This window comes from Ovis canadensis, chromosome 19, assembly GCF_042477335.2.
Source record: "Ovis canadensis isolate MfBH-ARS-UI-01 breed Bighorn chromosome 19, ARS-UI_OviCan_v2, whole genome shotgun sequence".
In the NCBI taxonomy this organism is placed as follows: Eukaryota; Metazoa; Chordata; class Mammalia; order Artiodactyla; family Bovidae; genus Ovis; species Ovis canadensis.
In genome coordinates, this window is record NC_091263.1 from 47260114 (window position 1) to 47682494 (window position 422381).

General features: G+C 41.2%; 2 protein-coding genes across 9 annotated transcripts; both read left to right on the forward strand.

Annotated features, from left to right (window-relative positions):
* Nucleotides 1-501: 501 nt before the first annotated feature.
* Nucleotides 502-56678, forward strand: EOGT (EGF domain specific O-linked N-acetylglucosamine transferase). 5 transcript variants are annotated; one of them, XR_011250864.1, is made up of 19 exons: nucleotides 502-940; nucleotides 2514-2569; nucleotides 4231-4454; nucleotides 5834-5934; nucleotides 6534-6642; nucleotides 10169-10263; nucleotides 10606-10710; nucleotides 14224-14330; nucleotides 17872-17975; nucleotides 23715-23807; nucleotides 24154-24225; nucleotides 25679-25765; nucleotides 26267-26335; nucleotides 30127-30188; nucleotides 35389-35508; nucleotides 37675-37777; nucleotides 38357-38576; nucleotides 40983-41114; nucleotides 56395-56678. XR_011250864.1 is itself a non-coding variant. In XM_069561685.1 (17 exons), exons 3-17 carry the CDS (start codon nucleotides 4245-4247, stop codon nucleotides 38501-38503), a joined length of 1584 nt encoding a protein of 527 aa, XP_069417786.1. In that variant the 5' UTR covers nucleotides 502-940; nucleotides 2514-2569; nucleotides 4231-4244; the 3' UTR covers nucleotides 38504-40618. The 5 variants fall into 5 exon arrangements, 3 of the variants coding, with proteins under 3 accessions (XP_069417786.1, XP_069417788.1, XP_069417787.1); XR_011250863.1 differs by lacking the exon at nucleotides 40983-41114; XM_069561685.1 differs by lacking the exons at nucleotides 40983-41114; nucleotides 56395-56678 and having other exon boundaries at nucleotides 38357-40618.
* On the forward strand, nucleotides 42307-261878 carry TAFA4 (TAFA chemokine like family member 4). 4 transcript variants are annotated; one of them, XM_069561697.1, is made up of 8 exons: nucleotides 57225-57328; nucleotides 59208-59320; nucleotides 61181-61243; nucleotides 128012-128147; nucleotides 131144-131259; nucleotides 225956-226111; nucleotides 252842-252966; nucleotides 260496-261878. In XM_069561697.1, the coding sequence occupies exons 5-8, from the start codon at nucleotides 131145-131147 to the stop codon at nucleotides 260505-260507; spliced, it is 408 nt and encodes a 135-aa protein (XP_069417798.1). In that variant the 5' UTR covers nucleotides 57225-57328; nucleotides 59208-59320; nucleotides 61181-61243; nucleotides 128012-128147; nucleotide 131144; the 3' UTR covers nucleotides 260508-261878. The 4 variants fall into 4 exon arrangements, with proteins under 4 accessions (XP_069417799.1, XP_069417798.1, XP_069417797.1 ...); XM_069561698.1 differs by lacking the exons at nucleotides 57225-57328; nucleotides 59208-59320; nucleotides 61181-61243 and adding an exon at nucleotides 42307-47637; XM_069561696.1 differs by lacking the exons at nucleotides 57225-57328; nucleotides 59208-59320; nucleotides 61181-61243 and adding an exon at nucleotides 82377-82620.
* Nucleotides 261879-422381: the final 160503 nt, after the last annotated feature.

The following is a 422381-nucleotide window of genomic DNA, read 5'->3' on the forward strand; positions in this document are numbered from 1 at the left end:
AACAGTATCTGGAAAGATTATTTGAAAAGTATGTAAAGATTTAGAAAAAAACCGTTGTGTTTTCTGATGATCATAGTACTTAAAACCGGTGACTTTGTGTCTGAGCATAAATGTATGATGACATCAGCTTTGATCAGTTCAAGATGAAGCAGTCATTAATGCTCAACTTTACTGTGCTCTCACTACACAGTATACTATATGGACCGAGAGTGCCAAGAGTAAAAGTGTGGGGAGATGGGCGTTCAAATAAGTACGGTAAGATAAACCAGTGCAATTTAAATAACTACAATAAAAGGATAAAAGTCAAACTCCACAAAGTGACATTTGAGCTGGTGAGTTTTCTGATAGTCACTAAGACAGATAAGAGGACTACTATATAATGTACAAGGCTTCGAAGAATTCTCACCACCAGAAGGTGCAGCCAACTACGAGCAGGCTCAGAGAATGAATGTGAGGGCGGCAACTTGTACCCTAAATAAGGATACAGTAACCCTCCACCTCAGTGCAACGGGAAGGAAGAAGGGAAAGAGTCCGGTTTTCTATGCAACCGGTCGCAGTGTCCCTTAAGCGCCTTTTCGCTACCTCTCAAGGAGGAGAGTCCAGTTTCTTAAAGTCCTCCTCCTCCCCTGGCGCTATGGCCGGGGTCGCAGCACAGAGGTCCTCGTCCTGGCGGGAAACGCAGGGAGCTGCGGACCATGCCCCTTGACTCCGCGTGAGGTCGTGCGCGCGTGGTCCCGGCTCCGGCCCCGAGGACCCCATGCGGGGCGGGGACCGGCTCCCGGCACAGCCCGGCCTAGGTGTCCGGGCAGCTCCCGGGCGCCCCCTGGCCCGGCTCCGGCGCCGGAGGTTTCCGGTGAGCTGCAGTCGCCGGTTATGACGACTCCCTCAGCCCGAGCCGTCGTCGCCGCCGCCTCCGCAGCCCCGGCTTCCCAGGCTCCAGGTGGGACTCGCCCCGCGGTCCGCGGAATCTTCACCCGCCCCCCCGCCCTCTGCCTCGCCCGGGCGCGCGGTGGGCGCTTCTGCCTGCTCCCGGCGCGGCTTCCCGGCGGGCTGGCGCTTCTCCACGGGTCCGCCCGCGCCTTCCATCGCCCGAGGGCCGAGAAGGAGGACGTGGGGAAGCCGACCTGATCCTCCCGTTACCGAGGGCTCGGCCCCTTTACGGCGCCTGCCGCGGCGCGCCGGGCCCCGGGCCCGCTGGGCACGGGGAAGCATGCCGGGTTTCCCAGGCCGGGACGTAGCCTCCTTCCAGGCCCCTCCCAGGCGTGTTGAGGTCTGTGTTGGGAGGGTGCAGTGTGCGGTGCTGCGGGGCGGGTGGTCCCCGGGAATCTCTGCGCCCCGAACCCCAGCGCGGCATCATGGCTGCGGAAGGGCGCTCGCCGCCGACCCCGCCGCTTTGGCTCCTCAGACGTTGCAGCGCACCGCTGATGGACCTCACCTGGCCATCTCAGGCCCTTTCTAGCCTCCTGCCTTGTAAAACTAGTGCTAGTTGGGGCGAGCCGTTTTAGGAGTCCTTGTGGGTCTCACATGCGTTTAAACTTTTCACCTGTCCACTGGCTTCTGTAAACTTTACAAGCTCTCTCAGAGTGTTGCCCCATCTCACCCACTGTGTTCCTTGTCACTGTCGGAGTTTCACCTCTCATTCGCTTTCAAGCTTTCTCCCTTTCCCTTCCCCTTTCTTAGGCCAGTGGAAATCCAGTCATGATATCCCCATAGAGAGGTGGGGGGAACCAGCAGCTTTGCGCAGAAGGAAAAAGTAGCTCAGCTGCTAAAGCGTCCATCTCCTGAAGTGCGCCCGCCTGTCCCTCAGGGGCTCTCCCTGCAAGAGGACTCAACCCCGGAAAGGCTCTCTATCAGGCCCTGGGGTTGTGCTTTCATGCACAGCAGCCACTCCTGCTAGTTTATGCAAGTGGGTACGTGCCCTTTGCAAAAGCCAGGTTTCTGATCTGAACCTTTAGATTTTTAGCTTGGCGGAAAAATCGTTTACGGATCCATGCGTTTAGTTATGGCTAGAGCTCAGTAGAGGACAATGGACTTGGCTAACCAAAGGTCGACTTGGTCATAACAATGACCTGTTTCTGGGAGAGAATGGCCATTCTGCCTGTTGAATCTGAAAGCAGGGAGCAGTTTCATTGGGTGAGTCGGATTACTGTGGTGGGAACCAGTCGGATTGTCTGCTCTTGGAAATGCTGAGTGTCCTGTTAGCCTGTACCAGTTGGTGCCTGTATGAAGTGGGTCATCTCCTTCCTTCTCACTCTTAGAATCTCTTCTGTTAAGTTACTGTGTTGAGGATTGTACCTGCTACCTCACTTTTAGTAGCTTATATTTGTTAAGGCAGAGAAAGGTTTTATAAGCCAGGCCTTCTGGTTATGGCTTATCTCACTAAATGCCAGATCCTCTGCTTACAGATTATCTCATTATCTTCTCTTTTAATATTTCTTTTAATTCAGAATATCACTGGGATGCAAAAGTCTTCTTTGACATCTTTTTAAGGCAATGTGTTTCATTTCTGACAGATTTTAGATACCTGAAACATCACAGCAACTTCTGGGTGGTTCTGAGGATTAAAGAGGTAAATGTTTCATTATAATTAGAGTCACTGTTACTATTAATGTGTATTTTAAATTTTGTGAAATTGTTATGAACTCACAGTTGGGTAAAAGTCTCAATTAAAATATTAATTCAGGTGACTTTTATTACAAATAACAAGATACTCTTTAGGGATACCTAAAAGAACGATTATATTTACTGCAGAGGGGAACAGGATTTCTTCTTGGCATTCCAACTGTTCAGTTATGATTGCTTGATCTTGGAACTTGAGACGTGATTGAACGTAGCAGTCTGTTTCTAAAGGCCCCATCTCCATCAGCCATATTCACTGAAAGCTGATTTTGAACTTTGGATTTTTCCAGTATGCTTCAGTGACAGCAGACCCTGCTGGGAAGCAACTAATATGTACTAGAGCTTTATCATCTGGTGGGGAGACCCTTTGAAAAACTAGAGCAAATATATCACTAAAATGAACGCCAAATGACATGTTTATTATCTGTGAAATACAAAGAAAAAAATCTGATTTAAGAGATTTAATCCTTCTGGGATGAGTTAGAAATGCAGGAAGGTTCATGACCATTATCTCTTTTCTCAATGCTAAAGCAAGATGGAGAGAATTTAAGGGTACAGCTCTGAGGCAGACTGTCGATTTCACTCCTAGAGTTTTCTTAGTCTTAGTTCTTAATATCATTGTTCTTACACCAAGCGAAAGAAAAGTTTCACAAGGGCTTAGGAGTTTCCTGCTGCCTCCTTGTACTTAGCAGAGTACCTGGCACGCTGCATATTCTCACATACTTCAGTGACTGTTAGTTTTAATCCAGCAGGTACACACTTGCTCGGACCCATTGTACTTCCTTTCTTCTTTCTTCCTGGCATGTTTTCCTGGATCCGCATCGTGTAGATCTCAGCTTAAATGTTACTTAGCAACCCTGCCCCATCCCGTGTAGCTTTAAACTTTTATTTAAGAAACACTTAACATAGCATTTAACATGCCAGGTATATCTAGACATGTTGCCAGTATTTACCTCTGGGGAGTCCTATGAGAAAGGGTTATTCTGATTTCCGTTTAACAGATGGAAAAGCTGAGGCACAGCAAAGTTAAATAACTTGCTGAAGGTCATTCTTCTTAGCTGCAGCCACATTCAAACCTAGGTGGCCTAGCTTCAAAGTCTGCATGCTTAACTAGCGAACTATGTTGTCTATCATATTACCTGACTTACTCAGGCATCAGTAAACAGGGTCCTGTCAAGGTCCTCCTCCCATCTTTGTAAATAAAATTTTATTAGAACACAGCCCCCCATTCCTAGCAGAACTATGGCTGCTTTCCTGACGGGCGCAGACACTATCTGACCTATAAAGCCAAAAATATTTACAGCCTGGCTCTTTCCAGAAAAAATGTGCTGGCCCTTGGTTTATTTGATTCACAGCCCTTGTCATTATCTGAAGTTGTTTATTTGGTTGTTTATTTTATATCTACTGCACTAGCTTCTAAGTTCCATGAAAGCAGCGGTCTTTCCTGTTTTATTCACCACCATATACCTAGCTCCTGACACAGTGCCTGGCCTACAACAATCAGTATTTGTTGAGTAAAGGAACATTATTCAGTAAAGTAGTGAAGTTAATTTAACCCCTTTGACTTTGAAGGCTCTGTCTTAATGAAGATGTTATCAATTTGACCTTTAGGTTTGGAGGTTGCTATGTTCATGCTGCTTGTCTTTGGAGCATTGCTTCCTGAGGTCCCCCTGAGTGGCCAAGACAAGGCTCCTCCCCAGGCCAATGGCATTCCAGCCACCCCTCTGTTCAACTATGCCAGCCTCCGCCTGCCGGAAGAGCATATTCCCTTCTTTTTGCACAATAATAGGCATATTGCCACAGTCTGCAGGAAAGACTCACATTGTCCTTATAAGGTAAATCTTATTTCTCCTCTTCTTGCATATTTTTAAAAGGTTGCAATTGAGGCTGGTTTACTAGTTCCTCCATCATAACTTGAATCTGCAGGTAGACTCCTGGTTGTAACTGTGGGTCAGTGGATGTTTTTATTTCATCTCATGTTTCTTAGGACTCAACTTTGCTTAGAAGTATGTCCTGCTCACAAGGGTAAGATTACAAATCTAAATCACTAGTAGAAGAAATAGGCAGTCTGTATGGTTTGTTTAGTCTGTAAATGAAATAAATTAGATTTGATGCAGAAAAGAATATGTAGTTAAAAGTAACTGAAGAATTTCACACCTCTCTTTTCTTAAATTGCACTTAAGAGGATCTCTCAGCACTTCGTTTTGATAATAACACCTACACCTCTGTCTCTCCATAATTAAGACTGTTACTGTGGCCTTCCTTCTGTTTCAGAGTTGTTGGAAAGGTTTCAAATTGGAGCCCATTCAGACATCTCACGAGGCCTCAGAGATCAAAGCGGGGCATTGTGAGCCATTTCCTTTCCCATGGTGCTGGCACAGGAAGCACGTGGACAGGCTGGGCTGGGAAGCCAGCTGGCACTGCCCCCACGGGCCCCACAGAACAACCTCCTGGCCTGCAGCAGTTGTGTGTCCCCCAAGGGCTAGGGAGCTATAAGTATTCCCAGATCTCTGCTGGTCCTGATCAATCAATAAAGCTGCTGATCCATTCAGTTTAGTTGTGATCCTTTTGGTCATAGAAATTCCATTTTTTATGACTCTCTTGGGGCTGATTTTAGAATCAGTTTACTCACTTGACTTCTTTAAGCTACGTCAAGAAGTTTCAGTTCAGTCAAGGGGGCCGGGGGAGGGATGAAGTGGGAGCTTGGGGTTAGCAGATGTAAACTTCTCTATACAGAACGGATACATAATGAGGTCCTACTGTTTAACACAGGGAACTGTATTTGGTATCCTATGATAAACCATAATACAAAAGATTTAAGAAAAGAATGTGTATGTGTATATATATATAACTGAATCAGTTTGCCACAGAACAGTAATTAACACATTGTAAATTTCAACTATAATTAAATAAAAAATGTTAATTAAAAAAAATACCAATTCAAATGATCTGTGGTAGTCTAGCTAAAACCCAGACTTTTGTTTGGAAAACAGACCTGGTAGGGAAGGGATTGGTGACGAAAGATAATTGCTGTTAAGAATCTCAAGACTGTTTTTCTTAGAATTTACTTATTTCTCTTTCATGAGTATGTATTATAAAATGTGAAAGTGAAAGTTCTAGAAAGATTTGTTCTTTTCATGGAAAAAAAAATCTATGAGTCCTCTCTGAATGTCAGAAGGTAGACCAGTCTCAACACACACCTCTTATGTTCCAGAAATACTTAGAAAACTTGAAATACTGCTGGGGTTATGAGAAATCCTGCAGACCAGAGTTCAGATTTGGTTACCCTGTTTGCAGCTATGTGGATATGGGATGGTAAGTTTCTGGATGGACTTCCCTCCTACCCTATACTTGTCTCCTTTCTCTGCAGTGTATGCTGAAACATCAATTCCCAGCTAGACTCTTTTGCTATTAGATAATAATTCTTTTAGATATTAATTTGCTTACACATTCATGAGTAATTTCACTTGTTTTGACTGTCTCCCACTGGGACAGGAATATCTCTCATTTCCTCTGCCAGAGGAGTGAACAGTATGGTTCACAGAAAATACTTTTCCTCACCATATGCTAAGAAAAGAGATGGATGGCTGACTTTGGTTTTGGAGAAGAGAGTTAAGTATAATCAGTATTTCCAATACAGGCAGGGTTAATGGGGCAAAGAAAATACAGTAACTAACAGTTTATTGTCTTCAGTTCCAAATGATCCTGATTTCCATTGTGTATGCTTATTATCAGGGAGTAAGTCTATAAATAACTTATTTTGGTAACCTCACGTAGTGAGGGTAGATTTTTAAAATTATGATAGTTTACTTAAGAAAATAATGACTGACTTCTAGCAATGTAACCTTTAGAAAATTTAAGGTCCAGAAAAAGTAAAAAGTTGAAAATCACAGAATTGTTTTGTTTGCAAACAGGACGGACACTCTTGAATCAGCCCAGGAAATATTCTGGAAGCAAGCTGACTTCGGATACGCCGGAGAGCGTCTGGAGGAGCTCCATGTGCTCTGCCAGCCGAAGGAAAAGGTGGATGTTCAACCCCTTCATAAGTGAAGATGTTTATTTAAAAATACCTGTGGTATCTATTTATTCATTTATTTATTGAGGTATAGTTGATGTATAATATTGTGTAAGATACAGTTATACAATATAGTGATTTCAGACTCACACTTTTAAAGGTTATAATCCAAATATTGCTTATATTCTTTGTGTTGTACAATATATCCTTTTAGCTTGTTTTATACATAATACTTTGCACCTCTTAATTGCTTGCACTCATAATAGTTAGATTGTAATATAAATACAAGATAGAGGGCACTATGAGAGGAAACCCTCACTCTCACATATTTATTGGCTTAAAGTTTTATTTAACTTCCAAAACCAAGTTGGAAGCCATGTCCTTGTTTTCACACACATATTATCAGGTGGTCATATTTTGAGGTCGGTCAAATATTTCTAGTTTTATAATTAATTATTCCCCTCAACATACACTAAAGAAGGTAAGTTGATGAATTACATCTTTATAAATTTCCTTGCTGGTAGTTTGGGACAGGTGATACACTCCCACCATGCTGCTCTGTATTTTTTGGCACTTTACATTTTGCAAAAAGCTTTTCAGTATGTTATCTGGTTTGATTCTCACGAACAGTATAACAGATAGGCAGGGCAGGTATTATCTGTGCTGTTGGACTAGAGAGGTAAACTGAGTCCTCAGAAATGTTAAGCAACCTGTCAAAGACCACACAGCTACTAAGTGTGGTCTTTTACAATTCTGTTGTTGTTGTCGTTCAGCTGTTAAGTTGCATCCAACTCTTTGTGACCCCGAGGACTGCACCAGGTCACATCAGACTTCCCTATCTTTAACTGTCTCCTAGAGTTCATGTCATCAGTTCATGTCCATTGAGTCAGTAATGCTATTTAACCATTTTCTGCCGCTCCCTTCTCCTTTGCCTTCAATCTTTCTAGAATTAAAATGCAGATCTTTTTCTTGTGCTTTCACTCATACCCCATTGCACTCAGTGATAAACACATTGTCAGGAGGCAATTTGGGGTAATAGGAGAAGAATGGATTATGGGGTTCAAATCTTGATCTGTGGAAAGGGCACCCAACCTTTCCGTGTTCAGCTGCTTCTGCTTTAAAGCCACGCCTGTTTTATAACTTGTGGTAAAGCTGAAATGAGATTCCACACTGAAAAATGCTCCATACAGGGCCAGGCTTACAGCAAAGGGCTCAGTGATAGTTTTTAAAGCCCCAGAGAATCATAAGCACTTAGGATTAGGGTCCACCCTTCACCTAGAGCCAGACATCCTGGAATGTGAAGTCAAGTGGGCCTTAGAAAGCATCACTACGAACAAAGCTAGTGGAGGTGATGGAATTCCAGTTGAGCTATTTCAAATCCTGAAAGATGATGTTGTGAAAACGCTGCACTCAATATGCCAGCAAATTTGGAAAACTCAGCAGTGGCCACAGGACTGGAAAAGGTAAGTTTTCATTCCAATCCCAAAGAAAGGCAATGCCAAAGAAAGCTCAAACTACCACACAATTGCACTCATCTCACACACTAGTAAAGTAATGCTCAAAATTTCCAAGCCAGGCTTTAGCAATATGTGAATTGTGAACTTGCAGATGTTCAAGCTGGTTTTAGGAAAGGCAGAGGAACCAGAGATCAAATTGCCAACATCTACTGGATCATGGAAAAAGCAAGAGAGTTCCAGAAAAACATCTATTTCTGCTTTATTGACTGTGCCAAAGCCTTTGACTGTGTGGATCACAATAAACTGTGGAAAATTCTGAAAGAGATAAGAATACCAGACCACCTGACCTGCCTCTTGAGAAACCTATATGCAGGTCAGGAAGCAACAGATAGAACTGGACATGGAACGACAGACTGGGTCCAGATAGGAAAAGGAGTACGTCAAGGCTGTATATTGTCACCCTGCTTATTTAACTTCTATGCAGAGTATATCATGAGAAATGCTGGACTGGAAGAAGAACAAGCTGGAATCAAGATTGCCAGGAGAAATATCAAGAACCTCAGATATGCAGATGACACCACCCTTATGGCAGAAAGTGAAGAGGAACTAAAAAGCCTCTTGATGAGACTGAAAGAGGAGAGTGAAAAAGTTGGCTTAAAGCTCCAGAAAACGAAGATCATGGCATCTGGTCCCATCACTTCATGGGAAATAGATGGGGAAACAGTGGAAACAGTGTCAGACTTTAATTGTTTGGGCTCCAAAATCACTGCAGATGGTGATTGCAGCCATGAAATTAAAAGATGCACTCCTTGGAAGGAAAGTTATGACCAATCTAGATAGCATATTCAAAAGCAGAGATATTACTTTGCCAACAAAGGTCCGTCTAGTCAAAGCTATGGTTTTTCCAGTGGTCATGTATGGATGTGAAAGTTGGACTGTGAAGAGAGCTGAGTGCCGAAGAATTGATGCTTTTGAACTGTGGTGCTGGGGAAGACTTGTGAGTCCCTTGGACTGCAAGGAGATCCAATCATTTCATCCCAAAGGAGATCAGTCCTGGGTGTTCATTGGAAGGACTGATGCTGAGGCTGAAACTCCAATACTCTGGCTACCTCATGCGAAGAGTTGACTCATAGGAAAAGACCGTGATGCTGGGAGGGATTGGGGGCAGGAGGAGAACGGGACAACAGAGGATGAGATGGCTGGATGGCATCACCAACTTGATACACATGAGTTTGGGTGAACTCCGGGAGTTGGTGATGGACAGGGAGGCCTGGCGTGCTGTGATTCATGGGGTCGCAAAAAGTCTGACACGACTGAGCGACTGAGCTGAACTGAATGTTCCTGAGCTCCGCCCAAGCCTCTTTCAACACAGTTGGCAGAAGTAGAAACAGGCTCCATGGCTGACTCTTAAACTCCTTTGCCTGCATGCATACTCACTTCATTTGTGTCTGACTCTTTGCGACGCCATGCACTGTAGCCTACCAGGCTCCTCTGTCCATGGGATTTTCCTGGGAAGAATACTGGAGTGGGTTGCCATGCCGTCCTCCAAAGGATTTTCCCGACCCAAAGGTTGAACTCACATCTCGTGCATCTCCTACATTGCAGGCAGATTCTTTACTGCTAAACTACTGGGGAAAGGCTTGCTGAAAGTAACTCATATTTGACAAACTACCCTTCCTGCCTTGCGTTTTAAGGTCTGTGACATGTGCCTTCTTCTTTGTTTCCTTTGGCTCGTCTTTGAAAATGCTTTTTCACACAGCTGTGAGGGTAGTGAGGGTTCTGAGTGCCCTTTTTTTTTCTCATGAAGATAAACTGAACCATAAACCATACAACTCTGGGCTCTTAAAAGTTTGAAAATTAAAGAAATAGAACATTTTGGAGTTCTTTGTAGTAACCTAAAAGTGTGCAAGTTGGCAAAAGTATGCTTGGGCAATGCCTCCCAGGGAGGAAAATTCTTAAACAGAAGTGTCATTGGGAAGTATTCATCACAGTGTGTGGATGTCTAGCAAGTCTGGGTGTGTCCTTGCACTGTTAATGCTCACAGTTATCTTTTTCTTGTTTCTCCACCTTATTTCAGAATGACTCAAGTCTCGTGTGTTCCCGTTACCTTCAGTACTGCAGAGCCACCAATATCTACCTTGATTTAAGAAACATCAAGAGAAACCATGACAGGTACTTCAGTAGTGGATGTTAAAATCTAAGGAAAATCTTGAAATATTTGCAGGTCCAGGATTATGCCTTGGATTTGCTTCCTAATAATATGGTTAGGAGGTTTGAGAATGGGAGAGGGAGATGAATGACCCACACCTGTCATAATGAGTTGATCATTATGAAGCTATGTGATGGCTACATTAGATATGATTTTGCTACTTTGTAGAAATTTGAAATGTTCTATTATAAGAGTTAACTTCTAATGAGAAACTGATTTTGGAAATTGGTAGACCACTTTAGTTATAACCTGTGTGCCTGAGTCATGAAAAAAAATTCCAAATTCAATTTTTTGTTAACCACTAGATTCAAGGAAGATTTTGTCCAGAGTGGGGAAATTGGAGGACACTGTAAACTTGACATTCGTTCATTGATGTCTCAAGGTCAGCGCAAAAGCCCTCTGCAGTCTTGGTAAGATATTTTGGGGGGGGGGGGTAGGGGCGGAGAATATGTTTCCGAAGTATTTGTCTTTATTTTTGATGCTTACGAATTTTGGTAGGGACTCTAAATGGAAAATGTGACTCCATTTGTGGATAATTTGGCCTGAGCTTCTGGGGAGTGATGGCTCCAGAGTGAATCATCAGTTGTATTTGACTTAAGTATGTGTTCATAAAATATTAGGAAGTGATACTGTTTACTGTTTGCTAACAAAAAAGTTCAAAAATGAATTTTTTTAGCTCCTCATAATTGCTACATGTGTTTTGGAGAATACATTAAAAAAAATACATACTTATTAAAGCAGATACCAAGCATATAGAGAAATGTACAGTTTGGATTTTGAAAAAGTAAGCCCACTTGAGTAACTCTTACCTGGTTCACAATTAGACCATCTGCTACCCAGGCTCTCTCCCAAATGCAAACCCCATCTTCCTTTCCAAAGATAAACACTACCCTGATTTTAAGCACCTGTCATAAGCTTTTTGAACTTTAGATAGATTGAAGAACACGTTTTGATTTAAAATTTTTTGAATATTAAACTAGGTCTCTCAAGACATTTACTATCTCTGGAAATTAGAGAGTTGGGGGGTTTTAAAAGCTTTATATTTTTAGATAACTTTAGAGTCATAGACACTTAAGAATAATTCAAAAGTAGCATAAGAAGTTTAAAAAGAGTACAAGGAATTTCCATTGTACCCTTACCCCAGCTTCCCCTAATGATAACATCTTAGATAAGCATAGTACAGTAATCCAAAGCAGGAAATTGACATTGGTGCAATGTTATTTTTTAATTTTTCTAAATTTTAAAATTTATTTTATTGGAGGCTAATTACTTTACAATATTATAGTGGTTTTGCCATACATTGACATGAATCAGCCATGGGTGTACATGTGTTCCCCATCCTGAGTCCCCCTCCCAACTCCCTCCCCCTCCCATCCCTTGGGGTCGTCCCAGTGCACCAGCCCTGAGCACCCTGTCTCATGTATCGAACCTGGACTGGCGATCTGTTTCACATATGATAATATACATGTTTCAATGCCATTCTCTCAAATCATCCCACCCTTGTCTTCTCCCACAGAGTCCAAAACTCTGTTCTTTATCTCTGCATCTCTTTTGCTGTCTCACATAAAGGGTCATTGTTACCATCTTTCTAAATTCCATATATATGCGTTAATATACTGTATTGGTGTTTTTCTTTCTGACTTACTTCACTCTGTACAATAGGCTCCAGTTTCACCCACCTCATTAGAACTGATTCAAATGCATTCTTTTTAATAGCTGAGTAATACTGCATTGTGTATATGTGGTACAATGTTATTAAATAAACACATTTGAATATTATCAGTACTTCATGCATTCTTTATTTTTTTGGATGTAGAGCTCAGTAAAATTTATATCATATGTTTAGGTAAATGTAACCACTATCACAGTCACTAAAGAAACTGTTCCCATCATCCTAGAAACTGTCATGCTTCCCTTTATAGTCATACAGGACACTCATAATGTTCATTTTCTTTCTTTTTGGTGAGATATAGTTGATATACAATATTATATAAGTTTCCAGTATATAATATAGGGATTCACAGTTTTTAAAGGTTATACTCAATACTTAGTTATTATAAAATATTGGCTATATTCCCTGGGTTGTGCAATAATATTTCCTTATAACCATTCTGACAGATGCGATTTTGACTTGCATTTCCTGGATGATTAGTGATGTTGATCATGTTTTCATTAGTGATGTTGATCATCTTTTCATGTTGGCTGTTGGTGTGTTGTCTTTAGAAGAAATTTCTATTCAGGTCTTCTGCCCATTTTTTAATTGAGTTGTTTGGTTTTTTGATGTTGAGTTGTATGAACTGTTGATGTATTTAAGATATTAATCTCTTATCAGTCATATCATTTGTAAATATGTTCTCCCATTCTTTAGGTTGTCTTACCATGTCATTGAGGGTTTCCTTTGCTGTGCAGTAGCATTTAAGTTTACTTAGGTCCTGTTTATTTATTTTGGCTTTTATTTCCTTTGCTTTAAAAAGAGATCCAAAAAAATATTAAGATTTATCTCAAAGAGTGTTCTTTTTTTTTTTGAGTGTTCGTTTTTGATGTCAAACGTTCATGCTAAGCAAACTGTTCAGGAAAACTGTCTTTCACAGATTTATGTGGCATGTTAGAGTTTGCAGTGCAAGATCTTAACTTCACATAAGAGACTTTTGGAGTAAGCATCGTATTTTCTAGTGGGCGTTTCTATTCCTAGTATACTTTGATATGTGAGATCCAAAATCAAATATTAGATATTTGTTTCCTTGTATCTTTTGATATCATGATAGTTCCCTAGGGTATATTTATGTTAATTATTTATTGCTGTATCATAAATTACTCAAACATTTAGCAGCTTAAAACAGTGAAATTTTTTATCACACAAAGTTTCTGACAGCCAGGATTTGGGGGCAGCTTAGCTGTGGGTTCAGGCACAGCTGGGCCTGTAGAGTCTGTTTCCTAAACTCACTCATGTAACTGTTATCTTTAGATTTTCTTCTCTGGTTGTTGGCTAGAGGTGTCATTTCTTTACCATATGGACTTCTCCCTGAGGCTGCCAACAGCCTGGCAGCCAACTTCCCCGAGATCATATTGTCTGAGAGAGAACATGTGTAAGCATGGCCCCAAACGGAGGCCTCAGTCTTTATATTTATACCCTAATGGTCACACTGAAAGTGACTACCATCACTTCTGCCATATTCTGTTCATTACAAGTGAATCACTAAGTCCAGCTCACCCTCCAGGGCAGGGAATTCATCTCCACCTCTGGAAGGAAGAAGTATTGAAGAATTTGTGGACATATTTTTGAAACCACTGGAATAAATATTTTAGCATTATGTGTGTTTTAAAAGGATCTCTTTGATACTTGTCTTAAGTCACATATAGTCTCAAAGATAAAAAGTTTACAAATGATCTGTAGGTTAACTTGTGATTGTCTTCTTTTGTATGGAATAAAATTGTACCAAGTGGCTTCAGAAGTGGTTTTCCGAGAAACAGAGTTTTCTTTCTTCTGGGAAATGTAGTTGTCTGCAGTTTTTCCCAAGGTACTTGATAAGTCTCGGTATGCCGTCTTTCTCAGAATCCAAAAAGGTTCTCTGGGTCAGTGTTCCTTCTGAGCCTTGCCGGACTGCAAGAAACCTTTCTGAATCTTTCCACATTACTGGTAGATTTTTTTGTTTTTCCAGCTCTCTGTGGAAATTTCTTCTTTGTCAGAAATGTTCCCAGTTGCTCTTGCACATTAGGCTGAAATTTAAAATCATTTGTTTCTTGTCTAAACACTAAAATTGCTTTCAAGCTGCATAAGTATTAGTAAGTTTGAGAAGTTTCATATGTGTTTATGAGTATTTTCTGGAAATAAAACTCACCTAATGAACAGATCCTGAATTACAGTATTGCAACAAGAGATACAGGAGGAGCCCTTTAAAGCATCTCCTGATTCTTAATTCCAGGTTTGCGGAGCTACAGAGCTACACTGAGCTCAACTTCAGACCTGTAGAAGATGCTCAGTGTGACATTGTTATTGAAAAACCAACCTACTTCATGAAACTAGATGCAGGTGAGAAGTTAATTTCTCTGTTTTATTTATTGGTTAATGTGGCTTTGTTCCTTTTTACTGATATATGTGTTCCTGTAACTTTGGGAAGCACTTCATGGCAAATACATGGGAAACAGTGGAAACAGTTACAGATTTTATTTTCTTGGGCTCCAAAATCACTGCAGATGGTGACTGCAGCCACAAAATTAAAAAAAACACTTGCTCCTTGGAAGATGAGCTATGACAAACCTATACAGTGTTTTAAAAAGCAGAGACATCATTTTGCTGGCAAAGGTCCATATAGGAAAAGCTATGGTTTTTCAGTAATCATGTACGGATGTGAGAGTTGGGCCATAAAGAAGGCTGAGTGCTGAGGAATTGATGCTTTCGAATTGCAGTAGCTGGAGAAGACTCTTGAGAGTCCCTTGGACAGCAAGGAAATCAAATCAGTCAATCCTAAGGGAAATCAACCCTGAATATTCACTGGAAGGACTGATGCTGAAGTTGAAGCTCCAATACTTTGGCCTCCTGATGGTGAAGAACTGACTCATTGGAAAAGACCCTGAGGCTGGGAAAGATTGAGGGCAAGAGAAGAAGGAGACAACAGAGGATGAGGTGGTTGGATGGCATCACCAACTCAATGGACATGAGTTTGAGCAACTCCAGGAGATAATGAAGAATGAGGAAGCCTGGCATGCTGCAGTCTATGGGGTCTTAAAGTATCACACATGACTTAGTGACTGAACAACAGTAGCAAGGTGACATTGAACAGTAGATTTACTTTTTGCTTTCTTCTCTTGAAAAAGTGAACTTCCCACTGTTTTATGTTCTGGCGTGCTAAAGAAACTTTCATATCATTGTCAAATAACTCAGTGAAAATTGAAACATGAGTGAAAAATGCCTGGGTACTCCTTTTGCAACTAAATTTACCCCATGTGGTTTCTCTAATCCCTTGCTTTAGCTGGTGCTTCAATAGAACTTTTTAAAAATTAAGAGCCCTGTATGCAGTGTAGGTGGGAAAGGAAGGCCTGTGGCCTCTTCAGGCAGACTTTGTGATGCTGTCTCCATGACTGAAGCTAACTTGAAATTCTTTTGGAAGTTAGCCCTGGCATATATTCTTGATAAAAAAAAAAAAAGTTAAAATTATTGTCCTATTTATAGTTAAAGCTTCCAATTCTCCACATGCAAGCACAGCTTTTGCTTTGTGAACTTGCTGCCCTGGAGAGAAGAAACACAAATTGTAACTATTATCCTTTTTGTTACAAGAAATGGAGATTTCTGTGCCACACCACATCCAAATTCATGAGAGGCTGGGCTTACGATGAAATATAGAGAGCCCCCTGTCACAAATATTTCAGAATTCCTCTAATTTATTGATCATATTTTTAATGTGCTCCACTTCCTGAAGTCGTAATTCTTACATGACAAAATCTGAGGTTCAGAAATCAGACAGGTTTAGGTTTTAGAAATGCAAGCAGGTAAAAATGCTGTGTTCAAGGTTCCAACACATTTTTAAAATATGCAGATTAAAATGGAGCAAAGAAAACACTGATCTGTCTGAGGAAGGGTTGAACATGTGCAAATGGTTGAATTTATGTAGCTACTTATGCAATAAAGAATATAAAGTTGGAATAATAGGCGAGGGTAGATCTGCATCCTTTCTTTCCTGTGTTTATAACTCTGCCTTTTTCTTCCAACTTAACACTATCAGCCCATGTTCCTTCTCATATTAATTTTTGTTTTTAAACAGTTGAACAAATCTCATAAACATACATCAAACAGTTTTCGCTCTTTTAAAAGAAAATAACTTCTATTATTTTATTTATTTATTTTTGACTGTGCTGGCTCTGTTGCTGCACGGGCTTTCTCTAGTTGTGGCAAGTGGGGACTACTGTTTAGTGGCCGTGCCCGGGCTTCTCACTGGCGGTGATTTCTCTTGCTGCAGAGCACAGACTCTAGGGTAGTGCGGTGGGGAGAGGGGACGAGGAGGAGGGGTGAAATGCTTTAGGAGTTGTGGCTTATGGTCTCTAGAGCCCAGGCTTAGTCGCTCCGCGGCATGTGGGATCTTCCCAGATCAGGGATCCAACCCATGACTCTTGCATTGGCAGGTAGATTCTTCTACCACTGAGCCACCAGGGACGCCCCCATATTAACCGTTACCTTGAGAGCATTCCACAGAATAATACTCTAGTGGGGCCTATTTCTTGAGGACAGAGCCTTCGTTTTTTCCCTCTTTTATAAATCCTCCTGGTACCAATTGCTGTTTTATACATTTGGTCTCCCTCAGTAAGTGCTATGAAGTTGCTGAACGATTCATGAGAAGCTAATGCGGGCTGTGTGCTAATCTGGGAAAAGGAGATGGCTTGTCATAAGACATCATTTTCCTTGTTTATTTGAAAATGTGCTCTTTGGCAGGATTTTTCCGGGTGAAAATAAAAAAGTCCTTCCAAACATTCACCTAAGATACGGGTCTAAAAAGGGAGTAATTTTTTTTTTTCTTTGCCTTTTCCTTTGTTGAGATATAATTGACATCCAGCACTGTTTATGTTGAAGGCGTACACTGTAATGACCTGACTTTTATAAATGGAGTCCTTTTTCCTCTTAGTTTCTGGCACACAGTGTTATTATTTGCTAGGAATGAAGTCAGAATACTTCATGATTTCTGCTTTTGAAAGTCACTGTTTATCTTTTAACTGACCTTTCCTTTAAGGTGTCAGTTCTTAGAATTTCACCCCATTTAGATTTATACATTTATTTCTCGTGAATGCCAGAATTAGGAACTTACAAAGAGCAGTGCCACCCTCCCCTTTCCTCTTTGACCCAGCACACTCCAGCTGGTTGAAGTTTTCCCTTGTGCCAGGCACTGGGGTGTCTCCTTTAGGTATGTTACCTAAAAGCTGGCATCTAAGTATATTGACTTCCTATTTCCAGTAGAGAAGCTGAAGCTTTGGAATTTACAGACTTACCTGAGAATGTTGCTCATAATTTCAACCTCTTTTTCTGAGTCCAGAGTTCTTACGCTTTTAATTAGGACATGAGATTTCAGCTCTTTAAATGATAACTGGTTACTGTTTCCCTAAGAAGCAATATTATAAGTAGTGATTAAAAGGAGAAAAAGAGACAGGAATGAAAAAATACCAAAATGTTAATAGTTGCCATCATTGCCAGTACCATCATGAGCAGGTATCGATTGATTTTTAAAAATAAAAGATCATAAAAATAGTGATTAGTCTTAATGGCTCTATAGTTCTCATGTTGAGTTAAAGAAGCTTCTGTTACTTTTTCTGGGAACTTAGTGATCATTTATTTCTTAGTGTGTAAGGGAAAGGCATTCCTAATTTTCACATGATCGATTTGAAAATGAATGTTTGAGCATAATCAATCTGTCAACTGAGGACAACTTGTGTATGATCATTTTATGTTTAGAAAATTGTTAATTTTCCACTGATTCATTTCAGCTAAAAGTCTACCATACTATAAATGGATGGGGTAGAATAAAAATTGTGTAATCGTTTCTTTTGGGGTTAATGGACATTAATTTCTTTTTTTCTTTCAATCCTAGGTGTTAACATGTATCACCACTTCTGTGATTTCATCAATCTTTACATTACCCAGCATGTTAACAATTCCTTTAGCACAGACGTGTACATTGTGATGTGGGACACGGTAAGAACTGGCTTTCTGCTTTAGTGCTGTCTTTACCTTACTCAGTACTGGTTTGACTCTCATCTTATGTAATAGAATTTGCTAAGATGCATGCACTTACATTTACACATGTACACATACATATTCATGCATGTGCAGATGGTGTGAATGCATCTGTGTGGATGAATTTATGTGTAGGTATACACATGGCTGGGCTTCCTTGATGGCTCAGTGATAAAGAATCCGCCCGATAATGCAGGAGATGTGGGTTTGATCCCTGGGTCAGGAAGATCCCCTGGAGGAGGGAATGATAGCCCACTCCAGTATTCTTGCCTGGAGAATCCCATGGACAGAGGATCCTGGCAGGCTACAGTCCATGGGGTCGCGAAAGAGTCAGACATGACTGAGTGACTGAACTACAACCTCGATACATATGGGAAGATGCACATGTTTTTGAAATTTAGAATGAGGTTGTAGAAGCTTGCTTTCCATGCTTTGAGGAGGTAGAGCTCAGGGTGCCTCTGAGACAAGCATAAAAGATCATCATTTGTTACACTGTGGTCCCTGGGTGGGGAGAGCCTGCCTCTGTTCACAGTCTGGCCTCTGGTGATCGCCATCCATTTCCACTGTGGTCCTTGGGTGGGGAGAGCCTGCCTCTGTTCACAGTCTGGCCTCTGGTGATCGCCATCCATTTCCACTGTGGTCCCTGGGTTGGGAGAGCCTGCCTCTGCTCACAGTCTGGCTTCGGTGATCGGCATCCGTTTCCACTGTGGTCCCTGGGTGGGGAGAGCCTGCCTCTGCTCACAGTCTGGCTTCGGTGATCGCCATCCATTTCCACTGTGGTCCCTGGGTGGGGAGAGCCTGCCTCTGCTCACAGTCTGGCTTCGGTGATCGCCATCCATTTCCACTGTGGTCCCTGGGTGGGGAGAGCCTGCCTCTGCTTACAGTCTGGCCTCTGGCGATCGCCATCCATTTTGCTTCACTGCGCCTTCCCGGTTGCTTCCTGCTTCGTGCCAGGTTGCGCCGCATGTATCTGAGTGTTAGGCCTACATGTAGCTACACATGTTGAATCACAGCTGCTATGGGCTTATTTGTTTTTAGTGCATCTTTTTCCCTCTTCTCTTTCTTTGCCTGCCTTTCACATGTTTTTTTCCTATAGCTGGCCCTTCCACTGGCCAAGGTCATCCCAAAGTTGCCCTGGTACTCTCACCTCTAGAATGGGAGAATTACAGTATCTACTTCAGTGTCGTTTTGAGGATAAAGCATATCATGTGCAAACAGTCTCAGCGCCTGATCCACAACACATGTGCTCTGAATGGTAACCATGACAGTGAGCTGGAGAACACATGGTATATAGTGTGCATGCTAGAGGCTGCCCAACCTGGGAAGTGGGAACACCCACCGAGAAGTCACCTCAGGTTCACCCAGACATTCCAATGCTCAGGATGCTCACAGGCCCCCCTCTTACCCCAAGTCTATTGAGAAGGATGGTTGAGGGGAAATACAGCTTGCTGGCAGGGCAGCATTAGGCACTGCTTCTCAGGACTCCTCGCAGAGAGATGTGATTCCTCCTGGGACAGGTACAGGTCCCCCAGGGCCAGAATCTTCTGAAACAACTGCATTGGCCACACCACCAGGATCCCGAGAGGCAAGCCAGTTACAGGAGCTCTCTTCCCTCCACACTCAGTGTACCCGTCAGGTGTCTTTTAGAATCACAAGCCATGGCCCCTAGCACACGGTGGAGGCGTGCTGTCCAGTTCCAGAGGGCAGAGCTGCACCGTGAACTGAGGTCAGGTTGTCTTGCAAAAGGGGAACTGTTTTGCTAACACTTTCTTTGCTGATGAGGGGCTGGTAGCAGAGCTGTGACAAGAGGTTTCATCATCATGGCTCCCTAGCCCTATAGTTTGATTTCAAGCCTGATGAGAACTGTTTCTAACATTTTCAGCAACTTAATGCTCACTTTTTGCTTTCCTTCTTTGCATGTGTTTTCACTTCCCTTTTGTGTTTCAGTTTTGCTGCCAGTACGGTTCTATTTCTTAGAAATGTTTCTCTGAGCAAAGGGATCTGCTGTCCCTTTCTTTCCTCTTTTTGTATATGATTGTGGTTTCTAGGTCCCATGCACAGGCTCCCTGTAGCTCTGAATGATTAACTCAGGGTTGTTGTGGTTTTTTTATTTTTCATTTACATCTGATGTTCTCATAATGCTCACAAGTGTCGGTGGGCCAGGGTTTTTATTTATTTTATAGATGAGGAAGCTGAGGTGTTAGTATTTATAAGACAACACAGTCGGTGAAGGGTGGAGTCAGGGTTCCCATCTAAGCAGTTGTCCCCAGACCTGTGCCTTGCAACTACAGTGCTTCCTTGTCTCCCTGTACTTCCCTGAAGATCTTGTTAAGTTGACGGAAAGTTTTCCAGAAGCTTCCTTGTATCTCATTGCATGCTTTCCCGTGTCTTCCTCTAGTGGAGTAAACTAAACTGAGCCAGCTTCTACGGCCTCTCCCCTTCTCTAAGCCTGCTGGGGTGGAGTGAATAAGGTGCGTGGCCACCACGGGGCTCCCCAGTTACTCAGTTAATGGGGCACAGGGTGTTAGTGCAGCCTGACCGCGACTGCCCTGTACTTGCAGTCGAGCAAGTTGGCCGCCCTGATGTGACCTCCCTCCTCTGCTCCTCTCTGTGCATCCGTTTAGAACCTGTGTTCTTGGTCAGAGAGGCCTTTGCTCGTGGCTCAGTCAGGGTCTCAGGACAGGCAAGTACCAGGTTGTGTCAGAATTGAGACCCCCTGGAAGCCTGTAGGGAGGATGTGGGTGGGTGAGGTGTCCTGTGGCTGCCACCTGGTTCTCTTTTGCTGGGAAGGCCTTGAGGGAAGCAGCTCTGCCACCCTTGGCTGACATGAGTTGAACCCCCTGTGGTGGATGGTGTTGCCCTGGAACCAGTCTTTGTGGCCCTGGACGAGCCGTGTGCCCCGAGGAGGAGTTGGGAGCTGGCGGTGCTGCACTTCAGGTCAGTTTACAGACTCTCCCCACAAGGAAGCGTCTGGGGCCACCCTTCTCACCTGCACAGAGCTCGGCAGTCTAACTGCTGACCTGGAGCCACGCGCCCGGGGACACTCCTGCAGACACATTTCTGGGCATGGCAGGATTGCTCTTACAAAGGAGCACCAGGGAGCTTTCTGCAGGCTTTCCGCCTTTCCTTGTGCTGAGAAGTGTACTATAGCTTTATTATTACTATTTTTAATTATACAACTAAGACCAAGTTATAATGAGTTCGGTCAACCCAGAAGTATATAAAGTTTTTATTTTTTTTTTAAAGTCTCCTGTATCTCCTCAAATTCCATTTCCTTTGAAGGTTAATTGCGGTTAGCATATGTGAGAATACATTGCAAGACTTTATTTTAATAAATGTAAACACATCTTTATACAACACTTAAACAAGGACTTACATAAGGATGTGTATATATACATAATGTGAAATCGCTCAGTCGTGTCTGACTCTTTTCGACCCCATGGACTGTAGCCCACCAGGCACCTCTGTCCATGGGATTCTCCAGGCAAGAATACTGAAGTGGGTTGCCATGCCCTCCTCCAGGGGAGATCTTCCCAACCCAGGGATTGAACCTGGATCTCCTGCATTGCGGGTGGATTCTTAACTGCCTGAGCCACCAGGAATGCCTTAGTTCATGTATTTCCCTCTGCCCCTACTGTGGTCACATTTAATTTGTTTCCAGTTCTTTGCTCTTTACAGAAATTCTGTCCTGAACATCTTTTTCATATACATGTATCTTTACACAGTCATCCTAGAATTTCTGAAGGGCAGATTCCTATAAGGGGAATTTCTAAGTCATAGATTGTCTTATGTTTGAGATATACACAGGAGGAAATTTTATGTCATCTTAAGACTGTACAAATATTCTTCAACATAAGACTGGAAAAGTCCCTCCTTCCTCTGTGGCAAATCATTTGAATTTGAGGGATGTGGAAAAAGAAGCTTCTCGAGGTGGTTATTACTGAATAACACATGCCATCTCGGAAAAGGGACCAGTCAGGATCACTGTATTTTATTATTAAATTTTCCTTATTTCATCTTATTTCATCACAAGTATTTTAGCTCAGGAAACTGCCTAGAATCACTTCTTTAATTACCCTTTATGTATATTATTGAACCAAAACGGGAACATGTAATTTTTGATGGTGTTGAGAAGGGCCTTTATTAGAACAGCACCAGAGACCCATTGAAGGAAAGAATTTTTATTTTTTATCATCACATCTAACAGTTCTCAATACCTTTGAAATGACTCTAATATGTGCAGCATAAAATTTTCAAAATCTGAAAAAAAGAATGCTGTAAAGATAAAAAGACATGGGCATAATGAACATCATGTGTAACCAGCTGGAGACCTTGAATGTAACCCTACAGTATGTATTTCTTATTTCTTTTGGCTGAGTTTTTCCATCTAAATTCTACCATTTTGCTATAAATTGACCTACTTCCTTCAGCTGATGGAGTAGTAATTAATGTCTACTTTTCAAAAATGAAATGCATTTGGTAAGTGTCCAGAAAGAACTAGTTCTGCCATATACACATATGGAGGTTACACATATGGAGTCTGGAACCAATGAGGCTGGATTTAATCCCAGCTCTGTAATCCCAGCAGCTCTACAGTTGAGGCGGGTTACTTTAACTTTGTCTCAGTTTCCTCATCTTTAAAATAGGGATAATGGTATTCCCTCACTCATGAAGTTAGTGCAGTGGTTTAATGTGTTAATAACATCAAGTTCTTAAAACAGTGCTGGGATGTAGGAAGTATACAAGATACTCTTGTCATTACTCTTAGTAATGTCAAAGGGAATTATCAAATATTACTCATTAATCAATAGGGAGATCATTTCCTAGAGTTACTAACATTATATTTTTAATGTTAAAACTTTCAAAGCATTTTCTTACTCTCAGATTTTTTTTTTTTTCCCTTGGAGGATAATTGCTTTGCAATGTTGTGGTGCCATACGTTAACATGAATCAGTCATAACTGTGTGTGTGTGTGTTTGTGTGTCCGTCCATGTGTGTGTCCTCTCCCTCTTGAGCCTCCATCTCCCTGACATCCCACCCCTCTCGGTCATCACAGAGTGCCAGGCTAGGCTCCCTGTGTTATATAGCGGCTTCCCACTAGGTACTGTTTTACATATGATAGTGCATGTATGTCTGCTCCTTTTTCAATTTGTCCTACCCTCTCTTCCCCTGCTGTGTCTACCAGTCCTTCCTCTACGTCTGCATCTCCTTTTCTTCTCTGTAAACAGGATCATCAGTACCATGTTTCTAGATTCCATAAGCGCTCAGATTTCTTTCTAAAAGTGCATTCTGTCTGCTCTGATGAGTTTTGCTCCCTGTGCATGCTCTGGTGTGTACAAAAGGTGATGTGTCTATGTGTTGTATAGTTTGCATAGAGAATTCACAGAAAAAAAACCCCCCACAATTATTCCAGTTTCAAGGACATGAGAATAAAAAGGGCTAGGGTGAGAAAACAAAACATTTTTAGCAGACTGAGATTATAATTATGATGATTATTTCTGATGCTATTACATCAAATTAGGGACTTGCTCAGGCAAGTCCATTTTTCCCAATGGAAAAATCCATTTTTCTTCTGTGGATTTTATGAACGGTGTTTCAGGTTGTTGGTTCACTAACAAGCTAATTCAGGTATTTTCTGATGTTTTTGAAAAGCCAGGTTTAGCCACATTCCCTAACTTACTTTGTTTCCACTTTCAGAGCTCCTATGGATATGGTGACCTATTCTCCGACACGTGGAAAGCATTTACTGATTATGATGTTATACATTTGAAAACTTATGACTCCAAAAGGGTACTGGAAGCTTTACTGAAATGCCTGTAAATAACTGTCATTATCAATGACTCAGTCATCAAATAAATATTTAATCTGGGTTTCTATGAGCTATTATCATTGATTTCTAACTCCTTAGTTTCTCTGTAATAACTAGAATCATCATGATTATTTTAACCACGTAGCTTTTAAAAACTTTTCCCCATAACTTTTCTGAAAATATGAATGCCATTTGATTGAAATAATTAGCTAATCAAAATATTTTAATGCAAAATAGGCATTAATTTTTTCTATTAAAAAATTGCTATTTTAGTGTGAAGGATGCAGATTGTAATTCTCTTACCTTTCAAAATATCTCCATTCTTAGGTATGTTTTAAAGAAGCTATTTTTTCCTTACTTCCTCGGATGAGATACGGGCTGTTCTATAACACCCCTCTGGTAAGCATGTCATCTGTGGTTGACAGTCATGTTCAGAGAATTGATTCTTGGTGGATTTTAAGATAACATTTAAAAGAAAAAATGAAAAAAAATTTTTTAATTGGTGGAAATTTGCTTTACAATGTTGTATTGGTTTTTGCCACACGACAATGTGAATCAGTCATAATTATATATATATATATATACATATATATATATGTGCACACACACACACACAGAGTCATATATATATACACATCCCCTCCCTCTTGAGCCTCCCTCCCCTCCCCTTATCCCACCCTTCTAGGTCATCACAGAGTGCCAGACTGGGCTCCCTGTGTTATATAGCAACTTCCCACTAACTGTCTATTTTACACGTGATAGTGACTGTATGTCATTGCTGCTTTCCCAATTCATACCACTCTCACCTTCCCCTGGTGTGTCTACAAGTCCATTCTCTACTAGGTTTATCAGTACCATTTTTCTAGATTCCATATATCCGTTAATATTTGATACTTGTTTTTTCTGACTGACTTCATTCTGTGTAAGAGGCTCTAGATTCATCCACCTTACTACAGCAGACTCATATGTTTCCTTTTCACTCCATTGTATGTATGTACCCCATCTTTATCCATTCATTTGTTGATGGACATTTAGATTGCTTCCATGCTTTGGCTATTATAGATATTGCCACTGTGAACATTGGGGTATATGTGTCTTTTTAGAATTGTGGTTTTCTCAGGGTATATGCCCAGTAGTGGGATTGCTAGGTCATATGGTAGATGACCTAGACCCAGACTGGTGATGGAAGTAAATTCCAATGCTGTAAAGAGCAATATTGCATAGGAACCTGGAATGTTAGGTCCGTGAATCAATGGTAAATTAGAAGTGGTCAAAAAGGAGATGGCAAGAGTGAACACTGACATTTTAGAAATCAGTGAACTAAAATGGACTGGAATGGGTGAATATTCTTTGGAGGAACTGATGCTGAAGCTTCAATACTTTGGCTACCTGATGCAAAGAACTGACTCATTTGAAAAGACCCGATTCTGGGAAAGATTGAAGGCGGTAGGAGAAGGGGATGATGGAGGATGAGTTGGTTGGATGGCATCACCGACTTGATGGACATGAGTCTGAGCAAGCTCTGGAAGTTGATGACGGAGAGGGAAGGCTGGCATGCTGCAGTCCATGGGGTGGCAAAGAGTCGGACTGAGCGACTGAACTGAATTGATGCTAGATTTATTGCTAGTTTTTCAAGGTATCGTCATACCGATTTCCACAATGACTGTATCAGTTCACATTCTCACCCACAGTGTAGGGGGGCCTCGTTTTCTCCATATCCTCTCCAGCATTTATTGTTTGTAGATTTTTTGATGATGGCCATTAAGATAGTACTTATGTATAACTTGAGAACATCTTAAATAGTAATGCAGAAATTACTCATTGTAATAGGAAATATTGTTTTTTATTGTAGATCTCTGGGTGTCAAAATACTGGGTTATTCAGGGCATTTTCCCAGCATGTACTGCACAGACTGAACATCACACAAGAGGGTCCCAAGGTAATGGCTGCATTATGGTTTCTGAGGTAGGCTGGACTTCTCACCCCCTGATAAAAGTCAGTATCATCTTTACAGAAAAAGATCATCAGCAGACAGTGTTTTCTGGGTTAACCAGAAATTCTGACCTGGAGTAATTTGAAATCAGATGTCAACAACCTAGGAAATTTTGATAAACTAAGAGATAGTGGAAGAATGTACTTTTTTTTCCTTTTCCTTTCCCTGTCTCTCCCCTTCCTCTCCCAAGCTCCCACCCAGTCCACGCATCCTCTGCCCCCAAATATACTCAAACAAAAGTAGTATAATGAATGCGTTTTGCCTTCTGTGGCTAAAGTGAGTACATTTTTAACCCCTGGAAGAACTGTGAAGAAATCAGGCTAAAAGGAAAAAAAAGAGTCCCATAAAGCTGTCCTTATTGAGTTTTATCTCTTGGTGAAAATCCCATTTTAAATTTTATTTATTTGTCTGTCCAGGCATAACAGCAATATTTTGCCTTTTTCACAGGGTGGAAAAATTCGAGTGACCATTCTCGCACGGAGCACAGAGTATCGGAAAATACTGAACCAAAATGAGGTCAGTTTTTGGTATGCATTTTTAACAGTGACATATTGAATTTAACTTCCTATCAGTAATGTGCTTTGTTTTTTTTTTTTCATACCCTACTAAATGCTTTGGTTTGAAATTATTAGCTTTTAGAATATTTTGATGATTACACCCAGTTCATTTATTAGATTTTTACTGGAAATCATCAAACCAGACATTACTAAATGAGCTCTGCCTTACTATAGACGTTCCTCTGCACTAACTCAGAGTGGAAACAGAGACAAAACTGCCCGAGTCCTGCCTCTGCTGCAGTGGATTGCCAAACATTTTGTCTCTGAACAAACTAGCAGCTGAGCAATGGGAGAATATCTTTGGGCAGATGGTAGATGGAGTGTGGCAAGACTGTGGCCTCCAGCAGCAGATGAAGTTGGAAAGTCCTTATCCTTTTCATGAGCATCTTAGAAATTGTTCCCCTCTTATGCTTCCTGACTCATTTCAACAACATCAATTCAAAACTTATACTTAATTTCAACAAGATTGCAATGGAAGGCTCCCTGCAACAGCAGGACAGGGCAATGTGCTTGCAATAGTAAGGTTTCTAGATGTCCGGAAAAGACAAGGATTATCCCCTAGAGATTCCACAAGGAGTATAGCACTGCGTACACTTCGATTTCATCCCACTGAGACTTCTGTCTCTGTGTGTCAAATTTCTGTGCTACAGAACTGTAAGAGGATAAATTGTGTTGTTTTAAGATGATAAGTGTGTAGTAATTTGTCATGGTAGCAAATAGGCATGAAACCTACTTCTTTATTTATTTGTAAATCACTCTGGCTGCAAGAATAGGTGCAGGGAGATTGATTAAGAGCTGTTGTCCCGATAAGAGCTTAGATGAAGGGGAGGACAGGAGGGATGACAAGATAAATGGTTTCAGGATATATCTTGGAGACAGAGCCTATGACACTGCTTGTGGGAGTGTAAAGTTACAGCCTCGGTGAGGCCAGGAGAGGTAGTGAGAATCAGGCATGAACTCCTGGACTGTTAGCCTAAGCACTTCAGTGGACTTGAGATGGGAGGGAATTTGGGGGCAGCTTTTGATGGGTAAAATGTTTGGCACAAGTTAATTTGGATGCCTAAGAGGCTGATTCAAATTGTGTAATTAGCATCTCTTCTCGAGACACATATGGATTATGGAGGACATGAACATATGGTGTAATGAGGCATCGATTGTAAACTCTGTGGATGGAAGAAATGAACAGCGTGTGTATGTATGTTTTAAAGACCTGGAAATAAAAATGTATAAAGTAATGCACTGAGATGCATCATTAATAGGCAGATGAGTAGTACTTATTGGTAAGGTAACACGTTTTGGATGCAGGTATATGCCAAGCACATGTTCCCTCTGCCTGTCCTTCAACTCTCCCAGCAGACCAATAATATCAGTATTTTATTATTATTCTCCATTCTAAACGAGAACACTGAACCTTGGAGGTTAAAAAAACATGCCCAAGTTCACCCAGCTGGTGAGCAGAGTAACGGGGTGGGGTCGGGGAGGGAAAGGAGTCTACTTCATAGGCAGAGAACACTCCATAGCTGTAACCCAGCTTCACCTGGGAGGAGGCTAACCACTTTCCTTCCCTGTCTGTCGGTCAACTGCTGGAGCGAAGTCCAGTGGAAAGGTTCCACCAGTGGGTGCTGCACTGCAGCTGTCCGTGTTCTCACATCCAGCCCCTCAGGTCGCCTGGATGCCCTTGCCCTAAGGCAGGATTTGGTCATTCAGCTCCAACCCCAAGCCATCATGTGCCCAACTGGTTGCTTTGTTCCCAGGCTTGGTGTCACTGGGAAAGGTAACTCCCAGACAGAGAAGAAATTACTTTTTCCTTTTCCTTGACTCGTGAATAGATAACAAAACCTCCTGCTGCTGCTGCTGCTGCTAAGTCGCTTCAGTCGTGTCCGACTCTGTGCGACCCCAGAGACAGCAGCCTACCAGGCTCTGCTGTCCCTGGGATTCTCCAGGCAAGAACACTGGAGTGGGTTGCCATTTCCTTCTCCAATGCATGAAAGTGAAAAGTGAAAGTGAAGTTACTCAATCGTGTCTGACTCTTAGCAACCCCATGGACTGCAGCCCACCAAGCTCCTCCATCCATGGGATTTTCCAGGCAAGAGTACTGGAGTGGGGTGCCATTGCCTTCTCCAACAAAACCTAGATACCCTGATTAAATGATGGTTCATGCAGTCTTGCCCAGACTCAAGGTTACAACAGTCATTCCGGAAGGGGTATGGCCATGTCTCTGGTCTGACTAAAAATCATGGAAAAGAGCATGCTTCCTTAGGGATCCTTGGAGACATGTGACTCCTTTTAGGTAGGCCCATCTCATTACAAGACAGGGGCTCATGCCCTCTGATTAATTCTCCCCCGAAAAGTGGAATTCTAATCTCTCCTCACTTCTTCAATACTTGCTATAAACAGTGTATCTGTGGGCATCCAGGGACTGTCCAGTGAGAGAAACTTCTACTTTATAACTCTGTGAGTGTGTGATAGGGGATGGGATTGGATTTGGGCCACTGCCTGTTGCTTTTTATGAGCGATAGAGTGGAAGTGCACTAGCCAAGAACACAGGTTCTGGGGTCAGATGACCTAGATTTAGTTTTGGCCCTGCCATTTGCTATATGGGAGATCCTGGCAAAGTTGTTTACCTTCTCTAAGACTTCAGTACATCATTTATGAAATGTGTATAATATAATACTTCCTTGGTATGGTATTTGTGAGCAGGAAGTGACATATACCTAAAGCACTTGGAAATGCCAGCATGATTTCAGTGCAGAGTCAGTGATGCTTCTGTACCTGTTGTTGTTGCAATCAAAGTGTACACATGAGAGAGCAGGATACAAATACAAAATGCTTCTGAAAAGCAGTGATCCGTGGTGTTGGGTTAAGATAGCTTATTTGTGAGGGACCTAGAGAACCATGGTGATGCTTTTGATGTGATGATGAATTGAGCTTAGTTGTTTTCTCTTTGCTAAAAGTATTGTTGTTTATCTATGTAGAGATGTTGAAATTTTTTTCTGCCAGGAATTTAGTATTTTTGGTAGATGAGGTTCCAAGCACTAGGTGTTTGTCTGAAATGATATAGTGGGTAGGAAGAAAATTCTGAAACAAAGTCGGTGCCCAGTGAATGTACATTGAAAGTTGAGGGACTAACTATTAGAATGCTGCTGCTGCTGCTGAGTCACTTCAGTCATGTCCAACTGTGCAACCCCATAGACGGCAGCCCACCAGGCTCCCCTGTCCTTGGGATTCTCCAGGCAAGAACACTAGAGTGGCTTGCCATTTCCTTCTCGAATGCATGAAAGTGAAAAGTGAAAGTAAAGTCGCTCAGTTGTGCCCGACTCTTAGCGACCCCATGGATTGCAGCCTACCAGGCCCCTCCGTCCATGGAATTTTCCAGGCAAGAGTGGGGTGCCGTCACCTTCTCCGAACTATTAGAATAACAGTAGCTAAAAGATAACATTTCATGTGTGTCTAGCTTGTCTATGACAAGCCGTTTACTTTTATGAATTTTCTCCTTTCATCCTCATAGCAGCCCAGTGCAGAGCAATTTTAGGAAGGTGGTGTGTTCCTCCCTAAAATGCAGAGGTGGAGCCTGTACTTGAATTCAGTTAAGGTTTAAAACTGAAACATATTTGTATGAAAATACAAAGGGGATTTAATACTTGAAACATAACTTTACATGAAAAATAAGAAATTTGGGGACTTTAAGGTAAATAAAACTGAAGAGAAGGAAGGAAAAGAAATTCTAAATATATTTCTTTTTTCCCCCAGCTTGTAAATGCACTGAAAACAGTATCTACATTTGAGGTCCAGATTGTTGATTATAAGTATAAGTAAGTAATAATCCAGTCTTGGGCAGATCCTGTCCTCTTTGGCTTTGGTGAGGCATCCTTTGGCAGGGAGAGGAGGGAGGACTTTGTGAATGGGAGGTGTTGGCACTCGTGGATCTGGTAGGGACAAGCGGATACCATCGGTGAATGAGGTGGGCAGGTGAAGACGCCAAGGCTAGTGAGCAGAAGTTCTTCCGCTGTGACAGGCCTGATGTTGCCACACTATCCCTTTTTAAAGAGAAGTGATGAATCCTATTTTCATTTGAAATTTCTGAATTTCTAAAGTCAGCAACTGGGGGACTTCCCTGGCGGTCCAGTGGTTAAGACTTCACCTTTCAGTGTAGGGGCTGCTGGTTCAATCCCTGGTTGGGGAGCTAAATCCCACATGCTTTGTGGCCCCCAAAAATCAAAACATAAAGCAGAAGCAATATTGCAACAAATTCAATAAAGACTTTAAAAATGATCCACATTAAAAAAAAAATCTTAAAACCAGCAACTAATTCCAAATTTTAAAAAATGGCATAAGCCTAAATTGCCCTGTTAGCAGCTGGGTTTCATCTTCTGGCCTAAGATATGGGAATAATTTGAGGTTCATAGAACAGTATGAGGTTTAAAAAAAAAATCTTATAAAATATTTACATTTTGGGGACTTCCCCAGTGGTTCTGCCTTCTAATGCTGGAGGTATGGGTTAGATCCCTGGCTGGGGACCCAAGGTCCCACATGCTGTGGGGTGAGGCTAAAAATTAAAAAGAAAAAAATTTTTTTTTTTTACATTTCCTTTAAATTCTAACATAAGTAAAAAGTTAGAAAGATAGAATTTGCCTACCATTTATGTAGCCCCTGTTGATATAGATACTATATCATATGTTATATGTTATGTAACCCCTGTCTACATAACCCCTGTTGATGTAGAAAATATAGGGCTATAGAAGTAATACATGTTCTTGATTGAAAAAGTCAAGCAGTATAGAAAAGTTCCAATGGAAAGTAAAAATTTTTCTCTCTCCTTTTCACCCACCCACAGTCATAGTGTTATTTTCCAAATTTAACAGCTTTTTTCTGTGTTAAAAAGTACACATTTACCAACATGCAGTGCCTGACATGGTTCGGTTTAAACTTATCAGTAAGCCTGGGTGTTTAGCACCTCATTCATTACACGTTTGTTCATTTCCACAACAAGTCTTTGTCAGGTACATGCCATAAGCTGGTCACCAGGCTTCGAAGCAGGAAGACAGTTTCGGAAGAAGCATGGCCATGTCCCTACGTCAGACACTAAGTACAAATAAATAGCAGTTGCAAGAACAGCAACTGTTTATTGAGACTTACTCTTTTTTCCCCCCCAACCTTTAAACTTTTTATTTTGTATTGGGGTAGAACCGATTAACAATATTGTGGTAATTTCAGGTGGACAGCAAAGGGACTCAGCCATACATATACATATATCCTTTCTCCCCCAAACTTCCCTCCTATCCATGCTTCCACATAACACTGAGCAGAGTTCCATGTGCTGTATGGTAGGTCCTTGTTGGTTATCCATTTTAGTATAACCGTCCATACATGATCTTCCCAACTGTCCCTTCTCACCAACAGCCATAAATTCGTTAATCTAAGTCTGTGAGCGCTGACACGTATTCTTAATGCTTTTCTTGCTCTGTCTCATCTTCCTCTTTCAAAAGTCTTGTGAAGTTTCTGAAGCTGTTTCTGTCTGACAGGTGACACTAACCGGATGGTGGCAATCCTCACTGCCACCCGAGGAGGTGCAGAGGCAAGAAGAGAGCCCAGGGTTAGTGACAGTGAATTCAGACCTTGGCAACCTGAGGGACACGATAGAAACTAACAGTGTTGAGCTTTGTGAGTTTTGATCTATAGGCATTTCCCAGAAATGACCACTCCACAAATGTATTCCCTGGACAAATGCCCCTTGTTCTCCTCAGTATCAGTTGGCATCCCGGGGAAACTGAGGCACATGTACTTCATGTGAGATGTACTTGGTACCTTTGTCTTTCTTCTCTTGTGCAGGTGTGGGATTTCTGTTCTGTCCTGAGAGGAAGCTCTTCAAAGAGGAGAAGCTGATTAAGAGGAAAGTTGCTTCCCCTTCTTCGATGCAAACAGATCTTGTTCATTTATTTTTCTTCACTGTGGGTGGGTGGGACTGGGAGATTGGGTTCTATTTTATTTATCAGAGTATTAGACCCTGTCCAGCATTTCTTCCCAGCCTCACTTCAGTGAACTTCTTTGGCTGTTGTTCTTGTTGTTCAGTCACTCAGTAATGTCAGACTCTTTGCGACCCCATGGACTGCAGCACGCCAGACCTCCCTGTTCCTTACCAACTCCCGGAGCCTGCTCAGACTCATGTCCATTGAGTCAATGATGCATTCCAACCATCTCGTCCTCTGTGTCCCTTTTCCTCCTGCGTTCTGTCTTTCCCAGCAGCAGGGTTTTTTTCCAATGAGGCAGCTCTTCGCGTCAGGTGGCCAAATCAAGAGGCTGTTTAGTTCTTTGCTTTCTGCCATAAGGGTGGTGTTGTCTACATATCTGAGATTATTGATATTTCTGCCAGAGATCTTGATTCCAGCTTGTGCTTCATCCACCCTGACATTTCACATGATGTACTCTGCATATAAGTTAAATAAGCAAGGTGACAGTATATGGCCTTGACATACTCCTTTCCCAGTTTTGAGCCAGTCTGTTGTTCCATGTCCAGTTCTAACCATTGCCTCTTGACCTGTATACAGATTTTGCAGGAGGCAAAAGGTGCTTTGGTATTCCCATGTCTTTAAGAATTTCCCACAGTTTATTGTGATCCACACAGTCAAAGACTTCAGTGTAATCAATAAAGCAGAGGTAGATGTTTTTCTGGAATTCTCTTGCCTTTTCTATGATCCAACAGTTAGACAAATTTGGCAATTTGTTCTCTAGTTCTTCTGCCTTTCTAAATCCAGCTTGAACATCTGGGAGTTCTCAGTTCATGTACTGTTGAAGAGAATTTCGAGCATTACTTTGCTAGTGTGTGAGATGAGTGCAATTGTGTGGTAGTTTGAACGTTCTTTGGCATTGCCCTTCTTTGCGATTGGAATGAAAACTGACCTTTTCCAGTCCTGTGGCCACTGCTGAGTTTTCCAAATTTGCTGGCATATTGAGTACATCACTTTCACAGCATCATCTTTTAGAATTTGAAGTAGCTCAGCTGGAATTCCATCACTTCCACTAGCTTTGTAGTGATGCTTCCTAAGGCCCACTTGACTTCACATTCCAGGATGTCTGTCTCTAGGTGAGTGGTCACACCATTGTGGTTATCTGGGTCATGAAGATCTTTTTTGTATAGTTCTTCTGTGTATTCTTGCCACCTCTTCGCAGTGTGTTCTGCTTCTGTTAGATCCATACCATTTCTGTCCTTTATTGTGCTCATCTTTGCATGAAATGTTCCCTTGGTATCTCTCACTAGTCTTTCCTATTCTGTTGTTTTCCTCTATTTCTTTGGACTGTTCACTAGGAAGGCTTTCTTATCTCTCTTGGCTGTTCTTTAGAACTCTGCATTTAGATGGGTGTTTCTTTCCTTTTCTTCTTAGCCTTTTGTCTCTCTTCTTTTCTCAGCTATTTGTAAGGCCTCCTCAGGCAACCATTTTGCCTTTTTGCATTTCTTTTTCTTGGGGATGGCTTTCATCACTGCCTCCTGTACAATGTCATGAACCTCTGTCCATAGTTCTTCAGGTACTCTGTCTATCAGATCTGATCCCTCGAATCTGTTTGTCACTTCCAGTGTATAATCGTAAGGGATTTGATTTAGGTCATACCTGAATGGTCTAGTGGTTTTCCCTACTTTCTTCAATTTAAGTCTGAATTTTGCAATAAGAAGTTCATGATCTGAGCCACAGTCAGCTCCCAGTCTTGTTTTTGCTGACTCTATAGAGCTTCTCCATCTTCGGTTGCAAGGAATATAATCAATTTGATTTCAATATTGCCCATCTGGTGATGTCCATGTGTAGAGTCATCTCTTGTGTTATTGGAAGAGAGTGTTCGCTATGACCACTGCGTTCTCTTGGCAAAAGTCTGTTAGCCTTTGCCCTGCTTCATTTTGTACTCCAAGGCGAAACTTGCCTGTTACTCCAGGTATCTCTTTACTTCCTACTTTTGCATTCCAGTTCCCTGTGATAAAAAGGACATCTTTTTTGGGTGTTAGTTCTAGAAGGTCTTGTAGGTATTCATAGAACCATTCAATTTCAACTTCTTTGGCCTTAGTGGTTGGGGCATAAACGGATTACTGTGATACTGAATGGTTTGCCTTGGAAATGAACTGAGATCATTTTGTCGTTTTTGAGATTACACCCAAGTACTGCATTTCGGACTCTTTTGTTGACTCTGAGGGCTTCTCCATTTCTTCTAAGGGATTCTTGCCCACAGTAGTAGATATAATAGTCATCTGAATTAAATTCTCCCACTCCCATCCATTTTAGTTCACTGATTACTAAACTGTCAATGTTCACTCTTACCATCTCCTGTTTAACCACTTGCAATTTACCTTGATTCATGGACCTTTTGCCTCTTACTTTCATTTTAAAGTTTGCACATCTTTCAGTGTCTTGAATTCAAAGACCAGCACACATAAAATTGTGAATTCATCTGTTGCACAGGCAGGAAAATGCCCTCATGGTATCTGAGATAATTTTAGCAGTACACAGATGTCAACTGAATAACTCAAATCATGCAAGCAAGAATTTATTTTTGAAAAGTTCCTGTATGATCTTAAGGAAATAGTTTTCAGTTGGTTGCTAAATATATCATAACATCACAGTAATGCTTGCTAATTCCACTTTTTAAACAGTGAGTGAGCCTTGGAATCAGAGCTTTGCCTTGTAGTGTTACCTACCTACCTTGGAATAATGCTTTTTAGCTTGATTATACCCATTTTTACAGTTTTATGTCATGTGTTATTAGTTTTTCATTTAAGACAGGTATAAAAGTTTCCTTCTAAAATAAGAACATGCAAGTTTTAAAAAAGGCAAGCTTACCTTAGAAAAAAAATGTTTATTTATTAAGTAAGCCGTTAATGGCAGTAGGCTTGAAATTGGCAAATATCATGAGGAAATGTACTTTCAACTGGGAAAGACACTTGTATAAATGTTGTTACCATGAATCGTGAGCTTACTCAACTCAGTACTTTCCCTCTCCTCCCCTTTCTTTTGTTGTTCTTTATGTTCACAGGGAACTTGGGTTTTTAGATCAGCTGAGAATCACGCATAACACAGACATATTTATTGGAATGCATGGAGCTGGTCTTACCCATTTGCTTTTCCTTCCAGACTGGGCTGCGGTGTTTGAACTGTAAGTGTCTGGGGATACTTTAATATTGAGGCAGCTGATAATGCTTTTTCTGCTTGCTGAGACTTTCATTCAGAGCCTCAAAAGGCTTAATATTTAATTATTACAAAGCAGTCACATCATATATACATCTAGAAAGAAAAGAAAAAAAGACCTAAAAGTTTGAAGACTGCGATTAGCATCCTTAGCAAGCAAATACCCTTTCCTCCCCCATCTCAGCAGGATTCGGGAGATGTGAATCTGTGGTTTCCTTGCTCTGAGTGCATTCCTGTGTGCTTGTCAACTGAAAGTCTCTCTCTGCCATCAGTGTAGTTATTGTGTGAAAAGAGAACCTGTGTGTTGCATACCCATGTTCATAGCAGTGTTATCTCATTAGCCAAGTGGTAGAAGAAACTCAGTTGCCCATTGACTATGGAACGGGTAAATGAAATGTGATGCAAACTCACACGTACCCAGTGGAATACTATTTAGCTTTACAAAAGAAAGAAATCCTGTCTCGTGCAGTGACAGGGATGGACCTCGAGGACATTATGTTAAGTGAAATGTTACTCTGAAAAGCACGAATACTGTATGATTTCACTTTCATGAGGTATGTAGAGAAGTCTGATTCATAGAGACAGAAAGTAGAAGGGCGGGTGTCAAGAACTAGTGGGAGAGGTGAAGTGTTTAATTAGGACAGAGCTTCACTTTTGCATGATGAAAGTGTTCTGGTGATTGGTTGTAACAGTGAGCTGTATGTATTACTGAACTGCACACTTAAAAATGGTTAAGATGGCAAGTTTTATGTCATGTGTTTTCTACCACAATTTAAAAAGAGAGAGAAAAGGTTTGAGTATCTGTACTTCTAGTGAAGAACACAGCTCCAAAACATAAGCCAACCTCTTTGCCTGGTGCTCACAGGCACCATACCATTCCACGGGCCTGTTTGAGTCCATACACACACAGGAGACTGAGGCCTCAGGTGAAAGTAATGTTCCCACAGCGTTCCTCTAACTCGGTGCTTGGTTGTGGAGACGTGGACCTCTCTCCTTTAATAATTCTACTCTGGATACCAACGGTGATTGCTGTTACCTGATTTCTTCCCCTTGTAACTAAATATCTTGATTTTGTGGTCGTATTTCAAAAATAACTTGGCATTCAAATGAGAGACTCTTTAGAAAAAGATTTGTCATGAACTTTCAACACCCTGAAAAACCCTTAAAAATAAATATATATGTTAGAGAAATAGCTAGATCATTGTGGATTCTATTTTAGTTCTTTCTCCCCGAGAAAGAGGGGGTAAAGAGAAAAAGGAAGGAAGGAAAAAAATGTCACTGAGACATTTCAGTCCTTGGAGGTCAACAGTCTTGGGATCAGTTTCTTTTGGAGAATGTGTTACCCACCCACCTCAAGGCCATGTTCCTATGCACAAAGCGGGGGTTATTAGGAGTTGATATCAAGTTCACAGACCTGTTGATAAAAATCTCCTCCATTCTTTAATCCTGTTCTGCTTTTTGAAAGTTAGGATGATTTAGTTATGGAAATATTTTTAAAATAATCTGTTTCACTCTTGTGTGTGTGTGTTTCTATAAACAAGTTTTATTTATATACCATACTATAGTTCACTCATGTAAATCATATAATTCATTGCTTTTAAGATATTGACCGAGTTGTGAAACCACCACCACAATTTTACAATATTTTCATTGCTCCCCAGAGAAAATCAGTTCTCTTCAGCAGTTACTCTCATTCCATCTTCCTCCCAGCCCCTGGAAATCACTAATCTCCTTTCTGTCTCTGTAGATTTACCATTATGGACATTTCACAGAAGGGGAATCATGCAATATGTGGGCTTTTTCTTACCAGCTGCTTTCACTTAGTGTCGTGTTTTCAAGGTTCATCCATGTTGGGGCGTGGATCAGTGCTCATACCTTTTTATTAGCAATGATTCCTTGTATGGTTATATACCACGTTTTATTTCTCCATTCGTCAGTCGATAGATTCTTTTCACCTTTTGGCTGTTGTGAATAATGCTGCTATGAACATGAATCTCTCTCTCTTTCCTGTGTACTGTTTATACAATCTTTTGCAAGGACGTATTTGGGTGGTGAATTTTTTTCCCCAAAGAACTGTGGATTGGTCAAAAATCCCAGGCCAAAGCCCCACGTACAGATGCCCTTGTGTCCTTAGGTACAACTGTGGAGATGAACGTTGTTACTTGGACCTGGCTAGGCTGAGAGGTGTCCACTACATCACTTGGCGAAGGCAGAACAAAGTCTTTCCTCAAGATAAGGTAAAGTTCAATGACAAAAATCATCTTGTTTTATTTTTTAATTGGCTTAAAGCATCTAATTAAATTGCAACCTGTCTTTAAGCTTCAATCCAAAGATAAAACCGTTCTTTGGAATCGTGAATTGTTTTTAATATTTGCAAACTTGTGGGAGAGGGGAAGTTAATTATTCTCTATCTTTATGTGGAAAAGTGACCTTCATGAAATTTGGGACTAGAGAGATCTGTTAAATTATTTAGAGACAGGATCTGCAAACTATAGACCAGTGGGTTATATCTGGCCCTCCACTCGTTTTTATAAATAAGGCTTTATTGGGACACAGCCCTTCTCTTCTGTTCACATGTTTTCTATGACTCCTTGAGCACTTCAGTGGCAGGGTTGAATAATTGTGGTGGAGACTCTGTGGTCCACAGAGCTGAAGAAAGTACATGCTGTCTGGCCTATTACTGAAAAAAATTCCCAGCCTCTGATGTAGAGCATAAATTAAAATAGTTGCTTTTGGCCAAAGTGAAGTAATTTTATTCTTGTTCAGAAAACCACATGCTTAACAGCTTACAAATTTGTCTTTTGCTATTTTTGCAGGGCCACCACCCAACTCTGGGGGAGCATCCAAAGTTTACCAACTATTCTTTTGATGTAGAAGAATTTATGTACCTTGTCCTTCAGGCTGCAGATCATGTATTGCAACACCCAAAGTGGCCATTTAAGAAAAAACATGATGAGCTATAAATCTGTTGAGTCTTTTTGCCAAAAGGGAGTTTTTGAGCAGTCCTGCACCCAGACTTACTTCACAGTTAAATAGGTAAAACAGCCTGTTATCTCCTAGCCCCAAATCACCTTTTTTTTAAAAAAAAAAACAAAAACCAATACAATGCCTTCAGGATATTACTTACGTCTTTTATAGCTTTTAAGTGTTTTGTTTGATTTTTGTGTTATTGCTATTTATCAAGATACTATTTTTGCACTGAAAACTTTACTTTTTATAGTTCAGAAATTAGGCCTGGGCTCACTGGGATCATTGAGGTTTTTTCTTAGGGATGCCAAAGTTTGCAACTTTCTTAGTTTTAGAAATTGTAAGTGTTTTTGTAGAATACCATGAGATCATCATTTTAGAGGCTTCCAACTTGATAATGATATGTTTGAGTAAAATCACAACTCATTTCTTTGCCATAGTTTGTTCATAGCACTGTTCATAGTTGGACAGGAAAACATGCAATGTACACACACACACTACTGTTCATAGTTGGAAAGGAAAACATGCAACACACCCATGCGTGCGCGCGCACACGCACACACACACACACACACACACACACACACACACACACGGTTGTGGTTTTTAGGACCAAGCTATAGGACTGTGTTACAGATCAAACAGTATTATAAATAGATCTGTTTTATTCTTATCAGAGTCCAAACTTCGTCCCAATGAATTCTCTGTTATATCCTTATAGTCAACGCCAGGTTATAGTCATCCAGAACCTAAATAAATCATGCTGTTTCCTTAAGTCATATTCATATATTTCATATGCAAATCATGTTTTCCCCACATGTAGCAACCACATATGATAAAAACAAATGAGAATGTTCTTTAGAACGGTTTTATGTATCTTCTAGCTGGTTCCCACCGGCTCCTTCTTAGCTGTGGAGAGCATTTACGTATGAAACGGTTTCATTGTGCACATATTTGTAAGTGCATATACCTGTGTGTATCCGTCTACCTCTTTTAGCATGGAGCTATTACAGTGTTTGATTTTGCAAACTTCAGGTTAGCCACAAGTAGAGAGTTTTTTTCCCCTATAAAAAAAGTAAAGGCAAAAAAGGGTAAAGACACACGTGAATTAGCCAGTTCAAAATGAATAAGAAGCCATAGGAAAGTGTCATAGATTAAAAAGGGTATCTGACAGCCACCCCTACTCCCTCAATGAGATTCACTTCTTACTGTTTATGAACCTTCAATTTAGTGGTTGGAAACCACGGATTTGTTTTATTGCAGAATGTGAAGTTTACATTTTATTAACACTGAGTAATCTCATTTAGAGACTAGCAACTTCTATTTTTTAAAGTAAGGAATTAACAAAGTACAGTAAAGCTAAATTTTTTTGTTTTAGAGTAGTTAAAAGAAAAAAGAATATACAGCAGACAAGTGACCTGAGAATCCTAAAATATTTATTATCTGGACCTTTACAGAACACATTTGTTGACTCCTGCTTTAAAGGATTATCAACAGTCTTCTAGAGTTTAGGAATATTTATTAAAATATCTGTAAATGAATTAATGAATCACTATAGCAGTAGCTTTGATTTGAGACTTTTACAATATTTAAAAAGATTTACAACATGACTTTTGAAATGATTGGTGTTGCTGCTGTTCTTTGTCCAAAATACTGAGTATCCACTGAGAAGATCATTCACATGAAAGGAATTGTCAAGGCTATGTTGCATGTTTAGTCAGAGAGGCAGAAACATCTAAAAAAAATGGCCTGGAAAAAAAAGGTTTCAGCATTTATCTTCTTACCTCATTTTAAGAAGTGTTTGGCAATGTGATTCTGTAGATGAGCAAGAATTTTAGACATTGAAAACAATTTCATAATAAAATGTTATATTTGCATATTTCACAAAGAAACAGTATGTTTTATAGAAATGAGAAAATACACTAGGTACTTTATGTAATTCACTTTTATCAGACTTTCTTTTTGATGGGAGCAAAAGAAGGTCTTCAAATTGTTATAAAATTTAAAATGTTAAGACTGCTCTTTTTATTAAGTCTTTGAAAGAGATGCATGTCATTGTTTGTACATTTGGGATATGGCTTTAGAATAAATCTTTTTATACTTTATTTGAACACCAGACTATTTTCAGGATTTTCTATGTCTGAATGTCAGATGTTTACCTTTTGTGTGTGTGTGCAATCTGGTCGCTCTAGATTATACGAATTGAGTAGGTCAGTGACAATTCAATTTAAGGAAAAGTTGTACCTTAAAATTATTTAGCAGTTTATTATGTGATGCTTTCATGGTATATTGCATAATCTGTATAAACTCAACTTAGTTGTTCCCATTTTTTAATGTGACAAAAGTCAGATACTGTTTAGGGGACCTCCCTAAAGATCACATGTCTTCTGATTCCACATCTATAGTCCTACATTTATACACCAGATTATGCGGTAAATATTGATGGAGCAACTACTGTGTACATTTCTACTCTAGGTTCTGGGGATACCGAAGTGAGAAGAACAGAAAAAAATCCTTGCCTCCATGGCCCTTGCTTTCTGATGGAGGAGACAGATATTAACATAAATAAGGAAAATATACTGTGTGTTGGATGTTGATACAAGCATGGTATGGACAAAACTAAAACAGGAATGAGGGCTCTGGAGCTCTGGGGGGTGGGTAGAGTCCAGCACACTTAGGTAGAGGGTCAGGGAAGTCCTTGTTGAGGTCACCTTTGAGTCAGGACTTAAAGTACTTAAAGGAGGAAGCAATGTAGATAGCTGGCAAAGAGTATTCCAGGATGACAGAATAGTATGTGCAAAGGTCCTGAGGCAGGAGGGTACCCAGTATGTTTGAGAAACAGCCAGGAAGCCAGTATTGGGGGCAGAGGAGATGAGGTCAAAGAGGTAATGGGCCTGGTGTTCAAATGGCAAGGCTCTTGTCCTTTGATGGTGATGAGATGGAAGTCATTGAAGGGAATATCAACAGGAGGAATGGCCTGACTTTGAAGAGGAGAACTGTAGCTATTATGCTGGGAAGAGACTCTGGAGAAATGTTTCAGGTCGTGTACCCTGGGGAACAGACTATGGGGTGTAAATTTGTATGCAGGTGGTGTGTTGGGGAAGATGCTCCTTGATGGATACCTGGAAGGAAGTAAAGGGACAAGACTGGGGTGGAGGGAGCTGTGGAGCTGCAACACAATTGCAAGTGAGGCCACAGGGAGGCACTGTAGAGCTGATTGTAAATGCTGGAGATCCTCATAGCAATGAATCCCTGAATACCAACATTTCTCCAGAGGGGTGTCGTCTGGAGCAGGGCAGCTCTTCAGCTGAAGACAGTTCCTGGAGAGGAGCTTGGTGTGATCCATCAGTGGTCAATATTCCCATTGCAGTGTGGTGGGTGGATCTCCCAGGCCCTCTACAGCGTCCATAGTGCGATGTTACCATTCAGCATGTTCCACTCGTCTACTGCCTGCCAACAGAAAGTTATAGCTAAGGCTTCATTTGATTCAGATTTTGTTTTAAAGACTCCTTGAAGACAGTTCTGTGTACTTCATATGGTAGAAGGTGAGAGTGGCTTTGTGGGCCATATGAGTTCTCTGTCCCATTTTATTATGTGTTGGGCCCTACCTCTAATCTTTTAACAGACGTAAAAAACATTCTTTGGGATATTTAAACACGTTAAGGAACTTGCCCAAAGCCATGAATTGGATATAGGGCTTTCTTTGTGAAGGAATTTAAACAGAGGTAATGTAGGAAATAAAGGATGAAAGGAAGGAAAGGAAAGAGGGAAGGAGGGAGGGAAAGAAGGAAAGAGAAGAGAGAAGTTGGGTGGAAAAGAAAATAGAGAAAGTAGTCCTGGTGTTAGGCTATTCCTTGCAGTTACAATATAGTTTTCTCTGATACACACTCAATGGAGAGAGAATTTGAAAAACACTTGCTTTTTGAAACTAAGAGCAATAATCAGATCAGGTATGGTTGCCTGGGAGAAACCAGTCTTTCAGAGTACTATATTCACAACCAAGGGCTATTATTGCCAGACACTTTAATATCGTCTTCCTCTGTTAGCTTATTGGGGCATGGCATAAGATGTCATAAGCACGCTTGTCATGGAGGAAGTGGCTTAGAGCTTGGCTGCGGTTATGTGGGCCCTCTTTGGATGGTAATGCACATTTTAACCATGAGGTGGCAGTCAAGCCCTTCCAAATGGCCTCTGCACTCTGAAAGCCTGGGTGTAATACTCTCATTGTAGATTCCAGACACCTGAGTGCCAGGAGTAAGGCCTTGCTTCTGTGTGTGATGTATTTTTTTCATCCCTGATTTGAGGTAAAGTGGGAAAATTATCCTGGACAGTTTTCAGATTTAAGTGTGGAATTTCTTAGCTGCAGCCAATTCCTGAACCCTTTGTACCATCTCCTGATCGTCCCGTGGAAAGAGCATTTGGTCTTGGGAAGTGATTTCTAGTGACCGAAACTGTTCAGTGGAATGCAGTCTCATTGATGTGAAGGAATTTTCTTGGGTAGAGAGCTCTATTGTAGGATCTCTAGATAGCCCGTTAGTTCCTCAGTCCTTTTTAGGACCTAAATTTGTTGTTATATTGGGCTTGATAGGTTATTGTATATATAAGTGCTGTTATCATTGAGCAGAACCAGACTGTAAGTGGAAGAGTTCTTGTGCTTGTGTTTAGTTGCCCAGTCATGTCTGACTATTTGCGACCCTTTGGGCTGTAACCCACCAGGCTCCTCTGTCCATGGGATTTTTCAGGCAAGAATACTGGAGTGGGTTGCCATATCCTTCTCCAGGGGATATTCCCACCCCAGTGTCTCTTACATCTCCTGCATTGGCAGGCAGCTGCTTTACCCACTGAGCCAACGGGGAAGCCCAGTGTAAACGAAGGAGTTCATTGAGGTCTAAATGCCAAGAGTGGTACCGTGTTAATTAAAGAGGAGTTTTTAGCACAAACAAAGGAGTATTAATATCGAGTCTTTACGTGAATCTGACCCATGCAGTTCTCCAGGTATTTGCTATTATTTGTTTTTTACAACCACGAATTGCAGTATTTGGGGATGTTTTTGCTGAAAAGGACCTTGAGATCCTTTGTAGCTTTTGTTCATTTCACTATGGTTTGTTGACTGCCCACCAGTAACAGAAACTTTCAGACCAAGAGAGAAAGTTCCTGGGAGAAGCATGTTTTGTAGACCCAGGAATTCAGCTCTAGGAATCAGAGGGCTCTGACTCCTCAGCCTTGCACATCCCTTGCAGCTGTGTGATCAGGGGTTTATTGCTTAGTGTTATGAAGCTTCAATTTTCTCATAAATTGATGGCAATATCTATTAGGCAGGGTAGATTCAAGGGTAAAAAAAATAAAGTCCCACTCGTTTAGGGCTTGGTGCATACTATCTGTTCAGTAAATGCTATTATACTATGGAACATACAGAACTGTTATTATTTAAAGCTCTAGTACGTGGAAAGCGGTTACATTTTGAATCTCCAGACTTCTCCCCACACGAAAGTATTTAGATTCTCAGGGATGCCATCAACCGACTCTCTGGTCAGATGTCCCCAGGTGTCGCATTGCACAGGGATTGGGAGCGGCTGGTCTAGGACAGAGTGACAGCTCTTGGCAGTAGATAGGTCAGGAGGTCTAAACCAGTACTTGTCAAAGTCTCTTCCACTGGGGATCCTTAAGATGTTGCATAATAAACAGTTTACCAGGGAAATACTGCCTCAAGTCGAGTTGTTTCTTGCAGGGTTTATCCCCACCTTTGACATACCCGTGCCCACTGTGAGTTTCTAAATAGGAGGAGGTCATATGTGCTGTTTCCAGATTCATTTGACCACTGGGTCTCTTTCTCAGGGAGCTTGACGATTGCTGTTACAAGAATCCCCCTCCAGGCAGGCTTCTCTCAGTACTGGCCACAGCTGTCTCCCCTCCTGGGGAATGGGTAACAGGCAGTGCTTTTGGCATGAAGCCGATCCCAGTTTGTGAGTCCTGTCAGTTTGTGCTACCCAATCACAACTGACTGGACCCGGCATCAGTAGCTGAGCCGATTCTATCCAGTCGGGAGGTTGTAAGATAAAAGGTAAAGAAATGACCCAGGTCCCTTCAGCAGGGCCATTTGGATGGAAGACGTGAGGAGGATGCCAAGGTTTCTGGAACCAAGACACCAGATCTGAGCTATTGGTGCTTTTTTTTTTTTATCAAGTACAATCACGAGCTGGTCTTCAGTTCTTCGTGAGGCCACTTGTACTTTCAGGTCATGCATTGGGTGCCCTCTTCCAGCCTGAAAGAACCTAACCCACACAGCCATGCCTGACTCCAGGAGTGACTGTCCCACCCAACACCACGGTGATGGGAGGACATGGATCCAGACATTCGTATTCCAAGTTTAATGCCGCACTGTGGCCCCATCACACCATTGCCTCTCAAGCTGAGATTGATCAGCAGGACAAGCAGAGGTAAAAAATAATGGTAGTTTACAGAATAATCTGGGAAGTAAATGTGAAGGACACACATGTAGAAGTCCTTAACGGTCTTAGGTAGAAATCGGAGCTGGGCAGAGGGTTAAATAATGGTGCCTGAGAAATCAGGCCAGTTTGCCATGAGGCAGCTGGATGAGGACTCAGCAAACAGGAGATGAAGTTAAAGGTGAAGTTTCTAAGTCTCAGAAGAAAACCTTAAAGTGGATAGGCAGTAAATAAAGCTGAGGACAAGAGTGAAAGGAGGGAATTACTAGACATACATTGTACAGGTCAGAGAAAAGGCAGGAAGAGGCCAAGATAACATTGAAAAGCTTGCGGAAAAGGGAGACTGAGGGGGACGATGCAAACACTGAGGAAGCCGGTACGTCTCTTACTGCAGCAACCCCTCCAGCCCCCAAGGGCAGCAGAAAATGGGGAGAAAAGCACGAAAGCACCGATTCACAGTGAAAGCCATTCTGCACTGATAGAAAAATGTAAATCCTCCAGAGAAATATCTTTATCTACGTACCGTTTTTCAAAAACGCAGGGAATATTCAGCAACATTCTCAGGGAGAGAATTTACACAAGATGCTTTTAGAAGTGTTTATGGTTCACTTGGTGGAAACGGGCCCGGGAGTTTTTCCTCCTGCAGTTCACAAGATGTCAGTGTATCCTCTTGCCTGTTAAATTAAAAGTAAGATGTGATGGTGGCGCGTCCTTACTGCCATCACCACACTGAGACATGGAGCCCAGATGGGATTTCCGTTCTGCCTGGCAGGTGTCTATGCAAATAAGCTGCCTTTCAGAAATTGCTGGGTAATACTATCATATTGACTTTGTACTAGATTATATGTTCTTGGATAGTCATACTTTTGCAATTCAAATAGCAGTCTGTTGAAAAGAGTTTTATGATGGCTGCTACTTGGTGCAGGCAATAAATCTGGGGGACCAGGAATAAAAGTAATAGGCAGAGAAAGGCACCCATTCTTTTACAGCTACGCTTGAGACTGATGAGAAGGGCCAATAGCTGGGAAGCGTCTTACAGTCTCCTTTTATCTTTTTGCTGCTGCTTCTTTAGTTCTTTTTTCTTCTTCCTCATCATTTCCCCCCTCCCCCCCAGAAATATTAGCATTTATAAGTTTGCTTTTGGGGGTCTTCCTTGGTGGTCCAGTGGTTAAGAATCCTCCTTGCAGGGGACGCAGGTTCGCTCCCTGCTGCGGGAGCTGAGATCCCACCTGCCATAGAGCAACTACGTCTGCGTGTCCTGCAACTACTGAGCCTGCGCAGTACAGCCCTAGCGCTGCAACTACTGAGCTTGCGCCCTGGAGCGAGGAACCACAACTACTGAGCCTGCATGTGCAACTGCTTAAGAACACATGCCCTAGAGCCCGTGCTCCACCAACAAGAGAAGCCACTGCCAGAAGGCCGAGCACCACAACTAAGGACTAGCCCCCGCTCGCCAGAACTAGAGCAAAAGCCCACACGCAGCAATGAAGAGCCTAGGCTGCAAGAACCCAGCGCAGCCCCTGCTTCCCGCCAAACTTCTGCGCTCTTGGTGAAAGTAAAGACCCGGTCAGGAACCCTACGGAAAGGTTTGGACTTGTTGGTTCCTAGTGACTGGCATGGTGATATTCATGGTCCCCCTTGGTGGTAAGACATTGCAGCAGACTTAGCGCTGACTCTTCTGGGCTGTCCATTGGAGTGGCCGCATAGGACCCGGGGATAACATCTACTTCCCCTACTCAGTTCAGACTTCCTGAGATTGTCCCCCACCCCCATCCTCTGCAGGGAAATGATGTCAGGCAAGTGCAAACACATGAAGTCTTAGGACAAAAAGTAACTTTGCAGAGCCATGATGAGGAGCAGGGTGGCCGAGCAGTGGAAGGGACAGACTCTGGCCTACCACTGACTACCCCAACGACCTAGGGCAAGCCACTGACACTCAGGGAGCCTCAGTTTTCTCATCTGTGAATGGACACTACTCAGGGGACCAACCTGAAGGTTGTTGTGAGGCTGTATTTGGTCCTTGTATCTGCATGGCACTTCGTGGCACAAACAACTGTGAGGATAGAGGAGCCTGATCTTAATCAGGTAATCACGCAGGTGAGGATGTGTAAGGATAAACAGTGGGACTGCCTGGAAGAGGAGGAACTTGTAACCAAGAGATGCCGTGCCCTGGGGTGAGAGGTAAGCTTCCTCGCAGGCAAAAATAAGGTAGCACACCTGGGGTCTGGCACCCAGGGAGGCCTGCTAAGCTGGGAGAGGAGCTGGGAGGTGAAAGAAGGAGAATAGGGAGGCAGATGACGAGGAGGAAGAAGACGGAGACCCACAGGAAGCCTGGGTCCTTGGCCCGTGAGCATCTGAGAAACCTCTAGGTGATGACACCTGAGCCTGAAAGACCCTGAGGACAGTGGCCACTGAGGTCTGCTTGATTCAGTGATGGTCTGATAGTCCTGTGAGGTGGAAAAACTCCTAGAGACCAGGCGGCCCTCAGACAGAAGTTGCAGAGGCTCCAGGGCTATCAGACTTGAAATTTGCTTCCTACTGAGTGGTTTCGTCAGCATCACCTGAGAACCTCACCAACGGCAAAGGCCTGCCAGCCAGCCTACCTTCTCCTGGCCTCAGGATTCTCAGCTGCCTGGAGTCGAACTTTGCTTCTGCCCCTTCGGTCTGTGATTAAACGGCAAAAGGTATGTGATCTATGCAAATATATGCACATATTAATATGTAAGCCCAAGGATCAATTATGTAAGGTGGCCAAGCGGTCGCTCTGCCAGAAGGGAGGTTCTTCTGGGCCTCACTCTAACGTCTTTTTACAAAATGTGTGCATTCTGAATGCTGGGGAAGTGGGGATTCATTTGTTTGCTAAAAGTGTTTAAGAATGGGTTGAAACTTCAAGAAATCCTAGGATAGCCCAGAGTTTTCAATTATGTAGGAAAATGACTACTAGGAAGGTGGGGAGGGGAAATCAAATGTTGTGGTCTGTGGGTGGGTTGGAAAAGAATTTCCAGACGTGAGATGGAATGAGAGGAGACTAGAGTTTGTTACAGTGGGAGACGCTGTTAGAGCAGTGGGCCAGCTCATGGGAGAGCCGTCCCTTTTGTGGGCCAGTAGCCAATTTTTATAGCCTCAAGACAGAAAAAATTCCTACTGGAAGGGTGGCATTAGGTGATTGGTTAGGATGCTATAAGGTGGTAATAGGATGGATATTTTACCTAATATGGGTTCAGTGGAGTGACTGGTTTAGATCCAGAGGCTCATGGCAATGGTTGCTATGGGGCTCGGTCAGTCCTGGAGATTTTTGTCCTTTGACCTTGGTACAGGGCTCCACACCAAAGCTGTGTTTATTTATTTATTTTTTAAAGAATTAAAGTGAATTGCTGTCTGTTGGAGGGAGAGGGGAGCTTGAGGCAGGTGTTATTTGTGATGTTATCGCTCAGGGACACATGGTTGAGAAGGGCTCTGCTTGGACTAGGATTTGTCTCGTGAAGCCCCAAGCCTGCTCCTCCCCCGACTGCTTTTCAAATTGAAGTACAGTTGCTGTATAATAATATGTTTCAGGTGTACAGCATAGGGATTCACAGTTTAAAAGTTATATTCCAAAAAAGGAGTTACATTCCATTTATAGTTGTTACAAAATATTGACTATATTCCCCATGTTCTGTAGAATATCCTGGCAGCTTGTTTAATTTATACGTAGTAGTTTGTGCCTCTGAATTCCCTACCCTTAGCTTATCCGTCCCTGCCTCCTTCTCCCCGCTGGTAATGGCTCTTTTGTTGTCTCATATCTGTGAGTCTATTTTGTTTTTGTTACATTCGTTAGTTTGTTCTTTTCTGTAGATTTCACATATAAGGGATATGATACAGTGTTTGTCTTTTTGTGTCTGACTTATTTCAGTAAATGTAATACCCTCCAAGTCCATCCATGATGTTGCACATGGAAAAATTTCTTTTTTATGGTTGAGTGGTATTCTGCCTCTGATTTAAACATTCATCTGTCATTGGACAGTTAGGTGGCTTCCATGTCTTGGCTCTTCTAACTAATGCTCCTGGGAACCATGGAGTGTGTAGATCTTTTCAAAATAATGCTTTTATTTACTTTGGAGATATACTCAGGAGTGGAATTGCTGGGTCATATGGTAGTTTGAGTTTTAGTTTTATGGAAAAATCTCCATACTGTTTTGCACTCTGGCTGTATCAATTTACTTTTGCACCAGTAATCGATGAGGGTTCCCTTTTCACCATGTTCTTGCCAACATTTATAATTTTTGGTATTTTTAATGACAGTCATTCTGACCCTCGTGAGATGATAGCTCATTGTGGTTTTATTTGCATTTCCCTGATGATTAGTGATGTGGAACATTTTTTCCTGTGCTTGTTGGCCATCTGTATGTCATCTTTGGAAAAATGACTGTTCAGATCTCCTGCCTATCTTTTAATTGAGTTGTTTGTTTTTTTTGAGTTGAGTTGTATGAGCTCTTGATAAATTTTAGATGCATGTGTTTGTGCTAAGTCTGCTCTTTGCGACCCCATAGGCTGTAGCCTGCCAGGCTCCTCTGTCCATGGGATTCTCCCAGAAAGAATACTGGAGTGGGTTACCATGCCCTCCTCCAGGGAATCTTCCTGACCCATGGTTTGAACCCATGTCTCTTACGTGTCCTGCATGGGCAGGCAGGTTCTTTACCACTAACTCATATCACTTGCAAATGATAGAGAAACTAGAGATTTGTCTCAGTGAAGATCCAAGCCTGTGTTTTATACATGGAAAAAGTTCTTTACATGAATGAGAAGTACCTAATGCATTACGGCCTATGTGGCTGGTGACTTTTGTCAATATTCAGCATTTTGTCCATCTGCCCCTTAACATCACCAGGAGCTCCCGTCAAGTCTGCTCAGTGGGTCTGCAGGCCTTCAGAAGGTGCTCCTTTGGCCAGGAAGTGGCAGTCTGAACGTGGGTTGGAAAAGAATTTCCAAACACAGAATTGCAGAAAGGAATGAGTTCATTAAGAACAAAGGGCAGAGATAATGTGGGGGCTGTAAGCACAGCGGGCAGACCTCCCGACAGCCTTGGGAGAGCCAACAGTTTTCCTGGGTTAGTAGCCATTTTTTACAGCCTCGAGACAAAGAAAGTTCTTGCTGGAAGGGTAGCATTAGGTGATTGATTGGGGCGCTGTCGGTTGAGTACCGGGGTGGGCATTTTTGCCTAATTTGGGATTAGGAAGCTGACTGGTATGAATCATGGGGGGCTTTTGGCAATGGTTACAATGGGGCCCCATAAGTTCTGGAGCTGACCTTGGCTCTGGGCTTTGCTTCTGTGTCCTTGGGGCAAGACTGCACAGCAGGGTTTAGATTTGGCCCACCCCAGTGATACAGGGATGATACTGTAGGAGCAGAGAGTAGCTTGGGAACAGGCACTGAGCCCGTGCGGGTTTTGATCTGGTTGCCTTCTGGTGGCCTTGCTTGTCTCTGAGTTAGAGAAACTGAGTTTCTGAGTTGCATGCAGTAGCAGAAAATAGTGGTCAGGTCAGAGGAAAAAGAAAAAGAGAAAAAACAAAACCCTTTCCAAGCAAGAAAGCAAAATACTATTCGGAAGGGGCTGTTTTGCTGTAATCATGTTAAAATGTGGACTCATGTATGTTTTTAATTGAGAAATGTAGAATGTGCCCCACCACCCTGACTGACAGGCTGACATTTTCCATGTCCTTGGTCCTCATCCCACCCTTCCCTCCACCTCTAAACCCTCATCCCCCTCTTCAGCCAGTCCCCACACCTGACCTCACCTTCCTAGTTTGAACCACCATGGAAAGAGTGGCGGTGTTATTCATCACCCTGAAAAATGCTACATGGAGCCCAAGGGTTGTGTGTGATGGTCATGTCAGTGGGAACAATTCATTATTCCATCAAGCACTTGGCATGTCAGTCAATGAAAAAATATGTGCTTTAGAACTGACAGCTCAAAATAGTCTTTTCAGCAATTGGCATGCCAAGATCTTGATAGTATAATGAATTATTCTTTAAACCTATCATTTCATGCCATCAATTTGGCCATGTAGACTTTACCTTTTTTGAGGGGGGAGGCCAGGACTGAATTATAGAAGTTATCTAAAATAACAAGCTAAATAACTTTGTAACCTGGGAAGCAAAGATTGGAGTTTTGAGAAGTGGGATGAGAAAGAATGTTCCTTGGGGAAGATAGGTAAACACAATTACTACTAATAAACGTGTAAGAAAAGTTCCCTGAGGTTCTGTGAGTCTTAGGCATGAAAAAATAGTTCATTCTCATTGACCACTGAAGTTTTATCCTCGTTTTCCATAATAAGGCACCGAGAAACTGAGATTATTTATTATTCTGTGTGCAGCTTGATATGTGTTTGCTGAGCAGTGTATTTAGTTCCTGCTTATTTAGGCGATGTGACTGTCTTGGAGTGAATTTTGAGTTCTGTTGGAAGGTCAGTTTTTCCCAGTTAATCTCCATACATAGATTTCTTTTCCCACACTTGATGTATGATTTTTCTAATACTCCTGTGGCTAATTAATTCCATTCCCATTCACAAGTCTGAGCCCTTCAAAGATCTGCACCCATCTCTTCTCCTCTGAGTATTTTGAAACCAGGACTGGGAACTTGCACAGCTTGCTGGCTTTTTAGAGAATGTTTAGGACCTTGGCATGTATTTTGGGTGACTTCTGAACGTGGCACACAGCATGTCAAGGTTTCAGCTGGTCAAATTGCTTTCATCCTAAAATGTCAGCTTTTCTAGGAGCAGCAGCTGCCACAGACCTTTTTTTTCCCCCCTCAGATATCTCCACTGAATTGCTTGGTGTGTCAATGGTTATTTTCCATCCTGTTAAATAATGCCAGTTGCTCCAGTGATGGTCATTTTAATACCGTCACAAAATAACAAGCAGTGTCAATTTGTTTTCAAGATTGGGTCTTAATTGTTCACCATTGTTTGAAAATAGAGAACAGCCTCATTAATCCACTGCTGAATATTAAACATTTCATTAAAATATTGCTTGGAAAGGAGAGTTACTTCAAATCCCCTTCACGTGTCCTTCATGGCCAGCAAAATGATCTATTCTGCATTTTTAACTCTCAACCCAGAGAAAAATTGGGGCATCTGTGACCTTTTAATTTGTGCTTCAAAGAAAACATTTCTTAATGTTATGTAATAAATCAATCATTACTTGCTTAATAATCTTAATGCATGTCTTTGAAGTCAGCAACCCACAAGAGAGGCTGGGGTTTTTAAAAATTGACAACTCTGGTCATTTGATGTAAACCGTGTTTTATTGATCAGCTGTGGAACAGTATCAACTTCATGTAAAAAGCATGTGATCATGAGGGACAATGAAAAATGAAGACTATTTTATTTATGTGTATGTGTATATGTATATGCATATTTATATATAGTCTCTGAAGTACGTAGGAAATATGAAGTATGTAGGAAATATAATTTGAAATTGTACTAACTCCCTTTAAGCCTTTCTTATCTTATCTTTGTACAAGAGCATCCTAACATAAACATGATCTGTATATTTCTTGGTTTCTATAATCTTGAAATGAAAGTTTTTGCAACCGTATTTTCTGTGTATTCTAGAAAGCAGTTGTTTAAAATGCAGATTTACCCACATTCCTTCAATCCTCTTTAGTCTGTTTGCCTTGATTTCCCTTGTTATCTAAAGAATTTTTCAGTTCAGGCATTCCTAAAATCATGTCCTTGTTACTTGTTATTAATGCTCTGTTTATCATACCAAAAAAGGAAACCCAACCTTGGATTTTTGTTTCATTTTGTAGATGAGCTTCAGATAACGCAGTTGTAGATCCGCCGCTTCTTTAATGACTAACTGCTGAATTATAGGTTTTCTGATTTGAAGTGTATTTAGAAAAAGCAACAAAATGCAATTAATCTGATAGTAATAAGAACAGAAGTTAATATTGGCCTGAAGCTAGACTGCTCATTGTAAACATCTAGCCTGCATAATTGACAGTCACAGAGGCTCACTTCTGGTTCCTAAAATGGTCCTCTCATTACTGCTTGCACAGCCCAGCTTGACCCCATTCTTCTGCAGAGGGTTCTGCCCAGACATTCCTAAGCTCCTGCGCTGGTCACTGACACAACAGCAGCTGTGCCTCTGAACTTTCATGGCTCTCTCATTGCTCTGGCCTGGTGAGCCCCTGAAGGGGAGTGGCAGAGGGCACCCCTGGGTTCATGACCTTAACTCAAGGCTCCCGGCTTTGAACTTGGGTAAGACGTTGACCCCAGGGGCCACCCTTGAGGCATGCTTACCTTGAGAGGTGGCTGTAAGGATGAGCAGATATTGCCTACTTATTATAGGAGCTCCAAAGAGCTCTGACACCCCCCACAGGGAGGGAAGATGCCCTGCAGTGTTCACTGTTTTGTTTTGGGTGGGGGGGCACTTCCCACCCACAGCTCCCAGCCTTGAGTTGGGATGTTGTTACCAGTCACAAGGTACCTCTTCCCTGTTCTCTCTGCTCCTTTCCGCATTACCTTTTCCATCATTTCTATTCAATAATTAATACTGCAAGGCTTTTCTTTATTGAGACAGTGCTCCCAAAAGGTTTCTTAATCTTCTTTTATCTGAACTCTTGAAAGATGTTTAGACAGAATGGGTTTTTTTTTTTAATGTATTATCTGCTATTTTTGTTTCTTTTTTGTTTCTTATGTGGCTACTGAGGTTGATTGCAGAAATCTATGATATATAGATAGGGAAAAGTCACTTAAAGGAAACCATAGTATTTATCAATCCAGACCTAGGCTGTGCCACCAAGGGGCACACACAATTCAAACACGGACACAAATTGTACACACACAGGTTTGCAGATAAAACTTTATTTGTGCTAAGCTACAAATATATACATATTCATGGTATGTATATTTTTGGATAACCTATTATTTGCTAACAATAGGAGCTAAAGGCCACCTCCTCAGTACCATAAAAATATTTACATCACTATTTTTAATGTCTGCAGGTAATTTCATTAAGCCAATCTCATGTCGTTGAGCAGTGAGACTCTTTCTAGCTACTGAGTATTACCAAAGAAAAAAATTTCTGTGCCTTGAATATCCTTACACATACATCTTTATACGTATATCCAGCTGTTTCCTTAGGATAATTTCCAAGATATAGCACTGCTTAATGTCAGGACATGCACGTTTTTAGAGATTTCATTTAGGTTGCCATTTCCTCCTCCCGGGTATCTTGCTGACCCAGGAATCAAACCAGAGTTTCCTGTGCCTCCTGCATTGGCAGGCAGGTTCTTGTACCACTGAGCCGCCTGGGAAGCCCCCAGAGATTTGATTACATTCTGATAATTTTCCATCCAGAAATGTGGCACTTTTCATAGAACCCTTCAGCAGATATCTGAGTATGCCACTAGCCTACATATTCCCAACACTGGATATAAGTTGGCAGAAGGGTCTGTAGGTGGAGTTGCAGAAGAGCTTTTACAGAAAAACATTGAGAGAAGAAAACATATTGTATCAATCTGTATTTGATATACTGAGACAATCTGGGCACTGTGGTTAGGAAGGTGAGTTGCAGTCCTGATGCTGCGAGAAGGATCATGGCTGAATAGACAGTATCTCCAGTTCTGGACAGCTGGACCACACACCAGGAACTATTTTTTTTGATTGAATAGACCCAACAAGGAGCAGTGACGAACATTATTTAGATAGCCCAAGAGGCTGTCACTTCTCGAACTAGGTTAAGTTAAAAAAAACAGGCTAACAGGTTAATTAAAAGATAACACTGTGCAATTGGACATAGCACCTGGGTAATTGTTTCTTCCACTGAGACAAGTATGTAATGAATATTACAGAGGTCTAGGGGAAAAAAAATAAACTTGTGTGACAAAGATGAGACTCTTGTACCTAAAGCTCAAGTGCTTTCCCTGTATCCCTATATTAGGTATTTATAAGCTTGGATGCATAATGGAGCAGTTTTAAATGACCTACAAATGCTGAATAGTTAGCCTGGTCAGTAGGTTTGGGTTGTGTTTAATTGTATGAAATAGATGACAATTACAAAACCCTTTTTATCTGATAAGTTTCAAATACACACAGAAGTAGAGTTGAGTGATGAACGCCCACATACTCGTGACCCACTTACAATGATCATCAATTCATGGCCGCTCGTGCTCCGTGTACACCCTACCTCCTTTGGCACTGAATTATTTTGAAGTAAATTGTGACATCATATCATTTTAGTCGTAACTATTTCAATGTATAAAAAGGTGATCTGGGTGATGGGTCCTAATCAATTAAGTTTTTTGAGTTAGCATTATGAGAATATTTTTGTAAAATACTGGTTAATTGTACAACCTCCACAAAATGACTTCTCTGAGCCTCAGATTCCTGTTCTGTAAAAGGGATACCAATAATACTCAGATATGGTGGTGGTATTGTGAGGATCATGGGAGATACTCAAGACAACATAACATCAAAGTGATAGAAAACTATTAACTCATCATGATTGCCATTGTCATCACTGGAATTCAGATTTTATAGGCAGGTGACATATGGGAGCTTTGAAAAGCTGAGTGATGAGATGTAAGAGGCTACTAGGAAAGGAGATGGTAGAAAATGTGGCAAGTATATCAGAAAAAGGTAAGGAAACCAGAAGATATAGGAAGGAGATAAGCAGGAGGAGCCAGTAGCCCAGGCATGTGGGACAGTGAGGCTAATGGGTCTTCTGATCTCTGTGGCCACAGGTTCCATTTCTTGGAACCAGGATACAAACTTGGAAAAGTGAAACATCAGTGGAAGTTGAGGAGGAGACAGAGAACTTGGGGCTTTAAAATGTTAAATTCTATTAAAGTTCATACCGTATTATTAATAATAAATACTATTACAGTGTAGAAGTTGAGCTATATATATGGAAATAATTTTTTTAAGTCTTGTATAATGGGTCCCTACTTTCCAGAAATGATGCATGCAAGTCATCTCATGGAATTTATGTTGGGGGGATTTGATTGACTCTCTAGCAATGGTAAAGATCCCCTGGAGGAGGGCATGGCAATCCACTCCAGTATTCTTGCCTGGAGAATTCCGGGCACAGAGGAGCCTGGTTGGCTACAGTCCATAGGGTTGCAAAGAGTAGGACACAACTAAGCAACTAACACATTTTCACTAGGGATGGCAGTCTTATCAAATGAAGACGATGGAATGATTCCCCAGATAATTTTGAAATTTTGGATCAAAGGTGACTGTCTCTGCTATTTTATTCCTCGAACATTTATTTTTTTGACTAATATGGATCATGATCTAATTTCTTCATCTGAAAAATAGCATACAGGATAATTTCACAATACAGTATCTCCAGATGATAGAATTTTTCAGTGTATATTTGTAAGTTATTTTAATTGTTATGCTTTAGAAATGAGTGCAGGCAAACTTTGACAACCCTTGCTTTTTTTTTTATTTCAGAACTTACCTATCCTGTCTCTCATTCTCAAAGAACTGAATAGCCACAGAGATACGTTGATGAATGAACCCCAATAAAGGAGTTAATGGCCGATATGGTGTTAATTGGGGCTACTCCTCTTAGAGACCATTTGCAGTTGACAGTCTCCAGATGCCTTGACTGGAACGAAGGGATAATGGAACCCTTTGTGGTTGCAGTGCCAGCGAGAGAAATATTTGGGGGCAGGATGACATTTGGCGTCTTCACATCCAATCACACGAGAATAAAATTTGTAAATCACGTTAAAGAGTTTGGATTTTATCCTTAACCGGGTGCCTCCCAGTGAAAATGGAAAATGACATAACTGCAGCTGGATTTTAGAAAGGTCAGTCTGGATTGTTTAGAAGCAAGGGGGGGGGGAGGGGGGAAGTGGGGGGGGGAGGGGGGAAGTGGGGAGAGGGCAGGGAAAATAGGAGAGAAGTATAGATAGGATACTGCTTATACTGGCAGTGAGGATGGAGGAACGCGAGCATGAACTGGGAGAGTGGCAGTGAGGGTGGAGGCTACTGGGCTGTTAGTAAATGTGAGAATCGTAGACCTTGATTGTCAATTGAATGAAGAAAATGTGGGTGAGAGGTCAAGGATGGTACTCAGGATGCAGGTTTGGGAAATAGGGTAGATTAGTGTATCCCTTGCTGCGTCAGCTCAGGCAGGGGGAGAGGCAGGTTCTAGAGTAAAGGTGTGAGTTTCATTTTGGATGTGTGGAGTTCGAGATGCCTGTGAGCTGGAGGTACCCTGTGGTTATTAGAATTTTGGTTCCTGGCAGGACAGATGCCTCTGGGGTAGACATGGTGGTTGAAGCTTTGGGAATGGATAGGATCAAATGGACAGCAGTCAGTCACAGAGCATACAGACACACAGATGCTGAGCCTGGCTTGCGTCAGCCCCCTCCGGTTGGTGAGTAAAGTAGCTTTGGATCCTCCATCCCCAGCCAACAGCTGAGTTATCACAGAGTGAGCCCTGGGAGCCCATTGAGTGCCACATGGAGTGGAATCACTTAGCCACGCTCCCCTGACCTCAGTCCTATCCCACTCAATTGTGAGGTGCTAGGAGATGTTTGGGAGAAGGCAGTGGCACCCCATGCCAGTACTCTTGCCTGGAGAATCCCAGGGACGGGGGAGCCTGGTAGGCTGCAGTCCCTGGGGTCGCTAAGAGTCGGACCTGACTGAGCGACTTCACTTTCACTTTTCACTTTCATGCATTGGAGGAGGAAATGGCAACCCACTCCAGTGTTCTTGCCTGGAGAATCCCAGGGATGGGGGAGCCTGGTGGGCTGCCGTCTATGGGGCTGCACAGAGTCAGACACAACTGAAGCGACTTAGCAGCAGCAGCAGCATGCGATGCTTATTGCTTTAAGCCACCATGTGTTGGGGTTGTTTATTCAGCACTAGAAAACTGGGCGAGTTGTCTGTGCCACACTCCCTTGTAATCCAACTTTGAAACATGATATGCTCAACTGAGTGTTGTCTTAAGCCAAAGGGACCTACACACTGGACGAAAACCTGTGTTTTCATCTGTGTATGAAGGATGATAATACCTGCCATCCCTTCTTTTCAGAATTATTTTACGGCCCAAGTAAGATAATATATGTGAATACACTTCATACATTATAAAGCCCTCTACAAATATAGATGAATTTAAATAGAATTGGAAAGCACTCTATCAATATAGCTTAATAGATTTTTATTATGGAAAGAAAGTTTTAATGATATCACAAACGTTAAAAACAGTATTAAATATTCAATGCTACTGACTGTACTTATAATTTGAAGTTACATAAGGATCATCAGAATGACTTTGACTTTCCATAAATTGATCTAGAAGCTTTTTATCTAGTTCTCTTTGTCTGTTTAGTATTTTGGTTCTTTGTCAAAGGGTGGGAGTTGATTTTTAGCTCTTCTTTCATCTTGTGTTGGTCTAAAAAGGCCTTATTTACTTAAGGAAATTGAGCAGATCCATCTTGGTGGAGAACAGGGAATAGAATTGGATCCAAATTGATACCCAGGAGTAAGAGGCTGCCTTGGATGGCTTGCTACTAGCTACTGCCAACTTGCTTTTAAACTTTGTCACGTTACCTCTTCAGTAAATCGAATTACCAAATTATCATCAGTTGCTCAGCAATCTGATGATCTGGTACCAGTTTTCTTCAGGGTAATTGAACTATTTGTGTAATTTAAATTAACACCAATCTTGAAATTTTTCCATCACAATAACTTTGAGAAAGTGGGTGGATGGAGGGTTCTAATTGAATTGTGATTCTTAATAGGTACAGAGGGAAGGATGCTTTCCCAGGTTTATTTTTAGTTCTTTGACACATGCCTGTAATAGCCAATTCAAGTAAAAGCAAAAAAAAAAAAAAAAAAGTCAGATGTGAGGTGGGATCATCTGGGTCCTTCCTGTAGACTACAGTGTCTTAATATTGGCACTACTGACCATCTGGGGTTGGATAATTATTTCCAGGGTCGGGGGGTGGGGAAGCTATGCTGTCTCTTGTAGGATGTTCAACAGCATCCCTGGCTGCTGCCCATTTTGATGCTTTAGTCATTCCAACCCTCAACTCAGTCGTGCAAACCAAGAATGTATACAGATATTGCCGAAGTCTCCTAGGGGCCCAGTTACCCCCCTTTCTTTGAGAACCATTGCTGTAGATGATACAGTGTGTTTCTCCTGGTAGGAAGCAAAAATATTTTGTCCCAGACTCTTCTCTACTGCTTATCCCATCGCCGTAGCCCCAGCCCACAGCTTTGTGCATCACATACGTTTCTTGTTGAATCAGCTCATCTCCACGGGTGCTTTCCCTGGGCAGTGATCTCATGTTTATCTCCTTGATGTTTGACAATGGACTGCTCTTCATCAGACCCACTTGGAAACTGACATCCACATTTGAAGGTGATTTTTTTTTTTTTTAAAGAAGTCATCCTTTAAAAGGTCATAAAACACTTGGCATTAGTTTCTTAGAGTGTGTGATGAATATTTCAATAGTTAAAAATGTAGTCAGGCAGCAAGGAGATGATTTAATGTTGTAAATAAATCTCTTTGTGGGATTTAATGTGCAAAAATGGACAGCAATGGCTTTAAAAAATCATTCCCCAAATGATGGGATCTATACAGTGGTGCTCTCTGTATGTTGAATCCATATCTGGAGATAGTGTTCATTGTATCTTTCTTAGATGTTAGAGGAAGACACTAAGATTACTTTTTCCTCTTGGGACCTCTATATCTTCTTCTCAAAAGGAGAAGCCCATAAGGTCAACTTTCTGGGAAACAGTACTGATATCAGATCCCTGCAGAATGTACTGTCCATTGCAGTAATTGAATTCCAATAGATAATAGTCACAAATGATAACACAGAAGTAGTGATAATGATCAGAGAGTTGTGTGTGTTATTATTCTAATAACCCTGTCAGTTGATTGTGGAGTTGATGGTCCTCTTGGCCACATTTGGCTGCTGCTATTTTTGTAATGAGAACTAAGAACATTATTTCTATTTTTTTAAGTGATTGAAACAAATAAAAAAAATCAAAGGATGAAGAATATTTCTTGACTTCTTAAAATTATGAGATTCAATTTCAGTGTCCACGAATAAAGTTTTATTGAGATGTAGCCATGCCCACTCATTTGCGCATTGTCTGGGGCTGCTTTGACAGAGCTGAGCAATTATGACAGAGACCACACCGCCCACAAAGCCTAAAGGAGTTAGTATCCAGCCCTGGATGGATAGAGCTGGCTCACCCTTGATGTGATTATGCCTGGAGAAGGAAATGGCAACCCACTCCAGTGTTCTTGCCTGGAGAATCCCAGGGACGAGGGAGCCTGATGGGCTTGCCGTCTATGGGGTCGCACAGAGTCAGACACGACTGAAGCGACTTAGCAGCAGCAGCAGCAGCCCTCGTTTTATAGAGGTGAAGTAAAAGTACAGAAAATAAGTCATTTGTTTAAAGTCCTGTGTCAATAATGTGACAGAGCCAGAAATTTGAAGTTAAATACTCTGGTACCATGTGTGGTGACAGTAAAATTTGCCAGGACAGAACTCCTCTTTTTTTTTCCTTTATTTTTTAAACATTTATTTTATATTGGACTGTAGTTGATTTACAATGTTGTATAGTTTCAGGTATACAGCAAAGTGATTCAGGTATATACATATCTATTCTTTTTCAAATTCTTTTCCCATTTAGGATATTACAGAATACTGAGCAGAGTTCCTATACTATACAGTAGGTCCTTACTGATTATCTATTTTAAATATAGTAGAGTGTATGTGAGCTTCCCTGGTGGCTCAGACAGTAAAGAATCTGCCTGCAGTACAGGAGACCTGGGTTCGATTGCTGGGTTGGGAAGATCCCCTGGAGGAGGGTATGGCAACCCACTTCAGTATTCTTGCCTGGAGAATCCCATGGACAGAAGAACCTGGTGGGCTATAGTCCATGGGATCGCAAAGAGTTGAACCCCACTGAAGCGACTTGGCACACAGAAAGTGCATATTTCAACCCCCATTTCCCAGTCCCTCCCCGCACCCCTTTGGTAACCCAGAACTCATCATTTTAAACAAATTAGCAGAAACAACTTCCCATAATTCAGCTCGCTCTTATTATACTTTGCAGTCCATTCATACTTGATTTTTGTATGTAGGTCCCCAAGCAGCAATTCCTGAATGAAGTGAAGAGCGTTTTGTACTCCTTAGGCTGTACTTGGACAATATTCTCTTCAGCCTTTCTAAGAATGGGTGTTTGTATGTTTCCTTTCATGCAGCAGGATTCCCGCCATACAAGGAAGCACCCCTGAGGGGCAGAGTCCTGAGGTCTGGAAATCTAGGTGGGTAACTGATTTTCTGCTACACAGAAACTCTTGTGAGGGAGGAAATGTCAAGGGCAGAAGGACGGTTTCTAGGTCTGCGGTAATTGAAGTTTAAATGTCTATGTAGAATAGTTAGGAACTTAAAAAAAAAAAAAAAAGAGAGAATCTCATCCGTCTGGCCCAGAATTGGCCTTGCTTCATTCAGTTTCTCCATTTCAAAAGATGAAAGGCTGCATCGTCTGCCAGGATTTAGCGTCCAGTCCCAGGGCATCATTGTGTTTCTAATCTGATGTTTGGGCCATGACGCCATCCCCTCTGCCTGCCGGTCAAGATCCCTTCCTTTTTTTTTTGTTAGATTGTTAAAAGGCCCTAGACATGGATCAATTTCAGACAGCTTTTGGCTCCATAGGGAACCAGCTCATGGGTCTTTGGTTTTATTTTATTCCTTTCGGATTTTAGAGCAGAGTTCATTCGTAGTAGCAGAGGCTATAATCATTCTCATTTTAAAAATACAGCCACACACTCACAAATTAAGAGTGGGGGATGTTCTAGATCTTGACTGAAGTGATGGTTCTGTGACTGAATATACTTATCAAAGTTCATCCAAATGTATACTAAAGATCTGAGCATCTTAACTTCCACTAAAAGGGCATTAGGGGCTTCCTTGGTGGCTCAGATAGTAAAAGAATCTGCCTGCAATGTAGGAGACCCCGGTTTGTTCCCAGGGTGGGAAAGATTCTCTGGAGTAGGAAATGGCAACCCACTCCAGGATTCTTGCCTGGAGAATTCCATGGGCAGAGGAGCCTAGTGGGCTACACAGGCCTTGGGGTTGCAAAGAGTAGGACACAACTGAACGACTAACACTTTGAAGAGGGCATTAGAGGGAAAATATAATACGGAAACCAGATTTTTTAAAAAAGTGAGAATAGTTAGAGCACCTGTGTGAGGCTGGGTAAACCCAGAATTACTCTTTAGTAATCACTTCTAATTCTTCAGATTTCTTGAATCCCAGATCAAGGTATGTCCTTGTGGGAGGCTTAAATTCATTCCCTCTAATTTGTGTTCTGCATTCCTTTGAAGGTAGTCATTCTAAGGCTACATAAGGATAACTAATATTTATCCCTATAAATAGTCAGTGTCAGAAAGGTAATCTTTATTTTTGAATCTCTTTATTATGCCACATTGGATTTACAATTAAATAAAGATGCAAAATCTACCTGGGATGAAGGGCAGTGAGTGTATTTATTTTATTTTAGTGTATTTATTTTAGTGCTTATTTCCTCAAGCTTGTGAGAAAAGTGAAGTGTAAAGATAAGAAATATGACTTTAAAATAAAAAGTCTTTGGGTGGAATCATTTATCATGCCTCTGATACAGATATCCAGCCTTAGATATAAATATTTCAGGATCAAGATGCTTTCATCTCTCTCTGCCTTGCAAGAAGGGAAGATTGGAAACAATCTTCCTTAAAGTAAGCAGCTTTAATGATTGTTTCTAAATCAACTGAACTGTGTTGGGAAAAAAAAGAAGCTGTATGAATCCTATAATCCCTAGTTTAGTTGTAATGAAATTGTCCAGGCTAAGAAGGGAACAGATGGATTCTGATTAATTTCTACTAAAACCAGCAAGTATCAGCCTCAATATTTTTTATAAACTTATCAGGGTAAATGTTATATAGTCATAAGAGGATGGAGGAAAAAGAGATATGTAAATGAACTTATAAGTGGGTTATGAATAGTTAAGGGGGATATGCTTAAAAACACCATTTTTAGCAACATATCAAAATGGAGATTTCATTTAATCAGGGTTTTCAGAGATCTTTTCAGATTTAATTCCTTAAAAAATAGTTATGTTGTTGTTGTTTGTTTTTCCCAAGAGAGGATTCATGGCTCTAAGTATCCAGCAAAGTGGCCCATTGCATATTATGGGCTTAATTAACAGTAAGAAGAATGCAAACAGGATTTAGAGAGCAGAGAAGTTGTGCCTCAGATTCACCATTTATGATTCCAGGATGATAATTGAAAACAAAGATGAACTTTACCAGGACATAATTTGGAATGAACTTAGATAGTTCAGTTGCCACAGTTCATTAGTTTTATGGTTGATATTTAGGATGCTGAGGGGTACAATCTTAGCTTCCCCTGTCCTTTTTGGGACCTCCTCACTCCTCCAGTCTGTCAAAGGGGATACAAAGAAATCCAGAGGCTTAAGCTTTAAGTCTGGCATCTGCTTGAAACTAGAACTGAAAATTAAAAAGAGGCAAAGCGAATCTGAGGTGGCATTGGTCCCACATTCCCATAAGGTATGAAGTATTTACCTCCAGCAGAAAAATCAATCACTTGGTTTTAGATTTTAAAAATCCTTCTGCTGTCTAGCTTTGTCTCCTGCCTGGCATCATTTTATATCGTCCACTTCTCTCCCTGCTGGGCTGTGAGGTGGCCATAGGCTGTGAGCCTTCTAAGGAAATAGAATCCTAACTATAACTTTCAACATTGTCAATACCTAACTAATGACCAATGACCAACAAAAGGCAATACACATCATCCCCCAATGGAGTTCTCATTTAAAGACAACACAAAACCAGCTCTAACTTTGCTCTGTAGTTTTAGGAACAGAATGGGATCTTTCTGAGAACATATAGAAAAAAATCTCTCCTTCACAGCTACTGAGTGATATATTTACATACAGAAACATGAGGTTTGTTAATAAAGTCTCTGGTGGTTGTGTCATTGGTTGCTGGAATGTGGTGACTAGTAAATGAATTTGGAATTAATTTGACACTAGATATCCCATTTCTTTGTGTTATTATCTTGTCATCATAGCTGTGACTTAGAAATAGGATCTGCTTAGGGACAAAGACACTAGTTTACTGTAATAAAAGCAGGCTGTTTGGGAAATTTGACCCTAGGATCATGATTTTAACTTGATAGTAGCCTATCTACCAGGAGAAGGCAATGGCACCCGACTCCAGTACTCCTGCCTGAAAAATCCCATAGATGGAGGAGCCTGGTAGGCTGTAGTCCATGGGGTCGCTAAGGGTCAGACATGACTGAGCGACTTCACTTTCACTTTTCACTTTCATGCATTGGAGAAGGAAATGGCAACCCACTCCAGTGTTCTTGCCTGGAGAATCCCAGGGATGGGGGTGCCTGGTGGGCTGCCCTCCATGGGGTCGCACAGAGTCGGACACGACTGAAGTAACTTAGCAGCAACTTCGCAGCAACCTATCTACCTGGGAGCTTCTGTCCATCTTCTGCCTGCTAGGTCTGTAGGTAGAAGAGACTCCGCCTTCAGAGTCCTGGCAGAAAACGACAATGACCAACTTCTCCATGAAACACAGCAAGCGTCATGCCTGGGGCCTATGAAAATGGAGCCCATGAAAATGTTTTAATTTCTTTTAAAACCAAGAGGGAAAAAGTGGCTTTAATCCAGCCAGATTATATTCATCTTTATATCAGTGCTGTCATAAACTAAAAAAATAACTGTAATAGTAATTGTAATAGTTTTTTTTTTTTTTTTATGGAGGAAGGATTCACAAAGGTGGAAATGCCAGAGGCCCTTAACTGTCATTGTGTGGACCTGGAAACTGATGACTCTCAAAGATTTTTCACTGAAGAGAACAAGATGCAGGGGGCTGCTTGCAGAGGTGTGGTTTGGATCAAGAAAACTGGCCAGGGAGTGGAGCATTCAAGGTCTAATAACCTTGAGTTATTAGTAACTGTGATAACCATCAAGGACAACTAACCATCATCACCCTTGGGCCTGAATTGACGCATTGGCAGGTGGTGACTATTGGCTAAACCCAGCTAGAAGCCAAAGGAAAAAGTAACCCAGAGGTCATTCCACATAGGTCAGCATCATAGGACACAGAGCAGGACAGGAAGAGCAGAAAATAGACCAGAGCTGGGGAGCTGGGGTTGTCAACAAAGAAGAACCAATACTAGGACTCGTATTCCAACCACTTTCTGTCTCAAGAATTTTTTTTTAATTAATTAATTTATTTATTTTATTTATTTATTTTTTAATTTTAAAATCTTTAATTCTTACATGCGTGCCCAAACATGAACCCCCCTCCCACCTCCCTCCCCACAACATCTCCGTGGGTCATCCCCATGCACCAGCCCCAAGCATGCTACACCCTGCGTCAGACATAGACTGGCGATTCAATTCTTACATGATAGTATACATGTTAGAATGCCATTCTCCCAAATCATCCCACCCTCTCCCTCTCCCTCTGAGTCCAAAAGTCCATTATACACATCTGTGTCTTTTTTCCTGTCTTGCATACAGGGTCGTCATTGCCATCTTCCTAAATTCCATATATATGTGTTAGTATACTGTATTGGTGTTTTTCTTTCTGGCTTACTTCACTCTGTATAATTGGCTCCAGTTTCATCCATCTCATCAGAACTGATTCAAATGAATTCTTTTTAACGGCTGAGTAATACTCCATTGTGTATATGTACCACAGCTTTCTTATCCATTCATCTGCTGATGGACATCTAGGTTGTTTCCATGTCCTGGCTATTATAAACAGTGCTGCAATGAACATTGGGGTACATGTGTCTCTTTCAATTCTGGTTTCCTTGGTGTGTATGCCCAGCAGTGGGATTGCTGGGTCATAAGGTAGTTCTATTTGCAATTTTTTAAGGAATCTCCACACTGTTCTCCATAGTGGCTGTACTAGTTTGCATTCCCACCAACAGTGTAGGAGGGTTCCCTTTTCTCCACACCCTCTCCAGCATTTATTGCTTGCAGATTTTTGGATCGCAGCCATTCTGACTGGTGTGAAGTGGTACCTCATTGTGGTTTTGATTTGCATTTCTCTGATAATGAGTGATGTTGAGCATCTTTTCATGTGTTTGTTAGCCATCCGTATGTCTTCTTTGGAGAAATGTCTATTTAGTTCTTTGGCCCATTTTTTGATTGGGTCGTTTATTTTTCTGGAATTGAGCTGCATAAGTTGCTTGTATATTTTTGAGATTAGTTGTTTGTCAGTTGCTTCATTTGCTATTATTTTCTTGTCTCAAGAATTTTTAAGTGGATATAACCTCTGCCTTGGTATAACATTGATAGGATCCATGTGTGAATTATAGGAAAAAGGAACTTATTTTCTGCTTCAGAAAGAAAGAAACAGATTTGAAAGGCTTCTGCCCCATCAAGTGACCCCAGCCTTTCTTGCTCACTTGCTGTAGCTGGAAGCACCTAACTTTAGGGTTCTCCTCCCTTTGCAGTCAGGGCTCAATCTCCTTTTCCAGTCTAGCGAGGGGGCAGTTTGGAGAAATGGTCAAGGAAAGACTTTTGAATCAGACTGTGCCTGGCCTAGTTTGATGACTGAATAGCTATCTGACCTCCCTGTGCCTCAGTTTCTTTATCTGTAAAAATAGAACACTAGTGATACATGCTTCATAGGGTGGTAGGGAAAATTAAATGAAGTGATAGTAGTATTATGAGCCAAACACACTATTCTGAGTGCTTTATGTATGTTAATTCATTCAACCGCACAAAGAAAAGCAGAGATTAAAGCACAAAGAGAGACATTTGTGATGCTATTCTTTGGATTTCAGGATATAGCTGTGCTTGAAACTCAGCTGCCCCTGGACTTTTCATATATGTGAATCAACAAATATTCTCTAAATTTGGGGAGGAGTTCTAAGTCACTGATATGAAATTTTTGTCACTTGCAACCAAAGCAGTTCCAACAAAGTAGATACTGTATACATATGTGTGTGTACCCATAGGGGCTTCTCCGATGGCTCAGCAGGTAAAGGTTATGCCTGCGCTGCAAGAGACATGGGAGACATGGGTTTGATCCCTCGGTTGGGAAGATCCCCTGCAGGAGGAAATGGCAAACCACTCCAGTATTCTTGCCTGGAAAATCCCATGGACAGAGGAGCCTGGCGGGTTACAGTCCAAAGTGTCACAAAGAGTCAAACACGACTGAGTGACTAAGCACACACACACAAATCTATGTATATAGTGTGTTTATATAGACATAAATATGTATTTGTTAGCTGAGTAAATCAAGGAAGAGAAATGATAGAGTTCATGTGCATTGTCTCTAAACTTTGGCAGATGTTGCTCTCGATAATCTTCCATAAGAGAACTGATGAAAATGACCTCCCACTTATTCAGTACCTATGGTGCCGGGCCATTGTGTGTACCTTATTTGAAATAGTTCTCGTAGGCACTCTATGAGGGCATTATTAAAACCATACCCATTTTATAGAGGAAAATACAAAGCACCAGAGAGCTGAAATAACTTCCTCAAAGTCAATGAGCTGATGGGTTGATTGAGCTAGGATTCAAACCTAAAGCCCTTGCTCTTTTCTCATAAAAGGCTGCCTCCCTGATTTGCATTCAGCATGCAGGGAGGGATGCGTTTGAGCCAGGGTGGTTTTTGCCATCTTCTCTTGTTGCATCAGAGAAGGCGGGGATAACCACAGCACAGGGTAAAGGATAATGGGGTGAGAATTGTGGTGAAGAACACAGTTCATAATGATAAATGAACACCATGCATCCGCTCTGAAAAGGCAGCTTTCTCTCCTACAGAATAACTGAACCAACAGAGGCTTTCCTCTACCTGTTGCCCACCCTGTGTGTGCATTAACAGCAGAGCTCTCCGTTGTTTATCTCTGCGGCAAACCATCTTACTGTGTTATGTGTTTTGGCAACAATAGAAGAGTCTGAAGCAATACTCACTGGCCCAGATCCAGAAGCTAATTCCTTCCTAATGATTTCTATTTGTTAGCAATCTTCCTGCTCTTATTGAAACAAAAAGCCCATCCTAATGGTGGATGGAGATGAGTGGGTGGCTGGGGGGTGGTGGTGGATGGTAGTTCCCAGGCCCAGAGCCTGCAGCCCCTTGGTTCCCCCAGAGTGGCCCTGGGGTAGGGATTGGGGGGCTGATGAATTTTGAAGCCTACTCTGGCAGGCTTCAGCCTCTGAAGGATTCAGTCCTTCTCATGTCCTGCTAATCAGGAATGGAGAAACATCCTCAGATTCCTCCAAGCCCAAGAGATGAGAATCTTGGATTACCAAGGATTGCCTGTCAGACTTGTTCTGATTTTCCTCAGCATCAAATATTTTCTCCTCCTTCTGTATTTCATCACTTTAAGAGGGCACTCACTATATTTTTCTCTATTATTTTCTCCTAATAATTATTTCCCTCTCTTTCTAATATAAAGCCAGTATATTCTAGAGCACTAAAAAAAGAAAATACTCCTAATTCCATCATCTGAAGAGAATAAATTTTAACATTTGTACTCTCTTCCTTTATTTAAAAAAATTTTTTATTTTCTAGTTAAAAGCTTGTGACTTAAGAGGACAGTGTCCTTTAAGGAGGACTCTTTATATTTGGGGTCGCTACTGTATAGTAGATGCTGTGAAATGTTTGCTGAATCTAGCTGATTGAGATGAACACAGGTCCAGCATTGATTTTATCTTGTTAAAATTTTTTTTCCAATTAGTCACCTCAAAGTTGCCTGGAAAGCTCATCAGTCAATGTAGACCGATGAGGAAAGAAGTTTCTTTAGCAACTGAGGTTCCTGCACATCTCAGCCCCCTGGGTCTTTTCTTCTGACTCCTTTCTGTCTGCCTGCTTTTGTTGTTGTTGTTGTTGTTTTTAGAACGTTACTGAGATAGAATTCATATACCATAAAATTCAACAACTATTTAAAGTGCTTTCAGCTTATTGACAAGAGTTATGCAACCATCACCCCTACTTATTTGTAGAACATTTTCATTCCCTTAAAGGAATCTATCCATTTAGCAGTTACTTGCTATTTCCCATTCCCTCCCATTCCCTGGCTACTGACCTACTTTTTCTTTCTATGATTTACCTGTTCTGAACACTTCAGACAAACAGAATCATACAGTATGTAGACCTTTGTAACTGGCTGGTTTCATTTGATAGTAAACTCAAGCAGTGTTCTAAAGATTCATCTGTATTATAGCATGTAGCAGTACGTCATTCCTTTTAATTTTGCTCTGCTTGCATTTTCCTATTGACTGTTCACTTAGAGAACTCTCTCCCTAATGGTATGTGTGTGTATACCCTATGTGTAAGAAGGTCTATGCTACTTGATACTTGCCTTCTTTACCCAGGCAGTGTCACATGTAATATATCCCTTTGCTCCAGACTCCAAGGATCAAGTAACAACCATCTTAGAGTTTGCTAGCCTGTAAGAAACTGTTTATTCCAAGTTTATGTAACATACATTTACACACTTACATGTCTAACTATTGCTGCTGTTGTTGAGTTGCTAAGTCTTGTCCGACTCTTTGTGACCTCATGGATTGCAGCACACTAGACTTCCCTATCCTCCACTATCTCCCACAGTTTGTTCAAGTTCATGGCCATTGAGTCAGTGATGCTATCAATCTAGTCAGTGCTAGTTGGTCTATTAGAAAGCAAGTATGTTGGAAGGTAGCAGTCTTAGAGAGAGAGAGACTGGCACATACAGAACAGTTCCCTAGGACTAGATCGGCAATCAGGAAATGTAGAATAAAATTTATAGATGAATCTGTTGAATTTTGTTTTAAAAAAAGTTATGAACTTGCAAGAGTTTAATTAGCTGGAGGAAGGATTGGCGTCAACCAAATTTTAGAAAATAGAAAAGTTATATGATGTTCTAAATTGTGCTCATTTTCTAGGTATTACTAGAACCAGAGCAATTGGTTCAAGGTTTACCTGAAGCTTTAAAGTCTAGTTGTCAAATCAGTGAGTGTCAGTTACCTCAACAGATGCCACCAATTGGTATCACTTAATATTAATGGTGAAAGTGAAGTGAACCCCCATAGACTATACAGTCCATGGACTTCTCCAGGCTGGAATACTGGAGTGGGTAGCCTTTTTCTTCTCCAGGGGGTCTTTCCAACCCAGGAGTCAAACCCACATTTCCCACATTGCAGGCAGATTCTTTACCAGTTGAGCCACCAGGGAAGCCCAAGAATCCTAGAGTGGGTAGCCTATCCCTTTTCCAGTGGATCTTCCTGACCCAGGAATTGAACTGGGGTTTCCTGCATTGCAGGTGGATTCTTTACCAACTGAGCTACTAGGGAAGCCCAGTGTTAGTGGTAGTGAAGTGCATCTCTGTGATGGTGGGATAATTCTTCCTTAGGAGTTCTGTCTCTGAATACAATTGAATTGTTTTTGTTTCGTATTTCAGAGGTCTCAGATATTTCTGTTATCTAATCAGCTCATTGCCTTTTTCCTCTGCATATTATTAAGGCATTCATTAGCCTTCAGTGGCACTGCAGAAGTTGGCTTTGGTTTAAAATTGTGCCCATGGTAGAAGGAATGTTTCTACAAACCACTTAAAACATTATTAAGCTGTACTCTTTTCCCCCTCAGAATTTGTTTAATCTCATTAGACCTAAAAAATGGCTAAGCAGTGGGTAGCATTTTCATTTTTTGGTGAATCAAAACATGAAAAAGAATGCAAGCATTAAGAAGTAATGAACATTGGATGCACTCTGTATTCTAACTGTTTCGAGTTATAGCAATATAAAATACTTAGATGTCATTATCTCAGATACTTATGATGGGGTTGTTTTTCCTCGATAAGAAATTAATCGGTCATAAATCTGTGTTAGAGTATAACTGAAAGTAAAAACAGACTGTACCAGCATAATTTGGCTTCAGGGATAAAAAGGAAGCAGATGTTGGAATTAGCATCTTTAAATATTATCCCTCTAAGTCAACACTGTGAGATGAGATTGGTTGTGAAATTTTGCATGGAAAGTGGTAGATTCAGTCATCCGCAGTCTCATGGCCTTGACTATGTTTTGGGACCTCTGGAATCCACTGTACTCAGAGACAGAACTCATAATCAAGAATTATCCTAATGTCCCCGTGCTCCCAAAATTGCACTTCATCCGTGAATGTGCAACACACTGATCTTCTCTGGATTATTTCAGTTTTGGTTGTTTACGTGTCGCCACTGTGAGCAGTAATAAAATCCCAGGGCTCAGGTGATACAGTGTTGCTCAGTATTGCCTTGGGCAAGTCATTTAACTTCCATGAATGTTAGTTTTCATGTCAGTAAAAAGGAACAGTTGGAAGCTGCCTTGCATACTTGGCAAAGTGGAAAGCACTGTAGAAAGATAGCACCAGTGGAATAAGGTGTATTTGAAATCAGCAAATTATGACTTCAACCAGTGCAGAAGTACGTTATATAGATGTAGCCCTCCAATATCATTTTCCCTGTCCAGAACATTCCTTAGGAATTTATCCTAAGAAAACAAAGGAATATATGAAGATGTTCATCAGAGCGTTACAAGTGATGGTGAAATAGTAGGAGTGATCTAAATGCCCAGAAATAGGGGGTGGCTAATTAGATTATATTATGAGCATGTTAAGGATGCTATCTATACCTCTAAGAAAATTCATGTTAAAAAAAAAGTGCCAGTTACAAAACCGATGGTAATATGGCCTTACCTTTGGGTTATGTGGAAATACATATATGTGTATGAAACATTGTGTGTAGACAGAACTTGAACAATAATGATTTCTGAGTGCATAGCATATAGATAATTTTAGGGATCGGTGATTTTTTGTAGTCTTACAATTTTCTGTATAAAGAACAAATGACTTTTTTAATTGAAAAGATATGTATGTGCATGTATGTGGAATCTCTCTCTTTCTCTCCCTCCTTCATTGGTTTTCAACCAGGAGCGATTTCTCTCCTCTTCCCTAGTAGAGTTTTGGCAATGTCTGGACTTATTTTTGGCGGTCAAAGCTAGGAGGTACTACCTGCATCTAGTAACCGAGGCCAAGATTCCTGTTCAACATCCTACAGTGGAGTAACCCCCACAACAAAGAATTTTCCAGCCAAAATGCCAACAGCAACAAGATTGCGGAACCCTTTGAATTTCTATTCTAGGTCAGACGTCTGGTCAACCTCACACAACTCAGGGGCAGCTGTCCACAGTGGTGTCTCTCGGTAACACTCACCCTCATTTGACTTTCTTTTTAAACTATCTTCTCTTCCATCCAGCCTATGGAATCTGTACCTCATCTGAAAACCAGAGGGAAGGCTATTTTTTCCCCAGTCTATTGTTCAGAGTATGCTGTGGCTTTTTGATATTCAAAACCCTGGCTTTGGAGGCTCAGAAACCCTTTCAAAGCTATTATGTCTGGCATGGGTTTCAGCGGCATGTTTTGAAACTCACAAGCTATGGTTTTGACTCTTTGTTCTCCAAGTTTTGCTTTGGTATATTTTTCCCTAGAGTTGTAAGCATATTGTCTAGCTGCTTGAATTTGTTATGGGTGAGGATGGAGAGTCATAGATGATAAGGAAGCAAAGGGAATATTTTAAAAATCATCTCAGCACATTTATTTATTCCTCAAAATTTATGTCACAGTGTGCTAATAACCTTACAAAATAAAGCGCTGACATGATGAATTATAATTTATTTTGTGTCTCTTAAAAAAAAGTCTTATTAAAATGCTAGAGTAGCCCAAATTTACCAGGGGCAAAATCAACTTGGTGTGCAAGCTTGTTTATCAAGATAGGGTGGAAGAATGGCCTTAGATGTCTCCATATTCAACCTGACACCCAGTCCTTGATAGTCTGCTTCATTCTCTGCCGTTCTGGCCCTTTAGGCCTGTGCTAATTTGCAAGGTTTGTTTAGAAATTCATGTGTAAAAGCGAGATTGTCTTGAATTTTTCAGACTGGACAAAATGTGAGGATGAAGCCACTTAAAAGTCCTTCAAAACAAACTGTTTGAAGTCCCTTTCATCTTATGGTGCCTAGAAGCAAGATCACTGCTATCTCCCCCAAATCTGCCTCAGTTTCTCTTTTTCTGATAAAGTACAGAACATGCAGAATGTTGAGCACAGGGAGTACCCACAAGGTGAGCTGATGACTTAACTCTCTACCTGTGACGCTTCACTTGGTGGCCTCACTCCCTTCCATGGCTTTTAAGAAATTGTAATTATTATTTTGGCTGTGCTGGGTCTTAGTTGTGGTGCAAAGGCTTGTCATTGCAGTGGCTTCTCTTGTTGTGGAGCATGGATCCTAGGGCACATGGGCTCAGTAGTTGTAGGTCCCGGGCTCTAGAGTACAGACTCAATAATTGTGGCACTCGGGCTTAGTTGCCTCATGGCATGTGGGATCTTCCTGGACCAGGGATCAAAGCCATGTCCTCTGCATTCACAGGTGGATTCTTTACCACTGGACCACTGGGGAAGTCCCCGTCTGTGGCTTTCATGAGTATCACTTGGAGTCCAAGTAGATGACTGCCAAATCCAGGTGTCTAGGCCAGCTCTTTCCCTGCTGCTCAAGGTTCTGAAGCAGCTTGGAGCAGTGGTAAACATTCTCAACTCAGACGCTTTCTAGATTGACAAATCACATAAAAAAAAATCCAATAGTTTCTATGAACTTCAGGTTTTCATCTTTAAAATGCAGAGAATAGAGACTTTCTAATGGAGTTGCTATAATGAAGAAATGAGATTGAGTGAGTAAAGGCACCAAGTGCGTTAGCCAGTTCTTACCTCATACCACAGAATTTTCAGGCACTGGCATTCACAGTGAACTGAGAAATGCAACACCTTTCTGAGGTGATGTGGTCTCAGAGTCAGTATTTCTCCCTGATCTCCAGTTTCTGTAGGCTGGCTTCTTTATAACTTCAGCTGCACATTGCCTATAATTGTCTGTCACGTCATTTAGTTCAACTGCCCCAGCTAAAGACTCAGTCTGTTGGGCTCCCATTTTCAAATTTCAGGGAAAAAGCCTGTAGGCCCATGCTCCTTTTCTAGCCCAGCCACGCAAGTCAGATGGATGGCTAGTTCTTGGTTTAGGAGTCCGGACTAATCTATAATAATTAACTGTTGTTATGTGGGTCAGTCCACCAAGGCATTGGACAGGGCAGATTCCTGCTTGGACATTAGTTTTTATTATCCTCTATTGGAGGAATTTATAATATGATTAAGGTGGGAGTGCTATCTTCTCCGCTTAAACTGGGCATGTAGATGAGCTTATGAAACGAGTGGGACAAGATTTCTTCAATTAGAAGCTGAAAAAGAATTCTTGTTGTGTTTAGAGTCATTTGGCTGGAAAAATATGGTGAGAACTGTTGAAGGACTTCTCCCCTACATTTGGAAAGAAGCCTCCTTTTGGTTGGAAAGAATGATGTCAACTCGTGCAAAAACAAACAAAACCCAAAGTGAAGAAATGGGGAAGACACAGGAACAAATTCATGCACTCTGTGAGCATGTGTGTGTACTTAGTCACGTTTGATCTGTTGTGACCACATGGACAGTAGCCCACCATGTCCTCTGTCTGTGAATTTTACAGGCAAGAACGCTGGAGTAGGTAGCCATGTCCTCCTCCAGGGAATCTTCCTGGCCCAGAGATTGAACCCCTGTCTCCTGTATCTCCTGTACTGGCAGGTGGATTCTTTATCGCTGTGCCCTCCCTTGAGTGCTAGTATCCAATAACGCTTCTGCAATGTCTTAGTTATGTAAAGAGGCAGTTCCCCCTTTCAGCCTATTGTCAGTTTGTGTTGAGTTTCTGTCGCTTGCAATTAAGGGTTCTGGCTAGTATGGTTTCTCTGAAGGGGTTATTTGGCAGGCAGGCAAATGTCCAGTCCTTTACTTTCTTGAAATCCATGGGATTTGAGGTCTGATAGATTAGGCTTCCCTGGTGGGTAAGTCTCTGATCAAGAGTCAAATGTCAGATGTCCAAGTGAAGCCCTTTAAATCCTGCTTTAACATTCATGACATTTTACTAAATAATGTTCTTTTAAGGTAGAGGTAAAATCTCATCCAAAAATTAAAGTCAACTGGCATGTGGTTTTTTGTTGCATGTATTGAAATAGGGCAGATACAAAGAAAGTTGGAATAAAACCCAATACTTACTTTCCTGCCTTGCCCCAGACTTTGCGCTAGAGCTCAAGGAGAGTAAAAGGGACAGATAGGTACTGGAAATGTAATCATTGTTTCCACTGTGAGTTTGCTACAGTAACAATTTGCATGATACAAACTTAGCATGCTTCCAACCTAAGCACCGGAGATACTTGACCATCTTTGATTCTTCACCACCATCCTCCTCTAGATTTAGTCTTTTCAGAAGAAGCTGAGTTGGTAAACGGGAAAGGAAGAGATTCTTAGAACACATCATTGCTCGGTGTATTGTGGGATGGCTGCCTCTAAGAGTTACAGAGTTAGAAAGGGAGAACATGAACTCGTGGTGGAGCATAAAGGAGACTTTATTGTTGCTCTGTCTCTCTGTTGTGTCCAGCTCTTTGCAAAACCATGGACTGCAGCATGCCAGGCTTCCTTGCCCTTCACCATCTCCTGGAGCTTGGTCAAACTCATGCCCATTGAGTCAATGATGTCATCCAACCATCTTGTCCTCTGTTGTCCCCTTCTCCTCTTGCCTTCAATCTTCCCCAGCATCAGGGTCTTTTCCAATGACTATAAAACCTGTATTTCCTGATAATATCATTCTCATCAGTCTATCATTGATCAAGCATTTCTGCTAATAGAATCACTCCTATTTCTACAAACATCACCTCTCATCCTGGTTTTCTTGGGTCTCACCCTCTTGATTTTTACTGAATGCCTAAATTACTGTTATCATAATCTTTTCTTCAACTGGAATCACCTTTTAATTTAACCTCATTATAAATAACAATTTTCATGAAAATCACAGATTTGGTACTATCATTTATCCATTTTCATAATATACATTAAAAAAAGTTACAGATACTAAAAGAAACCTTCCATATTTTAGCTAAAATTATTGTGTACACCATCTTTGGAATGGAAGCCACATTTTAGAAGAAAACTGGATTATTGTTTCTAATGTTATTGCCTGTATATGTTACAAATATGGAAGGGATGACAGAAGCTTTATACCTCGATATCATTAGTAGACTTCATAAAGACACTTGTTAGAGAGTCTAGCTGAGAATAAGTGAATTCTGATGGAGCAGGGAAGTTAGAGAAACAATAATTTCTTGTTTGTTATGTTTCTCTCCTGCTAGACTGGCAGCCCTGTAAGGACTGAGTCTGTGGCTGTTTTGTTCACTGATGTATCTGAGCAGGTAGCAGAGAGCCTATCATGTAGTAGAAACTCAGTAAATATTTGTTGGGGAAAGAAAGTATAAACTGAATAACAGACTCCATCAGGTCATTGTGGTATTCTTTTGTTAAGGTTTTTGAGGTCAGGGATTATGAATGTCCTTTTTTTTTTTTTTTTTTTTTAAGAAAAGTGAAAGTGAAGTCGCTCAGTCGTGTCTGACTCTTTGGGACCCCTGTGGACTGTAGCCTACTACGCTTCTCTGTCCATGGGATTTTCCAGGCAAGAATGCTGGAGTGGGTTGCCATTTCCTTCTCCAGGGGATCCTCCTGACCCAGGGATTGAACCCGGGTCTCCTGCTTTGCAGGCAGACTCTTTACCCCTGAACCACCACCTTTTTTTAAAAAATATGTATTTATTTGGCTGTATGGGATTTATTTAGTTGTGGCACGCAGGATCTTTAGTTGTGACATGGCAACTCTTAGCTGGCAGCATGTGGGATAGAGTTCCCTAACCAGGGATCTGTCCTGGGCCCCTTGCGTTGGGAGCATGGAGTCTTCGCAGCGGGACCAGCAGATAAGTCCCATGGGTGTCTTTTAAACAGCATCTTGAGTGTCTGGTACGATGTCTAGCACACATGCAAAGATGAAAATAATTTTTTGTTGTTGTTATGTGAAGGTGTGTTTAGTCTAAGTCTGTTAAGTTGTGATACAACAGAAATAGAATCACATATCTTAAATAGCATCACATATCACATTTTAAGCGTTTCATTTTTTCCATTTTTGGTTGATTTAGGAAAATTTTCAAATTAGATTTGGAACATGTTTTTAATTGTGGTTAAATACACATAAAGTGAAATTTATTCACCACCATTTTTAAGGGCATAGTTGGGTGACGTTAACTCCCTTCACACTGGTACGCAGCCATCTCCTCCATCCATCCCCACACACTTCTCTTCTTGCAGAGCTGAAACTCTGTACCCATTAAACACTAACTCTCTGTTCTCCCCACCACCTTTCCACCCCATCCTACTTTCTGTTTCTATAAGTTTGGCTGCTCTGGGTACCTCACATACAAGACATTCTACAGCTCTTGTCTTTTTGTTAGTGGTTTATGTCACTTAGCGTAATGTCCTCAGGGTTCATCCTTGTAGCTTGTGTAGCGATTTCCTTCCCTTTAAAGGCTGGGTGACACTACATGGTATATCTGTGCTACGTTTTATTTATCCATTCATGGACACTACTTGGGTTGCTTCTCCCTGTTGTGCATAATGCTGATGTAAACACGGAGACACAAATACATCTTTGACAAACAGAGCCTTATATGAATTAATAAAAGAATCAATGAAATAATGAAGTAAGGAATGACAGCAGCAGTCTTCTGTGTCGCTAAGGAGGAGTATGACCCTACTGGGAGATGCTGGATGGAGGGGACAAGAAGAAAGGGTCCAAGAAGGAGCCTTATTTCTCTGGTGATTTTCCCTGAGGCTGGTCCTACTTGGAACAAGCTCATAGTGCTCCATGCACCAGCTCTTGTGCGATCTCTGAAAATACCTTCCCACTGTGGTTTTATAAATCCTTCTTATGCTGATTTGCTCCGAAGTGCTGTGCTTTTCCAGGGCATAAATTACTGAAGCAATTGTGCTCAGCAAAGGGAAAGATAGGGAGACCCACCTGAGCCTTCCAAAGTGAAGACCAGACACCTTGTCTGAGTTCCAGCAGTTCAGAGCAAGCCTGACCACGCCATCCCAGGCAGGAAGTCATGCAACTGCCAGAAGGGCCGCCCGTTTCCTTAGTGTGGCAGGGGAATCGAGGATCCAAGGAGGCGTACCTCTCATCTCTTCACCTCTGCAAGTTCCCCAGGCTTTCTCACTGACCAGGACTGGGAATGGAAAGCAATTCACAAAGACCAGCTGAAGCCATTTTTAGGTCTTCACTCTCAGGCAAGAGGATCTGTTAGTATCTGTGGAAAGAGACTCAGAGCTAGCATCACACACAGCATTGGGTCTGGCAGGGGGCACGATGTTCCCTGTGAGTTGAGTGAGGGGAGGGACTCCCTTTGTGCTCGGGATCTGTCAGCGTGTGTGATACGGATGTCTGTCAAAGTAGACTGATGTCTAAGAAGCTTGACTCCCATTTCCTCAGAGGATGCTGAAAAACAGACAGGCTGAAAACAAAAAGTGTATCTGTCATTTCATTTATCAAAGTTCTTACAGTTCCTGGTTTGAAGCAAGGGTAAGCAAAGCAAGTATCTGGTTAGAAAAGTGAACTTGAAAGCTTGAGGGCTGGCATGTAAAAAAAAAAGTTAGAAAACAGTGCTATGAAAATCTTACAGACAAAAGCAAAAGAATAGACAAATGCTTTTTGCTTTCTGCTCACCCACCCTAGTGCAAGCCTTCTAGGGAAAGAGACCAGCTTGAGCTGTAAGTCTGCCATTTAATAGTGGTTTCAGCCCTGGGCCTATTACTTCATTTTTCTGAGCCCCAGTTTTCTCATTTGTGAAGAGGATGTCATAGACTTTCCCTTGTAGGGTGGTGGGGATAATAATCCATGAGATGTGCTTAGCAGAGTGAGCCACACACAAGCCTCTGATTAATATTAGCTGTTACTTATTAGCCTCCTAAGTAAAAATTGCCTTCAAAGTACATGAGCATTACAAAAGCTGAAAACTGAAGCTTCCCTTGATAATCAGAGGATTTTATAAATAGGCCTTGTAGAGTCGGAATGTTATTTTGAAGGCACAGTCACTCATCAGCGTATTGATTAAGCACTAGGACATTCCCCAGTTGTATTCTGGATGTTATACAAATGAGGAAGATAAACGCAGCATCTTAGTCATGTGATGTCACTACCTGCAAACACACAGGCACATCCTGGGATGTTTTGTGAGAGTGTGTGAACATCTAAAACCCTGTTGGCATGACCTCCCCAGGTTTTTACAGAAGAAAATAAACACCTTGGCCCCATTTTTATGAGAAAGACATTGATTTTGTACATCCTCAAAGGGTGCAGCGTGGGTAGCAAAGAGAGAAAGGAAGGGTGTGAAGAAATGGATGGCAAGGATATTTCCTTACAAGAGGAGTTATGGATTTCCCTAGTGGTCACAGGTTAAGAGTCTGCCTGCCAAGGCAGGGGACATGGGTTTGATTCTTTTCGAGAAAGATCCCACATGCCCCAGAGCGACTAAGCCCGTGTCACAACTACTGAGCCAGTGCTCCACAACGAGAGAAATGAATGCAATGAGAAGCCCGGCACTGCAACCAGAGAGTAGCCCCTGCTTGCTGCAACTAGAGAAAGCCCAAGCCCAGTAATGAAGAGCCAGTGCAGCCAAAAATAAAAATAAATTCAAAAAGAGATGAGCAATTGTTATCTCCGCCTGGACCTGTTTTTGCCAGATCTTTGCTTGGATGGTCTTCTGTTATGGAAGTGTTTGTTGCAGGTGTCACCCCCTCACAGGACCCTTCCCTGGGTAGCCATTGGAAATTAAACCCACCCCCCCCATCCCTTTATTCCTCTAGCCTTACTGTCTTTTCTTTTAAGCATTTATTCTGGTCTGAAATTAGCTTGTTTACATGTTTGTTGATTTGTTTACCATTTAACTCTCTCCATAATGATGTCACCTGAGAGCAGGGACCACATCTGTCTTATTTGTGACTGTATCTCACAGCCTGACATATACTAGGCATTTGATAAATAGATGAGAAATGATTGAATAATTGGGACACCTTTGGCTTTAAAACATAATTTGTCTTTTCTTGTGGTGATTTGGTTGGTAAATCTCACCTCAGATCACTTTGGCTTCTTGCTATATTACACAAAAGGCATCATCAGTCATTAGAAATTTATCATGAGTCACTTAAACTTTAGCATCATACCTTAGAAATACACTTTTGTTAGTTTTTTAGTCCTGCTGTAACAAAGTGCTACATTGGGTAGCCAAATAGTTCTGAAGGTAGTCATTTGAGATCAAGAAGTTGGTCAAGTTGGTTGCCTCTGAGGGCTCAAAGCAAAATAGTCTGTTCCACGCTTCTCTCTTCTGCTGGAGGTTTGTCTGCAATCTTTGGCATTGCTTGCCTTATAAAAACATCATCCCGTCTCTGTGTTCACCTTCACCTGGTGGTGCTTTCTTTTGCGTCTTTCTCCAAATTTCCCCATTTTATAAGGACACTAGTCATATTGTCTTACCTAATCACTTCATTTTAATTTGATTACTTTTGTAAAGAACTTTCTCCAAGTAAGGTTGCATTCCAAGGTACTGGGGGTTAGGACATTAGTGTATGAAACCCCTAACAATCCTGAGCACCCAGGATGGAAAAATATGATAGTGGGTTTAGCCACATAAAATTGCTTATGTGTTTTTCTCTACCAGGATGAGAAAATTTCAGTTCAGGGAAACTTGGACATATGAAATACAGGAGGGCTTAAATAAACACACAGACCCATGCCAGAACCGTGCTTAGCACACCTGGTTAGCTTAGTGCTCAGTCAATCAGTATTTGGTGATTGAATGGCTGTAGAGTTCTTCAAAATGACTCCCACCCTCAGCTCTTCTAAGTCTTTGTCCCCATATTACCATCTCAGTGAAAACTAGCCTGATTCCTACATTTTAAATCATGACCTCTTGGTGCTCACTTCCCTTCCTGCACTTCATTTCTCTCTGTTGCACACTTTCTACCATACTCTGTACTTCACTTATGTGTGGTGTTTATTGCTGTCTCCCCTCAGTAGAAGTTAAGCTGTATGAGGGCAGAAATTTTTACTGTTTCATTTACTTCTGTTATGTCTGTATATACCAGCACCAGACCCAGAGTATGCCATCAGTTCCACTGACTGACTGACTGAATGAATGCCATCAGGAGCACTCTGGCATCTCTTGGCATGTAGTTTCAGGTTTTCCTTGGATCTGCCCTTGACCTTCATAGAATCTCAGTGCTGAGCAACTCCTCAGAGATAAGTTTCTGTCTCTGATACTTGAATTCCCTTTTAGACTGGTGACAACTTGGTAATAATCTTGGCTTACAGAGCCCCCAAATCAGAGTAAAAGGACAAAGGATTGAAAAGGTTAAATGATACATAAAATAATATGGCATGATGGGTGTCTCGTAGAACAAAGGAATAGGGAGCAGAGGCAGGAGGCTTGTAGTGGCGCAAGCAGTAGGCTCAGAGAAGGGCAAATATAATCTGTGTACATCTGGGGCAAAATGATGCATAATGATCACTGCAGGGTGAAAGGACCAGAGGATGATAAGGCAAACCAATGACAGTGAACAGCACAGTGATATAGAACAGTGCTCTTCAAACGTTATTCAGATACCAGTCACCTGGGGATCTTGTTAAAATGAAGATGCTGTTTCGGGGTGGGGTCTGAAAGTCTTCATTCTTAACAAGTTCTCAGGGGATGCATCTCTGGGATTGCACTTTGAATATCAAAGAACATGGATTCTGCAACCAGACTTCCAAGGTTCAAATTACACAGGGACCACTGATTAACTGTGTGATCTTCAGTAAATTATGTAATGTCTCTGTTTTTTGGTGTATAAAATGAAGATCAGATAAGGTATTCTCTGTAAAATGAATACTATGTAAGTATTAAGTCACGGATTATGACTGTTACTTGGGGACGGGAGAAGGAAGAGGATTTGGTGTGGGATTCCAGGCAAAGAAGCCTTAGCGGTACTTTCATGATTTTTTAAAATAAAGTGTTCAGGTGATCGCTGTGCAGATTTCCCTCCTTTTCCTTGCAAGCAAGTTACAAAAGAAGGTGGATTAATTATGCATGTGCTATGCTCAGGGATGTTAAGGAAAACTGCAAGCTGCCTTGGGTCCTCCGATGGAGAAACCATGTAGGGGGATTGTTTCAGCTGGTAGCTGAGCCCTAAATTCCTGTGTGATGCAGGGCTCCACGAGGCGCTCAGCTCTTCAGAAGGAAGAGCTTTCCCTAGCACCTGCTGAGTGATGACCACAGCGAGGCGCTAGGGAGAGGCGCGCGGAGTCCGATGCTTGGGAGCACCCGGACGGAGCGGGAGTGCAGGCCGGGTAGAGGGCCGACCCACGTGGACCACCAGGCGGGGCGGGGGCGGGGGCAGCCAACCAGCCTGGCCAATCACCGTGACCCGCGGTGGCCCTGCCCTCCCCGTGGGCTTGCTAGCCTGGCTCTGCTGCACTGCTGGCTGCGCGCCGCCCTGGACGGGGCGCACCGAGACTGTTGCCAGACCCCAGGAGTGGAGTCGCAGCTGCTGCTTCCGCAGACGTTTGTTCTCCAGATGCAGTTTCGGACTTGTCTTCGGAGAGACTTGGGAGTTTCCTTTCAGAGCGAGCCTGCGGAGGTGATGGGCCTCTGTGGGGATGTCTGCGGGGAGGCGGCACGGTGAGCGTCCTCTGGCTCGGGTGCGGAGGGAAATCGGTGTGTCGCTCTGCACGCACAGTTTCAGACTTGGCTGCCGGCTTTAGCTGAGTGAGGAAGGATGAAAGGGCAAGGAGGAGGATGGGGTTGGGGTGACTTGGGACCCTTTGCTCACGGTCTGTTTCCTGGGCAGCAGCTGCCTCTCCGGCGATACCGACTTGCCTCCTCCCGCTCATCCTGGCGCTCTGGACTGCGGGAGTGACCTCCTGTGCGGAGGCTGCCGTGCACCCCAAAGTTGGAAACCGCGCTAAGAAGCGGGGTGTGTGTGGCACGCTTCCAACTTCAGGGTTTGTGTCTGTCACTCAGAGATCCCGAGGGTGCTCCTTGAATGGCTGAGAGGTCACTTGATGGATTGGTATGTAGAGGCAGAGGGCGAACTGACCGCGAGTCCTTGTTTTGAAAAAGTCTGAGCCGGTATCTTTACAGGAGCTTGAAGGAGGGAGCGGGTTAGCCTACAGCTGATTTCCTGCTTGCCCGGCTCTTGCTGGGAGGACGCTGTGTGATCCAGGGCGCAACTTGCAGCTGTGAGCGCGAAGCTTCCCACGCAAGGGGAGAAGTGGAGCGGGTCTAGAAGTACCGTCCCTTCCCACCTTAGGTATCTAGCATTTGTCCACCAAGCCGGCGTGCTTAGATTTCTTCCCGTCTTTTTCGGTTTCGTCCGCTGTTGCTTCCTTTGCTCTGTCAGGTAGCCCCTGGAAGGGAGGGCATCCTTAACCTTAAGCCATGTTCTCTTTCCTCGGGGACGATGAAGTGGAAAGCCTGATAACCTGCACCTAGGGAGACAACCCAGGCCAGACACGGTGCTACTGGTGCGTTTTTCTCCTGAATCAGCATCACTTAACGTTTGGGAGCTCCACAGACCCCCGTGAGAACCTTAGCTAAGCTGTGAAGCAACTCCTCAGCCAGATGTGCTTACACGAGTTCATGGTTACTCGCTGAAACCTACCCCGTGCCCATCCCCCACATAGGATTTTAGGACCCCCTTGAGGAAGTGTCTGTATCCGTGTACTCGGTTCCTCTTTAACTTTTCAACCACCGTCCCTCTGAGACGGGCAAGGTTGATGTGATGTGACAAGTGACCCTGGAGCGTGGGAAAAGAGACATTCAAAGCCGTGGCCTGATTCTTTCTGTAATATCCGTGGTCTGGGGATTCAGCAACCTAAAGCCCATACCTGCAGACCCATATGCCCAAATTGGTCTACGATGACGGTTCAGCTTCCTGGTCAGACTTGCCTTCCTTCCAGGTCACTTGCTGAGGGACAGTGAGTTTGTGTGTCTGAGTCCTGTTCAGGCAGGACCCGGGTTTCAAAGCAAACAGAAAAAGGCTAAAATAATTTAAGAACATCCATTTCCTGATATGGATGTTCCTGTGCTTTGCGCTCAGTCATTTAAGGACAGATGTGTGACTTGCAGAATTCTTCAACAGCTCACTGTGGGTTTTACAATGAGGAGCATTTCTGCTGTTTGTGGTTGTAAATCAGTGTGTAAGCCCAGCACTGCCTTTGGATTGGAAACACAGATCTTAATAAGGCGGAGTGAGAGCAGTTTTCAGAATCATTACGACTAATGATGACTTATGTTCTCCCAAACTGACCGTGTGAGTGGACATTGCTCATTTGTGCAAAAAGCTTTCTTTATCTGTGTAGGCATTTCTTGATCAATATTCTCATGTCCAAAAAATGGATTTCAAGATTTTCTTCCTCAGTTCTTCTATCTCATTTTTCAGCTTTGGACGACCTTGTTCTCTTCCCTCTGTACCATCTTAACTCCCCTTTGACACTTTGAAATGTATTATAAGGTTGTAAGTCATGATTTGACGTGGCCAGTTTTCCCTGTTAAAAGATAAGAAAATTGTTCTTACCAGATAAGCAGTGGCTGCCAGTTCACTTATTTTTGAATGGCTAATTTGTGTTTTCTTCTCCCACAAACATGCACACAAATATCTCAACTTGATTACTGAATAGTTTTTCATTTGAGGGAACTTTTCCATACATCTGGTTCTAGAATTTTCTGAAGTCACTTAAATTTCAATATTCATTTTTTGACTCCTTTTAGAGATGTGTTTTGTTTGATGACCTAGTTCCATTTAGTCACACACAGACACAGAGATTCTTTGTCCCCTTACCTACTTTTCAGTGGCACATAGCCTTTCTCTAATAGCTGCTTTTATTATCTGCACAGTTCATTTGTTGGTACACTTAATATAATACTGTTATGTAAATGATGTATTGGTGTGTATGGTATGTATATGGTATTAAAACTGCATTCAATGGAGATTAACCCTTGGGTATGACATCATCACCAGCCAATCCTCTATCTGATTTGAACATGCATTCACAAAATTCACATTATCATATTCAGCAAGGGTTTCTATATTGCCTGTGATGAATCAGAGAAAGAGGGAAGTCCTTTGGTTCTTCCTAACTCTCAATTAGCTGCCCAGTTGGAGAGTTTTGGGGATTTCTACACTAAGAAGCTTAGCTTAATAATAAAATTCTCAGATTGCAGTCTTATAGATCTCTTTAGAATTTGCATAAGTACATTTTCCCCCTTTTGCTTTCTTCTTTGGAAATTTTTCACCCTGCATTTTGGCTCTGTTTCTTTACTGATGGAGAGACATCATAGTAAATGGACTAAGCTTTTGATTTTTTTGTTTCTTTGAAATAGGTGGAACATCTAGGTGATGGACTCACTTGTTTGCGTACATGTGTGCTTTTCATCAAGTGTTGGGTATGAATCTGCTAGGGTTACCAGTGTACCTACAAATCTCGCAGTCAATCATAAATGACTGGGAGATCAAATAGTGTTCTTCATTCTGTCAAACAGATTCAGGATTGAGGGTAGGGGGACAGGCAATAGAAAAAGATGTCTATGAAGGGGTGAAGGGGTTGGTGAAACAATTTTGTCTACCTTAATGACTTCATAATTATTTGTTTTGAAAACACTAATAGAAGTTCAGATCCTTCCTAGGCAGCCCTTACTTATATAGGCTTGAATGGGTGTGAGGAATTTGGTTTTACAATAATAGCCAACTCATTTTGTGAACTCTGGCAACCCGCTGCTCACAGCGTAAAATTAACTTTGGCTTCCCATGTTTTTAATATCTATTGAAAAAAATAAAAGTAACTCTTCTGTTTTGCAGTAGCTATTAAAGTTAAATCTACTTTCCTCCATAAAGTCAGTTAAGAAGGTTCTTGGGTTTTATTTTTAACATAAATTTAACTGTGCAGTGTGGTTTAAGGGGAGAGTCCAAGGCAAGCAGAAGTTTGAATCTGAAAAGTATCTCAGAGTTCCTTTTTCCAGAAGATCAAAAGTAGCTGTTGTGACTTGGATCCACTGTGGGCTTAGACCCCTGAATCCTTACTCCTAGCCCACTGTGCTTTCTGGTGAAAATCTGCAGGGAATGGCATTAGTAATGTGCTAGGACCCACATTTTAGCTCTCTGTGGAAGGAGGACCACATCCACTTCTCCGTTATTGAGTCTTAGTTAGAGCATTATGTTCGTTGAACCCGACTCAGAGATTTGATAACTATATGCAGCAGTTAGCTTGGGTCACTTCCTGGTAGCTTAGTATTGTAATTGTAAAAGAGACATTTAACTGAGAGGTGATGGTGGAGGAGGAGTGGGTAAGGTGACTCAATTTGGACCTGAGCGCAGGGAAAGACAAGGATGATAAAACGATGCTGAGGCATCACTTAAGGTCTAAGAACTCAGGACATTTATTTATTGTGTGATAATCTCTTCCTTCATACTTTGTGCTTTCTAGTCGCTGTGCAGCCAAACCAGTCATTTGGAATAATACTCTTTTTTAAGTATGATCATGAATATTGATAATGGCATCTTACCTTTGTTGAACACTTAGTGTGTACCAGGTATAGGGTTAATAAATGCCTTTCTCTGTATGGATTGAACTACTGATTTTCAAAGGTCATTCATGTAAAACCACATTGACTCTTTGGCATTCTTTTTAATTCAAAAGATGTCAGGATCATACAGTAGCAAGTTATTAGCATGAGCATAAATAATTTTCATTCAGAAATACAGTAGCATCAGATATTAGGGAATTCTTGTTAATACAATGCCAAATAAAAGTAACATGGTGTATTTAGAAAGACACTAAAGATGTGGCTCATTTGTTTTATTTTAAGAGATTATTTGTATTATTGTTAGTACAGAAGAGTAGCATAATCCCTTTTAGAAAGAGGAAGATATGTTTATATTTCTTATAAAGAGAGAACAATGGGATTCTTTTAAAATAAAAGTACGCATTGCAGAAAAAATAGTCTATGTTGCCTTTGTTAGTACTGTAAGTTCATTCCAAGCTAGATACCAGTCAAACATTTCTGCAGGATTTCAGTTGTCTTAACTAAAAGTGGAACTGTCAAAATCTAGCATTGCTTTTATTGTTAGTTTTTTGATGACCATTAATTATGTCTGCTTGAATTCTCTTAGGTTTACATCTATGTTGTGTATCCTTAAGTTTTCTCTGAAAATTTATGGTTTTATTCCTTTATTCAATTTAATATTATCCTGTGCTTTAATGAATCATTAAAATATTGGCATGTCCTTGTTATAACAAAGGCACTTCCTTCTCCATCACCTAAAACCTCAGACTGTAGACATAGCTCCTGAGATAATCAAGGAAGGTTTCCAGCAAGGAAGAAACTGAAATCATCTAGGGCAGTGGTTCTCAACTAGGGGGCAGTTTTGCCCCCTCAGGACCATTTGGCCATGTCTGGAGTCACCTTTGGTGTTCCACATTGGGCTGGGGTTATGTGGGTCTCTAGTAAGTAGAGGCCACAGATACTGCTCAACTTCCTATAATGCACAACATGGCCTCTACAGCAGAGAACACTCTAGCCCGAAATGTCAAGAGTGCTGAGGTTGAGAAACCCTGCTGAAGTACACTTTTCTGGGCCCAGTGTTTTGAAATGGCTTATCCAGTGTCCCCAGCTCCCTGTTTCTGGCAGGGAACCTAGATCTCTAAATGCAAACCCAGGATTCTTTTAATCACGCTAGGCTTCTGTTTTGTACAGTTCTCTCTCTGTTTCTCTCTAATACATTTATAAAGATAATACATGTTTGGGGTAGAAAATTTACATACTGTAGAAGGGTATAAAATGGAAAGAGAAAGGAACCCAATTTTGCCATTGAAATAGATCCTTTTCATATAGCAGTAAATGTATTTCCAATTCCCTCCTGCTTTTCTCCACATACAGACATTTAGACCAAATCACTTTAGATAAATGGGGTCATCCCTCATATAAGGTGTGTGCTGGTTTGTTTACTTGGCAAAGGTCTCCTGGAGGGCCCTTGGTGAATCCACTGCTGGGGAAGGAGGCTGATAGCCATGTGGTCGGGCGAAATTTCCCCAGCAGTGGAGACCTCCTGTGCACTGTGACCGTTTTATACACAGTCTTGTGGAACCCATCTGTGCTTTGCAGCCAGTCTCGGAAGGATGATGAATCAGTGAAAAGAGCTGATTCTGTATGTATGCCATTCTTTTTCACGGCTGTATCTTATTCTATTTAAAAATTCATTTTAAAATGCTTTCCTCTTTGCCAAAGGCAGCAAGTTTCATGATATTAATCTTAGAATAAGTCCTTGAGTTCTACCTTTTTTTTTTTTCTGATGTCTAGTTTGAGATTTAAAGTACCTTGAAAGCCAAAAAATATATATCCAAAGAGGTGTTTAATTGAGGCCATCTGAAGAAAATATTATTGGGGTGAATTCTCTGAATGTATCAGTGGGGGGAACAAGTCACTGGGGCCCGGTGATCTTGCCGTCTTCGTTACTATTTAAATCATTTGGCAGCTCTTCCAGAAGCAGCCAGATTGTAATGTAAACATCTGTTACCTTTTCTCTGCTTTCAGAACTGATTATGCAACCGGGCTTCACATCAGAGACCCACAGCTTTCTTCATCTGTATTCCTGGGTTAATTCCTTCTCTCTCTCTCTCACACGGACACATCCACAGGACTCAAATCAAAAGAGCCATAAAATTGGTTACCATGAGCTCAGTCCTCCCAGGATAAAACTCCTATCTTCTTTGTGTTCTGTCCTGCTCTTTGCAGACTGTCAGGTCAGCTCAGGAGCGTAGAGCTCCATTAACCAAGCTGCAGTATGACTGTGAGTCTGTCCCCTGGTACCTCTCAGTCTCCATGTGTGCTGAATTCCCACCACCTCAAGCCCTAGGGGCTGATGCTCAGCTAAGGAAATTTGGGAAACTGACAGGTTAATATTTAAACGTCCCCAATAAGGGCACATAGGGATAAGAGTGATGTGCAAGGGGTGCATAAGGAGACCTTTACATGAAGTTGAACATTTGATAGTAAATGTCTCTTTCACTAGTTTCTGCTGGTATTTGCCATATTACATTAAGGGATGTTTGAAATATTTTCTTTGTTGACCTTTTAAAAAATGATAGTAGCAACAATGACTTATCGTTTGTTGAATAAGGATATTGCTGGCTACTGCACCAACAAACATTTACAAAAATTGTGTTAAAATACAAATAATAGAAGTTTACCTATTTAATACCATTGAACTATATGCTTTAAAATGTGTAAGTCCATTCACATTGTTGAGCGGCCACCACCACCATCCATCCTCAGAACTCTGTTCATCTTGGAAAACGGAAACTCTGTACTCAGTAAACAGCATCCCTGCATTTCCCCTCCCTCCAGCCCCTGGCAGTTACCATTCTGTTTTGTATCTTTACAAATAGAGCTGCTCTAGAATCCTGCAGTATTTATCTCTTTGCGACTGGCTCAGTTCACTTAGCATGATGTCTTCAAGGTTCATCTGCGTTGTAGTGTGTATCAGAATTCCTGACTTTTTAAGTTTGGATGCTATTCTCCTGTGTGTATGCACCATGTTTTGTTTACCCATTCATCCATCCGTGGATGCTCGGGTAGTGTCCACCTTTTGGTTATTGCGAATAAAGGTGTTACACAGTTGGGTGTACACATATCTGTCGGAATCTTTGCTTTCATTTCTTTCGGGTAAATACTCGAAAGTGGAATGCCTAGGTCATATAGTAATGCTGTTTTAAATTTTTTGAAGACCTGCCATCCTATTTTCCATAGAGAATGTATCCTTTTACTGCACTGAGAATTTTGATGCACTGTCTCATTCAATTCCCATACCCCCCCACCACACACACACCAAGCCCTCCAAGGTAGCCATAGTCATCGTCCCCATCCTGTGCATGAGAAAAGTAAGGCACATTGGCAGGAAGCCACACAGGTAGCTTGTGAAAGAGCCATGATTTGAACCCAGGCAGGACAGTAGAGCCAGTGCTCTCACTAGAGTATCCATTCTTCTAATTGAGGAAAGATTGACTGGACTGCGCCTGCGTAGGGCCCAGGGATGGGGGTTGGGAGCGGCTAAGAACTGAGTCACAAACACGCTGATTCCAGAGAGAAGCTGTGAAAGTCCTCACCCTGCCACGCGGAGGAGTTTGATTGAGATGTGGGTCAGAAGCTCATTGAGAAACTGATCTATGATCAGAATAAACAGAGGGCAGTAAATACACACTGTGGTTATTTTGGCTGTGAATAGTGGTGCTGCCTCCAGTCCTCTGGCAGTTAGTAACCATGCAGCCCATGTTTTTTAAAATGCCATGCCAGTTTCATTCCTTACTGGAGGCAGGGGGTGGTAGTGGGTTGAGACAGTACAAGGAAATGATCAAGAGCAAGGTAAGCCTTAAGCTGGCTCTGAGTGATTACCGTATTTTTACTTTACAGAGACAGTGGGCAGAGGACTTGGGCATTATTTTCCCCCCACCAAAAACACAGCTTAATGAAGTGACTGCAACAGAAAGCACGTATAGTCACTTTAGAGAATTAACAATTGATCAGGTTTGTGGTGCCCGCATCCTTTATAAGCACCCCATGTTTATTCATTATTGTGATCACACAGCGTAAGCGGCCTGGCTTGATGTGATGAGCCAAAGCAAGATGCGAAGACATTTAAATATACTTGAAATTAAAGTCTGCACAAATAGGTATCTGAAGGGATATTCTAATTTGATTCTAAAGGCCTAGAAATAAGCCTCCATCTGGGGGTGGGGGTGGTGGTGGATCCTTCTGGAATCCTAAATCAGATGTGTGTAGTTCAAATATTTCTGAACCATAGCATAAATAGACATGAACTTACAAGCGGTTGACTACATCCATATATGAGTTGCACTGCCTTCATTTACTGAGAAGGAAGTGACAAGGGAATATGAATATTGGGTTCTTGCTGATTATAGTTTTTAAATTTTTTGTCCTCTGCAAATCTTGGATTTTTAAAAAGTCTATTTCATATTATCACTGTTGCTTGGTAATACCTCCCCCCCAACCCCATTCTGGTATGATTGCAGTTCTTAATATTATTACTTGGACCAGTGCATAAGAATCACCTGGTACAGTTCAGTTCAGTTCAGTCACTCAGTCGGGTCTGACTCTGTGACCCCATGAACCGCAGCATGCCAGGCCTCCCTGTCCATCACCAACTCCCGGAGTTCACCCAAACTCATGTTCATTGTGTGGGTGATGCCATCCAGCCATCTCATCCTCTGTCGTCCCCTTCTCCTCCTGCCCTCAATCCTTCTCAGCATTAGGGCCTTTTCCAGTGAGTCGGCTCTTTGCATCAGGTGGCCAAAGAATCACCTGGAGGATTTTGTTAAAATACAGATTCCCATGTCTCACCTCCAGGGTTGCTGGTTCAGGGAGTCTGGGCTGGAGCCTGATAATGTTCACTTCTGACAAGTCCCCACAGAGCCCCTCAGACCATACTTGACTTAACACTTCTTTTTACAGCTCATCTTTTGATTTAAAATTTTTAAAATGAAAATTTTTAGAGAAAGGACTATGTTATTCGGTGGTAGGTTTTAGGTTTTGTAATACACTGATATTTGTCTAAATAGAATGATTCTGGAGATGAATTTAAATTCCTGGGCCCAAAATACAAATTAAATGTTGGTTAGATAGGTGTTATGGATGAAAAACTGATGTTGATTATGTCTGTAAGTTTCCTTTAGAGCATAAGATGCATTTTCTGTGGCTGAGAACTTTTCTTAAAATTAATTTCTTTTAATTGAAGGATAGTTACTTTACAATATTGTGGTGGTTTTTGCCATGCATCGACATGAATCAGCCACGAGTGCAAGTGTGCCCCCATCCTAAACCCCTAAACCACCCTCCCATAAGAATCCATTGTTTAAATGGATGTTGAGGAAATTTTGTTGTATGGAGCACGTAACATGCATATTGCCTCTTTTTGTCATTGGACTGATGTCTGTATTGACTAGGGAAAATGTGGCTTCTAAGTCCATGTACTTTTGAGTCTGATTTAAATCGTAATCCTGTCGGCAGGCGACATACATGAATCTCATCTCTGTATAGTTAAGACTCAGCAGATGTTAAAAGCTGATGTGGATTTAAGATTTCATCCATTCTGGGGATAACTGAATGTTTAGTCAGGACCAGAAGACGGAGATGTAGATGGAGTTACGGTACTTGAGGGGATATGGAAAGTTTTTGCACAGATGCCTGGCTTCTTGTGTTCTCCTACCACTTGGAGGAAAAAATTATCTCCTGTGTTTGCTGAAGTGAAAAGCTTTTGGTGGATTTGACTTTTGTCTTGCACTGTTAAAAAAAAATGTGAAGTTTGCAACCTGAAGTCTCTTCTGAATAAAAGGCAAATGAGAGGAGGTTGATTTTTAATAAATCTTTTTTTTTTTTAATTGGGGTTTTATGAGTTTTTTTCAGAGCTAGCTCAACTTACAGAAACATGAGGCTTTTGGCAGGAAGGGAAGAACTGGCAACCACCAAGAAGAGGGGATGGGCTGGATCAGGGCATTTAATCTCCTTTGTCTCCAGAGCTGTGTTTTAATTGTGTATCTGTGTTTGTGGTGATACTTTGCTGGAGGCTGTGGCACATTGCATGTGACTAGGTTTGTACTAACATTTTCTTGGGACCCATCAGTCACTGTTGTCCCTTCGACTGGTTTTTTACTTTGGTCTTCTCTGCCCAACTGTCAAGATGCTATGGCTCTCCTCCCTGGCTGCCTGCCACTATGCCCTTTGTCCCCTCCAGCACTCAACTCCAGACAGTTAGCAGATGAGGCTTCCAAGTTGAAAGGCAGCTGAGGGCATGACAGAAGATAGCTTACATGGAAGACTAAATGGCAGAAGCATCCAAACAACAAAATTACCCGATTTTTTTTTTTTTTAAAAGAACAAATATCCACTTAGGAAAGAAACATGGCATTTGGTTTACTGTAGAGCCTGGGGAATGTAGACTGTATTCTCTGCTGGCTGAGAATGGCTGGTCAGTGTTCTTACAACTGCTAGCATTGAATCTCATAGACAAGGGTGACATCAGTTGTAATACAGGATCATAGTGACTTTGTGGGAGTCCTCATGACTCATGTGGGAGTCATGAGTTCTAAAACAATAAAAGCAAAATTAGAATGAAATGAAAGGTATAGTTCAGTTCAGTCGCTCAGTCGTGTCCAACTCTTTGTGACTTCGTGGACTGCAGCACACCAGGCTTCCCGGTCCATCACCAACTCCCGGAGCTTGCTCAAACTCATGTCCATTGAGTCGGTAATGCCATCTAACCATCTCATCCTCTGTCATCCCCTTCTCCTCCTGCCTTCAATCTTTCCCAGCATCAGGGTCTTTTCAAATGACTCAGTTCTTCACATCAGGTGGCCAAAGTATTGAAGTTTCAGCTTTAGCATCAGTCCTTCTGATTAACATTCAGGACTGATTTCCTTTAGGATGGATTGGTTGGATCTCCTTGCAGTCCAAGGGACTCTCAAGAGTTTTGTCTGACACCACAGTTCCGAAGCATCAATTCTTTGGTGCTCAGCTTTCTTTATAGTCCAACTCTCACATCCATTCATGACTGTTGGAAAAACCATAGTTTTGACTAGCCAGACCTTTGTTGGCAAAGTAATGTCTCTGCTTTTTAATATGCTGTCTAGGTTGGTCATAGCATTTCTTCCAAGCAGCAAGCGTCTTTTAATGTCACGGCTGCAGTCACCATCTGCAGTGATTTTGAAGCCCAAGAAAATAAAGTCTGTCACTGTTTTCATTGTTTCTCCATCTATTTGCCATGGAGTGATGGGACCAGATGCCATGATCTTAGTTTTTTTAATGTTGAGCCAGCTTTTTTACTTTCTTTCCTCTTTCACTTTGATCAAGAGGCTTTTTAGTTCTTTTTCCCTTTCTGCCATAAGGGTGGTGTCATCTGCATATCTGAGGTTATTGGTATTTCTCCCAGCAATCTTGATTCCAGCTTGTGCTTCACCAGCCTGGCATTTCGCATGATGTACTCTGCATATAAGTTAAATAAGCAGGGTGACAATATACAGCCTTGATGTACTTCTTTCCCAATTTGGATGAAAGGTACAGATCACATTTAATTATCTCTCCACCCACTTCTGTTCTTCACTCCCCATATTTTATAGAGTTTGGCTTATATGTTTCTGTACTTATTTATAATATTTAGTATGCTTTATCCAAATGTGAAGAGAAAGAATGTACTGATCACGTCTCAGAAGACTCTCTGTAACCATTTTAAGTTGATTTGTCAGTGCTCACTGATCAACAGAAGTAGGAGGCCTATCTGGCATTTAATTTGATTTAAAGTTTAAAATGCAGAAACGTCAAAATATAGTAATTTTCTGTATTTATGTTATTTACATTGTGTGTGTGTTAAAAATATCATGTGTGTGATGTTTTATTTTTTATTTTGCTTAAATAGTAACATATAATAATTTGTGTTTTTCACTTACAACAGTCTTCCGGGTCTACCTATGTTGATACATTAGTAGAGCTTGTCCATTTCTCAATTTGCTTCGTAAAATTTTATTTTTGGCTGTTCTAGGTCTTCATTCCTGTACTCTAGCTGCAGAGAGCAGCTGGAGGGTTGTAGTGCACAGGCTTCTCATTGCAGTGGCTTCTCTTGTTGTGGAGCACAGGCTCTAGGGGCTCAGTTGTGGCTCAAGGGCTTAGCTATCCCATGGTATGTGGGATCTTCCTGGGACAGGGATCCAATTGGCATTCCTTGGCATTGCAAGGTAGATTCTTAATCACTGGACTACCAGGGAAGCCACTTGTCCATTTATTTAACTGCCATTAATGTTCACTTATGAACCTACTACATTTTAATTAGCCATTCTTGTACAGACAGGCATTCATATTTCCCCATTTTTTTCTATTACAGTGAGTATTATGAGAATACTGTTGAGCAAATTTGTACCTGACACTGAGACCCAGTGTTTACTGTTGAAGGCCCTCTCATAATTACACATCTCTTTGTAGCCTTGTGTATGTGTTTTTCTGGAGTAGAAGTGGAATTGCTGGATCAGAGGATATGTTTTAGAGTTTTAAGTTGCTTAAGAATGCATCTGGAAAATGTGGGGATGCAGAACACCCCATTCATTATTGTGTTCTCTTGAAATCAAGATGTACAAACTCCAGAAGAAGTCAGGCCCTGGACTTTCTTGATGAACAGTCTTTTAATTTCCAATAGAACTTTCTGTGATGAGGAGTGTTCTAAAATCTATGCTGTCAGCTCTCGTAGCCACTAAGTGACCCCTGAGCACTTGAAATGTAGCTATTGTGACCAAGAATCTGAATTTTAAAATTTACTTCATTTTAATTAATTTAACTTTAAATTGAAATAGCACATCTGTTTAGAGACTCACATTTTAGACAATTATAAGTGGGAGGTACTCACCATCCAGGGAGTACAGTTACTGTTTTACTTTTCAGTGCCAGAATGTTTTAGAAAGTGACTCATGCAGAGGTGGAAATGTAGTCTGTTTTGTTCAATAAGAGGTTTAAGATGTGTTAACTGAAAGTAAAGAGATAAATAATCTAATGAAAGCAAGATGCTGCTGTTAAGATTTATTGGGCACTTTTCCCCCTCCTTGAGAGACTGTTGTCTGCTCTACGTGGTTGGGCTGCCTGGTGGGAGCTGTGCAGTTCTACTGGGGCAGTTCTTTGTAAAGTGAATTGATGGCTATGTAAATACAGCCATTAACCTTAAGCACCTCGGACAGCTCCTTGGGCACTGCCGCTCTCTTGCCCTTGAAAATGTCAGTTGATGGATGTCAAGATATAAAAATTTTTTTTTTTCCTTTTCGTCTAACTGGTTGAAGCAGTAGTCCTTGCATGTCACAGCTAAAGGAACCAGTGAAATTGAGGGCCTACTAGATGTAAATACTGTAACGGGCTGGGAATTCTTGTCTTGCAGAGGATTATTTTAAAGGCTTACTCTCAATATGAGAGGTAGGACTGTGTATTTGTAGGTACATCTTATTTTTAAAAATACACAAACCAATGTTAAAGGAAATTTATGGAAAACCTTGTTTTAAAACAAATGATGTTTTATACTTCTGGAATTTTTATGTATTTTAAAATTAGGCATACTTTGCCATCAAAACAATACCTTCTTTTCCTTCTTTTAGAAGATAGTTTTTGAAGTAGATTGAGTGGGGGTGATGGAGGCAGACAGATTATAGATAAGATTCCCATGTTGAAAATGCGTTTGTTTGCAGGAAAAGCCAAAGTTGTATTAGAGGTAGTGGCGACACATGATGATTGCCAATGTCTTGATTTTCTGTCTGATCTCATCTGAGCCCTCGCCCCCTTGCTTGCTTTCTGGTAACGACACTGGCCATCCATCTTTCCCCTAGAATGCACTAAACTTATTTCTCCTTCAGTGGCTCTGGACTTGCCTTGGAACGTGCATCCTCTATTGGTTTTTCTCTTCTTTCCTGATTGGCTGCTTCTCATCCTTCAAGTCTCACATGTTCCCTTGAGTACTTATGTCTTTTACCTACTTGACCCAAAAGTGATCTGCCCTGTATAAAGCCATGGTGGGAGTTTCCAGATGTTATTATGTGGAAATCCTTGAAAAGCTGCAGCTCAGAGTGTCAAGATGCATTGTCGTTATTCCTGAAGTTCTGCCAGAGGCCACGTTCCTTCTGCCAAGTTGTAGTGATCTTCCATAAGGCTGGGCATTGGAGTGAAAACTCAGAGGTATTGAATTCAGAGTTTAGGTTTCTGCCAACTCATTCCATGTTACATAAATGCCATCGTTTCTCTTAACTCTTAAGTCTTTTCCACATTGATACACAGGGGTGTGTCAGCAGTAGAGGACTTTAATTCTACTCTTGGGTTCAATGAGATATATATATACATATGGTTTTATCTATAAATATCACCGGAGGCAAAAACCTGAAAGTTTAAACCGTAAAATACTTTGGTCTCATGATAAGTGCAATTGAGGTACTATTTATGCCTGAAATCTTTTATTATGTTCACAGGATAAGGAAGTATGCGATACTGACCAGTCTGAGAAGAAATGTCAAACTGAGAAGAAATACATATAATGGTGAATGTTGCTTTCTAGGGTGCTGAAATGCAGTCTTGCGGGAGGTTCCCTGAAGTGGTGAAAGACAGCATGTTGGAGAATCTTCATTTCTTTCATTTATTTGATTCTTGATGGTCATCCATGCAAAGTGCACATGGAAGAGATGCTTATGGAAGAGATGCTTATGGAAGAGATGCTACTTGCTTATATCTTTCCACCTCCCTTCATAATGGAACCCTGATTTCTAGCCAGGCACCTGCTGTGTGGAATCAAGACCAGATTTTAACAGACTCTCTCATGGTGTCAAATAAATGTAGAAACACTGGGTGGTGTTTCTGGGGTGTCTTCCTAAAACTAAGACAGGAACCCTTCTTGGATATCTTAAATCCTGGAAGGTGAAGTAATGGTTGACACTGCAGCAGCCGTCTTGAACTCTGAGGTGACCTTGAGAATGAAAGGCAGATGGCTGAAGGGAAGAATGGAAGTAGCCTGAGACCCTGCTATGTGGAACTGAGCTACCTGCCCTGGCCTGCCTACCATTTGACTAAGTTTTTGTAAAGGAGCAAGCCTATATTTTTTATGTCATTGTTACATGCAGTGAGATGAAATGACACAAGTGTGATGCAGTGGCAAGTAAGGCTAGAACTTCCCTGAATGAGTTCATACTGTGGTGGAAGAGTTTATAGTCTGCCAGTCGGGAATAGGGCTTCCCTGGTGCCTCCGTGGTAAAGAATCCACCTGTCAGTGCAGGAGATGCAGGTTTGCTCCCAGATCCAGGAAGATCCCCCGGAGGAGGAAATGGCAACCCATTCCACTATTCCTGCCCGGAGAACCCCACGGACAGAGGAGCCTGGTGGGCTACAGTCCACAGGGGCACAAAGAATCCGACATGACTTAGCAACTGAACAACAGCAGCAAATCCAGAACACCCTTTCAAGTTAAGTGTAGACCTAGCTTTGGTTCTCAAAAACCCATTGAATGGAAGGCTACGCTGTACAACAGATTTGGAATCAAAGGAATGAATACTACACAGGTTGATCCTGAAAACCATTTCTAGGAGAGTCACTCAGAGATGCTCTACCATTTGGGGACAAGAAGTGAAGAAAACAGCCAAGGCTTTTAAAGGCCATCAGAGACGTCTCCAAATTGCCCATATTGAAGTTAGTTACAACTCATTCTCAAATAAATTGAAGCCTTACCCACTTGATGCATTTTGACAGGAAATGTGTATTTACTGCCTGAAACGAGTCTAGTTGCTGAGGCACAGTATTTCATAAATGATTAACATTAGACAGAGGCAGTAGAAACCTCATAAATAGCATTCCGCAAGAAAGAATTTTTCACAACCGCAAGATATTTACCCTGTTTCCAAAAGGACAAATTCATCCTGGTAGATTTTTAACTTGTCTGTCATAAAATAATTCCTGCTTTCACACATGGAGAGATAGTCACTTAAAATCTAAGGAGATGAGCACATACATTCAGTGTATCTTGATCAATTCAGTATTTATTGAGTGAGGATAGGACTTTATAAGTTTCTTCCTTTCTCCATGTATTTCTCACATGCTTATTTTGCATAAGGTGGTGGGTGTGATTCTTGATTTTAGTATGGATTTCATATTCAGTGAGCTTTCAGTGTAGTAAGGGAGATTGAGCTGCAGTGGAGCTAGCAGGAAGGACATTCCATGTGGAAGAAATAGGCCTTTTGAAAGTTCAGAGGCGGGAAAATTCATGTTCCATCACCCTTTCACAGTTACTCTTTCTTATCAGCCAATTAGCACCTCAGTTATTTTCTATCAGTGCTTTCCCAACAACACCCTTAAATGTTTATACTTTGAAGATACACTAGTGGCTTGAAAACAAAAAAGGACTCTAGAGTTGGTTGTTTTTTAAGCAAGAACTAACCCGAGGGCAGAGTAAACATTCTGGAAAACAAAATGGCCACTTACACAAGAAACTAACTTCTAATATTAGCTCCTGATATGTTGAGATTGCATTGTCTTTTGTGGCTAGGATCTTCTGATAATACTCTAGTTGTCATTGGATCAGACCTTAGAGTTCAGACACACACTGTGGGCTTTTTAAAATCAGGATTTGAGGCCAAGAATCTTATCATATTGGGTGTTGGAGGACAGCGTCTGAGTGAGTAGAGATTAGAAAAGTAGGTAACTTTATGGGCAACATCAGTGGCAAAGATGGAAATTAGCTGCTAGGGCCAGGATCCACCAACTTTTTCTGTATGTGGCCATATAGTAAATATTTTAGGCTTTGTGGGTCACGTGGTCTGTTACAACTTTTCAACTCTGCTGTTGCAGCAGGAACAGAGCCAGAAACATTATGTAAATGAGCGAGCAAAGCTATGTTCCAGTAACATCCTATTTGTGAACATTGAAATTTGAATTTCATATGATTTTCACATGTCAAGAAATACTATCCTTTAGATTTCCCTCAGCCATTTAAAAATGTAAAAAACCATTTTTAGTTTTGGGGTTTTAAAAAACAGGCAGTGGGCTAGATTTGGTCCCTGGGTGTAATTTCTTTGTTTTTTTTTTTTTTTTTTTCATTCTGGGCTACAATAAAGGTTCTTTTGACTTTCCTCTTTAGCTAAGTTATGTGCTGCTCATAGTTTAGTGATTTCCAAATTTTAGTCTTTTGCACACTGCCTTTGAGTGGTTTGTTGTGTTTTACCATATTTTCCCATATTTTTATTGAAACAGATGTGTCCATTCTCATCTAAACAATTATATTAATGAAATAGAGTTTAACTGCATCCATGTTTGAATATTAATTACTAAAATGGAACATACTATCACATCACATACCATACTGACTCAGTACTTTTTAATTTTTAAAAATTGAGGTGTCGCTTCTAATAAAGTACCCAAAGCTTAACCATTACAACTTAGTGAATTTGCACAGATGTACTTCTGGGTGGCACCCCACAGGCCTGCAAGCCTTGTCGTTGCCCAGCTCCTGAGGAAAGAGCCCGGAGACAGTGACAGAGACATCAGTAGCTTATTGGACAGGGGATCTTTAGCAAAAGGTCCTGAAGTGACACTCCATCATTGACAGCAGACGGCAGGCAGGGCATGGCAGCAGTCTACTGAAGAGAGGAGGGGGCTACCATTTATAGAGGGAATTGACTTCAGGTTAGCTCACTAGTTACCAGGGAAACCAGCAGCTGGGGCAGGGACAAGCCTGCAGGCAGTTACTGATTAAGCCCTATAATTCAGAGGGTTGGATTGTCATGTGAATGAAACAAGGCCTGGTTGAGCAGGGAATGTACAGAGAGCAAGACAGCAGCCATCTTGAATGGCCTAACCATATACATACACCCTCATGAAACCACTATTCAGAAAGACTACAAAATTCCGGCTCCCAGGTGGGTCCCTTGTATTGCTTTCTACTCATACCCAGCCTGTCTTAGGTGACCTCTACTCCACCTCTGCCAGCAGGGCTTAGTTTTCTCTCTTTTATGGCTTTGTGTGAACGGAAATGTACAGCCTGTGTTCCTTCCTGTCTGAATTGTTGGGTGTGCTTCATGTCTGCTGTTGCATGTAGTGGTAGTTCTTTATTGCTGTGTAGTGTTTCATTGTATGAACAGACCACTCTACTCATCCATTCTAGTGTTGAACATACAGGCTTCTTCTAGCCTATGCTTTAGGCTGCTGTGAACTCTCATCATATTTTTGGTTGACATACACACTTCTTTCTGTGGCATATACTCATGTTTTTCAGACTGGTTGGTTGAACCAGGGCTATTCCTTGGCAGAATTGTTATAAAAGTAAAACACGGTTAACACATAAATAACAGAAATTTTCTTTAATCTGTACCAAGTTTTTAAGTAGAGTTAATATGTAATATTGCATTAGATTTGGTTGTATAACATAATGAATGGGTATTTATTTGTATATATTGTAAACTGATCCCCACAATTCTCCTTACCGTCCATGCATCCCTCACTACACAAGTACAGATACTTTCTTTTGATAAGATCTTTGAAGTTTGAATCTCTCAGCATTTCCAAAAATGCAACACAGTATAATTAACTGTAGTCACCGTGTCGGACATCACATTCCCATGACTGACTTATTTTGGATGAGCCGAGCTTTCTTTTTCAGGCTTCACAGGTGGCTGTATTGGTAAATAATCTACCTGCCAATGCAAGAAACTTGGGTTCGATCCCTCGGTTGAAAAGATCTCCTGGAGAAGGAAATGGCAACTCATTTCAGTATTCTTGCCTGGAGAATTCCATGGACAGAGGGGCCTGGTATGGGGTCACAAAGAGTTGGACATGACTTAGTGACTGAGCACACACAATGCTTAAATAGCACTTAGGCTGTGTGAAATGCTATTCTGATTCCATTGAATTTATCAGCCCTTCTTGCTGGGGTGAGTAGAGTTGTTGTCTGCATTTTACAGGAAGCTAAGGAACAGAGCGATGAAGCATTTGGCCAGGGTCACCAGCTGGTAACTTAGAGAGCTTGAATTTATTTTTCTCTCTTGGTCTTCCCATCTCAGTCTTTCTCTCATTGAGAAAGTCTTTCAAGCATTGATCAGATTAATTACACTGATTTTTTTCCCCTAAATGTAGGAACTACCATGCGTAGGGCCCTGTGCCAGAGACAGGGTAAGTGAGGAACAGCATTGCAAGTTCATCTCCAGCAGCTCACGATTTGAGCTGGAATTTGAACCGAGTTGTGGCTCCAAGGGCTCTGCCTGTAATTATTCTGCTGAGTAAAACAAGCTTCATTTTGGTCAGTTCTTCCCTGTCCCTTCCAGCACTACTCTCCCTCTCTTCCTGGGCTCTTTGCTGCTCCCACTGGCGGTGCTGTGTCCTGTAGGCCCCTGGCTCCCTTCCTGGTTGGCCAGCTTTGTTTTGCAAACCCACCTAGCCGCCACATGCGACGGGCATAACTGGACAGTCTTTAGAAAACTGGGCTCTGGTGTCACTTGCCTGGATTTAAACCTTGGCTTCAGTTGTAACTATCTGTGCAACCCTTTCAGGTGTCCTTGTCCATCAAATGGGGAAAATATCACCTGAGCAGTATGTGGGAAATGTGTATACAGCTCACAGCACAGTGTTTGACACACGGGAAGTTTCATTAGATAGAATCAGCTATTATGTTTATTGCTGTTTATTTTGGTTGTTGTTATTCAACATGTGTGTCATTAGGGCTCTTTCAGTGAATGACTGGGCAGCTGAAAGCCTTCACATATTAACTCCTCTAGGACAGACAATTCCTTAATAACTCCAAGAATTGATCTGTAGTAGGATAACCTGGCTGGGGAGATATTTGGGGGCAGGGTTCCCTCCCCCACTGCCTTCGATCACACCTTTGCCAGCAGCCAGCCAGCCTACGTTAAGAACCTGGGTAAATACCGCGAACCTTCAAAGTGAGCTCCACAAGTGGTTTAACATCCACACAGAAGAAAATACTTGAGTACTGTTTTCTTTCGATTTTGTTAATCTCAAGCAGTTTTCTGAAGCCCAGAGAGGGTTTCCATAGGGCTTTCCAATTTTCAGGGTTTTAACAGAACAGGTGAGTTTGAGCTCTTGGGGCTTAAAGAGACAGCCAGGAATCCCAGAGCACTTGAATGGCAGCCAGCAGCACCTTGGCCCTCCTGTTTTCAGCTCAGCCTGTTATTAATTCTCTGTGAATGCAGCGGCACACACACAGATGAGGAAGGTTGATTAACGGCATCCTGCTTGCTCGCTCATCTGGTCTCAAACACTTTGAAAATGCAGTGGAAAGAGGGTGGGGGAAACTAGGGGTGTTCACTGTGCAGAAAAAAAGAAAAACCCAGTATAGTGTTGGATGTCCCATTTTGCACTGATGCTGCTGTTTTGCATTTAATTAGTGGCCAGTCGTTAAGTCAGGCATGTGACATTTTGGTTGTGTCCTTGAGCTGCCACAATCTTTTAATCACAGGCCCCCTGCCCCACTTCTTTTGATGTACTATTCTGCAGGCAAATAAAAGACCCAGATTTGATTCCACAGGACTAATAAAAGTAGAAGTGGGGTTTGGGTTTGTAGGTCTTTCCTGATGTTTCATGATTAAAGAGGCCCTGGCAGGTGAAGAGAAAGAAATTGGCTTGTGTAACTCTTTAGGAGAGGGTTTCTCTTTAATGTCTCAGGAAGTGGAAAACAGACGATGGGGAAAATAATAGAATGGGATAATGGAATAAAGGTGCAGGAAATATTCTGTGAGCCTGGACCAAAAGAATGAAGGAGAAGGATCAGTGATTCACCCGAACGTAGCGGATGAAACATTGATCCAGGGGAGCTTACGGGAGGGGACTGAGGCCTCCGAGGTGAGGTGCAGAGAATTGAAATGATTTCACGGTGCTTGGGCTGATGAGTTGGGTGCTAGAGCCCTCCGTGTGGTAAGAAACATATTACTACTACAAGGGTTTTGAGCCAAGGTAGCCCTATTTGCTGACACAGACATCCCAACATACAGACACCCTTTCCAGGAAGGTTTGCAGCATTTTATTTTTCTGTTTCAGCTTGTTAGATATACTGTATATACATCAAGCCATCTTCCTTCTCTCTCCCCAACTTGCTACCCGCCCCCCCCACCACCCCTGCAAGATTACAGGTATTTCTGGATCTCACCTCTTTATTGGTCCTCTGGTTTATTTACAAGTCATGCAGTGGGTGGTGGTGTCCAGCATATAGAAGACTTTCAAATATTTGTGGAGCAGATGATTTGTTTGGGGGATTCTCCTCTGTTAGAGATGTCCTCCATATTAGGGGACCCTCTTCCGAGGGTCTGGCTTCCAGTTGCTGTTTGGTGTATGTGTGTGTTTGCACAGCCTGTGTGACCTCTCTCACAGCTTGTTTCTCCCACTGTAAAACAGAGTTGATCATTTCCATCACCTAGGATGAAAGTGAGGGACCCATGACCTCACATGGGGACATCGTCCGGCACTGTGTCCCACACATGATGCCTCCCCTTTCCTTTTTACTGTCTCAGTCCAAAATCCACAGGGAATGTTCTTCTAAAACAGCAACAAAAAAAGAGGAACATTTAGTTCTAATGGACAGCAAGCTCTTAGTTGTTGATGTTGTGTCTTTATGAGAAGATGATAGAGGTGTAGGTGAAAGCAGCAAGAAATGTCCAAATGCAGGCTTCTATAGGAAAAAAAGCAAAAGGATTGTAGAGGATTAATCTTTGCAGTTCATTGTATCGATTGGCTTGGCATAATTGCTCATCTCTCGAACATCATCTGCCTCTTTGCTCTCGGCAGCAAGCTGCTAGGAATGTGAACAGTGCCCTTACTGGGTTTTGAGGTTACCGTTATTGAATTGTAAATTGTGTAGGAGAGAGAGAGATGGAGTTTGACCCTCTTTTTGGGAATGTGAGATTAAACTGAGCCAATATTTCAGGCCAAATCTGTCATCGAATCTTTTTTGCATGCTTAGTAATTTATTGGGAGGTAAGAGGATGTTCACCAAACAATTAAGTACCAAGCATTAAGTTACCCTTTTAATGATGTTTTATTAGGACAAACCTATGAGGTTTGGACAATAAAATCTGATTGCACATGGGATTTGGTGCTTAATTAAGTGTGTAAAACAAAATCATAGATAGTCAGAACTGCTCTCTGAAAAATCCCATAAGATATTTTTGTGACAAGAGGAGTATCTCCATGGGGAAGTCTGGGCATTCAAATTTATTGAATAAATGAATGCTGAGTGAATTCTGCTTAGAACTATCAAAGTTCTGTAGATGGGTAATGGGTTGAGAGGTCTTAAGTATTTCTCTGGCTTAAAGGGTTGCCTTGCTTCTCTTTTAATCTTAAGCCTCTTTAACCTAAATCTATCCTCCTAGATTTGTTGTTGTGAGGTTTAAACAGTATCATGGAGGCAAATCTGACCTTGGTTACGTTCTAAAGTGAGTTTGTATATTACATGTGCCTGTAATGACTCCATTGTGCTCGTAGGGCCTCCTTTTTATAGAGGACAAGCTGGTGTGTGCTGAGTGACCTGCCAAGGTCACTGTTACAGACATTAGGGTTGTCCCACAGGATCGCTACCTCCTAGTGTTCACACCTTTCTATAGTGGCCTCCTCTTGAGACTGGGCAGGACTTGACTTGATTCTAACCAGTGGAATCCAGCAGAGGTGATGGGGTGTCACCCATTGTGATTATGTTACATTATGTAAACTATTCACTAGCAGGCTTACTCTACAGACTCTCTTTGATGGCTTGGATATAGAAATGGAATGCTGGGGAGGCAGTGTGGCAGAGAAATCCACATGACTTTAAGGAGTTGAACGCGCTCAGCCTGAGAGCCGGCAGACAGTCCTGAGGCTGTCAGTCCTGTAACCACAAGGACGGAGGAATGAATGCTGCCAACAGCCATGTGAGTGGGAAGAAGGTTCTTCCCCTGGTTGACATCTTGATTAAGCTTCATGAGACTCTAAGCAAAGCACCCAGCTAACCTGTGCCCAGACTCATGGCTTGAAGAAACTATGAGATAAAAAGTGTGTGCTGTTTGAAGGTCACTAAGAAAACTCACATGTAGAAATCTGTTATACAGCCATAGGTATCTGATTAGTCCCACAAATAGTGAGTGTCAGGACTTAACGCACTGCCATCTGATGGTAGACGTGAGGCTCGTAGCAGATCTGGAAGGACCTCATATGGTCCAGCTGCCTCTTGGTGGATGTCTAGCTCTTGCACGGTGTCCCTGGTCAGCCAGCTCCTGTGGGACTCCTCCTGAATTCGGGAATTAATTGTCTTTTGAGGCATTTGTATTTCATTTGGATTGCTTTCTATTTTGATTGATTGATTGGTTTACTTAAATGAAGTATTTCCTGAGAGCTTCCTTGGTGCCAGGCAGGGTGCTAGGCGCTGGAGGTAAGTTCAGTGGCCACAGGTACTGACGTTGTCATCATTATTAAACACTTATTTCTATACAGCCATGAATTTTATCTTACTGTGATTTCTCTGTGTCCTAGTTTTGTCCAGTGGACTCCAAAGAATATCTCTAATCCTTTTTCCATGAGACTGCACTTCAGAGATTAAATACAGTTGTCATTTTGGCCCCCTGAGTATTTTTTTCAGGGTTGCTAACCTCCCACTCAGTTCTACCATTTGGCATATGGCTCTGTTTAAAGTTCTGCAGCCTAATACGGTAGCCAGGGGCCATAAGTGCCTACATAAATTTGAATTAATTAGAATTAAGTAAAACTAAAAAAAAAATTCAGTTCCTTAAGCTATACGAGCCACATATCAAGAGCTCAGTAAGCCGCGTGTGGGTAGTCACTACCAAACTGGAGAAAGTCAAAGTGTTAGTTGCTCAGTCATGTCTGACTCTTTGTGACCCTATGCACTGTAGCCCACCAGGCTTCTCTGTGCATGGAATTCTCCAGGCAAGAATACTGGAGTGGGTAGCCATTCCCTTCTCCAGGGGATCTTTCTGGTCCATGGATTGAACCCGGGTCTCCTGTATTGCAGGCAGATTCTTTACCATATGAGCCACCAGGGAAGTTTGAATAGAACATTTCTTCATGGCAGAAAGTGGTCTGGGTCAGGGCTGGGCTAGAATTCCTTCACCATCCTGAGTGCAGATGCTGAATGAACCCTGGTATTCTTACACTGAACTGAGTGCTATAATGTCTTTCGTTCTGGTACGACTAAGAGTATAACTGAACTATATGTTTTTCTGATTGTAAGTAATATACTTTTACTAATGAAACATAAGATCAAAGTAATAATTTTAGCAGCCATTTTGTAGTCCTCATTTTTAATTCAGAACCCATAAGACATTTATGAGCAATCTCTGTCCGGGTGATGTGAGAGAGCAGTGTTTCTTTCTTTTTTTTTTTTTTCCCCTGTGGTGTAGTTTGTCTACTTCTGTTTTTAGACCCAAGCTTCATATTTAGCATTTACCTCTGGAGAATTTAATTTTGTCAGATTCAACAAATTGTAATTTCAGATATATTGGAATTTTTTTTCAGTCTTGCTTAAAATGTTTCAGAGTCATTGTTATCCTTCCAAGCTTCAGTTCATCCCCAGACTTGACTGGAATGCCAGCAACACTGGCATCCAAGTTATTGATAAGAAAGATGAACAGGATGGGACTTTGGATGGAGCCCCATGGCATAACATTAGAGGCTGCAGTCTAAATTGACATGGATATAATTAAGCAGAGGAAAACTGAGCTGTTCAACCCACTCACTTTCAGTATGTCTAGCCTATAATTCTTTATTTTTACACTGGAATTTTATAAAAAACCTGGTCAGAGTATCTTGCAGATTTCTGAATTTTATGACCCTACCAGGCTCTTTTTGTTACAAATTAAAAAAAACTAAATTGAAGTCTCATTGATTTACAGTGTTGTATTAGTTTCAGGTATACAGCAAAGTGATTCAGTTACACATATATATTCTTTTTCAAATTCTTTACCATTTAAGGTAATTACAAGATAATGAATACGGTTCCCTGTGCTATATAGTAGGTCCTTATTGTTTACTTATTTTTTATAGTGTGTGTATGTTAATCCCCAACTCCTAATTTATCACTCTTTCCCCCCCTTTCCCATTTGGTAAGTTTTGTAACAGTCTCTTGATTGTCAGTTTCTGCGAGGATGGTGAAGGGGAATGAGCATTGCCTGGTATTAATTATTCTTAGTGAATCCACACATGCTCCAAGTAATCTTCACTGTTCCCTGTCCCCCTACTCCCCACCCCATGTTACTAATGGCATTTGAAGAATTTCAGTTGTGAGATTAGCAGATGCTTACTCAGTTATCATTGGCAGAACCTCTGTTTTCCTTCCTTTTCATTTGCTGGTATGTTTCGTCTTCTCCAGTGTTCTTCAGAGTTTGCCAGTGATGTTTTTGCCACCTTCCAATCTCATGCCGTCAGTGGCATGGAGTTTAATTCATCAGGGCCAGGAAGCTCGGACTCATCCGGAGAAGGGGCAGGCAGTCTGACAATTGCTGCGCTTGTTTTGGACCTCAATTCCCTCGGCCCAGTGTCCCCTGTACTCTTTGTGGGAAGCGTCTCATCCCTCTTGACAGAACACGGACGCAGAGCGGAGGCTGGGTGATTCCGCCTGCTGTCACGACGAGCATTGCAGCACCCCCTCCATGGGGGAGACCGATGTCTTAGTGTTGTTCTCCTTGCCCTGAGTGTAACAGAAATAGCCCTTTTGTTGTGCTGCACATTTTCTGCTGGGCTCAGCTCATTCCGGCCTTTTGCCTTCCTGACACTCATATCAGAGGCTGGAAGATTTTTCATTTGAGGATCGAGGCATTCTCCAGAGCAGATGACTTGAAAGGAGCCAGCTGGGTAGAAAGCTATTCTATTGAGAATGGCAGTTGGTGCGTATCTCTGCCTCCACCTTCTATTTGAATAATGAGCATTAGTTTCTTGGGCAACTTTGAGTATTAGTAGAGGATCAGTTTCTCTAAACTTTCTCTCCCTTCCCTCCCTTTTTCCCCATCTTGTTAAATCACTGGGCTTCCCTGGTGGCTCAGACAATAAAAAGAATCTGCCTGCAGTGCAGGAAACCCGGGTTTGATACCTGGGTGGGGAAGATCCCCTGGAGAAGGAAATGGTAACCCACACCAGTATTCTTGCCTGGATAATTCTATAGACAGAGGAACCTGGTGGGCTACAATCCATGAGGTCACAGTCAGACATGACTGAGCAATTAACAGTTTCACTTTCAAATCACTTTATTGAGACCCTTTTCTGGTAGGTGTAATATACTGTGGGGAGTGGTTTTCAGATGGCTGTCAGTTCTCAAGAGACACAGGGTTTTCTTTATAGGCAGGCTTCCAGTGCCTTTGAAATGCCGCCACCATGGCAAGTCAGCTGTGAGGTGCCTACGGAGTTAACAAAGTCCTAGAACTCGTGGTTAGGAGATGGACTCCAGAGTCAGACCTTGGCTGTTCAAATCCCAGCTTCCCTAATAGTCTTTATGATCCTGGTCAAATGATTAACCTTGTTGCATCTGAATTCCCTGTAAGGAGGTCTGTACCTCAGAAGACTGTTGTGAGACTCAAATGAGTTCATGTATAGAACAAGTTTTCAGCACTATGTTTGGCACATGAGAAAAAAGTGAAAGTCAACTCTGACGTCATGGAGTGTAGCCCGCCAGGCTCCTCTGTCTAAGGGATTTCCCAGGCAAGAATACTGGATTAGGTTGTCATTCCCTTCTCCAGGGGATCTTCCTGACTCAGGGATCGAACCCTATATTCCAGGGAGATTCTTTACTGAGCCACCAGGGAAGCCCATAGTTAATGCTAAATAAAAGCTCTCTAATGACAGCAGTTAGGATTTGCATACTGAATCTTTCAAGAGTAAAAGTCTCCAAATAATTGAAATTAGAGGGCAGTCAGGTGGCATGATCTTGAATTCTAATGCCCAGAGAGGGACCCATGAAATTAGTACCTGGTGTTTTATTATGTCCATCAATGTATCATCAGCCAGGACATGAGAAAGGAAAGGAGATGCAGAGCTGGCTTGGCCACTTTGAGGAAGGACAGCCTATCCTTTGGGATGCGTCGAGCCCGCATCCTGCTTCCTTATCTGGCCAACTGTGTACACAGAAGGTTACTTCAGTTCAAGGTACTGAGCCCCACTGCTCCTTATCCCCTGTTCCTAAGATGGGAAAGTACTTCCTTATGGTTTACTTTTGGCCCTGGAACCATAGGCCCTTGGAGACTTTCTCTTGGGTTCAAGCCTGGTTGATGCTGTGAAGCTCCAAGTTCAGTGATCTGTGGATGGAAAGGTGGAGAGGAAAAATTAAAAAAGGAAAAGAGAAAAGAAACACTTTGGTGTGGTTGGAAGTCTGTCTAAAGAGAGGGTCCTATGTGTTGTCTCAAGTTCATTACCATCTGAAAATAGGTTTGTTTTGCAAACAATTGGCTTCCTCTCAGATGGAGGAAATCTCGTGGCTGTAATAAATGCTCTCCTCCACCCACCCAGTGGAAGGATTCACAGACTTGAGCTCTGATTGGCTTCTTTGCACTTCAGATGGCTACTATCTGAATACAAGGTGGAGGAGGGCACAGACCTCACCTGCCCTGTTTATTGCTGGGTGTCCACATCTGGACATAGTGCCTAGCATGTAGTTGGGGCTCAGAAATAGTTGGTGAGTGAATGGATTTTAAATTTTCATGCAGACATAGGTGAGTGAGATTAAAAGGTGCAAACTTTCAGTTATAAAATAAATGTCACAGGTATGAAATGTACAGTGTGGGGAATGCAGTCAATAACTACATAATACTTCTGTACGGTGATGTACTAGAACTAGACTTGTGATCATTTAAAATTGTGCGTTGCTATTGTTCAGTCACTCAGTCGTGTGCGACTTTGGTGACCTCATGGGCTGCAGCATGTCAGTTTTCCCCGTCCTTCACCATCTCCCGGAGTTTGCTCAAATTCATGTCCGTTGAACTGGTGATGCTATCTAACCATCTCATCCTCTGCCACTCCCTTCTCCTGCCTTCAGTCTTTCCCAGCATCAAGGTCTATCAAAGTACCGTGCTGTAAACCAGAAACTAACATAGTGTTTGTTGTAAGTCAGTTGTAAGTCAGAAATATACAAACTCAGAGAAAAAGAGGACAGATTTGTGGTTACCAGAGGCAGGGATTAGGGAAGAGGGGGCATTGGAGGAAGGTAGCCAAAAGGTACAGACTTCCAGTTGGAAGATAAATAAGTACTAGGGACGCATAATCCCATGGACAGAGGAGCCTGGTAGGCTACAGTCCATGGGTCACAAAGAGTTGGTCATGACTGAGCGACTTCACTTTCACTTTCATTTTCAGGGACGTAAGGTACAACATGATACATAGACTTTTCACTGCTGTACGTTATATCTGAAAGTTGTTAAGAAAGTAAAGTTTTAAGAGTTCTCATCTCAAGAAAATATATCATTTTTTTTTCTTTCTGTAATGTTGTATCTGAGATGGTGTATGAGATGATGTATGTTCACTAAACTTAACTGTGCTCACCATTTCATGATGTCTGTAAGTCAGATCATTGTGATGTAAACTCTACATGCGGTGTCGTATGTCAATTCTATCTCAATAAAACTGGAGAAAAGTTAATGCAGGGGAAGCTACTCCAGGAGAAAAAAGCTGACCTCCCACCTTCCCTCTGGGTAGCAGGTAGCTCTGGGACCTTATGTCCTAACACTAAACTCCCCCAAGTTGCAAAGGACCATCCGAGAGGTGGCTTAGTGTGGAGATGAGGACACGAGGTACCAGCGAGAATGAGGAGCTCATGCTCTGCCCCTGGCATTCGCTCAGCATCTTTTCCACCTTTGTCGTGGGGCCTTCTCTGATGTGATGATATGTGAGCAGAAGTAGCCCAGGAGAACTGGGGCATGGATGCCTCTGATGGAAACCTGAAGTGTCAATGCCCCCACCCTCTGTGCTTGGGTGGATGATTCTGGGAGCGATTCCCTTGGCTTCTTGGGAGGCCCTGGGGGAATCTAGCTGCCCTTACTCCTTCAGTAACCTCAGTCATGTGATCAGGCTCTGCTTTGGAAAGAACCCACCTGAAAACCCCATTTACACTGATAGTGTTGCTTCCTTGTTGCCTGCCATCTGTCATAGCCTGCACAGATATTTACAACCTTTTATGAAAGTCTCGATGATTGTTTGCCTGGGAATGTGTTTTATCTCTTTCAGGTCTCTTGGACTTCTGAGACCTGTTATCCTAGAAACTCGGTCTCCTTTTCCTTATAGTTGTTCACTCTGCTAGCCCCTCAACTCTCCCAGTTCCTTTCCTGAAGACACAGTCATGAGATCCAGCTCACTGTTGCTTTCCCATGTGTATTTATAGCACTGAGTTTTAGATGGTGGGCCAACTTTTGAGTTGCTTGCTTTGAAATAGACTTTCTGAAGGACTTCTGGAAATAATGAGGCCATTTCTACACTGGCAAGTTGGAATACATTACAGATAGTGGTTGCAAGAAGTACTTGAAACGATGGTGCTGTCTATACAGGGCAAATCATTTTTTTTAACCTTCCCCAGATCATTCTGCAACTGTTACCTGGTGCTTTTGTGACTGGTTTATGTCCTATATGGAGGTCATTGCATCATCTGTCAGTTTTCTTCCAGACTTCTGAGGCAGTACCAGAAGAACTGATGGGTGAAAGGTTTGGCTTAGGTAGGGTGGCGGTGGGGAAAAGTGACAAGGCGAATGTGATACTGCACATTGAACTTAGAGTTTTGCCAGCTCCTACGATGGAGAGCCTGTAACCTCTTCTTTGCCGTGGGTTCCCTGGGAGGCAAAGAAGAGGTTAAGCCAGGGGATCCTGTCTCAAAACAGTGTCTGAAAACACAGAAAACAAAGTTCATAGGATCACAGAAGTCAGTTCTACAGAAATGTAGTGATCGACACATTAAAATTGTTCATGACACAGAGCAGGCGTGCTTCTGTAAGAATGCATGCAACGGCATGATCTCCAGGCAGGTCCATTAACCCTAGAATTATGAGGTGTGATGGACACATTTTGAAGTATTTGCAACAGACTGTCATGTGACTTGAAAATACCTGAGCTTTCTGCTTGTGATCAAGTCCTAGGAACTGCTGAATACCCCTCTGGTTTGTTGCAGACATTTATAATTGAAGGGAATAATGAGGCTCAGGTAGGAGTAAGTAAAAATGAAGATGTCATTTTTCCCCCTCATCCCAGGTCATAGATCCCAAATTCTCTCCAAGGACCCCTGATTCAGAAGCCCTGCTCTCCAGATGGCAGGTGCTTTAAGGCCTGTGCCAAAGTCCTTGTTTGCTAGGTGAGTGGTGGTCTTTAGCTTCAGCGTCTGCCTCGTGTTGGCTGAAGGAAAACATCGCCCAGCACCGTGCCTGCTGCTATTACAGGTCAGGTGAATGTTAAGGACGAGAGTGATGATGCTGGCTTCTTAGCTCTCAGGATTCTGGTCTTTTTTTTTTTTTTTTGGTTCCTTTCATCTATTATAGAAATGGCCATTGATTGGGAGAACCAATGGTGTCTGAAATTACTTATTAGATGGAAAATACTTTAGAAAGGGCTTTTACTAACTTGGTTTGTCAGGATTTCTCTGCTGATTGCTGCTGTGCAGAACGTCGTGGAGTGAAGAGGCCAGCCTGCATCTTATTTTCCTCCCCCCGCCCTTTTTATGGCTGCACTGCACAAATTATTGGATCCTAGTTCCCCGACCAGGGATCAAACCCATAATCCCTGCAGTGGAAGTACCACGTCCTAACCACTGGACCTCTGGGGAATCCTCTACTTTTTGTTTTGATGTTGTGTTTTTATATCCAATAAACTTCTCCTTATTGTTGTTTAGTTGCTAAATTGTGTCGGGCTCTTTGTGACCCCATGGACTGTAGCCTGCCAGGCTTTTCTGTCCATGGGATTTCCCAAGCAAGAATACTTGAGTGGGTTGCCATTCCTTCTCCAGGGGATCTTCCTGACCCAGGGATCGAACCTGCATCTCCTGCATTGCAGATGGATTCTTTACTGTTGAACCACGAGGGAACCCCAAGCTTCTCATACCCATATATAATATATGAGAAAAGGGAAGAATATTATGAAAGAAAGCCCCAAAGACATAACTGGAATGTGCATACACAAAGTGAGCTGTATAGGTATTGACTGAAAGAAATGATGGTGGGGGTAAAAGGGAGGGAGGGGTGAATGCCTGGTTTTAGACATTGGAAAGGTGTACCTCACTCGAATCCCCTAGTAACCTGAGAAGTTATCGTTAAATCCATATTCAAGATGAAGAACTCGAGGTTAAGAAAGGTTGAATGATTTGCCCATTGAAATGCTATGACGGGGTGCAGATGGGAACCCAAGGTTTGGGATGGCGAGACATCTGTCCAACTTCCAGTGGGTCCCACTGCTTTTAGTAGAGCAGCTGAAGTGAGCTTTTGCAGTTTGTTTCAGATTTTACATATGAAGAACATTGTTCCTGGAACTTCCCTGGCAGTCCAGTGGTTAAAGAGTTTGCCTTCCAACCCAGGGAATGTGAGTTCGATCCCTAGCTGGGGAGCTAAGATCCCACATGTCTTGTGGCCAAAAAAACAAAACATGAAACGGAAGCAATATTGTAACAGATTCAATAAAGACTGTAAAAAATCAAAATCTTAAAAAAAGAAAAACATTGTTCCTTCAGGAACCCAGCCCCATCCCATGACACTTTCTGTAGTGATGGGAACGTACTGTAAATTTAACTTCACTTAAGTTCATTTAAACTTTAGTGACCACACATGTCACTAGCAGTTACAAATGGACAGTGCAGAAGGCTTGGGTGGGGAGCTCAGCTCTATCACTGGTTAGGTTTGCCACCTGGGGAAGGTAATTCCTAGAGACTCACTTTCCCTATCTATGAAGTGAGACAGTTCTCTTTGGATTCAATTAAAAATTCACTCCAGCAAGGTCAAACAAAGATGAAAACTGTTATTGTTTTTTGAAAAGTTACAGCCATTCTTGAGAAACCGAGGAGAAGGGGTGAAAGCAAGCCAAGGAAAGGCTAAAAACAGAATAGCTTTCAGGGTCATGATCACGCTCTCCTGGGTCATGTCTGCTCTTGGCACATCTGTGCTGATCTCACGGGCTTTCTTTGTCCCCGCTGCATGTGATGAGAGCAGCCTGACCACCCCCAACCCCCAAATGTGTATCTGCCTCCTTTAGCAGCCTGTTCTAGAATGATCAGCCGTCTCTCTGTCTCCATTCTAAGTTCCAGAACAGGAAAGTTCTCTCGGCTTATGTTAGAATTCTATTGTTTCTGCTCCCTTGGCCCCAGTTACCAAAAATACTTTGACATTGACTATAATTGATGGGTTTTCGGGGAACTCTGTCATTTTAATTAAAGGATGAAGGTCCTATAGGTCACAAAGATAGATCTGCAGCTTTGTGCATTTTTATGTTGAACAGCAGATGATGGTAATCTTTATTTTCACCCACATTTCTCCCTTCTGAGGGTGAAGAGTGCATTTGATACCTTAAGGACCTAAACTCGTCCCTGGAAGGAGAAATCATTCTTGCTCACTTCCCATGTTTTTCTGCTTTAAAGTCTCCTAAAGTGTGTGTTGTGTCTCTTGTGCATTGGAATTATGGCATCATGACCTAATATTTCATTATATGGGTGTCCTTGCTGCCAGAATGTTTCCCTGATGCCCAAATGAAGCATGATTAGTGAATTCTTACGTGGAAATGTGAATGCAACATAGAAATGTCTCAGAACTCAGATTCTGACTGCAGTGCATCGCATCTGGCTCCATGTGGGCTGTGTCTTTTTTTAGAGCCAGAATAAGAGGAATGGCCTCACAGACCTTTTCTAAGTCAGTGATGTCAAACCATAGGAGGAGTTGAAGATAGCTGCTGTGAAAACCAAAAGATTTTTCCAGATGAGGAAAAAAGATAATCCAGAATCTATTGTCTATAGATAACAACTTGTGGTGACACCTAGAAGCCTGAATTTTGCTTTTAAATTTCATGATATATTTTATTTAACCCACCATATCTAAAATACTATCAATTCAACAAGTAATTGATACTAAAGCTTACTAATGAGGGGGTTCTTTTTTGGTTTCAAATGTTTATGACTTTCTGTGTTTTTCTGTACTTAGAGTGCACATTAAGTCAGATGGTAAATTTTCACTGGAAATGGTTGCTAGGCATTCCATTTATTCCGTAGTGTTTACATAAGAAAAAGTGGATACATGACTAAAATTATGTGACCTTCCTCCAATATGGCCAGCTGTCTTTCTTAACAGCCCCAGTATTGAAATGGGAGACATTCTGGGTTGGACTTTCTGTACTATGAAAATTCCAGTCTTGAAACAGCCTTGGCTAACTACTTTCCACTCCCAGCCCTGTCTCTGGCTTTTCCAGACCTTTTTTTATTTTACCTTCCCTTTCCTCCCATATGGGGACTCTCCCAGTTTCGTTTGGAACCCTGGGTTCACTACTTACTTGCTTTGTGCTTGCTCTCGGGTAACAAAATCACTTATATTCTCCCATGTTGGAGATTTAAAACAAAATGAAGTAAAACTGCCCTGTGGGTTGTTCTGAGGGTTCTATGAGATGAGAGGTGATGGTGTCTTTTCTAATGTTAGGCTTGGTGTATGCAGCTGCTAAATTATTATCTCTATGTCAGACTCCTTGATTCTCTTTTTTAGACTTAAGATACAAAATAGATAAAACTTTCTAGTGTTTTATAGGTCCTGTGAACACTTTTCTGGATTCTTAGATTATATATTATATATGTGTTAGTCTCTCAGCCATGTCTGACTCTTTGCGACCCTATGGACTAAATAGCCCACCAAGGCTCCTCTGTCCATGGAATTTTCCATGCAAGAATACTGGAGTGGGTAGCCATTCCCTTCTCCAGGGGATCTTCCCAACCCAGGGATCGAATCCAGCTCTCCTGCATTGCAGGCAGATGCTTTCCCATTTGAACTACCTGGGAAGCCCATGATCTTAGTAATGGAAGGAGTGATTGGTTATGAGTCACTGCTGGCTAGGACTGATCTTTGCTAAACTCGTGTTCTTGGGTCCCTTCCCATCCCATCCTTTTCTACCTTGTCTTCTTTTGGGTCCCTTGACTGCACTCAGTTCTCTGACCTGCAGGGACTAAACCTTGTTTCTCACATTCTTACTCACCCTAAACCAAACCTTATGTCCTTTGTCTTATTTGCTCAGACCCTGCAATCTACCAGGAAATTCATCAGTGAATCCCAAAGTGATTTACCTCCTGTTAGTTTCTATGCTATGTAAGTCTAGGTAACATTTTTCATTTTATTATTTGGAAATAATGCTTTTCCCTGAGGTAACCAAGCCATGGTGGAAATTTTGACTTTTGGTCTGGCAAGTAGAATGGGTTGAAAAAAGGGAATTACAGGAAGAGACAGAACATGCTGGACATGTTAAAGCATATGGTGTCTTGTTTACATATTCATGTATTTATATCTGTCCCCATCAAAGAAGATTTGAGAAAACTTTTAAAAATATTTTATCAAATTGGACATAAAGGGACGATAAGGACAACTAAGCAGAAGGTTAGCCTATGATATGCTTGGTGAACGGTCCTGTTCGCTTACTAAAGGTGGACTCTAAATTTGACTCTGAGCTTCCTAGTAGCCAAAGTGAAGAGTAAAAACAGTGGATTATAGGATGTACAACTGCATAGATAAAAACTAGTATTCTTGGTACCAAGACCTGAGACTTGAACTTTGGACGTTAATTCAGTAGTTTGACTGCACATGGAGTGTCTATCTAGCAGTGTATGTGAGCAAAACTGTTCCTAAAGAGGCCTGACTTCATTATTGCTCTGCTCTCCAGACATCTGGCCAGATTCGTTCTCTCGTACTTCTAGGTTGAGACCTTAGTCTGCAGTAGTCTCTCATTTTTCTTCTTTTGCTCCCCAGAGGGCCTTCTCCACCCAGCAGCTTGAGAGCTCTTGTGCAAACCTAAACCGTCTCCCTTTTCTCTTGTGCTTACAGCTCTCTGGTTCCATTTGGAGCCAAATCCCAACTCCATGCTCTTATCTGCAAGCTCCCTTGTGATCTGCTCCTGGGACGTCTCTGACGTCACCCCCTACCCCTCTTTGCCCTGCTCACTGTCCCGCAGCCCCTCTGCTTCTGACCACACACAGCTTGTTTTGACTCTCCTACAAGGCAGAGCTGTTTCTCTTCCTGGGACATTCTTCCTCAAGAAGTCACATCCTATCATTTGTCATCATGTCAAGATGACCTTCTCAGAGAGGCCTTCCCTAAGCACCCAGTCCATGGAGCCTCTTTTCCTCTAAACCCAGATGGTTTCTATTACACTATTGACTATTGTTTTCTCTGTCATACTTAATTGGAACCCACAGTTACCTTCCAATGAAAATTCACTGGGAGGACTGATGCTGAAGTGGAAGCTCCAATACTTTGGCCACCTGATGCAAAGAGAAGACTCATTAGAAAAGACCCTGATGCTGGAAAAGATTGAAGGCAGGAAGGAGAAGGGGACGACAGAGGATGAGATGGTTGGATGGCATCCCTGACTCAATGGGCTTGAGTTTGAGCAAGTTCTGGGAGACGGTGAAGGACAGGGAAGTCTGGTGTGCTGCAGTCCATGGGGTCGCAAAGAATCAGACACAACAGAGTGACTGAACAACAACAGTTCTGTTATTCACACTTGTTTACCTGTCTGTCTGTCTGTCCACACTATAGTGCAAACCCCAGGTTACCCGGGACCTTATCCATTGTCCATGCCTGGCACCCAACACAAGACCTGGTCCAAGAATTGATCAAAAACTTCTTGTTTAAGGAGTCATGAAGAGGTGACCCATTGAGTATGGGATAGGACCTGGGAGACTGCTCACCTGTTCTGTATGACTTCCGCATGCAGTCAGCCCGCCATACCTACCTCCTCTCCCTTCCCCTTTCTCTGTGTGGTTTCCGTTAGTGGCCCTTTCTTCTCCGCCACCGGATTGAATCAGGACAAGACGAAACAAACTCGCACACATATGCAGATCTTTTCCCTTCAGCAATGACCAACCAACCAAACCAAATGTTTTAAATTCCTGAATACCTCTTTACTCTTCTCCCCAAACATTCATTTTTTGCTCCGGTGTGTTGTCTCTTCCAGGAAGTTTTCCTGGATTGCAGCAGTCCTGAGTGATCTTATTCTTCTATTTTCATTAGACAATAGTAAATTTTTAAAAAACTTTTTATTTTGTTGGAGTATAGCTGATTAACAATGTTGTGATAGTTTCAGGTGAACAGCAAAGGGACTCAGCCATACATATACATGTATCCCTTCTCCCCCAAACTCCCCTCCCATCCAGGCTGCCTCATAACATTGAGCACAATTCGCTATGCTATACAGTAGGTCCTTGTTCGTTATCCATTTTAAATACAGCAGTGTGTACATGTCCATCCCGAACTCCCTGTCCTTTTCCCCCATCCTTCTCCCTTGGCAACCATAAGTTCATTCTATAAATCTATGTATCTGTTTCTGTTTTGTAAATAAGTTCATTTGTATAATTTCTTTTTAGATTCCACATGTAAGGGTTGTCATACAACATTTTCTCTTTCTCTGTCTTACTTCACTCAGTATGGACAATCTCTAGGTCCATCAAAAGATAATGGCAAATATTATTGACCTGCTCTCTTGGTTGCCCCATGTATGTCTTTTGCAATTGGTTTGTCATTTTTGGATAGACAGGAATTAGTCATATTCTTAATTTCCCTAAGCATGTCCTAGTATTAAGCCAGAACTCAGTAGGCTTTTGTATATATAAGCTGAATGTTTAGAGTATCTTTAAGTAGCTTGGAGAGCTTTGATAGATGATATCATGGATTTGTGTTATAAAAGCAACAGGGAGAACCAATAAATATTGAATCTCATTAGGCTTGTGTTTATTATGTGTAGTTTTCTGTATAAATAATTGCCATTTCATTTAGAAGCTTTTTACCATATTTTGATTTGACTTTTTTATGATGCAATAGCTCTTTAACTTATTTAGTATCTTATGCTTCTTTAAGGATGGTTTGCATACTGTTTTTAAATGACTTTATTAAAAAAATGAAAACATGCACTTATAATAGAAATATCCATTATAAAACAGGTAACATGTTAGCACTTTCAGAAGACTTCCCTTTTTGCCACAAGAGGGCACTGTTGTCAAACAAAAGATGAATTTTTAAGGTTGGAAATTTAATAATGGTTCTGATAAAGCTTTTAAGAAGCATTTATCTCACTAATGGATCAAAATGGTCAATATTGCATCTGATGGGCATTGTCTTGCTGTGCAATCCTGTCACAGTTGAATTTACTGTGTGTATATATCCATGAGCTGTATGCTATCAATATCTGAATCTTACCATGTTTTCCCTAAAATGCTCTGTGAGTCATTGTCATAGCTGGTGGTTGAACATACATTGACAATTGTGTCATTCAACTATATTAGTTTACAGGTGAGGAGTTAGGGAAGCATAGAAGTGAAATGACCATTCATTTGGGAGTAAAACTAGAGACTTTATTCATTTATTTAACAAACCCATGGTGTGCAGAGCATTATGTTAGAGATTAGCGTAGAAGTGAAGTAAGATCATCCCCTCCCCTCAAGAAAGTTACATTCTGTTTGTAAATGGCCAGCCCCTACCTGAGCAATGTAACTATTGAATAGTCATGGATTCTACTTTTGCATTCTATTATATACAGCTTAGGGCTTCCCTGCGGAGAAGGCAATGGCACCCCACTCCAGTACTCTTGCCTGGAAAATCCCATGGACAGAGGAGCCTGGTAGGCTGCACTCCATGGGGTTGCAAAAAGTCGGACATGACTGAGTGACTTCACTTTCACTTTTCACTTTCATGCATTGGAGAAGGAAATGGCAACCCACTCCAGTGTTCTTGCCTGGAGAAGCCCAGGGATGGGGGAGCCTGGTGGGCTGCCGTCTGTGGGGTTGCGCAGAGTCGGATGTGACTGAAGCGACTTAGCAGCAGTAGTAGGGCTTCCCTGGCAGCTTAGCTGGTAAAGAATCTGCCTGTAATGGGTTCGAACCCTGGGCTGGGAAGATCCCCTGCAGACGGGAAAACTACCCACTCCAGTATTCTGGCCTGGAGAATTCCATGGACTGTGTAGTCCATGGGGTCGTAAAGAGTTGGATGTGACTGAGCAACTTTCACTTTCATTATATATAGCTTGCTTTATTTTTTATAATATAACGTAGAAGTTAGATCATATCACACAAAAACTTTTAAAATAAAAGTTCAGGTGCTTGGCAACTTGTAAGTAGCCTTCAAAATATTATGTTGGTTATTTATTATGCTATAAAATCCTTAGACACTGTTTTGATGCTTTGAAAAATGAGAAACGGGAGGAAATTTTCCAATTAAAAACTGGTCCAATTAAAAGAAACCCTTAGACATAAGGATAATTGGGCCTTGAGAGATTTATGGCTGAATTGCCATTACCGCTCACATTAGTTCAGCCCCAGACCTGGGCAGTTTCACTTGGACAACAAGCTGTGGAATCGCGTTGAGTGTCCCTGAATTTGGTGAGTGCGTTTTGTATTTTATGTCACTCGTGGGTTTGTTTTCTGTGTTGAGTATAGACTGACTCTCAATGAACCATCGTCACTTAGTGATGATTGCTTTTGGACAATTCATAGTCACTTGTAGGCTAGAGTTTTTCTTCACTAACAAAGGGCACCGGCCATACATACTTCCATTAGAAAGGACCATGTCACTGCATGGAAATAAAGATGCTGCACGGTTGTAAGGAATTTCTCATTTCTTACAGTGATAGAGTGTGAACCATATGAGATCACAGTGTGTCTATTTAATTTGTTTAAATCATATCTGACCAAAAGGGCTCTTTTGAAGAACTCTACAATCTAATTTAAACAAGATGGTATTGGCAACACATAAAATTAAAATGCCACGTGTAAAATTTTATACAATTCTGTACCAGACACAGCTATTGTCTTTAATGACTCACTTAGAACCTTTTAAGTTCTAAACATATTTACAGCATGTTATAAGATGAACGAGTAAGTTCCTCATTGATATTTTTAGGCAGCAATAGAAAAGCAACTTAATGGCGTGAGTATACTGCATTTTGGCAGAGAAACCTGTCCTCTTGAACGTGTGACAGTAAGCATGCTCTAAATTACAAAGTAATTCCACACATCATGTGATAGTTATAAGTGAGAGCTCAGCTGAGGCTTTAGCTGAGTATCAGGGCTTGAAATACATTCATAAAAGTGTCAATAACCTATTAAGTACATTTACTTTCATCAGAAGCCTTTTAAATATAAAATGTTCATTAATACTTGTCTTGTTACTACATAAATTTGTCAAGAGAGAGGTTGTACTTGGTTTGCATACTTTTGTGGAAAAGCGGTTTGAGAATTTCTAGAAGACAAATCAGTGTGGTTGTATTATATAAACATAGCATGACATGGAAACATATTTCCTCCTCTTTGTCTAAAGAAATGATGAATTATTTCATGGAGACAACTTCTCTTTCAAAATTTCCGTTGGTTATGAGACACTATTCTTGCTTAATGGGACCATCTTTTCAATACTTTTCCACTCATAAAACTCTGTTTCATACATCCAAAACTCAGGTTGCTAGTTTCACCTCTGGAGGATAGAGGTGAAATTTCTCACCTCTATCATCTTCTACCTTGACTGATTTGAAATTAGTGTGAAAAAATGATTTAACGTGATGTTTAAACTTGTTTAAGGCTGTCACCTGTTACATCATTAGCTGGAAAAATTAGTCCTACTTGTGCCCTGATTCCCCAAGGGGCTGAGAACCACAGTTACCAGGTCATCCCAGTAGATCCCACTCCAGGAGGTCAGCTGCACTAATGGTGAATCTGAAAATAGCTCGTTATTCAAGCATCCCTACTCTGCTGGTAAAGCAAGATGGGGCTTGGAAACCTCCTAGGTGAGTGGGCAGGCAGGAAAGGGCAATGGTGCAAGAGTGTCTATTTGGTTTTTAAGTGAGAATCTACCTTGCTGTACTGTCACAAAATTGCTTCTGGATTTCTTGGCAGGATGCACCGACAGAATTCCACTTTGTGTCAGTGCTGAATTCCTTCATAGAAATCGACAGAAGTCATTTAGGCTTATGTTCCGGCTCTGCGGTATTTTCACCCAAGTGTCTTTGAGGCGTTCTGATCTAAAGTGTGGTTGTTTTTCCATCTGTTTGAAAAATGGCAGCTTAAGTGCTCAAGGTCTTCAGAATTCTTGTATGTTTGGTCTTAATTTGGAAAGTGACCTTAAGCCTTGAATAAACCTGTAGTAAGGCAGAACCCTGCAGCAAGTCAGAATCACTTTTATTCACCAGCTTTCCAGAGATGAGGCAAAAATTATTTAGGAGTTAATAAAAAATAGCAGAGGCTCCAAGCCAGGATCTGGTCCTCATTCAGTCCAGTCATCTACTCATGTGGGTCCACTGACAAAATTTTTACTTTTAGCTTGATGACCATTGATTGCCTTGAATTCCTGAAGAAAGAGTTTTTTTTCAGTCTATTTAAAAAAGCATGAAAAGGACTAAAACGCTTTAAAAATATTTTGATAAGAATTGAAACAGTAGATTCCTTGGTGCTAGATTGCTTGCATTTGAATCATAACCTAGCCACTTGCTAGCTGAGCGATCTCGGGCAAACCCCTCGACCTATCTGTGTCTCACTGTCTTCATCTGCATAGCAGGATACAAATAAATCCTACTTTTAAGTGAGTTATTATTTTAAGGTACTTGCACAATGACTGAACCATAGTAGATGCTATGAAAGTGCTATTTTTTCTCATCGAATACATTTTTAATTAATAAGAGTAGTTAGGAGGACATAGTATCAATCTCCTATACTTCCTATACAACTGATAGACTTTTGACCAAAGGAACACATTGAATAGCAACAGTTTTTCAATGTTATTGAATGTTATATGCTATTAAATGTCCTTGAAGATATTTTAATTACATGAGAATATTGTATGAACTAACAGCTTGAGAAATGGTAAACCAGTATGACATTTTTAAAGGAATAGCAAAAGAATACACCCAAATGTGTTTACAGAAGGTGTTCCTATGAAAGTGCTTTTTAAATAAAAGCAAATGAACTTCCTCTGGGATCTTCAGTGAGTATTAAGAGAGTCAGATGAGCTGGAATGTTTCAACTATCAGCTCCTCTTATGCGTTAAGAATGGTAATAAGTTCTGAATCATTTCAGTATGTGTGATAAACCGTTCTTTTTAGTGAATGTCTATTGTCTTGTTTTGATATAATTTCTGACGTAATGAAAAGTTGGAGGAATCATACAAAGAATTCCTAGATTCATCAGTTGCTTACATTTTGTTCATTTGTTTTTGTGTTCATTCATTCACTCGCTTTTCCTTCCTTCCTTTCCTCTTCCCTTTTTCCTCTCAGAATCATTTGACAGTAAGTTCAAGACAGTTGCCCCTTTATTCTTAAATGTTTCAGGGTATATTTTAATAACAGGGACATTCTCTTAACTAATTTAATATTGATATGACACCGTAGTGTAATCTATAGGCTATATTCAGAAATTGTTATTTGTCCCAGTCATGTCCTTTATAGATAAATGTGTGTGTATATATGTGTGTGTGTGTGTGATTGTACATGCAGTTCATTTGAGAGTGACTATGCGTGTATATTTTTTCTGATTTAAGATGCAACATGGGATCACCATTTCATTTGGTTGCCATGTATCATACCTTTATTTGGAACAATTCCTCAGATTATTTTGGTCTTTCATAACCTTGACAGTTTTTAAAGAACAGTTACTTTGCAGAAAGTCTCTCATGTTTAAGTTAGTCAAACGTTTGGCATTTTCCCTAGTGATTAGGTCCAGGTTTAAGGTCATTGTGAATTGTGGTTTTAAAAGGAATGTGGCATTTCATCATTGCAGAGTTTTAGAATGAAAAGATAAGAACGTCATGCTGCATAAATTGACATCTGTATGGAGTGAGGTGGGTATAGCAAAACTGACATCAGAGATATTCTGAGGGTGCTTATCTATAACAAGTCAATAACTGTATTCCCCAAAATAATCCTTTCAAGGAATTCACTCTGCTAATAGTGAAGGCAAGTAGATCAAGAGAAAAGAAAGGAGGAACCTCACTATTTCCTTGATAAGAAATCAGGTGTAGGCCGGCTTCTTTCTTGGGTACAACAGAAATAAATTAAACATCTGAAGAATGGTCTCCTCTGCCTGGGAAGCTCAAAGTTTCTTGGTACCAGGGAACATGAACAGGCATCCTGCTCTTTTGTAGAAAAGTGACTGTCTCCGCATAAGACCAGTGTGTAAGGTGAAAGATGAAAAATGTAACCCAGCACGCAAATGCTGGTTTTTTTTTTGTTTTTCTCATTCCAACAGTGACCAGGCACATTTAAAACTGTTCTTAGTCTAGATATGGCAATGTCATTCATCACTGTAAACACCCAGACTCTTTAAAAATGAATGCCTTTTTTTTGTTTGAATGTTTTTATTTTATTTTAGCATTATATAACACTTTATATTATTATATAATATATATTATATAATTTATATTATATAATATTGTATTAATAAGTCGTAATATAGTACTTATTGAAGTATTGTTGATTTACAATGTTGTGTTAATTTCTGCTGTCTAACAAAGTGATTCAGTTATGTGTGTGTATATATTTACACACACACAGAATATATATTCTTTTTTTAGATTCTTTTCCATTATGGTTTATCACAGGATATTGGATATAGTTCTCTGTGCTGTACAGTAGGGCTTCCTTAGTGGCTCAGATGGTCAAGAATCCGCCTGCAATTCAGGAGACCCAGGTTCAATCCTGGGTTGGAAAGATCCCCTGGAGAAGGGATAGACTACACACTCCAGTGTTCTTGCCTGGAGAATCCCATGGACAGAGAAGTAGGATCTTGTTGTTTATCCATTTGCTGTATACTAGAAAAAGGAAGGGCTTTTAAAGCAGAATGATAGAAAAGACTGTGCCATTGCTGGAAAACAACCTAGAGGGAAGTAGAGTGACTGGAAACACATACTTTTCATGTGCACAACAGCACTGATGGTCTTGAATGTACTTAAGTTCAGAAATGACAGGAAACAGTTAATCCTTTTAAGCAAATGCCTAGGGTACACTCGGGGAAAATCTGACTGAATGAGTTACTGCTCAGCCTAAAATTAAACTCCTGGCTTTTTGTCTAGCATGTGAACTATTGGATCACATTTGTTTTCGCTGATGGATCCTTTTTTTTTTTTTTAACGAATTGAAAAGAGAATCCCCAGTGGTTCCCTTTATGTGAAGAAAACAAGATAAATATTAGCTAGGAAAGGTCATTTTGGTTTCCAGTATGTGGGGAGTTCATTAGGATGGGTTCTGGTAAATTATACTGTGTATTTCTTTCCGATAACAGAAGGTCAGGTAGTGCCCTTGGGTGGATATCAGGACAAACATACTTAATAAAGTTGGAGGATCTGGGAGATGAACATTCTCCAGTGATTTCTTTTCCAAGTATCTTACATTTATACAGTTACTCAAAGCTGCTTCTTTCTCGTAGAGCTAATCACTCGCTGACTCCTCTGTGTCTCCTGTGGCCCCAAAAGGATGGATCTCAAGCCTGTCACCTAAAGAGGCCTCTAGACAAACATCTGTAATTACCTCCAGGGCACCCAAAGAGGAGAAAACTATCAGCTGTATTTTGTGGTGCATTTGCAGTGGGTTCAACAGGATTCGATAATGATTAGACTATGGAGCAAGGATCTTTTGTAAAGATAATTTTATTTATCTTTGGCTATGCTAGGTCTTCGGAGAAGGCAATGGCAACCCACTCCGGTACTCTTGCCTGGAAAATCCCATGGACAGAGGAGCCTGGTAGGCTGCTGTCCATGGGGTCGCACAGAGTCGGACATGACTGAAGCGAATTAGCAGCAGCAGCAGGTCTTCATTGCTTCGCAGGCTTTTCTCTAGTTGCAGCTAGTTGGGGCTACTACACGTTAGTGGTGATGCACAGGCTTCTCATTGCAGTGGCTTCTCTTGTTGGGGAGCACAGGCTCTAGGAAGCGCAGAGTTCACTAGTGCTTGGACTCCAGAGCACAGGCTCAATAGTTGTGGCACACAGGCTTAGTTGCTCCATGGCATGTGGGAATCTTCCTTGACCTGGGATTGAACATGTGTCTCCTGCATTGGCAGATGTTTTATCACTGAACCACCTGGGAAGCCTGCAAGAATCATTTGTATGTCACATTTGCAGCTTAAATATTTATTGTTGCCTATCATTATTTCTCTTTGATCTCCATCCCTTGGAGGGATGTACTTAACTTAGTGACATTAAAAATGGGTAGTTTCATGTTCCTTTTTTTTTTTTTTTTGAAATGTCTTTTGGTTTGGAGTTATCTGAATCCTTCTTGAAAAATGTTTTCATTAAGTAGAAAAGTCTTTTTAGGTGTGTGCATTAAAGGAGCATGTTGAATCTCAGTTATGGTGTTAAAAAGTGTATTTTTTGTGTGTTTTATGTTGGAAAAATTTTTGCCTTCTGTGTCCCATCAGCATTTTTCAAAAAGCATCCTTGTAAATTGTTTTATATCTGTATTAGTGAATGAATGAAAGTTGCTCAGTTGTGTCTGACTCTTTGTGACCCCATGGACTATAGCCCACTTGGCTTCTCTATCTGTGGAATTATCCAGGCAAGAATACTGGAGTAGGAAGCCATTCCTTTCTCCAGGGGATCTTCTCAACCTAGGGATCAAACCCAAGTCTCCTGCATTATAGGTGCATTCTTTACCATCTGAGCTACTACGGAAGCCTGTATATATAAAGCCCATTCATTAAAAAGCAATTTATTTGTTTTAATTGAAGGATAATTACTAATATTGTGGTTGTTTTTGCCATACATCAACATGAATCAGCCATGGGTGCACATGTGTTCCCCCCTTATAGATTATTATATAATATTGGGTCTACTTCCCCGTGCTATACACTGGGTTCTTCTTGGTTATCTGTTCTATAGTGGTGTGTCTTGCAAATTGTTTATCATCATCAAGTTTATGTCACAGAACATTGAAACTTAGGTCTGCATGTCGGCTTTTCCACTGTTCTGTGAACTTGGGCAGGTTGTGGAACTCTTGGGATTGGAGTATCTCCAATTTCATTTTCATCCCATGATGAGACAGTGCAGTTTTGCATCATGCATGGTTTGGTACCGTCTGTCAACTTGGTCATGCCTTTGCTGCAGAGGGAACTTCTGCTTTAAGATTGTATTCTGTTAACTACTGTGTGGCTAATTAATAAGTGCAGAATTCTGTATTTCCCGCCCTCCCTCCATCCCCATCTATTAGGACCCTTTATAAATGTGTATGTGTTTGACTGTCAACCACTTGCCTGAAAACACAGTTGTTGTAAAGTAAAAAAATTTTGCTTCTGAAAACCTGTATCATGTCAACATTAAAATGCTAATGGGTTTCTGTCTTTTTTGTATTTTACATAGGTCTATGAAGTTAAGATAATTTTTTGGAACTGTCGAAATGGTTGGTCCTTTCTACCAATGGGAACTTGGAGTCACTCTGAAATCCATCCTGGAATAACTGTGTTTGACTGGAACCAAATTTTATAAAGTCTCCAAGGTAAAATGATTTTAGCACATACCTAGAGATGGTATCTTTATGAAGCATAAAGAATTTAGGCAGATAGAATATCTTAGAATTGATGACCCTTTATAAAAGCTTTATTTTATGTTGAATTTTTAGACATATGGAGAATTTTTAAAAAAATTAACTCTGATCTTTGAAATTATTTCAGTTGATAAAGCAGTACTTTGGCTATTCAACAGGGCCAAAGGTGATATGTTTAAGATAAACTAATTCTGTTTTACATTTGGACAAAAATGCTCAATGTAGGAGAAATTGAAGCATCACAGTAGGTATGAAGGTGAAAAGTGAAAGTGTTAGTCACTCATTTGTGTCCTATTCTTTGTGACCCCATGGACTGTAGCCCACCAGGCTCCTCTGTGGAATTCTTCAGGCAAGAAAATGCTGGAATAGGTTGCCATGCCCTTCTCAAGTGGATCTTCCCAACCCAGGGGTCAAATCTGGGTCTCCTGCATTGCAGGCAGATTCTTTACTGTCTGAGTCACCACAGTAAGTGTAGTAGGTGAGATATCTTTTTACTGGGGCTCTGGATTACTGAATGACGTGAAGAATCGTTACTAAATAGCTGCCTACCTAGCCATAGGCATTTCTCTAGGGAATCATAGCTGTTGTTCCCTTGGAGCAGCTGCGCCTAGAAAGGACTCTAGCTTCCCTATTGCTCTCCAGCGCCTTGGGCCCAGCCGGCCTACACTTTTATTGGGAGATATTTGAAATTTGACCCTTGGGTAAGAGGGATAAGCCTTTGTAACAATTAGATCAATAATGGATATTGGAGTTGACAACCGGAATTTTAAAATAGGGGAGGGGGGACAGAGCACCTCATTCAAAAACTCAGCATGTATAGAATTCGGAACCTCCATGCTTTCCCTGTTGAGTAATAAATTAATAATCAATTTCCTGAAGTGAAAATGTAATTACATACTAGCACCTCAAGCTCACATAGACTCGCGCATATTCTTTGCCACCTTTTGAGCTGATCCCAGGGTTTCTTCCCACCGTACATGGAGGCTGAGGTGGGGGAAACAGAGGACATGCTTTGCAAAATTAAAGTGCACGCAGGTCTTTCAAAGCAGAGGCTAGTATTTCTGTCAGTTTCAAGCGCTTGGAATTTCCAAGGCCAAGGGCAAAATGATGTCAAGCTTCAAAGCTTGACATCAAAAGGGACTTGACTCAAGTCCCTTTTGCCACCATGGTCTTCAAAGATAATCTTAGAATCTTGTGTTACTGCGGCTGTTTCAGAATGATACTGAGTCTCAAATCAGTGGCAATACAAGATCTTTCAGCAAGATCTATGTGACTACTTTGTGAGAGGCCAGTGCCTGCTCCTGGGAGAGTGGTGTGGCCACCGGGTCCCCAAGGCTGCACTTCCTCTTGAGCACGGAGTCAGGGTTCTTGTTGAGACCCCGTGGGGTTGGCAGTCATGGGCTCATTAGGCCCTTTCTTCAGGATTTCCTCAGAAGCTTTGCCTGTATTGTTACTCAAACAGGAATCCATGGGCCATGTCTTTATCATCTGCCCATGAGTGTTTATATGTATATCTTGTATATGAAAAGGGAGTTCCTTTGATCCTCTGTGGTGGATCTATTATCCTTGAAGCCAGGCAGAACCCAGTGTTACTGGAGTTTAAATGCCCAGAGCTTGGACTTCCACTTGAAAAAGTTAATTAAAAAAAGAGCAAACTAAAGTTAATCTAGTGCTATCTGAGATCAAAAAAGGCAGAAAGTTAGGGAAGGAAGTAGAACGCACATTAGCTATTTTCTTTTTATTTCCTTTTTTTTGGAAAGGGAAGTGTTTCAGAATAGACCACACAGCCGCATTTGCAAACTGAATTGTCTTTGAGCAGCTGTTTGGATACTGTCCATTCATATGAAGTGAAATATATTTTCCCAGTTTTTATTGAGATGTAATTGATTCATAACACTGTGTATGTTTGAGGTGTGCATTGTATTGATCCAGTATGTTTATCAACTGCAAAATGATTCCCACCATAGTATCAGCTACCACCTTCTTACTGTTGCATAGGTACTGTTTTCTTTCTTGTGATGAGAACATTTAAGATCTACCCTCTTAGAACGTTCAGGTATATGGGACAGTGTTACTAGATTAGCTGTAATAACCATGCTGAACATTAGATCCCCAAACTTGTTAATCATGTCACTGGGAGATTTGACCATTGACTAATACCTCCCCATTTCCCTCACCCTCAACCCTTGGTGACCACTGTGCTACTAAATCTGTTTCTCAGAATTTGTCTTTTTTAGATTCTACATAAAAGTGAGATTATGCAGTATTTGTCTTGATCTGACTTATTTCACTTAGCAGTAATGCCTTCAAGGTCCATCTAAAATTTTGTTTATGGCAAGATTTCCTTCATTCTCATTGCTGAATAATATTTTATCTTTATCCATTTATCTATTGATATCTATATGAAGTTGTTTATATATTTATCTGTAGTTGCCCATGTTCTCATCAAACTCTGAGATTGGATTAATACAATATTCAGCCAGTATTCTAGGCCAAAAGGCATTAATATGCAGTCAGAGAAACCAGGGGAAAGTTCTCAGGCCTGGTGTGTGAATTTCTGTGGTTTCTTTCACATGCAGAAACCACATATCTTTTATTTGAATCCTGCTTCAAGTATGTTGCTTTTTAAATTTTGTGCTATAAAATAGTGTATAGCCCCCATGTTCTATCAGAACCACGCAGGCTACGCTCTAGGGGTTCATAAATAGACTTCTCACTGAGGCATGCAGTTAACTTGAAAAACTTTTAATTACAAAAGGTGTGTATTGAAAACTAAGGGAATGCACAGTGCATGTAAGGTTCACTTGGCCTCTAGTCTCTTTGGTGAGGTAGGGTAGAGGTGCATTGCCCAACATCTTCCTCTGCTCTCCGCGCCGTCTAAGGACGGTGTTTGCTCAGAGTCTCTCACCACCCACCCATCGCTGACCTGCATCCTGCTTTCCCTCCAGGATGAGAGCCTGTGCCAGATCCGTCTTGCTGTGTAACTGGCTGTTTCTGGCCTACGTGTTGATGGTGTGCTGTAAGCTCATGTCCGCCTCCAGCCAGCACCTCCGGGGACACACAGGTAAGCCCTTTAAACTCGTCATGCGCCACTGAGATCAATTAATAAAACCCTTTGAAACGTCAAAGCCCACATTTTAGGCACAGGTAGTTGGCAGGAGCCTTGGATGGTGTGTAAATAATCAGAGGAGGCATGAAATACAGCAGGGTAAAGCAGTTTGATGGTTTGATGCTTCCAGATATCTTTTTAAGATTTCTCCAGGTTTTCCTTTCCTGAGTACACTTCCATTCTTTGGAAGTGATTTTTCTCGAGAATCCTGGAAACCCAGCAGCATTTTGTGCTTATATATTCCAGCTTCCTTTGAAGGCAGAGCATCTTTATTGATAAACTTGAATGAACACTGAAGGCAGTTTGCACATAATATGGTTCTTTTAGGAAAAGATAGTGAATGATTTAAAAAGACAGAAAGGAAAAAAAATGTGGTGGTAACTTTGGCACAGGACCTAAAATAGAACATGTGTGAAGTCTTAGAGAAGCATTCTGATACTTTGTAGTGAGACCCATGTTTGTCCTTTGCTTATTTCTAAAGACAGATCAAAATAATTAGTTAAGTATCTCGGTGTGTATTGTGTATTTGTCTTCACCTTTCCCTTTAACATCTACAGTTAAAGTGATCCAGATTTGAAAACTCCCCAGTGAATTGTGTTTTCCTGAATAATTGATATTTGTCAGCAAACTTGTTGCTAAACAATTAATTTACTGTCTGTGCTCCAGTAATTGGAGGTGTGGCAGTGCCAGGAATGCTCTGAGTTTTTGGTCAAAGAGTGTAGCTTGAACCCTAAGCCGTGTATGTGTCAGAATTGTAAAGTCTGTGTCTAAGAAAGTGTGCTGGTTGCATAGCCTTATTCTCAGATATACAGCAGGTCAAGGTTTCCTGTTAGTTATTCTGATAATTTAGGACTAAGACTTAACTTTAGGCTGAAGTTTTTAAACTCTCTCACAATTCAATTTTCCTTAAGCAACAGTTTCAAGAAGACAAGGAAAATAATGATTGCAATTTTAATAAATCAGTGTACAATTGATACCATTTGACTGCTGTGAAAGTGCCCAGGGCTAGTTGGTTATTGTGCTGTGTATCTTTGGGTGAGCTTACTCTCAGGAATAGGGTATTTGAAGTCATCAGTCTTACCTGTTTAATACACATTTCTTTTCTTGGGTTGCAGGTAGAGATTCAGTGTAGTTCAGAAGCAGAACATTTCAGTGGGGCGGGTTAGCACCAGCACATTCCAGACTTCTCAAAACTGGGTTTGAGATTGTAATCAACAGTGATTAAACCTGAGGGAAACAGGGGCCATGACTGACCCTTCAATTCTTTATCTTTGTTGGCAATCCTCATTCCATACCATAACCTTTTAAATTTGGAAAAGGTGAGACCATAGGGTATCTGTGTGAAAGTGAAGGTGCAGTTTGGTAATAAAGTGTGTTATACGTGAGCAAAAAAAAAAAAAAAAAAAAACTGAATTAAATCTAAGTTAAGATTAGAATCGTGAACACAAGAGATGCAGTATTTTCCCTATAAGCCAAGACTCAACTGTAACAGGGAAGGTAAGAAGTCTGAGCAAAGCCTTCGAAAGTTTTGCTCAAGAAATGAAATTTTCATAATGGATTTCTTTCAGTGATTTTATTTGGATTCTTGGTTTTTGGTTTCTCTTTGACTTTTGGGGTATTCTTCCTGATTTTGTTTTTGGAATTTAAGTACCTGTCATCCTTCATCTTTTTAAATTAATTAATTTATTTTTAATTGGAGGATAATTGCTTTGCAATGTTGTATTGGTTTCTACCATACATCAACACGAATCAGCCATAGGTATACATACGTCCCTTCCTTCTTGAACCTCCCTCCCACCTTCCACTCCATCCCACCCCTCTTGGTTGTCACAAAGCATCGAGTTGAGCTTCTTGTGTCATACAACAAATGACCACTGGCTATCTATTTTACGTATGGTAATGTGTATCTTTCCATGCTATACTCTCAATTCATCCACCTTCTCCTTCCCCCACTGTGTCCACACGTCTCCATGTCTGTATTGCCTTGGCTGCCGTGCTTAGGTTCATCAGTGCCATCTTTCTAGATTCCATATATACGTCTCACCCCTCATCTCAGTAACCATCAAAGTAGTCAGGATGGCTCCTGCCCACGGGGAGCTCTGTTCTCTCCCTGGGGCCGCAGGCTGTATATGAAGAATCATCTTTGCAGAAGTACGGATGTGCTTTGTTTTTTCGCTCTTGGCTTCTTGCTTGCACTTTACTGCCTTTTTTTTTTTTTTTTTTTTTTTTTTTTTAGCAAATCAAATATTCGTGGCAACCCTTCATCCAGTAGGTCTATTGACTCCATTTATTCCCAAGTACGTTTGCTCTCTTTGTGGGTCTGTGTCATAGTTTGGTAATCCTTACACTATTTCAAGCTTTTCCATTATTTATTTGTTATGCTGTCTGACCCATGATCTTTGATGTGACCACTGCAAAAAGATTATGACTTGATCAAGGCTCAGATACTGGTTCGGAGAAGGCAATGGCACCCCACTCCAGTACTCTTGCCTGGAAAGTCCCATGGACAGAGGAGCCTGGTAGGCTGCAGTCCTGGGGTAGCTACTAGTCGGACACGACTGAGCGACTTCCCTTTCACTTTTCACTTTCATGCATTGGAGAAGGAAATAGCAACCCACTCCAGTGTTCTTGCCTGGAGAATCCCAGGGACGGGGAAGCCTGGTGGGCTGCCGTCTATGGGGTCATACAGAGTCGGACACGACTGAAGCGACTTAGCAGCAGGAGCAGCAGATAATGGTTAGCGTTTGTAGCAATGAAGTATTTTAAAATTAAGGGATGTGAATTCTATTTTAGACATAATGCTTTTGCACACTTACTGGACTACAGTAACATAACTTTTATATGCAGAACCAAAAAACTCACGTGTCTTGAGTTATCGCGATATTCTTTTAATTGCGGTGGTCTGGAAGCACGCTGGCAAATTTCCTGTGATCTGCTCATACCGTTTGTTTAACTACAGTTGAAGGCTCCTGAATCCTACTGTGAAGTCTTATTCCCTCTTGGGTTTCTTAAGCTGTGTCCTTTGTGCCTGGAAGATAATGGGTGCTAAATGAATATTTATTAATAGGCTGATTTTGCCTATTTGTCACCATGGAATCAGTTATATAATTTTCTGCTGGTTCGAAAAATTCCAGACAGTAACAGGCAGGTTGAAAATATATCCTGTTAACTTTTTGTTGGTTATTAGGGTTCTCCGGAGAAACAGAACCAATAAGATATATATATATCTATATATATAGATATATATATATAGATATATAGATATATAGATATATACACACACACACACACACACATATTGTTGTTGTTTAGTTGCTCAGCTGTGTCTATTGACTGTAGCCTGCCACGCTTCTCTGCCCATGGGATTTCCCAGGCAGGAATTCTGGAGTGGGTTGCCATTTCATTCTCCAGGGGATCTTCCCCACTCAGGGATCAAACCCACATCTCCTGTTTGGCAGCCAGATTCTTTTACCACCGAATCACCAGGGAAACCCTACATATGCACAGTGTACATCCCAGCCTTCCAAAGGCCTGTGGTCCAGGAGCACAGAGGGCAGGAGACAGTCAGTGTCCCAGCCCAGCAGTCAGGGAAGGAACACATTCCACCTTCTGCTTTTTTCATCTTTTCAAGTCCTCAAGCGCTTGGATGAAGCCCACCCACAATGGGCCATCAGCTTCACTCAGCTCCCCAGTTCAAATGCTAACTTCTTCCAGGAACACCTTCACAGACATATTCAGGGGTCATGTTTTGGCAGATATCTAGGTGTCCCCTGGGCCACTCAAGTTGACAATTTCATGTATCTTTCTAGATAGCGTTTTATATAGTCATCTATATTTTCTATATAATTTTACAGTTTTTATGTATGTACACGCCTATCCTTCCAGAAAAAGGAATGTGTATACTAGTAGGTGTGTATGCACAGATATCTCACTCTATACTTTGTTTTGTACCTTGATTTTTTTTTCCCATTTAGCAGTAGAGTTTAAAGAGTCTTCGTTTGAGTGCATGCAGATTTATATCACTCTCTGTCATACAGATGTGCTCTCATTTATTTGATCACTCCCAGTTTTGGTGGACATTTACCTTGTTGTCTGTTGTATTTCCCAAATATATGCCCTGACTTCAGATGAATCTCTAGTAGTGGAATTGTTGAATTAAAGTGCACGTAAATGTATTAGTGGGGCTTCCCAGGTGGTGTTGTTGGTAAAAGAATCCACCTGTCAGTGCGGGAGATGCAGAAGACGCAGGTTTGATCACTGGGTCAGGAAGATCCCTTGGAGGAAGGCATGGCAACCTCCAGTATTCTTACCTGGAGAATCCCACAGACAGAGGAGCCTGTCAGGATACATTCCATGGGGTTGCAAAGAGCTGGACACGACTAAACTTCTGAGCACACACACAGCAAATGATTTAGTGAGAGTGGGCTAATTCCTGTTACACATAGACCAAATGGCTCAAACAAAAGAAGTTGTATTTCTTGCTCACGAGTGCTGGGTAGGTAACGTGTCAACTGGCTGTCCTCTACTGTGGCCTTTTTGGAATCACAGGGCGTGGAAGCTATACTCTTCTCAGCCTGTGTCCTCGAAGGTTGTTCTGGAGCCCTCTTCAGCCAGCTAGAAGGGGAATGGTTGGGGAGGGTACACCTGGGAGGTGATGATGAACCGGGTTAGAAGCTGGCAGTATCCCTTGACCTGTCCTCTCTTGCCATTGGCTACAGCTGAGTGCCCACGGCCACACCTTGCTGCAGGGGCTGCTGGGAAACACCCTAGCTGGGACCCAGGTCCGAGAGGAGATGATGGTTTTTGGTGAGTGTCCTGCATCCTCTGACAACCACATTAAGATTTCAATAGGGTAGGGGGTTTCCTGGTGGTCCAGCGGTTGAGTCTGAGCTTCCTCTGTAGGGGGCACAGGGTCTATCTATCCCTAGACACAAAGTACCCGGACTATCATTTCCTTGTTTCTTCCTGCTTTTTCTTTGCCCAGGTTCTAGCGAGGCTGTGTATTCTAATTGGCTGTATGTGTTTATGTGTGTATGAGAGAGAGATGGGGAGGGAAATGGTGATGGTAGACAGGTGTTGTAAATGTCTTTAATGACCTTGCAGCGGCCACGTGGTTTTTCTTCCCAGAATTGTGCTCACCTGATGACAAAGTCAAGGGTCAGACTCGAGAAACTCTGGTCAGGTCTTTGGGTGTATCTGAAACAGCCTGAGAGTGGGAGCAAGCTGTAGAGAGTTAACTGCAGAAGACTGTACTGTGTCCAAAAGTACTCCTGACACCGTCCCAAGAGCTTTGTGGTTTGTTCTGGCCAATTAAAGAAACGGTGGCCCTAGGAAACCCTAGTTGGAAGTTTACTGGGTGCTTTTAATGGCTCAGATTAGAACAACTTGCTGAAGGTTGTGTATAAACAAGGAGATATTTTCCAATCCCATCTCCACTCATCCCTCTAAGGCAGAGCCAGAGGGGAAGAAGGTGGGACCCCATCCCTGATTTGGGCTGATCAGATCGGGTGTTAGGTGTGGGCCGAAGTTCACTTTAGTTCAAATGTTAGAAAACAAAAATGCACCCAATTTTCGCGGAACAGGGAGTGGGAATCTTTCTTTAAGGCATTGATCATCTTCCACTAGAGTACAGAGGCAGTATTTTTTAAGGAATTAGAAAACACAAACGGCCACCTTTGTTGTTTTTTAAACTTCTACCTGACATGGTGATTGAGTAGGAGGCCTTGGGGTCGCGAAGAGGCAGACACGACTTAACAACGGAGGAGACCGTGTGGGCGTCTGTATCCCCGAACCACAGAAAACGTGCCTGGGGCCAATTGGTAGGTTACATTCTTTTAAAAGGAAGCCAGAGTTAACTCTCTTGTTTTTTCAAGGAGCAGTTTGTCCTTTTGTTCCCTGTGCCCCAACCTTTCCCCGCCGCTGTACGTGACGTCATTTCCCCACAAGAGGGCAGCACGTGTAATGCTGTGGAAAGATGCTGACAGTTTCACAGACTTCAGAGTCATTTGAAATTAACCGCTTAGGGGATGTTTGTGAGTTTCATTCGAGGTTCACGTGATGAGTTTGGGACACAAAACATCCTGCATCCTGGAGATTTATCCCTGGGTATATTTTGTTGCTTTCAGTCGCTCAGTCGTGTCTGTCTCTTTGCGACTCTATGGACTGCAGCATGCCAGGCTTCTCTGTCCTTCACGAACGAGCCTAAGAATGAATATTTAGACACTTTAAATTTCCCCTTTGAAGGCAGAATCATAGCTACTTTTCCCATGTAGCTGAGAGAGTTGGAAACTTGGGTGCTGCTGGTTTACAGGTTCATTTTAATAGTCCCATTTCTCCAGACAGCTTTAAAGATGAATGACTTTGGTCACATTTAATTCCTGCAGATGCCATGGTGCCTAGCTGCTGTTCAATATACTCTGTTTTGGTGTAAAGTCTCCTGTTTAATACATTGTGCCCAGGTGTTAAGGCCCCGAGAAACGGGAGCACAACTGAGAATTGAGGCAGCAGAGCACAAGCTGATCTTCAGTAAAGTATAATCCTGGTTCTGCCACTTCCCAGCTGTGTGACCTTGTCCAAGTCACTTAACCTCTCTGAACTTGCTTCATTATCTGTAAAAATAGAATGATGTACTCAATAAAAAAGTAAGTGAAAGGATTAGTACATAGTAAACACTCAGTAAATGGTAGCTGTTTAGAGGCATTTAGAATGAGCAGGAGTCTGGAAACCTTCAAGGAATAATTGAGGGCTCCGTATGGGTGGGGGATATAGTCAGTGACATAACGTTTGAAGCTTTATCATGTACAAGAGAAAATGCTTGTTTTTCATTGTTCTAAAGAGCTGACTGTAATGAAGAGAATGTCTTTATGAAGACTGGTGTTTCACTCAACCTTAAGAAAAGAGGAAAGGAATTTCTTTCACCACGTTGGGGACAGGGCAACCCCAGGGCGCGCTGAGAGTCCTTTTACCTTCTAGTCTTCAGCCAGGTCTTCTGTAGAGGGAGGCACCTCACTGATGGGGAGCTGTGTCAAGAATTGTCGCAAGTCTGAGGCTTAACCTTCCTTGTGAGATCACAGGGCAGCCTGTTGGTTTCCTGGATGCTGGTGGAAGATGAGAGATCCTCAGCCAGAGGCAAGGGGTTTCTTCTTACTGCACAGCAAGTAGCAGGGTTCAGGTTAGCTACTGCTCTCCTTTCATATTTGAGCTGGTTACAGAATCTCTTTGGGACTCAGTCTCTTCTGGAAAGTGGAGATAATAAACAGTAAAAGTCATCCTTAAGGAGTTATAAAGAGGAGTCTGTTCCTGTCTGGAAAGTGCTAAGAATTGTGTTTGTGCTGTGAATGTTCAATAAATGTTGGTCATGTTTATTGAAAACTGCCTTCTCCTTATGAGGGCATTCCATTTTATAGAGGTTCTGTGATGTTTACATTTATGGAAGTTTAGATTTTCTGTTTTCTCTGTGATACAGAATGATCACAGAATATGAATGTTGGACTTGGGTGCCTTGTGTTGTTTTCAGCTTTGGCTAAATTGTTTGAAAAGTAACTGCACCTAAATTTGGGCTCATGTTTCTGTCCCCTAAAACAGCTGAAACTTTATAGGAACCCTGCTAATGATTTTGATTGGAATGACTAGCCCTCATTTACTGTAAGACATTTCTTTCAAAGATAACACAGATAGTTTTGAGAAATAATTAGTCTGCATTGCCAGAGTTCTGACACGAGGGGGCAGGCAGGGCTTAGAAGGGCTAAACAGGAAGAAACAGTATTCTAGCCTGATGCAGATGTTGTCTAGTAGAAATAGGAGAGCCACGTATGTAATTTTAAATGTTCTATATAACCACATTTAAAAAGTAAAAAGAAACACATGAAGCAGTAATTGTATTTTATTTAATCTAATACATTGAAATATGATTATTTCAACCTGTGGCCCAAGCCACATTCTCAGCACTCAGTAGCTACATGCAGCCAGAGGCCAGTGTAATCTGCTTAGTGCAGGGGAATGAATTGAGTCTTAGCATTACTTTCTGAAAGATTAGAATTATGAGTTATTTGTATTTTCATGGGTCAATCCTAGGGCACAGTGTTGTATCTCCCTTTTGTTCACTGAATTTCTTTTTAAGTTTTTAGTTTTAGTTCTTTATTTTTTTCTTGAATGACTGCTTCTAAATTTAGGTTAAGTACCAGGTAAGTGGGGTGTGTAGCCTTCATAAAGTGTGGAAAAGATGGCTGCATTTCCTGATGAACTGCTTATACGATCATTCCTTGCAAGAGTGTTTTTTTTTTTTTTTAGGAAAAGAAGAATGGCAGGATAGTATGTGTGTATCTCTGTGTGTGTGTGTGTGTGTGTGTGTATCTGTATCTGTGTGTGTGTGTGTGATGGCTTCAGCCATTAAGTCTTAAAGTTAGTCCCTGGAAGTTATTTGACCATTAACAGGTATTTATCCACTGGAGTGAAGTCCAACAATATAGATTTAATATGGTTTCTTCTGTAACTTTTTCATCTTCCTGCCCTGCCCCCAGTGAATGGTTACTTCTTTAACTGTATGGGTATATTTCTATGTAGGCAACTCCACAGGAATATCCTCTATTTTATAAACCAGAAAAAGGCTCTGGAATGGCCCCAAAGCCCACGTTTTGGTAGTAAAGAGGGTTTCCATGTGATGATGCTTACTTGATTTCTCTGGGGAGCTTTTACATGAAAAAACAGAGCGGCTCCACCACAGCTATATCTGAATCTTGCACAGTGGAGCCCAGGCAACTATATTATTGAATAGTTTCCTGGTGAGTATCAGAACCACTCATTCAGAAGAAAAAAAATCAGAAGTTTGACTCAAGCTCTTGTCATGCTACAGTTTGATCCCAGTGGTGATGAGTCTCCATTTTCGGCTCACTACGCACGGTCAGGCTTGAAGAGAGGTCTGTTTGCTCCCTGTAGCGATGACCTCCATCTCCACTTCTTTGGAAGGACTGTGAGGATATTTGGTCATTTTGTACTGGCATGACTGTTTCTGGATGCTAAGAGCTCGTAGAGTGAGGGATTCCACTGACTTCCCTTGAACCCTTCATTATTTTTGTCCAGTGCCATTTGGTGGGCTCATCTTAATCTCAGTGTTCATAAGAAAAAGGAACCAATTATATGAGGTGTTAACATTTGACTTCTCATCTCAGCTGCAAGTTCATGTCCCAGTGCCACGGACAAGGTCAGCTTGGCAAAATATCTGACAAATGAGCATGCTTCACATTGTTTTTTGTGGGGAGGAAGGAGTGTTTCACAGAGAGGGGAGTAAAGAATTTCAGGTCCTTAAATAAGCTTGTGAGCCCCTGAAGGTGACAGAGCAGGCTTTTTTTTTCTGATGCATTTTTGTGCCTTTGAGGCAGAAGAGGCAACCCAAGGCCTTTGAAGAGTTCTCTGGGTAGTTAGGCAAAAGATTCTCTTTACCCTTGAGAAGAAAGCTGCTTTTTCTTTCTTCGAGTCATACCTTTGAACTTACCTAAACAAAGCCTACACTTTGGGGTTTAAAAAGCCCGAGATCTCATCTGTGTGTTGGCTTTATCCAAGGAAACCAGAATCTTTTGTATAAGGAAAACAAAATCATTTGGTAAGAAGAATCAGGAGGGTAGAGATGGCATGGGAAGAAAAATGAGGTTTTCTGTTTTTCTAGGTGTAACTTGAATGCTGGAAATAATGTGGCCCATATGGTGATAGTCATATTGTTGAAAGGATATTCAGAAACCTATTAAAACTTTCATTCACTCAGAGGAGAGAGGGTGTGCAATAGTTAAAAACTTTCCCACTCCTTCTGCTGTGGGCTGTCAGTGCATATGTCTTGGGGAATGTCTGAAATCAGATAAAAACTACAGTCATTTTAAACTGGGCTGGGAGGGTCTGACCGGGTGGCTCAGTGCTTAAGAATCTGCCTGCAATGCAGGAGACATGGGTTCAATCCCTGAGTCAGGAAGATCCCCTGGAGGAGGAAATGGCACCCCACCCCAGTATTCTGGCCTGGAAAATCCCACAGAGATATACTCCATAGGTCACAAATAGTGGAACACGACTGAGCATACTCACAATGTGTTGTGGAACAGGTAGTGAGGGATTCAGAAAGGGAAAGAGTAGATAACTTTGTTTCAGGGAAAAGTAATACGGGCATGAGATAAAATGGAAGAATGACTCTACCAGTGGGCCTTCTTTCTATAGTTTCTTACTGACTCTTACATAATTACTCGTTAAAAGGCTAGAAGTAAATACCAGCAATCCAGGCATGTGTATGTCAGGGGAACATGAACAGTTTGAACTTGGCACAAAGTTAAAGGTGTGTGTCTTCTGCCCTCAAGCCAAACACAGTTCTAAGCTTTGCTGTTGGGAAAGCATTTGCAAGGCATGGTGGTCCAGGAAGTCATTTCTTTCAAGAGAACCATTGAAAGGCCTGGTTGGATTTGAGATATAGGCATGAACTTATTGCTATTTTCTCTACCCGACCTTCCCCAGATGTCCTATAGTCATCTAGCCGATTTCCAAAGTGCCAACCAGTGGAGATCAGTGACTTCTATTTGGAGAGATTCTATGTGTTTGAGCTATTGAAATAGGAAATACTGACTATATATAAAGCAAGATAGTGGCAGGTAACACTGAATATTTTTCTAGTTAGTGGACATCTAGAAATTTGAAACATCCACACAATGGCTAGCTCAGCGTTTTAGTTGCCAGGTCTGTGTGTGTTTTTATTCTCCAGAAGAAAAATTATGGTGTTTGATTTCTCCAGGTGGGAGCCTGTCTCTTCTACTGTATGTTGTGCTGATTTTGAGTTTGTTTCCAATGAGCCTGACTTGTGACTCTTGGCTGTGTGACACGTCAGAACCTGGATTGTTTCTCTAAGTCACTGAAACCTTAAATTGAACCCTATTAATTTTAGAATTTGTGATGATCCTGAAATGATGGGGTTGACATTTACCCATGTTCTGTTTATGAAAGGAGATTTGCTAAGCAAATAAATAGTGTAAACAGTGGGAGCTGTTGAAGTTACCTTTAAAAAATATCAAGTGCTTTGAAAGCATTTATTTAACAGAAAATCAAAATGCTTGTGCTTTGGCTCTGTGAAGCCCTAGCTGTGTGAGTTATTGAAAAACAGTTATTCAGTCTCTCTGGCAATGGGACTGCACCCTCTATCTCAAAGTTTTTTCATGAGGTTTAAATTAAATAGTGCAGAGTTGGGTATTACATTGGGAACTTAAATGTATTTTTAAATTTTTTTAAACAGCTTTATTGAGATGTAATTGAATGCAGTAAACTTTGTGTAAGTGTGCAATTTGGTAACTTTTAGCATACATAATGCATAGGTATAATTACACACACACATCCACACACACACCCATGAAAACAATCTCGATGATCAAAATAATGAATATACCCATTACCCCTGAAAGTTTTCTTGTGCCCCTTTGTAATCAATCCCTCTTGTCCCTACCTGTACCATTGCCAGGCAACCACTGATCTTTTTTGCCATTATAGATGAGTTTCCATTTTCTGAAATCATGTTTAAGTAAAACCATACAGGATCTGTTCTTTTTTTGCTTGGTTTCTTTTTCATAGTTGCTATATGGTTTATCTGGGGTGTCATATGCATCAGGAGCTCATTTTTTTTCTTCGTTTTTATTAGAGTATAGTTGCTTTACAATACTGTGTTTCTTCCTGCTGTACAGCAAAGTGAATCACCTGTATATATATATATATATATATATATATATATATGTGTGTGTATATATATATATATACACACACACACACACACCCTCTATTTTGGATTTCCTTTCCATTTAGGTCACTACAGAGCATTAAAAAATAGTTTTATTTATTTACTTTGGCTGTGCTGGGTCTTGCTGCGGGGGCTTTTGTCTAGTTGCAGCGAGTGGGGTCTTTTCTCTAGTTGCAGCGTGGGGCTTCTCACTGTGGTGGTTCTCTTGTTAGGGAGCAAGGGCTGTAGGGCACACGGCCTTCAGCAGTTGTGGCTCCTGGACTCTAGAGCAGAGGCTCAATAGTTATGGCACATGGGCTTAGTTGCTTCATGGCACGTAGGATTAGGGATCGAAGCTGTATCTCCTGCACTGGCAGGTGGATTCTTTACCACTGAGCCACCAGGGAAGCCCACTGTAGAGCTGAGTAGAGGTTCCTGAGCTATACAGTAGGTTCTCATTAGTTATCTGTTTTATACATAGTAGTTTATTTATGTCAATCCTAATCTCGCAATTCATCGCATCCCTGTTTCCCCTGTTAGTGTCCATACATTTGTTCTCAAAGAAGCTCATTTTATTGCTGAATAGTAGCCCATCCTGTGTCACACACTGTTTATCCATTCACGTGTTGGTGGACATTTGAGAGTGTTCAGTGTTATGAACATTTCTTACAAGTGCTTACATGAACATATGCTTGCATTTCTCCTAAGGAAGTTCCTAGGGAACAGAATGGCTGGTTCATATGGTAGATGTATGATTGACTTGTCAAACTGTTCTCCGGTGTGGTTGTACCAGCTCACACTCCCCCCAGCAGAGTAAGAGAGTCTTAGTTCCTTCACATTCTTGTCAGCACTTGGCATGGTCTGCATTTTTAATTTTAGCCCATTTACTAGGTGAGTAGTGATATCACATGATGGTTTTAATTTGCATTTCCCTTATGACCGGTAATGTTGTGCATCTTTTTGTTTGCTTTTCTCTATATCTGTGAAGTGTCTATTCAGATCATTTGCCCATGTTTTAGAAAGTTGGGTTATTTTCTTAATATTGAATTTTGAGAGCTCTTTACATATTCTCAATACAATTCCTTCATCAGATAAGTGAATTGCAAATATTTCCTCCCAGTCTGTTCATTCCCTTAACAGTGCCTTTTGAAAAGCAGTTTTTTGTTTTGATGAGATTCCATTTACCAGTTTGTTCTTTTAGCTACCATGCTTTTGATATCTTTTGCTTCTAACTCAAGGTCACAAAGCTTGCTTTCTATGAAATGGTTTAATTTTAGTCTTGATGTTTAGGTCTGTGATTCATTTTGAGTTAATTTCTGTAGATGATGTACTTGAGTGCATTTTGAGTAGGTAAGAAAATACTGCTCATTATAAATTCTCCTCCTGTTACCTAGGTGAAGTTGCCGAGAGCACTTGAAAATAATAAAATCATAGATTTATTTTCAAAAGACTTAGGCATTTTAGTAAGCCAGACTGATAGTCCCACACTAGTTAGTCTGAATTAGTGAGTTAAACTAACGATGTCCAATAAGATAAACAGTACAGCTCTACAGATAAGGATATTTTAAACAGAGCGCATTTGTGAAGCTGTTAACAGTAAGAGGACTACCATCCTGGAAGCCAGGAGACCAGCTCTTCTTCCAGACTTGGGCAGTAACCAGGCGTATAGACCGTGACAAGTTTAATGTCTTGGCCTCAGTTTCTGCAGCTGTTAAACACAGAAGTTAGATGATCTTTGCTGTTCACAGTGTGTAGCTCTGTTCACTAGAGGTGGGTTGGATTCTTATGGGTCTTTATGTTCATCCTAGTACCAGTAACTGACTAGGTTGAATAGATGTCCCTCAACTGTGTGCAGCTCACTTTTCAAGCATGCATTGATGGCATCTAATGAAAAAAAAAGAAATTGACTTAAAAGGGCTTTGACTTCCTATTAATGCTATATCAGGTCTACATTTTCATAATCAAAGACTTACCAGCAGTGCAACCACTGTCTGATTGGAAATACATTGTAAACTTTATTCTTACTAGTAGGATGTAGTGGCTCAGCTAGTAAAGAATCCTCCTGCAATGTGGGAGACCTGGGTTCGATCCCTTGGTTGGGCAGATCCCCCGGAGAAGGGAAAGGCTACCCACTCCAGTATTCTGGCCTGGAGAATACCATGGACTGTATGGTCCACGGGGTTGCAAAGACTTGGATATGACTGAGCGAAAATAGTCTTACTCATTTTAGCTGGGAAACCTGTGTCTAAATGATCTTCTGCTAAGGATTTTTCAAATTTGGAGGTGTAATGAGACTGTGAGGAACTACAGTTCATCATTTGTGGCTAGTGGGTTTCAGCTGAGATGCCTCCCTGCCCTTCACAAGTCGGCTAAGTGGGTAAGAGTGGCAGGGAGCACAGGTGTCTCGCAGCCTCCTCACAGAACTCTTTCCCCTTCAGAGAAGTGACTCGCTGGTCACGCGGGAAGCTGCTCTATCATGATGTCAGGTGTCCAGAGAGGTGAGCTTCCCCTCGGGCCAGCGAGGAGAGGGAACAGCAACAGGCAGAAGTGAAATCAGTTGCGCCATCTGGCAAAGTTGGGACATGGAGCTTATGTGTGACTACTTCTGGGGGAGCATCAGTAAAGTTGTCATTGCACCAGTCCCCTCCCCACATCCCCGCATCAGGTGTCCAGTATTGAATCTCCATTCCTGACATCTGCCATGTTGGTCTGCATTGCTAGCCGGTGGGGGAGATCAGATGACAGGTCATAGATGGCTTAGTTTGCTGATGAGTCCTCTTGACCCTTTTCCAAACCATTTGGTGGCATTTCGACGGGCTCTGAAAATCTCCCATCCTTTATGTCTCAGCACAGAAAGAGACAAAGTGATAGATAAGAAGTGATTTATTAGAATAGGATGCTTGGGAAGCTTACAAGCCAGGCAGGTGAGAGGGTGCCATGCCTCACGAGCTTAGTGGGCTACAGTTTTATAATCAAGGAAAAAGTGGGGAGGAGGGAAAGACGGCCTTCTTCCTCATTCTTTTATTTTTTATTTTATTTTATTATTTATTATTATTATTTTTTTTTACTTTACAATATTATATTGGTTTTGCCATACATCAGCATGAATCTGCCACGGGGGTACACGTGTTCCCGATCCTGAACCCCCTCCCACCTCCCTCCCCAGAATGGACGTCACACTTCCATCATCAGTTCTTTGACCGGTTTGGGCAGGAGAGTTTTCTTGTCCGTATATGGTCTAGCCAGGACTGTCGTGACACTATGGAAAACTTAATTCAGGTCTGTCTGTTCAGTGAGGGTATTTCACTTTGAAATGTCGCCTTTCCAGAAAGCATTCCTTCTCATGTGCAGAAAGCATGTCCTGGGAATCATGAACTTACTGAGCTCACTGGGCAGGATGTGGGTCTCATGCTACCATTGGTTTATTGTTTAGGGGCATGTCTCATGCTTCTGCTTATGAATTTTGTGGCTAAGCAAGCCTGCCTGGTTTTGTGGTTAAGCAAATGTGCTTCCTTGAGTAATCATTAACTTATTAACCATTGTTAACCATTAACATGTTAATGTTATCTCCCATACTTTTTTTTATAACTTATAGTGCCCTAGTGGGATGAAGTGTTTAACCCTTTGTCCCTTTACTCCTTTCCTGTCCCTTTCTCTTAGTGGAGAGAGGAGGAAGTGAGTGCTGGAACACCTCCAGGGCTGTGGGGTCCTCTCTGAGTCTGTGCCCTCTCCTCCTTGGTGAGTTCCAGCACGTGCCCTGCACAGGTATACATGACTTTGTGGCCTTTATTGTTGTGTATGAGCGTGATTTGTGCGTGTCTCCCTTTCTAGGCAAGAGTTCCAGCAGGGTAGGCACAGGGGTCTTACTTTTGTTTCACAAGGTACCTGACACTGATTTAAACATTAACAGCGTGAGTGAATATTGAATGCAACAGGATACTTTCTATCCGAAAGTAAAATTTCATCCTAGCTTTCTGGGATACAAGTGGGAGAGATTTTTCACGAGTTATTTCCTAAGAGTGAATGAAGAACAAACTAAGATTCCAAGTGCTGTGGAATATTTCATCGTGAATGCCCATCACAGGTGAATTCTTCATTCGCTTAGTCAGACAGATTGTTCTTGCTCTCCACCATCCCAGAACAGAAACAAACAACAATGAAAGTGCGCTGGTGATAATCCATGTGAATGTCCCTGTCTGGAGCTGTTCTGGAATTTTGGAGATATACAGATGGGTGGGAGGAATTACTGGGTAGCCAGGGAAGAGGGTGCATACATAATATGACAAAATACTAACAGATGGGCTGGCCACAGCAGCCACTCTCCTTTGCAGTCCCTGAAGCTGTGTGTGAGATATATTCTTTGAAAGGAAGGAATTTGAAGGCAAAGATTGTAGACAATAATATCTGTGCCTCGCTTGATGAGTTTCAGGGTCTTAGCCCATTGATTAGTATATATGATTAAAATTTTGGGCCAGGGACCTAAGTGCTACATAAGTACTTGAGGACTTAAAGTTTTTTTTGCAATCATAGGATTCAAGCATTCTACATAAATAGTTGTTGTCGCTAAGTTGTGACTCTTTGAGACCCCATGAACTGTAGCCCACCAGTCTCCTCTGTCCATCCAACCATCTCATCCTCTGTTGTCCCCTTCTCCTCTCACCTTCAACCTTTCCCAGCAGCAGAGTCTTTTCAAATGAGTCAGTTCTTCGCATCAGGTAGCCAAAGTATTGGAGTTTCAGCTTCAACTACAGTCCTTCCAATGAATATTCAGGACTGATTTCCCTTCGGATGGACTGGTTGCATCTCCTTGCAGTCCAAGGGTCTCTCAAGAGTCTTCTCCAGCACCACAGTTCAAAACCATCAGTTCTTCGGTGCTCAGCTTTCTTTATAGTCCAGCTCTCATATCCATACACGACCGCTGAAAAAAACCATAGCTTTGTCTAGATAGACCTTTGTCGGCAAAGTAATGTCTCTGCTTTTTAATATGCTGTCTAGGTTGGCCAAAACTTTTCTTCCAAGGAGCAAGCATCTTTTAATTTCTTAGCTGCAGTCACCATCTGCAGGGATTTGAGAGCCCAAGAAAATAAAGTCAGCCACTGTTGGCACTGTGTCCCCATCTATTTGCCATGAAGCGATGGGACCAGATGCGTTGATCTTAGTTTTCTGAATGTTGAGTTTTAAGGCAACTTTTTTCACTCTCCTCTTTCACTTTCATCAAGAGGCTCTTTAGTTCTTCTTAACTTTCTGCCTTAAGGGTGGTATCATCTGTATATCTGAAGTTATTGATATTTCTCCTGGCAATCTTGATTCTAGCGTGTGCTTCAGCCAGCCTGGCATCTTGCATGATGTACTCTGCATAGAAGTTACATAAGCAGGGTGACAATATACAGCCTTGACGTACTCCTTTCCCGATTTGGAACCAGTCTGTTTTCCCAAGTTCAGTTCTAACTGTTGCTTCTTGACCTGCATACAGATTTCTCAGGAGGCAGGTCAGGTGGTCTGATATTTGCATCTCTTTAAGAATTTTCCACAGTCTGTTGTGATCCACACAGTCAAAGGCTTTCATGTAGTCAGTAAAGCAGAAATAGTTGTTTTTCTGGAACTCTCTTGCTTTTTCAGTGATCCAGCGGATGTTGGGTATTTGATCTCTGGTTCCTATGCCTTTTCTAAACCCAGCTTGAACATCTGGATGTTCACGGTTCAACATACTGTTGAAGGCTGGCTTGGAGAATTTTGAGCATTACTTTGCTAGCATGTGAGATGAGTGGAATTGGGTGGTAGTTTGAACATTCTTTGGCATTGCCTTTCTTTGGGGTTGGAATGAAAACTGACCTTTTCCACTCCTGTGGCCACTGGTGTATATTCCAGCTTTGCTGGCATATTGAGTGCAGCACTTTCACAGCATCATCTTTTAGGATTTAAAATAGCTCAACTGAAATTCCATCATCTCCACTAGCTTTGTTTGTAGTGATGCTTTCTAAGGCCCGCTTGACTTCACATTTCAGGATATCTGGCTCTAGATGAGTAATCACAGCATCATGGTTATCTCAGTCATGATCTTTTTTGTATAGTTCTTCTGTGTAATCTTGCTGCCTGTCCTTAATATCTTCTGCTTCTGTTAGGTCCATAACATTTCTGTCCTTTATTGTGCTCATCTTTGCATGAAATGTTCCCTTGATATCTCTAATTTTCTTGAAGAGATCTCTAGCCTTTTCCATTCTACCTTTTGTTAGAGTTGTAAGAGTCCTCGCTGGTGGTTAAGCTCTTGGCAAAGCCGTGTGCTGGGCTGACTTGGTGTGTGTAGCTTTCACTGTACGGATGCAGCACGATGCAGGGTTGATGCATGGTTGGGAAGTTCTCTGCCTAAATCATTTCCATTATTTCCCAAGTCTCAGTCCATTAACTAACTTGGTCAAAAGGCCAGGAAGAGAAATGGCATTCTCGAAATATTATTAGTATTTGCGGTGAATGCTAACTACTGTACATTTACAGCCGATTAAGTTTTGCTCTCTGTTTTATTATACAGTATGACAGGGATTTTGAGACTGAATTCTGTTAAATAATAAATAGAACCAGCAAGGTCACTTTCTACCTCACCAAAGGTAAACTTTGCAGCAGGAAGACATGAATGAAGAAACAGATCGAGCTAAACATCTCAGGGGGGTGGGGTGGGGTAGGCAGGGATTCAAGATTTTCAGAATCAAAGAGAATCCAACAGATGCTGGGGACTTCCCAGCGGTCCAGTGGCTAAGACTCTGGACTCCAAAGGCACAAGGCCAAGGTTTGATCCCTCATCAGGGAACTAGATCCCAAATGCTGCAACTCATACCTGGCATAGTCAAAGAAATATTTAAACATAAAAGAATTTTCTATAACTGGGAAGAATACTAAAGAACAAGAAAAAAAATCAATCAAATGGATGCCAAATAAACACCTGCAATGAAATGTGAATATTGCCATTATTTATTGCCAGTGATTTGATGGATTTTTTTTTTCTCATCAAAATTGCTAGGGCTTGAAACAAGGGTCTCCAAGTGACAGCCCATAGGCAAATTAGGCCCATGGATGTGTTTTGTTTGGCTCAGATGATGTTTAAAAAGCATCTTCAAAATCAGTTGTATTGTTTGAAAATCACAGGGTTGCACACATAAATCCAGATTTTGGGCAACACTAGGTTTTCCCCTCTGCTTTGTAGCAGTTCGCTGTAGCTGACTGCTGGCTGCTCTCAGCAGAATGGGCCATTTTTCATCCTCTTTGTCACCTGCTTCCCTCATTTATGTTGACCCCCTTGACTCTGAAGTATAAACAATTGAGTTTGAGAGCCTTGACTCCCATGTTTCAAAATGAAGACAAAGATAACTAGAAGATTGTGTTTCAGGTTCCAAGCCTCTTTGTTATTTTATAGCATAGTGGTTAAGAGTTGGGTTTTGGGATCAGAATTGCATGGAAACATGTGCTGGTTTCTTCCAGTTTAGTTGTGTGACCTTAAGAGGGTTATTTAACCTCTCTGAATACTCGTTTTCTTGTTTAAATTGGACCGCAGTTTTATCTGCCTCCTAAGATTGCTACAAGGATTCCGTTTGTGTCTGTGTGGATATGTATCCATTCAACATTATCACACAGATAAACTAACGCACACACCACTTAGAGTAGTATCTCGTTCATGCTAACTCATCTTATATTTTTAAGTAAAGTTGGTTGAAAAAGAAAATTTTATTGATGAATAAAAGGATAATTTCTCTTCTATTACTCATCAGTTGAAAAAGGCAAAAAGTGATATTTTTCAGGCTTCATGTGATTTTTCTTAAAATGCAGGTATGCTAGGTTGATGGTATTATTAACTCCATTCTAACTTGACTACAAAAGAGAAATTGTCAAAGCTGATGGACATTATCCTGCTCTTGATATTCTGCCAAGCAGTGAGACTTGAGAAGATGGTGCATTGTATAAAGGATGCCAAGCATTTCCACAAAGCGTTTTTGTCATGTATGTGAGCCTTGTTCCTTATACATGAATCAGATGGCTCTAAGTGACGGCTTCCATGATCCACCTAAGGAGGTGGAGATGATTCCAGGTTAATGGATAAAGTGAGCAGGATCTGACAGTCCACAGGGGCAGAAAAGCAGGATCAGTCTCAGAGACAGTGTCTCATGCTGATGGCTGGTGTTTGATACGCAAATGGGGCATCAGAAATCAGATTTAAACTACTGGGTGATGGAAGGAGATGGAGATAAATTGGCTTGCTTTAATCATTATGTCCTCTCTTGACTAGAATCAGAGCTTAATATATTGTTTTTCTTCAGCTGCTTCTTATTTTAAAAGATGATGTTATTGTTTTTCTCCACCCGCTTCTTATTTTAAAAGATGATGTTGGCTTCCAAAGCTATTTAGTGCTAAAACTAAGTGCTATTTCTGAGTGTTTTTCCCCTCTCTGGAACTCTTAACACTCAAGAAAATTAGTAACACATAACTATAGTACATGTATGTGTGTGTGTATCTATATGCTACATATATGTATATGAATTTACATTTCACTTCTATATAATGTATTTTAGATAATGATAAATTAGTAAAGCAATCATAGTATGTAAGGTGAAGTGAAATGAAAGTTGCTCAGTCGTTTCCGACTCTTTGTGACCCCATGGACTATACAGTCCATGGAATTCTCCAGGCCAGAATACTGGAGCGGGTAGCCATTCCCTTCTCCGGGGGATCTTCCCAACCCAGGGATCGAACCCACGTCTGCCGCATCTGCAGGCAGATTCTTTACCAGTTGAGCTACCGGGGAAGCCCTAGCAGTCTGTAAAAGTCATTTTTAATTTCAGTGATTTGATAATTAAGAGCATTATCTGGGTGATAAAAGATTTCCATCTGTGGGTTCTAATTAGCTACCATTATTTCTTGTTGATCCTTTTATACCGTAGAGTGCAGGCATTGTGTTTCTGTCCTTCTAACACTGTGTAAGCATACAGTGCTTAACGAATCAACAGGTTATGATATTTCTTTATTAAGAGGGACTTTGTCCTTTAGCTGTGCTGTGTTATTTAACACTTGTGCCACCAATTTATCTTTGAGTTTTCAGAACTGGTTATGTTACTATATTTTGACAATTTGCATAAAATGGAGCATCACTGAATGCCATGGTGAAAGGGAATCTGATTGTCACACTTCGTACATACAACAGGTACATGGAAGCTGATAATAAGAATGCTCAGGAATGTAAGCTTAATTCAGAAAGAATGTTATTACATACTAATGAGTTTAATTAATATTAATACCTAGAATATTATTAATTATTATACTGGGCCAAATGCTCTACCCCGTGTACATCCCATTTGACTTACTCTCAGTGGTGGAGGTCTGTGTTGTTACCTCCTAACATGTGCACTGAGGCTCAGACCTCTTCAGTGAGTGGCCCGACGTCACACAGCCAGCAGATGGTGGAGCTGGGGCTGGAATGGTACTGGTTTTCCTTCTTCCCTCCGTATCCCAGTGCTTCACCCGTGATAGGTTTCGTTTCTGAGTTGTGGTTCTCACCTGCATCTCCCTGAGAACGGGTGAGGTGGAATTATCATTTATTCCATCCACAGGAATGCTGACAATGCTGACTTTCTCAGTACTGATGTGTGCTAGGGGTGAGAGGGAACCGTGTCTTGTTTTCTAGCTTAAGCTTCCTACTATTCTTAGGAGTTAATTTGAAAATCATATGAGGTTTACTGCTCTATAGCTAGTAAAGTCTGGTACCCCAAGAGGTTGCCTAATAAGTTGAAGCCACAGGTCAACAGAAGTTTTCATAAACTCTGGGAGAATGTTCTGAGAGGAGTGAGACAAGTTAGGTGTGCTTGGGACCATCTCAGGCTCTGGATATGGATGCTGTATGAGGTAACCGTAAGAGACTGCCTTATTCCTCTGTGCCTCTTTACACATAGACTCTCAGAATGATCCTCTATTTTATTATTATTTACTTTTATTGAAAAATGATGGCTTACAATGCTATATTAGTTTCAGATATACAACAGTGATTCCATATTTTTATACATTAAGAAGTGATCATTATGCTAAGTCTAGTCACCGTCTGGCATCTATCTTTGAATTAAGTATGACATAAATAACGATGCTGCTGCCACTTAGTCGCTAAGTCGTGTCCAACTCTTTGCGACCCTGTGGACTATAGCCTGCCAGGCTCCTTTGTCCATGGCATTTCCCAGGCAAGAATACTGGAGTGGGTTGCCATGCCTTTCTCCAGGGGATCTTCCCAACCCAGGGATCAGACCCTAGTCTCCTGCTTGGCAAGCAGATTGTTTACCACTGAGCCACCTGGGAAGCCCCGACATAAATAATACAGATTGTTATTTTAAAACCTTTAAAAAGATAAAGCTGCCTTACATCTCCCAGTCCTCTTCTCCCATTGTGCCCTTAACTGTTTTCTCCTCAGGGTAATCACTTTTGTAAGAGTGGTGTATGAATCCTTTAGGATTGTGTCATCTACCTGTAATCAACTAAACGTAATAAGAAGGCAATGGCACCCCACTCCAGTACTCTTGCCTGGAAAATACCATGGATGGAGGAGCCTGGTAGGCTGCAATCCATGGGGTCGCTAAGAGTCGGGCATGACTGAGTGACTTCACTTTCACTTTTCCCTTTCATGCATTGGAGAAGGAAATGGCAACCCACTCCAGTGTTCTTGCCTGGAGAATCCCAGGGACGGGGGAGCCTGGTGGGCTGCGGTCTATGGAGTCACACAGAGTCAGACATGACAGAAGCGACTTAGCTGCTCCCTCTTAACAAGGAATCTAGCGATGCATAGTCCAGAGAGGCACAACTGTTCAAAAATCCAGACTCCTCCCTTTCTGCCTCACCATCCTTAGTTTGCAACTTTTGTTTTCATGGTGGCAAGATGGCTGCTCTAGCTGTGGAGAGCCTGTGTGCCTTTGGGGCAGAACAAACAGGAAAGGGCAAACAGAAACACGTGCATGGCAGCGGATTCTGGTCCTTTTTCTAGGAAAACAGTAACTTTTCCGGAGACCAGGGACATCTTCTTATCTTTGATAGTCAGAATGTTGTCACAAACCACTTGGGAAAAACAAATGATGTTTCTCATAGTAAGAAAAATGGGATAAAGGGATGTTGAGTTGGTATTTATCAGTGTCTGCGTAGTCATTCATTCTTTTTTCAACGAATTTATGTATCTGTTTAACTATGTGTATAATGGGATAAAGGGATGTTGAGTTGGTATTTATCAGTGTCTGCGTAGTCATTCATTCTTTTTTCAACGAATTTATGTATCTGTTTAACTATGTGTATATAGAGTCCCTCTCTCTTTTTTTATTCTAACTGACGTATACTCGCAATATTGTTCTGCAGCTTATTTTCCCTGCTTATCAGTTTGTTACGTTAGTAATTTATTGGGCTTCATTACAGAAATAAAATTTTCTTCCCATTATGAGTAAAATACAAGAGTAAATCAAGCTGTTTCTATCATACAGCAAAACTTTGCTGATTTTAACCATTTTGCATAGAACTCCATCTAGATGATAATTTACTGTTTACTTTCTTGTAAATGAAAAGATACAAAACATAATTGAAATCTTTGGTGTCAGCCACTTTAGAAATAACTAGTTTGGAGTTTGGGGAGAGCACCCAGCATAGTTCTGTTGTAATTTAGATTTCCTTTCTTACTGAGCTTTTTTTCTTTTAATTTTATTTGTTTTTGACTGCACTGGGTCTTTGTTGCTGCACGGGCCTTTCTCTAGTTGCAGTGAGCGGAAGCTCTTTAGTTGGGGTGTATGGGCTTCTCATTGTGGTGGTTGCTCTTATTGGGGAGCATGAGCTTCAGTAGTTGGGGGTCCCGGGCTCTAGAGCATAGGCTCAGTAGCTGTGGTACACGGGCTCAGTTGCTCTGAGGCATGTGGGATCTTCCCAGACCAGGGATCAAACCTGTGTCTCCTGCATTGGCAGATAGATTCCTTACCACTGAGCCACCAGGGAAGGTCTTTACTTAGGTTTTATAGAATCACCTTTTACTTATCATTGTCAGTTTTCTGGCCCCTAAGGACTCCACTGTTCCCTGTTACGATTTTTATTCTGTTGGGAGTTTGGGACCAGAGCTATTGGAATTCTGTGTCAACCAAGAGTGAGTTGGAGTGTGTCCAGATGGTTACAAGTAAAATACAGACGTAGTGTGTTGGGAAATTATGATTGATTCTTGGAGAGCTCAGTAGACTGTTTCTTGTTTTTCAAGACTGTTCGAGAAGCTTGAGGTTGTTGGAAAATGGACTTCAGTGAAGGTGAAATTGTTGTTCAGCTGTCTTTGAATGTTGGTTAGGAAAGGAGGCAATCTGCGTCCCACGACCAACACCACCACCCCGCCCCGCCCCGCCCCGGCCCCCCTGCTCCACACATACACACAAAAACAGAACAGAGAAAAAACATACTCCAAGATGCTTGGTGACTTTTTCTTTTTAAACTGTGTCAACTGAGAGGCAAAGATCATTCTTTCAGTCAAACAAGGCTTTTATCATGAATCTGTTCCCTGCCCTATGTGAACTGTATAAGAGTCCAAGAATTTTAAGACTTGGTGCCTGCCAACAAGCAACTCAGAGCTCACAAGAGCAACTAGCGAACACATGTAATTGTTTTGACAATTAGTGAAAATGTATGTGGTTCTAGCATGTTCTCCACATAGCAGATGATGTCACACCCCTCCCCCCACCCCCAGCATGTAACCCTCCAGCAGCTTCCTACAATTCTTAGAATAAAGCCGTCATCCTTCCTGTTACCTCTAAGGCTGTCTTCAGTCTGGGCCCTGGCTACACCCTTGGCATCATCTCCTGTCTTTTTCTTTCTTACTCACTTTTTCTAACTACGCTGGGCACCTTGCCCTTCCTCACAGAACATTCTCATCGTGGGCTTGAGTTCCCTCTGCCTTGAACCCTCTTTCCTGTTCACTGTCCCATTTCATTGAGAACTTTGCTTAAATGTCATCTCTTCTGGGATTGCCACTCTGCTCCATCTCTCTCCCCATTTTCTCTGCTTTGGCATCCTTTATGGAACTCATTGTTATCTGATATCCTGGTATGTCTTCATTCATTTTTCTCCTGGTTCTTGTTTTTCTCTCTCAATGAAAAAGAGAATTTTCACACTCACATCCCCTGAATAGTGTCAGGTACATAGTAGGTGCTCAGTAAATCTTTGCTAAATCAGTGAATGAGTTCTAAAATATGAAACAGACACCTTGCCCTATTTATTTGTGTACTTCCTGAGCCCAGGGATATGATTAGGAGTAGTGATAAGAGTAACAGCTAATGTTTGCTGAAGCTTTCTACACTCCAAGCCCTGTTCCATGTGCTTTGGAAGTGTGGATTTATTTGAGGACTCTTTGAGGTGGGTCAGACTGCTAGCTCCCTTTGTAGAGAGGAGGAAGCCGAGGCACAGAGGTTGACCAGTTAGCCTGAAGTCAAGCAGGTAGTAAGTGGAGGATCCTTGTATGTGGGCATTCTGTGATCCCTTAACCACTTCACTGCAGTGTCTTTGCCTCCAGAAGACCTTCTGTAAATAGTTATTGCATTGAAATGAATAATAAAGGGCCATATTATGGAAAATGGATGATAAGAGACTAAAGGAGTGTGTAGAGAGGCAGTAATTGTCTGTATAAATTAGTAGAGTAGGATTTAGCCAGGGTAGGATCAGGGAAGGAAGGGTTGTGGCCCAACCCCTCCCTGGAAGGAGAGATAGGGCTTATCTGGATTTTAAGAATAAGTCTCTTTTAGTAGGCGGAGAAGGGGAGAGGTGGTTTTCCAGGGGAAATGAATAGAAACAGTATATCATGCATTTAAAACATTACTTAAAATAGACTTGAAGGTAATAGAAGGAATATGGGTATTTCAGAGTCACACTCTCCTGTATTAAAAACACAACTGAGTCATATCTATTAACAACTCAAGGTTTATTTTTAGAACACTGGCAAGGGAAAATTTTTTTCCCCTTAAACTCTGTAGTAGGTAATGATAATAATTAAGACTATTAGATGTATAAACATTGTGACACTCCAACTTTATATCTATTTGACATTGTAAATTAAAGTATAATTTACTTATGCAGCAATCACATTGCTTAATACGCTCTTACCATGTTCTTGCAAAAGACTCAGGGGAATCACAGCTGAACCTTTGCATTTCTGTGGAATCTAAGAAGTACAACAGAATTCTATAGTGACTATAACAAAAAAGAATCACAGATATCCAGTGGGGGAGCAGTAAAGGAGTGAGGGGATGGGAGGTACAAACTGTTGGGTGTTGGATAGGCTCAAAGGTATATTGTACAACACGGGGAATATAACCAATATTTTGTAATAACCACAAGTGGATTGTAACCTTTAAAACTGTATATCAGATTAAAAATTAGATTTACAAAAGCAGGCAAAAATCACCAAAAAAGGAATAAAAAACCCTCAGATTTTCTTTGAAGGAAGAAGAGTTTATTAAGGAGGAGTTATTTTAGAACACTTTTGGGAAACATGTAAGGTTTTTAGATTCAAAAGGATTATGTAATCTGATCATGAATATGAGATGAGGGGATTTTTGTTGTTGTTGTTGTTCTTGTCTTATACCTCTCCCCCACAACCCTGGGCCCTTAAGAACCAAGGAGCTCAGTGTTGCTAGTTAGCTTTCTTTTTGGACTTTGACAATGCTAAGTTGAGGGTGCCCTAATGGTGTTTGGGACCTTTGTTAATGACTTTCAGTGACTAAGGAGCCAAGCTTAATAAATCTGAAAGGAAATTGATGACTGTTGTGTATTGACTTTTCTGCAGAAGCTGGAGCTTGACCAAACCATTCTGAAACTTGTGATTGGAGTTTTGGGAGGCCTGGGAACTTGCACCCCCTACTTTGAGTCTAAACTGGTTGAGAGAGAGCTATGAAGTCAGGCAAGTGGAGATGAGCATATTGCCTTGGGCACTGTTCAAGCTGGTTGGAGAATGTGCCTTCATGTCTGTAGCCAGGGGAGCTTGCTGATGCTTCTGCATGAAATTAGATGGACTTCTCTACCCTGTCCCTGGCAGGGTTGGACAAGCACAGCCCCTGACACAGGAATAGCCCTCAGATGACGCACAACTGACCAAATGCAAATGTCCTGAAGGAATGCAAGTCCCAAAGTAGGAAAGGGAAGGAACTGGGTTCAGTTTATCCTTCAAAACTTAGTATTTCAGTTAGTTGCTCCTCTTCGGATGCCTGATCCCTCCTAATTGTATCTGGCATGAAACAGTCACCTCCCTCGAAACCAGCCCCTCCTCATCTCCCTACTTCTATCTTAGCTGTTCTAAATCTTGAGACATAAGAGTCACTGATTCATCTTTTCTTTTCATCTTTGTCACCCATCAGGGGATTAGATCTCAAGCAGGGATTTTCAGAGTGGTTTGTGGCCACTGTATCAGAATCACCAGGAAGATGTCAAAACATACATTCCTGGGATCCCACTCAGAGGCGCTGAATCAAAGTCTCTTGGTCGGAGCCTGGGAGTCTGAATTTTTAAGGTGGTCATCTGCTCCTTCTGAGGCATGCTGAAGTTTGCTCACCCTGGTTCGACCTTAATACTGCCTCCTGAAATGTGTTCGTTCCATTTCTGCTAATATCGCCCCACGATCCAGGCTCATTTATCTCTACCTAGGTTGTTTCCCCTTCACGTCTTGCCAGACTTTCTCCTTTCCTTTGATTTTTCTGCACCTACTATGACTATATAGTGAGTTTTGAAATCAGATAACCCAATTTCTGGGCTTCCCTGGTGGTACTAGTGCTAACGAACCCACCTGCCAATACAGGAGATGTAAGAGATACAGGTTCAGTCCCTGGGTCAGGAAGATCCCCTGGAGGAGGGCCTGGCAACCCACTCCAGTATTCTTGCCTGGAGAATTCCATGGACAGAGGAGCCTGGCAGGCTATAGTCCATGGGGTCACAAAAAAATTGGACATGACTGAAGCAATTTAGCACACACACGCAACCCAGTTGCTAAAGCCTACCCCCTCAGTGTTTAGTAGTAATGAGTTGCATTTATGTAAAGGTATAAGAGCCCTTAGCAGATCAGATGAGATTTGAAAAGGACGTCCTACATCTGGTTGTTTCCCAGTGAAAGAGACAGCTGTGGACCATGGTGGTAAATGACAACCAGCACTCACAACACCCTCTGGAGAGGCAGAGAGGAGTGGGGGAGGGAAGGAACCTGGTGGGGGCTGGTGAGTGAGCTGTTCAGTAGCAGAGGAAGAGGCAAGTGAGGCAACATGAATTAAAATTGGTGTTTTGTGAAGGGACTGGTGTTCCACTTGTTTAATGCAACCTAAGAAATGACTCCTAAAATTGTGACTTAAAGCAATGTTTTATCTTAGATTGTGATTTCAGATCAGGTCTTCCAGACACTTGGTTAAGGGTGGTTCTCCAGAGGGACTGGCTTGCTTGGTGATATTCAGATGACATCTGGGCTAGTTTGAAGGATTCAGGTACCTTCAGTCACATTGGGAGGTTGGAGGCACTGAATCTCTTTGCGTGAGTCTCAGAGCCTGTCCATGTTGTCTTCTGGGAGGTGGTGGTTATTACACTTGTCAGCAGTGGCTCAGGGCTCAAGAACAAACTTTCCAAAAGCCAAGGAATGGGAGCTGCCAGTCTCTTAAGGTCCAGATCCAGAAACTGGTGCAGTGTCATTTCTGCCACATTCTATTATTCAGAATGGTCACAGAGCACATCATCTTCAAAGAGGGGCAGAGACCCCACCCCTCCGTCAGAGGAACATCAAAGCCTTTGCAGCCATCTTTCTTGTGTCACAGTGACTTACTGTCTCTTTCTGATGCATCTCTTGGCCAGAAGAAAGTTAAGAGATATGAGAAGAAGGAAATAGGTGTTGGAATGCAATAATCCTACTAGAATAGCCAAGGAAAGATAAATGTAGAAAAACTATACATACATTATATTCATCAGCTGTAGTTTCTCTTGCACCTGTTTTTCTGGATGGATAACTTGTCCCAGTGATCATGTACAGTTGTGAGAGCTGGACCATAAAGAAGGCAGAATACCAATGTCTCACGTCTAGAAATAGAGTTGTATAGAGCCTCAGAAAATCCTGAACTGGTTAATTTTGTGTCTTTCCACTGAAATATGGAGAAGACAGATTTCCACAGACATGACGAGCTGGTATGAGGGGGCAGCAGTTAGTGCTGGTACGGTGGGGGAGCGCTTAGTAGCATAAGCCCTGGGGTCATATTTCTTGTGATCTGATCATGGTGCTGCCATAGAATAGCTGAGACACTAAGATTGTTATTTAATCTTTCTTTCCTCAGTTTCCCCACCAAGAAGTGAGGCTAACAGTAGCATTTCCTTCTTGGTAGAAGTGTGATAATTAAAATACATGACTGTATATAAAGTGGACAGAGAGCTATCAAAATGATAGCTCTTAGCAGTAGTGGTGGTTCTCTTTTCTAGAGCAATTCCTGACATCAATTCTTGGCAAAAAGTAGGGTGAGTGAATTTGGCATGTGTTTCCCTTGGCCTTTGGAGGACATGTTCATAGCAAGAAGTACAGGAAAAGTTAGTAAATATTTCCAAAACATGCTGTACACCTGGGAAATTAATGTGCATTTCATGACCAAGTGATTTTGTACCTTACTGTGCTCAAATCTACCAATCTGGAACTTGTGACCTTTGAGAAGTTCAGTTCCTCTGAAACCTGTCGAGTAAATCAGTTGGAGGTGACATCACATGAATTGTGGAGGGTCATAGTCACGCCTTGCTATTTAGCTCAGGGCCTGGGGGCCTTGTGCTGTCAGGGAAGAAAGGCAAGAACTCTGGCAGTCAGTTGTGGAACCAGAGAGATATAATGCAAATTAAAAGTGTTTTGTTTTTTTTTTGCATGTGTGTATGTACTTTTAAGATCACCTTCAATTTAGACTTGTGAAGAAAGGGTGAACGCCTTGGAGTGTTGTAAGGTTTTCACACTGCAGTGTTTATCTTGACAATAGATGTGGGGAGTGGGTGACAGGGAAAGTCCAACATTAAGAAGACGCTGCACTTAGTTCAGTATTTCAGGAAGTAACAGTGAGTGAGGCCAGGGTGATTCTCACCACAGTGGGGGCAAGTGGTGTTCGGCAGGCGTGGTGGCACCTAGGGACAGACTATGAAAGGCTTGTCATGCAGGCAGAGTGTTTGCTGCTAAACCAACTGTGAAACTATGATTTTTTCCCCATGGGGAAGGGCTGGGGCTCTATTTTCCCTTCTCTGTCACCGTATTGGGTACGTGTAAATGTCACCTGCTCACTTCTCAGGTTCTGTCTTTGTGTGTTGAAGAAAACAGAATGTTAGTTTTAATTTTGAAAAGTCATGTATATTATATCTCTCCAGCATTTCTTAGAGAGACTTCCAGCCTAGCCTGACAATTGCTTTTTATTATTCTTGGCAGTTCAATTAAAAAAAATTTATTAAAATTTTTTTAAATTTTATTAAAAATTAAAAAATATTTTTTATATTGGAATATAGTTGATTCACAATGGTATCTTAGTTGTAGGTGTACCACAAAGTGATTCATTTATACCCCTGCAAGCATCCATTCTTTTTCAGATTCTTTTCCCATTTAGGTTATTATAGAATATTGAGCCAGGTTCCCTGTGTTGTGCAGTAGGTCCTTGTTCATCTGTTTTAAATATAGTAGTATATACACATCAATTCCAAACTCCGAATCTATTCTTCCCCCCACCCTTTCCTCCTGGTAACCATAAGTTTGTTCTCTTAAGTCTGTGAGTGTTTCTGTTTTGTATATAAGTTCATTTGCACCAAACAAATGGTATTCCTAAAACTACTAAGTGGCGAGACCTGTAATCTAGTCAGGGAAAGTTTACTGATGTAGCCCGTGCTTGCCATGGGGTCTTTTGTCCTCCAATCTGCATCTTTTCTTGAGATTTTAGCATCAGGGAACAAAAGCTTCTCTTTTGGAGGAAAGACAGAATTGTATCACAGGTTCTACCTGGAAGCAGAAGGACGTGATGAGACTCTAAGAAAGCTTTCTGCTGCTGCTGGTGCTGCTGCTGCTAAGTTGCTTCAGTCGTGGCCGACTCTGTGCGGCCCCATAGACGGTAGCCACCAGGCTCCCCCGTCCCTGGGATTCTCCAGGCAAGAACACTGGAGTGGGTTGCCATTTCCTTCTCCAATGCATGAACGTGAAAAGTGAAAGTGAAGTTGCTCAGTCATGTCCAACTCTTAGTGACCCCATGGACTGCAGCCTACCAGGCTTCTCCGCCCATGGGATTCTCCAGGCAAGAGTACTGGAGTGGGGTGCCATTGCGAAAGCTTTCTGGCTGTGTATTAAGTCTGTGGCCAGTGCTGCATGTTCATGGGGGCCCATCAGTGGTCTTTTACACTTTCTCCTTCCATCTCAGCCCAGTGCCTCTGGGACTATAGTTGATGGTCTGTCTGACCTCTGAAACTTGCAACCAGCTTAAGGAGTTGCTCTCTCTCGATTGCCCCCCCCTTAACTGTAACTTCCCAAGGCACCTCCTTTACAACAAACTGCTTTGGTGAGGACCCACAGACCTCAACGTTAATACTTCTAATGGATTACCATGAGGCTAGAAAGCAGGGCAGCAGGCCATGTGTCAGGGAAGGGAGGAATTAGAATGGTTTTCTAAGAGGCAGGGGAACATTTCTCAATATGAAAAGGTTGTGAATTGCATCTGGGTGTTAATGAAGCTTGGTTGGTACCAACTTTCCCAGGGGCCATTTGAAGCACTTGCTTTCACATCATGTGGTAAAATTTTCACATTCCACCTTGATGGTGTGTGTGTGTGTCCTGAGGCCCATTTCATACTGCATGACTTCTGTGTGTTTGTTTTGGACATTGTTTCTACCATTCCCCAAATGGTGTTAATGTCATTCTCCATGATGAGATTTTTTTTAAAGCTTTTTATTTTTATTTATTAATTTTTTTCTTTGCTGGATCTTCACTGCTATGAGGACTTTAGTCGCAGCAAGTGGGGGCTGCCCTTGAGTTGTGATCACGGACTTCTCACTGGAGCAGCTTCTCTTGTTGCGGAGCACAATCTTCAGAAGTTGTCGCTCCCTGGGCTTTAGAGCACAGGCTCAGTAGTTGTGGCCCACAGGCTCAATTGCCCTGCAACATGTAGAATCTTCACAGATCAGGGATCAAACCTGTGTCTCCTGAATTAGCATTTGGATTCTTTGCCTCTGAGTCACCGGGAAAGCCCCTCATGATAATAATTTATTGTGAGCAAGTCTTGCCATATCTGGAAGAGTACTCATTTCCCCACTTGATTCAAATCTCTGCTTAAATGTCACCTTCCTTGGCCACCTCCTATGACTGTCCTCTTCTGCTATCATTCTTTAATCCCTTTAGTATTTTTTTCTTCGTAGAGCTTAATTGCTATCATCATTTTACTGTCTTTGTTTATCATACATGTCCTTCTGCTAGCGCGCACTCTCCTTAAAGGCAGGGACTTTTTTCACGCCTGTATTCATTCCTATCACCTAGACTAAGGATTGAAAAATGACAGCCCACAGACTACATCTGGCTCATGGCTTGTTTTTGTGGATTGCTTGAGAATCAAGAACGATTTTTGCATTTTTTAAAAAGGCTTTTAAATGATTTTTGTTTTAAAGGGTTGCAGAAGGGGTAACAAAGAAACAGAGGAATAATATAAGACAGAGACTATATGTGGCCCACAAAGCCTAAAATATTGACCATCTACCCTTTGGAGAAAACATCTGCTGACCCCTGACATAGAACAGTGCCTGGCTGTTGAGCCAACCCTCATCAAATATTTGAGGAGTGAAAGTATGTCCCTTGGGTCCCCCAATTTTGTTCTCTCCATCTTCCTAGAATGATGTCTCACTGACATCTGGTGTTGAATAAAATGTCTTGAATATGGCCCTGAAGACTTCAACCTGGACTCCTGTCATTGAAAACAGTAATTGTAGTAAAATATTTTTTTTATAGCTCTTAGAGTTTGCAGCACCTGACTCCCAGGTAGCCACAGAGGCACCGTGAGTCTTTACTTTACAATAAACTGTAGCTCTCAGGTCTCCTGGATATTTTAAGTGTCCAAAAGTAAAACTCTGATAGTGATGGACACAAATGATGCTTCTTGATTTTGGCCCCAACTGTGATGGAGGTGGTTTAGTCTCTCGGGCTTTCCTGGTGACTCTGTTGGTAAAAAATCAATTATTGCCAATTCAGGAGACCTGGGTTCAATCCCTGGGTCAGGAAGATCCCCTGGAGAAGAAAATGGCAACCCACTCCAATATTCTTGCCTGGGAAATCCCATGGGCAGAGGAGCCTGGCGGGCTACAGATTCAAAAGTCTACTCTTTTAAAGCAGTGTTTCCAGAGTAATGTCCCAGGCTCACTTGTGTCTGAATCTTCTCAGGGGTACTTGTTTAAAAATTCTGGAGTCTTTGACTCCATCTCAGGTACGCTGAATCAGAATCACTGGAGGGAGGTCCCGGACTTTATATTTCTTACAAGCTCCGTTTGTGATTCTGATTTTACTAAGGTGGAAAGTCATTGTTTTGAATTCTGATATTGGTAGGAAGGGGTAGGGTGAAATTTACATCAGTGTAGGGCATGGGTATTTCTATCATCATGAAACACTCCATGGCAGTGTTTCCCAGGCTTCAGTGTCATAGAATCCCACTTGGGGATCTTGTTACAATGTAGATTCTGATTCAGTTTTGGAGTAGAACCTCAGATTCTGCATTTCAAATAAGCCAGGGTGATAGTATCTGTTCTTGAACCTCATTCAGTATAACAGGGGATTAGAGCAGCAGCTGTCAAATTTTTTTTTCCTAAAGGATGAGGAAGTAAAAATATTAGGCTTTGCGGGTTGTAAACCCTCTGTCTCAACTACTCAACTCTGCCTGTAGCTCCAAAGCAGCCACAGATTATATATAAATGAATGGCGGTGTGGCTGTTTCCCAATAAAACTTTATTTGCAAAAACAGGCGGCCAGTCAGACTTGGTCTGAGGGCTATGATTTGCCAGTGCTGTGTTAGAAAATCATACCAATCAATATCACTGTCTTCAGAATTATTGAGCATCTTCCATATGACAAGTCATTTGGTGGGTGGTTTCATTCATTTGTTTCCTGGTAGCATATGCAAAAATAGTTCTGAAAGGTTAATTAAGGAACATTCACAGCTACCACTTGGGAGAGTTGAGATTTGAGCTCTTCCGACTTCTGGGCTCCCATGTGAGTGTTTCTTACACTGTACAAGGCGAGTTCCACATTAGCAATGAAACTTGCTTTGAAAATAACTTTCCTTTTGAAGGACAAATAGAATGGAGACTTCATGAGGGCAGGAATTTATACCTTTGGTTCTCTCTGTATCCTCACTGCCTGGAAGAGGGCTTGGAACACAGTAAGTAGTTCACAGTTCAGTGAACATTTATTGAATGAATGGCTATTTCATGATTTCCCACTTCTAATAATAGTGTTTTATGGGAAGGGGTTTTCTATGTAAAGTGATGCAACCCATTATACAGTTAGTGACCCTGAGTGCAAGTCCTAGGAACCAGGTTGTTCCGCACTCAGGCTCTTTCATTCTGAGCAGTGCACTCAAGTTAGATAGAAGACGATTTGTAGGGACCGAAACTGTGACCTTGTAGCTTCCAGCAGATACTATCCACCTCTTAATTTTAAGTCTTCAGTCTCTCTTCAACATTGTGAATAAAATTGTGTTTTGACAAACCTCCTGGTGAATGGAGGAGTCAAGGACTATTCTTGGGGCAAGAGATCCCAGACAAAACTCCTGTCTTCTTGTTGTAGGGAGTTCCTCCAAATCATTAGTCATGTCACCAATCAGAAGAAAAAGGGGCCCGACAAAAGGGACCCTCTTCTTTGTTCTTCTTTGGAGTTTCTCATTTTAGGACACTTAAGATTTTTGCAATGAAATCCATAGATCTTGCTAGAATGAGTTTCTTGGTAATAGTATTGCATAAAACCACTGTAATTGGCACAAGGTGCTTCTGACTCAAGGAAGGGCAGTTGGCAGGTGTGTTGAAAGCATCACAAATAATTTTTGAAGAAGGATATGAGAATAAGCCCGAATGACTGCTTGAGGTGGAATTTACTAGAGATGCTGCTGCAAGGCTGGGAGTCAGGGTTTTGATCCTAAGGCAGCAAGAGGGGAAGGTACACCTGCTAAAGCTACAAAGAGACTGACTTGAGAAGTTGAATCGAGCTCTTTATCATTTCTAAGCCTTCTTGCTTCAGGTGACCTAATGGTGTCACCTCTGAGCTAACTTTGTGGCCCATGCAAGACTGCCCCCTGATGTCTAAGCTTCATAATGAGATTTCTCACGAAAGTGTTCCCTTTGTACTGCACTTGAACAACTAACTTGACTAGTTTACCTTCGATGGAGAAATTGAAACTGTATAATCTAGGGATTTATTTTTTCATGGTGTTATCATCAGGCCTTGCAGAAGCCAGTCAGCAAGGAAGAAATATATTTGTTTCTATCATATACCTTGACTTCACTCATTCATTTTTTCATTTATTCATTCTACAAATATTTGCATACTGACTGTGTGTCAGATAGCATTCTCATTCTAGGAAAAGCCTGCCTTCAAGTTGTTTTTAATCCTAGTGCATTGAGAGAGATAGTCAACAGACAGAAAAAAGTAAACATCAGATGGTTACCAGTTCTAAGGAGAAAAATACCAGATTCAAGGGATCTGGGGAGTAGGGTGGGTGTGGGGGAGGTAATTATATAGGGCCGTTAGGGAGACTTTGATGGGGGTACCCCTTAGATAAAGACCGAGGATACGTGGGAGCCAGTGTTCCAGGTGGGGCGCACAGCAAATGTGAAGGCTGTGAGAGAGGAGGTGGAGGAATAGAGGGTTCAGTGGAGGAAATACGGCACTTGCCACCCCTGGATGGAGATGCAGACAGTTTTGGGCTTATGGGCCATTGTGAAGACTTCGGCTTCTCTCCTGAATGAGATGCAAGATTTTGAAGGTTGGTTTTTTTTTTTTTCAATTGGAGTATAGTTGCTTTGCAATGTTGTGTTAGTTTCTGCTGAGTGAATCAGCTATATGTTTACGTGAAAGTGAAAGTGTTAGTCGCTGTTGTATCTGACTTGTTGAGACCCTATGGACTGGAGCCCACTAGGCTCCTCTGTCCATGTAATTCTTCAGCCATAATACTGGAGTAGGTTGCCATTCACTTCTCCAGGGGATCTTCCCAACCTAGGGATCAAACCCAGGTCTGCTGCATTGCAGGCAGGTTCTTTACCATCTGAGCCACCAGGGAAACCAAGTATGCCCTCTCCTTTTTGGATTTCCTTCCCATTTAGGTCACCACAGAGCATTGGGTAGAGTTCCCTGTGCTATATAGTAGGTTCTTATTATCTGTTTTATACGTAATATCAATAGTGTATATATGTCAATCCCAATCTCTCAATCTATTCCGCACCACCCCCCACCTTGGTATCCATAAGTTTGTTCTCTATGTCTTTGTTTCTGCTTTGCAAATAAGATCTATACTATTTTTCTAGATTCCACATGTATGTGTTAATGTATGATATTTGTTTTTCTCTTTCTGACTTAACTTTGCTCTCTGTGACAGTCTCTAGATCCATCCACGTCTCTGCAAATGGCACAATTTGATTCCTTTTTATGGCTGAGTTACATTCCATTGTATGTAGGTACCACATCTTCTTATTCCTTTCTTCTGTTGATAGACATTCAGGTTGTTTCATGTCCTGGCTATTATAAATAGTCTGGCAGTGAACACTGAAGTGCGTGTCTCTTTTGAATTGTGGTTTTCTCTGGGTATATGCCCAGGAGTGGGATTGCTGGATTATGTGGCAGCTCTGTTTTCAGTTTTTTAAGGAACCTCCAGGCTGTTCTAATGTTGGAGGGTTTTGAGCAGGGCGACAGGGTCTGACTAGCACTTCAAAAGCACCACTCTTGTGCTATATTGGCGAGTAGAAGAGCAAGAACCAGAACAGGGTGACCACTTAGGGGCCTATTGAAATAAATTCCTGGCAAGAACTGTGGGTAGCTTGGATGAGGGTGGTAGCAATAGAGATTTAATAAGCTCTGAAAATGTTGTGCAGTGGAGCCAACACAATTTTTCTGACAGGTAGAATGTAGATGGTGAGAGAGAGATCAAGGATGAGGCCAATATTTTGGGCCTGAGCAACCAGAAGGGAGGTAATGCTGCTTCTAAGATGAGGGAGTGTATGGGGGAAACAGGGGTTGGGGGTGGGCGTGGAAGTCAGGAGTTTGACTTGGGGTATGTTGAGTGGAAATGCTGATGACCTCGGATGAAGAGGCCAGGAAGGCACCCGGGTGTGTGGTGGTGAAGATGGTAGGGAGGGTTCGGAAGATGCTGTGATGCTGGTAAGAGTCATTAGGATTGAGTGCCTTTTATTTGAATGTACGAAAACAGTAAAGAACCTTCTTTTTCACAAGTGTCTGCATTCAGAACCAAGTGATACATGAAAACAAAAGGTATATAGTTACAGAGCTGAAATTTCAACTTTATTGCTCATAATGGCAGGATTAGAGAATGTGGCTTTGAGTCTATGGCAAAGTGGACTTGCCCATGCTTTACTTTTGAATCACATGGACTTTTCTACCAGGCATGGTTAAGATGGACATTTTCAGGGATGAGTCCCTTCTTGAGTGGAGGTCCCGAGCAAATCAGAATGTTAGCCTGTGCTCAGGTAAGCGGATTCTAAATGAACACTTACCACAAACAGACTTTTGAATGTCAGCTTCCTTCTTGAACTTGCCAGTTAGTCAACTGCATAAGTCATTTTTCTTCCTCCAGAGAGGGGCTCCAGATGTTTGGGGAGAGAAGCCAGGGTGTGCATTAACTTACATAATGGAGTGTCAGGAGTTGGGAACACATATCTAACTGAATGTTAGATTCTTCACACTTACTGTTTCAAGTGATCTTCACATCTTTATTACCATTTTACCGATGAGGCAGCACTCTGCTTAAAGATGTTACTTTACCTAATATCATCTAGCTTGGAATGGGAAGACCTCTATGTACATTTGACACTAGTCTAATTCCACTGTATGTCTGCCAAAGAAATGAACTATCAAATGGGTGATCATTTTATTTTATTTCTTAAACTATAGACATGAAAACATTTGTTATTGTTGATGGGGTGTTCAGAGTATATGTCATTTAAGAGAAACTTGTATTCACGTCACAAAAGAATTAAGAAACAAACCACATTGAATATTTACATGCAATTTAAACATAAAAGAATGTGACTGTTCATTATCATTGAACTTATTTTTAGGAAAACTTTTTCCTCTCACTTTTATTCCCAAGTGCCTGAATGCTTCAAAGATTCAAAATCATCCTGACATTGGCATTTTTATTGGGACTTCTTAGACAGACATGCAGCTGTAAGTATTTCATACAAAGTCAGGTTTCAGTTGTGGAAAATTCTAGACTGTGATCTCTGTGTTCATCGGCTAAATCTGTGATTATTCTGTGGTCTTTTGAGAAATAAAGTCCTTTAAAATGGAAATTTTCTGAAATAATAAGGACCTGTTATTTCTTCTCATACCTTGTTGCTCTCATATTACTGAGTAAGAAAGAATTTGCAGGAGAAAGTATTGAGTCTTCAGAAGAAATATAGGTTTCCCTGACTCTTGAGCTTCTTCAGAGCAGACTGAATCTCCACTCCTCCCAGTGAGACTTTTCTTTTGGGGTTCTGCCCTCAAATTCAGGTCAACATCTACACTGGCTTAGTTATTTTATTTTTGCAAACCACCTCCCTGAACAGCCTTTCTTTCATCCCTTGTTATGGGTGACAGAACTTGAGATGATGGAGTATTTGTGGTTCCACAGGTAGCGGCAGAACTGGTCCTCGAACGTCAGCCTTCTAATTCCAAGTCCAGTGTTCTATTTCTAACTCACTGCCTTGCTTCAGCCCCCAACAAAACTCTGAACTACACCATCATTTCTGTTCCACAGCCTTCGCTCAACTGCAAAACCCTCTTCATTCTGCAGAGCTCCCTGCCTGTTCTCAAGGTCCTACTGGTTTGATCTGTTTGCTTATTAAAAGCCCCTTCATGATGCTGACCTAAAGCCTGGGTCACTGACTGAGTCCCCCCTCTATTGAAGAGTCATGTTTGCACTGGTTGATTTCTACTTATTCCCTCTCCCATCCCTTATGTTATAAACAGTGTGTGAGCAGGGACAGGTGCCTTTCCGTGTCCCCAACAGATTCCATGACAAAGTCTTGCACCAGTGAGTGGAGATGGTCATTGAATTGGCCTGAGAGTCCCTGTAAAAGGCCTGAGATATTGAAAGTCATTCCCTTCAAAGGTTGCATTTTCATTCTTATGAATTATGGGGGCCACGTTCATTGAAGGATAAAGAAGCTGCTAAGTCTCTGCTCTTGTTTGCCCCCCATGCTGAAGTTTGTACAGTAATACAAGTTAATAATGGATGAATAAACATTCAATTCAGGGACATAACAATGAAGGTACCAGGCATTCGAGAGCCATGAAGAAAGCATTAAGCTTTGCATCCAAGTGTAAATGGGACTTGGTCTAGAGAGCATGGGACAGCAAGTCTGGAGGGTAAAGTACAAGGGAATCTGGATATAAAGCATTTGATATATAGAAGGGAGGGCTTCTATATATCAGGTAAAGAAACCGCCTGCAATGCAGGAGACCTGGGTTCAATCCCTGGGTCAGGAAGATCCCCTGGAGAAGAGAATGGCTACCCAGTCCAGTATTCTTGCTTGGGAAATCCTGTGGACAGAGGAGCCTGACAGGATACAGTCCTTGGGGTTGCAGAGTCAAATATGACTGAGCAACTAAGCACACACACACACATCAGCACACACACACACATAAACACACACAAGCACACACACACACATAAGCACACACACACACATAAGCGCGCACACACACACACACAAGCACACACACACACACAAGCACATGGGCAGCTCATAGAAGCTGGAGAAGTCAGGGAGACAGCTTCTCCCCTCGAGCTTTCAGAGCAAACACAGTGCTGCTGGCATTTTGATTTTGACCCATTAGATCCGTTTTGGATTTCTGAGAGATCCAGCCCAGAGAGATAATGCTTGTGTTGTTTTAAGCCACTGAATTTGAGATGATTTGTGTAACCAATTTCCAGCAGTAACAGGAAACCAATTCAGTAAGCATTCATCTGTATTGTGGTTGCTGTTGTTGTCACTATTATTTCTGGAGTAATTTACAGTAATTTAAAGCTTAAAGTTGCTGAAGTAAGTTACCCTCTCCAAGCTTTGGGTGCTCACCTGTACTCTGATACCGGCACTGTACTGCACTTCATTTTGTTCTTTTTCTGAACCATGCACCCGTTTGGTAGCATATTATGTAAAGCCTGTGGATGATTCTCATAATTATTTTAATTCATAAAGTCAGTATTGCAACACAGAAAACCCATTATATTGAATCATGTTTATCAAATATATATATAAAAAACTCAAGTGTTGCATTAAATTGATGTTTGAACCTTAGTAACTCATCAAAAAAGATCTTGTGTGAGGCCTTAAATCTACTGTACTTTTGAAATAGTAATGACCGTAAATGGTATTTCAACACATCTGCAAAAACTGAAATGTGAGATGAAAATATTCATGATTTCTTTTGGTGATAAAACCTCAGGTACCTCTGATACTATTTCATTTCATTGCCTCATCTTTGGAGGAACGGCTAGATTGCAGTTCAAGATTAGTGGAATGAAAATGTAATTTCCCCCTCCCCCGATCCTGGTTCACTTGCCAAGTCTCCCAAGCTCCATTTCTCTCTGTGGACCTCCTTGGGGGCCTGAGGCCCTCAGGTGAGAATCCCTGGGAAGGACAGTGTTGAAAGACCACAAGGCAGGATAGTGAAACTTCAAGAGCTTAGTACCTCTAGCAAGATTCAGTGTGTGTATTCTGCGAATACTTGAGGATAGAAGGGTGATAGGTCTGTTAGAATGAGGAAATGACTGCTCTGTTTCATTTGGGAAAGGCCAAAACCATGATTGTAAACCCAACTGAATTTATTTGGGCTTCACGGTTTGAAACATTTTTTTTTGTAAAGCTAACTTACCAGGAGAGAAGACGTATCAATAAACAGTAGGATAGGGTGATGAGAGTGAAATTAATTCCATATTAGCAAAGCATAATTGCCTCTTAGAGGAAATTCTGGGTATATATCAGTGGTCAGGGAAATACTCTTGACCAAGAATGAGCAAGTTGCTCTGGAAATGGTACTGACCATTGTCACAGAGCAGTATCCACAGGTGAGCTTCAACCAGAGTTGAAAGAGAGAGCTCCAACCAGAGAGAGGAGCTCATGGGATAGCACATCAAATAGCTTGTTTGGTGAGAGTTTTAGGCTTAAATCTGGCACACGGCTTTGCACATAGTAAGCGTGCTCATGGTTGTCAAATTGGCTTGCCTCAAGAACCTTTTACCCCCTTCTCACCATTTGGATTACACTTTTGGAAAAGTCAGTATTCTCACTGGATAATTTAGAAAGACAGCTGTGGCAGCCACAAGGAAGCATGTAGCTTTTCAAAGCTGTCCACACCTGCCATATAACAAGAGCGAGCATAATACATTTTTATTTTGTTAACACGAGGCTCAACAGGATTGCAAAATTAATAACAGTAGAGCTTTTCTTCAGGCAGTTTCCATTGCAGATTGACTGGAGGACTTGCAAGTATCTTTGTAAGTGATGGGTTTGACAGCCATGTCTTGAAATAGAAGACAGAGAGCTGTTAGGTACTTAGCATGGTTTAAACAGCCAATATTTTCTCATTTGTCTTTCAGATAAAAAGTTACATAGGGGCAAAACACCCCAATGAAGCATAGTTATTGGGAATATGCCTTCTTGGATTCACTTTTTATGGCAAGGTTTAAAATTCAGAGTGGCAGTGGGATTTTTTGTGAGGAGTGGTACCTAAAGAAATCACATAATTCACGGTGCATAATGCATCCGAGCCTTATTTTCTTCTGGAAAAAAAAAATCAAATGGGGTTGCCTTCATGGACCATAAATCTACAGCCATCATGTCTTATTGTTTCGATGCTATGTGTATTTCCTTAGTATTATTTCTAATGTCTCAGAGTTTGTTCTTAAATTAACAGCATGGTATATGTTGGCAGTGGTTCAAAAGCTATTGATTTTTTTGCTGTGTTTTTCAGCATCAGTGAATGTATGGATGACATTATTATAGATTTTTTAAAAATTTAATCTGTAAGTATTGACTGTTAAAAACAACAGCCAAAATAGTCACTAAAATAATTGGCAGAATTGGTTTCCACAATGTTAACAAAGTCCGTGTATTGGCAACTTTATATGGTGCAGTGCAAACGATAGTTTCCATAGCTCACCAACTCTGAAATGAAATCCTTTAATTGTGAAGGGTTTATGTTGTTTCCAACTTTGTACATATAGTGAGATTTAATAATATTTTATATCTTGCCATACCAAAATTGTATATTTCAGAACTGCCTAAAAGAAGCAACCAAATTATGTTGGCAACAAATTATGTTTCTAGATAAATAACTCTAAATGCCATGCTGTTAATAGTGAACTTTAAATCCATGTCCAGATTATTTTGTTGTACTAGAATTTCATTGCATTGGTTAGCTGAGGTCACAAACTGGCAATCCAAAGGAGATGTTATTGGTTGTTATTCATACAGATCAACTGTGTTTTGGGGGTTTCAGTTTATACTTTAAAATATACAAATCTACTGCTGTCATCATATTAGAACAGAATACAGGCAAAGCTCAAAGATCATATAGGTTTAGTTCCAGACCACTGCAATAAAGATTGCAATTACGAGAGTCACACAAATCTTTTGGTTTTCCAACACATATAGAAGTTTTGTTTACGCTGTACTGTGGTCTGTTAAGTGTGCAGTAGATAGCATTGTCTAAAAAGAATAATATACATACCTTAAGTTAAAAATATATATTTGCTAAAAAAAAAACACTAACCATTCTCTGAGCCCTCATCGAGTCATCATCACTGTGCAATGGTCACATCAAAGATCACTGTCCACAGTCATCACCATAACAGAAACAATAATAATGAAAAAGTGTCAAATATTGCAAAAATTACCAAAATGTGACAAAGATACAAAGTCAGCAGAGGCTGTTGGAAAAATGGTGCCTATAGATCTGCTTGATACACAATTGCCACAAGGCTTCAGTCTGTAGAAAACACAGTGTCTGCAAAATGCAATAAAGTGAGGTCTGCCTCGCAGAAACGGCTTGTTGCTGACCATGGAACTTGTGCAGTCCTCTGGAGATTTGAGACTATGCCTGGGAAGTGATCACGAGCTATGCAAGTTGATTCAACCACTGTTGATTTTAATGTTATTTGAAAACATTTGTTGCCCTGCTTTTTCCTGTCTCATTGACATCAGGTTTGGTCATGTGGTTTTCTCTGGCCAGTGAAATCTGAGTGGAAATGACTTGTGAACTTTCTGGGCAAAAGCTTAAAAGTTACTGGGGCTTCCCATGTTCTCTTTTCTTGATGTGCAGCAACCTTCCAGATCAAAGCTGGTTCCCTTTCTCATCCCCAGCTCCCAGAACAATTTCTGATACACCTTAGCACTCAGTGAACAACTACTGAATGAATATTGGTGGCATTTGTATATCTTCAGAGTGTTGTATACTCTTGGCCAAGTCCTGGATGGTAAGCTTTTTTGTAACAATAACAAAAACTTAACCACAGAATATATAATGTGAGATTTTAGACAGGTAACCTGGAATGGCAAACAAAATCAGGAGGGATTGTTTCTTCTTTAGAAATTCACTTGAATTGAAACAGTGTTTTCTCATTTGTTGCTTTTGACATTTTTTAAAAGTTTTTAATTTTTTTAAAAATTGAAGTATTGTTGATTTACAGTGCGGTGTTAATTTCAAGAGTAGAACAAAGTGATTCAATATATATACATATGTATATGATTGTGTGTGGGTATACTCAGTAATGTCTGACTCTTTGCGACCCCACGGACTGTATTCTACCAGGGTTTCCTGTCCATGGGATTTCCCAGGCAAGAGTATCGGAGTAGGTTGCCATTTCCTCTTCTAGAAGATCTTCCTGATTCAGGGATTGGACCCCCATATCTTGCATCTCCTGTACTGGCAGGTGGATTCTTTACCACTGTTACCACTATGCCACGTGGAAAGCCCATATATATGATCATGCATATACTTTTTAAACATTATTTTCCACTATAGATTATTATATCATGCATATCTTATATAGAATATATACATATATTCTTTTTCAGATTTGTTTCCCTTGTAGGTTATTACATAGAGTTCCTTGTGCTATAAAATAGGTCCTTTGCTGTTTATTTTGTATCTGTTAATCCAAAGCTCCTAATATATCCCTCCTCCCCTTTCCCCTTTGATAACTGTAAGTTTGTTTCCTGTGTCTGTGGGTCTGTTTTTTTTTTTTTTTGTCTTTGTCTTTGCTATATTGAAGTATATAGTTGGTACCTAATACAATGTAAGTTACAGGTGTAAAATATAGAGATTCACAATTTTTAAAGGTTATACTCCAGTCATAGTTACTGTAAAATATTGGGTGTATTCCCCAGTGGTACAATATATCCCTATAGCTCATATTTTTGTTGGTTTTATAAAAACATTTATATTTGGGTGTGTTGAGTTTTCATTGCTGTGCGTGAACTGTCTCTAGTTGGGGAGGGCGGGGGCTATTCTCTGTTGTGGTGTGTGGACTTCTCATTGCAGTGGCTTCAGTCGTGGAGCATGGGCTGTATGGTGCATGAGCTTCAGTTGTTGTGGCATGCAGGATCTTCCTGGACCAGGGGTCGAACTGGTGTCCCCTGCATTGCAAAGTAGATTCTTAACCACTGGACCTCCAGGGAAACCCCAGTCATACAGTTTTTATTCTTCAATTTGTTAATGTGGTATATCACATAGATTGATTTGCATATATTGAAGAATCCTTGGATCCCTGGGATAAATTCCACTTGATCTTGATCATCCTTTTAATGTGTTGTTGTATTTGCTAGTAGTTTGTTGAGGATTTTTGCATCTGTGTTCATCAGTGATATAGACCTGTGATTTTGTGTGTGTCTGTGGTATCTTTGGTTTTGGTATCATGGTGATGATGGTCTCATAGAATGAGCTTGGTAGTATTCCTTCCTCTGCAATTTTTGAAACGGTTTCAGAAGTGTAGGTGTTAACTTTTCTCTAAATGTTTGATAATTGTAAAGTCACCTGCCCTGGATTTTTGTTTGTTGGAAGATTTTTAGTCAGAGTTTCAATTTCAGTACTTGCGATTGGTCTGTTCATACTTCCTGTTTCTTCCTGGTTCAGTCTTGGAAGGTTATATCTTTCTAAGAATTTGTCCATTTTTCTACATCGTCTGTTTTTCTTGGTGTATAGTTGCTTGTAGCAATCTCTTATGATTCTTTGTATCTCTGTGGTGTCTGTTGTAACTTCTCCTTTTTCATTTATAATTTTATTGATTTGAATCCTCTCCCTTCTTTTCTTGATGAGTCTGGCTAAGGGCTTATTAATTTTCTTTATTTCTGTTTTGTATATGTTCATTTGTGTAATTATTTTAATTCCATATGTAAGTGATAATATTTGCTTTTCTCTGCCTTTTTGATAATTTTTAAAGTAGACAATTATGTGTGGAAACCAGTAGAAAAGTGTCTTCTACCAACTAGTCGAATTTGAGCAAAACACTTTTTCTCCTACTTGGAAAGCACAACATTCCTGGTGAAAGTCTTTTTTTCTCTGCCCTGTGATTACCAGGTCATAAACTCTTTAATAACTACTGCTCAGGTCACTGGCATATGAGTTTTGGTGTTGTTTTTTTTTTTTACAGTGTTTAGACTGTTACCAAGTGCTTAAAGCCACCTAAATCCAATTTTCTGTTTTTATTTTCTTATATAATATTTTATATGTAACTAATGCCATTTGTGTATTGACTTAATTGGAGACTGTGTTCTTAGATGTCTGTAGGCGTATAGACTGGTAGTTCCTTTAAAGGGTTGAATTGAATTCATGTTTCTTGGAAAAGTGGGCTAGATTTTCTTTTCTACTCATGGTTTAATTATATTATATATAGTGTATATGAAAAAAAATCTGAAGTAAAGATCCTGGAAGGCTCTGAGCTTCTTGAGGGCAGGAATCTTATTTGTTGGGGTCTGAGAGCTGTTAAGGAGTAAGAGCTATCTTTTTTTTCGACTTAATGAACCTTGTGAAAAGCAGACACAGGCAGAAAAAAATCAAAATATCAATTTTATGTCTAATGTTAAGAGAGTTAAACAGAGTTGAAGAATGAGGCTGAGACCTCTAACCCAGGCAGACTTTTTCAGCTCTCTATTAATTACTTGGCTGCACTGCACAGCATGTGAAATCTTAGTTTCCCGCCAGGGACTGAATCTGCATCCCCTGCAATGGAAGGGTGAGTCTTAACCACTGGATTGCCAGAAAATTCCCAGATGGACTTCTTGATTACTCCCTCCTGACCCTGAGTTTCCTCCATGGGACTCACACATGGGAGAACAGTCATCCAGTAACCCAAGGGCAGCATCTTGGTGGATCATGGCCTTCGTCAATACAGCGATTATGAATCAGTCGGCCTTGCCCAGGACCGAACAGTGAACCAGGGATTTGGGATTCTCGTTATTTCACCAATCAAATCAGTTCCTCCTTTCCCCATTTGGGGGACTGAGTGTGAGAAGGCCGCAGTGTCAAAACCAACTGTGTAGGAACACAGGGAGAGGGGTATTGTTTTCTGTAAATTATTCATCCCTGTATTTCTTGTTATCTCGCACAGCACATAATAGGCATTAACAAATAGATGGATGGCTCTCACTTGTGTTTATTTATTGAAGTCTGGTAACTAAAAAATACTATGGCTGTAGCTGCTGCAGATATAGAGTGAGCTACTTTCGTAATTCATCAGTGAAGGGAATTTTCAATAAAGATCTCTTTGGGTGGCATCTCAGGTACTCATTTAGGCAGATGGGAACAAGGGGGGAAAATCACAGTGCCTAGAGAAGGGTGGAAAGTTACTCTTAAGCAGAAGCTTACCATCCTATTAGAGTTCTCCTTTGCAACTTACAGCTCTTCATCTTACTAGTAAGCTGCAGTTTTGACAGCAAGTTTCCAAAGAAGAAAGCACTTGAAATTCTATTTCAAGTTCTTTGTTGCAAAAATGTGGTAATTTAATTGAAAGAAAGGCTAACTTCCTTGCCATGGAAGCTTTTTAAAATGGGGCTGCTCTATGCTTTACTGCTGTGTGGGAAAGCTAGGTGACATCTCAGAAGCTCTGCTTAGAAACCGTCCTGTCTGGGGGCAGGATTCGCCTTCTTCTATAGGTGTCAGACACTTCTCTCTGTGCTGTGTGTTGTTCAACAGCGTTGTGTTTTGGCTGCTCTTCAGAGCACTTCTGGGGCTTCCATATTTACAATAACTTCAGGCCATCTGCTGCTCGACTGCTATCAGAATGAAGAAGAATCTTCAACTTAAACAGAGCCATACTCCTCATGCCAAAGCACTTTCCATAGTATTTATCTTCCAGTGCAGTAGATTTTGTTGTTGTAAACTCCCATTGAGTTCACATTGAGTTATGATTTGTAGCCTTTTTTTTTTTTTGGAATTATCTTTCATGCCATCAAAAAAATAAAAAACAAAAACAAAACCAACATGCTGCCTTCTATTTCTGGGCCTATGTATGGGGCTCTAAATATGACAAAGATTCATTCTGACCTTCTGATTCAGCATGTAAATTAGGATACTTGAAGCAGAAGGCTCCGCATTTTCTTCCAGTTCATGTGTAATGCCAGCAGATTGGTATGAATCAAAATGGAACACTTAGAAGCAGCTACCATTTATAAAATGTCAATTAGAGAAGGCTAAACTGCATATAAAAGTTAGCTAACTGGTGATATCAATTAGAAGAGCTTTCTTTCCGTGTTGCTTAATACTGCTATCATTGTTTTGCAATAGAGTAAAAATATAATGTAATCCCCACCCTGTTATTTTGAGAAAAACATCATGGATGTAAGTGTGCATCAATATTCCTTAATTATATTTACCTGCAGCAAATCCTGAAGCTCCCAATGGTGCATCTAATACACCCTATTGATCTCTGGGCTCCAGGAAAACACACACACAAACTACAGGGATTTAATGTAAAGAATTTGAATGATTAAGGGAACAGTTCAAAATTCAAATTCCAGGATTCCCACCCCTCGACCTGTGAATAGACTTTCTTAATTATCTAAATTTTTGTGGTTGTTGAGTTGCTACGTCCTGTCCAGCTCTTTGTGACCCCATGGGACTGCAGCACGCCAGGCTTGCCTGTGATTTACTATCTCCCGGAGTTTGCTTAAACTCATGTCCACTGAGTTGGTGATGCCATCTGACCATCTCATCCTCTGTCGTCCCCTTCTCCTCCTGCCCTCAATCTTTCCCAGCATCAGGTCTTTTCCAGTGAGTCAGCTCTTCGCATCAGGTGGCCAAAGTATTGGAGCTTCAGCATCAGTCCTTCCAATGAATATTCAGGGTTGACTTCCTTTAGCTAGGTGAGAGGTTGGCAAAGTATGGCACTTGTGCTAATGCTGGCCCACTACCTCTTTCTGTAGGATCTATGAGCAAGAATATTCTTTACACTTTTAAAAGATTATGTTTCAAATGATTGTTTAGGCATGGATATAATAGCCTTAATTCTGCCTCTTGGGCCTGAAAGCCTAATGTATTTACTGTTTGGTCTTTTAAGAAAAAGTTTGCCAACCTCTGGTCTAGATTATGGTGATAAGACTTTGCCTAATTGCATTGCTATGATAGGTAGACAGTAGGTACAAAATAGGTGAAGCAGAAGAAAGTGTTAGTCTCTCAGTCATGTCCAACTCTTTTTGACCCCATGGACTATACCCCCCCTGGCTCCTCTGTCCATGGAATTCTCCAGGCAAGAATACTGGAGTGGGTAGCCATTTCCTTCTCCTCTGTAGTAAATTAAAATTAAAAAAAAAAAAGGCTTTCTGAGCCACATTGATGTTGTGGTCACCAGAGCATTGTCGTAAGCAAAGCAGCAGTGCGGTTGGTGCTGTGAGTGGAGAACCTTTGTAAACTAAGAAGGTTCTTAATCCCAATTTTTCACATAAGCCACTGAACAGCCATCAGTGGAAAAGAGATGAGAGAGATTCCTAACCTGGATCCGATAATCCCCCTGAAGCCTGCCACAAAATCCATGGGATTCTGGAGCTTATTCAGAGGCATAAGGGGATGGTCGATCAGGCAGAGACAGAATTCAACCCAGGGATACATCAGCAAAATGGCAGTGCTTCCTAGTATTTCAGCTGGTGAGGATATGGTGTGAGTTTTCACTTAGAAATCTACATGCCGATAGAAGTAACTGAATATTATATATATTGAATTTACTATTGTCATAAAACTCATGACCTTAGGGGTTGTAGGGTGAGGGGAGTTACCTTCTTGGAACTTAAATCCAAAACAGATCTGGCTGTTAGACTCTGGGGCCTTGAGGGGCCGGTCCTGAAAGTTATTGGGGGGGCTCTTTCATACCAGGCAGCTGTGGCCATTTGACACTTGCAAGCCCAATTAGCTTTGTGGCTGTGCAAGGGGTGCCATCTGCTCTGTTCGCCTCGATGCTTGGCACACACCCGTGGCTTTGCTAACAAAGCTGGTGTCCCATCACTTTGATCTGACTTTGTCCCATTCTGAGCCTTATTTTCAATTCCACATCTTGGTAGTAATGATACCAACTTATTTCTTCACGTGCTTCAGTTCTCATTAGGTCTGTGGAATATACACCTGGCAGAAGAGCTTACTTTTCTTTCTCCCTTTAAGTGGTGGCAAGTATTTCAAACATGCCTTAATAACACTCTTCAAAAACAGGCTTTATGTTCCAGTGCCAGGCTCAGAGAGCTTGAAGAAAGTGTGGAGCGAACCTGTTCAGAGATAAGGGTGAGCTGGAGGCTGAGAACTCACACATTATGAGTTTGGCAGGTTGCCTGGAGGCACCATGGCTTAGTTTTTTTTTCATATAACTCAAATTGTGGAGTTGAACAAGAGCCACAGCATGTTTCCAGCTGTTTTGAAAAGTTTGACTTTAGGACAGAGTATCTGTATGAAAATCGCTTTCTGCCACACACTTGATTTCCTAAAACAACACAAATTTATTACTTTTAGTTCCAGAGGTGAGAACTCCTAAAACCAGACTTCCACAGGGCTGTGGAAAATTGAATTTGCATGAAAGAAACAGTGAAAGTGTTAGTCACTCAGTCATGTCCGATTCTCTGCAACCCCATGGACTATAGCCCGCCAGGCTCTTCTGTCCATGGAATTCTCCTGGCAAGAGCAGTGGAGTGGGCTGCCATTTCTTTCTCCATGAATTTACATACTTTACTATTTTCCTGGGTTCTATTTTATTTTATATAAGTTAGTTTTCCTAGTTCTGCTTTCCTGGAAAAGTAGTTGATGATTTTTTAATGTTTGGTAAATGGAAAACTCACTTTTCTATCTCTCTGTCTAGGGGAAACCCACTTCTTTCCTGTTATGTCTTTCTTCCCTGTGTGTTTCCTTTCATTCAAGGGAATGCCTCACTTCGACACTGCTGCTTATCTAATGTGTGGAGGTATTTACACCACATCAAGCAATTCTCTGACACCGGCTGGCTGTCCTACAATTTAATGGAATTCTAGTTAAATTTTATTTTGTACTGGAGTTTAGGTGATTTACAATGCTGTGTTAGTTGCAGCTGTACACCAAAGTACACCTGAGTAGTTTTCTCTGAGTGTACCCCTTGGACTGCAATTTACAGATCATATGGTACTTCTTTTTTTAGTTTATTAAGAAACCTCCATACTGTTCTCCGTTGTGGCTGTTACCAATTTACATCCCCTCAAGTACTGTAGGAGGCTTCCGTTTTCTCCATGCCCTCTCCGACACATACTGTTGGTAGTCTTTTTGCTAACGCACATTCTGACTGTTGCAGTGTGATACCGCCTTATAGATGTGAGCATCTTTTCATGTGCTTAAAAAAAAAACCCCACACACAGTGCATTAAATTGACCTCTTGCAACTGGCTTCTTGAAGGTCTGCCCTGTTTTGAATTGCTTTTCCATTACCTACCCCAGGACATTTGTCAAGGGCAGGCGTCCTTTACAGGCCATCAGGCCTTGTGATTTTGGAGTGCCCCTAGCTGTGCTGTGCTCAGTCGCGTCTGACTCTTTGCAACCCCATGGACTGTAGCCCTCCAGGCCCCTCTGTCCATGGGATTTCCCAGGCAAAAATACTGGTGTGGGTTTCCTTCTCTGGGGGCTCTCCCGACCCACGGATCAAACCCACATCTCTTGCCTCTCGTGCATTGGCAGATGGATTCTTTACCAGTAGTGGCACCTGGGGAATCCCGGAGTGCCCCATGCACTGACTGTAAAGTTGTTGTTATGGGAAATGTCCACAAGGTGGCAGCACTCCCCCATGCCCTTCTCGGGTTCCTCCGGCAACTGGAACCCTAGAGAAAGGCATGTTCCTGGGTTGTGGATCAGAGTGGACTGTGCCAGGGCTCCTGTCTCATGACTTCTTCCCCCCTAACCCTGGGACCCCCAGACAGATCCCAGATCCTGCCAAAACTGAGGCTGCAGGTGCTGTCCTAGTTAGGCGGAGGGACTCTGAGGAAGGAGGCTGCCGCTGGGAACCCCACATTGGGAGACTTGGAGACCTGGTAACATTTCAAAGCTCTTTCAGCGCAGAGGGTCCATTGTTTTGGGTTGCGCTAGGCTTGGTTGAGCTGTATGAGGGCCTGCCTGGATCTGGAGGTCAGGGTCCCTCCACAGGGAACCAGGCACTCCAGTTCCAAGAGAGGCTTATTTGCTGCCACATCCTCCCCGTTCCCACAGCTCCACCAGAGTCCAGTCTTGGGATCCAGGGCTGTCAGACTTTAGGGATGTGACAGCAGTCGAGGCATTTCTCTGCTTTTCTTTTGCATTTAATTTTTATTTTATATTGGAGTCTAGTTGATTTAAAAAAAGGTTGTGTTTGTTTTGGGGGTACAGCAACCTGATTCAGTTATACATATATATTTTTTTCTTCTTCGGATTGTTTTTACATATAGGCTATTAAAGAACATTCAGTAGAGTTCCCTGTGCTTTACAATAGTTGCTTGTTGATTGACTTTTTTATGTATGTTACTGAATTTATGTTAATCAAAGCCTCCTAATTTATTCTTTGCGCTGCCTCTTGTGTTTTGTAACCATAAGCTTGTTTGCAAAATTGTTGAGTCTGTATTTGTTTGGTAAATAAGGTCATGTACCTTGATTTTTAGATTCTCCTTGTAAGTGGTATCATAGGTTATTTGTCTTTCTATGTCCAACTTTCTTCACTTGGTATGGTCATCTCCAGGTCCATTCGTGCTGCTGCTGCTAAGTCACTTCAGTCGTGTACAACTCTGTGTGACCCCATAGACGGCAGCCCACCAGGCTCCCCCGTACCTGGGATTCTCCAGGCAAGAACACTGGAGTGGGTTGCCATTTCCTTCGCCAATGCATGAAAGTGAAAAGTCAAAGTGAAGTCACTCAGTCATGTCCGACTCTTAGTGACCCCATGGACTGCAGCCTACCAGGCTCCTCCGTCCATGGGATTTTCCAGGCAAGAGTACTGGCGTGGGGTTCCATTGCCTTCTCCATTTGTGTTGCTAGAAAAGGCATTATTTTATTCTTCTTAATGGCTGAGGAATATTTCACTGTATGTATATACCACATTTTCTTTATCCATCCTTCTGATGATGGATATGTTGCTTGTGTCCATTAAGGTTGGAATGCATGTCTTTTTTAAAAATTTATTTTAATTGGAGGCTAATTACGTTACAATATTGTATTGGTTTTGCCATACATCAACATGAATCCGCCACAGGTGTACACGTGTTCCCCTTCCTGAACCCCCCTCCTTCTTCCCTCCCCGTACCATCCCTCTGGGTCATCCCAGTGCACCAGCCCCAAGCATCCTGTATCCTGCATCGAACCTGGACTGGCGATTCATTTCTTACATGATATTATACATGTTTCAATGCCATTCTCCCAAATCATCCCACCCTCTCCCTCTCCCACAGAGCCCAAAAGACTGTTCTATACATCTGTGTCTCTTTTGCTGTCTCGCATACAGGATTATCGTTACCATCTTTCTAAATTCCATATATATATGTTAGTATACTGTATTGGTGTTTTTCTTTCTGGCTTACTTCACTCTGTATAATAGGCTCCAGTTTCATCCACCTCATTAGACCTGATTCAAATGTATTCTTTTTAATGGCTGAGTAATACTCCATTGTGTATATGTACCACAGGTTTCTTATCCATTCATCTGCTGATGGACATCTAGGTTGCTTCCATGCCCTGGCTATTATAAACAGTGCTGTGATGAACATTGGGGTACAAGTGTCTCTTTCAATTCTGGTTTCCTCGGTGTGTATGCCCAGCAGTGGGATTGCTGGGTCATAAGGCAGTCCCGTTTTTTAAGGGATCTCCACACTGTTCTCCATAGGGGCTGTACTAGTTTGCATTCCCACCAACAGTGTAATAGGGTTCCCTATTCTCCACACCCTCTCCAGCATTTATTGCGTGTAGACTTTTGGATTGCAGCCATTCTGACTGGCGTGAAATGGTACCTCATTGTGGTTTTGATTTGCATTTCTCTGATAATGAGTGATGTTGAGCATCTTTTCATGTGTTTGTGAGCCATCTGTATGTCTTCTTTGGAGAAATGTCTATTTAGTTCTTTGGCCCATTTTTTGATTGGGTCATTTATTTTTCTGGAATTGAGCTGCAGGAGTTGCTTGTATATTTTTGAGATTAGTTGTTTGTCAGTTGCTTTATTTGCTATTATTTTCTCCCATTCAGAAGGCTGTCTTTTCACCTTGCTTATAGTTTCCTTTGTTGTGCAGAAGCTTTTGAGTTTAATTAGATCCCATTTGTTTATTTTTGCTTTTATTTCCAATATTCTGGGAAGTGGGTCATAGAGGATCCTGCTGTGATTTATGTCTGAGAGTGTTTTGCCTATGTTCTCCTCTAGGAGTTTTATAGTTTCTGGTCTTACTTTTATATCTTTAATCCATTTTGAGTTTATTTTTGTGTATGGTGTTAGAAAGTGATCTAGTTTCATTCTTTTATAAGTGGTTGACCAGTTTTCCCAGCACCACTTGTTAAAGAGATTGTCTTTAATCCATTGTATATTCTTGCCTCCTTTGTCAAAGATAACGTGGTGCATGGATTTATCTCTGGGCTTTCTATTTTGTTCCATTGACCTGTATTTCTGTCTTTGTGCCAGTACCATACTGTCTTGATGACTGTGGCTTTGTAGTAGAGCCTGAAGTCAGGCAGGTTGATTCCTCCAGTTCCATTCTTCTTTCTCAATATTGCTTTGGCTATTTGAGTTTTGTTTTGTTTTGTTTTTTAATTTCCATATAAATTGTGAAGTTATTTGTTCTAGCTCTGTGAAAAATACTGTTGGTAGCTTGATAGGGATTGCATTGAATCTATAGATTGCTTTAGGTAGTATACTCATTTTCACTATACTGATTCTTCCAATCCATGAACATGGTATGTTTCTCCATCTATTAGTGTCCTCTTTGATTTCTTTCACCAGTGTTTTATAGTTTTCTATATATAGGTCTTTAGTTTCTTTAGGTAGATATATTCCTAAGTATTTTATTCTTTTCATTGCAATGGTGAACGGAATTGTTCCCTTAATTTCTCTTTCTATTTTCTCTTTATTAGTGTATAGGAATGCAAGGGATTTCTGTGTGTTGATTTTATATCCTGCAACTTTACTATATTCATTGATTAGCTCTAGTAATTTTCTGGTGGAGTCTTTTTAGGGTTTTCTATGTAGAGGATCATGTCATCTGCAAACAGTGAGAGTTTTACTTCTTTTCCAATTTGGATTCCTTTTATTTCTTTTTCTGCTCTGATTGCTGTGGCCAAAACACCCAAAACTTTGTTGAATAGTAGTGGTGAGAGTGGTCACCCTTGTCTTGTTCCTGACTTTAGGGGAAATGCTTTCAATTTTTCACCATTGAGGATAATGTTTGCTGTGGGTTTGTCATATATAGCTTGTATTATGTTGAGATATGTTCCTTCTATTCCTGCTTTCTGGAGAGGTTTTTTTTTTTTTAAAATCATAAGTGGGTATTGAATTTTGTCAAAGGCTTTCTCTGCATCTGTTGAGATAATCATATGGCTCTTATCTTTCAATTTCTTAATGTGATATATTACATTGATTGATTTGTGGATATTGAAGAATCCTTGCATCCCTGGGATAAAGCCCACTTGGTCATGGTGTATGATCTTTTTAATGTGTTGTTGGATTCTGATTGCTAGAATTTTGTTAAGGATTTTTGCGTCTATGTTCATCAGTGATATTGGCCTATAGTTTTCTCTTTTTGTGGCATCTTTGTGGGGTTTTGGTATCAGGGTGATGGTGGCCTCATAGAATGAGTTTGGAAGTTTACCTTCCTCTGCAATTTTCTGAAAGAGTTTGAGTAGGATAGGTGTTAGCTCTTTTATAAATTTTTGGTAGAATTTAGCTGTGAAGCCATCTGGACCTGGGCTTTTGTTTGCTGGAAGATTTCTGATTACAGTTTCAATTTCCGTGCTTGTGATGGGTCTGTTAAGATTTTCTATTTCTTCCTGGTTCAGTTTTGGAAAGTTGTACTTTTCTAAGAATTTGTCCATTTCTTCCAAGTTGTCCATTTTATTGGCATATAATTGCTGATAGTAGTCTCTTATGATCCTTTGTATTTCTGTGTTGTCTGTTGTAATGTCTCCATTTTCATTTCTAATTTTATTGATTTGATTTTTCTCCCTTTGTTTCTTGATGAGTCTGACTAATGGTTTGTCAATTTTATTTATCCTTTCAAAGAACCAGCTTTTGGCTTTGTTGATTTTTGCTATGGTCTCTTTTGTTTCTTTTGCATTTATTTCTGCCCTAATTTTTAAGGTTTCTTTCCTTTTACTAACCCTGGGGTTCTTCATTTCTTCCTTTTCTAGTGGCTTTAGGTGTAGAGTTAGGTTATTTATTTGACTTGTTTCTTGTTTCTTGAGATATGCCTGTATTGCTATGAACCTTCCCCTTGGCATTGCTTTTACAGTGTCCCACAGGTTTTGGGTTGTTGTGTTTTCATTTTCATTCATTTCTATGCCTATTTTGATTTCTTTTTTGATTTCTTCTGTGATTTGTTGGTTATTCAGCAGTGTGTTGTTCATCCTCCATATGTTACAATTTTTAATAGTTTTTCTCCTGTAATTCAGATCTAATCTTACTGCATTGTGGTCAGAAAAGATGCTTGGAATTATTTCAATTTTTTTGAATTTACCAAGGCTAGATTTATGGCCCAGGATGTGATCTATCCTAGAGAAGGTTCCGTGTGCACTTGAGAAAAAGGTGAAATTCACTGTTTTGGGATGAAATGTCCTATAGATATCAATTAGGTCTAACTGGTCTATTGTATCATTTAAAGTTTGTGTTTCCTTGTTAATTTTCTGTTTAGTTGATCTGTCCATAGGTGTGAGTGGGGTATTAAAGTCTCCCACTATTATTGTGTTATTGTTGATTTCCCCTTTCATACTTGTTAGCATTTGTCTTACATATTGCAGTGCTCCTATGTTGGGTGCATATATATTTATAATTGTTATATCTTCTTGGATTGATCCTTTGATCATTATGTAGTGTCCTTCTTTGTCTGTTTTCACAGCCTTTGTTTTAAAGTTTATTTTATCTGATATGAGTATTGCTACTCCTGCTTTCTTTTGGTCTCTATTTGCATGGAATATCTTTTTCCAGCCCTTCACTTTCAGTCTGTATGTATCTCCTGTTTTGAGGTGGGTCTCTTGTAGACAACATATATAGGGGTCTTGTTTTTGTATCCATTCAGCCAGTCTTTGTCTTTTGGTTGGGGCATTCAACCCATTTACATTTAAGGTAATTATTGATAAGTATGATCCTGTTGCCATTTACTTTATTGTTTTGGGTTCGAGTTTATACACCCTTTTTGTGTTTCCTGTCTAGAGAATATCCTTTAGCATTTGTTGGAGAGCTGGCTTGGTGGTGCTGAATTCTCTCAGCTTTTGCTTGTCTGTAAAGCTTTTGATTTCTCCTTCATATTTGAATGAGAACCTCACTGGGTACAGTAATCTGGGCTGTAGGTTATTTTCTTTCATCACTTTAAGTATGTCTTGCCATTCCCTCCTGGCCTGAAGAGTTTCTATTGAAAGATCAGCTGTTATCCTTATGGGAATCCTTTTGTGTATTATTTGTTGTTTTTCCCTTGCTGCTTTTAATATTTGTTCTTTGTGTTTGATCTTTGTTAATTTGATTAATATGTGTATTGGGGTGTTTCACCTTGGGTTTATCCTGTTTGGGACTCTCTGGGTTTCTTGGACTTGGGTGATTATTTCCTTCCCCATTAAAACTCCCCTAAAAGGAAGTTTTCAACTATTATTGCAAGTATTTTCTCATGGTCTTTCTTTTTGTCTTCTTCTTCTGGGACTCCTATGATTCAAATGTTGGGGTGTTTAATATTGTCCTGGAGGTCTCTGAGATTGTCCTCATTTCTTTTAATTTGTTTTTTTTCTCTCTGATTCATTTATTTCTACCATTCTATCTTCTGCTTCACTAATCCTATCTTCTGCCTCCATTATTCTACTATTTGTTGCCTCCAGAGTGTTTTTGATCTCATTTATTGCATTATTCATTATATATTGACTCTTTTTTATTTCTTCTAGGTCCTTGTTAATCCCTACTTGCATCTTCTCAATCCTTGTTTCCAGGCTTTTTATCTGTGATTCCATTTTGATTTCAAGATTTTGGATCATTTTCACTATCATTATTTGGAATTTTTTATCAGGTAGATTTCCTATCTCTTCCTCTTTTGTTTGGTTTGGTGGGCATTTATCCTGTTCCTTTACCTGCTGGGTATTCCTCTGTCTCTTCATCTCTTTATATTGCTGCATTTGGGGTGGCCTTTCTGTATTCTGGCAGTTTGTGGAGTTCTCTTTATTGTGGAGTTTCCTCAATGTGGATGGGGTTGTACAGGTGGCTTGTCAAGGGTTCCTGATTAGGGAAGCTTGTGTCGGTGTTCTGGTGGGTGGAGCTGGATTTCTTCTCTCTGGAGTGCAATGAAGTGTCCAGTAATGAGTTTGGAGTAACTTTGGGCAGCCTGTATATTGAAGCTCAGAGCTGTGTTCCTGTGTTACTGGAGAGTTTGTGTGGTATATCTTGCTCTGGAACTTGTTGGCCCTTGGGTGGTGCTTGGTTTCAGTGTAGGTATGGAGGCCATCTTTTTGAATTATGGTTTTTGTCAGGATTATAGGCCCAGAAATGGCTTTTCCAGATCATGTGGCTGCTCTAATTTTAGTTTTCTAAGGAACCTTCATACTGTTTTCCCCTGTGTCTGTTACCAACTTACATTCCCCCAAATAGCACAGATGTTTCCTTTTGCTCCATGCTCTCCCCTGCATTTTTTGTTTGTAGACTTTATGATGATGGCCATTGAGACCAGTGGGAGGTGACACCTCGTTGTACTTTTGATTGGCATTCCTGTAATAATTAGTGATGCTGACAGAGGATGAGATGGTTGGATGGCATCACCAACTCAATGGACATGAGTTTGAGCAAGCTCTGGGAGTTGGTGATGGTCAGGGAAGCCTGGCGTGCTGCAGTTCATGGGATCACAAAGAGTCAAACACGACTGAGCGACTGAACCGAGCTGAGCATCCTGTGCTGCGGTGGTTTTGTGTTTTTCGCTTTTTTTTCCCTTTAGGAATGTGAGAAAAATTTACCTGTTGCAATTGGCTTCTTGAAAATTGGTTGTGTTTGGAACTGACTTGTGAAATAACTATCCCAGGAAACTTCCTGAGGGCAGCTGTCATTAACAGTCCCCCAGGCCTTGTGTTCTTGCCTGGAGAATCCCAGGGTCGGGGGAGCCTGGTGGGCTGCTGTCTATGGGGTTGCACAGAGTCGGGCACGACTGAAGCGACTTAACAGCAGCTGCAACAGGCCTTGTGAATTGGAGGTGACAGTAAGCAGCAGTCAGAGAAGGCAATGGCACCCCACTCCAGTACTCTGGCCTGGAAAATCCCATGGACGGAAGAGCCTGGTAGGCTGCAGTCCATGGGGTCGCTGAGAGTCGGACATGACTGAGCAACTTCACTTTCACTTTTCACTTTCATGCATTGGAGAAGGAAATGGCAGCCCAGTCCAGTGTTCTTGCCTGGAGAATCCCAGGGAAGGGGGAGCCTGTTGGGTTGCCGTCTATGGGGTCGCACAGAGTCGGACACGACTGAAGCGACTTAGCAGCTGCAGCTGCAGGCCTTGTGAATTAGAGGTGCCAGCAAGCAGCAGTGGTCAAGTTGTAGTTATAGGAAATGCCCACAAGGCGGCAGCACTTTTTCATGCCGCTGGGGCAGTCACGTGGGGCCACAGGCCCCACAGGTTCCTCAGGCCACCAGAGCCTTAAGGAAAGCCGGCTTCCTGGGGTGTGAATTAGATGACATGTGCCTGAGAAAACACGCAGGGCCTTGTGTCTCACTGCTTCTTCCTCCTAAAGATTCACCACCCCGCCAACTCCAGGCTCATCCCAACCTGAGCCACAGCACCCTGCTGAGGGTTCATAGGTGCCTAGAAGTCTGCACTCTCAGGAAGGAGGCTTGAGCTGAGAAACCCAGGGCAAGGTGACTTTTCCAAGGTCTTCAAGGATACGGGGTTGGGCCAGCATCATTTGGGTGCACTAGGGACTCTGGTTCCAGCCAGAGCAAATCAGACACTCGAGGTCTAAGAAGGGGGCTCAATAAAGGGCACCCCCTTGGCTGCCTTGACCACAGCACAGTCGAGCCGTGGGACTCAAACCTTCTGAAGCTCTAGGGATGTGATAGCAGCCCAAGTCAAGGAAGCCAGAGTGTAGAAACCTTGCATTGCTTTTCATTTCTTTAACTTCATTATGATGCCATGTTGGAGTATAGTCAATTTGCAATGTTTAGCTTGTTGTCTATTTCAGTTATGACATGTACATACCTGTATGTCTGTTCTTTTTAGGACTCATTTGCCATAGAGGTTATTGCAGAAGGTTGAGCAAAGTCCCTGTGTTGAACATCAGTCCCTTGCTTATGGCTTATCTAGTACAGTTGCAGATTTCTGTGTATATGTTAATTCCAACCTCCTAACTGATCCCTAGCCCTTCAACACTTTTTTTTTCTTTTTTGTAGCCCTGTGTTTGAATTCTGAGAGTCTCTCTTTGTTTTCTAAATCAGTTCCTTTGTATTTCTTTTTTCATTTTGCCTAGAAGGGAGATTTTATGCTATTATCTTCCTCTCTCTGCCTGACTTCACTTAGCGTGTGATCCTCCAAGGTCATTTCTGTGCCTTGGAGGCATAATTTTATTCATTTTTTTTATGGCTGAGTAATAGTACATTTTATGTATGTACCTCGTCTTTTTAAGCTTTAATCTGTTGGTGGACATTTTGCTGGTTCATTCCTGGCTATTATAAGTAGTGCTGCAATGAACAGTGGGGCGCATGTGTCTTTTCAAATTATGATTTTCTCGGGATATAGACCCAGGTGTGGGCATGTCAGATCCGAGGCTTAGTTCTTCTGATAGGTTTTTCTGGCATTTGGTGACTGTCCTTTGTAGTGGCTGTTGCCGATGTACATTCCCACCAGCAGTGTAGGTGGGTTCCCTCTCCTGCAGGCCCTCTCCTGCATTTATTGTTTGTAGACTTGTGAGGATGGCCATTCTGACTGGTGGAATTTGATTTCTTGTTGTAGTTTTGATGGGCATTCCTGTAATAAGAGAGATAAGGTCACACCTCACAGGTTGAGGGCTCAGTTTCACAAGATGACCCCTTGGCTGCTCCAGCACAACCTCAGATATCAGCTGCAAGCCTGGCTTGTCACCTGTGCTTGTGACTAACTGGCGGTAGATTGGGTGTTCCCAAAGCCTCTCGCTGAGTTCAGTTCACTTGCTGTGGCAGATCACAGAACCCAGAGGCACTTACCTACATCTACTAGTTTGTTAAAAGGTATGAAAGAGGACGCACATGAATGTCCAGGTGCGAGATGTGTGGAGCTGAGTATGTTTTAAGGGCCAGAGCTTCCTTGCCCTCTCCCAGCCGTCATTCTCCCAAGTGTTCAGCAACCAGGAAGCTCTGTGAACCGCATCATGCTGGGTCTCTATGGTGGGTTCATTCCACAGGCAAGATAGATAAGAATCATCAGCCACTGATACTTTAACTCAATCTCCAGCCCTTTTCCCCTCCCCCGAGGTTAGGGGATGGGACTGGCAATTCCAACCGTCTAATCACAGGGTTGGCTCCACTGGCATCCAGCCCTCATCTTAGGTCCTGTCCAAAAGTGATGTCAGTAACCTAACAAAAGACATCTTTATCACTCTCTTCACTTAGGAAATTCCAAAGGTTTGGGAGCTCTGTGCCGGAAATCAGGAATGAAGATCAAATATATATTTACTATAAATCACTGTATCACCATTCTGTATATAGATTTCAAAAATACTGAGGATTACCCCTGTATTCTTTGTTGAAGTAGTATGGTATGTGAACTGTGCAATCAGGCCTTTGCTCCTCTGTAATTGGCCAAGAAATATTTTTCATAAGCTCCACCCCCTAGGCACCAACCTATAGACTTCCTGCAACCAACATGTAGTTTATTGAGGGTCTGGATCTTTCGTAAGTTTCTGGATCTTTCAAAAGAATAATTCCTTATTCTACTTAGGTCTCTTTCCAAGTGTCAGAAACTCGTCCACTTTGCTCAAGCAGAAGGCAAATATGGTGGCTCTTGTGAGGGCAGAATTTGTTCTAATTATAGCTTGAATAGCACTGAGATACAGTTTTCCTCTATCTCTTGCCTCTGCTTTCATCCAGATTTTATTTTTATTTTTGGGGTCCCTGTGGTAGCAAGATAGGAGCAGTAGTTCCACCCTTCGAGTTTCAGTGTCATGGGATAGAGTGATATATTTGTTAGTAGTGTATAAGACCAGGCTAGCTTTATCTAGGTAGACTCGAGCTCATCACTAAAGCAATAATATTAAAAAAAAATTAGTTGAAGTATAGCTGATTTATAGTACTGTGTTAATTTCTACTATATAGCAAGGTAACTCAGTTATGCATATATATGTGTTCTTTTTCATAGTCTTTTCTACTATAGTTTATCATAGGATATATATTATACTTTCCTGTGCTATACAGTAGGACCTTATTGTTTACTAAACCAATTATTGTGACTTACGGGAAATACGAGATGCTGAAATTTGGGTCTGGGTCATAAGATCTGTAGGTGGAGCTGGAAGAATCATGAGACTGAAGATGGGGAAGGCTTTTACTGAAGTCAGATCAGGCTCTTACTAGCACTGAAGGAGGTGGATGGTGCTGAGTGGCCCCAAATTAACAGCTGTTGGAACTCTCCTCTCCTGAATGCTTTCTGCTCTCCCTATTGTTATTAGTGTCTGCATCTCTTCTTTAGCATCTAGCTAAAACTTTACCTCTTCTTGGAGTCCTTCCTGTAAGGTTCCCAGAGCAAAGTGATCTTGAACTTGCCTGATTATTTATGGAATCTGTCCGTTTACTTAATAAATACCTGAAGTATGTTCATCTTTTGGCATCTGTGTTCTAAGCATTTGAAAGGTTGATTATTTCCTCTGAGGGGTTTAGTAGGTAGTGGAGGTGACTGGCATTTCACAGGTAATTGTAGGTGCAATGAAAATTACAAGAGGAAAAGGGGGTGAGAGAATTTAACAGGAACAATTAATCTGTGGGATCAGAGGGCTTCCACAAGGAGATGTTGTTTAACGTGAATTCTGGAATTACCGAGACGCAGATGAGGATAGTTTAGGGTGAATGGAATGCTGTAGATGGAAGGAGGTAGACAGGCCCAGAAACTGTCATACATCAAGGATTTCAGACTCCTCTGTCTGGGGGGAGGATGAATAATTGAAAGAAGTCCACTGTCATGAAGACAATACAGGTTGGCAGGGTTGTGAGTCAAAGGGCTATTTTAAATAGCTTTGTCCTCTCAGCTCTAGTCCAGATTGCCAGATCTTCTGATGTTTGAAGAGTTTTTATTTCACTTTTGCCAATTCAAAAATTTTGGCAGTGGATTAAAATTTTCTAAACTCTGTGTGGGAAAAATAAAATTCTGCTGGCTAAAGTGATCCTTTGTCTAGTTTGCAGTGTCTGCTAATCCTGAATCTGTTTAGGTAGATACAACTTGTAATCTCTGGATTTTTTGCCTAAGAAGTTCTAATTTGAGATCGCTAGGATGATGCTTTGTTATCTCAAATTTTTAAACCAATCTTTTATTTATTATTATTAGCCATGCTGCACGGCATGTGGGATCTTAGTTTCCCAACCGAGTCAAACCCACCCCCTGGATTGGTATCGTGGAATCTTAACCTCCGGACCACTAGGGAAGTCCCATTTGTTATTCCAATTTTTAACTAGTGTTCTTCCCATGAGATTGTTTTTAAAAGGATCAGATTATAGAGTTTGAGAAGGAAAGAGAAGCAGAATCTGGTCCTATAAACCTTCTAGGATTTGACATGTAAAGTTTGGGTTTTATTCTGAGTTTAATGGGGAACCATTGGAAGTTTTAAGGAGAGAAGTGTGTTGTGCTAGGGTGAGTTTCATACTGGTCCATGAGAGCTGGTGGTTCTTTTTTCAAAATTTGGGCAAGCAAGTGGTTAAACAATTGGTAGCTTGAAAATAATTGGTAGCCATGAGGGGCTGTTGTTTACACCATGCAAATTGGCAGATGCTACAAATGACTGTTCCTGCCCTTGGGAGGATCACTAAATATTTATCATACATCAGTGAGTACATTTATGAAATATATGTATGTTGATATGTATATAAATCTGTACATTGTATATTTTATGTACAACATATATTTATATAGTATATAATATTTATGTACATATACATGTACACGCATATAAGTATAATTTCAAAGATCCATCTAGATGCATTGTGGAGAGTGGATGGGAAGATGTAATAGTCTGGGTGAGAAATTATGACAGCAGAGGGCAGAGATGAGTAAGTTGATGTGTGAGCTTTTGCCTCAAAACTTAAGGCTTAAAACAATAGCATTTATTCAGCTCACAGGGCTTCTGGACAGTTCTCTTGGTTTGTGACAGGCTGTTGCTTTGACTAGGTTTGCTTGTTTGTCTGTGGTCACTTAGCAGGTCAGCAGGGGCCTAAGTGGTCAGAATGATCCTATTTACATGTTTGAGGAGGGCTGCCTGCTGGCTGGGTGAGGGGGTGATGGCACCCTATGCCTCTCGTCATGCAGAATTGTTCACAGGGCAGCCAGTTATAAAGAGCAGCAAGGAGGCAAGTCTCCACGCTGAGGGCTTTCCAAATGTTTGCTGAGGTTGTACTGGCCAAAGCAGGTCTCAAGTCCAACCCTGGTTCAGGTGTAGAAAAAGTCTTTTTTATTTTTTAAACTGAAGGCCATACTTTATTCAGATTCCTTAGTCTCTACCCAGTGTTCTTTTTCTGTTCTGGAAATCCCATCTAGTATGCCACGTTCCATTTAGTCTTTATGTCTCCATAGGCTCCTCTTGGCTGTGACAATTTCTCAGACTTTCCTTGTTTTTAATGACCTTGACCATTTTGTTTCTGTTTATCTGTTTGTATGATTTTTGGCTGTGCCTTGTGACTTGTGGGATCTTACTTCCCCACCCAGGAACCAAACCCCTGCCCCTGCAATGGAAGACTCCACCTCTTGACGGAGAAGGTACCAGATTACACTGCATAGATGAAAGAGGGAAGGAGCCTGTGGCCAGTCTGGCATTCCACCATGATTGATTTATGAGATAGGACAGTGTTATCAGGACATGGGTGACTGAATGGGGAGGTGAGGGAGAAGTCACTGAGGCATCATTGGTTAAGTGTGTGTGTGTGTGTGTGTGTGTGTGTGTATGTGTGTGTGATCTGCTGCCAACCAGAATTTAAATACAGGACAGAGAGCATTAAAAAGTATAAGAAACTATTGCCCAACACCTTGAGCAACGATCTCTACCTCTTAGGTACATATTTGTTGTCTAGTGAAGTAGACTCGTCCTCCTCTTAATTTTGTCACCTGTCTGAATTTGACCAAGTCACAGCACCAGTTTTGCTATACATGGACTATTAGTCCATGTTCTTAATTTCCTTACAGATAAACCTTACTCCAACCTTTCCTGTTCCAAAAAGTCCTCCCTGAAGAATAACATTTACACATTCCGGTTCTTCCGATGTCATGCGTTTGATAATCATGTATATTGAGACCTGGCTCTTCAGCCTCGGTCCTATGTGTGTGTATGTACAGGTCCAGTGGTTTGTAATTCTCCTAACGACGTACGATGTTGTAATATCTATTGTTACTCTCAGACTCATCCAGTGAGCAGAGCAGAGAAGCTTGTATTCTTCATGGGGGTGGGATCCTTCCTGTTCAGAGCTGCAGCCCTGATGCTCACACAGTGTGGACACACAGTAGCCTTGAAACACCCAAGTATTAGAGAAGGAAGTGGGTGCCCACTCCAGTATTCTTGCCCAGAGGATCCCATGGACAGAGGAACCTGGTGGGCTGCATATAGTCCATGGGGTCGCAAAGAGCCAGGCATGACTTAGCAACTGAACAGCAACAAATTGATAGAGGAAGCCCTTGGAATCTCTTCTGTAGCTCATGGACTCATATATCTGACTTTCTTCTCTAAACAAGACTGTGAGAGCACATCAGAAACCCAGCTTCCACTCAAAGTCTACTTCCTTTGTTCTTTGCTCTGATTCCTTAGGAAATTCCACATCCAGAGAATTGCTTCTGCAAGCAAATGTGTTTTATGCTCATTCTTTCTGTAACATGCTATTCTTGTCCAGGTCGCAATAAAAATCCAGGTATGTTTTTAAGTGCTAGTAAAGCACTTATAACACTCTGAATTTAATTTTTCAAAATTAATTGTGATATCCCTATTGAAGCATAAATGTGAGTCAAAAGCACACACTTAGTTTAGACTTTATAATAACTCTCGGTAGCATAAGTTTTTTCATCTGTATCAATACTTGGTTCTGCTGAGGTAAAAATCATTGCTCAAGTTGCTATATATTTTTTCTTCTTTGTTTTTGATGGGGTCAATTCCTGTTAGTCTTTGCTTTAGTGGAGTTAAGTAGGTGATACTTAAAAATAGTAGTAAAAAGAATCACAATCATTGGGCCACAATCAATAAAGGGGTGATATATATACACCCCATATTGATTCCTCATGGTTAGCAAAGGCATCTTTCTGGCCTTCAGTTACTCTTATAACTGCAGGGAGGCCTAAGCTGTTCACTGAAATCAGTATATGGTGTGGAATTTTGAAAGAGATGTGAAGAAAGGAGGGCACCATGGAAAACAGGAAGAAGTGATAAGGAAATGTAAGGAGATGGAAAAGCAGACCAGCGACCAACTAGGGGAAGAGGAAAAAGTCATCTGAAGGCCAGAGCTGTCCCTGTTGTTTTTAGTTCACTGAGACTGAGGGTCTTTAAAGTTACCGTGTGTTACTCGATACTAGTCCAGCATGTATTTAACACAAGTCAGATAGGAAGATTGTTATAGACATTATAGCTTTTCAAAGTACAAGGAAAAAAAGGAACACAGCCAGGGTAGAAAATAGACCTCCCTGTGTTAGTAATGAGTTCTCCAGAAAAGGGTAGGTGGAGGAGAAAAAAATGGCACAAATTAACTGGTACCATTTCCTTAGCTTGTATTCATGGATACCCACTCCTTGTAGCGTGAAGTCTATATTTGCATCAATGGCAAAATAAATTGGCATATTCCAACCAGGATTCGTTAAGATCTTGAATTTTGAAGAACATCTTTTATTCCAAGGAGAGGATTGTGAAAAAATAAAAAATAAGGAGTTGCACTGGTCAGGATCCTAGCAGATCCTCAGGGAATAAGAGGTGTTTATGTTTCATTGGTTGTGATAACCTGCCCACTTTTGAATGAGTCACTGGGAACAGGTTGTAAGTGGAGCAGCTTTGCCATTCCAGTGTCTTGACTTTTTATTATTACTATTCCATTAAACACAGAGAGACCGCATCTTGGGTGATTAAATAGATTGGCAGGTAAAGATGGCATTTTCTGAATTTCACTTTATCTGATTTGGAATCCCTCGTTATGTGTCTACATTTGATTCATTATTACAGAGTGAATTAAACATGCATCCGAGATGCAGTCTTCTAAAATCCATAACTTGAGCACAGCAATAAAAATGGCAGCTCCCCTTAAAAAAAAAGACAAAAGAAAAACTGGCTCCAAGTTTTGTTCATTGCTTTTGCGCAAAAGATCGTAATTGTTACTCTCTGAAGTTCAGCTAACTGTTACAAGAGGAGATTGGTTCATGCTCAGTGTTTTTAATGTTCTCTTGCTCAAATGTAAGCTCAAAATTAAAATGCCATTTTTGCCATTTAGCTTTACGACTAATCATTATCTAAGTGGCAGTTGGATTTCTAAGCTGGGCTTTCTAGCTCTGAACAGCCAAATAGGATTGCTTATTGGAAACAGTTTGCTGCAAAACCAAACCCTGCAACGAATTACAAGCGAGCAATTAAAACAGAGGGTGTTCTTCAGTAGAGCAGTGATCATCTTAATGTACTTATTGGGCCTATATTCTCTTAATGATGAAATCTGCTTGTGCCTGCTTAGTCACTTCAGTTGCGTTCAACTCTTTGCAACCCTATGAACCATAGCCTGCCAAGCTCCTCTGTCCGTGAGGATTCTCCAGGCAAGAATGCTGGAGAGGGTTGCCATTTCCGTCTCCAGGGCATCTTCCCAATTTGGGGATCGAACCCACACCTCTTAAGTTTCCTACATTGGCAGGTGGGTTCTTTACCACTACTGCCACCAAAAGTCCAGTTTCTTTTTCTGTTTAGTAAATTCTGGGGTTGTGTTCATGGACCATCTTCTTTTTTCTGACTTTTTCAAAGGATCTCGTTTGAAAATCTATGTCCCAGAGGGAGATTTGGATATGTCAGCTTCTACCCTGACCCCACAGAGCGATTAACTGCCTGTATGTGCTTGCCAAAGTTGAGATGCTTTGCGAAGTTAAAAATAACGAAAGCAGAAACACAGGAAAAACATAATCCCACTATTAAGAGATAATATAACCCGTTGATCTCACAGAAGCAGTAGCACAGCTGTACAAGGATGATGAAGAGAATGAGGAGGCTTTTTACCGGTGTGTAGATGGCCATCAATTTGATAGAAATATAAAAGTATCAAACTCATTTCATTTTAGTGTTTGAAATTCTGCTTGAATTTAAGATGAAAGGTCTGAGTTTCATTAGAAATGGAAGCACAGTTGTATCTGTCTTCAGAACACATTTTGTTCATAATAAGTGGCATTTCTTTAATCTAGTTAATTTGAAAACATTTTAGATGAAAATTACTGCTGCATGAAGAACAATGATGATAAAATGATGTGGGCAACTTTAGAGAATTTGAGGAAACTAGAAGATTTTCATTAACCGAAAATCAGAGCAAGAGATGGCATAAATCAATCTTTTTTTTCCCCCTGAAACTTTGAAAGCTTTGAAGGGATTATCTTTGGGGTATGAGTGCATATCATACTTTGAATTTTAAATAGAGAATGTTATCTCAGTGTTAGAAATGCCCTTCATTCTACTCTCTGTTGTAGAGTTTTGCAAACTTTGCTGCACGCTAAAATCGTCAGGGAAACTGAAAAATCCTGATATGTAGGCCATATCCCAGACCATGAATTGAGGATGTGTGTCCCCGAATTTGAAATTTTATATTTGTCTCTTCCAAAAAATTTCCTTGACTTGCAGAGGAATAAAATTATTGTGAATGGATCAGTCCACATGTGTCGTTGTAGCTAATGTTCCCAACCAAACATAGGAATAAGATTATATTTGATATTTTCCCTCCACTAATGATGATGAGTTAAGGGTTATTTTTTGTCCATTAAGCTCTGTCTTTGATAAGTACTGTTTGATAATGTATCAGCCCCACATGTCATTTTCTGGAAAAGTAGGAGGAGCTTGCTGGGGCCTCTCTGGTGGTCTGGTGTTCAGGGCTCACCTTCCAGTGTAGAGGGTGTGGGTTCCATCCCTGGTCATGGAGCCAGGAGCCATGTGCCTTCCAGCCAAGGAGCCAAAACACACACACACACACAAAAGAGAAGCAGGGTTGTAACAAATCCAATAAAGATTAAAAAAAAAAAGCATGCAAGGATGGATGATGAAGGTATTTTTCTAAGAACATCTAAGAGTATTTAATACTTGGGAAACTCTAGGCATCTCATAAAATCCATCGGTAGATTGTGAAATTTTGTAGGTGAGTGACTTTCCTGCTGATCTTGGGAATCTTTGCCTTGAGGTGCAGGGACGTGATTATAAGGAGATATTATCAGCTGGTGGCTTGTGGGACATGTTCAGCCCAAATACGAGGTGTGTTCAGTCTGCAGTGTTCAGTGTGGGAATATCAAAATCCTAATCTCTAGTTGTGAACAAAATATTAGCATATCTTTGTTACAGTAGGTAGACTTAACAGATATATACGAAATATTGCATCTAAAAACAACAGCGCAGATGGAACATTGTCCAGGATAGCTCATACATTAGGCCACCAAACAAGTCATAATACATTTAAGATTGAAATCATATCAAGCATCTTTGCCAACCACAGTGATACAAGACCAGAAATCAATTCCAAAAGAAAACTATAAAATTCAGAAGCATGTGGAGATTAAACTACATGCTACCAAACAACCAATGGATCAAAGAAGAAATCAAAAGAGAAATTTAAAAAAGTACTTGAAATAAATGGAAATGGGCCTACCATTTTGTACTTTGTTTTCTGTTTGTAACTTCCATTTTTTGTTTCATGTTCCCCTTCTTGCCTTCTTTTGGGTCATTTGAATAATTTTTAATGTTTTATATTACTTTGTCTGTTGGCCTTTTGGCTATAGCTCTTTCTTTCTTTCTTTTTTTTTTTCAGAGCTTGCTCTCAGGCTTAGAAGGTACGTACTAATCTTGCCCAGTCACTTTAGAGTTAACATTTTGACACCCTGAGCAAAATGTAAAAGCATTACGTGCATATAGATCCATTTATCTTCTTGACTTTATGTATACATGATACACTGCAAACCCTACCAGATAATGTTATAAGTGTTGCTTTCAATAGTCCTCCATATTTTTAAGAACTGAAAAATAAACCCTGTTTACCTATGTTTACCATGTACCTGTTGCTTTGCCATCATGGATGAAAGTCCAAGTTTCCCTCTAAAATGATTTCCCTTCAGCTTGCAGAATAGTTTTAGGGAAAAAAATCATCCCTAATAAATGGTACTCTTCTTTTAGAAGTATGCGACCAACATCGTTTCACTGATGTATGTGGGTATTTGTTGAATGTGTGACTTTCTTTTGTTTTCTGATGAGAAGCAAAGTTAATTTGTCCAGTGAGATTTTTTTTCCCATTCTTCTTCTGTACCCAGTGCTGATATTCATCAGAAAAATGATGACAGAGAGGTGAACAAAACAGATAAACACCTTTGCTTTCTTGAGGCTTATTACATCATGTGTGAAGGGAGACTGACAACAAATACGGAAGAACAACGTAGTGTGTCATATGTCATGAGTTCTAGGGAAAAAATAAAACCAGGGTCAGAGATAGAATTTTATTTATTTGCTTTTAATTTTCTTTTTTTTCTGCACTGGGTCTTAGTTGCAGCTCACAGGATCTTTAGTGGTGGCATGCAAACTTTTAGTTGCAGAATGCAGGACCTAGTTTCCCAACCAGGGGTTGAACCTGAGCCCCGTGCATTGGGAGTGTGGAGTTTTAGCCACTGGACCACGAGGGAAGTCCCCAGAGATGGACTTTTAAAAAGGGTGGTCAGAAAGACGACCTCTCAGAGAAGGAAATCTGAGCACAAAGACTCACATGAGGGAATCAGCCCTGATGATACCTGGGGGAAGAATGTTCCAGGTGAGGGAACAGCAAGTGGAGGTGGCCTGACACAGAGGGTGACCAGCAAGGGCGATGAGGCAATGGGAGTAGGGCCAGATGGGGGAAGATGTGGTCATAGAGATGGTGCTGCACAACAGAGGTAAGAAGACCAGCCATCTGCTATACCACATGAGACTGAGGTATGGAAAACTCTTATTTTTGTTTTATTTTTTAGTGCAAGCTTTATTAATTTCAGTTTATTCTTGCAACAACATAAAGTTAGAACAAAGCTCATATACTTAATTTAAAAACACTTATCACTAAACTATTATGCAGTCACGTGCAACTGTGCCTCCGGTCTGCCCCAGCTTGTTATGCATTGTACATAAAATGGGCTGTTGGTGTTAATCACCTCAGTAAAAATAACATTTATGCTAGTAATGGCTCATTACGTGCCAAGCACTGTGTTGGAGGATGTTAAGAACCATTTCTCCTCTGGAGAGACAGCTGGAGTGGTGTCTGTTATTTATATTAATTCACTCTTCTGGGGCAATAAAAAGGGTAAAAAAGCTCAAATACCTAAGACTAGTCTTATCTCCTCTTGAAATAGGCAAATGTGGGCCTAGCATTGCAATCTTCCAGTTTTGGCAAACAAGCTAGAGACAGACTGTTCAGGGACTTCTCTTAACTTTAATATTGACAACTGAAAAATGAGAGAATTTTTGGAGCTTTGAGCCAACATAACACCCATGGGTTAGAATGAGGCTGCAAATTGCTTTATATGAGTGCTGGTCTGGAAGCTTGATCAGTCAATAAGCAGCTCCTTTCCATCCCTCTTTAAGGAAAACAATGGTGTGTGCTCAGCTAGTTTTGAGTCTTGATTTGCAGCCTTCATCCTCTTTTGTTTAACGTGTGCGTGTGCTCAGTCCCTTCAGTTCAGTCGTTCAGTCGTGTCCGACTCTTTGCGACCCCATGAATCGCAGCACGCCAGGCCTCCCTGTCCATCACCAACTCCCGGAGTTCACTCAGACTCACATCCATCGAGTCAGTGACGCCATCCAGCCGTCTCATCCTCTGTCGTCCCCTTCTCCTCCTGCCCCCAATCCCTCCCAGCATCAGAGTCTTTTCCAATGAGTCAACTTTTCGCAAGAGGTGGCCAAAGTACTGGAGTTTCAGCTTTAGCATCATGGCCTCCAAAGAAATCCCAGGGTTGATCTCCTTCAGAATGGACTGGTTGGATCTTGCAGTTCAAGGGACTCTCAAGCGTCTTCTCCAACACCACAGTTCAAAAGCATCAATTCTTTGGTGCTCAGCTTTTTTTATAGTCCAACTCTCACATCCATACATGACCACTGGAAAAACCATAGCCTTGACTAGATGGACCTTTGTTGGCAAAGTAATGCCTCTGCTTTTCAACATGCTGTCTAGGTTGGTCATAACTTTTCTTCCAAGGAGTAAGTATCTTTTAATTTCATGGCTGCAGTCACCATCTGCAGTGATTTTGGAGCCCCCCAAAAATAAAGTCAGCCACTGTTTCCTCTGTTTCCCCATCTATTTCCCATAAAGTGATGGGACCAGATGCCATGATCTGAGTTTTCTGAATGTTGAGCTTTAAGCCAACTTTTTCACTCTCTACTTTCACTTTCATCAAGAGGCTTTTTAGTTCTCTCCACTTTCTGCCATAAGGATGGTGTCAGTTGTGTCCAACTCTTTGCGACCCCATGGACTGTAGCCCACCAGGCTACTTTGTCCATGGGATTCTCCAGGTGAGAAGGCTGAAGTGGTTACCATTTCCTCCTCCAGGGGATCTTCCTGACCTAGGGATCAAACTCGTCTCCTTCATTGGCAGGTTGAGCCACCTGGGTAGCCCAGGGACTGTGTACCAAGTGAATAACTTGGTGAAATACATATTTCCTTGCAGGTGTGGCTGCTTGTGGCATTGATTAGACGTGACCCAGCGGGGTGGTTGGTGGGGCTCTGATGTGTAAGCGGCGCAAGGACGAGTCCCCCGATGTTACTGGGCGTCCACTCTGCCCTTCTGTCCTCCTGACTCGGCAGGTTGTGGACATTCATCTGACTTTATTGCCCGAGAGGTTCATTATACTTAGCACAGCTTTCTCCACAGCCTGGTGATATAATTATGATTGTTATCTTCTCCTTTTCTTTCCCCTCTCTCCCTTTTATGAGATGAAAACCTCTGGTATAAATATGTGGCCGTGAGGGCGTGCATTTTCCCTTACTCTCCGCCTAATGGATGAACAGCTGGGAGTTAATGAGCTTTTAATAGGAAGTGTAGGGGGTGAGTTTGTTGCAGTTTCAGTCTCCGCAGAATACTCTGAGGTCTCGTTGTTTTTCTGTTTCTCTTTAACGTTAGCTTTATTGATACCTGCAAACACCTGTTTAAAATGCACTCAGCATGGAGGGAACATATTTTTCTTTCGATCACCTTGGCCTCCACTGACTCTCCTTTAATTATAAGGCTCCTGTGCAACCTCACACAAGGTTTTTATCTTCATTTTTAAGGACCTTGAAAATGTTCTATAGGCCTGAGTTTTTATTTAGCAATTTTTTAAAGTTTACATGAGCATTTGTATATATTTTTTGCCCCTTTTTATTCTTCTATTCTGACCTTAAAGGCAAACAAGACCAAAGCCTTGTTCCACTCATATTTTGTAGCAGGGTTCTTAGCCTTTCTCATTCATCCTTTTCCCTAAAACTTTCCTCATACCTAGCCATTGTAAATCCTGGGTTATAAAATGGTTTTCTGTAGCTAAAAAGTCATCATTAGCAATAATACCTAACTTCTGAGCATTATAGGCTTCCCTAGTGGCTCAGCTAGTAAAGAATCCGCCTGCAATGCTGGAGACCTTGGTTCAATTCCTGGGTCAGGAAGAGCCGCTGGAGGAGGGATAAGCTACCCACCCCAGTAATCTTGGGTTTCCCTGGTGGCTCAGCTGATAAAGAATCCACCTGCCATGCGGGAGACCTGGGTTTGATCCCTGGGTTGGGAAGATCCCCCGGAGTAGGGAAAGGCTACCCACTTCAGTATTCTGGCCTGGAGAATTCCATGGGCTTTACATTCCATGGGGTCGCAAAGAGTTGGACACAACCGAGCGACTTTCACTTTCACTTTCTATGCATTCCTATGTAAAGCTGATAAATCTCTTTCAGTGCACCTGCGTTTTCTCATTTGGTATTCCAAATAACATCTGGAGTTAACTAGACAAGTATTATTACCATCTTACAGAGTAGAAAACCAAGATCATTGGTCAAGGTTAAATGCTTATAAAAGCTAATACAGGTAAACGGTAAAATTTGAAACAGCACAGAGGATGCACAGATGTTCCCCTACCAAGAGATAACCATACTTAATCATTTTCTTGTGTTTCTTCCTGTAGTTTTCCAGTTTTCCATGCATGTTCAAACGCATATCTGCTTTCTTTTTTAAACACAAAGAGGATAATGTTCTTCATAGTGTGGCAACTTGCTTTATTTCTTTTTGTGGATGGAAAGTGAATATATATGATCACAGGTCCTGCAGCTATCCATGTGACATTGTAGGGACTTAACAGAGTTTATTTACCCAGTCCCCTATGGGTGGACATCTAGGTTGCTTCCACTTCTTTAGGACCATGCAAGCTATATCGCAGATGCCTGTTCCTAGACAAATGGGCAAATTCCTAGGAGTAGAATTGCTGAGTTGTCAGGTAGATGTGTTTAAAATTTTGATGCATGTTTCTAAAAGTGTCTTAATACATCCTTAAAATATTTACACAATAAATCAGTTTTCATGAAAGGTGGTGCCTTCACCTTGCTGTTGTTGCTTAGTTGCTAAGTTGTGTCCGACTCTTGCAACCCTATGGATTGTAGGCTGCCAGGCTCCTCTGTCCATGGGATTTTCCAGGCAAGAATACTGGAGTGGGTGGCCATTTCCTTCTCCAGAGAATCTTCCCGGCTCAGGGATTGAAGCTGGGTCTCTTACTGCTGAGCCACCAGGGAAACCAACTAGTCTAATACCCTAAATCATAAACCTTTTTAAATTGACAGTCTGTTTTAATCTGTATTTCTTTAATTAGTGAGATTGGTCATCTTTTCATAGAATTATAGGCAATTTGTATTTCATTTCCTGTTCTCTGTTCTGTTATTCATTTTTTTAAAAATCTTAATGAATCTAAGCACTCTGTGTATTGAAGAACATATCTGTCCTGCTGCAGATATTTTTCCTAACTTATCATTTATGTTTTGACCCTTTAAAATTTTAAAGACTCACTTTTTATTACAATAGTAAACATGGCCATTGTAAGATTATAGTTGGTAAAATCTGGAAAGCAAAAAGAAGAAAATGAAAGGCAGCATAATTCCGTCATTTAGCGACAACCACTTTTGTCATTTCGTTGTAACATCTTCTAGTCTTTTTCTAATATGTGTGTGCGTGGTAATTGTTTTTCAAAATTTGTTTTAGCTTGCAGTTGCTGTAGCCCTGTGGGGGTCAGAAAGGTAGGTGGTAAGCTCTGAAGCAGATCCCTTAACTTGTGTGTATCACCTCCCTTTCCCCATTTTCTTTAGGGAGGAAAGTCCTCAGTGCTTATAAGGATCCTTCTGTTTGTTTCTCTAGGGAGGGTGTAAAAGGGTTGCTCCGTTTACTGTTTGCTCACATTGCTGAAGTTCCCAAACTGGATGGAGCTCCTTTGTCTGTATTTGTCTGTCTGATTCTGAGACTGTCTTTGTTTTGCTTTGTTATTAGTGGACATAATTATTACCCTTTAGGATCACTCTCTGCTTCTCAGCTCACATTTTTTTTTTAGAAGTTAGATTTATTAAGACATAATTTACATATACACAGTTACCCTTTCCAATGTAGTTTGATGAGCTTTGATAGACATATATATGTGTATCTGTATATATATTATATATATAGTAAGTTTAATCATCATAGTCACAGATACCAAAAATTTCCACCACCCCGAAAAGTATCCTCAGACACTTATGCAGTCTACCATCTCCTTGACATCCAGCTCTGATTTCTGTCTCTCTAATTTTCCTATTTTTAGGTTGATAGATGATAGAATCACAGAGTATACAGACTTCTGAGTTGGCTTCTTTCGCTCACGTAACACACCTAGGATTCATCCATGTTGTTGAGTGTCAGTGATTCATTCATTTTTATTGTTCAGTAATAGTATTGAGTTCTATGGATATACCACAGTTTGCTTATCTGATCACCAGGTAATGGACATTTGGGATGTTTGCACTTGTTGACTATTATGAAAGAAAGCTGCTATTGCCATTCATATATAAGTCTTTGTATAAAAATATGATTTCATTCCTCTACTGAGGAATTAGATTGCTGAGTTGTATGGTAATTGCATGCTTATCTTTGTGATCAACTGTGAACTTGCGTCCCATAGTGACTATACCATTTTGCGTTCCCACCAATAATGTATGAGATTTCTAGTTGGTCCTCATTCTTACCAGCAGTTGGTTTTGTCACTTTTATGATTTTAGCCATTTTAGTAGATACTTAAGCAGTATCTTACTGTAGTTTTAATTTGTGAAAGCTTCTCTGTTGGTGTTGTGAGTACTTTCATATGCTAAATTGTCTATTCATAAATTGTCTTTGATGAAATATCTCTTTAATGCTGTGCCTGTTGTTTGGTGAGAGAAGGTGTTTATTTTCTTATTGAGTTGGAAGAGTTCTTTTTGTATTCTAGATTAAAGACATTTATTAGATATGTTTTCCAAATTATATTTCCCAGTGTGTATCTTATAATTTAATTCTTAAATGTATTTTGATAATTAATATGTTTTTAATTATCATGAAGTTCCCTTTATCTTGTGATTTCTGGCTTGTTATTTTGGTGTCAAATATGTATCTAAGAATCCACTGCTAAATCCAAGTTTATGAAGGTTTACTCCTCTGTTATCTTATAAAAGTTTTCGTTTTAGCTCTTATTGATTTATTTGATTTTAAATGCTATGAAAGTGCTGCACTCAATATGTCAGCAAATTTGGAAAACTCAGCAGTGGCCACAGGACTGGAAAAGGTCAGTTTTCATTCCAATCCCAAAGAAAGGCAATGCCAAAGAATGCTCAAACTACTGCATAATTACACTCATCTCACACGCTAGTAAAATAGTGCTCAAAATTCTCCAAGCCAGCCTTCAACAGTATGTGAACCGCGAACTTCCAGATGTTCAAGCTGGTTTTAGAAAAGGCAGAGGAACCGGAGATCAAATCGCCAGCATCTTCTGGATCATGGAAAAAGCAAGAGAGTTCCAGAAAAACATCTATTTCTGCTTCATTGACTATACTGAAGCCTTTGACTGTGTGGATCACAATAAACTGTGGAAAATTATGAAAGAGATGGGAGTACCAGACCACCTGCCCTGCCTCTTGAGAAACCTATATGCAGATCAGGAAGCAACAGTTAGAACTGGAACAATAGACTGGTTCCAAATCGGGAAAGGAGTACATCAAGGCTGTATATTGTCACCCTGCTTATTTAATTTATATGAAGAGTACATCATGAGAAACGCTGGACTGGATGAAGCGCAAGCTGGAATTAAGATTGCCGGGAGAAATATCAATAACCTCAGATATGCAGATGACACCACCCTTATGGCAGAAAGTGAAGAAGAACTAAAGAGCCTCTTGATGAAAGTGAAAGAGGAGAGGGAAAAAGTTGGCTTAAAGCTCAACATTCAGAAAACAAAGATCATGGCATCTGGTCCCATTACTTCATGGCCAATAGATGAGGAAACAGTGGAAACAGTGGCTGACTTTATTTTCTTGGGCTCCAAAATCACTGCAAATGGTGACTGCAGCCAAGAAATTAAAAGATACTTATTCCTTGGAAGAAAAGTTATGACCAACCTAGATAGCATATTAAAAAGCAGAGCCATTACTTTGCCAACAAAGGTCTGTTTAGTCAAGGCTATGGTTTTTCCAGTGGTCATGTATGGATGTGCGAGTTGGACTATAAAGAAAGCTGAGCACCAAAGAATTGATGCTTTTGAACTGTGTTGTTGGAGAAGACTCTTAAGAGTCCTTGGACTGCAAGGAGATTCAACCAGTCCATCCTAAAGGAAATCAGTCCTGAATATTCATTGGAAGAATTGATGCTGAAGCTGAAACTCCAACTCTTTGGCCACCTGATGCGATGAACTGACTCATTTGAAAAGACCCTGATGCTGGGAAAGGTTGATGGCGGGAGAAGAAGGTGATGACAGAGGGTGAGATGGTTGGATGGCATTACCGACTCAGTGGACATGAGTTTGAGTAATTCCGGGAGTTGGTGATGGACAAGGAGGCCTGGCATGCTGCAGTCCATGGGGTTGCAAAGAGTTGGACACGACAGAGTGACTGAACTGAACTGAATAGTTCTAAATTAATTGAGACATATTATATGGCACATAGTATGGTCTTTTCTGATTAACTTACTATATGTGTCCAAAATAACATATTTCCTGTTGTTGAGTAGAGTGTTCTTTAAATCTTGTCTAATTGGTTGATAGTGCTGTTTTGATTTTCTGTGTCGCTGTTGACTTCATCTTGTTATTGTAATAGTTGCTGAGAAAAGGGGATGAAATCCCCCCTTCCTCCTCTCTCTTTTCTTTTGAAGTCATACTACTACTGTTAGTACTTGTAGGTCTTTGTTTGTCCCTTGAGTTAAGTCTTTGTTTGTTCCTTGTGTTAAATCTTTGTCCTCTAGTTTTATTTTTCCTATTAGTTTATTTTGCTAATTTTCTTGTTGGAAACTTTCTGTCTATGTTGTACCTCCTTATAGAAGAGTGGAATCTCTGAGTACGTACAGGACTTGGTGATCAGTGGACTTTGGTTTTGAGTGTATGGGTGTTCAGGCAGGCCTCCTTCTTTGAGTGCCATGCCTTGAAGGACCTTGAGGTCCTTGCAAGTGAAGTGGTTGCGTCGTCTTACTTCTCCTGTCCCAATCAGTCACTTCTAATCACCTGCCTTCCATCTCCCAAAACACAATGAAATGTTTCTCACTTGTTTGATGTGTTAACGTTTATTTTTTGTTCTTGTGAGTTTGACTCCTTTGTCTTCCTCAACTATAGTAATGGTTGCATCTCTGGAAGGAGAAAACACTGACCTAAGTGGTTAATTTACCATTTTCAACTGGAACTTAAAAAATTAAAACATTTACTGAAAACTGGTTCTGCTAAGTTGCTGTTCAGAAAAGGTTCATGGTGGCATGTCAGGTTCATAATGCTATTTTAATTCTGGGCTTAGATAGTTAGTGACATGTATAATATGACAACAAAAATAATGCTTATAAGAGAGTTTAACAACTAAAAATTGTTTAGTTTTTGTTAAAAAAAATCATTATGCAGTATTTCTGTTCTAGTCTATTTTAGCTAGAAGTAAAATGGAACAAAATTTTCTAAGAGAAAATGTGAAAAAAAATATATTTTTTATGTTTGAAATGTACAAGTGGAAGCTTATTGCCAGTTTATACATGCATATAGATTTATTCATTTTTGTCTACTGAGATGGTTCTGCATATAAATTTAGTAGAATGATTAAGAAATCTATCCAACTGTGCAAAAAATGTTGTTGAAATCACAGATACAGATATTGAAAGGACTTGCAGGGACTAAAACAAGTCCTTTTGTTTATTTTTATCTTTTAACTCTCTGTTTGGCTTTATTCTGACATTAGCATACACACACACACACACATACTAGTTGTGTAACAGGTTCTTTGAAACTGAAGTCAGCAGTTACACTTATTTTTTTTCTTTCTTGCACTTACTTCAGATTTACATTGGAGTGCTAGGAATGGGGAGGAGTGTGTCTGGGGCTGGGAGGGAAGGTGCCAGTAAATCCTAATGTCAGTTCTCTACTTGATCAGCTACCGCTATGGGAGAGGCGTTTTGCAGTCTTTTCCATGTCTCTGCAATCATGTTCCTCTTTCGGAAGAAAACGGCTCAATCTGATCCTCTGAGCATGGGAAGCCACTTTATTTGATTTCCCGTCCTCCAGTGGGGCCTGCTGAATTTAAAACCTTTGAAGGTACGAGGCAGTGATGAAACCAGGAACCAGAGACACGGAAACTGGAGCGCCCAGTATGTAGTCCAGTGCAGTGGGGATAGGAGTCGTGACTCACGCTTGAAGATGCCCTAAATTTGGCAGCAGCTGGCTTGTAATGGGAGAGTCAAGGGTTTAAGGAAGCACTGAAGGAATATTTCTTAGGAAATAAAGGAATTAATGCACCAGGTGAGGGCTTCCTTGGTGGCTCAGCTGATAAAGAATCTGCCTGCAATGCTGGAGGCCTGGGTTTTATCCCTGGATTGGGAATATCCCCAGGAGAAGGAAATGGCAACCCATTGCAGTATTCTTGCCTGGGAAATCCCATGGACACAGGAGCCTGTAGTCCTGGACACAGGGCTACAGTTCACAGACTCACAAGAGTCGGACATGACTGAGCAACAAAACCACCACCACATACCAGGTGGGAAAAAATTAAAACAGAGGTTGCTATTTCAAATCTTTAATAATTATCAGTTGAGTGAGGGGAGCATTATTAGGGGGATGTTTTGCTAACAGAAGGCATTTACTTTTTCCTTGTTCTGAGAAGTATAATTTTTTTTTCAATGATTTGAATTCAGTTCTTTGCATTCTTCCTAGATCATCCCAGTTTAACAGTTATTTAAGTAGTCCGTCATAATTACAGCAATGATGTTACTGTCACGTGTGGGTGTGTGAGTCACTCGGTTGTGTCCGACTCTTTGCGACCCCATGCACTGTAGCCCACCAGGCTCCTCTGTCCGTGGGATTCTCCAGGCAAGGTTACTGTTGATTAGCAGTAAAAACTTTATTGAAGTTGAACATTGAACAATGTTGTGTTAGTTTCTGCTGCATAGAAAAGCTACTCAGCTATCCATATACATATTCTTTTTCATATTCCTTTCCATGTAATTTATCAGAGGATATTGAATATAGTTCCCTGTGCTATACAGTAGGACCTTATTGTCATATTCGTCCTGAGTATACTAGTTTGTGCCTCATACTTCCATATGTATTGAACACTTACCACTTCACCTGTTTTACTGTTTATCCTCAACCCACCCTCTGAAGGTTTATTATTTTGCAGACATGGAAACGGAGGCAAACAGGAATGAAGTTACTTGTTGAAAACCTCCCAGAAGTAGAGAGATGGCAAGCTAGCTGTTGAAACAGAGGTACCTGGAGTCTTTAAAGACTGGAATGACTTTGAGTTCTTTCTTGAAATGTTAGCTTCTCCCGCCCCCAACTTATTATTTGGAAACTCCTCAAATCTAGAGAAAGGTTGAATGAAAAATATATCTTCATATCCCTTATGAGGCATTGCAGGCAGATTGTTTACCATCTGAGCCACCATGGAGGCCCCCCTATCACATTAGAACTGCCAATTACACACTCCTATGCCTCTGATGCTGGGAGGGATAGGGGGCAGGAGGAGAAGGGGACAACAGAGGATGAGATGGCTGGATGGCATCACTGACTCGATGGACGTGAGTCTGAGTGAACTCCGGGAGTTGGTGATGGACAGGGAGGCCTGGCGTGCTGCGATTCATGGGGTCACAAAGAGTTGGACACGACTGAGCGACTGAACTGAATTGAACTGATGCCTGTGTAGGTATTCCTTTTTTTTTTTTTAATTGTTTGAAAGTAACTGACAAACTGCATATATTTTCCAAGAATAAGACCATTCTCCAAAACAATTTACCACTGTAACAAACTATGTCACTATAAACTAAAACAAATAATGAATTGGGCTTAAATCTCCAATTTACCACACAGACACACACACTTTTTCAGAATCACAAATGATCCCAAGCAATGTATTTTGTCCAGTCGTGTTAGCGCTGTGATACCTCTTGATGTGAAGCTCATCACCTTCTTGCAGTCTGTGAAATGAGAATGAGTAAGTGACAATGTATGAGTCATCTCAGGCTGCCATAACATATTAGCACAAACTGGGTGGTATAAACAGTAGAAATTTATTTTCTCATAGTTCTTGAAGTTAGAAGTCCAAGATCAAGGTGTCAGCACATTCATCTTCCGGTGTGATCTCTTCCTGGCTTGCAGACTCCCCTCTTCTCACTGTGTCCTCGCACAGCCTGTTCTGTGTGCGTGTGCAGAGGGGCCAGGTCTCTGGTATCTCTTCCTTTTCTTATAAGAACACCAGTCCTCTTGGGTTGGGGCTCTGCCCTTAAGACCTCATTTAAATCTCCAAATACTGTCATATGGGGATTATGAGATTCAGCATACAGATTTTTGTGGGAAGAGGGCATAATTCAGTCTATGACAGATGCCTTGAAGGAATACTTCTGAAATATAGGAAGATTCAGTCACTCATTCGTGTCTGACTCTGCGATCCCAGGACTACAGCATGCCAGGCCTCCCTGTCCATCACCAACTCCTGGAGTTCATCTAAACCCATGTCCATTGAGTCAGTGATGCCATCCAACCATCTCATCATCTGTCATCCCTTTCTTCTCCACCTTCAATCTTTCCCAGCATCTTTGCCAATGAGTCAGTTCTTCACATCAGGTGGCCAAAGTATTGGAGTTTCAGCTTTAACATCAGTCCTTCCAATGAACACTCAGGACTGATCTCCTTTAGGATGAACTGGTTGGATCTCCTTGCTGTCCAGGGGACTCTCAAGAGTCTTCTCCAACACCACAGTTCAAAAACATTAATTTCTCGGTGCTCAGCTTTCTTTATAGTCCAACTCTCATGTCCATACATGACCACTGGAAAAGGCGCATCTCAGTGTAACATGTGAAAGTATATGTTACTAATTAAAGACAGCTTTTATATTATGTAATAATTAATCTGGAACTTTTAGTTTGTATATATAAATAATCAGAAATACATGTGAAATATATAGTCATCTAATATTGAGATCCTCTCGAGCGCTTATTCTATGTTGCTTATTGTCTTCCCTGTATATGTGTCTTCTAATTGATGGTATTTTTAACAAAGAATGGCAAAGAGATAGTGACCTTGATTAAGTGTGGAGGGAAAGTCTTTAGAATACGTGTGTTATTGAGTAGTGAAAGAAGAAAATTTTTGGTAAGATGAATTAAACTTGCTGAGTATGGGAAGTTTGTAGATACTCTAAAAACTAAGGAAAGTGACTGAGTTGTGTTGTTAGAACGTATTATTCGTTTGACTTTTAATCTGTTATTGAAAATTATATTTATAATATCTATTATAATAGGATAGTAATAATTTTCTCCCCAAAAATGGTATTGCATTTTTTGAGTACAGGAAGAAGGTCTTGAGGGGGTAAAGAGCAAGTAGGTGGGATATAATTCTTAGACTGGATTAGATACGACTTTATACCTTGAAAAGTTGTTACATAGTGTAATGTGTAATTTTTAATTTTATTATTGCCTTCTGCTGTATGATGATAAATGTCTACGAAACCATTCAGGAGCTTCCCTTATTTCTCTATGAGCTTCTCTTTAGCCCTTTGACACTTCAGTCAGTCTCTCTTTTTTAAAAACATATTTATTTGTTTGTGTCGGGTCTTAGCTGTGGCACATGGGTCTTTAGTTGTAGCATGCGAACTCTTAGTTGTGGGATCTAGTTCTCTGTGGGAACTTACCTGTGGGATCTAGTTCCCTGATGAGGGACTGAGTATCGAACCCTGGCCCCCTGCATTGGGAGCACAGAGTCTTAAACACTGGGCCACCAGGGACGTCCCAGCCACTCTCTTCTGAGAAGTGTTTCCAGGTGACTTTCTCCTCTTGACTTAAATCTGCTGTATTCTCAGTAAAATGGCTCTGAGTAGTATTCGGGCAGCTATTCTATTCATGCCACTGGCAATGGCTTTATGAGATTCTTCAGCATTTGTAATACTCGGGTCATGGGATGTTTTGGACCATCGCCAAGAGGCTGCCCTGAGACTTGACGGTACAGTTCCTGCTGTTGAGCGGGGGCTAGATTTGTGTGACCAGGCATAATTTTTTAACTGAGGATGTCAGTGAATAGTCATATAGCAGTGAACACAGGTTCCATATAGAATATCTGGCACAATGGTGACACCCAGAAAACTGGGATAAGGAGGGTTATAAGTGAGCTGTGTGTGCTTCTATCAAATGCCCACCTCTTCACATAGGTTGCGCCCATAACCTCCTACCTGCTCAGATGTCTCTATAGCAGTTTTCTGTATCCAGTTTTCTCCAATAAAACCTAGGAAGCATATTGGAAAGCAGAGACATTACTTTGCCAACAAAGGTCCATCTAGTCAAAGCTGTGGTTTTTCCAGTAGTCATGTATGGATGTGAGAGTTGGACTATAAAGAAAGCTGAGCGCCGAAGAATTGATGCTTTTGAATTGTGGTGTTGGAGAACTCGAGAGTCCCTTGGACTGCAAGGAGATCCAACCAGTCCATCCTAAATGAGATCAGTCCTGAGTATTCATTGGAAGGACTGATGTTGAAGCTGAAACTCTAATACTTTGGCCACCTGATGCGAAGAGCTGGTTTATTTGAAGAGACCCCGATGCTGGAAAAGATTGAAGGTGGGAGAAGAGGGGAATGACAGAGGATGAATCGGCATCACCGATTCAATGGAAATGAATCTGAGTAAACTCCAGTAGTTGGTGATGGACAGGGAGGCCTGGTGTACTGCAGTCCATGGGGTCGCAAAGAATTGGACACGACTGAGTGACTGAACTGAACTGATATATGTTTGCTATAAACTCTCCTACCTAAAAATTGCTAACATCTGTATACCATATGCATTCTTATTTTTCTTCTGCCTTTCACAGCACAATTTCTAGCTGTAATTATTGTTTCCAATTTCTCACTTTACATGTTTTCTTGAAACCTGTTCCAATCGTGATTTGCCTCCACTGTTCTTCTGATACTTTTCTTGCGAACGCCACCAGTGGCTTTAACACTGTAATGTCCAGGGGTCCTCATCTTACTTCAGTTCACAGCAGCATTTAACACGATCACTCCCTTATCTTTGAAACCTTTGTCCCCTGGGGCTGCCAGGATACCCCTCATTCATCCTTGGTTCTCGTTTTAGGCCGCTGGTCACTCCTTTTCTTCCAAATGTGTACCATTAAAGTGAGCCTTAAAAAAAATTCTTGAGGTCCAATTACTTCCTTGGGGATTTGACCCAGTCTGACGACTTTAAATACCATCCACATATTCTAATGATGGACAGACTTAAGCCAACCTTCTCTCTTAATCTTCAGACTCAAGTCTCACACCTAACCACCTAGTTGATGTTCCTCAGTTAGGTGTCTAACCAGCAACCTAAAACCAAGTAAGCTCCTGGTTTGCTCTCATTTCTTGGAGGATCATCACCACCCTTCTTGTTGTTCAAGGCAGCAGCCTCAGAGTCTGCTTTGACGCCTATCTTCCGCTCACACCGTACATGTAACCCCTCAGCACATCCCATCACCTCTGCCTTCTAACTGTATCCAAATCCCCACCTTTCATCACCAGTGCTGCCACCTGCTCCACGCCATCGCCACCTCTCGCTGGACTATGGTGACAGGAGCTGCGTCCCTGCTCCCAGCCTTGCTCCTCTTCAGTCTGCTCTCATCATAGGAGAGCCTTTACAGAGGTTTATCATAGCAGGTCACTCCAAGTTCACACTTCCCAGGGGCTCTGAGTCATATTGTAAGTAAAGCCCAAGCCCCCACCGTGACCCACGAGGTGCTGGGGAAGCTGCCCACTCAGTCTGCATTATCTCTCACACGGCACCAGGTGTCAGGGCCTCTTGCCCTCAGATATCTGCAAGTGTTCGTCTCTCATCTACTGCGATGGCACACTGACATGTTAGGTTCTTGCCCCCCCCCCCCCCATTTTAAGTTCCATCTCTGCTGCTTTGTGTTGCTTTCATCACCAGAATCTGAGAGGTCCTTGTCCTGTCTTGGTCAGTGTTACGTTTCCATGTGTCTGGCACAGAGCAAGTGTTCAACAAATAGTTATTGAATAAATGTGTAAACAAAAACCCAAAGTCATTTATTCAACATCTGTGGTGTTTGAAGTAGCTCATGATATCATTAAGCACTTTAATTGAAATTCAGAACCATCGTGTGTGATAGATAAGACTAGCTGTGTATTCAGAAAAATGAGGTTGAATTACTGAGTTGAATTCCCCAAGTCTGGAAGCTGGCATTGCAGCTCAGTAATTCTGACTCCAAGTCCAGTGCTTTCTTCTTGGTTACCTTCAGGGAAGAAGTCCGTTTCCACTTTGGGAGAATCATCAGATACCGCCATTTGTTATCTCTACTTGCTGAGGCCAGAAGCATCTCTCTTCTTTACTACTGTCTGCTCAACGCCAGTGGAGGCCTGGAGCATAGCAGGAGCCCAGGGGATACTTGTCTGCACAACAAAGTTATGACTTTTGTCCGGCTGATGGTCCCGTGGCTACCATAGTCTTAATGTCCATAGTGTCATGTATCTCGTTTTGACAGAGAGCCAAGTTGGGGCCAGGACTGGGGAAGAAAGTTGAGAGTTTAGATGGAAAGCACAACTAGGCGTAGTGAGCTTGTCTCCCAAAGGCAAGTGGCGCACCACGGCCTCATTCTGTGCTTTCATGAAGTCTTGTTTTCAGCCTTCTGTTTGCTGTGTTCCACTCCCATGGAGGGGGGAGGCTGAGAATACTGTAGAGAAAACCCTGCTCAAATCAAAGAAACAGTTGCTAAGATCACTGGAGTGTGAGGCTTCCCTCTGAGGGTATATTTTCCTGTGCTGGGCTGGAGGAGGAAGCAGGGAAAGGATTTAAACAAAAGCAAAAGGATGTGAGGGAAATAACAGTATCAAGAAACTCACGCTAATCGGACGCCTTCTGTCTCTCCATCAGCTTTTAGTTAGCTTCAGCCAATCAAAGTAGAACTTTTATTGCAAATGAGGTTTTGTATTTTATCCCTTTTATCCTGGGAAGACCCTGACTGCACTGGGACAAATATGCATTTATTTACCCTGCTGTCAACTTTTCTTAAAAACATACTTAATAAGAAAAACAGATACATATTTAAGCATATAACGTTAATCTATCCTCTGTAGCAATCCCAAAGCAATGAATTTTTGTCGTAAGGATTGTCATAACTCTTTTAATGGTATATACATAAATTATTCAGGTGAGTGAGAAGCCAGGCATATTAGATTTTACAATTCTGCCAGTATGTTATGTCACCTTTTGGGAAAAGAACATATACTACCTGACTGCAAATTCAGAAGTGTGGAAAGCAATAAGAAGGTGAGATGATTTGAGAGAGTAGCACTGAAATGTATGTATTACCATATGTAAAATATATAGCCCGTGGGAATTTGCTGTATAACACAGGGAGCCCAAAGGCGGTGCTCTGTGACAACTTAGAGGGGCGGGATGGGGTGGGAGGTTTTAGAAGGAGGGGACGTATGTATACCTATGGCTGATTCATGTTGATACGTGGCAGAAGCTATCACAATATTGCAAAGTAATTATCCTCCAATTAAAAAAAAGTAAAATTAAAAATAAATAATTTTTCAAGTTTCCCCAGTTTAAAAATATGCCTCTAAGAGCACTAGGAATAGTGTCTGGCACATAGTACACTGTATGAAACTGTTGGTTAAATAAATAGAAATAATACACTTCCATCCACCTATCCAGAGAAGAAGCTTGGAAGGGAAATGGCTTAGAAACTGACAAGGATTAATGGCGTAAAAAGGATAGTGATTTTCTTTTCTTCCCCCTTCTTTGGCCAGTTTCTGTCCAGTGAACCTGGCTCCACTTCTGCGTAACTCATTTGTCCATCCTCCACCCACACCTTGAAGCTCTAAAGTAAACCTCACATGAGAAATTTCAGCACAACTTCTCACTTACTGCATAGCCCTTTTGTTATTATATGTATGTTGCTGTAGTTTTCAAGACAGTTCCCCTAGCAAAATGTTCCTTGCTGTTTAAGAGAGAAAATGCATCTTTGTTTTAAGTGAATTTATCTGAAGTGGCCAATTCCTGGTACTAAGCTTACTGAACAAGGCATCCCTCTTCTATGTCTTCATAGAGAACTAAGCCGCTAGTTTCTTGTCTGCTTCCTACTCTCATCGTTTTCCTGTCTAGCAACACTAAACTTCATAGATAGATGTATGATGTTTATGATGGTTACATTTATATGTCAGCTTGACTGGTGGGGTGCCTGGTCAAACATTATTCTGGGTGTTTCTGTGAGAGTGTTTTGGATAAGATGATCGTTTGAATTTATAGGTTAATCTTTATTTTTTATTTTTTTAAATGCCCTGATTTTATTATTATTATTTTTTATTTTACTTTACATTACTGTATTGGTTTTGCCATACATCAACATGAATCTGCCACGGGTGTACATGTGTTCCCAATCCTGAACCCCCCTCCCACCTCCCTCCCCATACCATCCCTCTGGGTCACCGCAGTGCACCAGCCCCAAGCATCCTGTATCCTGCATCGAACCTAGACTGGCGATTCGTTTCTTATCTGATATTATACATGTTTCAATGCCATTCTCCCAAATCATCCCACCTTTTCCCTCTCCCATAGAGTCCAAAAGACTGTTTGATACATCTGTGTCTCTTTTGCTGTCTTGCATACAGGGTTATCATTACCATCTTTCTAAATTCCATATATATGTGTTAGTATACTGTATTGGTGTTTTTCTTTCTGGCTTACTTCACTCTGTATAATTGGCTCCAGTTTCATCCACCTCATTAGACCTGATTCAAATGTATTCTTTTTAATGGCTGAGTAATACTCCATTGTGTATATGTACCACAGGTTTCTTATCCATTCATCTGCTGATGGACATCTAGGTTGCTTCCATGCCCTGGCTATTATAAACAGTGCTGTGATGAACATTGGGGTACATGTGTCTCTTTCAATTCTGGTTTCCTCGGTGTGTATGCCCAGCAGTGAGATTGCTGGGTCATATGGCAGTTCTATTTCCAGTTTTTTAAGGAATCTCCACACTGTTCTCCATAGTGGCTGTACCAGTTTGCATTCCCACCAACAGTGTAAGAGGGTTCCCTTTTCTCCACACCCTCTCCAGCATTTATTGCTTGTAGACTTTTGGATTACAGCCATTCTGACTGGTGTGAAATGGTACCTCATTGTGGTTTTGATTTGCATTTCTCTGATAATGAGTGATGCTGAGCATCTTTTCATGTGTTTATTAGTTGACCTCCCCAAAATGAGTGGGCCTCATCCAATCAGTAAAAAGCTGTATGTCCCTCTTGAATAAGAGAGATTTCTTCCAAACTTTTTAGACGCTAACTGAAACACACACTTCCTGGGTCTTGAGTTTGTCCACCTTTGGACTAGAATGACACTGTGGCTCTCCTGCTTCTCCAGCTTGCTGATTCACCCTGTAGATCTTGGGAATTGCCAGCTTCCATAATCACTTGAGCCAGTTCCTTAGGATAAATCTCTTTCTGTGTATATACAACCTGCTGTAGCATTCTTGCCTGGAAAATCTCATGGACAGAGGAGCCTGGCCAGCTACAGGCCATGGGGTTGCAAAAAGTCACACACGACTAACTAACTGAACATACATACAGTAAAATATTAGCTATCATAGCTACTGCATTATCCACCATCCTGTGACATCGTAGACACTATATAGGTTTGAATCTCTCCTCTTTCCATTCTCTAGTTGTGTTAATGCGGGCAAATTAATTTCTGGATATTGTGTTAAATGTAAAATAGAAATGAAAATAGTACCTACATCATAGCATCTTTAAAGACTACATGGGACAATATTTATAGGAAGTTTAGAACACTGCTTGCAACCTGCCATAGTTCATCAAGTCAGGAATGCTGTCGGTTGTGAAATACACTGCTATTTTGTGTATTTCAAAGAAGGGAAAGCAATGCCAATTATAATGGTAAGATGCTATCAGTTGTGACATCTCCTGACATGTTAAAAGATGAAAAAAAAAATGTTTCTTAAAATCAATAAAGTACCAGAGTTGGTGCTATATAAGTGAATAAAATCTACACCAGGCAAGCTGATTATTCAGAGACAAGACTGAATAGAAAAAAAAAATCTATTTGCGTTTGTGGATGGTTATCTAAATAGCAACAAACTCTCAGCAAACTATAATATTAATGAATGTTCACATCACTTCTTGGCTAGTCTAGGAAGTTACTAAAGCATATTTCTTTTATTTTCTTAATGGGGTATACAGCTGCTTTCATTATAGACTCTCTATGGCCATTTAAAGTCTAATTAAGGCATGATGGCTGTTATAGACTTCCCCCACCAAATTCATATGTTGAAGCCCTGAGCCCCAAATGCAGCTGTGTTTGGAGACAGGGTCTATGAGGAAGCGATAAAAGTTAAATGAAGTCATAGGGTGGGCCCTAATTTAACAGGGCTGGTGTCCTTAGAGAAAAGAGGAAGCAATGCTAAAGCGTGCTATCTCTGCCACGTGAGGACACGGTAAGAAGGAGGGGGACTTCCCTATGGGCCACTGGCTGTGACTCTGACCTCCCAGTTCAGGGGGGTCAGGTGAACTAAGAGCCTGCCCACATGCTGTGCAGCCAAAAAACTAAAGGAAATTAATTAAAATAAAAAACAACAGGCTATCTAAAGCCAGGGAAAGAACTCTCACCAGGAATTGAATTGGCCAGCACCTTGGTCTTGGGTGTCTAGCTTTCAGAACTCTGAGACACAAAGTCTGTTTGGAGGCCACCCAGTCTGGGTTAGTGTGTCGCGGCAGCTGATGGGGAGGGTGGCCACTGGGACAGGACTGGTCCCCCTCTCCCCCGGCCCCCAGTCATTGCCTGTCTGGGATTGTTTGACCCGAAGGCGCTTATGTGCAATTGGAAACCAGAGAAAGACTCTCCCGTGAACTCTCCCCGTCCTCACTTCTCTGCTCATGTGGTGCTGAAGTTCCATGCTACTTTACCGACGCTGTAATTACTCTTTATTTTTTATTTATGTACTTTCTTACAATCACAACTACCTATGGGAAATAAACACTCTTCTTGTGAACATTTAATTAGGTTTATAGTTTTAATTATATCTTTCATATTTATGTGTTCTTGTGTTGTGGATTGAAAGCTGTCTCTCATGTTGGCGGTTTGAGTCTCTGGGTCCTGGTTTCACTTTTATGTATTTTACAAATGAAACTTTGCCTTAGTGTTTGTTCTCACCATTATTTGGATTTTGTTTTTCCCCGTTTAAGATGGTATGATAGGGAAAGGCCAGAAAATCATTCAGCATGATACAGAGATTATTTTGCAGAAGGCCTGTCTGTATGGACTGAAAATCTGAAATCCGGAATTTTTTAAATGAGTTTTGTTATTCGAAGCATATTCGCCAAACAACAGAGACCGAGCAAAACATTAACCCGTGGGACTCCTTGGGGAAACCTGTTTTAATGAGTAGATGAGATTTCTTGTAATTCACAGAACAATTTATATGTAAATGGAATCTGTGAAAACCGTGAGTTGGGTGCTCTGAGGGTACTCAAAAGCTTGCCTTTCATTAATAATTTCTTAACACTGCCTGTGTAATGTTGTTTGTATTGCTTTTTAAAAATTAGAGCAAAGCTAAGTCTTTCCATCCTGGTTATAACCAGAGTTAGTGTATTAGTTATCTATTACTCTGTAACAAATTAGCCCTGATCTTAGATGCTTGAAACAATGTACAGTTGACCCTTGAACAACACGGGCTTGAACTGTGCAGGTCCACTATTCTCTGATTTTTTTTTAATAAATATGCACTGTAGTGCCATATGACCTGTGGTTGGTTGAATTCGTGGATGTGTAACTGTAGGTAAGGAGCACCAACCATAAGTTACACTCAGATTTTCGATTGTCTGTGGGAGTTGGTGCTTCTGACTCCTGCATTGTTCACAGGTCAGCTGTATATTATTTTACTCACTCCTGTGACCGGTGGCAGCAGACTTTAACTCCTGGCCACAGGCCCTCAGAGCTGCACGCCCACGGCTTCCCCAAACCCCTGCTCCTGGTGTTTGCCGTTGGTATTGGCACACAGACCAGTGCTGGTGCAGCATCAGAGGAAACATACCTAGAAGCTCACGTACAGGGTTAGGGGCAAGAGGCTTCAGTTTCTTTATAAGGGCCGCTTATGCCATGGTTTCCTTAGAGTGTGATCCGAAGCGCATAGGAAGAGTGGCCACCTAATGTTGGAAGTGCCGTTTTACGATAGCAGGCTCTTGGTCATGCAGACCCACCCTGGTACCATGTGGGAAGGGACTGCACAAGTGTGTGGTCTAGGGGAGGCAGGGCTGACTGGGGGTCACCTTAGATGGTGGTTGCCACAGCTGACATGACCTTGAACAGAATGACGGAGTCACTGAGTAGAGTCATTCCCTCAGGGTCACTCATGAGAATAGGTTCAGCTACTATTAACCTGGGCTTCCCTGGTGGCTCAGATGGTAAAGAATCCACCTGTAATGCAGGAGACCTGGGTTTGATCCCTGGATTGGGAAGATCCCCTGGAGGAGGGCATGGCAACCCACTCCAGTATTCTTGGCCTGGGGGAAATCCCATGGACAGAGAAGCCTGGGGGGCTACAGTCCACGGGGTCGTGAAGAGTCAGACACGACTGAGTGACTAAGCGCACACACATTATTAACCTAAGTTCTCTCTTTGCTCTGCACGCTCCTGATACTCTTCCAGCAAATCCTCTTTGAATTAAGTGAGCTCAGATCAGTTTCCGTTGTTATAACAGAAGAGTTCTAACTGATAAAATGAACTCCAAAGTAAATTAAACCCAAACTACTTTTTGTTTGTTACAGGACTATGGAAGTCAGGTTTCTCATTGTTGGTGTCAGGAGATACAAATAGAGAATTGTGGACAGAGCAGTGAGAACCTGTGGTGCTAGGTTGGAATTGGAGATATTGGTGTGAACTTACTCTGTACACACACATGCACACACACACTCCTAGATCTATCTATCCTTTCAGCCCCACATCACTCCCTGGTAGCAAAGAATAAACCTTTGTGCCAAGACCTTGGTTTCTAAATCTGATGCCCCACTAAGAACAATCAGGTCTCCTTTGAGAAAAATGATGATGGCAGGGAAAATAAAGGGTGAGTCTGGCACATCTTTGAGTCTCCATTTGAGCCAGAAAGTTAGTAAGAACTCAAAGAGTAATGGGGATATGTCAAAATGACAGAGCTGCCAGTGTGAAGGGTCTCCTCCTGTCTAGATCTGAGAGAATTTGAACATTAATATAGAATCAGTTATGCAACCATCGTGTTAATAACTGGTTCAGACAGAAATCATCGATGGATGCTAAAAATGGGTGAACGTTTGATGAAGAATGGGGTGTTGCCATTGTTTCAATATATCTCCCCTTAAAATGCATATTAATTACAAAGGGCAAAATAATACCTTTAGAGATGGAGAAACATGGTAGACACCACCTTAAGCATGTAATTAACAGTTACAGCACCGGTCGTGGAGTAAATGGACGTTAAGTGCCTCCTGATAAGATGCACTGAGAACAGAGTCACTTCTAGGGTAATCTGCCAAAGTGCATTGCCTGACTCTCATCAGGAAGAAACATCAGACAAATCCAAAGTGAGGAACATTCTACACAATAACTGACTATATCCTTTAAAAATGTCAAAGTTGTGAAAGATAAAGCCTGAGGAATAGTTCTGCCAAAAGAAGACTAAAGAAAGGTGAATTGAATATAATGTAGGATCCTGCATTAGATCCTGAGGGAGAAGGAAAACTGCTCTGAAGGACAATCTGGGAAATTACTTCGGCCACCTGATGTGAAGATGACTCATTACAAAGGACCCTGATGCTGGGAAAGATTGAAGGCGGGAGGAGAAGGGGATGACAGAGGATGAGATGGTTGGATGGCATCACCGACTCAATGGACATGGGTTTGAGCAAGCTCCAGAAGTTGGTGATGGACAGGGAGGCCTGGCATGCTGCAGTCCATGGGGTCGCAAAGAGTCGGACACGACTGAGCAACTGAACTGAACTGAGGATTGTCAATTATGTAACAGCTTTATGTTAACATTCTTTTGTGAATTTGTTAATTATGTCAGAGAGTTAATTAATTATTCTTGGGAAATACACAGTACTTAGGGGTGAAGGAATGTCATGTCTTCAACTTACTCTTAAATGGCTCAGAAAAAAGATATGAAAGAAAGTGAATGATGAAGCAAATGGGGTCACATGTTAATGATGAGGGTATCTTGGCGAAAGGTCTTCTATCAGTTTGCTATTACTCCTCTGACAAATGACCATAAATTTAGTGGCTTGTTTCTATGAGAAGACTGGTGCAGCTTGGCTGGTTTCTCTGGGTTAAATTCAAAGCGTCAACAGAACAGCATTCCTTTATGGGATCCTGAAGGAAGAATCTGTTTCCAAGCACACCCATGTTTTTGGCAGATTTCAGCTCCTTGTAGTTGTAGGACTGAGGTCTCCATTTCCTTGGCTCTTGGCCCCTCTGTCTTCAAGCCAACAGTGATGCTTTTCAGCCCTCCTCAGATTTTCAACCTGCCTTCCCCTTCTGATTCTCTCTCTCTGCTTTGAAGGGCTCACATGATGACATTAGCTCCACATAGGTAACCGAGGATAATCCCCCTCTCTGAAACTCAACCAATTAATAATCTTAATTACAGCTGCAAAATCTCTCTGCCATGTAAATAACATAACATAGCCATGGGTATGATACCAGGGGGCTAAAGGTCCCAGAAGCCAAATCTCTGTCTACTGCAGGTTCATAGGAGTTCATGCCACTATTCTTTTGTTACCTTTATCTAAGTTTAAGGTTATATCCAAACAAAAACATTACATAGATTCATGAATACAGTGCATGGAATTGGAAAGCTGTAGTTGTGGTGTTGTTGATCCTCTTGGTAGTTCCATTTCTTCCTAACAGTCCTGGGTCTCTTTTGTTCCCCTCTTATCCACCAGGTCACCAGCAAATCAAGCAAGGGACCTGTGAGGTGGTTGCAGTGCACAGGTGCTGTAACAAGAACCGCATAGAGGAGCGATCCCAGACAGTCAAGTGTTCTTGCTTCCCAGGACAGGTTGCTGGCACGACTCGGGCTCAGCCCTCTTGTGTTGAAGGTAAGACCTTTACAGTCAGTTTCCCTAATGTTGACAAAGGACCTAACACTGTAAGAACCTTCTTGCTTTATTGTCTTTGCAACTCCAAAGAAAAGTAGGCTGCACCTAGGTCAACTATGTCAGTGTCATTTAAAAGATGAACATAAAGGGACTTCCCTGGTGGTACAGTGGTTAAGAATCTGCCTGCCAGTGCAGGGGTCACAAGTTTGATTCCTGGCCTGGGAGGATTCCCTAGGACCCCCCAACTAAGCCCATATGCCACCAACTACTGAGCCTGTGCTCTAGAGTGCATGCTCCACAGCAAGAAGCCGGTGTGCATTGCAACTAGAGGAAGCCTGTGGGTAGCAAAGAAGACCTAGTGTGGCGAAAAATAAAATTAAATAAAAATAAGCACAAATATAACCCTACACATTTCTTGATGAGAAAGGCATTAATGATGTCTCTCAAAAGGTACCAATGAGGAGTTCTCTTACTGGACAATGAGGAAGATATGGTTTGATTTCTTCTTCTGGCTGTCTCTTCAGATATCATCCAATGGAGCAGTTACCTCCCCAGACACACTCTTCTCCCTGCTCTCAAACGCTGCTCAAAAAGTTAGCAACCTGGTTTTCTCACCTCCTCTTTAATGTTACAGACTAATACTCTCTTTTCTTTTCCTAGTCTACCATTTGTGAGACATCTTTGGGGCAGGTTCCCTGAGAATAGTCTGGGATCATGTATCATTTATTTGTTGTTTCCACATCCCCCAGCTGAGTACTGAGCCAGTAGTTTAGAAAAATGAATGAGGATAGATGGTTGTAGATGGAGGCCTGGGACTGATTCCTTTTGATGCCCCTGGCTGCTTCCAGCAGACACCTTGTTAGACACAAGTGTAGTCCCCAGGGGAACACACACATGAGGTAAGTCTTGTAGCTGTTTCTCTACAGTGGCGTGGAACCTCTGTGAAAATGAACACTTCCCATCTTACCGGATGCATCTCTAAAGGTAAGTGGTTAAAACACACACACCCATTCTTATCTCTGGAATTATACAGTTGACAACAATAGCTGACTTACACGTGCCAACTCCCCTACTGAAGGCAGACACAGATTTATAGATTGTATAGCGTACTTGTGTGGTATGCATGCCCGTGGTCTGTAGCAGCATGATCTTAGTCTCCTTTCAAGCTGGAGGGTGAACGTGGAATGTTTCCTGACTACAATTCCTCACCAGAAACCCTGGAGGTCAGGTGAGTTGCCAAATGCAGATTTCGTCAGATTTTCTCAAGGTAAAAAAGTACATATACCATCTATTAGCTAACAGTCCTGAAGTCTTCTTCAGTTGCACCCCATAATCACAGATACTAATATTTATGCAGTGAAATATATGAATATTCATGCAGGATGGGATAAGCCAAGATGAAGAGCCTCATGTTAATTCAAGTCAGGTATTGCCACCATCATAAATAAATTCTTGCCATTTTCAGAGCTTTTCGGATTTGGGGATTAAAGATAACGGATTGTGAAAGTGAAATGAAGTCGTTCAGTCGTGTCCGACTCTTTGCGACCCCGTGGACTGTAACCTACCAGGCTCCTCCGTCCATGGGATTCTCCAGGCAAGAATACTGGAGTGGGTTAAAAATAGAATGAGGAGCTTTTACTTTTTTTTTTAATTGCTAATTTTGGCTCTCCAGCTGGAACAGTTTTGTTGTCGTCGTCGTTGTTGTTCAGTCGCTCAGTCGTGTCTGACTCTTTGCGACCCCATGGACTGCAGCACACTGGGCTTCCCTGTCCTTCATCATCTCCCGGAGCTTGCTCAAACTCATGGCCATCGAGTTGGTGATGCCATCCAACCATCTCATTCTGTCATCCCTTTCTCCTCCTGCATTTGGTGACTCACCTGACCTCCAGGGTTTCTGGTGAGGAATTGTAGTCTTTCCCAGCATCAGGGTGTCTTCTAATGAGTCAGCCTTTCACATCAGGTGGCCAAAGTATTGGAGCTTTAGCTTTAGCATCAGTCCTTCCAATGAATATTTAGGACTGATTTCCTTTAGGATTGATGGGTTTGATAGCCTTGCAGTCCAAGAAACTCTCAAGAGACTTCTCCAACACCATATGGAAAAGCATCAATTCTTCGGTGCCCAGCCTTCTTTATGGTTCAACTTTCACCTCCATATGTGACTACTGGAAAAACCATAGCTTCGACTATATGGACCTTTGTCAGCAAAGTAATGTCTCTGCTTTTTAATACACTGTTTAGATTGGTTAGAGCTTTTCTTCCAAGGAGCAAGCATATTTTAATTTCATGGCTGCAGTCACCATCTGCAGTGATTTGGGAACCCAAGAAAATAAAGTCTGTCACTTTTTCCATTGTTTCCCCATCTATTTGCCATGAAGTGATGGGACTGGGTGCCATGATCTTCGTTTTTTGAATGTTGAGTCTTAAGCCAGCTTTTCCACTCTCCTCTTTTACCTTCAAGAGGCTCTTTTGTTCTTCACTTTCTGCCACTAGGGTGGTGTCATCTGCATATCTGAGGTTATTGATAGTTCTCCCAGCAATCTTGATTCCAGCTGTGCTTCATCCAGTCTGGCATTTCGCATGATGTACTCTGCATATAAATTAAATAAGCAAGGTGACAATATACTGCCTTGACATATTCCTTTCCTGATTTAGAACCAGTTCATTGTTCTATATCCAGTTCTGACTGTTGCTTCTTGACCTGCATACAGGCTTCTCAGAAGGCAGGTCAGGTGATCTGGTATTCCCATCACTTTAATAATTTTCCACAGTTTGTTGTGATCCACACAGTCAAAGGCTTTAGCATAGCCAATGAAGCAGTAGATGTTTTTCTGGAATTCTCTTGGTTTTTCTATGATCCAATGGATGTTGGCAATTTGATCTCTAGTTCATCTGTCTTTCCTAAATCCTGCTTGAACATCTGAAAATTCTCGTTTCATGTGCTGTTGAAACCTAGCTTAGAGGATTTTGAGCATTACTTTGCTAGCTTGTGAGATGAGTGCATCTGTGTGGTAGTTTGAACACTCTCTGGCATGGCCTTTCTTTGGGATTGGAATGAAAACTGACCTTTGCCAGGCCTGTGGCCTCTGCTGAGTTTTCCCAATTTGCTGGCATATTGAGTGCAGCAGTTTTGCTCACCACCTCCTGTACAGTGTTATGAACAGTTTAATACGTGTATTTCTCCATTATTGAGCCCAAATCATATTCGCTCCTTGTTCTTGCTCAGATCAGTTCACTTTTCTGTACTCTGCTGTCCCCTCCACAGTCTAAGAGCCTTGTCATATTTTGCAGAGCTTACTATCTTAGCATTCCAACATTCACCCAGTAGCCAGAATGATCTTTCCACGGAAATAGAACTCATCACGTCACTCTCATATTTATTAATAAACCTTACTTCAGTGACTTTCTACTGTCTTTAAAATGAAATCTAAAGTCCTTACCCTGTTGGTGTGGCTGATGAAACCCTGCATAATCTGGTTTTGTCTTTTTTTCTTTCCACTACTGTACCCTAGCCACACTGGAGTCTTCTCTGTTCTCTTTCATCTCTGCCCTTCACCCGTCTGTATCCACTACTTGAATCTTTGCCTTTGTCCCCTCAAAACACATTTGTCCAGTTGATGCCTGTTCTTTCAAATCTATATGTTCTGTATCTCACCATACTTCCAGTTCCTGACATGGATCTCATTTTGTTGTAAAAACTTGCTGAATGTTTGTCTTCCTATTAGTCTACAAGTTGCTTGAAGATGGGAATGGGATCTTTTATTTATATCTCTCCACATTGGCTGATGCTTGGTGAGTGTTAGCATAGCAGAGAATTATTTCATCTTCACTAATCACAGATTCATTTCAAAAAGTAACAGCAGTGTTTGCTTGCCTCTGTAGATTTTTGATTTTTTAATAAAAATCATGTAGATTCTTATTGTTTTTGTTGAATTATTATGACAGTAGTAATAGTTGACAGTATTATGATAGTTTTAAGTGATCAACATAGTGATTCAATATTGATATACATTACACAGTGATCACCATGGTAAGTCTAGTAACTATCTGTTGCCATACAAAATTATTAAAGTATTACTGATTGTATTCCCCATGCTGTATATTATATCCCCATGGCTTAATTTATAACTGGAAGTTTGTACCTCTTAATTCTCTTCACCTGTTTTGTCTAACCTCCCATACTTCTCCCCTCTGGAGACCACCAGTTGTTTTTTTTTTTTCCTGTATCTTTGAAATTTTTTCCGTTTTGTTTGTTCAATTATTTGATTTTATGGATTCCACATACAAGTGAAATCGTATGTTATATTTTCTTTATCTGACTCATTTCACTTAGCATGATACCCTTTAGATACATCCATGTTGTTGCAGATGACAGCATTTCATTCTTTTTATGGCTGAGTAATATTTCACTGTGTGTATAGGGACTTCCCGCATGGCTCAGTGGTAAAGAATCCACCTGCCAATGCAGGAGACGTGGGTTCAATCCCTGGGTCAGGAAGATCCTCTGGAGGAGGGCATGGCAATCCACTCCAATATTCATGCCAGGATAATCCCATGGACAGAGGAGCATGGCAGGCTGTAGTCCATGGGGTTGCAAAGAGCTGGACATAACTGAGCACGCACGCGCACACACACACACATACACACACATCTGTATCTCATATCTTCTTTATCCATACATTGGCTATTGTAAATAATGCTGCAGTGAACATAGGGGTGCATATTTCTTTTCCAATTAGTTTTCTTTTTATTCTTTGCATGAATAGCCAGAAATGGGATCGCTGGATCATATGGTAGTCCTAACATTAGTATTTTGAGCAATCTCCATACTGTTTTCCATAGCGGCTGCACCAGTTTAAATTCCCACCAGTGGTGTATGAGATTGACTTATCCCATGTGGGATCATTTTCTGAACTTTTCTTTCTGATAGTTTGTTACTAGCTTATAGAAATACAATATACTTATGTATATTGATTTTTGTATCCTGCAACTTTACTGAATCCCTTGATCAGTTTTAAGTTTTTTGGTGGCATCTTTAAGGTTTTTAAAAAATACATACTATTGTAACATCTGCAAACAGTGACAGTTTTTGCTTCTTTCTTTCTAATGTGGATAACTTTTATTTCTTTCTCATAGGAGTGGGACTTCAATACTGCATTGAATAAAGGTGATAGTAGTGATCCTTGTCTTGTTCCTGATCTTAGAGGAAAAGCTCTCAGCTTTTCACCTTTGACTGTGATGCTACCTGTGGTCTCTTGTATGTGGCTTTTATTATGTGAGGTGCATTCCTCTATACTCACTTTGTTGTGAGCTTCTAAGCAACTGGATGTTGAATTTTGTCAAGTGCTTTTCCTTTATCTGTTGAGATGATCATGCAGTTTTCTCCTTTATTTTGTAAATGTGGTCTATCACTTTGATTGATTTGCAGATACTGAATCACCCTAAAATTCCTGGAATAAATCCCACTTAATCATGGCATGTGGTCCTTTTAGAGTTTCCCTGGTGCTCAGTTGGTGAAGAATCTGCCTGCCAATGCAGGAGACCCAAGTTTGATCCCCAGGTCAGGAAGATCCCCTGGAGAAGGAAATGGCAGCCCACTCCAGTATTCTTCCCAGGAGAATCCCATGGACAGGGGAGCCTAGCAGGCTACAATCCATAGGGTTGCAGAGAGTTGGACATGACTGAGTGACTGGACCACTACCATGGTCCTTCTAATGTATATTGTTGAATTAGGCTTGCTGATATTTTGTTGAGATTTTTTTTGCATCTATGTTCACTACGTTCACTGGTCAGTAATTTTCTTTCTTTCTTTTTTTTTTTTTTTGGTAGAGTCTTGGTCTTAAGTTTTGGTCTGTAGTTTTAGTATAAGGATAATGAGTTTGGAAACATTCCTTCCTCTTTAAATTTTTGGAATAATATGAATAGAATAGGTATTAACTCTTTCTTTAAGTGTTTTACAGAATTCGTCTGTGAAGCCATCTGGTCCTGGACTTTGTTTTGAGTTTTTTGATCAGTGATTCCATTTCAATACTGGTAATCAATTTATCCATATTTTCTATTTCTTCTTGATTGTCTTGGAAGTACGTGTTTCTAGATTTCTTTGAGGTTGTTCAGTTTGTTGGTATATGATTATCTGTACTAATCTCTTACTATTCTCTGTATTTCTGTGGTGTCGGTTGTAACTTCTCTTTCATTTCTGATTTTATTTATTTGGGCCCTTTCTCTTTTTTGGCTTGATGAGTCTGGCTAAAGGTTAATCAATTTTGTTTATCTTTTCAGAGAACCAGCTCTTAGTTTTACCGATCTTGTCTATTTTCTTTCTGATCTCTATTTCATTTGTTTCTGCTCTAATATTTCTTTCTTATGCTGACTTTGGGCTGTGTTTGTTGTTCTTCTAATTTCTTTAGATGGTAAGTTAGGTTGGTTCAGATTTTTCTTGTTTCTTGAGGTAGGCCTGTATCACTATGACTTCCCTCTTAGAACTACATTTCCTGTGTCCTATAGATTTTGGAAAATTGTATTTTATTTTTATTTTTGAGATATTTTCTGATTTCCTCTTTGATTTCTTCATTGACTCATTGTTTGTTTGTTTGTTTTTAGTAACATGTTATTCCGATGCCTCATCTTTGTGTTTTCTCCAGGTTTCTTCTTGTGATTTGATTTCTTGTTTCATACGTTTGTGGTTGGTAAAGATGCTTGGTTTCAGTCATCTTAAATTTATTGAGACTTGTTTTATGGCAATAATGTGATCTGCCCTGGAAAGTGTTCATGACACTTGTATGTGCTTTTTCTGTTGTTTTTAAAAATTATTTTTATTGGAGTGTTGTTAATAGTATTGTGTTTCAGGTGTACAGCAAAGTGACTTGGTTATACATATACATGTGTCTATTCTTTCCCAAAGTCTTTTCCTATTTAGATTATTACAGAATACTGAACAGAGTTCCATGCAACTATATAGTAGGTTCTTATTGGTTATCTATTTTAATACAGTAGTGTGTAATTTTCAGGTTTACCTCAATAAAGTTCTGAACTTATATATATAACATGCCATTATATATTAACTATGACACACATATGTATATATATTTAATCATTTTAAAATGACCTCATGGTTTGGGACATATGCTTGTAACAAATACATTTACAAATAAAAGAAAAATATAGCAGTGTGTACATGCGAATACTAGACTCCCAATCTATAGGTTCACCCCTGGGGACCATTAACTTCTTACTCTAATAAGTTAATAAATATATTAATTAGCATTTTTAAAAAAGATTCCACATAGAGATTATATTATATGATACTTGTCTTTCTCTTTCTGACTTTATTTGATAATCTCCAGAGAAGGAAATGGCAACCCACTCCAGTGTTCTTGCCTGGAGAATCCCACGGATGGGGGAGCCTGGTGGGCTGCTGTCTATGGGGTCGTGCAGAGTCAGACACGACTGAAGTGACTTAGCAGCAGCAGCAGCAGTACCATCCAGTTCAGTTGAGTTCAGTCTCTCAGTCATGTCTGACTCTTTGCGACCCCATGAATCGCAGCATGCCAGGCCTCCCTGTCCATCACCAACTCCCGGAGTTCACTCAGACTCATGTCCATCGAGTCAGAGGTGCCATCCAGCCATCTCATCCTCTGTCGTCCCCTTCTCCTCCTGCCCCCAATCCCTCCCAGCATCAGTCTTTTCCAATGAGTCAGCTGTTCGCATGAGGTGGCCAAAGTACTGGAGTTTCAGCTTCAGCATCAGTCCCTCCAGTGAACACCCAGGACTGATCTTCTTTAGGATGGACTGGTTGGATCTCCTTGCAGTCCAAGGGACTCTCAAGAGTCTTCTCCAACACCACAGTTCAAAAGCATCAATTCTTCAGTGCTCAGCTTTCTTCACAGTCCAACTCTCACATCCATACATGACTACTGGAAAAACCATAGCCTTGACTAGACAGACCTGTGTTGGCAAAGTAATATCTCTGCTTTTCAATGTGCTATATTGTCACCCTGCTTATTTAACTTCTATACAGAGTACATCATGAGAAACGCTGGGCTGGAAGAAGCACAAGCTGGAATCAAGATTGCTGGGAGAAATATCAATAACCTCAGATATGCAGATGACACCACCCTTATAGCAGAAAGTGAAGAGGAACTAAAAAGCCTCTTGATGAAAGTGAAAGAGGAGAGGGAAAAAGTTGGCTTAAAGCTCAACATTCAGAAAACTAAGATCATGGCATCTGGTCCTATCACTTCATGGCAAATAGATGGAGAAACAGTGGAAACAGTGGCTGACTTTATTTTTCTGGGCTCCAAAGTCACTGCAGATGGTGACTGCAGCCATGAAATTAAAAGACACTCCTTGGAAGGAAAGTTATGACCAACCTAGATAGCATATTGAAAAGCAGAGATATTACTTTGCCAGTACCATCCATGTTGCTGTAAATAGCGTTATTTTTCTTTTTAATGGCTGAGTCATAGTCCATTGTGTATATATACAGCATCTTTGTCATACATTCATCTGTCGATAGCCATTTAGATTGCTTCCCTGTCTTGGCTAACGTAAGCAGTGCTGGAGTGAAACTTGGAGTGCATTTATATTAGTGTTTTCTGTGGATATATGCCCAGGAGTGGGAGTGCTAGATCATACGCTAGCTCAATTCTTGGTTTTCTAAGGAAACTTCATAGTGTTCTCCATAGTGGCTACACCAGTTTGCATCGTCACTAAGAGTGTAGGAAGAGGGTTCTCTTTCTTCCACAGCCTCCCCAGCATTTATTCTTCGTGGGCTTTTTGATGATGGCCGCTGTGACTAGTGCAAGGTGACACCTTGTTTAGATTTTCAGATGGTTAATAATGAGCCGTGTGGAGCATCTTGTGCTTTAAAATATGCGTGCGTTAAACTGACCTCTTTAGATCGGCTTCCTTATGGTCTGACCTGTTTTGAATTCTTGATTTCAATTACCTACCTACTCCAGGATATTTCTTGAGGAGAGATGTCCTTTACAGCCCTGCAGGCTTTGCCTGTATGCTGCTGCTGCTAAGTTGCTTCAGTTGTGTCCGACTCTGTGCGATCCCATAGACAGCAGCCCACTGGGCTCCTCCGTCCCTGGGATTCTCCAGGCAAGAACACTGGAGTGGGTTGCCATTTCCTTCTCCAGTGCATGAAAGGGAAAGGTGAAAGTGAAGTCGCTCAGTTGGCCGGATTCTTAGTGCCCATAAGTGAAGTCGCTCAGTCGTGTCTGACTCTGCGACCCCAGGGACTGCAGCCTACCAGGCTCCTCCATTCATGGGATTTTCCAGGCAAGAGTACTGGAGTGGGTTGCCTTTTCCAGAGGATCTTCCCAACCCAGGGATCGAACCCAGGTCTCCCACATTAGAGGCAGACACTTTACCGCCTGAGCCAAATAAGCCGCGATTTTAAAGTTGTTGTTATGACCCAGCAATCCCACTGCTGGGCATACACACCGAGGAAACCAGAATTGAAAGAGACACATGTACCCCAATGTTCATCGCAGCACTGTTTATAATAGCCAGGACATGGAAACAACCTAGATGTCCATCAGCAGATGAATGGATAAGAAAGCTGTGGCACATATACACAATGGAGTATTACTCAGCTGTTAAAAAGAATTCATTTGAATCAGTTCTGATGAGATGGATGAAACTGGAGCCGATTATACAGAGTGAAGTAAGCCAGAAAGAAAAACACCAATACAGTATACTAACACATATATATGGAATTTAGGAAGATGGCAATGACGACCCTGTATGCAAGACAGGGAAAGAGACATAGATGTGTATAACGGACTTTTGGACTCAGAGGGAGAGGGAGAGGGTGGGATGATTTGGGAGAATGACATTCTAACATGTATACTATCATGTGAATTGAATCGCCAGTCTATGTCTGACGCAGGATGCAGCATGCTTGGGGCTGGTGCATGGGGATGACCCAGAAAGATGTTATGGGGAGGGAGGTGGGAGGGGGGTTCATGTTTGGGAATGCATGTAATTATTAAATATTTTAAAATTTAAAAAATAAAAAACTAAAAAAAAAAAAATAAAAAAAAAATAAAGTTGTTGTTATGGAAAATGTCCACAAGGCGGCAGCACTTTCTGTTGTTAATTTATTTAGCTTTGGCTGTGCCTGGTCTTTGTCACTGCATGGGCTTTTCTCTAGTTGCAGAGGGCGGGGGCTACTCTCGTTTGTGGCGCTTGGATTTCTCACTGTGGCGGATTCTCTTGTTGCAGAGCACAGGGTCTAGAGTGCAGGCTTGGTAGCCGTGGCGCTCGGGCCCAGTTGCTCCACGACATGTGATATCTTCCCAGACCAGGGATCAGACTCGCATCCCCTGCACTGGCAGGGAGATTCCTATCTACTGTACCCCCAGGGAGATTCTTGGCAGCACTTCCTGATGCTCCAGTCAGGTTCCTTGGGCAAACAGAACTCTAGAGAGTCATGTTCCTGGCTTGTAGATTACAGAGTGCGCTGTGCCAGGGCTCCTGTCTCACGACTTCTTCCCCTGCTACCCTCCACCACCCAGACAGATCCTAAGCCCTGTCAGAACTGTGATGCTGAGGGTGCTGTCCTCGTTAGGTGGGGGGGCTCTGAGGAAGGAGATAGCTGGTGGGAACCTCAGCACTGGGAGACTTGGAGACCAGGTGACTTCTTAGAGCTCTTCTGGCCCAGAGGGTCCACTGTTCTTTGGGTGTACTAGGTTTGGTTGAGCTGTAGGAGGGCCTGCCTGGATCTGGAGAAGGGGGTCCCATCCATAGGGCTTCCCTGGTGGCTAAGATGGTAAAGAATCTGCCTGCAGTGCTGGAGACCCCGGTTCAGTCCCTGGGTTTGGAAGATCCCCTGGAGGAGGGCATGGCAACCCACTCCAGTATTCTTGCCTGGAGAATCCCATGGACAGAGGAGCCTGGCGGGCTACAGTCCATGGGGTGGCAAAGAGTCAGACACGACTGAACACCTAACACTTTCGCTTTCCACAGGGGACCAGGCATGCTAGGTTTCAGTTCAGTCGCTCAGTCGTGTCCGACTCTTTGCGACCCCATGAATCACAGCATGCCAGGCCTCCCTGGTCAATCACAACTCCCGGAGTTTACTCAGACTCACGTCCATCAAGTCAGTGATGCCATCCAGCCATTTCATCCTCTGTCGTCCCCTTCTCCTCCTGCCCCCAATCCCTCCCAGCATCAGACTCTTTTCCAATGAGTCAGCTGTTCGCATGAGGTGGCCAAAGTACTGGAGTTTCAGCTGTAGCATCATTCCCTCCAAAGAAATCCCAGGGCTGATCTCCTTCAGAATGGACTGGTTGGATCTCCTTGCAGTCCAAGGGACTCTCAAGAGTCTTCTCCAACACCACAGTTCAAAAGCATAAATTCTTTGGCACTCAGCTTTCTTCACAGTCCAACTCTCACATCCATACATGACCACAGGAAAAACCATAGCCTTGACGGGACGGACCTTAGTCGGCAAAGTAATGTCTCTGCTTTTGAATATGCTGTCTGGGTTGGTCATAACTTTTCTTCCAAGGAGTAAGCGTCTTTTAATTGCATGGCTGCAGTCACCATCTGCAGTGATTTTGGAGCCCCCCAAAATAAAGTCTGACGCTGTTTCCACTGTTTCCCCATCTATTTCCCATGAAGTGATGGGACCGGATGCCATGATCTTCATTTTCTGAATGTTGAGCTCTAAGCCAACTTTTTCACTCTCCTCTTTCAGTTTCATCAAGAGGCTTTTTAGTTCCTCTTCACTTTCTGCTATAAGGGTGGTGTCATCTGTATATCTGAGGGTATTGATATTTCTCCCAGCAATCTTGATTCCAGCTTGTGCTTCTTCCAGTCCAGCGTTTCTCATGATGTACTCTGCATAGAAGTTAAATAAGCAGGGTGACAATATACAGCCTTGACGTACTCCTTTTCCTATTTGGAACCAGTCTGTTGTTCCATGTCCAGTTCTAACTGTTGCTTCCTGACCTGCCTACATATTTCTCAAGAGGCAGGTCAGGTGGTCTGGTATTCCCATCTCTTTCAGAATTGTCCACAGTTTATTGTGATCCACACAGTCAAAGGCTTTGGCATAGTCAATAAAGCAGAAATAGATGTTTTTCTGGAACTCTCTTGCTTTTTCCATGATCCAGTGGATGTTGGCAATTTGATCTCTGAGGGGGCTCATTTGCTGGCACATCCCTCCCCAGACCCCTCAGCTCCACCCCAGTCCAGCCTTGGGACCCAAGGCAGCTCAGGCTTCAGGGATGTGACACCAGGCCAGGTACCTGAGGCCTGAGGGGAATATTGATGGCATTTAAAAAATCTTTTTATTTTCTATTGGAATATAGTTGATTTATAATCTTGTGTTTGAGTGTACAGCAACTTGATTCAGTGAACATAGGCCTATATCTATTCTGCTTTGGATTGTTTTCCTATTTAGGTTATTACAGTGTTCTGTTGAGTTCTCTGTACTATACAGTAGGTCCTCATTGATTAACTTGTTTATATATATTAATGGGTATATGTTCATCCCAGCCTCCTCATTCATCCCTCCCTCTGCCCCACCTTTCCTGTTTGGTAACACTAAGTTTGTTTTCTAAGGTGTGGGCCACTGTTTTTCCTTTGCAAATGAGTTCGTTTGCTTTGATTTTTAGATTCTACCCATAAGTGATCCTGTAGGCTGTTTGTCGTTCTCTGACTTCCTTCACTTAGTACCGTCATCTCTAGATCCATCTATGTTGCTGGCAGAGGCCTTGTTTCATCCTTTTTTTTATGGCTGAGTCATTGTACCGCATCTTCTTCGTCATCCATCTGTCCATGCACATACTGGCTGCTTCCCCATCGTGGCTATTGTAAATAGTGCTGCAGTGAATGTTGGCTTGCAAGCATCTTTTCCAGTTTTTCTCTGCCTATAGGCCCAAAGGTGGAATTACTAGATCGTGTGGTAGCTCTGTTTTTATTTTTTTAAGGAACCGGCCTACTATTCTCCATTTTGACTATTACCAATTTACACTCCCGCCAAGAAAAAAACAAAAAACAACAGAATGGGAAGGTTCCCTTTCTCCATGTGCTCTCTAGCATTTACTGTTTGTAGACTTTATGATGATGGCCATTGTGACCGGTAAGGGGTGATACCTCATTGCGGTTTTGATTTGCAGTTCTCTAATGAGCCATGTGGAGCATCTTTCCGTGTGCTTTAAAAAAAAAAAAAAGGTTATGTTAAATTGACCTCTTGAAATTGGCTTCTTGAAGGTCTGTCTTGTGAATTCTTTTTCAGTTACCTACTTCAGGACATTACGTGAGGGCAGGTGTCCTTTCCATCCCCGAATAGTGAATTTGAAGTGTCCCAAGTCCTGGTTTTCAAGTTGCTGTTACAGGAGAAGTCCACAAGGCGGCAGCACTTTCTCTGGCCCCACTTAGGTTCCTCAGGCAACCAGAGCCCCAGAGAAAATCTGTTCCAGAGTTGTCTCGTGACTTCGTCCCCCTTAACCTGCACTCCCCGCAGAAATCCCAAACCCTCCCCTAACTGCGATGCTGAGTGTGCTGTGGTACTTAGGTGGGAGGACTGCCAGGAAGGAGGCTGCTGGTGGGAACCCCACCACTGGGGTTGTGGGAGGACAGGGGACTTCTTTAAGATCCCAGCCCAAAGGGTCGGCATCATTTGAGAGCACTGGGTTTGCCTGAGCGGTAGGAGGGCGCATCTGGATATGGAGATTGGGGTCCCATCCACAGGGACCAGGCACTTCAGGTTGAAGGGGGCTTATTTACTGGCACATCCTCCCCAGCTCCAGCCCAGTCCAGCCTTGGAACTCAGGGTGGCTCAGGCTCCAAGGATGTGACACCAGGCCAGGGGTCCAAGGCCTATACCGTTGGCATTTATCTTTTTAATTTTTGTTTTATATTGGAGTAACACTGACATACAGTGTTGTGTTTCTTCTCAGCATACATCAACCTGGTTCAGTTATACATATGCACATATCAATTCTTCTTCAGATTCTCTTCCCACACATCTTACTGCAGTGTGTTGAGTGGAGTTCCGTCTGCTATACAGATGGTCCTGGTTGATTTATTGCTGTGTATGTGTTAATTTCAGTCTCCTAATCTGTGCTTCCCTGCCACCCCACCTTGCCCCTTGGCAGCCGTTTGTTTTTTACGTCTGTGGTTCTGTCTCTGTTTTGCAAATGAGTGCATGGGTATCGATTCTGAGGTTGCAGGCGACAGTGATGCCATTGCCATTTTGTCATTCCTGGTCTGACTTCCTTCACTTAGGATGATTATATCCAGATCTACCCATGTTGCTGGAATAGGCATTTTTTTCACGCTGTTTTATTCCTGAGGAATATTCCACTGTATATATGTACCACTTCTTTATCTGTTCATCTCTGGATGGAGATTCTCATTGCGTCCACCCCTTGGGTTTTGCCAGCAGTGCTCCAGTGAACATTTACGTGCATGTGCCAATTCAGTTATGGCTTTTGTTTCCATATGGGCCTAGGAGTGGTCATGTGGTACTTCTTTTGTTAGTTTATTAAGGAACTTCCATACTGTTCTCCATCGTGGCTGTTAACAATTTTCATTCCCCAAACAAGTGCTTAGGAGGGTTCCCTTTTCTCCATGCTTTCTCTGGCATTTATTATTTGTAGATTTTTGATGTTGGTCATCCTGACTAGTGGCAGATGATACCTCATTGTAGTTTTGATTTCAGTTCTGTAATAATAAGCCATGTGGAGCATCTTTTCATGTGCTTAAAAAAAAAAAAAGCTGTGTTAAATTTACCTCTTGAAACTGCCTTCGTGAAGTCCTCCATGTTGTGAATTCTTTTTTGATTACCTACCCCAGGACATTTCTTGAGGGCAGGTGTGCTTTCAGTTCAGTTCAGTCGCTCAGTCGTGTCCGACTCTTTGCGACCCCATGAATCACAGCACGCCAGGCCTCCGTGTCCATCACCAACTCCCAGAGTTCACTCAGACTCACGTCCATCGAGTCAGTGATACCATCCAGCCATCTCATCTTCTGTCGTCCCCTTCTCCTCCTGCCCCCAATCCCTCCCAGCATCAGACTCTTTTCCAATGAGTCAACTCTTCACATGAGGTGGCCAAAGTACTGGAGTTTCAGCTTTAGCATCATTCCTTCCAAAGAAATCCCAGGACTGATCTCCTTCAAAATGGACTGGTTGGATCTCCTTGCAGTCCAGGGACTCTCAAGAGTCTTCTCCAACACCACAGTTCAAAAGCATAAATTCTTTGGCACTCAGCTTTCTTCACAGTCCAACTCTCACATCCATACATGACCACAGGAAAAACCATAGCCTTGATGAGACAGACCTTAGTCGGCAAAGTAATCTCTCTGCTTTTGAATATACTATCTAGGTTGGTCACAACTTTTCTTCCAAGGAGCAACCACATTTTAATTTCATGGCTGCAATCAGCACCTGCAGTGATTTTGGAGCCCCAAAAATAAAGTCTGACACTGTTTCCACTGTTTCCCTATCTATTTCCCATGAAGTGATGGGACTGGATGCCATGATCTTCATTTTCTGAATGTTGAGCTTTAAGCCAACTTTTTCACTTTCCTCTTTCACTTTCAGCAAGAGACTTTTTAGTTCCTGTTCACTTTCTGCTATAAGGGTTGTGTCATCTGCATATCTGAGGTTATTGATATTTCTCCCAGAAATCTTGATTCCAGCTTGTGCTTCTTCCAGTCCAGCGTTTCTCATGATGTACTCTGCATAGAAGTTAAATAAGCAGGGTGACAATATACAGCCTTGACGTACTCCTTTTCCTATTTGGACCCAGTCTGTTGTTCCATGTCCAGTTCTAACTGTTGCTTTCTGACCTGCATACAGATTTCTCAAGAGGCAGGTCAGGTGGTCTTGTATTCCCATCTCTTTCAGAATTTTCCACAGTTTATTGTGATCCACACAGTCAAAGGCTTTAGCATAGTCAATAAAGCAGAAATAGATGTTTTTCTGGAACTCTCTTGCTTTTTCGATGATCCAGCAGATGTTGGCAATTTGATCTCTGGTTCCTCTGCCTTTTCTAAAACCAGCTTGAACATCAGGAAGTTCACGGTTCATGTATTGCTGAAGCCTGGCTTGGAGAATTTTGAGCATTACTTTACTAGCATGTGAGATGAGTGCAATTGTGCAGTAGTTTGAGCATTCTTTGGCACTGCCTTTGTTTGGAATTGGAATGAAAACTGACCTTTTCCAGTCCTGTAGCCATTGCTGAGTTTTCCGAATTTGCTGGCATACTGAGTGCAGCACTTTCACAGCATCATCTTTCAGGATTTGAAACAGCTCAACTGGAATTCCATTACCTCCACTAGCTTTGTTCATAGTGATGCTTTCTAAGGCCCACTTGACTTCACATTCCAGGATGTCTGGCTCTAGATTAGTGATCACACCATCATGATTATCTGGGTCGTGAAGATCTTTTTTGTACAGTTCTTCTGTATATTCTTGCCCCCTCTTCTTAATATTTTCTGCTTCTGGGCAAAGAGCCCATCTTTGCATGAAATGTTCCCTTGGTATCTCTAATTTTCTTGAAGAGATCTCTAGTCTTTCCCATTCTGTTCCTCTGTTTCTTTGCATTGATCGCTGAAGAAGGCTTGCTTATCTCTTCTTGCTATTCTCTGGAACTCTGCATTCAGATGCTTATATCTTTCCTTTTCTCCTTTGCTTTTCGCCTCTCTTCTTTTCACAGCTATTTGTAAGGCCTCCCCAGACAGCCATTTTGCTTTTTTGCATTTCTTTTCCCCACAAACTTTGTAAATATGAAGTGCCAGAAACACTGGGTTTAAAGTTGTTAATACAGGAAATGTCCACAAGGCGGCAGCACTTCTCCATGCCCCACCCCGGTTCTTCTGGCAACCAGAGCTCTCGAGAAAAGTGTTCCTGGCTTGCAGATTAGAGAGGAGTGTGCCAGGGCTCAGGTCCCATATGTCTTCCCCCTTACCCTGCACCCCCCAGACACCGGAATCACCGGCGTGGCCGCGTGCACCTTTCTTTTAGGGCTGAGTCTCTACTGCTGCAGACACACTGGTGGGCAGGGCTGACGCCCAGTATGGCTGGTTGCGTGGGTTGGCCAGGACTGTTTATGGCACAACCTGGGTATAAAATTGGTCTCTGGGACAACTGGCTGTGAGGCTTGATCACGACGCTTGTGAGAGTGTGGTTGTGCGGAGTTGCCTGAGTGGGAGCTGGTTTGCAGGGGCACCTGGGTGCTGAGGTGGCCCACCAGGGAGGGGGGAATCTCCTTGGGAGAGACTGACCCCAGCGAGGCGGGGCGGGGCGGGGCACAGTGTTAGCCTGGTAGATGGGGCTGCAGAAATGCTGCTCAGCAGCGCTGGGCCAGCTAGGTAAAAAGAGGGTTAAAGAAAACATTCCGTGTCAGCACTTCTGTCTCTGGAGGTGATACCAGAGGCTTGCCTCTCTGGTGCACGTCCTAAACGTAGTCCCTGAATTTCCTTCCCGTGTGACAGGGGCACTTTGCAAGCTGCTGCCTCTGTCCTGGGACTTGGAATAAGTGAGTTTGTGTGTGAACCCTTCGAGAGCGGAGTGTCAGTTGTCTGCGCTCCCCCAGCTCTCCTCGCCGAGAGTCCCGCTGGTTTTCAAGGCCGTTCTAAGGGCTCACCTTGCTGCAGGACCCCTGGGCTGAGCTACCCGACGTGGTGCCCATCCCTCCGCTCCTGGGCAGGGGGCTTCCCGGTCGCGACGTCCCTCCCGCCCTGGGTCCCGCACCAGGGGTGTGGGTTCTGACTGCCCCTGTGCCCCTCCTACCTGTTTGGACCTGACGTTTTCTTTTATAGACTTACTTGCAGGAAACCTGTTCTCCCAGCCTTCAGGTCATTCTCGGAAATAGTTGTTCTGTATCTGCTTGTGGCTTTGGTGTCTCCAGGGTAGGAGATGAACTCAAGTTCTTCCTTCTCTGCCATTTCATCCAAACCAAACATGACCTCTGTAGATTTCACATGTCTACAGGAAGTCATGAATCAGTACATAAACTGTGTTCATACTCTGCCTGGTTTGGGATATTTGAATATAAAAATCTTGTATGTCTAAATCATGTGTTACAATTCGTTAAGCACGTTTACTGGGGCCTGGAAAGTACAGATAAGATAGTAGTTCCCATTAGCATCTGTCTCTTAGTAAAGGAAATGCTAATCCGTTACCGTAAACTAGCTTGTTTTACATTTGATATATGGGAAAATCCTTTTTGGCCTCTACTCTCTGGGTAACTACATTTCTCTGTTTGGTCAATATATATACTGGTGTATTTAAAACAGGTCTGTAGAAAATGTGGTAGATCTTGGAATGAACGTGTATTACACAAACGGATATCCCAGGGGCTATTTCTTTCCTTTTGTTTTTTTTTTTTTTACTTTACTTTACTTTACAATACTGTATTGGTTTTGCCATACATTGACATGAATCCACCATGGGTGTACATGCGTTCCCAAACATGAACCCCCCTCCCACCTCCCTCCCCATAACATCTCTCTGGGTCATCACCATGCACCAGCCCCAAGCATGCTGTATCCTGCGTTGGACATAGACTGGCGATTCGATTCTTACATGATAGTATACATGTTACAATGCCATTCTCCCAATCCATCCCACCCTCTCCCTCTCCCTCTGAGTCCAAAAGTCCGTTATACACATCTGTGTCTTTTTTGCTGTCTTGCATACAGGGTCGTCATTGCCATCTTCCTAAATTCCATATATATATGTTAGTATACTGTATTGGTGTTTTTCTTTCTGGCTTACTTCACTCTGTATAATCGGCTCCAGTTTCATCCATCTCATCAGAACTGATTCAAATGAATTCTTTTTAACCGCTGAGTAATACTCCATTGTGTATATGTACCACAGGTTTCTTATCCATTCATCTGCTGATGGACATCTAGGTTGTTTCCATGTCCTGGCTATTATAAACAGTGCTGTGATGAACATTGGGGTACATGTGTGTCTTTCAATTTTGGTTTCCTTGGTGTGTATGCCCAGCAGTGGGATTGCTGGGTCATAAGGTAGTTCTGTTTGCAATTTTTTAAGGAATCTCCACACTGTTCTCCAAAGTGGCTGTACTAGTTTGCATTCAGTGTACAGTACTCCTGTTAGTACTAGGTTGTGGAGACCTTTGTGTGCTAGTACCTGTTGACCTGTTTTCTTTTTAATTGCTCCATAGCATTCCTTCATAAGGACAGGTTTTAATTTATTTAGCTGTTCTACTGAAAGGCATTTTGGTTCCGTCTCTGGCAAAGGAAACATGCTCACAGGCTACATGAGTGCCTTGGTGGGGAGGACCGGTGAGTGTTGGAGACAGATTATCTGCTCTCAGAGCGGACTCTGCACAGCAGAACTTTCTGTGATGATGCAAGTGTTCTTTCTGTGCATCTCCGTCTCTGAGCGGCATCATGTAGGTGTGTCCAGTGTGACTGGGAGCCGCTAAGCATGTGAGCCTCCAGAGCATTCCAGATGCGCGAGTGTGTTTAAGTGGCAACGTGGGACCTGAAGCTTCTGTGTTGGGCAGTGCAGGATAAGCTTTATGCCACTGTGTAAGCTTAGTGTCATTTGGTGGCCAGGGCATCCAGAAACCCTGAGAGAGATAGGACTGTGTCTTCATATCTGTGTCCCCTGCACGAGCACTGCCTGGCAAATAGTCGGTGGTCGGTCAGTGTTCATGGGCTCAAAGTCACGGAGGCAGTGTTAGAAATTGTACTTTAGACTCTAGTTAGGATGTATGACTGTTCTCGTACGTCTCTGATCTTCTGTTCCTTATTTGAATGTGTTTGAGTCGAGCTTTTTAGCTTTACCTGCTTAATCTTTATCCTATAATAATTATGCAATATCATGCTGCTAACTGGCACGTGGGGAGATCTAGTGTCTGCTGATACCTTCCTTTTATCTTATTTGTCAATAAGGATAGAGAGGATCTAAAATGTGAAATTTACTTGAATTTACATTTAAATTAAAGGCGAGAAGAGGGGCATTAATTTTGGTACAGACATTGGACTGTCTTTATGCGTTTTTGTTAATCCATACCACAGATACTTATCTAGTGTTTTTGTTGCTTTTCCGGGAAAGCACAGCTTTTAGTAGTTAAAAATAGCTCTCTTTTCCTCCCGTCAAGCTTTGTTATAATTAACTTATCAAATCCCCCTGAATCATTGAAATGTGTCTGTAATACACATTTGGGATTTGGGAGAAGGAATGAAGAATTATTTGATGGAAGCGATGATTACTTGGATCCTGAAACAGAAACTAATTAGCTGTTAAGCATTCTTACTTTCGCATCTTCCACTGGCATAGACAAGGCTGTTTCGTGGTAGGAACTGTATTCTACACATTTATCAAAATACAGCCCTATAGAGATAATGCTGGATTGTTTTATGATAAAATGAGATAAATATGTACTACAGTGAAGCTTAATTTATTTTGTCAAACTGAATGCTCTCTAAACATCAGGTTTATAAAAGCTTAATAAGACAAAAGCCTAGGACTAGAAGACAGTTACTTTTCAAAGGTTTTTTTTTTTTTTTTCCTTTTCTTTCAGTGATGTCCCAGTGCCTTTTCTGAGATGTCAGACTTCGCTTGGTTAAGGATAAGAGTTACTGTGTGTCCTGAAGACGTCTTTTGTGAATTGGGTTGTGTGGTGAGATGTAGGGTCTGTCTTTAAGATGTGAGTTCACAAGGTTTTGTTCCTAGCTGTGTTCTCTGTGCCACCTGAATGATGAAGCACTTTTCTGAGTTTTTCTCGGTGTTGGTCAGCTAAGTGACAATGAAGTATCCTTTACTAAAGCACTTTGACAGTTGGAAGGATATGTGTGTGCATTTATCTAGTTTTAATTTAGCTCTTTTGTGCCTGGCAAGTCCTAGATGCTGGAGGTCCTGTTTTCAACCCAGAGTTTGCTAATAATAAGCAAGACAGATAATTAAAGTCTAGTAAATGAAGGACTCTTGGAGAATAGAGAAGGGGTCAAGGGGTGGTACCCATGAGGAGCCATGAGTCTGACTACTATGTAGGAGGAGGGGCGGGGGTGTAGGGCACCTGAGAATGAGCGGGGGCAGCCTTGGGAAATGGAAGCAGCTCATCTGGCTCAGAAATGGTAGAAGACAAATCTGGAGGTGTGCACAGGGCCTGTGATAGTAAAGGTCTGAGAGCAAATCAACTTTTTGGACTTACTGCCTGCTGTCTGGGAATTTGTATTCAAGGAGAGTGGACGAAGCCCGCTCTGCCAATAAGAAAGGTAGGAAATGCTGTGAGCGAAGTTCGTATCAAATACCCTGAGATTTCTCAGAAGGAAAAATGTGTTCTCTGAATTTGACAGGTCAGATGGATTGTCAGCCTAGGTGTCATGGTGAGCCCAGGATTTGGGTGTCTGTAGGGGACAGAGAAACATGCAGATGTTAGACTTGTGGAATTACCTTCAGTGGGAAGAAGGGACACAGGACTAGAGCTGACATATTAGAGTGAGTTGTATTTTCACCTGGCCAAGCTTTGATGAGGTTTGATGAACTAGCAAAGCCTCTCATTCTGGGCTGAGGACATCTGGATCATAACTGTATGTGACCGGAGACCATTGTTGCTCAACTGGGGGTGGTTTTCTGCAGCTTGGAAACATGTGATAATGCCTGGAGATGCTTTTGGTCTTTATGCTGGGGGAGAGGGTCGTGCTGCTGAATATCTTAACACGCATAGGCTGTACCCCTGAAGTGAAGAATTAGATGGCTCCAAATGTCAGGCGTGTCAAGGTTGAGAAGCCGGGCCTTCGAGGTCTCTGCTGTGTGTGGATGTGCTTGTGCAAGGTCGCATTTAGATGCATCTTAGATCACAGAGGAGGAGTGTGTATATCTTCATCCACAGCCTCACTGTGTACTCTGTGGAAATAACAATGCTGGGTCATAGGTAAAATGTGTGAACAAGTAAAAGATTCCTTAAAAAAAAAAAAAACCATAGTCCTCACACTACTGCTTTTATGCATGTTAGCTGGGTCAGCTTCTAATGGCTTCCTTTCTTGAATTCTAAGCATATCTATTGGCAGGCTTTTCCACCTACCTTTCTTAAAAGTTAATCAGTGGCTTAATATTGAAGGAACATGTCAGGTGTCTTGAAATAACACAGGTAAGAGCAAAAGAGCTAAAGATGAAATACATCAAAACCTCTTCTTGTTTTGATGTTCTTGTGACTGTTTCCCTTTTACAGAGGACACATATCCTGGGGAAGATGCTTCTTAAACCTTTCTGTCCATAGTGTCAGTGTAGAAACACACTTTTCTTTAGAAAAGCCTTACCTGTTTGTAAAAACAATCAAAATAAACCAATAAAGGAGAGACCAGCTATAGAGAAGTGAGCCTCTTAGTCTTATTTGAAGGTGGGCTTATCTAAATAATTATGTATTAAAGAAAACAGAGTATGTATTTAGAGTGATATTTATTTGGAACAAGGGCAAGAAACCAAAAACATCCATCTATTTTATACAACAGAGAGATAAAGACAGTGCATCCGCTTTCCTTAGCTACTTAGCCACCTCGCCACACTGTCCCCCAAAGAGAATATAGGAAGTAGTAGCTGCTTCCATAAAACGGGAGCATCACTGTCTTTTTAAAATTTCCTTTCCTACATAAAACCAGAAACTTGTTACAGCTCGGCAGCTTGGAGATAGGGATATTTTGTGTTTTTCTAAGTCAGGAAGGCATGGGGCTTTTTAAAGAATTTCATTTTAAAAATAGAAGTGACAAGATAAGTTTCTCATTTAAAATATATTATGGTACTTGGTAACAGGAAAAAAAAAAACATGTATTCCTCCTACAAACTTATTTTCCTGCAGAGACAAGACTCAGTTAAGTGGGCAGATGTTCTCAAGAGTTATTTTAATAGAGTCCTATTTCTGAGTCCTTTGTCTCAGTTTACAGCCCTACTCCGTGTGCACAGAGGCTGATACTCGCAGGCTCCTTAATCACTCTCTTCTCTGTTAGGTCAGCCCCCTGCTTGGTTCTCCCCTTCACTGTGCCTTCTTTCCTCAATCCTTAACTCCTAAAGGAATGTGAAACTTGTATTTTGGCTACCGGGGCGCCTCTTACTATGTCTCTCTTTTTTGAAAAAGCATCGGGGATTAAGTTTTTCACAAAAACCTTTATCCTGGATACAGTATGGACCTATGGAAGCCCCTCCCTCTTTGTGTTCTATCGACTATGAACAGGGTTTCTTTTTCACAAGTTAGCAGTGTTTTACATTCCAGGACAGCTTTGCTAGTTTTAGGAGTCAGTTGTGAATCTGTCTTTAGAAATATTATCTGTGTTTTCCAATTAAATGACAGGATCGTGGTAAATGATTTCATAAGGTCTTGATGGTGTCAATATATGCTTCTTTGATTTATTAAAATACACTTCAATCTTTAAACAAAACTAGGCAGTTCACTAGTTAGGAATTGGCCTGTTTGTCTGTGATGAATGCCTGAATCCATCATCCTTCCCCCTCAAGATCTGTTTCTAGATTTGTCTTGGATCCCCATGGTCCAGGGAGGAGATACCAGCACTTCTCTGCTCTGAAGGTGAGAGAATTGGATTCCATCCATTTCCTCGGCAGGGAGTTTATTCCCCGACTTCTCACCTCACTCCAGCTCAGCTGGTCTTTTCTCTCAGACTCCTTTTTGTTCTACATTCTCTCATCTTCTAGGGACACAGGTTTCCTGGCTGAAGGAGCTATCTTGGTCACAAGCTTCTCAGAGCTTCCTACTGCTGAGAGAACCAAGTGTTCACTTGTCCCTGACAGCCACTGAGTGTCCATTGCTTCCTTGCTGACCACTCACTTCAGCCACCCCTTCACTGTCCCTCTTACCTTCACTCGGATCTCTAGGCACCTGTCAGAGCTTCTTTCGAATCATCCATGTAGCTCTGATAGCTGCCAGGAGTACACAGGTCTCCACTGCTGAGTGGAAGAAAGTTTGTCTGTGGAACAGTTTTAAAGATTTTCCTGGACAGTATTTCATGTTCAATTTTAACTCTGTGTAAATATAACAAAGTCTGTCAACATTTATATAACTTTTCTGCCTGGAGATGGTATTTTAAATTGAAGGCTGGAAACCCCTTATCTTTGTACCTACTTGGGACCAGACTAAGGCATTCAGAAAATAGGCAATGACTAGTCAGCACTATGAATGTGGTCAACTCTGCGTAGCACTTCCGCATCTAAACTATTACCTTAAACTCTGGCGTAAGCAGAAAGATTGATGGATGCAGAGTCTAGATTCAGATACTACTCATGGTGTGGAAAGCTCTTGTGTTTTGTCTGGAACCATCTGCCTCCTGTTCTTGCTTCTGAAGGTTCTGGGGACAATCACAAGAAGAACAGTACATAGAAGTGTTTAAAAAGGACACTGCTCTGTACAGTTTTAAGGTGAAACTGTTGTGATATTGGGAGCTGAAAAAAATATAACTTTCCTAGACTTGACCCCAGTGTGTCCATCCATCAAGTTCAGTCTCTGACACAATAAATAAGCCATTTAGCGTTATGCCTTTCTCAGTGTTGGCACCTTCTGATTTCAGTTGCTGCTGCTGCTAAGTCGCTTCAGTCGTGTCCGACTCTGTGCAACCCCATAGACGGCAGCCCGCCAGGCTCCCCTGTCCCTGGGATTCTCCAGGCAAGAACACTGGGGTGGGTTGCCATTTCCTTCTCCAATGCATGAAAGTAAACAGTGAAAGTGAAGTCGCTCAGTCATGTCCGACTCTTCGAGACCCCATGGACCGCAGCCTACCAGGCTCCTCCATCCATGGAATTTTCCAGGCAAGAGTACTGGAGTGGGGTGCCATTGCCTTCTCTGATTTCAGTAGCAGCTGGTTATTCTAGATCACAAATCTGCCTTACTCAGGCACTGTCTTGGTTTGGAGGGGACTTACTGGGTAACACCTCAGTGTTGGGTCAGAACCTGGAATGGTGTTTGCACGCAGAGAAGGCACAGTAAGTCGTCACTTCAGCCAGTAACGGAACCGTTCTGTCCCCTTGTCATGCCACGTCGCGTTTGCTCTGTTACCTGACGTTGTTGCTGCCTCCAGTCGGGCCTCTGCTGGGGAGTAGGTAGGTACTAAGTGTTGTGCTGGGGCACCTCTGTTCAAATGCCGTTTGGCTACTTGCAAAGACTGTGACTTTGGGCAGGTTGCTTAATACCACTGGACCTCAGTTTTCCCTCCTGTGTAAAACTCAGGAAAAAAACCCCCACTGTTAACCTTAGAGTTGTAATGAATTTGAAATTACTGAGTGTCTTCCCTTCATTTTTAAGGTGTCCTGCATTCACGACAAAGTAACTGTTAGGATTTAGTCATGCCTCGTTTGATTGTACTTCACAGATACTGCGTTTTGACAAATTGAAGGTTTGAGGCAACCCCGCATTGAGTGAGTCTATCAGCACCATTTTCCCCACCGCCTTTGCTCGCTTTGTGTATTTGTGTCACAGTTTGGCAATTTTTGCAGTACTTCAAATCTTCTATCAGCGAAAAGAATATGACTCACTAAAGGCTCAGATGATAGTTAGCAATTTTGAGCAGTAAAATATTTTTTAAATTATGGTATATATACACTGAGGTTTGCTTTTTAAAAATAGATACAGTGCCATCGCACCCTTAAGAGACTACGGGGTAGTGTGAACCTGACCTTCATATGCACTGGGAAGTCATAAAGTTGTGTCACTTTATGGTGGTCCGGATTCCTCCAAGGTAGGCTTGTGTAACGCCTGCTTTTTCTTGAACTTGACTTTCAGAGTTCTGAGGCAGTAGTAGAATCCATTGGGGAATTATTAAAAAAGCAACCTGTTACTGTTTCAACAACAACGAAAGGTTAATCTGCTTCCACCCCCAATCCACACACACTACCCGCAGCTTTGGAACTTGGTCCTCTACCAGCCTCCTGCATGGGAGTCCCCTTAAAAAACCTATCACCATCTTTTTTACCCTTTGAAATCTATGGAAATAACTAGTCATGCTGATGGTTTTTTTCCTTAATTTCTCATCTTTACCTGCAAACTCAGAGAACTGGGGTGCTAGTTTCTGATTCATGGGCTTGCAGCATGAATCACTGTATTGGCAGACTGCTGTGGGGAAGGTGAGGTGAAGGGAAGTCACAGGTTAGCCAGCTAACTGGTCGAGAATGTGGGCTTGTGAAGGGGTGCCAGTGCTCCCGCTCTTAACTTGGCGCCCAGGTGCCTCAGGTTGACTCACCTAGCTGGAATGGCATGGAGAGATGAGCACCTTCTGGGATGAAAATATTGTCTGTTCCCAGTCTTGACACTCTGTTGTCAACAGCACTCACACCTGCAGTATCAGCGTCCTCCACTGCCACCTGCAACCAGAGATGGAGACACGGTAACAGCTAATATCTCCTGACAACACAGTGCCTGGTGCAAAGTCAGCCAGGGCTTTTACCTGGATCGGCTGTATCCCCTTGCCATCCTTTGGGGAGGCTCTATTTTTCTCCCCATTGTACAGGTGAAGAAACCAAAGCTGAGAGTAAAACAGCTCATCCGAGCTCCTTTAAAGAAGGGCGCACAGTCTGAGATCTTACTACCTACATCATAATGTTAGCCAACTGCATAAAAAAGAAATAGTGTTTTTCTGTTAAGTATATGGGTGGTTGGATTCTTTCCTTATGGTGACACCTATACGCAGTCTTGGAAACCAGTGTACTAACCTGCATTGAGCTTTACGTTGCCTGGATTTGGAGGGAAGAAACTGCATCACAAATGTTACATGGCCTTTGTCTTCCAGCTTCCATTGTGATTCAGAAATGGTGGTGTCACATGGATCCTTGTTTGGAAGGAGAGGACTGCCGAGTGCTGCCCGATTACTCAGGTTGGTCCTGTAGCAGTGGCAACAAAGTCAAAACTACCAAGGCAAGTATAGACGGAATGCAACTGCACGCGACAGCTTCCGCACGCTGTAGCCTGCCCCCTACATTCATCCTGCCGCCAAGAGGGAGGGTAAAGTTCCGTGGGCAATGCCCTGCTAGGAGTGGGGCCCTGTGAAAGGCCCATTTCTCAGCATCACCCTCCATTTCGGATTTATGGAGTCGTGACTGGTGGAGGGATGCCTTATCTGAAGCAGGGCTCCTGAATTCATTTCAGCTCCTTCACGGGCCAATTTAAAGTAAAGGTTTCACAGTTGACAGTCCCGTGCATCAAACGAGTGTGGCCAGACCCCACATCCTGGTGACTCACTGAAATAGAATACCTGCCACCTCGGTGGAGATTTAGTCTGGCTGAATTGGCTGAAGACTCCAATTCAAGCCTTTGTAAGTCGTGTTTCCTCCCCATTCATCCTCGTTCTAGTTGTGTCTCTGAAACACTCCATTTTCTACCCAGTTCTTGAGCCAGGAACTGCACTTCTTTCTCCTCTCCTGCTGTCCACACTCTTGTTTTGTCTTAGGGACTGGTACTTCCACACCCCGCCCCCTCTCTGCATCACCATAGTTACCATCCCCGGGTGGTCTCTGCTGTGTCTGGATGACCAAGGTTGCTTCCTCATATCCACTCTTGCTTCCCTTCCTGCCTGTTCTCCATAGAATGGAGTCATTTTTGTGAATTGCAGATCTGCTAAGCTAGTCCACCCCCAAATCTCTTGAGTGGCTTCTCTGTGCTCTTTAGCTCCCCTCTGCTTGTGTGGCCCTCACTAAAACACTCCGCAGAGCACCTACCTTTGTTCTTTCTGCTCCAACCATCTCAGCCTCGGTCAGTCCTTCCCGTGGTGCATTTCTAGCTGCAAAGGAATGCGCTTTCTGCCATCCTTCTCTAGAACGAAACCATTCTTCAGGGAATCCTTCACTGATAGGATGCACATCCCTTGTATCTCTGAGTGCATTATGTAAAACACAGTTCACAGGCCTTGCTCCACTTACTTGCTTCATTCTGTCAGCTTCCTGTCTGGGAGGAGAGCGGTGAAGTCAGGGCCTCTTGCTGAGTCGCTCACCTAATAGTCCCAGAGCTGGCTGAATATCTCTGTACTGTTTCTTGTACAAAAATTAATAAAACAGGCCAGTCTAGGATTCTAATGAGCTACACACACTGGAACGGAATGGCTGTTTAATCCTGGTTGCTGTGTCAGCTTTGGCCCCCCAAAGAGGTAGAATATCCCTTGAATGGTTTCTCACCTTGCTTACATTTTCCCCCTTTATGAGTGTTTTGAATTACTCAAGTTCTCAGTCATCTTCAGCCACTGAGGGCAAGAACAGGTGAGCTCTCCTGTGTGTGCACATGAGGTATTATAATAAACAAGATCTTATAAATATTTAAACAAGTCATTAATAAAAGATTAAGTCTAAAACATACTATTGTAAAACAAGATTTAAAAATAAACTTTACATGTAAATTTTAGCTGATATTTATTACATCTCAGATTATTAATAGTCTAGTAAGTTGTCTGATTTATTCTTTATTATGTAGGTAAAATAATTTCAAAATCAAGATCATTTTACCATTAATTACAATTATCAACGAAGTTGTCCTTGTTAGTGATATCATGATCACTAGGTTAAATGACCTGATCTATGCTTTTTTATCCAGGGCAGTAGAGGTTCATGGAGGTTGTTGGTAGAGGAAGGAAGTTACTACTGCCACCATTTAAAAAAAATTGGAGTATAATTGCTTTACAATGTTGTTATTTTTTGCTGTACAATTAAGTGAATCAGCCATATGGATGCATCGATCACTTCTTTCCCATCCCCCACCCATCTAGGTCATCACAGAGCACCAAGCTGAGCTTTCTGTGTTATACAGCAGCTTTCTACTAGCTGTCTGTTTTACATATGGTAGTGAATATATCGGAGAAGGCAATGGCACCCCACTCCAGGACTCTTGCCTGGAAAATCCCATGGATGGAGGAGCCTGGGCTGCAGTCCATGGGGTTGTAGAGAGCTGGACACGACTCAGTGACTTCACTTTCACGCGTTGGAGAAGGAAATGGCAACCCACTCCAGTGTTCTTGCCTGGAGAATCCCAGGGACGGCAGAGCCTGGCGGGCTGCCGTCTACGGGGTCACACAGAGTCACAGAGTCGGACACAACTAAAGCGACTTAGCAGCAGCAGTGACTATATGTTATACCCTAAGCAAACCATAATTCTAAAAGACACATGGACCCCAGTGGTCACTGCAGCACTGTTTCCAACACTGCCATCATTTTTATCAGCTCCTTTTCTAACCCACTCCCATAAACTTTCAATCTGGGTAAACCCAAGTGTGCCTGTTAAACAAATCCTGCCTTAAGATAATTCCAGTGTCCTTTCCCATGGGCCCCCATCAGCCTCTTTTCCCTTACCTCTTCCAAAATCCAAATCTTGCAGTGGCCAAAGAGCTAGAGTCTTAAATCCGTCAACCATAAACCTTTCCTTTTTTCGTGTTTCTTGTAGACTAAGAAATAACGTTTTGCAAGGTTATACTTGTATTGACTATTACACAGAAATATAAGGTAAGATACTGAGCACCAGTCAGCTGTGTTCTGGGACAGAATGCGTCTAAGGAGCCCCTTGCTTGAGCAGCTCCCTGCTGTTTCCGTACAGTTAGCGAGGGTATTTGCACGAAGTGGGCCTGGAGGGGTGTTGTAGCTCTATGTGCTGGGATTAGGAGTTTGCTCTAGCGAATCCTCAACGGCAGTGACATTTCATTTAGCGCTGTGAAAAGCTGCAGAGGCATGATACAGTTCCCCCAGCCCTCATGATACATAGCTGCTTTTCTTTTTTCTTTTTTTGTGATACAGCACTGGAGAATAATCTTGGAGTCATAAAACTTTGTTTCCTTTGGTAATCCAAGTCGGTGTGACTTGAACTATATAAAACATTTTATGTCTTTTATGGAGCTTATGCACATAGAGTAAATCCATTTGTGGAGTGGTGACTGGCATCGAGCTCACAAAAGCTGTGTCTGACACTGGATCTCACACCCTAGGTGAGACCACAGTCACATAAAGATAGAACACTTGCCTCTCTCAAGGGGGTATTAGTAACTATATAGTAAAATAGTTTCCATTTTCATTAACAGTCCATGCATGGCAGCATCAAAACACAGAAGAGCTAAAAGAAAAAGATTAGCTACCGTCAGGCATCTAGGTCCAAATTTTCTTTCCCACTGAAATGCGAATGTAACAAAGTTAGCAGTCAACCTGCGATGTGAATAGTCTTAGATGAAGATAGGAACGTGAGAGCGGACAACTCCCTAACCAGGAAGCCAGACACCGAGCTGATTCTGCTTGTATTGTTTTCAATATCCCCGGAGAGGAGGCAGGTACTGCTTTGTTGGGGGAAATCTAACTTCTCTGACATCCTGCCTTGATTTTCCTTAATTAAATTCTGAGTTTTATTACCTGAGAGTGAAAAGTGTAAGTTGCTCAGTTGTGTCCAACTCTTTGCAACCCCATGGACTATACAGGCCATGGGATTCTCCAGGCCAGAATACTGGAGTGGGTAGCGTTTCCCTTCTCCAGGGGATCTTCCCAACCCAGGGATCGCACCCAGGTCTCCCACATTGCAGGCAGATTCTTCAGCCACAAGGGAAGCCCAAGAATACTGGAGTGGGTAGCCTATCCCTTCCCCAGTGGAACTTCCCAACCCAGGAATCAAACCAGGGTCTCCTGTAATTGCTAATGTGCTGGATCATTTCTCCCTGTTTGAGTTGTTGGTGTTAAGGCTCCTTACAAGTGTGTAGTGTTTTAGCACCACAGGCAATGGTTTGAAGGCTTTTTTGTTGTTTGCAAATACAAGCAGATCACATGCTGAAGTTTGAGAAGTTTTAGATTTGTACATGTTCCTAATTTTAAGACTTCTAAGAGTAAAGAAGTGTGTGTTGAGAGTGGCGATTCCCACTGAGGGACAGTTTTGCCCTCAAGGAGATGTTTGGCAATGTCTGAGGATGTTTTTAGTTGTCACACAGTGGGGAGGGGGTTGCTGTGGGCTTCCGTGGTCAGAGGCCAGAGATGCGGCTCAACATCCTGAAATGCACAGGGCTGTCCCCACGACAGAGTTGTATAGCCCCACACAGCAGTAGTGCTAAAGCTGGAAAACAGGTAGTTCTTTCGGTAACTGTGTGTGTCAGCATCCTACCTGATCCCATTGCTTCCTTTTGTTCTTCAGAGTTTCTATTAAGTGTCCAAGTGTTTGCAGTATTTCATACTGGAAAAGCTAGAGGTAGGAGGTAAGACACTCTCTTCCACACCTCCCTCTCCTCAGGATCTAAGGTGACCAACGGCTCTGGTTCCTTCCTCACTGGCCCCTAATTGATACCCTTCCCTCTGGCTCTTGGTCTCCTGCAACAGGTCATCCTTATTCTCTCTGCTGCTGCTGCTAAGTCACTGCAGTTGTGTCCGACTCTGTGTGACCCCATAGACGGCAGCCCACCAGGCTCCCCCGTCCCTGGGATTCTCCAGGCAAGAACACTGGACTGGGTTGCCATTTCCTTCTCCAATGCATGAAAGTGAAAGGGAAGTCACTCAGTTGTGTCCGACTCTTTGCGACCCCATGGACTGCAGCCCACTAGGCTCCTCCATCCGTGGGATTTTCCAGGCAAGAGCACTGGAGTGGGGTGCCATCGCCTTCTCCGTGTCCTCTCTACCACCATGTTATAACTGTTTCATGATACCAGTGGCTGTAGAACAATCATCACGGGAACTTGTTAAAAATACAACTATTTTGAGCCTCATTCTAGGATGCTCTGGGATGGGGATTAGAAAACCATACTTTAAAAACAGTTGTTCTTAGGGAGATTCTGATGAGCAAACAGTATACCCTCGGTTTTCGAGCTCCCTACCTGCTCTCAGTTCCTACCTTTATCTTGGCTTTCTGTGCCACGAGGGTGAGGTCCCTGCCCAGGTTCCTTCCTGGAATCATCAATGGATGCCCCTTGGTAACTGCTAGAAAATGTAGAATATAAGCATCTTGGGATGGGCCTTCGTGGCTACTCAGCCGACAGGCCTGTGTGTCCACACCTTCCTCTCCATCCCCTTCCACCTCTCAAGTCCACTTGTCTTTCAAGGTCGCGCCAAGGTGACTCTTATCCTGAAGTCTTAGCTTCTCTGATCCCTAGAGCCTGAACTCTTCGGGGCACAGTGTCACGTGAGAGTGGAGCTGATAGCGACACGATAGCAACCTTTCATCCACCAAGATGCAATGCGCCTTCCACCTACAATCAGCAAGACACAATTTTCAAAGCAACTAAATCTGAAAGCATCTCATCCAACCATCAGTGCAGAAAGGTTCCCCAAAGGGTTGGATGTGGAGAATGCGCTCCCTCAAATAAGATGCTTTTGAGAATTACATTCTAGATGTAGACTGCTACTTGGCTGACTATAGAGATGGTTGGGTTTGAAACAGATGCATGAAAGAGATCCAGGAACAGCTACCATGACAACAGTCACTGTTCCTTGAGCACGAACCTCACGACAAGTAGCGACCACACCCTTCGTGCAGTTCACTCCCTTCTCACGACAACTTAAGGAGGGTAGATGCTACTGTTTTTCATTTAGCAGATGAGGAACCTGAGGCTGAGAGAGCGAGTCCTCCCTGCGCAGAGAATGACCCGCTTCCTCCTCTGGCTGCACAAGCCTAAGACCCGAGAGCTGTCCTTGACGCCTTTCCCGCACATCCTGTATTCGTCACGAGTCCTGCTGGCTCCCCTCTTACCAAGTGGTCTCTCTGAGTTGACAGCCTGGAACCACATTCCTTGTCTCATCTCTGTGCCTCCCTTAGAAAAAGGCCAAAATCCTTGCGTTTCCCTCTCCCGGGACAGTTCTTCCCTCAAGTAGTCAGGGCCCCATTCTCCCAAGGTTCTCTGCAGGCACCTCCTTCCCCGACAAGCCTCTGTGAAATAGCGGCCGTCTCCCCTCCCTGCCCCAGTCCTGGGCACCATACACTCTATCACCTTTTGATATACTTTTAATTTACCTATTTGTCCAGCCCTTTCCCTCTAGGCTAGCAATAAGCGAGCTATGTCTTACGAGCTAAATCCAGCCCTTAGCTCACAGGTCCTTAAAACAGCAGAGAAAGAATGAGTTGTAATTTTTTTTTTTTAATGGTTGGGGAAAAAAACAAAAGGAGTGTGCTTTTCTTAGCATGAAAATTTTGTGAGTTTCAATTTGAACATCCAAAAATCAAGATTATTGGGACCTAGCAAAGCCCACTGGTTTATGTATTGCCTACGGCTGCTTTCACGGTATGAAGGCAGAGTGCAGTAGATACAACAGCGACGGTGTGGCCTGCAAAACTGAAGATTCTCTGCCGTTTGGTGTTTCACAGGAAAACTATCTCTCTCCCTATTTTAGCTAAGTTCCACGAGGAAAGGGTTTTAATACTATTTGTGCTGAGAATACTGTATAGCAAACAAAAGAGCAGTTTCAGAATGCACAAATAAAGGACTGTGTCACTTAAAAGCATATCTGAAGTGTGAATACATACCTGATTGGATGATGACATTGAGTAGTCACGATGACTGTGTGAGCAGAGAATATCATTTGCTTTAAAAGTATGCGGATGGTGTAGATGGGTTAACATATTATGCTTCTATTTATTCCTAGTTGGTGTATTGATTATCTAACCTGTACCGTTTATTACACGATGATTTCAAACTATAGAAACTGCAGACCTGTTTTCTTAGATGCCAAGTAATGGTGAGCCTGGGTGCTTGAAAGTGGAAGAAACCACACATTTTTTAATGGATGTAGGTTTTCAGAAAGGGTTTCCCTTGTAGCTTAGTTGGTAAAGAATCTGCCTGCAATGCAGGAGGCCTGGGTTCAATTCCTGGATCGGGAAGATCCCCTGGAGGAGGGCATGGCAACCCACTCCAGTATTCTTGCCTGGAGAATCCCATGGACAAAGGAGCCTGGCAGGCTATAGTCAATGGGGTTGCAAAAAGTCAGACACGACTTAGCATCTAAACCACCACCACATTTTCAGAAAATATTGTAGTTTTATAAAATAACCTATTTTTGAAAACAAAAGTTAACTACCTTGTGCTTAGTGGCTCCTTAAAAATATAACAAAGGCAGTATTCTGATCCTGACATACACTGATTTAAATCAGCACTCATCTGGCAAAAGTTTAGTCCCATTAATAAAAGCATGTCTTAGCATACGTTGAGTTACCTCGATGAGCAATCAATGTACCTAATCTGCTGGGATTTTATATAAACCCCACAAGATACAGAACTAGGGCCTATAACCATGTTGTGGAATGTTTTGGGTGTGTTTTCCTCTGCAACCTAAAAGGAAGACAAATAGAAGAATTTGATGTCAACAGCTGATTGGGAGAGGTTGGTTACAGATCAAGGGGCCCGACTATTAATTGTACACATCTGACACAGACAGGGACTTCTGGGTCTGTTAAGAGGAAGGAATACCTTTGGTGGTTCTAGGGTGCTGAATGCTAACTTTCAAAATTCATTTCAGGTAACACGGTAGCAAAGAGAGAGGTGCCTCCACGCTGGAGGATGGACGGGCTGCAGCACTCTCCTGTTGGGACTGCTGTCCCGGACTCTGCGGGAAGTTGTCTTAGATTTTGCCCACGTCACATTGGCATCTCTGCTGTGAATGGTGGTGTTTACTTAACTGTTCCAGCTCTCACTGCCTCGTGACTTGACTACAGTGAGTTACAACCATGGGCTGCCACACACACAGCGGACAGCCCACCTGGATTCCTAAGGAGCATACCTCCAAGAGACTCTGGACCAGCAAATTGGAAGTTGGAGAAATGGATCATCACTGAAGGAAGAAGGCTGGGGCTGCAGCTTCTTTCTGCATTTGCACAGGAGCACGGGCCTGTTTCTGAGGATCCTCATTCCCTTCCTCCTGTGAACTTTTCCTTCAGCCCTGTGTTGGTCATTTGAAAGTGTCCAAACAACAGAACATTTTAGCAGAACATTTTTTTTTTTTTGCAGATGTAGATTGATGAACTCTGATTAACTGGTGACAAAAACTTATTTTATAAACCTTGAGGAATAGAAGGACTTACGTTGGGGTTACTGTGTGTGCATTTGTTTCACTGCTTTTAAATTCTCTGCATTGTAAGGTCCTTTGGCAGGTCAGCAGAAATAAAATGCTCCCATTGTAACTTCTGTGTGCCATTTCACCCAGTGCTAAGAAGTGTATCAACCCCAATAGTTTACAGCCAAAGCCCTCTCGTGACAGATACACAACAGAAAGGAAACCTGCTGGGATTTCTATGGCTTAAGTGTAGGCAGAGAGGTAAATCACTGAAAATATAGAATACTTTCTGTTTAGATCAAGGGTGATTTCTTAGATCCAGTTTATGTCAATCAAACTGTTTTACTAACTCTGAGACAAAAGTCATTAACGGCAGAACTTTTAGACTCTGACTGAGTTAGCCCTGCGCCTTCCCTCCTTATTTATTAGTTAGCTCATTTTTAAAATGTGAGTAAAATCTGAGTCATTTTTTTTCTTGGCTAAATGACTTTGCAGCAGCTGTGTCTCCACACATTCTCAGACGCTGTCATGCAGAAATGTATTACAGACAACAAGTGACCCAGATTTGAAATGCATAATGTTATTAAATAGATACCACTATAACAATATGGAAGACATTTTATATGTTAAGAAATGCCAAAAACATACTTTCGGCACTGTTGATTATCCCTGTCCTGTCACAATTATGGGAGAAAATAATATTATTGTATTGTTTGTAACAGTAATAGTCTGGCAGAAGGAACGGAGAAAGGTGATATAGCTACTTGTTTGCTAAATTTTGTTTGATTGACTAGATGCTTACCAGAATTGTTACTCTCATATTAGTAAGTAAAAAATTAGTTTCACTGATGGTGTTTGGTGTACACACTTTTGTGACTGTTTTATTCCATAAGACTTGGTGTTAACATTCTTAGGCTTGCAAATTTTTATGATCAATGTGAAAACTTTACATAAACTTTAATGTTAGTATATGGAAATTTATATTGAGATCACTAATTTGTTTCTTCTCCAAAACCTATGTAGCACTAAGGAGAATTTAAAATGTAGGAAGATTTAATTAAGTTGAGGCCCATTCATAATGTTTTACATGCATTCTGCTGCCTTTAGTAAAAGATGTTCCATTGTAAAAAAGCGAGTCAAAATGAAACCGTGTGGAACATGAGACAATGTCTTAGTTTTTCAGCCACACATCTGATCTTTTGCCCCAAACAAGATCAAGTAAAAATGACATCGCTTCACCTTGAGGTTCATTCCAGGATATAAACTACCTCCAGGGAGTAAACAGTCCATTTGGGAAAGTGGCAGGTATGGAAGCTGCCATTTCATCCATTATTGCTTCAAAGTGTTCTTTATACCTAGTTCGCAAGTCAGCTCTGAAATGGGTATTTGAGAAGCACTTTAGTGTTATCATTCCTATTTTTTTTTTCTGGTAGGGAAGCAGATAGGAGTCTTTGCTTTAAATTCTGTAAAAACCCAGAAGAGATACCAAAGGAGGTACCGGTCATGTCAACCTCTGGCTGTCAGACGGTGGCACAAGTGGTCTCAACACCGGAGAGACATTCGATTCTCCCATCTTAGGACTTTCGGCTGCCCTGCTAGGCCTGTGGACTAGGACAGGGCCTCTCGTAAGGCAGCAGCAACCTCCTCAATTTTAGAGTGCTCCCTCAGGTTCCAGGGTGCTGCTCAGAACTACACAGACGCCTGTAGCTCATGCCCTTGGAAAAGTGGAATTCTGCTGACACGGCAAATTCAACACCACTTAGTGAACCTTCCCACGAGCCCTCAGAGTTCTGGGGAAGATTTTTCATCCTTTTACACACAAATAAATCTATCGAACCCTATGTCCACTGTACTCTTTGCCACTGGATACATGCATGAAAAATGTCACACTTCCAACACTAAAAACAATTGGAAAAAGTATTCAGTATTGAACTTCAACATGAGATTACAAGAAAAACTATATTCTTTATGTATTAAAAAAAATGGTTGGAAACTCACAGTTAGCATCATTCTTGACAGCGAAAAACTGAAAGCATTCCCTCTCGTATCAGGAAAAAGACCTGGGTGCCCATTGTCACCATTTCTACTCAGCATAGTTTTGGAAGACCTAACCAAGGTGGTCAGAAATGAAAGGAATCCAAATTGGAAAAGAAGTAAAACTTTCCCTGTTTGCAGATAACATGATACTACACATAGAAAATCATAAAAATGCTACCAGGAAATTATGAGAGCTCATCAAGGAATTCAGTAAAGATGGAAGATACAAAATTAATACACAGATGACACCAGCATTCCTATACACTAACAGGAAAAGATCAGAAAGAAAAAGGAAACGATCCCGTTTACCATTGCAACAAGACAAATAAAAATACCTAGGAATAAACCTACCCAAGAAGACAGAGGTACTCTGAAAACTGTAAGACACTGATTAGTTGTGTTGGAAAAACTGGACAGCGACATATAAATGAATGACATTAGAACATTCTCTAATACCACACACACAAATAAATTCAAAATGGACCAAAGACTAAAATATAAAGTGGGACACCATAAAACTCTTAGAGGAAAATATAGGCGGAACACTTTTGAAACAAATTGCAGCAATACCTTTTTTGAACCACCTCCTAAAGTAATGGAAAAAAAAAAACCCACAAAAATAAACAGATGGGACCTAATTAAACTTAAAACATTTTGCACACCAAAGGAAACCATAAATAAAACACAAAGCAACACACAAAATGCAAGGAAAAGTTTAGATATGTGGCACCAACAGGGGATTAATCTCCAAATTATTCAGAGAGCTCATGCAGCCATATGTCAAACAAATAAAGAATCCAATCAGACAATGCACAGAAGATCTAAGTACACATTTCTTAGAAGAACACATACGGATGGACAAAACCACATGAAGAGATGCTAAATATCACTAATAATGGAGGCAATGCAAATCACAACATCAGCTCTCAGTTCAGAATGGCCATCACCAAAAACTAATCACAGCAACTCCTGGACAGAGTGTGCAGAGAAAGGAATACGTCCTGTTGGTAGGAATTTAAGTTGGTACAGCCATTATGGAAAACATGTTGGAAGTTTCTTAAAAAACGAAAACTACAAGTACCATATTATCCAACAATCCCATTGCTGAGCAGCAGTCGGAACACACGAGAATTTGGAAGGATATATCCACCTCAATGGTCACGCATCACTACTGACAACAGCTAAAAGATAAAAGCAAGCTAAGCTCACAGAGGAGTGGGCATAGAAGACATAGGGCATATACACACAGGAATTAAGAAAATGAAGGCAATACTGCCATTGGCAGAAAAATGAATGGCTTATCGTACAACTGTAATCAGACAGAATGACGGACAGGCAATGATATCACTGATGCCTGCAACGTCAAAATGGACACAAAGGAACTCTTTACAAAACACAGAGAGACCCGCAGAGTTGAAAAAGAAACTTATTAAAAAAGAAAGGTAAGAAGACACAGATAAACTAGCAAGTTGGGATTAACCTACATAGAGTAACACACTTAAACTCGATAATCAAAATGGACCTACTGCACAGCACGGGGAAGCCCACTCCATATACTATGATAATAGGCATGGGAAAGAACATGAAAAAATATATGCATATGTGTAACCAAATCAGGTTGGTGTACACCGAAAAAGAAACATATGGAAAATCATCTATGTTCCCATAGAAAATTAAAAAATTAAAATGAAAAAATGCCAGTGATATTTCCCTCAGGTCTCAGGCACCTGGCCAGGTGACACATTTCTGGAGCTTGGACAGCCTTGCGTCCCAGGGCTGGACAGGGTGGAGTGGAGGCAGTGGGGGAGGCGGGGGCAGCATGTAAGCCCACTGCAAACCGAGCGCCTGGTTCCCTGTGAGGATCCACATCTCCAGACCCACACAGGCCCTCCTACAGCTCAGCCAAACTCAGTGCACTGCAGTGATGCGGGCCCTTTGGGCTGGAAAACCTTTGAAAAGACCCCTGCTCTCCGAGTCTCCTGTTGGGGGGTCCCCAGGGGTAACCTCCTTCCTGGAGTCGCCTCTCCTACATGTGACTGCTTCCTCTGCTTAGTGGTGTAGGCAGGGCTTGGGACTTGCCTGGAGCTTGAGTTGTAAGGTGCAAGACATCATGAGATAGGAGCTCTGGACTCTTACTTCTTGCACATTCCATTCTAATCTACAAGTGTGTCGCTTGGTCGTGTCCAACTCTTTGCGACCCCATAGACCTTAGCCCTGGAGAAGGAAATGGCAACCCACTTCATTGTTCTTGCCTGGAGAACCCCAGGGATGGGGGAGCCTGGTGGGCTGCCGTCTATGGGGTCGCACAGAGTCGGACATGACTGAAGCGACTTGGCAGCAGCAGCAGCAGCAGACCTTAGCCTGCCAGGCCTCTCTGTCCATGCAATTTCCCAGGCCAGAATACTGGAGTGGGTAGCTGTTCCCTTCTCCAGTTCACAAGGCCTGCAGGGCTATTACAAAAAAACCCCACTTTGCCTTAAGGAATGTCTTGGGGAGGTAACTGAAAAAGAATTCAAAACAGGGTAGGTCTTGAAGAAGCCAATCTCAAGCATACATTTAAAGCACAACATGGGTGTTTTGTTTTTAAAATTTTTAAACTCCCTAAAAGATGCTCCAACATGGCTCATTTTCAGGGAAAGGAAGTGAAAACTACAAAGATGTATCATATCCCACCAAACAGAATGGCTGTCACCAAAAACTGATAAACAGTAAATGCAGGAGAAGGCATGGAGAAAAGGGAACACTCCTATGCTCTTTTGGGGGGGAGATGAAAATTGGTAACAGCCACCATGGAGAGCAGTATGGAGATTCCTTAATAGATGAACAAAAGAGGTACCACACGATCCAGCCATCTCATTCTTGGACCCAGATGCAAATACAAATCACAGCCAAGAGATGGAAGAAAAGATATCTATCCAGACATGGTTTCGATTAAGATGATGTGGAACACACACACACACACACACACACACACACACACACACACACACATATAGCACATAACACATACAATGGAATACACCTCAGTCATAAGAAAAGAATAAAATAATGTCTTTTCCAGCAACACCAGTGGACGTAAGCATAATACTGAGTGATGGAAGTCGGACAGAAAAACAACAAACTGCCCCTGATATCACTTATGCTTACAACCTCAAAACAGACAGAAATGGACTCATTAATAAGACAGATAGACACCCACAGATCAAAAAGGAATGTACTGTTACCAGAAAACAAAGGTCAGAAAGCAAGGATAAATTAGGACGGTTAAGTTAACATATACACAGTCACATGGGTTCCACACAACATACTCTTATAACATGTATGGGAAAAGAATCTGAAAACCAATGGATTTATGAATATGTATAAAGCAATCAGGTTGGTCTATACTGAAAAGGAACACGTGGAAAACCATCTATATTCCCATAGAAAAGAAAAAATTAAAAACCAAAATGCCAACATTATTTCCCTCAGGTCTCGGGCACCTGGCCTGGTGACACATTTCTGGAGCTTGAACAGCCTGATGCCAAGGCTGGACAGGGTGGAGCGGAGGCAGTTGGGGAGGTGGTGCCAGCAAGTAAACCCCACTGCAAAACTCCCTGTGGAGGATCCACATCTCCAGAGCCACACGGGCCCTCCTACAGCTCAGCCAAGCGCGGTGCACTGCAGAGACATGGACCCTCTCAGCTGGAAAACCTTTGAAAAGACCCCTGCTCTCCGAGTCTCCTGTTGGTGGGGAATTCAGGGGCAGCCTCTTTCCTGGAGTTGCCTCTCTTACATATGACAGCACCCTCAGCATTGTGGTGTAGGCAGGGCTTGGGATTTGTCTGGGGGTTGAAACGTAAGGGGGATGAAGTAATGAGACAGGAGCCCTGGACTGTTTCTTCTGGCACATTCCATTCCTATCTATAACCCAGGAACAGAACCTTTCTCTTTAGATCTCTGTGCCCCAGCAACCCGAATGGGGCATTAAGAAATATTGCCACCTGGTGGACATTCCCTGTAACGACAACTTGAAACCTAGTGTTTTGGCCACCACATACACTCATAGACCTTGAAGGGCTTAAAAAAAAGCACTTGCCCTTAAAGAATGTCCCAGGGAAGAAATCGAAGAATAGAAAACACAGTGGACCTTGAAGAAGCCAATCTCAGCATACATTTAAAGTACACTGTGGGTGGTTTTTTCATTTATTTTTAAACTCATGAAAAGATAACTCCACATGGCTCAGTTTTAGGGAACTGAATGAAAAGTACAATGAGGTATCGTCTCCCACCCAAAAGAATAGCTGTCACCAAAAATCTACAATTAGTGAATGCAGGAAAGAGTATGGAGGAAAGGGAACCCTCTATGCCCGTTTTTTGGGAGATGAAAATTGGTAACAGCCACGATGGAGAGCAGTATGGACATTCCTTAGTAAATGAACAAAAGAGGTACCACATGATTCATACTCCCACTCTTGGGTCAGATACAAATAAAAAGCAGAACTGGAACAGACACATGCACCCGAATGTTCAGCAGCATCACTGACAACAGGCAAGAGATGAAGCAAGAAAGATGACCGTCGAGACTTCCATGGTTAAAGAGGTCATGGTACATAAATCCAATGGACTGTTCCTTGGCCATTCAAAAGAATAAAGTAAGGCCTTTTTGAGCAACGTGGGTGGAACTAACATGATAATACTAAGTGACGGAGCTCAGACCGAGGACAAAATGACACTGATAACACTTGTGGCCTGCAACCTCAAAATAGATAGAAATGAACTCATTTACAAAAGACAGACACCCACAGTTCAAAAACAACTGTGTCATTCCCAAGAAAGAAAGTGGGAAGGGAGGGATAAACTAGGAGGTTGGGATTAACATGTACACAGTAATATATTTAAACTAAATAATCAGCAAACACTGACTGTATAGCACAGGTAACTCCACCCAGCATGCTATAACTCCACGTATGATTAGAGAATTGAAAAAGAAATGATATATGGGTAGGTGTAACTGAATCAGGTTGGTGTACACCGAAAAGGAAATGCATGGAAAGTCATCTATGTTCTCATAGAAAATAAAAATTTATTTAGAAAGAAAAAAAATGGCAACGATATCTCCCTCAGGTCTGCGCCTGTTTCCCTGTGAGGATCCACATCTCCAGACCCACACGGGCCCTCCTACAGCTCAGCCAAGCCCAGTGCACTGCAGGGACGTGGACCCTGTCAGTTGGAAAACCTTTGAAAAGACCCCTGCTCTCCGCGTCTCCTGTTGGTGGGGTCCCCAGAGGCAGCCTCCTTCCTGGAGGCGCCTCTCCTCCCTATGGCCGCTCCCTCTGCATAGTGGTGTAGACAGGGCTTGGGACTTGTCTGGAGCTTGAACTGTACGTTGGAAGAAGTAATGAGACAGGAGCTTTGGATGGCTGCTTCTGGGATATTCCATTCTAATCTACGACTCAGTAACAGGAATTCTCTTTAGCTTTCCTTGCCTGAGCCACCTGAGTGGAGGGCGGTGGAAACCAGAAAATGCTGCCGCCTTGTGGCCATTTCCTGGAACAACAACGGTAAGCCTGGTGCTTCTGGGTACCACATACTCAAAAGGCCTGAGGTGTAAAAGCCTCCCTTGCCCTTAAGGACGTCCCGCGTAGCTAATTGAATAACAATGGAAAACACAGTGGACCTTTAAAAAGCCAATCTCAAGGATATATTTAAAGCATAGCGTAAGTTTATATTTTTTTGAAGCACATGAATATATGCTCCACATGCCTTATTATTAGGGAACTGAAATCCAAACGAGAATGAAGTATCAGGTCTGTCTGGTGGTCCAGTGGTTGAGTCTGCCTGCCAGTGCCAGGGACGTGGGTTTGATCGCTGCCTTGGGAAGATTCCACATGCTGCGGAGTTGTTAAACCTGTGCCTTATATCTACTGAGCCCACACCCTAGTGCCCGCCAGTGCCAACTACTGAAGCCTGCGTGCCCTAGAGCCCGTGCTCTGTAGTAAGGCAAGCCACCACAACGAGAAGCCTGTGCATTGCAAGGAAGAATAGCCCCCACTGGCCACAACTAGAGAAAGCCCATACAGCAACAAAGACCCAGGGTAGCCAAATATAAATAATAAATACATGAACCTTAAAGAAAAAAACAAAAACCCACAATGAGGTATCACGTCACACAGGTCACAATGGCCAGCATCATAAAGTCTATAAACAGTAAATGTTGAAGCAGTTATGGAGAGAAGTGAACTGTTTGTGGGAACGTAAGTTGGTACAGTCAGTATGCAGAACCGTATGGATTTTCACTGAAAAAAAAAAAAAAGTAAAATAGGTACTTTACTGATGGTTCAGTTTCAAGACCTGGTGCTCCCAACTGAGGGGCCAGTTTCAGTCCCCGGTCAGGGAATGAGATCCCAGAGGTCACAAGTAAGAGTTTTTAGGCCACAACGAAATATCCCACATGCATCACTGAAGTTCCTGCATGCCTCCACCAATTACAAATAAATAAATAAATAAAGAGGATCCCACATTCCGAAAGTAAAGATTTCTGCATGCCTCAGTGATGGCTGAAGAAGGTGCATTCAGCAACTAGGACCAAGCACAGATGAATAATTATTTAAAAAAAAACCAAGAAACAAAAAACTAACCATAGTGCTCCCATATGATCCAGCAGTCCCATTCCTGGGCATAAATCCAGAGGAAACCATACTTTGAAAAGGCACATGTACCCCAGTGTTAACTCCAGTACTGTTTACAATAGCCAAGACATGGTTGTAAGCTAAATGTCTATTGAGAGATGATTGGATAAAGAAGTCATATATGTATATGTCTACACACACACACACACACATACAATGGAATACTACTCAGGCATAAAGAAAATAAAGTGATTCATTTGCAGCAACAGAGATGGGCCTGAGAGAGGCATTTCCTAGGCAGGTTGATAAGTCTAGGGGTCCCCAAGGAGAGAGGGGTCTGGAATTCTCAAGGAGGAAGAAAGGACAAACTCTTTTTCCTTCTCTACATTCCTTAGGATTATATAACAACAATGTATTCTGCCTGAGGACAGTCTCTGGATTAAACCGTCTGGCTAATTTCGTTATCTTAAAAAGTAAATTATGGGAGTAGGTCTGATGAGGTCTTTACAACCTCCAGACATGCTTTGGATTTACTGGAGAGTATGTAACTTCATTGCTAACACTAACAAGCAGATACTCTTTCTACCCCCTTTTGATGCCTATGTCAGAAACTTTCTCTATCTCCTTTATACTTTAATAAAACTTTATTACACAAAAGCCCTGAGCGATCAAGCCTCGTCTCTGGCCCCGGATTGAATTCTTCTCCTCCGGGGGCCAAAAATCCCAGCGTCGTGATTCAACAACAACCTTTCAGGCCTAGATATTATCATACAAAATGACATACTTCAGAAATTCCATATGCTAACACTTATATGTGAAATTAAAAAAAAAAAAAACGAGACAAATGGACTTGTTTACAGAACAGAAAGAGACTGACAGTTACCGAAAACAATCTTATAGTTACCAAAGGGGAAGGACGTGGGGAGGAATAAACCAGGAGCTTGGGATGAACATGTACACACTACTATGCATAAGACGGATAAGGTCCAGCAAGGGCCTTATTATACAGCGCAGGAAGTTCTACTCAATACTCTGGGATAAGCTATTTGAGAGAAAAATCTGAAAAGAATGAATATATTTCCATTAGAACTAAATCACACCCAAAACTAAGACAGTATTTTAAATCCACTATATTCCAATAAAACTTTAAATAGAAAACAACAAAAAATCGACCCCAAAGAATAATTTTTTAAAAAATACTATTGTCTGGTATAATATGAAAAATTAATTGAGCTGCTGTTAGTATGACTTATATACCATGAGCAGTGTTAAAGTTCTCTACTCCACTGTATACCCTGGCAGTACACCAGCCCTTCTCTATGTAAGTTTCAGTCAGAGGCTGTGTAAGTGCTGATGGATCTCAAGTATATGTTCCATGGATTTCTAAGGCCTTTTGAAGATGCAGTGACATCGAGTCCATATCCGTCCATGTCAGTGTCATCAGCTAGAGTGGAGACAGCAGCCCCTTCAATTCACAATACCACCCCCTACCCATCACAGCCCAATGACCTGCCCGCTCGGCCGGCAACCCTCACTTGAATATTCAATATCTGCTTGCAGTATGGCATCTTGGAAAGAACTGGTTAGTGCACAAAGTCGGGAGCTGACTTCTGTCAATGTCTGTGGAAACAACCCCATCGAGGTGCCTGCGTCATTCAGTTCAGTTCATTCGCTCAGTCGTGTCCAACTCTTTGCGACCCCATGGACTGCAGCACGCCAGGCTTCCCTGTCCATCATGCCTGTGTTATATTAATAGGTAATTTCTCCAAGACTGGAGCATGCTTCTGCGCAAAATTCTTAGTGATGGGCAATTAGGGACTCACTGGCCAAGGATTAACCCACTGCTGAGCTGGTCTCTCCGAATGAGGCAAAGCGTTATTAAGAATCGTATCTCAAATTAAAGTCCTACCTGGGTTCTCCTATACTGTGTACTTAGTCACTCAGTTGTGCCCAACTCTTTGTGATCCCATGGACTGTAGCTCTCCAGGCTCCTCTGTCCATGGGGATTCTCCAGAATCCTGGAAGAATTCTCCAAGAATACTTGAGTGGGTAGCCATGCCCTCCTGCAGGGGATCTTCCCAATCCAGGGATTGAACCCAGGTCTCTCGCACTGCAGGTGGATTCTTTTACCAGCTGAGCTACAAGGGAAGCCCTCTTCTATACTAGGGATTGGTAAAGCGTGGTCAAATTCAGCCAGCCCGGGTTTGTTAGTAAAGGTATATTAGAAAGCAGCCATGCTGTGTGTGTGGAGAACCTCGAGCTTTGCATACTACAACACAGAGCAGACTGTGACAGAGCCCGCATGTTACACAAAGTTTACGATATTTACTCTGCAGAGAAGGTGGCCAATTCATGTTCTATACAATGGAAGAGCGTAATATTCTTTTTTGAGTTCACTGAAACGCCGCAACACTGGCAGAGAGCTGAAGTGTTGGAATCAGAAGAATAATCAAAGTTTGAATGTAGATTATGCTACTCATTTTTCAAAGGTTTTATACATCAACTGCAGTTTCTGTATAAAATGGGGATAAGGGGATGATGATATATACAGCCCAAAGGAGTTGTTTTGATAAGAATTCTATATCAACAAACTCTTAGCATGGTGGTGAGCAAATAATAAACTCTTGTAAAAGTGGTGCCTCTGTTGTGAGCAACCCATAATCCAGTAGTCACCTCCTACAAAAAAGCAAAGGACTGCCCTGGTGCTCCAGTGGATAGGAATCTGCCTGCCAATGTAGGGGACATGGGTTCGATCCCTGGTCTAGGAAGATCCCACATGCCATGGGACAATGAAGTCTGTGTGCCACAACTACTGAGCCCACCTGCCCCAGAGCGTGTGCTCTGCAACAGCAGAAGCTGCCACAATGGTCCATGCGCCGTGCCGTCCATGCGTGAGCCCCTGCTCACCACACCTAGAGAAAAACTTGTACAGTAGTGAAGACCCAGTGCAGTGGGGAAGAAAAAAAAAAAGCAAGCAGCAGGCCCTGGGCTCAAAAGTGGGGTGTAAGTTTAAGTAGACACAACTGATGGAAATTGGGGTCTGCTAAGATTAGACCTTCCCCTTCATGGATCACTGCATTGTTGTGGTGAGGGGGCTTGTGTAACTCAGTGAAGCTATGAGCCATGCCATGCAGGCCTATCCAAGATGCGTGGGTCATAGTGAAGAGTTCTGACAAAATTTGGTCCACTGGAGGAGGGAATGGCAAACCACTCCAGCATTCTTGCCGTGAGAAAACCAGGAACAGCATGAAAAGGCAAAAAGACAAGACACTGGAAGATGAGCCCCTCAGGCTGGAAGGGTGTCCAGATCTGCTACTGGGGAAGAGTGCAGGACAGCTAGTAGTAGCTCCAGAAAGAATGAAGCAGCTGGGCCAAAGCAGAAACAATGCTCAGTTGTGGATGTTGCTGGTGGTGAAAGTAAAATCCAATTGCATAGGAACCTGGGATGTTAGGTCCATATATTACGGTAAATTAGACACGGTCAAGCAGGAGATGGCAAGCGTGAACATCAACATCTTAGGGATCAGTGAACTAAACTGGATGGGAATGGGCAAATTCAATTCAGATGGCTGTTTTATATCTCCTACTGTGGGCAAGAATCTCTTAGAAGAAATGGAGACACCCTCATAGTCAACAAGAGTCCAGAATGCAGTACTTGGGTGCAAACTCAAAAATGACAGAAAAATGGTTTCTAAGGCAAACCATTCAACTCACAGTAATCCAAATCTATGCCCCAACCACCGATGCTGAAGAAGCTGAAGTTGATCAGTTCTGTGAAGACCTATAAGATCTTATATAACTAAAAAACCAAACTATAAAACAACAACAAAAAAAGATGTGCTATTCATTATAGGGGACTGGAATGCAAAAGGAGGAAGTCAAGAGATACCTGGCTTAACAGGTCAGTTTGGCCTTGGAGTACAAAATGAAGCAGGCAAAGGCTAACAGAATTCTGCCAAGAGAACACACTGGTCATAGCAAACAGTTTTCCAACAACATAAGAGATGACTCTACACATGTACATCACTAGATGGACAATACCAAAATCAGACTGATTACGTTCTTTGCAGCCAAGAACATAAAGATGGAGAAGATGGAAAGATGGAGAAGCACTATACAGTTAGCAAAAAGAAGACCAGGAGGTGACTGTGGCTCAGATCATCACCTCCTTATAATAAAATTCATATAGCAAAAACCTAACATTATAGGCTTAAACTAAAGAAAGTGGGGAAAACCGCTGGTCATTCAGGTATGGCCTAAATCAAATCACTTATGATTATACAGTGGAGGTGATGAACAGATTCAAGGGATTAGATCTAGCAAACAGAGTGCCTGAAGAACTGTGGATTCAGGTTCATAATACTGTACAGGAGACAAAGACCAAAACCATCCCCATGAAAAAGAAATGCAGGAAGGCCAAGTGTTGTCTCAGGAGGCTTTCCAAGTAGCTGAAGAAAGAAGGGAAGTGAAAGATACTGGAGAAAGGGAAAGATGTACCCAACTGAATGCAGAGCTCCAAGGAATAGCAAGGAGAGACAAGAAAGCCTTCTTGAGTGAACAGTGGGAAAAAACACAGGAAAACCATAGAATGGGAAAGACTAGAGATCTCTTCAAGAAAACTGGAGATATCAAGGAACATTTCATGCAAGGATGGGCGTGATAAACGACAGAAATAGTGAAGACCTAACAGAGGCAGAAGAGGTTAAGAGGTGGCATGAGCACACGGAACTGTACCAGAAAGGCTTATTGGCCAGGGTGACCACGATGGTGTGGCCACTCACCGAGAGCCAGACATTCTGGAGTGTGAAGTCAAGAGGACCTTAGGAAGTGTTGCGACAAATAAAGCTAATGGAGGTGGAGGAATTCCAGCTGAGCTATTTCAAAGCCTAAAAGATGATGCTGTTAAAGTGCTGCACTCAGTATGTCAGTGAATTTGGAAAACTCAGCAGTGGCCACAGGCCTGGAAAACGTCAGTCTTCATCCAAATTCCAAAGAAGGGCAGTGCTAAAGAATGTTTAAACTATCAGACAGTTTTGGTAACTTCCCATGTTAGTAAGGTTATACCCCAGTTCCTTCAAGCTAGGTTTCAACAGTAGTTGAATCGAGAACTTCCAGATGTGCAACCTGGATTTAGAAAAGGCAGAGGAATCAGAGGTCAAATTCCCAACATTTGTTCAATTATAGAGATAGCATGGGAATTAGAAAAAAACAACAATCTCATCTACTTCTGCTTCACTGATTATGCTAAACCATTTGACTGTGTGGATCACAACAAACTGTGGAAAATTCTGAAAGAAATGAGGCTAACAAGCCATCTTACCTCTCTCTTCAGAAACCTGTATGCAGGTCAAGAAGCAACAGTTAGAACCAGGCACAGAACAATGGATGGTTCAAAATTGGGAAAAGAGTACGGCAAGGCTGTATACCGTCACCCTGTTTATTTAACTTATATGCAGAGTTCGTCATGTGAAATGCCAGCTTGGATGACTGACAAGCTGGAATCAAGATTACTAGGAGTAATATCAACAACCTCAGATATGCAGATGATACCACTCTAATGGCAGAAAGTGAAGAGGAACTAGAGAGAGTCTTGATGAGGGTGAAAGAGGAGAGTGGAAAAGCTGGCTTAAAACTCAATATTAAAAAAAAAAAACACTAAGGTCATGGCATCTGGTCACATCACTTCATGGCAAATAGATGGGGAAAGTGGAAACAGTGGCAGATTTTCTCTTCTTGGGCTCCAAAATCCCGGTGGATGGTGACTGCAGCCATGAAATCAGAAGAGGCTTGCTCCTTGGAAGGAAAGCATTAACAAACCTAGCCAGGGTATTAAAAAACATCACGCTGCTGATGAAGGTTCATGTAGTCAGAACTATGGTTTTTCCAGCAGTCATGTACAGACGTGAGAGTTGGACCATAAGGAAGACTGCCCAAGAATCAATGCTTTTAAATTATGGTGCTGGAGAAGACTCTCAAGAGTCTCACTGGATTTCAAGGAGATCAAATCAGTCAATCCTAAAGGAAATCAACCCTGAATATTCGCTGGAAGGAACTGATGCTGAAGCTGAAGCGCCAGTACTTTGGCTACCTGATGTGAAGGGCTGACTCACTGGAAAAGACCCTGATGCTGGGGAAGATTGAGCAGGAGGAGAAGAGGACGACAGAGGATGAGATGGTTGGATGGCATCACTGACTCAACGGACCTGAGTTTGAGCGAATTCCGGGAGATAAAGAGGGACAGGGAAGCCTGGCGTGCTGCAGTCCATGGGGTCGCAAAGAGTCAGACAGGACTTAGTGGCTGAACAACAACAATAAGACTGGACCTTAATGTATTTTCTCCTGGTTTTTTCAGTCAGTTAAATCTCTTGAGAAAAGGTGGGCAAGGACAAACTCTGCAAACAACTCAAGAGGCATGGCTTCCCCCTGGCTTTCGTTGTCCTTTGGCAGATACTGAAACTGCTTATGCTTTCTACATGGAGAGGTCAGTCTTGAGTCTGTAATACCTATCTGGGGGAATCCCGAGCACCAGTGGAAAGATGTATCACACAGTGATGCTGATTTGAACCTGCAGTCTGAGTTGAGGGATGTAGGACATACAGAAACACCATTCTTTCAGGTTCATCTGGTAAAAGACTCAAGCCCCCAGCCAGCAGCGGCATGAAAGGAAACAACCATTTCTAGTTACAAAGTAATCTTGTAAACAGAAAGTCTGAACAAAAGAGCCCGGTAAATAATTGATGACTGGTTACTGAAGCATGTTGGGCAGTCTTTGTACTATCGATTTGGGGCTGTGAACAAAGCAGGGCGCTGCAAGCTCGTGCTGGAGTTTTTTCCTGTTCTCTTCGGTTCCCATGAGAGGCATGAGCAATGGTACTGCTCTCTCATATTGCTCACCTGGGCCTTTGCTCTCTGTGGATAGGGTCTGTGACCCATCCTTTAATTATCAGCTTTGATTCTCTTAAAGAGGAGTTATCAAAATAGTTCAGGACACTGAATTATTAATTGAAAACTGTAATTAACAACCAAGGGATGGAAGCAAGCGGATGAACTTGGGTCCTCTATTCCAAATCTAAAATCCTACTATCAGGAATTCAGCGTGCATCTCTGAACTGGCCTGCCCTCTTTTTGAATTGCCTCTTCACCCTTGCTTTCTTGTTACATATATTAACTTCAACATTCAGGGCTTTATTGCCTGTACACAGACATCATAGAAAATTTAATCATGCCCTTATTATTTTAGCATGCAATAACTGAAAAGAAAACATAAAAAAAAATCCATACAGTCTCTCTTCACACGCAAATCGATAGGGTGGACTGCTGAGGTCAGCTAGGTGGAGGCATGGGTTGAAATAGGAATCAGGACAACACTTTGAGACATTTAAATATGTATGAGCCCTACCCATCTGACAGGACTGAAACAGGTCCTTACTGCCACAGTGAAGAGGGAAGGAAAGCCACCAAGCCTCAGCTGGAGAAAAAAGTCAGTGACAACTCTTAAAACTGTCAGAGTCAGAAAAACCACTATCTGATGACGCCATATGCTGTTTTAATCACAGTCTCTCCTGATTCACTACTAGAGCCCAGATGATGAGCGGCGATAGGGGAGGGGGATCTTTACAAGACACCATGTCTAATGTTCTCACGGGAAAGGGTCTTTCCTGTAGAAAAATCAGTTCTGATGGCTCTGATGTGGTGATGTAGGCACCTGGGATGTGGTCAGACGGAGTCAAGCAGAAAATGGGTGTGAGTGTGGTTTTGAACAGCTCTTACTTCACTTCTGATTAGATAGAAACCTACCGGAGAAGGTCTTCCCATTTGTCACTCCACTTGTCTTCCTGCACTTTAAAGAGAGCTGTATCACTTTCTCTTTCCCACCCTGACATTTCAAATGTAAAAAGGGGTTGAAAGGGGGAAGGAGATCTCTTCAGGCTCAGAGTAGGACCTGGAAGGTCAATCTCCTCAGCAAGAAAAAATTTGTAAAAAGTGATAGATTTGACTCCATAAAAAGCAAAATCTGGGGCATGGCCAAACCACAGAAACTCAACTAAAAGTTGCACTGGGACAAGTATTTGCAGCTTATATAGGCAAACAAAGTACTTATATCCATATACACAAAACTTATACAAACCAGTAAGCTGAAGACGAGCACCTCAATACAGAAGCAAACAAAAGGTGTAATAATTCACAAAAGAAGAGAAACAAGAAGGCCAGATGGTTTGCAATCTTTGATGAGAAGCTGATGTTGAAGAATAGTCTCTCATGTCAGTTTGGCTGATATTAAAAAGAAAGAATACTTAACAGGAGCTGCAAGGGCTGTGACACTACCCAGTTCATACCGCACCAAGAGTCTTAGCAGTCAACCTTCTTGTCTCAAGGTTTCTACTTATAGAAATATGAGGGAGTACGAGGCCAAGTGGCATAGGCGAGACTATGAATCCCAGAACTGTTCAGAAGGGCTAGCAATCAGAAATCCTATGTTACCAGCTATCCTATATTGCCATCTGGTTCTGAGGACAGTGCATTCCGCTTTACTCAACAATGTTGATCTCAACAGAAATCCCTGGACAAAACCCATTAAAAACCTGGCAGGCTCAAAGATGGATGACAGAGACAAGCTGGAATTTGGGGACTCAGGGGTCAACTGAAAACTGTCACTTGAAGTCACTGGCCACTGTAGGTTTCAGCACACCCTGATGGGAGTCCATGGTGCAGATGAGGAAGGAGGTACTCTGTACTATAGGAAAAAAAGGCAGAAGAGGGCTTCAGATAGAAAGTTTCAGGAAAAGATGGTATCAGCCCAATTTCTTGCATCTTCTCATATCTGCTGCTGCTAAGTCGCTTCAGTTGTGTCTGACTCCATGCGACCCCATAGACGGCAGCCCACCAGGCTCCCCTGTCCCTGGGATTCTCCAGGCAAGAACACTGGAGTGGGTTGCCATTTCCTTCTCCAATGCATGAAAGTGAAAAGTGAAAGTGAAGTTGCTCAGTCATGTCCGACTCTTCGTGACCCCATGGACTGCAGCCTACCAGGCTCCTCCGTCCATGGGATTTTCCAGGCAGGAGTACTGAAGTGGGTTGTCATATCTAGAAAAGCACAAAAATCATTTACAGAGACATATGCTCCTCATGAAGACCTGCAAGACCTTCTAGAACTGACTACAAAAATAGATGTCCTCTTCATCATCAGTTCAGTTGCTCAGTCGTGTCTGACTCTTTGTGACCCCATGGACTGCAGCATGCCAGGCCTCCCTGTCCATCACCAACTTCTGGAGCTTACTCAAACTCATGTCTGTTGAGTTGGTGATGCCATCCAACCAACTTATCCTCTGTTGTCCCCTTCTCCTCCTGCCTTCAATCTTTCCTAGCATCAGGGTCTTTTCAAATGAGTCAGTTCTTCACATCAGGTAGCCAAAGTATTGAAGTTTCAGCCTCAGCATCAATCCATCCAATGAATATTCATGACTGATTTCCTTTAAGATAGATTGGTTGGATCTCCTTGCAGTTCAAGTGACTCTCAAGAGTCTTCTCCAACACCACAGTTCAAAAGCGTTCTTCGGCGCTCAGCTTTCTTTATAGTCCAACTCTCACATCCAGACATGGACACTGGAAAAACCATAGCTTTGACTAGATAGACCTTTGCTGGCAAAGTAATGTCTCTGCTTCTGAATATGCTATCTAGGTTGGTCATAGCGTTTCTTTCAAGGAGCAAGCATCTTTTAATTTCATGGCTGCAGTCACCATCTTTTAATTTCATGGCTGCAGTGATTTTGGAGCCCAAAATTAAAGTCTTTCACTGTTTCCCCATCTATTTCCCATCAAGTGATGGGACCAGATCCCATGATCTTAGTTTTCTGAATGTTGAGTTTTAAACCAACTTTTTTACTCTCCTCTTTCACTTTCATCAAGAGACTCTAGTTCTTCACTTTCTGCCATAAGGGTGGTGTTATCTGCATATCTGAGGTTACTGATATTTCTCCTGGCAATCTTGATTCCAGCTTGTGCTTCATCCAGCCCAGCATTTTGCAAAATGTATACTGCATATACGTTAAATAAGCTGGGTGACAGTATTCAGCCTTGATGTACTCCTTTCCTGATTTTGACAGTCTGTTGTTCCATGTCCAGTTCTAACTGTTGCTTTTTGACCTGCATATAGACCTCTCAGGAGGCAGGTAAGGTGGTCTGGTGTTCCTATCTCTTGAAGAAATTTCCACAGTTTGTTGTGATCCACACAGTCAAAGGCTTTGGCATATTCAATAAAGCAGAAGTAGATGTTTTTCTGGAACTCTCTTGCTTTTTCCATGATCCAGTGGATGTTGGCAATTTGATCTCTGGTTCCTCTGGTTCTTCACCATAGAGGACTGGAATGCAAAAGTAGGAAGTCAAGGGATACCTGGAACAACAGGCAAATTTAGCCTTGGAGTACAAAATGAAGCTGGGCAAAGGCTAGCAGAGTTTTTGTCGAGAGAACACACTGGTCATAGCAAACCCCCTCTTCCAACATCTCAAGAGACAGCTCTACACATGGACATCACCAGATGGTCAACACCGAAATCAGATTGATCATATTCTTTGCACCCAAAGACAGAGAAGCTCCATACAGTCAGCAAAAACAAGACCTGGAGCTGACTGTGGCTCAGATCACGGGCTCCTTATTACAAATTGAGACTTAAATTGAAGAAAGTAGCAAAAAACCACTAGGCCATTCAGGTATGACCTAAATCAAATCTCTTATGATTATACAGTGGAAGTGACAAATAGATTCAAGAGATTAGATCTGATAGACAGAGTGCCTGAAGAACTATGGACAGAGGTTCGTAACACAGTACAGAAAGTGGTGACCAAAATCATCTCAAAGAAAAAGAAATTCAAGAAGGCAAAATGGGTGTCTGAGGAGGCCTTACAGATAGCTGAGAAAAGAAGTGAAAGGCAGAGGAGCAAGAGAAACATATATCCAACTGAATTCAGCGTTCCAAAAAATAGGAAAGAGAGAGAAGAAAGCCTTAAGTGAACAATGCAAAGAAATACAGTAAAATGATACAATGGGATAGACTAGAGAACTCTTCAAGAAAATCAGAGCTACCAAGGGAATATTTCATGCAAAAATGGGCTCAATTACGGATAGAAATGGCAAGAGTCTAACAGAAGCAGAAGGATTAAGAAAAGCTGGCAAGAATACGCAGAAGAACTGTACAAAAAAGTTGTTAATGACCCAATAACCATGATGGAGTGATCACTCACCTAGAGGCAGACATCATGGAGTGTGAACTCCGGTGGGCCTTAGAAAGCATTACTACAAACAAAGCTACTGGAAGTGATGGAATTCCAGCTGAGCTATTTTAAATCTTGAAAGACGATGCTGTCAAAGTGCTGCACTCACTATGCCAGCAAATTTGGAAAACTCAGCAGTGGCCACAGGACTGGAAAAAGGTCAGTTTTCATCACAATCCCAAAGAACAGCAATGCCGAAGAATGTTCTAACTACCACACAATTACACTCATTTCACATGCCAGCAAGGTAATGCTCAAAATTCTTCAAGCTAGGCTTCAACAGTACATGAACCAAGAACTTTCAGATGTACAAGCTGGATTTAGTAAAGGCAGAGGAACCAGAGATTAAAATGTCAACATCTGTTGGATCACAGAGAAAACGAAGGAATTTCAGAAAAAAAACACATCTACTTCTGCTTCACTGACTACGCTAAAACCTTTAGTTGTGGGAATCACAACAAACTGTGGAAAACTCTTAAAGACATGGGAAGACCAGACTACCTTATCTGCCTCCTGAGAAACCTGTATGCAGGACAAAAAGCAACGGTTAGAACCAGACATGGAACAATGGACTGGTTCAAAATTGGGAAAGGAGTATGACAAGGCTGTATATTGTTACCCTGCTTATTTAACTCATATGCAGAGTACATCATGCCAAATGCTGGGCTGGATGAATCACATGCTGGAATGAAGATTGTTGGGAGAAATGTCATCAACCTCAGATATGTAGATGATACCAATCTAATAACAGAAAGTGAAGAGGGACTAAAGAGCCTTTTGGTGAGGGTGAAAGAGGAGAGTGGAAAAGCTGGCTTAAAGCTCAACACTCAAAACACTAAGATTATGGCACCTAGTCCCATCATTTCATGGCAAACAGATGGGGATAAAAATGGAAACAGTGGCAGATTTTATTTTCTTGGGCTCCAAAATCACTGTGGACAGTGACTACAGCCTTAGAAGACACTTGCTTCTTGGAAGAAAAGCTATGACAAACCTAGAGAGCATATTAAAAAAAGCAGATAAATCACTTTGCTGACAAAGGTCTGTAGAGTCAAAGCGATGGTTTTCTCAGTAGTCACGAACGGATGTAAGAGTTGGACCATAAGGAAGGCTGAACACTGAAGAATTGATGCTTTTGTATTGTGGTGCTGGAGAAGACTCATGAGAGTCGCTTGGACAGCAAGGAGATCAAACCGATCAATCCTAAAGAAAATCAACCCTGAATACTCATTGCAAGGACTGATGCTGAAGCTCCAATACTTTGGCCACCTGATGCAAAGAGCCAACCCATTGGAAAAGACCCTGATGCTGGGAAAGACTGAAGGCTAGAGAAGGGAGGGACAGAGGATGAGATGGTTGGATGGCATCAAACTCGTGTGTTTGAGCCCACTCTGGGAGTTGGTGACGGACAGGAAAGCCTGGGTGCTGCAGTCCATGGGGTCGCAAAGAGTCAGACATGACTTAGTGACGGAACAATAAAGTGGTCCTCAAGTCTAGCAACAGACTTCTTATGATTAGCAGTAACTTTCTGCCAAAATCTGAGCTTGACTGCCTGTATTCCTCTTCACTAAAATCAATACATACTACCTTTCCCCTCACTTCAGAGTAGTTCTTCAGAGATATCCGAGAGGCTGGTTCTTAGACTGTAGTCCTCATTTTGCACCCCAAAATGTAACTGACAACTCACATTGCACTTTTTTTTTTTTCAGCAATGCAAGAACAACCCAGAAGTGATGTCTGATTTGTATTTTCTTTTCCCCTTTTATTCTGTGTAACCCAGCTGGGTTTGGAGAAACCTGAAACCCAGAAATGCCAAAGGGTGTAGACAAAACATAGCTCCCCAAAAAACCTGCTTTCTTTCACACAAAGGACTAGGAAAAGGGCAGTCCAACAAAATAGAAACTTTTGGCCATATCTGCCTGTTCTTGATATTAGATAGCGCTTCCCTGATAGCTCAGTTGGTAAAGAATCAGCCTGCAATGCAGGAGACCTTGGTTTGATTCCTGGGTTGGGAAGATCCCCTGGAGAAGGGATAGGCTACACACTCCAATAATCTTGGGATTCCCTGGTGGCTCAGTCGGTAAAGAATCCACCTGTAATGCAGGAGACCTCGGTTCGATCCCTGGATTGGGAAGATCCTCTGGAGGAGGGCATGGCAACCCATTCCTGTATTCTTGCCTGAAGAATCCCCATGGACAGAGGAGCCTGGTAGGCTGCAGTCCATGGGGTCGCAAAGAGTTGGACACTGGCCACCTTGAAAACCCTGTGTAGCCATCCCTCCCCCAGTGTGCACTGCAGCTGGGGGTCTGTAGGAACTCTGTCTCCAAAAGTGCGTATCCCTCCCCTGCAGGGATAGGGGATGAACTAAGACTTCCTCCACATTCTTGCAGGGGCGAGGAGGTGTGTCCCCTTCCTGTGCAGGCTTTGGTCAGACCCCTGCCTGCCACATCCTTGTAATCAGATAGCTCTCCTTTCCTACTAAACCTGCTGCAAAACCCTGAATTCCATGATTTCCACTCTGAATGATAAGGCAACTTTCCTCTCCTGTGGGGCAGAACTCTGACGTGTACCCTCACTCCACCACCATGATGATGAGGGGACACCCTGGCTCTGTGGAGCCTGTGGGCAAGATTTTTATTCAACCTTCTCTGCAGAAACACGGTGGCCCCTCCTCCCCTAGGTCTGTCACTGCAGAAGACTCCACCCTCTTTCCCCATCCTGCAGAGATGAGGTGTCTCTCCTCTTCCCACCTCCAGCCACCACTGAGGACACTATAGTGTCGACTCCTATCATCCAAGTAACATGCAAGTTGGGGGAAGAAAACAGCATTGTGGAGGCTGTATAAGCTAAACTGATATTTGAACCATGAACCACAAGAGTGAACTAGGATAAGTATTTAGAATAGTTTGATTAGAAGATTTAAATAGGAACCAAATCCTAATAGTGTAATATTCAAAGCCTGGGATGCAGTCCAAAATTACTCATCATATCAAGTCAAAGGAAAAATCTCAACTCAAGTGAGAAAACGTGAGCAACAGATTCCAACACTGAAAAGACACAGATTTTGCAATTTTCTAACAATGTTTTTCAAGCAGCTGTCACAAAAATGCTGCAGCAGGCAACTATGAACACTCCTGAGCAAATTTAAAAACAGCCTATCTCAACAATAAAACAGAAGACACAAAGAAGAAACAAATTAAACTTTTCGAATTGAAAAATACGACAACATTTTTTTGAAAGTTTCACTGGATGGGTTTCATTGCAGAACTGAAATAATGAAAGACTCAGTGAATTTGAAGATGGGCTAATAGAAATCACCTAATCTGGAAAACAGAGAGGAAACTGACTGAAATAAAATAAATTGCGCCTTAGAGGCACATCAGACAATAACAAGAGATCTACCATTCATGTCCTCAGAGGCCCACAAGGAGAGGAGAAAGAATATGGAGTTCAAAAAATGTTTTGAAAAATGGCTGAACATGTCCCAAATTTGACAAAAGACATAAACTTACAAATTCCAAGGTACATATGTGAATGTAAGTTTTTGTTTCTCTGGGATTAATATCCAGGAGGTATAATTACTAGGTTGCATGGTAAATGTGTGTTTAACTTTATAAGCTTCCAGACTTTTACAGAGCTGTGGTGCCACCCTAGGTTTCCACCTGCAGTGTGCAAGAGACAGACCTACTCACTCCACTCCTCACCAGCTTTGTACAGGCGATTCTGATTATTCACAGTGGGTATGGTCTACAGCATCACCAGGAACGCTGAATGAATGAATCCTGAATCATCGCTCCTATGGGAAGCACAAGGCTGTGTTTCTATGGGCTTCCAGGGACAATATTTCATCAACTTATTAATATCAGAACATTACCTTTTTCAGTGTGTATTTCTGTTTAAGGACACTATATGTAATGTATAATGTTGAGTGATTAACATTGGACTTATGACCAACAGCACTGTAACTTCTGTTGGAATGAAGTTTTTTTAATACACACATTTTCTCCATAAGGCATACGGCAGCCTTCCTGTACATAGAAGCACTAGCCAGGAGGCCATCTTAACAGTAAATTTGGTTACAGAAAGCATAAAAATGCAAGAAAACATGGTGGTAAATAGACTGTATAAAAGGCACTTGTTTATATTATGAGAGCTGAAACAAGAAGGCAGAGTGTCTCCATCCTTAGCCTCTGCTGTGAACATTTACACGGAGCAACTAAAAATTTTCATCATTCTGTGCAGACACATGTCCAAATGACTGTGGAAGGACTGAGGTTGTTGATTTTGGTTTTACAAATAAATTCTGGTCAGTAGACAAGTTCACAAATTTGAGCACCTCATTATTCAGGATCCATGAATAACAAGGACTGATTATACTGCCATTATTTTTCTGGTTTGACATGGTATTATAGTTATGTAAGATATTATTATCAGGAGAATCTGGTTAAAAGGTACACATAAGTTCTACTATATTTTTTTGGGGGGGGGTAACTTTCTATGAGTCAAACGAAGGTTTAAAAATGAAGTTATTATAAAGAAGAGGTGGCTAAATAGTTATAGTATTTCCAAGCAATAAATATTATAGAACTGTTAAAATGGTGCTGATTTACACTGAACTATCTAGTATAATCCCATTTTATTAAAATACAGGCAGAGATCTCATATATAAAGTATTAAGGGGAAGGAGGATGGGTGGTTTTAGATTCCTTCTTTACACAATCTGTTTTTGAGACAGATTCACTAATATATTTAATCTCTAACTGATCTCCCTTTAGATATTCTCTGGGTTTACCAAGTCATTCTAACTTAAACTGAGTTATTATTCCATGTCAGGGAGGACAATTTCCAGATACCTAGAAATAACATTCTATCGACTATTGAAACACCCCAAGAAGACCACTCTTTCAACTTTATCTCTCAAATGTTGAGTCTCACCAATCCAGAAATGTCACGTGTCAGAAAGTTTGGAGAAAGATTTGTATAGCCATCAGAATTCATCTATTACCTCTCCATCCAATCCCTCACATTTCAGATTTCGATGCAAGCCTAAAACATCTTTGGCTCCAGTGTACAAAAATCCCTAGAGAGAAAAAGAGAATTGATTTTTACCAGACACCAAGGATATGTAAGGTGGAACATCATAGCTCTCCAGTATTTTCCAGATGAAAAGACTGAAAGAAAGAATGAGAAGCCTCCCTGAACACAGGAAGTGTTCGAGCTAAGATTCACACCTTCTGTCACGTTCCTCCCTAGCCTTTCTAGTCTTTCTCTCGGGCATGTCCAGCTCTTTGAGACCCCATGGACTGTAGCCCTCCAGGCTCCTCTGTTCATGGGATTCTCCAGGCAAGAATACTGGAGTGGATTGCCATGCCCTTCTCCAGGGGATCTTCCCAACCTAGGAATCCAACCCAGGTCTCCCACATTGTAGGCAGATTCTTTACCCCTCTGAAACCCCTAGTCTTTCATAGAAGTTTGCAATTTGACAGTAAATGTTAGTAAATAGTAACATCAGGACCTCAAGTCATTTTCAGTGCCTTAAGGCTTCAGCAAATCCAACTCCCCTCAGAGAAGGCATTGTAAAAACAAAGCCACATCAGGGTGGTGATAATAGAAGTCAAAAGGAGAGAGATTTGGAGCTTAATGCTATAATTAATTTTGTAATTACATAAAAGACTATCCAGAATTGGGAATGTGAGCTCTTAGAAAGTTAGTAAATTTAAATGAGAACTGCTTAACTAAAAATTTGATAAGACACTAATTGATTTTAGTAAAGAGACATTATGTGAAGTATCGTCAGCAAGACTGTGAAATGAGAAAGCACGCGTCTAAGAGTTTAATGGAACATCATCCCAATCGCTGAGACCCTGTCTCAGCAGAAAATAGGAGCCAACAGGGTGTAATTAGCTAGAAGGAGGTTGTTTTTCATGGCTCAGAGGAGGAGCAAGCAGGGCCTGGAGAAAAAACTCTCTTCTGCTTTTGCAGCTATGCAAGTGCTGACCACCTACTCTGTGCTCTGAACATCAGACTCCAGATTTCCTTGGTCAGCCGAACACTTCTTTCCATTAGAGAAAGATATCCCTTCTAGCTGGGCCACTACTCCAAGCACTGGTCTAGGGTGAAAATGAAAGTGTTATTCGCTCAGTCGTGTCTGACTCTTTGTGACCCCATGGACTGTAGCCCACCAGGCTCCTCTGTCCATGGAATTTTCCAGGCAAGAATACTGGAGTGGGTTGCCACTCCCTTCTCCAGGGGATCTTCTCAGGGATAGAACCAGGGTCTCTTGCACTGCCAGGCAGATTCTTTACCATCTGACCCACCAGGGAAGCCAGAGAAACAATGACAAAATAAAACCATGAGAGAAAAAGAGGCGTATTTTCTTTTTTTCTCCCATGAAGCCATAATTATTTTTAATAAACATCTTCATTCTACTTTCTCATAATATTGCCTAACAAAAGGAGAATTTCTTTCATCTTTTTATCTGAAAAGTTCCCCTCAAAAAGATACTTTTTTATCATGGCTGATATCAAGTCAGTTCTAATGACTGCATTTGAAAAGAAATACAGGTATTCAAAAGGACAAATTACAAAACCAAGCTCTGTTTTACGGTATCCCCAGGGAGGACCCCTAGAGAAGGTTGATTTAATGAATCAGAGTAAAGCCTTTGTAGGTAAAAGTGCCTGATGATATATTTAGACATTTGATCACATGTCATGTTTGAACTCTGTTTTAGTATTTCAATGGACACGGGGAAGCAAAAGTAATTCCCTGGTTTCACAGTTAAAAAACAGGAAGAGTCAATAAACAAAGGAAAGTTTCCATTTGTTTTCTTCTGATCTCTGGAACATCTGTGGTGTGGCACACATCAATTGCTAAATATTCCTTTCTCTGTGACATGCATTCAACAGGTACCCTGATTTAATCATTCAGAATAATTCTGTGCTCCCTAGGAGAGGTTAAGAACCTAGAGTACTTCAGCTTCAGTGTTCCTGAAGTTATTATCTTCCACTTGTATGTGAAATGCAGTTGTCCAGACAGCACCAAGACACTGTAAGAATACATGTACTCAATTTGCCCATCAGAATCTGAGAGGTTTTGAAGGGTCGGCAGATTAATCTCAGTGAACTTGACACTTTAAACAATGCAGACAGTTGTTAGGAAAATAGCAGGTTGACAAGCTTGCCCCTCCAGTGTGAATGGTTTTCCTTCGGGTTTGTCAAGTTTTTTTTTTGAAATAATTACAGAAGTTACAGAGATAGCAGAGATATGGGTCCCTTGTACCTTTCTCCCAGATCATCCACGGGTTCCATCTTACATAACCCTAGCACAATGCCCAAAGCAGGAATTTCACACTGATACAACCTTTGTGTGTGTGCCACACAGTTAGATATGCTGCTGCTGCTGCTAAGTCACTTCAGTCGTGTCCGACTCTGTGTGACCCCGTAGACAGCAGCCCACCAGGCTCCCCTGTCCCTGGGATTCTCCAGGCAAGAACACTGGAGTGGGCTGCCATTGCCTTCTCCAAAGCATGAAAGTGAAAAGTGAAAGTGAAGTTACTTAGTCATGTCCAACCCTCAGCACCCCATGGACTGCAGCCTACCAGGCTCCTCTGTCCATGGGATTTTCCAGGCAAGTGTACTGGAGTGGGGTGCCATTGCCTTCTCTGATGTTAGATATAAACCTATTCAATTACCCTAGGTCTCACTCATTGCTCCCTTTTTAGTTACACTCCCCTGTGACCCACCATTCCTGATCCTTGATAACTACTAATGTTGAATTCTATCTCTATAAAAATTCAGCCTGATGCCCTTGAAATTTACCTTATGTCAATAGTTTTTTGTAAGTGCTGAGTAGTATTCCATGGCAGGGATAAACCACAGTTTCTTTAGTCTATTCTCCTATTAAGGCATATATTGATTGTTTCCAGTTTCTAGCTATTATAAATATGTTTTCTATGAACAACTATGTGTCAGTTTTTGAGTGAACATTAGATTTTCATTTCTCTGGGAAAAATGCCCAAGAGTGCAATTGCTGTATCAAGTGGTAATTGTACGTGTAATTTTTCTTTTTTTTTTTTACAAGAAAGTGACAGATTTTTTTCATCATTTTACATGTTGAGTTTTAAGTGTTCTTTACACATTATAGGTATGAATCCTTTGACAGGAATGTAGTTTGCAAATATTTTCTCCTACTCTATAGCTTGCCTTTTAACTGAGTCTTACACAGAGTAAAACTTTAAAACTTTGATGAGGTAGAATTTATCAATTTTCCTCTTTGATCATGCTTTTTATGTCATGTTTAACAACATTTCAACAAACCCTGGTAGGTCCTGAAGATTTTCTTCCATGCTGTCTTCTAAAGTTTTATAGTTCTACATTTTATATTTAAATCTATAATCCATTTTGAGCTAATTTTTCTATAATACATGAAATTTAAGTCAAGATTCATTTTTTGCCTATGGATGTTCAATTGCTCCAGCATGTGCTAAAGAGGCTAAACTCCTCCATTGAGTTGCTTTTGCACCACTGTCAAAAATCAATTGGCCAAGAAGGAAGTAGTACAGCTTATCTGAAGTGATGAAAGGTAAAACCTACAAGGAAGAATACTCTACCCAGTGAGGCTCTCTTTCAGATTTAATGGAAAATCAAAAGCTTTACAGACAAGCAGAGCTAAGAAAATTCAGCACCACCAAATCAGCTTTACAAAAAATGTGAAAGGAAATTCTCTAGGTGGAAAAGGAAAAGTTGCAAACAGAAACAAGAAAATTACAAATGGGAAAGCTCACCAGTGAAGAAAAGGAAAGATATTCCCATTTGAATGCAGAGTTCCAAAGAATAGCAAGAAGAGATAAGAAAGCCTTCCTCAGTGATCAATGCAAAGAAATAGAGGAAAACAACAGAATGGGAAAGATTAGAGATCTCTTCAAGAAAATTAGAGATACCAAGGGAACATTTCATGCAAAGATGGGCTCGATAAAGGACATAAATTGTATGGACCTAACAGAAGCAGAAGATATTAAGAGGTGGCAAGAATACACAGAAGAACTGTACAAAAAAGATCTTTATGACCAAGATAATCATGATGGTGTGATCACTCACCTAGAGCCAGACATCCTGGAATGTGAAGTCAAGTGGGCCTTAGAAAGCATCACTACGAAGCTAGTGGAGGTGATGGAATTCCAGTTGAGCTGTTTCAAATCCTGAAAGATGATGCTGTGAAACTGCTGCACTCAATATGCCAGCAAATTTGGAAAGCTCAGCAGTGGCCACAGGACTGGAAAAGGTCAGTTTTCATTCCAATCCCAAAGAAAGGCAATGCCAAAGAATGCTCAAACTACCGCCCAATTGTACTCATCTCACACACTAGTAAAGTAATACTTAAAATTCTCCAAGCCAGGCTTCATCAATACGTGAACCGTGAACTTCCTGATGTTCAAGCTGGTTTTAGAAAAGGCAGAGGAAGCAGAGATCAAATTGCCAACATCCGCTGGATCATGGAAAAAGCAAGAGTTCCAGAAAAACATCTATTTCTGCTTTATTGACTATGCCAAAGGCTTTGACTGTGTGGATCACAATAAACTGTGGAAAACTCTGAAAGAGATGGGAATACCAGACCACCTGACCAGCCTCTTGAGAAACCTATATGCAGGTCAGGAAGCAACAGTTAGAACTGGACATGGAACAACACACTGGTTCCAAATAGGAAACAGAGTACGTCAAGGCTGTATATTGTCACCTGCTTATTTAACTTATATGCAGAGTACATCATGAGAAACGCTGGACTGGATGAAGCACAAGCTGGAATCAAGATTGCAGGGAGAAATATCAATAACCTCAGATATGCAGATGACACCACCCTTATGGCAGAAAGTGAAGAGGAACTCAAAAGCCTCTTGATGGAAGTGAAAGAGGAGAGTGAAAAAGTTGGCTTAAAGCTCAACATTCAGAAAATGAAGATCATGGCATCTGGTCCCATCACTTCATGGGAAATAGATGGGGAAACAGTGGAAACAGTATCAGACTTTATTTTCCTGGGCTCCAAAATCACTGCAGATGGTGATTGCAGCCATGAAATTAAAAGATGCTTACTCCTTGGAAGGAAAGTTGTGACCAACCTAAATAGCATATTCAAAAGCAGAGACATTACTTTGCCAACAAAGGTCCATCTAATCAAGGCTATGGTTTTTTCAGTGGTTATATATAGATGTGAGAGTTGGACTGTGAAGAAAGCTGAGCACCGAAGAATTGATGCTTTTGAACTGTGGTGTTGGAGAAGACTCTTGAATATCCCTTGGACCGCAGGGAGATGCAAGCAGTCCATTCTAAAGGAGATCAGTCCTGGGTGTTCATTGGAAGGACTGCTGCTAAAGCTGAAACTCCAGTACTTTGGCCACCTCATGAGAAGAGTTGACTCATTGGAAAAGAATCTGATGCTGGGAGGGATTGGGGGCAGGAGGTGAAGGGGACGTCAGAGGGTGAGCTGGCTGGATGGTATCACTGACTTGATGGACGTGAGTCTGAGTGAACTCCGGGAGTTGGTGATGGACAGGGAGGCCTGGTGTGCTGCGATTCATGGGGTCGCAAAGAGTCGGACACGACTGAGCGACTGAACTGATCTGAACTGAACTGAAGGCAAACATACAGTAAAGGAAGGAAGTCATCCACACACAAACATGGTATCAAAACCAGCATTCATGAGGAGAGGAGAGCAAGAACGCAGGAGACTGGACATGCATATGAAATTAAGTGACCAGCAACTTAAAACAATCTTGTTTATATACAGACCACTACATCAAAACCTCAAGGCAACCGCAAATGAAAAATTTACAACAGATACACACACAAAAAAGAAGACGCAATCCAACCACAACACAAACACCGGTCATCAAGTGACAAGAGAACGAAGGAGGAAGGGAAGAAAAAGAACCTACAGAACCGAATCCAAAACAAAGAACAAAATGGCAATAAGAACATACATGTCAATAATCACCTGAAATGGAAATAGATTAAATGCTCCAACCAAAAGACAGACTGACTGACTGGATACAAAAACAAGACCCATATATATGCTGTCTGTAAGAAACCCACTTTAGATGTAGGGACCCATACAGACTGAAAGAGAGGGGATCGAAAAAGGTACTCTATGCAAATGGAAATCAAAACACAACTGGAGTAGCAATATTTCTATCAAACAAAATCGACTTTAGAGACTGTTGCAAGAGACAAAGAAGGATACTACATAATGATCACGGGAGCAATCCAAGAAGAAGTATAAGAAGTGTAAATATATACAAACCTGGCACAGGGTCACCTCCTTGTGCAAGGTGAATGCTAACCGTCATAAAATACGACACTAACACAGTGATAGTGGGAAACTTTCACACCCCACTTCCATCAAGGAACAGATCATCCAGATAGACTGATAAGGAAACACAGGCCTTAAATGACCCATTAGACCAGGTGAACAGTATGGAGGTTCCTTAGAAAACGAAAAAATTAGAGCTACCGTATGATGAGCAATCCCACTCCTGGGCCTATGTCCTCGGAAAACTAATTCAAAAAGATACAAGCACCTTGTGGCTCAATGTACCACTATGTACAATAGCCAAGACACTGAAGCAAGCCAAATGTTCACTGACAGAGGAATAAAGAATATGGTGTATATATACACACAATGAGAATATTACTCAGCCATAGAAAAGAATGAAATGATGCCATGTGCAGCAACATGGATGGACCCAATGATAATGATATGAAGTCAGACAGAGAACAAATGTCCTATGATTATCACTTAAATGTGGAATCTAAAAATGGATACAGGTGAGCTAATTTACAAAACAGCAACAGACTCACAGAGTTAGAAAACAAACTTATGGTTCCCAGAGGGAAAAGTGGGGAGAGGGATGCATTAGGAGGATGGCATTCACATGTACACATTAACATAGATACAACAGATAATCCACCAGGACCTACTGCAGACCGCAGGAATGCTACTCAACACTGGCAGGTCCTATATGGGAAGGGAGCCTCAAAAAATTATATATATATATGTATGTATGTATGTATGTATGTATGTATGTATATATATGTAAATATATACTGGGCTGGAGCCTGAGCAGCCTTGGGTCAAGCTGAGGGAGCTGGGGAGGATGGGCCAGCAAGGGAGCCCCTTTGGATGCAGAGTGCCTGGTCCCCTGTGGATGGGACTCCAATCTCCAGATCCAGGTGGTTCCTCCTCCAGATGAACCAAGCTTACTGCAAGCAAAAGAAGGAGGACCCTCCAGGCTGGAAGAGCTTTGAAAATCCCCCTGGTCTCCAAGTCTCCTGGTGTGGGAGTTCCTACCTTTAACCTCATGCCTCAGAACTGTCCCACCCCTACAAGTGCAACGGAACTGTCAGCATTGGTCTATTGCAGGGCCTGAGATTAGTCTAGGGGGATGCAGGGAAAGAAGGAAGAAGTATGAGACACAAACCCTTGTGTGTCTCTTCTGGTACATTCTACCCTAATTTACAATCCAGCAACACTATTTTCATAAGGCTCTGGTTGCCCCTGTAACCCTAATGGGGTATGAAGAAATGCTGCCACCTTGCGACCATTCCTATAACTACAACTTGAAAACCAGTGCTTATTTGAGATGGTTGGATGGCATCACCTACTCAATGGACATGAGTTTGAGTAAACTCTGGGAGTTGGTGATGGACAGGGGGGCCTGGCATGCTGCAGTCCATGTGGTCGCAAAGAGTCAGACACGACTGAGCAACTGAACTGAACTGAATAGACACTTCATATTCACAAGGTCTGAGGGGCTGTAAAACATAACTGCCCTCAAGAAATGTCCTGGGGTACGTAATTGAAAATGAAATCCAAACAGGGCAGACCTTCAAGAAGTCAATTTAGACAGGTACATTTTTTGCACACAATTGAAAAACCTGCTCAATGTGGCTATTTATTAGAGAAAGGCAAATTAAAACTACAACGAGGTATCACCTCACACCACTCACAACGGCCAAAATCAAAAACTCTACCAGTAATAAATGCTGAAAAGAATGTGGAAAAAAGGGAACCCTCCTATACGCTTGAGGGGAATGTAAACTGGCACAGCCACTATGCAGAATTGTATGGAGATTCCTTTAAAAATGAAAAAGAGAGCTACCATTGTTCAGTTGCTCAGTCATGTCTCTGCAACCCCATGGACTGCAGCATGCCAGGCTTCTGATTTCCGCTATCTCCCAGAGTTTGCTCAAACTCATGTCCATTAAGTCAGTGATGCTATCTAACCATTTCAACCTCTGCCGACCGTATATGATCCAGCAATCCCACTCCTGGGTGTATATTCTCAGAAAACCATAATTGGAAAAGACACGTGCATCTTGTGATTCACAACATGTGCGCTAAGTTGGTTTAGTCATGTCCGACTCTGTGTGACTCTATGGACTGTAGCCCACCAGGCTCCTCTGTCCATGGGATTCTCCAAGCAATAGTACTGGAGTGGGTTGCCATACCCGTCTCCAGGGGATCTTCCTGACCCAGGGATCAAACTTGCATCCCTTACGTCTCTTGCATCGGCAGGCAGGATCTTTACTGCTAGCACTACCTGAGTGACTCACTGCACCACTATTTAAATAGCCAAGGCACGGAAGTAACCAAAATGTCCGTCAACAGAGGAATGGATAAAGAGGACATGGTACGTACACACAATGGAATATTACTCAGCCGTAAAAAATGGCATACAGCCATTTGCAGCAACACGGATGGACCTGGTGATGACCATACAAAGTGAGGTAAGTCACACAGAGGACAAATATCATATGATATCACTTATATGTGGAGTCTAAAAATGGATATTAATGAACTAATTCACAAAGCTGATACAGACTCACAGACTGAAAAACAAACTTACGTTTACCAAAGGGGAAAGACAGGGAGGAGAAGTTAGGGACTTGGGATTAATATATAGACAGTAGTATATATGAAACAGATAATCAGCCAGGACCTACAATATGGCACAGGGAAATCTACTCAGTATTCTGTAGTAACTGATATGGGAAAAGAATCTGCAAAAGGAATGGATATCCAGATTCAGTGAAAGTCATTCAGTCGTATCCAACTCTTTGCAACCCATGGACTGTAGCCCCTGAGGCTCCTCTGCTCATGGAATTTTCCAGGCAAGAATACTGGAGTGGGTAGCCATTCCTGTCTCCAGGGGATCCTTCCAATCCCAGAGATCAAACCTGGGTTTTCTGCACTGCAGGCAGATTCTTTACTGTATGAATCACCTGGATGTGTAAAACTGAATCTCTTGGCTGTACACCTGATGCTAATACAACACTGTGGATCAACTAGACTCCAATATAAAACTAAAATTAAATAAAAAAGAGGAAAAATCATGCTTAGTGACTCTATCTCTGGATTTTCTATTCAGTTCCATTTATCTGTGTGTCTGTCCCTCCAAACATAAAAGATTACTACATACTCTGCAAAGTGACGGAGCACTTCCTTCCATTTTATTCTTATTTTTCAGAATTATTTTTAGTTATTCTAGTTCTGTTGCCTTTCCATACAAATGTTAGAGTAGTATTTTCTATATCGACAAAAAAAAAAATGACTGTGTTAAAATCTGTGTATTAATGTTGGGGAACTAGTTTTTACTAATGGGAGCCTTCCAGTTCATGAACATGGAATCTCTCTTCATGTATTTAGATTCTCTTTGATTTCTTTTGTGGCATGGTCAAGTTTTTAGCATACAACTCCTATATGGATTTTGATAGGTTTATACAGAAGCCATTTCATATTTTTGGAGCAAATATAAGTCATATTGTATTTTGAATTTCATTTTCCATGTGTTCTTTGGGAGTATATAGAAATACAATTGATTTTTGTATATCAATCATGTTTCTTGACACCTCACTGAACTCATTATTCTAGGAGACTTTTTTTTTTTTGGTACTTTCTTTGGAATATTTCTGTTAAATAGCACACCATCTACAAAAAAAAAAAAAAAAGCAGTTTTACTTCTTCCTTTTTGGTATGGGTGCCTTTTCTTTTCTCTCCTTATCACCCGGGATAAAACTTGTGGTACCAGAGAGAATAAGAATGGTGAAATCAATCATCCTTGCTTGGTTTATAATTTTAGGAGGCAAGCGTTCAGTCTTTTACTGTAAAGTGTAATATTAACCATATTATGTTCTTTTTTTTTTTGTGGATTCTCTTTATCAGTGTGAGGGCTTTCAACTCTATTCCTATTTCTCTGAGAGATTTTTACCATCACAAATAGGTACTGAATGTTGTCAAACGCTTCCCTCCCACCCCCTACCACATTGACTGACATGATCTTATCCTGTTTATTCTTTTGTATATTAATGGGGTGAGCTAAGGCAATGCCAAATAATGCTCTAACTACTGCACAATTGCACTCATCTCACACGCTAGTAAAGTAATGATCAAAATTCTCCAAGCCAGGCTTCAGCAAGACATGAACCATGAACTTCCTGATGTCCAAGCTGGTTTTAGAAAAGGCAGAGGAACCAGAGATCAAATTGCCAACATCCGCTGGATCATGGAAAAAGCAAGAGAGTTCCAAAAAAACATGTATTTCTGCTTTATTGACTATGCCAAAGCCTTTGACTGTGTGGATCACACTAAACTGTGGAAAATTCTGAGAGAGATGGGAATACTAGACCACCTGACCTGCCTCTTGAGAAATCTGTATGCAGGTCAGGAAGCAACAGTTAGAACTGGACATGGAACAACAGACTGGTTCCAAATAGGAAAAGGAGTACATCAAGGCTGTATATTGTCACCCTGCTTATTTAACTCATATGCAAAGTACATCATGAGAAATGCTGGGCTGGAGGTAGCACAAGCTGGAATCAAGATTGCAGGGAGATATATCAATAACCTCAGATATGCAGATGACACCACCCTTATGGCAGAAAGTGAAGAGGAACTAAAAAGTCTCTTGAAAAAGTGAAAGAGGAGTGTGAAAAAGTTGGCTTAAAGCTCAACATTCAGAAAACAAAGATCATGGCATCCAGTCCCATCACTTCATGGGAAATAGATGGGGAAACAGTGGAAACGGTGTCAGACTTTATTTTTTTGGGCTCCAAAATCACTGCAGATGGTGACTGCAGCCATGAAATTAAAAGATGCTTACTCCTTGGAAGGAAAGTTGTGACCAACCTAGATAGCATATTCAAAAGCAGAGACATTACTTTGCCAACTAAGGTCCGTCTAGTCAAGGCTATGCTTGTTCCAGTGATCATGTATGGATGTGAGAGTTGGATGGTGAAGAAAGCTGAGTGCCAAAGAATTGATGCTTTTGAACTGTGGTGTTGGAGAAGACTCTTGAGAGTCCCTTGGACTGCAAGGAGATCCAACCAGTCCATTCTGAAGGAGATCAGCCCTGGGATTTCTTTGGAAGGAATGATGCTAAAGCTGAAACTCCAATTCTTTGGCCACCTGATGTGAAGAGTTGACTCATTGGAAAAGACTCTGATGCTGGGAGGGATTGGGGGCAGGAGGAGAAGGGGATGACAGAGGATGACATGGCTGGATGGCATCACTGACTTGATGGACATGAGTTTGAGTGAACTCCTGGAGTTGATGATGGACAGGGAGGCCTGGTGTGCTGCAGTTCATGGGGTCGCAAATAGTCAGACACAACTGAGCAACTGAACTGAAATGAGCTATATCAATTGAAATCTGAATACTTTGACAACCTTGCAGCCCCGGAATAAATCCCAATCAGCCACAGTATATAGTTGTCTTCATAAATTATTCAATTCTTTTTATAAATATTTTGTTAAGGATTATTGTGTCTATGTCCATGAGAGATGCTGGTATGTAGTTTCCCGTTTTCTTTGTATTGCCTTTGACTGGTCTGGATTTAGAACAATAGTTTCATAAAAGAAATTGACAGGTGTTCCCTTCTTTTTTCCGTCAGAGACTTTTTAAAGCTGGTATTAATCCTTCAAAAATTTGGTAGACAGTGCTGCGATGAACCTTGGGGTACATGTGTCTCTTTCTATTCTGGTTTCCTCAGTGTGTATGCCAAGCAGTGGGATTGCTGGGTCATAAGGCAGTTCTATTTGCAATTTTTTAAGGAATCTCCACACTGTTCTCCATAGTGGCTGTTTATAATAGCCAGGACATGGAAACAACCTAGATGTCCATCAGCAGATGAATGGATAAGAAAGCTGTGGTACATATACACAATGGAGTATTACTCAGCTATTAAAAAGAATACATTTGAATCAGTTCTAATGAGATGGATGAAACTGGAGCCGATTATACAGAGTGAAGTAAGCCAGAAAGAAAAACACCAATACAGTATACTAACACATATATATGGAATTTAGAAAGATGGCAATGACGACCCTGTATGCAAGACAGCAAAAGAGACACAGATGTGTAGAGTGGACTTTTGGACTCTGAGGGAGAGGGAGAGGGTGGGATGATTTGGGTGAATGGCATTGAAACGCGTATACTATCATGTAAGAAATGAATCGTCAGTCTATGTTCGATGCAGGATGCAGGATGCTTGGGGCTGGTTCACAGGGATGATCCAGAGAGATGGTGTGGGGTGGCAGGTGGGAGAGGGGTTCATGTTTGGGAGCTCATGTACACCCGTGGTGGATTCATGTCAATGTATGGCAAAACCAATTCAGTATTGTAAAGTAAAATAAAGTTAAAAAAAAAATTTGGTAGACTTGTCTAGTGAAATCATGTAGGTCTTGAGATAGCCCCGGGTGTTCCGAGGTTGGTGCTTTCACCCAGCAGCCAGCCTGAGATATACCTGAAGCAGAGAGAGGAAGCTGGGAACTCACTGCCATATTTCCTGGATCCCAAACTCCTTATTTCGTCTGTCTTCTTCTTTCCACTTTTTAGACATCTGTTATATTTTCCCAGAGTTTTTATTTGTACTTATTGGTGAGAGTCCCTTGGACTGCAAGGAGATCCAGCCAGTCCATTCTGAAGGAGATCAGCCCTGGGATTTCTTTGAAAGGAATGATGCTAAAGCTGAAACTCCAGTACTTTGGCCACCTCATGCGAAGAGTTGACTCATTGGAAAAGACTCTGATGCTGGGAGGGATTGGGGGCAGGAGGAGAAGGGGACAACAGAGGATGACATGGCTGGATGGCATCACTGACTAGATGGACGTGAGTCTGAGTGAACTCCGGGAGTTGGTGATGGACAGGGAGGCCTGGCGTGCTGTGACTCATGGGGACTCAAAGAGTCGGACATGACTGAGCGAATGAACTGAACTGAACTGATTGGGAGAAATAAGGACCTCCTTTCAGAAGTGGAAGTTTCCCACAGGATTTTAACTTGATGGATATCTAAAAAGAAATGTGTTTAGGAGAGAGGGAAAATAATGGGAAATTCTACAGAACCATTCTGTCTTAGACGTAAGCAAATGTGAGGCTTTGCATTTAGTGATAAACCACCTACTCCATCTGCCTTGTGGGTGTTTATTTTTTTATTTTTTAAATTTTAAAATCTTTAATTCTTACATGCTTTCCCAAACATGACCCCCCCCCCCCACCTCCCTCCCCACAACATCTCTCTGGGTCATCCCCATGCACCAGCCCCAAGCATGCTGCACCCTACGTCAGACATGGACTGGTGATTCAATTCTTACATGATAGTATCCATGTTAGAATTCCCATTCTCCCAAATCATCCCACCCTCTCCCTCTCCCTCTGAGTCCAAAAGTCCGTTATACACATCTGTGTCTTTTTTGCTGTCTTGCATACAGGGTCGTCATTGCCATCTTCCTAAATTCCATATATATGTGTTAGTATACTGTATTGGTGTTTTTCTTTCTGGCTTACTTCACTCTGTATAATTGGCTCCAGTTTCATCCATCTCATCAGAACTGATTCAAATGAATTCTTTTTAATGGCTGAGTAATACTCCATTGTGTATATGTACCACAGCTTTCTTATCTATTCATCTGCTGATGGACATCTAGGTTGTTTCCATGTCCTGGCTATTATAAACAGTGCTGCGATGAACATTGGGGTACATGTGTGTCTTTCAATTCTGGTTTCCTTGGTGTGTATGCCCAGCAGTGGGATTGCTGGGTCACCTTATCCCACTGCTGGGCATACACACCGAGGAAACCAGAATTGTTTTTTTTTTTTTTCTTTTTCTACTGACATGTAATTCATATACCATAAAATTCACTATTTTAACATATGTAATTCAGTGAATTTTTAGTATATCCAGAGTTCTATAGCCACCACCACTATCTAATTCAGAACATTTTATCTGGAGAAATATCAACTCAAATACTTCACATATTTTAAAAGATTTTAATTTTTAATTGAACTACAGTTGCTGTATAATATTTTATAAGCTACAGGTGTACAATATAGGGACTCACAATTTTTAAAGTTTGTACTCCATTTACAGTTATTATAAGATACTGGCTATATCCTCTGTGTTCTCCAATATATCCTTGTACTTCATTTTATATTATATGTAATAGTTTGTGCCTCTTAACTCCTTGCCCCTTCCCCCGTTTCCCTCTCCCCATTGGTAACCAAGAGTTTGTTCTGTATCTGTGAGTCTGTTTCTCTGCTGTTATATTCACTAGTTTGTTCTATTTTTAGATTCTATATATAAGTGACATCATACATTTTTATCTTTATCTAACTTATTTCACTTATTGTAATACCCTCCAAATCCATTCATGTTGCTACAAATAAAATTTCATTTCCATGGCTGAGTAGTATTCCACCGTGTGTGCGTGTGTGTGTGTGTGTGTGTGTGTGCATATGAACAGATACACTCGTACACACATCACCTCTTATCCATTCATCTGTTGATGGACGCTGAGGTTGCTTCTGTAACTTGACAATAGCATATAATGCCACCATGAACATTGGGGTGCAAGTATGTTTTCAAATTAGTGGATTTTTCTAGATATATACCAAGGATTAGATTGCTGGGTCATTTTGGCAGGTCCAGTTTTACTTTTTGAGAGAGCTCCATACTGTTTCCCCCAGTGACTGCATGGCTTTATATTTCTGCCAAAAGTTCCCTTTTTCTCTGTATCCTCATGTAAGGTTATGCTATTGACTGGAGATTTTTCTTTTCTAACATAGGTGTTTACAGCGATACACTTCCCTCCAAACACCATGTGAGTTGCATCCGCTAAGTTTTGGCACACTGCGCTTTTTTTTTCATCCATCTCAAAGTATATCCATGTATTTATGAAGTCTCTGATTTCGCTTGTTAATGATTCCCAATTTCATTCCACTGCGGTTGAAGAATATACTTTGTATGATTTCAATTCTTTAGAAACATTTTAAGGCTTACTTTATCGCCAAACATATGGTTTATACCGTGGAAGTTTTCATCTGCACTTGAGAAAGAGGAGTAAGCTAGTGTTTGTTGTTGGAGAAAGTGTGCTATAGATGTCTCTTAGCTTATTTGGTTCAAAGTGTGGTGCCAGTCTTCTATTTGTTTATTCATCTTTTGTGGAGTTGTTCTATCCATCATTGAAAGTATAGAATATGAAGTCTCTGACTATCATTATTGAAAATATGGCATATTTCTTACTTTGTCGGTTTTCACTTCACATCTTTTGGGAATACATTGTTAGGTGTACCGTCTTCTCTTGACACACTTGCCATCATAATTGACTCTGTTGTGGGTTAAACGGACACAGAAATAGTCTAAATACATTTTGTATGTAACAGTCTTTACAAAGATAATTTAATAACCAGTGTTCTAGACCAGGGGCCTCCAAAACTTTCTCAGTAAAGGACAAAGTAATATTTTAGGTTCTGCAAGCCATATGGCCTCTGTCACAACTACTCAGCTCTACAGCTGCAGTGACAAAACAGCTGTAGAGAACATGAGACCAAGTAAGTGTGATTACGTTACAGCAAAGCTTTATTTATAAACACAGGCAGTGGGCTGGACCCTATTTACCACTCCCTGGTCTGATAAATGGTTTTCGGCAGTGTGATTTATTAACCATGTTCTTTTATCATTATCATTCTCTGTGTTCTTTGGGGATATTTCCTCTGCATAGTTCCAACAAGTAATTTGATTTTGTAAACCTTACTGAATTACAGAGATTCTAATCTACCAGTTCGTGATGAGTTTATTTACAAGAACAATGCTTCTTTCTACAGGGTCTCCAGCTCTGAAACAGGGATGTGAAAATACACTTCCATTTTGGTTACCAGCCATGTCTGCGTTACTGGAAACTCACATATTGACATTTGACACATAATGAGCCTGAGAAAACATAATATTCTCATTTCAAACCAAGACATCCTTATGTGTGGATTTGAATGAATCGCATCTGCTTTCACAACAGATGCCTGCAAATCAATTACAAAAGAGCATCCTAAGAAGCATCATATTTAGCTGAGAATGCATGAAACTACGTGTCAGGAAAGAACTGGCCAGTATTGAGTCTTCAAGACTCCAAGAATACTCCTGAGGTCTCAAAGGTGCCCATTCCAACATACAGGTGTGACAACAGGAAAACTGAGCGCTAATTGATTACGTGCTGTTCAGCAGTATGCAGCAGTCTGTAGCAGAATCCAAATGACTAAATAATCAAATTCCAGCTATAAAGTAATGGGATGATAGATTGCCCAGGAAGGTTCTGTTACCCAGCCATGTTAGTCAGAGAGCTGCAAGAATACCTTTATACTCTGGGGAGGAAACAAGAGACCTGGAAGCAAGGTATTTATCACCATATAATTATCCCATGACATGTTTCTTCTACAAACGTCGATCAGCTACCACATACCTCCTCAGCCAAAGGAGGAGGAGGGAGAGGTTATCTCAGCTTGACAGAGTTGGAAATGATGGTCCAGAGTGGCTCAGTGACACACGGGTAAGCTTGTTCATTTCAGCTCTGTAGCTCCTCCTGGGACAAAACCTGGCAGCTTCCCAGACTGCCTGCCTTCCCCTGCGTTATGGCAACAGGTATTTGTCTTTCTTTGGCTGTGCCTGGTGACAAGGATAAGGAGGACAACAGCAGCTGCCAGCTATTGCTCCTCTGGTGCTAGGCCCAGGGTTAAGGGTTTAATGTACGTTATCTCATTGTTTTCTCACAGGTAATACTGTATTGCGATTAAAATGATCCCCATTTTAAAGATGAGGAATCTGAGGACTGTAAAAGGAGTTGAAGATTGTTGCAACTTCTCTCTGATTTCAAAACTTTTGAAAACACTTTCTGCGGTTTTCCTGGCCAGCACAGTTGTTCTAATCTTCCTGGTGGTGATATTTTGTGCCAAAAGACAGTGATGTCATTCCTTGAAATTAGAACATTTTCTAACACTGTACACAAAAATAAACTCAAAATGGATTAAAGACCTAAATGTAAGACCGGATACTATAAAACCCTTAGAGGAAAATATAAGCAGAACACTCTCTGACATAAACTGCAGCAAGATTTCTTTTTGATCCACCTCTGAGAGTAATGAAAATAAAAACAAACAAATGTGACCTAATTAAACTTAAAAGCTTTTGCACAGCAGAGGAAGCCATCAGCAAAATGAAAAGAAAACCCACAGAATTGGAGAAAATATTTGCATATGAAGTGACTGACAAGAGATTAATCTCTGAAGTATGCAAACAGCTCATGCAGCTCAGTATCAAAAAACCAACAACCTAATCAAAAAATGGGCATAAGATCTAAATAGACATTTCCCTAAAGAAGACATACAGATGGCCAAGAGGCACATGAAAAGATGCTCAACATCTCTAATTATTAGAGAAATGCAAATCAAAGCTACAATGAGGAATCACCTCACACCAGTTGTAATGGCCATCATCAGAAAGTCTCCAAACAATAAATGCTGGAGAGGGTATGGACAAAAGGGAACCCTGCTACAATGCTGGTGGTAATGTAAACTGGTACAGCAACTATGGAGAACAATATGGAGATTTCTTTTTTTTTTTTCAACTTTTATTTTGTATTGGGGTATAGCCAATTAACAATGTTGTGATAATTTCAGGTGAACAGTGAAGGGACTTGGCCATGCATATATAGGTGTACACTCTCCCCTAAACCCCCCTGCCACCCAGGCTGGGCTCCAAGTGCTATTCAGAAGGTCCTTGTTGGTTATCCATTTTAAATACAGAAGTGTAATGATATGGCAATTTCTTAAACTAAAAACAGAGCCCCCACATGATCCACCAAAGCCACTCCTGGGCATATATCCAGAGGAAGCCATCATTTGAAACAATATACACAGCCCTATGTTCACTGTGGCACTATTTACAATAGCCAGGACGTGGAAGCAAGCTCAGTGTCCACTGACAGAGGAAGGGATCAAGCAGATGTGGTGCAGATATGTGATGGGATATTGCTCAGCCATAAGAAAGAGTGAAATAATGCCATCTGCAGTGACATGGATGGACCTAGAGATTGTCATACTGAGTGAAGTAAGTCAGGAAGAGAAAGACAAATATCTTATGATGCTGCTTATATGTGGAATTAAAAAAAAAGGCACAAATAAACCTATTTACAAAACAGAATTTGAGTCACAGACGTAGAAAATAAACTTCTGGTTTCCAGAGGGGAAATTAGGGCGGAGGGATAAACTGGGAGATTGGGGTTGATATATACGCACTACTATACAGAGAATTTTGCCAAGAGAAGGCACTGGTCATAGCAAACACCCTCTTCCAACAACACAAGAGAAGACTCTACACATAGACATCACCAGATGGTCAATACTGAAATCAGATTGATTATATTCTTTGCAGCCAAAGATGGAGAAGTTATATACAGTCAGCAAAAACAAGACCAGGAGCTGACTGGCTCAGATCATGAACTCCTTATTGTCAAATACAGACTTAAATAGAAGAAAGTAGGGAAAACCACTAGACCATTCAGGTATGACCTAAATCTAATCCTTTACAATTATACAGTGGAGAGTGCCTGAAGAACTATGGATGGAGGTTCGTGACATTGTACAGGGGGCAGTAATCAAGATCCATCCCCAAGAAAAAGAAATGCAAAAAGGCAAAATGGTTGTCTGAGGAGGCCTTACAAATAGCTGTGAAAAGAAGAGAAGTGAAAGGCAAAGGAGAAAAGGAAAGATATACTCATTTGAATGCAGGGTTCTAACAAACTACCCAACAATTGCACTCATCTCACATGCTAGCAAAGTCATGCTCAAAATTATCCAAGTCAGGCTTCAACAGTACGTGAACTGTGAAGTTCCAGATGTTCAAGTTGGATTTAGAAAAGGCAGAGGAACCAGAGATCAAGTTGCCAACATCCATTGGATCATCAACAAAGCAAGAGAGTTCCAGAAAACATCTGCTTCTGTTTTATTGACTATGCCAAAGCCTTTGGCTGTGTGGATCACAACAAACTGTGGAAAATTCTTCAAAAGATGGGAATACCAGACCACCTCACCTGCCTCCTGAGAAATCTGCAGGTCAAGAAGCAACAGTTAGAACTGGACATGGAACAATAGACTGGTTCCAAATTGGGAAACGAGTATGTGAAGGCTGTATATTGTCACCCTGCTTATTTAACTTATATGCAGAGTACATCATGAGAAATGTTGGGCTGGATGAAGTACAAGCTGGAATCAAGATTGCCAAGAAAAATGTCAATAACCTCAGATATGCAGATGACACAAGACTTATGGCAGAAAGCAAAGAAGAACTAAAGAGTCTCTTTATGAAAGTGAAAGAGGAGAGTGAAAAAGTTGGCTTAAAATTCAACATTCAGAAAACTAAGATCATGGCATCTGATCCCATCACTTCATGGCAAATAGATGGGGAAACAGTGGAAACAGTGACAGATTTTATTTTGGGGGGGCTCCAAAATCACTGCAGATGGTGACTACAGCCATGAAATTAAAAGATGCTTGTTCCCTGGAAGAAAAGTTATGACCAACCTAGACAGCATATTAAAAAGCAGAGACATTACTTTGCCAACAAAGGTCCATCTAGTCAAAGCTATGGTTTTTCCAGTCGTCATATATGGATGTGAGAGTTGGACGATAAAGAAAGCTGAGCACCGAAGAATTGATGCTTTTGAACTGTGGTGTTGGAGAAGACTCTTGAGAGTCCCTTGGACTGCAAGGAGATCCAACCAGTCCATCCTCAAGGAAATCAGTCCTGAGTATTCATTGGAAGGACTGATATGTTGGAGCTGAAACTCAAATATTTTGGCCACCTGATGCAAAGAACTGGCTTCTTAGGGAAGACCCTGTTGCTGGGTAAGACTGAAGGTGGGAGGAGAAGGGGACGACAGAGGATGAGATGGTACTGGCATCACTGACCCAATGGACATGAGTCTGAGTAAACTCTGGGTGTTGGTGACTGGCAGCGAGGCCTGGCATGCTGCAGTCCGCAGAGCCGCAAAGAGCTGGACATGACTGAGCAACTGAACTGATATATAGACAACTAATGAGAACCTACTGAATGGCACAGGGAACTCTATTCAAACCTGTATGGGAAAAAAATTTTAAAAAGGTAGATATATGTATCCGTAAAACTGATTTACTTTGCTGTACAGCAGAAACTAACACAGCATTGTAAATCAACTATACTCCAAGTGAAAGGTGAAAGTGAAAGTTGCTCAGTTGTGTCCGACTCTTGCGACCCCGTGGACTACAGAGTCCATGGAATTCTCCAGGCCAGAATACTGGAGTGGGTAGCCTTTCCTTTTTCCAGGCGATCTTTCCAACCCAGGGATTGAACCCAGGTCTCCTGCATTGCAGGTGGATTCTTTACCAACTGAGCCACAAGGGAAGCAATACTCTTGCAACCCCATGGACTGTAGCCTGCCAGGCTCCTCTGTCTATGGGATTCTCCAGGCAAGAATACTGGGGTGGGTTGCCATTTCCTTCTCCAGGCGATCTTCCTGACCAGGAATCAAACCCGGGTCTCCTGTACTGCAGGCAGATTCTTTATTGACTGACCTGTGAGGGAAGCTGAGATGAAAGTGAAGTGAAAGTGAAAGTTTTTCAGTTGTGTCCAACTCTTTGCAACCCCATGGACTGTATAGGCCAGAATACAGCAGTGGGTAGACTTTCCCTTCTCCAGGGGATCTTCCCAACCCAGGGACCAAACCCAGGTCTCCTGCATTGCAGGTGCATACTTTACCAACTGAGCTTTTAATATTGTTGTTTAATAGTCTCAATACAAACTGCAAAGAGACCACTGGGGTAAGTAGAAAAAGAGCTCAGACTTGTGGAATTGGGCTTTAATATTGAGGGAGATGTCACTCAGCTGAGAAATACTACAGGAGGTTTTATACCTGTTCCTTGGACACTACTATTAGAAAATTAGTTTTTCCCTGAAAGTTACCCCAACAACTTGTGACTGTTCAATAAGCCCCTTTACTCTTGGACGATGCTTGAGATACGGCAAGCACCGATAACCTTCCCACGTGCTGCAGTTGGAAAGATACTTTAAAAATTGTCTCTAGATGGCTTTTTACTCCCATCCTTTAAGCTCTGAGTTGATGAAAAAAAAAGTTATGTGAGGGATACAATTTGATATTCTTAGTGTGTTTCTAGCTTTACAATTAATTCATGGATGAGAGAGTCATTATCCAATAGCATCCTGAAAGATGGAGACCATTCGTTTCAGACAAATACCCCCAATACTGTTATAGGTTTTGATTAAAATGAAAACTTACCAAGTTTTATTCCTCAAAATATGATAAGTTCACAGGCAATTGAAGTCAGCTAGTTCCATTGTTGGGTTTCTAATTCCAAGGCTTATAATAATATTTTTTGGAGTCAAATATGACATAATGCTAGGACTCCTGGAGCTAGCAAAGATGATAAAGTGTTTTAGCCCCAGCAGGTGCTCAGCACAATCCTTTATTAAAAAGAGCTGCCACACGCAGGCTCTGAGTGTGACGGATTGTATAGAAATTAGGAGTGACATGCTATGAATTTGCAACATTAAATTTTCCCCCCTAATTAAAGAAGTGGGAATGGCCTCCAAACACAGTCTGGCTGCAGCTGGACAAGAATGACTGTATTCCCCAAGACTCCAGAAGGAGGATTCTTGACCCAGTGCTTCCACATAAGAGTGCTTGAATTAGAGCACGAGCTGACAGGAAAAGATAACTGACGTTCCTGAATTAAAAGTCTCTCTTTTCTGTTATACTTTGACTTCTATTCCCAGCTTGATATGTGCACATTTTCCTTTTTTTAATGTGTATAATTAGACTTGGTAAGGTAGCTGTCCTGTTGACAGAATAAACCCATGTAAAAGTAGGGTGGCTGACTTCCAAACATCAGAAGGACCCACAGAGTACTGCAAACTGTGCCGGTGTGTGTGTTAGCAGTGACGAAGACAAGCTTCACAAGCAGTATCTCCCAACAGCTCCGTGATTGCCTGGGATGGTGTTGAAAGACCTGACTTCATCTGCACGTTCTTGCACAGAGGGAAATGAAGGTGTGTGTATGTCCCCAGGAAAAGGTACTACATGAGCCACAACTATGATGCAAGAGCAGACGACTCACAGGTTTTTGGAAGAAAAAGAATGAGTGGCCAGGTATCTGTGCCAAATGCATCATGTCTGGGACAAAGAATTATTCAGAAACAATAAGTTTACTCAAATGAATACTAGATTCTGCTGCTAAATGAGCTCATTCCCCTTCCCTGACTTTCTTGTTCATCTCCTGTCACTAAGGTTGTTCTCAAATGAATCCATGTGGGGACACCTGAGTGCTTCCTTCATTCAGCAGATTTTTAGTTTTCTTTCCCTTAGAACTCCGAGAGGAACATGAAGAGGAAAACATTTCCTTAATATTTCCACCCATCCCCAAACACACACACATGGAAGAAGTTAATGTCTCACTGTTCCTTAAATACATCTGTATTTCTCATCATGATAAATCATTTATTTGAATTATCTTTCTCTACTAGGATGAACAACAGTGTTATTAATAGCATGGATTTCAGAGCCAGGCGTCTCCACTGTTTCCTGACTAGACGATCTTGGGCAAGTTACTGAACTAAGTCACTTTTGCAAAAGGGGGATGTTAATACTAATTATCCTCAAAGAGTTGTTCTGAAGATGAAATGAAGTTATGCATATATATCAAGCATTGGGGGATGTACCCAGTAAATGTTAGCTGTAAGTATTTGCCATTATTATATTATCAATAAACTGAGACCTGAAATCACTGAAGAGAATAAAAAATTACCTAGGCAGAATGCTGAAATTGGTAATCAATTATACAACTAGTTCAGCAAGACAAAGAAAGGCCTCTGATTTTATTCTTATGTTCCTCTTTTCAACAGTCTTATTCTTAGGGGTGGGTGATGTCAGAAAGAGAGGGCGTATGGAAAAGGTGAGTTGGTGATATGGAGAGGAAACGCCAGAATGGAGGAGTAAGAAGGAAGCAGCTGAGGTACATAATTTTAAGGCTCCATTCTGACATTTTCCCCAAACTTGCAACTTCTCTGACTGTTCCACTTAATTTAATAGAGCACCAGCTTCCTGCTCACATGCTTCTGAACTCTCCAAATACTTTCCATTCACTATGATTTTATGGTGTCAGACTCAGACCTGAAATATCCTTCTTGCTACCGAAACACCATCCACCCATCAGTCTATTCTCTCCAAACCTATGTGACTTCTGAGTCTATAGTTTAAGGTTGGCAACTAGTGTGCATCTCAGACACCTTCTCCCATTGAGTTGTTATGCCCACTTGCATTGCGATGATGAAAAGATTTCTGAGTCCATGTCTGGGTACAGCAGGAAAGAGTGATACGACTCATCTTATGTCTGCCACAAGCATGGGAGTGGGGAGTGGAGCTGAGATTGTCATGTATTATTGTCCCTCTTGTGAGTTTTGCCATCCCTTATCATCACCATCTTATTGCTTGGCTGGTAAGTCATGTCCAACTCTTCTGTGACACCAAGAGGACTCTAGCCCATCAGCTCTCCTGTCCATGGGATTTTCCAGGCAAGAATATTGGAGTGAGCTGCCATTTCCTTCTCCAGGGGATCTTCTTGGATCAGGGCTTGAACCGGCACCTCCTGCATTGCAGGTGGATTCTTTTCCATTGAGCCACCCAGGAAGCTTTATGTTGGTTATAAATCCCATCCTGCCTTGAGGTCTCTCTTGTGTAACATCATTTCACCTTTTCCTCAAACTTTTGGAGGAATTCAGAGAAGAGGTTATTTTTCCTTCTTTGTATTAACAGTTCCACGTGAATGCTTTGCATGTTGTAAATACTTGGTAATTACGTGTTGAATGATTGACACCCAGGAACAGAAATAAACGTGTTTGAGAAAGGAGAGGCAGCCACATGACAGATCTTCCTTTTCTTTGGAATTTTTTCTCTCTCCTCATCCAGGGTGTAAAACCGTATGAATTCCCTTGGTGCTTTTCAAAGAAAGACACTCACACACACCCTATATGTGGAAAGAAAGGCGTGTCTGCCACATGCTGTAGAATTAGTCTCTGGAACACAGAATTACTGACTCTGAATAGCTCGCTATTATCTTTTCTGTCCTGCAAGTCATTGGGAATGGCAGACTGCAAACAGTAGACCTATTGAAAGGGAAGTCATAGCCACTTGTCTCCACAGGAACCACATTGAAAGGGTGTTCAAAAGCCAGGCACACAAGAGCTGAGGCTTGGCAAGCATCACAGCTAGCTTGGAGAGCAAGTGACTATTCACAGTGCTGCTGCCTAACTGTCCGTATTCCCCACTGCCTCTCTCATTGGTTCATTAAAAAGCCATAAGAAACCAACATGGCAGGGGTGGGCTGTCAGCAAGTCAGAATGACTGTGATAACTTTTGGGCTGCCTGGATACAGGTGAGAGAGACAAGCTCTATGTTGAGATGGAAAGAGTGGTGAGTGAGTGAGTGTGTGTGTGTGTGTGCGTGCGTGTGTGTGTGTGTGTGTCTGAACCAGTGAAGGTTCAGATGGGATTAGCTCAACCACCTCAATTTCTCAGACTCTCGCCAATTCAGATCAAGCCAGAGAGGTAGGCACAATCAAGTACTTTGCGTTGCTTTGACAAGGGCTAATAGCTAGAGGAATATGGTTGACCACACTTAAAGCATATGAAGGGGATTTAAATTCTTCAGCTCAGACAAGAGTTTCTCATCCTTGGCACTATTGGCAGTTTTGGACAAAGAACTCTTTGTTAGTGTGAGGGGCTGTCTGGTGCACAGCAGAATGCTGAGCAGTATTTCTTGCCTCTACCCACTGGATGCCAACAGTACCCATCCCTCAGTAGTGATAAGCACAAGTGTTTCCAGATGTTACCAAATATTTTCTGGGGAAAAAATTGTCCCTGTTGAGAACAACTGAACCAACTGTCCTCTTTGATTAATTATTAATAGTTACCCGTTAGTAAGAAAGACATCAAATCAACACAGAATCGCTTGGTGATAATTTCATAAATCATATATACATATCTTGTGTATTTTATCACTCAGTAGTGCTTTAAGAGAACTTTCTGTCTCAAGCAGCTATTGTGTTAAAAATGTCTTTAGTGTATTAAATACTCACACAGAACACAGCATTTTAATTTGGAAATATATCAGCTTACATTTATCAGAGCATTTTCATGCAGATAGAAATATATAACCAAAACAAAGACGTTATAACCATAAATCATGGCAAAGCTGGCAGTGTAACTAAATTGGAAATGAGTTTACAAAATAAATGAAAACAAAAACATATTACAGAATAAGTATGCCCCTTACTGCATTCTTTTTGGGATTGTTATAAATTGGAAAGAAAAGATAGCTGCATACAGTGGGAGTTAGATTACAATACATTCCACCTGTCAAAATACACTAACACAAATAGATCTATGAGCAGGTGTAGCTAACTGCTGTTGTCATTAGTCTGGATTTACAAACATCTTGACTTTCCAATGAAAAGGTGAACAAAAATAAACGAAATCTTCATAAGCCTTAATTGAATGACAAAGCAATATTTAAATCATATTGTATCACTATCTTTCAGTCAAAATCTTTACACCTTTCATTACAAGACATTCCTTCTATTTGTTTACGAGTTGGCCACCAATAATTAACTTAGTAGATAAACATGATGTGAAGAGTACAAAGAGAGACAAATGACTTTAAGGAAGCTTTCTAGTTCTGATATATATTCTTTAGTACAAAGACAAGCACTTAACCAAATTGTTTTGGAACAGTAAACTGACTATTAATTTAGCAGATTCAAGGCTTGGATGAGGGTTGTTTCAAGTATAGTTCTTATCACTAAAAAAAGAAAAAGGTAAACAAACACACAAACTCACTTGGACATTATACTGAGGTTGGATAATTTAAGTAAGAAGCAATTTTATCAATGCTAATCATTACATTGTTCTTTCCCATTCTAAAATCAAAGACTTTTTTTTTAGTCTACATTAAACTTTTCTTAAACTCCCAACAGCTTTCTTACCCATAGTTGAAGTCTTAAGGGAAAGTCTTCCCACTTTACCTGATAATAGTATTTAGTATTTTGCTTGATAACCAGGTATCTGCAATAGAATAATATCTGTACCATATTGGTAATTTGTTTATGTTTTTATTATGAAGTTTGCTAAAGTATCTCCCATGCCTCCATCTCAGGTATCAGTGTGTGAAACTACTGATACACTTTTCTCTCTTTCCAAAAATGCAGCTGGCTAGTCCAACTGAACTGCTCACATATTTGTCAAAATGCATTTTATTTTGCTGACTGATGTTAACGTCTTTCATGAGTCTCTCTATATGATCAAATGACTAGAGTTATCTTCAGACCAGAGACTGCTATCTCCTCAAACCATTAGTGTCAGGGAGCTCATCTTGCCAGGCTTCAGCAATACATGAACCGTGAAATTTCAGATGTTTAAGCTGGTTTTAGAAAAGGCAGAGGAACCAGAGATCAAATTGCCAACATCCACTGGATCATCAAAAAAGCAAGAGAGTTCCAGAAAAACATCTACTTCTGCTTTATTGACTATGCCAAAACCTTTGACTGTGTGGATCACACTAAACTGTGGAAAATTCTGAAAGAGATGGGAATATCAGACCACCTGACCTGCCTCTTGAGAAACCTATATGCAGGTCAGGAAGCAACAGTTAGAACTGGACATGGAACAACAGACTGGTTCCAAATAGGAAAAGGAGTATGTCAAGGCTGTATATTGTCACCCTGCTTATTTAACTTCTATGCAGAGTACATCCTGAGAAACGCTGGACTGGATGAAGCACAAGCTGGAATCAAGATTGCTGGGAGAAATATCAATACCCTCAGATATGCAGATGACACCACCCTTATGACAGAAAGTGAAGAGGAACTCAAAAGCCTCTTGATGAAAGTGAAAGAGGAGAGTGAAAAAGTTGGCTTAAAGCTCAACATTCAAAAAACGAAGATCATGGCATCTGGTCCCATCACTTCATGGGAAATAGATGAGGAAACAGTGGAAGCAGTGTCAGAGTTTATTTTATTGGGCTCAAAAATCACTGCAGATGGTGATTGCAGTCATGAAATTAAAAGACGCTTGCTCCTTCAAAGAAAAGTTATGACCAACCTATACAGCATTTTAAAAAGCAGAGACCTTACTTTGCCAAGAAAAGTCCATCCAGGCAAAGCTATGGTTTTCCCAGTAGCCATGTATGGATGTGAGAGCTGGAGTATAATGAAAGCTGCACTGAAGAATTGATCCTTTTGAACTGTGGTGTTGCAGAAGACTCTTAAAAGTTCCTTTGACTACAAGGAATCATCCTAAAGTAAATCATTCCATCCTAAAGGAAATCAGTTGTGAATATTCATTGGAAGGATGGATGCTGAAGCTGAAACTCCAATACTTTGGCCACTTGGTACGAAGAACTGACTCACTGGAAAGACCCTAATGCTGGGAAAGATATAGGGCAGGAGGAGAAGGGGACGACGGAGGATGAGATGGTTGGATGGCATCACCAACTCAATGGACATGAGTTTGAGAAGATCTGGGAGTTGGTGCTGGACAGGGAAGCCTGGTGTGCTGTAGTCCATGGGGATGCAAAGAGTTGGACACAACTGAGGGACTGAACTCAACTATGGAAAACAGTTTGGAGGTTCCTCAAGAAACTAAAAATAAAGTTGTGCTGCTGCTGCTAAGTCCAGTAATCCCACTCCTGGGCATACCTCTTGACAAAACTGTAATGGAAAAGGATATGTTCACTCTTTACAATAGCCAAGACATGGAAACAACCTAAAAGTCCATTAACAAATGAGTGGATAAAGAAGACATCATTCCTTTGTACAATGGACTACTATTCAGCCATAACGAACAATGAAATAATACCATTTGCAGCAACGTGGATGAACCTAAAGATTATCATACTAAGTGAAGTCAGTCAGGAAGAAAAACACAAATATCATATTATATTACATGTGGAATCTAAAATATGACACAGATGAATTTATCTACAAAATAGAAACAGACTCACCAACAGAGAAAACAGACTTGTGGTTGCCAAGAGGTAGGGGCTTTGGAAGAGGGACTGGGAGTTTGGGATTAGCAGATGCAAATTATTACATATAGAATGGATGAACAAGATCCTACTGTATAGCATGGGAGCTATGTCCAATATTTTGTGGTAAACCATAATGAAAAAGAATCTGAAAAAAATCACTTTGCTGTATAGTAGAAATTAATACAACACTGTAAATCAGCTATACTTCAACAAAATAAATTAAAACATACTTTTTAAAGCTTAAAGATGCTATAGTATCTCTAAATGATAAAAACAGAATTATTTTTAAAATGATAATTTTGAGGAATTCTATATGGCATGCAAAACTTCCTTTGCTATAAAGCTGAGTGAAAAAAATATAAAACAGTATATATCATCTCTTTCTAATATAATTATAAGAAGAGATACAACTATAAATTCACATAAATAATTGTTAAAACCTGGAAACCATGCATAATAAAACAGTAAAGAAACAAAATGGGAGAAGTTAATTTTCATAATTTTATTTAACTCATACAACCAAAATACTATTTCAATACATCAATATAAAAATTATAGATGAGATATTTTACACTCTTTTTTTTAAATAATAGATTTTCCAAATCTGGAGTATATCTCCCACTTATACCACATCTCAAAAAAGACTATCTGCATTTCAGATGCTGAACAGCACCATGTGGCTGGTGGCTACACTACTGGGTAGCGTAGAGATAATAGAGTGATTCCTATTAAACACAGTTAGTTGGCCAGTGTATCTGTCTATCTACATTAAAAAGAAAAAACTGTTGGCAGGAAATGAAGTATTATATTCATTGTCATTTCCTTTAGGATAAAGAGACATAGACACTTTCTCTTCATTCTTTTAAAAACTGTTCAAGAGTTATTATGTTTAGGATCAAGAAAATACAGTTTTCACATACAGTCTCTGAGGAGATACATTTTTTTTCCCCAAAAAAGTAAAATGAACATGTGAGGCACGGAACACTACATTCAACCTAAGTATCCTAAAACTAGCGCAATCATCAAGGTTCTGATGGAATACGAGAAGATGGGAAGGAAAGGGCCACAGACGCCTTTGAGACAAGGTTTCTCCAACATGAAAAAACAGCTGGGGATCCAGCTGCCGGTAATAGAAGGCTAGCTTTTCCAGACAAATCCTACTATGAAAAACACCAAAAATGCAGAATAAATCATAAAACAAACTTTTAAAAACAGCAAAGAGAAACAGAAGAGTAAGAAATTAGCTGACCAAAATTGAAAGGAAAACTAAGAAGGCAGAGATTAAGCAGATAACAAAAACAACGCCCTTTAGTTTTGAAAAGTTCTCAGGGAGATGTCATAGCCCAAGGAATTGGTGATTCTAATAGGAGACTCTTTCCACAATAATCTACACCTCTGAAGGGCTGCACAGTCAGGGGGAAGATAAAGCAGATAATTAAATAATACCCAAATTATGTAGAAGAAAGAGGGTAATTAAAGTTAAAAAAAGACACCAATGATACACAAAACCAGCAAACAATAAAGAAAACTAATATTATCAACATCACTAATCATCAGGGATCAAAAAAATGAATGGATAAAGAAGATGAGGTGTATATATACACAGTGGAATATTACTGAGCCATAAAAAGAAAAATTTGCCATTTTCTGCAACATGAATGGACCTGGAGGGCATTATGCAAAGTCAGTCAGACGGATAAAAACAAATACTCTATGGTATCATTTATACATGCAATCTAAAAAATACAACTAATTAGTGAATATAACAAAAATGCAGCAGACTCACAAACTAGTAGTTACCAGTGGGGAGAAGGATGTGGAGAGGGGCAACTTAGAGGCAGGGAATTAAGAGGTGTAGAATATTAAGTACAAAATCAGCTATAAGGATTATATTGTATGACACAGGGAGTATAGTCAGTATTTTACAATAACGCTGCTGCTGCTGCTGCTAAGTCGCTTCAGTTGTGTCCAGCTCTGTGTGACCCCTTTAACAACTGTGAATCACTATACTGTACACCTGTACCTTACATAATATTGTACAGCAACTTTTCAATAAGAAAGAAAATATCTGTAAAACTCCTAGATGTCTTTTAGCTAATGGAACATTATAGAAAATTCATCTAATTAGATTTATATGAGGCTATTAACAATGCTGAACTAAATCTATATTCATCATCAGGGAAACTGTTCCTAAGTTTTAAAAATCAGGTTAACAAGTAGTACGAACACCTTCATGAAACATACATTACACACATATACAAAGTCAAAGAGTGGATAGTTTTCAAATGTAAGAGATATTTGGAGTTGGGAAAATAAATATCAACAGCAGCAATTATCCCTATGATGCTGTATTGAGTGTTTATTTTTCTTTTCTTGTATTTTCTGATTATTCTTTAATAAACATGCAGCATTCACAAAAATTATAAAATATATAAAAATGTGTTAAACAGTAAGAAAGGCAGTGAAAGATGATAAAATATCCATGGAAATCAGTTACTGCAGAATGTAGCAACCTTGTTAAATACACTCAGAATGCAGGCAAAAATAGATAAAACTAATGGGAGAAAAGGTCAGAAACATGGAAAAATACATATGAGGAAAACCTGAAATACAACAGAATTGATGAAGCAGAGTAAGTAAAAAAGAAAACAACACCAGGCAATTTTTCTGTCTTTAAGAAAGGCCTGAAGAAAAATTAATGAGAACAAAATGTCTAAGCTTATCCTATTACAACTTTTGAGTTTTATGGATTTAAAAAAACATCTTATAAATAACAAGGAAAAATGTCACTTGCAAAGGAGCAAGACTCTATAATGCAAAGAAAATAAGTGAATCACCAACACTTGAGAAAAACACTTAATTCAAGAAATCTATCTGCCTAAATAATTTTTCATTTCTCAGGACAACAGCAAGCTGGTCTTAGAAATCTTATAAAGCATATCACACATATAGCTTTCCTTAAAACAATTATGTGTGTGCGTGTATGTGTATATATATATACACACACATACATAAATTGGGCTTTCCTAGTGGCTAAGACAGTAAATAATCTGCCTTCAATGCAAGAAACCCAGGTTTGATCCCTGGGTCAGGAATATCTCCTGGAGAAGGGAATGGCCCCATTCCATTATTCTTGCCTGGAGAATTCCATGGACAGAGGAGCCTGGCAGGCTACAGCCATGGGGTCACAAAGAGTCAGACATGACTGAGGAACTTTCACATTCAAACATAAATTACATATACATACATTTAATTATATATAATTATATAAATTTAATACATGTAATTACATATATAATTTTATACATTTTAATAATTTTATATATTAAATTTTATTTATATAATTTTTATATATGTAAAATTTATTTTTTATATATATGTAAAATTTAGATACATATGTGAAAACTTGAAATGAATTACTCATAGTATAATAGGAATAATTAACAAATAAATAAGAATTCTACATAACTAATATTAATGTGGTCACAAAACAAAGTTAAATTAAACATAAATCTTAAAAGAGAGTATTTATAACATTTAAAAAGTCAACCTAGTGGTCATTAGGTCAAGAGAAAATATAATAAGGACTTATATATAGAGAGCCAGATATTCTTTTCATTTTCAACATTAAAAAACTTATAACAATGTGTTAATTTTTTTTTCTTATGTTAAAATTAACCATTAGTCAGGAGGTAGGGCAGAAGAATGAGGAATTCAGATTAGGCCTTAAGATAAAATATTCACCACATCATTATTTACAATAACCAAGATTTGGAAGTAACCTAAGTGTCCAATGATGGAAGAATGGATAAAGTGTGTATATACATATATAATGGAATATTACTCAGCCATAGAAAAGAATGAAATCTTGTCATTTGCAACATTATAAAGGGTATTATGCTAAGTAAAATAAGTCAGACAAATAATATAAGATCTCACTTATACATGGAATCTAAAAACCAAAACAAACCAACAAAACAAAATTAAAACAGACTCATAGATACAGAGAACAAATGAGTGGTTGCCAGAGGAGGGCAGACTGAGGACGGGTGAAACAGATGAAGGGAAGTAAGAGGTAAAGCTTACACTTATAAAATAAATAAGTCATGGGGATGTAATATACAGCATAAAGAATATGGTCAATAAAACTAATAACTTTGTATGGGGCAGATGGTTGTTAGACTAAGCACAGTGATCATTTTGTTATGTATTTAAATGTTATATATGTGAAGCTAACATAATACTGTATGTCAATTATAGTTCAGCCAAAAAGTCAATCATTTTTCAGAGGCTGTCTAAACACCTGGGACTATATAATAGATTTAATCCAACCAAATGGATAAGTATATTTCTCCTCCCACTAGTAATAAGAGTATAGTGGACTACAGTTTTTCCAGCAGATTTATTGAGTTGAGAATATAGGGATTTTCACCAATCACAAATGATAGGAATGATCTTAAATACTTAATCATGGTTCCTTTAAGGTCCAATAGGAAAAAAGAAGTTGAAGACAAAATTGGGTTATTTGGTCATGTAATACTGCTTTTTCTTTCAAGGTCAGCCCACATAAAAGGTGTGCCTAGTATAAAACTACAGTAGAATGACATAGAGAATCACACAATTAAAATAGCAATAAGAGAGCGTGTTTAGATGAGGCTTACTATATCAGACTCTTGAGACCAAAGAGCAGGTGTTTCTGAAATGGATAGGTTAAAAAAAAAATCCAGGGATGAATTTTCAAACAGCCCTCCACAAATTCTAGTGCTTTTCAAAGCAACAGCTGTTTCAGGGGAAATAGTTTCTATCTCTATAGATGTGAACTTTCAACAGGCCCTTAAAAAACTTACAGAGAACTGTTATGATGAGTTCACATAGACAGCAGCATTACTCAGAAAAGCATGGCTTATACCTTAAAGAAGAAAGATCTCCTTGCAGTCCAAGGGACTCTCAAAAGTCTTCTCTAACACCACAGTTCAAAAGCATCAATTCTTCAGCACTCAGCTTTCTTTATAGTCCAACTCTCACATCCATACATGACTGCTGGAAAAACCATAGCCTTGACTAGACAGACCTTTGTGGGCAAAGTAATGTCTCTGCTTTTTAATATGCTGTCTAGGTTGGTCATAACTTTCCTCCCAAGGAGTAAGTGCCTTTTAATTTCATGGTTGCAGTCACCAACTGCAGTGATTTTGGAGCCCTCCAAAATAAAGTCTGCCACTGTTTCCGTTGTTTCCCCATCTATTTTCTGAGTTTTGAGCTTTAAGCCTTAAGGCTTAAGTGCATGAGTAGGCTTATTTAAATGAGAAAGGGTAAAAGGGCATTGGTTTAAGGGACATTTTAAAAAAATTATTATGAGACTGCAAGCTTCAAGGAGATATGAAAGCTACCTGGGAGATATGAAAGCTCCACAGGTAGGACTCAGAAAGCTGCTATCAGTTTTGGTATTGTCAGTGGGTGGCCCTGAGAAAGTGAAGTAGCCTTTGAGGCTACTTGGTTTATTGAACCCCTCTCACTGTCTGCTTTCCAAAACCCCCAAAAGGACCATTGAGCAGCCATCAGTGCATGGTACTGGATAAGAGCCCAGGGGTTAGGTGTCCAACAACTTTAGTTCAAATTCTGATTTGACCAAAAAGGTAGCTGTGAGACCAAGGGCACTCATGTAATTGATCTTTGCTTTTCATTGTTCTCATTTGCAAAGAGGGCCATAACCCTTATTTTATCATTATTCATGGAATCAGTAAATGTAAATTATACATTCCAAAGGTAGTTCAGTTGTTAATTCATGTCTGACTTTTTGAGACCCCATGGACTGTAGCCCACCAGGCTCTTCTGTCCATGGGATTTCCCAGGCAAGAATATTGGAGTGGATTACCATTTACTTCTCCAAGGGATCTTCCCGACCCAGGGATCAGACCCATGTCTCTTGCATCTCTTGCATTGGTAGGTAGCTTTTTTTACCACTGAGCCACCGGGGAAGCCCATATATTACACATGACATAGACTGAAAATTGGGTGTTCAAAAATTCAGTCTCCCTCTCCTTCTTTATCAGAAGGAAAATATTCTTGAAATAAGAGAACAGTACTCATAAAGCTTGCTTACTTGTATGTCAGGCACTTAATTATTACCTACAACAATTCCTTTAGAAAGTTTTTATCATTCCAATTTTACTGATTACAAAACAGCCTGGAGGGGATAATAAACTTGCTCAAACAGTAAATACAACCACAGAGCTTCTATTCTGTTCCATGTCTAATTTATTCTAGAATTCAGCCTTTAGTCACCACCATTTCTTACCTTAATAAAAAACATATATATATATAAGATTTTACATACATTACACATTTCACCTAAAAATTACACCATTAAAACACAGTCTTCGTTTCCCTTTGCTGATCTTAAATTGAGACTGCTAGTTCAATGGTGTGCACAGTTAGTTCCTTAGAGAGTTAGAACAATTATAAGCCTCTGTGTGTGTGTGTGTGTGTGTGTAAGTTGCTCAGTCATGTATGACTCTTTGCGACCCCACGGACTGTAGCCTGGCAGGCTTCTCTGTCCATGGAATTCTCCAGGCAAGAATACAGGAGTGGATTGCCTCTAAGGAATCAATAAATGAAATTTGCCAAGAAGTAAAATATTATAAATGTAGTTGCTATTAATTTTTACATAATTAATGGATCCTAGTTCCATCAGTAAGAAGTTTCATATATATTCTGCCTAATTTGATGGAGCTAAACTTCAAAAACAGATTAAGTTCTTTTTAGTTTTTCACCTCAAACAAAGATAATTAGCTTGAAATACGGAAGATGAGAATAAATCACAAATACTGTTATTTCAAAGACATTTTCTTTCACTTGATCCTGGTTTGCCTGATGTCTCCACACATAAAAAGTAATGTTCCATCTGTATGCAAGTTTTGCACATTTTGCTCAGAAATACCATTCTTATATTTTAGCCCCTAGATGGTAATTTTGAAGGTTTCATATCCTCTCATTTGACAGCTACTCAGTGATTGCTTGGAATCTCATGAGTATAAACAGCAAATAAGGAAATGCAGTAAAACTGAGAAATATCATGAGGTCAAAGATGAAGTGAGGGAATTTTTCTTGATAAGCTTGAGAGAAACAGTGCAATTCTCCTTTCTGCATGGAAAGACTAAGTCCTTCTCCTGTGGCTTGGTTACATCAATCTGAGCTCTCACTGGCCTAGAAGGAGCCTCAAGAAGACACACTCACGTACTGAGGGTTTTGAGACAGATTTTATGCAATATACCAGCACAAGCATCTGGGAAATGCCTGGAAAACTGAAATAAACATTTGTCAACAAAGCCCTAAGTATGCCTGGGAAGTTAGCAAAATAGTCTGATAGTCTGAACATTCTTTAGCACTGCCCTTCTTTGGAATTGGGATGAAGACTGATCTTTCCCAGACCCGTGGCCATTGCTGAGTTTTCCAACTTTGCTGACATACTGAGTGCAGCACTTTCACAGCATCATTTTTCAGGATTTGAAACAGCTCAACTGGAATTCCATCACCTCCACTAGCTTTGCTTATAGTGATGTGTCCTAAGGCCCACTTGACCTTGCATTCCAGGATGTCTGGCTCTAGGTGAGTGATCACACCATCATGATTATCTGGGTCATGAAGATCTTTTTTGTATAGTTCTTCTGTGTATTCTTGCCACCTCTACTTAATATCTTCTGCTTCTGTTAGGTCCATACAATTTCTGTCCTTTATTGTGCCCATCTTTGCATGAAATGTCCCCTTGGCAACTCTAATTTTCTTGAAGAGATCTCTAGTCTTTCCCATTCTACTGTTTCCTCTATTTCTCTGCATTGATTGCTGAGGAAGGCTTTCTTATCTCTCCTTGGTGTTCTTTGGAACTCTGCATTCAAATGGTTATATCTTTCCTTTTCTTCTTTCCCTTCTGCTTCTCTTCTTTTCACAGCTCTTCATACAACCATTTTGCCTTTTTGCATTTCTTTTTCTTGGGGATGGTCTTGATTACTGCCTCCTGTACAATGTCATGAACCTCCATCCATAGTTCTTCAGGCACTCTGTCTATCAGATCTAGTCCCTTAAATCTATTTCTCACTTCCACTGTATAATTATAAGGGATTTGATTTAGGTCATACCTGAATGGTCTAGTGGTCTTCCCTACTTTCTTCAATTTAAGTCTGAATTTGGCAATAAGGAGTGTATGATCTGAGCCACAGTCAGTTCCCGGTCTTAGTTTTGCTGACTGTATAGAGCTTTTCCATATTTGGTTGCAAAGAATAGAATCAATCTGATTTTGGCATTGACCATCTGGTGATGTCCATGTGTAGAGTCTTGTGTTGTTGGAAGAGGGTATTTGCTATGACCAGTGCATTCTCCTGGCAAAACTCTATTAGCCTTAGAGTTACTCAGAAGCCATAAAAAGAATGAAATAAAGCCATTTGCAACATGGATGAATCTATTATTGTCATACTGAGTGAAGCCAGGCAGAGAATGACAAATATCATATGATATTTTTTTATTTGGAATCTAAATAGTGGTACAAATGAACCTATTTACAAAACATAAACTTAATCACAGATGTAGAAAACCAATATATGATTACCTAGGGGGAGAGGGCAAAGGATAAACTGGGATTGATAGGTATACACTACTATACATATTGTAAAGTAGATAACTAATAAGAACCATTCGTATAGCATGTGAAACTCTACTCAGTATTCTGTATGGACTTATGGAAACAGAATCTAAAAAGAATGGATACACATAGATGTATAACTGACTCACTGACTCACTTTGTTATAAGAAACAGAACATTGTAAATCACCTACACTCTAATAACAAAATTGATTAAGAACAACATCTAGTGAAAAGACAACCCTCAGAATGGGAGAAAATAATTGGAAATGAAGCAAATGACAAAGGATTAATCTTCAAAATATAAAAGCAGTTTATGAAGCTCAATATCAGATGAACAAACAACCCAATCAAAAAAAAGCAGAGAAGACCTACACAGACATTTCACCAAAGAAGACATACAGACAGCCAACAAACATGTGAAAATATGTGCAACACTGTTCATTATCAGAGAAAATGAAATCAAAACTACAGTGAGGTATCACCTCACATGGGTCAGAAGGGCTACCAAAAAAACCCTACAAATAAATGCTGGAGAGGGTGTGGAGGAAAAGGAACCCTCTTGCACAGTTGGTGGGAATGTAAACTGATACAACCACTATGGAGAACAGTGTGGAGATTTCTTTAAAAACTAGGACCAAAACTACCATATGAGCCAGGAATCCCGCTACTGGGCATATGCCCTGAGAAAAGCATAACTGAAAAAGACACATGTATCCCAATGTTTGTTGCAGCACTATTTACCATAGCTAGGACACGGAAGCAACCTAGATGTCTATCAATAGATGACTGGATAAAGAAGTTGTGGCATATATATACAATGAACTATTACTCAGCCATAAGAGGAACACATTTGAGTCAGTTCTAGTGAGGTGGATGAACTTAGAGCCTGTTATACAGAGTGAATTAAGTCAAAGAGAGGAAAACAAATATTGTATAATAATGCATATATATGGAATCTAGAAAAATGGTACTGATGAACCTATTTACAGGGCAGAATAGAGATGCGGAGGTAGAGAGCAGATTTATGGGCACAGTGGGGGAATAAGAGGGTGGGATAAATTGAGAAAGTATCACTGAAACCCATATTCCACCTGTAAAGCAGCGAGTCAGAAGTTTTTGTGCTGTATAACACAGGGTGTTCAACCTGGTGCTCTTTGACAACCTAGAGGGGTAGGTTACTGTGAAAGGTGGCGGGGAGGTTCAAGAGGGAAGGGATATATGTATGTTCGTGGCTGACTCACATTGTTGTATAGCAGAAACCAACAAAACATTGTATAGCAATGTCCTTCAATCAAAAATTAAAACACAACATCTAGGAAGCTTGGCGGAATGAAAGTGTATTAGATTTATTTTGTTTATTTAGTTTCTTTCTAATTTTCAAATATTCCATATCATTTTTATATTTCATTGTATAGTTAAGAATGTTAATATGGCATACGATAGATGCACTGCATTTTTGTTTTGAATTTTCAATAGCTTAATTTTTTTTTTAAATGGTAAAAAGCTAGTGTAATTTGTTGTTGATAGAATATTCAGGAGCATCCCTGACCCCTTTCTACTAGATGCCAGAGCACTCATTCCAGTTGTGACAACCAAAAATACCACCATGTATCTCCTGGGGGCCATATCATGCCCAGATTAAAACCACTGTTCCAGACTGAGGCACAGCATAAGGAAAGATTGCTGGCACAATATGTGGCACATAAGGAACATTAAACAAACACTGACGTCACTGCTTACAACCATTTTGGATGCTGAATCACTGCAGATGAATTAGAGGAAGCTTGGATGTGAATATTTCTAGTGAAAATCATTGTATGGTAGTTCTGCAAGCTTTCTTAGAAGGTTAGGTAACTATTTTCTCCTTTGGAACGGTTATCTGAGTACGGTTAAGAAAAAATATAATGTGATTTTGAGCATCTCAAGCGGATGTCTAGCCCTTAATTAAAACAAAACAGTTGCGTTATAATTTACCAGTGTTTTTCCTTTTAATCAGTGGGGAGTCAATAAATCCATACACAAGACTTGAAAATGTATCCTCAAATGTGATCCACTTGTTTTATTTGTGAGAATTATAATTGATTGCCTGCCTATGAACACTTTTTTCTCCTCTTTTCCCTTTAAATATTTAAAGCCACACACACTTTGTCTAAGGAATCCATTTTGTCAAGAAAGCAAATAGAAAAGGTGAAGAAGAAAATTAGTGTTATAAACATCATTTTCGCTTCATTCTTTAAACATACGGCCACTCCAACAGCTTCAAACACACGTGAGTTTCCCTGGGATCAGGGACACCTGACAACTGAGGATGTGATGTGAACTACAGGCAGGTGTGACTTGGCTCTCCTCCATCAAAGAACTCAGTGAGGACTGGTGTCCCCACAGAAGCATGGTGGACACGGATCTCAGAGAGAATTCTGCTTTTAACGTTGGGTTCAAAAGAATGAATTGGAAACCTTAGTAAGACAGGTAAAATGAAAGAAACAGTAGGGAAGCTAGCCTGAGTTCTGCCCACATTATACCACAATGGCAGCTACCCCTATAACAACAACATCAACAGCAACCATGTGTCAACAACGGCCACAAACAATGCCTATTTCTCTTACAAGAACTATTGCTAGCACTATGCACTTCTCTCCACGGCTCTAACTATACAACCACAAGTGCTATCACGGCTGCACGGCCACCACAGCAACAGTTGCTATGATAACAAGAACTGCTCCTCCACAGTTGTTACTACCTTCCACTGTTGCTGGAAAAAACAAACAAACAAACAAAAAACTATCTGGAAGTCACTATATACTGTGGTCTTTAAATAATCCAATGAGTTAAACATTGGAACTCTGTTTTCCAAAATGGAGTCTTAGCCTTTGACTACTTGTGCTCACAGAATGCTGTAACCAGGGATCCAGGGAGTCTGAACCTGGATCTCCAGATCTACGAGGTGCTGCTGCACACAGTGACTGGAGGACTTCGCCTTCCTGGAACCTGGTCACCTCATTACAGAGGCAGAGGATAGATTAGACGATGTGTAAGCTATTTCCTCTATTTTTTTTTTTCTCAGACGAACTCTCTCAGCCTATCATGTGAGCCTGGAGAGCATGGCCATGTTCAAATGTGTCCCCTGGGTTCCCAAGGGGGCAGATGGCTAGAACTGTGACTCACCAAACTTTTTTTTTTTTTTTAACACAATTTGTCTTCTCCTGGCCAAGAGGCCAACGCTGGGATGAGAACTGCCACTATCCACACCAAGGCTGGCCACAGAGGGACCATTTTTATTTGAACTTTGAGATTAAAAAATGATGACTATGGACACTCCATAAATCAGACATTCTTCAAAAACATGTTCCCTCAAGAAGAAAGTCTGAGGAGGATGAGTGAATAGGCAGAACAGGTTAAGGCCTGCTTGTAAATAACAGAATTGGGAATGACAGCAACATTCCTGGTAATGTTATAATAGCAACATTTTGGATACCACTTAAGTGTCCATCTGGAGGTTGCTGGTTACATTTTGAATCCTGTACATCATGCAGCCATTAAAAATGTCTAGTTCTATATCTAACAGAATGGCACTCATTTCACATAAATGACAAGCTAAATTATTATCATAATTCCATTTACAAAAGAAAAGTATTTATTTTGAACTCTATAAAAAGATAGATGCAAAAACATAAATCACAGGTACCTCTTGGCAGTGAGATTACACTTGATCTTATGTTATCTGTATGCATTTTAAGACATAAGCAGAAAAAATGACATAAAGCTATTTCTAATTAAGGGGAAATTCAGATATAAGTGGCTACAATTACATACTAGTGTCTTTTTACATCTCACATCAACTTTGCAAATTGTAGATTTAATTTACACTGTACTAGAAAATCAGGCCTCTTTAAAATTTCAAATTTCCTATCTGATCCACCATGTTATTTGTTAGCCCTTGACTCAGAACACCTGATAGTTTCTAGAAAGTAAATCCCTCTGAAAGGAGATGTACTAGGATGCTGGGAGGTGCAAAATGATTCCACATAAGTTATCAAAAGCAGCTCATGTGAACAGCTCTAGGATAAGTGCTAAGCTGCAAAGGCAACTACTTTGAAAGAAATAAAGCTATCTGGATACATTCATTGTAAGGCATGAAGGAAGAAAAGTATTTTTTTTAAGACATAAAGGAACAAATGGAAAGATACAGTCAGCTCCTTTTTAGCATCAGTATTATGTGATTTTCAGATTAAGTCCTTCCAATCTCTAGTCTTGCCTCTCAGACCCAATTTGGCTGGCTGATCTAGTTTCATCCATCAATTTTCTCTTTGATGAGGGTGCATTTTGGGCTCATCTTTTCCTAGAGGCCTGAAGACATTTTAATAGGATGAGTCAACAAGTGAACTTACTTGATCCTGTCGCGCCTTCCTTTACGCCAGGCTGATGTTGAGCGGCTCAGTCCTTTTCTGAAAAATGCATCACTCTAGAAAAATGCATTTCCATCTTATTTTCTTTGCTGAACGAATAGTCACCTATCTATTATTCAACACGCAGTGACCAGAAGATTACAAGCATCCTCATTGTAAACGACATGTTTTCCCAACACTGCCAGTTTAATGCTGGAACAGTACCCAGTGATTTATAGCAGCTGTTCTCCGAAGAGGCTCAATGGCTTTCAGATACCTTCTCAGTTTCTCCCTGTCCCACCTTGATAAAATCTTGGTGATGAGAGGGCAAGAAAGAAAAAACTTTACATACCTGAGGATTAAGAACTACTCAATGCCAACATCAAACTTAGACATAAGAGCCCAGCAAGGTATTTTTTTCATGTGTCTCCAAATTCCAGTTCTGCCTGCCAGGGTTTGCCCTCTCCTCCATACTTTGTTAAGACTCAATGAATTCCTTGGTGTGTCTTGAAAACATTCCTAAAACCAATGCCCGGTGCTGAAAAAATTACCTGTCCCCAGCCTCCATTCAACACAACGCGGCAGAAAGGGACTCCCTCACTTTCCTATCCCTTGACCCTTCTTCTGGTGTGAACCGCACTCCTGGCACTAGAACCACATCGGCTCTGTCTCCCATTTGCTTTCTGACATCTCTTCCCTTTTCCCATTCATCATTCTTAGCTAACAATCAAGGCGTTTCCGTCCTTGAGAAGATTAAAGAGTTAACAAGAGGACTTCTACAAACTTCCACCGCGACACTGACTCACCTTCAGTGTCTTCTTGTCATCACAGTAGGCAAGCGGACCACACTTTTGTCCCAAGGCCACAACTTCCTCATGCACAAGAGCTGGTCCTTGCTCTCACACTCACAAATGTGCTCAGCAGCTCATGAGTCTCTCCTCCCATGTCATCAGAGCGTCTGTTTCTTCTTAGATTGCTCCCAGCTTCATAAAACTACTGACATCCTTCCCACCCTAAAAGTCTCTTGGATCCCATTGCTCCTTCCCTCTGAAGCGTCCCTTTTTGGATCTACTTGAGCAAAACTCCTTTAAGAATTGTTAATGCAAACACGCATCACATGCCGCACTTTGGCTCTGAAACAGTTGAACCAGTCTTTCCAGGCTTTTGCCCACACCACTGCACTGAACGCATTCTCAGTGATGTCACCGATGAGTTCCTTGTTGTCCTGTTTCGTAACCTCTTCACTAGTCTGGCTTTTCCCGTCTTTGATCCCCATAAAATATTTCAAACTCTGCAACGTGGTGTAAGTCAAATCATGTCACATTTCTGCTCAAGACACGTTCATAGTTTCTGTCGATTAAAACAGTCAACACACAATTGTCCAGGGAGTTTGTAGTTTCCTCGGTTCTCACTGCAGCAAAAAGTTGAAGTGATGAATGGACCAGTGTTACGGCTGGGTGTTACGGCTGTTTTATTTGGCAAGCAAAGGAAAATACATCCTCGAGGAGTGAGGGTGGGCCAACCCAAAAGATAGTAAGAGAAGCCAGCGGCTCAAATTTGGCTCCTCTTTTTAAATGTTTTTTCTCCTCCTCCTGAGCCTGCCCTATGTAAATTGGGCTAGCCAGGAGGGCTGTTTGTTTCACATGAGGCTCTCACTCTGTTCCTCGGACCTTCCTTTGTTCTATTTTCGTGGGCTTTTCCCTTCTTTGTCTTTTAGCCACTGCCATTCTGGACTCCTTTGTCCTATTCTAGGTACCTAACAATCAATAATAAGATCAGAAAAGGCTGTTATTTGAGCCAAACTACTGTATAGTCAAAGCTATTGTTTTTCCATTAGTCAGTACACATGTGAGAATTAGACCCTAAAGAAGGCTGAGCACTGAAGAACTGATGCTTCTGAATTGTGTTGCTGGAGAAGACTCTTGAGAGGCCCTTGGACAGCAAGGAGATCAAACCAGTCAATCCTAAAGGAAATCAACCCTGAATATTCATTGGAAGGACTGATGCTGAAGCTCCAGTACTTTGGTCACCTGACGCAAACAGTCAAATTTCCCTGATGCTGGCAAAGACTGAGGGCAGGAGGAGAAGAGGGTGATAGAGGATGAAGCGGTTCAATGCCATCACCGACCCAGTGGACATGAGTTTGAGCAAACTCCAGGAGACAGTGAAAGACAGGGAAGCCTGGCGTGCTGCAGTCCACGGGGTCACAAAGAGCTGGACATGACTCAGCCACTTAACAACAGCTGAAGACTAGGCTGGAAGGCCGCTTTCCAGATGACTCTGAGAAACTACTCCTGAGAAGCATGGTTTTATATTTTGTTGGAACAAAGAATATTAAACAATCAGGGTTACATTTCTTTAAAGTCAAAAAAAAGAACAACAAACAGATCTGCATGTATACAGCGAGTCAGTGTGGCCGTGGTGCCTGGGAAGGGACTCCTATCATCAAAGGAATACCAGCAATATCTTCCTGGTGTCCCAGGAAGAGAGGCATTTAGTTTTCACTTCTAACATGGACGTTCTTTACTTTTGGTCAGTATGTCCTTTTCTCTAATAATTAAAGTAGATGTACCATGTATGTTTGATAGGCTACAAGCAGGCTCTTTTAATTAGCATAAAATTCAAGTTAACTCATGTATAAGCCAGAATGACTTCCTTACATTGCAATATGTGAAAATTTCTTATATCACTTTGCATTGTATGGAGTCCATATAATTTTATGCAAGATTCTATGTGATATTCTTCCCACCTCACCCCCACATTTACTCTTAACTCTTATCCCCTCATCCTCTGTCTCTTGCTCACTCTGCTTCAGCCACGTCATCTCCTTGGTACTTATTCAATAAATCTGGCACACACCCACCTCAAGGCCTTTGCACTGGCTGCCCTTGTCCTGATCTGCTCTTCCCTTAGATGCATGCTGGAGTATTTTTCCTCCAATCCTCCGGGTGCCTGCTCACATGTTACTCCCTTACTGAGGTCACCCGGTCTACCCTACTATCTCCACTCCTGGGATTCCCACTCTACCACTATCCTCTCCCCATTTAGGTTTGATGTTTTCCCATGTCATTTACCACATTTCTTTATACTATATAATTTACTTATTTATTATGTTTATTGCCTGTCTCCCCCAATAGAATGAAAGCTCAATGAAGGAAGTGATATTTCCAGCTTTTAGAGCAATTCTTAGCATAGTACATGCTCAGAAAATCGATCTTGAGTGAAGGAATTTGTGGCAAAATGACCAAGAGTACTCTATGGAACTGGGAATTGGGTCTCAAAGATTCTGTAAAAACTGCAAATTCAGTGACTCTGCACATGATTATTAAGTTACAGTCTCTGGAGGTGGGCCCTGAGAATCTGGTTGGTTCTCAGGCATAATGATTCCTTGTAAGTGATGCTTCCAAGAAGGCTAAGGGGCCAGAGTTAGTTCCAGGATTCTGAATGGCTATTTTGTAGCAAACCAAGGAGAGGTTGGCCACTCAACCAGGTTGACTAGGCCAATAATTTTGAACCTAGGTCCCTTTTGCCCCCTAGGACATACTTGGCAATGTCTGGAGACATTTTAAGTTGTCCAAACTGAGGTAGTGGGGGTAGTGGGAGAGGCATGCTCCAGGTCTCCAATAAGTAGAAGGTCTAAGAGCAGACTGAGGAACTGGGCTTGACCAAGGAGCATCTTATTCTCTTGATGACAGTGACTGCAACTAAATCAATAGAAATTCTGGGATTTTTTTTTTTCCTCTACTGGAGATTTGACTCTTGCCTTCTGCTGGCTTGAAGCTGGGAGCAGCTCTCAGGTGTCTTCACAAAGCTGCCTGACAGGAAAGCAGAACTGAGAGACAGACAGAAACTCAGCCCTGATGGCTTACAACTGAACAAGTCCTGCCTCAAATTTCCTGGAAGAGCATATAAAGAGGTAGAGTAACACTGCAGTGATATGTGGACAAGATGTGCTAAATTGGATCCGAGAGCCAATATCACCAATAATGATCCCTGGCAAGTTGAGCATTTGCCCCCAAAGAAATGGCACCTGCAATTCAAGTTTGAGGTAGAAGGTGGGGATTAGAAGGCATCCCAACACTCTTTTCTTTAGTGAATGTTAGAGGGCCCCTTGTAACATTTGCAGAAGTTAAAGTTTAGGTGGGGCAAGCTGACTCCGGCCTATTGGAAGAAGAGAGGGAGAGGAGAAGAAATACAACAGTAAGTTAATATTTAATGTGTGGCAGCCCAACTGGTTTCGCTAGTAAGGTATCAGGTAATAAAAACATTCCATGATGTAGCCAGTATGGAAAGAGGGTTTATTGGCCCTAGGAGAAGGCAGTCATAATTCAGAGCTATTAACAAAAATAATAGGGCTGGGGCCCCGAGGAGATTTTCTTAGAATGCCTGCACACATTCTACCTAACCTAATTTAAGGGATGTCATGAGTCAGAGCAGATCCTCATCAAGTCTGTCATGCTTGTCATAACATGGCATTTGAATAGCAGACATCCCGTCCCAGGAGATATTCCTGCTAAGGAACTGTGTTATTTAATGGGGTTTAAAGACTCCTTTAAAATTTCAGGGCCTGTTTGTATAAAATCTGCATTGGGAAAAGCACCATTTGGCTAAGCTCTTCTTAAAGGGAAACAAGCTTCCTCCAGGCTAGGATTTGGAGAGCAGGTGCCACAAGTGTAATTAGCTAAGGATGGCAAGGGAGTGTAGGAGCACAGAAAGGAATGGGGACTTTGAATATGGAATGACAGAGATGGCTTTTGAAAAGCTACCATCTGTGATTTGGCGTTACTTCTAAAATAACCGCATGGTTATTAATGAAACGGGGTTTGTATTTCCTGGTGTCACCCTCTGGATAAGGTGACTGGATCTTATCCACCCTCTGGATAAGGTGAACACCTGGCCCAGGTTTGGCCATCAGAGTCTCTTGGGATGTGGAAATGAGATACAGAGGCACCTTAATCTGCTTATGGTTGTTGTTTCTTGAACTTGGAACATACGTGTTTCAAGAGACATAGGCTGATGGCAGCCTCAGTCCTACATTCCCATTTATCTAAGAGGAAGAAACAGAGTTAGCTTTGAAACTTTTAGAGGAAGCCCTGGAAAAACCAGAAAGGGATCTACAGGAAGAGAGACCCAGTGCCCTTAGAAACTGTAGTCTCTGGTTTCCAGACACAAGGTAGATTCCTTTCCAGGTTAGTGATTTCAGGATTAGTCAGTGTTAAGGAAAAAGAACATGTCTAATGATCAAATCCACTTTATATTTTCATTTCAAAAAGCAAACTCTCATTATGTTCCTGCTGACATAGAATTAATAAAATAAGAATGCTGCTGGAGTTACACAAGCAGACAATCCTGGAGGCATCTTAATCATGTCTGTCTTTAAATTCTTTCCTCCTTCTAGTCTAGACCTTTTTGATGGATAGTCACTCACTCTGGAAATATTTTTTGACTTAATGTAGAGAAATTAATAAAAATTGTACCTAAGAAATATTGCCAAAATAGCACAGTAGACTCCATCTTATATAATCCATGGAGAAGGATATCTACTCTTGGAAAGGCAGACACTGATTGTAGACATGAAAGGCTAGCTTGGCATGTCAATCATGGACTGAGATATTGCTTGTTTGTAAATATCTATGCTCATCTTGGACAGCAAAGAGATCAAACCAGGCAGTGCTAAAGGAAATCAACTCTGAATATTCACTGGAAGGAATGACACTGAAGTTGAAGCTCCAATATTTTGGCCACCTGATGCAAAGAGCTGACTCACTGGAAAAGACCCTGATGCTGGGAATGATTGAGGGCAGGAGGAGAAGGGTGGCAGAGGATGAGATGGTTGGATGGCATCACTGACTCGGTGGACATGAGTGGACATGAGCAAACTCCAGGAGATAGTGGACAGGGAAGCCTGGCTTGCTGCAGTCCATGGGGTCACAAAAAGCTGTACACGACTTAGCAGCTGAACAATGAACAACAACATCTTGATGTCACAGGCTGGGGCAGTATCCAGGGATTCACTATTCCTATGGACATGTTTCTCCAAGTTTACTTGGCAACTAAGCAGCAAGACAAAGTTACTTTTTTTTCACATCAGGAAAAATTTATGAATACAATGAAACCTTTCCTTAGTGGCTCTCCTTTCTAAATGCTATGTTGCTTTATTTATCACAAATCATGACAGCACATCATTTGGAACTTATACTTCTGCTTCCCTTTCTTTCTTGACCTATTGTTATCTGTCTCTTTCCCCTCTGTGATTAGGAAAGTGTCTTAAATGCGTATTAAAATAGGAAATGTGCTGGTAGGAACTTCTGGAAAAGACAATGGTTGGGGTAGAAGGGAGAAAAGCAGCCTCTATTGTTTCATGTTTGGAGAATTAAGGCAGCAAGCAACAGTTGGAATCTTTTTGGCTAAAGTAAAATGAGGCTACCAAAACATCCATCGACAGATGAATGAGTAAAGAAGATGTACCTATACACAATGGAATATTACTCAGCCATATACAGGAATGGAATTAGGTCATTTGTAGAGATGTGGATGGACCTAGAGTCTGTCATACAGAGTGGAGTAAGTCTGAAAGAGAAAAACAAATGTCATATATTGATGCATGTCTGTGGAATCCAGAAAAATGGTACAGGTGAAACTGTTTCCAGGGCAGGAATAGAGCACACCCAAATGGAATGCATATGGGGGTGGGATAAATTGGGAGGCTGAGATTGAGACTGATGTATATGCATTGCCACCAGTAAAACAGGTAGCTAGTGGGGACCTGCTCTATGGCACAGGGAGCTCAGCTGGGTGCTCTGTGGTAACCTAGATGGATGGAGTGGGTTTGGGGGTGGGAGGCAGATCATAGAGGCTGGGGATATATGTATAAGTACAGCTGAATCACTTCCTTGTACAGCAGAAACACAAATTGTAAAACAACTATATCCCAATAAAAAAGGAAAAGGCTATCTCTGTATCCTTTCTTCAGTGTCACTTAGAAAGAGAATGACTGTTGTTCATTATAAAGGGATGACTTAGCCTTAATAGTTGCAGGGGGACAGAGGCATTGTTTGACTGACTGTAAAAATTCTTTACAACCAGCACTGACGCAGTGACTGTGGTCAGCCTCCCAGGCATATGGAGGTGGTGCTGGGGGTTTGGTCAGCAGTACACATGCCCAACCAATCAGCCCTGGGATGATTCTAACAGCATTTGAACAGCAGCTGCAGAGTATCTTAGATGGGAAAACAAATTTTTGAACACAGGGATTTATCCCAATATGAAGTCCTGAAATACCTGTCAGTTCAGGCAATCAGTCGTGTCCAGCTGTTTGTGACCCCATAGACTGCAGCATGCCAGGCTTCCCTGTCCATCACCAACTCCCAGAGCTTCCTCAAACTCATGTCCATCAAGTCAGTGATGCCATCCAACCATCTCATCCTCTGTCACCCCCTTCTCCTCCCGCCTTCAATCTTTCCCAGCATCAGGGTCTTTTCCAGTGAGTCAATTCTTTGCATCAGGTGGCCAAAATATTGGAGCTTCAGCTTCAGCATCAGTCCTTCCAATGAATATTCAGGACTGATTTCCTTTAGGATGGACTGGTTGGATCTCCTTGCAGTCCAAGGGACTCTCAAGAATCTTCTGCAACACCACAGTTCAAAAGCATGAGTTCTTCAGTGCTCAGCTTTCTTTATGGTCCAACTGTCACATTCATACATGATTTCTGGAAAAACCATAGCCTTGACTAGATGGACCTTTGTTGGCAAAGTAATGTCTCTGCTTTTGAATACGCTGTCTAGCCTGGTCATAGCTTTTCTTCCAAGGAGCAAGTGTCTTTTAATTTCATGGCTGCAGTCACCATCTGCAGTGATGGTGTTTAAAGCCTCTCACTGTTTCCTTTATTTCCTCATCTATTTGCCCTTATAAAGTGATGGGACTGGATGCCATGATCTTAGTTTTCCAAATGTTGAGTTTTAAGTCAAGATTTTCACTCTCCTCTTTCACTTTCATCAAGAGGCTCTTTAGTTTTTCTTTGCTTTCTGCCATAAGGATGGTGTTATCTGCATATCTGAGGTTATTGATAATTCTCCCGACAAACTTGATTCCAGCTTGTGCTTCAGCCAGGCATTTCACTTGATGTACTCTGCATATAAGTTAAATAAGCAGGGTGACAATATACAGCCTTGACATACTCCTCTCCTGATTTAGAAGCAGTCTGTTGTTTCATGTCCAATTCTAACGGTTGCTTCTTGACCTGTATAGAGATTTCTCAGGAGTCAGGTAAGGTGGTCTGTTATTCCCATCTCTTGAAGAAATTTCCACAGTTTGTTGTGATTCACACAGTGAAAGGCTTTGGCATAGTCAATAAAGCAGAAGTAGGTATTTTTCTGGAACTCTCGCTTTTTTGATGATCCAGCAGATATTGGCAATTTGATCTCTAGTTCATCTGCCTTTTCTAAATAAGCTTGAATGTGTGGAAGTTCACAGTTCACATACTGTTGAAGCCTGGCTTGGTGGATTTTGAGCATTATTTTGCTAGCTTGTTAGATGAGTGCAATTGTGCGGTAGTTTGAACATTTTTGACAACGCCTTTCTTTGGGAGTGAAATGAGAACTGACCTTTCCCAGTCCTGTGGCCATTGCTGAGTTTTCCAAATTTGCAGTCATATTGAGTGCAATATGACTTTTAGGATTTGAAATAGCTCAACTGGAATTCCATCACCTCCACCAGCTTTGTTCATAGTGATGTGTCCTAAGGCCCACTTGACTTTGCATTCCAGGATGTCTGGCTCTAGGTGAGTGATCACACCGTTGTGGTTATCTGGATCATGAAGATCTTTTCTGTATAGTTCTTCTGTGTATTCTTGCCACCTCTTCTTAATATCTTCTGCTTCTGTTAGGTCCGTATCATTTCTGTCCTTTATGGTGCCCATCTTTGCATGAAATATTCGCTTGGTATCTCTAAATTTCTTGAAGAGTCTTTTTTATTCTATTGTTTTCCTCTCTTTCTTTGGATTAATCACTGAGGAAGGGTTTCTTATATCTCCTTGCTATTATTTGGAACTGGCATTCAAATGGGTATATCTTTCCTTTTCTCCTTTGCCTTTCACTCCTCTTCTATTTGTAAGGCCTCCTTAGTCAACCATTTTGCCTTTTTGCATTTCTTTTTCTTGATCATCTGTACCTCCTGTACAATGTCACGAACCTCTGTCCATAGTTCTTCAGGTACTCTGTCTATCAGATCTAATCCCTTAAATCTATTTGTCACTTCCCCTGTATAACCTTAAGTGGTTTGATTTAGGTTATAACTGAATGGTCTAGTGGTTGTCCCTGCTTTCTTCAATTTAAGTCTGAATTTGGCAAGAAGGAGTTCATGATCTGAGCCACAGTCAGCTCCTAGTATTGTTTTTGCTGACTGTATAGAACTTCTCCATCTTTGGTTGCAAAGAATATAATCAATCTGATTTTATTATTGACCATCTGGTGATGTCCATGTGTAGAGTCTTCTCCTGTGTTGTTGGAAGAGGGTGTTTGCTATAACCAGTGTGCTTTCTTGGCAAAACTCTGTTAGCCTTTGCCCTGCTTCATTCTGTACTCTAAGGCCAAATTTGCCTGTTACTCCAGGTGTTTCTTGACTTCCTACTTCTGCATTCCAGTCCCCTATAATGAAAAGGACATCTTTTTTGGGTGTTAGTTCTAAAAGGTCTTGTAGGTCTTCATAGAACCATTCAACTTCAGCTTCAACTGGGAAAGCCAAAGCCATGCCAAAGCCTTTCACTGTGTGGATCACAACAAACTGTGGAAACTTCTTCAAGAGATGGGAATAACAGACTATTTTACCTGCCTCCTGAGAAATCTCTATGTAGGTCAAGAAGCAACAGTTAGAACTGGACATGGAATAACAGACTGGTTCCAAATCAGGAAAGGAGTACGTCAAGATGTATATTGACTCCCTGTTTATTTAACTTATATGCAGAAGGCATCCTGCAAAATGCTGGGCTGGATGAAGCACAAGCTGGAATCAAGATTGCCGGGAGAAACACCAATAACCTCAGATAGGCAGATGACACCATCCTTATTGCAGAAAGGAAGAGGAACTAAAGAGCTTTTTGATGAAAGTGAAAGAGGAGAGTAAAATGTTGACTTAAAGCTCAACATTCAGAAAACTAAGATCATGGCATCCAGGTCCCATCACTTCATGGCAAATAGATGGGGAAACAAAGGACACAGTGAGAGGCTTTATTCTTTGGCATCCAAAATCACTGCAGATGATGACTGCAGCCATGAAATTGAAAGCTTGTTCCTTGGAAGAAAAGCTATGACCAACCTAGATAATATATTCAAAAACAGAGATATTACTTTGCCCACAAAGGTCCATTTAGTCAAGGTTATGGTTTTTCCAGGAGTCATGTATGGATGTGAGAGTTGTACCATAAAGAAAGCTGAGCACTGAAGAACTCATGCTTTTGAACTGTGGTGTTGCAGAAGATTCTTGAGAGTCCCTTGGACTGCAAGGAGATCCAACCAGTCCATCCTAAAGGAAATCAGTCCTGAATATTCATTGGAAGGACTGACGCTGAAGCTGAAGCTCCAATATTTTGGCCACCTGATGCGAAGAACTGACTCACTAGAAAAGACCCTCATGCTGGGAAAGATTGAAGGCGGGAGGAGAAGGGGGTGACAGAGGATGAGATGGTTGGATGGCATCACCAACTCGATGGACATGAGTTTGAGTAAGCTCTGGGATTTGGTGACGGACAGGGAAGCCTGGTGTGCTGCAGTCCATGAAGTCACAAAGAGTTGGACACGACTGAGTGACTGAACTGAACTGACTGAACAGTATTCTTGCAGTTAATTCATTCTGGTCTGGTTTGGGTAATGACTGATAGACTCACTGGCCAGACCAATGGGAGGGTTCTTTCCTGGAATAAGATGTTTATGTGTGTGTGTGTGTATGTGTATGAGACACTGTTTTCAGCTCCCACTGAAACTCATAGACCAAGAGTAAAAAAAAGGAGACTTCTCAAAGGAGAAACTAGGTGCAATTACCAGAAGAAGGGTGACTGAGGATGTGTTTACAAAAGCAATGCTTTCAGATATTTACCACAATGAGACCCTCACAAGAACTACTTTTCATACTCAAGTACGCTAGTTTGGTAATTACCCAGGTAGGTTATAAATGATCATGTACCCTCATTTACATTCACATACTAGCTGAACCTGCCTAATTTAGGCTTGACCTATTGTAAATTGTTCAGGATGAGGTTAGATAGAAGGAGAGGAGGTTTATCTTTACTGAGTGCCTATTATCTACCTATCAATCTCATACTTCGGATTTCATTCTCTCCTTCTGATGCTCTTCCAAGGCTGGTATTATTTTCCCATTTTAATATTGAAACCAAAAAAGGGAAACAAGAAAGAGATCTGTCTGCACTCATATAGCTAGTGAGAATCTAGTCTTCAACATAGCACATTATTTTCATATTTATAAAATTCAAGAAACTAATTAAAAAGCCAGAGATCTCCTGTTTGGTGCTGATGGTGGGGGTCACTCCAAAAGACTCAAACATGTTGCTATCTTTCTAGCTCCTGATAAAATTTCTGTGGTTCCATTGTTCATTTTAGTCTGCTCAAGCTGCTACAACAAAATACCAGATACTGGGTGACTTAAAGAATAGACCTTTGCTTCCCACAGTTCTGGAGGCTGGCAAAGTTCAAGATCAGGGTGCCAGCATGGTTCGGTTCTTGAGCTAATGTCCTGCTTTGCAGATGGTCACCTATTTGCTGTGTACTTATATGTTGCAGAGAGAAAGAAATCTGGTCTCCTTTTCTTCTTATAAGGACACTAACTCCATCCTAAGGGCCCTACTCTCATGACCTCATCTAAACCTAATACCTCCCAAAGGCCCCCATCTCCACATTCCATCACATCAGGGATTAGGGCTTCAACATAATCATTTTTTTGTTTGGTTTTTGTTCTTTTTATTTTTACTTTATTTTACTTTACAATACTGTATAGGTTTTGCCATACATTGACATGAATCCAGCATGGGTGTGAAAGGATGCAGTCAGTCAGTCTATAACATCATCCTATCCTTCCATCTGAGCTGATCCTTAATCATGGCCATTTATTCTCTTATCCTTTTCCTGTTTCTGACCGCCTCATCTCTGCCAAACGTATCCATGGCATGATATGAATTTATTTTGGAAAATAAACTGGATTCAGTTCTCTCTCCATTCCCTTAAACCTGAATTCAGGCATCCTTTGGCAGACATGTCAACTCAAAGAAGGGAAAACTGGCTCTCTGGATCTGCTCTTGCTTCCATGTGTAACATCACCTATGTCTCTGAGCCAGAAGAGGCACAGAGCTCATTTTCTCCTTTAGTCAGATTTGCCACATTTCATCCCAATACATCTGGGGAGTTTTCAACCAGTAATAGTTATGAATTGAATTCCCAATTAACTTCTACCAATGAAGAGGAGGGGCACAAAGCCACCTCACTCCATTTGATAAAACACTTTATCTGGCATTTACTGACAGTAACAGGCTTAAGGTGTTAGCTAGCTGGGTTGAGTAGATTAATAACTTGCCCTGGGTTATCAGCAGAGTTTCATCCACAAAGAAATCCTGTCTGATCTCTTGGGACAAGCCATGAGATTATTCTATCTATTCTAGAGGCAAGGATTTTTTTGCCTTGTAACTGAGCAGCAAAATGACTTTGACTAGAGCATATTTTGTGTGTCGTAGGCTTTGGCTAATTTATGAATTAGAATCATGGGAGAAAGATGGCTTGCTCCCTGTCACCAGCAAGTTTTAATCAAGGAGCATATGATTAAGTGGGATCAGTGGTTCTCAGCCTGAGGGCAGTTTTGCTGCTCTTTCTCTCCACAGGGGGCCTTTGGAAATGCCCAGAGACATTTCCAATCATCATGATTGAGGAGGAGAGGTACTAGTCTCATCTACTGGATAGAAGCAAGGGGTGGAGCTTAGCATCCTGCAATACACAGGATGGCTCCACCACAAGCAGTTATTGAGCCAGAATGTTAATAGTGCTGAGGTGAAAGAGGTTTAGAAACCCTTAGGTAAATCACAAGTAGTCAAAGATACTATGTTGGCTTCCAATCAGGTAGAATGTTTTCTGAAACTTCATCAGGAAACACCCACAAATGTTTCTCTTGAACTTAGTCCCAGAAGAGATTTGTCCTTTCTCATTAGACTATCCTTTCTTAACATCAAGGCTTCAATTTGTCTCCACCTATAACTCTACCTAAATATGACATCAGGCAAAAAAGATAAGAAGTCATTTACCCTGCACCTTCAAATCCTAGAATTTCTTTCCTGTGGTCTCTTTTGAGAAAGGCAGCATGATGCAGTGGGAAGCATGCTGATTCTCAAGTACACAGACTCCAGCCATGAACGCCAGTTTCCCCCTTACCAGGCAGTAGCGACTATTGGCAAGTCACTAACTCTCTCCCAGTTCCAGTTTCCTCATTTGTAAAATGGAGCTCATAAGGGTTCCCACTGAAATACTTCAGGAAGGACCAGAACAGGATATCGGAAGGACTTTACACAGAATGCAGGAGATGCGGGTTAAATCCCTGGGTCAGGAAGATTCCCCTGGAGAAGGAAATGGCAACCCACTCCAGTATTGTTGCCTGAACAATCCCGTGGACAGAGGAGCCTGGCGAACTATAGTCCATTGGGTTGCAGAGAGTCGGAGACGACTGAGTGACTAAAGGTCAGGCACGCAGTGGGTAGCAGATGAGTGAGGCCTCTCATCACCAGCCTTAGACTTCCCTTCTGCCTCTGGTCATCAGACACATCGCTTACTCACATGCAGACTTATCAAGTTCAAGTCAGATTACATAGCTATCCTTTACCACTTCTTCACCTCCCCCAGGGGCTTGTAAAGAACTTAATATGAGGACTAGTTACAGTTGCTCACACTCCTCATTTCACATTTGAAATCGCTTATTTTTTTTCCAATATCTTTAAATGTAATGCACTTGTCTTGTAATTGGATGCTATAAAAGCCTCTCCTTTTTTTTTCTTTTTTCATTACCCAGCTGAGTATCTTCTGAAAGGTGCTGACTCTATAGTTTTTGAAACCTGTTACTAATGGAGTAATTTTTCACTTGGAAAATAATCCCTCGTTTTCACGGAGCACACAGGGTTGGCGTCACCGCCAATTAGGAAGCTTTACAATCCTCCGTTCCATTTACGTGTCTCATTTGGAATTATTTTCCCAGAGGAAAAACAATGATATTGACATTTTTGATCTATCTCATGTGTCGAGAAAGTTTGAACCCTGACATTTTAATTTTATGATGCAATATTTATCTGGATCTGACTGGTGGGCAATTGAAAGCTTGGGATCTGGAGTTAGGGAGGATGGAATTTGAATTCTAACTCTGCCACTTACTATCTGTGTGGCTTTGGGCTAGATTTTTACTCTTTCTGTGTCTCAGTTTACCCATCTATAGAATGGAGATTATAATAGAATCTCATTAACAAGGTTTTGTGAGATGAAACAGCACAATAGTGCCAAATGCATATATTATTATCATTATTATTTCTGTCATTACTATTAATATTGTTATTATTATTGTTTATTACTACTATCACACTACTACAGAGATTTATGTTTGGGATAAATTTATCTGTTAAATGTAAAGTGGTTAGCATGAAGTCTGGCACAAAGTAGGTTCTTAGTAAAAGGCAAATATTATTCATTAAGTTTTATTCATCAAAAGATTTAATAAATGTTAAATTCTGTAATCATTGTCCTATGTATAGGTTCCATTATACCCATTTCAAAGATGGGTAAACTGAGGCCCCAAGTGGCTAAATATATTCCTTATAGTCACACAGGTATTAAGTGGCAAAGCTGGAACTTGAACTTGGGCAGTTATTAAACAGAGATCCATTTTATTCATGGGGCTACAAGATGCTACTCCAAATAAGATCTCTCAGGGAAATGTCCCTGGTGTGTGACTTAAGTCGTGGCTATGCTGAATGGCCAGGTCGATTACTGAGAGCCAGGCAAGAGATGTGCGACTATAAAAATATTACTGCACCTAATACAGAGTCCTCCCCTTCCAGAGCAGCACACTGTCTAGACGGCCCAGAGGAGGGAGGAAGTCATAATCCTTAATAAACTACCATCCTCCGTGTGGACCAGACTTGAATTAAGCATCCATGGAAATGAGAAAGACACCCACTGATTCAAGCAGATGACTTCTTTAGTGAGAATGAGAAATCTTTCCTTGTTTTTATGGCAATTTAAACAACTCCTAATCACCAGCAGCCTCGCTCCCATCAGAAGAAAGATGGCCTGAAAGGGGAAGATGAGGTTTAGGAACACAGCTTCTGATGGGAAGCTGAAGTGAGAGATTACATTGTGATGCTGATTGTAGGCGGTTCAGTTAGGGTGATTGGCCGAGAGAATTCCAGGGTGATGGCTCCTGGAAATCAGCTGGCTGGGTAACTCCATGCAGGGTCGAAGTGCTGCTTCTCCCAGATAACACTCTTTGGCTCGGTGCAGCCTGCTGCGGATGCAGCCCCTGCATTTTATAGTGCAGTAGCAATGATGGATTTGACAATAGTATCCTGAATGGATACCGTTTATTGACCATTTGCCCAGTGCTTGGCCCTTTCCATACTAATTCTCGTAGATCCCTTACACTAGGCATCTCAAGGAAGGAGAACTGTTTTCATCATTTCACAGATGAAGAAACCAAGACACAAAAGCTAGAATGCTCCCATGTAGCAGAGTCAGGACATAAACCCGGGTTGGTGCGACTCTATCTCCTCTGAGTCTAATTACTGAGCTACACAGGCAGCCACGTACGGCAGAAAGAACCAGATCAGAATTTTAGCCAGCCAGGAGGTTTACAGGATGGCACTTTGGTTTTCTATTCCCTACAATGAGGAGTTTGCATACTGAACATCCTTGCTGTCCTTCTGAGAGCTGTCCTGAGGAACAGAAATCAACATATATCAGTAAATTTTGGAAATACAAGCAAGGATTCTAATTTAGGCAGTTCACTTGATTTTCAAACTATTGCAACAAAAAATATTAAGGCAAGGATGAGGAATATAAAAACCAAATTCAGACCAGATTTAATAAGAAATGCAAAGACTGGCCTGTAGCACTGAGAACTCTGGAATAATTGTACTTGGGTTAGACTAGCTGATTATCTAATAGCTTACTCCATAGGTCAACAGCAGTGCTCCTTAAACTTTAGTGTGAATTCAAATCACCCAGAAAGCTCATTAAAATGTAGATTGTGGAACTCCACATAGAGTTCTGATTCAGGAAGTCTGCAGTAGGTACCCAACAGTTTGCATCTCTAACAAGTTTTCAGCTAAGGCTAACTCTGCTGATGCAGGGACCACACAACGGAGAAGACTACTCTAGAGACTGCAGTATATTTCACATGGGGTTTCATTCAAAGGTATAGACATGGGTGGACTTATAGAGATTATCATACTCAGTGAACTAAGTCAGAAAGAGATAAATACCATATGACATCCCTTATATGTGGAATCTAAAATGTGGCACAAATGAACCTATCCATGAAACAGAATCACAGACATGGAGAACAGACTTGTGATCGCCAAGTAGAGGGTGGGGAGAGGGATGGAACAGGAGTTTGGGATTAGCAGATGCAATGAATGGATAAACAACAAGGTCCTACTAAACAGCTCAAACAACTATATACAATATCCTGTGATAAACCAAAATGGAAAAGAATATGAAAAAGGACATACATATATATGTATATATGTACATATATAACTGGATCACTTTGCTGTACATCAGAAATTAATGCAACATTATACATCAACTATATGTCAATATAAAACCAAAGGCACAAACACTGTTACCAGCACCTGAGTGGCTCTCCTCTGTCCTGCCATCTGCTCAGTGTCCTTCATCTCTGGGCTCTGCATTTGCCTCTAGCAACCATTCCTGCTCTATAAGGACTTCCCAGGTGGCTGAGTAGTAGTAGTACAGAATCCATCTGCCAATGCAGGAGACACAGGAGATGCGGGTTTGATTCCTGGGTCAGGAAAATCCCCTGGAGAAGGAAATGGCAACCCACTCCAGTATTATTGCCTGAACAATCCCATGGACAGAGGAGCCTGGTGGGCTGCAGTCCACTGCGGTCACAAAGAGTTGGACGCAACTGAGCGCGTTGTAATGACAGCAGTGTTTCTGTAGCGTAACTAGATTTCATCTCCTCACACCTCACTTTATAGGAACTGAGAAAGCCAGAGCTGCTCATTCCTGGAAACACTCTTTCTCCCTCCAAAATGGTTCCTGTATCTTAGTGGCTCTGATGTGGTCAGATGTTCATTCTTGAGCCAGTCCCTTGGGGAAGGATCTTGACTTAGGCCTATCGGAGACTATGGAAATAAAAGCGTGAGGTGAACCCCCCCGACACACGTGATGAGAAAGGATAAGGGATGAAGCTCCCAAAGGGAAACCAGGGACCTGATTTTTGGTAGGGTGGAGTGGGGCAGATAGTGGAGAGATAAAGGACAGATTCCCCAAATTTTGTGATATGATGAGATCTCTTGAAAAAAATACCTGACTCCTCTTAGATTACTAAAGTGTGGCTTGAGTGGGGCTCAGCTCCACTTTTCTAACTTATTTAGTGGATATCACTTGTTCAAGATACATTTTATTTCTTCCTGCCTACATGGTTCCATCTCACTTGAAAAATAGGAGACTTTATGGTCAAAAGGTCCAAACTTTCAGGTCTAAGATAAATTCTGGGGAGTAGCGTGCCACATGGTGACTATAGGAAATAATGCGTGTGTACACACTCAGTCACTCAGTCGCGTCTGACTCTTTGTGACCCTATAGACTGTATCCCATCAGGATGCTTTGTCCAAAGGATTTTCCAGGCAAGAATACTGGGATGGATTGAAATGCCCTCCTCCAGGGAATCTTTCCGACCCAGGGATTGAACCCATGGTCCCCTGTGGCCCCTGTACTGGCATACAGATTCTTTACCACCGAGCAACCTGAGAAGCCCCATAGGTAATAATACTGTATAATATATTTGTAAGTCACTGAGAGATTAGGTCTTAGAAGTTCCCATCACAGGCAAAAAGAAAACAAATTGTAACTGTGTGTGGTGGTGGATACTAACTACACTTATTGTGGTGTAGTTACTTTGCAATATATCCATATATCAAACCATTATGTTGTACATCTAAAGCTAATACAATACTATATCTCAATTTAAAAAAAGAGAGTGAGACTGTAAAAACCCGTAGTGTGACCAATCTGAAAACCCTCAAAATCTTGACGCGGTAACCACAGCGCTGAGGATGACCAAGGAGGGTAAAAAGAACTCATTTCTCAATTCCAGGTAATTATTTAGGCTATAAGCATCCTTATTGTGCAGCTCAGAAGGGTCCCCAGACCTCAAGTTCACTGTCAAAGCAGAGAGGAAAAATGCTTCCCTTTATTTTGTTATTTTTTGTCCTCACTGTATGGCTTGTGGAATATTAGTTCCCTGACTAGGGATCAAACCCACGCCCTCGACAGTGAAAGTAAGGAGTCCTAACCACTGGACCTCCAGGGCATTCCCCAAAATGCTTCCCTTTAGACAAAGCTTTGGTCAAGGAAAAGATTACAGACTGCCTTCTCTGCTCCGCACCTGGTGGGAACAACTCAAGCTGGCCAGGGCTTATATTATATGGCTTCTTATGGGTGGTGACAGCTCTCCTGTCCCCTAACTCACCCACTTCCTTGGTCTCTTAGACTGACCCATGCCAATGCTGGGGATCCTTGACATTGTCCCCAATTCCCCACAACCTCACGTTACTCCATGAAAGTGAGAGCTCAAAATGACAAACGCTGGGGAATGATTAGCCATTTTGGTTGGACTTGGGCTTCTGGTTAATACTCTTGTAGGACTATCATTCATCCATTTCTATAAATGAGCTGTTCAGTCAATCTGTTTAGCTGCTGCTGGGGTCAATGACTGCCAGACTTTAAAAAGCATTTTTGGGGGCTTGAAGTGATTGTGAGAGGGGAATTGGCCCAGGGAAGGAAGAAAGACATTATTCTCTCTGCAGGAAGCACCGTGTCTGAGTCATTTCACTCATATATTAAAAGCCATGACCTCATTTTGGACCACAGGCTAGTGAGATTACAAGTCAGGAGAATAAAGACAACAACAGCTACAATAATCTTCAGTATCTTTTTGAGGCTCACTATATGTGAAGCATTTTAAAAAGCACTTTATACATTTTAGCTCTTTTGAAACACATCATAACAGTGACAAACACTATTTCTATCCATATTTCCCAGATGCAAGAATTAAGGAAAAGAGGTGGGGTTACTTGCCTAAAGTCACATAGCTGGTAAGTTCACACATGCTTCTCTCAGTCTTAGATTGGTGGGTCTCAAACTTTAACAAGCAACAAAATTCCCCTGGAGTATTCATTAAAACACAGATGACTGGGCCCCACCTCTAGAGTCTCTGTCCTTAGACGTTTGGGATGGGGCTTAAGAGTTTGTGTTTCTAAGTTCACAGGTAGGGCTGCTGTTGCTTCCCAAGGGTTACACTTGGAGAACCATGATCTTACATAAACAGACTTTACAAATGTGGGGCAAAAAGAATGCTCGTTGAAAAATTGTGGCACATGTCGTTTGACTTTTACACTGTACACTTCTGGCATAGGAGCCCATTTTTATGACAAGGGCAGGTCATTTTCTCTCTTTCCTACAAGACCATGATCATTCGAACTGTCAGTACCTGAGTGCTTCTTGTAGATTTCCCACACCGTAGGAGGATGGCTTTCCTTCTCCTTCTGAGCCATTCGCTACAGTGACTGTGGGAGTCCAGTGTCTGGCAGTCACCGTTCAGTGATCGTGCTCAGTTATGTCCGACTCTTTGTGGCCCCAAGGACTGCGGCCCACCAGGCTCCTCTGTCCATGGAATTTTTCAGGCAAGAATACTGGAGTGGTTGCCACTTCCTACTCCAGGGGATATTCCCTCCCCAGGGATCAAACCCACATCTCTTGTGTCTCCTGCATTCATAGGCAGATTCTTTACCACTGAGCCACCTGGGAAAGTACATACATCTAAACAAAGGAATACGACAAAGTTGGGGAAGAATGATGGTCTTCCTGAAATCTGTTTTCCAGTTTTTATTGGCTATATGGCTGGCCATATATGGCTGGCCAGTTAGATCAGTAATTTCCTAGCTTTCTGTGCAGCTAGGGGTGGCCATGGAATTAAAGGCTGCCAAAGCCTTTGACTGTGTGGATCACAATAAACTGTGGAAAATCCTGAAAGAGATGGAAATACCAGACCACCTGACCAGCCTCTTGAGAAATCTGTATGCAGGACAGGAAGCAACAGTAAGAACTGGACATGGAAAACAGACTGGTTCCAAAAAGGAAAAGGAGTACGTCAAGGCTCCATATTGTCACCCTGCTTATTTAACTTCTATGCAGAGTACATCATGAGAAATGCTGGACTGGAGGAAACACAAGCTGAAATCAAGATTGCTGGCAGAAATATCGATAACCTCAGATATGCAGATGACACCACCCTTATGGCAGAAAGTGAAGAGGAAATAAAAAGCCTCTTGATGAAAGTAAAAGAGGAGAATGAAAAAGTTGGCTTAAAGCTCAACATTCAGAAAATGAAGATCATGGCATCCGGTCCCATCACCTCATAGGAAATAGATGGGGAAACAGTGGAAACAGTGTCAGACTTTATTTTGGGGGGCTCCAAAATCACTGCAGATGGTTATTGCAGCCATGAAATTAAAAGACGCTTACTCCTTGGAAGAAAAGTTATGGGCAACCTAGATAGTATATTCAAAAGCAGAGACATTACTTTGCTGACTAAGGTCTGTCTAGTCAAGGCTATGGTTTTTCTAGTAGCCATGTATGGATGTGAGAGTTGGACTGTGAAGAAGGCTGAGTGCCGAAGAATTGATGCTTTTGAACTGTGGTATTGGAGAAGACTCTTGAAAGTCCCTTGGACTGCAAGGAGATCCAACCAGTCCATTCTGAAGGAGATCAGCCCTGGGATTTCTTTGGAAGGACTGATGCTAAAGCTGAAACTCCAGTACTTTGGCCACCTCATATGAAGAGTTGACTCACTGGAAAAGACTTTGATGCTGGGAGGCATTGGGGGCAGGAGGAGAAGGGGACAACAGAGGATGAGATGGCTGGATAGCATCACTGACTCGATGGACGCGAGTCTGAGTGAACTCCGGGAGTTGGGGATGGACAGGGAGGCCTGGTGTGCTGCGATTCATGGGGTCGCAAAGAGTTGGACACAACTGAGAAACTGAACTGAACTGAGATGAGATGGATGCAGTTTTCATTTTACTCTCTTTATAAGAAAGCTGCATACCTTCGGTGTCTTTACTTTCTCCTTTCTTTGAGCTGGTATACAGAGAGCATAGCAACCAGCTTTGATCTTAGAGATGATGACAGTGCCTAGGTAATAGCAAAGCAACAGACAGCAGGGACCTGGGTATCTGAAAGACTGTATGGAGAACAGTTTCTCCACCAGGCTGGACCTCACATGTCCAACCTATTTATGGCAGAGAAAGAGTCTTCTTATTTTAAGTCATTGAATTTTAAGATTGTTGTTTCTTTGTTATTATCATTTGCAACAGCAAAGAAAAATGGAGTTTGCAACAACAAACAAAAATGGAGTGTGATGGTATATATTGGTTATCTAAAATTACCATCTACCCTCTAAAATCACCCTCTGTGGATGTGCTAATTCACTTTAGTTGTGTCCGACTCTTTCTGACCCTATGGACTGTAGTCCGCCAGGCTTCTCTGTCCCTGGGATTTCCCGGGCAAGAATACTGGAGTGGGAGGCCATTCCCTTCTCTGGGGGATCTTCCCAATCCAGGGATCATGTCTCCTGCACTGGCAGGCAGATTCTTTATCACTGAGCCACCTGGTAAGCCCTTACCTATACACACATATGCACATCAGTGCCTAAAGACTCTTTCTGAAAGGATACCTAATGAACTGATACCAGTTGCATCAGCTGGATTTAGGGGACTAGGAGGTTGCAGCAGAAAAGTAGCATCTTCTATAACATATATCATTTTCACAGTTTGATCAATTGATTGATCAATGTTTAATGAAAACATTTTAAATAAACCAAACCAAAAAAAATAAAACGCCAACAAAGCGAACACGAATTGTTATCCAAATTTGAGTCCACCATACAGTCATCCCTAAGAGAGCAAGCTGGTATTAGAATCTGATGTTGCTTCTTTTACTTTTTTCTCAGACCAATAAGTCACATTGAATCAAATAACATGGTTTTTTTTCTATGTAAAAAGCAGTTTTCTAAAGAAACAGTTTCTTTGCAGAGTTAATATCTTTGCTATAATGCACAAATATTTGGAAGTTCAAGCTGGAAGTGCAGGAAAATAAACGGTGTCATCAATAGCAAATGTGTTCAACAGGCAAAAATAACAGTGAGACATAATGAACTCCATATTTCACGTTTAGAATAACAACTTTTGTTTTTTAATCACCAAGAGCATTTAAAATGCACCTAATTGATATGGCTTGTGTCTTGAAACAAAGCAGCCCATGCCCACAGATTTGCAAAGATTTTTGCAAACAATGAACAAACTCTGTTCCCTAGGAAATTTACTGAAAGTTTATTTTAGATTGTGTTCTTTCAAAGGAAAAAGGAGATTTTGGAATGAGCTAGAATACTTAGTTAGCAGAGATGATAGCAATTCTTTGTTTCGGACCTGAGGTTTGGGTTATGTAAATACCTAGGGAAAAGTTGGAGATAGCAAGCTTTTTTCCCCACATTTGTGACCATTTACAGGCTGTTAGCCATGTCAGTCCATCTCAGATCCTCAGTAGGGAGCAAAGTTTTTACCATTTTCCAAGCCATGGGATGACCAGTGCCACAGGCACCTCAGCAGATGAGCTTGACCACATCCAAACCAGCCCATTGCCTTTGAAATAAATTAAGCCCCCTGAATACACGCCTGGATGTCATGGCAATGTCACATTGCTACAGATGTTTCTACAGGTTCATTTCTATACTTATTGTGTCCCAGATCTAGTCAGTTCATAAAAGGCCTCAGTCACTGGGCCAGACACTAAGGTGGATCGCAGATAATAGGTGGGAGGTGACTTGGGTCAGAGAAAGTCTAGTTGGCTTGTCTAATAAGTTGAACTGTGTCCTCCGAAAAGACATGTTCAAGTCCTAAGCCCTGATACTGTGAATGTGACCAAATTTGGAAGTAGGGTCTTTCTGGCTAGAATCAATTAAGATGGAGTCACACTGGATTGGGGTGGGCCCTAAGTCCAGCGATGTTCCAGTGTTCCTGCGTGCGTAGTCGCTCAATTGTGTCTGACTCTTTGCAATCCCATGGACTGTAGCCCGCCAGGCTCCTCTGTCCAGGGGATTTCCCAGGCAAAAATACTGCAGTGGATTGCCATTGCCTTCTCCAGGGGGTCTTCCCAACCCAGGGATCGAACCTATGTCTCCTGCATTGCAGGTGGATTCTTTACTGTCTGAGTCACTAGGGAAGCCAAACCCTGGGATGGGTGTCTGTTTAAAGGAGAGATGTCAAGATCCGAGGGGACAAAGGGGGGACGGCCATCTGCACGTGGAGGTAGAGACTGAAGTCACACAGTTGGACGTGGAGGAATGCCAGGACTTGCCCTAGAGGACAGGAAGAGTTAGGAAGATTGCTTCCTCCTCCTCTAGAGCTTTCAGAGACAGAGAACCTTGCTGACATCTAGATTCTGTTTGTCTAGCTCCCAGAACTGTGGAGGGTGCCCTTCTGTCATTTGACACCGAGTTTGTGGTACTTTGTTACCACAGCCCTAACAAACAAACATGAGCACCAATAGTGGATTCTGGGGAAAAAAATTTCAATATGTATTAGGCCAAAAAAATTTTTTTTATGGTCAAAAAGTTTTAACAAGAAAAAAGTTGAAGATTTAATCTCTGTAACATATCTCCAGGCTTTTGATATAAAATTATCAGTGGACTCAGATCTGTCATTGGATAAATGTTCTACTGCTGAGAGTATTTTAGGGATCAAGCAGTGTGGGATCTCTGGAAAACCAAGTGAAGCAAAGTGATTATCAATGGTTCCAGAGGTGCAGACACATTCAAAGAGCTGAACAATTTATTCTTGTACCCAAATATTCCTATTGGAAATCAACTCTTATATGTGTGTGTGCGCAGGATTTGGGAATTGAGCAGGGAGGCATGTGTTGTTTACCACTAGTGCCACCTGGGAAGCTCTTTGCATCCGATCTATCCTGAAAACACTCAGATCAGACTTTGTACACAGATCACTGCACTGAATCACTCCGGTCAAGATAGCTATGGTTCTGTCTTGCCAAATCTTACTCAACCTATTAGCACAATCACTTGTGAAATGGCTAATCACTTCTTTGAAACTCTTTCTTTCTTAGGTTTCCAGGATACCAAACACAACTGGTTTTTCTCCTATTTCATTGGTTGCTTCTTTTTCAATCTCCTTTGTTTGATTGCCTTCCTCTGACCTCTAAATGGTAGGGCTCAATCCCTGAAACTCTTTTCTTCACTCTCTATACTTAGTTCCTAAGAGCTCTCATCTGGTCGCCTGGCTTTAAATACCATCTATTGAATTGCTGTCTCCTGTATTTGTCTCTCTAGCTTTGAACTTTGCCCTGAGCACTGGGCTCACAGACAGAACTGCTTCTTTGGCATCCCCTCCCTGCAGCTTCCTAATAGGTACCTTGCACGTATCTGCCCCCTGGAGCAGAACTCATAATTTTCCTCCCCCTCTGCCCTCTAGCCAGCTTGTACAGGTTGCATTCTGTGGAAACAAACACTGAGAAAAGAGGCTGGTGAGCAGGGCATTGACTAGGGATCAGCATCTGTGGACGGGAAGGTGGAGAGGGAGTGAGAAGTGGGGTGAAGAGAGCAAAGAGAGAAGTTGGGTTGTGAGGCAGGCCCAGCAAAGTCTTGGCTCACGGGGTGGAGAGCTCTGCAGTGTGCTGGACCCATTAGAGCTGTCGCAGGTTGGGCCAGGTCTTTATCCTCCCACTACACCCGACACTGCTGTGGGCTGCCCTCAGTGTCCCCTTGGCTGAGGCAGCTCTCTGTAGCTGAGCAAACCACGGAGACACTGACAGCTGGCGGAGTGAGTCTCTGACGCAGTAACTCTGCTGTGACTAGAAACACTTTGGGTTGCCGCGGCTGAAGGACTGAGTGTGTGCGTGTGCACACACACACATACATTCTAGAGCGTATCACCTTCATGGCTTACTTTAACATGCAACTCATGAAGGGAGAATCCAGGTATTCTGCTAATTTTGGCTATTTTATCCCAAGCTGCAAGCATGCTTTGTATAACGTCTGGACACTGTTTCCCCACTCATTCTGCGTTCACTATGCTTGTGATCTCCTCAGTGCCACTACCTGTCACCCTATTTTATTTTAAAGAGATTTTTAAAGGCCTACTTATGACACTGACACTTTGCAACTGTGAGGGTCATATCTCCAAAAAGAAATACTCAAGATTGAAAGACAAGCAGAAATTAAATGTGAAAAATTAACCCTACAAGTATCTTATACTAACACTGACTGAGTGTCTTTCAGGCTTGGTTTTCCCTAAACGATGCTTGGTAGTTCCAAAGAAAGTACTTTAGTAACTTTGTATGAACTCTACTGGAAGGTGACTCCCTATTTTCTGAATGGTGAATTTTGAAAAAAATACCTTGCCTTATATTCAGGCACATATGCTATTTAAAACTATATAAAAACCAGATCGATTGGTCGCAATAGCTGAAATAAACCTTATTCTATTTACTGAAGTCAATTTCTCACAAGTCCAAACAACAAAACCACTTTTCTTCAAAGCAACACTTCTTGAGAAAAATCCTACATCCCTGGTTCACCTCTATTTCATTTGTCACGTAAAGCCTCTCTTGAAAACACAAGCATTTCATGGAACAAGTGACAGACCCTTAATTCAAGGCACAGATTTAGTATTCCCACAATACATGGGCTCAGGAAACCAATTTCATATTTTATAAGCTGCTTTTAGAAAACTTGGCCTGTCCCCTTTTCTTCTGGAGTTGGTTTCCTCATCTATGACATTTTCTTCTGAACTCAAGAAATAATAATGAGAATGCCTGGGGCGCGGGGGTACTCCTGCCTTTAGCACAGGTCTCTGAAGCCCACACAGACTGCAATTGTGTTCCAGTGGAAGGTAAGGGTATTTTTGCCACCTCATTCTGCCACCTCACAATTTGTCAAGACATCAGAAGTGGATGAATATAGAATTGAGAAATGAACATGTAAAGTTGAACAAGATCCAGATTAGTAAGTTTCATATTTAGAAAGTTCAACAAATGGAAAACTTTTAAGCTATTCTCTATTTTTCAAGACTTCCTAGCAAAATAAACAATTTTTCAAAGTTTCACTCCTGTGCTAACCCCAACTTCACTCTGCCTACTATTACTAAAAACTTACAAAGTGATTATCATAAAAAAAGAATTGGTAATATGGTTTAACTTTATCATATGATCTCCTATGATGGCCTGAAGTCATGTGGACCACTATACAGCCTGCCTGGGGATCATCAATGCACAGCCTCCTTTTCAATGGCTTGTCTCTCACTATCTTTCTCTCCTATAACATCTTCTGGTTTTAAAAATTGAGATGAATCATTATTATAAAACAACCCAAGGAACAGCAGCTATTTATAAACTGTATATGGTGTTTCCGGGTGATATGTATAAACTATCTCTTGTGAAGTGGACATTACTACTAAGCCCATTTTCCAGATAAGAAAACAGAGACTTAAAGAAGTTAAGAAACTTCACAGACAAGGCTATTTAAGTGGTAGGCCTGGCCCACCTGCCAAAACCCATGCTCTTGACCTCTGCATATTGCCTCATGCTCAGAGCTAAAATGCACTCAGCAGTTTCTCTGTTCCAGCTGCCTCATGATCAAGACAACAAAACGGAATTCCAGAAAGGTAGAGTGACTCATTTGAGGTTACACAAGAGCTGACTCACATCACAGCCTGGATCTTTCCTGTTTTCAGTCCAATGGTCCAGGTATAATATGATACTGCCTCCAACATGATTAGGATTCTGAAACATGCGACTCATTGCTTACCTGGCTTTTGACTAAAAAAAAAAAAAAAAAAAAAAAAGCAATTTCAGTAGAGTTATGTATAGGCAGACACTCAGGAGAGAGAGGAGTGACTATGTAGTTCCAGCTACTTTTCAGCTTCTATTAACTCATTTCCATCAGGCTAAATTGGCACCCTTCAGTGATGCCTGTATAAAGTGCTGCCATTGATTTGTTGTCTTAACTGTTTGGATATTTGGGTATGACCAGGAGGAAATCACTTTTGATCATCTCATCCTTTAGGACTTGGCTCTAACTTCATCCATCATGCTTGTTTAGAAAGTAAGACCAACTACAGTGGTCTTTTTCAGAGCTATTTCATCTGGATGCTGATTTTTCAAGGATATATAGAACCTTTTCTCCCTCTGAGCTTCCTTATTTGTTCTATCCAATATCTATCTATTTATCTACGTATCTATCCTCTGTTTAACTATGTGCAATTATATTTTCCTGTCTGTAATTGCCAGATGAGAAAACCAGATTCATACACCAAGCGAAGTATGGGAGATAAACGAACTGGTTGTCTCACAGACTTCATAGTTGATTTTCTACACACTCTGACTCACCTATGTTTTTTTCTAGGCTTTTTTAAGAACTGATAATGTTGCAGAATTTCAGAACCACTTCTGAAGGTCAACCACCAAACCTACAAATTAATAAAATTAACAAGAACAGTGACTCCATGCAGTGATGGCACAAGGGGCAATCTTACACAGTGTGCCACAGATTTTCATCTACAAAACTCTTCTAAAAGATTGCCTGGCTGGAGTTTCAGTTCTTATTTGCCATGATATTAATGCATACTATTTTTCATGGATGAAAACAAATGATTGTGTTGAAGAATAATTTGCCACTTCTTCTTGTGGAGTTTGATAGAACTATTCAAAGCCATGTGATCAATGAATTATTTATAAACTACAGAACTAACATTTGATAGCAATGCTATTGTTAAGGGTCTGTCAGGCTTTCCGATAGAGCTTGGCTTAATTTTTTTTTCCCCTTTCTGAGTGTGGATCACTTGCCCATTTTAAATTGTAACAAGGGGAAACTTGGTGGAGAGAATGATATTTTATAGCAAAAATAACCAACAGCTCAGTAGATAGCAAAGAAAATTGCCCTCTCCCCAGTCACATTTAAATTCCTAGGCACACAATGTTTGAAGGTAAAGAAGTTGGAATAAGCATGTATTTCTTCTCAAAATAAAAATCCAGGTTGGTTTATTATCAAGGAGAATGATACAATATGTTTTCACATAAAATTTAACATAAGGTGAATATACAAATAAAATTCTAGGCAAACTTATTGTCATACTACTTGTTTCACATTTATAAGGATATATGTCCCCTGACAGAGTCACCTAAATTCTCCTACCCCCTAAATTCTCTCAAGGCAGCATTCCCTAACATCCACTTTTCTGAACACCTTGAACTGCCCATCATTTAAGCTGCAAAAATGTGATGCCCATGGCCGTGACCGACATCAACTGCAGCACGATCACCGACCTCTTGGCTGCTGAACCTGCCTTGACCAAAGTGTAATTAACCCACTAGTTGTTTATGCACTGGTATCCATTGCAGATGCCCTCTACTACTCCCATTTTATAGGAAGGGCAAAGATAGTGTTAAAAGTTACATGGCCAGGACTGGAAGCAATGTCTAAATTCTACTTTAAATCGGTTTAACCATTGTTCTAGGTACTGTGGAGATAGATACCATGGAGATGATGGGAGAAGAATAAGACATTACTTCAGTGCTCATTAGCTCACTGGGTCAGCCACAACATTTTCTCTGTTCTCTAGCTGTATCTCCATATCTATTTAGATAGATATGGATGCAGACCTTTTGTCTATCTATGTATCTATCTTTCTATCTGTCTTATCTTTCCAGAGTAAGGTATCTAGTTCCTAAGCTTAAAGCCACAGATGTTCAATGAATAGTAGGGATAAATAGAATTTGGACTTAAAGGCCAGGCGCTGGGAGTTGGTTGAAAAAAAAAGTTTCCACGTACATTAGAATGAACTGGGTTTTAGTTGTAAGTTAAATAAGTTCTGGAGCTGTAATTCACAGCATGAGGACTTTAACATTCCTGTATTTTATATTTGAAAGTTGCTAAAAGGGTAGATTTTTAAAGCTGTCATTATAAGAAAAAATTGTAACTCTGTGAGGTGATATATATTAATATATTCATTGTGGTAATCATTTTGCAATATATGCATACATCAAATTGTTATGTTTTACACTTAAACTAATAGAACTTGATAAAACTGGAAAATAAATATTAAAATAAAATACTAGCTCAACACTGAAAAGAAAAAGAATGAACCAGGTTTCCTTCATTATCCCTCAACCCACACTCTGAATCAAATCCTACCAGATCTGCTGAAACTTAAACCAGAGATAATTACTAATTCTTATGTGCCACTGAGACTTTGTGGTAACTTGTTATGCAGCAGAAGCTGACTAATATACTAGATGTGAAAAATATATCCACTTATTTCCCTCCTGCAAACACAGAATTTGTAAATATGTCATAGACACAACAACACTAAGAAGGGACTTTGTGTCATGGTAGTTATTAGGGAGACTGGTCTGGGGCTCTGGTAATTTTTTTGCCATATCAGTTACCCCCAAATTGGTCTGAGGACGTTTATTCTGCCTGAGGACTCACATATAGTATCTGCCAGTTTTGTGGGAGAGCGGCAGAGGAAGTGATTTTAGTACCTCTTACTTGCTTACTTCTCCATAAAGCTATCTATAGTTGATGAATAATGATAAGGCTCTTTTGAATAATTCACATCTTTTTTTTTTATACAGAGAAACTGGCTTTTTGAAATCTGATTAAATGTGTCTTGCTTTTAGCTGAATGTATACTAGTTCTAGTTTAGCCATAAGAAAGGAAATATGTGTCAGATTAGGGAAGGTAATGGATGAGACTGTAAAAAATGTGTTTGCCAGAAAGCAAATAAAAGGTAATATACAGGAATGGCGGAGGCACTCAGCACTGGACTAAAATTATATCCTCACTTACTTACAATCCATGGTATTTGCCTACGGACTGAATTAAGTAACACGTTTACTCGTTTCCACATCTTGTATAAATAGCTGCTGTAAGGCCCAGGAATCGAAAAATAAAACAGATTTTGTTCAACTTTCTGTCCCTAGTACATGGCCTCAAGCCTGATACGAAGTATATGCTCATTAAGCCTTTTAAAAATAGATGCATAGGAGCCAGGGTGGAACTCTGAAAATCTGAGACCTGTCCTGTCGCTCCTTCATTCAAAGTCTTTCTGTGGCTTTCACATCACCAGAGACGGACAAAAGAGTCCCTGTGATGACTTCCAAAGCCCTACGTGGTCTGACCGTGAACGCCTGTTCTAACCGCATCAACTTCATTCTTCCCTAGCCACACGGTTCTCCTCCTAGTTTTCAAACTCACTGAGCTTATTTCTGTCTCAGGACCTTGGTAGTTTTCACCTCCTCTACCTGAATTGCTCTTCCCTTGAATATGTGCATGGCTCCCTTTCCTGCTTCCCTGAGGTCTTTATTCAAATATTTCCCATTCCATTTGACCTTCCCTGGACACAGGAGATGTGAAAAATTACAACTCCCTGCCTCACTCTCAAGCATTTCCTGCTTCCATGGACAGGTTGTTAATTCACTTTTTTTCTTTGTTCTCACCCAATATAACAATAGATATGGATATATTTATCTCTCTCTCTAGCTAGGCTGTAAGCTTACTCTAATGATGAAAGTTTTCTATTTTTTGGTTTATTGCTAGATCTTAAAACAGTCCTTGACAGATAGCAGTCACACAATACCTCTTTGTTAGTGATGGAGTGGCAGTTTATGCCACACATTGGGTGGTTCCATGAACAAAGAGATGTACCTTGGCAATGGATTCTGTTGCCTCAGCTTAGGACCAGGACTGTCTGTCTCCACAGCACTCACCTGAAAGGGATGCTGGTTTTAAGAGAGGTGGAAGGTGTGTAGGAGATAATTCTTCAAGTTGTTCGTGATGATCTGATATTGACAACTGGAATAATAAACCAACTTGGTGCTAATCTGCAGTGTAGAGGTAGCAAGTGTGCATTAGCTCTGTATCACAAAATCAGCCTGCATCTTTGTACCGGTCAATGGGAACAGCCAGATAACTACTGTGATTTATTAACTGTGTCTCCCTAATTAAGATAAAATATTTGATGCATTAATAGTTCCTCTGTCTGCTGCTTGAGCTTTAGGAATAAGAAACCCAGTGACAGATAGGTCCTCCTAGATTCTGATAAATTCTTTAAGGGGAGGAAATTTTTTTTAATTGGAGGATAATTGCTTTACAATATTGTATTGATTTCTTCCATATAACAACATGAATCAGCCATAGGTATACATATGTTCCATCCCTCTTCAGCCTCCCTCCCTTCTCCCACTATATCCCACCCCTTTAGGTTGTCACCACAGAATATTGGATTCAAGCTCCCTGCGTCATACAGTAAGTTTCTGCTGGCTATCTAATTTTACATATAGTAACGTATATGTTTCAATGCTGCTCTCTCAATTCATTCCACCCTCTCCTTTCCCTGGCTATGTCCACAAGTCTTTCCTCTGTGTCTGGAACTCCGCAAGGAGGGACTTTTAAAAAGCTGATTCTTTTCTGATGAAAAGAAGTAGGGAGAGACATCCTAGAAATTCTGAGCTCTGGAAGAGATTGAAGCTGTATCTTTGCCATTACAATCAGCCATTAGAGTAAGACTCTAAGAACAAATGTTACTTCATTGGCTCTTCCTGAATGGGAAAGATGGAAGCTCAAGTAAATGATTCAGAAAGTGCCATTAATGTAGCTTCTCCAGGTGAAACCAGACGAGTGGGAAGGGACATTGTCTACCTTGAATATCTTCCATCAGTTTTATCTTTATTTTTTTCTATCTCTATTACATACACATTCATACATCCCTGTATGAATATTTGGATCAGAGAATGTTTACATCTGATAAAGCAAGTTTGTGAGGTAAAGAAAACTCAAATACACTCAAATAAACAAAAGCAGTTTTGAAATAATCCAAATGATAGGGTATAAAATCATTAGGGATGAATATGCAAAAAAAAAATTCCAGTCTATAAAATCCTGGTGCATAGATAGGGGAATCCAGTGAAGTGCAAACACATATACCGAATATTGGCAATGTATGGGCAAGATGCATTAGAGATATTACCTAGCATAATTCTCTTTCTAAACTCATTAAGCAGGTAATATCTTCATTTATTGATAAGCATTAGAAGGTTGATATAACTTGACTGAATTATTATAATCCCATTTTTTATCAGTTAGTAGATACTTGTAGTGAAGTTCAGTAACTTGTCTAAAACCAAATAGTTGGAAATGGCAGAGCCATAATGTAAACCTGGATCCTTCTCCTCCCAAGTCCTTGTCACTATACTCCATCACCTCACCGGCAGCTTGAGAGGATTGACTTGATAGTACCTCAAAGAAATTCATAATACACAAAATATAATCCATTGCAAAACTCATTTCCCCAAAATGACATTACTGGAAAGCTCAGAGGTTCTACAAGGTTTCTGTATAAATTCAGCACTTGCCCACATCTTTGACTTTGTATCCTATTTTATTTAACTCTCCAGCTCAATACTACTCCTCACAAGATTTCCTATCTCCATGTTTTTGCATGGATATTAGTCTTCCACATAGGATGCCTCAGCTTTCAACCCAAATGCTACATATTTTCCAAAACTTAGATAAAATGCGCATGTTCTTTGAAGCCATCCTATATTTACTCAGGAACTGAGATACTTGTCACTTTATACACCTCACCAGGATCCAGCCTTTTTTTATTTTTTATTTTTCTGATGTATTGCTACGATGCATAGCAGACACCCAGTACACGGTTAAAAAATGAATGTGCGAAAACAGATACAATGCTATACTCTGCAAGAAATATGAATCAGAGCTGCTTTTGTGGATATCTCAGATCAGCACCTTGGAGAGGAGCCAGCTCTACTAAGAACTTGGCCTTGTGTGGGCCCCTGTCCTCATCCCTTCTGATATTCGTGTATGTCCTTTGAAGAACTCTCTCACTTGTTATTAAGGAGGTACAGGTGAAATAGTGAAGATAATTTACAAAGATGGGATTATTTTTCACCCAGGCCCAAACATCACGTGCGTTAAGTGACGTTTTGATTGTCATGGTTTACAACAACACATGATACAGAATTCAGAGAAATGGTCTTTTCCTAGAAGCACAAGAGGCAGTTTTTCAGTAGGGAAATAATGCCAGCAAATGAGTCATGCATTATAATCCCAGATATGCTATTTTGGGCAATCACTTAATCTTTCACACAGCTCAATTTTCTCATTTATAAACAAAATTAATCATATGTTTCTGCCTATTTTGGAGGGTGATTTCAAGAATCATATGAAAAGATATTATGTCAGATATATTCTGTATAAGCATAGTTTAATTATTTTTTTGACTAAGTAACAAAACCCTATAACTTGTTAAGATAATCATGACCCCATAAACCCCAAAACTGAGCAACCAGTCCATTAGCCATCTGGGATTGTGTGGGTGGGAAGAGAATATTTAAATCTATCACAAACTAGACTTCTTTTAAACAGGGCACTATCTTATTTCTGAAGTTGCCTACTACTAGAATATTATAACATTAAAACTTAAAGAGTTTCTTTTTTTCTTTCTGTAGGGTTTAAATGCCTCAAGAGGTGAATTGAGAGGAAAAACAACTCTATGTTTAAGGTGATTGCTACTCCTCAAAGTTTCAAAGCAGCATTTAAGACTTTGTCTCAAAAACCTTAATAGAAAGGGAAATTATGCTAATTAGGATAATGGGAATTTATATATCTAAGTGTAAGGATCCTTTTGAGGAAGGGAGATGCTTCCTTGGGCAGCTCCTCACTCAACTGGGAGTGGAGAAGCTACACTGGGAAAGTGAAAAAGGTTTACCAGTCTATGAAACTACATTTAGGAGGCATTATTTTCCCCTCTGCTTGGGGAAGATTTAAAGCTGTGACCAAGACTCTGAAGGATTTCTTAGGGGTCTGGAACCAACAGATACTCGTCTATTTCTCATTCTCTTGTGTAATTTCCCTACATACACACACACACACACACACACACACACACCCCTGCAATGCCCTGTGGATCTCATTTTCCCCATTAAGCCTACTTGCATGAGGATAGCCCTGCATGCCATAAGAGCTTATCAACTTTCTTTATCACTCTTTCCATTGCTCCGCCCAAGAAAACGGAATGCTCATTTTATTGGTTAGACTATAGATTCCTTTATGAAAAAATTTATTAGTGGATGGAGTCATTGGAAATTAAGAGGTTACCTGTTGGTACTGAAGAACAGTTCAAAACTTTTAAAGTTCAATGTCAAAATAGAGTTTGAATGAACTAAAGTAGATTGTAAATCTAGAACTCCTCCCCAAATATCAGTCTCAGGTATACAAAAATAGATCCCTTATAATGGTCAAACAATGCATAATAAATTTTCTGGGTTCTCTTTCCCTCCCAGACAACTGAATTAGATTTTCTCTTTTATTCACATATTCAGTTCTGCAAGTCAGTTACAGTCCACTGTAAGCAAAGGTACAGGTATGAAAGGTGAATAAAAGTTAGTTTTCCTATCCAGGACTTTATACTTTTGAAGTCTTATTACTGGGTTCCAAGGAGTTTATTCTCTTATCTTTGGAGTATGAAGTGATAAGCTTTCTCAGGCCTCCTCCTCTCACTGTGTCTTACAGATGGCATTTACAGTCTTGGCTGAAGGAATTAGTATGGAGCAATATGTTACTCCTGCAATGCAGGAGACCTAGGTTTGATCCTTGGGTTGGGAACATTCCCTGGAGAAGGAAATAGCTACCCATTCCAGTATTCTTGCCTGGAGAATTCCATGGACAGAGGAGCCTGGTGGGCTATAGTCCAGGGGGCCACAAAGAGCTGGACATGACTGAGTGACTAACACACATTGTATATGTTACTTGCTATCACTTCAGAGTTCTATAAAATCCTTATGAAAACCTTTATTTCCAAGTCATCTTGATAGAAGAACTCTGCTTGCTCTCCTGACACAGGATACACCAACGGGAAGAACGAACCTCCAGTTCTGCCAACCTTATGGTCTTTCTTAGACCTCTTTCTTAGGGACACTGACTGGAGGGGAGTGGGTGGCGTGGGATTGTCATTAGACGTAACAACTGAATGTACCTCTCTCTCAGCTTTTCTCTCTTCTGTATCTCACCCTGTTACATGGAGATAAATGTGCATGAAATCACTGGAGAGACCTTGCTAACATACAGATACTGATTTCATAGTTTTGGAGAGAGGACAGATATTCTGCATTTCTCCTACGCTCTCATGTTAAACAGGTGCCGCTGGGCTGTGGACAGCCCAAAGCTTTCACTCAGCTTGCCAGGGCGTGCCAACCTCTGCATAAATCCACCCAGCAGGCAGCTGGTCCTGGCTTTCTTCTGCTTCTGTCACCCATGTGTACAATTCCCTCAAGCTCTTTTTGTGGCAGAATGCTTTTCAAGGGAGAGGTAGGGTCTTCTGCTGCAAATACTACATTGATACCCTCAGGATGGTACCACTCGTCCTGTATGCCACTATTCCATTAAGAATTCTAGATATAAAAGTGTAGTAGTGAAGTACTTACTATCCAGAGGATGATGGCCGATGGCCAAATGGGTGTCATTGTCAATTTTATTCTTTTTCTCCTTGACTTATGTTTAAGTTTCTTAAGACATCTAATTTCCATGGAAGCCATCATCAGTTAAGCTGCTAATATTTTTGGAGACTCCTGTGCAAGGGCTTTAAGCCAACTTTTTCACTCTCCTCTTTCACTTTCATCAAGGGGCTTTTTAGTTCCTCTTCACTCTCTGCCATAAGGGTGGTGTCATCTGCATATCTGAGGTTATTGATATTTCTCCCAGCAATCTTGATTCCAGCTTGTGCTTCATCCGGCCCAGCATTTCTCATGATGTACTCTGCATAGAAGTTAAATAAGCAGGGTGACAATATACAACCTTGATGTACTCCTTTTCCTATTTGGAACCAGTCTATTGTTCCATGTCCAGTTCTAACTGTTGCTTCCTGACCTGAATATAGGTTTCTCAAGAGGCAGGTCAGGTGGTCTGGTATTCCCATCTCTCAGAATTTTCCACAGTGTATTGTGATCCACGCAGTCAAAGGCTTTGGCATAGTCAATAAAGCAGAAGTAGATGTTTTTCTGGAACTCTCTTGCTTTGTTGATGATCCAGTGGATGTTGGCAATTTGATTTCTGGTTCCTCTGCCTTTTCTAAAACCAGCTTGAACATCTGGAAGTTCACGGTTCATGTATTGCTGAAGCCTGGCTTGGAGAATTTTGAGCATTACTTTACTAGCGTGAGATGAGTGCAATTGTGTATAGTTTGAGCATTCTTTGGCATTGCCTTTCTTTGGGATTGGAAGATCATGGCATCTGGTCCCATCACTTCATGGGAAATAGATGGGGAAACAGTGGATACAGTGTCAGACTTTATTTTCTGGGCTCCAAAATCACTGCAGGTGGTGATTGCAGCCATGAATTTAAAGGATACTTACTCCTTGGAAGAAAAGTTATGACCAACCTAGATAGCATGTTGAAAAGCAGAGACATTACTTTGTCAACAAAGGTCCGTCTAGTCAAGGCTATGGTTTTTCCAGCAGTCATGTATAGATGTGAGAGTTGGACTGTGAAGAAAGCTGAATGCCGAAGAATTGATGCTTTTGAACTGTCATGTTGGAGAAGACTCTTGAAAGTCCCTTGGACAGCAAGGAGATCCAACCAGTCCATTCTGAAGGAGATCAGCCCTGGGATTTCTTTGGAAGGAATGATGCTAAAGCTGAAACTCCAGTACTTTGGCCACCTCATGCAAAGAGTTGACTCATTGAAAAAGACTGTGATGCTGGGAGGGATTTGGGGCAGGAGGAAAAGGGGACGACAGAGGATGAGATGGCTGGATGGCATCACTGACTCTATGGATGTGAGTCTGAGTGAACTCTGAGAGTTGGTGATGGACAGGGAGGCCTGGTGTACTGTGATTCGTGGGGTCGCAAAGAGTCGGACACCACTGAGCGACTGAAGTGAACTGAACTGTGCAAGGGCTGGTAAGAACTTTTTCCAACTTAATGACATCGGAGTTAAAATAACTAACTCTCACAAACACAGATTTAAACACAAATTGAAACTCAACAAAGTTATAGAAGCACATTAGCTGGCTTAACCAAAGAGGCAGGGAGATAGAAAACTATTCTGGTTGGACTGAGAAAGTCAGCAGCCTCTGTCAAATAACTGTTCTTTGGTATCAGTAATAATTCTGATTTCTCTTTCTTTAGGGGATGGTTCTTTTATAAATGCTACTGAACATATGGTTTTTGTCAGGGACCATGTGAGGTACTGTGGGAGTAAAAAAAGATACATAAGTGCTTGCTTTCCAGAGATCTAAATGGAGGCCAGAACTAACACTTAAATAACATGAGTTTTTAAAGGCTCTCATAGGCCATTAGTGTATTCAACTAACAGCTTATTACCATGTGCCAAGCCACATTAATTATCATCATGTCCATTATTTTCAGCTATATTGTAAGATCATTTCCTCCAAGGGAATGTAAGTTAGAAAAAGAATTCTAGAGAATGTTCTCTAGTAAAGAGTGTAAGTTTTTGAATATGACTTAAAAATATACTCTCTTGGTGGCTGGGGCTTCCCTGGTGGCTCAGACAGTGAAGAATCCTGCTTCCGTGCAGGAGACTCAAATTCAATCCTGGGTCAGGAAGATCCCCTGGAGAAGGGTATGGCTACCCACTCCAGCATTCTTGCCTGGAGAAGTCCATGGATGAGGAGCTTGGCCAGCTACAGTTCATAGGGTCACAAAGAGTCAGATATAACTGAATGACTAACACTATAATTATACAATACATTTAAAGCTATGCTTTGGGTAAGAACAATGCACTAGGTGTTGGGGGATGTAAGTTCCCATCCTCATTCAACTATTTATTAAATGTAACCTTGGGCAGAATACTTATTTCTCTCATGTATAAAATAAAAATATTGAATTATGTAATCTGCAAGGCCCCACTCAGCTCTAAATTTCTTCTGTGGAAATCAATGTGGGGTTTGAAATCAGAGAACCTGGTACTTCTCACTATCTGGGGATCTTGGCAAAGTCACTTGATGTTCCTGAAACCAGGTTCCTCATTTGAGAATGAAGAGACACATGATGTTATCTAGAATTACAGATCCAGCATTTTCGCACAATGCTGGGCACTTAGTAGGAACTACAAAAGCTCTTTTTCAATGGAGGAATACTTTTCTACCCTGTGAAAATTAAACGAGATCACGCATATGAAAGAAGTTTGGAAATGTTATACCACTGTTTCAATAATGGTTCGTACACTTCTTATGAACTCAATTTACACTATTAAAAAAAAAAAGCAAAAAACAACAGCTTCCCTGTGTTCTGGGCTGAGTATGGTTCTTTATCCAGCATTATTTGTTAACACGAGGGCACATCTCCAAATTTTGCATCACACATTACAACAGCAAAAAGTAAGCCTGGGGTAGGGGGCAGGAAATGACTGGGTAAACCATTTAATGAGCTATTAAATTTCCTATCAGAAAGCCAGAAACTCACAGGGAGTCCAAAATAGCAACTTCTGAATAAACAGCCAAATAATAACCTACATTTAAAAGCCAGCAATCCATTCTTAACACGCCTACAAGATAAACTAAACAGGAAAAAAAGAAAAGCCAGCTTGGGCTCAGAGATTTCCCTTAAGGTAACTTTATTCATCATTTCTAACGCTTCCAATTTCTAGACAACGGTCACTTAATATGGACTTGCAGGTTTCATATGAGAATGACAAGAAGTTTAAGGTATGAAAATGTGCTGCTTCTGTGGCAGAGAATTTGTCTTAGGTTGGAATTTCTTTGAAATGATGGTTTGAGTTCAGCCTGTCTGTGTTATGTAAATTCCATGGGAGTTTTTCACCCTGGTTCCCCCACTGTCTATCCTCTCATTCTAGTTTTTCCGTTGCTGTTTTCCTATTCTTGAAAGGGTTGTAGAGGGGACCAGCTGTAGTTTGGTCTGGCTTTGATGTTCAGTAGACTCCCCAGGTTTCCCATGAATGATTTCTCTCATTGAGACTTACTTTGAGCTGGAGGGAGAGATGAATGTTCTCAAAAGACTAAAACAAATTCCCTTAGGTATATGAGAGAAAGAAAGAACATTGCCTCCTTATTTCTGCTCCAGTTCATCTATCTAGAAACACAGGCCAGTGGGAAGGCTGGAACAAAGGCTAGGATTGCACCAGGAAGCCAGCAGGGTGCCTCATGGAGTAGGCTGGAAAGGAGAGAAGGCAAAGATGGCTGTGAGTAAAAAGGGCTTAATAGATAAGAGCTAATGTTTCCTCAGTGGGTAGTACGGGCCAGATATGTTATTGGTAAGAACAGCAGCAAAAATAGAAGCTACACCAATAATGGCAAAGCAACTACTATTTAACGGATTGCCTACTGCGTGTTATGTTTGATAACAAGGTTGATCATATATGTTGATTTGCTTATTCACTGCAAAAACCATGTGACATTTTCACAGATTAGGAAGTGGAAGTAAAAAGAGGTTTAGTGATTTGTGCAAAATTACATAACTGTAATAAAGTTTCAAATCAAAGTCCATCTCAGTCTATAGCCCATGGTCTTTCCATTTCATTATGCTATGAAGTATCAAGAAGGGTCTCAAGAACATTTGCATGGCGGCCTTATTTTGTTTACACCCCTGACTTCCATGGCTGACATCAGTCCACATATGGAGTGGCCTTTGAGCTAATAGAATGGCCTCGTTTTGCTGAGGGAATAAGAGAGCATAGCTTCTTTTCTAGTTTAAAGCTAAAACTATCCATAATCTGAATTATCAGAAGTCTGCAAAGGGAAGAAGTGGTAGGAAAGGGAGAGAGCATCTGCTATTAAAGTAAGCATTTTTTTGCTAACAAAAAGGTTGGCCCCCAGTCGTCTGAATCCACTCTCTCTACACAGCAGCTGAGCTGCCACAGGGTTAGGCAAGCACTCTGAGACTTGCCATGCATGGGCAGCAACCAGTTCACAACCATCCTGGCTGAATACCCTAAGCCTCACTCTCCTCTGCAGCAGACAAGCCACAACTGCGATGGGCAAGCAGCTCAAAACCCGGCTCTCTCCCTTTAGTGGCTGAGCCACAACAAGACAGGGGAGCACCCTGAGCCCCACCCTCCCTGTGCACCAGCCACAGCCCTATCAAGCTAGTGGGCACAGCGCAGTCCATACCATAGCTCTGGCGGCCAGGTGAAACTGTGCTTCTAGGCCACATGGAACAGCTCCTATCAAAACCCTTCCTTTATGATTGAGGGAGGAAACCATTCGACCTAACAAGGGGGAGACAGAGGAATATGTTCCAAACCAAAGTACAAGGCAAATCCCCAGAAAAAGACTTTAATGAAATAGAGATAAGCCATGTACTTGATAAAGAGATCAAAGCAATGGTTATAAAGATGCTCACCAATCTCAGGAGAAGAATGGATGACCACAGAAGCAACCTCAACAAAGAAATATACAAGAAAGCAGTGCACAGAAGTTATTACTGAACTGGAAAATACCCTAGAAGGGTTCACGAGCAAAATGGAAGAAACACAAGCATGAGTCAGCAAGCTAAAAGACAGAGCAATGGAAATCACCCAGACAAAGCAGCAAAGTAGAAAATATATTCTAAAAAGTGAGGGTATCTTAAGGGACCTCTGGGACAACATCAAGTGGAATAATATTCACATTATAAAGTTCCCAGAAGAAGAAGAGACAGAAAGGGCCAGAAAAATTAGTTGAAGAAAGAATGGCTGAAAATATCCCTATTCTAGGAAAGGAAACAGATATCCAGATCAAGGAAGCCTTGAGGGTTCCAAATAAAACTAAGGCAAAGAAATGACAAAAAGATAAAATTACAGGCCAATATCCCTGATGAACACAGATGAAAAGTCTTCAGCAAAATTTTAGCGAATCAAATTCAACAATACATTAAAAAGAGTCATAAACTATGATCAAGTGGGATTCATTTGGAGAGGCAGATGATTTAACAAGTGCAAATCAATCAATACAATATGCTACATTAACAAAACAAAGGATAAAAATCATATGATCATCTTGATATATAAAGAAAAAGCATATGAAAAAAATCAATATTCATTTATGACAAATATTCTCAATAAGTCGATATGAAGGGAATGTACCTCAGCATAATAAAGGCTGTATATGATAAACCCACAGCTAACATCAAATTCAATAGTGAAAAGCTGGAAGCTTTCCCTCTAAGATCAGGAAAAAAATAAGGATACCCATTTCTATAAAACTGTCACTATTTGCAGATGACATGGTCCGATATATAGAAAATCCTTCAGACTCCACCAAAAAACTCTTAGATCCAATAAATAAATTCAGTGAACTTGTAGGATACAAAATAGTTTACAGAAATCTATTGCATTACTATATGCTAATAATGAACTATCAGAAAGAGAAGGCAAAAAAATCCCATTTAAAATTGCATCAAAAAATAAAACTGCATCAAAAAAGAGTAAAATACTTAGGAATAAATTTAACCAAGTACTCTGAAAACTATATGACACTGATGAAAGAAACTGAAGATGATACAAAAAAAATAGACTTATATTCTCTGTTCATGAACTGAAAGAACTGACATTGTTAAAATGTACATACTACCCAAAGCAATCTACAGAGTTCATACAGTCCCTATCAAGATATTCATGGCATTTTTACTAGAACCAAAACAAATAATCTGAAAATTGGTATGAAATTACAAAAGACTACAAACAACCACAGCAATTCTGAGAAAGAAGAAAAAAACTTGGAGGTATCATGCTACTGCAAAACTATAGTAATCAAAATCAGATGGTACCAACAACAACAACAACAACAAAAACCCAAAACCAAACCAAAACAAAAACCTAGGCATATAGATCAATGGGCAAATTGGAGAGGCTAGAAATAAACCAACACTTACATGATCAAGTAATATACAACCATGGATATACAATGAGGGAAAGAGTCTTTTCCATAAATGGTACTGGGAAAGCTACAGCTACAAGCAAAAGAATGAAACTTGACTACTTTCTTCAGTCAGTTCAGTCGCTCAGTCGTGTCCGACTTTGTGACCCCGTGAATCGCAGCATGCCAGGCCTCCCTGTCCATCACCAACTCCTGGAGTTCATTCAGATTCACGTCCATTGAGGCAGTGATGCCATCCAGCCATCTCATCCTCTGTCATCCCCTTCTCCTGCCCCAAATCCCTCCTAGCATCACAGTCTTTTCCAATGAGTCAACTCTTCACATGAGGTGGCCAAAGTACTGGAGTTTCAGCTTTAGCATCATTCCTTCCAAAGAAATCCCAGGGCTGATCTCCTTCAGAATGGACTGGTTGGATCTCCTTGCAGTCCAAGGGACTCTCAAGAGTCTTCTCCAGCACCACAGTTCAAAAGCATCAATTCTTTGGGGCTCAGTTTTCTTCACAGTCCAACTCTCACAGGCATACATGACCACTGGAAAAACCATAGCCTTGACTAGATGGACCTTCGTTGGCAAAGTAATGTCTCTGCTTTTCAATATGCTATCTAGGTTGGTCATAACTTTTCTTCCAAGGAGTAAGCATCTTTTAATTTCATGGCTGCAGTCACCATCTGCAGTGATTTTGGAGCCCCCCAAAATAAAGTCTGACACTGTTTCCACTGTTTCCCCATCTATTTCCCATGAAATGATGGGACCAGATGCCATGATCTTCATTTTCTGAATGTTGAGCTTTAAGCCAACTTTTTCACTCTCCTCTTTCACTTTCATCAAGAGGCTTTTTAGTTCCTCTTCACTTTCTGCCATAAGGGTGGTGTCATTTGCATATCTGAGGTTATTGAGATTTCTCCTGGCAATCTCGATTCCAGCTTGTGTTTCTTCCAGTCCAGCGTTTCTCATGATGTACTCTGCATAGAAGTTAAATAAGCAGGGTGACAATATACAGCCTTGACATACTCCTTTTCCAATTTGAAACTAGTGTGTTGTTCCATGTCCAGTTCTAACTGTTGCTTCCTGACCTGCATATAGGTTTCTCAAGAGGCAGATCAGGTGGTCTGGTATTCCCATCTCTTTCAGAATTTTCCACAGTTTAGTGTGATCCACATAGTTGAAGGCTTTGGCATAGTCAATAAAGCAGAAATAGATGTTTTTCTGGAATTCTCTTGCTTTTTCGATGATCCAGTGGATGTTGGCAATTTGATCTCTGGTTCCTCTGCCTTTTCTAAAACCAGCTTGAACATCTGGAAGTTCACGGTTCATGTACTGCTGAAGCCTGGCTTGGAGGATTTTGAGCATTACTTTACTAGCATGTGAGATGAGTGCAACTGTGCAGTAGTTTGAGCATTCTTTGGCATTGCCTGTCTTTGGGATTGGAATGAAAACTGACCTTTTCCAGTCCTGTGGCCACTGCTGAGTGTTTCAAATTTGCTGGCATATTGAGTGTAGCACTTTCACAGCATCATCTTTCAGGATTTGAAATAGCTCAAACTGGACCACTTTCTGACATCATATACAAAAATAAACTTAAAATGGATTAAAGGCTTAAATGTATTTAAGACTGGAAACCATAACATTCCTAGAAGTAAACATAGGCAGTAAGCTCTCTGACATTAGGCCTAGAAACATCTGTTTTGAATCTGTCTTGTCACACAAGGGAAACAAAGGAAAAACAAATGTGACTACACTGAACTAAAAGCTTTATGGAGCAAAGGAAAGTATCAACAAAATGAAAAGGCAACATACAGATTGAGAGGAGATACTGACAAATGATACTATCCTTAACTGTTTGATATCCAAACTATATAAAGAATTCATACAACTCAATGTCAAAAAACAAATTCATACAACTTTATGACAAAAACCAAACAATCTGATTAAAACATGGGCAGAGGACCCGAGTCAACATTTTTCCAAAGAAGACATAGTGATTGTTCAACATCATTAATTATCAGGGAAATGCAAATCAAAAGCACCGTTAGGTATCACCTCACACTTGTCAGAATAGCTATTAAGACAGCAAACTATTGTCAAATAGCTATTAAAAGACAATAAATAACCAGTGTCCGTGAGGATGTGGAGAAAAGGGAACCCTCTTTTACTGTTGGTGGGAATGTAAATTGGTACAGTCCATCCAGTAACACAGTAGAGAGGTTCCCTCAAAAATTAAAAATAGAACTACCAAGCAACCCAGCAATTCTACTTCTGGTTTTTATGAGACGACAAAAACAGTAATTCAAAAAAGAAAGGTGCACTCCACTATTCACTCCAGTGTTATTTACAGTAGCTAAGATATGGAAGCAACTTAAGTGTAAATAAAGAAGAGCTGGTATATATGCAATGTGATACTATTTAACTGTAAAAAAGAATTCAGTCTTGCCATTTGTGACAACACAGATGGATCGAGGGGGTAAATGAAACAAGTCAGAGAAAGGCAAATAATACATGATCATACTGATATGTGGAATCTCAAAACACTAGACAAGACAGAAACTGACACATAGATACAGAGAACAAATTGATAGTTGTCAGAGGGGAGGGCGGTAGAGGGTTGGGCAAGATAGGTAATGGGGATTAAAAGGTACTAATTTTCAGTTATAAAATAAGTATGTTATGGAGATGTACAACATATAGATCAATAAGATGGTAATAAACTTGCAGGAGACCTGGGTTCAATCCCTGGGTCAGGAAGATCCCCTGGAGAAGGAAATGGCAACCCACTCCAGTATTCTTGCCTGGAGAATCCCACGAACGGAGGAGCCTGGTAAGCTACAGTCCATGGGGTCGCAAAGAGTCGGACACAACTGAGTAACTTCACTCACTCACTCACTCACTCACTCAACCTTGTATAATGATAGATGGTAACTAGATTTAGTGTGGTGATCAGTTTGTAATGTACAAAAATACGAAATCACTGTGTTGTACACCTGAAACTAATATTATATTGTATGCCAATTATAAATCAATTTTAAAAAGACTCTCAATGTATGTTTTTACTGTGAGTACATCCCAGGCTCCGGCATTCCACCTGGAATACTAAAGAAATGCAAGGGCAATAGAGAATGTTAAATAGATAGACTTTATTTTTATAAAATTTTTCTGGGTTTAGCAGGTCAGATAAGAGTTACAATAGAGATGGAGCTTGCATGCATTTAATTTACAAACTGAATTTAGATCTAACTTTTTCTTGGCCCTCCACTGCCCTCGTATTCAGATTCTTCTATATCATCTCCTCAAACAGATTATTTTAGTGGGAAATTGGCTCAAATACTGAACAAGGAAAGGTGTTTTAGAGGTTTTTCATACTCATCTACTGCTAAGGATTTTCTAGTTATGCTAACTGCTGAGGGTTTGAATGTCCAGATGTCTACATACAGACCTTTGTTTCTTCCTTATGGCTTCTCAAATTTTAATAAGCCTTTAATCAGAGTGATGTCATGTAATGATCGTAAGATCCAGATGTGGCATCTGGAAACACTCTTCATAGGGCCTCTCAACTTCAGACTTGACTTTGACATGCTCTGAGCATTAGAATTTTGGATGTGTTCATTAGTCTAAATTTGTAAGAAGTGTCATTCTGAGAAATCTTTCATAAGTCACAGACCTGTCTGGACACAATGAGTTAGGACACAGTTCTCAGGAAATATCAGAGCCCTCTTTGACTTTGGAAAATTTTAATGAAATGCTAGGCTGGGAGTTTGTGTACTAATATCACAGTCTATGTGGTATGATCCCAGGAGCAGTTACTGCTGTTTGAAAATAAAAATTAGGAGTCCAGTGACAATCCTTGTTTCAGTGGTTAGCAAAGGGGTTCACAAATTTACTAGGGTGCTGTGAATCCTTCAGGTCTTTGCCTTCACATTTTGAACAGTATGTATTAATACCTTCTACAACTGAGGGTTCATATTAAATATTACAGTGATTTCGTCGAATGTGAGGTTGTCCTGAGATTGAGGCGGCTCTATCAGTAGAGAACACCTGCTGTCAGTCAGAAGAGTCTAGTCATGATATCAAGTCAGCATGCAGAAAAGAGCTCGGGTTTCTTAGAACACTCAACAATTTTACTTTGTGGGTATATTAGGGAGTTTAGTAAGGAAGTAAACAGTCTGCATTGGGTTGACAGCAATCAACAAAGAGGAGAAAAATGATGATGATCACACACTGAAATGTTACCCTGTTTTAAAGAACTGTACTGTAGGTGTAACAGATTCATTAACTGCTGCCTTCAATCTCTTAACTGCTTTAATATGTGGCCAAAATTTCTGGTGTCTTAAAGGTTGAGGATCACTCACTTAGCACCACAAAACCTTATCCCTCAAATATTATAGGGAGAACAGCTCAGTATTTACCTGGTGAATGGGAATCTACGATCTATGTGCTTATATGTGGAATGCTCCAGATTCACTGGAGGGGTTGTGATTTGAGGAAGCACAAAATTATGGAGGAATGGCAAGTGTGGAACTTCTTTGTATTAAAAAGTTGGGAGAGTGATCACAGGAAGTCAAATGCTCAAAAAAAAAAAAACCCAAAACAACACAGCTAAATAAAAATGTTGCTATATGCAAGATTTTGGAAGAGGCAGAATATCAGTGGTTGAATATATATTGAAGAATAGACAAATGAATCTGTCAATGAATAAATAACCTTTACCATATATTGTGATTTCCTATGTACTAGACATGTATATGATCTTACTTAAGAAGGCAGGTCTGCCTTCCTATCATCCTCAGTCTGCTGCCATTAAGGGTTTAAGGCAAGAAATTAAATAACCTGTCTAAGGTGAGCTAGTAAATGGCAGAACTGGAATTTGAACTCAGAACTACACAATTACCAAAGCCTGCTTTATTAAGCTATCATATATTAGGCAGTAACAGGTTTTATTTTCTTGAGCTCCAGAATCACTGCATATGGTGAAAGAGGCCAGAAAATTAAAAGACACTTGCTCCTTGGAAGGAAGTCTATGACAAACCTAGAGAGCATATTAAGAAAGCAGAAACATCACTTTGTTAATCAAGGTTCATGTAGTCCAAGCTATGGTTTTTCCAGTAGTCATGTATGGATGTGAGTTGGACCATAAAGAAAGCTGAGCACTGAAGAACTGATGCTTTTGAACTGTGGTGTTGCAGAAGACTCTTGAGAGTCCCTTCGACTGCAAGGAGATCAATCAGTCAAACCTAAAGGAAATCAACCCTGAGTGTTTATTAGAAGGACTGATGCTCAAGTTCCAATACTTTGGCAACCTAATGTGAAGAGTCAACCCATTGGAAAAGACTCTAATACTGGGAAAAATTGAAGCCAAAAAGAGAAGGGGGAGGCAGAGGATAAGATAGTTAGATAGCATCAATGATTCAATAGACATGAATTTAAGCAAACTCTGGGAGACAGTGAAGGACAGGGGAGACTGGTGTGCTCTTGTCCATGGGGTCGCAAAGAACTGGACATGACTTAGCAATTGAAGAGCAACAACAATGCATTAGGCATAAGCCATAGACCTATTTGCTACTAATGAGCCAAAATTTAATTAAAAACATTAAAGCTGATCATGTCCTTCTCCTCCTAAAGCCGTATGATGACTTTCCATCATTCAGAGAATAAAATCCTAAATGCCTGCTCGGGGCTGGAAAGGTCACCTACCTCTGGGTCCTCATTCTTTTTGCATTAGATACTTTTTGTTTTTCTAACCAACCAAGCTATTCCCATTCCAAGAGAATGGCATTTGGTGTCCCAGCTGTCTGGAATATTCTTCCCCCACATCTTTTCAGATCTCTCACAAATGTCACCTCTTAGAAAGACTTCTTTCGTCTTTCACTCTGAGTAGTATGTGAGTTCCAAAGATTCTCTCAGTATTATCATTGCAACTGCAGGATCTAAAACAATGCTTGGCGCATAGTAGGTACTCAACTGAAATATTAATTAAATGAATGAGTGAGTTCATTCTCTGAAGCAAAGACTGAATGCCAGCTGTAATCATGAAGATATTTCTTTTGTATGGAAGATAGATAACATCTTGGAGGGCTAGGGAGGTGAAAAATAACATCTGGGTAAAACATTGTCACTTTAAGAAAGCACAAGATTGATCAAGGAACATAAGCCCCCAGCCTGTAAGAACAAGGCACAGAAAGATGAAGTTGAAACAGACCTGAAAGGGTTGAAAATTTGTGGTTCTATTCTCACGGGTCAGGTTAAACTTCATGACCTCAAAATGGTGCAAATAAAAATGAATTTTGGCCAAAGTGAGCTGATGACAAATTTGTCCAGAGGGTCACCAGGCAGACATAATTTCAATGTAAACAACCTTCCACAGAGAGGGCAGTGTCCTATTTGGGAGTGTGATTCCAATATAATATTTTATAGGGCTGCAGCAATTTGGGCCAGACAGAACTGTACAAGTCTCTTGTTAAGCTGAAATAACTGCAGAATTCAGAATATGTCACGTGAGTGTCAATCTGTGAACTCTTAGCTCTTGCCAGTTCTAAAAGACGACAGATCAATTCCCATTCAGCTGCCCGTCCCAAGGTTAAGGTATCTCTGAGGCACAATTTCCAAGACTCAGATGGAGTTTGGAATTTAACAGTTATTGTTTCAGGTGAGAAGTGTAATCTAATGAAGTGTGCAGTGATATCCTGTGGTGAGCACTTGAACGTTAATCTGCTTGGAATAAGGCAGTGGGTCTCATCTGACCTTGTCATCTATATTGAATTTAACACTCCCAGTGAACGCATTTTGAACAGCTCACCTCAAATGGATGCGATCTGTTTCGATTTTTATTCTTCCTCCTAATAGTTTAATACAGCTGAGTAACTCCCAGGGCCTCGGTACAAATCAGCAGTGTGGCTCCCTGCTGCCGGTTATGGGCTGGTGCATGACATAGCTAGAAACTGACCTTCGTACAATACCTCTCTGTTTCTCCCACTGATCCTTATTCTAGGAGGTGATTGAGAAACCCAGGAAGTAATTCTCCCCTGGGAGTCTCCCTGAACCAACTCATGGAGGGACTTGGCAGATGTAGGATGTATGACAGATAGGGATGCCAACATCTGTTTCCTTTTATAATGAGAGCTAAACTGTTCTGAGAAGTGGTTTATTATGGGGGGTTAACATCATGCGGTCGTTTCTGGATTCCATATTTGGTAAGGCATAGAGAGTAAGGTATAATCCAACATCATTAATTTCATTTTCCATTTCCACCAAAAGCTAAGACACAGAGCTTTTTTGTTTGTTTGTTTTTTTTCCTGGGTATTTGCATGAATTTGACATGATAGTTCCCAAAGTTCAGGAATAATAGCTTGACTATGTCCCATACATGCATATATTAGATAATTATTTAACTAATGCTATTGTATAGGCAACTGGAGAATCAGGTTTTAGGAAAGGGACCACATAGATAAGCTCTGTTGAGAAAGAATGTCTTAATTTAGAAAGTGGTATAGATACCTTTGGGTTAAATATCCTCTTTGGATTTTAAGGGGATCTAATAGTGTTTTTGTAAAAGTCAGATTAAACTAGGTTTATTTAAAAAAAAAAACCCTCCATTTCTACATAATTTTGCTCTCTCAGGGAACAAAAAGTACAATTTACTTACTAAAAAAGGCAGCAAAACTGGGTGAAAGTGTTACCTTAATCATTTATGAAGCTCCTGCTTAGCACTGAGCCCTGGACTAGATACTACAGTTGGGAAAACCAAGACTCGGAGAGGTGAAGTAACTTCGCCAAGGTCTCACAGCTAGTCAGTGACAGCGCTAGGATTTGAAGCCAAGTTCTTTCTGACCTCAAAGTACAGTGTTTTCCCAACATCCATCAGCAATCAAGCTTTGGGATTCTATCTATGAGCCATGGCTGACTTCCTCAAAAATAAGCTCCCAAGAGGAGCAACCCTACATCCAAGGAGTGGTGGCTGCGTGCGCGCAGGAGGGCTGAGAGGAGCTACTCCATGTTCAAGGTCAGGAGGGGCAGCTGTGAGGAGATACCCTTCATCCAAGGTAAGGAGCAGCGGCTGCGCTTTGCTGGAGCAGCCGTGAAGAGATACCCCACGTCCAAGTTAAGAGCAACCCAAGTAAGACGGTAGGTGTTGCGAGAGGGCATCAGAGGGCAGACATACTGAAACCATAATCCCGGAAAACTAGTCAGTCTGATCACATGGACCACAGCCTTGTCTAACTCAATGAAACTAAGCCATGCTGTAGGGGGCCACCCCAGGCGGGCGGGTCATGGTGGAGAGGTTGACAGAATATGGTCCACTGGAGAAGGGAATGGCAAACCACTTCAGTATTCTTGCCTTGAGAACCCCATGAACAGTATGAAAAGCCAAAATGATAGGATACTGAAAGAGGAACTCCCCGGGTTGGTAGGTGCCCAATATGCTAATGGAGATCAGTGGAGAAATAACTCCAGAAAGAATGAAGGGATGGAGCCAAAGCAAAAACAATACCCAGCTGTGGATGTGACTGGTGACAGAAGCAAGATCCAATGCTGTAAAGAGCAATATTGCATAGGAACCTGGAATGTCAGGTCCATGAATCAAGGCAAATTGGAAGTGGTCAAACAGGAGATGGCAAGAGTGAATGTCGACATTCTAGGAATCAGCGAACTACAATGGACTGGAATGGGTGGATTTAACTCAGATGGCCATTATATCTACTACTGGGGGCAGGAATCCCTCAGAAGAAATGGAGTAGCCATCATGGTCAACAAAAGAGTCCAAAATTCAGTACTTGGATGCAGTCTCAAAAATGACAGAATGATCTCTGTTCATCTCCAAGGCAAACCATTCAATATCATAGTAATCCAAGTCTATGCCCCAACCAGTAATGCTGAAGAAGCTGAAGTGGAATGGTTCTATGAAGACCTACAAGACCTTTTAGAACTAACACCCAAAAAAGAGGTCCTTTTCATTATAGGGGACTGGAATGCAAAAGTAGGAAGTCAAGAAACACCTGGAGTAACAGGCAAAGTTGGCCTTGGAGTATGGAATGAAGAAGGGCAAAGGCTAATAGAGTTTTGCCAAGAGAACACACTGGTCATAGCAAACACCCTTTTCCAACAACACAAGAGAAGACTCTACACATGGACATCACCAGATAGTCAACACCGAAATCAGATTGATTATATTCTTTGCAGCCAAAGATGGAGGAGCTCTATACAGTAACCAAAAACAAGACTGGGAGCTGACTGTGGCTCAGATCATGAACTCCTTATTTTTAAATTCAGATTCAAATAGAAGAAAGTAGGGAAAACCACTAGACCATTCAAGTATGACCTAAATCAAATCCCTTATGATTATACAGTGGAAATGAGAAATAGATTTAAGGGACTAGATCTGATAGACAGAGTACCTGATGAACTATGGACGGAGGTTCATGACACTGTACAGGAGACAGGGATCAAGACCATCCCCATGGAATAGAAATGCAAAAAAGTAAAATGGCTGTCTGGGGAAGCCTTACAAATAGCTGTGAAAAGAAGAGAAGTGAAAAGCAGGGGAGAAAAGGAAAGATTTAAGCATTTGAATACAGAGTTCCAAAGAATAGCAAGAAGAGATAAGAAAGCCTTCCTCAGTGATCAATGCAAAGAAATAGAGGAAAACAACAGAATGGGAAAGATTAGAGATCTCTTCAAGAAAATTAGAGATACCAAGGGAACATTTCATGCAAAGATGGGCTCAATAAAGGACAGAAATGGTATGGACCTAACAGAAGCAGAAGATATTAAAAAGAGGGCAAGAATACACAGAAGAACTGCACAAAAAAGATCTTCATGACCCAGATAATCATGATGGTGTGATCACTCACTAGAGCCAGACATCCTGGAATGTGAAGTCAACTGGGCCTTAAAAGCATCACTATGAACAAAGGTAGTGGAGGTGATGGAATTCCAGTTGAGCTATTTCAAATCCTGAAAGATGATGCTGTGAAAGTGCTGCACTCAATATGCCAGCAAATTCGGAAAACTCACCAGTGGCCACAGGACTGGAAAAGGTCAGTTTCATTCCAATCCCAAAGAAAGGCAATGCCAAAGAATGCTCAAACTACTGCACAATTGTACTCATCTCATATGCTGGTAAAGTAATGCTCAAAATTCTCCAAGCCAGACTTCAACAGTATATGAACTGTGAAATTCCAGATGCTTAAGCTGGATTTAGAAAAAGCAGAGGAACCAGAGATCAAATTGCTAACATCCTTGAATCACTGAAAAAGCAAGAGAGTTCCAGAAAAACATCTATTTCTGCTTTATTGACTATGCCAAAGCCTTTGACTGTGTGGATCACCACAAACTGTGGAAAATTCTGAAAGAGATGGGAATACCAGACCACCTGACCTGCCTCTTGAGAAACCTATATGCAGGTCAGGAAGCAACAGTTAGAACTGGACATGGAAAAACAGACTGGTTGCAAATAGGGAAAGGAGTATGTTAAGGCTGTATATTGTCACCCTGCTTATCTAACTTCTATGCAGAGTATAGCAGGAGAAACGCTGGGCTGGAAGAAGCAGAAGCTGGAATCAAGATTGCTGGGAGAAATCTCAATAACCTCAGATATGCGGATGATACCACCCTTATGGCAGAAAGTGAAGAGGAACTAAAAAGCCTCTTGATGAAAGTGAAAGAGGAGCGTGAAAAAGCTGGCTTAAAGCTCAACATTCAGAAAATGAAGATCATGGCATCTGGTCCCATCATTTCATGGGAAATAGATGGGGAAACAGTGGAAACAGTGTCAGACTTTATATTTTTGGGCTCCAAAATCACTGCAGATAGTAACTGCAGCCATGAAATTAGAAGACACTTACTTCTTGGAAGGAAAGTTATGACCAACCTAGATAGCATATTGAAAAGCAGAGACATTACTTTGCCAACAAAGGTCCATCTAGTCAAGGCAATGGTTTTTCCAGTGGTCATGTATGGATGAGAGAGTTGGACTGTGAAGAAAGCTGAGCATCCAAGAATTGATGCTTTTGAACTGTGGTGCTGGAGAAGACTCTTGAGAGTCCCTGGACTGCAAGGAGGTCCAACTATTCCCTTCTAAAGGAGATCAGCCCTGGGTGTCTTTGGAAGGACTGATGCTGAAGCTGAAACTCCAATACTTTGGCTACCTCATGTGAAGAACTGACTCATTGGAAAAGCCCCTGATGCTGGAGGGATTGGGGGCAGGAGAAGGGGACGCCAGAGGATGACATGGCTGAATGGCATCACTGACTCAATGGAAACGAGTTTGAGTGAACTCCAGGAGTTGGTGATGGACAGGGAGGCCTGGTGTGCTGCGATTCATGGGGTTGCGAAGAGTTGGACATGACTGAGAGACTGAACTGAACTGAAGGTAGGGGCTCTGAAACATCCTTCCAAGAAACTACTATCTGGGGCATTAGCCACTGACATACTTTGAGGATAGTCTCTGTAAACTCAGTTTCCATTTGAATGGGAACTCATGTCTGATCTACTCACTATTTATTTTTAGTGTTTGCCACTAGGAAGTGCTTAATAAATAAGTGGGTGCATGGATGAATGAATGAATGAACAAATGGTCTTCATAAGCAGAGTCTAAAACACTTCCCTAAACAGAATAAATCAGATGATCAGATTTCAGTAAACCGTGCTCAAATCAAAAGTAAGAAGCAATAAAAAATATCCTTAGTTCAGGCTGTTGATTCCACCTGGATAATTCTACAAATCATTGCATATTTGTCTCTTTCTCTCCCTTTAGAGCTCATCTCCAATGCCATCTCCTCAGAGGCACTTTCTTTGACTCTGTCTGGAGGTCACCTCAAATCTAGTCACTTGTCTGCTAACCTGGATTTATTTTCTTTATAGAGCTCATCACCAAGGCTGTCTTGATTATTCATTCACGTGTATCTCTCCTTAGCTATTGTTTGTTTCCTATCTTTGGAAGGCCAGCTGGCAGCCTGCTTGTTTTTATTAGGTTGGCTAAAAAGTTCTTTCAGGTTTTTCTGTTACGCACTTTACTGAAAAAACCCAAACAAAACTTTTGGCCAAATCAATACTAGTGTATCTCCCATGCCTAGGCATTCAGTGGGTGCTTAATACTTGCTTTTTGAATAAAAGAAGCCAAATCCTGGAAAATGGGCTCAAATCAGGATTTCAGAGGTCAGGGTCCAAGTAAAAGGTCAAGGTTCAAGAATGTGAAGATTAATTAATGCATTGGGGCATAGGTGATAGGTGATGGCTCCAACGCTCTCCACACTGGACTCTCAGAGCTGGGGCACCTACACCCCATCTCACACCCTCTCTTGGACCTACCCTGCTCTCCAGCACCTCCTTCCCACAAAGACTGCTTGGAGTAAGCTATTTCCATCACTGCCTTTAAATATTCCCTTAGTAACTGAACACACAGATTCCACTCTTTGACCTCAAGAGTTTCAGACCTTAGTTCAAAGAGGAGAAGGCATCCCTTTGGGCCCTGGCTGGGGAGAACCAAGACCCTCTTTGCAGATACAGTGTGTTGCTTTTGTGTCCTTGAACTTCCAGAGGTAACAGTCTTCAGGATCAGTCCAACTAGAATCATCAGGTCTCTGACAATTGTGGCCATTTTGGTCCTTTTGATTTTCTTTTATTAAAAATTCCTTCATTTATTCCTTGTGATCACACCCCATTTTATAAAAAAGGAGTATAAAATGTCCCCTCAGAGAAGGGGCAGAGCCTGGCTCACAGTCACCCAGCTGGAAGTGACTCTGGAGGAATCTGAAACTGAGATAATCTGACATTAGGGATCATACTTTTCCACATCAACAAGTACATGGAAGGCTGCCTGAGGCTGAGCTTCATTTTAGCCTCACTTGCAACAAGGAGCTGCAACAGAGGTTGCCTCTGTCCTGTTTCACTCTGCGTCCTTTGTGAAAATGTAAACTGTATGGCTCTCTGAATTTTCCTTTAGCCCTAAACTCCTAACACTATCATTACATCTAACTAGTTTTGAGTCCAAGAGGCTGCAGAGTGGGTGGTGAGATGACTAAGATGTTCCAGCACTGAACAGTCAGAGGGTAGATGGGAAACATTTTCCAGGGATGGTTGACCTAACGGATCTGTCATCAGAGGCTGTGCCCTTCATGCGGTGGAGCCCACTCTTCTCACTTCCCCATTTGTTCCCTGGCCAGACAGATGGCTTCATCTTCCACTTGTGTTATTGCTTGCCTTTCTCACTCTGGGATTCAATAAACGAGTTTAAGAAAAGAAATTTGATGCAGGACAGCTAGGCTGACTCGGTATTAGGCCAGGAAATGCCACTGTCGATCAGTTTGGGCTTTTCTTGAGAAAGGCTGCAGGTTCAGGGGAGAGTTTATCATTTTCTAAAAGGCACATTGTGTTCTTCAAGGCAAGCAGGGAGATTTGTCTAAACCCAGTTCACCCTTAAGATTTTTTTTTTTTCTGGAGCCTGATAGTCTAGGGACAAATAGGACTATGTCAGTAGTGCATTAGTCCTACCAAGTGAATTGATAATAATAACGATTGTGGCGAGTGTTACCACTGTGACATTTATCAAGTGCTTATTAGGTGTCAGCCTGCACTTTACATTCCCTCACTTCATCCTCAAACTGATCTTCTGAGATAGGTATTTTCATTCCCATTTTTCAGAGGCTCAGAGATGCTAAGGAATTTTCCCAAGGCCATACAGCTAGAAAGTGGAGGATGTGAGACTTGAACTAGATACGTTAAAGCCATAGTTTGGGGCTATTTTGCCTTCATGGGGACATTTGGCACTATCCAGTGATTTTTTTAAAAATTAGCTTTTATTTTGGAATTGTTTTAGATTTACAGAAACGTTTCAGAAATAGTAAAAAATTTCCCATATTCTCATGCCCACTTCTTCCTATTAATAACATCACGTTAATAATTAGTATGGTAATTTGTTCATGTTAATAATTAGTATGATATATTTGTAGCAATTAATGAGCCAACATAATACATTACTATTAAATTAATTCTGTACTTTATTCAGATTTTCTTAGTTTTTATCTGATGTGCCTTTTTGTTCCTGGATCCCATATAAGGTTTAAGCACCTGTCTCCTTAGGCTCCTCTTCTTATTGTTGATTGTTTTTAGTCCCTAAGTTGTGGCTGACTCTTGTGACCTCATAGATTCAAAGGGTTAGATCTGGTAGACAGAGTGCCCAAGAATTATATACAGAAGTTTGTAACATTATATGGGAGGCAGTGACCAAAAACATCCCCAAAAAAAGAAACGCGAAAAGGTTAAGTAGTTGTCTGAGGGGGCTTTACAAATAGCTGAGGAAAGAAGAGAAGTGAAAAACAAGGAAGTAATTGAAATATATACCCAACTGAATGCAGAGTTATAGAGAATAACAAGGACAGATGAGAAAGCCTTCTTGTTGAACAATAGAAATAGAGGAAAACAGTAGAAAGGGAAAGACTAGAGATCTCTTCAAGAAAGTTGGAGATAGCAAGGGAACATTTCATGCAAGGATGGGTATGTAAAGGACAGAAACAGTAAGGACCTAACAGGCAGGAGAGACTAAGAAAAGGTGGCAAGAACACATAGAAGAATTAGACAAAAAAGGTTTCAATGATCCAGATAACCACAATGGTGTGGTCACTCACTTACAGCCAGACATCCCAGAGTGTGAAGTCAAGTGGGCCTTAGAAAGCATTACTACAAACAAAGTTAGTGGAGGTTATAGAATTCCAGCTGAGCTTTTTAAAATCTTAAAAGATGATGTTGTTAAAGTGCTGCATTCAATTGTATGTCAGCAAATTTGGAAAACTCAGCAGTGGCCACAGGACTGGAAAAGGTCAGCTTTTATTCCAATCCCCAAAAAGGGCAATGCCAAATAATGTCCAAACTATTGCACAACTACAATCATTTCAGCTAGCAAGGTAATGTTAAAAATACTTCAAGTTAGGCTTCAGCAGTGCATGAATTTTCAGATGTACAATCTGGATTTAGAAAAGGCAGAGGAACCAGAGATCAAATTGCTAACATCCGTTGGATCACTGAAAAAGCAAGAGAATTCCAGAAAAACATCTGCTTCTGCTTCTTTGACTATGTGAAAGTCTCTGACTTTGTGGATCACAACAATCTGTGGAAATTTCTTAAAGAGATGGGAATAGTAGATCACCTAACCTACCTCCTGAGAAACCTGTATGTGGGTCAAGAAGCAACAGTTAGAATTGGACATGGAACAACAGATTGGTTCAAAATTGAGAAAGGATTATGGCAAGGTTGCATATTGTCACCCTGTTTATTTAACTTATATGCAGAGTACATCATGTGAAATGCCAGGGTGGATGAATCACAAGCTGGAATCAAGTTTGCTGGGAGAAATATCAACAACCTCAGATATGCAAATGACACCACTCTAATGGCAGAAAATGAAGAGAAACTAAAGAGCCTCTTGATGAGAGTGAAAGAGGAGAGTGAAAAGCTGACTTAAAACTCAACATTCAAAACACTAAGATCATGGGATCTGGTCCCATCACTTCTCAGCAAATTGATGGGGAAAAAGTGGAAGTAGTGACAAATTTTATTTTCTTGCACTCTAAAATCACTGCAGATGGTGACTGCAGCCATGAAACTAAAAGATGCTTGCTCATTGGAAGAAAATCTATTACCATCCTAGACAGCATATTAAAAAGCAGAGACATTACTTTGCCAACAAAAGTCTGTCTAGTCAAAGTTATGGTTTTTCCAGTAGTCATGTATGGATGTGAGAACTGGACCATAAACAAAGCTGAGCACTGAAGAACTGATGCTTTTGAACTGTGGTTCTGGAGAACTCTTGAGAGTTCCTTGGACTGCAAGGAGATCCAACCAGTCAATCCTAAAGGAAATCAACCCTGACCTGAATATTCATTGGAAGAACTGATGCTGAAGCTGAAGTTCCAATACGGTGGCCATCTGATGCAAGGAGCCGACTCACTGGAAAAAGACTCTGATGCTCAGAAAGATTGAAGGTACAAGGAGAAGGGCAGCAGAGGACGAGATGGTTAGACAGCATCACCAACTCAATGGACATGAATCTGATCAAATTCCAGGAGACAGTGAAGGACAGGGAAGCCTGACATGCTGCAGTCCATGGGGTTACAAAGAGTCAGACACAACTTAGTGACTGAACCACAATTTGTAACAATTAATGAACCAATATCAATACATTATTATTAAATAAATTCTATACTTTATTCAGATTTCCTTAGCTTTTATCTTATGTCCCTTTTTGTTCCAGGATCCCACAGTTGGTTTAGGGATCTGTGCTTAGGCTCCTGTGGTTGTTGTTTGGTTGCTTACTCATGTCCAGTTCTTGTGACCCCACAGACTGTAGCCTGCCAGGCTTCCCTTTCCATGGGATTTCCCAGGCACGAATACTGCAGTTGGTTGTTATTTCTTTCTTCAGAGAATCTTCCAGATCCAGGGCTCGAATCTGCATCTCCTGCATTGCAGGTGGATTCTTTACCACTGAGCCACCTGGGAAGCCCTTGGGTTCCTCTTGGCTCTGACGATTTGCCACGGTTTCCTTGTTCGTGATGACCTTGACAGTTCTGAGGAGAACTGGTCAGATATCTTCTAGAATATTTCTCAACTTTGATTTGTCCATGCTTTCCTCATGATTAGGCTGGGGTTATGGGTTTTAGAAGGCAGACCACAAAAGGACAGTGTCATTCTCATCACATCAAATCAAGGGTACACACAATCACCATGACTTAGCACTGCTAATTTTGCCCTTGAGCATGTGGCTGGTTAGTGTCGGTCAGGTCTCTTTACTGTGAAGTAACTCATTTTATCCCTCCTTTTCATGCTGTGCTCTTTTTAAGTGAGTAACTATGCGCAGTCCATACTTAAGGAGGGAGGAGTTACCCATACCTCATTGAGGACTGCCTAACTCATGATATGTGTGTGTGTGTGTGTGTGTGTGTGTGTGTGTGTATGAAAATGAGTGTCAACATAAATAACTTGAAAGTCTTCTGTAGACGAGACTGTCCATTATCCCCATTTAATTGTTGAATCATTTATTTATATTAATATAGACTTAACGGATATTGATTTTATACTTTGCATTAGAACCCAATACTCTTATTTTGTTGCTTAAACTGTTCCAGCTTTGGCCTCTGTAAGCTCTTCTGTGTTCATCTGACATACACCATCATTGAATTTGTGTGTGTGTGTGTGTGTTCTGATAACTATCTTTTTTTCATCCTTGATACTAAGAGATACACTCAATTCATTATGTTATTCCTTCCCCAGCCATGAAATCACCCATTTCTCCATAAGCATTTTTGCTTGTCATGACTAGTGGGAGAATGCCATTAGCATTTTGTGGGCAAAGGCCAGGAATACTGCTAAACGTCTTGTGATACACAGGATATCCCCCCACAGCAAAGAATTATCTAGCTGAAAATGTCAGCTATGTCAAATTGAGAAGCCATAGTCTATTCCCAGAAATTAAAATGCAGCATATTGACATTTACTGCCTACTCTTTGTCCAGACCTTCTGAGTGAAAATGCAGGAAAGTTATGGATGCAATTCACTGACACCATACAGTGTTCCTAGCAAAATGAAACCATCAGACTGATTCAAAGATTCTTTGCATTTGCACAAAATTTCCTTGCCTTTTTGCTTGCCTGGAAGAGTGAGATATATCAGATATACTTGACAAAAGGAGAAAGGATTTCTATAGTGGAGCACATAAGACAGTGTATGGAAAGAGTGCAATGAATGGAAACAATGACTTTAGCATCTACAAATTAAAAATAGAAGCTTGTGTCCCTGGACATCTCTATTACCTTTCCTGCTTTCCCTTCTATCGAAATTCTCTTTAGTAAGAAGAAGACTCCTTTCCAATCCTCCTCTACAGGATGATATTTTGGAATTTACCTTGAAAAAATTATATGGCTGAAAAATACGACAGTTCACTGAAATAGGAACAGACCCACAGCTTGTTTGTGTCTTCTTTTTGTTAAGTGCCGTTAGTTTAGAGTGGGCAACGATCACTTCCTTATGTTTGGTTGTCACAAGTTCCTAACACTTGCTCGTGTCAAATTTCTGCTTGCAATTTTTCCGCTGGTAGAGCCTGCATGCTCTCTCCTCTGTGTGTGCTTTCTTTTTAGGATAGGTTGGTACTCTATTCCTCTCTCGCGCACCACTGTTACCATTTATAGAACATGTGCATTCTTGCAAATAATAGGAGAGAAAAGCAAAACTATGAATGAAGACAAAGCCAGGCCATTCAGAGAAAGTTCAGAGCTTATGAAGTTCAGTCACAGGGACTTCCAAACATGTCCATACCATACTGAGAGAAATTCAGGGAGAATGGAATACTATATAATATAGATCATTCCTATTTCTCATTTTTATACCAACACATGTAATGATTCATGATTGAAAGGGAGCTATGTGCAGGCAAAGTACTGGATTTAGACAAATTTCTAAGCCTGGCTCTGTCACTGCCTAGCTAGTGAGCCAGGGCCAGTCATTGCACCTGTTTAGCCCTCTGGACATTTTTTTTTGCCTGTGAAACTGAGCTAATTTTACCTACTTCATAGAGTTGTGAGGACTCAAAGAAGTTCTGAACATATAACACTTGCCACAGGGCTACACGTGTAGCTGTTCCATTTATTACACTGATGAGAGATAGATACATCTGTACACACATTACACTGCTATGGTGATTAATAAATGAGTACACTCCAGAGAAAACGTGAAGCTCAGACAAGTTACTTCACTGCTGTGTTCTCAGTTTCTTCCTTTATAAAAGACAGACTGAGACAAGATAATCTTTAAACTTCCAGAGTTATTATGCTAAAATCCTATGATACTAATAAATATGCACTGATATAATGAGCATCAGCTACTTATAAATCATATACAAACATACATATATGGTTATTATTGCTATTGCTTACCATAGAGTTGTCTATAGATCTCACCCATCCTTATATCTGCCCAAAAGAATGCATAATTTCCAGTCTAAATTCCCTCTTCATCCTCCCCTCTTTGTAATCCACTGCTTGCCTTTCCCAAGCCGGGAGACCTGGGGATACAGATCCAGCAAAGGGCAGAGAAGGGAAGACCCAGACAGGAATTGGGGGGTGGGGGGGATGTAGACCTGGTGAGAGGTTCAGGGAAATCATGGGGAAGAGGGAAGGTTGGGTGTTAACAGGGTAGGGAGAGGGTACCAAGAGAGTGCCAAGGAGTTTCAGGTATGTGAAGCAAAGAGGAAAGAGGAAATGTTGAAAGTATTGAATCGAATCTCTCAAACTGTCTTATGAATTTATGTAAGGGAAAGTCCCTTCCTCACTTTGAACTGCAAATGGTATATACAACTGCCTATTCTGCTGTCTTAGTCCATTTGAGCTGCTACAACCAAATATCACAGACTGGATAGCTTATACACAGCAGAAATTTAGTTCTTCCAGTTCTGGAGGCTGAAATTCCAAGATCAAGGTGCTGGCAAGATAGCGTTCTGACCAGGGCCCTCTTCCTGGTTCTTAAGCAGCACCATCTGGCTATATCCTCAGTGGTGGCAGAGGCAAAGAATCTCTGCAGGGTCTCTTTTTTTAGGATACTAATCTCATCCATGGGAGTACCACACTCATGACTTAAGTACTTCCCAAAAGCCCTACCTCCAAATACTGTCATGTTAGGCATTAGAATTTTGACATAGGAATTTGTGGAGAGAGAGTACAGACATTCAGATGATAGCACCTACTCTGACACTTGGATATCTAATAAGCATTTTAATACCACCTCTCCAAAAGTCCTATGCTTTCTCCCAAATCAGCTTTACTCACATGTTTCCTATCTCAGATGAGGAAAACTCAATCCTTTAAGTTCCTCAGGACAAAGTTTTGGAGTCCAGCCTTCTGGAATCTTTCTTGCATACTCATATAATCAGAAAATGTAGTCTGTTCTATTTTTAGTTTTTTAAGGAGCCTCCATACTGTTCCCCATGAGCATATACACAGAGAAAGCCGTAATTCCAAAAGATACTTGCATCCCAATATTCACTGCAGTACTATTTACAATACCCAGGAGATGAAAACAACCTGAATGTCCATCAACAGAGGAATGGATGAAGATGTGGTCCATATATACAATGGAATATTAGTCAGCCATAAAAATGAACACAATTTTGTGCCATTTGCAGAGACATGGATGGACTTAGAGACTGTCATACAGAGTAAAGTAAGTCATAAAAAGAAAAATGTACAAGCTGGATTTAGAAAAGGCAGAGGAACCAGAGATCAAATTGCCAACATCTGCTGGATCACTGAAAAAGCAAGAGAGTTCCAGAAAAACATCTACTTCTGCTTCATTGACTATACTGAGGCCTTTGACTGTGTGGATCACAACAAACTGTGGAAAATTCTTCAAGAGACAGGAATACCAGACCACCTAATGTGCCTCCTGAAAAACCTGTATGCAGGTCAAGAAGCAACAGTTAGAACCGGACATGGAAAAATGGACTGGTTCAAAATCGGGCAAGCGGTACATTAAGGCTGTACCTTGTCACCCTGCTTATTTATATGCAGAGTACATCACGCAAAATGCCAAGCTAGCTGAAGCACAAGCTGGAATAAAGACTGCAGGGAGAAATATCAATAACCTCAGATATGCATATGACACCACCCTTACAGTAGAAAGCAAAAAGGAATTAAAGCGCCTCTTAAGGTGAAGGAGGAGAGGAAAAGACTGGCTTAAAACTCAACATTCAAAAAATGAAGATCATGGCATCTGGTCCCATCACTTCATGGCAAACAGATGGGGAAACAATGGAAACAGTGAAAGCTTTTATTTTCATGGGCTCCAAAATCACTGTGGACAGTGACTACAACCATGAAATTAAAACACGCTTACTCCTGGAAGAAAAGCAGTGACACACGTAACAGCATATTAAAAACAGAGACATGACTTTGCTTACAAAGGTCTGTCTAGTCGAAGCCATGGTTTTTCCAGTGGTCATGTAAGGATGTGAGAGCTGGGCGATAAAAATAGAATGAGCATGAGAGCATGAGAACTGATGCTTCTGAACTGCGATGCTGGAGAGAACTCTTGAGAGTCCCTTGGGATGCAAGGAAATCAAACCAGTCCATCCTAAAGGAAACCAATCCTGAATATTCACTGGAAGGATTGATGCTGAAGCTGAAGTTCCAGTACACTGGCCACCTGATGTGAAGAGCTGACTCACTGGAAAAGACCCTGATGCTGGGAAAGATTGAAGGCAGAGAAGAGGATGACAGAGGATGAGATGGTTGGATGGTATCACCGACTCAATGGACATGAGTTTGAGCAAACTCTGGGAAATGGTGAAGGACAGGGAAGCCTGGCATGCTGCAGTCCATGGGGTTGCAAAGAGTCACACAAAACTAAGCGACAGAACAACAACAACAATATTAGCAGAGACATATGGAATCTAGAAAATGGCACAAATTAACCTATTTGCAAAGCAGAAATAGAAACATGGACATATAGAACCAACGTATGGACACCAAAGAGGGAGATTAGGATTGACATATATACCCGCCTATGTACAAAATGGGTAACTAATGAGAACCTACTGTATAGCTCAGAAACTCTACTCAACATTCTGTGGTGACCTAAATGGGAAGGAAATCCCAAAAAGAGGGAATATATTTACATGTACAGCTGATTCACTTTGTTGTACTGCAGAAATTAGTTCAACATTGTAAAGCAACTGTATTTCAATAGATTTTTTAAAAAGTGTAATCAGTGCTACTATCAAAAACCAGTCTAATTGTTTCTGAGAGTAATCAGAATCTGGTTATTTCTCCCCACCTCCACTGCTACCACCTCTGTCCAACTCCCACTATCTGCTACCTGGAATACTGAAAGAGCCTTGTAGCTGGTCACCCTGTGTCTGACCTGGTACACCAACTAGAGTGACATAGTTTATATGTCAAACAGATTGTGTCATTTCATTGCTGAAAACCCTTGAATATCTCTTCATCCCATGCAAAATGTGGTGTTTAATTTTAAGTGTCAATTTGACTGCTCCACATGGTGCTCAGATATTTAGTCTAACACAATTCTGGGTGTTTTTGTGAAAGTTTTTTTTTTTTTTTGATGGGTTTAACATTTACACTGTTAGACTGAGTATAGATCAGATCATTGTTTCTAATGTGGATGGCCTCATTCAGTCAGTTGAAGGCCTGCATTGAATGAATGGGCTGACCTTCTCCTGAATGAGAGGTAACTCCTATCTGATTGTCTTCAAACTGGGCAAGACATCAGATTTTTTTCCTACCTCTAGACTAAACCTGAAACACTGAGTCTTCCTTCATCTCAGAGCTGCTGGTCTTTAGACTAGAGCTACACCATTAGCTTTCCTGGGTCTCCAGCTTGTCAACTGTAGATCTGGGCATTTGTGGGCTTCAATAATCATGGGAGCAAATTCCTTATAATCTCTGTCTTTACATACACACACACACTTTCTCACTTATCCTATTGGTTCTTTTGGGTAGTTTCTCCAGTGTTCCCTAATACACAAATTAAAATCCAAAGCTATTATGATGATGTATCAGGCCCCATATGTTCAGGTCTCATTACCAACTATTTATTCCTTTAAACCAAAGGCCCTTGGACTTCAGCCCACCAGGCTCCCCTGTCCCTGGGATTCTCCAGGCAAGAACACTGGAGTGGGTTGCCATTTCCTTCTCCAATGCATGAAAGTGAAAAGTGAAAGTGAAAAGTAAAATTGAAGTCGCTCAGTCGTGTTGGACTCTTCACGACCCCATGGACTGTAGCCTACCAAGCTCCTCCATCCATGGGATTCTCCAGACAAGAGTACTGGAGTGGGGTGCCATTGCCTTCTCCAACCTATAATGTTAGGAATTCTATAACCCCCCAAAATTATGAATGAGCAGTGAATCAATACTAGTACATCCATCTTTGTAATCTACTTACTGCACATGGTGTGGTAGTTTAGTCACTCAGTTGTGTCCAACACTTTGTGACCCAAGTTCCCATGTAATTTTTTTAGTCCTTCTTGATTCATACAGCAGAAGTCTGACTCAAACCATTTAAGCAATTAAGGAATTTGTTGGCTCATGTAACTAAAATGTCCATTTAATGACTTTGGTGCAGTGTGATTCAGAGGCTGTAACTAACTCAACTAATACCCCAGTTTCTTCATAAACTTAAAAGGGTTCTAATGAAATTCTCTGGTAGCAAAAGATGCAGGACCTCCGTGAAATTCCCTCTCAGGGCTTACTTCAGTGCAGTAAGCCTTGACTTCCACATCCTAGAATCTGTACCTCTTGCCTGAGGTCATCCTGTTGTGGCTGAAACAGCCACTGTGCTAGTGTTCAGGGCAGGTAAGAACAAGCAGGGATGAGCCCCCTGAAGAGTAACCCTCAACCAGTGACCGAGGGATACTGATGTACCCTGGTGTGGGCTACCTCTGAGGCTCCTGCTCTATACTAACTCCCAGAATCCCCCAGTAGGATGAAGCTCTAAGATCCCTCAGCTATAACTTGCTAGGTAACACCAAATGTCTCCTGGGATTGCTTCTTAAAAAAAAAAAAATTCACACTCTAATTTTTGTCTCTGGGTCTGCTTTGGAAGAATTCTCCCTGATTGAACATTCCACAAGTCTCATCCTGACTGGACAAGTTGGGATCTCTTTCCAATCTCTGCATCAATTCCTGTGGCTAGGAGGATAGGTGTGTTCATTGGTTAGATTTGGATCCCATTCTCTATTCATGAGGCCAAGAGTCCAGTCTAAACAAAATCATGTGGACTGAAGGAAGGGTAAGGGTGGTTCCCAAAGGACATTAATGGAAACAGATCCTAAGGAGGCCATGAAACAAAACCAAAAATATCCCTGTTTCCTGTATCTCTTACATTTATCCACTGGGCAAGGTCATTTGTATGCCCACGTAGTTGTCAACTGGTTGCACTTTGGTGCAGATAAGCTAGACCAGAGGTTGGCAAACTGTAACTTGTGAGCCAAATCCAATTTATTTTTTCTTGTTGGTAAAAAAAGTTTTATTCGGACCCAGTCATACTCCTTTATTGTCTATGGTTGTTTTCATGGTGTAGTGGAGAGGTTGAGGAGTTGCGGAAGAGATGTTCTGATTCACAAAGCCTAAAATATTTACTATCTGGCCTGCTATGGTCTGAATGTTTTGTGTTGTGCCTGGATTTATGTGTGGAAATCCTAATCTCCTAATAAAAGAGGCTCCACAGAGCTCCCTAGTCCCTTTTGCCACGTAGGGATACAAGAAGGTGTCTACTTCCCAGAAGAAGGCCCTCACTTGCTGGCACCTGATCTTGGATTTCCAGCCTTCCCAACTGTGAAAAATGAATTTCTATTGTTTACAAGCCACTCAGTCTAAGATATTCTGTTATAGCAACCCAAACTGACTAAGACATGCTGCTGCTGCTAAGTCACTTCAGTCATGTCCGACTCTGTGCGACCCCAGAGATGGCAGCCCACCAGGCTCCACCGTCCCTGGGATTCTCCAGGCAAGAACACTGGAGTGGGTTGCCATTTCCTTCTCCAATGCATGAAAGTGAAAAGTCAAAGTGAAGTTGCTCAGCCGTGTCCGACTCTTAGTGACCCCATGGACTGCAGCCTACCAGGCTCCTCCATCCATGGGATTTTCCAGGCAAGAGTACTGGAGTGGGGTGCCATTGCCTTCTCCGGACTGAGACATAACTCTCTGCAAAAAATTGCCAAACCTGAGCTATGCAGTAAGCACTTTGATTTCTAGAACTGGTCATCAAGGTTTCAGGGCAGCACATGGACAATTACTCCTCTCAACCTTTCACTCTTCTCTGTTTCTTCATCTGAGGAGCAGCACCTGAACAAATGGTGATTAATTTAGCAGATTCTACTTGTCATACTTTACCAAGCAAGGACTATGCACTAAATCACACACCCCACCCTGGGTCTTTTCAGTAATCCAGTGCCCCTGGCACTGCTAATGGAATACACAATATAAAATGCAACCTAAGCTCTTTTAAACATAGTTGTCACAAATGTGACAACTTGAGCAAATGAGTTACTGAAAGGCAGATGTTGGTGGGTTATCGATTTATAGTGATTATCTCAGGTGTGCAAAAATGAAATTTACTTCTGTGAAACTTTCTGATTTTATGACTTACGACTTCCCCAGAGAGAAAAATTAGCTTAACACTTTTCAGTATTTTGTCAGTCCAGTTCAGAGATTTTTATTTAAGTTACTTCTGGGCTGAAACTCAGGATCATTGACAAAATCTCATACAACCATCTTGACGTTCTTTCCCTTCCTCCAACTCAGTACATGTCCCAGGGTTAAGACAGGTGATATAAGATGCCAGATCTTAGACTTATTATATCTTGATATTTTCTTAGAGCTTTTAAATATGCAAAATGTATTTTGCCTGAGTCTGGGGTGTGCTATCCAGTCTGTGTATTTGCACTTCACCTATCACAGCTTATGGTCACTGGCGTCTAGCAACTCTGTCCCTTGAGATAATCAAGTTTTGCTGTAACTCTAATCCTTATGCCTTCAGGTCATTCTCCATTCTTCATACTCTTGTCTCCGGGCTCATTCAGCTCTTTCAGTTCAACCTCTGTCTTCTGGGATCTCTCCTAATGGTCTGATTGCTGTCCTTCATCTTTTGGAGGTCCACAGGAGATGAGAGCTACTCTTCCCTGACACTTACTTTCAAGTCTTTGAGACTATTAATGACCAGAGTTTGACAGAGAATTGGCAGGGTACCAGTCCTCTCTATTCCAGACCCCAAATTAAAATCAACTGTGAGTTTGTCTCCCCTCTTCTTCACCAGGACTTATTCCAAGAAGGAGAGGCAGGGTAAATGGCCTCTGGAAAGTCTTGTCTTTCTTCTCATCCAAATTCTTTTTTTCTGTCTATAGCTTAGAGGATCTTTTCTAGAATCCAGGGGCAGGAAGAAAACATCTTTTCCTGTTCATTCTTTCCACCACTGAGAGCTAAGGATGTCACCTTTGCTCTCAGTAGTAAATTGTGTAACTTCTACAACTGGTGTTCCTCCGTGTGACTCCTAAAATGGATGGTTGGTATCTGTACTGGGAAGTAGTCAGTAGGACTTTGGTAAACACTTTGAAATATTATTCTGTTATATTGCATAATGGGCTGTTTTTTAATATAAAAAAGCAAAGGATTATCCTAAATGATAATTATAGCTAGCTAGTTAGCATTTCTTTGATGCAAAGAATTTGCTAGATCTTAAGCTAAGCTCTTCATAAATCTCATCTAATTTTCATAAATCCCTGCAGCATAGGTGTGCTCAAATTTTCCATTTTTGGGATGGGGGAGGTTTAAATTTAATTTTCTCTGGCATTTGTTGTGTGTTATAAAATACCTAAATGTCAATCAGATTTATAAAAATATATGTATAGCTTACTAAATAGTAAACAGCAGAACAAAACAATCTAAGCTGATGTGGCTTTTGTTTTCCTCTGTTGCAGTAGTAGTTACAGTTTGCTTGCAAAGTTTTAAAAAATATTTCTTTTCCAGCTTTATTAAGGTATATTTGACAAAGGATAATTGTATATATTTAAGATGTACAACCTGATATTTTGATGTGTGTGTGTTAGTTGCTCAGTTGTGTCCAACTCTTTGTGATCTCATGGACTATAGCTCACCAGGCTCTTCCATCCATGGAATTCTCCAGGGAAGAATACTGGAGTGGATTCCCTTCTCCAGTAGAATTTCCTTCTCCAGGAAATCTTCCTGACTCATGGACTGAATTTTGCATTGCAGGCAGATTCTTCACCATCTGAGCCACCAAGGATAATAATTACCATGACTGCTGGCTTTGAAGATGGAATAAGAGGTCAAGAGCCAAGGAACAAAGGTAGTGCCTATAATTTAGAAATGCCAAGGAAACAGATTCTTCTCTAGAGTTTTCAGAAGGAACACAGCCTGCTGACACCACGGACACCATGATTTGAACCTATTACTACTCATTTTGGACTTCTAATGTCTAGAACTGGAAAATAATAAGCATGCGTTGCTTTAAGCTACAAAGTTTGTGGTTACTTGGGACAACAGTAATAGGAAACTAATACAGATACTTTGGAGTCAGAGTGCCCTGATTTGAATTCTCACTCTGCCACTTCCTGGACGTGTATCCCTGGATCACTTTGCTGAATTCCACTTTGCCAAGTCTCAGATTTCTTCTTATTCCTAATAATAATACCACATCATAGAGTGGTTGATCATCATGGTGTTGGGCATACTATATGCACTTAATAAATATAAGCTAATAAGGTGATCCTTGACTAAATAAAGCCTTAAGCCTTCCATAAAAGCATTCCAGGCAAAGGGGAGAAAATAGAGAAGGCATCAGACTGTGAGCAAGTGGGGTACAGTGATGAGTTTGCTATGGGTGCAGTAAAACATTCAAGGTAAGAAGAATCTAGATGTGAGGCTGAAAGGATAGCAGAGGAATAGACTGTGAATGCCTGTGTGTTATCTTAAGGAGTTTCAATGTTCCCAGGTAGCTAGGAAGCCAGGAGTGATCTTTGAGTGAGGGCATGATAAACTTGGGTATGTATTTAGAGACACAGCTTTTTTGGTCCCAAGGATTACAGGAATGGAAGGAATTTGTTGGAGGGAAATTTCTTGAGTGCTTCCTTTGTGCCAGGCACTGTGCTAATTACTTTCTGAAGCTTATCTAATTTAATGATCCTAAGAACCCTATGACTTGGTACATCATTACCTTCAATATACAGAAAGAGGTATGTCTGCTCAGAAAGATTAAGTGACTTGCCTGAGGTTACCCAAGAAGCAAGGAGTGGAGAGAGAATTCAAGCCCAGGCTTTTCTAATGCCAAAGGCTATTGTTTTACCTGCTGTAAAATTTCACTTCTATCTCTGCGGAACACTCTCATAAGCGAAGCTATCTTTTGATGAAGCCCTTGGGTCCTTAAAAAGTAAATTAAGGCTCCATGAAGACCCTCACTCTGTCTATTGAACCCCATTCTTCTGAGATCCACATAAGAGCCAGTGTTCAGTGTAACAGTTTCTCTATGAGCTCATTGTTCAATCTAGCAGTCATACATGCTAGGGACTATTTAACCACTGAATGTCTTTATTGCTGTGGATTTATGCCCTTTTCAGCGGGTGGATTTCATTCAGTGGATGAAATAACAGTCATTGATGAACTGATGAAGCTCTGCTGATGCTGGCACTCTAGAAATATAGCCAATTAAATTCACTGGCTAGAAATGAACCCTATCATAACTACTGGTGGTGACAGAGACTGCTTGTCTTGGTACAGGAAATAAACATAGTCAACTTTTGCTTTCTAAAAGTGCATGAGAGGCAGTATATGCCCTCAGAAGATGCACTGATAGAGACTTGGGCTGTTATGTGGAATGGGTAAGGCAGGAGATGGATGAAAAACCCTCAGGTTATGGGAATCATATAAGATGTATAATGTATAAGCACTGTTGATGGATCTAGAGGTGGTATGCTAAGTGAAATAATTCAGACAGAGATACAAAATACCATGAAAATTCTTAAAGAGATGGGAATACCAGACCACCTTACATGCCTCCTGCAAAACCTATATGCAGGTCAAGAAGCAACAGTTAGAACCAGACATGGAACAATGGACTCGTTCCAAGTTGGGAAAGGAATACATCAAGGCTATATATTGTCACCCTGCTTATTTAACTTATATGCAGAGTACATCATGCAAAATGCCAGGCTGGATGAAGCACAAACTGGAATCAAGATTGTGGGGAGAAATATCAATAACCTCAGATATGCAGGTGACACCACCCTTATGGCAGAAAGAAAAGGAAGAAGAACTAAAGAGCCTCTTGATGAAGGTGAAAGAGGACAGTGAAAAAGTTGGCTTAAAACTCAACATTCAACAAAATAAGATCATGGCATCTGGTCCCATCACTTCATGCCAAATAGATGAGGAAACAATGGAAACCGTGACAGACTTTATTTTCTTTGGCTTCAAAATCACTGCAGATGGTGACTGCAGCCATGAAATTAAAAGATGCTTCTTGGAAGAAAAGCTATGACAAACCTGGACAGCATATTCAAAAGTTAAGACATTACTTTGCTGACAAAGGTCCATATAGTCAAAGCATGGTTTTTCCAGTGGTCATGTATGGATGCGAGAGTTGGACTACAAAGAAAGCTGACTGCCAAAAAATTGAAGCTTTAGAACTGTGTTGTTGGAGAAGACTCTTGAGAGTCCCTCGGACTGCAAGGAAATCAAACTAGTCAGTCCTAAACAAAATCAACCCTGAATATTCGTTGGAAGGACTGACACCGAAGCTGAAGCTCCAATACTTTGGCCAGCTGATGCAAAGAACTGATTCATTGAAAAAGACCCTGATGCTGGGCAAGACTGAAGGCAGGAGGAGAAGGGGATGACAGAGGATGAGATGGTTGGATGGCATCATCAGCTCAATGGTCATGAGTCTGAGTAAACTCCGGTGATGGACACCAGAGTGTGATGATGATGGACACCAGTAAACTGCTGGTGATGGACAGGGAAGCCTGGGATGCTGCAGTTCAGAAGGTTGCAAAGAGTCAAACACAACTGAGCAACTAAACTGAACTGACTGAATTATTTACATGTAGAATCTTACAAAACAGCAAACAAATGGATATAACAAAACAGAAATTAATCCACAGATATAGAAAACAAACTAGTCGTTATCAGTGGGCAGAGCAAAATAGGGATATGGGATTAAGGGATATAAACAACTCTGTATAAAATAGATAAGTTACAAGGATATATTGTACAGCATAGGGACATAAAGCCATTATTTTTAATAACTTTAAATGGAATATAATCTATAAAAGTATTCAGTCACTGTGCTGTACATCTGAAACTAATATAATAATGTAAATCAATTAAACCTCAGTAAAAAGAGAAATACAGTTATAGTGGACAAACGTTTTTTGTGTTCTCAGTTCCACTTTCTTTGGGAGACTAGTCCTCCTACTTTCTGTATGATTTTGTCTATGATCTATCAAATTACATGATAGTTGAATGAAAATGAGGCCAACGCAGATTGGAAGTAAAACTAGAGGTGGAGAAAGAAAAGCAGCGGAATATCATCTGAGGCCCTGGAATCTGCCATACCCAACATGGAAATTTCTTCTACGTTTGTGTCCACTCTTGGACTTCACAGCTAGATGAGCCAATACACTTTCTTTCAGAGTTCGTTTGAGTCATTTTTTCTATAATTTGTAACAAAAAGAATCCAATCAATATATACACTGGTATGAAGAGTGTTACTATATTTAAAATTATTACTAGTTTTTTTTCCCCCCCAAAGTTTGAAATACATCTTGGACTTCTCTTCCTTAGAAAAAGAAATTAAATAATAATTGTCTGGATATCTTCTAACCTCATTGTGCCTCACACTTCAGAATGATCTCACTCATGTTAGTATATACTAAGTCCAGTCTCGGTATACAAGCATCAGTATTGTTTAAAGGTATATAAAGTTCAACTCAAAGCACAGAACATTCTGAATTTCAGATTCTCCACAATGTTCTTGAGACTCTTGACTTAGAATTTGCCCCTGAGACTGCCTCTGAGAAGCTATTCAACTCAGTGGAACTCTCCTCAACTTTCTGAATTTGTTGGGAGACAGGAAAAGGAAACACTCTTCAGGTGGAGAAATGGAAGGATGCTGGAATGTGGCCTTCACTGACAACTTGAGGGAGTCAAGCCTGCAAGAAGAGAAGATGCTGGAGTGACCACCAGAGCTATCCCAACCTGCTGAAAATAGACCCCTGGGATTTGGCCAAGAGACTTCATGACCACTGCTGGCTCTGCTATTCCTTAGGCTCTGCCCTCATCTACTCATATCTGTTGCCAAACAGCCCTATGCTCTGGGGATCTCCTTGTTCTTTGGCATATGCTCAAATTCTTTATCTTTTCTGTTAAAAAAAATTGCACACATATTACTGGATTCTTTCCGGGAGTAGTTGCAAAGGAAAACATTTCCTTCTAGTTTCACTGTTTTCACAATGGGGCTTACAAATGAACTTCTAAGATGATGTTTCACCAGAACATGGCCTTGATCTTAAGTAATAAAACCCTACCTTAAGGATATTTACACACATAAGGTATGATCTCAGACATTAAGATTTACTTTCTAGGCTGCCTTTGGCCTGTTTTTGAGAGTTGAAAATTCATCTTGTAACATACTTTCGTCATTTTTGGAATGAGAGTGTTACCTCATTTGGGTCAGTATGCTGGAGTCGCAAAGCTGGTTTTTCTCCTCGTGGCTTCTTATAGCTTCTATTTCTTAACTACCCTGTCTTCTTCTGTTCAGGGTGCTATAGCAAATTACCATCAACCAGTGGCTTCAACGGCAAACATTTCTCACAGTTCTGGAGTCTTGGTAGTCTAAGATCAAGATGCTGACAGAGGTGGTGCTTGCTGAGGGCCCTCTCCTTGGTTTGCAGGTGGTTGCCTTTGCAGCATATCTCATACACTGATGTGAAGAGAGAGATACTCATCTTGTATTTCCTCCTTTTAAAATCTATCATGGGGCCCCCTACCCTCATGACCTGATCTGTCCCTAATCACCTCCCATAGGCTCTATCTCCAAATACCAAAACTGGTGGGTTAAGATTTCAACATATGAATTTGACGGTGGGGGACACAAACATTTATTCCATAACACACTCCCTTTCAAGGCCCCCCTATTCTTGGCCTCCAGCATATCTCATCTAAATTATGATCATAGCCTCCTAACTGGTCTAACTGCTTCCATCCTTATATTTTTGCCTCTTTAATCTACTTTCAACAAAGCAACCAGAGTAACTTTGTTTCAAAGAGAATTAGACCTCATTACTCTTCTGCTCAATATACTCCCACAGCTCCCCCTCATTTGGAGTCAAACCCCAAGTCCTCATAATAATCCACAGTTTAACTCACATAACGCAGGTTCTTATTACCTACGAACCTCGTCTCCACTCCTCCTTTCCGATCATGAGCTTGGTCATCATGCTGCATGAAACCATCAACACTTTCTCTTTGCTTCTGGCCCACTGCTCTTCCTGTTACCTTTGTTCTTCCCTGGACTCATCAAGCATTCGCCCATCTCAGGGCCTTTCCATTTGCTGCTTCATCAATTCCGGAACGTCTTCCTTCACGTATCCTCAGGGTCAGCACCCTTGTTTCCCAAGGGTCTTTCCACAAGTCAATGTTGCATGGAGGGCATGTTCGGCCACATGATCTAAATTTCAAGCCCCGCCATTTGACATTTCCTTCCCTGCTTCATATTATTTTTCACTAGCGGGTTCTGTTTCTTCTACTAGAAAGTTAAATTTTATGAAGTAGGAGTTTTGGATTCACTATTGAATCCTCAACAGCTGGAAGAGTACCTGATACATAGTATGTGTCAAAAAATGTGTAGAATGAAGAAATAAATGGATGGATGATTAAAATGGAAGACAAGGACACATATTTGAGACATAAACTGAGGACATGTATGGTAGAGTCTTCAGAGAAGTTGTTGCTCCAAATTGAAGAGGGGTCAATGGCTTTATAGATGAAGGGAACAGGAAACAGGCATGAAATACTACTAGAAGTTAAAAAAGGAGAAACTGAGATAAATATACTGACATAGAATCATCTTAGAGATACACTATTCAGTAAAAAAGAAAAAGTAGTGAGTGCAATGAACAAATAAATACAACTTCTCTTCTATAAACAAATGGAAAAACAAAACTCTAGATTTCTGTGTGTCTATTCATGTTTTTATAATGTACACATGCAGATATTCGCTAGGAGAAAGGTCTGAAAGTCTATGCCAGTAAGCAAACATTTTTTTCTGTAAAAGGCCAGACTATAACTATTCTAGGCTCCACAGCTCATCTAACAGTTTCTGTTGGATATTACTTATGCATTTGTTTGTAAACAACTCTTTTAAACTGCAAAAATAAAAAATATTTTTAGCTCATGAATTATATAAAAATAAAATCCTCTCGGCTTACTGGTTGTTGTCTCTTGATCTAGGTTTGGTTAGTTCTGGTGAAATCTGTGGCATTGGGAAGAGTGAAGGGAGATTTTAGACTTTTTTCCTTTATATGGTCTCTATTGTTTGAATTATTTTTTCTCAGGGAATGTATTCCTGAAATGTATGGGTTAAAAAAGTGCTATGAAATAAATGAATGGGGAAAATCCTGCTGCAAGGTAATTATTCAAGAAATACTTGTTGAATAAATGAATGAATTTTGAATGAGAAAATAAATGTTCACATGAACAAATGAATGCACAGATTCACATGTTTTCAGTTCTTTTGCTATGCATTATGTGGAAGCAAGGAAGTGGTTTGTGATATTCTACAGCTAACAGAAGACTACATAAGATTTGCAAGTCCAAGCTATTGACCTTGTATTTTTCGTCATTATCAGTTCTCCTAATATTAGTACTGGAAAACCTGTTTGAAAGTCAATTCTATGCAATAAAAACCCTTTTACCTAATGCATTGCATTAACCTTTGATTTGCATCAAGGTTTGGTACAATACACTGGAGGAAAGCTTAAAATAATATTTAGTTACTTCAACATTTTGTTCCAGGCTTAAGTGGGCATTGGACCATGAATATTTATTTGTATTAAACTCACTTGTCTAGATGTGAGCTGCTTTGTAGACTCTATATATCAAACATAGTGTAGAATAAGCATTTTAAATCTTCTTGGATTTTTGCAAAAATCTTGTGTTCAATTGCCTCTCTGCAAAGAAAAACACATGCACATCTGTGTCCTTGTGGAAGATGAGATTGTCTTTAGTTTTGCTTTAAAATGCTGCTTTTATAATACTAATGTAAATTTCCAATTGTCCTTGAGATTAGTGTCTAAGTTGCTAACAACTTTTAAAAACATCCTTTTGCCATGCTTTAGTACCTATCCTTGTGTTTCACAAAATAGCATATTTATCATCATCAATAGAGATTCCATTAAAAACACACATTAGGCACCCATCTGTACTATTCTGGTACTGTACCAAAAGATTTTGGGGAAAAAGAAATTCAACAATGTAAGTCTGGGATGTCTTTTAATAAATAAGTTCCTATCAAGATTTATTTTAACTCCTGAAAGATTTTAGCCTCTTAAATATCTATAGTTTCCCCCTAACCTCAGGTTATTGAGATATAATTGCCATGTTACATTGTGTAAGCTTAAGATGTACAACATAATGATTTGATAATTAAATATCTAGATTTTCCCCTGTATTTGTAGAAAGTTTTCACTTTCTACTTGGTTGATTTCCTAATTTCATTTTCAAAAAAGTATTTGAGCGAAGTCCTTATTCCGCTGTTTTAGGCTGCAGTTAGCGTTGTCACACGAGCGCTTCCATCAGCTTTAATTGAAGCTGTCAAATTTGCTGCATTAAATTCCCTTTAAGATAAATGCTAAAGCACAATATTACCCATCTACGAGCAAATATCCCACTACAATATGTGAACTACCCAATACAGTCTTATCATACTAAAAAGTGTGAATTAAATTATAATATAATGAGAAACTAGAAGTTCATAGTAATTCCAAATGTGGTGAATCTTCACCAGTGCATAAAAATTTTCAGTGACTGTGAAAAACAGCAGAACGGCTTGAGGCTTGAAGCTTTCTCCCAACAACCAAAAAGGACCCCAAACAAGCAAGCATAGCTAAGCATTTCATCCTGGAAGCAGCTTACTGAATTAATAAGACAAGTCAATTAATGTAATGCTCTGTTGCTTCGGGATAAAACATGAAAATGGAAAAACGTGGAGCTGTTTACCATATTGAGATCAAACCACCAGGAAGACTCTGAACAAAACAGCCTCTTTCTAAGCCTTAAAGGAGAACCTGGCATGGTTTTTGCTGTGGACTTAAATGTGAATTTCTCCCGAAATTTATCCTCAAAGGACTAACCCCTCAATGGGACTGCATTTGGAGATAGGGCCTTTATGGAGCAATGACATTTACATGAGGTCCTAAAGGTGGGGACCTGAACCCATAGGATTAGCATCCTTTTAATAAGAGACACCAAAAAGTGCTCTCCTCCATGTAAGGACACAGTGAGAAGGGGGTCATCTACAAACTAGGAGGTGGGTTATCAACCAGGAACTGAAAGGCAGCATCATGACCTGGGACTTCTAGCTTCCTGAACTGTGAGAAAATAAATCTGTTACTTAAGCCAGTCAGTCTGTGGTGTTTTATACTCTGGAGAAGGGGCTGTGGTGGAGATCAGCTGAGGGTTGACCAAGTGGGTCTCTCCTCCTTCCTGGGCACAGATGCATTTCCTAGCCTCTCTTGCAGTCAGGTGGGTTCTGCTGGAATCTCCAATAAACTGGAGTTCTGCTTCATGAAATGTGGGCTGTTGTATTTTCTACCACTTCTAGGACTGCCCTGTGCTTGCTCTCTCTTCCCTGCCTGCTAGTGGAAAGCAGAGTTTCAAACAGATGTTTCTATTGTCTCAGAAATGGTAGAGCCTCTCAGGAATTTATAACGTTGAGTCCCTGGTTGCTTGATCTATGGATAAAATTCAAGGAGTTTACAGCCTTGGCTAGAAAAATATTACATCCCTATTTTCATGAAACTCTAACTTAAATTTAGTATCTCCTTCTATTATGAATGTAGGCAAATAACCACAATGATTTAAGTACTCCCTGTGACTGTCACCTGGATAAATCACAGATTTATCTCTTAGTTGTTGCAGATATTTCAAAAGTGTTTTACACTTACTACTGTTTTAAAGTTATGATAGTTGTTGAACCTGTTGCCAGATTTTGTTATTTAATTCTTTAGTAGTGAAGCATGTATATTATTATGTCACATTTTAAAATATTTTGATTATTGAATTTTATTTTTCTTTAAATTCTACATATTTTATTTTATGCATTTGAAAATTATTATCCTGAAAAAGGGTTGACAGACTTCACCAGACTTCCCAAAGGGTCCGAGGCACGAAAAGGTTAAGAATCATGATGCCACATGGGAGGACTCTGTGACATATGGGGAAGATAAACACTTGCTGGGTTAACCCACTGAGATGTTCAAGATGCTATATTTGTTAGTCTTTTCACATCAAAGAGTTTATACTCTCCAAGACAGGGATTGGCAAAGGTTTTCTGTAAAGGGTCAGACAGTAAATATGCTGGACTTTTCAGTCCACACAGTTAGTGTTGCAGTGATTCAACTCTGCCCTTGCAGTGAAAAGAAAACCACAGGCTATATGTAAATGAAGGGGCATGACTGGGTTTCAATAAAACTTTATTTATAGATTGGAATTTCCCCTGGGGAAGGAAATGACAACCCACTCCAGTACTCTTGCCTGGAAAATCCCATGGATGGAGGAGCCTGGCAGGGGTTCGCAAAGAGGTGGACACAACTGAGCGACTTCACTTTCTTTCACTATAGATTGGAACTTGAATTTCTTTTAATTTTGATAGGTCACTAAGATTATTCTTTAAGAATTTTTACTAAGATTATTCTTTAAGAATTTTTTCAATCATTTAAATATGTAAAAAATCATTCCTACTCATAGGCCATACAAAAGCCCATAATGGATTGTAGTTGACTGATCCCTGAAATAAGACATAGGTCAGATGGTACTTTTGGGAAGGATAGGGAAGTGAAATTGTGTTAATTGCTGAGTTTGCTGGATGACTCAATTCCACAGTGTAGACCATCATTGGAGACATCCCTGAATGGCAAGCTGAAGGGATTCTGTATAGTCTGCTCTTTGTAAATCTAGGTTGCCATTTCCTACTACAGGACATCTTCCTGACCCAGGGATCAAACCTGTATCTCTTGTGTCTCCTGCATTGGCAGGCAGATTCTTTAATGCTGAGCCAGCTGGGATGTCCAACTATCCTCCTAACACCACCTATGTCCTTAGTGTTTAGTGATTCTCTACTTTGTGCTTTAGAATGACATGGGGTGCATTAAAAAAAATATATCAAGGCTGGAGCATCATACTGGATCCACTAAATCAGAGTCTCAGGACTCTGACTGCACACTGACGCTCCTACAAAACTCCCTGATGACTCGTGTTCAGGGAGGGAGAGAATACAACTACACGGGCATTGACGATGAAGTCTGGTGGTGCCCCACAGTGCAGGGCAGAAACAGAAATCGAGATTTCTCTCTCCAGACTCTTGGTCTTCACTTTATTTGCTTCCTACTAGGTTGAAAATAGCACACATCATGTCAGTTCAAGAAATATAAAACCTCTCCTCTAACACACGTGGTGTCATCAGGCCTGTGCAGACGCCATGTATGAATGACTGGGATGTAGCCTCTTGCCCAGAGTTTGAAAACTGGCGGTTTAAGGAACGGTTTTGTCCACTTGTCTCTTTTCATTTTTTCTGCCTTTCTCCTTGCTTGTTTTCCCTCTCAGCTTCTCTGCCTCCATCTCTCTTTTCTTCTTGGTTCCCTCTCCTTCTTGTCCTTCAGACACATATTTATTGAGAATCTACTATGTGTCTATTCAACACTTTTCTGGGTGCCCTGAGATTTGTTGTTTGCTTTCCCATTGTCCTAAAAATGTTTAGTTATTTTCTATATTTAAATATTCAGATATTCAGAAATAGGGAGATTTCACTGAACCATTAGAGGAGATGGAGCTGCTGGACATTTCTACATGGTGACAGTCAGCTACAGCTGAGTAACAGGGTCCCTTTCCACTGGGAGAGAAAGGTCTTTCTACCTGGCTATGTCTTCATCACTTTCAACCTTTTAATACATACCTACATCTCTCCATGTAGCTGAAAGCTGTCAACCTGTAGATATCTGGGCTGTGACCTCCTACCTGAGCCACTTACAAAATTTATAATCTGCACATTTCTTCTCATACCTGCAGCTAAGTGGCAAATTCCCGCATGAAAATAAGATTTCTGTCATCATCTGTATCAGAAGTCTACCAACTATAACCTGTACACCAAATCTAGCCTGTTGCTTGCTTTTGTAAATGATCTTATAAATAAATTAAATAGAAGTATTTATGCATTGTCTATGCCTCCTTTCATGTTCTGATGGCAGAAATCAATAACTGCCTGCAAAGTCTAACATAATTACTTTCTGGTTCGTTATGGAAAAAAGTTTGTTGACCCATGATCTAGGTATTTGATGTAAAAAATGTCTATATCTAGTTATCTGTTAAAACCTGGTTGATTTCAAGGTTAGCTTTTCCTTCAGGTATTTCACATTTGTTGTGGCACCTGCTTTTTCCTGTGCAGCCTGTTAAGCAACTCTGAGGTCACTGGTAGGAGACAATAGTTTGATCCTCTCATCTATATGGGAGAAAATATTTGCAAATGGAGCAAATGATATGGGATTAAGCTCCAAAATATACAAACAGCTTATGCAGCTCAATATTAAAAAACAAAAACAAAAACCCAACCAAAAATGGGCAGAAGATCTAAATAGGCATTTCTTCACAGAAGACAGATGGCTAACAAGCACATGAAAAGATGCTCAACATCATTAATTATTAGAGAAATGCCAATCAAAACTACAATAAGGTATCACCTCAGATCAGTCAGAACGGCCATCATCCAAAAGCCTACAAACAATAAATGCTGGAAAGAGTGTGGAGAAAAGGGAACCCTCTTACACTGTTTGTCAGAATGTAATCTGGTACAGCCACTGTGGAGAACAGTATGGAAGTTCCTTTAAAAAAACTTAAACTAGAGCTACGATACGATCCATCAATTCTACTCTTGGGCGCGTATCCCAAGAAAACTGTAATTTGAAAAGATACATGCACCCCAGTGTTCACTGAAGCACTATTTACAATAGCCAGGACATGGAAGCAAGCTAAAAGTTCATCAACAGAGGAATAGATAAAGAAATATCTATTCCTTTATATACATACATATATACACACACATATATATACATACACACACACAATGGAATATGACTCAGCCATAAAAAAGAATGAAATAGTGCTATTTGCAGCAAGATGGATGGATCTAGACATGGTCATACTAACTGCAGTCAGAAAAAGTCAAATATCATACATCACTTATATGTGAAATCTAAAAGAAAGGTAAAGTTGAACATATCTACAAAACAGAAACAAGAGTTACAGATGTAAAAAACTTATGGTTAGCAGGGCATAAGGTGAGGGGAGGGATAAATTGGAAGATTGGGATTGACATACACAAACTGCCATATGTAAAATAGATAACTAATAAGGATATACTGTATAGCACAGGGAACTCTACTCAGTACTCTGTAGTGACCTACATGGGAAAGGAATCTAAAAAAGAGTGGATACATGTATATGTATAACTAGCTGATTAACTTTGCTATGTGCCTGAAACTAACACAATGCTGTAAATCAACCATACTTTAATAAAAATTAAATAGGCAAAAAAGTCAGCACTGGCTGATATCTTGATTTTGGCCTTATGAGGCTTTAAGCAGAGAGCTCAGTCATGTTGTACCTGTACTTCTAACCCATGGAAGTTGACATAATAAATGTATGCTGCTTTGAGCAAAAAAGACCAAAAAACTCAAAAAGAGATAGCTTCAATCATAGACAATGAATGTGGAGAGATGTTACTAGCATCTGTTGTCATTTTTTTCCTGAAACACCTTTGCCCTCCTATTAATTTGTCACAGCTATTTTTTTCCAGCCAATTTTTCTTTTAAAGAGTCATTAAGAGAAACATTTGATTTCATTTTATTATGTAAACGTTACTTTGCCAAGAGAACAATATCATTGCTTGATTTTACAGCAAATTCCCACCTACTCCCAGCCTCACTGAACCATACTGTGTAACATGAACTGTGATGGAGGGAAACAGGTAATGGTTGAAGAGCATCAGACCATTTCAAACACTAGGGTTGCAGCTCATCTGCTTGAAACACGGTTAAGATATTATGCTTATTTTATGTCTCTCGTCAGCAGGAAAAAGATCCAGTTTATTGGGTTAGAGCAAAACGCTTGATAGTGTTAAGACACCTATCATGGGGCTTAATCCTCTTCCAGGAAAAGCTAGTCTGACCTGAAACAATTTTTTTCTTTAAAGGGTCTTCTTTTATTTCCATCTTCTCCCTACTTCTGCTCAACTAAAAAGGCTTTGTGAAAATACAGTTTGTTCTCTATAAAGTGCTTACTCTGCAACACATTCTCAATCTTCCTCCAGCCTAGGGAATCGGCTTTTTGATGAACTTCATGGATGGTGGTTCTCATCAAGAGAAAATATAACAGGCTATAATCCACTGTGTTGGTTCACACCAACTGCCTCACTCTGCTTAGTTTAAAGCAAATCACATCTTTAATCAATTGTCATGGATGGGACTTATTTGAATCTTGACTCAAGCACTTTACTGAAAAATTGTAAGACAATCAGAAAAGCACAAATATCACTGACTTGTTCTCTGATATTAATGACATCATTGTTGATTAGTTTTGATAATCATATTGTGAGTTTAAAAAAATTGTCTTAAAAAAATTCCTTGTTGTATATAGTCTGACATATTTATAGATGAAACGGTATGATATGCTTCAAAATAATCTAGGGTGGGGGCAGCTGGTGGTGATGTGGACAAAAGAAGAGGGGCTGTGTACTGGTATTTGTCAAAGCTGCCTGGTGGGTAAACAGGTTCATTATATTATTTGATCTTTTTTTGCTTATGCTTCAAACTTTCTGTAATTAAAAAAAAATTAAAAAAGGAAAAGAGCCCCAGCATGGAACAAAATGAAGCCAGAAATTCTCAAGTATGTTCAGGGGCTTTGACCTTAGAATTGGCAGTTTGAAGAGCTCACAGGGGAGGGCAAGGTCTCTAAAGATTCACTTTTTAATCACATGTTTAATTTAGGTTTACAGCTGTCAAATCCAAAACCTGTAGGACTCCAAAGCCTCCTCTGTAAAATCTGTATGTCTCACATACACATACCTCTCAGATGTCATTGAAATCTGATAAACATCTCAGAAGTTATAAAACCAACATAATGACCACCGTTTTCTTATAAATTAAAAGAATCTCCCCAGTAGGCTTTGAGCCTATCTTGAGTTTCTCTAAGAGTGTTTCTGATCTGACCCAAATCTTTATTCTCTGTTCAGGCTGATTTCTTATTCTTTTTAGAAATCATCTTGAACAAATTTGAAATGCTGAGTGATCAGTTTGAAAACTAGATTCCAGTTTATTCAATGAGATAATGAACTGTATGCTCAGATTATAATATTTGACCAAAAGAGTTTTTCATTTATTTTTTATTTCCAGTTGCAGAAGTTGCAGTGCCAAATGGAACAATCACTGAAAAATACCAGACATGTCACTAATAATATTATGAACTTGAAAAATCCACTACTGTATTTAGGAAGAGAGTGGCTTTTTTTTTTTTTTTTTTTAAGTAAAATGCCTTCTTTTCTCCTCTCTTTGGGACTAGAGTCAATGTTTAAAGCCAAATAACTATTTCATTAAAACCCCATCCCATGAGTGGCAATGGCTCAAAGAAGTTGTAGAAAGCATTCTCGCTGTGATTTCAGTCCATGGCCAGCAGTCTGGGATATTACTTTTGAGAAAGTCTGGGTTGCATCGCCAGCCCTTCTAACCTACTCTGGGGTGTATTTTATTTTGAAAAAGATTGCAAATAAAAATGAAGTATTTTGAGAATTTTAGACTCTCCTTGAAACCATTAAGAGATCTCCTTGTGTGTACCAAAACGTGTTTTGGGAATTACTTAGATCCTGATTTTAAGCCTTCAGCACTTGGTAGGGGCCAATTCATGAAACGAAAACCTGAAAAAATTCTTTGCTCTGTGTGTGTGTGTGTGTGTGTGTGTGTGTGTATGTGTTTGACACCAGCAGCCTCTGGTGCTTCAACTCTGCCAACAGCTATTCAGATTCATATTTGAAACCACGGGTCTGTGCCTGGAGGGTCTCTTAACTGCTGTTTTAAATGCAAAATCAAGTAAGGATAAAAAGTATCTTTGAGGAACAGAAAAACTTCCTAAATAGCTGGGAAGCCTTTTCTTTTTTTTTTAAACCCTCTACCTCAAACCACCATTGAACTATAAAGTTGCTGAGTTCCTTCTTGATGAGTTGAGAAACACATCATCATTGAACTGCAAATTCTGAGAAATACCACACGTCCTAATAGTATTAATTTGGAAAAAAAAAAAACACTAAACAAACAGAATCCTGCAATTTATTTAATGGATCACTGGGCAAAAGTATATTCTACATGGCTGTTTTACAAATCACATGTAATGGGAAGGAGATGCAGGTGAACTCACCAACAAATACAGCTTCAGTAGTCCTTGCAGTGGTCTCTAAGTGATGGTGGGTGTGTGCGGAGTCACTTCAGTCATGTCTGATTCTTTGTGACCCTATGAACTATAGCCCACCAGGCTCCTCTATCCACAGGGTTCTTCAGGCAAGAATACTGGAGTGGGCTGCCATACCCTCCTCCAGGGGATCTTCCCAACCCAGGGATTGAATCTGGGTCTCTTACGTATCCTGCCTTGGCAGGCGGGTTCTTTACCACTAGGGCCACCTGGGAAGCCCTAAGTAATGGTAAGTGGTGACTAACTGTCAGTTTGGAAATCGAGAAAGTCACGGTGCAAAATATTTATATGGTTTGATTATTTTTGCATTTGATTATTTTTGGTTTGATTATTGTTACAACTGCAGATCTCAACAAGGGTAGTATCTTATCCTCAAGGATCATGTGGGCATTTGTGCAGTGATTTCTTGGCTGTTACAGTGGTTGTGGGCTGTTATTACTGTGTGGTGGGCAAGGAGGAGAAAGGCTGTACGCTCTGAAGTACATGAGATACTCCTGCTCAAGGGAGAATTACTGTCCTCTTGACTTAGTAATGCCACACTGAAGATTAATGTACGTAAGAAAATCCATTTATGATGTTTTGAGCCCAGAATTGAGCTCAGATACAAAAAATAATATCTTTGTATTTTTTCCCTTAAAAAATTGAGGCATAATTAGCATTTCATACAATTCACCACTTTAAAACTGTTTACATGTCAATGGTTTTTAGCTGTCATCACTAATATCTAATTTCAGACTATTTTCATCTGCCTCAAACAACCAATTAGCAGTCACATTCCCATTCCCCCTTCTATCCCCTGGAAATGAATCTACTTTTGTAAGCAGCTCCTTGGTCCCCTTTTCTGTTTGCGTATCCTTGTTTTGCTTAGACCTTAAACATAAAGATGAGTTCATTAGGCAACTTTTAACTCTGCTACCAATTTCTGCTTTTCTAAATAAATACGACACCTTACCTGATTTGTTGATTCCCTTCCTGGATTAAAAGGAAGAATGAAGAATTAAGCAGTTAAAGAATGACTGACTCTCTACCCCTAGGTTCCTCTTAGCAAATCTGCGGGTAGACTCTGTGGGCCCAGGTGGACCATGTGGGCAAGAGAACATTCAATTACAGGTGGACCATGTGAGCAAGACAGCATCCAAGTAAGACTGGGGTAAGTCAACGGGCCTGCATGCAATGGAGAAATGATGAAGACTCTGACTTCCTGCTTAATAATTAACTGTTTCCCCTTTTTCCCTTTAAAAATCATCACTAGCGTTGGGCAGCATCTTCAGAGTTGCTGGATTTTTCTGAACATAGCATGTTTCTTCTCTACTGAAGCTTGCTTCTCAATTTATTGTCTGTTGAGTGGTGAGCAGCCAAATATGTGTTCAGTTACACTTTCTGTGTCTACATGCATGCTCTGTTGTGTCCGACTCTTTGTGACCACAGAGCTCCTCTGTCCATGTAATTTTCCAGGCAAAAATACTGTCAATGTATGGCAAAACCACTACAATACTGTGAAGTAATTAGCCTCCAAATAAAATAAATAAATTAAAAAAAAGACAAGACCCTGATGCTGGAAAAGACTGAAGGCAGGAGAAGAAAGGCACAACAGAGGATGAGATGGTTGGATGGGATCACTGACTCCATGGACATGAGTATGAGTAAACTCTGGGAGTTGGTGATAGACACAGAGGCCTGGCATGCTGCAATCCATGGGGTTACAAGGAGTTAGACACGACTGAGTGACTGAAGTGAACTGATGTGGAATCTAGAAAAATGGCACAGACAAAATCTCTTTGCAAAGCAGAAATAGAGACACAGACATAGAGAACAAATATATGGATATCAAGGGATAAGGGGGGATAAACTGGGAGATTGGGACTGACATATATACACTACTGTGTATAAGGCAGGTAAGGTAGATAACTAATGAGAACCTGCTGCAAAGCACAGGGGGAAGAAGGTATAATGTGTAGGACGTATATTAAGTTAACCTTAAAAATTCATCCTGGTCCCATCACTTTATGAGAAATAGACGGGGAAACAGTGGAAACAGTGTCAGACTTTATTTTGGGGGGTTCCAAAATCACTGCAGATGGTGACTGCAGCCATGAAATTAAAAGACGCTTACTCCTTGGAAGGAAAGTTATGACCAACCTAGAGAGCATATTGAAAACCAGAGACATTACTTTGCCAACAAAGGTCCGTCTAGTCAAGGCTATGGTTTTTCCAGTGGTCATGTATGGATGTGAGAGTTGGACTGTGAAGAAAGCTGAGCGCTGAAGAATTGATGCTTTTGAACTGTGGTGTTGGAGAAGACTCTTGAGAGTCCCTTGGACTGCAAGGAGATCCAACTAGTCCATTCTAAAGGAGATCATTCCTGGGTGTTCTTTGGAAGGACTGATGCTGAAGCTGAAACTCCGATACTTTGGCCACCTCATGTGAAGAGCTGACTCATTGGAAAAGACTCATGCTGGGGGAGATTCGGGGCAGGAGGAGAAGGGGACAACAGAGGATGAGATGGCTGGATGGCATCATCGACTTGATGGACATGAGTCTGAGTGAACTCCAGGAGTTGGTGATGGACAGGGAGGCCTGGCGTGCTGTGATTCATGGGGTTACAAATAGTAGGACACTACTGAGTGACTGAACTGAACTGAACCGAAAAATTCATTCCAATATATAGTAGATGCTGACAAATACTATTTGATTTCACTTATACTAGGTACCTAGAGTAGTCAAATTCATAGGATTAGAAAGTACATTGGTAGATGCCAGGGGCAGAGGATGGAAGGTGAGGAGGGGGAATGGGGAGTTAGTGTTTAATGGTAGAGTTTCAGTTTAGGAAAGTGAAAAATTCAGGAGATGGATGATGCCGAGATTTGTTCAACAGTGTGTCTGTACCTAGTGCCACTGAACTGTATAGCTAAATATGTTTAAAATAGTATGTTTTATATTATGTGACTTTTATCACAATAAAAATAAAAAAAAAATTAGATGATATCCATAATCTGATAAACCACTAAAAAGGTAGTAGAGACATATCTGGCTGAAATGTTCAAGGACTTGCTCAGTTTTACATTTTTAAACCAACTCCTGCCTTCAACCATTTTGTTTTTCACTGATTTGGTTTGGGTCTGCTTCCTTGTTCTCAAACTTCTAACTGGTTCATCTTTGCAGTTGTTTCTAGTTGACTTAATAGCCTTGAAGTCTTTTGGCCAGTCTAACAAGGACTGCTGATTTATGGCAAAATCGTCACCCCATTATGGTTCTCACTGACTGGTCAGTGATTATGCTGGCTTGCTCCAGGTGTGGCTGGAGCCTGAAGAAACAGATGCCACAGAAGTTGGGAAGGAAGAGCTTTTTCTTTACCCGTGAGCAAGGCTTCTGTGGCTGTTAAGGAACATCTGTATGTCTAAATCAAGCAATCTCAGTGTAAGCAGTCAGAGCTGCTCTTCAGAACCTAAGAATTTGTTATGTTGTAAGTATCTGACTTTAAAGAGTATCTTGAATTCTATTTTCACTCTCAGTTCAGTTCAGTTACTCAGTCATGTCTGACTGTTTGCGACCCCATGGACTTCCCTGTCCATCACCAACTCCCGGAGCTTGCTCAAACTCATGTCTGTCGAGTTGGTGATGTCATCCAACCATCTCTTCCTCTGTCATCCCCTTCTCTACCAATCCTCACTCTACCAATAAGAAATTAGGCTCAGATAATCACAAATTCTGAGAAGTACAAGATTCCTTAGGCATGAATCCTTCTATGTTATTGTTCAGATGCTACGTCATATCTGTCTCTTTGTGACATCATGGACTGCAGCACACCAGGCTTTCCGGTCCTTCACCATCTCCCAGATTTTGCTCAGATTCAGCACCCCTAAGAGTTCTCCTCGTCTATGCTTGAATACCATTCATAGCAACAAAGCCATTACCTACTAAACAAAGTCAATCAAGTAAGTTGTTCTTAAACTGATAAATATTTAGTTATAAATTGCACATACTCTTAGAAACTAGTATAACCCCTTCTTCTAAATGAGACCTTTAAATATTTAAATACAGCTTCTCACTTCACTTCTCATTCTTGACCCACTTTTCCATGAATCTAAGCATCAACCTCCTTCAACTGTTTCTGATTATCCTACTTTCCTCTGTCTACTTGCTTGAACTTGATTTAAGCATGCCAGGTAGTCGGTGACCAGTTTGACTGTGGATCATCTGCAAAACTGGTCTGTATAGCGTGTCAGAACTGTCTTTCACATAGTTGATAATAAAACAATGCACAGTTGATAATAACACAGCTAGGACAGTACTCAGGATTCTATTACTAGAAGTCTTTCTCTAGGATACAATTATTCTGGAAATTAGAAACACTTGAATGCCACTCTTCATTATGTTCATGAGCTCACACGATTTTTACTCTCATCTAGCCTTCTCCAGAATATACCAGGGAGCAGCAAAATGTAAAGAGCCAAGTAGTAAATACTTTACAGTTTCTGAGCATAATATCTCTGTTGTAGTCATTCAATTGCTGTAATATTGCAAAAGCAGCTATATGGCCATTATGCAAACTAGTAGCTGTATTACAATAAAACTTTATTTGTAAAAACAAGCAGCACTTCAGACTTGGTGTAAGGGTCACAGTTCACCAATCCTTAGCTTAGACTCATACCTTTTTAATATCTAGACATAATATGTCAATCATTAAAAAAAATAATTTAGACTAATTAAGGAAAACTGTGAGGTCAGTGAAAAACTTGTCTGGCATGATTTTTTCTTTTTCTCAGTGAACCCAAGCTGGCTCCTGGTAATCACTGTTTCCCTATTTATCCCCGCCCCCCCCCCCCCCCGCCCCCCGCCATATTTCTTAAATGATCTACTTTAGCATATTGCCCTGGGTTGACCTCAGGATCTCTGACCTATAGATTTCAGAATGTACTTCCTTTCCCAAACAATTTAAACTGTACTTAACCCATACTAGACATCTAGTACCCCTCCTAGAGGTGCATATTTCCCCAGCACTGGCATGGTAATATTTGGACAGGGTTTTTTTGTTTTTTGAACTAGGAATGTCATTTCCCTTGCACAGTGGTATGCTAAAGCTGGCTCTCACAGGCTTGTGAGGGCCAACCAAGTGTATCTCTTCCCAACCTGTCATTTGTAGCTTGGGATCAACAAAAATATGTACAAATTAGAGCTTCCCTCCTTCTGCCATCACTGCACCCTGGGTACTTGAAACCTTGAGGAGGACTAGATGTTTTCTTCCAAATTTCTTCCCCTATCTTGAGTTATTTTTCTCTTAATAACATCCCTTCCAGACATTTTAGCCAGCAGGTAACTTTTATCAACATAGAAAAACCAGAAACAACATAGTTGCTTGAGAAAGTCCTGGATTCTCCATCACCTATATACCATTGGCTTCACCCAGTAGTTGTGTCCTTTTAATATAGCTACAAAAAGGTTTTTACATTGACCTTACCATGTCTGGAAGTCAATTTAAGTCATAAGTCAATGTAACTCTATCATATTCTTAGAGGTCTCTGTCACTGTCATATATAGTCTTCACTCTTTATTTGCCTTGCAAAATCTTATGCCTATGTTCTTTAAAACTTCAAACTGCTACTTTAACTAGTTCACCATTTCCCCTACAATTACAATGTGTGGTTGCCTGCACAGAATGCCGTTTCTGAGAACCACTGCAAGAAGTTTAAGTCATTCCCAGGGTTATAACTAGAGCTCAGGGTTTGTCTAACCCAGTGCATTTTCTAGGATGCTATCCACATTTTACCACGTGGTTTTTAGAAAATACTAGGATTGGAGACAAACTTGGAATTTCCTTGTTACTAATTCAATTTGAATCTTGTTCATGGGCAATGAGGCTAGCTAGCTGGGAACAAGGTGAATCAGAAGGGGCTAAAGTTTTCTCTATCTGAGTTACCTCTAAGAGATATAGCATAACCTTACTCTTGTTTTATCACGATGGCCTTGGATAACTGAGTCTATAAAGTGGCAATTGACTGATGTAGCTGAGACCTGAATCTAAGTTATCAGCTCCTCCATGAAGGGAAAAGCATGATTCACTGCTTTGTCCTCAGGCTTTGACAAGGAAATGCTCCACATATGTTTACTAAATACCACAAAAACCTCCTTACTGATCTCCTCAGCTCTAGTTGGTGCCCTTTCCATTTCTCTCCATTTTGGAAATAGAGTGGTCATCTTAAAATATTGCCTTTGGTGGGTCTCTCCATAGGAAGACCTTGAGACAAAGATTTCAATGCAAGCAATGTATTTGAGAGGTAAATCCAGGCAGCACTAAAATGAAGTGAGGAAGTGACAGAAAGTGAAAGGAAGTCAATAAAATGTTTGGTTATGAGCATGCCATGACTTTGGGCAACTGGGGCTCAGTGTTAGTACTTCTGAAAGACAAAACAGAACTATGCTGTCCAGTAATGTAGCCGCCTAGTCACATGTGGTTGTCTAGTAAGTTAATAAAATTAAATAAATGTAAAAACCTCTTCTTACATCACAGTTGACACAGTCAAAGTGCTCAATAGCCATATGGAGCAAGTGGCTACCATATTGGACAACTCAGATACAGAATATTTTCACACTACAGAGAGTTCTACTAGACATCACGAAAGGTCAGACCCATGCACTATTGAGGATTATGTGTGAATTTGTATGAATATTTTGCCTGAATGACAAGAGGGTAAGATTGGGGGTGGGGGGCAGGGAGAAGGCTGGTGATGACATTGTGCATAGTTGTTGGACATTGTCCCACAAACCAGACAACTCTAGCCATTAACTCTGACCAACTCAAGTCTTAATGGCAGTGATCAAGTGTAGATAATATTGGCGTTTTCCAGTGGTTTAAAAACATTAGCAATAGTAATGGCAGATGGGGAATTCTACAAAGTTGAACAGAGATCTGTCTAGTAATCTGAGAACAACAAGAGTTTACCTATTGCTTTCCATGTATAACACACTTCCATTTTCTCTGGTTTCCTAGTCTTCCCATAACCTTTAAACTTTGTACAATGATCTGCATTTTACAGACAGGAAAACTCAAGAGGAAGAGGTTACAAGTTTTCTAGGTTATAAGTGGAGGGCGAGGACCCAAATCTTCGGGAGGGGGGGCCCTTTTGGCTTCCAATCCTAGAACTTTTTTAAAATACATACAGTGCTTTTTAAGTCTGGAATGTAAAAGGGAGAAGAGGAAATAAGACAGTGGTGAGCTGAATGAAAGGGGTGATGGGGTGAGAGGCCTTGAGAGCTTCTCCGTCTGGCCTTCTTGAGGAGAATCCAGATCACGGGACAAAGAACTTAAGAATTCACACACGTGAGTGTGGGAAGTGTGTGCAGGATGAGAAAGCAGAGGGAGGAGGCCATTTCCATTGGGCAGGTAGTACCTAGCATTTTTTTCTTAAACTAAATGTTCAAGCATCTCAGGTGTTTTAGCAGCTGCTTGTGGGAGATTCTGACCTGACACTGCTTCTTTCCAGCCCCTAAAACTGGCTCCCACAGTGGTTTGGTGACCCCAACAGTGGAATCTATGGAGGTTTAGTCCATTTACTCTATTCTGGTACAGGGGCTGACCTCTTTTTGCAACCCTGGCATGCCCCTATTCGAGTATAAATGATATCTATTGCTGTGCGCATAGGGTTCCCAGTGGCAAAAGCAGGAGCGGTTTCAGGTTACATGCAATGGACTGCAGACAAGCTCTAATACCGCTGCATTTTTTCTACCACCAGAGGAAGTACACAAGAATGCAGATCCTGAGAAGAATGCCATTGTAGGCCCGATTTGCAAACCAATGTCTCATAGACAGACTAGAATCTTCGGTCATATCTTTTAACAAATAAAAGTTCAGTAAATTATAAATATGCACAATTTGGAGATTTCATATAAACCTTGGAATTTCTGGATTTTCTTATAAAAAACCCCCAAAACAGAAGACCTGGGCCATATTAGCCACCAATGCTAAACAGGAGTAATAGACTGGGACCAAATGCTGCCTGCTGGAACCTGCCAGGTACAACATCACTATCCTAATCATGTGTGCTTTGGCAGTGACATGTGACCTTGGTTAGCTAACTAGTGTTACTTGCCTAGCTCCTGTTGGCATATGTATCTTGTAGGCCCTGGCTGGGAACTACTTGTGAAATAATTATAATTTTCTTATTTATAAAACAGTAATGGAGAAGGAAATGGCAACCCACTCCAGTGTTCTTGCCTGGAGAATCCCAGGGATGGCGGAGCCTGGTGAGCTGCCATCTCTGGTATCGCACAGGGTTGGACACGACTGAAGCAACTTAGCAGCAGCAGCAGCAATTGACTTACAGATGTAGAAAACAAACTTGTGGTTACCAAGTGAGAAAGGAGAGATAGGGATAACTTGGGAGATTGCAACTGACATATTCATACTACTATATACAAAATAGATAAGCCATAAAATTCTACTGTATAACACAGAGAGCTCTATTCAACACTCTGTAATGACCTATATGGGAGAAGAATCTAAGAAAGAGTGGATATATGAATGTGTGTGTGTGTGCAGCAGATGATTCTCTTTGCTATACAGCAGAAACTAACAATATTATTAATAAACTATATTGCAATACTAATTAATTAAAATATATTCACAGATCATATGAATAAGCCACTTCTAACCCCTCTGTAAATAATGGCCACATATCCATGTTGTTGAGAACCATTGTCATAAGGAAAGTCTGGCCTCAGGTTTTTCCTCATGGCATGAGTGGAATCTAATCTGGGGTTAGAGACTCTCTAAGGAGGTGGGAAGTAGAGCTGGACTTTAAATATAATCAGTTATATTTGGGGTCCTGGGTTTCATGTTTGGTAATTGGTTATTATTATTTTTTTTAAATAATGTAGCTAGCTACCAAAATCAATAGATGAGAGCTGAACATTTTCTTTTTGAAAATGAAACAAACTACCTAAGGAAATAAAATAAATAAATGAGAGCCACTGTGGACCAAAGATGTCAGCAAAATGTAACTTCCACTGGGATGCTCCTGAGATCTTTCATAAGGAAATAATATCCTGAACTATTCAACCTAAAATCTTAAAATCTTCACTAGAAGGAGATTTGTGTGTGTTGGTGCAATTAGTAGCTTCCCCTTAAATTTACTTTGAAGTGTGAATATTATTTTATCACTTTTGTATAATGTCCACGGGCACTACAAAATCATATTCTATCACTACTGCATGAGCTCTGAGTCTCTACATCCCTTAGAATGCCTTTTACATTGGTTTCTTATATTTATAAACTAGGTGGAAGTGACTTGAGCCCTAGAATTTGCTAGACACTAAATCTTTTATTTGGAAGGTAGACAGTGAAAAGAGACATGATACACTTTGTCAAGCAAAACCAAATAGATTTTGAAATGGGACTGTCAAATTTAATTAAAACAGAAACTCATTCATGACACGATATTTGACCTTCCAAGGAGGAGTGCATATCCCATGCAGGTGAGGAATGTGTGAATTGTCTCATATAAACAGTTTTTATACCCTTCATAACTTATTTTATTAGTGACAATGCAAGGTGGCATAATATACCGCACTATAAAGTCACTATATTGCTTGGTGAAAGTTACATTGGATTTGATCAGAAAAAGATATGAATTGTGTGTTGGTGAAAACATTCTTCATTGTTCTATAATGGGGAAAAAAATAGTTAAACATCTCAGTGACATGTGACCTTGGTTACAAGGTCTGTTTATGGATAAATGCAATTATACACCAAAAAAGTCAGCAAATAAGCTTTACCTTCCTTGATAATCTTTGTCTTATGAACTGAGTCATATTTCCCTTTTACCATGAGAAAGGATTTGGATGAAACCCTTGGCATTTGCTCTAATTATGTTATAATATTATTCATCATTCTTGACTCGAAAGCTCAATATCAGTATTAGTCATACCACACTGAGCTCTTTATTAACCAGAAATACGTGATATACTTTTTAAAACCATATACATTCAGATTCAATAGGCAGATGGTAGTTACTGAAAATTCCCCAAACTGCTGCAAGTTAAATTTAAACACAAGTTGACGGTTCACACATTTTGGTAAGGGACTTGGATAAATGGAAACTGAATTTGATGACATTTACAAATATTTTCACTGTTTTCTTGGATGATTGCTTGATTCTGATGTGGTGTTTTCTTTTTTTCCCCCTTCTCTTTTCTTCCAACTCTTTCCCAGGGAATTTACCACATTAAGTGAACAACAGGAGATGAACTAACAGACATGGACCTCTAGACTGGGTCTTTCATTGACTTACAGGCTCTAGTTACAGAACAGAAAAAGCTGTGAGCCCCACATATTGAGAATCATGAGTACGGTCTACATGTGTGAGGCCATAGAAAAGAAAAACATTTGCTTCTCATTGGATTTCTTTATTCAGGACAAACACTCTTCAAAGGGT

Bases quoted from the DNA above. Each gene is read 5' to 3' on its own strand.
- EOGT (XM_069561685.1), top strand. From the start codon at position 4,245: ATGTTCATGCTGCTTGTCTTTGGAGCATTGCTTCCTGAGGTCCCCCTG. The intron at 6,643-10,168 runs GTGGATGTTCAA...ACCTTATTTCAG, and splicing joins TCTGCCAGCCGAAGGAAAAG to AATGACTCAAGTCTCGTGTG. The intron at 26,336-30,126 runs GTCAGTTTTTGG...TTTTTCCCCCAG, and splicing joins AAATACTGAACCAAAATGAG to CTTGTAAATGCACTGAAAAC.
- TAFA4 (XM_069561695.1), top strand. From the start codon at position 131,145: ATGAGAGCCTGTGCCAGATCCGTCTTGCTGTGTAACTGGCTGTTTCTG. The intron at 131,260-225,955 runs GTAAGCCCTTTA...CTTATCCACCAG, and splicing joins GCACCTCCGGGGACACACAG to GTCACCAGCAAATCAAGCAA. The intron at 252,926-260,495 runs GTTGGTCCTGTA...AATTCATTTCAG, and splicing joins AGTGCTGCCCGATTACTCAG to GTAACACGGTAGCAAAGAGA.